At 42.9% G+C, this 576,716-nt stretch overlaps 2 protein-coding genes and 1 long non-coding RNA gene across 6 annotated transcripts; 1 reads left to right on the forward strand and 2 right to left on the reverse strand.

Annotated features, from left to right (window-relative positions):
• Positions 1-85,307: 85,307 nt before the first annotated feature.
• On the reverse strand, positions 85,308-161,468 carry LOC141128360 (uncharacterized). 4 transcript variants are annotated; one of them, XR_012241682.1, is made up of 5 exons: positions 161,267-161,468; positions 135,765-135,937; positions 134,298-134,374; positions 86,181-86,277; positions 85,308-85,963 (listed from the first exon to the last, which is right to left on the reverse strand). It is a non-coding gene; the product is annotated as an uncharacterized lncRNA (long non-coding RNA). The 4 variants fall into 4 exon arrangements; XR_012241681.1 differs by lacking the exon at positions 85,308-85,963 and having other exon boundaries at positions 86,019-86,277; XR_012241683.1 differs by lacking the exons at positions 85,308-85,963; positions 86,181-86,277 and adding an exon at positions 106,183-106,350.
• COL8A2 (collagen type VIII alpha 2 chain) lies at positions 130,874-351,266 on the forward strand. The gene is made up of 4 exons (XM_073615604.1): positions 130,874-131,108; positions 232,446-232,509; positions 315,992-316,166; positions 345,281-351,266. Exons 3-4 carry the CDS (start codon positions 316,004-316,006, stop codon positions 347,200-347,202), a joined length of 2,085 nt encoding a protein of 694 aa, XP_073471705.1. The 5' UTR covers positions 130,874-131,108; positions 232,446-232,509; positions 315,992-316,003; the 3' UTR covers positions 347,203-351,266.
• Positions 351,267-466,667: 115,401 nt separating this feature from the next.
• Positions 466,668-515,171, reverse strand: TRAPPC3 (trafficking protein particle complex subunit 3). Its single transcript, XM_073615605.1, has 5 exons — positions 514,893-515,171; positions 493,897-493,994; positions 485,198-485,297; positions 475,430-475,612; positions 466,668-469,536 (listed from the first exon to the last, which is right to left on the reverse strand). Exons 1-5 carry the CDS (start codon positions 514,932-514,934, stop codon positions 469,417-469,419), a joined length of 543 nt encoding a protein of 180 aa, XP_073471706.1. The 5' UTR covers positions 514,935-515,171; the 3' UTR covers positions 466,668-469,416.
• Positions 515,172-576,716: the final 61,545 nt, after the last annotated feature.

Raw genomic sequence — 576,716 nt, forward strand, 5'->3', positions numbered from 1 at the left:
GCATTCCCCGATTCTACTAGTGAAAAACACTTTTATTTTTGTTTATGCTGCTCTTTGAGAGTTTTCTACATTTCCTGTCTGGTAAAATGTTGACAGGAAGTGGGGGGAAGTCTCTCTAATGGAGTCGTGAATAGCAGTAAAAAACTGACAGAGGTTTTAACCTTTTCTCACTCTATCCAAACCAAGAAAAAAACAAACAGGTTTAGCTGGACATACACTTCTCACAGTTATGTAGGCTTTACTTTAATTATTTTATAATGACTATATGGAGTTGTTTTCCCTACTCTGATTTAATCAGTTACAATTTAAAATCAAGATTGCCATTTAAAGCAGAGTTTCACCCACTTTTCGATCTCCACATCATCCGCCTCAGACCTTGCCATACTCACTGCAACGGGCATTTTTTTTTCTCCACTGTCTTTACCATGTTTATAAGGCATTCTTCAACACTTCCTGTGTCTCCCATCCGCGGCTATGTGCGCAATATCCAGCCGCGCACTGGCTCCTGGGAGAGGTTTGTTATAGTTCCCAGTAGTCAGTGGGCATCACTGATTCTCATCATCGCGAGGTTACCTTGGTTGCAATAACAACGGGGCGGGCATTTCCTACGACGCTGCCCGTGATACTGCCTGTTGTGATGGGAACCAGAGAAGTTTCCTGCGCTGCGAGTTGTGGATAATGTGCATACGCGAGATCCGGCGGTGCATGTTGGTTATTCAGCAGCACTGTATCTGGAAGAGTGTCCTAGTGGGCTTCACATGCCCACAAGCAAGATGGAAAAGCACTACAGAGAGAAATATAAAGTTAGTTTTATAAATATAATAAGATATATAGCGGCGCTACTAATGAGATTAGTGATTGCAGCATTACATTAGGATGATACTAACAGATGCCTTTAGAAAAAAAAATTGTAATATGTCGGTGGAACTCCGCTTTAAAGTGGAGTTCCACCCAAACATGGAAATTCCACTTTTTGGATTCCTCCCCCCCTCCAGTGTCACATTTGGCACCTTTCAGGGGGGAGGAGGGAGCAGATACCTGTCTAATACAGGTATTTGCTCCCACTTCCTAACATAGCTCACCGCGGTGATTGCGGTGACCTACGCTACTTCCGCCGCCTACCCCGTCCTCCCCCACCGTTGTATTCTGTGAGACACAGAATACAGCAGGGACCTGAAAGGACGCACAGTGCGACTCGCGCATGTGCAGTAGGGAACCAGGAAGTGAAGCAGCATGGCTTCACTTCCTTATTCCCTTACCGAGGATGGCAGTGGCAGCAGCCGAGAGCCGAAGTACAGATCGGCTGCCGACACCGTGGGCTCCCTGGACAGGTAAGTGTCCATATATTAAAAGTCAGCAGCTGCAGTATTTGTAGCTGCTGGCTTTTAATATTTTTTTTCAGCAAACCTCCACTTTAAGTAAAAAAAAAAGGAGAATGAGAAATACTCAATCATATATACACAGAGTATGGAGTACAGTAGTTGGTTGAGGTTTTAGATTTAAGTGATGTACTCTTTAGTTTAAGCCTTATACAAAACCGGAGATGTGTTCATGTTGTTAATGATATGAACTGACAGTCATAAAGCAAATTTTATTAAGCAGGTGACCTAGATGAATGATGCCCATTATTAACAGTCCTAAACATAGGAAGGCCAGGAACTGTGCCTGTGTTAAAACACTCTCCATCTGTGAAAACAATGTCTCTTTAAATGAGGGGTTATTAATTTCAGTAAGTGCTGTGTGGAAAACTCAGGACAGCAAGTATTTCTCTTTGAAAACAAAGGCTTATATGAACAACTGCGCCTTTACAACAATCCACATTTTTTTGTATTAGCAAATGCAGTAGTCTTATCAGTGCCCAGATAACATACTGTATGAAATTTGTTTAACCAGTAGTGGGCACTGGCTGCATTATACACGCCCCAAAAACCGTCATTGCAGTACACAAGGCATATGTAGTACACCCCGTCCTTTTCCCCGTTCCTACTCTTCCCTTATGCTTGCCAGCAATTCCCAACTGTCAAAATTACAGATGTGAGTGTGTAAATCCAGCAGCTGTAATAGCTGCTGCTGTCAAATCACAGACAGTCATATTTGCAAACATTATTCAGGCACATGATAGATAGTCACAAAATAACATTCATACCTTTGTATCTGCTCTGTTTCATTCATCTGCAAATGAAAAGGATAAGCTTTGATCTGCATATATCATTTTATTCAATGTGACATGTGAAAAAAAAACATTTTTTTTTTTTTATAAAATGTCTTCCTATTTAACCCGTTCCTAACCCTTAGTTTACTCAATTGATTCCTGTGACAGACTTACCCGGGATAGAGGCTATTGGAGGGGACTGAACGCTAGCCTCTTGCCAACAGATTATGGGCCCTGGCATTTGGGGGGAATGGTGCTCTCTGTGAGCTGTATGCCTGGGGACCCTGGGGTTGGTGTTATTTGGATTCAGTTCCATGTCCCCCCAAAACACACAGACTCTGGGGACCCTGTATTTGCCATAGTAGCAATAGTGACTGAGTCATAATGTTGGGGCTCATACTGTGAGAAGATGCTAATGTCATCAACTCCACTCACCTGTCTGATGTCAGCTATAATGTGTTTAATGTAAATGAGTTTAGTCTGGCTTACCACAGGTTCCTAAGGATATTCAACTCATTGTTGTTTGTTCTAAATAACCCTGTGTTGATGTTTATGGTAATGTGTGTTGAATAGTCAGTGAGCTAGGAGACGTAGTCACTTAGTCTGGGTAAAAGTTAAATAGCTCATGTTAATTAGGTTAATTAGGTTACATTTGTATTGTTAGAGTAATATGAGCAGGAGGGGGGAACCTCATCTTCTCCTGCATATAAGACTGTATTTTGATTCTAAATAAAGTTAGTCCTGATGTACTCCAAGACTGGTGTTGTCTAGTTCTTGGGGGTTCCTATAGCTAGATCCATTGGACTCGTGTTCCAGAACTTAGGAAGCGGTATACTGACGGAAGCACTCAAGCGGAGTGTGGGACGTTCCGTGACAATTCTTAAATAAGTCCTTCTTTCCCTTCACCCTCAAAGCTGAACTCTGGGAATGAGATAAATTCCACCCTTGCAATGAGGCCCCCTGTACAGCAAGGGTTAATTACTCAATGTAATCACAGGGTCAATGTACGGGAGAGTTCTTATTCTTCCCTCAAACCAAAACAAGAAAAAGGTTATTGGCTTGACATTATTACTTGTCTTTAATTGTTTTATTATTTGTCAGGGCTGGGCTCAGCCCTTCCTTCTCTGAGCTGGCCGCTCAGCCTGTTCCACTATACTGATCCCTGACCTTCTGGCTTGACTGACTATCCGTTCCCGTTACCAAACTCTGGCTGTTTTGACTATGTTTGTTCTATTTACTCTTATTATTAAACAAGTGTGATTTAACTGTACTTCTGCCTCTGTCTGATTTCATGGTTTCTGACAGTAGACGAAAGCCATGAATTCAGAAAATACAGTCAATCCACCTGTTGGTAATATTTTTTCCAGATTGGATGAGTAGGATCACCGCATGGATCAGTTTGCCATGGCGTTACAAATGCTCCTGAGTATCATGGCGAACCTGGAATCTTCCACTGTGGCTGCTTCGGTACAACCTGTGTTGCAGGCTGTCCCTGCTGCTGCTCCAGTCTCTGTGCAGGCACCCGCCTTGAATATCACCTCTATAAGGGGTATGTCTGGTTCCGCTCCGCTTCCCCAGCAATTTGGGGTGATCCAGTCCAATGCAGAGGGTTTCTCAACCAGGTTGAGATATACTTTGAGATGCTGCCCCAGGCATTTCCAACGGACAGAAGCAAAGTAGGTTTCGTGATATATTTGCTTTCTGAGAGAGCCTTGGCCTGGGCAAACCCTCTGTTGGAGACGCAAAAACCTGTTGTCTTGAGTTACCCTGAGTTTGTGACCTCCTTTAAAAGGGTATTTGACAATCCCACATGCTCCGCTTCTGCTGCCAAGTGCCTCATGTCTATCAAACAGAGTACGAGAACTGTTGCCGATTATGCCATTGAATTACATACTCTGGCAGCAGAGGTTGCTTGGAACAATGAGGCCCTCATGGCTGCTTTTTCTCGCGGTCTCTCAGATACCATCAAGGATGAGATAGCAGCCCAAGGTATACCACTGAGCTGGAGAAGTTGATCACGTTTGCTATCCTTGTTGACTCCAGACTCAGAGAAAGACTCTTTTAAGGAGCACTTTCGGAAGCCTTCTGTACATTTGTTTCTAAACTTTGCAGTCCCACCCGTACCTCCCTCACCTCCCATGCCCCCTGGTACCGAGTGGGTCAGTGAAGGTAAACCCATGCACTTGGGTTTTCACGCGTCTCTCTGCGGATGAGAGAACCTTTACGAGGAGGGAGAGATTGTGCCTTTATTGTGGCCAGGCAGGTCACTTTCTGAAGTCTTGTCCTACCCGTTCAGGGAACGCCCGAACTTTGAGGTCCTGTCACGGACAGACCTTAGGTGGCGTTGTTTCATCCCCAGCTATCCAGAAGGATAAGCCCCTGGTTTCGGTCACCCTCTCTTGGACTGAGTTGTCCGTCAAGATACAGGCTCTAATCGACTCTGGGGCTGCAGGCCTGTTCATTGATGCTGTCTTTGTATCGAAGCACTCGATTCCGCTGCAACTGCGTGACACTCCACTTGCCATTGAGGCTCTTGATGGGAGACCTCTACAGCCTGCCCATGTGACTCATGAGACTGATCCGTTGTCCATGGCCGTAGGGGCTCTTCACCATGAGATAATCCAATTCCAAGTTATTTCCTCACCTAAGTTTCAGCTGGTTATTGGTTATCCTTGCTTACAAAGGCATAACCCCTCTTTTGATTGGCTCCCTGATGAGGTTCTCTCCCAGTCGCCACAATGCAGTAAGACATGCTTTCAGAAGATAGCCAAGGTCCTGTGCACCTCCTTACTCTCCTCCCTGCAGTAGGAGTACCGCGATTTTAGCAATGTCTTAGTACCCTTTGACAGTCTTGGAGGACAAGGCCATGGAGGAGTATATTCCTGACGCACTTTCTCGTGATTTCATCTGCAAATCCTCATCTCCTGCTGGTTTCTTCTTTGTGAAGAAGAAGAGTGGTGAACTGAGAACTTGTATTTATTATAGGGGTCTTAATTGTTTCACGATTAAGAATGCCTATCTGATTCCGCTCCCTGGTTACTGGAGTTGATTGACAGGAACGGGAGCCAATGGCTCCCGCTGCTATCAATCTTCCCAATGAGGGAGGCAGCAGCTACTCTCGTGCACGGCACGGAATCGGATCAGTCTCAGGTAAGAATAAGAGGGGGGTTGGGGGGACCCTGCATCAGAGAAGGATTTTTACCTTAATGTATAGAATGCATTAAAGTAAAAAAACCTTGAGGCTTTAGAACCACTTTAACAGTCGCAGGGGTAATTAAAATGATCAGCTTTGATTTTTTCACACATAACCTTCATCCCAAAAGGAAAAAAAACATTTGTTGTAAAAAATCTGCTTATACATTTAACACCACCCTTCTCCCAGACTGACAATGCTGTTGTACATTGCTATGTTCATTCCTCCAGAGTAGTGTCTCACTAATACAGAAGGTGTGTTACTGACAGTGTGTTACAGATCATCAGGTGAAAACAGAGGGAAAAAATGCCAGAGAAAAGAAAACTGATGCAGCCACTACATCTAATGATTGGTTAGCTGCAATATAATACATTTTTGGTTTGGGGTTTAATACTGCTTTAACGCTGGGAGGTGGGATGGATTTCCAAATTAAATGATCACTGTAAATGACACATGATCACTGTGAATGATCAGTGGTCTTGCCAGATACCAGTCATAAATAGGGACTGGGAGCTGTTTGTGAAAGCTCTGTCTATGTGCATCGGCCCCATGGACGCATATGTGCAGAGTATCAGCATTAAGACCCACCGTCTCTGCCAACAGGGCTGTCTTAATGAGAGGGCACACCTGGGCACTGCCCAGGGGCCCCAGCTGCATGGGGGCCCCTGCACTTTCCTCAAAGCAGCTGGTCCTTGAGCCCATGCTGCCTCGAAATTGGGGGCCCCATGATGGCACTGAGAGTGATGGATGCACAGGGGAGGCAGGCTGGCAGAGGTGCGCTGCACTGTGCAGAACGACACCTATTATTTCACAGCCAGCAGGGAGGGTAGGGCCGGAGCGCCAGTGATGCTCTGACCCCGCCCCATACAGCTTGAATGCTCGGGACTCAAAGGTTGCGGAGTAGGAGCTGGAGTGGGAGCTGCTGAGTGGGCAGCACTGAGAGCCTACCTGCGGAAGTAGCATTGTAGATGGTGTCATGGTGAGCCCAGCTGTCCAGCACTGTTTGCACCTAAAGGCTTGGAATCCCCGGAGGGATGCTCCCTCCTCTGCCCCTCCTTCTGCCTGGTTGATTGGTATAGGTGAGTGCAGTGCTGGAGGTGGGCACAGAGCCAAAAGTTTACATGCACTGTATCTTCACTGGAAAAGGAGTACTACATGGATGGAATAATGGTGCTGGCGGATATCAAGGGTGTATGGGGGAAAACAATGCTGGAGGGGGATCTGGGGTGTAGAGGGGGTAGCAATGCTTGGGGTAGCTTGGGTGGCTATAGTGCTAGAGGTATCAGGAATGTACAGAGGCCACAGTGTAGGGGGTATCAGGGATGTAGTGGGGTCACAATACAAGGGGTTTCTTATGGTATATGGTTACAGTGCTGGGGGTAATATCTAGGGTGTAGAGGGGTCAGAGTGGTGGGGGGGATATCTGGGGTGTAGAGGGGTGAGAGTGCTGGGGGGATATCTTGGGTGTAGAGGGGTCAGAGTGCTGGGGGGGATATCTGGGGTGTAGAGGGGTCAGGGTGCTGGGGGGATATCTGGGGTTTTAGGGTGTAGAGGGGTCAGAGTGCTGGGGGGATATCTGGGGTGTAGAGGGATCAGAGTGCTAGGGGGATATCTAGGGGGTAGAGGGGTCAGAGTGCTGGGGAGGCATCAATCTAGCAGATATATTATATGCACAGGACAGCTTTGTTACTTTATGTATGTAGTATTTTCCCACTGTTTCTTTGCTGTACAGAATGATTGTTCAGGTAGTTAAAGCGGAGCTCCATCCAAAAGGGGAACCTCCGCTTGTCTGCCTCCTACATACTTGATGTCTGTTTACCTGCACTGTCTCCATTGTAGGGGCCCCAGAGCATTACTTTGCCCATGGGCCCATGATGCTATTAAGATGGCTCTGCCTGCCACCACACGTATGCTTACCTGGTTGGCAAGAGGTTAAACAACAGTTGAAATAGTAGCTTTGGCCAGTCACTGGGCATTCAAGTATTACATATTCTTAACAGGCAGTAAATGATCTTTAAAACTTATCTAAGTACTTTTTTTTAGCTGCAGCCACTATGAATTTATGTATCCACAAATCTCACAGCAACACTGAGGTTGTTCAAGTCTTTCTCTTGATAGCTCCGCAAACCCCTCCCAGTAATCACTTGGCAATCTTCCAGGTTTCTATTCTCTAATGCAGTGATCTCCAAACTGTGGTCCGGGGCCCTTTGCTTGTTCTTTATCTGGCCCTTGAGGCACTATTCCTCCCACTGATATGAGACACTATTCCACCGACTGACAGCAAAAATGGGGCACCATTTCTCCCAATTGTACTAAAAATGGGGTACTATTCTTCCCCCTAATACCAAATGTGACATTATTTACTCCCTCTGATGCCACTGTCCGGCCCCCCTAAAGTTTTAAGAACAATAAATTGGTTCTTTTTTTTAAACGTTTGGAGACCCCTGCTCTAATGTAAACACAGAGCAAAAGTTCCAGGAGGTGGGTGCAGGATGGGGTAAGCTGTCCAGAGAACTTCTTATATGACTTCACTGATTCTTCTGTGAGCTTTGCAGTTAAATTGTTCCACAGTGCCTGCAGCTATATGTACAGTAGTCAAGACAGTGCGGCTAATCACCCCTGAACAATCCCAACCTTGTGTCAGGGGTTTTCTGGTATGAAATTTGTGACTAATACAAATATAAATGAAATATGCAGCTTGACCTCATATGAACTCAGTGTCACAGGTGTTCACAAATTTTTGAAACCAAGGCCTTGAAAGACTGAAGTTTGAGACACGTAGAAAGCTTAAGCCAAGGACACTCAACACTGGTGGAAAATGATTTAAACAGAAACAAACGGTTTTATAACTTGGATGATACAAAGTCTATTTATCTGGCTGATGGAGAACAACACTTTTTGTGGAGAACTGCTAATAAAATTGGTGGTACACAACTAATCATAAACATAATGGGACTTTCTGGGTCTTCTCTATGAATAATAAAATAAATACATCCAGGAAGAGGTGGTATCAGGGTGAATAGACTTTAATTTACTGTTTGAACTATAAACCATTTCTGAATAACACAAAACTAGTTTAGACCTCATGGACATAATTAGACTCAAAAAAGAAAAAAAAAAGTGATAAAATGTTTAAAACATTTATTTAAGTTAGATATACATAGGACCTCATGCTAACAATGATGACAAAAACTATTGTACCATGTAAATGTATTAATGTCATACTTAAAAAAAGATATAAGTATGTTTTAATATTATGGATTATTCAGACGTGAGATGGAAAATAATGTGAAAGTTATCTAGATATTCTTTAAAGTATAATAACTACTAATTCAAAATTGATCTCTGGATAAATCACACATGTTTAACAAATGTCCTATGAATAAAACAAAGGTACATTAAATATTAATATCACAAGTGATATTATCCACGCCAGGGACCCCATCCAATCCTACTATTATGAGGGTACTATATCTAGATGTAACCCAGGTATAAAATATAATGTCTCATAAAGGGTTGATTTGAATAAATCCAAATCCAATTTTATTTCCAGAAAAAAATAAGCATCCCTGGTCTTAGAATGTCATCTGGTGGACAGATACAGTCAACACTTGAACAAACATTAGGTTAATCGATAGAAGTGCTTTCCATTTAGATGGGGTAAATATTCTGAATGAAACCACCTAGGCTAGTCCTTTAGATAGGGGAATTTTGGGAATAAAAGGGGAAGTTCAGAGACAAAAGGGATCATCACTCACTCAGTCTTCCAACCAGACACAATCTCTCGAACATCACACTTGATTCAGATCTAGGGCTCTGTCAATTGGTCTACTTGAAAGCTCCCTGAACATTCTCTGAGGGTCATTACCTAAGCAGCCTTGTGAATCCACGGGTGTGGTTTTATAATTCACCACATCTTTTTTGGTAAGGTAAAATTTAATAACTACTTTGAAACATTTTCCTCTAACTTCTGAAGGTAACTGTATGTGGTTTTCATAGTTTCTTGTGATAGATCTTTGGCATTATATTGTATTCAAAGGTATATTCTCCACCTCAGGAATCTAGTAATTAAAGTGTTACTAAACCCACAACAGTAAAATCAGTCTGTATATGCAGTAAAGCGTGCTTGTTATACTCACTGTGGAACTTAAGGGGTTAATCCTCTGCATTGTGTAAAAAGGCTGTTTGATCTTCTTTGATCCTCCCCTTCTTTTACTGTCCCCAGTCCATCTGCCGATAGAACAGATCCTTGGTGGCACTCTGCACATGCTCAGTATGGTGTGTATTGCTAGAGAGTTATTTTGTTTTTTTGGGAGGGTGCATATGATCAGCACAGGGCCAATCAGCACTGTCCAGACAGAAAGTCAAGGGTCATGCAGCCTCATAGGACAGTCAGAGCAGCATTAAATCTCCTCCTACAAGCTTTAACCAGTGCTTGGCCGGACACTAATAGAAGTCACAATATTGCTATATACAGCTGATGAGAAAAGGTATTTAGCAGTTTATATTTACTAAAATAATTGCATTTCCATGTTCTGTGTACTGTGGGAAACCAGACATAGTGAATGCGGGGTCCTGGGTTTAGGAACACTTTAAGTTAAGCTGTGTCAGTGTAGCCAGTAGCATAGGCTTGACCCTCGCATTCTGCTGCAGAAGAGTTTGAGAAGGTCTGATTAGGGCGGACCTTATTGTCTGCTAGTTTAGTCATAATTACTTACATTCCATGACGGTGGTGATTTTACCTAATGAATTCAAAATAAATAATCAAATTTATTCTAAGTTCCTAGGCCTTCATTTATTGTTATAGTGAGTACTATTGAAGCAATGTTATATTGATTGAACTGTGTATAATGTATATCTAAGGTTAAATAAGAATTACTGTATATATGTGATTGTTAGTGAATTGACAGTGAATGAATTGCTATTTATTTTATTGTTACTTAGTAGATACTTTAACTAATTATTTTATTGTGCTAAAAATCTCTATACAGAGTTAATCAGACTCAGGAAATAAATCATGTCAGTGTGGTTTAATTTATTTTATGCTAATTAGCACGCCGGAAAGGTTTGAGACACTGTCTTATATTGATTAAGTAAATAATTGCCATTGCTGTCTTGAGTCATTGTTTAAACTTCCTGACAGTTGTTTAGCATTTGAGACCAGAAGACATTAAATGTATTCAGGGTAGTGTGACTGTACACTAAATAATGGCTTGGTTAGGGGTGATAAGTCTCCCTTTTTGGTTACTGTATGGGTAATTATGTCAATAGATGTATGTCATCATATAGAGACCACCACCGGACCCTCACATTTTGCTGTTAATCACCATTGTACTCATTCACTCCTTGTGACAGAACCCACTGTCACTGTGTGTTTTGGAGGGGGCTGTGGGCTGGCATCCTACCCACAGACTATGGCCCAGCAAAGAACGGGAGATTTAGAGGGCTATTTGCCGTCTCCCACAACCAGGAGAAGACGCCACCTCCAGACATTTGTGTTCGCGGTCGCGGGTTCATCGGAACCCGTTGAACGCGGTATCTGTGGCCGGGCTCGTGGAGCCATTTCCGGCTACTTAATCTTTTATTCCACAAACAATGTACTTTTAGCTGATAAAGACATAAACAAAGTGATGGTATGCCCAAAGCATGGGGCTACAAGACTTGGGGACAAAATGGCATTGGGATAATGTAATGATGTCCCTATATAAGTTGCATCCCTTCTCCCCTTCCTCCTCCTCTTGTTATTGTGTTTAAGTATGTTATGTCATGGCACGTAGACAAAAGGTGTGGAATCGCATCCCAGTGGGGGATGTGTAAGGAGGGCAGTGGCGGCTGGTGCTCAAAATTTTTTGGGGGGCGCAAACAAACTGAAAAATTCTGAAAAAAAACCCCATCAATTGCAGCCTCACTGTACCATCAAACGCAGCCACTGTGCCCATCAATTGCCACCACTGTGCCATGAAACGCAACCACTGTGCCCATGAAACGCAGCTATTGTGCCCATCAAACACAGCCACTGTGCCCATCAATTGCCGCCACTATACCATCAAACGCAGCCACTGTGCCATCAAACGCAGCCACTGTACCATCAAACGCAGCCACTGTGCCCATCAATTGCCGCCACTGTGCCATCAAACACAGCCACTGTGCCCATCAAACGCAGCCACTGTGCCCATCAAACGCAGCCACTGTGCCATATCAAATGCTCCCACCGTGCCATCAAATGCTGCCACTGTGCCCCATCAAATACAGCTACTGTGACCATCTTATGCAGCCACTGTGCACATCTTATGCAGCCACTGTGCCCCATCAAATGCAGCCACTGTGCAGCATCAAATGCAGCCACTGTGCCCATCATATGCAGCCTCACTGTGCCTCATCAAATGCAGCTCCACTGTGCCTCATCAAATGCAGCCTCACTGTGCCCCATCAAATGCAGCCTCACTGTGCCCCATCATATGCAGCCTCACTGTGCCCCATCATATGCAGCCTCACTGTGCCCCATCAAATGTAGCCTCACTGTGCCCCATCAAATGCAGCCTCACTGTCCCCCATAAAATGCAGCCTCACTGTGCCCCATCACATGCAGCCTCACTGTGCCCCATCAAATGCAGCCTCACTTACTTACCAGCTCCGCTCAGGCCGTGCGTTCCACGGAGCTTCCGGTTTCCCTCTGGAACAGGGAAACTGGAAGTAACCTTTTAACTTGCTCCCGCCCGTAGTATACCGTTTGGCGCTTTGGAATGCGCAGCAAAGCAGGTCAAAAACCTGCAAATGAAGCACCTCCTCTGCAATCTCGTGATTGCATTGACGTGGCGCTTCCCAAAGTGCACTGTGTCCGGCTCCCAAACACAGTGCCCTTAAAGAACATTTTTTTTCTATTTTTTTGTGACTGCTGGGTGGGGGGCCGCGCTCATGCGCCCCCTATGATCGCGCCACCACTGAAGGAGGGGCTGCCAGCTTGTCATAATCCCTTTATGTGTTTCAACTGTAGTTTCTGTTTGAATGTACGAGTGTCGAGGTTCCATTGGTTCTTCCTTGTCCCCTACCCCATCTATGACAAGGCTTAGGGGAGTGTTCGAACTGTGTTTAAAAGTGTATGTTTTGTACTTAATAAACAGTTTATGCTCTGCTTGTTTAACCCTCAACATCTGTGTGGATTGCCTCGTGATTGGGGGTTAAGGGTTGGTTATGGCGAGTCTGCCAGATGAGGGCTCGTTTGGAGAACAGGAGACACAGCTCTGGCAGAGGTGCCCAGACGGGGTATCCGGGATCCATCACACTCTTCTACTAACTACCACTGACAACTAGTGCACCCGCACACTCTGCCACAGCCCCCCATGCAGTTTGCCAGTGGCTCTTGCTAATGCAATAGCACACCACATACCGCAAACTGATGCATTGTGTGTCCTGTGCTATACAGTAAATTCCCTAGACTGCTAAACCTTGCACAATATATTGTACATTCATACCACTAGTACATTTTTAAGGAATAATTTAGTATTCATTCCATTCAGTGAATGGGCTTTTGCTAGTATTTTAAGTCAGCCACACCGTCATTGCATCACTTTCTGTTTTCGTTCGTGGAACGCAGAGGAAGCATAGACTTCCCGTTTTTCTCACTGCTCAATTGATTTTAAACAATGTAAGTGCATACCCACACTTGTATGGGAAATAAATTTGGTTTAAAACATTATTGCACTACGGAGTTTAATTTTCTCTTTGCATATACTGTGCAACAGCGAGGAGAAGGGGCTGATAAGAGGCATTACCAACGGAAGTCTGTCCCAGCAAACAGCATTGTGGCTGTGAAAGCGCAACACCCCCTAGAGGGGAGAACCTGGTATGTTTGGTAAGTGAAAATACATAAGAAGAGCCCGGAGTGGAGAACCTGCATGAATAAGTTATTATTTTCTCAAGGCATGGAGAGAAAAAGACACCAGTCACCTGATTTTTGTTGGAAGAACGTTTCTAGATTTATGATTTTTTGTGGTATTTTATATGGACTGTTTATTTACGCTCTTTAGGACTTTAATACATTTTAAATACATTTTTTAAATTTCAGTTTTATATTTAGCTAGTGTAATTTGTATTGTTCACTGTACCATATACAATTTTTACACTTTGTCACTTTACACTCATCAAGGTTCATAAAACTTGCACGTGTCACTTTATATTGGTTCACCCAAGGTTTATATCATCACACTTATTAAGGTTCATTGATCAGCACGTATTACTTTATATTGGTTTAAGCAAGGTTTATTGCACAGTTTCAGAGCAGCGCCATAACCACCAATACCCATACTATCTTTTCATACTTAGACCCTACCCAGGTAGGTGTCACAGTGGAGGCAGCAGCTCCCATTATAGGAAATTTATCATCAGCGCGGGACATCCCCTTTATCAATGCTAAGCAATGGCTAAATGTGCAGCAGAATGAATAGCTAACCAAGCCATTTTTATATCTCTCCTCTTCTATAGTCCACTCTAACTGGAAGCTGAGACATGTTTTCATAATGTCCCCATGAAGCTGTTGAGTGATGTGAGAGTGGAAACCAGAGCCAAAATCCTTGAGATGATTTCCATTAAGCTCCCCATAAATCCCCACTATTTTTTGGTTCCGAACTCTTCCCCAAGTGTGAGAATGTCCCTGCTGGCTTGCTTCCTCTGTGAGGGTGACATAAATGAGTTATAGCTGCGTTATTCAACACTCGGCAGGGAAATAAGAAAAATAGCATATTAATTACACCTAACAGTATTCTCGTGCTGACATAATATCCTTTTCAGAGGGATTTGAAAGGAGAGTTTAAACTTGGTCCCCATGGATCTTGTTAAAATGCAAAATCTGGAAAGGTAGATTTTTAGTAATTGGTTTATTTAAAGAAAGTGGGATTTTTTATATATTTCAAAGAATATTCTGTCATTGGCTGCATGGTTCCCCTAATGGCTCCTGTACCAGATTCCAAACCTAAAAACCTCCTAGCCATCTGGAAACTGTGCATTACATACTACTGTCAAAAAATGCTAATGCACATGTATATATAGGAATACTCACGGGAAGAGCCCTCAACACCTTAGGTATCAGCTAGCATCCTAATGACATTCATTGTCAGTTGCAATAACTCTACATGTCTAAATCGATTCTTTATTTTCCCTCTACTTCAAATTCTGATGGCAAAAAGGTATATCTAATAGCCCCCTGCAGTCATTCAAAAATGTCAAATGGTACACTAGATCAACACCCTGACACTCTATCAGCTGAACGCAGCAATAATTTGCAAAGTTTTAGCACAGCACAGTTTTAACAGACAGCTAATACTTTGCCTGCACTGGTATATAAATGCACTATGGATTTTCCTGTCATTTCTGCCTATTGTAGTTAAAGTATATCTAAACGCTAAAAAAACCCAAAACAATATACGAGGTGTGTCTAAAAAGTTTGGCAATTGGCATCAGAAAACAAACAAAACAGAAGATACAAATAATTTTTTCTTTATTGGCCTTCAAAATAATTGCCATCCTTTACAACACACTTTTGGCAACGTTCATAAAGCTTCTGCAAACTCTCAGCAAAGGCCTCTTTAGGAATCGATTGAAGAACCGCTGTCACGCATTCTTGGATTGCCGCCACGCCCGTAAAACATTATTTTGACCTTGAACTTTTGCAGGTGATCCTTTTTTGGGTTGGTGGGAAGACAGTGAATGCATTCCATTTATTGTCGTTTGGATTCCGGATCAAACTGGTAGCACCAGGTCTCATCCCCTGTGACAACGGTTCACAGAAAGAATGGATCCTGGTCACCTATGGTAATGTAATCTCCAGAGGTTTCCATCTGCTCTTCATCTGCTCATCTGTCAACTTGTGCGGGACAAACTGGGAACAGATCTTCCGCTTACCCAAATCTTCATGGACGATGGTGCACAACGTGTCCTTGCTAATGCCCAATTTCACCGTCATTAATTGTAGAGTCAGTCGCCGATCTCCTGCCAGCATTTGTCCCACTTTATCAATCATGTCTGGGGTTCTTCTTGTTGACGGCTGACCCGAATGTGGCTCATCCTCGTTTCCTTCCCATTTTCTGCTCACATTTTCTGCTCTCATGGCTTCCATCCCGAACTCTTGCACCAACCAATTTCATGTGTCTGTCGCCATTTTCCCCAATTTGTAGCAGAACTTGATGTTCACTCTTTGATCCATTGTAATGTGACCCTACCTCTCACACTGGCTTTGTTCGAGTGCCTGCAACGGGTTTACCCTGATGGTCATGTGTACTCCAGGCTAGGTGGTGCTTCTCCATGTGTCTCTGGGTTGCCATCTGCATGCGCATGCACCTGGCCCATGTTGCCATTGAGATATCGGACCATTCACCAAACATTTTATACACACCTAGTGGTACAACTTACAAGTCCTTTAGGAAGTGGCTGCATTTTATTTCCTGTTTTCATGCAATTTTTCCTTTATTTTGACTGGGTAATTCTGCAAAAGACACATTTCCCTCCAGGGCTACACTGTATCTATAGGGGCACCATGGGCTGCGTTAAAAAAAGTAATTATAGTGCAAAGATTAGTGAAATAATAGAAGTAGCTATTTAACATTAAAAAAATTCAAAACATATACAAGTGAAAAAAATGTCTACATGTAACTCAGAGTCCATGTGATGATCCCATCCTTTACTGAGAAATCAAATAAATTCATCCTCCACCAGTGTAATAAAATGTCACCAAAAATGTATGTATGGAGGCTTACCAGAGTTCCACAACCTCCTAAATTAATAGAAAGGTCATAACTCTCATGGATAGAAGCTCTCTGGCACACTGTAGGACACACAACTCTAGTAGATCAAATGCAAAACCACCCAAAGATGTTATGTTGTTCTCACATTAAAGTGATTGTAAGGCTTCATTTTTTATTTTTTTTAAATAACAAACATGTCATACTTACCTCAAACTATGAGGATCTTGCGAGCTACCTGTTTTAAAAGTGACAAAATATATAGAAAACAAAATATAATAGACAAGTAATAATGATCGACAGCTGCTAGTACTAATCACATCCCATAAAGTCGTGTAAAAACCAGATAAATACAAAATTACTATGCTGCGTTAAAAATTATAATATATTCCAAAACTGTATATAGAGTTTTTTGATTGCTGTGATGATAATTTCTGTGTTAAGTGTCATATTCCACAGACAAAATAAAAGTAATAAGCAAACTTATAAGAGTTAAATATATGGTGCCACAAACGTGAATCATAAAGTGCTATAGTGCATATAACAGTGACGTTCACGTTCAGTTGCGTTAATCAAACGCAGCATAATTGGTATATAGTCCTTATTAAAGGTAAATTGGTGACTTCATAAAACTGTGAAAATACCGTGTTGCGGTGTCCACACCCTCAGGCAATGGTTGCTCACCTTAGAGCGTGTGACCTCGCAATTAAGTTCGGTCAAACACGCATATGAATCACCTCAGGGATTCTAAGTTGGAATCAGACTGCTCACTGATGCTGTATCCTCATATACAAACAGTAGAAAGAGACTCCATACCATTTAACACAATTTTATTGTACAAACAAAAAAGCCCCAGTACAGGGTACTCACATGGGTTAGGTGCATTAAGTACACCAATCTGTAATGTGCCTTAAAACGCTGGGTTTTAGTTGAGGTCGTATGTTTGTTCTCTGTGAAGCAGACCAGCTGCTTCCTGCACCGTCCTGTCCCCTCCCCTACATGTGAGGATACAAAGGAAATTTGTATCTTCCCCCGAGAAAAAATCACGGTAAAGTTGTGGCAAAATCACGTGCATTTTCCGCACCATTATCGGCACTACCATTTTTTTTTGTGCAACCCACTGGGTTGAACGAATGAAAACTGACAGCTCCGATCGGAGCCACTGTACTAACCATTTGACATTAGTTCAGCGATTCGCCCCGCTGAGCTGTTGTGTTTTGGCAGGGGGGTGCCTGCCCCCTCCCCCCGCCAGAACAATCTGATCAGCACTTTTGCTATTGGCTGAGAGCACTGCTCAGGAGTTGGTCGGCTACTGGTTTTCCAGCATGCATGGCCGGCTTCTGTCAGACAGACCAAAATACACATGGGTCCTTTGTGTACCTGGCTTTATCGGCAAAATGCCTATAACACAATTTTTGGCTGATATGTTTTGGCCGACGAAATTTCGGTGCATCTCTAATTTTTATTGTTAAATAGCTTCTTTGGTATTTCACTAATCTTTGCACTATAATTACTTTGTTTAGCACAGCACAGTATTATTAGTTACAGTGCATTACAGTGTATTATTAGTTACAGTGCATCCGGAAAGTATTCACAGCGCTTCATTTTTTTATTTTTTCCACATTTTGTTATGTTACAGCCTTATTCCAAAATGGAATTCCTCAAAATTCTACAAACAATACCCCATAATAACAATGTGAAAGAAGTTTGTTGAAATCTTTGCAAATTTATTAAAAATGAAAACAATCCCATGTACATAAGTATTCACAGCCTTTGCTCAATACTTTGTTGAAGCACCTTTGGCACCAATTACAGCCTCAAGTTTTTTTGAGTATGATGCTTCAAGCTTGGCACACCTATTTTTGGGCAGTTTCTCCCATTCTTTGCAGGATCTCTCCATCAAGTTGGATGGGGAGCATCGGTGCACAGCCATTCTTAGATGTTTTCTGAGATGCTCAATTGGGTTTAAGTCTGGGCCACTCAAGGACATTCACAGAGTTGTCCCGTAGCCACTCCTTTGTTATCTTGGCTGTGTCTGGGATCCAGAGCGCTCTGGAACAGGTTTTCATCAAGGATGTCTCTGTACATTGCTGCATTCATCTTTCCGTCGATCTTGACTAGTCTCCCAGTTCCTGCCTCTGAAAAACACCCCCACAGTACAATGCTGCGACCACCATGCTTCTCTGTAGGGATGGTATTGGCCAGGTGATGAGTGGTGCCTGGTTTCCTACAGATATGACATTTGCCATTCAGGCCAAAGAGTTCAATCTTTGTTTCATCAGACCAGAGAATTTTGTTTCTCGTGGTCTGAGAGTCCTTCAGGTGCCTTTTGGAAAACTCCAGGCAGACTGTCATGTGCCTTTTACTGAGAAGTAGCTTTTGTCTGGCCACTCTACCATACAGGCCTGATTGGTGGAGTGCTGCAGAGATGGTTGTTCTTCTGGAAGGTTCTCCTCTCTCCACAGAGAAATGCTGGAGCTCTGTCAAAGCGGCCATCGGGTTTTTGGTCATCTCCCTGACTAAGGACCTTCTCCCCCGATTATTCAGTTTGACCGGACAGTCCACTCTAGGAAGAGTGCTGGTGGTTCCAAACTTCTTCCATTTATGGATGATGGATGCCACTGTGCTCATTAGGACCTTCAATGCTGCAGAATCTTTTCTGTACCCTTCCCCAGATCTGTGCCTCGATACAATCCTGACTTGGTCTACAGACAATTCCTTGGACTTCATGGCTCGGTTTGTGCTCTGACATGCACTGTTAACTGTTGGACCTTATATAGATAGGTGTGTGCCTTTCCAGATCATTTCCAATCAACTGAATTTACCACAGGTGGACTCCAACCAAGTTGTAGAAACATCTGAAGGATGATCAGTGGAAACAGGATGCACCTGAGCTCAATTTTGAGTGTCATGACAAAGGCTGTGAATACTTATGTACATGTGTTTTTTTCATTTTTTAATTTTTAATAAATTTGCAAAGATTTCAAAGAAACTTCTTTCACATTGTCATTATGGGGTATTGATTTGGCTGCTCAATGACCAGGCCATTTTTTGCGATATGGCACTGCGTTACTTTAACTGACAATTGCGCGGTTATGCGACCTTGTACCCAAACAAAGTTGACGTCCTTTTTTTCCCACAAATATAGCTTTCTTTTCGTAATATTTGATCATCTCTGCGGTTTTTATTTTTTAGCTGTAAACAAAAGAAGAGCAACAATTTTGAAAAAAACACAATGGGGGTTATTTACTAAAGGAAAATCCACTTTGCACTACAAGTGCACTGCCAGTGCAATTGAAAATGCACTGGCAGTGCACTTGGAAGTGCAGTCGCTGTAGATCTAAGGGGGGCAAGGAAAATAAAAAACAGCATTTTAGCTTGCACATGATTGATAAAATCAGCAGAGCTTCCCCTCAATTCAGATCTTCCCTTTATATCTACAGTGCACTTGTAGTGCAGAGTGGATTTGCCTTTAGTAAATCAACCCCAATATCTTTTACTTTTTGCTGTAATAAATATCCCAATTTTTTTTTTAAATATTTTTTTCCTCAGTTTAGGCCGATATGTATTCTTCTACATATGTTTGGTAAAAATAAATCGCAAAAGTGTATATTGATTGGTTTGCGCAAAAGTTATATCGTCTACAAAATAGGGGATAGATTTATGGCATTTTTATTATTTTTTTTTTTTTACTAGTAATGATCAACGATTTTTATCGGGACTGCAATATTGTGGCGGGCACATCGGACATTTTTGACACATTTTTGGGACCAGTGACAATTATACAGCAATCAGTGCTATAAAAATGCACTGATTACTGTATAAATGTCACCGGCAGGGAAGGGGTTAACATTAGGGGGCGATCAAGGGGTTAACTGTGTTCCCTAGTGTGTGTTCTAACTGTAGGGGGATGGGACTGACTAGGAGGAGACAGAAATCGGTGTTCATACATAGTCTCTCCTCTCCCCTGAGAGAACCGGGATCTGTGTGTTTACAGCTCCCGGTTCTCATTTTGTCACGAGCCGCAAAAGGCGAAGCGACGTAGAGTAGCGTTGTTTCGCCCAGGGGAGCCAACCTGCCGCAGTACATCTGCGGCGGCTGGTCGGGTAGGGGTTAAAGAAAATAATGAATTGAATTAATTTTGGAGTAAGGCTGTAACATAACAAAATGTGGAAAAAGTGAAGCGCTGTGAATACTTTCTGGATGCACTGTATTTGTGACTAAGTTGATGTCACTTAGTGTGTCTGCAGTTGGTTTTCACAACTTTATTTGTTTAGTTTGACCACCTGCGCTGTCTACTATCTCTATTTTTTTTTTTTTTTCGTCACACAGGCTGGAGTTCAAGGCCTTGTTCATCTACATGACATGGTATATTGATGGGTATTGTAGTTTACACAAGAAATATAAGTGAAAAGGACACTGCATGTCTGGAATAATTAACAGATATTTTATGTACTTGTTGAAAATGTTCTTAGCCTTTAAAAAAAAAAACGAATTCAGTCACCACATCTAAGGACTGGTAAGCCGCAATATATTAACATACAGTCAGGTCCATAAATATTGGGACATGGACACAATTCTAATTTTTTTTGTCTCTATACACCACCACAATGGATTTGAAATGAAACGAACAAGATGTGCTTTAACTGCAGACTTTGAGCTTTAATTTGAGGGTATTTACATCCAAAATCAGGTTAACGTGTAGGAATTACAACAATTTGTATATGTGTCTCTCACTTTTTAAGGGACCAAAAGTAATGGGACAGATTAACAATCATCCATCAAACTTTCACTTTTTAATACTTGGTTGCAAATCCTTTGCAGTCAATTACAGCCTGAAGTCTAGAACGCATAGACATCACCAGACGCTGGGTTTCATCCCTGGTGATGCTCTGCCAGGCCTCTACTACAACTGCCTTCAGTTCCTGCTTGTTCTTGGGGCATTTTCCCTTCAGTTTTGTCTTCAACAAGTGAAATTCATGCTCAATCGGATTCAGGTCAGGTGATTGACTTGGCCATTGCATAACATTCCACTTCTTTCCCTTAAAAAACTCTTTGGTTGCTTTCGCAGTATTCTTCGGGTCATTGTCCATCTGCACTGTGAAGCGCCGTCCAATGAGTTCTGAAGCATCTTGCTGAATATGAGTAGATAATATTGCCCAAAACACTTCAGAATTCATCCTTCTGCTTTTGTCAGCAGTCACATCATCAATAAATACAAGAGAACCAGTTCCATTGGCAGCCATACATGCTCACGCCATGACACTACCACCACCATGCTTCACTGATGAGGTGGTATGCTTTGGATCATGAGCAGTTCCTTTCCTTCTCCATACTCTTCTCTTCCCATCACTCTGGTACAAGTTGATCTTGGTCTCATCTGTCCATAGAATGTTGTTCCAGAACTGTGAAGGCTTTTTTAGATATTGTTTGGCAAACTCTAATCTGGCCCTGTTTTTGAGGCTCACCAATGGTTTACATCTTGTGGTGAACCCTCTGTATTCACTCTGGTGAAGTCTTCTCTTGATTGTTGACTTTGACACACATACACCTACATCCTGGAGAGTGTTCTTGATCTGGCCAACTGTTGTGAAGGGTGTTTTCTCCACCAGGGAAAGAATTCTTCGGTCATCCACCACAGTTGTTTTCCGTGGTCTTCCGGGGCTTTTGGTGTTGCTGAGCTCACCGGTGCGTTCTTTCTTTTTAAGGATGTTCCAAACAGTTTAATTGGCCACACCTAATGTTTTTGCTATCTCTCTGATGGGTTTGTTTTGTTTTTTCAGCCTAATAATGGCTTGCTTCACTGATAGTGACAGCTCTTTGGATCTCATATTGTGAGTAGACAGCAACAGATTCCAAATGCAAATAGCACACTTGAAATGAACTCTGGACCTTTTATCTGCTCCTTGTAAATGGGATAATGAGGGAATAACACACACCTGGCCATGGAACAGCTGAGCAGCCAATTGTCCCATTACTTTTGGTCCCTTAAAAAGTGGGAGGCACATATACAAACTGTTGTAATTCCTACACCGCTCACCTGATTTGGATGTAAATACCCTCAAATTAAAGCTGAAAGTCTGCAGTTAAAGCATATCTTGTTTGTTTCATTTCAAATCCATTGTGGTGGTGTATAGAGCCAAAAAGATTAGAATTGTATCAATGTTCCAATATTTATGGACCTGACTGTATAAATGTAATTTGGGTACAGTGCAGTGTAATGCTAAATAGCAAATATGGTCTGGTCTTGAAGGGGGGAACATTTTCTGGAGATGAAGTGGTCAAAGCTGAACCCTGGGCAAAGAATTATTTTTGCCCATTTGCACTGTAAAAATTTATGAACAGTAAAGTATGTGCAATGTGTGGCCACTGCTGTGTGGCCAAATGTCTGGTGCTAAAACATACAGTTCTGGATGTAGTACACAGATCACAGCAAGTTGCTTGTTGAGACTGGCAATTTCAGCTACAGCACACTGAGAACAGCGGGTCGCTCACTTAGCACCTCCTCCGTTTAGGAACAGCCTTGCATTCTTTTCACTCAATACAAGGCATTTTGTGATTGGCACAGGGGAGATTGTGATGTTCCTGTGCACTTCCTCCATTGACAGAACACCTTGGCGTCCTGGCTTTTTCTGAATGGAGCGAGTGCCCACTGGACGTTTGGCACCAACAGAAGACTGCGGGCTGAATAAAGTAAAAGCTTTAACTAATCCCACCCCCCATATAAAAAACGTATTCTAAAATATGCAGTGCGCATCAGTACTGTCAGAGTGTTCACCTCAGATACGCCACTAGCTGTGTTGTCGCTACCGGTTTCGGCTTGCTCAGTTGCCAGCCTATTGAGCACTACTGGAGGATTCACTCTAGGATATAGCAGCACATCTGCTGATGGTTGGCTACTAATGCAACAAACCTAATTATCCTGATTTTATATCTCTTGTTTCTTTCCTTTTACAGTGGATAAGGAGAAGGATGGTTTATTGTTCAGATTTTTTGCTGCCTGGAAGTTACACCCTGCTGGTCCTGACTGTACAAACGCCAAACCGTTGTACATGTTTGATTGTATACATCTCAATGTTTCTGTTTTATTTTTTATTTTTACCTGACTCTATCATGCTGATGCAATCCTCTAAATAAAGAATTAAAAAAAAAGCTTTAACTAACACTGGGACAGTCAGAGATGGGACACACTTCATTAGAGGTAACTTAGTTTTACTGTGCAAAAGTACAAAAGTCGTTTTTGCCCATAGTTCAGCTTTAATATGAGGCGTATTTGGTAAAGCTGGGATTCACTTGCAGAATCAATAATTGCTGAATCCCAGCACTCAAAACATAAAGTCTTTGCTTTCCAGTTTGTGGGTCATTATTACATTTAGTTTTACTGTATATTTAAACTTGTCTAACTGTTGTGGCCGTGACCAAAACTATGAAGCCTTATATATGGAATACATTTGAATATATATATATATATATATATATATATATATATATATATATATATATATATATATATATATATTCAAATGTCATGGGTTGCTGAGTGTGGTGGTTCACCTGTCACCCTGCCCAGCCCAACATCCATTTCTCAGTCACTCAGAGACATAGACCGGTCCATTGCTTTGTTTTGTTTTTTTACCTAGGGGAATTATGGGATGCCCAAGAATTGTGGAACAATCAATTGTAGAATTCATAGCAATCAGCTGTAGATTTTTGAGCAATCAATTGGGACTACTATGTACATTCCCTGTACGTACACCTCATTCTTCTCTCCACTTGCTGCACAGTATTCCTCCTCCAGCACTTCTCTTTCTGCAGACGGTCTCTTCTCCGGACTAGCTAGCACCGTGTGGGTAGGCCCGACACTGCTTCAGCCTAACCTTAATGAACTGCCTTTTGCGGGCAGGGACCTCGGGCCCTTGTAGTGTAGAAATAGTTCAGGTGCTAGCTGTCCTCTATTCAGCTACCACTCCCAGATAGCTCTCTTCAGGCCCTGTCAGCCAGCCTGGCTGCAAAGACCCCTTTCCACTGCCCTTCTCTACAAGCCTCTTTCCACTGGTTCTGCACACATCTCTCAAACTACAATCTCCCTGTCATCTCAGTCGTGCCTCCCAAGTCCTCCCTCCTGGCTGCGACCAGTAGTCCTCCTGGAGACTCTAAGTCTCTCCCGCTGTCCTCTCTCCCGCTCTCTCATGTGCCTCTGATTCCAGGATCTCTTCACTCCTCCCAGATGCACCCGAGCCCCAGCCCAGGTTCACCCCCCCTAGACTGGGGAGCTCCCCGTGGGCCCGGCAGCCTCCACCACACCCTCTCACTCCAGCTCCTTCACTCGACAACCCCTCCCCAGCTGGGCTGACCCCAGGTATTTAAGGGGGTCTGCCCCTTGCCAATCCAAGTTGGGGATTGGTCAGGGCTCCTTAAGATACCCCAGGCATCTCCACCTCTCTTCGCCTCCTCTCCTTCCAGGACTTTCTAGAAGGAAAAGGGAGGTGACGCTGCCTGTGAGTCATCAGCTGCTGCCCTGAGCCACTTCCAGCCCAGAATGAAAACAAACAGGCCTAGCTGGTTGCTAGGCCTGCCTAAATTTACCTACCCTGCCAGAGAAAAAACCTCACTCTAGCACCTCACTTCCTAGAGGATATATATATATATATATATATATATATATATATATATATATATATATGTAGGAAGGCCAGTATGGTGGCCTGAATTTATGGGAGGAGCCCGGGGGGTATTTAAGCAGCCCGCTCACCTGTGGTGCTTGTCGGTTTCCTGTGCGCGATATACGTCACTAGGCCGACTATTCCGATTTCAGCGTTCGCAAATACTTGGCTCACGAGTTCCCGCATTCGTGATCTCCGTGCTCGAGAGTTTTTTGAAGTCCACGTTTACCGATTCGTTCGCACCACGCGTCTGGCTGGGCTGTCGCAGGTAGGGTCCCCTCAGATTTTTGTTTTTACGTACTTTTATGTCATGTCACTAAACGTGATATTAGAATTACGAATCACTCGCAAATTTCACGAACGTAACCGCATGTGTATCACTCGCACTGTCGTCATGTTACCATTTCGCGTTATCTGAGGAAACCACAGCGACGCAAGCGTCGCTTCATTTCAGACAGTTCTAAATTGTTATACATGTGTCAGTAGACAGCCATAGCGATTTGTAAATGCATAAATCTTTTCAAACCACGTCAGTTCGATACCAATCATTTCTCATTTCTGAAACATTTCTAAAGACATTTCTAACATTTCAAACCATTTCAAATCATTTCTCATTTCAGTCACATACCGCGCTCCGATTCGAATCCAGTCGCACCTAAAAGATGCACCGATTCCCTCCGGTGTGCCCCAGTAATTACGGCCTCATTTCAGTACATGCTCCAGAGTCACGTCATTATCAGTCGCTTCGTACCTCTGTCATGGTTATCATTTCATTGCCACGTATCACGCTCCTATACGAATCCAGTCGCATGGAAATGCACCGATTCGTCTCGGCGTGCCCCAGGTATTAGCCACATTTCAGTACATGCTCCAGAGTCCGATTCGTAGTCAGTCGCTACAGCAGCACGACTGATTCGCGCCTCTGTCATGGCAAACAATATGTTACACCTGCACTTACCGCGCTCCGCTTCGAATCCAGTCGCATCCTCCATGCACCGATTCGTTACGGCGTGCCCCAGGGCTCGGCCTCATTTCTGAAACATGCTCCGGAGTCTGGATCATAGCTAGTCGCAGATATCGGGCGACCGATACGCATCTCTGTCATGGAATTGCTACCATTTCACTCCCACAGCGCATCACCGTTTCGAAACCAGTCGCATCCGAGATGCACCGATTCGTCACGGAATGCCTCAGTTGTTTCAGCCGTATCCATACCTGTACCAGAGCTCGGTGCATTGCCAGTCGTAAAATGCGGCACAACCAATTCGAGCCTCGGTCAAGGTAAACATTTCTCTCATTTCGTTTCATACTGCGCTCCGATTCGAATCCAGATGCATCAAACATGCACCGATTCGTCCCGGTGTGCACCAATGTTTTCAGTTGCCTCATTTCAGTTCATTCCAGAGCCCGGTTCACGGTCGGATCAGTCACGACACGACCGAGCCGGACCTCTGTCATGGAGTTCACTCATTTCATAATCAAGGCAAACATTTCAAATCATTTCATTGTCACAAGATTGTAAGCACCATACAAGTCATGGCTTCAAGTTAGTCAGCAAACCCTTCACGAATTATCACCTTTCATTTTCCTCCAGGTCAGTCAAAGTTCAGTAGGTCCACCCTGCACCAGGTTGGACGATATCCCCTCAGGTAAAGAAAAAAAAAAAAAAAAAAGTGGGAGAAAATAAGTCGGGTAAGTATGACTCAGGGAATCAAAGAAAAAACTTGAAATTCATGTCTCCCCCAATAGGTTACAGTCAACCAAAATAAGAGCTCAAAGACAGGATACTCTCACCAGATCTACCATGTCTCAGGCCGGCAGCGAAGACTTCACGGCCCCTCTGTCACCTTCCCCGGTCTCAGAGAGCGGCAGCATGCAGTCCCTCAGGGGATGGACTATCCCCAAACTGACGGCAGAGCTAAGATGCAGAGGTGTGCCCTTCCCCGCCACAGCGAGGAAAGGCGAGCTGTTCAAACTCCTCTTTCCCCCACCAGCAGCAGGACCCAGTACCCAGCAGGCATCCCTCCAGTCAATATCTTCAGCCATCTCACAACTTCACACGATGGTGTCGTCCCTGTCTACCTCGGTCACAGACGTACAAACCAGGGTGGCACTCCTGGAGGCACGACCGGCTGCGGCTATCCCCGACCCAACCGCAACCCAAACCTTAACACCCCTTCCTGCAGGTACCTCAGGCTGGAGCCCCATTGTCTACCCCTCCCATTTGGTTCCAACCAGCATCAGGAAGGACATTTTGGACGGCAGGGACGTCAACCTGGCCTCTCTCCTTATTTCTGTGCACGATCTGGCAGAAAATAAGGCCTACTCCTGGGGTGACATATCGGTGGTCCTTAAAGCCAAAGACCCCAGACTGAACCGCAAGTTATCCGTCCCAGAATTCACCCTGGCCTTTGGCATGCTGAGAGACGTCCTATGCTCAGCCGCCCCCAGCAGAAGGGAAGAGCTGGACTTGTACCTCCATACGGTAGTAGACTTGGGCTACAAGTATGGAGGATTTTCCTTTTACGACTACCACCGTTCCTTTTCCGCAAAGGCTGCTGCCAGACTCACACAGTTCCAAACAACAACAAATTGGAGTCTCATGGACACAGAGCTGTTCTGCCGCCATTTTGCCGGCTTACGCTCACCCCTGTGCGCGATTTGCCAGTCCTCCACTCACACTGCCACCTGGTGCGCCAATGCGACAACCAGACGTCCCTTCGAATTTCCCTCTACCTCCGGTGCTCTTCAGGGTCAGTCGGCCCCTGAACAAACGCCTCAGGTGGACAAATTCGGACGCCCAGTCCGAACCGTGGGAGGGGCAGCCATCTGCAATAATTACAATTACGGGTCCTGCAACTTCAGTCAGTGCCGCCTACTCCACATCTGCACCTTATGCCAAAGAGCGCACCCAAGAAACTTGTGCGAAGTCAAACAACAGAAGAGGGCATGACTAAGCCGGATCAACGTCTTATGGCTAGGACTCTACCTCACCTCACATCCCACCCCCTCCCTGGCCACCTACCTTATCCAGGGCTTCACAGTAGGCTTTCACGCCGGCCTCATTTCTCTACCCCACAGTACTTACGAATGTGGGAATCTTCGTTCAGCAGCCATTGACGAACAAGCCATAAATCGGCTCTTACAAGCAGAAGTAGACCGAGAGTACGTTATAGGCCCTTTCACTCAGCCCCTTTCAGCACTTGGAGAGTCAGCCCTATTGGGCTTGTCAAGGGCAAATTCACAAATAAATTACGTTTGGTGTACGACCTGTCTGCGCCTCATTCTTCCCACATCCCCAGTCTCAATTCCCTGATCCCCTCCGAAGAATTCTCCCTAAAATATTCCTCCGTGGACATGGCGATACAAGCAATCATTAAAGCAGGTACAGGTGCCTGGCTTTCCAAAGCTGACATCTCGGATGCCTTCAAGCTCCTGCCTATCCACCCATCCCTTTGGTGCTGGCATGGCATCAAGTGGAAGGAGGCATATTATTTTGCCACAAAACTGACGTTCGGTTCGAAGAGTAGTCCTTGGCTCTTCGACACATTCGCTCAGACCCTTGCTTGGATACTGTTACACAAGGCTCAGTGCCAAGAAGTCATCCATTACCTGGACGACTTCCTACTAATAGAACCTCCCAGCAAGCCCCCAGAAGACCTCGACAAACTCAGAGTGATATTCGGAAATCTCAATGTTCCCATCGCCGAGCACAAAGTCGACGGCCCAGCACACAACATCACCTTTCTCGGGGTCAACTTAGACACCTGCGCTATGCAAGCCAGTCTCCCCCTCGACAAACTAACCCGCATTAGGGCGGTCCTTCACAAATTCACCCACACCAAGGGGTGCACCAAAAAGCAGTTGCAATCTCTCCTGGGAATGCTTAATTTCGCCATGCGAATTATTCCACAAGGCCGCACCTTCGTGTCACGCCTGCTGAGATTCCTGTCAGAAACACAAGACCCCGACCAGATCCTAAATCTAGACTCCGCAGCAATAGCGGACCTATCTATGTGGGAGGAATTCCTGTCCGCCTGGAATGGCATATCCCTATTTATACCCATGGTTTCGGCCCAGTCACCCCAGGTGGTGACAGACGCTGCAGCCTCCACAGGTTTCGCGGCAATTTTTGGCCACCAATGGTTTTCAGGACCCTGGCCTCAACAGATACTGTTGATACCCGGCTTTATTCGAACATCTTCCCTCTTCGAACTCTATCCCATAGTGGCAGCTGCACAACTCTGGGTTCACCATTGGACAGGGCAAACCGTAGTCTTCACCACCGATAATCAGGCCACGGCAGACATCATTAACAAAGGCAGGTCCAAGTCCCTAGCAGTCATGTCCTTCCTGCGCAGATTGGTACAACTGTCTTTACAACATCAGTTTAACATACACTGTGCATTTATTCCAGGCAGATACAATTTAGCTGCTGACGCACTGTCACGTTTTAACTACACCTCCTTTTTCAAACAGGTTCCCGGAGCCGAACCAGTGTCGGCCCCTATCCCTGTCTGGTCACAACTGACCCTGGACTAGTTCAACATTTACAAGGAGCAACGCAGCTCATCAATCACTCACACTCTCATAACACACTCAAAGCCTACCAGACAGCTTGGAAGGCGTTCAATAAATTTCTCACATCCTGCCGTAAAGGACCAACAGATGTCAAACAGGTACTGGCCTTCACTTCATACTGCCACACTCAGCTGGCCTTATCTTACAATACCATTCGGCTATACCTAGCTGGCATACAACATTTCTTGACGCTTCAAGACCCCACAAAACCTTCACTGTTCTCATCACACGCCATACGAGCCATCCTAAGGGGCATTCAGAAACAACAACCAGTGACCAGCACCAAGCGCTTACCCATTACGGGGCCCATCTTCAGGTATATGTCGACTATTCTGGCTACTTCGCCATTCGGTCTGCTCCCCAGCACGGTCCTACAAGCAGCCATATATTTGGCTTACTACAGGTTCTTACGATCTGGCGAATTCACCTATAACAACCCCACAGACCAAGTACTATGCAGACGGCACTTGCTTCGCTACCAAGACCATTTCATCCTTCACCTCGAGGTCTCTAAAACCCAGCAAACAGGCTCTGGAGTGGACATTCACCTGTACAAAACCTATAACAGCTGGTGTCCAGTCACCGTACTCAACCGTCTCCTGTCACTCCTGCCTGAACAACCGGACACCAGTCCTCTTCTACCATTCCCAGTTAAACCCTTAAGCGCCTGTCAGTTTGTAAAACACATAAGGATACTTCTCCGCAATCTTCACCTTAACCCCAGTCAGTACTCCGGACATTCCTTTCGCATCGGAGCAGCCTCCGCAGCATCCCGCCATGGGGTTCCAGACCACGTCATCAAAAGACTAGGCAGGTGGAAATCAGCCTGCTTCACCCGGTATATCCCCAATCCTCAAGTAGAGATGGCACAGGCATTCTCCAAATTGGCTCAATGAATAACTGAAAACCAATAAAATATTACACCCCTACCTGAATGTTTTTGCCCCCTTATTTTGGCATACCGGCCATTAGACCAAGGCACACTTTCAGGTCCATTTCATATGGTAAGTCCACACTTCCAGGTCTATTTTCGATGGTAAGTCTTATCTTAATTATAAATGTTATCTATGTCCATATCGGACATAGGGCTCCAACCATAAGTAGGAAGGCCAGTATGGTGGCCTGAATTTATGGGAGGAGCCCGGGGGGTATTTAAGCAGCCCGCTCACCTGTGGTGCTTGTCGGTTTCCTGTGCGCGATACCCACCCTCCCATCCCCATTTCACAGCATTTCTCAACTATTCATTTCTCTTTACAGAATAATCATTTCTTAAACCAGGTTATGCCCCCTTATTTTGGCATACCGGCCATTAGACCAAGGCACACTTTCAGGTCCATTTCATATGGTAAGTCCACACTTCCAGGTCTATTTTCGATGGTAAGTCTTATCTTAATTATAAATGTTATCTATGTCCATATCGGACATAGGGCTCCAACCATATATATATATATATATATATATATATATAAAATAAATATTGAGCACATGAAGCGAGGGAGGTGGAAAAGGGAATGGAAAGCCAAGACACCAGCTGAAATCTGTAAGTAATCAGAAAGCAATCCTACCCCTTGTCAGTGCAAATAAATATCAGCTAGTTCAGTCTCAATTGATGGCCCTTTAAAAAGGTGTCTCATTACCAAGGTGTCGCACACAAAACATCTCATGATGGCTAAAAGCAAAGAGCTCTCTCAAGACCTTTACAAACTTATTGTTGCAAAACATACTGACGGCATTGTTACAGAAAGATTCTCTAAACTTCTGAATGTTCCAGTGAGCACTGTTGGGGCCATAATCCAGAAATGGAAAGAACATAATTTTACCATAAACTAGCCACGACCAGGTGCTCCTCGCAAGATTTCAGAGGAGTGAAAATAATTATCAGAAGAGTTGTCCAAGAGCCAAGGACCACTTGTGGAGAGCTTCATAAAGTCCTGGAATTAGCAGGTACAATTGTTTCAAAGAAAACAATAAGTAATGCACTCAACCGCTATGGCCTGTATGCACGCTGACCACGCAAGACTCCATTGCTGAAGAAAAAGCATGTTGAAGTTCATTTAAAGAGGAACTGCAGTCTACTCACATTATTTGTAATAAAAACATCTTTGCTATTCTGAAGCTTCCCAACAACCCTATGTATATTATTTTATATATACTGTGAGTCTACTTGCCAATTATGCTGCAGAAATCTCCCTCCACTGAGTCTGGCTGCAATCATTTTAACTGTGGGCAGCTGAAGCTGCTGCCTGTTCACTTCCTGGATTTACACAGACACACAGATGCACACCGCCTATTCTGCAGCTCTCATTGGATCCCTTATGACTCACCCCCCCTCCCTTCCTGGCAAACTCTCACGAGAGTGAGAGAGAGAGCTGTGCATGATGTCATAAGCCTAGGCTTATTACCAGACAAGAAACAGGAAGTGGGCTGTATAGGGTATTTACTGGCAGAAAAAAAATGTTTTTACTATCCAAAGTTATAACAACAAGGGCAGATGTTTTAATAGATAGAAAGATGAAAACATTGCTAAAGTCCCGCTTTAAAGTTTGCTGCACAACATTTAGACAAGCCTGTTACTGAGAGAATATAGTCTGGTCAGATGAGACCAAAATTGAACTCTTTGGATACCATAATACACACCATGTTTGGAGGTCAAATGGCACTGCACATCACCCCCAAAAACACCCTTATACCAACAGTGAAGTTTGGAGGTGGGAACATTATGGTGTGTGGGGCTATTTTTCAGCATACGGTACTGGCAAACTTCATATGGGTAGGGATTACCCCTCCATACACTCCTAGGATCATCACTAAGACACTAGGTATATGTATGGGGATTACCACCTTTAACTCTTACTTCACCATATCTTTCTTTGCACACACCTCAGGATTGTGCACATCCTTTTTTTCACTTTTGGTAGTAATACCTTTTCTGATTATACCACTTTTTAGCGCCACACTTTATTATTTTCTCATATGATAAAAGGAAAGATGAATGGAAAAATGTACCAAGACATTCTTGATAAAAATCTGCCGCCATCTACCAGGATGATGAAGATGAAATGAGGGTGGACATTTCAGCAAGACAATGATCCCAAACACAAAGCCAAGGAAACAATCAACTGGTTTCAAAGAAAGAAAATAAAGCTGCTAGAATGGCCCAGCCAATCACCTGACTTAAATGCAATAGAAAATCTATGGAAAGCACTAAAGAGCAGAGTTTATAGAAGAGGTCCACGGAACCTTCAAGATTTGAAGACTGTTTGTGTGGAAGAATGAACCAAAAGCACACCTAAGCAATGCATGCCACTAGTTTCTCCATACAGGAGGCGTCTTGAAGCTGTCATTACCAACAAAGGATTTTGTACCATATATTAAAGGGGTTGTAAAGGTAAAAGTTTTTTCACCTTAATGCATTCTATGCATTAAGGTGAAAAAACTTCTGACAGAACCGCCGCCCCCAGCCCCCCCGTTTTACTTACCTGACGCCTCGAAAGTCAGCTTCGCGTTCCCGACATCTGTTCCTCCGCTCACCCTGGCCGCTGATTGGCTGCAGTGGATGGATTGAAAGCAGCGCAGCCATTGGCTCGCGCTGCTGTCAATCACATCCGATGACGCGGCGCGCCGGGGGGCGGGGCCGAGTGATACAGCGAGCGGCTATAGCCGCCGGCTGTATCACGGGAGCGCGCCCGCAAGCACTCACCACCGTGCGAGAGAGCTCGCATGAAGGTGGTAAATGCTTGCGGGGAGGAGCTGAGACAGCCGCCGAGGGACCCCAGAAGACCAGGTTCGGGGCCACTCTGTGCAGAACGAGCTGCACAGTGAAGGTAAGTATGACATGTTTGTTATTTTAAAAAAAAAAAAAAAACACCTTTACAACCCCTTTAAATACATTTCAGTAATAGCACCTTTAGAAATATATTTACCTAGAAAAATGGTGACGTGTTCAATACTTATTTTACCCGCTATTACCCGCTAAACCCTATTGAGCATCTGTGGGCCATCCTCAAACGGAAGGTGGAGGAGCACAAGGTCTCTAACATCCACCAGCTCCGTGATGTCGTCATAGAGGAGTGGAAGAGGACTCCAGTGGCAACCTGTGAAGCTCTGGTGAACTCCATGCCCAAGAGGGTTAAGGCAGTGCTGGAAAATAATGGTGACCACACAAAATATTGACACTTTGGGCACAATTTGGACATTTTCACTTAGGGGTGTACTCACTTTTGTTGCCAGTGGTTTAGACATTAATGGCTGTGTGTTGAGTTATTTTGAGGGGACAGCAAATTTACACTGTTATACAAGCTGTACAGTCACTACTTTACATTGTAACAAAGTGTCCTTTCTTCATTGTAGTCACATGAAAAAAATATAATAAAATATTTACAAAAATGTGAGGGGTGACTCACTTTTGTGAGATACTGTATATATATATATAACAGATGCTAGTGTTGCTAGATTAAGATGATTGTTTAAATCTTTTAAGGCCAAGAGTTGTGTTATATGTTCAGAATATTCTTAGTCTTTATTTATTTTGGGCCCAAAATATGGAAAACCAAAAATATTTTTGACCAATAAATATGATGCTTAATATAAAAATGCAGTTTAAAAAGTGTACAAACATACAAAAACATATGTTAAAGCATAATTGTAATTCTACTGCTAATAATTCAGTTTTCATAACATTGTAAGTGGCAAGTGGTTTTGAGAGAGTTTCTTAAAACAACAATTATTACAACTCTACAATTTAGTATGCAGTAAATACTCGCATGGTGCCGATTACATCACTATTTCCTATTTTAAGAAATCCTGAGGTTTCTTTAAAACTTTAAACCACAATTTAGCCTGGCCATAGATGAGCTGATTGGATGTCTTACCATGAATGATTGATGAACAGTGAGCTATCTGACTATGTTCGATTGCATCTCAGTGTTAGATTAAGTTAATTGTATCACAACAGGATGGAACTGTGGATACAGAAAATGGTAGGGAACACCCTAACTAGATTGGGAAACTACGTTGGACAATACCATGGACTTTATAAGCACAGGTACACAAGGTTTGATAAAAAAAATGATTTTGCTTTATTACAAAAATTGGTTAAAATATAGACCTATCATAAAATAACACAATACAGATATTGCCTAAAAATTAATTATATACGACACCACCATAACCCAAAGACCCATTCCTGATAGACATGAGGCGTGGAGCAGCAGCCAATATCCAATCGGGCTTGGTGTAGGTAGATGCAATGTGATAACGCTCTACATATTGCACACATCAGCGCTTCCTCAGGAGCTTAGGCGAATATTAGTGTATAATAGCACACAATATACGGTTGTACTGGCCGGATAAGACGGGAAACAGGCAGAGCGGCAGGTGCAGAGTAGGCCCCGATCATCCAATATATCCAAGGGGGAAGAAAGCTTGTAAACAAAAGGTACTCCCTTATAGGGAAAAGTCCTGCACCAAAGGCACTATATAGTCTAGGAGTTCAAATTCTGTGTAGCATCCAATCCCTCAATAGGTTAAAAGCAGCAGCCTCCTTAGCAGCTGCCATAGCTGCCACCACACCTGGTGGTCTTTTGTATATGGCGGATCGACGGTGCGGAGTATCTTTGATGGCAATATCATGTGGCTGCTAAGGAGGCTGCTGCCTTTACCCATTGAGGGATTGGATGCTACACATAATTTGAACTCTTAGGCTATATAATACCTTTGGTGCAGGTCTTCTCCCTATAAGGGAGTACCTTTTGTTTACAAGCTTTCTTCCCTCTTGGATAAATTGGATGATCAGGGACCTACTCTGCACCTGCCGCTCTGCCTGTTTACCACCTTATTCGGCCAGTACAATTGTATATTGTGTGCTATTATACACTAATCGTGTAATCTCCTGAGGAAGTGCTGATGCGCGCAACATGTAGAGTGTTATCACACCACATCTACCTACACCAAGCCCGATTAGATACTGGACGCCTCATGTCTAACAGAAATGGGTCTTGGCGGTTATGGTGGTGTCATATATAATCATTTTTAGGCAATATCTATATTGTGCCATCTTATGATATGTCTATACGTTAACCAATTTTTGCATCTCAGTGTTGTGTGGGCAATCTGTTCAACTGACAGGTGACACAACAAATGCATAGTACATTTCCTTTTCTGTATTGTAAAGGGAAAGGATATACCCTTAGCACAATGACAATTTGGTTTACCTCTATGTGAGGAATGCCCACAAATGTCAAAAACTTATCATCATCCCCTGGGGAAACCCTTATTTTTGCCTGATTGTTCTAAGCATTACTCTATAATATCCAGTATCCATACACAAACTGATTGTTTCTGAATTTGTTCTTACTGTCAAATACTTTGCAAAGAGCACTCTCATGGTCACAGCTAAAAACTATTTACAATACTCACTCTTGGCTACAGGCCTTCAAAAGATAACAAGGATGACTGTCATCTTACACTGATCTACCAAAACTCAAGGTTTACCCAAAGCTGATGCCTTTGGAATGAATAGTTTATTGCCTTATTTTATCTCTCTAGTGGGCATTCCTACCTGTCCATTACTATCCTGCTTCCCAGATGCAGTCATTATAAAGCATCATGAGTATCATTATGTAATTCATCCTGTTGGTCATGGCAGGTGGGTAGAAGAGGGAACTCTGCTTATGTCTCTGTACATAGAGAATACTAGTTGCTTTGAACAGCTAGTCCTCATAAAACGTGTATTTTGCTTCCAGCTGAATTTGAGCAGATTCTGGTTGAACCATCACTCTTTTAGGTTGATAAATCCTTTAACATGACCCTATTTCTAACACAAAAAGTTTCAGGCAGAGGCACAGTGTAAAATCACATGTTGAATATTTACTTCCCCAGTAAGTCGTAATTGAGATCTTCGTTCTCTTGCAGAGCTATAAGCTGCAATGCTATATAGAAAAATGCTTATAGCTTTTGTTCTTTTACAGCGTGTGTCTGCCTGGAACGTTTTATCCTAACAACAGGGTCTCTTTTATAACTGAGGACAATATTCTATGTTCATTTATAAAAGAGAAACGATTGAGTGAATTGTTGCATAATCTGTCACATTTAAAAACATATGCAGCATTTGAATTCACCTTACTAAGAAGTCCATCTTTATGACCCATGAGCATGGTCACAGACTGCAACTCTCTACCCCCAACCTGCCCCCTGGCCCACTTACAGAATTTGGAGGTTCTTCTTTCTAATGACTTCTGTCATTAATTGAATTTGTCCACAGTGAAACTAGTAGTTACCAATGGAGCACAAGTGCGGTGGTGTCATTGATAATTCCTCAAGCCCCTGACTGAAGGTCTGTATCTCAATACTTATCTGTGGCTGGAGGAATAGTGAATGCACATTTTTTTATTAGTTATTATGGGTCACTTTTTTGGGGAAATTGTTGAGTAATGCAGGCCATACATGGGTCGAATTCCGAACAAATTTTCATTGTGTTGTGTGTTTTGTGATCCGAAGATGCCACTATTGATTTTGAAATTTGACCATCCAAGTCTTTAATTTCACCTCATGTTGCTACAGTAAAGAATGTAGCTGGGAATCTTCTTTTCTTCCAGGAATTTTCTTTTCTTGCACTCATGCACATTTCTTTTTCGATTATATTATATTCTTCCATCATTGATTTGAAAATTGCTTGTTTTTCAAAAAATTTCCAACATGCTTGATCACTCAAATTCGATGGCCACACGAAAATCGGCTGTTGTTTCAGCCCACTAATGATGCGAAATTCGAGCGAAAATTCTTAGATAAGATTTCAAAAGAAAATTCTTTTGACATTTGAATGTTTGGCCGGCCTTAGCCAATAAATAATATTTTCAGATTGTGAAAGATAGATTTTGTCATTGACTTTATAAATAATTGCTATTAGAGACCTTTTGTGATTGATTGTCTAAATACATCCAAGCTAATATACATTTTCCATAATGCAAACTAAGATTTTTAGCCTGAATTAATACACATGTGTCAGAATTTAACCCCCTGCACACACTGCCAACAGGCGTCCTATCTTCTGCAAAAAAATAAAGATAATGCTAATGCCAGCTAATGCCATTGAATCCATCAATGTAAATGCTTTTTTTAATTTATTTCCTTTTTATTGTTATTCATATTGCAAAATTTAAAAACATACAGCATCATGAATTACCATATAGTATCGAATAATGCAAAAAACTATTGTTATTTTATGCTGGATGGTTGCTATAGTCATTTCATACCTTATCCCGTGCAAGTTTGAACCTGATTGCCTGTTCATTATATACATTATAAACCAGCCACCACTGTATTCATTTAAGAAGTAAGCTCTGTTACATTGCCCCATATTTCATACTTCATATGCTAGTCATAAATTATATATTAATTAAAGAGATTAGGGAGTTGCTGACGTGCTGGAATTTGGCCTCTTCCAGGATAAACAACACATCCATGCTCCAATAATATAAACAAACAACAAAATGACTGATAGCTGCATCATCCTTAAAGTGGCAAATTACCCGGTTAAATGTCTACAAATGAAATTGATCATCAGAGTTGGCTAGTGGTCCTTCCTTATTTATTCCATGAACTAAACAGCATGTGCTGTGTAACCTAGTGTTTTACTACAGAGACAGGCAGGGTTTTGGCAATGTTTGCGTTAACGCTTAATGCTTATTTAGTTAGTAAATCATATTACCCCTTAACAACAAGAAAAGAAAAGCAAGAAACTCTGTGCCTACAGACATAGGAAAGAAAATCTGAAGGCACATTTGAGTCCTGTTTCTGTTGAGGATTGACCTTTCATCTCCGATGCTGCCTGGTTTAATGTTCCATTATGAGTCCAGTAAAACTATTTTCATTTAAGGAGGTGTGCAGAATTCTCCCCACTTTCCTTGCCAGGCACCAGACGAAAAGGGTGGGCGCCTTGAAAAAAGGGCCATGTTCTTCAAGCTGTGAATGTTTGAAGACTGAAGATATATGGAGTGAAGGATTTGGAGTGAAGGATTTGTGCTTAGTGTTAGAATTGCATAGCTCCCAACTGTTCTTCTTTTGGAATCTTATCCCTCCATCCTTCTTTCTTCCTCATTTGTCCCTCTTTTTGTCATAATGTAGGGATCCCTAACTACAGGCACATTTCACTAAAGGTTATCGCATGCGTTATGACGGTTACGTGACCACTTAGCGAATGCGATAATGAAAATGTCAATTCACTGTTGCTCGTATGCGGTATTTAGTGCAAACACTAAAAACGATTGTTAAATACCGCATACAATGGCATTAATATCAATTCACAGAAGGATATAAATAAATAAATGCATGCGATAATTAAGTACCAGTCCAAGCTTGTGATTATGATAATGGTCAGATCCTGGGTTTGAGGTATATGATTGGTTTAAAAACATAGGCAGGAAAGTACAAGCTGGAGCAGGTGTCAGCTAGATTCTACTCAGGAGTTGTCACTGGATGCTGGCAGATGGCATAGCACAGAGGATGTAGCCATTTGATTCCAGTCTTCTGGAATTTAAAGTAATGCAGAAGAGGAGGCAAAGATCTCAAGTGATCCTATGTTGAAATGCTGATTGCTTGTAGGAGCAATCAGCATTTTTTCTGCTCTTAGAAGCTGACGCTTCAAAACTCTTCAAGACTAAAATAGTGTGCATGGACACACAGGATACTACTATTTGCTTCTAGAAGCAGAAAAAAAGCTCGAAGACTGCTGCTAGAAGCATTTGTTTAAGCTAGTGTGCATGGGGCCTAAATCAGTACCTGATACCAAGATAGCAAGTAATTGAGCTGCAAGTTTGAAAATGACTGCTAAGCTATTGCTAGACTTGCCAGGCTTCACAAGTTTGTTGCACAACTGGAGCAAGTTTGCATTGCTTGACTCCAGATCAACTTTCTTTGCAAACATTCTGCAAGTCTGCTGCAAGTTCTGGTTCAGTTATGTTGTGCAATAGTCATCCCACCACAGGGGGTCCCTGTGACTTGCAGAGCTCTTGCTGTAGACTCACAACTGCAACTTTGCTCTTGCTAGAGACTTGCCACACAAGTTTGCTACAAATTTGAAAAGTGTCCACTAGAACTTGTGCTTCAAGTGCTCTGCACTACAATACAGCTTGCCAGTGAAAATGTGCAGCAAGTTAACAAGACTTACAATTCAACACTGCCACGGATGTATCCTTGCTATCTGGGTATTAGACGTGATAGTACAGAACTGTAGAGCAACAGTATATGTCCTACATACTTTACTGGAAGGTATATACACACTAAATTTTCTTCTTCAAATATGAAATACATTTTATCCAGATACGGCAATCTTGTTATTGTGGTTTTGGATGAGACTGCAGATTAAAGTGGTTCTAAAGGCAGAAGGTTTTACAACTCCCCCCTCAGTACCCCCTTATACTTACCTTAGCGCCATCTCAATCCAGCGATGTGCATAAGAGCAGCAGCTCTTCCGGGTCTCTGCCTCCTCATTGGCTCACACAGCAGCAGGAGCCGCTGGCTCCTGCTGCTGTCAATCACAGCAAATGAGCCAATGAGGAGAGAGCAGGGGGTGGGCCGAGATGCGCTGTGTGTGTAAAAGAACAATGTCCATTCAGAGGAGCGTGGTTCAGGAGCAAGCCTGCTTGAGTGCCCCATAGCAAGAGGGAGGACTTGGCAGGGGGGAAGAGCCTGGACTGCTGGCGGAGGATCCAGAAAGAAGAGGATTGGGGCTGATCTGTGCAAAATCATTGCACAGAGCAGGTAAGTATGACATGTTTGTTATTTAAAAAAACACAAGCCTTTAGCATTACTTTAAGGTCCCTTTCACACTTTTGTGCATGCAGTATTTGTTTATTTGAGTTAATACATTTACATGCCTGAGAATGTCTAGAACTCTGGGGGTTCATTTACTAAGGGCTGTTCACTTTGCAAGAGACTTTTCCCCAGAGCTTAGTGATTGTGGTGACATTTTAAAGCAAAAAAATACCCAATCATGTGCAAGGAAAAAAAAAACAACCCCCCCCAAAAAAAAAAGAAGAAAAAAACAGATTGGATGATGTAAGTCAACAGAGCATCACCTTATTCACTAAGCTAAGTAAAAATGTCCTTGCAAAGTAGAACTTATCGTGCAATTGAGCAGCCTATTTGCTTTTAGTAAATACCCCCATGATTCTGAGATTGCAGAAGAGGATGGTTGAGGGGGTCTTAAGGGAGCAGTCTTATGGGCACACACGGGGCCGGCTCTACCATGTGTCCCAGGCAGCATTCTAAGAGGGGCGGCAACACGAGCAGACTGCTGGAGGAGCCGAGGCTCCCTCCCTCTAGCGTGCAGTGTCATGCTTGTATGAAGTTGTACTGCTGGGGAGCGGGGCTCTCCTGGTCCTGGAACAGTACAACCCGGCTTCAATAGCAGGAGCACCCGCTGGCCACCGCCACTGAGTAGCCATTCGGATTAGCAGTGTGTTGATGTATGACTGGTATAGTCTGTGGAATGGAGCAATCCGGGTACTACACTAACTAGGAGCACACAGGCCATGCTGCCGCATTCATTCCGTGCGGAGAGGGTGCTTCTACCCTATCCTAATAGCACACTGGGCACACTATACAGCACGGACTGGTCTCTCTACAATCCGCCCATTGTTTTATAACTTCATAATACCAATAAGCTCCTATCATGTCCTGTTAGTGTCATCATCCCGTATATAGGCGGGTGACTGCATTACTAGTCTACGCTCCATTAACCCTTTCTTCTTTATTTCTCATTCTGCACTTCACATGGCTGAACCAATTTCCCTTTATTCAGAAGTATGTTGTGATCTTCATACAGACACCCCTGTGTTTATTATTTCTAAATGCAGAATTTATCTAAAAAATGGACTAAAAATGTGCATACCTCCCAGATCACTTTTTCCTGCATTTAGATCTTCCTGCTTTAGGGCCCATTCAGACTACAACCCATTCATACTAGAGCCCATTCACACTAGAGCCCATTCACAGTTGTACTGCTTGGGAGCGGAGTGGGACAGGGGGTGGAGCAGCTCTCCCAGTCCCGGAACAGCACAGGCCGGCTTCAATAGCAGGAGCACTCGCCGGCCGCTGCCACTGCACCACCGCTGAGTAGCCGTTCTTTCCTGTCAGGAGGAGGATCACAGTCAACATCAGCAGGAGTTCGAATCCGAGTAGTATTTATAGTGTATCTCATACACAGCCTTACACCTAGTATGTGAACCACCTCCCACCTCCACCTCTGCCCACCTCCTGACGATGCCCCTCCCTGTACCTCTGTCCACCTCCTGTTACGCTGCTTCCCACCTGTCCCTCTGCCCACCTCCTGTGACGCTGCTCCCCACCTGTCCCTCTGTCCACCTCCTGTGACGCTGTCCCCACCTGTCCCTCTGCCCACCTCCTATGATGCTGCCCCCACCTGTCCCTCTTCCCACCTCCTGTGACACTGCCCCCGTGCCCCCCTCCTGTGACACTGCCCCCACCTGTCCCTGTGCCCCCCTCCTGTCCCTCTGCCCACCTCCTGTGACACTGCTCCCCACCTATCCCTCTGCCCTCCTCCTGTGACGCTGCCCTCCTCCTGTCCCTGTGCCCCCCTCCTGTGACGCATGAACCCCTCCTGTCCCTCTGTCCACCTCCTGTAAAACTGCCCCAACTGTCCCTCTGCCCACCTCCTGTGACACTGCCCTCACCTGTCCCTGTGCCCCCACCTGTCCCTCTGCCCACCTCCTGTGACACTGCCCCCACCTGTCCCTCTGCCCACCTCCTATGGTGATGCTCCCCACCTATCCTTCTGCCCTGCCCTGTGATGCTGCCCCCTTCTGTCCTGCTGTCCTCCTCCTGTGATGCTGCCCCCCACCTGTCCTTCTGCCCTCTACCTGTCCCTCTGGTCACCTCCTGTGACGCAGCCCCATCCCCCAAGTGTCTTGTGTTTTCACCACGGCTGTGCAGAGGCTGCTCAGGGTGCCGGTGGTGATCCGTCAGCATGAGGAGTCCGATGATGAGGAAGAATCTGTCTGCACACATTATAATCTGCACAGGAACACATGATTTGAGAGGACGGCAGCATTTCATTCTTGGACCCAGGCAGCACAATGTCTTGGGCCAGCCCTGGGCACACATGTAGCAAACATTACATATTGTGAGCACTGAGCAACAAACAAGAAATCATTACAACATGCAGGCAACAAACAGACAATGCACTCATTACAATACATTGCCAATGGCATTAACTAAAACCCAGTCTGCCTCTCCTTCCTCTTTCCTTCTCTACTTCAAACTGTCTTCTCCTCTGGCCATACACATTCTCATTGATCAGAGGCAGATGTTGGAATAAAGAGCACAGCCTCAACTTTCCCATCTGTCTTGTCCTCTACCTTGCCTATTCACTGCTCCAGGCACTTGTGGGGTTGATTTACTACAGGAAAATAGACTTTTTTTTATTTGCAAGGGAATTTTTACTTAGTTGAGAAAATTTGTTAAAGCTCTGCATCATTCAATCATGTACAAGAAAAACGTTTTTTGTTTTTTTTTCCTTGCAGGCAATTGAGAATTCTTTGCAAAGTGAGTTTTCAACACATTCACTAAACAAAAGGAACATTTCCTTACAAAGTGAATGGCCTATTTGCCTTTAGTAAATCAACCTAGGTGACTTACTGTAGGTAGTTAAACTCCTTCTAGCAGCCAGTCAGTGGGTGAGCTGGAGGGAACTCCTCGTAGCTTGGCGACCTGAGGTCACAGAGACTAAATCCTGTTCCACCACTGGTAAAATTTTTGACTACTACGACCTATGGTTCCCAGAGATATGGGACTCCTTGCGCAGCCTGTCAGAAGCTACATACAGACCGGCCAATTTAAATACAAGCTGGCACACTCTGTTTACAGCAGACTGAGAGGATGAGCTCACAGTGCCTCTCCTCACTCATTGTCAGACGCACTGAGCTCAATGGACAGCTTGGAGTCTTGGACCAATGTTAAAGTACCATTAGCCTGAGCTGTCCAATAAAAATGCTGCAGTGGAGGCACGTCTCTCACTGCAGTGTCATAGAAGGGGCATGTGCCTAAAGGACAAATGTTCTCTTCCAGCCCAGTCCTCTTAACTAGAAGGAAAAAACATATGTTTTGTGTGTGATTTACACACAAGCATCTGTTCAAGTTCTTTGAAAATAAGTATTAATCTTGGTCATTGTTGATATGACTAAATACTGTTACCATTTTAAATTGTATACTTTGTAATAAATTCTATTTTTTGAAGTATCCCTTGTGGGTGTGCTTACCTTGTGACAGAAATATGCATCCTTAAAAATCCCATTATTCCTTGAGGAACAGATTTTGATCTGCTCTCTCTCAATCCTTCTTGTTTATTCTACATCAGGGATGTGGATGCAATATTCTTTCCCTAGAATCTGTCCAAAACCATGTTCACATATATTCTACTGGTTGGAAGTTATAACTTCAAACTTCAGTAATTCGTCCGCTAAGCCACCTGCTTGAGTACAGTTTTTGAAAATATAGTAAATTATCTTAAAAAGAATATATAATAATTATTTGTATATTACTTATGGAAATTAACCCCTTGCCACCCAGGCCATACCTGACACTTCTCTCCTGCATGTAATAATCATAATTTTTTTGCTAGAAAATTACTCAGAAACCCCAAACATTATATATATTGTTTTTAGCAGGGAATAAAATGGTGGTTGTTGCAACTTTTTATGTTACACGGTATTTGCGCAGCAAATTTTCAAACGCGTTTTTTGGAAAAAAACAGTTTCATGAATAAAAAAAACAAAACACTAAAGATAACCCGCTTTTTTTGTATAATATGAACGATGATGTTAAGCCAAGTAAATAGATACCTAACATGTCATACTTTAAAATTGCACACACTCATGGAATGGCGCCAAACTTCAGTACTTAAAAATCTCCATTGGCGAGGCTTTCAATTTTTTTACAGATTACGTGTTTAGCGTTACAGAGGAGGTCTATTGCTAGAATTATTGTTCTTCACAGCGTATGTAACCTGTATGTAACCTGTGTGTATCTGGCTCTGATACTAGCCAGTGCCTCACCAGCCACTGACTTCACCGCACGTCCCTGGTCCACACAAAACCCAGAGTTTCCTCTTATATACGTGTTTATGGGCAGTTTTGTGCATTAAAAAACATATGTATGCATGTATTTCTGCATGTTTTTGTCCATTTTAAATGTGTTTTTTTTTTTACCTCGCATTATGGGTAAGGACCCAACTTCTTTAATAAAATGCCTAGACCTCACATGCACCCTTTTGAATAACTTCAGACCAGGCTCTGAGCACTTGGCAACAGGTATAAACTGTAACAACATTCTGTTCCTAACTGAACCTGGCTGCACCAGGTTACTTGTACAGGTGAAGTCTCTTAGAGGAAGGTCCAAATTTGGCTGTGCTCTAACAGACAGTAAGCTACCTGCCTACAAACAGATGTGAAAATGTCTTCTTGTCTTGTGATCCACTAATTAAAGTGTAACTCCACTTTTGTTGAGAAAAAAACATTCCCCTCTGGGTGATCTATGTATATTACAAGTATTTTAACAAACTTTGTTGCAGATTCCTACTTTTTGTTATTCTGAAGAAATACCTGTGTGTTTGTCTGTATCCATGTGGAAAGTGAGTCTAATGGGAGTGGTTTCATAATTATCAACCGGCTGTGCACCTGCAGGGCTCTAATGAGGAAAGCTGCTAGGTCTGCATCGCTTTTGACGTGATTTTCTATTGGAAGTATCTCACCAAAAATAACATTTTTGTTGCAGGGGATGCCTGAAATCTGATTTGTATCTTAGGGCAGACTTCTGGGAAAATTGTTGAGCCAATCATACAAGCAGAAAATTATGTTTCTGGTGGGGCGTTCTGTATACATTTTGTGTACAGAACACCTCCAGTTAGCCATATTGCATTGCATTTTCAGAAAACTATAGCTGCAGATTAAAAAGCAAAGGTAATTTTAAATAACATTCAATTATAACATGACTTGTGTCGCAACTGTATACGCTATATTATTTTTTCTTTATTTGCTATTTTTTTCCCCATGAAAGTGGAGGTACCCTTTAAGTAACTGAAATTTTTGACCTCTCATTGCTTTCTGTCTCAGTGACAACGGTCACCTGGACAAATAGAAACTATATAAACTAGACAGAGGTTCTAACCATTCCAGATAAACGTAAAAAGGAAACTTAAATAATACATATCAAATGTTTGAGTTCCAATGCACAACACCAATCAGGCATGCCTCCCATTCCTCCTGACTGTGTGAACACTTACCAACCCTTTTGGCTGCTTTCGTGGAACTCCTGGAGACAGTGTTCTCCTGCGGTCCTCTCTTGCTCCTCCTGTGCCTCCTGGTCAGGATACCCCCCTGGGTTGTAAGAGGGTCCTGTCCGCACCCGAGGCCCAAGCCCTAGGCCGCCCACCCCAGACTGGGGAGCTCCCTCAAAGGCCCCAACAGCCTAATACTCCATCTCCATCTTCCACCCGATCAACCCCTCCCCAGCGGGGTTGACCCAGGGTATTTAAGAAGGCCTGCCCCCTGCCAATCCAGATTGGGGATTGGTCAGGGCATCTCAGAATACCCCAGGCAGCTCCACCATCCCCTCTCCACATCTCTTTCCAGAAAACACCAGAACATTCTGGAAAGAAGTGGGAGGTCCTTGTGATGCTACCTGTGAGTCACCCAGCACTACCCTGAGCCACTCCCAGCCCAGATCAAAACACAGCTGTCCTCACAATATGTACTACTCTTGTAGCACACTAGAGGGTGCTACACTGACACCACCTACCATATAAGCCATTTCAAAGTATACCAGGTGTACGGTATATAAAAGCTTTTTCTAGAAAAGAACCAGTAATTTATGCTTTCATTGGTGAAGGGGGAAGAAACAAGTGTTCTCAAAGCAAGAACTCTTGTGTTTTGCCCTATTACTGTGCTAGGCTCAGCACACCAAGGGCTGCTTAGCTGCCACAGCTACCCCTCCTGCTATATTACCTTTTCCTAATATTACAGGATCATTCAGCCTGACATTATTACTGATTTAATGTAGCATCTGTCTGGAATATAAGGGTACATTTCAGTTGTTGAACTCGAATCCTAACAAACCAACTAGGGGTGATTTGGAAGCTTTGTGCATTCCTTCAGCAGTGCTTTTTCTTTGTTCTTGCCTAAATGTTATTTTAAAACAAAAACATAGATTCCTGTAGTAGGGTAAATAGCACAGAGGAACACCCACACATTTATTAAGTTACTTTGTCTCTATAATAGCAAACATCCCTCCTGGCTATACATAGTGGTTGAGCAAAGCAGCCACCATTCAAAGAAAATCAGTGTACTTGAAATTGAATTATTTTGTTTAAGATTAATATAATATGGGAAAGAAAAAGGTCTTCACTGTCTATGCCAAAGTGGCTGGTTGCCTGTTTTAATGTATAGAAGGATTTAAACTAATAACTTTATTACAATTCCCTGGTACAGCTTTCCATCTTGCTTACATTAAAGCGGTATTAAACCCAAAAACAAACTTTTATTGTATTGCAGCTTACCAATTCTTGGATGTGATGGCTGTATTACTTTTGTTTTTTAGGTTTTCTTTCTTCTATTTTGATCTGTCGATACAGCCAGTAAGTCTGTTGTTTTTCAAAAGAACAAGCTCTCTTGCAGATGTATCAGTTACAGGAATGAGACAAACCTTTTAACACTGACAGAGGTGCTTACAATGATCAGCTTTTATTTATTTTTCTAAAATCTTTATCCCAAAGGAACAAAATGGTTTGCTGTAATTGCTTATAAAGTGCTAGTTGGAATTTGACTCAAATGTGTTTAGGGTATTTAAATCTGCTAGTACAAATAACACTCCCCTCAACCCAGACTGACAATGCTGATGTCCAAAGATGCCCCCTGTGCTCCTTCATCCAGAGTGGAGGCACTCTAATACAGGAGGTGTGTTACGAGTGAGATCACTAGGTGAAAACAGAGGGGACAAAGCCTAAAAGAAGAATACAAATGCAGCCACCACACCTAATGACTGGTAAGCTGCAATATTTTACGTCTTTGGTTTTGAGTTTAATATTGTTTTACCTGCCAATTGCCTGTTCTACCCTCTTGGTCCCAACTGTCACTGGGCAGTCTAAAAGTAGCATGGTGGCTGGAGGCTAAATGGCCTATACCTGCCAACCAGAGGACTATACCTGCCAACACTGACACACGTGGCAAGGGTAAAACTACCTATGGGATATTCGACAGAACACACTCTATACAAATTTAACTTATAAAATATAATATAGAACACTGGACTCATATTTCTGTGGATTCAACTGGACATGGCCCTTTATTATAGATACGTAATAAATTATATTAACTGCATAATTATTAAAGGGGTTGTAAACCCTCATGTTTTTTCACCTTAATGCATCCTATGCATTAAGGTGAAAAAACTTCTGGCAGTGACCGGCCCCCAGCCCCCCCGTTATACTTACCTGAGCCGCGTAATTCCCTTGGCGGAGACGTGCTCTCCTTCTCTGCAAAGGGTCCCAGCTCTTTATTGGATAGATTGATAGCAGCGCAGCCATTGGCTCCCGCTGCTGTCAATCTAATCCAATGACGCGGGCGCCAGGGGGCGGGGACGAGTCCAGCATTTGTGTCTATGCTGGACTCGGGAGCGTGCCCACATGGTAACCCCCCTCGGGAGAGTGCTCCTCCTAGAGGGTTATCTGATGTGAGGAGGAGCTGCGAGAGCCACTGAGGGACCCCAGAAAAGGAGGATTGGGCCACTCTGTGCAAAACGAGCTGCACAGTGGAGGTAAGTATAACATGTTTGTTATTTTAAAAAAATAAAACAGGAAGGTTTACAATCACTTTAAAGTATACCAACAACAACACATTTTAGCTCAGCTATTAAAGCTCAAGCTAATAGACTTACAACTTAACCACTTAAGGCCTCTTTTTGAGATTTGTTGTTTACAAGGTAAAAACATTTTTTTTTGCTAGAAAATTACTTAGAACCCCCAAACATTATATATATATTTTTTCTAACACCCTAGAGAATAGTGGCGGTCGTTGCAATACTTTTTGTCACACCATATTTGCGCAGCGGTCTTGGAAAAAATTCACTTTTTTAAAATAAAAAATAAGACTACAGTAAAGTTAGCCCAATTTTTTATATTGTGAAAGATAATGTTACGCCGAGTAAATTGATACCCAACATGTCACGCTTCAAAGTTGCGCCCACTCGTGGAATGGCGACAAACTTTTACCCTTAAAAATCTCCACAGGCGACGTTTAAAAAAATTCTACAGGTTGCATGTTTTGAGTTACAGAGGAGGTCTAGGGCTAGAATTATTGCTCTCGCTCTAACGGTCATGGCGATACCTCACATGTGTGGTTTGAACACCGTTTTCATATGCGGGAGCTGCTTACGTATGCGTTCGCTTCTGCACGTGAGCTCGGAGGGACGGGGGGCGTTTAAAAAAATGTTTTTTTTTCTTATTTATTGTATCTTTTATTTGATTTTTGATTTTTACACTGTTCCTTGAAAAAAAAAATTGGGTCACTTTTATTCCTATTACAAGGAATGTAAACATCCCTTGTAATAGGAAAAAAACATGACGACCTTTTAAATATGAGATCTGGAGTCAAAAAGACCTCAGATCTCATATTTACACTAAAATGCAATAACAAATAAAAATAAATTGAATGTCATTAAAAAAAAATGTCCCTTTAAGAGCATTGGGCGGAAGTGACGTTTTGACATCGCGCTTCTGCCCTGCAATGATATGGAGACGGGTGGGGGCCATCTTCATCTTACTCATCTCCATGTCAGGCTAGGGAGAGGATCTGACCAGAGAGCGACGGGGGGGGGCCCTCTCCCACTGCCGATAAAAGTGATCTTGCGGCGAATCCACCGCAGAGATCAATTTTATCTTGAAGCGGACCGCCTGCTGAAGAAGAGGATATCGGGGTTATGGTAGCTAGCTGTTACCATAACAACAGTATTCCTCTTCAAAGTAGTGATGCAAAACGACAGCGGGAGGTCCGTAAGTGGTTAAAGCCCTCTTTCTATGAAAGGGACAAGACCTCATAATGTGAGCCGCAACATGGGAGTGAGAGCGAGATGTGCTTCCTTCTTCTAATCCCAGCCAACTGCACTACTAATGATGCATTTTTTATTCTTTTATAGTCGACTGCTCGTGCCAGGACCATTGATGACATCATGTGGTCAATCACAGGTAAGTGCAAAAAATTACAAAAACTGGTTTAACAGGTTTTTTTTGGTTTGCCACTATCCCATATGTGGTGGGCGGTGACATTTTATGCCCCACCCTCCATTGCCATGTGATATTAGGCAGAACACACTTTATAAAAATTGAACTTAAAAAATAAAATATATAACACTGGACTCGTATTTCAGTGGATTCAAATGGCCACAGCCCTTTATTATAGGTATGTAATAAATTATATTAACAGCATATAATCTAATACCAATATTAAAGTACCAACAACAACACATTTTAGCTCAGCTACAGTATTATGTACCATAAGCATGGCACCCCAACCGTCCCACAGCCAATTCCACACATGACTGTAAATTCATATTAAAGATGTCCAGTGCAATATCAGACAAATTAATTTGGTCAGAAAGGTAAAAACTGAAAATACCTCCTTCCAAATCCACGTGTCTGTAAGACAAACCATTCAACGCAGGCATAAACTTAGGTACAGCTCTATTAATTCTTTTACAAATTTTTTCAAAATGTTTCCATTCGGGGCTAAGCCAAAGTAAATGAGGAATGATCCCTGAGAAAACCAGGAACGTAATATGACGAGGGCACATCAAATCCGATTTAAGAGAAATTATGTCCAAAGTTCTGCGGAGACCAATGTCGTTACCAGCCAAATGGAAAACAATAATTTGTGGAACAGGCCACTGTAAATATAACAAAGATAAAGCTTTACGTAACTCAGTCCATTTCATGCCACACTGACCGTACCAATAGACAGCAAAACGAGATGCAGGTAAACCTAAGACTGGACCATAACATTTAAATTCAGCTCTACGAGCCCAAAAGACATAGGAATGTTCGATGATCCGAACAACGTATGATCCAAACAACGTACGAACGTACAAAGAATCTAAAATTCAAAGGCAAACATTAGGACGTACGTAAGAACTGTAGCATTTAGAAAAACATAAATTTGCAGCCTCAGTAGCGCCAATACGGAATGAGTGTGAGGAAATTGGAAGATGGCCAATCTTCAAAAATTTAAGACATCTTTTCAAAACAGCATAAAATTGATAAATTGTCAAAGGATCACTATTAGCATGGACAAGGAATTGCTTATCAGAAGGTTGCCGGAACTTTAAATATTGCTGGGCCAAAGATACTCCACATACAGAAAGATCTAAGTGCTTGTGGAGAGTAATCCAACGGCCATGGCCAAATTGATCAGTTTTACTCCTGAGCAACAATATGCGAAGAACCCCTGAATGGAGAACCACTGAAGGAAACATTAGGCCAGAACCCTCCATTCTATTAGGAAGAAGCAGCTCCGAGATCTGAAAAGTGCCATAAAACAAAGGCAGAAGGAAAATTTAAATAACAACAATTCGAATGGTCAAAAAGAGACCGCCGTAGTTGCAGGGAATATCTTAACTAAGAGATCTGCTGAAATTGGAAGTGTCATGAAGCTTGGAATAGTGGCTGATTCATAATGCTGGGACAAATACTGTTAGGAGACGCTGATGTCAATTCCAGCCACCTGTCTGCCTGTTGCCTGCTAGAATGTGTATTGTAAATAAGTCTACTATGGTATCTAAGAGTCATTAGATCCCCATTGTTGTTTGTGTTAATTAACTCTGCTATTGTGATAATGTTGATTGTGTTTTCTAAGCTACAAGATGGCCAGTCTGGCCTAAAGGTCATGTCTGAGTCATCTAGGCTGTCTAAAGGGATTAGTTAATTAGCCCATGTTAATTAGGTTTCTGGTCACAGGTGTATGTTCAGAGTAATATGAGCCGGAGGTATGCACCTCCACTTTTAGTGTATAAAAGGGCCTGTATTTTCTAATAAAAGAGATTCCTGTTTGAACTTACATACAGCCTGCCTGGTGTTTGTTCTAAGCTATCACAACTGGGTTAGAACGGCACATAGCTGTAGTTCTAATCCCGGAGCATTGGATGACCGGACAATCAGATATTGCGATCTGCAATCTGATTCTATAGCTGCAGAGGAGTGTCAGGAGAGTGGAATAGAGCGAGCAGGGGCTCGTTACATTGGTTGGCAGCCGTGGGATTTGCTCTCCAGTTACTGGGACACTCCAAACCACCACAGTGAATGGCCAGCTAGGCAGCCGGCAGGAAAGCCACGCTGAAAGACTTACTTGAGAGCCGTTGAGGGACCGGTGGGACAAAGCCACCCTGATGAGTGAGCTAGCCAAGATGGATCAGAGGGATGGTGATGCGGGACCCCGGTCAGTTGAAGACTTGTTTCAGCAACAAGTTCAAGAGCGGTTGGCATTATATGGTGCTAACCCATCAGAGACCACCATACAGAATGCCATTAGAGACATCCAGCTACAGGATGAGCGACAAGAGATAGAACTAGAGCGGCAACATGAGCGGAGAATGGCGGAAATACGACAATCGAAGACAACACCTAAAGATACAGCGCCTTTCCATAAGTTGCCCTTTCGGGCGTTCAAACTATTTAAGGAAGGAGAGGAGGAAATTGAAGCATTACTGCAGGACTTTGAGACACTATGCCAGATACATAATGTACTGTCCCAAGATTGGGTTGCCTTACTGGCGAGTAATTTGACTGGCAGAGCAGTGCTATACCTGTAACCAAACCGGTCATCTTCAGTGATATTGTCCTACCCGATCCACGAGGTACCGAGAGACTGCTCATCCATCCAGACCAGTGGCTCATCGCTTCCAGAACAAGCCCAACCATCAAGATGTTCAGGAAGAGTTTGGCAAACTTTTTGAGGCTGATCCCGTCCAATCTGCTGCTGGAGATAATCGGCAGCACCATCGTCAGGCAGTATGGGTTAATGGGCAGCCGGCCCAGGGACTCCGCGATTCCGGGGCTACGATTACCCTCATCTAGCCTCACATGATTCCCGAGTCAGCCAGACTGTTGCAGTCAGGGTAGCAGGGGGCAAGGTGCTACATTTATCCACCGCCCAAGTCCTCTTGGATTGGGGCTCAGGGGAGCGACAAGTGCGAGTGGGATTACTACGTGAGTTACCCGGGGAAGTACTTTTGGGGAACGATTTGGGGCGTTTGACTTCCTCATATGCCCCAGAGGCCGCCATGGCCGTGACCACCCGACGTCAGAGCCAACTTCAAGGCAACTCCACTCCTATGGGGACCCAGGTAAGACCAAATCCTCCTACATTACCCCGCCTTGACAACCCTGTGTCCCGGGATTCTCCCTCCGACATTAGGCAAGAGACTCAGAATGACCCAACATTAGCTGGTTATCGGGACAGGGCGGGCAAGGATCCAGGGGGGTTGGGGGAAGACAGAATAGAGTGGGAGGGGGGTTTCTATATCGTTACACCGAGGGAATGGGTACCGGTAAGCGACAGGGTCCCCACAAACAGCTAGTTGTACCCCAGAAATACAGATGGGAGCTATTGCGTCTGGCTCACGACATCCCCTTGGCCGGACATTTAGGGATAGCTAAGACCCAGAGGCGGTTGTCTCATGTGTTCTTCTGGCCCAGGTTACATGCTGAGGTGCGAAAATACTGCCGAACCTGTGAGACTTGTCAGAAAGTAGGGAAGACAGGGGATCACCCAAAAGCCTCGCTGCAACCTCTGCCGATCATTAGAGAACCCTTTAGCCGCATAGCGGTTTATATTATAGGCCCACTGGCCCGCCCCAGTACCACTGGGAAGAAGTATATTCTTACGGTGGTGGATTACGCCACCCGCTACCCGGAGGCCATTCCCTTATCCAATATCCACGCGGATACAGTAGCAGATGCCTTACTGCGGGTATTCACTAGGGTAGGGTTTCCCAGGAGATATTGTCCAACCAGGGTACCCAGTTCACAGCTGAGCTGACGCAGCAGCTCTGTCGTCTCTGTGGGATTAAACCCCTCCAGAGCGCCCCCTACCACCCTCAGACTAACGGGCTGTGTGAGAGATTTAACGGGACCCTGAAGCAGCTGCTTCGGGCCTTCGTGGAGAGTAGAAAGGATTGGGAGAAATATCTTCCCCATCTACTGTTCGCCTATAGAGAGGTACCCCAAGAGTCCACAGGGTTTTCCCCATTTGAGCTGTTGTATGGGCGAAGGGTTAGGGGGCCCTTAGACTTAGTGAGGGCCCAGTGGTAGAGGATCCAGAAGGCCTCCCCATCCTTAGTTATGTCTTGGAACTCAGGGAGCGCCTGCGGGAACTTACCGATTTAGTCCATGGGAATATGCAATCGGCCCAGAGTCAGCAGAAGGTTTGGTATGATCGGTCTGCGCGGAATCGCACCTTTTATATCCGACAGAAAGTGCTGGTACTAAAACCCCTGAAGCAAAATAAATTACAGGCCTCCTGGCAGGGCCCCTATCAGGTGGTAAAACAGCTGTGCGATACCACCTACGTGGTTGCCAGCTGTGCAAACACAAACATTAAGAGGACGTTCCACATTAATATGATGAAGGCCTATCATGAGAGGACTGAGGACGTAGCCGCCATATGCGCTCCTGCCACCGGGGACTCTGAATATCTACCGATGCTGGAGCTTCCCGAAATCAGTAACTGTTCCAGGGGTGTGGAAAATATACTGCTAGGAGAGAGATTAGGATCCCAAGAACGAGAACAGGCCAGAGAATTACTCCAGGACTGGCAGGAGATGTTCTTGGCACTCCCTGGGTACACTCACATAGCTGTGCACAAGGTAGAGACCCCCGGGCAGAAGCCCCTGAGACAACCAGCCTATAGGATTCCCGGAGCAGTGCAAGAAGGGATGAGAGCGGAGATTAGAAAGATGCTCGAGTTAGGGCTGATCGAACCATCGTCAAGCCCCTGGGCTTCCCCTGTAGTATTAGTCCCAAAACGGGACTATAGGCGACTGAATGACTGTACTGTGACAGATGCCTACCCTATGCCCCGAGTGGACGAAGTGCTGGACAAAATAGCTCAGGGACATTATCTGACGACTATTGACTTATGTAAGGGCTACTGGTAGATTCCTTTGGAAGCGGAAGCAATTCCAAAGTCGGCCTTCATCACTCCGTTCGGCCTTTACCAGTTTCGGGTAATGCCATTCGGGATGAAGAATGCTCCGGCTACCTTCCAGCGGATGATAGATGAACTCCTCGATGGTCTGCAAGATTTTGCATGCGCATATCTTGATGACATCGCAATCTATAGCCAGACATGGGAGGAACATCTTAGACACCTGGGAATAGCGCTAGATAGGATCCGAGCCGCTAACCTGACCCTGAAGCCAGACAAATGTAATATCGGGATGTCTGAGGTGCAATATCTGGGACATAGAGTGGGATGTGGGAAGCAGAGGCCAAAACCTGCAAAAATCGAGGCCGTCCTAAACTGGCCAGTTCCCAGAACCAAGACCCAGGTACTTGCATTTTTAGGGACAGCAGGGTACTACAGGAAGTTTGTACCCCACTATAGTGACATAGCCAAACCCCTGACGAACCTGACCAAAAAGACTCTCCCTAGACAGGTCCTGTGGTCCCCGGAGTGCGAGACAGCGTTTCATCAGTTAAAAACCGCCCTAACGCAAGCTCCCATACTGGCGGCACCCGATCCTAACAAACGCTTTGTCATTCATACAGATGCCTCCATGTTCGGACTGGGAGCCGTACTAAGTCAAGTTGGCGATGACGGGAAAGAGCACCCGGTGGCGTATCTCAGCCGCAAGTTGTTACCCAGTGAAGTTGGATATGCTGCTGTGGAAAAAGAGTGTTTGGCCTTAGTCTGGGCTTTAAAGAAATTGCATAAAACAAGTAAAAATTCGCGCTGAATTGAAAAAAGCAAGCGTCCAGCAAAGTTCATAGATAACAAACAAAAAGTCACATGCATAAAAATTATTGCGGCGCTGAAAAGTTCAAAACGAAATTGAAAAGTGGGAGGAATCCAATCACCAAATATATTGTGCAGATGTAGAGTCACTCGTCACCACGTGGTAATGTAGTCTGCTTACCAGAAGGTGTTAAGGATTAGGCATAGATGATAAATTCTCAATAGCATCCAGCAAATCCAGCCCACTGGAACCCCTCATCAGACCACAACATCCGTGGGATTTCCTTCACATATAAACATCTCCCAATGGTCACTTCAGAATTAGGCATTCAGGCATGTAGTCATCATATATCCGAGAAAAGAAAATGAAGGACCCATAGTGAAGCCCGTAATGATAGATAAAAAAACTTTTATTGTAGTAACTTACAGTTGAAGCTTAAAACAGCATGCATCAATGATAGGAACAAACGGCTGCAGCAATCAGCGTACGGATGTCAGCCTGCCTGACATGTTTCATCATAACAGATGTCTTCAGAGGCATGCCACGGATGTTGTGGTCTGATGAGGGGTTCCAGTGGGCTCGATTTGCTAGATGCTATTGAGAATTTATCATCTATGCCTAATCCTTAACACCTTCTGGTAAGCAGACTACATTACCACGTGGTGACGAGTGACTCTTTCTACATCTGCACAATATATTTGGTGATTGGATTCCTCCCACTCTTCAATTTCATTTTGAACTTTTCAGCGCCGCAATAATTTTTATGTATTTAAAGAAATTGCAGCCCTATGTGTATGGACGCTCTTTTACCGTCATGACGGACCACAATCCTTTGATATGGCTTAACCGGGTGGCGGGAGAGAACGGCCGATTACTAAGGTGGAGCCTGGCTTTGCAACCGTACAATTTCACCATACAATATCGGCCAGGGCCTCAAAACGGGAATGCGGATGGGTTATCCCGGCAGACGGACCTGGAACCTTAAGACTACTTTTCCAACATCCTCGAGTTGACCCGTTCGGGGTCCCACTGTGGCTGTTGGACTGTTTCCCAGGGGGGAGTATTGTCATGAAGCTTGGAATAGTGGCTGATTCATAATGCTGGGACAAATACTGTTAGGAGATGCTGATGTCAATTCCAGCCACCTGTCTGCCTGTTGCCTGCTAGAATGTGTATTGTAAAAAAGTCTACTATGGTATCTAAGAGTCATTAGATCCCCATTGTTGTTTGTGTTAATTAACTCTGCTATTGTGATAATGTTGATTGTGTTTTCTAAGCTACAAGACGGCCAGTCTGGCCTAAAGGTCATGTCTGAGTCATCTAGGCTGCCTAAAGGCATTAGTTAATTAGCCCATGTTAATTAGGTTTCTGGTCACAGGTGTATGTTCAGAGTAATATGAGCCGGAGGTATGCACCTCCACTTTTAGTGTATAAAAGAGCCTGTATTTTCCAATAAAAGAGATTCCTGTTTGAACTTACATACAGCCTGCCTGGTGTTTGTTCTGAGCTATCACAACTGGGTTAGAACGGCACATAGCTGTAGTTCTAATCCCGGAGCATTGGATGACCGGACAATCAGATGTTGCGATCTGCAATCTGATTCTATAGCTGCAGAGGAGTGTCGGGAGAGTGGAATAGAGCGAGCAGGGGCTCGTTACAGGCAGTCTTTTATCAGCTACTATGTGTGTTTTGCGATAGCCTTTCAAGGCTTGTTTCACTGAAAAAAAAAACAAATGCAGGAAGAGTATTCTTGTAGATTTAGGAAAAAAGACACTCCTGCTAATGTTTTCAAAATATGGGAATAAGATCATGTACTTATTAAATAATTCAAAAATGACAGTACCAGATCTTCGGTAAGGCGATTCTCATCATCCCGTGACGTTGTGAAAATGCCCACATGGAAGAAGCTAAGGAATTCCGAATAGCAAGCCTCGCTGGAATCATATTAGTTTCCTCAAATGGGGTGGACACAATAGGCCGATTCGCGTCTGAAAACCAACATCCAAAATCTGTCCATACTGTTGATGAGACAATGAGTCTGCAATGAGATTGTTAATACCCGGAATATTGGCACTGGTTTGGAAACCAAACAGTTAATTGCAAAGACAACACCCTTATTATCAGAATGCAGAAGAATTCTCCTATCCCTAAACTGTGTACCCAATAGTTCATGAGCCACAAGAACAGGAAACAGGAAACAAGGATATTAGTAGTAAAACCCATGAAGAATGCAATACGCTCGTAGACCAACGTCCCTGCCAAAATGCCCTGTATCCACAAGCTCCAGAGGCATCCGTACAAAGATTAAGAGCTGAGGAAACACAAAAGGGGCTTGCCATAAAGAGCAGCTATTAAAAGAGGATAAGAACTTGTGCCAAATTAACAAATCATCACGAATGTCGGTAGTGACCCTAGCAAAATGAGTAGGGAAAGTAATTCCTAAAACGGCTCGATATAGGCATTTAGAGAATACTCTACCCATAGGCATCACTCTGGATGCAAATGCCAACAAACCTAATAAGGTCTGAATCGTTCGCAATTGCACCTTCTTTTTGAATAAAATAAATTCCAACAACAGTCTGGTTTTCACAATTGTATCCATAGGAAGACGGAATTCCATAGCTACAGTGTTAATTTGTACACCAAAAAAGTCTAAACATGTGGTCGGGGAGACAGACTTCTCAGGAGCTAAAGGGACTCCGAATAAGCGACAAATTATTTGAAATTCAGTGAAAAGGTATAGACAATCCAAAGTATCAGCCCTACCTATAAATTAAAAGAACCCGAACGATAACTAACCACCCATTCTAGAAAAGTAGAAAAAAGCTCAAAATAATGACAATACAAAGAACATCCCATCGGCAGACACTTGTCAAAAAAGTATTCACCTTAAAAAACAAAACCCAAATAATTGAATGCCGATGGATGTATGGGCAACAAACGGAACGCAGATTTTATATCAGTTTTCGCTAACAGAGCAGAATTGCCGAAAACCAGAATTTTAAGTAATGCCTCCTCAAAGGAGGAATAAGAGACAAAACACATACTAGAAGCAATTTCATCATTCAAGGAAAAACCATCAGGGTAAGATAAATGATGGATAAGTCAAAAGGAGCCAGGTTCCTTCTTCGTAATGGCCCCCAATGGAGAAACCCTAAAATTCGGAAAAGGAGGAGTATCAAAGGGGCCGGCAATTCTCCCTTCTTTAAGTTCTTTAGAAATCTTAATCTGAACAATATTGTGATGTAATCTAACTGAAGACAAATTATCAAAAACTATACAACCTATACCAGAAAATGAAGGTAAATGAAAACCATGTCTAAACCAGTTACTTAGCATATTCGCTTTTTTGCGATCTGGATAAAGATGAAGCCATGGTAACATGTTTACCAAGCTCACCGGCGTTACCGCTTTTAAGAAAAAGATTTTTAGAAATAGAAGTGGCATTCTGACCCATTTTCTTAAAGCAACGTACAGCTGGGTGTGGCCCGGCACAATGAACACATTCATGCTTGCATCTGCAATTGTTAGGCCATTTACACTGACCCTCATTAAAGTTAAAACATAATCCCTTGTACCTAATGCCTTAGGTACAAGAGAGAAAGAAGAAGGAAAAGGCCTTACTGACACCACAGGGGTAGTCAAAGAAACATTTTGTACAACAGGAGAACTAACATCACCAGGTATATTCTCCTTCTCCACGCAGAAGCTAGTCCTAAAGAACAAGAGGGTTGAGGTAATATAGAAGAGGACGGTAATAACGTAGACATTAAATTAAAAATAGACATAGCAAACTCTTGCAAAACTGAGGCATTAAAAGACTCACCTCTAGATACTTGCATATTGGACCTTGAAGGATTAACTGGGCTTTGCGGAACCAGTTCAACCGCTGCAACACTGGGAGACATAGGAACTTGTGTGTTGCTGATAGCCATAGCAACCACATTACTACCAGGCAGTTCATGCATAAGCTCTCCAGTAACAGAGGGATCATCAGGCAATACAGCTGTAGTAGAGAAATGTATAAAGTTATTATTATCTAAGGCTGGCTGAAATGTATGTTTTTTACCTTGTCTTTTAGGGTTATTTTTCTTCTTCCCCTGTCCTGCATCTCTTGTCCTGGACGGAGATTCGAACCTGCGAGGCCCCTTGCACGTCCTCTTCGTCAAAGCCACGGGTCGATGTGCGCATGCTCCAGCTTCAGAGACCGGAGAATAGCCGCAATGTCTTCAGCTATCTTAGTAGGCACTATCCTGTATCACGGGGTCAATGTGAGGTTCCCAAATAGGGTTGCCACCTCATCCCTTTAAATCTGAACACACATGAATTACACAGGTTCTGAGACTAATTAAATGCAGATAAGGCACCAAGTGAGTTAAATTACCACCTTAATCAGCCACAGAACGTGTGTAATTAATATGTATTCGGTTTTAAAGAGGTGAGATCGTACCCCTATTCTCAAAGGAAGGAAGAGGCAGCCTCAGGTGGCAGAGGTGGGAGGACATCAAAAAGAGGGCCAATGATGAATGGAGCAACCAGACGGGGAGCCGTGACCGATGCGGAGGAAGGTGGTGGAAGAGAAAGACAGAGCCGCAGCCAATTTTCACCATCATCTGAGCCAGCCCGCTCCATCACTCGTCGCAACAAAGACTCCATGGCACAGCCATAGATGTGCTTCCTTCTTCAAATCCCCGCCAACTGCACTACTAATGATGCATTTTTTTCTTCTTTTATAGTTTACTGCTCGTGCCAGGACCGTTGATGACATCATGTGGCCAATTACAGGTAAGTACAAAAACTGGTTTAACTGTTTTTTTTGATCTGCCACTATCCCATATGTAGGTTTAATTCCCCACCCTCCACTACCATCTTCTGGAGATGGTTCTGAAGAGAGGTCTATGGAGGCAGAAAAATACATGTGTTTAGCATGGTAAATGGCCAGCACATATATAAGTTGTGTAGGTTTAATTAAACTGAAGTGTCTAAACAAAAGAACAAAAATATAATATATAGCAGGCTGTGTGTGTCAGGAACATGTGCAAAATCTCACACTTTCCCGTTGCGCAAGGAAACATGTTGCTCTTTAGTAGACATGAAGCGGTACTTTTTAATGGCACTCCACGCATCTTCTAACACGCGCATTTAGCCTACCGGATTCCCTTATGATTATTGCTAAAGGATGCTATAGCCGCTAGTGATAATCACTGTCTTCTAATGGTAGGGATGCCTTCCCCCAACCCCCCTGCCGGGAGAAGACAATTGCTGATTCCCCTGTCAGCACTGTCCTTGTTGATGGGGGAATGACAGGCCTTAATGTGAGCTGTAATCAAGATAAGGGGAGAGAGGGAGATATTTGTAACCCATATGTGTAGAGCAGCCTAGGGTGACAATACTGCTTCTCCTTAATAGGCATGAACTTGGCTTCAGCTCTTGGTTTGGTCCAAATCCATGTTCAGAAAAACCTGGAAGGCAACTGACGGTGGTGGGCCAATTAACTGTGGGCATGGGACCCCACCTCTCAACTTCACAAACACAAAGCAGCAGAGGTGCTTGTGACAATGTTGCCATATTAGACCAATTATGTCACAAGCCCCCCCCCCTTTTGGGTTCGTAAAGTTGAATAGCAGGGAATCCCACATCAACAGTTTATTGGCTCATTGTAGGTCAATTATGTCATAAGTATCCCTGCCTCTTTGTGTACATGGAGCTGTGGGGTTCAGAATTCCCTGAGTGCAGCTCATCAGCCCAGCACTGACAGCTGCTTTATGGGTTCAACCAAACCCAAGATTACCCTCACTTTTTACATACAGTGCACTGAGTGAGCATTGTTGCCATAGGACAGAAAGTGTGTTACTGGCATGATAACCAGGCAAATTAAAGAGAAAAAAACTTAAAAAAAGGAAACAAATACAGCCACCACATCTAATGCTTGGATATGGAGCAATTTGTTACATTTTGTTTTTGGGTTTAGAATTGTAAATCAGGGAGCAAAGAAGGTTTTTGGCACAAATCAAACAGAATAATAAAAACTCTGCAAGGTAGTAATATGCTACTGAAAGGCCTTGACAAAATGGACAGTGAAATGGCAAAATAAATATAATTTTGATAAATGAAAGGTTATGTAAAGTAAAGCACTCACCTCAGTTGCAACATGCAGTCTTGAAGGAGGGTCTTCTCACTTCTTCTGGCTCCTGGGTTCTGCATCGTAGGAACAAGTCAGTTGTTACTTGCAGCAGGATGGACACTGGGGCAGGTTTTGGATGAGTATAAGAAACAAAAATTAGGGTAGGATGTTTAATAAAATGGACTTGTTATCATGGTTTAGGCCTACTTTAAGTTTGTAGCTAAATGTCTAGCATAGGATGAACCTAACTATGAAATGTACTGTCTGTGATCTGTGCTTTGCCTGTCCAGTGATCCTTTGTAAAGGATCTGTCTTCTCTTGCTTGCAAATCACAATTTCTGATCTAGGATAGAGTGCTGTATATTTTCCACTGACTTTTGAAGAAAAAAAAATATAGGGTTCTCAGAATCTCAGATAAACAGTATAATAAACAATGTTTATATATATATATATATATATATTTTTATATATATATATATATATATATATATATATATATATATATATATATATATATATATATATATATATATATTATACTTGCTGTCTTTTTCTAAGTACTGTATAATAGAGACAATTCAGTAAAACATGAATGCTTTATAGGACTTGATGAAGGTTGGTAAAATCTACAGTAGATATGTTAGTTTATGATGTTTATGTACCAGGGCTCCCTTTTAATCCCAGCCTAGCCCTGGTAACATGTGCCAAATGGTCTCTTGTGGAGAGTACGTAAGAGAATTGCTGGGGTACATACAGTAAATTAGACATAGCTATTTATTTGACAGGCTTCATAGAATGAACATATTTAACTTGTTCAAGGTCTACACATAATTTTCTAAAGTGAACACATAAATGTATTCCATGGAACATTTATATTCATATCCTGTCAATATTCCTTGAACTCAACTAAGAAATTCAAATGACATTTGTTCCCTCAATGTTTTTGTATATCCAGTAACAGTATCCCTCTTATAACCCAGCATAATAGTCTGATTGGGAGTTCACCTGACCAAGACGGGTGGAGAGGCTGAAGCCCTGGAAGCTTGCATTACTCAAGAATAACACATGTACTCCAGATTTGTATAAACTACTTATCATACTGTAGATGGCAATTCATTACTAACTTGTCAAAATGTCATCTTAATGTATCATTTTAGCATGGTGTAGCTCGTGACAATAAATCCATAAAAAGTTTTCTAATGTGTATCTGCCTCATAGTTTGTATTATCCTTTACTAATTCTGATGCTTGTTTTTCTTCTCTTTTACAGCTGAATTTCAGGTATGGCTTTTTTTTTGCATAGTTACATTGGTCCAGCTTGAACCAGTATAAGTATGCATATGTAATACTTGTATCATCCCTTTAAAAATTGACAATCACTGTGTTGTCAGCGCTAATACAGTGATCTCCGGTATTTTTCAGGTTCTGTGGAACAGGGGATCACCCACTTGGCACAGGCGCCATTCACAAGATGCCTTACATTTTTGTCAATAAATGCAAGGCATTCTCTGATTGCATCCAATCAGGCTGGGTGGTGACATCACCATATGCACTTAATTTAAAAAAAATGCAAAGCATTCTGCGAAATGGTGCCCGTTCTGAGTGGCTCCCGAGTGGCACGACTGTCTCTAACCATGGGACCTGGAATATAGTTGTAATCATTGTAGTAATGGTGACTATTACAGTGATTTTCACTTTCCACAAGAATCAACAGGTATGGCATATACAAACCTTCATTGGTGTAAGCTGGGCCAATGTAGCTATGCAAAAATTATTCAGCTTTGAACTTCACCTTTTTTTAGTACAGATTGTTTTACATACACCTTAAATCCTGCAATCTTCAGGCCAGTCATGTGTGATTATGGGTCTATCCTCTTAAGAACAAAGACCTCCTTGTCCTTACTAATAGACAGAGTACTACTTGTGTAATAATGCTTGAGTATTGAGTATTATGAGCCAAGGCCAGTGTAAAAACATAAGGCTTTTGGACACATCCATGAGATGTGAAATAGGTTGCCTGGCTCCCTACATCCCTGGAAGCACAAGGGAGATGCAGAGGGAACTTATTTGGCAACCTGTACCAGGGGTCATGTACCAGCACAATTGCAATTTGTAGGTGTTCTCTTGGGAAAATATGTTCTGGGAATACTTAGATAAAGCTAGCCAGATTTGTCTCCAAGCTGATTGGTCCAAGGTTCTACGGTACCTAGATCAGCTTCCCACTTTGATACATAGGAGAGTGTACAAGGGCCCACAGCATCCGTGAGCGAAGCGTATAGGTCAGACACTAAGCCTTTCAGAACGGGATTCTTGCGGCAACAGTTTTCAAATGAAGTTATTCGTTTGAGGGAGTTGAGCTGGTATTTAAAGCGGAATTCCACCCAGGAATGGAACATTTGCGCTTCAAGGGAGGTGACCCCTTGACATGCCACATTTGGCAAGTCATTTTTTTTGGGGGGGGGAGCTGGGACCCTCTTTTCAGAGGGTCCCAGCTCCCATTTCCTCTCGGCGCACCGCAAGGGAGATCACCTCTCCCCTCTCCCTCTCGGCAATCATCTGGGACACGTCACAGGTCCCAGATGATTGCCTGGCCAGCCACAGCGCGTGGCTCGCGAATCTGCAGTGGGTGCCCACACTTACAATGCCAGCGCCGCAGAGAGGAGGGGCTTCGCTGGACCCTGGGACAGGTAAGTGTCTGAATATTAAAAGTCAGCAGCTGCAGTATTTGTAGCTGCTGACTTTAATTTTTTTTTTTTTAACAGAACTCCGCTTTAAGAAGATTATGACTGTGATGCCATATTTGGTCATATCAGAAGGTCTCATTGGACGGAAGTTTCCAGTGTTCTCGTAAGTACTCAAAAGATTTAATACTGTCAAGTGCCAGGAATTTGTAAATGTACAGTATCCCACAAAAGTGAGTACACCCCTTACATTTTTGTGAATATTTTATTATATCTTTTCATGCGACAACACTGAAGAAATGACACTTTGCTACAATGTAAAGTAGTGAGTGTACAGCTTGTATAACTGTAAATTTGCTGTCTTCTCAAAATAATTCAACACACAGCCATTAACCCCCCTGGCGGTATGATTATGTCTGATTTTTGAATGTCAAAGCGGTACATTGTTTTGCATGGAAATTTGTTGTTTTATATTGCAGGTCTGTAATTCTTAGGAATAACTCACTTAAATCAAACAAGAGTCTAGTAGACATCCCGAGTATGATAAAGTTTGAAACACAAAATCATAAATTATAATAGAATAAATAGCTATAAATAATTATAACAAATAATCATATAATAATACATTTTATTCAATAATGTAATCAAATCAAAAACACTGAAATGTGTCCAAACAAGGGTGCAATATTACTAGTCACTGTAATACTAGACACTACATATTTGTTTAGTAAATATCCCGGGTATGATACATTTTGAAACATGGGACTGCACAAAATCCTATGTCACAAACAGGACAATGGAACCTGGTTTCCTTTCGGATTTTCTCTCCACTGTCATCTCGCTTCAAGCAACAAACTACGCACATCCTTGTAGGTGCTGACTTTTTCTCTGTTAATGGGATGTAGTCCATGAAGTGATGACCAGTCAGGCGTTCCAGGTTGACAACGCCAACAGCACGACGTCCAGCTCTATTCACAGCCATTGATGGTGTTTGGTGGTTCACAAAGATCCGTTCAGCAACTTGAAGGCTCGTCACTCCTTTTTTTTTAGCAGAACGTAGGCATTCCACAAGCATTGCTCAAGAAGATGCCTGAAGATCTTCTTGTAGTACTTTTTTTGCTGTTTACTCATTGCTGGGTAGAATGTAATTGCTTGGTCGGCTCTGTCAACACCTCCCATTGTATTATTGTAGTCTATCACTACTTGTGGCTTCATGATTTCTTTCCCACCTTTCGTGCGTAGCATAACAGTGGAGGTATTATGAACTGTACTCATTAGGCACACATCTTTCTTGTCACACCATCTTTTTGTCTTTCTGCCAGCCAACCATTTCTTCAGCATCTTATTGCCAAACATTGGCTGCATGTCGCGCCGGTTAGCCCTAATGGTTCCATAGGCATCTGTTTTGTTTTGCAGAAGAAACTCATAAAGTTCAGGAGATGTGTAAAAGTTGTTGGTTATTATGCAATAGCCCTGATTTAGCAATGGCTCAATGAGTGGAAGAACGGATGTTGCCATTCCATAGTTGCTGTATTGTGGATTGAATTTTGTTCCTTTCCCAGTATATAGGATTCTCAGTATATAGGATTCCCAAATTTTCTTGAATTTTGGTGCAGGATGAGTAGTTTCATCAAATTCTTTATTGTTTTCAAAGTGTAAATATTTCATGGTCAGGAAAAATCTGTACTCTGACATGACCGTGCCAAAGAATGTAGTGACAAGTAATTTGTTAGTTGTCCAATACCACTTCTGCAGGGGTTTCCCCACCACTCCCTGAAGTATTATTAGATCCAGAAATTTCCAAATGTCATCTTTGGTCACTGGTTCCCACTTTCTGCTTCTTGGAAACTTCCGATGCATAGTCGCTAGTTGTTGCTCCTGGTACCAGTTTGTCTCAGTAACTATTTTTTCAATAACCTCATTGATCAGAAATAGTTGTAAGTATGCCAAGGGGTTGTCATCTTCAACGTCTATTTTCATACCAGATGCTCCAGTAAATGGGAATCTTGGGGGCTCTACGTGATCCATACCACAGTCAATAGAGCACCAAGTTTGCACATCACTGAGCTCAGTCGCAGAATTGTCGCTGTCGCCACTTTCAGTGTCTGATAAAGAATTTCCCCACAAATCACTATCGCTCAATTCTGCAAGTAATGCTAATTCACTATCGCTGTTTTCAAACTGATCATAAACCGCTTTATGATCAGTTTGAAAACAGAGATGTAGAGGGATGCTTTTTGGATGCCATGGACTTTCTCCAGTTTCCAGGCAGAAAGAATGGCAGAAAAAAAAATGGTAAAACTGCGGGCAGGGCACTGGACAAAGCACGAGGGACAAAACTGATGTCAAGTGATTTGATACAGAAATGTAATCCTAACAGATTACAATGTATTGTGTGTGTGTTGTGTTTTGTGCTTTTTGAATTTGCCACCGGTTCCACCCCCATGCGTCATGACGCTCGCAGGGAACAAAACCTGGAACAGTGATACATCGGGCGGAGGATCTGGCCAGGGGACACAGCGGGAGTACATTGCGGGATCCTAGGGACAAGGTAAGTACCTGTACCTGGAAACTGCGATGCAATCCCAATTGTGGCTTGGGGTTACCGCTATTGGTACTGAAAATTAACCCAGAGCCATACTTGGGAATACCGCCAGGGAGGTTAATGTCTAAACTACGCTGGCAACAAAAATGAGTACACCCCTAAGTGAAAATGTCCAAATTGGGCCCAAAGTGTCAATATTTTGTGTGGCCACCATTATTTTCCAGCACTGCCTTAACCCTCTTGGGCATGGAGTTCACCAGAGTTTCACAGGTTGCCACTGGAGTCCTCTTCCACTCCTCCATGACGACATCATGGAGCTGGAGGATGTTAGAGACCTTGTGTGCTCCTCCACCTTCCGTTTGAGGATGCCCCACAGATGCTCAATAGGGTTTAGGGCTGGAGACATGTTTGGCAAGTCCATCACCTTTACCCTCAGCTTCTTTAGCAAGGCAGTGGTTGTCTTGGAGCTGTGTTTGGGGTTGTTATCATGTTGGAATACTGCCCTGCGGCCCAGTCTCTGAAGGGAGAGGATCATGCTTTGCTTCAGTATGCCACAGTACATGTTGGCATTCATGGTTCCCTCAAAGAACTGTAGCTCCCCAGTGTCAGCAGCACTAATGCAGCCCCAGACATGACACTCCCACAACCATGCTTGACTGTAGATAAGATACACTTGTCTTTGTACTCCTCACCTGGTTTCCAGCCACACACACTTGACGCCATCTGAACCAAATAAGTTTATCTTGGTCTCATCAGACCACAGGACATGGTTCCAGTAATCCATGTCCTGAGTCTGCTTGTCTTCAGCAAACTGTGGGCTTTCTTATGTATCATCTTTAGAAGAGGCTTCTTTCTGGGACAACAGTCATGCAGACCAATTTGATGCAGTGTACAGCGTATGGTCTGAGCACTGACAGGCAGACTCCCCCACCCCTTCAACCTCTGCAGCAATACTGGAGGCAGACATATGTCTATTTCCCAAAAACAACCTCCAGATATGACGCTGAGCACGTGCACTCAACTTCTTTTTTTTTTACCATGGCGAGGCCTGTTCTGAGTGGAACCTGTCCTGTTAAACCGCTGTATGGTCTTGGCCACTGTGTTGCAGCTCAGTTTCAGGGTCTTGGCAAACTTCCTTTAGCCTAGGCCATCTTTTTGTAGAGCAACCATTCTTTTTTTAAGGTCCTCAGAGTTTTCTTAGCTATGAGATGCCATGTTGAACTTCCAGTGACCAGTATGAGAAAGTGAGAGCGATGACACCAAATTTAACATACCTGTTCCCTATTCACACCCAATATCTTTTAAAACTAAAGAGTCACATGACACCGGGGAGAGAAAATTACTAAGTGGGCCCAATTTGGACATTTTCATTGAGGGGTGTACTCACTTTTATTGCCAGCGGTTTAGATATTAATGGCTGTGTGTTGAGTTATTTTGAAGGGACAGCAAATTTACACTGTTATACAAGCTGTATACTCACTACTTTACATTGTAGCAAAGTGTCATTTCTTCATTGTTCAAAACAGATTACAGCGCACACATACAAAAATGACATTTATCCTTCATTTCTTCAGTGTTGTCACATAAAAAGGTATAATAAAATACAAAAATGTGAGGGGTGTACTCACTTTTTTGAGATACTGTACCTAGTTCCTCTGCTTCACCACCAACAAAACAGCAACGGGTTGTCAAAAGCAGGAGGAAATTGTGGAGTTTCCAGGATACCCAAAAGGGGCAGATTGGGGAGATTAAGAAGGGCGGAGAAGTTTCCTGAGCCCCAGACGTACAGTGAGTGTTGCAGTGCCGGATATGAAGTGGGGGGTCTGCAGTGCAGCGGGGTCCAGGGGAGGTTTTGAATGGGAAAGGGTGTTTACAGCACAGGATTTCTGACTTCACTCTGATTTCACTTGTTGCATGTCAGTAACTTTGAAAATTCTGAAGCCAAAGACAGCCAGGAAGCTACTCTAAAATAATATGTTAGTTATACTGTAGGTGAATGTTACTTGATTGAATCTCATCACTGTGACAGACCTAGCCGGGAAAGAGACTTTTGGAGGGGACTGTATGCTAGCCTCTTGCCGATCGATCGGGGGCCCTTGCATTTGGGGGAACGGTGCTCTTTGTGAGCTGTATGCCTGGGGACCCTTGAGGTGGTATTACTGTGGATTCAGGTCCTGGTCCCCCAGGACACACAGACTCTGGCAACCCTGGATTTGCCATATTGGAATAGTGGCTGATTCATAATGCTGGAACAGATACTGTTAGGAGATGCTGATGTAAATTCCAACACCTGTCTGTCTATTGTCTGCTAAAATGTGTATTGTAAATAAGTCTACTATGGGATCTAAGAGTCATTAGATCCCCATTGTTATTTGTGTTAATTAACTCTGCTATTGTGTGAAGAAGAGTCTATGTTGATTGTGATAATGTTGATTGGATTTTCTGAACTACAAGACGGCCAGTCTGGCCTAACGGTTATGTCTGAGTCATCTAGGCTGTCTAAAGGGATTAGTTAATTAGCTCATGTTAATTAGGTTAATTAGGTTACAGCTGTATTGTTAGAGTAATATGAGCAGGTGTATTAGTGTAGCATTAGTGTATAAAAGCCTGTATTTTGCAATAAAGTGAGATTCCTGGTTGAACTTACATACAGCCTGCCTGGTGTTTGTTCTGAGCTATCACAACTGGGTTAGAACGGCACATAGGTGTAATTCTAATCCCGGAGCATTGGATGACCGAGCAATCAGATGTTGTGATCTCAATAATAGACATAGACATCCCAGTAACAACACCCCGTACAATACCCGGAGACAATCTTTTTATCCACCACGTACTCCGCAACAGGGATGGAAGAAACCTCAAAACAGAAGAAACAATAACAGGAGACCTTATTGGACAAGACCTCAAAATGCGCCTAGAGATGCAAGAAGACCACCACAAGAACCTTACAGACAAGATAGACACCCACCGTATCCCCAAACACATTATGAAACAAGGGAGTATCAGTATGGGCAATATGACTATTACAGGTACCGTGATAGAAGCCCGGGCCCAAATCACCATTACGATTACCGTGAAGAAAGAGGACATTATGTAACTCACCGACCTAGGGAACGCAGTCCTATTCCTACCTCCAACTACTATGCCCCTCTGAGAGACCTCCAAAACCCCGATAGAGAGGCAAGACATCATTATGACCATCAATATGAATATGGTCATAACAGATCTTTTTTAGAGAGAGGAATGGAACACCACCCCCCGAGAAGAATAGAAGAAACAAAGAAGAAAAAAAGCCCAATAAAAAAGAGGCTGTAGAGGAGGAAAGAGAAAACAAAAGAAAAAGGGCAACATAGGAGAAGGTATTTTTAATCTTACAGATGTACCCTTGACCCAGGAAGAACTGACGGTACTAGACAAGGGACTCAAATATGCACCTGTAAAGAATTTGAATAAATTCGAAACATACATCAGTATCCAAAAATATGTAAGAAAATTAAACATTAAAAAATATCTGTTGGAGAAACCCATCAACACTGTCGCCACCCAAAAAGATCCAGTAGTACACAGCAACTTGAGGAATAAATCCACCTATAATCCCAAACCCAAGAATAATACCCACATAGAGGTATTCAAAGACCTGGTTACGGAAGAAATTAAGAACCTCACATACACAAAGAAAGAAGAACCTAGAGCGATACGTACTGGAATTCAAAAGCTCACAAAAAGAAAGAATCTTGTTATCAGGCCTTCAGATAAAGGTGGTGGTATTGTAATTTTAACCACCGAACAATACCATAACGGCATGCTTAAGCTGCTAAGGGACCAGAGTACATATGCCACACTTCCTAATAATCCCACATTCAAATGGAAGAAAGAATTAGAACAAATAGTCCAACTGGGCCTTGAGAAAAGTATACTAAACAAAAAGGAAGCCAAATATTTGGTCCCTGAGGCATGTAGAACACCAATCATTTATGCTTTGCCGAAAATCCATAAGGACAAAACTGACCCTCCCTTCAGACCAATTGTCAATGGTATAGAATCAATTACAGCGAGATTGGGAGAGTATATTGATAAGTATCTCCAGCCTGCTGTACAGAGCACAAAAGCCTACCTGAGAGATACGAAACAAATGCTTCAAATACTGGATGGGAGAAATGACACAGGTACCATCTGGATGGCCACAGCAGATGTGTCATCATTATATACCATCATACCCCACTTTGCGGCTTGTGAAGCCGCAAAGTGGGGTCTGAAGAAATTCACCAAGCTTCCTCGGTATCAAAGAAAATTTCTTGTTAAATGTTTGGATTTCTGTTTAAAACATAGCCACTTTTGGTATTCTAAACAATTCTACCATCAAAAAACAGGAGTTGCTATGGGGGCGAAATTCGCCCCAAGCGTAGCAGGATTGTTCATGTCCCAATGGGAGGAAGAAACAGTGTTTCGAGAGCCCCCTAAAGAGCTTCTGATGTTTAAAAGATACATTGACGATATCTTTATTTTATGGGAGGGTGACAAGGATCTTTTAACGACATTCTTTTCCGAACTCAACAACAATACTAATAATATTGTATTAACCTGGCAAATTGAAGAACAGTCCATTGCATTTCTAGATTTAGAGGTCTCACGCATCAACAACCAATATATCACCAAGACCTTCTTTAAGAATGTTGATCGCAATAGTTACTTGCCTACAAGCAGTTGCCACCATAGGAATTGGATATTCAATATCCCTAAAGGCCAGATAATGCGATTACGACGCAATTGCACCTTAGAGGAAGATTTCCAAGCACAGGCTAAGTCTATTGGAATGAGGTTCATTGACAAAGGATATGATCAGGATTTTATAGAGGAACAAATAATAGAGGTAGGACGGATGTCAAGACAGGAACTACTTGAGGATAAAACACCCACCTGCCAATTAGACCAAGTTCCCTTAGTCTTAGACTATAATTTTCAACATAAAAAAATTGAGAACATTGTATCTCGCCACTGGCATATCCTTAAATCAGATAAAGGCCTGGGAGAATTACTACCAGAGAAACCTAAATTTATTTATAAAAGAGCCTCCACCTTGAGAGACCGTCTAGTTAAAAGCGTGATCGATCCCCCCAAAAGATTATTCTCTTTCTTCACCGGTAAAGGATTTTATCCTTGTAAACGCTGCTACGCCTGTACCCGAACCAAACACCCTAATGAAAAAGTTTTCTCTTTTCAATCCAATAGTAACGGCACTACCTTTGATGTTAATGAATTTATCGGATGTAATACCGAGGGGGCCATGTACGTGTTGGAGTGCAGTTGTGGCCTCCAATACGTGGGCCGCACCAAAAGGCTATTAAGAATCCGCATTAAGGAGCATGTTCAAAACATTATTAATGGTTTTGACAAACATAATGTTTCTAGGCATTTTGATAAACATCACAATAGAGACCCTAGACACTTGAAATTTTGGGGTATCGAACCTTATACTAAACCATGACGAGGAGGGCACAAAGTGAGGATTCTGAGTAAACTGGAGTCTAAATGGATATTCTCCTTGGACACTTTGGCCCCAAGGGGACTCAATATAGAGTTCGATTTAAATTGCTTCATAAGCGATTTTTAGCTATGCCCCTTGCCTCCCGCTTTTCTGTCCTTTTTCTCTCTCCACTTCCTTAAAATATATTTATTTTCTCCCACATCCGTCATTTAGCACCATATATTGTAAACCATACATTGTATTCATCCAGTCTTTGTTCTTTATATACTATTCTGTGGCCTAAGTATGTGTTATTTTATATATTTGTTTTTTTCAGCATGTTTGTACCAGTGCATTTTTTATCTGTATATTACATTATTACTGGTACAGATGGTGTGTGACACCTCCCGAGCTCCTGTTTTATATATATTTTTTACATATACCATTTTTTATATATTATTTCTATGATTCTTTCAACTTTATATGTTCTTCATGTCCCATGCGTTTTTATTTTGACACTCTAGAAGTTTATATCTTTATGGCAGTGATGATTTTTTCCACACCCATATATAATGGTCTATTTTTATCTAGTATTAAAAATATTTCCTTATGACCTAATAATACAGTCCTGATAGCTATTTAAATATTACCCTTTTCTGTTGTGATTAGCCCCCTGCTTCATATGCTGGAGTGCTTTCACACTTTTATTACTATTATTAATCTTATCATCATTATTTGCATTTTTATTTTGTTTCTCCCACATTGCACTGTGTTAGCCCCCCATAGTTGTGTGATTTGAAGATTTGGGAGTCATTCTCCCTTTCCTGCCTTAATAAGTTTTTTGTCACGGCTGCGTTCACTGCATCATCGTGTCATTTTGCCTGCTTATATATGAGTAGCCCTGGGAAAATGGCCGCCAGTTGCTGCATCACCATATACTACTGGCGGTCTCCGGGAAAATGGCCGCCGTGTGTCCATCACACAGGGACCATTTAAAAGCATGGGCTTTCTATCCCGTGTTATCCTCTGAAGAAGTCACGTGATGTGACGACACGCGTTAGGAGCACGGGACGTTGCCTACACAACAGCTGATGTTACGAACACGGCGCTCGCGGAATTTTTTACCCCCCAGCTGTCACCTTTTGTAAGTTTTTAGCGATCTTATTTATGCCAATAAAAGTGTTTTATACGGGATTACGCTATATGCGGTTTTCTTGTCTTGATACCACACTGCCTATATGACGTATGACGGGCGGTGAGCCACAGGAGGAGTGAGATGGTAGAGGGTCCTTTGGCCAGCATTTTGGATTATACGAGTTCTGCACTCGTGGTTTGAGGCTTGCGCTCATCTGTCACAAGTGAGTGCAACCCCCCCCCTCCCCCCTCCCTCAGCCTGCCTGTTTCCATTTCTCAAACGGTATCACACTATATGCTGTTCATCTTTATTTCTTCACATATGATACCACTACATTTGTGAGCTATACCATCTGCTGCAACTTCCTGGATTCCATCATCCTCTGGGCGCCTAATACTTATGCTGTATACCTTACAGCTGTAAGGTAAGGGGCCTGTGCACACTGAGGTGCCCCCATCGCAGATCACCCCTCTACCCCTGACACATCCATTGTTGTGGTTTTGGATTTTAACTCAGAAGTGTCACATTGGTGGCGGGACTGTTTTTTATATATTTTTATATATTTTTTTTATATATTTTTATTTTGTATTTTTTCACATGCTTTAAGTTTTTTATCATGTTTATTAATGGGATCAATTTATATTACTCTATTCACCTATGCACTTAATATTGTATTCACCAATTGTTCACCATTCGTTATTATCTCATTCACTTGTTTTGCATTTTTATTATGTGCATTATTTATTTGGATGCCATTCTATTCCCTTCATGCTATATAATTATTTAGTGGTTATTTTAATCGTTCATCACAGACACTAGTCAGTGGGCTATTGTCATTCTGTGTGTTATAGACTCCTTTTTTTGGGTCACTTGGCATGTGTGTTACATACACTCCAGTTTAGCATAGTCCCCCCTCCCCCACCCTCTCCCCATCACAGCGCAACCACCACCCCCCCTATAACTTAGTTTTGTTTTGTCTGTTTGGAGCAGTACTATAGGTGTTGAAGCAGTGTCCCCTTGTTAGTTTAGGAGTCCGCCAGCAGCGCAGGAGTTTCTCTTTTGTTTTCACACTTTTTTGAGATACTGTACCTAGTTCCTCTGCTTCACCACCAACAAAACAGCAACGGGTTGTCAAAAGCAGGAGGAAATTGTGGAGTTTCCAGGATACCCAAAAGGGGCAGATTGGGGAGATTAAGAAGGGCGAAGAAGTTTCCTGAGCCCCAGACGTACAGTGAGTGTTGCAGTGCCGGATCTGAAGTGGGGGGTCTGCAGTGCAGCGGGGTCCAGGGGAGGTTTTGAATGGGAAAGGGTGTTTACAGCACAGGATTTCTGACTTCACTCTGATTTCACTTGTTGCATGTCAGTAACTTTGAAAATTCTGAAGCCAAAGACAGCCAGGAAGCTACTCTAAAATAATATGTTAGTTATACTGTAGGTGAATGTTACTTGATTGAATCTCATCACTGTGACAGACCTAGCCGGGAAAGAGACTTTTGGAGGGGACTGTATGCTAGCCTCTTGCCGATCGATCGGGGGCCCTTGCATTTGGGGGAACGGTGCTCTTTGTGAGCTGTATGCCTGGGGACCCTTGAGGTGGTATTACTGTGGATTCAGGTCCTGGTCCCCCAGGACACACAGACTCTGGCAACCCTGGATTTGCCATATTGGAATAGTGGCTGATTCATAATGCTGGAACAGATACTGTTAGGAGATGCTGATGTAAATTCCAACACCTGTCTGTCTATTGTCTGCTAAAATGTGTATTGTAAATAAGTCTACTATGGGATCTAAGAGTCATTAGATCCCCATTGTTATTTGTGTTAATTAACTCTGCTATTGTGTGAAGAAGAGTCTATGTTGATTGTGATAATGTTGATTGGATTTTCTGAACTACAAGACGGCCAGTCTGGCCTAACGGTTATGTCTGAGTCATCTAGGCTGTCTAAAGGGATTAGTTAATTAGCTCATGTTAATTAGGTTAATTAGGTTACAGCTGTATTGTTAGAGTAATATGAGCAGGTGTATTAGTGTAGCATTAGTGTATAAAAGCCTGTATTTTGCAATAAAGTGAGATTCCTGGTTGAACTTACATACAGCCTGCCTGGTGTTTGTTCTGAGCTATCACAACTGGGTTAGAACGGCACATAGGTGTAATTCTAATCCCGGAGCATTGGATGACCGAGCAATCAGATGTTGTGATCTCCAGTCTGATTCTATAGCAGCAGAGGAGTGTCGGGAGAGTGGAACCGAGCGAGCAAGGGGCTCGTTACATTGGTTGGCAGCCGTGGGATTTGCTCTCCAGTTACTGGGACACTCCAAACCAGCCTGCAGGAGAGCCACGCTGAAAGACTTACTTGAGAGCCGTGGAGGGAATGGTGGGATCGTGCTTCCTTGCCGTGAACACATCCAAACCATCACCTGGATCCAAGGTAGCAGGATAGCAGGAGAGGAGAGATACCAGCCACCATGGATGAGGAATTCAGAAGGAGGTTGCGAGAGAAGGAGATACAGCACAGAGGACCAGTATCAGAGCAGGTCCTGCTAGGATGGTTTGATTCTATCCCCTGTGAACTCTGGAAGGAAGCGCTAGCCCGTGAGCAGCGACACCAGGGAAAAGTTCTCCCCTCCATCCTTGTGAGGTACTGGACGCAGTATGAAGTGCGAATGCTGTTTTTGGGGGAACAGCCGAACCAGGAGTGGACAACCGAGTTAAGCAGGCTGATCCGGGCAGAAATGCGGTTGGACGAGAGCTACAGAGCCCTCCAGTGGTATGTAGCCCAAGTGTGCCCATGGACAGCGGATGACAGCCCCACGGAAGGCTTTGACTACGATGGCCTGGGATTGTTATACTGGAGGCTGTCCAGGGACCCTGACTTTGGAAGTGATCGGGAGTGGCGTTTGGAGGAAATAATGGAGCACAGAGAGCGGAGACTGAATGTCTCAGAAGTGCACTGGGCACTGGAAGATTTGGAGTTTCTGGCCGTTCAGGAATGGGAGCTGGAGATCGCCTACAAACAGCTGTTAGACTCTGCTCAGCAGCAGGGTGGTGCTCCCTTTGCCTGGGACTATCAGGAAATACCAGTTGACAACTCTGAAATCCTGGCTGAAGAGTTGACAATGTGGCAGAGTAACAGTGTGCTTTGCCAACCTGCCCCGTAGCTATGGAGGCGGAGGTCTTATTGCGGATGCAGCAAGTGCTGACTGACCTGGATGAACCGGTTTCTGCATTGGATGATCTTGGATGGAGGAATGTGCCCGTCCAGCAGAATGCCAGAGAATCGGCAGTGGAAAATCTGGAGATCGCTATCCCCAAAGCTGAAGTGCTGACAACGGGGCAGAGCTCTGCTAACCTCTGTCCAGCACTGATAGCATCTTCTGGGTTCCACGGAGAGGAGATGGTGAACCTTTATCCCTAGACACCAGTTGCAGAGACAGGGGACTTGATAGACTTTTCTGCTCAGGAAGAACAACCTGGTGAGCCTCCAGCAGAAGAAGAGCTGTTATTAGGGCCAAACTTCACTGTGCTCTGCCCAGCACTGATAGCATCTTCTGGGTTCCAGGGACAGGAGATGGTGAACCTTTATCCCCAGACACCAGTTGCAGAGACAGGGGATTTGATAGACTTTTCTGCTGCGGAAGAACAACCTGGTGAGCCTCCAGCAGAAGAGGAGCTATTATTAGGTCCAAACTTCACTATGCTTTGCCCAGCACCAACAGAAGTATCTGTGAAGTTACAAGGAACTTCCCCAGCTGAAGCGCTGGCAACTGGACAGAGGGTCCAAGATCTCTGCCCTACACCTGCGGCGGTTCCAGAGGCTCAGGGTGAGAAGGAGGTGGTCACTTCCCAGCAGCAGATCAGGATACAGAGGGAGAAGGGAGAGGAGGTGTTCGTCGTCCCTCCCCAACAGTTAGCCGGAGCAGATGGTGTGGGGTTTCCAGCAGAAGGGCTGGCAACAGGGCCGAGTACTGCTGGACTCTGCCCTCAACTAACAGAGGATGGATGTCCTGTGAAGGTGGATGGGACTTCAGTCTCCACCTGTATACCCCAGGGATGCTGGGCAGTCGGCCCAGATCCCCAACAGCATGATGGAGTGAGCCCAGACACCCTGTCTTCTCTCCAGCGGCAGAAAGGACTCCAGTGAGAAGGGCCAGTCCAGGCCTCTCCCCAGCGGCAGATATGTTCTGTGAGAGAGGCAGAGGTTGGCTGGGTGAGTAATGCTTTGTTTGGAACAATTTGTTTGGCATACTGTGTGGGTACAGGCATTAGAGGACTGGAACTACTGACTAATTTCGGAGTCAACCCGTCTGGGGTCTCCTCCTGTGTTAGTCTCCTGCCAAAAGGGGAGAAATGTGGCAGATCTAGCCGGGAAAGAGACTTTTGGAGGGGACTGTATGCTAGCCTCTTGACGATTGATTGGGGGCCCTTGCATTTGGGGGAATGGTGCTCTTTGTGAGCTGTATGCCTGGGGACCCTTGAGGTGGTATTACTGTGGATTCAGGTCCTGGTCCCCCAGGACATACAGACTCTGGGGACCCTGGATTTGCCATATTGGAATAGTGGCTGATTCATAATGCTGGGACAGATACTGTTAGGAGATGCGGATGTAAATTCCAACACCTGTCTGTCTATTGTCTGCTAAAATGTGTATTGTAAATAAGTCTACTATGGGATCTAAGAGTCATTAGATCCCCATTGTTATTTGTGTTAATTAACTCTGCTATTGTGTGAAGAAGAGTCTATGTTGATTGTGATAATGTTGATTGGATTTTCTGAACTACTAGACGGCCAGTCTGGCCTAGCGGTCATGTCTGAGTCATCTAGGCTGTCTAAAGGGATTAGTTAATTAGCTCATGTTAATTAGGTTAATTAGGTTACAGCTGTATTGTTAGAGTAATATGAGCAGGTGTATTAGTGTAGCATTAGTGTATAAAAGCCTGTATTTTGCAATAAAGTGAGATTCCTGGTTGAACTTACATACAGCCTGCCTGGTGTTTGTTCTGAGCTATCACAACTGGGTTAGAACGGCACATAGCTGTAATTCTAATCCCGGAGCATTGGATGACCGAGCAATCAGATGTTGTGATCTGCAGTCTAATTCTATAGCAGCAGAGGAGTGTCGGGAGAGTGGAACCGAGCGAGCAAGGGGCTCGTTACAATCACAATTTACCATCCCAGAACTCTAAGCGCTATTCTGTCTGCTGTAATTACTTCATCACTTGCACAGTAATTGAGTTAACAGGTGCAGTTTTTGCATTGTGAATCACCCTCAATGTTTTGTGCTAGGTATTACTTGTCCTATTGGCTAGTGGGTTATATAACCTTGCCATAATCTACTTAGTTTTTTACCCTGAAACTTGCTCACTCTAGGTTGTAAACAAACAATCCAGTTAATTAGTTGCAGTGTACCTTTGTTTTTTTCTTTGATCCAGAATTAGGAAGTAACCTAAATTTTCACTCTTCAAAAAAAGCTTGAAAACGTACTTCTCTGATAAGTGAGATGCCCCAACAACTTTATCTAACTGTTGGAGATGTGGTATGACAAGGGATCGATGCTCCAGATATAGTGGGGTTGCCCAAAGATAAGATCACTCTGCGATAAAATATTAGACATATACCGTAAGTCACTGGTGTGCCTAACAATTACGCTATCATCCTTCCTCCCTGGACCCATTTCCTGTCTTTATACTCTCCTAAATTTCTTTATCGCTGTAAAATCTTTTATCCCAGCCCAGTTTTTTCACTGTTTGGATTTTGTATTACTGGTCGAGGTGTGCTGGCAGTTTCTAGTGGGCGCCGGCATATAACTTATGAATGGAAGGAAATTAAGTGTAGAACCTTGTAGAGGAAATGCTGGCCTTCATATAGGATGTGGCACCAACCCTTCCTTACTTACTCTCCATTCAATCACCCATGCACAGCTAACCCTTTCACTTACTTATGTAACCATCAATTATTATTTTATTCTTTTTCTTTTACACAGTTAAAATCATAAATTGGCTATTTTTTAAGATTCTTTCATATCATAGTACTGTAGTATCAATATCCCAGCACCAATTATTTAATTTTGTCTTTAACTTGTATGATGCTTAGCAAAAAAGGCAGAATACATGATTACTGGCAACGAAAACTATGTTATTAATCTGTAGTGTGCAGTTTTACATAAAAACAGTACACATTTCTACCTAGGCAAGAAGAAAATGGTCAGCATTGACCTGAAAGCAAACACTGTAGATCAACAGCATGTAACTATATAGAGAAACAGGTAAACAATTAATACTGTTTAAAAAGGTGAATAACTGTACCTGAAAATAGCAGGAAATGAATCCTAGTGAGCCAATAAACAATAGCTGCAATGTGCAAGTCTGTAAAAAGTTGATACAAATTACTATTAGCTTGCAGCCTGTTAAATAAATAATGCCCTCTAGTGGTCAAATTATTGTTGTGCTCTTGATTAGCTCTATGATAAATGTAGTTGCAGAGCTAATATCCTACTTAATGCAAATGCTGCAGATGATATACATAGATTTTTAAATCTGTGGAAAAAATGATGTTTATTAAATAGGAGTGTATTTCCCCCATCTAATATTTCGTAAAATAAAAGGTTAGGTCATTGGAAGTTGCCCCTTTCTTGTCTCTAGAGACAAGAATAGGTATACTGAAGTTAAGAGTAGAGAAGTGGAAATTCTCCTAAAGAACCAATGTAAACTTGTATGTAATGGCAACAGGGAGTGCTGTATATCATAATGTTCCTTTACAAATGTGCCTAGTAAAAGTGAGTGACAGAAACTGGTAAGGAAGAATAGGGTCCTAGCCTAGGTAGCAGCCTCGGCCCTCCTCATCTCTATGATTGGCATCAATAAGGTTTGCAATATGCACATTGCCCATTTGCCTAGAAATGCATTATTATTTGGGAAGTGACAGGCAGGCCAACAGCTTTAACCTGCAACTCTACTTTTGACCATAGGCATGGACATCTGCCAGACCCTAGGCTGCTGCCTAGGTTGCCTTGAGGATAATCCAGCTCCGGGGCTTGTCCTTCGCTGCAAAATGCTCCTTAGTGCCTAGAGCTAAAGTCACATACAGGCATAATAGCTTTATACACGCGTCTTCAACAAGAGGTTTTGTTCACTGTGCCATTCTGAAATGCAGCTGTAGCATCTTTCAACATTGGAGTTGGATCCCTGATTAGTCCCTATGCTTACCATAAATACTGATGTAAAGCCAGTAAAGGAAATTTAAAATGAGCTGTAGCACTGAATTGTCATATACAAAAAGTCTCAACACATTCAAAATGTTTTAAATTAGGGCAGTGTTTCTTTTTTCTGATAGTGCCATAATTACAGTCTAATGCCCCGTACACACGGTCGGACTTTGTTCGGACATTCCGACAACAAAATCCTAGGATTTTTTCCGACGGATGTTGGCTCAAACTTGTCTTGCATACACACGGTCACACAAAGTTGTCGGAAAATCCGATTGTTCTAAACGCGGTGACGTAAAACACGTACGTCGGGACTATAAACGGGGCAGTGGCCAATAGCTTTCATCTCTTTATTTATTCTGAGCATGCGTGGCACTTTGTCCGTCGGATTTGTGTACACACGATCGGAATTTCCGACAACGGATTTTGTTGTCGGAAAATTTTATCTCCTGCTCTCCAACTTTGTGTGTCGGAAAATCCGATGGAAAATGTCCGATGGAGCCCACACACAGTCGGAATTTCCGACAACACGCTCCGATCGGACATTTTCCATCGGAAAATCACGTACGTCGGGACTATAAACGGGGCAGTGGCCAATAGCTTTCATCTCTTTATTTATTCTGAGCATGCGTGGCACTTTGTCCGTCGGATTTGTGTACACACGATCGGAATTTCCGACAACGGATTTTGTTGTCGGAAAATTTTATCTCCTGCTCTCCAACTTTGTGTGTCGGAAAATCCGATGGAAAATGTCCGATGGAGCCCACACACAGTCGGAATTTCCGACAACACGCTCCGATCGGACATTTTCCATCGGAAAATCCGACCGTGTGTACGGGGCATAAGTTTCCCTTTTTTTTTTAACCCTTTCATGACTAAGCCTATTTTTGAAATTTGGTGTTTACAAGTTAAAATCCGTATTTTTTGCTAGAAAATTACTTAGAGTTCCCAAACATTATATATATTTTTTTAGCAGAGAATCTAGAGAATAAAATGGCGATTGTTGCAATATTTTTTATCACACGGTATTTGTGCAGAGGTGTTTTAAACGCAAATTTTTGGAAAAGGGACACTTTCATGAATTTTAAAAAATCCAAACAGTAAAGTTACCCCAATTTTTTTATATAATGTGAAAGATGATGTTACGCTGAGTAAATAGATACCAAACATGTCACCCTTTATAATTGCACGCACTCGTGGAATGGCGACAAACTACGGTACCTATGAATTTCCATAGGCGACGCTTTAAAATTTTTTTACGGTTACCAGGTTTGAGTTACAGAGGAGGTCTAGGGCTAGAATTATTGCTCTCGCTCTGACGATCACGGCGATACCTCACATGTGTGGTTTGAACACCGTTTACATATGCGGGCGCGACTTCCGTATGCGTTTTCTTCGCTGCGCGAGCTCGCGGGGACAGGGGCACTTAAAAATTTTTTTTTTTTTATTTATTTTATTTATTTTTTTACTTTATAAATTGTGTTTTAAAAAAAATTTTTTTTTTTTTTACTTTTATTGCTGTCACAAGGAATGTAAACATCCCTTGTGACAGTAATAGGTGGTGACAGGTACTCTTTATGGAGGGATGGGGGGTCTAAAAGACCCCCCATCCCTCCTTTACACTTCAAAGTATTCAGATCGCAGAAAAATCGGCGATTCTGAATACTGTGTACTTTTTTAAATTCGGCGCCATTGGCAGCCGAGTAAACGGGAAGTGACGTCATTTACAACGAGAAGGCTGGAACGAAGCCGCTCACAGCTTCGTTCCAGCCTGCCCCCAGCCGCCGAAGGTACCCAATTGGACACCGGGCCTCCCGATCGCACGGGAGGCCCAGTAACAGCGGCGGGAGGCGGCGGGAGGGGGGGGGACGTCCCCTCCCGCTCCTCCGGTATAACAACCGAGCGGCTTTCAGCCGCATCGGTTGTTATACACGGGTAGCCGATCGCCCGCTGTAAACAACGGTACTGGGATGATGCCTGCAGCTGCGGGCATCATCCCGGTATAACCCCGGTCGGCGGGAAGGGGTTTTAATCAGCACAAGGGACAGCACGTTTATTGCATGAGAAGTGTCCCTTGTGCTGGTTGCTCCTGTCTTAAAGTGGACTTCCACCCACTTTTACAACTCTTCAGCATCCCTCACTAAACTGTGCACTGTAAATAAATTGGATATTTTTTAATTTTTTTTCTCAGCACCTACTGTATATTTGCTGTATCCATTTTTCACTTCCTCCTCCCTGGCTGCGGCCCATCGCATCATTTCCTGTTTACAATGCCTTCTGGGAAGGGGCGGCAACTTCCTCTAAAACTGCCATTGCTATGGAAACCTGACCTGAAACCTATTACACTGCTTGTGCTGCACTGAGCATGTGCGAGATCTGCAAGGATGAGATCCAGGAAAGGAAGAAATACAGTCTGGCTTCAAATGCCCACACTTAAGATGGCCACGGCCTGCTGTAAGTTTTTTAAAATAACAAACTACTGCTATAAACTAACAAAACAGACCTTAGTTTACAGACTAACTTTACTAGAATACATTAAGCTTGTGTATTATAGGGGTATTTTTATTTTAAAAGTATCATTTCGGCTGGAACACCACTTTAATGACATTTTCTGTTCTCTGCCCCTCATATCAGCACGGTAATTAATACAGCCAATGGACCTATCATAGGTATTTGTCAAGAATGATGACTTTGCCAACCCTTTCCGCCCACCTCCGATCTATGAATGAAGGATGAGTGGTTGAATGAAAGGGTTGCCTCTACCATTCCTGGAGAGCGTTTCATTTATTCAAGCTATAGTACAGCTTCTATAAATGGGTCAAACGGGTGAAAAGGGTGGGCATAGTCGCCACTCTTTATAAATACCTATAGGTCCAGCGGCTGTATTAACCCCCACCACACCAAAAGATTGTCGCTGCAGGGTTATGGGGGAAGAAGATGGAAAATTTCAGCAGCCACCACCACAAAGAACACTTCTCATTGGATGTAATCATCATCCTTTGTGCTAATTTAAAAAAAATGAAAAAGAAAATACTAACTTAATACAGCAATTAATATATTTAGCTTGTAGAAAAGGAAAGTCAGTTTATGCTTAGGAATCAGTTGATGTAGGACAAAATGATCTTGTGGCCATTTAATGAGTTCTTGAGTGACAGTAGGCTAAATCACAACAGAACCTAACTGTAAATGGATCTGTGGTATAAACTAGGGAGGAAATAACTGGGTGTATTTCTGTGAACATAGTGGCATGTCTCTTACCCTGTGAGTAGTTCATTATTATTAAGGTAAGTGCAGATGGAAAGTGTGCTGCAATGTTCCAAGGTTTCCTCCCAATTCCACACTCCTGTATACATAGCCCTTAAAAGATTTTTTCATTACATCAAGGCTAACCTGGCACCGCTTACTTGCTCAGGGGTGATGTACAAATAGCTGTGCTTTTGTTAGGCTTTATTCCCTGAAGAAAGGTAAATTCAAAAGGCAATTATAACAAAGAACAAGGATGCCCTTGTCCTGCCACATGCCTGTGCAGTGTTACATATGTGTGTGTTTCGTCAACCAAAATACATAGAACAAAGAAGAAACACTGAAAGGTTAACCCAGAATCAAAGCTTGCATTGCAGCAAAAAGGGTTTTCTTGAACTAGTTCATCCCAGAATGGAGTGCAGTACATAACAAATTATTTTTCACTTTCTTAGAGCATGAATATTTGTGATGTATGATGTTTCATGGAACGATCAACGTGATGCCATGTAAGGTGCCCTATAATGTGCCCTGTTCCCATTTAATGTGCCCTGCTGCCCCCCATGTAGTGTGCCCTCCTAACCCCTATGTAGCAAGCCCTCCTAACCCCCTTTGCTTTGCTCTGCTGCTGCTCTGTACACTTCTTATCTCAAGTTTGACCCAGAATTGAGCAGAAAAGCAAGCACAAGTTTCATAGCAGGTACTTTTAAATATTGATTCTGTTATTTAAGGCTATTTCTAGTTATAGCTGTAGATGTGAACATTATTTCGGGGGTTCCCCGAGATCTCAAACATCTTGCCAAGGGTTCCTCCAAGGTAAAATGGTTGTGACACCCTACTCTACACACACAACGAAGGATGCAGATTTTTAGTACACATTTTCCTTGTTTGCTCCACTACCATCTCAAACTCCAAACTCCTAAATCCAGGTGACAGGGCCCTTTCTTCCTGTCCCTTTACCTAAGTCTACCCCATCAGTTCTATGCAGCAGTGAAAATGAACCCCAGGAAAAGGAAAAATGCTCTTCTGCAGTGGGGCTGCACCCATACTGCAAGGGTTAAAGGCTAATTTCTGTCTAGAGGACTTGGAAAAGCAATTTTACTACTCTAATCCTCAATGCTGCAAGGCCATTCACAAAAGCATCTTCTCTCCTGAACTTCAGTGGTCCAAGGTCCTCTGTTGTCATTAAGACAAGGCCCATAGCCCTGCACTGAATGTGAGAACACAACAAGACTACAACAAGATAGCCGTTTGGATGGTCTTCTCACATTTTGGGACTTGTCTAGGTGACCAGGCTGCTTCAAGTACATATGAACTTTGATGTGCCTTATTGCCGATGTTGTTTGTGAGTACATCTCTGTCTTTTTTATACAATAAAGCTATCACAAAATTAATGTGCTAGGTTGGTTGCATCCTCTGTTCCATGTTTTTACTGAATGTGAATGTGAGAAACAGGCCACTGCTGGAGCATAGGGGAGCACCATTTGTCGGTGGAGCAGAGGTACAGGTTAGTCAATGTGCGTAACACCACTGCAACTTTCCTTTTACTAGAATTATTAATATTATACAGGATTTATTTAGCATAGCACCAACAGTTTGCGCGGCGCTTTACAATATAAAGGGAGACAATACAGCAACAATACAATTCAATACAAGACAGTTAGAACGGCTCTGCTCCTGCGAGCTTACAATCTAAGAAGGGAGGGTTTTTCCTTTTACTGAAATTGAGCTTAAGAAAAACTCCAAATATTTTAAAAGCCCCCACACATATAAGCATAGACATGTTTTAAAGCACCTCCTATTGACAATTTTGGGTACTTTAATTTGTTGCCATTTTGTGGATGTATGCAATTTAAAAGTCTGAAATACTTGGTATCCATCTACTCGAAACAGTCTAGCAGTGTGCACTAAAATTAATGTAAGCGTATTGTTTACTGAAAATTAAGATTTGACTAAACAGTTGCACAAATATTGTGTTTGGTAAATCCTCTTACAGCCACACCAGTAGCTGTCTCAAGAAAATACTTATCGTTATCGACATGCCTCCATACTTCGAGCTTACAAAGGTGTGACCAAGAAGTGGCCTTTTGAAGTGGACAGCCCCAAGCCCTGCATCGGTCTGAGGATGGGAGGCATCTCTTACATCTGTGTAATTTCTTTTGTCTCTTCAAAATTTATCCCTGGAATGGTTAAAGGTAACAGGCTGCCAACTACTTCCAGGTATGGCATAGATTGTTTCTGTAAAGAAAGGTAATATTCCATAAACAGAGCTGAGTTGATACAGCAAATACACAGTATGTTAGATTGAAATCTAGCCAGCTCGCAGATGACGCCAAGCGCTTTAGTAAACATCATTCGTTCAGTTTCATGCCTTATCTTTTCCTCCGTTTCTAAGGGTCCTGGTGGTTTTCAGACACTTCTGCTTACAAAGGGAAATGTTTTTATGTTTGCTCACCATGGGAAGTCTTCCCTTGTTACACTGACACTTCGGGCTGCAGACAAATAACTCCCTTGTCTGGTGTGGTGGATATAAACATCTACAGCACACATAACTGATACAAGAAAAAAAAAACAAAAAAAAAAAACAGACAGGTAATTTTGCACAGAAAAGAAATACATGATGAAAAAAACATGTTTTTAGGATAAAAGACAAATAAGGAACTGTATTAAAACAACGTGTAATGGAAAATACCCCTCCAAACATATTTAGATATCTTCTTTGTCCAATTAATTAATGAATTACTATCAAAATTATTCATTGGATCAATATAGTCATCCTTTTTTAAAGTACTGAGACACTACATCCCAAATGAAAGTGTAAGGCAAATGGATGGTTTGTAAGGGATTTTCGAGGTGTCGATATGTCATTTAATACATGAGAAACATATATTCTCATAAAACATTGCTTTCTCTTATTGTCTTCCAGGACAGCCTCTGAGACATAGGGCTCCTCCCTCCGGGACAGGAAACACATTCATCCAAATGGTTAAAAAGAGGTCCTCCAGGCCTTCCCCTTCAGTTTTGTGTTTACTGCTGGACGGGAAGGAAGCATATAAGGAACCTGGGGAGCTCTATGTCCCAGGACCGTCCTGGATGAGCCACAGTCGCATACATAAACAAGCAGGGAGGGACCAGGAGCCCTGCACTGCAGTTGATAGCAGGCAAAATTTTTGCTTGGGCCAAAGCAAACTTGGCTTCTCTCTCAGCAGTACACTTAAAGGGGACTCAGAACTCTCTGGCGGACTTTCTCAGTCGTCAGCGAGTGAAGCAGGACAAATGGTCACTCAATTGTGAAGGCCTGGGGCATACCAGAAGTGGATCTGTTTGCCTCAAAAGACAACAAGTAAGTTGCTCAGTTCTTTTCCATGCACTCGCTGGATCAAGACAGGGGGATGGATGCCTTCGCCAATACTTGGCACTTCCATCTTTGCTATGTCTTCCCCCCAGTGAGGCTAATTGCGGCGGTCCTTCAAAAATTTCTGACTTTCTGACGGATCTCATTTTGAAAGCCCTGCTTTGGCCAAAGAGGGCCTGGTTTGCAGTCATAAAGAGATTGGCCGTATATCCTCTGATTCCTCTTCCTATGAGGGAGGATCTGATCACACAGGGTCCTATCCATCATCTTCAGATAGAGATCCTCAAGCTTACAGCATGGTATCTGAGGAACAGCTGTTAAGGGCTCAAGGGTTTTCAGAACGAGTCATTAAAACCCTCTTACAATGTCGTAAACCAGTGACCAGGGCCATCTACGCTAAGGTCTGGAAGAGGTTCAATTCCTGGTTAGTGGAACAGGGGGAAGAACAAGGAATCCCAGCAGTGTTGGACTTTTTCCAGGCAGGAGTGGAATTAGGTCTTTCTATCAGTGCCCTAAAGGTACAGGCAGCCGCCTTGAGTGTTTTTCTCCAGGTCTCCCTGTAGCAAGATCGTTTTGTAAAAAGTTTCTTTAAAGCCCTCTCCAGTCAAGTCCAGGCCAGTGAAGGTCAGGGCCTGTCCCTCCTGGGATTTATCCTTGGTACTCAACGCCCTTACTAATTATCCCTTCGAACCTCTGGAAAAATCTAATGTTAAGTGGGTGGCTCTAAAGACAGCTTTTCTGATTGCAATCACCTCAGCCAGAAGAGTGAGTGAGTTGCAGGCGCTCTCAATTAGAGAACCATTTTTGGAAATTTTGGAGGATAGGGTTGTGCTTAAAACAGATCCTAGTTTCCTCCCCAAAGTGTCTTCTACTTTTCATAGAACTCAGGATATTATCCTGCCAACATTTTAGTCCTCAGCTGATGAGGAAGGAGAATTCAGTTTAGTTGACGTTAGGCGTAGCCTTTTGGTTTATTTAGACATCAGCAAAGAATTCAGGAAGACAGAATCTTTGTTTGTAAATTTTGCGGGATCACGCAAAGGGTTTAAAGCATCAAAATCCACCATCGCTAGATGGAGAAGGATGACAGTTCTAGAGGCATACAGGTTGGCAGGGAGGCAAGCGCCTCTAGTTAAGGCACATTCAACTAGGGCGGTTGCAGCATCGTGGGCAGAGAAAGCCGGAGATCTGCAGAGCAGCGACGTGGTCAAGCTACTCCACGTTCGCAAAGCCGCTTGGACCTGGTTGCTGTTAAAGAACAGGCATTTGGACGAAAGGTCCTCCAGGCAGTGGTCCCCCCCTAACAGAGTAAGTTTCTTGCTTATCATCTCAGAGGCTGTCCTGGAAGACGATAAGGGAAAACAAGAGTTAGACTTACCAGTCACTCTTTTTCTAGGAGTCTTCCCACCCAGAGTTTTGTAGCTGGTGCAAAGGGTATATACTAATCATAGGCGTGCGACAGGGTGTGCCGGGTGTGCCCAGGCACACCCTAATCACCGCATGCGCATTAGTGTTATCGCTCTGTGTAGCAGCAGGAACATGGTAAAGATCTCCCTCTTACCTGCTCTGCCATAAGAAAAGTGTTTATGCTCTTCTCTTTCACTGTGCCGGCAGGGAGATAAATGTGCCAGGTTCATATATATGTAGACACATACACATGCATGTGTGTTTGAGCTTAAGGGTGCATACCCTAATACAATAGGCTGCGCACACCTATTATACTAATGTTATGCCAGTGTGTTATGTCTTTCAGAGCCTTCCGGCGGTTCTTGTGGAAACTGAAGGGGAAGGCTTGGAGGACCTCCTTTTAAGCATTTGGGTGAATGTGTTTCCTGTCCCGGAGGGAGGAGCCCTATGTTTTAGAGGCTGTCTGGAAGACTCCTAGAAAAAGAGTTACCGGTAAGTCTAACTCCGGTTTTTATTCATATAAAATGTTATTTATAAAACTCTATGCATTAAACATACGGTATACACTATCAGGGTGTATGAAGCATTCCCATTAAAATGCCTGTTACCATCTACCTATAACATTTTCACTATTTTGTGAGTCAAGTAGGTTTGTCCTCACAAGAACATCAGTGTTCACATGGTAGACTGGTGGCATTAACTGTAATGTAAACAAGTGAACTCTGCTTCTTTATACAGTATGGAAATTATATATATTGGACATGTGTAGTAACCCATACAGACGTTTGATGATCCCCCAAGGGACTGCAGGGGACACAATAAAGAAGGCAAGGCAGACTCTCCGCTAAAAAGTTGGCACTTGGTGACGCCATCAAATAGCAGTCTTCCTTTTTTGAAATAATATGAATAACTGCTGTAAAACAGCCAACACGTTTCGGCCGTTAGGTCTTAATCGTGAAGCCAACGCATTGGCTGCTTTACAGCGGTTATTCAGGTTGTTTAAATAATGTAGGACCGCTATTTGATGTTATCCCGAGTGTCAATTTTTCCTCCAGTGATTCATGCTATGCAGAGGCATCAGCAGCCTGACACTCTAAGCAACGGGTGGAGCTGAGAATTGTGAATTGAGGAGGTGGAAGCGCTAATACACCTGTCTACAGACTCTCAGCTAAACCTAAAATGATTCTTGGTTTGCAACAGTAGTAGAGGTACACTTTTATCTAGATTTTATGTTTACCATGTTTTGAAGTACAAGGTTGTTTATAGAGTAATCTTTGTTGGATGTTGGTGCCTTGTTTTTGCCAATGGAGATTATATTTGTGCTATATCATACTCCACTAGAAAGCAGACATTGCACAGAACTCCAGACATCATATACTGTACCGTGTAGAAGTTTTAGGCAGGTGTGAAATAATGCTGTACATTGGGAATGCTTTCAGAAATAGTAGCGTTAATAGTTAATTTTTATCAATTAACAAAATGGAAAGTAAATGAAAATAAGAGAAAACCAAATGAAATCAATATTTGATGTGACCACCTTTTACCTTCAAAACAGCATCAATTTTTCTAGGTACACTTGCACACAGCATTTTGTAGGAACTCAGCATGAAGGTTGTTCCAAACATCTTAGAGAACTAACCATCTTCTGTGGTTGTAGACTGCCTTAAACCATTCTATCTATTCATGTAATCCCAGACAGACTTGATGATGCTGAGATCAGGGCTCTGTGAGGACCAAACCATCAATTCCAGCACTCCATGTTCTTCTTTACACTGAAGATAGTTCCTAATGGCATTGGCTGCATGCTTGGGGTCACTGTCCTGCTACAGAATAAGAGTGAAGAATTGTGGAGGTTCCTTGCAAGTTTGGGGCTGCATTTCTGCAAATGGAGTTGGAGATTTGGTCAGGATCAATGGTGTACTTAGTGCTGAGAAATACAGACAATATTATTATATTAATATTATACAGGATTTATATAGCGCTGACAGTTTGCGCAGTGCTTAACAAAATAAAGGCAGACATTACAGTTACATTACAATTTGGTACAAGAGGAATCAGAGGGCCCTGCTCATTAGAGCTTACAATCTAAAAAGAGAGGATCAATTGATACAAAAGGTAATAGCTGTGGGGGATGAGCTGATGGAGGAAGTAAAACAGTGTATTAGTTAGAAGCAGGATAGGCTTCTTTAAAGAGAAGGGTTTTCAGGGATCGTCTAAAGATGGATAGATTAGGGGACAGTCGGACAGATTCGGGTAGGGAGTTCCAAAGGATGGGAGAAGCTCTGGAGAAATCCTGGAGGATTGCATGGGAAGAGGTAAAAAGAGAGCAGGAGGTCTCGGGAGGACCAAAGAGAGCAGCTTGGTTGGTATTTTGGGACTAGGTTAGTGATGTAGCTGGGGGCAGGGTTATGGATGGCTTTGTAAATTATCGTTAGTACTTTGAATGGTTGGTAAGGTGGATGAGTCTTGCAACGACATTCATTATGGACTGAAGGGGGGATAGACTATGTAAAGGTAATCCAATGAGGAGGGAGTTGCAGTAGTCGAGGCGAGAGATAACCAGGGAGTGAATTAGAAGCTTGGTGGTATCATTAGTTAAAAAGGGGCGTATTCTGGAAATGTTGCAGAGGCTAAGGCGGCATGATTTGGACAGGGATTGGGTGTGAGCCTGAAAGGACAGTTTAGAGTCTAAGGTTACCCCTAGCACCCTGGCATGTGGGGACGGACTGATAGATGTGCCATTGATCTTGACAGACAAGTCAGGAGAAGGGGCACGTGGGGGAGGAAATATTAAGAGCTCAGTTTTAGATAGATTCAGTTTGAGGAAGTTTGACATCCAGGCTGATATGTCTGTTAGTAAATCAGTGATGCGTGAAGAGACTGATGGGGTTATCTGAGGGGCAGAGAGATAGATTTGGGTGTCATCAGCATATAAATGTTAGTGGAGGCTATCAGCTGACCCAGGGAGGATGTGTAGATCGAGAATAGTAGAGGTCCAAGGACAGAACCTTGGGGGGCCCCAACGGTAAGAGGAGTTGGAGAGGAGGAAGTGGAGTTGTAAGTGACACTGAAGGTGCGATGAGATAGGTAAGATTCAAACCAACGGAGAGCGCAACCATGGAGAGCAAGCAAATTGAGTTTTTTGAGGAGGAGGGGGTAGTCAACTGTATCAAAGGCAGCGAAAAGGTCCAAGAGTAAGAGTACGGAATAATGACCGTTGGTTTTGGCTGTTAGTAAGTCGTTTGTGAGTTTTAGGAGGGCAATTTCTGCGGAGTGCTGTGGGCGAAATCCAGACTGAAGGGGATCAAGAAGGTTATTCTCAATGAGGTGGTTGATCAGTCAGCTGTAGACTAAATGTTCAAGGAGTTTGGAGGCAAAAGGGAGTAAAAAGATGGGTCTTAGTTTGTTAAGATGGGTGGCGTCTACTCCGTCTAGTGAGGCCTTTTTTGGTATGGGAGTGACTAGCGCATGTTTTAGAGGGTTGGGGAAGATGTCAGTAGAGAGTGAGAGGTTGAAGATATGAGTTAAAGTGTAGGATAGAGCCAGATGGTGACTGTAGTATTTGAGAAGGAACAGGGTCCAGGGGGCAGGAGGTTAGGTGGACTATAAAAAAAATGTAGTGACTTCCTCTATAGTAGCTGGGTTAAAAGAGGGATGTATTGATTGTGCAGGAGGAAAAGGAGTGTAAAGTGAGGGAGATATCTGTAGAGTGGAGATCTTGAGACGAATTGTCTCAATATTATTTTGAAGTGATTAGCAATCTCCTGGGCAGTTGAGTGAGTTAGTGGGTAGAGGTAATGGAGGACAAAGTAGAGAGGTAAAGGTAGAAAAGAGTTGACGGGGACTGCGCGAGATGGTGTTAATGAGAGTGATAAAGTAGGTCTGTTTGGCAGTGTGGAGGCAGGAATGGTATTTTTTGAGGCAGATTTATATTGGCTGAAATCTTGCTGTGACTTAATCTTACACTTCAGACGCTCAAGAACGTGGCTCTGATTTTTGAGGGTTCTGGTATTGTCTGTCTGCCAGGGTTGTAGCGATCGGGGCCTGATTCTGTGTGTAGTGAGGGGGGCGAAGGTATCCAGGGTGGATGACAGTGAACTGTTGCAGACAGAAGTGGCCAATTTGGGGCAGGACAAAGATGAGATTTTGTCATAGAGACATTCTGTAACAGAAAAAAGAAGAGAAGGGTTAAGATGGTGAAGGTTTCTACGGGTAATAGTTTGGTAGTTGGAAGGCAAGGAGGAGAAAGTTAAGGCAAGAGTGAAACTAATAAGGTGATGTTTAGAGAGAGGAATAGGAATATTGGAGAGGTTGTGCGGAGTGCATAAGCAGGAGAATATGAGGTCAAAGCAGTTGCCAACAGCGTGTGTCCATTGTTTTAGGTCAAAAAAGGATGTTAGGCTCAGCAGCTTAGAAGTAGCGGGAGTGTTAAGATTAACAGGGATGTTGAAGTCACCAAAAATGATTGTTGGAATTTCAGAAGAGAGAAAGTAGGGTATCCAGGCAGAGAAGTCGTCAAGGAAGCTTGATACTGGTCCAGGGGGCCAATAGATCACAGCAATTCTCAATGAAACTAGATAAAATAGATGAATACAGCGAGCTTTAAATGAGGAGAGGGACAGAGAGGGGAGTGGATGAAGAACCTGAAAAGTGCTTTGAGGAGATAGGAGGATTCCAACACCACCTTCTTTCTGTCCACTAGGCCTGGGAGAGAGTCCACAGGAGGCCAACATAGGAGAGAGCAGCAGAAGAAGGAAATTCAGATTCTTGAATCCAGGTCTCAGTAATTGCAAGTAGGTTCAGGGAGTTTGTTATAAATAGGTCATGGATGGTGGTGAGTTTGTTACAAACAGAGCGGGCATTCCAAAGGACACAGGAGAAGAGGAGGCTGGTTCTAGGCAGAAGAGGAATAGAAATGAGATTGTGGGGATTGGGGCTGCTATCAGAGCATGGGGTGTGCTGGGTATGTTGGCCGAAGGTAAATGATGGCGGTCCAGGATTTCAGAAATATCTCCAGAAGTTAGGAGAAGCAGAAGGGTGAGAGAGGTGATATGGGAGTGTGACTTATGTGGGGGGGACACGTCCCAGTGTCCTGCAGGTTTTATTAGTATATGGGTTCAGAATTAGCAGGAGCTGATACGTGCAGTAATAAGGTGAAGACAGGAGTGAGGGTGATATATATAAGCTGTGGGCTGGAGAAGATGGTTGAAGGAGAGAAATTTAAGGAGAGAAGATGCAACTGTGAGAAGGAAAAGTAGGGAGTGCATGATACAGAGTGGTGAGATTGAGAGGAAGCATGGATGAGAGATGAAAAAGTTTGATGGAGAATTAGGTCACCTGTAGTCTGTTTAGTGTTCTGCAGTAGTCTGTCTGCAATATCTGTATCCATCATGCCATACCATCAGGGAGGTGTGTGATTGGCCCCAAATTTATTCTGCAGCAAAACAGCGACCCCAAACATACAGCTAATGACATTAAGAACTATCTTGAGGGTAAAGAAGAACAAGGAATTCTATAAGTAATGGTTTGGCCCTCACAGAGCCCTGATCTCAACATCATCGAGTCTGTCTGGGATTACATGAAGAGACAAAAGGATTTTAGGCAGTCTACATCCACAAAAGATCTGCGGTTAGTTCTACAAGATGTTTGGAACAACCTACCTGCCGAGTTCCTTCAAAAACTGTGTGCAAGTTTACCAAGAACTGATGCTGTTTTGAAAGCAAAAAGTGGTCACACCAAATATTGATTTGATTTGGATTTCTCTTCTGTTCTGAGAGCATTCTAAGATTACAGCATTTTTGCACACCTGCCTAAAGCTTTTGTACAGTACTGTGTATCTACACATAACCGGCCGATGACAAACTTCGTTAACTCTGAAAACAACTGATATAGCACATAGATGGTGTGCTAGAGAATATAATAGAGATGCCTCCTCCACAGCAGTGAGAGTCTGCCCATCCAATTGTACTACCCATTTGCCTTTTGCTAAAACAGAATTATGCATGAATGGAAATATTTCTCCAAATGTATTCAGGTGTCTTCTTTCTCCTATTAAAAAGAAGATTACATAAAGACAGGGACGATCCTAGGGTCACTGGCGCCTGGGTGCAGAAATATTTCTGGTGCCCCCACATGGGCGTGGTCATCTTACCAACCCCTCCCCTTTACAAATGTTTCTATGGCAACGACTCAAACACAGAGATGCTCCCCTAAGAAGTCCTTGTTACCCTAGGATCCTCCCATGATCTTTTAACAATAAAAAAAATACAGGAAGAGCTTACACTAATGAGACCTGGAGGGGAGTCTCTCTGATGCACACAAAGAGGGCTTCTGTTAGAGAGTCTGTTAGAAAGAGCCCCCAGACATAGTACAGGAGATGGTCAGAGACTGCAATCAAGGTACAGGAGATGGTCAGAGACTGCAGACATAATACAGGAGATGATCAGAGACTGCAGACATACTACAGGAGATGGTCAGAGACTGCAGACATAATACAAGAGATGATCAGAGACTGCAGACATAGTACAGGAGATGGTCAGAGACTGCAGACATAGTACAGGAGATGGTCAGAGACTGCAGACATAGTACAGGAGATGGTCAGACACTGCAGACATAGTACAGGAGATGGTCAGAGACTGCAGATATTGTACAGGAGATGCCCAGAGACTGCAGACATAGTACAGGAGATGGTCAGAGACTGTAGTTATGATACAAGAGACAGTCAGAGACTGCAATCATAGAACAGGAGATGGTCAGAGACTGCAATCATAGAACAGGAGATGGTCAGAGACTGCAGACATAATACAGGAGATGATCAAAGACTGCAATCATAGAACAGGAGATGGTCAGAGACTGCAGACATAGTACAGGAGATGGTCAGAGACTGCAGACATAGTACAGGAGATGATCAGAGACTGCAGACATAATACAGGAGATGATCAGAGACTGCAGACATGTTACAAGAGATGGTCAGAGATTGTAGTTATGATACAAGAGACAGTCAGAGACTGCAATCATAGAACAGGAGATGATCAGAGACTGCAGACATAGTACATGAGATGGTCAGAGACTGCAGACATAGTACAGGAGATGGTCAGAGACTGCAGACATAGTACAGGAGATGATCATAGACTGCAGACATAGTACAGGAGATGGTCAGAGACTGCAGACATAGTACAGGAGATGCCCAGAGACAGCAGACATAGTACAGGAGATGATCAGAGACTGCAGACATAGTACAGGAGATGCCCAGGGACTGCAGACATTGTACAGGAGATGGTCAGAGACTGTAGTTATGATACAAGAGACGATCAGAGACTGCAATCATAGTACAGGAGATGGTCAGAGAAAGCAATCATAGAACAGGAGATGGTCAGAGACTGCAGACATAGTACAGGAGACGGTCAGAGACTGCAGACATAGTACAGGAGATGCCCAGAGACTGCAGACATAGTACAGGAGATGGTCAGAGACTGCAGACATAGTACAGGAGATGATCAGAGACTGCAGACATTGTACAGGAGATGGTCAGAGACTGCAGACATAGTACAGGAGATGGTCAGAGATTGCAGACATAATACAGGAGAAGGTCAGAGACTGCAGACATAATACAGGAGATGGTCAGAGACTGCAGACATACTACAGGCAATGGTCAGAGACTGCAGACATAGTACAGGAGATGGTCAGAGACTGCAGACATAGTACAGGAGATGGTCAGAGACTGCAGACATAGTACAGGAGATGGTCAGAGACTGCAGACATAGTACAGGAGATGATCAGAGATTGCAGACATAATACAGGAGAAGGTCAGAGACTGCAGACATAATACAGGAGATGGTCAGAGACTGCAGACATACTACAGGCAATGGTCAGAGACTGCAGACATAGTACAGGAGATGGTCAGAGACTGCAGACATAGTACAGTAGATGGTCAGAGACTGCAGACATAGTACAGGAGATAGCCAGAGACTGCAGAAATACTACAGGAGATGGTCAGAGACTGCAGACATAATACAGGAGATGATCAGAGACTGCAGACATAGTACAGGAGATAGCCAGGGACTGCAGACATAGTACAGGAGATGCTCAGAGATTGCAGACATAATACAGGAGATGGTCAGAGACTGCAGACATAGTACAGGAGATGGTCAGAGACTGCAGACATACTACAAGAGATGGTCAGAGACTGCAGTTCCTATGGACATTAGTACATAATGGCCGATCGGCCCTCTCACCTGACCCAGCGATACAGCAACGGTTCCTCTGATCAGGAGTCAGCTCACTCTGAATTGCCCATGGTGACTCCGCTGGGTAGCACCCAGATCTGTATTCCTGCAATGACTCCATTCCTTTCTCTGCCAGGGATGGCGCTAGGCTGTGTGGCTTTCCCTCTGGTGGCGCAGGGCAGCGGGGTTCTCTCTCTGATGGTGTTCTCTCAGCACTATCCTCTCCCTCTGGAGTCCTGGGTGTACTTCCCTGAAAGCTTTCCCGGCTCCTGTCTCTCTCTCTCTTTCCCATTCAGCTGAGCATGCTGTGTGGGCTGCAGTTTCCGTGTTACAGTGGGGCTGCCAGTCCTCGGGACTATATGTCCCACAATTCTCTTCTCTGCTCCTTTTTCTATTCTGTTTCCTCCCTGGTTGATATGAAGGCGGGGGAAGAAACATAGTGGGCAGCTGTGTTGGCCAGTGCCGCTCACTAGTACAGCAGCATGCAGGAGGAGAGGGAGGGGGGAATGGAGAGCCCGCAGCTGCAATGGCTTCACTAGGGTTGGGGTCACCCCCCTTCCACCAACTATAGTTGCCCCTTAGTACAGACCCCCCTCCACTACATATAGACCCGCCTCCGTCAGTGCAGAACCCGCACTAAGTATAAACCCCTCCCTCAGTACAGACCTTACTCAGTACAGATCCCCCCCAGATAACCCCCCTCCATTAGTACAGACCCCCCCAGGACAGATTTCCCCCTAATTAGTACAGACCCCCACAGGACAAACCACCCCTCTATTAGTACAGACCCCCCCAGGACAGACCCCCCATTAGTACAGACCCCCCTCCATTAGTACAGACCCCCCCACCATTAGTACAGACCCCCCTCCATTAGTACAGACCCCCCAGGACAGACCCCCTCTCCATTAGTACAGACCCTCCTTCCATTAGTACAGACCCCCTCCATTAGTACAGACCCCCCTCCATTAGTACAGACCCCCCCAGGAGAGACCCCCTCTCCATTAGTACAGACCCCCCTCCATTAGTACAGACCCCCCCTCCATTAGTACAGACCCCCCAGGACAGACCCCACTCCATTAGTACAGACCCCCCCTCCATTAGTACAGACCCCCCTCCATTAGTACAGACCCCCCTCCATTAGTACAGACCCCCCAGGACAGACCCCCTCTCCATTAGTACAGACCCCCCTCCATTAGTACAGACCCCCCCTCCATTAGTACAGACCCCCCAGGGACAGACCCCCCTCCGTTAGTACAGACCCCCCCTCAGGACAAACCTCCCCCTCCATTAGTACAGACCTCCCGAAAAACCACCCCCCCATTAGTACAGACCCCCCCTCAGGACAAACTACCCCCTTCCATTAGTACAGACCCCCCCACACAAACCACCCCCCTCCATTAGTACAGACCCCCCATAAACCACCCCCTATTAGTACAGACCCCCCCTCAGGACAAACCTCCCCGCTCCATTAGTGCAGACCTCCCGACAAACCACTCCCCCATTAGTACAGACCCCCCTCAGGACAAACCACCCCCCCTCCATTAGTACAGATCCCCCCCACCAACCACCCCCCTCCATTAGTACAGAGTAGACCCCCCCACAAACCACCCCCCTCCATTAGTACAGACTCCCCCTCCATAAGTACAGACCCCCCTCAGGACAAACCCCCCCTCCATTAGTACAGACCCCCCGATAAACTAACCCCCCCATTAGTACAGACCCCCTTCAGGACAAACTACCCCCCCTCCATTAGTACAGACTCCCCCCCACAAACCCCCCCTCCTCTATTGGTACAGACTCCCCCCCACAAACCCCCCCTCCTCTATTGGTACAGACTCCCCCCCACAAACCCCCCCTCCTCTATTAGTACAGACTCCCCCTCACAAACCCCCCCTCTATTAGTACAGACTCCCCAACAAACCCCCCCTCCTCTATTAGTACAGACTCCCCCCCACAAACCCCCCTCCTCTATTAGTACAGACTCCCCCCCACAAACCCCCCTCCTCTATTAGTACAGACTCCCCCCCACAAACCCCCCTCCTCTATTAGTACAGACTCCCCCCACAAACCCCCCCTCCTCTATTAGTACAGACTCCCCCCCACAAACCCCCCCTCCTCTATTAGTACAGACTCCCCCCACAAACCCCCCCTACTCTATTAGTACAGACTCCCCCCCACAAACCCCCCCTCCTCTATTAGTACAGACTCCCCCTCACAACCCCCCCCTCCTCTATTAGTACAGACTCCCCCCACAAACCCCCCTCCTCTATTAGTACAGACTCCCCCCCACAAACCCCCCCTCCTCTATTAGTACAGACTCCCCCTCACAAACCCCCCCTCCTCTATTAGTACAGACTCCCCCCCCACAAACCCCCCCTCCTCTATTAGTACAGACTCCCCCTCACAAACCCCCCTCCTCTATTAGTACAGACTCCCCACCACAAACCCCCCCTCCTCTATTAGTACAGACTCCCCCCACAAACCCCCCTCCTCTATTAGTACAGACTCCCCCCCACAAACCCCCCTCCTCTATTAGTACAGACTCCCCCCCACAAACCCCCCTCCTCCATTAGTACAGACTCCCCCTCCATAAGTACAGACCCCCCTCAGGACAAACCCCCCCTCCATTAGTACAGACCCCCCGATAAACTAACCCCCCCATTAGTGCAGACCCCCTTCAGGACAAACTACCCCCCCTCCATTAGTACAGACTCCCCCCCACAAACCCCCCCTCCTCTATTAGTACAGACTCCCCCCCCCACAAACCCCCCCTCCTCTATTAGTACAGACTCCCCTTCACAAACCCCCCTCCTCTATTAGTACAGACTCCCCACCACAAACCCCCCCTCCTCTATTAGTACAGACTCCCCCTCACAAACCCCCCCTCCTCTATTAGTACAGACTCCCCCCCCACAAACCCCCCTCCTCTATTAGTACAGGCTCCCCCCCACAAACCCCCTATTCTATTAGTACAGACTCCCCCCCACAAACCCCCCCCCTCTATTAGTACAGACTCCCCGAGTCCCCCCCACAGACCCCCCCTCAGGACAAACCCCACCCGGGCATGCAGCCGCGCCACCCGGGGGAGAAGATCGTGTCCGAGGGGAGAAAAAGAAATGACAGGCACTGTACACCGCGCGGCATGGACCGCCCCGCCCCCCAACGACTTCACTGCGTGGGTCTCTCTCCGAACAGAGAGAGCCACTCTGATCTCCTCTGACAGGAGGATGGAGCGGGCGGGGACGGACTTGGGCAGGAAACACAGCGGCGGCGGAGAGAGCGGCCCGTGGACACCAACAAGAAGAGGAGGAGGAGGGAGGGGAGCACTCTGGCGCTTGAGCGCCCCCACCTCTGTGGGGCCTGGGTGAACTGCACCCCGTGCACCCGCCTAGGATCGGCCCTGCATAAAGAAAACCTAAAGGTTAGCAGTTCTTTTGAGAGTTGCACACTTCCAAGAGTGCTGAAAATAATCTCCATAGAGAGACTGCCATATTATTAAAAAATACTTCATTGAGAGTTATAGCTGTATGTTATCAGGAAGAACCTGCTATGAAAACTTTGTATTACCAGAGATATTAAGGAGAGTTTCAGATTGTCAGAGACACCCAGGAGAGATGCACATTGCCAGAAAAGCTGCCTCATTGATGGCATAGTTTAATGACATAACATGTTCATCTGACATTACTACAGAGCTGTGCAGGAACAGTTCTCAGAGGCTGCCCACCAGGGTCCGGAAGAGGTTTAGTGGCTCTGTCACTTTCACAGAAAATACAGTAAGCTAATTAATTACATTACTGTAGTGCTAATTTCATGCTTCTTTCACCCAAACAAGTCGCGCTTAGGAAACAGAACTCTAAATGTAATCTAAATTACAAATTATTTAATCCACAATGGAGCACTACAAAGCATGGGTATTAAAAGTTGGCTATCGGTCGCTGAGTTCTGTTTTATTTGGTGGTTTGTTAGTACTTGTGGTATAAGGACATCAGGCAGCTACAGGCTATGAGCTTGAGCTATAAACTACTGCAGTATATTTGACAAGCTCTTGCACTTCCTTCCACTGTGGAAGCACCCAAAGTGGTCATCTCTTCTTCCTAATTGGCCTTTCCCCTTTTTTTCAGTAATCTCAAGGCTAAAAATTATAGAAAGTTTACATATTAACATTATTATCCATATAAAGCAGTTAGAACATTAAAATACTTGAACTACAAATATTACAAACATGTACTAGAAGGTAGTATGCACCAAGTTTTTACTGTAGTCCAACCAGCAATTCATTAAATTATTAAGCTTCTGTGAACTTAGCAGATGCCCAATTTCATCCAGGCCTTACAAGTTAACTGTTGTTAAATATAAGAAATTGAGTCATTGAATGTGTCTCTTTAAGGTAATATTTGGTACAGCTGCCAATCATTGACTACTCCATTGATTAGGCAGTGATCAGAGGTCTTAAAAATGTTTAGGGTGGACTTTAAATTCCTGCATAAACAGTTTTTATTTCTTTCTGTGGATGTGTTTTTCTTATGACATTAATGTCTAGCACTGCATTGGCCTAGCTAATGGCGTAGTTATAAGCCTCTGGGCCCAGATGCAAAAATGAAATCAAGATCTCAATACCTTTTAACTACCATATACACAAATGCTTCATACAATATGATTTGTGCACAATAGGCACTCTTCATACTACATGATGATAATGACGCTACTAGTCAGGGAGTACAGTGGTACAATGAAATGGAAAAAACAATCATTCCTGAAATAGAAACAGAATGAGGATCTCAGTAAGTGGTTGTTATGTATGCAGAAGCATCTCCTAGAGCAACCTGAATTTGCTTCTTGAAATGTTCAAAGACAAGCATGGAAAATGTGACTATAATCTGTATATTTTCAGACTCAGTATAAGTCATATCTTTTTCCCTGTTAAAAGACAAGTTTGGGCTTGAAAAAACCCATACCCACCTCTGTGCTTTAAGTGATCACAACTGCTGATTGCTCAGTTCTCAGTCTACTCAGAGAAGAGAGCAGTGACTGTCATCATCGCTCTCTGCTCTTCTAGCATTCTGCGCCGGGCAGGGGAGGAGGTGGATACAGCTGGCTCCGGCTTTTTAGCTTGCACTGAGAGGCAGAGCCAGCTGTCAATCAGGCAGCTGGATGGACCTTGACAAAATTGTTGAGATCTTTCCAGAGTCTGGAGCAGCTGCGCCACATCAGCTGACAGAGGGCTGTAGCCCACTGTTAGCTGGTTCTGGGTCACAGGAGAGCAGAAGTAAGTACACTCCTGTGACCCACAAGGATGGCCAAAAAAAGCTTTGGCCATACTTTTCTTTTAATTCATAGAAGGCACAACTAATCATTGAGAGGTAAAAGTAAATCTGGCAAACTTTGCTTCCTCTTTCTTGATATGAAACATTGATGCCAACCAGGGGGGATTTCCAAACTTTCTTGGAACCAGCTGAGTAGATCATGCCAACAAGGAATAGGGTCAGAACAGTGAGATCATGGCAACATGCCCAGCCTCTCTAACTAGAGGAAAGGACCATGCCTTACCATTGGGATTATGTGTTTGCCTTTAGATGGCTTTCTGACATTTGTTCTCTGCATTTTCGTAACAACTCTGTTTACAATGGCCATTCAATTTGTGCAGAGATGAGTCACACCGATTCTTAATACAAGATCATTTTACATATAGAAGAGTATTTATGATTATAAAAATAGCTTTGTATATGGCTGCATTAGGAATCCTGTATGGCTACCTGCCATTGAAATGAATATTAACACATGTGTAATACTTACAGTTATTATGAATAAAAATGGACAACTTACTCCCACATTTCTTCTGCACGTGCAGATATGTCCTAGACATTTTATTGTAAAACTGCCATGAGTTTCAACAGTAGAGCTGGACTCATATTTCACTTGATTAGTGAAGTTGTACCCAGGAGAGGTTTCAGCTGGTTACAAAGAGAGACAGTTCTTCGGTGCAGCTGCCAAGACCTGTCTGTGGAGGAAATCATACCAAATTCCCTTACAAATTAAGGTGGATAATTAAAGAACAATGGAGACCATTTAATGGTTAACCCATGGAGCTTTTAAAAGACCTTCATATGTAATGCTGTTCTCATTGATTAAAGCTCTTCAAATGTCTGTGTTTGGTAAAGTGTTTTCACCCACTAAGCCTTCTAGGAGCATATTATATTGAATTTTTTGGTAAAATTGTTTTCCAGGAACATTATGTTTATAGCATAGATTGCTTGATTTGCAAATCAACCAAATTTCCGTAAAAAACTATATATATAACTATAACTATATTTATATACAGTACATTTCAAATCAATGTTAGTTTTTCCACAAATCATGGAATAAATGACAAGTATTTTGTTTACTTTAGTATACCTACATATGGCTCATTTTTGTTTTTATGTGAATTGAAGAAACAGCTATGAGTTCATGAGTTAGAGCAGCAAATCACTTACTTTGCATGATGTGTTTAAAGTGCTATCATAAATGAAACAAACACATATACACTGTATATACAGTTATTCCATATTTGGTACCTAGAGCTATCATTTCCAACCAGAAGTCACTGATTTCCCTCATCTGATATTGTAGTACTGCATAAAGATTCTTGGCCATTTGACATCCTCTAGAATAGCTTTTTTCAACCTTTTTTCTCCCAGAGGAACCCATAAAATATACTTTAGGTCTTGAGGAACCCTTGCTAAAACCAATTCATTGGTGGAAAAATGCTCCTTACATTGGTGGCTAGTGAGAATCATGAGCCTTTACAGTGGTGGTCTGACTGCTACCCTTGCAGACAGATAAAAAGATCATTATGCCAAGCGGTGTTAACCATGGATCTATGCAGGCACCATCAAATGGGAGGTCAATCAGCCACAGATCATGGAACATTTATCAATGGTCCCAGCAACCTCTGAAAGAATCCTAGTTGAGAATGGTTGCTATAGAGAAACTGGTGGTTTTGTATTATACTAAAGTAGATACATCAATTAATCTTACTGCTTAGTAAAATCTTAAAAATAAGATTTTTTCAAAATAAAACATTCCAATAGAACTTGGAGGGAAATCTTAAAAAATTGAAACATTCTAACAAAAACAGGTTTCAGATCAAAATGGTAAGTGATCCAGAAGATGGCTCTTGAGATTCACTTACTCCAGCCAAACGGCATAGCTAAGTCTGTAACCTCACTTTTATCCACTGCCGTTAAAGTGATCATGTCAGCACATAATCATGTATATCTAAACGCATACCTGTTAAAAAAGAGGAAATGTACTTACCTTTTTGGCATTCCGTGCCCTAAAGCACTTCTGTGATGCTACTTCCCAACCACTGCAAGTATTCCTTATTTCTGGGTGTGTGGAATACCTGCTCCCCCTCCACATGCTGTGGTTCCTCCCAGTGGCTCATAATTTAATGCAGGATGAAAGAGCTGGCAGGAGAAACCAATATGGCATATGGTGAGGAAAACAGGCATATGAGCCATCTGACTAGTCACATACTTGCAGTGGCCAGGGAGCAGTGAAGCAGCAGGCGTCCATCTTCTTTCAGCAGGTATGTTTTTAGAACACCAATGAGACCATAGGTGTATACTATCCTCCTATAAATTGGGCCTAAATGCCAGAATAATTTTTTGCCAATTTATGCATATTCATGTATGTAGAAACACAGTATTATTACAAGTTATTGGATATGGTGGGGACTATATACAGTATATATAACATATGTCAAACAAGTGCTCACAGTATTTACTGAGTATAGGAATTAATTGAGGTGCGCACAAAAAGATCTGAGCAGTTATCTTTCCTTCTTGTTTCAAGACCTACCTCTGACAGATATGTAAGCCATCTCTAATAGTGAGTGGCCCATTCTATTCTTTTTTTAGCAGTGGTGCCTAGATCTGTGTGCAGATGTCATAATTAGGGATGTGATTTACGGTTCCAGTGGATTTGTAAAGCCATATTTCCCTGTGATCTTTGATCTATGGTTAGCAGGCATAGAGGGGCCAAAAAGGGTATATTTGGATAAGCTGCCCCCTCACTTAAAATGGAGGGGTAGTGGCAGAAAACAGCTGTAGTGACAGTGTTTATAAGGTGGCTATAGAAAACGGATCACAACAGCAGATCAGTGGACCGTGGGTGCAACATCAGGCTCCTGCAGAAACGGGCTACAGTCTGCCCGTACCTCCTTTCAATAGTTCATGCATTCACAGGAATCTGTGAATGACGTGGCTGTGCGGCTGGAGCCCCACACAGTCACGCTGTCGACAGGGGCGGAGAGAGGATTACCCACCCACTGTCACAGAGCGGTCATTGAGGTGTGTGTGTGTGGGGGGGGGGGGGCTGCTTGGGTATGTTACACATTACACCCTAAATATGGGTGCAATGCTACCCCCGGAGGAGCTGCTTAAGTTTGGGAGAGCAATAACTGAGGTTATGCGTAATATAGCTCAATACTATATTCAGGCTGCTTTTAGGGGATTCAAAACTTAAGAATAACCCCAAAAGCAGAGGCACATTTACATGGCAAATAAATCACAATATGGCAATCCGTATCAGATTAGTTACCTTTACTCAGGTTGGCTCTATAAGTCCAGACAGGAGGAGAGCAGAGGAATGACCCTCTTATGTCAGGCCTCTCTCTTCTGTCCCCTGACACCACAGGCCCAACGTAAATCACTTCATTCAAATCAACATGTAATGGCTTAACTTCCTAGATAAACTGTTCCACACACCCACTGCATGTACAGAGCCCTGAATATGTGTGCGCGGGTCCGTATGGCACTAGTAGCTTCAGTCCTTTTGATGAAAACATAAAACTTTGTGTCTTCAGCTAGCCACTTTCATTGGTGCACTTAAACTCCTGAATAGCAGGGCCAAACAACACAACTGGCCCAGATTATCAAGTGAGGAAGGCAGGATCTTTCTCAGCAAGGTGACAGGACAATGGCGTCTGTATACAGTGTCCCTGGGAATGGATGACCTTATCCTTTAGCCCTGTGGCACTACAAGTGTTAGCAAGATGACTTACAGCAATGGTGTCTGTATACAGTGTCCATTTAACTTCTTCTGTGGTGCAGTGTCCCTGTTTCCTGCAAATGGGCCTTTATTATGTTGCTAGGACCTTTATTTTTCCTTTAAACTGATTTTTTTGCATTCGAGTTTGGTGGGTTTTATTTTTAGTTTATGTTGATAAGGGCCTTTTTAAAGTTTTGAGTACTCAAAGCTCATTTACTTGTTACTGGAAACTGTTCTTGGATAAGTGTGCAACTAGACCACCTCACATTAAATCACTCACATTCACCAAACCCCCTATCACCATAGATTTAATAAAATGTAGGCATGCACTGATTAGGCCTATTTTAGACACAGACACATTTGTTGATAATCCACAATTTTCTCAGAAATAACTTGAAACTGACAAAAGTAATCCATCACTGTTTATTTAATATTTATTAAATATCAGACTTTGCTTTTGGCTTGAGTAAATAACAAGAGGAGAGCTTCTGACGGGTGCAGTACTTTTATTCTTTTGCCTCAAAGGTGTGTATTAAGGTTGAACACCACAGACTTTAATCCCCTTGACTCCTTAAACACCTTAAGCACCATAAGCACCATGAAAACTGTAAAATGACATACAATACATTAGTTTACAGAGATCACCAAGAGAGGGTTACAACAGAATTACAAATGTGGAATTACAAAGTGGTGTTCCATTATCTACACACATATATCTAAATTAACATTAAACATTTAAGGAAACATGACTATATGTTCAAACATGTGGATTGTCTACAGAATATCTTTTAACTAACAGTGTGGACTCGATTTGTGCCTAAAACATATATACTGACAATGACAATGCACCTTTACTGCATACCTTGCTCTGCTTGCCAAGGGGTGTGTCATGGTTATGCAGTAATGTGTGTCTGTCAGCTCACCTTTCCTTCTGTGTTCACCTTTAAAGGCCAGCCACTCTCACCTGACTATTTAAAAAAATCTTCCCTCAGCATAGCTCCACCCTGGTCTCTAATTAGGAACACTATATTTACCTGGGCATTGCAAGCCAACCTTGCTGATCAACCATTGTGTGTTAGCTTTTGTGTGTACTTGCTGTGTTTCCTACGTCTGATTCCAGTTACCGACTTTGGCCTGTTCTTGACTTTCCCTGTCTGCTTGTGACCCTGACCTTTGGCATGTTATGTTTATCCTTGTCTGCTAGTCACCCTGACATTTGGCTTATCCCTTACTTTCCTTGTTGTTCCAGCCTGCTGCCTCCTTCCTCTTCTCCTGTAGTCTACAGTGAGCTGTGAGACCCTGGGGGCCGCGACCTGGAGCCAGACTGCAGCTCAGTCCATCCTCACCACTAGGGGCTCTTGTGAACACCTGCTGGCTCTTAGACTCCACGCCCTGGGGAATCTATGCTCTAGCTCCCAGTGGGATCTGTGTTAGTAATCCAGTAGACCTGCTTCCTGAACCTCCCAGGGTTCAATCTGCAGCAGTCAGTCCTAGGGTCCACTACCTAGCGGTGCACTTCCGACTCCTACAGAGTGCATCTGTCACCTGGTCTCAGGTGACCTGACAGGGTGCAAACTTTAAAATTCAGAAAACTTCCATAAACAATTGTCTTCCTACTGGTACTGCTGACTTGCCTGTGAATGCTGAATTAATGAGAGCCCCTTTCTCCAAAACTAGAGGAAGCAGGAAGTGTCTGATGATTAAAACATTCCACAGAGAAACAATAGGAAGGCAATAAAAGTTCCACCTGTCAGTCAGTGCTGAACAAAGGTTTAAAGTGACAAGCGGACAGTTACAGCTCTCAATGAAACTTCTGCACCTGACAACAGGTAGCTTGACTCAATTTTCTTGAGCAACCTGCTCCAGCTGTCTCCGATTTAGAGGATGTCTTCTCTGAACTGCATGTTTGAGTACAACATTGTACTTTCATAGTTGTTTGATATGATTCAGATCAGGCCCATATAAAAAAACACCTTAGAGTAGTCCAATGTTTTGCATGTAGTCTTTCTTGGGTGCTTTCTTGGAGGACCCATGATCTGTGATTGAGATAGAGTTTTCTGACATTAGGCAGTACAATGTGTTTTCAGATATTCTTGATAGACTTGAAATTTTAAGAGATGAATGTTGTGATCAGACAATGATGCACCTCAACCTTGAAGTTCAGTCTGTATCTCTTTAGAAGCTTTTCTTGGTTCTTTGTCTACTATATGCACTATCCTTCTGTTCAATCTGGTGGTCAGTTATTATTATATTTTTTTTTTTTTTGACTATACTAAATGAGCAAGCTATGAAAAAAATACTAAATTCACTGCTACAACATTTAGCAGGATATATAGTCCCTTCCTCAGACTAGTACATAATCTGTAGTTACCTATCCTAAACGAAGCCATCAAAGTGCCCAGAAGTTAATATGACTCAGCAAGTTTAGTGATTGAAATTGCTTTCATAGAAGTATCAGGCAATTAGACATAAATCATCATCACTGGCCAGTCAATTTTTTTCTTGCAGCCACATTGAGGGCAGTTGGCTACACTTCCATGGACCTTAAACTTCTTAATAATATTTGCAGCTGTAGTCACAGGAACATCAAGCTACTTGTAGGTGGTGTTATAGTCCTTGCCTTTGACTTGCTTGTGGGCAGGTCAGGGTGAAAGGTTGGTCGTCACATCCTCTTTGTTTCCCTCCTTGTTGGACGCCAAGCAAAGGTCACATGAGAGGCCTACCCCAGGGTGGCTTCTTCTGGACTATGCTAGGCACTTTGTTTAGGGTCATCACACTACACCTGGGGTACCTTTACTTGAGCCACGCTCACAACCCAAACAGGTGATCAAATAAGAATGAAGTTTCTTGATGTCATATGCACTAACACAGTCACTTTTGCGTTTTGGAGGGACACGCAGAGCCCTTTTCCTTTCCATCTGTTCTGCATATCACTGTTACCTCACTCCCAGTAATGGTATGGTGTCCAGCCGTGCACCTATCACAGACTCCATGAGTGCACTTACTTAACTCTTCCCCCTCTGTACCGGTGTACAGGATGAAGGCCCTGGCGGTACAGATCTGCTCCCATTGCTATCGGAGACCAACAACAGGTGTGCCAACATCTCCCTCGTTGCAAGAGGCTATCTCACGCTTAACAACAGGCGGTAAGAAAAACCTTTGTTACCCTTGGTAACCACTTCTATCTACTCACTGTATTAAGTCTTTAATGTCTTCATACCCCAGTTTGTTTAATGACCCATAGACTATGCATGCCGGTTACTTTTATATCACATTGGACCAGGGGTCGGACTCAGCAAAACTTGCCAAGAAAAACCCAGTAATTACAGTAACCCCCTAACTTCCAGCTGGGGCAGCAGTAACCACTTCCTGCCTAAAGACAAGGAGGGGGGCGCCTCTGAGTATATATCAATAACAATTTATTATAAAAACAATATACACTCACATGGAAGAAAGTAAAGTTGAGTTCGGGCACATCTCTGGGCTGACGAGATGGGACTACAGGTTGCAGTGAGTCCGCTTCAAGCTTGAAGGATGCAGCACATCAAACATCAGTCTGGATGGTGTAGAAATGCAAGTCACAGCAAGTCCTCTAGGTACTGGCCAGGTGCAGCATTTCAAAGCTCAGAGAGAGTGTGTGGTGGTTTGGTAAAAAACAGTCCACTTTCTGGTAGTTTCTGGAAGGAATGGGGGCAATGTAGCACCAGAGCCTGTAGTCAGCTGCACTGCAGCTTCGTTTAACCGTCTGGCGTCCGCGATGGTGAAAAGTGGCCACATGGTGAGAGTCCAGAACGAGGCTTGGAAGACAAACAGTGGGGCGCCGGGCAGCGACATCACTAACATGCGACGTGTTTCAGAGCCAGTGTGCTATGGATGTTGGGATAGCCATGCTCCTTTTTCAAGCATAACAGTGTAGAGTCTAATTGCAATATTTATATGATGAAACAAGGGGCGGAGTTAGAACAAATATATGTAACAAAGGGGACTGATTGGTGGAAATAGTAATACATAATTATAGCAACAGACAGAAAAACAAAATATAAATTCAACATACCATAATTAACTAATGAGCAAAGAGGAATTGGCTATTGGGTAATTAATGCGAAAAACATTAGTTAAAGAGTAGAATTTGATTAGGAACAGGTCTCATATTATAATGACACATTATATATATGTATATCAGAATTTAATAATAGATGATGATACTAGGTAAAAAATCATTTGTAAAAGCAAAAGGTGAGGGCAAATGAAAGGAATGTGCCTAAATGAACTGATACTGATGTATATGTGTTAAATGCATATTAATTGTATTGAGAATTAAAAAGGAAAAATGAATTATTAATTAAAAATTCTATAAAATAGTGTATATCGTATATCATGATAAAACATTTATACTATATACAAATTCAGCATACATTAAAAATATATATGATAAAATGCATACAGTACATAAAAAATATAGAAAATAAAATATATATATCTATATATAGATATAGATATATATCCTATATATACAGTGGGGATGGAAAGTATTCAGACCCCCTTAAAGTTTTCACTCTTTGCTATATTGCAGCCATTTGCTAAAATCATTTAACACACACAGCACCCCATATTGACAGAAAAACACAGAATTGTCGACATTTTTGCAGATTTATTAAAAAAGAAAAACTGAAATATCACATGGTCCTAAGTATTCAGACCCTTTGCTCAGTATTTAGTAGAAGCACCCTTTTGATCTAATACAGCCATTAGTCTTTTTGGGAAAGATCCAACAAGTTTTTCACACCTGGATTTGGGGATCCTCTGCCATTCCTCCTTGCAGATCCTCTCCAGTTCTGTCAGGTTGGATGGTAAACGTTGGTAGACAGCCATTTTTAGGTCTCTCCAGAGATGCTCAATTGGGTTTAAGTTAGGGCTCTGGCTGGGCCATTCAAGAACAGTCACGGAGTTGTTGTGAAGCCACTCCTTCATTATTTTAGCTGTGTGCTTAGGGTCATTGTCTTGTTGGAAGGTAAACCTTCGGCCCAGTCTGAGGTCCTGAGCACTCTGGAGAAGGTTTTCGTCCAGGATATCCCTGTACTTGGCCGCATTCATCTTTCCCTTGATTGCAACCAGTCATCCTGTCCCTGCAGCTGAAAAACACCCCCACAGCATGATACTGCCACCGCCATGCTTCACTGTTGGGACTGTATTGGACAGGTGATGAGCAGTGCCTGGTTTTCTCCACACATACCGCTTAGAATTAAGGCCAAAAAGTTCTATCTTGGCCTCATCAGACCAGAGAATATTATTTCTCACCATCCTGGAGTCCTTCAGGTGTTTTTTAGCAAACTCCATGCAGGCTTTCATGTGTCTAGCACTGAGGAGAGGCTTCCATCGGGCCACTCTGCCATAAAGCCCCGACTGGTGGAGGGCTGCAGTGATGGTTGACGTTCTACAACTTTCTCCCATCTCCGGACTGCATCTCTGGAGCTCAGCCACAGTGATCTTTGGGTTCTTCTTTACCTCTCTCACCAAGGCTGTTCTCTCCCGATAGCTCAGTTTGGCCGGACGGCCAGCTCTAGGAAGGGTTCTGGTTGTCCCAAACGTCTTCAATTAAAGATTATGGAGGCCACTGTGCCCTTAGGAACCTTAAGTGCAGCAGAAATTTTTTGTAACCTTGGCCAGATCTGTGCCTTGCCACAATTCTGTCTCTGAGCTCTTCAGGCAGTTCCTTTGACCTCATGATTCTCATTTGCTCTGACATGCACTGTGAGCTGTAAGGTCTTATATAGACAGGTGTGTGGCTTTCCTAATCAAGTCCAATCAGTATAATCAAACACAGCTGGACTCAAATGAAGGCGTAGAACCATCTTAAGGATGATCAGAAGAAATGAACAGCACCTGAGTTAAATATATGAGTGTCACAGCAAAGGGTCTGAATACTTAGGACCATGTGATATTTCAGTTTTTCTTTTTTAATAAATCTGCAAAAATGTCAACAATTCTGTGTTTTTCTGTCAATATGGGGTGCTGTGTGTACATTAATGAGGAAAAAAAATTAACTTAAATGATTTTAGCAAATGGCTGCAATATAACAAAGAGTGAAAAATGTAAGGGGGTCTGAATACTTTTTGTCCCCACTGTATCTATCTATCTATAGATAGATAGATAGATAGATACAGTATCTCACAAAAGTGAGTAGACCCCTCACATTTTTGTAAATATTCTATTATATCTTTTTATTTGACAACACTGAAGAAATGACACTTTGCTACAATGTAAAGTAGTGAGTGTACAGCTTGTATAACAGTGTAAATTTGCTGTCCCCTCAAAATAACTCAACACACAGCCATTAATGTCTAAACCGCTGTCAACAAAAGTGAGTACACCCCGAAGTGAAAATGTCAAAAGTGGGCACAATTAGCCATTTTCCCTCCCCGGTGTCAGGTGACTCGTTAGTGTTACAAGGTCTCAGGTGTGAATGGGGAGTAGGTGTGTTAAATTTGGTGTGATCGCTCTCACTCTGTCATACTGGTCACTGGAAGTTCAACATGGCAACTCATGGCAAAGAACTCTCTGAGGAGCTGAAAAAAGAATTGTTTCTCTACATAAAGATGGCCTAAGCTATAAGAAGATTGCCAAGACCCAGAAACCGATCTGCAGCAGGTTTAACAGGACAGATTTCACTCAGAACAGACCTGGCCATGGTTGACCAAAGAAGTTGAGTGCACGTGCTTAGCTTCATATCCAGAGGTTATCCTTGGGAAATAGACGTATATGAGTGCTGTCAGCATTGCTGCAGAGGTTGAAGGGGTGAGGGGTCAGCCTGTCAGTGCTCAGACCCTACGCCGCACACTGCATCAAATTGGTCTGCATGGCTGTCATCCCAGAAGGAAGCCTCTTTTAAAGATGATGCATAAGAAAGCCCACAAACAGTTTGCTGAAGACAAGCAGACTAAGGACATGGATTACTAGAACCATGTCCTGTGGTCTGATGAAACCAAGATAAACTTATTTGGTTCAGAAAGGTGTCAAGCGTGTGTGGTGGCAACCAGGTGAGGAGTACAAAGACAAGTGTGTTTTGCCTACAGTCAAGCATGGTGTGGGGGTGTCATGGTCAGGGGCTGCATTGAGGGAACCATGAATGTCAACATGTACTGTGACATACTGAAGCAGAGCATGATCCCCTCCCTTTGGAGACTGGGACACAGGGCAGTATTCCAACATGATAACAACCCTAAACACACCTCCAAGATGACCACTGCCTTGCTATAGAAGCTGAGGGTAAAGGTGATAGACTGTCCAAGCATGTCTCCAGACCTAAACCCTATTGAGCATCTGTGGGCCATCCTCAAACAGAAGGTGGAGGAGCACAAGGTTTCTAACATCCACTAGCTCCGTGATGTCATCATGGAGGAGTGGAAGAGGACTCAAGTGGCAACCTGTAAAGCTCTGGTGAACTCCATGCCCAAGAGGGTTAAGGCAGTGCTGGAAAATAATGGTGGCCACACAAAATATTGACACTTTGGGCCCAATTTGGACACTTTCACTTAGGGGTGTACTCACTTTTGGAGCCATAAGTTTAGACAATAATGGCTGTGCGTTGAGTTTTTTTGAGGGGACAGCAAATTTACATTGTTATATAATCTGTACACTCACTACTTTACATTGTAGCAAAGTGTCATTTCTTCAGTGTTGTCACATGAAAAGATATAATAAAATATTTACAAAAATGTGAGGGGTGTACTCACTTTTGTGAGATACTGTATATATATAAAAGACATACATACATATATATATCATATATGAAAATTATATACAAAAAATGTACACATAAATTATACACAATAGATTTAAGAAAAATGTTTAGTACAAATGTATATATATGTTGGATAGGTTGGCACGGAGAGGGGGAGAGAATTATGTACTTATATTCCTATGATAGGGCAATAAATGGAGGGGAAGAAGAAGATGTGTGGAAGGCCCGGGGAGGAGGCGGAAGGGTTACGGAAAGGAATGGGAGGAGGGGGGAGGGTTTATAAATGAGTACTACAGAGGGAAGGCGAGGGCTTGGGAGAAGGGGGGAAGGGAGGGGTGCCTGGGGAGGGGAGAGAGTGAGGGGAGGGAGGAAAAAAAAGGGGGGGAAGGGAAGGAATGGAAGAAAGGTGTATAGTGGGAAACAATTAATGCAAATTTGAAATGGGGCTAGTCTAATTCATGATATATAGTATCATCTATAGTCATGGTCAGATTACTGCATACTCACTGGGTTATGAACCCTCCACCCTCATATACAAGATAGAAAAGAAATATAGGAACCACTGGTGGAAATAACGAAAATTATGTTAAAAACTGATAAAATCCAATAACCCATCAAGAAAAAGTCATAATACAGTAGTAATCTTGATACCCTCGTTTAGGCGAGAGAACATCGAGATTGTATAGCCAGAAAGTCTCTCTGGCGCATAGTTTCTTAAAACGTTCATCTTCTGTCAATGTTTTCAGGATTTGTTTGATGACCCAGACTGTTAGGCCAATTGTGCACTTTTTATAGAATTCAGCAAAATGCCATGGGACACTATGCATGTCCTTACCACCCTCGAGTCTTCTATGCTGGCCGAACCGCTGCCAAAGGGGGCAGATCGTACGGCCAACATACATCAACCCGCAAGGGCATGCAAGGCCATACACCACGAAATCAGATGAGCAGATATTGCCCTATCATATGAATATAAGTACATACATTTGTACTAAAAGTTTTTCTTAAATCTAGTGTGTATAATTTATGTGTACATTTTTTGTATATATTTTTCATATATGATATAAATATATTTATGTATGTTTTATATATATTTTCTATATTTTTTAAGTACTGTATGCATTTTTATCATATATATTTTTTATGTGTGGTGAATTTGTATATATGTTTTTATCATGATATACGATACACTATTTTATAGAATTTTTAATTAATAATTATTCATTTTTAATTGTCAATACAATTAATATGCTTTTAACACACATACTCGATATACGTATATATATCATCATCTGTATATATGATATACATACAGTGGGGACGGAAAGTATTCAGACCCCCTTAAATTTTTCACTCTTTGTTATATTGCAGCCATTTGCTAAAATCATTTAAGTTCATTTTTTTTCCTCATTAATGTACACACAGCACCCCATATTGACAGAAAAACACAGAATTGTTGACATTTTTGCAGATTTATTAAAAAAGAAAAACTGAAATATCACATGGTCCTAAGTATTCAGACCCTTTGCTGTGACACTCATATATTTAACTCAGGTGCTGTTCATTTCTTCTGATCATCCTTAAGATGGTTCTACGCCTTCATTTGAGTCCAGCTGTGTTTGATTATACTGATTGGACTTGATTAGGAAAGCCACACACCTGTCTATATAAGACCTTACAGCTCACAGTGCATGTCAGAGCAAATGAGAATCATGAGGTCAAAGGAACTGCCTGAAGAGCTCAGAGACAGAATTGTGGCAAGGCACAGATCTGGCCAAGCTTACAAAAAATTATGCTGCTCTTAAGGTTCCTAAGAACACAGAGGCCTCCATAATCCTTAAATGGAAGACATTTGGGATGACCAGAACCCTTCCTAGAGCTGGCCATCCGGCCAAACTGAGCTATCAGGGGAGAAGAGCCTTGGTGAGAGAGGTAAAGAAGAACCCAAAGATCACTGTGGCTGAGCTCCAGAGATGCAGTTGGGAGATGGGAGAAAGTTGTAGACAGTCAACCATCACTGCAGCCCTCCAACAGTTAGGGCTTTATGGCAGAGTGGCCCGACGGAAGCCTCTCCTCAGTGCAAGACACATGAAAGCCCGCATGGAGTTTGCTAAAAAACACCTGAAGGACTCCAAGTGGTGAGAAATAAGATTCTTTGGTCTAATGAGACCAAGATACAACTTTTTGGCCTTAATTCTCAGCGGTATGTGTGGAGAAAACCAGGCACTGCTCATCACCTGGGCAATACAGTCCCAACAGTGAAGCATGGTGGTGGCAGCATCATGCTGTGGGGGTGTTTTTCAGCTGCAGGGACAGGATGACTGCTTGCAATCGAGGGAAAGATGAATGCGGCCAAGTACAGGGATATCCTGGACGAAAACCTTCTCCAGAGTGCTCAGGACCTCAGACTTTACAGGTTTACCTTCCAACAAGACAATGACCCTAAGCACACAGCTAAAATAACGAAGGAGTGGCTTCACAACTCCGTGACTGTTCTTGAATGGCCCAACCAGAGCCCTGACTTAAACCCAATTGAGCATCTCTGGAGAGACCTAAAAATGGCTGTCCACCAACGTTTACCATCCAACCTGACAGAACTGGAGAGGATCTGCAAGGAGGACTGGCAGAGGATCCCCAAATCCAGGTGTGAAAAACTTTCCCAAAATGACTCATGGCTGTATTAGATCAAAAGTGTGCCTCTACTAAATACTGAGCAAAGGGTCTGAATACTTAGGACCATGTGATATTTCAGTTTTTCTTTTGTAATAAATCTGCAAAAATGTCAACAACTTTGTGTTTTTCTGTCAATATGGGGTGCTGTGTGTACATTAATGAGGAAAAAAATGAACTTAAATGATTTTAGCAAATGGCTGCAATATAACAAAGAGTGAAAAATTTAAGGGGGTCTGAATGCTTTCTGTCCCCACTGTATATACAGGGCTTTTGTTTTTCAGAGAATAGGTGCAGGAACTCCCCCCGTCTGAGCCACCCCTTGTCTCTGCCCCATACCCACCTACTAGTACTTCCGCTTTTAGAGAATGCAGAACCAAGTATCATTTTGTGGTGCTAAATCAATTATATGGAACATATTAATGATAAAAAGAAACGCAGTAAAATAGATCCCCTGCAGTCAGCAACAATAGAATCCCAACAATAGATCCCCACACAACAATAGACTCCCCCAGCAACAATGGACTCCACCCCAACAATAGATTCCCTGCAGCAGCAATGAACTACCCACAACAAAATATCACACCCAGTAACAAAATATCCACCCAAGCAACATTAGACACCCCCAGCAGCAACAACAGATCTCCCAGCAGCCAGCATCAATAGATCCTCTAGCAGCCAGAAAAAATAGACCTCTCCCTCAACAGTAGATCCCTTCCAGCAACATAAGATCCCCCCAGCAACAATAGATTCTCCATCAACAACAATAGACCGTCACACAAAATCAGATCCCCACCAGTGACAATAGATCCCCCAGCAACCAACATCAATAGAACCTCCAGCACACCCCACACCCCATGCTATTACATACATTTAGTGCTAGAGGTGCCGGAACTGCGTTCCCCCGCGTTCCCGCTGAAAAAAAGTCCTGCATAGATATAACGTGTCATTATAATATGAGACCTGATCCTAATCAAATTCTACTCTTTAAATAATGTTTTTCGCATTAATTACCCAATAGCCAATTCCTCTTTGCTCGTTAGTTAATTATGGTATGTTGAATTTTTAGTTTGTTTTTCTGTCCGCTGCTATAATTATGTATTGCTATTTCCACCAATCAGTCCCCTTTGTTACATATATTTGTTCTAATTCCGCCCCTTGTTTCATCATATAAATATTGCAATTGGACTCTGTTATGCTTGAAAAAGGAGCATGGCTATCCCAACATCCATAGCACGCTGGCTCTGAAACGCGTCGCATGTTAGTGACGTCACTGCCTGGCGCCCCACTGTTTGCCTTCCAAGCCTCGTTCTGGACTCTCACCGTGCGGCCGCTTTCCACCATCATGGACGCCAGACGGGTAAACGAAGCTTCAGTGTGGCTGGCTACAGGCTCCGGCGCTACATTGCCCCCATTCCTTCTGGAATCTACCCCCACTGAAGTGGACTGTTTTTTACCAAGCCACCATACACTCTCTGAGCTTTGAAATGCTGCACCTGGCCAGTACCTAGAGGACTTGCTGTGACTTGCAGTTCTACACCATCCGGACTGATGTTTGATGTGCTGCATCCTTCAAGCTTGAAGAGGACTCACTGCAACCTGTAGTCCCACCTCCTCAACCCAGAGATGTGCCCAAACTCAACTTTACTTTCTTCCATGTGAGTGGATATTGTTTTTATAATAAATTGTTATTGATATATACTCAGAGGTGCCCCTCTCCTTGTCTTTCTCCTAGTTTTACTGGAACTTGCTTCTGGTCTCCGTGGTGGCAGCCCTGACCAACTCACCTATTTTCTCCCCTGCATTCGCTGTCATACTATTATGGACTACATATTGTCATTTTGAGGTATCTGAGCATTGCACCTTTTTACTTGTCAAAAAAACACTTCCTGCCTAGATGCTGGTCCAAAATTGTCTTCCTGATCTCCTGAAAGAACTCTCTCCTTTTCTATCTCTGGTCCATATTCATTGTGGTGCAAACAATCATACCAAACTGCAGAGTATTTACTTTTATCAATTTAGATATTCTGACTGACTGATTACACGATTGAAGATATGTGATACTAATTACAGAAAAAGGTTTGTTTGAAATATCACCATGATAGAATTTTTTCTGGAGTACCAATAAATCTGTCCAGGCCATTTGATAATATATTTGTAGAATAAGCAATTTTCTCTTCACACTTGACTATGACATTCCAAAGACATGATGCAGGTATACAGAACCCAATTGCTTTTAATTTAATCACTTTTCAGGAGGAATCAAGCATTGTTTCAATGAGTGGAAAGTCTTAAAACAAAATTGTCAATGCTTGTATCCCTTATATACTGTATGTTCTGCAGCTGGACATATGTACACTGCTGTATCTTTATTGTTGTAGTAAAGCTGCAGTCTGTGTTCTTTTTCTCTAGTAAATTTGAGCCTAGCCTTCCTATTTAATGCTGGCTAACTTTACACTGCTTTATACTCTGCATTATCCTAGTTCTTATAGTAAAGCCCCAGCCCATGTTCTTTGTCTATAGTAAATTTGGGCCTAGGATTGCTATTTACACTTTTTACACTGCAGTGTCATCTGCATTCTCTTAATTCCTGTAGAAAAAGACTTGCCTGTACTATTTTTCTCTGTTACATTTCTGCCAATTCTTCCTCATCAAAAATGCCCTGTAGCTGACCAGTTCTATCATCTGCAGTCTCTTAATTCCTAATGAGAAATTGGCCAGTAGCAGGAGAGTATTGTATCAGCAACAACAAGAATAGCCTTAGCACACTACACCATTTTGACCGTCAAAACAGGCCTGTTACCGCTTGATGGAAAAGCATACGTTGCTCCTTAAAGCGAAGTTCCAGTGGTTTTTGTGTTTATTAAAAGTCAGCAGCTACAAAAAGTGTAGCTGCTGACTTTTAATAAACAAACACTCACCTGTCCCACGGTTCAACAATGCGACTGCTCGAACCCTCTGTTCTCTCCCTCGCCTCTCCCTAGCGCATTACAAGTGTGGGCACCCGGCTGTGATAGCTTGTGGCTTTATAGCTGGGTGCCCACTGCATATGCGCAAGTCGTGTTGCACCTCCTCAATGGCCAGGCAATCTTCTGGGATCTGTGACATGTGCCATAAGATTTCAGGGAGGGAGGGGGAGAGGAGAACTTCCGCTTAAGGCACCTAGGCGACTCGAGCGGAAGTGGGAGCAGGTACCTGTCAAAACTAGGTACCTGCTCCCCCCCCCCAAAAAAAATGACAAGCCAAATGTGGCATAGAAAGAAGTGAGGAGTGCTTAAATCAGAACTTCCACTCTTGGGTGGAACTCCGCTTTAACCTACCTGGAAAAAGATTATTTTCTTCAAACGGAAATGGATAAAACTGGGGTGCTGCTGCTGTATGTAGGTCAAGCTTGTTGTAAAAGAAAACAAATTCCACACCCATATTTTTAATGCCAGTGTATTCTGTCACTAAGACTATCTGTTAAAATTGTGTTGACAACACCAAGTACAGATTTAAAGTGTTACTAAACCCACAACAGTAACATCAATCTGTATATGCAGTAAAGCATGCTTGCAGGGGCGGACTGACCATTCAGGCACTCGGGCAGTGCCCGAGGGCCCCATGCCACTAAGGGGCCCCATCAGGGTTACCAGCCTCAATAAAACCAGGGACAGTATGTAAAAATCTGTGTTTTTAAAAAAATCCCAAGATTATAGCTGCCCCGCCTCTCCAGTACCTTTTTTGTGTGTGTATGTGTATTCTGTGTGTGTATACTGTGTGTGTATATTGTGTGTCTGTGTGTGTATACTGTATGTGTGTGCGTTTACTGTGTGGCCCCATAATCTATTGCCTGGGGGCCCCGTAATCTCCTATTGCCTGGGGGCCCCATAATCTCCTATTGCCCGGGAGCCCCATAATCTTCTCCTATTGCCCGGGGGCCCCATAATCTACTATTGCCCGGGGGCCCCATGAGTTGTCAGTCCGCCCCTGCATGCTTGTTATACTCACTGTGGAACCAAAGGGGTTTATTCTGTGCATTGTGTAAAAAGGCTGTGTGATCCTGTCTTCTCTGATCCTCCCCCTTTTTCCACAGTCCCCAAACCATCTCCTGATATAACAGAGCATTGGAGTCACTCCACACATGCTCAGTTTGGTGTGTATTGCTTTTTTTTTTTTGGGAGGGTGCATGTGATCAGCACAGGGCCAATCAGCACTGTCCATACAGAGGGTCAGGGGTCCTGCAGCCTCATAGGACAATCAGGGGAGAATGAAAACTCCTCCTACAAGCTTTAACCAGAGACTGACAGAAGTCACAAGACTGCTTTAACTGCTGATGCGAAAAGGTATAAAGCAATTTATATTTACTAAAATGAATGCATCTCCGTGTTCTGTGTACTGTGGGAGACCAGATTTAGTGAATGCAGGGACCTGGGTGTAGTAACACTTTAAGGCATGTTTCAAACATGTTTCCTAAAGGACATACAAAATATTGCCTTTGAAGCAGCATAAAAGGATTCCCTCTCTGCTATACAGTATTAATATATATACAGTAAGTACATGTCCTCCCATGATAATGCTCAACTTCTCATGCCCTTTTTGGACTGTAGTTTGACCGTTAGCCCTAAAAATGGTCAGATTCGTCCACTTTTACTACATTCTGATCTGCTGCTAAGTTCTGGGTTTGCCAAATTTCACACAAGATTTGCCAAACCCTTGATCGTTAGATTTGGCCATTTCTAATCATTGTATGAGGAGGTTGTTCATCCTGCTGCAGAGGTAGAAAGCACATGTCTATTACCTCTTAAACAGGCCAGAGTTTGGGGTAGTGGTGGGAAAAATATGCATCCATGGATAGAAGCCTCATTCTCAGTAGATGTGGGTGTGAAGTCATACTGATTTACATGCTTTTACTTTCCTTTTTTAAAAGATGCTGTGGTTTTCTGCCTGAAAAGGTTTTGTATTAGCCCAAGAGAAAAGTCACAAAAAGAGATCTCTTACCCAAAGTAATATGGCAGTCAAAAGTGACCAGTTAAGGAAGTTGCACCAGATTAAGTAGGACTATGACTACACCAGATGACACAGACACTTCTAGACTGTCGGGCAAGACCACATAGCCAAATAACATCTGTGTTGTTTATTGTATTAAAATTTTCAAGCAGGCATACATCCAGACACAAGAGCTTATGAGTCAGGACAGAGTCCATGCATTATTTCTGACGTGCATTCCACCTGAGGTGGACGTGACGTCAACAAGACCTGGAATAACCACCCAATAGCGGTTCCCAATACCAGTGGTTATTAGTCTTGCTGACATCATGTCTGACTCAGGTGGAACGTACGCTGGCTCTGGATGTAGGAGATGTAGGAGAAAAGGAGGGGCACACCGAGTATACACCAACCTAGAGATATACCATAAAAGCTGTGAGGGTCCTGATGGCCCACAGTCTTCTGGTGATTGGCCCCCCTTACATTAGGTTGTGGAGCACATATACAAAGAGAAGCACTTTAAATGGAGAGGATCATGTGCCATTAATGTATATGTGGTGATGGAAGTTAATTGGAAGATTGTGTAGTTCTATCAATCAAAGGACTTTTTTGATTATAAACTTTATGCATGAATTTGATGACTATTTCATTTTTCTAGTTTTTGTTCTTTTTTTGTATTTTGGGCATAGCAAAATGCTTAACCGGTGCCACAATCCCAAATCATTTCCCTATTGGTTACACCCACTCAGAGATGGGACTATTGGTTTCCTGATTGTTAAGCCAGCACATTACCTGACCTGGGGTCCACAAATGGGAACTAACTGAAAACCAAAAACCATACATAACAGCCCTCAACAATTTACTGGCAAATCTGTGTGCACAAAATTACACACAATCAAGACAAGTATGCTTATCTGGTAAAACAAAATAATGCTGTGTTGCATACCTCCATGTAGTTCCAGTTTTAGTGGATGGCTTATTCTGGTTTTGGGTCACGATAAACATGGGATTTGCTTGTATATGGGAATTGCCTAAATATAGTCACATTAGGGTAGAATATGGGTAAACTAAAGTGAAGATTTATGTGTATTTTTTTTTAATATTTAAACTGCAACTAAAAGCTCCTGTACCAAATCCAGTTAGTATGTAATGCACAAGCCTCATAAATAAAAAGAGAAAAACTTCCTTTACAATCTCTGACTGAGCCAGATCCCCATTTGTGTCTTACATACTCACTCTCCCAGACACTACAGCTCACAATAGGAAGATTTCAGCAATAGAGGCAGTGCTGTCATTCCAGAATGCAGTGGACAGGACTAGGTGTGGCCAGGTGCTGATTGACAAATTACAGATCTATGAATCAGCAGTGACAATGCTGATAGCCACACCCCCTACGAAATGTTTCACTGTAGTACAAGCAGGCACAGTGAGAGTGGCAACACTGCTCTGTATTCAGAAGCAGTGTGGCATCGTTGCCACGCCATCACTGGAAGCTGAATTAGGTAGACTTCACTGGCAGGCTCAATGGGTATTTGCGGGACGTTGTAGGGGAATTAAAGTGATTTTAATGCCTCAAGCTTTCTATGCATTAAGGTAAGAAAATCTTTACTGTAGGAGCCCTCTCTTATTCTTACCTGAGCCTGATCTGAATCAGCGTCATGCATGAGAGCAGTGTCTCTCGCCGCTGTCTTCCTCCTCATTGGGCAGATTAATAGCAGAGGGAGCCATTGGCTGCCACTTCCATCAATCAACTCCAGTGAAGAGGGTCCATTGACACAGACAGCGGGGCTCGGGAGCGAGCCCGCATCAGTACCCCCATGGGTATCCTTTTCCTATTGGGGGCACCAACAAGAGAGGAGGAGCCAGGAGCGGCTGCAGGGAACCCGAGAAGAAGAGAAATGGGGGCGTTCTGTGCAATTCTGTTGCACAGAGCAGGTAAGTATAGACAAAAGAAATTTCCTTTACAACCACTTTAAGCGAAAAACTGTAAGTGCAGATGTACATATAATTAAGTGCTGCAACACATATTTGTTTAATGGGAGGCCACTGTCCTACTTCAAGAGGCATGCAGTGCTACCAAGCAAATGCTTTACCCAATTGTAGATAATAGAGAATTATCTAATTATGTGGGGGTTGCCATTTGCTAAAACATTTATTTGGATGTCATTCAATAGCACAAAACAATGCACAGGCTTGCAAAGTAGGATACACATCTCATACATACACATGTAATATTACGGCAGTATCCGCAAGATTATTCCATGTGTTTGGTTTTGATCTGTCTTTATAAGGGCAGCATATTTAATACTTTCCAGTGTTATTCTAAGCACAACTACAAGACAAGCAACTGAAATACTTCCGTATTACAGGGTGCATTGATAATTATGCCTATGTTTCTTATCACTGCAGAGTCAACAAGCACACACCAAGTTCACACTTGGCAGTTGGCTTCGCCAAGAAGTTAACATCTGTCTTTAAAAGCTACTTTATTTTTTTAAATGGATATAAAAGAAACAGTGCTAAATGAGAAGTTAGTCCTTCATTTGTATCAGAAACAATTTGGCAATGGCAAAATGTATGTTTGGTTGACACAATAGGGATGACTTAAAAAATGTACAAAAGGGAACTGTAGCGATTAGCAGTGGAGGCTGGTGCGGGGGGGCCAAACAAACCACCTGACACCCACTCACCCCACGGGGGTACTCACGCAGTCGAGCTCACAAGGACAGCCATCTCCTGGATCTCCCTGTACATCCTCATGGCTTGTGTGTGTGTTTTTTGGGGATGCAGAGAGATCACTCCCATGAGGCGATGAGGACTGCCATCTCCCGGATCTCCCCTTACATCCTCCCCTGGTACCGGCCAATACGGTTGCTTCTCCTCTCAGCCAATCGGGTCTCAGGACCCATTTCCTGGTTGGCCGGGAGGAGAAGCAGAAAGACAATATCGAATATTAATTCACTATTGTCCCACAACTGGGTGGGCTCAGGGCGCAGTGCTCATACACACTGGTTGTTCAGTAAGCCTACCTGCAATACCGCTGATCGCTGGGAAGCCGCTGGGATCCAGGACCCTAGCTTGAGGCAGCCTTGAAGAGATCTGGCTAGGACCCAGGAGAGTCAGCCTTGAAGGGATCCAGTACCCAGGAGGAGTTGACCTTGAAGGGATCTGGACTGGACTCTAAGAGATCCACTACCCAGGGAAATTGGCTCTTTTGGAATTCGGTATCTGGTGGCAGCTGCGGGTGGCAAGTGACACTGTATCTGGTGACAGGCTACAGGTGGCAAGTGGCACACTGTATCTGGTGGAAGGCTGCAGGTGGCAAGTGACACTGTATGTGGTGAAAGGCTATGGGTGACAAGTGGCACGCTGTATCTGGTGGCAGGCTGCGGGTGGCAAGTGGCACACTGTATCTGGTGGCAGACTGCGGGTGGCAAGTGACACTGTATCTGGTAGCAGGCTGCTAGTGGCAAGTGGCACACTGTATCTGGTGACAGGCTGCAGGTGGAAAGTGGCACACTGTATCTAGTGGCAGGCTGCAGGTGGCAAGCGGTACACTGCATCTGGTGGCAGGCTATGGGTGGCAAGTGGCACACTGCATCTGGCGGCAGGCAACGGTGGCAAGTGACACGCTGCATCTGGCGGCAGGGGACAGTGGCAAGTGACATGCTGCATCTGGTGCAAGGCGACTGTGGAAATGGATAAACTGCATCTGGTGGCAGGCTATGGGTGGCAAGTGACATGCTGCATCAGGTGGCAATTGACGGTGGCATGTGACACACTGCACCTGGTGGCAGAGGACAAGCTCAGAGTTCCCACTGATTCTGCATTATAGTGAGTTAAACTATTCATTATATATTACAATGTAATAAAATAAATAATGGAATCTGATCATCCTGACACCATATCAAGCATGTTAAGCATGTTTAAATGCTAACACCAGCCATTTGGCCGACAAATCACCCCCGCTGCCAAATTCCCCGTCAACCCGAGACTACTGTAGCACCTTGATGTTTAGGCAGGGTTGCTCTTAAAGTGATAGTTGCCAATTGCTAGGAGGTCAACTGACTTTGCCCTAGTTCTGGAATTGCTGGGTGGCTGGGCACCTGGTGGCATTAGATAAGAAAAGGGCATTGCAAGGACGGATTAGGAGTATATGGGGTATCTCAGCCAATGGGCAGGGATTTTCTTGAGTCCCTTGGCCTTCTGGGCTAGCCTATTCATTTGGGTGGAGTCAGGTGATCATGGTTCTGTGCCACCTGGACGGCTGTCTGGGTGGACGTGTGTTATGCTGCCCTGGGCTGCTGGGCCGGGGCATCTGGCTGCTGGGCTGTCTGGGGGGCCTGGGGAGCAGCGTAGGGTTGAGACTGCGGCTTGTAGTCCAACCAGAAGTAACGGTTCTGCTGGTCAGAGAACCTGTCTTGGTCAGAGGTAGAGGGGAAGCTGTCGCCACTAAGGGACCATCCACCTTGTTACCGGGGACCACTGTAAGTAGCTGAAGCAAGTACCAGAGCAGTGTTCTCACCAACTTGGGACAGTGAAGAATTGAGGAACTTCAGCAGGTATCAAGCCAGTGACCCAGCCAGTGGAGGTGACACTTGCAGAGCAGTATTGTGTTTCAAGCCAGGGACTGAGCAAACCAGCGGGGTGACGCTTGTGGAGTATCTGTTAAGTGCTAAGATAGGGACCCAGCAGGAATGTGGGGGTGATGCTTGAGGAAGATACTGTGTGAGAATATTGGAAGAGTTCAGGGGATCCAGTGGCAGTGAATCAGCAAGTCTAATGAGAGGGACTGGGAGCTCAGTTGAGTGAAGATCTACAAGAAGAAATTGTAGAGGAAGTAAAGGAGTTTGTTACAACTTGTGTTAGAAACTGTTACAAGACTGTTGATGTGGTGTCTTGCTGGATGCCTTTCCCTGCATGGCTGTCTACCTGTAGAGATCTTGGAGTCTGCCCATTAACATTGCAATTGCTAAAGGGTGTCCTGGCCCTAACCCTCTCTCCCACAGTTCTGTTTAAGAGACAATAAATCTCTTTGCATTCAAGAAGTGCCTGGCCCCCATTAATCTACCTAGAAGGATGTCAGCTATCCCTAACTCCAGAGGTCACCATTAGGCCTGGAGAGGCCCAGGACTTGGCTACACTACGTTTCCCCCTCCCTCATCTTTTTTCAGGAAGGGGGGATATTTCCCCTGAATAGCAGTTTGGACAGACAAATGTTGCTGTTGGTGAGAGAGTAAATAATCATAGTCACTGATAGCTCCCTGTCTCTAGTTATAGTCAGGAACCAGCAGGATGGGTTCCCGATCATGCGACCACTGTGACAGCCAATCAAAATGGTCACCTGATTGGGAAGCCTGTCACACCCACCTTGCCTTAAAAACCAGTTAAAGGGAAAGAGATTAACTAATTAATCTAGGCAAGAGAAACACTTTACTTTCAGACATTTTTGTATGTAACCAGATGTAAAAAGTGGATTAGCGCTGTTTATTACATATGCTTCTCCTGTGCCACACAAAGCATTCCAAGTTGTGTGGATGACGTAAACTTTCTCTTTAAAAGAAAAGTATTAGCCTAAATAGTTTTCCTTAAAGCGTATCTAAACCCAAGGACAAATATGTAATACATTGCAGCGTTAGATGTGATTGCTACATTTCTTTTCCTTTTAGGGCTGTTTTATTATGTTCTCACCTGGTGGTGACCAGGAACATACATTGATCAGTCAAAACATTATGACCACCCATCTAATATTGAGTATAGACCCCTTTTGCGAAATCTGCCCTGACCCATTGAGGCATGGACACCAAAGTAACATCCACATGAATGGCAGGACCCAAGGTTTCCCATTGCCTCTGCTAACTTGCCTTCTTATACCGCATCCTGGTGCCACCTCTTCACCAGGTACGTGATGCACGCGCACCCGGCTATCAACATGATGTAAAAGAAAACGTGATTCATCAGACCAGGCCACCTTCTTCAATTGCTCTGTGGTGCAGTTCTGATGTTCATGTGACCATTGTAGAAGCTTGGCTGTGGACACGAGACACCATGGGCTTCACAGCCCCATACACAACAAACTGTGATGCCCATTTTTTTTCTGCTTTCACCACATCAACTTCATGGACAACATGTTCACTTGCTGCCTAATATATCCCACCAAGTTTCAGATGCCATTGCAACGTCATATTCCCTTTACCTGTGAGTGGTCATAATGTTATGGCTGATTGGTGTATTTCCTGTCCTAGGGTGACAACACTTCTGTATCTATGGGTGGTGTTGTCATTACAGTACATGACTACAGAACACCCCCTCTCTTCTTTGCCATAAAATAGGGGAAGGTGTTCAGTAGTCCTTAGGGATAGCAGCTCACCAGTGGCGGCTGGTGCTCCATCGGTCTGGGGGGTGGCAGACAGACATTCCCCCCACCCCCATCGCTCCAGCCAGCCCACCAGCCCACACTAACCCTCCCCCCTGCCACCGCACCCGCCACCGCACACCATAATACCCACCCCCCCTTCAGTCGCCGACTCGCTCGCTCGCCCTCTGGCCCACCAGGCCCCCCTGTCAGCCTTGCACTTACCGAATGCAGGTTACGGCTGCAGCGGGGGCTTCCGCCCTCCGTCTCCTGGCTATCGCTTCTCCTACTGGCCAATCAGGTCATCGGACTCCTGGTCAATGGGGTGTTAGGAATCCCAGCCAATGGGGTCTCAGGACCTGCTTCCTGATTGACCAGGAGGAGAAACAGGAAGGCATTAGCGAAAACTAATTTGCTAAATTCACACAACAGGGTTGGCTCAGGGTGGAGGGCGCCTGAGCCAACCCTTTTTTTCTAAGCCAATTAGAGCCTCAGGCTCTAATCATGTGCTTTCAAAAAAAATAAAAACCATTTAAATCCATGCATCAGGCACCCTGCATGTAGATTAGGGGCTGGACGCACGGATTAGGGGAGAGGCGTCCGTGTGCCACTAATGAGAGGCCGCCACTGCAGGGTACAATATAACTAGTGAGAATACAGCACAGACAGAAGGCACAAGTACCAGCTCACAAGATTTCTGGCAGGATCAACAAGTATATTTTGCAGATATGACCTAAAACTCTCTCTCTCTCTCTCTCTCTCTCTCTCTCTCTCTCTCTCTCTCTCTCTCTCTCTCTCTCTCTCTCTCTCTCTCTCTCTCTCTCTCTCTCTCTCTCTCTCTCTCTATATATATATATATATATATATATATATATATACACACAGTATCTCACAAAAGTGAGTACACCCCTCACACATTTTTGTAAATATTTTATTATATCTTTTCATGTGACAACACTGAAGAAATGACACTTTGCTACAATGTAAAGTAGTGAGTGTACAACTTGTATAACAGTGTAAATTTGCTGTCCTCTCAAAATAACTCAACACACAGCCATTAATGTCTAAACCGCTGGCAACAAAAGTGAGTACACCCCTAAGTGAAAATGCCCATAGTAAAAAGTGTCAATATTTTGTGTGGCCACCGTTATTGTGCAGCACTGCCTTAAAGAAGAAGTCCAGCCTGAGCTCATTTGGCTGGGCTTTTCTTATGGGTCACAGGGGTGCAATTAGTATTGCACTCCTGTGACCCGTTTTCAGCAGAGAGTGGTCTGAAGTCCCGTCACTGAGATCAGTCCAGGCACCATGTCATCACAACTCTGGAAGTTTGGATCTGCCAGGTGCCTGGACTGAATGGCATCTCAGCCTCTCAGCGAGCCGCTAAGAGACTGAGGCGGCCGCTCCGCCCCCTCCACAGCTCAGCACTCCAGTCAACGTGGAGGAGCAGAGCAGGAGAGCTGCTGATTGACAGGCAACAGCTCTCCACTCGGGGAGGTGAGAGAACTGAGCCATCGGCAGTCTTTGGTAACTCGGTTCTCAGTGAAGAGGTGTCAGGGGACACCTAGGTAGGTAAGATTATGGGTTAAAAAAGATCCCATACTTCTCTTTTAACCCTCTTGGGTATGGAGTTCACCAGAGCTTCACAGGTTGCCACTGGAGTCCTCTTCCAATCCACATGATGACATCACGGAGCTGGTGGATGTTAGGAACCTTGCGCTCCTCTACCTTCCGTCTGAGGATGCCCCACAGCTGCTCAATAGGGTTTAGGTCTGGAGACATGCTTAGCCAGTTCATCACCTTTACCCTCAGCTTCTTTAGAAAGGCTGTGGTCATCTTGGAGGTGTGTTTGGGGTCATTATCATGTTGGAATACTGCCCTGCAGCCCAGTCTCCGAAGGGAGGGGATCATGTCCTGCTTCAGTATGTCACAGTACATGTTGGCATTCATGGTTCCCTCAGTGAACTGTAGCTCCCCAATGCCGGCAGCACTCATGCAGCCCCAGACCATGACACTCCCACCACCATGCTTGACTTAAGGCAAGACAAACTTGTTTTGTACTCCTAACCTGGTTGCTGCCACACACGCTTGACACCATCTGAACAAAATACGTTTATCTTGGTCTCATCAGACCACAGGACATGGTTCCAGTAATCCACGTCTAGTTTGCTTGTCTTCAGCAAACTGGTTGCAGGCTTTCTTGTGCATCATCTTTACAAGAGGCTTCCTTCTGGGATGACGGCCATGCAGACCAATTTGATGTAGTGTGGTCTGAGCACTGATAGGCTAACTCCCCACCCCTTCAACCTTTGCAGCAATGCTGGCAGCACGCATACGTCTATTTCCCAAAGACAGACTCTGGATATGACGCTGAGCATGTGCACTCAACTTCTTTGGTCGACCATGGCGAGGCCTGTTCTGATTGGAACCTGTCCTGCTAAACTGCTGTATGGTCTTGGCCACCATGCTGCAGCTCAGTTTCAGGGTCTTGGCAATCTTCTTATAGCCTAAGCCATCTTTATGTAGAGAAACAATTCTTTTTTTCAGATCCTCAGAGAGTTCTTTGCCATGAGGTGTCATGTTGAACTTCCAGTGACCAGTATGAGAGAGGGAGAGCGATAACACCAAACTTAACACACCTGCTCCCCATTCACACCTGAGATCTTGTAACACCAACGAGTCACATGATACCGGGGAGGGAAAAATGGCTAATCGGGCTCAATTTGGACATTTTTACTTAGGGGTGTACTCACTTTTGTTGCCAGCGGTTTAGACATTAATGGCTGTGTGTTGAGTTATTTTGAGGGGACAGCAAATTTACACTGTTATACAAGCTGTACACTCACTACTTTACATTGTAGCAAAGTGTAATTTCTTCAGTGTTGTCACATGAGAAGATAGAATAAAATATTTCAAAAATGTGAGGGGTGTACTCACTTTTGTGAGATACTGTGTATACTGTATATATATATATATATATATATATATATATATATATATATATATATATATATATATATATATATATATATATACAGACCGAAAGAGACATTTATTGTTAAGGTTTACATGTATGTTAACCCTCTCCTAACAATAACTGCAGACTGCATCATACTGCTTTCTTTCTCATGTAAAGTCAGATCTAAATTTATCCAGCTTTCTGACATTACACCTTGGGCAAGGTCATTTCATCCCACCCCAAACCACCCTTCTTCAATATCATCCACCCCTCTGAACATACACCCTTCCTTCTTGTCACACCCCTCTTTCAGGATTTTGTTTTTCTTGAAAAGAAATAACAAGAAGAGGAAAAAAATAAACTTTTGGGTCCGTGAAACTGAAAAGTAATCTGGGGGCTGGAATCCAGTCCAAACCTCCTGGTCTCTGCCCCTTCTCTCTTCTTACACACTCCCGCCCCTTGGTCTTAAAGAGAATGTACTCATCCTGAATATTCACATGTTATAAAACTCTCTCCTTTGCTGAGCTGGGCTCAGCTGACTGCTGTAAGGCTGCAAGGTGCCACTAGCAGCTGACCAGACATCCAGCTGTTCCTGGAGGAGAGAATCACATCTGTCTGTTGGCACCAGAAGCACAAGCAACCTGATGCCACACTGATTGCTGGGATTGCAACGGTAAGCTCTAGTTATATTTGCTTGTAATTTTACCTAGTATTAGTGCTAGGTTTAACCAGATAATGTGTCTGTCAATGGGACAGCTAGGGAGCAATAAAGAAGTGCGGTAGCCAATAGCAACCACTTTCAGGGTACTGTCGCCTTACAAGTTACAGACAGGTTAGATAGGTTACTGATTTTTGTCCTATTAAATAAAGCTAGTGACGCCGCTAACGTTTCTTTATTGCATGCGAGAAACACATCCGTCACAGAGCAATAGACACAACATAATAAAAAAGAACAACTTATTTAAATATGCTTCAGGGGCAAGTTATAAAAAGAGTAGAAATGGTTACATATTTGTAACAGCAGTTAATGTTTTGTCTGGAAACTTGTTTGTTTGATATTATCTTGAGACCACATAGTAGTCTAGATGAATCACCAGGCTGAATGCAGAACAGGTGCATGGATTTTTATTATACTTTTTTTTTTGTTCTGCCAGTTACCTGTAAACAGTAGGGAGGGGGTCAATGGAGGATCTTCAGAATTCAAGGGAAATCTGGTTTAATTATAAGTGGAAAGTGCACTTTGCCATAACCTATAGCAACCAGTCTGCAATCATCTCCCTTTGATCTCACCATGCTAAATTGATGACATCTGATTAGTAAACTGATGACAGATGACACCTGATTGATAAACTGATGACACCTGATTGATAAACTGATGACAGATGACACCTGATTGATTAACTGTGAACAGATGACACCTGCTTGATAAACTGATAACAGATGACACCTGACTGATAAATTGATGGCAGCGACACTTGATTGGTAAACTGATAACAAATGACACCTGACTGATCAACTGATGACATATGACACCTGATTGGTTGCTATTTGTTTGGACTTGCTGTTAATTGCAGTGCCCTCTGCACTAACATTTAATAAACTGGAAAAGGTTCTTATTGTATCTAGTTGCCTTTTGCAGAAATAAAGTCTTTAGTGCTAAGTGCTAAAGCTAATGAAAGCTAGGTGTTTTTGGCACTGAATTAGGAAAGAATTGGCTGGCATGAGTTCAGTCTGTGTAAAGCTGGACACTTATGTTACAATCTGATTGTACAATCAGTAAATCTCCAGCAATGTGTGAGGTCCTACCTAAGTAATCCACTAAATTTCCAGATTCAATCAAGTAGGCTCTTATGGAGGTTGTACAATGACATTCTATTATGTGTTTAGCTTAACAGATCTTTCAAGGACGATATCCTGATACCTTTGTTTTTGCAGGATGTTTGTGCTATTATGAGTAGGTATCCTGAGGGCTGTCTATTAGCAAAACAGATCAAATGCATCAAAACCTTGTTTAATAAGTTATAGTGCACCAACCCATAAAAACCAATTAGCCATCAACCTCACTTGTTCCAACTGCTCTTGAAAAGTAAAATATGGTTGCTAGGCAAAACTGCACATGGTACTTTTTTTTGTATTGTCTTTAAAATACCATTCTACCCAAAACTGATATACACGATATTGTCAAAAGTATTGGGTCGTCTGCCCTTACATGCACATGAACTTTAATGGCATCCCAGTCTTCGTCCGTAGAGTTCAATATTGAGTTGGCCCACCCTTTGCAGCTATAACAGCTTCAACACTTCTGGGAAGGCTGTCCATAAGGTTTAGGAGTGTGTCTATGGGAATGTTTGACCATTCTTCCAGAAGCGCTTGTGAGGTCAGGCACTGATGTTGGAGGAGAAGGCCTGGCTCACAGTCGCAGTCTCGCAGTCGCAGTCTCCACTCTAAACTCGCTCATCCATGTCTTTATGGACCTTGCTTTGTGCACTGGTGCACAGTCATGTTGGAACAGGAAGGGGCCATTCCCAAATTGTTCCCACAAAGTTGCTGGAACTAAGGGGCTAAGCCCAACCCCTAAAAAACAACCCCACACCATAATCACCCCTCCACCAAATGATTTGGACCAGTGCACAAAGCGAGGTCCATAAAGACATGGATGAACGAGTTTGGGATGGAGGAACTTGACTGGCCTGCACGGAGTCCTGACCTCAACCCGATAGAACACCTTTGGGATGAATTAAAGCAGAGACTGCGAGCCAGGCCTTCTCATCCAACGTCAGTGCCGGACCTCACAAATGCACTTCTGGAAGAATGGTCAAACATTCCCATAGACACACTCCTAAACCTTGTGGACAGCCTTCCTAGAATAGTTGAAGCTGTTATAGCTGCAAAGGGTCGGCTAACTCAATATTGAACGATCCGGACTAAGACCGGGATGCCATTAAACTTGTGCGTGTAAAGACAGGCGTTCTAATACGTTTGACAATATAGTATATATGTTATTTGATGATGCTGACACAATGATGAGATATGTCTGTTGGGGTATCTGGCTTTATCTATCCCACCATAGACTCTTGTTATTTTTACTACAGCATGGAATACTCAGCCTATAATTTCTTTAACGAAATAACAAACAGGATGTGTAAAACCTGTTAATAATGGCCAAAGTATGTGGGCCCACCTGAGAGATCTTGCTACTGTGATGAATTATGAGAATGTGTGAGGGCTACTGTATATGCTACTAGGTTTGTGAAGCAGGAGCATGTTGAGATCAAACACATTATGTGTATAAATGTACAATGAGAATGATCTAAAATGTACACAGGATTGTAAGTTGAGCCTGAGGACTATGTTTTTTGGACATAAACATTTTATAAGTAGTGTATCTTTATAGCGCTGGAGAATATTACCTGTGTTCTATGTTCTTCTATTTAACAAAAATTGGGTACTAGGACTGCATATTGGTGGCTTTATAAGAGACATATGTCTAGGTCAGAGGTAATCTGAAGTCTGATAATTGTTCCATTTCAAGTGCCTGGGCTCTAACATTGCAGTCAGAAGGTGGGAGACCATTGTGTCTTTTCTGGCAGTTGACAGATCAGCAACTGTGGGACTTCAGGGGACCTCTGGCCATCTACTTTAGGAATGGCATTTTTAAGATGTCTATCCTGACATGTCCTTTTCAGGATTCTTTTCTAGATTTCAAGGTAGAATAAAATACTGACTTTCTGACAGTTTAACAGCAGACTGATTAAATGTATTTAAAACATACAGTATATCTAATCAATATTTAGCTGTCTTACCAAAACAAATCCATCATGGTCTTTCAATCTAATGGGCCATTCATGCTGCTGGACCTTACCTTCTCTCTATTGATTTCCGTCTGCCTCTAAAGGTTCCTCCCATGTAGAATCCTAATAGTATGTCCAATGATCTGTACTAGAAAGTAAGTAGATATGTCAGTTTTTAGCCATAAGAGATTATATCCTGGTGTCCAAAACACAATAAGCCCTGTTTTTAGCATATTCAAAACTGAAAGGTATTTGTCCTTACAGTTCAGGGGTCTTCAAACTATGGCCCTCCAGTAGTTCAGGAACTATAATTCCCATCATGCCTAGTCATGTCTGTTAATGTCAGAGTTTTACAATGCCTCATAGGACGTGTAGTTCAGCACATCCCTATTACATTGAAATTTGGAGACAGGAAGCATGTTTATTGTATAATAGAGATGGGCGAGCAGTACTTAACTTGTGCGTATTCTTGTCCAGCTTGGATACCTTCATAATTTTAGTTCAGGTTTACTAATTAGAAATCAGTGTTGTAGACACTCTTTGGATTCCATCACTCCTCCGCCACAACAAGTCTTGGTGCGGAAGACAGAATAATGTACCTGTCAAAAATAAGTAAATGGATCTGTCATATAGAGGAGGTAGCGCTAGGCCCAGAGTGTCTATACTGTGGACACACCATCCTCAGCGCATGTTCAGTCATTTGCTAGCTAGGGCAATGCTGATGAGGCAGGCAGCAGAGTCCTAGCAAAGGGTGACTGATTCATGGCCCAATGTTGACCAGGAGATTCCCCTCTCTACAGCTGAAAGTAAAGGGGAAAGGGCGAGATGTTGACTGACATCATTTTCCAAATATGGCCATTGCAATGCTTGGTTAATGACATCAGCCAGAATCCCTGCCCTATATTTATTTTTAGCTGTTGGCTGAGGGAACTCCCAGCTAGCAGCTGAATAGGACTAAAGATGAGTCGATGGCTGCTATAACGCTGACGGTTCCTGGCTTCATAGCAACCAGAAAGCGCTGTGAGATAATCTGTCATATTCATAACAACTTCTCGGCACAAAATACCCCACACTCAGCACTGGCGTCTCTCTGTATGCTAGAATTAGAATTTGTCACAGACATAGTGGTACATTCTAAAGGTGCCACAAATAAGAACCACCTGAATTCGTTGCACATATGGGTAATCTGAACTAAACTGTCCCAATGCTTTGGTGAATTTGACGCAGGACTTCTGTTTTAATGCGGAAATACTGCTAGAAAAGTGACAGGGTTGCTTTATTGAATTCCTCCTAAGTTTCTAGCCATATATACCCTTTATCTATTTCTAACAAATTGCTTTAAAAATTTAGAAGCAATTTCGCACAGTGTATTGCATTTGCTGTGGTTTTTTTTAGTATGGTATGAGGAAAGAAGGGGTTAGATAAAGTGTATCTAAAGGACAATCTTTTTATTAGCTTTGGATAGAATGAGAAAAGACTAGAACACCTGTCACATTGTTTTTTTTTTTTCTTTCTATGTCCTCACTGGGGAAATTCACCTTCTTTGTGTTCTGGTGACTAGGACTCAAAGTAAGATAAAATCCAAAGTTTTAAGTTTTCACTGGAAGTTAGGGTGCATTTTCTAGTGGGGAGGGATGCTTGTTCCAGTGACAACTGTCCAAGAAGGGATTTTCCTTATGTCATATAGATTTCCTCTTCCTTCAGGTTGTACCTATGGGACAAGATATTATTATTATACAGGATTTATATAGCGCCAATAGTTTGCGCAGCGCTTTACAACATCGGGGAAGACAGTACAATTACAATACAATTCAATACAAGAGGGATCAGAGGGCCCTGCTCGTTAGAGCTTACAATCTAGAAGTAAGATATGAAGGTTAATCTTTCCAAAAACACACAGATGGCAAAAAAAAGATAAAAAGGCTATAACATTCCCTGCTTCATCCAAAATGAAAAAACATCCCTTTAGATATTTTATAAAGTGTATGTATAGGCAAAGCTTTTTTTTAGTTTTGGATGGAGTGGGGAAGAACCTCTTTCAAGATTTTATTGCTCTGTCCTCACTAGACTCTACATCTCTATTTGCTCTGGTGATCATTGTCTAGAGCTAAAAGTTGTCACCAGAACAAGAGTTGAGGAAATTCCCTAATGGGTATATCTATTTAAAATTGAAATTTGCCTCACTTTGTAGAGATCATCTCTCATTTTCTGTTGTGTCTCCAGAACAGGAAGCAAAGGGGAATCTTCCCAACAGTAAATTTCTAACAGATTTCAACCCCCTCTACTCTATCCACAACAAAGAAAATGTTTTGACCAAAATACACTTGAAGGAAAATGGATTTGTGATGAGTGGGAAAAAGGTATGAGGGGTACCCCTTATACCTGTTGTGAGCTATAGGGCCTAAATGTCTAGCTATTTTTTGGCACTAATCAGACTCATGAAGATCCCTTCATCACCTGACATGCATAATCATTGATCAGTACAAGTTGGGAGGTTTTCCCAGCTGAGGAAGTACAATGTAGTGCTAGGATAATTACAGGCATACCCCACTTTTAAGTACACAATGGGGTTTATTTACTAAAGCTGGAATGTGGAAAATCAGGCTCACTTCTGCATAGAAACCAATGAGCTTCCAGGTTTTATTACCAAAGCTTACTTAAACATGCTGGGGTTAGAAGCCCATTGGTTTCTATGCAGAAGTGAGCCTGATTTTGCACTTTCCAGCTTTAGTAAATAAACACTATAGTGTACTTAAAAGTGGGGTATGCCTGTACTGCTGTATGAATAATCCGACATGTTCTAACCCAATAAAAGCCCTTTTAAAATGCCAACGGTTTCCTCATATAATCGTCAGATATAGTCACACAACATTTTTCAGACTTCTGCAATATACGTATTGGTGTCTTAAAGCTACATCCTCTGTGTATGGTGAAACTGCTTTCTACTAACTTTCTGATAAATGCAATTATTGTTGTGACCATTTGGATGAGTTGAAGATTTTGCCCTCCACCTCCACTTCGAATTTGTACTGTAGATGTACCTTAAGTTAATGGCTTGTCGGATGCTTGTACAATATGACTTACCTTTTTAGCAAATATTTTAAGACTTGCAACTTCAAGTACATTGTTAAACAACAGTGTTCCCCAGCCCTTGTCAGGACCTAACAACATTCTATGACAGGTGATGGTAAGCCATAGCAAACAAGAAACAATTACACTCAAAACATATGTTAAATACCCTTTGAGAAAAATGCTTCCCAGAGTCTGGCAATTTTTTGTTGTCCATCACAATCAATCAAAATCCTAGTTTATAGATAACAAGATTTTTTTATAGCTCACTTTTGATACAGCAGCTCCTTTATATGTATTAGGCTTCATGTACACTGCTGCTGGTAAACAGACGTTTAGGAGCAGTTAGACGTTTTTTTTAGCTGCCTCTGAACTCTCCTCTATGTTATCTTATCAGTACACAGGGTCATTTATAGTAGTTTCTAGGCAGTTGAGTTTAGAAGCATTTTTTGGAAAGCAAAAAAATGCATTCAAGACGGATGTTCAGATGTATTTGAAGTGCCAAATGCCTGTAACATCCTGTAAACGCGTGTAAACGCCTTAACTCGTGTTTAGCCACATTTCGTTAACAGGCGTTTTACATTTTTTGACTATTTTGAAGAAAAAAAAAACGCTTCTAAACGCAAATGTGGCTAAACACAGCATGTAAACTCTGCAAAACGGACGTTTTTAAACATCGGTTACTATCTGTCAAGTTACATCGTTCAGGAGAGGTTGTAAAATGTCCTGTGTACATTAATCCTTAATGCATTTTTTGAATTTACAGTTCAAATATTATTATTTTTTTCTTAGTCAAATATGAGCATGTCAATAATATGTGCCACAGCCTTATATTCATTTGAGTTTGTGAGTTTTAACCTTGGATTTTGAAGTATGGGCCTGCTTAATATAAATGGGAGAAAGTCTGTGCTGCCCAATACATCTTCATATGACAGGGCACCTTAAAAAAAACAAAAACTTAGGCTAACTCCAAATCTATAAAAATAATACCTTTACTTGTTCCTGAGCTGCATTTATCTGCCCTTCTTGTCTTGGTGTCAGACCCCCATGGTATATACCAACTTCCCTGTGGCACGTGGTTTCTTTCTATTTTGAAGTACACTCTTTTTAAATAGTACCCCTGATGGCATCAAAATGATAACGTACCCAATTACACTATATAGTGGCAGCCGGACTACATCATAGTTTGCAGTGTTTTCTGTACATTGTAAGCAATGTAGGGTACTACTATGTAACTTTTGTGGTTTATGGATTGGCTTAGAATGCTCCAAACACTTCCACTGCATATCTCCCAACATTTTGAGATGGAAATGAGGGACACCTACTATCAAACGTATGTAGGCATAGGAAACACCCCCTGTCACACTCCCTTAAAGGAAAATTAACCAAAAAAAAGGTTAATTAAATCCACAAGGGCTTTTTTTACCACTACTATTCCTTTATATTGGCTTTTAAAATTTACAAATGCAGCAATTTATAAATTGGATGAAAGGTTTAGCACTAGGAAACACTTTTTGAAAAAACAGACCAAAATGAGGGACAAATGAAGGGGGAAGAGGGACAGAAGGACATTGCTCAAAATCAGGAACAGTCCCTTGAAAGCAGGGATAGTTGGGTGCTATGCCACTGTTATGATGTATTTATGTATTTCTAATGCTAAAATGTTTTTTTATTTTTTTTATTTTGTATAGCGTAAGGAATGGTTATAACCCCTGTTGGTTTGTTGTGTCATTTGTGTCCCTTTGGAGAGATTTTCCTTTTTCTTTCTGTAATTCAAAACCAGCAGGAAGTGAGAATAAATCTGTTCAAAGTGGGGTAAGTTCTCCCCTAGACAGTTCCTGCATGAACCAGTGTCCCAATTTTAAAAACTTCCCCTCTATTTCTGTTCTGGCAGAAACTCAAAATTTTGGATTTTCCCTTACTTTCTTTCCCAGTGACAGTATACAGCAAAGCAAATAGAAAATTCAATCTTCCTAATGGGGGCACAAAAGTTAGTTGGGGTTCTAACCCTTCAAAACATTGCCTTTAGATATCCATTAGGTACAAGACTGAATTTATACAACATTTACCCCTTTTAATGAGTCTTAATGCTGGGAGGTGGAGGAACTGTCCCAATCACATGATCACTGTGACTGGTTCTTAGAGCAATCACATGATCAGGAGCCCATCCCGTTGGTGGCTCAATAACAAACAGGGACCGGTCAGTGTGCTGGGAGTGCACAGCGAGCATGCTCTCAGCACACAAACCCAGACACCCATGGATGCTGCTAGGTATATATACTTTACGGCGGTAAGAAGAAGCTAATATGGCCCTGTTACTTTTATTCATTTACATTCATATCAACGGCAACTGTGCAGACAGGAAAAGAGAACTATAGTTACAGTGAGCCCAGCTGATCCTCATAAAGCAGCTTATACCACCTTTTACCCTAATCTCAATACAGTGCCTATTTTGTGTTTCCCATGCTGACTGGTTGCAACGTGATTTCTTACAGTGCAAATGGTAAAACATTAACACTTTCAAGGAATGAAAAAAAAAAGTGTCATTTTATGGTCCGAAACTAATTAGCAAGAGTTTAAATACAGAAGAAAGAAAAGGAAAGGATAAAGAAAAGAAAGAAAAGCCTAATGTTTGGGCAGACTGAATGGAAATGTGATGTGATGATATAAAAGGTTGGGTTGTTTGTCCCAGTGTCCTGCTCCTATTCTGGTTGCCACGTGCTCTGGAAGGAGTCTCGGGCCGCTTTGGCAAGGACATTGGAGGAGGTGTTCACCAGGAGTCTGGCAGTGACATGGAGACTGTGAAGTTATACAGAGGAAACTGTGTATTCAAACCGAGAAATATCCCTAGCTCAGCATGTAATGTACAGTATAAAAGGAAAAAAGTATAATTGTTCTTCATGGTGGAAAGAAAGTGAGCGACGCAATCTGCGTCAGTATCACAATTAACTAGGGCTGGACAAGGAAATTGAATCATAATTAATAGCATCTTGCATACACTGGACAGCTTTTAGCTTGTATAGCCTGCAGGTACCTTGGTGCATAAAAAGGCTGCTGTTTCCTTTGTGGTGTGTAGGAGCTATAGGAAATATGTAGTAAAGGCTGGGCAGGGAATAAAAAAACTGAATGCATTCTTTCCTACGTGATGTTCTTTTTCAGAAGGACCAGGCATTTATACAAAGTCCTGAGGTTAACACTATCCAAGTGAACATTTTACAGTAAATACGGATGATGGGGCCTGATGTAAAGAAACATTACATAGCTCAATAACTTGTGGAGTTATGTTTCATTCCCGTTGTTCTTTAAAACATTTAGGCTGATTGGATGTGTGTAATTGGCTGCAAGTTTAGGGGTCACTTCAGAGGTCAGGTTAAGCATTAGGTTAGATTCACATCTATGCATGTTGCTTATGAGCGTTTTTGCAGTGTATTTTGCTGTGCTTTCCACGCTTTTCAAACTGCGATTTTACCACGATTTTATTATGATTTTGCCATGATTTGCATTTTGCTGGGTTTTTTTTACATTCACTGTATATAGCCGGTTGCTAAGAAGCGGGCCGGGAAGCCGGCCACTGTGTCCTTGACGATCGATAAGTCATTAGCAGTCAAGAAAAAAAAATTAAAAACTGCGTGGGCCCCCCCACAGGTCCATACCAGGCCCTTCGGTATGGTTGAGGTATTGTTGGTATGGTTCGGGGGGGCTCACTCACTCATCCTCTCCCTTTCCTGACCTGCCGGGCTGCATGCTTGGGTAAGGGTCTGGTATGGATTTTGGGGGGGACCCCACGCCATTTAAAAAAATAAAACATTTGGTGTGGGGGTGTCCCCTTAAAATCCATACTAGACCAAAGGGTTTTTTGGTGAATTTTTTTTTAGTCGGCAAATCTTTTTTTTTTACATTAAGCTGTCAGCGTGGAATCCCGTTGACAGCTGATGACTCATTGGTTGTTAAGGACGTGGCGGCCGGCTTCCCAGCCCACTCCTTAGCAATCAGATTTATACAGTAAACGTAAAGAAAAAAAAAACACAAATCGCAGAATGCAAATTTCGTCAAAATTGCGGTAAAAGCACAGTACTTGCATTTTGGATGCGGGTCCATTGAAGTCTATTACATGCAAAATGCTGCATGCTGCCAAAAAAAAGGCCCTGACCCTTTCAAAAAACGCAGAGGCACAAAAATGCATTGGTGTGAATGTGTTCCATAGGAACCCATGTTAAAAATAATGTCCTGCGTTTAAATTAAATGTTATTGTATGTGCCAGCAGTTAAAGCAAGCTGTGCTTTCCCCATGCAGGGGGAAAGCAATATGTTTATTTTAAAGCCCACACCTCCTGCAGCACATACGCCCCTTTGCATTACTACCCACTGATCCATACAGTCTCTGAGGGTAATGGCAATACCTGTTACTTCTGGGTACAGAGGGAACATGTGATTGGCCCAGCCCTGTGTAAGCTGGAACTCTGTCTTGAGTTTACACAGGATTGTTTTTAATTACTACCCATGGTAAATGCTGTGGCAGAAGAGCGAAAGGAAGATAATTATGTGTTGCTGGGGAGGGGGGAAAATAAGTAAAACTGTTGCTTTGCCCTGTAATGGTTAAAGAAGAATTCTAAACAATGGTTGGTAAGGATTGGTAAATTCCCAAGGTGAACCTGTGAACATTGCACTCGTCCTTATTAAAATCGTTGCTGTGGTATCAAAGCAGCATTGTTGGATAGCTAGCTCTTGCCACCACCCACTGATATCTGAAAACACTGGACAAAGAAGACAGAACTCTAGCTGGCAGCACAAAGGAAAAGGAGTGGTGGGGAAACAGAGCAGATGGAGCCTGCACAGTTATCCCCTTCTTTGAGCCCTGCAAACAGAAATTCTGCAGCCCACCTTGTTATGCAGCCTGTAACCTCTTGCAGCCACCAAATAGTCCTTAGGACAGTGGTTCTCAACCTGGGGGTCGGGACCCCCTCGGGGGTCGAATGATGATTTGCCAGGGGTCACCGAATCCTGGGCTGTTCCTGAAGCCCGCACCACTCTCCAGCCTTTTTGCTGTCGCCCAGCAGGGCTGTTCCTGGAGCCCACGACCGCCCACTGCATGGCTGGGAGGCAGAGACTAGAGGTCAGCTGACTGGTAAGGAATGTGAAGTGGGAGGGTCTGGAGAAGACCCTATCTCCTGATTTTGGCATAGGTGTCACTGATATGAGACAACACAAAGTCAGAGACATAGTGAAGCCGGAGATTCAGTGAGTAACACTACCTGTGATTATAGTTACCATTAAAAGTCCCCACTACAGTTCTCAGATCAGCATTGATCAAGAGCACCTAAGTTGGCTGATCAGAACTCCCCCCAGCACTGCCACTCATCCCATTCCCCCCACCCTCCCACGAAGGAGTAAGAGAAGTAAGAGAAGGAATAAAAATTGAGAATACGTGGAAGGGAGAGGAAAAGAGGGGGAGGAACAAAAAAAAGGGAAAGAAAGAATAAGAGAAAGAACAAGAAAGACGGCTAGAGAGAGGGATGGGAAAAAAAACAAGAAATTAAGATAGAGAGAGATAAAAGGGAAAGAAAGGAGAACAAAGAAAGAGGTGGTACATCCTAAAATGTACCATGGGTTTTAATACTGTACAAGTGGAAGGGACTCGGAGGGAACTATATGTCCGTGGGTTAGGGGCGCAAGTTACTTGTCTTGCCTTGGGTGCTGACAACCCACGCTACTAAAATAATTTTACTGTTAGGGGTCCCCACAACTCAGGAAATTTTATAAAGGGGTCACGGCACTAGAGAGGTTGAGAACCACTGCCTTAGGAGAAGACTACAGTAGTAGCTGGTGACTTGTGTTGCGTGAGTGATAGCAGCTGGGGAGCATGCTGTCATTCACAAAAAAACAAGCCGACAACAGCACACACCAGCAGCTAATATATTTGTCTGATATTTGTCTGAGAGAGACATAAGACTGCTACACAATTACTGTGAATGCACAATGTCCTGTGGAATTCATACTAGATGGTCAGCTTTTTTCTTGAGAAAGTTAGTCAGAGGTGTTTACCCAGGGTAGAGGTAGTTCATAGAATTACATTGTTTAGCAGGATTGGGCGATTGTCATCTTGTCATGTGTATAATCTTGTAGTGAAAGTCTTCCCGGTGCTGTGACATATATTACATATCATACATTTTGGTCCATAAAGATGAGAACATCATTTGTCACTGCCAACACTTTTGGATACAAGAAAATACACCATATATGCAAGGTTAATAGGCAGTGGCCACATGTAAAGCATTATGCACATACAGAAAACATATGTAAGTCAATCATAAACCGACATTGTGTTAAATTTTTTTATTTTTTTTGGGGGGGGATAAAGTCATCTTAATTAGATGAAGGAGCTAATGGTTGGTTTGGGTCCCTCCTAGCCCATCTAGAGGTAACAGTTCCTCAGTTGCCCCACAGCCCTCACCAACTATCCAGCAGCAATCATTTAATGTACCTCCACCTATAAGATTCTGTTCCTATGTACCAGACCCTGGTGGACCAACATCAAATGTACCCCTCCTCTTCTAATTATTATTGGAGATGCATGGAAGTCGAGGGTTCCCCCTTATACATCTTGTGGGACTGCTGCCTAATCTCACCATTTTGGCAAAAGAAAAATCTTCACCTCATATAAAATCAATGATTTTTCAGACATACAGGCATCCCTGGCAGTTACCCTTCCGTATCCCTTCTTAGGCACTGTTTGTTGGCAGCCCAGGATGCTATCTCACATCACTGGAAAACCACCTCTATTCCTAGTCTGTTGGAATAGGCCCAGATACTGAACAACAAAATGACAATGGAGATGTTGGGAGCTGACGATGGTCCAAATCCTGAAAATGTTTGTACCACGTGAACATGTTGGCAGGCCTACAGTGAATCTGCTGCCTTCCGAGCCCTAATCTCTCAATGATTTTTTCTGTCCTTATCATCTTGTAGATCTTCAAGTGTCTGTTTTCTCAGAACATCTGTTCCCTTCCCTTTCTCTTATCTTTTCTCCCCTTTCCCTTCCTCTTCACCATTTCTTAGTTTTATTTGTTGTTTATGATTTTACTACCTTGCCTTTGTATCAAAACCTGAAAACTTGAATAAAAATAATATTGAACTAATGGATCCTCACTCCCTAATCTTTGCTGGGTAATACATTTATTTGAACAGCTCTGATAAAGAGAATTAGGGTGTATGGGATACCCAGCAGCTTTAAAAAGGTTCCATCCACAACAAGCACAAACGGAGGAAAAGTTTTTTTTAGCCCCCCCTCTTTAACTGGTTTGTTGTGCCTTTAGGACGAGACTGGCAATACTTGTAGGGTTGGAAGTTCAGGCTTCCTGCAGTGTCTACTAGTAGAGGCTTGTGCCTAGCCCACCAGGGCTCTCATAACAGTGATGTTATCTTTACATGATGCTCCAAATGGGCAGCCATGCTCCTGGAATCACCTTCCTTCTGACAGCATCAAATTTCAGGCCTAAAGAACTTTTTCTCAGCAGTAGTCTTGCCCAGGCAGCAGGCCTGGGAGGCTCAGATAGAGAGTATATCACCCCCCCCCCCCCAGGGTAGAGCCCCAGACGCAAAAGAGCTTCCCCAAATGTTTATACTCTAGTGATTGGCCAGGATGAATATTCATAACCCAGGGCATGGTCACCTCTCACACTATTCCCAGGGACACGTCCCGGCAACATGAGGAAGCAAACGATCACCTGAGCATATGGGTACTCACAAAAATAATATTACATACTGTAAATCAGGACAGGGGGTTAACAGCCCGACAGTACTAAATTAGGGTGACCAGAGGCCCCCCGGTTTCTGGGGACAGTCCCTGGACTGAAGACACTGTCCCCAGAGCAAGACTGTCCCTGGTTTTGTCCCCGAATTCAGTGGCATTGCTATGGTGATGGAGGGGGCGGGGCGCCCCGGGTGAATGGTTCTATCAGTACTCTGTTCCTCCCATCTCCCGCCTTACGCTTAGATTCTGAAAGCCGCTGAGTTCACCCCCTTCTGTCAATCTTCTCAGATTCGCTGGTATACTGGCCACAGTAGATGTCCTTGTCCTCATAGCTAGGCACACACTGCCCAGGCTGTGCCATGCTGGTGGGCTAGGAGGATGTCCTTGGATGAGAATCGGGGGAGGGGGCAGGATTTACTCCTGCTGAAGAGTCTCCTCTGTCCCATGCACTTCTGTTCTGCACTGTCTTCTGCCTGCATGATGACATCGGATCAGTGAGTCTGTACTCACCACAGTGCTGGAGGGGGACATACGAGTTTACTTGCACTACATCTGTACAGTTATACTACTGAGGGATCTGCACTGGGGAAGGGGGGGGTTCTACTACTGAGGGGTCTACCCTGGGGAAGGGGGAGGTTTTACTACTGAGGGGTCTGTACTGGAGAAGGGGGAGGGTTTACTATTGAGGGGTCTGTACTGGGAAAGGGGGAGGATCTACTACTGAGGGGTCTACACTGGGGAAGGGGGAGATTCTACTACTGAGGGGTCTGTACTGGGGAAGGGGGGTTCTACTACTGAGAGGTCTGCCCTGGGGAAGGGGATGGTTCGACTACTGAGGGGTCTGTACTGTGGAGGGGGGTTCTACTACTGAGGGGTCTGTACTGGGGAAGGGGGGTTCTACTACTGAGGGGTCTTCACTGGGGAAGGGGGGAGGGGTTCTACTACTGAGGAGTCTGCACTGGGGAAGGGAGGGGTTCTACTACTGAGGGGTCTGCACTGGGGAAGGGGGATTCTACTACTGAAGGGTCTGCACTGGGGAAGGGGGGATTCTACTACTGAGAGGTCTGCACTGGGGAAGGGGGGTTCTTCTACTGAGGGGTCTGTACTGGGGAAGGGGGGGTTCTACTACTGAGAGGTCTGCATTGGGGAAGGGGGGGTTCTTCTACTATTGAGGGTTCTGCGCTGGGGAAGGGAGGGGGTTCTACTACTGAGGGGTCTGCACTGGGGAAGGGGTGTTCTACTACTGAGGGGTCTGCACAGGGGAAGGGGGGGTGTTCTACTGCTGAGGGGTCTGCACTGGGAAAGGGGGGGTTCTAATACTGAGGGGTCTGTACTGGGAAAGGGGGTTCTACTACTGAGGGTCTGCACTGGGGAAGGGGGAGGTTCTACTACTGAGGGGTCTGTACTGGGGAAGGCAGGGTTCTACTACTGAGGGGTCTGCACTGGGGAAGGGGTGTTCTACTACTGAGGGGTCTGCACAGGGGAAGGGGGGTGTTCTACTACTGAGGGGTCTGCACTGGGAAAGGGGGGGTTCTAATACTGAGGGGTCAGTACTGGGAAAGGGGGGTTCTACTACTGAGGGGTCTGCACTGAGGAAGGGGGAGGTTCTACTGCTGAGGGGTCTGTACTGGGGAAGGCAGGGTTCTACTACTGAGGGGTCTGCCCTGGGGAAGAGGGAGATTCTACTACTGCGTGGTCTCCCCTGGGAAAATGGAAGGTTCTACTACTGAGGGGTCTGTACTTGGGAGGGAGGGAGGGGTTCTACTACTGAGGGGTCTGTACTGAGGAAGGGGGGTTCTACTACTGAGAAGTCTGCACTGGGGAAGGGGGGAGGGGTTCTACTACTAAGGAGTCTGCACTGTGAAAGGGGGGGTTCTACTACTGAGGGATCTGCACTGGGGAAGGGGGGGTTCTACTACTGAGGGGTCTGTACTGGGGATGGGGGGATCTACTACTGAGGGATCTGCATTGGGGAAGGGGGGGTTCTACTACTGAGGGGTCTGCACTGGGGAAGGGGGAGGGGTTGTACTACTGAGGGGTCTGCACTGGGGAAGGGGGGGTTCTACTACTGAGGGGTTTGCACTAGGGAAGGAGGGGGGTTCTACTACTGAGGGGTCTGCACTGGAAGAAAGGTGGGATTCTACTACTGAGGGGTCTGCACTGGGAGAAAGGGGATTCTACTACTGAGGGATCTGCACTGGGGAAGATGGTTGTTCTGTCTCATGGACGAAATGTGAGAAACGTGTATATCATACAATCATTATACACACACACCACATATACTGCGTATATAATTTGAGGAAAATATGCTTATAAAATAGTTTACAATTTGCCAATTAAAAAAAAAATATATGTCCCTGGATTTCAATTTAAAAATCTGGCAACCTTATACTAAATATAATGTAGAGGTTTTTCTACATATGACAAGGCAGCTACATAAGTTTTTGCTAGTATGCATCAGCTTAAAAATGTTAAAAACAAGTAATACTACCCTGCCCTAAAGAGCAGTGGGCAACGATTACACTAGGCACCACAACTGCAAAGGAGGGATTATGTGCTTTGAACCCAGCTGTAAACAATGGCTGCTTATAGTTGAAAATGTGTGTTGCATATGAAGGTCCTTTACAGAAGTGACACAGATCAGATTCATGAGCATTGACTGAAAAACTGAAGACCAGTCCTCTATAGGCTATATTTTTTTGCTTGAATTGGAAAATATTCTATTATTAACAGCTACCAGTAGATTCACACATACTATTGAAAACCCTGGAAGTATTTCCAGCTAGTTAGGTCAGGCCAGGTTTGAAGACCTCTTGTTGAGGGTTGGGACCAGAGCTGTGACAGTTTATCTGACCCTGTTCATGAAGACTCCATTTTATTAGTGCGTATGGCTGACTATTGCTGTGCTGGCAATTCTTCCCATCATTGTACTTGCGGGTAATGCTAGGGGGCACTGCTGGGGGAAAAGAATCTTTTTATTTACAGTCTAAACTTGTTGGGCATTGTTTGACATTTTTGGTGACTGGGGAAAACCCTACTCTTTATTACTTGTTTGGGCTGTGTTTATCTCTTTTACTTGGCAGCAGGGCAGTGTTTATGCCTGAACTACCGTTGTGAACTTCTTGCCATGTCTCCTGCAGCAAGGACTGGCAGATGCACACATGCTTGCGCTGCGCATAACGGCCAAATCCTTTGCATGCTCTGTTGTTCTAGGAAATTACCGTGACAGTCTCTGAAGAACTTTTTTCTCAGACGCAGTTTCCTTCCATGCTCTGGAACACTGCTTGGGTCCTTTAATCCCTTGAGTGAGGGATTAAGTAGCTCCTTTCTTAAAGATATATACATGTATTTGCATGTAAGCAACATGTCTGACACCAGTATATGATCTGTCAAAAGAGAATTGAAAGCCATAGAAAAATGGAGTCCGTATATCTGACCTGTCCGCCACCTCAGATTTTATGTACGACACAGTGCTGAATGCAAGCTGTGTTCTGTCTCATGCACTTCTTTTTCTGGTAAAGTTTACTTCATTGGAGTTAGAGCTGTGAGTAATTCTTAGGCTTTTCATCATCAGGCTTCTGGTGATCGCCAGTCTGTGAGACTTCAACCTAGTCTTCTGTTTAAATGTTCTCAAAGTTTTACAAGTTTAGTGTATTTGTCACTGACGATAGTTTCTACTGAAAAGTTCTGCAAGTAGATGTTTATTGCCCTTGTATTGATTTCTTTCTTGTTGTTCTAGTTCACCTATATCTTTTTTGGTGTGCCCGCTCAACTGTTTAGAGTGCTTTTCCCCTTAATTTCTTATTATCCATAAAGCTGCGTCCCCCATGGACAATGAAGAAATTGGGATTTTCGTACTCGCTATAAAACCTATTTCTTGGAGTCCATTGACAGACACCGCTCCCTCTTCATCTGCTTTCTTTCTTCTTTGGACTGCTACAGCTGAGCAAGTGTTATGCCACGTACACACGAGCGGACTTTACGGCAGACTTTGCCCGGCGGACGGGATTTCGTCGGACAATTCGATTGTGTGTGGGCTCCAGCGGACTTTGTTTTCTCAAAAGTTGGACGGACTTAGATTTGAAACATGTTTTAAATCAATCCGTCGAACTCGAGTCCAGTCGAAAAGTCAGTACGTCTGTATGCTAGTTTGACGGACAAAAAGCCACGCTAGGGCAGCTATTGGCTACTGGCTATGAACTTCCTTGTTTTAGCCCGGTCATACATCATCACGTACGAATTTGACGGACTTTGATGGATTGTGTATAGGCAAGTCCGTTCATTCAGAAAGTCCATCGTAAAGTACGTTGAAAAGTCCGCCGGGCAAAGTCTGCCGTAAAGTCCGCTCGTGTGTACGCGGCATTAGGTGGGAGGGGGTTATGGGCTATAGGGGCCTGGTCTTTGGTTTTCTTTGTACCTTACCTAAACTAATGAATGAATGAACAAAGAGTTACAACCATATGTTACTGGGATTTTGCTTTGGTGTTTTCAGGATTATTACAATTTGGAAGAATGGGTTGAACTTGATGGCTACATTGGTGCATTACCAGCTGTACGAAAATGATTAAACTTAATTTTATGAAGTATAGTGGAAATTCATATCATATTCCTTAAATCATGGATTATATATGAGGATAATACTCAAGAAAAACTTTATATTGTTCACAGTATCTATATACATGGTTAGCACTCTTGCTTTGTAGTGCTAGGGTATCATGTTCACTTGCCACAAAGGATGCTAGTTACATGGAGTCACATGGAGTTGTTCTCTATGAGTATCTGTAGGTTTCAATTGTATTCTTCCGATTCCCATCAAAACCTAAGACAGACTGATAGGTAAGGTTAACTGATTGCTGTTTAGATTGTCCCTTAAGAGTAAATACGTGTGTGTTTATATGGCTCTGGCATGAAGATTAGAGCACTTTACATGCAAAGACTGATGCGAATAGTTTTGTGTATTCTCCAGTTCACTGTGGAAGATGTAGTGCTGTTGAAATATGCAAAATGCAAAAAATGTATAAACTGTACAATTACTGTACTAATTGTGTTTAACATTTACCACACATAAAAACAGTGTTAACAATTTAAAAGCTGATGTCCAGGCAAGAATCTAAATACAGAACTAAAATACATTTTGGTGGTAGCTGTTTGCCTCCTAAAACGATTTGTCATTATGTGGAGCCAGTTTATGGAATTTGGGTAAAAGTTTTTTCCAGCTAAAAGCCTTTTCTTGAACAAAATGGGGCTGACATTTAGATTTAATAATGATTGGGCTTAAAGCGCAAATTTGGGCAGATATAAAAAAAATACCAATAAATGTAGTTATATTTTATTAAAATATCATTAAAGTGTTTTTAACCTCTAAACATTTATTACTTTAATGCATTCCTTGCATTAAGGTAAAACATTCTCCACTAACTGTTCCCCCTAAACACTTTCCTGACACCTCTCATCGCTCCACCGCTTCTTTACTAGTTGCATTTAAAATACATTTACAGTGATCCTAAAGGCTATGTTTTAATTAAAAAAAAATATGTTAAACTTCTCTGCTTTGTGCAATGATATTGCACAGAGGGGTCGCCTATCTCCTTTTTGGAGGTCCCCCCTGGCACTCTCCATTCCTTCTTCTAAGTACCCTCTCAGCAAAGAGAAAGAGATAATGGCCGCATACCACCACTGGACTTGATCGAAGTGAAAGTCTTTTATTTCTCCATAGTCAGACAAACAGCACAAAGGACTAGCAAGCTGTTGACACATTTCACACAATTAAGTGCTTCTTATGAATAAACACTTAATTGTGTGAAATGCGTCAATAGCTTTCTAGTCCTTTGTGCTGTTTGTCTGACTATGGAGAAATAAAAGATTTTCACTTCGATCAAATCCAGTGGTGGTGTGCGGCCATTATTTCATTCTCTTTGCTGAGAGGGTACTTAGAAGAAGAAGGAGGAGTGGAGAAGAAGGAATGGAGAGTGCCAGTGGGGGACCTCCAAAAAGGAGATAAGCAATCCCTCTGTGCAATATCATTGACAGAGCAGAGAAGTATAACATCATTTTTTATTTTGAGAAAAAAAAACATAGCCTTTAATATAACTTTGAATGTATTTTAAATGAAACTTGTATAAAAGCTTAAGTTTGACTTGACTTCAGCCTTGTGTAATCCTGTGTTTCATGCTACTAAATTTATAAAGGTATAGATGGGAGATGGATTCCAACCCTTGGACAATCACTTTTGGAGGTGAAACCTGAAGTGGCCACAGGTTACATGACAAATTGGTCAAAATTAGGATTTCCAACAACAGCTCATCATCTAGATCGCAATGCGTTCAAACACAACATGGTTGTCATAAACGGCTCTTAAAACTGCTTAGTCAGTCCCTAGGCTGTTCTATAGGGCCAGGACATTCTATTTTGTATCAGAATGAGGCCTACAGTTTGTATTATCTGATCTCCCTATGACTAATATTTTGGATCTTAAGATAGATTAAACGTATTCCCTCTGATCTAAGGAAGTAACAAATGTAACAAATGATTGTGGCCAGTTGGAGCCTCACTGGGTAAAGGCCTCTGTGAGCATTCTTTTGTATGTCAGGGAATTTCTGAACGATTAATTTAGCCAGCTAAACTGATTATTTAATTGATCAATGAACCACAGTGCCTCCAATACCAAAATAATTTATAAAAATAATTTAACTGACTAATTAATTATTCCCTAATTATTTTGCCTATGCAGGAAATTCTTTGAATAACACAACAAAAGTAGTGTAAGTATAGACTGCAGACTATGAAAATATATTAATATGTATTTACAATAAGTCACTTTACAAACACCACTAACATTTTTATTAAAAGGTTGACACAGATACTAGATTATTTTTGTAATGAATTGCTAAAGCCTTGGTATAGCTATTGGCTTAAACCAAATATTTAATTTCTCTTACTGTAGATATCCTAAATTGTTTTTATAAACTTTGGCAGATAGTAATCTGCGTTTGTCTAACTTGACCCGTGAACCCGCTGCAGTTGGATTTCCGAGTGAAGTCCGTCTAAAGTTATGCCAATATGGTAAATCAAAATGACCAAATTTTGGGGTGGTAGCTTATCTAAAGGGGTAGCAAAACAGCTAGCATAAAATACTTGCACACAGAAAGACAAATATTAGATATGGAAACGAGAGTTACCCTTCCATAAATAGCTGAAGGCTTTAAAACGGTTATTGGCTAGACTCTCCTAAGATAGCTGCCGACTAATAGGTATAGTTGTCTCTAGATGATAAAGTGTGTATTAGATGAGGTGGTCCCGATGAATTTTGATGTGGTGATGAAGTGTGTGTGATCAGATCTAAATGTTGTCCCTCAGATGATGCCTCTATCAAATGAACTAGTGTGATTTGATGTGTCCCCCCTAATGTCTCTCGGTGATGAGCGTGCCTCCCGTCTTGATGGTGAAGTCTGATCCCTTTTCAGATAATGCAATGTCCTCCCCACCCCGTCCACCCTGACTTGTTATATAATCAGTGAGGACAATACACTCCTAAAAGTCTTAATAAACCTGACCCAAAAGATGTAAGCTTCTCTCTGACTAGTGGATCAGGTTACTGTTCAATTATGTATTTACCTCTGCATTAGCGCCCTTGGCCACCAGATGGCACTTCAAGACTAGAAATGTTTATCTTCAGTTTTCCAGTGAGGACACATGTTATAGGACAAATTAATATTTTACTATAACAAATTGGACTGAATGTGATTTTATCTCAAATTTATAGAATGCCTTGGAGGGAATGGTGATTTTCTAATTTACGTTAGCAGCAATTAAATTGAAAACTACAATATATATATATATATATATATATATATATATATATATTCACTGTGTGCATAATTATTAGGCAAGTTGTAGTTTTGAGGATTAATTTAATTATTGAACATCTACAGTGCTCTCGGTCAATCCAAAATGTTAATAACCCTCAAATCTGAATATTTAAAAAAGTAAAAGTGAGATTTTGGCTTTCTTAGGATAATATCTATGTGTGCACAATTATTGGACAACTGTTATGCCCCGTACACACGGTCGGATTTTCCGACAGAAAATGTTCAATGGGAGCTTGTTGTCGGAAATTCCAACCGTGTGTAGGCTCCATCGGACATTTTCCATCGGAATTTCTGTCACACAAAATTTGACATCTGGATCTCAAATTTTCCGACAACAAAATCCGTTGTCGTAAATTCCGATCGTGTGTACACAATTCAGACGTACAAAGTTCCACGGATGCTCGGAATCAAGCAGAAAAACCGCACTGGCTATTGAACTTCATTTTACTCGGCTTGTCATACATGTTGTACGTCACCACGTTCTTGATGTTCGGAATTTCCGACAAGATTTGTGTGACCGTGTGTATGCAATACAAGTTTGAGCCAACATCCGTCGGAAAAAATCCATGGATTTTGTTGTCGGAATGTCCGATCCCGTGTACGGGGCATTAGTGTGCAGAATTATTATGCAACTAAATGAAAAACAAAATTTTTCCCATCTCACTTGTTTATTTTCATCTGTTGTGAGAATAATAAACAAACAACTCCAAAATTTACATATAAACATTTATGACATTTAAAAAAAAACAAAACAAACTGTGACCAATATAGCAACCCTTCTTTTCAATAACAGTCATAAGACTTCCATTCATGGAGTCTGTCAGTTTCTTGTTCTGTTTTTCGATTAACTTTTTGTGCAGCAGCAACCACAGCCTCCTAGACACTGTTCAGAAAGGTGTACTGTTTTCCTTCACCGTAAATCTCCTGTTTAAGAAGGCTCCACAAGTTCTCAATAGGGTTTAGGTCAGGTGAGGAAGAGGGCTATGTCATTATTCTTTCATCTTGAAGGCCTTTACTGGCTAGCCACGCAGTAGAGTACTTCGATGCATGCGATGAAGCATTGTCTTGCATTAATCTTTTTGAAAGATGCAGTCTTTCCCTGTGCCACTGCTTGAAAAAAGTGTCTTTTAAAAACTGGCAGTAGGTTTGGGAGTTGATTTTGAGTCCATTTTCAACCTGAAAAGGTCCAACTAGCTCATCTTTAATAATGCCAGCCCATACCAGTGCCCCACCTCTACTTTGCTAGCATCTGAGTCAAAGTGGAGCTCTATGCCCTTTACTGATCCAGAGACAGTCCCTGTCAAGAGTCACTCTCATCTCATCAGTCCATAAAACCTTTGAAAAATCTGTCTTCAGATATTTTTTGGCCCAGTCTTGATGTTTCAACTTATGTGTCATGTTCAGTGGAGGTCGGTTTTCAGCTCTCCTTACCTTGGCCATGTCTCTGAGCACTAAACACCTTGTACTTCTGGGCACTCCAGATAGGTTGCAGTTCTGGAATATGACAGCACTAGAGGATAATGGGTTCCTGGAAGCTTCACATATAATTCTTTCAAAAACGTTGGCAGTTAATTTGCGTCTTTTTTTTCCCAACATGTTTCTTGTGACCCTGTTGTCCATTTGCAACAAAACCTTTGATGGTTCTGTGATCACACCCAATATCTTAGCAATTTCAAGAGTGCTGCATCCCTCTGAAAGACTTTTTACAATTTTGGACTTTTCAGAGTCAGTTAAATCTGTTTTTTGGCCCATTTTGCCAGAGGAAAAGAAGCTACCTAATAATTATGCACACCTTGCTATAGGATGTTGATCTTCTTAGGCCACACCCCCCCTCATTACACAAAACACACCTCACTTAATATGCTTAAAACCACTAAGCATTTACATTTATTTAGCTTGGAGTTGGACAATATGCATAACAATTATAATTTTGTCAAAATACTCACTTGCTTAATAATTGTGCACAATATATACATATATATACATATATATATATACATATATATATATATATATATATATACATATATACATATATATATATAATTTTTTTTTTTCCTTAAAAGTTCTGACAGGTGGTTTGTGAGGTGACAGTAGATTAACTTTATTTACAGAACAAGCTTTCAGGGTATCTTAGAAAAAATCATTGACGGCTAGGTGATAATTCAGGTCTGCAGGCCCAAGCTATCTGTTTAGATTCTAACTTGTGAACATTTGGCCATATCACTGAACAATGAATCATGAACATATTTGTTATACTATCATCTCTGCTTCTACATTTAATAGTACAAGATTCCCCATCTTATTTTAGGGCCAATGAAAATTTTCTCTCTGACTTTTTTTTTTCACAATAAAGTTTCTCTCTGACTTTTTAAGTTAAATGCCATTAAAGAACATTTCTTTGTAACTTTTCAAGAAGTGAAAAGAACTCTCTCACATTATTTCACAGAATGTGTGTATATAAGCATATGCATTGATAGAAGCACTCTTCCTTGAAGTCACATATGGTGCTTTCTGTAAGTCAATCCATACACAGTAGTAAGCCTAACCGAGGAGAGCCCCACGTGTAATATGATGCCCTCAACGGTCTCCTATTTTTCTTATATACAAGTCTGCAAAATGACTAAATTGTCATATACACACACCATGCTTGCAGGATACACTGTTAAATAAATGTTGCATAACCTTTGCTGATTGTTATTGTAATATATCAAACGTAATGGAATTCCTGCTCAGCCATTAACATTTGCCGACCAGCAATAATTTTTTGTAGACCAAATTAAAGGCAACAGTGTGCTGGAGGCAGTTAAATAACAAGTCTGTAGTTCAAATACCCTTACATTTCTTGGATTCCACATTCACATTTAGCTAAGATTAATGAGATTGCTTGGCAAGTCTAAATTACATTTGGTAGGGTAATCCGTGAATATACTCTATATTAGTTGATACAGAAGCACAAATTAATACATATTAACACCCTAAACTACATTCCTCCAACTTAGATGAGATTGCTTGGCAAGTCTAAATTACATTTGGTAGGGTAATCCGTGAATATACTCTATATTAGTTGATACAGAAGCACAAATTAATACATATTAACACCCTAAACTACATTCCTCCAACTTAGAAACTTCAGAAAGCAAAGAAGCAAATTCTAATCCACAGCATGTTGAAATGAAAAACTAATTAAGAACCTTTAGTGCAGGTACTATTGCCATTCTCTAAAAGAAAATACAAATTCTAGTCCCTTGTATTGTGTAAGCTGACCGGGCTGAATAAGAGTTCTTGTTTACTGAGGTAATGGTGTGCTGCCATTCTGGATGGAAGTTCCGTACTAGCTGAGATTGATACAGTGGGACATATCAAGTGATGACTTAGTTGTAGGTGCAATAGACCTCTAGTGGAGATCAGCTGGTGTGAGAAGAGGGATTTATAAGTGTAGCACCCTCCTAGTTAGGTTGCTAGGATGTTAGGCAAATTTAGTACTTTATGGCCTCTGTAATCAGTGAAGCAGTTGTTGATTGCTTTAGGCTGTTCTGTCTTTCACAGTCTGTAAGTTTGATTATTTCCCCCTGCATTCTGGATTTTTCTAGAACAAAGTGAACAAGAAGGTCTAATAAGCAGCCTGAATATTTATTGGACTTCAGCCAATCCCTGGGGAGGTTTGTTCAGTAGGTGGCTGAAGAGCATGTAAATAGTCTGAGGTTTGGAGTAGTCAACTTCTTCATCTACTGGAGAAGTTCCCAGCCTGGGGGCTCTACCCCTCTGGGCAGACTGCTAGAGTTTGCTGCACATTCTTAGAGGTCTCAGCTTTGGCATAGCTGGGAGACCTACTTCTAAAGATTCTTTTCTGGAGCTAATCAAAGGATTTCCCCTAAGGACCTGGTCTGGAGAGCTCACTGAAGAGTGCCCGATGGAAGTTGGAAAGGGTCTGGCTGTCCAGTGGCATTATGAGCATTCACCTCTCCCTAACTGAAAAATGTCCAGTGGATACTAGAAGGAGGCATTCAGTGATCCTGTGACATTTTAAGTAGGGATAGGCGAACGGTTCGGCCCGAGCATAAGTTCGGGACGAACTTTAGTTGTTTGGTCGTTCGGGGAACATCCGAACAAACAGGTCCCCCCGAACTTTATCCAATCATGGCTCATTCCCGCCCCACAGTATAAAAGTATTCTTTCAATGGCAGCCATTTTCAGTGTGATTTTGGCGTGGAGAGAGATAGAACAGGGCTCTGTTCAGTGCTATTAGTTAGTTAGTGTGCTATACTGTGCTATTTTGCTTCAATTGTCAGTGTAGAATATTAGTTTAGTGTCAGTCTAGGGATAGTGTGAGTGTAGTGAGGACCACCATCATTCAGCTTTGCATAGTGTGCAGCTAGAGTAGGGACACCTCAGATAGTTTCACTGTAGTGTAGTGAGACCGTGTCATTCATACATACATTAGTGTAGAGTAGGGACAGGTCAGATAGTTTCAGTGTAGTGTAGTGAGACCGTGTCAGTAATCTTTAACGCCATATAGTTCTGTGTGCGTTACTGCCAGTTTAACAGCATATCGCTGTGCATCCCCATTCTCAGGTTCAGGGCCGAATCTGTGCCTGAATTTGGAACTGAAACGGAGCCAAAGATGCACAGCGTTTCTGTGCAGTGCACCCCGCAGCTGCCCCAGAGATATGTGAACCAGCTCCATAGAGAGCCGATCACATACTCCTGCTATGCGAATTGGATACGGGGAAATCCACATCCAATTCGCATAGGTGTGAACCCAGCCTTAGACTGGCAAAGGCTACAATGCTGGAACACAGGGAAGGTAGGAAATATGGGCCACTGAAGAGGTGAGTTTACTACTTCTGCTTATGCTTTGGAGTGACATTTTGATTTGTTTAGAGACCTAATAGGGTCTCTTTAAAGGGGCCAACCAGGGTGAAAATGCTGCTGTGCAATTTTACTACAGAATGAACATCATTAAAGGAAGTGGAAAATAGGGGCTCCACTAGAAGTTTCAACCGGTTTAAAACTATAAGACTCAGAAAACAAAACCTGCTGTGTTAGTGCCAGTAAAGGACTGCAACATACAATGCCTTGAAAAAGTATTCATACCCCTTGACATTTTCCACATTTTGTCATGTTACAACCAAAAACGTAAATGTCTTTTATTCGGATTTTATGTAATAGACCAACATAAAGTTGCACATAATTGTGAAGTGGAAGGAAAATAATAAATGGTGTTCAAAAATGTTTACAAATAAATATGTGCAAAGTGTGGTGTGCATTTGTATTCAGCCCCCCCCCCCCGAGTCAATACTTTGTAGAACCACCTTTCACTGCAATTACAGCTGCAAGTCTTTTTGGGGATGTCTCTACCAGCTTTGCACATCTAGAGAATGAAATGTTTGCCCATTCTTCTTTGCAAAATAGCTCAATCTCTGTCAGATTGGATGGAGAGCATCTGTGAACAGCAATTTTCAGGTCTTGCTACAAATTATCAATTGGATTTAGGTCTGGACTTAGCCTGGGCCATTCTAACACATGAATATGCTTTGATCTAAACCATTTCATTGTAGCTCTGGCTGTATGTTTATGGTCGTTGTCCTGCTGGAAGGTGAACCTCCTCCCCAATCTCAAGTCTTTTGCAGACTCTAATGCTACGTACACACGGTCGGAATTTCGGCCCGCAAAAGACCGATGAGATTTTTTCGTCGGAAAATGCGACCGTGTGTATGGTCCATTGGTCTTTTGCTGGTGGAACTCTAGCCAGCAAAAGATTGAGAGCATGCTCTCAATTTTTCGGTCGGGAAAAGTTCCTATCCGAAAATGCGATCGTCTGTGGCAATTCCGACACGCAAAATCCCTACGCATGCTCAGAAACAATTTGATGCATGCTCGGAAGCATTGAACGTTATTTTCTCGGCTCGTCGTAGTGTTGTACGTCACCGCGTTCTTGACGGTCGTAATTTCAGCGAACTTTTGCGTGACCATGTGTATGCAAGGCAAACTTGAGTGGAATCCCGTCGGAAAAGCCATCATATCTTTTTCCGACGAGAAAAACGATCGTGTGTACGCGGCATAACAGATTTTCTTCTAAGCTTGCTCTGTATTTGGCTCCATCCATCTTTCCATCAACTCTGACCAGCTTCCCTGCTCTCTGCTGAAGAAAAGCATCCCCGCAACATGATGCTGCCATCACCATGTTTCACAGTGTTAGTTTTCTGCCACATGCATTTTGCTTTTAGGTCAAAAAGCTCAATTTTGGTCTCATCTGACCCGAGTACCTTCTTCCACATGTTTACTGTGTCCCCCACATGGCTTCTTGCAAACTGCAAATGGGACTTCTTATGGCTTTCTTTCAACAGTGGCTTTCTTCTTGCCACTCTTCCATAAAGGCCAGATTTGTGGAGTGGATGACTAATAGTTGTCCTGTGGACAGATTCTCCCACCTGAGCTGTGGATCTCTGCAGCTCTTCCAGAGTTACCATGGACCTCTTGACTGCTTCTCTGATTAATGCTCTCCTTGCCCGGTCTGTCAGTTTAGGTGGACGGCCATGTCTTGGTAGGTTTGCAGTTGTGCCCTACTCTTTCCATTTTCGGATGATGGTGAGTGCTCTGTGAGATGTTCAAAGCTTGGGATTTTTTTTATAACCTAACCCTGCTTTAAACTTCTCCACAACCCTGTCCCTGACCTGTCTGGTGTGTTCCTTGGCCTTCATGATGCTGTTGGTTCACTAAGGTTTTCTAACAAACCTCTGAGAGCTTTACAGAACAGCTGTATTTATACTGGGATTAAATTACACACAGGTGGACTCTATTTACTAATTAGGTGGCTTCCGAAGGCAATTGGTTCCATTAAATTTTAGTTAGGGGTATCAGAGTAAAGGGGACTGAATACAAATGAACGCCACATTTTTCAGATATGTATTTGTAAAAATGTGAAAACCATTTATAATTGTCCTTCCACTTCACAATTATGTGCCACTTTGTGTTGGTCTATCACATAAAATCCCAATAAAATACATTTACGTTTTTGGTTGTAACATGACAAAATGTGGAAAATTTCAAGGGGTATGAATACTTTTTTAATGCACTGTATATAATTTTTTTGATTTTACCCACAGTTTCACTTAAAAATAAAACTAAAGTTGAAACAAAGCTGATGTAGTTTCCCATTAAATCTCTCTATTGTGTCCTTCACCTCATTTGTCTTTTCACAACATCGGTGGCTTTTTATAAAACCTTTAACATCACATAATCCTGCAATGTATAAAAATGTCAGCACTAAAATACCAGATATACCTTCTACCTAAACTTTCTGTAATAATATCTTAAAACAGGCTAGTTTGTTATATGTAACTGCAAAGTATTGCTCTGTTATATTCTGGTTACCCTTTTCTTTTGAAGAATGTAACTGCAAAGTACTGCTCTGTTATATTTTGTTTACCCTTTTTAGTTGTTTAATGAAAAATTCAATAAAAAAATATTGAAAAGAAAAATGTCAGCACTGCTTCCCATTTAGGTAGGTGAATATGTTTTTGGGATATTCTTCTATAAAGGTCCATTTTGTGAGACCACATGCATGGCTGTTTTAAATGCTCAGTCCAGAAATGTTGCTTTTGTGGCTATAGATTTAACCTTTATCAGGTTTTGATTCTGAAGTTCACGTGTACCTTTTAGGTGTCTGTGACATATGTGAAAGCAGTTGTTTTGTCTGTGTGCACAGACTTACTTGTCCCTTCATTGTGCTCATATGATGAACGTGCAGTAGATGAATATTTGCTTTCAGAATAGTGCGCTTGTTACCTTGCAATTTTATCATGAGTCCTTTAGCTACCATGTACTTTACAGATAAAAGTCTACCTTCCATCTAGGGGACAACTTTTACTGGCACAGCCAGACTGTGACCATCTGTATTGACATATACTTGGATTCCTTGGCCTGATTCTTTAGCAGTGATGCTATACGTATATACCATATAAATTTGATAAAAAACGTGACATGTTGCTCATGGGCGTATGCATCAGCAATTGGTTTGGTTAGTATTTATTGTTTTTACAGGCGTTCTATGATCTATGATCATAGCATACAGTTTTATAGCATCAGCATTGTTAGAACAATATGTAAATAAGAAGTGCAGCGCTAAAAATATACTTGCAATATATAACACAATGCATATAACACGTGAAAAGATTACTAGAGTGCATTCATTGCAATCCATAGTGTATGAACAATATAGAAAATCAGTTAAATATTGCATAAAAAGGAATATGTAAAGGAATATGTAAAAAAAGAATAATTAATATAAAAAATGTATTGTAATATCAATACAAACATAAGTTATATTTGACAATCCAATATAAGCTTACTTGAAAAATTTCCTTTCATGTTGTAAGTTCTGCCTGTCTGTTGGCCATCGCTTTCTACAACTTTCTGGGTTCCAGGCATGCTTTGCAGCTTCTCCTCTGCAGTTTACTTTCAGTTTCTAAGGACTACATATCCCATGGTACCTTGCTGCTTGCAAGCTGTGATTCCTGTACTGACTCCGCCTCCTGAAACTCCTCCTTTCAGCACCTCTGTAGGTCAGAAGGCAGGCTCTGTGAAATGTGTGACACAGCAGTGCCTACCCACATGGCATAATAATTATGTGTCACAGAAGTAAATGTTTGGGGATCTTCACATAGTATGTTTACAAACTTCAAGATCTTTTGGATTAATAGAGGTAGCAATGTGGAAATGAATATATAATTTTATATGTTGAACAGAAATGCCTGAACTTAGTTTTGCAACTTTGACATGTGTTAGTAAAACTATACATATCATAGCAACTAGTTGGTAAATTATACCTTTTTTTATTCTGAAAATGTTGGTCCTTCATTTGGTGGTAAATGGTAATGAATATCTCCTGATTTTTTTTTTATATAAAGGGGTTGTAAAACTTTGAGGTTTTACACCTCAATACATTCTATGCACTGTGGTGAAAAACCTCCTGTAATGCTGCAGCCCCCCCCCCCCGAGCCCCCGTTTTATTTACCTGTACCCCCTCTATCTTGTCCCGGGGACAAGCACACCAGCAAAAGCCAGTGTCCCGGGTCCTGATTGAATGGATTGATAGCAGCGCAGCCATTGGCTCCTGCTGCTGTCAATCAAATCCAATTACCCGGGGGGCAGGGCCGCAAGGTAACCCCCTGGGAGAGCCTTGTCCCAGGGGGTTACCCAATGTGGGGAGGAGCCGCGAGAGACGCAGGGGGACCCCAGAAGAGGATGTTCGGGCCACTCTGTGCAAAACGAGCTGCACAGTGGAGGTAAGTACGATATGTTTGTTATTTAAAAAAAAAAAAAAAACAAAGCTTCAGGCCCCTTTCACACTTATACGACTTGTCCCACGATTTTGTACTGCAAAATCGTATGACAAGTCATTCTCCATGATTTTCAATGACTACCATTCATATTGGCACGACTTTAAGTCGTGCCAACTTCAAAGTAGTCCCTGCACTACTTTGGTCCTACTTCCATGCGAGTTGATGTCCATAGACCTCAATGTTAAACCCTCAAGTAGCATGCAAATCATACCTGAATAATACAGACACGATTTCAGTACGACTTTGTAAGCACAAGCCTCATACCATGTATGTTTTCATTTGTTAATGCCAAAGTTGTGGCAAAGTAGTACTGCTCCCAAATCGCGGCAAAATCGCTGTAAAATCGCAGCAAAATAGCGGCCGTAAAATTGCGCGACTTTGAAGTCGTATAAGTTTGAAAGGGGCCTTAGTGTACAAAGATAGTAAAACATTTTTTTTTTAAACTGTAGTATATTTCTTGCTATTGCTATAACCCACCAATTAAAAAACAAAAAACAAACAGATACATTCTACTCCTGTAGTTTGTGGCAATACAATAAAGTGCATTTTGCTTTTCTTTTTCACCCTACCTAAAACTGCTTGACTCTACCTTGACAATAACCTAGATCAAGCCCTGATCTAGCTATTTTATTTTATTTTATTTTTTTACAAAGATTTATTTTTTGTTTACATTCTTCTGCTCAGGTGAGGTGAAAAAGATACAAGAGGAATTTACGAAGGCTGAGTTTACACTTGTTGATAGGGGACAGTAAAAATAAGTGGTTGCAATGAAGTTTTACTACTCCTCTTAAGCTGCAAAGGCAGCCAGATGGGGGTTGTACACATGTCGCGGCTGTGGCAAAAATCAAACCCTCTCAAGTGAATGGAGCCATGGCACAAATGTACTGCAACTGTGTGTGAAGTGCATGTTTGTGGCCTAGTTGTGCAAGTTTTTGAGGGTTAAACAGGCAGAGTGGAGGCGACATATCACCTACCAGCTGCCTATCAACCAACCTTTGAAAAGTGACCCACCAGGGATTGCTTCTTAGATGGTAAGTAAGAGCTGAATCTTGAGCAGCTGTGCATGGCAACCAATAATCTTCTTTTATTTTGAAAGTGTAACTGAACAAGCTTAAGACAGAAGCTAATTTGAATAAATCCCTCAAAACATATTTTTTTCTCAATTCAGTAGAGAGAGTATAGGGGTGAGTTTTTCAACTAGTGATCACTGCAGTAGCAAAAATGTTAGGCTTTTACAATGGTAGTATGATCAGGAGCCTGGATGTTGGCTCAAACTTGTCTTGCATACACACGGTCGCACAAAGTTGTCAGAAAATCCGATCATTCTGAACGCGGTGACGTAATACACGTACGTCGGGACTATAAACGGGGCAGTGGCCAATAGCTTTCGTCTCTTAATTTATTCTGAGCATGCGTGGCGCTTTGTCCATCGGATTTGTCTACACACTATCGGAATTTAAAGGATCGGATTTTGTTGTCGGAAAATTTTATAGCATGCTGTCAAACTTTGTGTGTCGGAAATTCTGATGGAGAAAGTCTGATGGAGCCCACACACGGTCGGAATTTCTGACAAGCTCCGATCGGACATATTCCGTCAGAAAGTCCGATCGTGTGTACAGGGCATAACTCCTGATAGTTAGTGTGAGACCAGATGCCGTCACTGACAACTTGGTCTCTGTGCTGGGGTTGTGGTATGTAAAACGTTTCCACCATAAACACATGTGCACATATATGCAGCGCCTTGGAAGAAGGCCCACATCTGTAATACCACATATACTGTATGTGTGAGGCTGGTGGCAACAGGTTAAGGTGGAATTTAACCTGTACTTTTTCTTACCTGTTACATTTACTTACCAAGTATTAAATAAACTTTACAATAAGCCCTCACTGATCTCTGTAGCTGAAAATAAGCAAAGTTTGCAGTGAAAGACTGACTGTACACATATATGTGGCCTCACAGAAATGGGTCTTTATCCTTGGGGTCGCATATATACATACCTGTGTTTTAGTCACTGTGCACCCCACCTGTGATCAGTCATGGTATACCCAACCCCTGCTTTTGTTTCTCTTCTTCAAAGGAGAAAAAGATATTTTGTATCTTCTTCTCCTTGCTAGAGGAGAAAAGTAAACAAGGAAGTGCGTGTAAAAAAAAAATGAAGAAAATATACCTAGATCAGGGTTTGATCTAGGTTAGGGCCAGGGTTAAGCCTAGTACACACGATGAGATTAATGGACGAATGATCGTTCGTTTTTTTTTTTTTTTTTTGCATGTCATGGTCAGAGTCAAAGATCAGGGTCATTGTATTTCAGGTAGGATTAAGAAAGCATTTTTAATTAGTATCAGTGTCAGTTATTGTCAGTGGCAGTTTAGGTAGGATAAAAAAGCAAAATGTGCATTATTGTTTCTGGGCCCTATTATGGGTATAGAGCGCACATAACATACACATACAGTGCCTTGAAAAAGTATTCATTCCCCTTGAAGTTTTCCACATTTTGTCATGTTACAACCAAAAACGTAAATGTATTTTATTGGGATTTTATGTGATAGACCAACACAAAGTGGCACATAATTGTGAAGTGGAAGGACAGTGATAAATGGTTTTCAATTTTTTTTTACAAATAAATATATGAAAAGTGTGGCATACATTTGTATTCAGCCCCCTTTACTCCCCCTTTACTCCAATTGCCTTCAGAAGTCACCTGTGTGTAATTTAATCTCAGTATAAATACAGCTGTTCTATGAAGCCCTCAGAGGTTTGTTAGAGAACTTTAGTGAACAAACAGCATCATGATGGCCAAAGAACACACCAGACAGGTCCAGGATAAAGTTGTGGAGAAGTTAAAAGCAGGGATAGGTTATAAAAAAAAAAAATTCCAAGCTTTGAACCTCTCATGGAGAACTGTTCAATCCATCATCCGAAAATGGAAAGAGTATGGCACAACTGCAAACCTACCAAGACATGGTCGTCCACCTAAACTGACAGGCCGGGCAAGGAGAGCATTATTTAGAGAATCAGCCAAGAGGCCCATGGCAACTCTGGAGGAGCTGCAGAGATCCATAGCTCAGGTGGGAGAATATGTCCACAGGACAACTATTAGTTGTCCACAAATCTGGCCTTTATGGAAGAGTGGCAAGAAGAAAGCCATTGTTGAAAAAAAAGCCATAAGAAGTCCCTTTTGCAATTTGCGAGAAGCAATGTGGGGTACACAGCAAACATGTGGAAGAAGGTGTTCTGGTCAGATGAAACCAAAATTGAACTTTTTGGTCTAAAAGCAAGACGCTCTGTGTGTTGGAAAACTAACACTGCACATCACCCTAAACACACCATCCCTACTGTGAAACATGATGGTGGCAGCATCATGTTGTGGGGATGCTTTTCTTCAGCAGAGACAGGGAAGCTGGTCAGAGTTGATGGGAAGATGGATGGAGCCAAATACAGGGCAATCCTAGAAGAAAACCTGTTAGAGTCTGCTAAACACTTGAGACTGGGGTGGAGGTTTACCTTCCAGTGGGACAACAACCCTAAACATACAGCCAGAGCTACAATTAAATGGTTTAGATCACAGCAGATTCATGTCTTAGAATGGACCAGTCAAAGTCCAGACCTAAATCCAATTGAGAATCTGTGGCTTGAAAAGACTTGAAAATTACTGTTCACAGACGCTCTCCATCCAATCTGACAGAGCTTGAGCTATTTTGCCAAGAAGAATGGGCAAAAATGTCACTCTCTAGATGTGCAAAGCTGGTAGAGACATCCCCAAAAAGACTTGCAGCTGTAATTGCAGCGAAAAGTGGTTCTAAAGTATTGATTTAGGGGGGCTGAATACAAATGCATGCCACACTTTTCACATATTTATTTGTAAAAAAATTAAAAACTATTTATCATTTTCCTTCCACTTCACAATTATGTGCCACTTTGTGTTGATCTATCATATAAAATCTCAATAAAATACATTTACATTTATGGTTGTAACATGACAAAATATGGAAAATTTGAAGGGGTGTGAATACTTTTTCAAGGGACTATACGTGGTATCACTGCAGTTGTCAGCATTAGGAAAATGTCTTTGGGGTTGCTCTGGTAATAGCAAGAAATATACAGCTACATTTTCAAAAGAAATTACATTTTTTTTCCTATTTTGGGGCAGTTTTCCTGATAATAATAATAATAATAAAAAAAAAAAATCAGTAGATATCTATTAACATTTACCACCATATGAAGCCCTAATTTGTCCCGTCCTGGATAGTTGAAAGGATATATACAGTTTTACTAAAACATGTTAAATTTGTAAACTGTGTTTGCACGTTAGGATTTGTTTTTCCCTCTCTCATGAACAGGTTAAAGTGGTTGTAAACTCTGTTACACCACTTGTACCTACAGATAAGCCTATAATAAGGCTTACTTGTAGGTACTGTAAATATCTCCTGAACTTGCACAGTTTAGGAGATATTCACTATATACGCCGACGTCATCGGCGCATGCTCACTGAAGAAACGTCCCACTGGTGCCAGTTTTTCAGGGCCCATGCCGTGACCAGCAGCTCCCACGCGCACGCTCAGGAGCGACGTCTTCGCGGCTTTGCCAAATAAGAGCGCCGGAGCCTGCAAACCTGGAAGTAACCCAGTGAAAGATGTCGGCCGTGAGAGCGGAGTGCGGGCACCACTGCAGGGCATCATCCTAAGGTAAGTATTTTATGATGAGCTAGTATGCGATGCATTATGCCTTTGTCTTGCAGGGGGCTTATTTTGGAGGTTTACAACCTCTTTAAGGGCCATCTCACACTAGACACTTTGTAGCATCGATTTGTAGCAGCTACAACTCTGTTTATTTTCTCTAGTGATTGGAACTGGCTACAGAGTTGCTGCTGTGGCTGACTACAATGCTGATCTAGGCAGCTACAAATCTCTAGTGTGCCGTGATCATCAGCAGCTGCTTTGGATAACATTAGAAGTTACAGAAGCTGGGGATTCTTTTGCTAGCACTGAATGCTACAAAAAGTCAATCGCTCTGCAACTAAGCTACAAATCACTTGGGATTTCTGCGACATAGATCATTTAGGTCTTGTACACATGGGGTGTCTTTTAAAGCCACTCTGAATGCCAAAACTCCTAGTTTTGCTGCTTAAAAAGCATGGTAAAAGCAGTATATTCCACAAGCGTTTAGGTGCTTTTAGGCACATCTAGAATTAATGCATTCTGTTGGCCAGAATATTCATTTATTCTGGTTATAGGAATGCAAAAACACTGAAATGCTAAATTTGTCTAGCCTTTAGACACATTCTGTGTTTTTTTTGCTCTTCAGCTCCTCTCCTGAATGCGCCTTTGATGTTCTTTTTTTTTTTTTAACCTGTAAACGATTCACTTCTAATATGTCTGTAAATGCATATGTGTGAATGGACACATAGCCTTACATAGAGGTGCTTTTACAGGCTGTAAAAAAAAAAAAAAAAAAACATGATCAACATTTGTAAAAGCAGCATTTGAAGCTCTGTGTGCATGAGCCCTTATTGCCTGCAATAAATTGTTTTATCAGCAACAAAAGCAGCTAAGGCGAATAATTCTGTCACTGCTAAAAATTGCTGCTACAAAGCCAATGTTATGAAACAGGCCTTACTTTCAATTTACACTATATAGTTCAGTGAACCTTTCTGAACAGTGATTTAGCACCCTGGCAGCCTTCCAATCTTTAAAGCTGAACTCCTGTTATAATGTTTATTGCATACTTACATTCATCCAGCTTGGATGAATGTAAGTATGCATATCTCATACATATGGGGCCTCTGGGGAACCTGACTATCACTGTAATAGTCAATGCTATCTTCCAGGTTCTATGTAAAGCAGCATGCCTTCTGTGCAATGACAAAAGGGGGTTGCTTGACACTGCCACCATTCACAGAAAGCCTTGTATTTTTTAATGAATAGGAGGTGTTCCCCGTTGGATGAGGTGAAGAGGAGGGGTGGTGATGTCGCAATCTCCACCTCATCCAATAAATGAACAAAATACAAGGCATTCTACAGTACAATCTCTATAATTTTAGAATGCATGATCTCAACCCACGTCTCTGCTATTGTCTATGGTACATTGTTATTATGACTACATGTTAACTACTGCTCTTATGTTAAAAATGTAATAAAAAATTATTGGAAGTAAACTACAAGGCATTCTGTGAATGGCAGTAGTGGCGAGTGAACGAACCCCTGTGGTCAGTGTTCACAGGGGAAGCTACTTGGCACAGGACTTGGAAGATCGCAGCTATCACTGTAGTAGTGCTCGCTACTACAGTGATTGTCAGCTTCCCACGCAGCCCTTCAGGTATGAAGTATGTCTACTTGCATACCAAGCTGTAATTATGCAATACAGATCATACCTCATATAGTATTAATGTAAATACAGAGTTGGTGCACATAAAGATGGGAGAAAAAAAGTGCTGAGATCATGCTTTATTTACATATTCACTGCTTTTAATGTGAATATTGAGGATGAATTGCTCTTTACTGGCTATAATGACAGGTGTCAGTGAGGGCTTACTTGAAAGCCTTTATGAGCTTGTTAAGAAAATTCATATATTTATATGCCCAAAGCCTGGCCATGACTGATCAGTGTCTGTCACTCCCTGGAGAATGCAAAAGAAATGGCATTTTTTACTTACATTTGTTGCTGTGTATTTGTCTGTTCCTTGAACTGTGCTGTGTCTTGGCCTATCACAGTATCTGTTTTTTTATTCTAACACCATCAGTCAGTGAGACATTGTAGGAGAACTGTACTTGGGCACTTCATGGCAAACAGAGCTATTATCACTTGTTGGATAAAACCAGCAAATACAGAGAAAGAGTGGGTAAACTAGAACAGTATAGTTTTGCTGTAGAAAGAGAATCACTAACAGGTGGTAGCAATGCTTATTATAGCACCACCTTCTGTACATTTAATATATAGTCCTTGTAGGATGAGTTGTAACTGTTTCTATAATCCAAAAAATTATTTGGAAATGCTTCTTCATATGCAGGCTAAAAAAAAAATTGCAGTTTACGTGACAAGGAACAGACTACCTGTTAGTTCTACTGCAGGTTATTATAAGTAGGCCTTAGAGGCTTAGTGCTATACAGCGTGGAATAAAGCAGCTCTGGGGTGTTTTAAGCACACCAGCAAATCCTTATGTCGCGTACACACGACCGGTTTTGCCGTCTGAATAAACTCCGAAGGTTTCTCTGACGGAATTCCACTCAAGCGGTCTTGCATACACACAGTCACACCAAAGTCCGACCGTCCAGAACGAGGTGACGTACAACCTGTACGACGGGACTAGAAAAAGGAAGTTCAATAGCCAGTAGCCAATAGCTTCCGTCTCATACTTGCTTCAGAGCATGCGTCATTTTTGGTCCGTTAGAACAGCATACACACAAGCGTTTTTTCCAATAGGAATTGGTTCCGTCGTAAATATTTAGAACATGTTTCATTTCTAGGTCTGTCAGAATTTTGGAAAAAAAAAGTCTAATGAGGCATACACATGATCGGAATAGAAAATGAAAAGCTTCCATCTGACTTTTTCTGTCGGACATTCCGCTCGTGTGTACGCGGCTTAACAGTTCTTGGAGGACCAAAATGTTTTTTTTAACTGTCATCACAGGCAATTTTCTACTATTGTGGAGTCAAGTGTCAGATAAGTATAAACTGCTGTTAGTTTGCTGTAAAACCTGGTTTTCATGAGTGTTCCACAAGAGGTCACAATAGTGTTACTAAACCCACAACAGTAAAATCAGTCTGTATATGCAGTATAGCATGCTTGTTATACTCACTGTGGAACCTAAGGGGTTAATCTTCTGCATTGTGTAAAAAGGTTGTTTGATCCTGTATACATAGATCCTCCTCTTCTTCCACTGACTCCAGAATAGGTCCAGATAAGACAGAGTTACTGGAGTCAGGCTGCACATGCTCTGTTTGGGGTGTATTGCTAGAGAGTATTTTTTTTCTTTCTTGGAAGAGTGCATGTGATCAGCACAGGGCCAATCAGCACTGTCCAGACAGAGGGTCAGGATTCCTGATAGGACAGCTCAGTGCAGTATGAAAACTCCTACTACAAGATTTAACCAGGAACTGATAGAAGTCAGAAGACCGCTATATACCGCTAATAAAAAAAAAGGTATTTAGCAGTTTATATTTACTACAACAATTGCATTTCCATGTTCTGTGTGCTCTGTGGGAGACCAGATATAGTAAATGCACAGTCCTGGGTTTAGTAACACCACTCTTTGAAATTTGGTCTTGCCAGAATAGCCATATTGCAAGTCTTGACTGGCACTACATACTAGAAAATCCATTACTGTGGTCAGCTCTGGGAGGCACCCTGTATGTTAACGTGTACGTAAATACAAAAACCATATATGTAATGGTTTACCAGTCCTTGGTGTGGTGACTGCATTTATTTTCTCTTTTCAATCTTCCTTTATTTTCTCCCAGTAATTCTGCAAATAACACATTTCCTGTACCTAGGTGGCTTTGTCACTCCTCATGATTGTCACCCTAGACTCCTCGTCTGATATGGAATATAAACATGTCCACATCTCCATTACATGGGGGGCATGGCAATTGGTAGTGTACATACGATAACTAGGAAGGAAGATATTCTGTGGTACATGTGACAGAACTGCTTGGCACCCTGATTAGGTGCTTTCTTCAGCCAAACAGTGCCTCATGTCCTCCAAACTGTTCTGAGCAGACCAAGAGATAATACGAGTCCTTTTTACCCCAAACATTGTACACAGACAAGATGTGAGGTAAACTCCAAAGGAATGACTCTTTTTAGAACGCATACTTTATACCCCACAGGAGCACATTCCCCTCCTGATCATATTACCCTAACAATACAAGCTGTAAACAGGAATATAAATAACATAGCTAAACAACAGTCAACATACGTATACTATAAACATTATGTTAGTTAAACAAGTAGCTATCTAGACAATGCTGTGATTAAACTGAGATCCATCCCAGTCAGACTGCTCAGGCACCAAGGTCAGAACAAAGTACATTACCCATTATGATAAGTATAAACATCCCACAATGGTTCAATAACAAGGGACAGTGGTCACAATATTATTTACCTGTTCAAGAGATGTGCAGACAGAAACAATAGGACTGCAACCTAGAAAGCACACAATGGGAGAGACACACATTTGCGTATTCTGTAAACTAGACAAGTCATCTGAGGACATACGATGTCCCAGCAGTCTGATACAGTGGAAATAATTTATCTTCATGGATCCCTTGAGGATTATGGTTGATAAATATTTCTGTCCCAAGTGAAGGAGCCTCTCCAACCCAATCTGCAGGAGGGCCACCACCATATTCCCTCTGACCATTAGCCTATACAAGATTATTATGACCTCTTTCCATCCACTCCAGAAGGGAAGCTTTATTGTTGTTATTCAGAAAAGTAATCCAAGCCACGCTCTCAGTGTCCATGAAGTCGTTGTCCATCATTAGAGAATGATCTGCTCTCTCCATGGGCCATAATCAGTGGGTAGGAGGCTTGCCCCTAGTCCTCTCCAAAAGCACCTGTCCCAGGTGGGTCTGTCACAGTACAGCTCCCAGGAGGTGACAAGGATACTGCTTTTCTGGTAAGATCAACAGGTATTTTCTGCATTTGCTGCAAATGCTCAAAAAATGAAATTAATGCAGCCACCACATCAAAACTGCAATATATATATATATATATTTTTAAACTTGGGTTTAGTTACCATTTAATGAACCTAATCAGAGTCTTCACCTGTTCTGTTACACAAGGACTTAGTGTTAATTGATTTGCTGCCATTTATTCCAATTTATTTCCTGCCCATTTCCAACTTTCAGATCTACTTTAGGTTCATGCTCCTGACTCCTGATTTAGTGATTTTTTTTTGGTCATCCACAAAAACAAGTTGCAAGGGTTAACCTCCACTTCCTACAAATGTAAGTGTTCCAGCAGCATGTAATACATGCTTCCTGAGTTTAAAAGTCACCTAAGCATGACATTTGCCTTGTCTGGCAAAGACAGCAAGCAGTGGGAAAGGAAACTCACTAATAAGTTTATCAGTCCACACTCATTGGCATCAATAAGTCTTTCCTGTGTGATAATTCAGTTAATGACGATATAATCTAAGTTACATAGTAAAAGCAATAGCCAGTGCCAGGTTTATTGGGTATTCTTGTCTCCCACTTCTTAGACTAGCTGCCCACCTCAAGGACACTCCCTCTCCTTCCTGTTACATTCTTTTGTGTAATGTCCCGAAGGGAAAAATGACTTTGTGTTGATTTGTCTGGGCTGTGTGTTCACCTTCAAATTAGTCTTTTATGAAACAGCCTGGCTCAGAAGACTTAATTTCATTAAAAACATTCTTTTCATATTTTTATAAAGCCCGGAAAATCCACAGTGCTTACGCAGGGAATGCAGTCGGAATGTAAATGGGCTTATCGTGTATTAGGTACTGTATCATATAAAGCAAGTGGGTTCAGGAAGCATGGGAGCAGAAAAAGTTAACTATACTGGAGTCTGCATCTCAGGATGCCAAATGCACTTGGTACTATCCATAACACATATAGTTGTGTGTTAACAATGTGTCTGAAAATGAACAAAAATGAAAAAAATCGAAAATGATTTCCATGTATATGGTGGTCATGCTCAAAAAGAAATGCTGTATAAAAGGCAAACAAATTGAATGTGTTATGGGTCTACTAAAAGGCCCAGAAGGCCAGGGCCAGGATTTCCACTGTTTTGTTATCTAGTGACATTTCTTTTTATTGTAAACCTGCACAGATGAAACAATAAAGAAATAATTATTACTTAATACACTTATTACACTTACTATTATACAGCTATTGCTTTTGTAGTACTACTTTATGCCTTCAGTCTAGGTTCACATCTATACGGTTGAGGTTGGTGCGGTTTGGTTTGGGTTTTTAAACCCACGTTTTTGATGCGTTTTTGCATGCAATTTTCATGCATTTTGCGTTTTTCTTTTCTCTTTAACAAACTGTGTATAGCTGGATGTTTAAGGAGCAGTCCGGCGCATCCTTAACAACAGATGAGTCATCAGCTGTCAGCGGGATTCCCCGCTGACAGCAGATGGTAAAAAAAAAGAATTGCCGGCAACATTAAAAATCTGGAAAAAAAATGTTGTCCCCCCCCCCCAAAAAAAAACTCCATACCAGGCCTGCCCTTTGGGTCTGGTATGGATTTGGAGGGAAGTTTAAATTTAAAAACAATTACGTTGGGTCTCCCCCAAAATCAATACCAGACCCGTATCTGGTATCTTATCTAACATTGTTTCCCAATGTAGATCCAACATCAATCTAGACGCCTGCTGCACCGCCAGACCCGGAAAAAAAAAAAAAGCTCTGCTTGCGTTAAACGCTCCCATGGTCTGCTCCGCCGTGTGACATTTCTTAAATAGCTAAGGGGCGGGGCCTCTCAGCGACGTCATCGCCCCCCCCTGGTATGTCGGTGGCCCAGCATGCACCGGTCAATGGCGTCATGGGGGGAGATGCCACCAGCCCCTTAGCTGAGCTTTTTTTTTTTTTTTACTTTTTCCGGGTCCGATGGTTGCAGTGGGCGTCATGATTGTCGATCGATCTACATCGGGGGACATTGTTTTTTTTTTTTGTTTTTTTTAAAATAAAGGATTTGTCAAAAACTCTTGTACTTCTTTATTCACTTTTACACTTTTTTGGTGAATGGGTAGGGGTACCCCCTACTCATTCACATGGGGGGGTGGGATCTAGGGGCTCTCTTGTTAGAGGGGCTTCCAGATTCCGATAAGCCCCCCGCCCGCAGACCCCTACAACCACAGCCCAGGGTTGTGGGAAAGAAGCCCTGGTCCCCTATGTTGAGGGCATGTGGCCTGGTATGGTTCAGGAAGGTGAGGCCGCTCACCTGTCCCCTTCCTTTTCTGACCTGCCGGACTGCATGCTCGGATAAGGATCTGGTATGGATTTTGGGGGGACACCACACCATTTAAAATTTTTTTGGAGTGGGGTTCCCCTCCAAATCCATACCAGACCCGAAGTGCCTAGTATGGATTGGGTGGGGGTGGCACATTTTTTTTCCCCCGATTATATTTGCTGGCAATTCTTTTATTTTTACATTCAGCTGATGACTCATTGGTCGTTAAGGATGCGGCAGCTGGCTTTCTGGCCCCCTCCTTTGCAGCCAGCTATACACAGTGTGTTAAAGTTAAAAAAAACGCAAAACCCATAAAATAATGCATTAAAAACACACCTTTGAGCAATGTGAGTACCTTTTGTGGTTTTATTAATAAACATGTACTAGCGATATTGTTTATTTCTTTTCCCTGTATGATGGCTGAGCTCACTTTGGAGTTGTGGCGATTATTACGTGATTCTTTTATATTGGGATCCCGCTAACCATACTTACCTGATTTGGAGACTCCGGCAGAGGATTTGAGGCTCTCTATGCAAAGTTGATCTCTGTAATTGGGGATCATATCAATCTGGTAAGAGGCTTGATGGTGGTGGTGGACACGCATGTAAGGTGCACTTCCCAGTTTCCTCACATGGCTTATTTCTTGGTGAAATTTTTGTGAGAAGAACTACCTCAATTTTTCACAAAGACTTTTTACCACAGTTGTTTTTTTTTGTTTTGTTGTTATATGGACTGACCACGTTTGAACCTACCAATATTCATGAACTTTTAATGGTTATTTTGTTTATTGTGTATACACATAGCAATGATAATTACGTTGAGTATATCATAAGAGGCGCACTATTTTCTGTATATGGCTACGAATTACTACCAGAAAATAGACATAAGACCATTTAGTGATAAAAATTAACTCAATATATTGGTATAGGTTAGAATAAAGAGTGGTTTGAGCATAATTGAGCACACAAAAGGTAGATTCGGACACAGTCTGCTAGACGGTGCAATAGTTATGCCAAAGTAACTTAGAATATGGTTCTATAGGGAGTGTGACTTGGCAGTTAAAGTGTTACTAAACCCACAACAGTAAAATCAGTCTGTATATGCAGTAAAGAATGCTTGTTATACTCGCTGTGGAACCTAAGGGGTTAATTCTGCACATTGTGTAAAAAAGCAGTTCGATCCTGTCTTCTCTGATCCCCCCCCCCCCTTTCTTCCACAGTCCCCAATACATCTCCTGATAGTACAGAGCCTTGAGGACACTCTGCACATGTTCAGTTTGGTGTGTATTGCTAGAGAGGTTTTTTTTTGGGCCAGGGGTCCTGCAGCCTCATAGGACAGTCAGAGGAGAATGAAAACTTCTCCTACAAGCTTTACCCAGTGCTCGGCCGGACACTGATAGAAGTCACAAGACTGCTATATACTGATGATGAGAAAAGGTATTTTTAGGCAGTTTATATTTACTAAAATAGTTGCATTTCCATGTTCTGGGTACTGTGGGAGACCAGATATAGTAAATGGAAGGTCCTGGGTTTAGAAACACTTTAATTTAACAGGACGCACAGAGCGCTCTCTCTACTTATCCTGCCGATATTGTCCTGATGGTGTGGAACCGTGCACAACTTACCTTGCCGAAAAGCTCTCCTTCCATGCTTCCTGCTGATACCATTCTTGCCTAGATCAGTCATGTCTAAGAGGAGCAAGGACGCCCAATCAATGGCAGAAATAGTCACTCAAGTGGCAGACTCCTGCCATGCTCAGCCAGAAAAGCCGCTCAAAAGCTCTTTGCCAGAACCTCAGAGACGCCTCCAGCAAACTGCCAAAGGACATATCAGAAGTCTCAGGCTCAGAGAATGCAGAGGAACTGATGGCTGATTTATGGGGTACATACTTGTCCGGATCATCCAAATGGAAAGTAGTGAGTATACAGCCCTCACAAGCAGCCATTGCTCAGACAACACCACTGAACCTCGCTGATCTTGAACCCACAGAGATATCCTCACAGCAGTTACCTCTTGCGATACAACCATTGCTGACCTTACTACAGAGATCAAAGGACTGAAAATTGAATTAACTCTAGTCAGACAAGATATATAAAAGCTCCGTGACCGCACAACAGCCTTGGAGGGTAGGGTGAGCAATGTAGAGGATGACTGGGCACCATTGCAGAGAAATATCAGATACATACGCACACTAGTTGCCTGCTTGGAAGACATGAAGAACAGACTAAGGAGGAACACTGTGAGAGCAGTGGGGATACCTGAGAGGGCTGAAGGGAAAAATGCAGTGGCCTTTATTGAAAATTGGCTAGTGAATGTTTTTGGCAGAGACTCTTTCTCTCCTCTGTTGGTGGCGGACTGCGCCCATAAGGTCCCTAGCAGACCCCTGCAACCAGGCGACTCCCCCTGGCCCTTCCTCTTTACACTACTGAACTCTAAAGACACGGATAATATTCTGGCCAAAGCCAGAACTATGGGCGATGCCTTCATTGTGGATAACACCAAAGTGTCCTTGTATCCTTGTATTCTAAAAATTCACTGAATTTAAAAAGCACCTCCGAAGCTCCGACACCTCATTGCACCATGCTTTACCTTGCTCGCTTCTGAGTGGTAGCTAACAACTAGTTTCTTTGACAACCCTACAGCTGCCACGCACGCTCAAGGAACCACTTGCAGCATGAGAGTCAGCTGCACATCATTACCGGTCCTGCTGCACCTTGTTTAATACTTCCAGGTTCTGCATGTAGATTGGCATATGTTCATCCTACAAGGCAGGACCATTCTCCTAGTTGCTGCAAGTGACTAGGGTGTCATAACCCCTCCATGAACCCATCTAAAGTGGCCTTTTTTCATTTTTTTACCACTGTACCAATGGACATTGCCTATTATATGCTGCTGCAGATGAAGCCTGGTGGTGGACCCTGGACACTTTTTTATGGAGGAAGTTAGACCCTCATTGCCCAACATATCTAACTCCATCAGTTTCTGCCTAGTGGCTTGCCTACTGTTATATACAGAAATATTGGCCTTGGCTACTACCTGTACTATAGTGTCATTGAATATTAGGGGGTTGAGTGGTGGAGTGAAGCAAATGATGGTGTTTACCGCGTTGAAGAGCCATAATCCTATTATAATATGCCTTCAAGAGACCCACTTGATGCCAGATTCCCTGTCTTTTATCTCATTGGCAATATCAAGCACAGTTTCACTCCACATACTCAACTTTCTTGAGAGGAGTTAGCATTTTAATTTCTAATACAACTTGGTTTACTTCTTTACTTTTTACTCACATTGATGGCCATGGTAGATATATTTTTTTGTTGTGTAAACTAGCTGGTATGCTTTGTATGGTCACAAACGTATATATATCCCTCCACCCTTCTCTGCAGAAGTATTGAAACATCTTGCCCAATTTGAAGCTCTTCCCCTCTACCTTGATTTAAATCTAGACCAATTTTTACCTTGCGCAACCAAAATCCACCTACTGGTGGTCCTTCCTTTTTTCCACGGTTGCTATTTGACTTGTGCCTGAGAGATGTGCTGAGGGAACGAAATCCTAATCAAAAAAATGTTTTTTTTGCTATTCTGCAATGCAGGGTCTTTCATGCATTGATCTATCCCTGGGTAATTCCAACGCTTTTCCATTAGTCATCTCCACCGATTACGAACCATGTAATGTCTCCGACCACTCCCCCCATGCATGAAAGTGAGTATCCCAGGGCCTAGCAAAACTAAACTCTGAAAGGAGAACCCCTTCTAGCTCTCCTTATTTCCAGAGAAGGATCCCATACCAGTATCCCTGCAGACATTCATAGAGTACAACCAAGGCTCAGCCTCAGCTGGCATTGTATGGGATGTTTTAGGAGGCCTTATTATAAAACAAATATCCTCCACAAAGGGCATGGGAAATGCAGGTATTATGAGAAGCTCAAAAAGCAGAAGAGGCTTATGCTTCCAGTCCTAACGTAGCCACAGAAAGGAATTGGCCAGAAGCACAAACCCTATACAAACCTTTCTCTGTCACCGCTGCTGCAGCTCAGTTTCAGGGTTTTGGCAATCTTCTTATAGCCTAGGCCATCTTTATGTAGAGAAACAATTCTTTTTTTCATATCATCTGAGAGTTTTTTGCCATACTGAACTTTTAGTGATCAGTATGAGAGAGTGAGAGCGATAACATCAAATTTAACACACCTGCTCCCCATTCACACCTGAGACCTTGTAACACTAACGAGTCACATGACATCAGGGAGGGTAAAAGGCTAATTGGGCCCAATTTGGACATTTTCACTTAGGGGTGTACTCACTTTTGTTGCCAGCAGTTTAGAAATTAATGACTGTGTGTTGCGTTATTTTGAGGGGACAGCAAATTTACACTGTTATACAAGCTGTACACTCACTACTTTACATTATAGCAAAGTGTCATTTCTTCAGTGTTGTCACATGAAAAGATATAATAAAATATTTACAAAAGTGTAAGGGGTGTACTCACTTCTGTGAGATTTTATATATATATATATATATATATATATATATATATATATATACTGTAATATTGTGCAGCTTGGGAGAGTAAAACAGTCTTTATTGTTTTTCAAAATCAGACAAACAGCTTTCTTCACCAAAAGTAAACATAAACAGTCCAAATTCTGGCATAATGAAAAAAAAACAACATGCTTGCTCACCTCCAGTATGCCCATCCCACTCCAGGGTTTAGGGTTCCTATTTGCTTCAGGGGATTGCAAAGACCATGGAAGCTCAGCAAACACTGTCTCATTCGCCAGAAATAAAAAAAAATAAAAGTAAAATTAAAAGACTTTTAATAAAAGGACACTTACCTGTCCAAAGATCCAGCGCTATATTTACCCAGGCTGGTTCTTCGCTGGTCTTCAGGTCCCTGACGCCGGCATGTTTAGCGTGGGAAACAGGCTGTGACTCCTTGCGGCTTCCCACAGCCGGCTTCCCACTTCGCATGCACGAGCCATGCTGTGCTTTGTGAATGGACACGTCACAGATCCCAGAAGGGGTCGAATGACGATTTACCAGGGGTCACCAAATCCTGGGCTGTTCCTGAATCCCACACCATTCTCCCAGCCTTCTCGCCACTGCCCAGCAGGGCTGTCCCTGGAGCCTGTGGCCGCCCAGCTGGGCTGTTCCTGGATCCCGTGGCTGCCCACTCAGCCTCCTCACAGCCGCCCATTCAGTTCACGGCATGGCTGGGGGGCAGAGACTAGAGGTCAGCTGACTGGTGAGGAATGTGAAGGGGGGGGGCTTGAGGAGACTATCTCCTGATTTCGGCATAGATGTCACTGCTGCAAGACACCACAAAGTCGGAGATACAGTGAAGCCGGAGACACAGTGAGTAACACTACCTGCGATTATAGTTGCCATTAAAAGTCCCCACTACAGTTCTCAGATCAGCAGATGACCTTCATCAAGAGCACCTAAGTTGGCTGATCAGAACTCCCCCCAGCACTGCCACTGATCCCTCCCACCACCAGCAATGCCACTCATCCCACCCCCACTGCCACTCATCACATTCCCCCCACCAAGGAGTAAGAGAAGGCATAAAATTAGAGAATACATGGAAGGGAGAGGAAAAGCGGGGGAACAAAGAAAAAGGGAGAGAAAGAACAAGAAAGACGGCTAGAGAGAGGGATGGTGAAAAAAACACAAGAAATTAGGATTGAGAGAGATAAAAGGGAAAGAAAGGAGAACAAAGAGTGGTACATCCTAAAATGTACCATAAGGGGTTTTAATACTGTACGAGTGGAAGGGACTCAGGGAGCGCCTAAATGTTCATGGGTTAGGGACGCAAATTACTTGTCTTGCCTTGGGTGCCAACAACCCACGCTACGAAAATAATTTTACTGTTAGGGGTCCCCACAACTTGGGAAATGTTATCAAGGGGTCACGGCACTAGGAAGGTTGAGAACCACTGGCTTTGACAATGTTTCAAAAGTTAAAGAGGGGGGAGGAAGTGGAAAAGTGGAACTTCCCTCTTTTTGGTGAATTTCTGCTTCAACATTAGAACAGGAAAACTAAGTAGGATATTTCAGCAAGTAAACAGGTAAGCTGCAATTTTTTAATGGTTTTCTTTTTTTTTTTTTAAGCCACTGCAAAGCCTGCAATGGCTGCAAACATGGAAATACATTTGAAATCAAGCTGGGGTCATGTGACCAGATGCCTTGGCATATCATCACATTACCAGCCTCTATGGCAGGGATATGCAATTAGCGGACCTCCAGCTGTTGCAGAACTACAAGTTCCATGAGGCATAGCAAGACTCTGACAGCCACACACATGACACCCAAAGGCAGAGGCATGATGGGACTTGTTTTGCAACAGCTGGAGGTCCGCTAATTGCATATCCCTGCTCTATGGTAACTCAGAGCAGTATTTGTGCCAGTACTGGTTGGTTTTAGAATTTTTTTCCCCATCATTTATCATAAAACAAAGTAGGGCAATGGGAGGTGGTTGCATTTACACTTTAAATCTTTTTTATTTAAGGCTGACCATAGACAGGACAAATTTTCTAGTCTATAAACTCAATTTTCTTCTTGTCTGATATATTGGCAAATTATAAACAAACATCATTAGAGCATATGACTATATTGACAATTTGCACTGATTTGTTAATACTTCAATGGCAATACTGTCACTATTGATTCATGTTGTTTTGATTCATTCAAATCCTTGCCAACATTCATCCCATTTATGACTGATCTTATAATTACTTGAGAAAGATAAAAATAAATAGAGAAAAAACTGAAATTCATTGACAGTAGGTCTAAAATACAGTATAAACGAAAAAAAACCTCTAATACATCATTAAATTCATGTACATACTATAAACTATAAAATATCCACCTTTGGAAGGTGGATTTAGGGAGGGATTTAGGTGGATTTGGGGAAAGAGCTTGTATAGAAGCAAAGATAACCAGCAATAAATGTATAAAAAGTTCTTTATTGTGCAAAAAGCAACAAACAAAAAATAAAATGACAGCATCCTTTTGCATTTTGTCACAACACTGACATTTTTCAAGGGAGCCAAGAAACTATTGCTGTCTTTGTCCAACTGTCCAACCTTCATATTCACCCAGTACAGGTTTCCGTTAATGTTATACTAAGGACTGCCATACACTTTGCTGTGGTCATTTCAAACTTGTATGCAGGGCCGTCTTAATGAGCAGGCACACCTGGGCACTGCCCAAGGGCCCCAGCTGCATGGGGGGCCCCTGCACTTTCCCCAAAGCAGCTGCTCCTTGAGCCCTTGCTGCCCGGAAATTGGGGGCCCCATGATGGCACTGAGTGTGATGGATACACAGGGGAGGCAGGCTGGCAGCGGTGCGTCGTGCTGTGCAGAACAAAACCTATTATTTCACAGCCAGCAGGAAGGGGTGGGGCCAGAGCGCCAGTGATACTCTGACCCCGCTTCATGCAGCTTGACTGCTCGGAACTCGGAGGCAGGAGCTGGAGTTGGAGCTGCTGAGTCGCCAGCACTGAAAGCCCTCCTGTGGAAGTGGCATTGTGGATGGTGTCATGGTGAGCCCAGCTGTCCAGCACTGTTTGCACCAAAGGCCTTGGAATTCCCTCCTCCGCCCCTCCTTCTGCCTGCATGACTTGATTGGTATAGGTGAGTTCTTGTCACAGTGCTGGAGGTGGGCACATAGCCAAAAGTTCACATGCACTGTATCTCCACTGGAAAAGGGGGTACTACATGGTTGGAATAATGGTGCTGGGGATATCAAGGGTGTATGGGGGGAAACAATGCTGAGGGGGGATATGGTATAGGGGGTAGCAATGCTTGGGGTATCTTGGGTGGCTATAGTGCTAGAGGTATCAGGGATGCAGAGAGGCCACAGTGTAGGGGTATCAGGAATGTAGTTAGGTCACAATACAAGGGGTATCTTATGGTATATGGTAACAGTGCTGGGGGGATATCTGGAATGTAGAGGGGTCTGAGTGCTGGGGGATATCAGAGATGTAGAGGGATCTGAGTGCTGGGGGGGGGTATCTGGGGTGTAGAGGGGTCACAGTGCTGGGGGAAATCTGGGGTGTAGAGGGGTCAGAGTGCTGAGGGGATATCTGGGGTGTAGAGGGATCCGAGTGTTGGTGGAATATCTGGGGTGTAGAGGGGTCCGAGTGCTGGGGGGATATCTGGGTTGTAGAAGGGTCAGAGTGCTGGGGGGATAGCTGGGATGTAGAGGGGTCTGAGTGCTGGGGCGATATCTGGGATGTAGAGGGGTCTGAGTGCGGGGGGGTATCTGGGGTGTAGAGGGGTCAGAGTGCTGGGGGGGATATCTGGGGTGTAGAGGGGTCAGAGTGCTGGGGGGATATCTAGGGTGTAGAGGGATCAGAGTGCTGGGGGAATATCTGGGGTGTAGAGGGATCAGAGTGCTGTGAGTATATCTGGGATGTAGAGGGATTAGAGTGCTGTGAGTATATCTGGGATGTAGAGGGATCAGAGTGCTGTGGGGCTATCTGGGATGTAGAGGGATCAGAGTGCTGGGGGGATATCTGGGGTGTAGAGGGGTCTGAGTGCTGGGGGGATATCTAGGAGGTAGAGGGGTCTGAGTGCTGGGGGGATATCTGGGGTATAGAGGGGTCAGAGTGCTGGGGTGTAGAGGGGTCAGAGTGTGTGTGGGGGGGGTATATCTAGGGTGTAGAGGGGTCAGAGTGTCAGAGGAGTGCTGGGGAGGTATTTGGGGTTGACAATCCAGGGGTGTGGAGGTGGTAACAGGATAACAATGTTAGGGGGGAACCTGGTGTGTGTGTGTGTGTGTGTGTGTGTGTGTGTGTGTGTGTGTGGGGGGGGGTTGGTTGGGTGGAGTTAGGAGTGCTGGATGTATATGATGTAGATGTAAGATGTAGAGGGGTTTCAATGTTGGGGGTATCTGAGGCCCTGTCAGGCTGGATGGTGCCTCATGATTTTTATTGGCCGTGTCTATACTTGTTACAACTGTCCTGAGCATCATTCTAGCAGATATATAATATATACACAGAACAGCTTTGTTACTTTATGTATGTAGTATTTCATTGCTGTACAGAATGATTGTTCATGTATTTAAAGCGGAGCTCCACCCAAAAGAGGAAGCTCCGCTTGTCTGCCACCTACCTGCTTGATATCTGTTTACCTGCACTGTCTCCATTGTAAGGGCCCCAGAGCATTACTTTGCCCAGGAGCCCATGATGCTATTAAGATTGCCCTGCTTGTATGGTCATCCCTGAGCTTGGGTATATTGTGCTAGAAATTCTCACACGGTGAAATGTATCTGCTCTTATTGGATGACTCTTTAGTTTTAGTATTCTGACTTATATAAAATGCTATGCTTGGATATATCCGGAGCCAAGAACAGAGGGAGCCAGGCAAAACAAATCTAGTGTAATAAACACAACTAGTCAACTAGTCAAAGTGCCAACAAGTAACAGGCATCCATTCCAGATCTGCTAATTGGGCTGATTCATTTCAGAAAATTACCCAGTAAGAACCAGAAAAGGGCTTCCACCTACAGTTGGACTATGACCAACAATATGTATTTGCAAAGCAGTTACAGGTTTTCATTTCAGACACTTTGATAAATCATTGCAATTGTTTATATGGCCTCTATGGCATCATTTTGTTTACTGTCTAAAAATAATGTTTGTAACACTTCACTACTGTTCAGAAATGCGAAAGTTGGGTACTCACAACAAGAGTAGATAATGAAACAAAGGAATGAGCCTTGCCAGAATCAAACCACAACAATATAGCATTAACATGGCAGGAAGATCAAATTCATTTTCCTTCATTTTCATCATAAAAGGTCTGAAAAGCTCAGTTCTTTTTCAGCAACATCACAGTACTTGTATTACATTACATCTTATTAGCTAGTTACCTGTAAAGTTGATGTACATGATTACATGATGCTGCTTGTCCCTATACAGATTTTGCTGTTATCACCTGCAAAAATCAAACAAAAAAAAATCATACCTGTATAACCAAATAAGCATATTTTGCAATTGTACTGTTTTAGCTTCTAAAGAGCAATAATATCCTGCAACAGCCAAGTTTTTTTTCCTGTAGATCTTGCTGCAGATCCTCATACTATGACCAGATTGAAACAGTTTAGTATTTAAACTGTTTACAGAGGCATTGTAGTTGGGAGATGAGTGCTTTATTGTGTTTACCACAAGCTCAATACTCAAGACCCAAACCTCCAAACTGAGTAGCTAAACCAAATGGCAATGTTCCAGGGTATAAAGCTAACAATTCCTCCACTACAAAAATGTTAAATGCAGTAACATACCGGTAACTAGATCAAATTTCCACATTTTTTGAGGGAACTTGGCCTGCTGGTGAACAAAAGCCATTTTATTTCAGACAGATAGGGCACCCGTTGGTCTTCTAACTGGTGTCAACCAATTTTGCTCCAGGTTGTTGAAGGTATCTTCAAAACTGTACCCATCTGTATCCCTAACAAAACTAAAGAATGCAAGCAGCTTTCACAAGTGTGTAACACCTTCAATTTGCAAGCCAAAATGCCAAATGCACATTGCACCATTCTTCATACTCAGCAATGCCTGTTAATGAAGACATGATTGGGGTTGCTCTTTGTTTGTATTACCTCATTAAATGTTCCCCTAGAGCAATAGGCCTCCTTGCCCACAAACATGATTAGGTATACCAGTTCTGCTGTACCAGGCCAGAATTTGTAAGAAGGGATATTTAGTTCATTGTTCCTTAAAGTAGAAGTTCGGACTATTCCAAACTAAGCTTAAACTTAAGCTTAAACCTGCTCCCACCCCCTTCTAACTCCTATTCTAACAACCTCGTAGAAGGAAAATGCATCTCCAACAATGGCTGCAATGTTTGTGTGGTAACGTCACCCATAGGCTTAATATGGGGCATCCATTGTCAGTTGTCTCTCCTCATCTCTGAAGCAGGTGATTATGAGACAGGACCAACGTGCTTTGAGAATAGATAACTATCCTTTTACAGGGTAGTTACAATAGCATTTAGAAGGGGGTGAGAGCAGCTTTGTAGTTAGGAATAGCTTTGACTTCTACTTTAAACACTGCTCACGTTTGGAATGGTTAAAGATGTGAAATTGCTGCTGCTTCTTATTGGTCCCATTATATCCCATGTCCCAAGTAAATTTGTAGTCAACATCTAATTCGACCAGTGAAAACAATGAGAAATATTTCCAGTACACAGTGGCATTACTATCTTCATATGTTTCCTGTCAATAGAACCTAAGCAGTTGAGTTGAGGATATTGGTGCATTGCAAGAAAGGTGAGCAATTTCTCTCCATTTTGCTTGAACTGGCATAACCATTTTTCACAAGACTGTACATGTTGATTGCATAATGTAGTAGATTGTGGATTTGCCCAAGCAGAATTTAAAATGCATGGGAGCATATAAATGTTCAGTTGCCCGAAACCTGAGAAGAAAAAAAAATATTATATTGTACACTTTTATATATTAGCATAAACACTTAAGACATGTTGGCATAGTGTGAAAGACAATTACAAGACAAAATGGCAAAAGCAGAAAGAAGAGCACAGTAGTGTTTCCGGGACCATCAGGAGGGTGCCACAATGCTATTTACATCAGCTAGACTTTCATAAACATTGGAAGGAGTTGTGCTCATAAGCTTGTCTTGTTTGTAAAGATTGCTCTATGGGGCTCTCTCATGCTATATATGAGACATATTTATTTTCCCCAACTGATAGCATTTTGATGACAAAGAGCGTGACCCAGCACATATCCACCCTGATGAAAAAAAGGCAGGAAGTGACTGATGCCAGCAATATCCAAGTCCTGGGGTGTCTGATAACATCACCTCTATGAGAACATGTGAGGCAACAGATTCCAAAAGTAGCTGGTCCAAGTACAGCTCAGGTTTCATCACAGCGGTCGTGCAGAATCAAACCACTAGCTTCCACTTGTTCCTAAAACCAAGGTCAATGTCACAGAGATCAGGACCAGATACTAGGGGCTCTTAACATTTTCTTGGAGCAGATGTGGTCGGAACAAAGTCTGTGGTACCATTTTGCTGCCTATTTGGTTCCACTTTTAGAGAAAATAGATGAATATAGAGGTGTAGACCTACAACTTCATGTGCTTCAGTTTTTTTGCTGTATCTCTGTCATCACATGCCCCACCCAGACTGTACAATCCAAATCCTGTTACCACCCATTATCCCTTCCCACCACCAATATGTTTACCTCTAAAAGCAGCAATATTATTTTCTGTAGCCCTATAATTTACCACTGCCAGCATCATTGATAAAAAGCCACCATTACTGTTATAGATTGATCAAAAATTATCTTTAAAATGTCATTTGTATTTGTTAGATTCTTGTTACCAAAAAATTATGTTGCATTGGTATTTGCCAAAACGTTTGCTTTGGAAAAACATCGCTTTAGGCTAAAGATCGCTGTTGCTCACATGCCAGTAATGAATGTAGAAGTAATGCTCTCACCTTTTCTAATCATGGCAATGTGCCAGTGAAGCAGAAAATATTCACACAACACTTTTTATGACTATTTACTAACCCAGTCATGTGAAAAACAATTTCTACACATGATTGTTTGATTGAATGTGTAAATAATCATTGGCATTCAAGCTAGATATATATACATATACAGTATATATCAGATGCACTATATATATATATATATATATATATATATATATATATATATATATATATATATATATATATATATATATATATATATATATACACACACACACTATATTGTCAAAAGTATTGGGGCTCCTGCCTTTATACGCACACAAACTTTAGGGGGCATTCCAGTCTTAGTCCGTAGGGTTCAATATTGAGTTGGCCCACCCTTTGCAGCTATGACAGCTTCAACTCTTCTGGTAAGGCTGTCCACAAGGTTTAGGAGTGTGTCTATGGGAATGTTTGACCATTCTTCCAGAAGCGCATTTGTGAGGTCAGGCACTGATGTTGGATGAGAAGGCCTGGCTCGCAGTCTCCACTCTAATTCATCCCAATGGTGGTCTATCGGGTTGAGTTCAGGACTCTGTGCAGGCCAGTCAAGTTCCTCTACCCCAAACTCCCTCATCCATGTCTTTATAGACCTTGCTTTGTGCACTGGTGTGCAGTCATGTTGGAACAGGAAAGGGCCATCCCCAAACTGTTCCCACAAAGTTGGGAGCATGAAATTGTCCAAAATGTCTTACTATGCTGACGCCTTAAGAGTTCCCTTCACTGGAACTAAGGGGCCAAGCCCAATCCCTGAAAAACAACCCCACACCATAATCCCCCCTCCACTAAATGATTTTGACCAGTGCACAAAGCAAGGGCCATAAAGACATGGATGAGCGAGTTTGGGGTGGAGGAACTTGACTGGCTTGCACAGAGTCCTGACCTCAACCCAATAGAACACCTTTGGGATGAATTAGAGTGGAGACTGTTATAGCTGTAAAGTGTGGGCCAACTCACCATTGAACCCTAGATTGGAATGCCATTAAAGTTCATGTGCGTGTAAAGGCAGGCGCCCCAATACATTTGACAATAGATTGCATGTATGTGTATATATATATATATATATATATATATATATATACACACACACACACACACACACACACACACACACACACACACACACACACACACACACAAATCTTAAAGTAGAACTGAAAGCCTAACTTTGCTTTTTATTTTGGATAGAGTAAGGATGGGTTATAACCCCTGTCAATTTTTTTGCCATCTGTGTCCCATTGTGGAGATTTCCCTTCACTTCCGGTTTCATAAATACAACAGGAAGTGAGAGGGAATCCCTCCAGAGTGAGGCAATCCCTAGTTGTCACCAGAGTCACTAGAACTAGTGGCCCCATTGGAATATTTGCCCGCTATTAGTGTTCTAGGGACAACCCAAAACAGAGTGCATAAATCTCCCTAACAGTGGTTGTTCTGACAATTGTTTTAATCCCTCCCTCCCTACTCTGTTTAACAAATACATTGGGGGTACATATACAGAGAAGTCAGATTAATGATGGAACAGAGGCTTCTCACCACAACCGAAAGGAATGATATACAGGCTGTGGTGTGAAATGATCTGTTTTCTACAGTGGATTATGCATAACCTCAGTAAAATAAGTAACCAAATTAAATAAACTTGCCTTTCAATATACAGTGCCTTGCAAAAGTATTCACCCCCCTTGGCTTTTTACCTGTTTTGTCACATTATAGCCATGGGCATCCGCAGAACTTTTTTCAGAGGGGGGCATCATTTTAGGGTCACCCATGCACCGCCCCTTTTCGACAATGTCATTATCACATTATTATGATCAGAGTCTGCAGACGTATTACAATCCCTAGGATGAATAATATAATAATAATATAAAAAGATAATGGCCAACAGGCCTTCTTACCAGGCCCAGGGCAACTACAGCAGTGATCACTCCAGCTGGACGATCGTTCACACTGGGTTCCTCTGGGGCGACTCTGGTTAGTAGTGTAGCATGTCTGTACCCTGGTAGTGGCACAGTCTTTCTTTCTCTGGTGGTGCTGGGCAGCGTGGCTCTCTCTTGTGGCGCTGGGCAGCGTGGTTCTCTCTCTGGCTTCCGCCCAGCACACTCCTCTTTCTTTGTCCTGTAGAACTCTCTCCCTCAGCTTTTTTCCAGGCTGCAGTCTCTCAATCTTTCTCTTGATTGAGCTGTAGCCTCCTCCCTGTGGAAAATGGGGCTGCCAATCTTTTGAGACTACATGTCCCATGAAGCTTGCCTCTCCTAGACGCCTTTGATTGGCCCTCAGTTATGGCCAATAGGGAAGGAATGGAGCAGGCAGGAAGCTGGGCGGGGAACCTGGTGAGAGCCGTCGTCTCTTCTCCCTGACAGGAGAAAGGGTGGGGAGAGCGGGGGAAACCTCTGATAGCCCGCAGCTGGCCTTTCTCCTGTCACACCACCTCGAGTTCTCTGCTGGACTGAGCAGGGAAAGGAGCCCGAAGTCACACCACACTGATGGGGGGGCTTGACAGCACCTTAATGGTGTCACCCCACTGGCGGGTGGCACCCGGGTGCGGCACCTCGATAGAGATGCAACTGTGCTGAATTTAAGATTCGATCCCTGATTCCAGGGGGGGCACTTGACCCCCCTTTCCCCTACCTCCGTACGCCCATGATTACAGCCTTTAGTTCAATATTTTTTTAATCTGAATTATATGTGATGGATCAGAACACAATAGTCTAAGTTGGTGAAGTAAGATTAGAAAAATATACACATAAAACTCAGTGGCGGCCCGTCCATAGGGGCCCCCACTGCGCCCCCCCAGGCAGTAAAAAATAAAAAACAGAAAAGAAAAAAAAAATTTTTTAAATGGGCCTGTAAAAAAAAAAAAAATAGAAAAAAAAGCTCCTTAAGTGCACTGTGTTCGGGCGCTGAACACAGTGTACTATGGAAAGAGCCACGTCTATGCAATCATGAGATTGCAGACAAGGCGCTTCATTTGCAGGCTGTTGTCCCGCCTTGTGGCACATTCCATCGCACTGGACAACTTCCGCCCAGCGCCTGTAGTGTGTATCACTACGGACGGGTGCTTTGATTGACATTGGCACCACCCTAGGACATGGGCGGTGCTTTCCATCCGAATTATGACATCACTTCCTGTTTTCCCTGTGCCAGTGATAAACCGGAAGTGATGTCACAGCTCCATAGGTGGAGGTAGGTGATTTCTCTGCTCCCCCTGCACCTACACACTTTCTCCTCCCTGCAAGCTTTTCTCTCAGTCCATCTCATCTGCTTTTCTCCACCACTGACAACTTCAGCTCACTACTCCTCTCCCTGCAATCAGTGATTTTATTCCCCCAGCTCTGATTCCAGCTCCCCCCCCCCCCCCCCCCATGGCATCTCCACCCTAATACATATCTCCTCTTCCCTGTCATCAGTCACTCATCTCTCTCATCTGTCTATCTATCTATCTATCTATCTATCTATCTATCTATCTATCTATCTATCTATCTACATCACAAGGATTCCAACACTCAGTCACCAACCATGAAGGAAGTAATGTCAAAGGAAATACACCTTTAATAAAATGACACAACGCAGGACAACACAGCACAGCATGACACATCAAAAATACATCAAAACAACGCACAACAAATCAAAAATGCATTACAAAAACAAACCTTAATGCATGTGTGCGCGCTGTGATGTAAACTCAGCCTGAAGGGATAAATCCACCACATGATAGCTGGGAGCTGTTCAGAGTGACATCTGTTCAAATGCAAAATTAAGGGTGGTACTCATGCAAAATGTAAGAAGAGTCCAACCTCAACCAGGAAAAATAGCATACAGTGCTGTACATCTACATTAGAAAACTCTGCAGCTTACAAAGCTTATTGAACCTTCGGCTATGAGTAGTCAACTGTATTTGAAAGATTAAAAGAGGCATCTACCTGGGTCCACACAAACAATCAGCTCAGTCTGCAGGAAACCTGCATTGCACCCGTGATCTGCTGATTCGGGTGCAATGCTTTGCAGGCGTCTAGTAAAAAAAAAAAAAAAAAAAATGCACATTTTTTTTTTTACCTGCAAAAAGATGTGCATTTATTATAATTTTTTTTAACAAAGGTGAATTGATCCTTTAAGATCTGAGTGCTTATACTTATTTGAACTGTAATATTATACTCCCTATCATCTGGGTTGTTGGGGCACACATGTTTTTCACATTAATTATGTGTATATTGTGGGGATATTACCTTAACTATTGGATATATGTTCTTATATCTAATTTGTAAATGTTTGCACTGTAAATTATCACAAGATTAAGGGTGTCCTAATGTTTTGCACTATTTTATTTATTTTATTTCTATATTAGTTCTACATTTTTGCACATATTCATTAATACAGCGTTAGCGGCTCTGGAGGTTATTCATCCCAAGTGGATTAATTTATACATTTCTTTTATATTTGACAGATAAGTACCATAGGAATGATGGAATATTGTAGTTCACCCTACTGTTTGTTCAGCAGCAATTGCCTGCTGTTCAGCCAACCGGGGTCACATTTTAAGTGCTCATTCACACTATGTGAAGCGTAAGTTCTAGTTGACACTTTTCCAATTTGTAGAAAATTTGTGTGGCAAGTCTCTAGCAAGAGCAAAGTTGCTGTGGTGAGTCTACAGCAAGAGCTCTGCAAGCCACAGTGACCCCTGTGGTGGGATGACTATTGCACAACATAACTGAACCAGAACTTGCAGCAGATTTGCAGAATGTTTGCAAAGAAAATGGAAAGCAGACTTGCTGCAATTGTGCAACAAACTTGTAAAACCTGTCAAGTCTAACAACAGCTTAGCAAATCATTCTCAAACTTGCAGCTCAATTGCTTGCTATCTGGAAAGGTGCAATTAAAGCAAAAATGTCCACAGTCAGCTCATTTGGCTCCACGCTGAATGTCACTGTCAACTCTCTGTTCAAAGGGACTGTCACAAAGTAAGTACTGGTCTGTAGCTAAAGTGAGATCTGATGTGCTTACTTTTGCGTGAGCACCCTAGCATGTGGCATTGAAATAGTAAGCATCTAGTGAACTTTAGGCAAATATGGAGAATAAGGTAAGTATACCAGAAAACCTCAAAAAAAAAAAAAGGCATTATTATATGAAATGTATATTTACTGCATGGAGCATAATTAGCAGATAGGTCCGTCACATTCATACACTAGAACTTTTCCTGTCCATTGCTTTTGGCTTGAAAGCCCCTGATTTCACCCTAAAATGTTCAAGTAAAATGAGCCTATTATTTTATTCCAAAGATGTTTATAATGAAAACATAGCCAATTCTAAACCCAAATTAAATGAGAAATTCAGGAATTCTAAATTCTTGTCTCTTTCTGCCCTACTGATAGGACACCACACCTTGTCCTATTTTTTTTTTTTTTTTTAAACAAAGAAAGAGTTCATTTTTTGTTGTACAAAAAAATGAAAGCTTTATAACAAGTATAACTTTTTTCTTGTTGTGTTTTCCCTTCGTTTTTACAGAAGTAACCAGTTGCTTACTTTGGCATTTTCCCAGCTGGTTCTTTCAGAGTTACAATAAAGCCTCATTTTGCTGCTGTTTTCTTTTAATTCAAACCAGAAAACGCCAGTCGTGGGTCTAGCCAAACAGGAAAAAACCGTTCCGATAATTGATCGACTTTTAGTGACTGCTGAATTTAACCCTCCAGAATCAAGCTGAGTACAAACCATTCATTCTTTGGCCTTACAACCATGTCTGTATCCCTGTTTTTGATACGTTTTTCTAAGCTGCATCTGAAATATTACATATAAGAATGAAAACATGACTAGGCCTTAAAGAGTTTTAATTCTACTACATCTATGTCTGTGCAGCTTTTGAGGCAATGGCACTGATCACTGTAAAATAGTGACCTAGCCAAATTTCTTCTTTCTAGTTTTAGATTGGGGAAAAGTTACAACATCTATCAGGTTTATATTGGCATCTCTGTCCTCATTGAGGAGATTCATCTTCTCTTTCTGCCTTGATGGCCATGATCAACAGAACAGGCAGGGGAAATCTAAAATTGTGCAATTGTGACTGGAACAGGAGGAGGAATCTGTCAGCGAAGGACACGTTTTCTGGTGACACTTATCAAAATTGAAATTGCCCTTAACTTTTAGGATTGTTGCTCTCATTTTCTTTTTAGTCTCTTAGAAACCTGCCCAATGGGGACAGCAATAACACGGAATCAGTAGTTCTAGCTGTTCTTCACGCTTTGCCAGTGGTCTCCAAACTGTGGCCTGCAGGGCAGATGCGAACCTAGGACCCCCTTTGGGGGCGTGGCTGTGAGTAGTGACGTGAACGCTGTCAGCCACACAAGAAGATAGGATTACGAGCGCACGGAGGAATGGAGGCTTACCGAGGGAGGGGTGAGATTACTACCCAGCAACTGCACACCTCGGGTCCGCCGTGGCCACTGGTTATATGGTTTTATCCACAGAGTTGAAGCTTGCTGTTGATTGCACGATTTCTGCTGTTTTAACTTTTACACAATGTGAGTGCTATGTGTGAGGATTGCAGTGATTTTAATAAATTGTGATTGCTGATTTACACTATTGGAGCATTTATTTTCTTTTATGTGGATCCATTGAATACCATCACCGTGAACATCGTATATGTTATTTACCCTGGAGTGTGGTAAAGAAAGCGTGTTTTGCCTTGCATGAGAATGCTGGCATTTCATATCGGTGAGTGTATGTCTGGAGAGTGTGATTCACTGGCACGGTGGTGAGGTGAAAGACGCACGGAGTCACTCATCAGTGGACAACATTCACTGAGAAATCATTTGTGTGGGACACTTGATTTTTTATCCGTCACCAATTTACTTATCACTTGCAGCTTGTTTGGAGGCTGTCTTCTAGTTTATGGACTTTATATGGAGTGCTGATTTTTGTAGCATGGATTGAAACCATTGCACATTTTTACTTTTTCACATATTTTTTTGTCATTTATATATGTTTTTGTATAGTTATATAGATATATTTATATTTATATTTCATATTCACAGGCTTTATGCTATTTGGTTCACTGTTAAATAGTGTGCTACACTTAGGTGATTAGTTTATTAATAGAGGGTATCACCACTATTGTATACTGCAAGGTATACTCTTATTGTCTCTGAGCGCCATCTATTTATCCTACGTGTCGGTTTACCATTTTGGTTTCCAACCGACATTTAAGATTAAATTATTAGCTGATTCACATTTTGATTTAAAGGGGGCAGCTCGACATTTCCTGTTATTCACCAGTTTATTATTATTATTAATTCATTATTATTTTAGTATTGTTTTGCATATATCAAGCTATCTTGAGGTTCAATTCGGGTGTCAGTGGCGCGGTGGAGGTGTTCTCCGTGCAGAGGGCGTTAGCATATAGGATACCTATTGTTACAGTGAATTGTCACTTGCTGTGTCCCAGAGTGAAGGCAGGCAGCAGAGAGATGATGTAATCTCTCTGCTGCCCACGGTTGCACAGTGAGGGCGGAACTGCAGTGATGCAGGGCGGGCGGTGAGAGATGATGTCATCTCTCTGCTCCCCCACCCACCGTTCCACTGATTGGCCCACCCTCCCGCTCCCCTGCCAACTGGCCTGTTCACCCGCTGACTGGCCGGCCTGCTCACTCACCCGCCAAACCGCTGACTGGCCCGCCCACTCACTTGCCATACGACCTGCTGACTGGCCCGTCTGCTTACTCACACACCAGACCGCTGACTGGCCTTCCCGCTGACTGGCCTGCTCACTCACCCGCCGGCCCGTCACTAATTTCTCAAGGAGGGGGGCAATTGCCCCAGTGGCCTCCCCTGCTGTGATGTAAAAAAATCAGACAAAGAAATAATTTCAGAACTTTTTACACCTTTAATGTGACCTATAAACTGTACAACTCAATTGAAAAACAGACTGCAATCTTTTTTTTGGGGGGGGGGGGGGTAAAAATAAAAAACTAAATGAATGTGGTTTGCATTATTTATGCATCTTATAACTGGGGATGTAGGTGTGTTCAGAATTAAGCAATCACATTCAAAGTCATGTTAAATAGGAGTCAGTACACACCTGCCATCATTTAAAGTGCCTCTGATTAACCCCAAATAAAGTTCAGCTGTTCTAGTTGGTCTTTCCTGACATTTTCTTAATCACATCCTAAAGCAAAAGCCATGCTCCCCAGAGAGCTTCCAAACCATCAGAGGGATCTCATTGTTAAAAGGCATCAGTCAGGAGGAGGGTACAAAATAATTTCCAAGGCATTAGATATACCATGGAACACATGAAGATAGTTATCAAGTGAAGAAAATATGGAACAACAGTGACATTACCAAGAATAGGACGTCCCTCTAAATTGAAATGAAAATGTGAGAAAAAAACTGGCCAGGGAGGCTGCCAAGAGGCCAACAGCAACATTAAGGCTGGGTTCACAACTATGCGTGAAATTTAACATGCCTGCTCCCCATTCACACTTGAGACCTTGTAACATAAACGAGTCACATGACCTCGGGGAGGGAAAATAGCTAATTGGCCATATTCACTTAGGGGTGTACTCACTTTTAGACCACGTGATTGCTCGAAACATGCCGGTTACGATATCACGGCAGTGACGCCCCTACGTCACGGATGATATAACTTATCACGTCAGCACAAGCGCATCGCACACTCTGAGGACAATGGGAGCATTTGTGTAAGGAACCAAGATGGTTTATCCAGGCGGCGTTATAGCGCTACAGTGATACAGCAAGTGGACCTGCAGTGGTCACGCCTCTCGGATCTCCAAACGGGGATAAAGCTCCATGAAAGACCTGCTTTGAGCAGTGTGACACCCTTTACCAGGCGGCTATATACAGGATGTCAACAAGCCATAGAGACTACTGCCTTCCGATCAAGTGAGCGGACCAGTGGTCCATTGACTGATTCTCAGTTACACAGTGTCTCCACCCCTGTCCTGTGGTCATTTCCTACCATTGTCATACACGCTAATTTCTTTCACTGAGTCACCCTTGATTATATAGCTCAGTTTGAGCCTGCAGTGTTGAGTAATTGACTGTCCTTGGCTAACCTAGCCACCACACTGATTGGCACTCTCAGGCGGCACTGATGGGCACTGGCAGTCAGTTGTGATGTGTACTGACAGGCGGCTGTGATGGGCACTGACAGGCGGCACTGATTGGCACTGATAGGTGGTACTGATTGGCACTGACAGGTGGCACTGATGGGCAGCACTGATGATGAGGTACTGAGAGATTATTGACCGGTGTTACTGCTGGGCACTGATTGGCACTGTGGTGGGCACTGATTGGCACTGTGGTGGGCACTGGCACACTTTATTGTTGGGACACTGCTGGGCACTGATTTACAGGTGATTTGCACAACTGAGGTGGTTGTGCTGATAATCAATGTGCTGATCATCAGCACAGACCCCCCTGTAAGAGGGAGAGCTGGCGATCGTTTACCGGCACTTCCTGGTTCACGCGATGATCAGCTGTGATTTGTCACAGCTGATCACGTGGTAAGAAGCCTCTGACAGAGGCTCCTTATCACAATCAGAGATGCGCAGTGTCAGACTGACACGCCGCAGTCGCGACCGCCGTGCTGCGTGCCGGCATGTTATCCTGCTGGACATCATATGACACCTAGTCAGGATAACAGAACCACTTCCCGGCCGTCATTCTGCATACGGTGGGCGGGAAGTGGTTAATGGCTGTGTGTTGAGTTATTTGAGGGCACAGCAAATTTACACTGATATACAAGCTGTACACTCACTACTTTACCTTGTAGCAAAGTGTCATTTCTTCAGTGTTGTCACATGAAAAGATAGAATAAAATATTTACAAAAATGTGAGGGGCGTACTTTTGTGAGATACTGTATGTTGCCTCCAATGCTCCTTGCTGCAAAGGCCAGTCATAGGTGGAGGCAGTGGCAAACTTTTTGTTTTTGGGCAAAAGGATAGATGCTGAGGGGTACTTTAGGAGGGGAGATGGACATTTAAAGCATAACTAAAACTTTTGGTTTTTTTTGGTAGTGTTGAGTGCCAGTCACTCCAAGACTTTTACTTGTCCTGTTTACCATTATCGCTAAAATAAAAGTTAAAGAAATTACAAAAGTTTGGGTTGTCACTAGAACAGGAAGAGAGGGAAAATCTTCCAGTCAGGGCACTAGTTTTTGTGAGTTTGTTGACAACCAGGGATACTATCACTTTGGAGGGATTTCTTTCACTTCCTGTTTTGAGTGTGGGACAGGAAGTGAAGGGAAATCTCATGATTAGGACACAGGTGGCAAAAATAAACTGACAGCAGTTGTAACCCTCCCTTACTCTATCCAAAATGATAAAAAAACTGTTTTGCCTATAGTTCTACATTAAACATTGTGTGATAAACTAATTCATGTGTCTGTGATAGCAGGCAGCAGCTTTTTGTATTGAGAATGTGAGCTGGAAAACATGGTAGTTTCATAAATGAAGGCCAGCGAAAGTTTATAATAACTGTCGTGGGTACCAAGTGGGAGTCTGTGCTTTGCTAAGTGTTTGTTTTATTTTATTTTTTAAACTGCAAAAAAATCAAACTCATAAGAGCCACCAAAAAAAGTGTCATTATAATATGCTTACAGATGTAGATTAAAGTACATTAGATCAATCAACAGACATAAAATGTCAAGTAAATTACAAAGCAAACATCCTGGCAATTTACATTATAATCATCCCAGCAAATGTAAATATACAGAAAAGCACTATCCCATGATGTGCTATATAACATCTTCCTAACAGCTGACCATCATTCCACTGACAGAGGCACTTTTGGGGTGAACTTCTCAAGGAATGTAAAGGATCTCTTCCTGTTAAAATGTACCTAAACTGGTACTGGAGTAGCAATAAAAATTTAAATTGAAACCTCAGTTTTTTGGAAAATAAAAATATAGTTCATCCTTCCAGGTGATCTTTATAAACTGCAAGGATTTTAGCAAGCAGTATTGAAAATCCTTGCCTTTATTTTTCTGGAGATACCGATGCAGGCCTTGCCAGCACCTGTGAATACAGACTTCTATATGGGCAGGTCTGCCTTTACTATATCCACCTAATTAAGCAGTGTATAAAAAGAAAAGCTACAGCTCCCCCATCCCCTTATGCATGAAGGAGTCATACAAAGGATGAGTCCAATTGCAGAAAATGCTTATAACTTGACTTCATGCTTTCTGCACATTTCTGAAATAAGCAGTAGGTGCAAGGGATTACTGAGGAGTTCTGCATATTGTGAGTACTGTTGCTATGATTGCAAAAAGACCATTTTTAATTAAATATTTTTGTATATTTGATGTATTTGTCCTTTTTGATAGTTGAGGAAAGTGGAAAGATAGTGCTGGAACTGTAGGTTTATTTTACTGTAATCGTTATCTTAAGGCATTAATGTTGGTGTATGATCTGGTTCCTTGGCAGGAGCTTCTACACCCCAGAGGATCTCCACAATCTCCTTGGTTTGTAGTGTAATGTAAGAAGGGTTGAAATTTAAGCACCACGCCACTGCTAAGAGGTCCAGATACAACTTTATTCCATTAAAGGCTAGGGGTACAGATCAAGGGATAGCCAAAGCGTTTTGGGGGTCTACATGCTCCCTTCATCAGGGCTTGACTGGCAACCAAGTGAACAAAACAGTAGTGAACTGGGCTTACAATGGTATTTATTCCAGTGTGAGTTGAAAGCACAGGCCTAACCAGCAGCTTCTTTGGCAGCAAACTTTGGTTGCTGATTAGACCTGTGCTTTTAATTCACACTGGAATAAATACCATTGTAGGTCCTGTTCACTACTAGTTTGTTCACTTGGTTGCCAGTCAAGCCCTGATGAAGGGGGCACGTAGACCCCCGAAACGCGCTGGCTATTCCTTGATCTGTAACCCTAACCTTTAATTGAATAAAGTTGTATCTGGACCTCTTGTACTTTTTGATGGCTGTTATAATAACACAGTAGTAAAATCTGGAGCTAGCATGCTCCTTTAAAGTACCCTGCCAGGGTAAAAAAAAAATCCAGATCAAAGACCCCTGCAATAAAAGAAATTCTATACTTGCCGTTCTGGTAACCTCTGTCTTCCCCCTTCCCGCCATTCCAGGCCTGCATCCTCAAAAAGACTCTTGAGCATTTAACACTTCTAGGAGTGTGAGATGCATGTGTCCCCCACCTTGCTCTGTGGGTCTGTCATGTCATTCAACCTGTAAGTCACTGCTGAATCATGTAGTGAGTAGGGTTTGTAGGATGAGACCATGGCGAGTAGCAGGGGACATAGGCACCCGACACTCCCAGGATTAATACTAAAGAGAATGATGAAGGCGACAACAGCTCTGGGAGGAGTGAGGTGAGTATAAAAGCTCTTCTGTTGCAGAAAACTTTGATCTTTGACTTTGATCCAGATTTTTTTTTTTTAACCTGACATGATTGCTTGAAAGCCCAACTCCAGGCAAAGATGAAATGTAAATAATGCATTGTGCATAAGTTACCTTACTCTTCAGCCTTGATTCAAGACACTTCTACCTAAGCCATCCTGCAGTGTTATGGATCAAAGTCTCAGCTTCCTATTTGAGCCAAGCTAATTTTCTGCCCTGACTAGACAGATTCCCCTGCTCCTTATCTTCTTGTTTACTGGTCCTTTCACCGCCCCCATGAGTTCTTCTGCCTCTGGAGCCTATGAGAGGACCTGGCCACTGGAAATGTTGCCTCCACCAAAAGGGGGTGTCCCTCTCAATCGCGGAGTGATGTGGACACCCAAGGAAGGATCCCAGGAAGTAAACAAAAGAAGAGAGAAAGATTATCATGTGACCATGGCTTAAGATGAGTTAAATGGGAATCTGAATAGTTTTTGCTTTCATATCAGCAGTTAGTTAGAGGGGACTGAGAGATGGGGGGGGGGGGGGGGGGGGTGATAATATGCTGGTGCTGGGATTTAAGACTTCAACCTGCTTCTTGGTGTTCAAAGGACTTGTGTAACATGCCTGCAATTGCCCTGTAACTGAGATAGATATGCTTAAAAATATAAAACATACCTGTAAGGCTGCACAGATAAAAGATATTTTTGTTGTTCTCAGCAACAATTTTCCATGTTCTACTTATTGACTGCGGTTCCAGTCTAGTTTGAGACTGTTACAAAGAAGACCCAATTAGTGCTATACCTGCCCCAAGCTGTCACGTTAGCAGCACATCTGGTTACCATTACAGTTAATGTTCTATTTGTAGATACCCCTTTTTAGTTTATGGCATATACTGTATTTATCCTAAAATAGCAGCTGAATCAGGAACATCATGGCACAAAGTGGGAAGGTGACATTTCTGTTGCATTGCCACTTTTTTTTTTGACATTCGAAAATAACTCAGTGTCATGATACAGAAGAACGCCTTCAAGAACGCTTAGCTATTACTGCTAAAAACAACTGAACTTTTTTGGAAGCTCTTTGTACTGTTTCCCTTTATTGCTCCTAAAAATGTTCCATTTTATCCAAACCACAGGCTCCTAGGTTCTTAGAAGGAAGGGTGAAAGGATATTTCTAAAATACCCCAAAAGACTGCAGTATAGTTAACACTTATTTTCTGCCTGGCAGTTGATAGTAAAAGAGGTGTGATCAGATTGCAGGCACTGAATGAAAGACATACTTCACCTTTTAAAACTGGACAAGAGTTTAAACCAAACATCATGGACATAGTTAAACATTGTAGGTCCCAAGTGGTTGTAGTAGTAAAACCAATACTTTCACACTAAATGGGTTGATGGCCATAAAGGTTTCAAGTAATCCCTGACCTGCCAAGTGAATTCTCTGTTTCAGTTGAACAGTTTGGTCCTGTTGACAGCAGGGTTACTATGGAAGTGGTTATATGAAGGGGGAGACTTATACATGTTTTATAATCTGCTGGGTTGAAAAGGATCAGTTGCATGTTTTATATAGTATGTTATTTTAGACATATTCCCTTAAGAAATGCAATGCTATCTGCATTCTCTTTTATACATTTTTATTATAAAGTAAAGAATATATACAGTATGTATACTATACTACAATGTTTTGCAAAAATATTTTGAAAATGTAGAGAGAAGCATTTTATTTGGAAATTCTGCTGTGTAAGAACCTGTGTCATTGGGCTTTTGTTCACGTCAATTGGGATTTGTAATTCCATACAATCTAGGGGGACAGAGGTCAACTTCATGTTAACTGCGCCTGTCAATTAATTCTGCTGAAGGCATCTAAAACTGGTGTCAAATTGATGCAGTCAACACAAACCCAAAGTCAGTTGGCTCTGATTCCTATATAACATGGTAGAGGTACAACTATAACAGAGGTCCATCAATGGTTACAATGCTTACCATGCACAGGTGTTCTTTAGACTGGCTCTTGGGCTAAGTGACCTTAGCCTAATTTGGTATAATACATCTCTTCTCTGCCGAATGCTCACCTCTACTGAGAGACGTATGTAGACTATTATTGTTGACCCCTCTTTCTGAAAATGTTAATTCCCTGGTTGGCATGTAGATCCATTGGCTTCAATAAATTCTGGCTCACTAATCACTGATCCAGAACAGGTATGCAGATCAGGGGTTATGCCTTTACTGTGACATTTATGATATACATGCTTGTTCTGGGCCAATTGGCTAAAGCTTGTAGAAGCCAGATACAGCCAGGCAACTAGCATTTTGAAAAGGAAGTCAGTAAGCTTTCAGTGTGGTTATGCAGCTTTTACAGACAGGGGATGATGGGGAAATAGAGGGATTTAAGCAGTAAGTGCCTATTACATGTGTTGTAAGAGGAGAACAATTTTGAAGGTGACACCGGCTCCAAAAGGTTTCCCTGTCCACTGTTGTAGACCCAGTAAATTGTCTTCTCACTTTTGTAAGGCTGGTTACATTTACTGAAAGCAAATAAAGAAACGAAGCATTGACATGTTATGCAAACCTAAATGTGGAAAAAGTGGCACATCAACATTACTTGGAAAGGACTTCTGCAGACCAACTAGGGTATTGTAGTTTATGTCATTTACACCCCACTATATGTATGCATGCAAGGGAAATTCCACTGAATTTGAAGATTTTTTTGCTCAAATATTGGCACCCAACATCTAAATCAGTAAGTAAAACATGTGGTAATGGGACTAAATAGTCACATTTGTAAAAACACACAGCCATTAATGTCTAAACTGTTGGCAACAAAAGTAAGTACACCCCTAAGTGAAAATGTCCAAATTGGGTGTCAATATTTTGTGTGGCCACCATTTTTTCCAGTACTACCTTAACCCTCTTGGGCATGGAGCTTCACAGGTTGCCACTCGAGTACTCTTCCACTCCTCCATGATGACATCACGGAGCTGGTGGATGTTGGAGTTCTTGCGCTCCTCCACCTTCCATTTGAGGATGCCCTACAGATGTTCAATAAGGTTTAGGTCTGGAGACATGCTTGGCCAGATCATCACCTTTACCCTCAGCTTCTTTAGCAAGGCAGTGGTCGCCTGCCTTGGAGGTGTGTTTGGGGTCGTTATCATGTTGGAATACTGTCCTGCGGCCCAGTCTCTGAAGGGAGGGGATCATGCTCTGCTTCAGTATGTCACAGTACATGTTGGTACTCATGGTTCCCTCAATGAACTGTAGCTCCCCAGTTCAGCACTCATGCAGCCCCAGATCATGACACTCCCACCACCATGCTTGATTGTAGGCAAGACACACTTGTCTTTGTACTCCTCACGGGGTTGCCGACACACACGCTTGACACCATCTGAACCAAGTAAGTTTATCTTGGTCCCATCAGACCACATGACATGGTTCCAGTAATCCATGTCCTTAGTCTGCTGCTTGTCTTCAGAAAACTGCAGGCTTTCTTGTGCATCATCTTTAGAAGTGGCTTCCTTTCTTTGATGACAGCCATGCAGACCAATTTGATGCAGTGTGCGGCATATGGTCTGAGCACTGACAGGCTGGCCCCCTGCCCCTTCAACCTCTGCAGCAATGCTGGCAGCACTCATACGTCTACTTCCCAAAGACAACCTCTGGATATGACGCTGAGCACAAGCACTCAACTTCTTTGGTTGACCATGGCGAGGCCTGTTCTGAGTGGAACCTGTCCTGTTAAACCGCTGTATGGTCTTTGCCATTATGCTGCAGCTCAGTTTCAGGGTCTTGGCAATCTTCTTATAGCCTAGGCCATCTTTATGTAGGGCAACAAATCTTTTTATAGATCTTCAGAGAGTTCTTTGCCATGAGGTGCCATGTTGAACTTCCAGTGACCAGTATGAGAGAGTGAGAGCGATAACACCAAATTTAACACACCTGCTCCCCATTCACACCTCAGGCCTTGTAACACTAACCAGTCACATGACACCAGGGAGGGAAAATAGCTAATGGGCCCAATTTGGACATTTTCACTTTGGAGTGTACTCACTTATTGCCAGAGGTTTAGACATTAATGGCTGTGTGTTGAGTTATTTTGAGGAGACAGAAAATGTACACAAGCTGTACACTCACTACTTTAGATCAGTGAAAAATGTAGCGCTAAAAATATAAAACAATAAACATTGAACAATATATCAAGTATTGTGTGTAAATAAAAAAAATTTGTGATAAAAATCAATCTCAAATATAATGAATATAAAACAGAACATTTATATAATGAGTAGAAACACGGGTGAGAATGTCCCAAAGGTAAAACAATCCTATGGTAAACATATATGGAGTCCACCACAAAAAGTTGTTGCTCAGAAGTGGGGTACAAAGGCCTCAGCAAGCATGTAGAGCATCAGAGATTGTGTATTATCCCCACGAGATAAGGTGAATACACTCTTACCGGAAATAGTGGATTTTAATGTCAGCGACAACGAGTCAATCAAGCGTGGATAGCCTGATCAGCAGATTTCCAAAATGATCCAGGGAATCCAAAGAGCTCCAAGAACGAATCCAGGGAATCGTTTCGGTAACCGTGAGGCCGGAACTCGATGTTAAGCAGCCAGACTGGAAAGCCAAAAACTGATTACAAGATCACATTGTTGAGTCATCAAAAAGTTCACATTCTTCACTTCTCTCAAAAGTGGTAGCGGCTAGTTCCTACCCAGTAGAAGGACCCTGGTGATGTCAGCAAGACATCTGATAGCTGCTGACATCAATAGGGTAATATCCCCTATCCACACCCACAACTTTACATTGTAGCAAAGTGTCATTTCTTCAGTGTTGTCACATGAAAAGATATCATAAAACATTTAAAAATGTGAGGGATGTACTCACTTTTGTGAGGTACTGTGTGTGTGTATATATATATATATATATATATATATATATATATACTCAACTAAGCAAGCATAAAATGGACAACAATGGTAATAACACAATTTAGCATGCAAAGTTATTGGATAAGATGACATTTTGCATCCAGATTAGCATAAACAGTAGGAGGACCACCTCAAGTGCAGCAGTGAGCAATAGTAAAGTGTAATCTACCGAGTGCTGGAACTATACTGCCAGAGCGCATTTATGGTGGCAATGCTAGTCCTAGACCGACTGGGTATGCACTGTCCAAAAAAGGAGGATGTTATTGGAAGGGGCATGGGAAAAAAGGGGCTTGCAGAATAATTATTACAGGAGGGACAGTCCTTTGAGGTGTTTTTCTGCCGACTATCGTTGGGGCCCTTAGAAGCATCTTTGCACTTAACGACAGTCCCAGTTAACCTGCATGCAGTATAGGTACTGTATAGTCTCGGCACAGGTACAAGGTAAATGTGGTTCAGATGTGGTAAAGGTTTGGTATAATGCGATATAGGGTTGGTATAGGTGCAGTCTAGGTTTGGAATAAGTGCAGTGTGGAGTGCAGTATGGATAGGGTACATAAATTCTGCAAAATTTGGATGGTATTTTTTTGGCACCAAATGCAAACAAAGTAAAATCAGTACATTTTTCTTGATACAATAATTAAAAAACAGAACATATGGCTAAAAATTATACCACATTTCATTGCAGTTTACTTTCATTGTTTGTATAAAACATTGGGTAGCAGCGTGTTTCAACTCCAAATAGTCTTCTTCAGGGAAAACAACATAATGTGTTAGCAGAAAAGCAGTTGGAAAACCAAAAAAAAAAGCATCAATCATCACTGGTGAATCCAGGTCCATGAACAACATTTTATAATGTATTTTTGAGGCTTTAATAACAATAGTAGACCCCACAGGTAGGTTAAAGCGCAACACCATCAAGTGCTTGGAGGGCTGTGGGCATCTTTGGTATGCTCTGATCTATAAGCACTTGTGTTGCACTTTAACCTATTTGCAGGATTTACTATTGTTATTAAAACCTCAAACAAACATACAACGTATTGACTGTGGTTTAAGCCTATGCCATATGTGGTGTTTTTTAATTATTGTATCAATATAAATGTACTGATTTTACTTCTTTGTTGGTGCACTTGGTGCCAAAAAAATCCCATCCGAATTTAGCAGAATTCTATTAGGAATGTGGTGCCATTTGTTTTAAGCTTGCATGAACTGCGCTGCCCCCCTGTGATCTCACTCATGGTCTTAGGCTCAGATCTCCACTGGTATGGCCTTCAGTTGGCAGGTGAATATTTAGACTGAGGTGCTGTCCCTCTAATTCTCTCGGTGCTAAGATGAATCACTTTTCTGGGCTACTACTCCTCCTACTACATAGTGCATATTGGGATCTGTAGTGTAACCATTATAGTGTAGCCATTATATGGCTGCTGTCTCAAACTACTCCCAGGATTCTTATCGTTCTGCATAGAAGTCTCTGTGCTTGCTTGGCTTTAGCTCTCCCCCTGCTGGCCAGAGGAGAATGGTACAGCATAACATCAGTAACTCGGTAGAGTAGAGGAAGACAAGGATAAAATGCAATGTGGTTGATTTACTAGAATGCAGAATCTAGTACAGCTCCGCATAGAAACCAATCAGGTTCCAGTTTTTTTTTTTTTTATCAAAGCTTAAGTGAACAAGCTGAAGTTAGAAGCTGATTGGCTACCATGCACAGCTGCACCTAATTTTGCACTGTCCAGCTTGAGTAAATCAACCCCAATGTCGCCTTCTTCATATTGCTGTAGCCTAAAGCTGGCCATACATTAAAGGATTTTCTTATTCAATTTTTATTAGATTTACCTTCAACTATGTAGTGCAAGGACCTGCCTGATTGCATACAAATTGAAAGTGTTTAGGTTTGACCTCATATTACATAGTTTTGGTAAATCTAAAAGAAAATTGTAAAAGAGAATTGTATCATGTATGGTTAGCCTAATGCCCCGTACACACGATCTAAAAATCGGACGACGGATCGTCCTTTTTTTTTTTTGCATGCTAGTCGTATATCGAACCTGAAGAGTTTACTAAAGTTATGAAAATTCTAATACGACAGAAAAAAAAAATGGAAGTGATGTCATGTGTTGTAGTGTATTTGTATTATATTTTCGGACGACAACTGTACTGATTAAACGAAAATCGTACGATCTGGTATCGTACGAGAAAACTTTTTGTGCATGTCCGATAAAATAATATCGGATTAACTGTCGTGATCAGCTCTCGAAAGCTTTGTATTAATATTCCGATTATCGTGCGATCGCGTCGAAAGCGGTATTTTTTTGTCTGATTTTCAGATCGTGTGTATGGGCCATAACTCTCTCTCTCTTTCTCTCTCATATCATCTCCTCTCCAACAAAATTGTAAAATTAGCACTAAAACATATTTACATGTAGAATATGAGAGGAAGATTCATGTAATACCAATAACAATTTTATTAGAGGTCCTTGTGCCTTGTTAAAAAATGAAATATTGTTTTACAATGTTATATACTATATACATAGCAGCATAACAAACTGAAAGTCTTATCTTGGCGAAATTATAAAGCAGGATAAAAGGTTCTCAAGCTTTCTCTCATTTTGCTCCCTCTAGTGGAGAGCAGGAAAAGCAGCAAGTCTAAAAGTAAAGCTAGTGAACCTATTAGAACATAAAGTGAAATAGATTACATATAGAATGTATATTTGGAAGGGCAAGAAGAAAGAGTCAAATGACAGCAGACTAGACTTTAAACTACAAGAACACAAGACTACAAAAGCATTAAATTAAGCAAATCTAAAATGAGTGAAAGTACTGAAAGCGTATAACTACACAGTCAGGGCACAGTACATATATCAAAGCCCCATAGCAAAAACATTATAGGGTACCCTGTTTTTTTCCCACAACTAGTTTAAAGGAAACCTGTCATGAGAGGCTGACATTGCTGTTAATTTCCAGGTTTTCAGGCTTACCCACTGACTTCAATACCTTTAGTCACTGACCTAAAAGAAGTATGCAGATTACAAATGGCATAGTAAAGTCACAGGGCCACTATAGTCAGACAACAAGCGTTTTCAGAAGCAGGTCATTATTGGAAGTCTTCATACATCTCTACATTTTAAACAGCAATCCCAGTGCTGAGATCTCTTAAAAACTAATAACTGCTTTATTTTTTATGCCAATCAGAACGTTCTCCAGTATGTTTATATATTTATTTTTAGATATTTACTAGTGTGTTTAGAAAATATAATGGCAAAACCAACATGCACTTTAAGCGTAATTTAACCCATTACAACAACCTTTTTGGTTCTCTCCCCCTTCCCAGGGCCGGGGCAGGGAGGCACATGCCCTGTGTGATGCATTTAGGGGGATGCCACCAGAGGTGCCGCCCTCACCCGCACTGGGAAGTGCTGCTCTAAGGGTGTCACTGCTGCCCGATCAAGTGTAAAGGACAGGCAGCACCCGCTCCATAGTTTGCCAAATACCGGAGAACCAAATAGCAGACTGCACAGGCGCACTAGCGCTGAATCACTCAGCTCCTCCCGTCAACCAATGCTATATAAAGGCATTCCAAAGCAACGCTTTAACATGGGAGAGCCTTCCTGGAACTTGAGGGCATTTATTAGGACAAGGAGAGGGGTTTGCAGAAGGCCCTGGACTAGGAAGTTGGGGTTGGAACTACAGATTTTTTGGAACTACATTTCCCATGGTGCTCAACTACACTGCAGAGTGCTTGAGCATCATGGGAAATGTAGTTCCAAAATATCTGGGGTGCCAAGGTTAGCCATCACTGTCATAGATGCTGTGGGTCACTACAATCCACATGTACCAACTAGTGGCATTTGTATGCATGTGCAGAAAACCCCCACGCATTCGAAGCAGGTCTCGGCTAGGTCCCAGAGACCTGTGGCACATTTGAGCATGCATTGGATTTTTTGAATATGGTGGAGTAGAAGAAGGATGGAGGGAAGGGATTGATTTAGGGGTGAACTTTAAGCGCTTCTCCCTGGGGACTTAAAGCATTTTATCTGCTTGTGGGGCAGATGGTATAGTAGTTGTTTTGGGTGCACTCAGTAGAATGTCACACTAGGGCTAATTCACCTATCAACATGTCTTTGGAGTATGGGAGGGAACCAGAGTACCTGAAGGAAATGCACACAAGCACAGGGAGTATGGGCAAATGATGAGATGGAATTTAACATCTATAGGCAGATCTTCTGCCTAGTACTCTCATGCCACGTACACACGATCGGATTTTCCGTCGGAAAAAACTTTGATGGTTTTTCCGACGGAATTCCGCTCAAACTTGGCTTGCATGCACACAGTCACACAAAAGTTCTCTGAACTTTCAACCTTCAAGAACGCAGTGACGTACAACACTACAGCGAGCCGAGAAAATGAAGTTCAGTGCTTCGGAGTATGCGTCGAATTATTTCCGAGCATGCGTAGGAATTTTGAGCATCGGAATTGGTACAGGCGATCGGAATTTCTGATCGGAACTTTTTCTAACCGAAAAATTGAGAACCTGCTCTCAATCTTTTGCTGGCGGGAATTCCGCCAGCAAAAGTCCGATGGAGCATGCACATGGTCGGAATTTCCGACCAGAAGCTCACATCGGACTTTTGCTGGCGGAATTTCTGGTTGTGTGTAGGGGTCATTACAGCAGCCACTGACCCAATCTTTCCAACTTTTATAATTTAATGAATAATTGTGTAGTTTTATCACCTTCCACAGCTGGTTGGAAGCCTGATAAATAGGGCCATATTATTATAGGGGCAAGTAGTGCATTGGCCGCACGCTTATCACACTGGCTGGTAATGGAGCCCAATAGTTGATGCTCTACTACAGTCAATATCTGAACCCCTGAGTGACACAGAAAAGTAAGTGATTACTTACTTTAAAAAGGACAGTCTCCAATTAATCATATAAAATTCCAAGATATCCTTAGTTAAACACAGGGGAATCAGTTCAATGCTTTCCAACTACTGCAGACATAAACCATTGACAATATCCAAGGCAATTTTCTTTCAGCCCCAAATTCTAAAAATCCAAGAAATGCTCGAAAGATTATTTGTACTTTACACAAAAATGGAATCCCTCGGAAGTCTGGGATTTACCTCTTGTTGACAAATGTGTAATTTACAGCACACAAAAAAGTTTACCTTTACCTTCACTTTAAAGTGCTGTTAAACCTTCAGTTTTTTTTAATTAGAATAACAAATATTGTCTATACTTACCTGCTCTGTGCAATGCTTTTGCACAGAGCAACCTTGATCCTCTTCTTCTGGGGTCCCCGGCTGGCGCTCCAGGCCCCTCCTCTTTGGCAGGTGTGCACGCTCCCGAGCCCCGCTGCTGCGTCCATTGACACAGACAGTGGGACTCGGCTACGCTCCCTGCTCCAGTGTCACAGCATTTGATTGACTTCCACTGCTGTCAATCTGCTGAATGAGGAGGGAGACAGCAGTGGGAGCCGCTGCTCACGTGCACATCGCTGGATCGGATCGGGCTCAGGTAAAAAAAGAGGGGGGAGCTGCAGCACAGAAGGTTTTTCAAAATATGAGTGCAGCGCTAGATAAGTACCACAAATAATAAAATTGCGTATAATAACAAATATAGAGTTATGAAATTGTAAAATTATATATAATAGCAACAAGTACAATTGTGCCAATTAAAAGTCAACAAAGATGAGAATCAAGTGCAAGTGAAGATGATAATCTAAAAGTCCATAAAAAATGAATCAAATAGACAATACATAGCTGAAACACAAAAACCACAAAAAATTTTAAAAAATGTGAAAAAATAATAAAATTCGTGAATGAAGACATCCGGATGGGAAATATTCAATGGAAGACCCTGGGTCTGAAATTTCACCACCAGTGCTGCCCGTCACCTTAGAATAAACAGTGGAGGCTTACCAGAAAGCCTGCGACCGCCCTTATTCAGGGGGGTCAATACAGGCTTAGTAGAACAATCAGGAGACACAGGAACACTGTTAGGATCTCTTTAACTTCCTTCCAAGATAGCCGGTCAGCATTAGTGAAGAGCACCTAAACGGCACATTCCCGGGAGACTGTCCCTATATCGCAATGAACGAGCCTTTCCATAGACCCAGCATAAGAAGGGAGAAAAAAGGGGAGAGACTCCAATGGTGTAGAACTTCTTCGGTGATTTATTAAAAAATAATACAATACAGAAACGTTCCTTGGAAGGACATGGGGTAAAAAAAAAAAAAAAATGACCCTACAACCGTCATCAGGGGTCAGTTGTGACGAAACGGTCGTAGGGTCATCACGCTCACACGCACTGCGCATGCGCGTCTTGTTTTTTTGATACTAGCAGAGCTGTTTTTACCCCAATGTCTTTGCAAGGAACATTCCTGTATTGTATTATTTTTTAATAAATCACCAAAGAAGTTCTATACCATTGGAGTCTCTCCCCTTTTTTCTCCCTTATTATGCCGGCTCTATGGAAACGCTCGTTCATTGCGATATAGGGACAGTCTCCAAGGAATGCGCCGTTTAGGTGCTCTTCACTAATGCTGACCGGCTATCTTGGAAGGAAGTTAAAGAGATCTTAACAGTGTTCCTGTGTCTCCTGATTGATCTACTAAGCCTGTATTGACCCCCCTGAATAAGGGCGGTCGCAGGCTTTCTGGTAAGCCTCCACTGTTTATTCTAAGGTGACAGGCAGCACTGGTGGTGAAATTTCAGACCCAGGGTCTCCCATTGAATATTTCCCATTGTCTAATTGATTCGTTTTTTATGGACTTTTAGATTATCATCTTCACTTGAACTTGATTCTCATTGTTGTTGACTTTTAATTGGCACAATTGCACTTGTTGCTATTATATATATAATTGTACAATTTCATAACTCTATAATTGTTATTATACACAATTTTGTTATTTGTGGTACTTATCTAGCGCTGCACTCATATTTTTATATTTCTATTTTTGTGCCCTCATATCGGGGTTATAGTGTTCAGCTGCAGGATATTCTTCAAAGTTTTTCTTATTATTTTCATTAATAATTTTTTTATATATATTTATTTTTTACTTCACGTATTTACGTACCTAGCGCAATTCTTTTTCTTTTTTCTTTTTTTTACAGAAGGTTTTTCGCCTAGAATGCATTAAGGTGAAAAACCTTAAGGCTTTACAACCACTTTAAAGAAGAGTAACAATTACTTTGCACAAGTCAATTCAACAGAACAGTGTAAGCAGCAAAGTACACAATCCATAGCCCTTAATCAGAGTCTTTAATGTATTGGTCTAACTTCATTTGTTGTTATAAGTTACTACTCTTTGCTCTTATAATTTTACTCCATGCACCTTTTTTTAGCTGAAGTTTAATTTGTGAATATTTTGCCATCCCAGGTTCCTCCCTCATGCTAATGACATTTTTTAAATAAAAAGTTTCCATTTTGATTACACAAATTATTATAGACCAAGTGACATTATCACTGGGGCCTCTGCTCCTCTGTGCCATGCAGGCAGATCATGGCTGCTGGGTGAAGCTGGAAGGATGCTGTACAAAGCTTCCTGAAAACATCACAGCAACGTTCCTCAGTACTTCTCCCAAGAAGCCTCAGTCCTGATGTAAGCAGTGGCCTGGCTCCTGAGAAGAGTTATGCCAATACCAAAATGGCTTGATGGGTGGGTTTCAGTCTGGAGGAGTGGGAGTTCCTAGGCTGATTGTATTTGCTTGCATACCTCCCTAGGTAATGCTTGAATGTGATTTTGAGGCTCCATGATTGAAAGAACAGAAATCCAATGAATGAAAGGGGCGGGTCAGGGACAGGAAGGCTGGGGAGGATAGGGTTTGATGACTTTGGACAACGTTCAGCCCAGAAATAAGATGGGCTCTATTTGACGTGTTGTAGTTTTAATACAGACTGTAAGAAGTGTGCAGTGAGTCAGCAATAGACTGGAGAGGAGTCTATACAACTGTGCAGGACTGAGTCCAGCTATAACTGTTACTAACATTTGAAAAAAACCTATGTGTTATTAACACTTTCAGTTTTCCCCTTCCATGCAACAGGGCCAAAAAAGAGATAACATTTAATTTAAGTCAGCTGATCTTTTTAGAAGGGCCACATTCTATTTGAAGCCCCCATTTGAAAGCACCAGCTAGATGCTGAAGGGCTTAGGCATTAAACTATCCAGCAGTCATTATGCTGTTTTTGCCATAGAGATATCATCAGCTATGCTTGGTATGAGGCCTATATATTTGGAAACTATAGTCACGCTGTTTTCTTTTAAATAAAAATTGTAAAAATATTATCACGCTGCTCCTGTCATGTGATAACACAGGATCAGCACTGGACAGCTCAGCGAGTACTTCTTATTGTTTATTTTAAAGAGGAAGAAAAGGCAAACAGTTGCATTCCTAGATGAAATATATATGGCAGTAGTGTCCTATCTGAAAACAAAGTTTTCTAATGTCGACATCCCTGTCAGATAGCACAACCAGGATCTGGCCTATGGCTAAATAGTGAAGACGGTTGTATCTGTGCTCCCCCTAATATGAGCATGCTCCCTGTACAATGTAGAAAAGCTGGATAGGCTTGGGTAATGCTGCTCCATCCAATCATATATTGTGGATGTTCAGTGAGAGGCTAATATAAAGGTAGACCGAGGTACAAAAAAAATGTATATAGGTATATTTTTACACATACATAATTCAGTTAACTTGAGTATTTTATATGGCCACACCTGCACTGTTGCTTCAACCCTTTCGCTCTCAGCATTTTTTGCACACATGATTAAAAAATCATTTTAGGTCTGAAGATTACATAAACCCCCAAACATAAAGTCCCCTATGTGATGCATTTTTTTGTTGACAGGTTCTCTTCATTATGTAGATATTTGCCAGCACACCATGGATCAACAAGGTAGCGCCCAAATGGATTTTATTGCATGAACACAACACAGAGCAATGCAACATTTCACGCAGGACCCCCACGCAGGTTCTCTTCATTGACACATCAGGGGACTAAAAGACCCATCCTCCAGTGAAAAGAATGTAGTGCAGGTCGCACTGCATTTGTTTCTTCCTCGGCCATACTGTCTGGGGAAAGTGACACGAGGACCTGGAAGTGAGGTTTTACACATTGTTTCCAGGTCAGTAACAAGAAAGGGAGACCAGCAAATGGTCTGATCTCCCTCCCATCAACCCGGTGGCAACCGCCAGGCTTGTCCCAGGTGGCATGCATAGGAGGGCATCCGTTACCGGGATGTGTGGAAGTTATCTGGCAGTTACAGAGCCATCAGATCACTTCCAGCTGACAGTCGGCTTGTCACATTTACAGTGTGTGCAGAACACCTCCACTGCCACCAACGTATGATGTACATCAGTGGCAGTAAAAAGGTTAAAGAACGTTTCCACTTTTGAAGCCGAACTGGGATAACATTTACATTATATTTGATACATTTTTCCATTAACATAGCATAATAATAAAAAAAAAAAATTAAAAATTGCTGGTTACTTTTAAGTGTTTTTTACGTGCTTAAAAATCTTTACAGCTTGTAATGTTTAGGAGTGGACTGTGGAGTAATGTTTAACACAATGCACCCTGCCTTTACTATGTTCACAGTTCTTCCTAATCAGCTGTAAACTAGATTTGAACAATGTTTGTCCTAACAAAGGGTTAAAAATAGAAACTGCCCTCTTGCATTGTATGTTAACCATTTAAGCCCCGGACCATTTGGCTGGCCAAAGACCAGAGCACTTTTTGCGATTCGGCTCCCAAACAAAATTGACGTCCTTTTTTTCCCACAAATAGAGTTTTCTTTTGGTGGTATTTGGTCACCTCTGCAGTTTTTATTTTTTGCGCTATAAACAAAAAAAGAGCAACAATTTTGAAAAAAAAGCAATATTTTTTACTTTTTGCTATAATAATTATCCCCCAAAAATATAATAAAAAATTATTATTATTATTGATTGGTTTGTGCAAAAGTTATAGCGTCTACAAATTAGGGGATAGTTTTATGGCATTTTTATTAATAATTCTTTTTTTTACTAGTAATGGCGGCGATCAGCAATTTTTATCATGACTGCGACATTATGGTGGACAGATCAGACACTTTTGGCGCTATTTTGGGACCATTCACATTTATACAGCGATCAGTGCGATTAAAAATGCATTGATTACTGTGTAAATGTGACTGGCAGTGAAGGGGTTAACCACTAGGTGGCGCTTTAGGGGTTGAGTGTGTCCTAGGGAGTGATTCTAACTGTGGGGGGATGGGCTATGTGTGACACGACACTGATCACCGCTCCCGCTTACATGGAGCTGTGATCAGTGTCCTTGTCACTAGGCAGAATGGGGAAATGCTTGTTTACATCAGCATTTTCCCGTTCTTCCTCTCCGTGAGACGATCGTGGGTATCATGAGACGATCGCGGGTATCCCCACAGAGCTCGCGGCGGGCGCGTGAGCACCCGCAAGCTGATTCTTGAAGGGCAACGTACAGGTACGTTAATATGCCTGTACGTGCCCTTCTGCCGACGTATATCGGCGTGAGCCGGTCGGCAAGCAGTTAACTGGCAATTGAGCAATCATGCAACACTGTACGCAATTACAGGGAGCTGTGTTAGGCAGAACGTGCCTTGTTTACATCAGCATTTCCCTGTTCTCGCTCTCCGTGAGACGATTGTGGGTATCCCCGTGGACATCGAGTCCACAGGACCCACATTCACACTCACGGAGCGCCCGCAAGCCACCTCTTAAAGGGCAACGTACAGGTACGTTATTCTGCCTGTACGTGCCCTTCTGCCGCAGTATATCTGCGTGAGGCGGTAATTGAGACTGTCCCTCACTGAAAAAGACACTCTGAGACCGTTCATAAATTCTGAGAATCAGTCCTGATCTTCTCTTGAAACATCTAAAAGTTAAGAAATATATATGTATTTTTTTTTATTTTAGGTATGCCAAGTGAATGGGAACACATATACATATAGAGGGGTTTTCTCAAATTTGACTACAAAAGTGGAAATACACTTTAAATTTGGTGTCTTCCTAAAATAAATGGGAATGTTAGGTGTAGAGTTAGCAACTCTCATACGTATTGCTTACACGTTTAACAAGTCAAGCATTCACATTTTTTGGCTTTGCCTGCACATCCGGCGGTTCCGGGTGGGTGTGATGGACTATGTTAGGTCGGTAATTACAATCGCTATTGCACCATCTATTTAAATTTGTCTGTTGGGCCTGGTAGACACATTATCACCCAAAAATGTGATTTGTACTCTGCTCACATTGCTCCTGTATTATGCTCGAAAAGTGATTATCTTAGCGTGGAAGCAACCGCTGGCTCCTACCCCCATGGCCTGGAAGGCATTGATTAACAAGGCTCTACTGCTGTATGAAGCTACATATCTCAGTAGAGGGGTACCTGATAAGTTTAAAAAGGTGTGAGGAGGCTGGATAGATGACAATTCAACTGCATCAGATTGATTGCCTCCTGGTGATTAGTTGAACTATGTGGCGGGTGGTGAGGCTTGGGTAAGCCTAAATGGGAATTTATAATCTCCTTTACTACGGCTATTGGGGGATATTATACTGTATATAAAGACTGTATATTGTATGTGTCATCCCCCTGCCCCTCTTTTCCCCTTTGCTATGATTTTTATATGGAAAGATTTCTGATGTCTGTTATTATTAGATATGGGAGCTGCATTGTACACTGGTTCTGGGAATTGTAGTGCTGAATGCTTATTATGTTCTAAGTTTGTATGTGTTTTTTTTCTATGTGGAAAACCTTTAACCACCTGGCTCCCGCGCTATAGCCAAAAGACGGCTACATCGCAGCGCTCAATTGCCAGGAGGGCATCCCTGGACAACTTCCTGTTCACATCCCCCCTGTGCGCCGCCGCGGGCATGCATCGGGGGAAATCTGTGTTGGCCGTGTCCCTTGGACACAGCCAATCACAGATGGTGCTAAATGGCCAATCATAGCGGCCATTTAGCACTCGATCGATGTAAACATATGAGATTATCTCTCATTGCGGGCTCTCCCTCCTCACATAGAGACTGCGTGTGAGGAGGGAGAGTGACCTGCAGCTGCAGCGTGAGCCGTGAGTGTGTGAACACAAACACACACATGCCCACAGTCCCATCTGTCCCCAGTGCCACCTATCAGTGCCATCTGTCCCCAGTGCCACCTATCAGTGCCATGTGCCCCAGTGCCACCTGCCCCAAGTGCCATCTGTCCCCAGTGCCACCTGTCAGTGTCATGTGCCGTTATCAGTGTCACGTGTCATCATGCCACGTATCAGTGCCATCTATCATCAGTGCCACCTGTTAATGTCACGTGCCATCTGTTATCCGTGTCATGTGTCATCAGTGCCATGTATCAGTGCCATCTGTCATCAGTGTCACGTGTCATCAGTGCCACATATTAGTGCCACCTGTCATCAGTGCCACCTATTAGTTCCATCTGTCATCAGTGCCACATATTAGTGCCACCTGTCATCAGTGCCACCTATTAGTGCCATCTGTCATCAGTGCCACGTATTAGTGCCATCTGTCATTAGTGCCACATCAGTGTCATGTGTCATCAGTGCCACATATTAGTGCCATCTGTCATCAGTGTCACGTATTAGCGTCATCTGTCATCAGTGCCACGTATTAGTACCATCTGTCATCAGTGCCACATCAGTGTCACGTGTCATCAGTGCCACATATTGGTGCCATCTGTCATCAGTGCCACATCAGTGTCATGTGTCATTGTCCTGGTGCTCCAGGGCCTTCAAAAGTGTAATAGGTAGTCAACAAGTTAGATGTGTAATTTATGCTCCTAGAACACCTGATGGTGCTCCCTGCATGTCGGGCCTCTGTATGTGGATAGGCTGTGAAAAAGTCCCACACATGTGGTATCATAAAAAAAGGGTCATTTGGGGGGTATTTGTACTTTCCTGGCTTGTTAGGGTCACAAGAAATGAGACCACCAGTACATCAGGTGTGATTCTTTTTTTATGATTTGCACCACAGCTTGTAGACTCTCTAACTTTCACAAAGACCAAATAATATCCACTAATTTGGGTTATTTTTACCAAAGATATGTAGCAGTATAAATTGTGGCCAAAATTTATGAAGAAAAAATAATAATTTGCAAAATTTTATCACAGAAATAAAGAAAAATGTGTTTTTTTCTCTAAATTTTCGGTCTTTTTTCATTTATGCGCAAGAAATTAAAAACCCAGAGGTGATCTAATACCACCAAAAGACAGCTCTATTTGTATGAAAAAAAAGACAAATTCATTTGGGTACAGTATTACATGACTGAGTAATTGTCATTCAAAGTGTGAGAGCACTGAAAGCTGAAAATTGGTCTGGTCAGGAGGGGGGTTTAAGTGCCCAGTAGGCAAGTGGTTAATAAAAAGAATTTACAAAAAAAAAACAAGTCAAGCATTAATAAGCACATCATGGTGAGCAATGATTACCAGAAAACATTGGTTTTGCCATTTGCATCATTGACCCAAATGTTTGCATATTAGATATTTTCAAAGTTGATTTTAGGATGATAGATTAATAAAGTGGTATTAAACCCAAAACAAAAAATGTAACAAATTGCAGGTTACCAATCATTAGATGTGGGTTGCAAAATTCGAGATAGGTAAGCTAAAGATCTGAGCTTAACTAAACTTGGAGAATTTGAATGAAGTGTTGGTTGGGGTTTAACTAAAGTTAGAGGATTTGCTGGAGTGTTTGAGAGTCTCCTGAACACCTAAGTGAGGTCTTATTTCAAAATAGAGCCATTGCTGTTACTTTTTGTCGTTTTTGCAGCATACTTATGCTTTATATGCTACTCTCGTGAGAAACCTGACACAAACTTCTTGGGAAAAAAACGACCTTTGGATTTGTAAAGATGAACCACAATTTTTTTCTTTGTCCTGGTCTGTTTGGCCTTAAACCATCCCTTTTGACAAGGCACTTCCTAGTAGAGTTGTTGTACCAACCCTCAAATTTGCTGAAAACATTTTCTGTTTTAATACTAAACCCCTTCAGTATGTAATTTCTACTGGTTTATTCTGCAGGTGTTTATAGATAAATACAAAGGCACAGTCTTAAACACATGTGTTTCTGAGGAGCCATTCCAGAACACAGCTAATTAACACGCATATACATTGCCTTGAAAAGGTATTCATACCCCTTGAAATTTTCCATATTTTGTCATGTTACAACCAAAAATGTAAATGTATTTTATTGGGATTTTATGTGATAGACCAACACGAAGTGGCACATAATGTGAAATAGAAGGAAAATGACAAATGGGTTTCAAACATTTTTACAAATAAATATCTGAAAAGTGTGGCTTGCATTTGTATTCAGCTCCTTTACTCTGATACCCCTAACTAAAATCTAGTGGAACCAATTGCCTTCAAAAGTCACATAATTAGTGAATAGAGTCCACCTGTGTGTAATTTAGGGGTTTAAATTTGTCTGTTGGGCCTGGTAGACACATTATCACCCAAAAATGTGATTTGTACTCTGCTCACATTGCTCCTGTATTATGCTCGAAAAGTGATTATCTTAGCGTGGAAGCAACCGCTGGCTCCTACCCCCATGGCCTGGAAGGCATTGATTAACAAGGCTCTACTGCTGTATGAAGCTACATATCTCAGTAGAGGGGTACCTGATAAGTTTAAAAAGGTGTGAGGAGGCTGGATAGATGACAATTCAACTGCATCAGATTGATTGCCTCCTGGTGATTAGTTGAACTATGTGGCGGGTGGTGAGGCTTGGGTAAGCCTAAATGGGAATTTATAATCTCCTTTACTACGGCTATTGGGGGATATTATACTGTATATAAAGACTGTATATTGTATGTGTCCTCCCCCTGCCCCTCTTTTCCCCTTTGCTATGATTTTTATATGGAAAGATTTCTGATGTCTGTTATTATTAGATATGGGAGCTGCATTGTACACTGGTTCTGGGAATTGTAGTGCTGAATGCTTATTATGTTCTAAGTTTGTATGTGTTTTTTTTCTATGTGGAAAACCTTTAACCACCTGGCTCCCGCGCTATAGCCAAAAGACGGCTACATCGCAGCGCTCAATTGCCAGGAGGGCATCCCTGGACAACTTCCTGTTCACATCCCCCCTGTGCGCCGCCGCGGGCATGCATCGGGGGAAATCTGTGTTGGCCGTGTCCCTTGGACACAGCCAATCACAGATGGTGCTAAATGGCCAATCATAGCGGCCATTTAGCACTCGATCGATGTAAACATATGAGATTATCTCTCATTGCGGGCTCTCCCTCCTCACATAGAGACTGCGTGTGAGGAGGGAGAGTGACCTGCAGCTGCAGCGTGAGCCGTGAGTGTGTGAACACAAACACACACATGCCCACAGTCCCATCTGTCCCCAGTGCCACCTATCAGTGCCATCTGTCCCCAGTGCCACCTATCAGTGCCATGTGCCCCAGTGCCACCTGCCCCAAGTGCCATCTGTCCCCAGTGCCACCTGTCAGTGTCATGTGCCGTTATCAGTGTCACGTGTCATCATGCCACGTATCAGTGCCATCTATCATCAGTGCCACCTGTTAATGTCACGTGCCATCTGTTATCCGTGTCATGTGTCATCAGTGCCATGTATCAGTGCCATCTGTCATCAGTGTCACGTGTCATCAGTGCCACATATTAGTGCCACCTGTCATCAGTGCCACCTATTAGTTCCATCTGTCATCAGTGCCACATATTAGTGCCACCTGTCATCAGTGCCACCTATTAGTGCCATCTGTCATCAGTGCCACGTATTAGTGCCATCTGTCATTAGTGCCACATCAGTGTCATGTGTCATCAGTGCCACATATTAGTGCCATCTGTCATCAGTGTCACGTATTAGCGTCATCTGTCATCAGTGCCACGTATTAGTACCATCTGTCATCAGTGCCACATCAGTGTCACGTGTCATCAGTGCCACATATTGGTGCCATCTGTCATCAGTGCCACATCAGTGTCATGTGTCATTGTCCTGGTGCTCCAGGGCCTTCAAAAGTGTAATAGGTAGTCAACAAGTTAGATGTGTAATTTATGCTCCTAGAACACCTGATGGTGCTCCCTGCATGTCGGGCCTCTGTATGTGGATAGGCTGTGAAAAAGTCCCACACATGTGGTATCATAAAAAAAGGGTCATTTGGGGGGTATTTGTACTTTCCTGGCTTGTTAGGGTCACAAGAAATGAGACCACCAGTACATCAGGTGTGATTCTTTTTTTATGATTTGCACCACAGCTTGTAGACTCTCTAACTTTCACAAAGACCAAATAATATCCACTAATTTGGGTTATTTTTACCAAAGATATGTAGCAGTATAAATTGTGGCCAAAATTTATGAAGAAAAAATAATAATTTGCAAAATTTTATCACAGAAATAAAGAAAAATGTGTTTTTTTCTCTAAATTTTCGGTCTTTTTTCATTTATGCGCAAGAAATTAAAAACCCAGAGGTGATCTAATACCACCAAAAGACAGCTCTATTTGTATGAAAAAAAAGACAAATTCATTTGGGTACAGTATTACATGACTGAGTAATTGTCATTCAAAGTGTGAGAGCACTGAAAGCTGAAAATTGGTCTGGTCAGGAGGGGGGTTTAAGTGCCCAGTAGGCAAGTGGTTAATAAAAAGAATTTACAAAAAAAAAACAAGTCAAGCATTAATAAGCACATCATGGTGAGCAATGATTACCAGAAAACATTGGTTTTGCCATTTGCATCATTGACCCAAATGTTTGCATATTAGATATTTTCAAAGTTGATTTTAGGATGATAGATTAATAAAGTGGTATTAAACCCAAAACAAAAAATGTAACAAATTGCAGGTTACCAATCATTAGATGTGGGTTGCAAAATTCGAGATAGGTAAGCTAAAGATCTGAGCTTAACTAAACTTGGAGAATTTGAATGAAGTGTTGGTTGGGGTTTAACTAAAGTTAGAGGATTTGCTGGAGTGTTTGAGAGTCTCCTGAACACCTAAGTGAGGTCTTATTTCAAAATAGAGCCATTGCTGTTACTTTTTGTCGTTTTTGCAGCATACTTATGCTTTATATGCTACTCTCGTGAGAAACCTGACACAAACTTCTTGGGAAAAAAACGACCTTTGGATTTGTAAAGATGAACCACAATTTTTTTCTTTGTCCTGGTCTGTTTGGCCTTAAACCATCCCTTTTGACAAGGCACTTCCTAGTAGAGTTGTTGTACCAACCCTCAAATTTGCTGAAAACATTTTCTGTTTTAATACTAAACCCCTTCAGTATGTAATTTCTACTGGTTTATTCTGCAGGTGTTTATAGATAAATACAAAGGCACAGTCTTAAACACATGTGTTTCTGAGGAGCCATTCCAGAACACAGCTAATTAACACGCATATACATTGCCTTGAAAAGGTATTCATACCCCTTGAAATTTTCCATATTTTGTCATGTTACAACCAAAAATGTAAATGTATTTTATTGGGATTTTATGTGATAGACCAACACGAAGTGGCACATAATGTGAAATAGAAGGAAAATGACAAATGGGTTTCAAACATTTTTACAAATAAATATCTGAAAAGTGTGGCTTGCATTTGTATTCAGCTCCTTTACTCTGATACCCCTAACTAAAATCTAGTGGAACCAATTGCCTTCAAAAGTCACATAATTAGTGAATAGAGTCCACCTGTGTGTAATTTAGGGGTTTAAATTTGTCTGTTGGGCCTGGTAGACACATTATCACCCAAAAATGTGATTTGTACTCTGCTCACATTGCTCCTGTATTATGCTCGAAAAGTGATTATCTTAGCGTGGAAGCAACCGCTGGCTCCTACCCCCATGGCCTGGAAGGCATTGATTAACAAGGCTCTACTGCTGTATGAAGCTACATATCTCAGTAGAGGGGTACCTGATAAGTTTAAAAAGGTGTGAGGAGGCTGGATAGATGACAATTCAACTGCATCAGATTGATTGCCTCCTGGTGATTAGTTGAACTATGTGGCGGGTGGTGAGGCTTGGGTAAGCCTAAATGGGAATTTATAATCTCCTTTACTACGGCTATTGGGGGATATTATACTGTATATAAAGACTGTATATTGTATGTGTCCTCCCCCTGCCCCTCTTTTCCCCTTTGCTATGATTTTTATATGGAAAGATTTCTGATGTCTGTTATTATTAGATATGGGAGCTGCATTGTACACTGGTTCTGGGAATTGTAGTGCTGAATGCTTATTATGTTCTAAGTTTGTATGTGTTTTTTTTCTATGTGGAAAACCTTTAACCACCTGGCTCCCGCGCTATAGCCAAAAGACGGCTACATCGCAGCGCTCAATTGCCAGGAGGGCATCCCTGGACAACTTCCTGTTCACATCCCCCCTGTGCGCCGCCGCGGGCATGCATCGGGGGAAATCTGTGTTGGCCGTGTCCCTTGGACACAGCCAATCACAGATGGTGCTAAATGGCCAATCATAGCGGCCATTTAGCACTCGATCGATGTAAACATATGAGATTATCTCTCATTGCGGGCTCTCCCTCCTCACATAGAGACTGCGTGTGAGGAGGGAGAGTGACCTGCAGCTGCAGCGTGAGCCGTGAGTGTGTGAACACAAACACACACATGCCCACAGTCCCATCTGTCCCCAGTGCCACCTATCAGTGCCATCTGTCCCCAGTGCCACCTATCAGTGCCATGTGCCCCAGTGCCACCTGCCCCAAGTGCCATCTGTCCCCAGTGCCACCTGTCAGTGTCATGTGCCGTTATCAGTGTCACGTGTCATCATGCCACGTATCAGTGCCATCTATCATCAGTGCCACCTGTTAATGTCACGTGCCATCTGTTATCCGTGTCATGTGTCATCAGTGCCATGTATCAGTGCCATCTGTCATCAGTGTCACGTGTCATCAGTGCCACATATTAGTGCCACCTGTCATCAGTGCCACCTATTAGTTCCATCTGTCATCAGTGCCACATATTAGTGCCACCTGTCATCAGTGCCACCTATTAGTGCCATCTGTCATCAGTGCCACGTATTAGTGCCATCTGTCATTAGTGCCACATCAGTGTCATGTGTCATCAGTGCCACATATTAGTGCCATCTGTCATCAGTGTCACGTATTAGCGTCATCTGTCATCAGTGCCACGTATTAGTACCATCTGTCATCAGTGCCACATCAGTGTCACGTGTCATCAGTGCCACATATTGGTGCCATCTGTCATCAGTGCCACATCAGTGTCATGTGTCATTGTCCTGGTGCTCCAGGGCCTTCAAAAGTGTAATAGGTAGTCAACAAGTTAGATGTGTAATTTATGCTCCTAGAACACCTGATGGTGCTCCCTGCATGTCGGGCCTCTGTATGTGGATAGGCTGTGAAAAAGTCCCACACATGTGGTATCATAAAAAAAGGGTCATTTGGGGGGTATTTGTACTTTCCTGGCTTGTTAGGGTCACAAGAAATGAGACCACCAGTACATCAGGTGTGATTCTTTTTTTATGATTTGCACCACAGCTTGTAGACTCTCTAACTTTCACAAAGACCAAATAATATCCACTAATTTGGGTTATTTTTACCAAAGATATGTAGCAGTATAAATTGTGGCCAAAATTTATGAAGAAAAAATAATAATTTGCAAAATTTTATCACAGAAATAAAGAAAAATGTGTTTTTTTCTCTAAATTTTCGGTCTTTTTTCATTTATGCGCAAGAAATTAAAAACCCAGAGGTGATCTAATACCACCAAAAGACAGCTCTATTTGTATGAAAAAAAAGACAAATTCATTTGGGTACAGTATTACATGACTGAGTAATTGTCATTCAAAGTGTGAGAGCACTGAAAGCTGAAAATTGGTCTGGTCAGGAGGGGGGTTTAAGTGCCCAGTAGGCAAGTGGTTAATAAAAAGAATTTACAAAAAAAAAACAAGTCAAGCATTAATAAGCACATCATGGTGAGCAATGATTACCAGAAAACATTGGTTTTGCCATTTGCATCATTGACCCAAATGTTTGCATATTAGATATTTTCAAAGTTGATTTTAGGATGATAGATTAATAAAGTGGTATTAAACCCAAAACAAAAAATGTAACAAATTGCAGGTTACCAATCATTAGATGTGGGTTGCAAAATTCGAGATAGGTAAGCTAAAGATCTGAGCTTAACTAAACTTGGAGAATTTGAATGAAGTGTTGGTTGGGGTTTAACTAAAGTTAGAGGATTTGCTGGAGTGTTTGAGAGTCTCCTGAACACCTAAGTGAGGTCTTATTTCAAAATAGAGCCATTGCTGTTACTTTTTGTCGTTTTTGCAGCATACTTATGCTTTATATGCTACTCTCGTGAGAAACCTGACACAAACTTCTTGGGAAAAAAACGACCTTTGGATTTGTAAAGATGAACCACAATTTTTTTCTTTGTCCTGGTCTGTTTGGCCTTAAACCATCCCTTTTGACAAGGCACTTCCTAGTAGAGTTGTTGTACCAACCCTCAAATTTGCTGAAAACATTTTCTGTTTTAATACTAAACCCCTTCAGTATGTAATTTCTACTGGTTTATTCTGCAGGTGTTTATAGATAAATACAAAGGCACAGTCTTAAACACATGTGTTTCTGAGGAGCCATTCCAGAACACAGCTAATTAACACGCATATACATTGCCTTGAAAAGGTATTCATACCCCTTGAAATTTTCCATATTTTGTCATGTTACAACCAAAAATGTAAATGTATTTTATTGGGATTTTATGTGATAGACCAACACGAAGTGGCACATAATGTGAAATAGAAGGAAAATGACAAATGGGTTTCAAACATTTTTACAAATAAATATCTGAAAAGTGTGGCTTGCATTTGTATTCAGCTCCTTTACTCTGATACCCCTAACTAAAATCTAGTGGAACCAATTGCCTTCAAAAGTCACATAATTAGTGAATAGAGTCCACCTGTGTGTAATTTAATCTCTGTATAAATATAGCTGTTCTGTAAAGCTCTCAGAGGTTTGTTAGAGAACCTTAGTGAATAAACAGCTTCAATGATGAAGGCCAAGGAACACACCAGACAGGTCAGGGATAAAGTTGTAGAGAAGTTTAAAGCAGTGTTAGGTTATAAAAAAAATATCTCAAGCTTTGAACCTCTCACGGAGCACTTTTCCTCCCATTATCCAAAAATGGTAAGAGTATGGCACAACTGCAAACCTACCAAGACATGACCATCCACCTAAACTGACAGGCTGGGCAAAGAGAGTATTAATCAGAGAAGCAGACAAGATGCCCATGGTAACTCTGGAGGAGCTGCAGAGGTCCACAGCTCAGGCGGAGAATCTTTCCACCGCACAACTATTAGTCATGCACGCCGCAAATCTGCCCTTTATAGAAGAGTGGCAAGAAAAAAGCCATTGTTGAAAGAAATCCATAGGAAGTCCCGTTTACCATTTATGAGAAGCCATGTGGGGGACACAGCAAACATGTGGAAGAAGGTGCTTTGTTCAGATGAGACCAAAATGTAACTTTTTCGCCTAAAAGCAAAACGCTATGTGTGGTGGAAAACTAATGCTGTGCATCACCCTGAACACACCATCCCCACGGGGAAACGTGGTGGCAGCATCATGTTGTGGGGATGCTTTTCTTCAGCAGGGACAGGGAAACTGGTCAGAGTTGTTGGGAAGATGGATGGAGCCAAATACAGGGTAATCTTAAAAGAAAACCTGTTAGAGTCTGCGAAAGACTTGAGACTGGGGCAGAGGTTGTCACTTCCTAAATGTGCAAAGCTGGTAGAGACATACCTAAAAAGACTTGCAGCTGTAATTGCAACAAAAGGTGGTTCTACAAAGTATTGACTCAGGGGGGTTGAATACAAATGCTGACCACACTTTTCAGATATTTATTTGTCAAAAAAGTTTGAAAACCATTTATCATTTTCCTTCCACTGTACAATTATGTGCCACTTTGTGTTGTCACATCACATAAAAACCCAATAAAATACATTTAAGTTTTTGGTTGTAACATGACAAAATGTGGAAAATTTCAAGGGGTGTGAATACTTTTTCAAGGCACTGTACTAGACAAAGAAGGAACATCGACAAAAATGTATATGTCCTAAGTTCATAAATAATGTCTTATGGGGCGTACACACGGTCGGACTTTTCGGCTACAAAAGTCCGACAGCCCGTCCAACAAACTTTCGACGGACTTTTGGCGGACTTGCGGTGGACTTTCTAACGAACGGACTTGCCTACATACGATCAAGCAAAAGTTCGACAGATTAGTACGTGATGACGTACATCGGACTAAAATAAGGAAGTTGATAGCCAGTAGCCAATAGCTGCCCTAGCGTGGGTTTTTGTCCGTCGGACTAGCATATAGACGAGCGGATTTCTGGGTCCGGCAGAGTTAGAAGATTTGAAGCAAGTTCCAAATCTAAAGTCCGTCAGATTTGCGACTGGAAAAGTCTGCTGAAATTCTGGGGAAGCCCACACACGATCGGATTGTCCACCGGATTTGGTCCGTCGGCGTCCGTCTGACTTTTGTAGCCGAAAAGTCCGACCGTGTGTACGCCCCATTAGAGTATAAGAAGTATAATGGCCCGTACACACGGTCGGATTTTCCGATGGAAAATGTCCGATCGGAGCGTGTTGTCGGAAATTCCGACCTTGTTTTTCGGCTCCATCGGACATTTTCCATCGGATTTTCCGACACACGAAGTTGGAGAGCAGGAGATAAAATTTTCCGACAACAAAATCCGTTGTCGGAAATTCTGATCGTGTGTACACAAATCCGACGGACAAAGTGCCACGCATGCTCAGAATAAATAAAGAGATGAAAGCTATTGGCCACTGCCCCGTTTATAGTCCCGACGTACGTGTTTTACGTCACCGCGTTCAGAACGATCGGATTTTCCGACAACTTTGTGTGACCGTGTGTATGCAAGACAAGTTTGAGCCAACATCCGTCGGAAAAAATCCATGGATTTTGTTGTCGGAATGTCCGAACAAAGTCCGACCGTGTGTACGCCCTATTAGAGTGCAAGGGGTATCAATAAAGGGTTGGCTTATTTGGAACAAGGCTTCCACAAGGACCTCCACTATTCACAATACTCATGGAATCCATGCTCAGTCTTCCAAAATTTCTAGGTTCTCCACTACCTCCAGTACTTTCAGAGTTCCCAGTATTGACGCTGGGCATGTCCTCTAACCAGGAAAGCCTATGTTTAAACAAAAAAAAAAAAGAATAAGCACAAGGGACATTCACCTTTATACTGCCTGATTATGCCCACCCTTGCCTTCCAGCAGCTCCATCCATAGAAGCCGGTACTACTACATCTTCTATGAATGGAGGACAGGTGGATGATTAAAAAGCCTGATTCATAAATAGCTTTTGATTCATAGTAACTGTGGTAAATAATACTCTAAAGGTAATTAGTGTCCCTTGTGCTGATTCTTTTTTGGCCTTAAGAGTAAGCCTATGAAATTGATAGTGCTGTTTCTTATCATCTGCTACTTGAGAGCAAAAGAGCTCTAATACTTGCTTGCTAGTTGCCTGGTTGTTGCTGACCTAGAAAAGCCTGACTACTCTCGTGCTTGCTGTCTGCTTAGACCTGCTCCTGGGCCTGACTACTCTCTTGTCTGCCACTTGTCTGGACCCCTGCCTGGACCTGATACTCTCCAATCTGCAGCCCCATGAACAGTCTCCACACCTTCACCTCTCAGTTCTAGCCACCCTCTTGGGTAGGGCAAACCAGAGGGCCATGACCTGGTGTCAGTTTTCAGAAAAGTAAACAGAGAAAACTTGAGTTCCCTGCCCATCTCCACCATTAGGAGCTCTGGTAAAGACCAACTGCTACTTAGTTTCTGTGCCTTGGGTGAGCGCACATCTTCTGCCAGGGGGCACTATAACAAGGACCCTGTCAGTGGTGGTCCTCATTCTTTAAAGTGGTCTAGCCATCATGCAGTTTCTCACATATTCTTGAACCACAAAAGAGCTGAGATTGTCTAGCATAAAATATCCTTCATGATAGGAGTAAGTAAAGTATGATAACATATTTCAATTTTGTGTTTTTTTGCTGCTACAAAAAGAAATGTCTGCTATTACAGGAAGCATTACTACTTGAATAGGGTCGCTAAAATCAAACCTTAAATTCTAGCTGTCAGACGCACTGCTAGAATCGTCAGTATCTGATTAGTGTATTGGAAGGGTTGGATGCTGAAGAATCGAGTAGCACCTCTAACTCTGCATCTGAGTATAGATTTGATTCAATGGATGCCTTGATGGCAAGTAACATAAACGTTTTGTCCAAAGCTGTTTTTAATTAAATTTTGTCATTATATTGCCAGTGAATTCATAAACAGTGGAGTTTTACTTTAAACAGTCACTTAGAGATGCAATATTTCCAGCAGGATGGGGATGTAATTTGGCCAGTTCTTGACTTGACCTCACTCACTTGTATTATGCATTTTTCTGCACTAAGCTCATTCTTCCCTGGATCTTTTAACCATGGTTTTTAAACTGGATTGTGGTTACTGTGTAGCACTGCCATATAGTGATGATCCAAATGCCAAGTGGTTGGCAAATAAAGCTATATCTTCAATTTGGTTTGTTTAACCTAAACATGGAACAGCCCTAATCTAGGTGTATGAGCCATGAATTTGCATCCAAAATAATAAAATTGTTTCTATTCGAACAAACAATACAAAAGTTGCCTAGCACACTTATCAGCTAGCCAACAATAAAAAAGAAATTACACCCATTAAAATTTGGTGTTAAAAACAAAGGTTTTAAATTGAACTTCCAATTGAATATCATTCATTACTAAATTATTATTTAAACATTAAAAAAGAAAAGTGTGTTACAAATAAAGTACTTCATGCTTTTATCCTCTCAATCTAGTTAACTTTTTTAATTTTTATTTTTAGTTTCAAATACAAGAAAAGTGGCATTTAGAGCCCTTTGGCAACACCGGTATAGTTGATCTACCATTATAAATTCACCCTTTGTTCCTATAAATATGTGGCAGCCACACTGCCTCATTAAGCCCCTCTGTGTAGTGTGGACCATAAATCTGACTATACACTAGTAAATTTAAGAATGACAATTCTCATTGATGACTTGGCGCATGTTATTCGAAAATACTTTCAAAAAAGTTTGCTTTTAGAGCCTAACTCTGGGTTTCATTTCACTTTAAATTACTCGTTTGGGCCCATTCTTCTGTAAAGGCACAGGGACATATCAGAAGCCCACCACCTCACAGTGGCAACTGAAGGCTCCATTGTGTCCACATGCCAAATCCAGCAAACTAAAACAAAAATGGCAATTTATAACAAATGGTTCTTGCCATCTGATCTTCCTTTTGGCAAACTGTACTAAATGGGAACACACAAAAACTAAAACATATTTTAAATAGAGTGGGGAAGGTTTAGAATTCCTACAACGTCATTACTTTTGTCTGTTCCTTCATGTCCACATTATTGTCACATTTGGTATATTATTATATTAGTTTGTATATTAAAGGCCAAGACGTGCGGAATGATCTACCCAGTGGGGTCACATAGAGAAATTCTTACCTGACAGAAAAAAAGAAATTGGCTTGAATTAGGGTTTTAATCTAAAACACAAACTCATTTATCATAAAGTAACATCATCCCAATAAGATAAACCAATGTCTTTGGGAAAAAATAAGCTGCTTACCATAGCTAAAATAAGGTTGTAGTTTTATTGAGATATATTTATCTCCAGTGTAGTATGTTAAAGTCAGCCACCCTTCATGTTTAAAGAATTTTGTGTGACGAAAGAATTTTGTGTGACGAAAGAACTGATTTGCAGATGAAACAGCTCTAGAAACTTCAGTGAATCTCACAAAAGCAGAATTAATTACGTGATCAGATTTCCATTCATATATTCACTCACTAATTTTTGATGAAAAAGATGAGATTTGTAAATTTGCCAGATTCTTTCAAATCATGAATCATTTGGTCAATCTCTGTTTATACCATAAAATTTATTATAACATATACTGACATCACATCACATTTGAAAGATCAAATATACAGTGTGAAATACTGTCATCAGTCTGTCAGGATTTGGAAACTTCTATGTGAATGTGTCTTTAATAGTAATACCTCCCAAATGTCCCATTTTTAATGGGTGTATCCCATTTTGTGGACCCTAAAGGAAGTGGGGGCTAATGAAGTAGGTGCAGTTTGGGCCAAGGTTTTAATGGCCCAATTATTTCTTTTATGACTTTTCTGTGTATGAATAACTTCTCTGTGAGGGAACTGATGTTGTAGGTTAGGTGGCCCTTTAAAATACAGGCAACCAACAAGTAAAGAATGTACTACATTTTTACCTTGTGAGAGAATAAGTCCAGCAACAACCTAGCAGCACATTACACAACCTACATTTCCTCAAGGTTCTCTGAAAACTTACTGATACTATGTAATGTAAACAAGGTTTTTTGTTAAAGTTTGAATCCTTTTCTTTTTTCCTTCCTGTTAAAAAGTTCTATAAGAAGTTATTTACAAACGCATTTCTGAACTCTGTCTCATTCCCATGTCTCTGTTCTTAGCAAGAAAAAAATAATAATTTTTTCCTCTGGAAGGAATTTTTTTCCCCTTAAAAAAAAAAAAAAAAAACACATTTCAGAAGTACACGGTATAGGTTTTGGCAAGTGAAGCGTCTTTCCACGAGCCGAGGAGGGGGTGAGAAGCAAAGACCTAGATTTTTTTTCCTGTTAACATGCTGATTGAAATTCCAGAATTTTCCAGTCCTACTTAGTTTTATGTTGTGGTCTCTCCCGGACACATCAGGGACTTTGAACGCATTTCCGTATTTTTTTGCTTTGTCTTTGAGGTCATTCCCAAAACCGATTAACAAAAAGGAGTGTTATGGCATATGAAAACACAATGCATTCAACTGTGAAATCCAAATGGTATAGAATGTGCAGACAACATTTATTTTAACTTATTCATGTTATTGTTATTGCATACGGACCTTTGTTCAATAAAGAATTCCTATTCTAAAGTGAAAATTCCTAGTTGCAGTATTCCGAGGCAACCAATTAAAACCCAACTTGAATGAGACTGACTTAAGAAGAGTGAATTGTGAAGAGTTGCTCTAAGTTACTGCAGTTAGGAGTTAGCATTTAAAATAGAAAGTCTACTGAATAAGGTATACAGTCTGACTAACGCTTATACAATACTATACATAGAATAATATATTTTTTTCTGTCCGAAAAAGGGGTTGACTATAACATCTAAAGGAATGAGCAACCAATTGCTTTCTTTGCATTTTTAATGCCCAGCTCTACACTCGAGAAATAACATTAGGAATCTGATTGTATTTTACAGCAATTATAAACGTAATAGGTTTTTTAACTCACCCCACTGTATCTAGTCCTGTACATTTATAATTATAAGACAAAGTTTTTCAAAAGTTAATAGAAAAATATTTACTCTATGCTTATGAAACAAGCAGTGGAAACCTATGCTTGCAGTAGGTACCATGGTAAACCTTGACAAATGTAAGAAAATTGGAAAGAGAGTGACCTCAGATCTCACCAGTGGCCTGTAAAGGTTAAAGCTAGAGCTCCTTTCTGTCTTTTTAACAACATTGGTACCTTCAGTGATTTTCACTGTTTATGCATATCTGTCAACTGTTATGTACTAACAATAAATATATAATTTTTCACCAAAGAAATTTTAGGTTTACAGTATTATTGCACACTACTCGAAGCAGCAGTTCTTAACTTTTTCACACTCATGCCTCATATGGCTCATTCGGCTTATCCATCCTGCGCTCACTCTTCTCTGTCTTCCACCACCTGTTTCATCTTCTGCCAACTTTGTCAACTACTTTTTCTGTCTGCTGGAGCTGCCACCCATTCCATCTTCAGCACATGTGGCTTGCTCTATCTTCCATCTGCAGTGGCCTCTCCATCTTATTTTCATTTTTTCTACAATATCTTCTATGCACTCTGTCCACATCTCTTCCTGCCCATGCCACCTTTAGTCCCATGCTGTTCATACTACTTTCTGCCATATGCTGAAAGTATTATTTTGAGTTCATACAGCTTCTTTCCACCTTGTTACTCAGTGCTTTGACCACAGCATATTCCAGTCGCAGGTCACTTATACTTCCTACTTGAACATGCATGGCTTGGTACAGAAGTGTGTAGTAGGTCAGGAGTAGGCTTGTAGATACAGCATTGCTTAAAAAGAGGAAGTTCTGTTGGTGGTCTGCAGCTAGTCACTGAATATACTAACCTGGTCTGTGAGGGAAGTGTGGTATCCAGTGTAAAGGTTATACAGTGATGTGAGTCCTCCTGTGGCAGGTGCAGCCAGCTTATGGAGCGCTTGTGACCACTCAGAAGTTAGCAGATTGGCCGCAATTGATAAGCGGAATTGATCAAAGTTAGAATGTGGTTCAGAGTGTTGTAGATTACTCTCTGAGGAGTTGTCCCAAGGAACATTAAGTGCCCTATGTTATGTACTATTACACACATTATCCAATAGTGTGCTATTGTGAATCTCATTGTGTTTTTTTTTTTTACTAGATCTGCATGTAATTTTGGTTGAACCAGAAGAGCACTATATAATAATATACAGCGACAACACCAGGTAAGACTAAGAATACATCTGTAAAAGTGCACTTCAGACAAACATTTTATTTTGCCATTGAAAAAGACAAAAACAAATATTCACCCTTTTGATCTAGTTTCATAGCAGTCTCCTGGAAGTAGTAATTGATAGATAACTCACATGCTTCTGATATCAGCATAGTGACAGTGTTTCCTTCATAGAAAAAGAAGATCAATAAATTATTGTATTTGGTGGTTGGAATTGCTTTTTAAAGTGATCCTGTTACCAAAACACCCCAGCCCTGTAAAAGAACAGGCTTTATACTTACTTTTCTGGCAGCCTATGTCTACTGCTTCCGGGGTCCCGGGCCACTGTGTGCATTTCACATTTATAGGTGTTTTAATACCTGCTCCTCCTGCTGCACACAATGGTTTCTTCTGCTGGCTTGTACATCAGAACCTATAAGCCTGTGTAAACAAGGACCATAGCACTTGGCAATGATCTATTTTCATTAATTTAATACTTGCGGCGATGGAAAGAAGTCAAGTGGGGTTGTTTCCAAAACATGAATTTACAGAAAGGTTATTTGTACCAACAACAGTAATACTGCACACGGAGATGCAAAATAATATTTTTCATTTATTAAAATAGCCACCTGGAACAAGTTCTATTCTGACATGTTTCCCACTAAGTACAGTGCTTCCTCATTTCTTTGAGAAAATGCTGTGCCTAACCTGAAACATGTCAGAATAGAACTTGCCTCCCAAATACCACCACCCTGCTTTTATCAGGGCCGAGGGCTCTTGACAGGAGTACCCTTTCACCGGCCATTACCTTTCTGCGTTGCATAAAGAAGCACAGAAACCCACAGTGATTACATTATTGGGTCTACGATAAGGTATGTATTGAAAACAGAAAGGTTTTATTAATAATTTTCATTAGGATGTTTGTTGAGTGTGTGTGTGTGTGTGTGTGTGTGTGTGGGGGGGGGGGGGGGGGTTGGGAAGGGAAGGCAAAATATAAGAAGATTAAAGGGATTACTGAAGCCATTGATTTCAGGATGGACCTTTAAATGTTTTTAATTAAAAGAGACGTACAGGCAAAGCTCATTTGGCTATACTTCTCCTATTGATCACATGAGTGCAATTCGTTCTGCAATCCTGTGACCTGTCTTCAGCAGACAGCAGGCTAACGTCACAGAGCTGGTCCAGGCTCGGGCAAGATCTCAACAATGAAGTCAGGATCCACCCACATGCCTGGACTGGCACCTGGATCAGCCTCTCAGTGAGCCAATAAGAGCCTGAGCTGGCCGATCCCACCCCCTCCACAGCCCAGCGCTCCAGTGACCGAGGAGGGGGCAGCACAGAGAGCGGTGACTGACAGTCAGCATCTCTCTGCTCAGGGGGCTGTGAGAACCGAGCGATCAGTGGCTTTTTATCATCAAACAGCGATGTTTTCAGAAGCCAAGTAACTAAGTAGGCTATTGTTTATAGTCTGTTGTTTATAGTCTGCATCTCATTCTGTTTTAAGCTATTAAAGCTATTTAAGTGTTAAAAGTAAATATCAATGGTACCCTATTAATTAGGTATACATTTTCCTGTTTTTAATTTAAAATGTTTAAAAAAATTTTTGGCTCTTTTACCACGCTTATATTGTCCACTTGACCACTTCATCAAACCACACCTACATGCAATGCAGTGGGCACTGCCTGCAACACTCCCGATCTGTCTAATTCAGGGGTCTGGTGGCCCTCCAGCTGTTGCGAAACTACAAGTCCCATGAGGCATCGCAAGGCTGACAGTTACAAACATGACTCCCACAGGCAGAGGCATGATGGGACTTGTAATTTTGCAACAGCTGGAGGGCCGCCAGTTTGAGACCCCTGGTGTAATTTGTCTGGTGTTTTCTGAATCTAAAATGTGGCAACACTGATTGTGATACAGTCTATGATGTGCTATGCATATAATTCGTACCTCTTTCATATACCAATTGGTAGGTACTGTATAACCAGTCAGAATACTGTATACCATTTTGAGTAAGGTACTAATGGTTCTCGTGATCTATGCTTTATTATGGCTAACATGTTTGATGCTCAGTTCACATATGAACCGCATGCGGCTCACAGTGCATGCTGGTTCACCGTTTCAGGTCTGATTTCAGCCCGAATTTTGGGCTGAATTCGGACTTGAAATGGACCAAAAGACGCACAGCGGTTTTGTGCAAAACGCACCAGAACCGCTGCGGAGATATGTGAACCAGCTCAATAGAGAGCCAATTAAAATCTCCTGCTATTACGAATTGGATGCAGGGATCCCGCATCCAATTCGCAATGGTGTGAACCCAGCCTTAATCAATATACATAAATGATACAGTTTGCGATACAATAGCATGTTTTTGTATCAACCACTTAGCTTAGTTAATCTGCAAACTGATAAATAATTAGGCAGGCTAGATGATTGGTGTGCCCAAAATTCTCTATTTTCTTGTAGATGGCATGCATCTCTATGATGTACAGCTATAGCTTTCTTAACTCTTAGCATACCTCCTTTCATCTCCACATTGCATAGGTTAAATGCTAATTTTTGCTTGGGGGGGAAGTAAAATGAATAAGTACAAATACATACTTTATTCTTTACTCCCTCCGCCCTGTTCTTTTCTGTGCGACTTGAATCCCAAAGCCCCTTCTAATTTACTGCCTGGCTAGTTTTAGCTCTCCTACATTAACACGTACAATGTAGGACCAACCTGTTCACTACCACGATCATCGGACAGAGGAGGAAAGTGCCCGCTGCCAAGAAATGAGGCACAAGATAAGTGGGCGTACTTCTTCCTTTCTCTCTAGCCAAATTAGTAGTGAACCCTTGCATTGTGTTTGGTGAGACCCCAATTTATGGATACACTTAAAAGCAGCTTGGAGTTTGACTATACGGCTTACCACGTTGTCTGTGTCTGCAAGTACAGTATGTATGCCCAGAGAAAGTACAAAGAACTCAGTGTTTACAAATTATAGAATTTTGGTTTACCAAAGACTCTGTCACATCTCTTAATGCGATTTTGGCCACACTGATATATGTTATAAATGGAAAAAAATGCTACTGAGAAGCCTTATTATTTTGTAGAACAGCTGTTGACTTAATCTTGTAAAATTAATCTATAAATAATGGGTAGTTGTAAAGACACCTGTAAATGTTAGATATATGACTGATCTTTCTATGGAAATATCTTTGTACACACATACAAGTTTGCCCTTGACCAGTTTGCAGGTTTGCGCCTATGGATAAAGGAGGGGGCAATGCTGTAGACGATGACCTGTCTCATCAACAAGCAAGCTTGAACCTGGAGAGTCCTTCAGCATCGTAGTGGTGCCTACAAACATATGAATGTTCCTGAACCCCTTCACGCCGAAAAAACAGATATATGTGGCCTCACTGGACTGGGCTTTTTGCTGTAGAGCCTCATATATGCGTATCTACCACACAGCGAGCTCCCAGCTCAGAGACCAGGGTCTTTTATCGAGAGCCCTGAGTCCCGTACTAATGATCGGGACCCAGAACCCCCAATTCCAGGTCACCTGATCGCTGTGGTAGCCTCTGCTTGGTTACCATAGTGTTCAGTCACTGTGAAGCCCTCCCCTGTATTTCTCTCTCTGTAGATAGAGAGGAAAGATACATTATATCAGAGAGAAAAAAGTGTGCGTAAAATAAATAAGTAATATTAAAACAATGAGATAAAAATAAAGAAAAAATATCTAGATTAAGGTTTGATCTAGTTCAGTGTCACGGTTAGTGTTTGGGTCAAAGTCAAGGTCAAAGGTCAGGGTCAGTATATTTTGGGCAGGATTTTTTTTTTTTTTTTTAATTAGTATCAGTGTCAGCGCTTTAGGTAGGACAAAAAAAAAAAGCAAAATGCACACTATTGTTACAGGGCTGTACTACAGGTAATAAAAACAAATAACATACACATATGTGGTATTGCTGCGATCAACAGGAGCAGGAGAATTAATTTTGTGCTGTTCTTTGGTGGAAGGTTATGGTAGTAACACAAAATATACAGCTAAATCAAAAACATTTTTTACTATTTTGGGCCAGTATTTCTTTGATAATAAAAAAAATCAGGAGATATCCAATACCACCAAATGAAAGCCCAATTTGCCCTGAAAAAAAAAACAAATTATATTCCACCTTGATGCACAAAGTAGTTGTGATGATATGTACAGTTTTACTAACACTTGTCAAAGTTGTGCTTAGGCATTAATATTTGTTTTACCCTTGGGCGTCGAGAGGTTAATTTAACTGTATATTGTTGGTTGAGGTGGGTGTTGTCTAACATCTGTGGGCGCCCTAATAACCCTAGATGGTGAGCAATGATGACAGTTGTAAATAAGATGTGATTCATGATATAAGGATGTAATTAGTAAATGTAAATTTGTGGAGCCCCTTAAAGCTATGAGTCTGCCATTAACTGAATTTATTTCTGTTATTCCTACTGATTCTATTGTGAACAGGCTTGTGTTGATGACCTTCGATGAGCAAATGCAGCATGGTTTTGACATCAGTTTGAGAAGCTTCTAAGATCATTCAGAATTCACTGCACATGCAGTTAAACTGAATATGACCTGTTCCAGACAGTTTTGCATTCCTTAAGACTTGTATGTATTAAGAAGCAGTTCTAAAATGAACACAAGTCCACTCTTGAGTAAGGGAGTTTTGATGAATTGATTGCGTATGGATGCAAAAGTTTCAAATATTGGCTTGAGAATGACAGCTTACCAAAATAAGGTCAAATAAGGGAGGAGGTGGCCCTGCATTGTGACCACTGCCTCTACAGCCACATAACAGTCTTTGAGAATAGTTTGGACTCTATAAGGTTCTTCTGAGGGGCACCATGACAGTGGATTTTTTTTCTTGGATTTACAGGTAATATTTTTGGAGCTCTGTGATGCTGTTTTGTCCTCTCCTGCGGTGTCTCCTTCCACTGGCAGCGGTGATGGAGGAGTCTGCTCCTCATATTTCTGTTTTTCTCTCTCTCAGGCACAATGGGAGAGAGAAAACAGGAAGTGACATCTAAATCAGATGTCAATCAAACCGCCCGGCTGTAGTAATCGATACTACGAGCGCCGGATGGAAGCTACTCTGCGCCTCGGAAAGCGCTGCAAGGCGGGACAAAAGCCCGCAAATGAAGCGCTGCGTCTACAATCTCGTCATTACATAGACGTGGCGCTTCTCATAGTGCACTGTGTCCGGCGTCCAAACACAATGCACTTAAGGACCTGTTTTTGTTTTTAGTTTTTTTTTTAAAGGGGGGCGGTTTTAAAATTATTATTTTCTTTGTGACTGCCTGGAGGGACGGACCGCCACTGATCACTACGCTTTAAGATGTTAAATTTGTAAGAATGAAAATACATCCTGCATATCAGATATTTATATTTCGATTCATAACAGTCACAAAATTAGAAGCAATGAAGGACCAACGAAAATAATTTTACTGTTAGGGGTCCCCACAACTTGGGAAATTTTATCAAGGGGTCACAGCACTAGAAAGGTTGAGAACCACTGCAGTACAGGTTTCCTTTTAGATTTAGATTTTTACATTTTTGGAACACTTGGAACAGTGATTTTTGATTTATATTGAAATCCATTTCCAGGGTGACAGTTCACTTTCTGAATACTCACACTGTCATGTTTCTCATGCACTAAATGTGCAAGAATAGAGCATGCCTCACTCTTCAAAGTGTGAAAAAGCCATATTAAAAGAAACCAATGCTAAGAGAAATATAAAAGCTGCCATTACTGACTTTATCCTAATGAAAATTGGTTGCTGGCTCTTTTTGGCTTCAATACGCTCTGAGTCACTGATCTCAAATTATTATGCTTGTGGGTGTGGCTTACTGCACCCATGTGGAGACCCGGAGAGAGCGATCGCTAGTGCCCCTAAGATGGGCTAAGACTTTTGTTTAACACAAGGTTTGCATTAGGGCAGCATTACAACTTAAAAGTGATGCTCCAAAAGCACACAATTAAGTCCTTGTAATCTGTAGCACAGTTCTTTAATACTCTGTACACTATGGATAACAGTGCCACAATACACTTCCTAACTCTTCTCTCTGTATTGTACAGCAATATTGTGCTAGTATCACTGAGCTTGTACCAGACTCCAGCAGCCCAGTAACCCATTACCTCAATCCCAGTGACATTGATTTGTGTATATGTATATATATATATATATATATATATATATATATATATATATATATATATATTACACTTAAATACTAGGGAGCTGAACTCTTGTACATATTCCGTTCTACCCTAAGGCCTCACTCTATCTTCTGTGACTTCCAGGCTGGGTCCCTAGGACACCCCATGCTGTGATGCTGGACCCAGTATTGGGGTTACAGTTGCTGTGGAAGGAGTCTAAACACCAAGCTCCTTTGCTACCAGGGCCTTCCGCCACCTTTGCCAAGTCACACCGCTTCGCAACTGACTGGTTTCTTATGCGCTCGACACTAATACTGTAGTCATTGGCAACTAGATGTTTGTACTGTATCTTCTCTATCTTGTTTTATTCCCTTGATAAGCCTTGTTCTTGTGATATGCCATATGTGAAATGCACCCCTTTAAGGTTGTCCTCAAGTAACTTCAGACCAGGCCAAGCAACAATAAACTTCTTTGCCCCGCACATTGGGCCTTGATCAAAGAGGCTGTGAGCAAGCCCTGATGTGTGGAGTGAAACATGTCAGAGGGCATGACTGGAGCAGCACTGGCTGAGGCCACATTCATGCACATATTCATGCACTGGGTCGGTGAGTGGTGTTTCTTCCTTTTTCTGTTAATGCTCCTGCACCCCTGAATGGGGCATAGACACCTGCTCCCTTCACTGCAACTGGCAGGGAGATCTTTGTCTCAGCTTAGAGCGCCACTTCAAGTTAGGCAAGGTTCACACTGGTATGACGTACGCTCCGACTTTCGGAGCACATATCGCATGGCGTGTATAAATTAATGGTTCCCTATGAGAGCCATCTTAACTGGTCCGACACAAGTCGATCTGACTTTGAAAAAGGTTTCTGCACTACTTTGGTCCTACTTCAGCCCATTGAATATCATTGAAGTCAGATCAGAGTCGGATCATCATCTTAACTGATCCGACTTTGACATGCGACTTGTGCTCTGAGGATCTTGAAGGGGAACCGCTTGCCAAAATTATTTTAAAAAATGGAGTAGGGTTCCCCCAATTCCATACCAGGCCCTTTGGTCTGGTATGGAATTTAAGGGAGGGGAACCCCATGCCAAGGAAAAAAAAATGGCGTGGGGTCCCTTCCAAAATCCAAACCAGACCTTTATCCAAGCACGCAGGACACCGGACCATACCAGGCCACATACCATCAATATGTACCTTGTCCCCATGCTGGTGGGGACAAGAGACTCTTCCCCACAATCCTGGCCAGTGGTTGTGGGGGTTTGCAGTCGTGGGACTTATCGAAATCTGTAAGCCACCTTTAACAAGGGGCCCCACAGATCCCGGCCCCTCACCCTATGTGAATGAGTATGGGGTACAGTGTACCCCTACCCATTCACCCAAAAAAAGTGTCAAAAATAAGTAAAACCAGCATACAGGTCTTTGACAAAGTCCTTTATTAAAGCAGCTCCAGCATCTCTTCTCCTTCCGATTTCTTCTCCCTCCGGTGATGTCTTCATCCTTCAGTTCTTCTCGCTGCACTGATGTCTTCTTCCTCTGCCAGTTCTTCCTCCGTTCCTCTAGTTCTTCTTCTCTCCGCTGTCCTCTTTCTCTGTCAGTTCTTCCTTCGGTTCTGCAAACCGACGCTAGCTCCTGCTGTAAATGTTAGCTCCGGCGTGTGCCATTACTTATATAGCCATGGGTCGTGGCCATCCGGTAATGTCATCTGGAGGCCCCACCCCTTTTGACGCCACCACCCAGGGCATGATGAGACAGTGACGTCACAAGGGGACGGGGTCTCCAGATGACCTGTAGGGGGTCTGTAGTCACAAGGCTCTGGTCGAAAGTCACCTTCCTCCATGATACCAGACAGGATCCATGGACATCCTCCCTCAGTCAGCTCTTAGGAGAACTCTGGGTTTTAGCATTCACTGTTCAGGTCGCCCACCCGTGGCCACATGGCAGCCTGTGCTAAGAGGAGGTGACATGCCCCCTCTTCAACTGGACCTCTCTTTTCTGGAGGAAGACCCAGATCCCATGTGCTCACTTAATATAAATACCAACACTCATCATGCTTAGGAGCAACACTCCCTGTAATTGGATGGGAGGGCATTCATATTTATGCTGCTGCTCTGCATGGGTCACTCCTGTTCACCCAGAGCCTTCCAAAGTTGCCTGGATACAGAATGGCCAATCACAGCAGCAGCAGCAGTACTGTGAGTCACTAAGCAATTGTAACTTTCCTGTTAAAGCGGACCTTCAGTCATTTTTTCAACTTCCCATCTATTAAATCTTCTGCCCTTGTTGTTTTAACTTTGGATAGTAAAACATTTTTTTTCTGCCAGTAAATACTGTATTTATCGGCGTAATCGTGTGTGCGTGTTATACGCCACTCCCTGCTACTTGGAGGGGACGAGCGCCGCTGGATGACACAGAGCCGCGATCTCCTGTGTATCTGGCGCTGTCACACACAGTCCCACCCCCTGGCCCGGCATTGGACCACTGCTCTGTCCATCATATGAGCTGGGCGGGACTGTGAGTGACTGAGCGCCAGATACACAGGAGATTGCGGATCTGTGTCATCCAGCGGCGCTCGTCCCCACCAAGTAGCAGGGGTTGCTACAACTAGGTGGTTCTGTCATGGAAGGAGAATGTACCTGAATGTATGCTATATCAATCACCTGGTGGACATCGACCGTTAAAGAGGAACTGAACTGTGGTAACCAAAGAGGGCAAATGGCACAAAGGTCAAAGAACCTGTCACCAGAAATGAACATGGTCTCCATGCAGCTTTCTTTCCCCCATTATTGACTGATTCTGCCAAACAATCTGCTAATAAGACTTGTGCTCGTCCCCTCCAGCACTGGAGAGGCTACAATCATCTGCAAAGGCAAGTCTGCAGATGTATACCATAGAGGCTGCAATCATGGGCATGTTAGAGGCTGCAATCATGGGCATGTTAGAGACTGCAGATGGGCACTAAACAGGCTGCAATAATGGGCATATTAGAGGCTGCAGATGGGCATAGATCAGACTGCATTGATGGGCACTGGTGAGGCTGCAGAACACTGACCCTTATTTTAATTTAAGTTTTCTTTCTGAAACTTCCCTCTTAAAGTTAAGGTGCGTGTTATATGCCGGTGCGTGTTATACGCCGATAAATACAGTACCTTACACAACCCACTTCCTGTTTCTTGTCTGGTCATTAGCCTAGGCTTATGAAATCATGCACAGCTCTCTCTCTCACTCTCGTGAGAGTTTGCCAGAAAGGGGGGGGGGTGAGTCATAAGAGGGCCAATGAAAGCTGCAGAACTGGAGGTGTGCCTCCTGTGTGTCTGTGTAAATCCAGGAAGTGAACAGGCAGTGGCTTCAGCTGCTCACAGTTAAAATGGACGCAGCCAGACTTAGTGGAGGGAGATTTCTGCAGCATATTTGGAAAGTATAGAATCACAGTATATCTAAAATAATATACAAAGTGGTTGGAGGGAAGCTTCAGAATGGCAAAGATGTTTTTATTACAAATTATGTGAGCAGACTGCAGTTCCTCTTTAACCTCTTCAGCCCCAGAAGGTTTACCCCCCCTTCATGACCAGGCCACTTTTTGCAATATGGCACTGCGTTATTTTAACTGACAATTGCGTGGTTGGGCGACTCTGTACCCAAATAAAATTGATGGCCTTTTTCCCCCACAAATAGAGCTTACAAATAAAGCTTATTTTTTGCGCTATAAACAAAAAAAGACAGATAACTTTGAAAAAAAAAACAATATTTTTTACTTTATGCTATAAAATATTCCCAATAAAAAAATGTAAAAAATCTCATTTATTGATCAATTTAGGCCAATATGTATTCTGCCTCATAGTTTTGGTAAAAAAAATCTCAATACGTGTTTATTGATTGGTTTGCGCAAAAGTTTTAGCATCTACAAACTATGGGATATCTTTATGGGACTTTTATTTTTTTTTTTATTGTTTTTATAATGGCGGCGATCAGTGATTTTTAGTGGGACTGCAACATTGAGGAGGACAAATCTGACACTAAGTGACAATTTTGGGGACCAGTGACACCAATACAGTGATCAGTGCTAAAAAAAAATGCACTGTCACTGTACTAAAGACACAGGCAGGGAAGAGGTTAACATCAGGGGCAATCAAAGGGTTACATTTGCTCATAGGGAGTGCTTTCTAACTGTGTGGTAGAGGTGCTTTGACTGGGGGAAGACAGAGATCTGTATTCCTGCTTAGCAGAAACACAAGATCTCCATCTTCCCCTCTCACAGAACGGCAGTCTGCCTTGTTTACATACCGCTGTTCTGCCTCTCCTGAGAACGATTGCGGTGTGCCGGCAAACATCTGGTCCACTGCACCCGCTAATTGGCTCCCCCTGTGTCCAATCACAGCAGGAGTGGGTCGCTGGCGGCGCGTGCACGCGCCCCAGACCCAGTGCACCAAATCATGTACAGGTATGTGATTTTACGCAGGAGGGCCACTGCGTGGGGTGGTCCAGAAGGTTGTAAGCAGACAAGCTGCTATGTTTTACCTAGTAATCTCCTGTTAAGCAGGAGATCACACTATATATCCTAACTACATTCTAGCACCTATCAAGGAGGGTGCTACAGTAATATGTAAATAGTCTATGTGGTTGCTGAGTGATATTGTACACTGCCTACCAAATATTTCGGAAAAGCAGGAAATGTCATTTTTGGCAAATATGATTTAGAATCTCAGATCTGCAACTGAAATCCTATTGCCAACACACACATGTGTACAGGCCATCTTTCTGTAAACAAGATGTGTATCAAGTGCTAAAGGATAGTCTAATATTTTATTTCTGTTTCCTCTTTGCTCTCTGACCCAAGTTATGTGCTTTTATTGTAACGATAGAGCGGAACATGCTGAATGTTGCTTCCCCCTTGTAACTTTACACACCTAGGAGCAGGGCAGCCTCTCCCTTATTATGTCTCAAGTCTTCCCAGTGCCCAGCAGACCGCACTGTCCCACAGAAACGTATTTGAATGTAAACCGAGTTCCTAGGCAGCTTTTTCTCATTTTCAAACTATTTCATATCAGACCTTGGCCTGTCGTTTGTTTTCTTTGAATTTGGTTGAGAAAATGGTCTACATTTTTAAGGATATATCTGCCTAGGAATCTTGGCAGGCGAAAAGACATATATCTAAACACACAGCAAATCTGAAACAGGAGGCGCCTATTAGCAAGGAATAAACAAGATTTTCTGCTAGCCTTGGAACAGGAGCATGATGGAAATAGATGATACTGAGTAGTGACAGAGGGTTGGTGCTCTTTAACCAGTTCTTACTCTATTAGCAGCTGGCTCATTTACGCTGCAGAGACACTGCTTAAAGCTGCCTAAAGCTGAACTCCAGCCTTACTTTCAGTCTCACCCAGCTGTACAGGTTTCTTTCCTCTACAGAAATTGCTTACTCCTATTTCACTGTACACTGTGAACTTCCCACATTGTCCCTTAGAAAATGTAGCAATTCAAACAGAGTCCACCAAATTTTCTGGCTGGAGGACATCTAGCATCGGTGCCGGACAGTCCATTGAGGGCGCAGTAACGCACACAAAACTACATGGCGTTAAACTGGCAGTAACGCACACAGAACTATATGGCGTTAAACTATCCATGCGTCTGGCCCCCTGATCTACATATCAGGGCGCCGGACTATGGATTCCAATAGGATGGGTAATCTTTTTTTTTTGAAGCATGTGATTAGAGCCAGAGGCTTTAATAGGCTTCAAAAAAGGGTGGGCTCGGGCGCAGAGCACTGCCAGGCCCCAAGCCCAACCAGTTGTGTGACGATAGCAAATACATTTTTGCTATTTTCACACTAAAGTTCCTCCCTGCCAATCAGGAGGCAGGTCGTGAGACCCGTTTCCCGATTGGCCAAAGCGTGAAGCGATCCTATTGAAAGCCTGGCGCCTAAGCGGAAGAGAGAGAAGACGGCAGAGGAAGGAGCTGGAAGAGCGGACACCGGAGCGTCTGCCTGCACCCTGCCACCGCCACCGTGTTGGAGGACACCACAGTCCACCACCTAGATTGGGTAAGTGCCGGACCGCCAGCCACCCATGGTGGGGTGGTGATAGTGTTGCACCACCGGCTGCCATCAGCCGCCACTGTCTAGCATCATCTAGCTCCTTTCTACCCAGCCTCAGTGTCCCTAGCCCTTTCATTCATTGGATTTCAGTTCTTTCTTTCATGGAGGCTCAGCATTACATTTGGGGCGTTACTGAAAATCAGACTGCATAGGAATGCCCACTTGTCCAGACTGGCATCCACCTATCCACCTACCTCAGGGCTGAGGGCTCTTAAAGAGTTTGTAAACCCGTTAAAAAAAAACCTGTAAGACAAAGGCATAATGAGCTAGTATGCTTTAAGTCCTTTGGCTTAACTTTTTATCTAATTATGGTTGCACTATGAGATTGGACATTATCTCACTATAGAATGGTGCTTTCACTTGTGTGGTTTACAGCAGTATTTACCTCTGTATCTTCATTATGTCTGGAAATCATAGTACCCTCTACAACAACCAACAAGACAAACAAATGACAACCACTCCAACCTATAACTGGCCTTTACAGCAAAGAGTACATGGAAGGGTGATGCGTGTCAAATAAAGCAACAAACAAAAATTCCCAGCTCACTTACCAGCAAGCCTGCAACCAACTGAATTGACCCAGTCTAATGCCCCGTACACACGGTCGGACTTTGTTCGGACATTCCGACAACAAAATCCTAGGATTTTTTCCGACGGATGTTGGCTCAAACTTGTTTTGCCTACACACGGTCGCACAAAGTTGTCGGAATTTCCGATCGCCAACAACACGGTGACGTACACCACGTACGACGAGACTAGAAAAGGCCGGTTCAGAACCAAGCGCGGCACCCTTTGGGCTCCTTTTGCTAATCTCGTGTTAGTAAAAGTTTGGTTAGAGACGATTCGCGCTTTTTCAGACTCGTGGCTTTCAGATCGTTTTCTGCCGTTCAGTTTGTGCTTGTGGGTTTGTATCTGCTCTTCAGTGCGTGCAGTCAGTTCGTATCAGAGTTTTCTGTGTGATCTTGCCTGCTCGTTGCTGTTTTTCAGGTCGCTCTTCACAGGCCTTGCTGTTCTTCAGTGCGTTCTGTTACTTCGTTCTGAGCAGCCGACCGTTTTCTAGCCATGTTTCGTATGCGTACTTCTCGTAGAGTTCGTGCTGTGCGGGGGCTTGGTGTTGGGGTCCTGACCTTGACACAATACAGTCCATGAACAGGGTGGGGAGGAGTTCATGGACCAAGAATTGGTTGCTTCAGCGTGACCAGTTCTCTCATATGCCTTTGCTCCGTGAGATCTGTGAGAATAATCCTGATGATTTCAGGAACTTTCTCCGGATGACGGACCCCGTGTTTCACCATTTGTTGGCTTCGCTGACCCCTTATATTAGCAGGCAGGATACCTGCATGAGGCAAGCCATCACTCCGGAGCAGAGGTTGGTCGCTACCTTGCGGTATTTGGCGACAGGGAGAAGCCTGCAGGACCTCAAGTTCTCGACAGGCATCTCCCCCCAGGCTCTTCTTTGTGGACATTTACTGCTTGTGTTTGTTTGAGCTGACCCTGACAGAAATGTGTGGAGTGCAGAAAATGTCGTGATTGTGTAACCTTATACAAAGCACTGTTGGCTGTTATTTACTAAATGCAAAGACACTTTTCACTACAAGTGCACTTGCAACTGCACTGAAACTGCACTTGTAGTGCAAAGAGGATTTGCCCTTAGGAAATTACCCCCATTTTCTCATAAAACAACAATTACATCACCCCAAAAGTGTTGTAGTGTTGAGACAATAATCCACACATTCTTGATGAGCAATCTTTTTAATACCTGCACAATCACATGTGCATTTACCAAAGGTTTTTCTGACAAACCAACATGTTTGTTGTATAACAATTTTTGTGGTGTCATTATCCAAAATCAAAATGTGCATTTTATCGAAAACAGGCCTGTGTAAAACCCACAAAAAAGACACAAATTTTGATCTTACAAAGTTCACATTTGGTAGAACTTGAAGCCAATATCAGACATGAGTATTTAGGAACTGGGTTTGATATTGCGTTCAGATGGGGGGAAATCACCCCAGGAAAAGCCAAATTTGGAAGATGCACACAAATTTCACAATATCAACATGTGTGACCTGCCATCACGGGGGATCAAGGGACGTGTTTTGGGGGAGAAAGCCCTTCCTCACCGCTACTTTATTATTGAGGAAGGGGTTGCACCCCCAAAACGCATCCATTGATCTCCCGTGATGGCAGATAGCACATGTTGGCACACTGTGTGCATCCTCCAAATTTGGCTTTTGGAAAAATCACAAAAACATTTCGCACATTGTAGCACACAAAAGAAGAAAGTGATTTGGAGGGGCTTTAAACTCGCCCCAAAACATCAATGATGTTTTTATATTTTGGAATAACATCATTGATGTTTTGCTTGATGATTTCCAATTGTAAATTACACCCCATGATCTCCCCGATCACGATCTGGGCACTTTCTGATGTGAAAGGATCTTCATCCACAACCTCACGATCACCTAAAAAGAGGGGAACCCAAAATAAATTAGGTCTAAAAAAAATGCCGCCATCCATCTCTTATCGGAGCCTGTGGTCGCAGACACTCACCTGTTGGGGTGACTAGTTCCACCACGTCTTCTTCCTCCTGCTTATCTTGTGTTGGGGGGATTTCCCCTTCTTCCAGGGGGGGGGGGGGGTCTCTGGTCTCCTCGGATGAGGGATGTCCTCCGAATCTTTTCTCCCCTATGTAAAACAAAAATGGTATAATTAGCACACAGATATTTGATGGCAGAACTAGAAATGGGAAACATTGCTTGGAAATGGGGTACAATGATCTATTTTAGCAGAGTTCCAAGATGTAGCATTTTTAGTGTCCTTTGTCAAGCTGAAATACTTTACCTGTTTGGTACAAGCTTCACAGATGGAGACCCCCCCTATAGTATACACTGGAGCACCTGTGTGGCCCCCCTAATAAAAATGGTGTTCTGGGGTCCCACACTAGTGCTCCAGTGTCCAGATGTGAAAACAGCTGCTGAGTGTCCTCTCCTTACACACAATCTAGTTTGCATTTCATTCTAGTAACAAAGCCATCTACACAACCCAATTCTTTGAAGACAAGTATAGGGCCTCAAAATGGTGGCCAAATGCATATGGCCTAAACAATGGTATTTTATAGTCCGAAATAAAAATGTGTGATCTGAACGAATAATGTGCCCATGAACATGAAAGTTGCCATTTTAAACTGTACAACAGTTCCTAAAAGCACATGGAGCAGCACGAACGTAATAAACACAAGAACAATAGGAACACAGCACAACTACTTACTTTTTTGCAGCACTCTCCGGATCTTTCTGTACTGCTCATGTTCTCGTAATTTCAGGTCCGACCACCGCTTCCTGAGCTGATCTTTCGATCGTCGTACCCCGAATTTCCGGTGCAGACTCCTGACCACTTTCCCCATGATCTTGGCCTTTCGTACATTGGGGTTGGGGTAAGGCCCATACTTTCCATCATAGTTGGCCTTCTTCAGGATGTCCACCATCTCCAACATCTCCCCAAAGGACATATTTGAGTCCTTTAATCTCCTTCTGGATTGGGACGTTTCAGGCTCCGGCCTTTCCTCCCCCTCCTCCTCCTCGTTGCTGTACTTTGCACGATCCTGCTGTCTATCCGCCATGTGCTCTTCCTCCACTGCGCCGAACGAAAAGGGGAATAGAATAGAAAGAACGTCAGGGGCGGGCGGAGTTATACGCATGCGCAGTGTGTATAAATCGCAACGCGCGCGTCTTACGTACGATCTGTGAGCGGAGGAAGGAGCATCGGAGACGCCGATCGTGCTAACGAAGGTAGGATCTAAACTTGGGCCTATACTGCTTCGAAATTGAAGCCTATATTGTAACAAGATTAGGGGAGTTTGGCCTGACATTAGGGTTTGTCTTGTGTTGTGTCTTGCAGAGAAAATGGATGGGTTCAACGACCACAATTTCCTGCCCCTGTTTATTGACAAGTACAGGGAGCTGCCCTGTCTGTGGCAAGTGAGACACCCCCACTATAACCACAAACAGAAGAGGCAAGCAGCGCTGGAGAAACTGCTGGAGTTGGTGAAGCCGGTGGTCCCCACAGCAACCATCCCTTATTTAAAAGCTAAAATTGGTGGCCTGAGGAGCACTTATCTTAGGGAGCGCAAGAAGGTCACGGATTCCCAGAGGTCCGGAGCTGCAGCAGATGACGTTTATGTCCCCAGGCTGTGGTACTATGAGAGACTGCGATTTCTGTCAGACCACACTGAAGTCAGGGAATGCCTCTCCACTCTTCCTTCCACTCTTCCTTCCACCCCAGCCGAGGCTTCCGATGTCCAACCTGGGCCTTCCAGCCAGGAAGAAGTGGAGGAGCCCAGCTGGAGTCAGGTATAGCATTCTTCTACAGATTTCTGGGCAATAAATAAATGATGTTTACTAGATGTTATTATTGATCATTAATTGCTGATTCCAAAAAGTGTTTTACATATCAATAGACAGTAGTGGGCACCCAAAATTGGGACAAGAATGAAAAATGCTGGGCTCAGAAGAATAGTCTGTTATATTTGTTAACATTCAATTTGCAGCAGTCAGGAGGTGAAAATTGTGTGTGATTGATGTAAAAAAAACTAAAACTATGTCCCTTTTTCATACACAGGAAGACCTCAGCCAGGAGGAGGCTGTGGAATGTGGCAGTCAGGAGGAGGCGGGGATTAGTGTCAGCCAGGAGGAGGCGGGGATTAGTGGCAGCCAGGAGGAGGCGGGGCTAAGTGTCAGCCAAGAGAAGCCTGGGACCAGTCGCAGCCTGACTGAGTCTCAGGTTCCTCCCCTCCGCCTGCAATACAAAAGGGCCAGGAAGGCCACTCCCAGTCCTGTGCAGGATTCAGCATACAGGCTGATCCAGGAGGCTTCTCCGTCCCTGAGAGCCTTCCCCACTCCTGAAGAGGCCTTTGCCTGCATGGCTGCCACCAAATTGCAGGGCATGCAGGAGGGCCAACGCAAGATCTCTGAGGACCTGATTTATAAAGTCCTACGTAAGGGGGAGAGTGGTGAACTGACACACAAGACGGATGTCATGGAGAGGGACGATCCTCCTCCTCCTCCTCCTCCTGCTGCCACAACTCCACCACCACAGCCAAAGGCTGGAAGGAAGCGTGGAAGGAAGACCAAAGAGTGATGACCCTGGGTTCAGTCTGGTCTGACAGAAGATGCAGTCTCTCGTATGACCACAGCCTGGGGACACAGATGTCATCTGCTGCTTTCCGGATCTCTGGGACTTCTGGACCAGACTGCCCTCCCTTAGATATGGACTCCTCAGGCCACCAATTTTGCTTTTAAATAATTGATGTCTGCCCTGGGGGTCCAAGGCTTCACCCACTTCTGCAGTTTCTCCAGCGTTGCCTCCCTCTTTGTTTATAGTTGTGACCCCTTAATAAAATATTTTTAGGTAAATTCTACTCTCCCGTGTGTGTTTTCATCCAAAAAGGACAGTTTGTTGGTGACGATTCAGGTACATTTCTAAAGTACAATGTGAAATTAACAAGGGACAACAACACCAAACAATCTCCTACAGATTAAATAGAACAACATATCAATGGTGTTGTGGGAACTTGTCACAAAAAACACACAAACATTTTCGGGAGTACAAATCAAAATCACCAAAAAAAAATATTAAAAAAGAGAAACACTAAAAAAGATTCTACATTAAAGTAAAAAAAATAAAAAAAATATGTTGTCAGATGTGAGAAATCAAAATATATTGAGGGAATCCCGATAAATAGTAACGAAAGAAGTTTGTGAGAAGTGTGTGTGAATATGAGCATCAAAACTACTTAATTCTTGTCACATTATAAAGAAGAAGAGAGTGCGCTGTATTAAACCATTTTGAACATTGCAGCGTGACGAAAGTGCTGTATCCATTACGAACGCTAAGTTTACCAGAACGAGCTGTCCCGTGTCGGAATTTCTTCTGAGCATGCGTGGCACTTTGTGCGTCGGAACAGGCCACACACGGTCGGAATTGACGCGATCGGATTTTGTTGTCGGAAAATTTTATCTCCTGCTGTCCAACTTTGTATGTCTGAAAATCCGATGGAAAATGTCCGATGGAGCCCACACACGGTCGGAATTTCCGACAACACGCTCCGATCGGACATTTTCCATCGGAAAATCCGACCGTGTGTACGGGGCATAAGTTTACATGAAAACCAAGGGGCTTAGTTTGCACACATTTGCAAATAAATACGTAATTGAATTAGTGAGAGGACGCACTGGATACCTTCAATGCCATTGTGCTTTTGCTGGGTGTCCAGTGCATCCCTTTACCTTTAATGAGGGGAGAGCTCCCTCGAGGCATACCTGCCCTTAATCTATCCATTATTATATATGTGCTGCAGCACTGAGGTACCGTGATGTGGCCGCTGCAGCTTATGCATATATTTGCAAATGTGTGCAAACTAAACCCCTTGTTTTAACGTGAACTGTTAAACAGGTCAATTTGGTTTGTTGCAGGCTGACTGGTAGGTAAGCTGGGAATTTTTGTTTGTTGTTTTTTCCTCTACAACATGCAACTGAGATGATATCTTACATCTACTGATCAACCAAACTATCACTTTCAGAATCACCAATATACAAGACTCAGGTCAGCACCTCCTCTTGCTTTTCTCTCCACATTCTGGCTTTGGGCATATAGATATGAAACTGTAATCAAATTATTATCAAAGATGTTGGTTGTTTATATGCAGAGCCGGCTCAAGCTTTTTTGAGGCCCATATGTAGAAATAATTTAGGAGGTCCCCATACTGTATTTTTTTAAAGGCTGAGCTCTATAGACATGACTATTAATGGCAACCTAGCCACTTTAAACTTAAAAATGCCCCCCTGAAACCTATGCTGATTATCTTGTGTAAGAAAGATTTATATGCTTACCGCTCTGGTCTGGTCATGAGATCTGGCACCCTTGTGTCAGCCAGCGGTGGCTGCAAGGGAGAGAAGGGAGCACCAACAATGGATGGGTCATAGAAGCCTATGAGTGATGGCACCTATCATTATCAGCCCTTGTTTAGCGCTCTCTCCTCTCCCCTGCAGTTGCTGCTGGCTGACACAGGGGAGATTACATGACCAGACCTGAATGGCCTGAAAATAGGTAAGTATATACATCTTTCTTAAACTGGTTAGTCAGCATAGGTGTTAGGATGGGGGGGGGGGGGGGGCATTTTTAAGATCAGTTAGGTCTAGTTAGTTAGGTCTAGCCTGAAATTCTTCTGATTGTGAACTAGAAAGGACCAATCCTAGGCCTGATGTATTAATGTGTTTCTACTAAGATCAGGAGTTACTACTTTATAGCCATCAGGCCAAAAGCTTTTCACCCTGAACTTCCTCTGAGCCATTCAAAATCTCAAAAGTATTGAACAACATGCATGAATACCTTTAACAGACACTATTATACAAACAAAGGAGGTTTTTAAAATTGAATATTTTTAGTAGGACAAGATAAAACACATGAGTTTGCATTTGTAATGCTTTATTAGGTAAAAAATGTGCACTACTTTATTGGATAAGATCAAACATATTTCCATTTCCATTAGGTAAAAGAAAGCCAAATGGCCTGTACAATTTAACCCTATTTTGGCCATATGTTCCGTAATATGGATTACTTGGTCTGAGGTTTGAAAGAACAGTAGAGCTGAGGGAGTATTTTGGCTGCTCACCTTCCTTCTATGTAATCTCTGAATCATTGTTCTCCACAGTGAAACATTAAAGCAGCCCGGCAAAACTTTCACATTTCTGAAGTGCTGCAGGATCTGTTCCACTGTAAACAATGGAAAGTATTCTAAGTCTTGCAAGAGAGTCTAAATATGCATGTGGAACACAGAGAAGGAATTCTGGCACAGCCTACACACAGGTGAACAGAATTCACTGGGGCACAGTGTCTGACATCGTAGACTTTCCAGTTAACTGTTCTACTCCGTCTGTATAACATCTGCACCCATTAGGCCTCATGCACACTAGGCGTTTAGTCCCAGTCTCTGGGGTTGATTTACTAAAGGCCAATAGACTGTGCATCTTGGAAAGTGCAATTGCACTCTGCAAGTGCAGTTGCTCCAGAGCTTAGTAAATGAGGTAAAGTTTCACTTTGCAAAGAATACCCAATCACATGCAAGGAAAATAAAAAAAAACAGCATTTTTGCTTGCACATGATCGGTTGATGAAAGTCAGCAGAGTTTCTGCTCATTTACTAAACTCTGGAGCAACTGCTCTTGCCGTGTGCAACTGCACTTTCCAAAGTGCACAGTCTTTTTGCCTTTAGTAAATCAACCCCTATGAGTCTCTGACATATATGTGCAAGCGGAGGGTACAGTTGCTTCATCCAGCTCTGCTACCAGTAGCCCGTAAAACTTAATTAGGGGTTCACAGCTGCTGCAGCAGGACATTGCTGGAAGGCGCAGCTAAGTTTAGGGCGGTATGCAGCAAGAGGTATCTTGCTTGTGCTCCATGCATTTTTCCCAGGGTGCATACTGCACTAAACAACACTGCTGGGTGCACTGGCCAATCAGACCATCAGCTGGCTTATGTCAGCCTGCTGACAGCAGGGCTGGACGATGCACCAATACCTTCCCCCTACACCTAAATACTGTAGTCTCATGCACCAGGGCTAAACGCCCAGTGTGCATGTGGCCTTAGACAACATGGTTCACCAATAACTACCGTATATTGCTCCTGACATGCTTCGATGCCCTTGCTTATTAATAACGTATCCCTGAAAGTGTCCCTGTGATCTCAACACCCATGACAAGATCATAAGAAAATCATCCTCTGCGTGAAATTAGAGTAAGTACATAGTTCCTAATAACACATAGTGGTTGATTTACTAAAGGCAAATAGGCTGTCCACTTTGCAAAGGAAGTTAGATTAGTGAACGTGGTGAAAATTCACTTTGCAAAGAAAGCCCAATTATATACAAGGAGAAAAAAAAAAAAAAAACAGTAGTTTTGCTTGCATGTGATTGGATGATGGAAGACAACAGAGCTTCATCTCATTCATTAAAGGGGTTGTAAACCCTCGCTGTTTTTCTGCTTAATGCATTCTATGAAAAACCTCCTGTGCTGCAGCAGCGCCCCTGAGCCCTCTTATACTTAAATGTTATTTATTTATTTATTTATTTTTAAACAAACCTTTACAACCCTTTTAAACTAAGGGAAATTATCCTTGCAAAGTGGACAGCCTTTTTTGCTTTAGTAATTCAACCCCATGGTCTCCATCCCTTTTTCCAGAAAAGTTGACACTTTTACTAATATATATCTATATATAGTATCTCTCTCTCTTTCTCTATCTATGTATCTATCTATAGAGAGAGAGTATATTTTACACACACATATATATATATATATATATATATATATATATATATATATATATATATACACTAATACATTTTATTGGATAACCGAGGAGGATAAAATTAGGAACATCAGTTTTTACACTGGTCCTTAAAGTGGTTGTAAATCCCTGAAATGAAAAATGGACAAAGTATATCCCTCTATAGTGTGTAGTGTACTTGCCTCAATCTATAGCACTAAAGCCATGTACACACGACCGGACTTTTCAACCGTACTGGTCCGACGAAACTAACCCGTCGGACAATCCAACTGTGTGTGTGGACTTCATTGGACCTTCAGCAGACTTTTTCTGTTGAAAATCAGACGGACTTTAGATTTGGAACATGTTTCAAATCTTTCCGAAGGACTCGAGTCCAGTCGAAAAATCAGTTCGTCTGTATGCTAGTCCAAAGGACAAAAAAGGAAACTACCTTATTCTAGTCCCTTCGTACGTCATCACGTTCAAACCAACGGACATTCGAACGGACTTTAGTCTGTTCATGTGTGGGCAAGTCCGGTCGTTCGAAAGTCCGTCGTAACTCTGTCGAAAGTCCGTTGGAAAGACTGGCAGACCTTTGATAATGAAAAGTGCGCTCGTGTGTACGTGGCATAAGTGTGGTTTCTCACTCTCTTCTCTCTTTCCTCTGCTATCTGAGTCACTTCTGACAGTTTTCCCGACACAAGGCAATCTTTGGAGATGACCCTGCCCCGATAGAGCAGGTGATTGACAGCCTCAGCTGTGCATGTTTCTCTATGAGACTGTGTAGAGGGATTGTGCCTATTGCCTTCACTCAAGTTTCATATTACACTAAGCTCTGCTCTGTGATGGACAGTTTGTGAGGTCAGATCCTTGCCCCCTGCCTCCTGCAAGCTGAGAAATACCCTTTGATCTGTGTGCTTTAGAAGGCTATAAAGGAGAGATGGCTGCAGATAAAGAGATACAACTTATGTGGATAGATTTGTTTTATAAATATTGTCCCCTTGTTTTGGTCCTCTGTTATTCATACATCTTCCTCTAGGTTTCCCTGTATATATACTTACCCTTTTTTATCCTCACGATGCCTTTCAACCAATCTTACCAGTTTAATTGGAATTCTCTTTTCCTGTAAAATGTATCTTTTTTAAGGGTTGATATGGTCAAATGTGTTAAAGCTGCATTTTAGGCAAATAAAAAAAAAAACACCAATTAATATGGATATATTTTAAATAAAACAATTTTCAAAAATGAAACATGGGCTCATATATAGGTTATCGCATCCATATAACTATATACTATAAGTAACTGGAGCAGCAAGCTTTTAGGTACCCAGACTAGACATAGCTATGTAATAGACATAGATATGTATAGATATGGATATGTATTGTTAGCTAATAGGTATTGTGACAGATCCAACCGGGACAGGGGCTTTTGGAGGGGACTAAGGGCAAGCCTTCTACCAACTGATTATGGCCCATGGAGGAGACTGGGGATTTTGTCTGCTTCTGCCAGTCAGAGCATGGAAAAGAGCTCAGTTCAACCTCAGATTCCATGGAGAGAGCAGATCAATCTCTAATAATGGACAACAACATGATAAATGCTGAAAGCGAGGCTTGGATTAATTCTCTGAGTAAAAACAACAAAGCTTCCCTTTTGGAGTGGATGGAAAGGTGTAATATTAATCTTGTACAGGTTAATGATCAGAGGAAATTTAATAGGTCTACTGAGGACTGGGTTGGAGAAGCTCCTCCACTTGGGACAGAAATATTGATCAATAATCTCCTTCACAAAATCTATGAAGATAAATTATTCAATTTTTTCTTTTGATGACTTTTCTAGTGGACATATTACAAGGGTGAAAAACACCTGAAAGACAGCAAGGGTAATGTACTTTGTGTATCCAACGAAGGGCTTGTTGCTGGACTGTCTGCAATGGACTCCCTGATTAATCAAAGCATTGTCTGGGGTGCCTGGGTGTTGATTAGCTTACTGATAATTAGATCACTGTTAGCTGTTCATTAGATGTACTGTTAGATGTACTGATGATATTACAGTTTAAAGTTTGCATTGTTTAGGATAATGTGATTAAGCTCTTATCTGATTGTGGTATATATTCTGTGTGAATTTACAATAAAGACAGTTTGCACCTAACCTAGTGTCATTTAGTTCTTGGGTGCAATGCTCAGCTATAATACATGATTCCTGGTTCCAGAGTGGAGGAAGCTGTATCTTGGAAAATTACATCCTATAACCACTTTTAATATCTTTTTACATGTTGTTATTAAACTTCTGACTTTTTAAACTATAATTATATCCAAGGCTTTTTTTCTCAGAGAATAGGTGCAGGAACTCCCCACTTTCGAGTCACCCTTTGTCTCTGCCCTCTACAAAGGGGCCATCTTTAACGCAGGGCAAACGGGGTACTTGCCCTGGGCCTATACTTTGTTGGGGGGCCCACGCTACCTGTGAATTGGGGCCCCAATGATGGCTTTGCAGAGTGCACAGAGGAAACGGGAGGCTGTATTCCCGTGCTAGCCAGCAGAGAGGGGCGGGGCAGGGAGCTCCACTGACGCTCTGACCCCGCCCTGTGCAGCCTGTATGCTCGGAACAGAGCAGCTGTAGTGAGAGCAGTGATCGGAGTGGGAGTGTCAGTGGAGCTCCCGGCCCCGCCCCCTCTATACTGGCTGGGGAATACAGAGGTCCGGGGGTGGGAGCTCCACTGACGCCCCACTCTGACCACTGGCTCTCACTACAGCCGCTCTGTTCCGAGCATACAGGCTGCACGGGGGCGGGGTCAGAGCGTCAGTGGAGCTCCTGGCCCGCCCCCTCTCAGCTGGCTAGTGCGGGAATACAGCCTCCCGTGTCCACTGTGCACTCTGCAAAGCCATCATCGGGGGCCCCAATTCACGGGTGACGTGGGCCCCCCAACAAAGCGTCAGTGGAGCTCCCGGCTGTTGTAGTGAGAGCAGAGAGTAAAAGCCCTGCCCACGGACCTCTGAATGTATGTAGTGAGTTTGGCTGGCCAGGTATGTCCTTACACCCATAAAATGCCTGACTGCTTAAACCCTGAGCTGTGTTATTCAACTGTAAAGCTGTGCGTTGCTGAAAGTTCTCTGACAATCACCTGTATAATGTCTGCAGTCTCTGATGGTCTCCTGTAGTATGTCCGTAGTCTTTAATTGTCTCCTGTAGTATGTCCGCAGTCTCTGGTAATCTACTGCAGTATGTCCGCAGTCTCTGGTAATCTCCTGCAGTATGTCCGCAGTCTCTGATGGTCTCCTACAGTATGTCCGCAGTCTCTGGTAATCTCCTGCAGTATGTCCACAGTCCCTGATTGTCTCCTGCAGTATGTCCGCAGTCTCTGGTAATCTCCTGCAGTATGTCCACAGTCCCTGATTGTCTCCTGCAGTATGTCCGCAGTCTCTGGTAATCTCCTGCAGTATGTCCGCAGTCTCTGGTAATCTCCTGCAGTATGTCCGCAGTCTCTGATGGTCTCCTGCAGTATGTCCGCAGTCTCTGGTAATCTCCTGCAGTATGTCCGCAGTCTCTGATGGTCTCCTGCAGTATGTCTGTAGTTTTTAATTGTCTCCTGTAGTATGTCCGCAGTCTTTAATTGTCTCCTGTAGTATGTCCGCAGTCTCTGGTAATCTCCTGCAGTATGTCCGCAGTCTCTTGTAATCTCCTGCAGTATGTCCGCAGTCTCTGGTAATCTCCTGCAGTATGTCCGCAGTCTCTGATGGTCTCCTGCAGTATGTCCGCAGTCTCTGGTATTCTCCTGCAGTATGTCCGCAGTCTCTGATTGTCTCCTGCAGTATGTCCACAGTCTCTGGTAATCTCCTGCAGTATGTCCGCAGTCTCTGATGGTCTCCTGCAGTATGTCCGTAGTCTTTAATTGTCTCCTGTAGTATGTCCGCAGTCTCTGGCAATCTCCTGCAGTATGTCCGCAGTCTCTGGTAATCTACTGCAGTATGTCCGCAGTCTCTGGTAATCTCCTGCAGTATGTCCACAGTCTCTGATGGTCTCCTGCAGTATGTCCACAGTCTCTGGTAATCTCCTGTAGTATGTCCACAGTCCCTGATTGTCTCCTGAAGTATGTCCGCAGTCTCTGGTAATCTCCTGCAGTGTGTCCGCAGTCTCTGGTAATCTCCTGCAGTATGTCCGCAGTCTCTGGCAATCTCCTGCAGTATGTCCGCAGTCTCTGATGGTCTCCTGCAGTATGTCCACAGTCACAGGTAATCTCCTGCAGTATGTCTGCAGTCTCTGTTTGTCTCCTGCAGTATGTCTGCAGTCTCAGGTAATCTCCTGCAGTATGTCCGCAGTCTCTGATGGTCTCCTGCAGTATGTCTGTAATCTTTAATTGTCTCCTGTAGTATGTCCGCAGTCTCTGGCAATCTCCTGCAGTATGTCCGCAGTCTCTGGTAATCTACTGCAGTATGTCCGCAGTCTCTGATGGTTTCCTGCAGTATGTCCGCAGTCTCTGGTAATCTCCTGCAGTATGCCTGCAGTCCCTGATTGTCTCCTGCAGTATGTCTGCGGTCTCTGGTAATCTCCTGCAGTATGTCCGCAGTCTCTGATGGTCTCCTGCAGTATGTCCGCAGTCTCTGGTAATCTCCTGCAGTATGTCCGCAGTCTCTGATTGTCTCCTGCAGTATGTCCGCAGTCTCTGGTAATCTCCTGCAGTATGTCCGTAGTCTCTGATAATCTTCTGCAGTATGTCCGCATTCTCTGATTGTCTCCTGCAGTATGTCCGCAGTCTCTGATTGTTTCCTCTAGTACATCCGCAGTCTCTGATAATCTCCTGCAGTATGTCCGCAGTTTCTGATTGTCTTCTGCAGTATGTCCGCAGTCTCTGGTAATCTCCTGCAGTCTGTCCGCAGTCTCTGATTGTCTCCTACAGTATGTCTGCAGTCTCTGGTAATCTCCTGCAGTATGTCCCCAGTCTCTAGTAATCTCCTGCAGTATGTCCGCAGTCTCTAATTGTCTCCTGCAGTATGTCCGCAGTCTCTGGTAATCTCCTGCAGTATGTCCGCAGTCTCTGGTAATCTCCTGCAGTATGTCCACAGTCTCTGATTGTCTCCAGCAGTGTGTCCACAGTCTCTGAACCTCTCCTGTAGTATGTCTGCACTCTCTGACACTCTCCTGTAGTATGTATATTAATGTGCCCCTTTACTTGCTCAATTATTTGGGATTGCTCCACTGCTCAGTGAGAGGTAATGATGTGCATTAACCTCTAGCAACCAATCAGCGAACAGTAGTCATCTGCTTTAATCACTAGCAACCATTCAGTAAGTGATAATGATGTGCTGTAACCCTTAGCAACCAATCAGTAAGCGCTAATAATGTGCATCAACCTCTAGCAACCAATCGGCAAGCAGAAATTATGTGTTGTAACCTCTAGCAACCAGCCAGTGAGCAGTAAGGATAGGCTGTAACCTCTGGCAAACAATTGCAATCGCTGCCTGATCTGCTGCAGTAAACTGATTTTGAGTCTACCTGCTATTTTTTGTATGTCTCAGAATGGAGGGGGGGACCCCAAGAAAATGTTTGCCCAGGGCCCAATCAAAATTAAAGACGGCCCTGCCTCTACCCACCTTCGAGCATTATCCCTTGTTTCCACCCTCAACCCACCTCCCAGTACCTCCCCCTTATACGTGGAATACAGAACCACGTATAATTTTGTGGTGCTAAGTAATTTGCATGGCATTTGTTAAAGAAAACAAAAAAAACAGTAAAATAGATCCCCAGTAGCTAGCAACAATAGACCTCCCTCCCCAGCAACAATAGACTCCCAACAGTCAACAACAATAGACCTACCTAGCAACAATGGATGCCCCAGCAACAATAGCAACAACAGACCCCCCAGCAACAATAGATCCATCTCAGCAAAAATAAACTCTCAACAGCTGGCAACAATGGACCCACTCCAGCAGTAACAGACTCCCAACAACTAGCATCAATAGACCCTCCAGCAGCTAGCAACAACAGACCCCTCTCTCAACAGTAGATCCATCACAGCAATGACGGACCCTCCAGCAATATAAGACCCACCCCCAGCAACAACAGAGCCCCCTCTAGCAACTATAGATACCCCAGCAGTCAGCATCAAAAGACCCTCCAGAACCCCTTGCCTTTTCATACATTCAGTATTGGAGGTGCTGGAACTGCTTTCCCTCGCGTTCATGCTAAAAAAAGGCCCTGATTATAGCTAGGCTGGGTACTTAAAGCATCTGCTTCTCCAGTTAGTTATAGTATATTTTAAATGCAACTAGCATAAATACCTGAATTTTAACTTGTTTCAGCCTATTGTAATCACGTGTACAACAGCAAAGAGGCTGGGGGAGGGAGGAGCAGTACTTAAGGTGGACCAGGTATCCTACATGTAGATTTGCTAAAGGAACATGCTGACAGAAAAGAAAATTATTAGTATGTTGCTGCTCCTTTAATGTCCAATTACAAGCTTGGGGCATGAAAGCCACCCATTTGTGCTGTTTAAATGTAGCAGAGAAAAGTAAGATCACCAGAGTTGCTGTCCTGTCTGGCAGAGCTGCATAAATCTCAGGAAGAATGAACAAAAATACATTGTACATATCCATTGTCAGGTAAGTAAGCTCACATATACAGTTGTGCTCATAAGTTTACATACCCTGGCAGAATTTTTGATTTCTTGGCCATTTTTCAGAGAATATGAATGATAACACAAAAACTTTTATTTCACTCATGGTTAGTGTTTGGCTGAAGCAATTTATTATCAATCAACCTTGTTTACTCTTTTTAAATCATAATCACAACAGAAACTACCCAAATGACCCTGATCAAAAGTTTACATACCCCAGTTCTTAATACCGTGTATTGCCCCCTTTAACATCAAAGACAGCTTGAAGTCTTTTGTGGTATTTGTGGATGAGGCTCTTTATCTTCTCAGATGGTAAAGCTGCCCATTCCTCTTGGCAAAAAGCCTCCAGTTCCTGTAAATTCTTGGGCTGTCTTGCATGAACTGCACGTTTGAGATCTCCCCAGAGTGGCTTAATGATATTGAGGTCAGGTGACTGAGATGGCCACTCCAGAACTTTCACTTTATTCTGCTATAGCCAATGACAGGTCGACTTGGCCTTGTGTTTTGGATCATTGTCATTTTGGAATGTCCAAGTATGTCTCATGCGCAGCTTCCTGGCTGATGAATGCAAATGTTCCTCCAGCATTTTTTGACAACATACTGCATTCATCTTGCCATCAATTTTGACCAAATTTCCTGTGCCTTTGTACTGTAGCTCACACATCCCCAAAACATCAGCAATCCACCTCCGTGTTTCACAGTAGGAATGGTGTACCTTTCATCATAGGCCTTGTTGACTCCCGTCCAAATGTAGTGTTTATGGTTGACTTTGTGCCAGAAGGTTTGAGGCTTGTCTCTGTGCTGTTTGGCGTATTGTAAGCGGCATACTTTGTGGCATTTGCGTAGTAATGGCTTTCTTCTGGCGACTCGACCATGCAGCCCATCTTTCTTCTTTCTTCAAGTGCCTCCTTATTGTGCCTCTTGAAACAGCCACACCACATGTTTTCAGAGGGTCTTCTATTCCACTTGAAGTTATTTGTGGGTTTTTCTTTGCATCCCGAACAATTTTTCTGGCAGTTGTGGCTGAAATTTTAGTTGGTCTACCTGACCGTAGTTTGGTTTCAACAGAGCCCCTCATTTTCCACTTCTTGATTAGAGTTTGAACACTGCTGATTGGCATTCTCAATTCCTTGGATATCTTTTTATATCCCTTTCCTGTTTTATACAGTTCAACTACCTTTTCCCGCAGATCCTTTGACAATTCTTTTGCTTTCCCCATGACTCAGAATCCAGAAACATCAGTGCAGCACTGGATGAAAGATGCAAGGCTCTGTCAGGAGTCCAGAAACTCAATGACCTTTTATACACACACACACTAATTACAAGCAAACAGATCACAGGTGAGGATGGTTGCAGTCTCTCTGTCACTCTGTGCAAATAAAGCAATGTATAACTGCGACTTTTCTTCAATAGAAAGGGTATGGTGCTGAGATCCCTCTGTGCAAATAAAGCAATATAAACTGTGACTTTCTTTAGTGACATGACAGCTCAATGTGAATTGACCCTTACCTTACCGCTGTAAGGTAACAGTGTATATGTAAGACAAATGGAAATCCGGACTCCTGCAGTGCATCACACTAATAGCTTCTTATAGGTGACATAATATAAGGCTCATTTAGGTAACCTTGTGTAGCGGTACCCTCGTAAGGGCTGCTGATTTGGTTACTTAGCAATCCGCCAATCACCCTGCTGCCATCCTCCTCCTGATCAATTAAGAAAATGTACAGTCAGTTTCACGGTTTCGTCATATTTATGTCTGGGATACAACTTGAAATGGGGAAAGGATGATATGAGATGCCCATAGCTGTTAACACATTGCATGTTGTATGTATTCATTGGCCGTGGCCTTGCAAAGAAATTGGATACACTCCTTGCTCCCCAATCCCTTTCACTTGAATAACTCTTCTGCAGATTATTGCTTCTATTTTCCTTGTACAAATCCTTACTGCAAAACATACTGATATTCTATTTCTTCACTTCCATTTGAACAAAGAAGAGTCACTCTGAATAATTCCTCCTCATAGACCATGATGGGATTGCCTTAGCGAGTCAAAGAACCAGAGACGTACACGCCTCTCCTCGATACTTCTATGGATTAGACAACCATGCAGTCTTTGGAAGGTATTACCAATGTGCTAACCAGGCAAGAGATAACACGGTATCTCCCCCCGATGACCTGACACATGGTAATAGGCGGACCACTGCTTTCAGCCAGTCCAGGGCTATCAACACTGCGTTCCCCAGCCACAGCATTCTGCACTGACCTTTCTCTAGGAGGTTAATAGTTCTGTGTCCCCGGTCAAGGAACGCTGCTCTACTCTCCTCCGCTTGACTGCTACTTCTTCCTTCAAGATCTCCTCCAGCATGCAAGTCCTGTGTTCCCCGGTTACAGCAGCTTGATACGTCCGTAAGGCTGAAGATCTCATCTAGGACTCCCTCGTAGCGGTTCCTCCATGCCTCCTCTGCGCTCTGCGCATCCCCACGTGCGGACGCTTGGAATAGCAACTCAATACTCCATTATCTGTTCCTACTTTCCAGAACTCCTCCCTGTCAGCATGTGACCCCAGCTTATATGAAAGGCCTGCTCCCTGCCAATACCCAAAGATAATTGGTCAGGGACATGAGCTGCCTGCCATTCAAACATCAGCTCCAACCCCTCTTCCAGAACAATCCTTCTGAAAGCAGGGGGGGCACCACTGAGTCAGAGCACAGGTGACCACACCCACCACTACACTGAACACTCTCAGTCTCCAAATCACAACAACCAGGCCCAGCTTAAAGCATAGGCCTGGCTAAATGTACCTGTACTTTGAATCCTGAGCTAAAGAAATACTACTCTAGCACCTACCTTTAGGTAGAGGGTGCTGATAAGTGGTTCTCATTAAGATGGTATGTATGGGCCTCCTTTGTGCAAATAGATGGTGATGACAATCCTCCCAGATTGGTGCATAAATGGTGTGGAGAAAGAAGAGGGGGTCCACAATAGTGTAGTATGTTGAAACTTGGGTATTTTTATTTAAAAGTAACTGTGGTACTCACATTAAAAGCAGAGAAACAAGCTATTCACCACGAGCGGCAAGCTCTCACACTGATGTCACTTCCGGTGCGTGTCTGTTCCGACACGCAGCGTCAAGATCAGGGAATACAGATTGTCACTAGATGTGTCCTTAAATAGGCTTCGTATTAGGTTAAACGAGCGGCCATTTTCTTGTAGTCCACTTGTAGACAAGGTGTGGTGAAGTCTCATAAATCCTTGCTGCATAAAGTTGTTAGTTGCAGGCAGCCTCCATATTTTCTAGGTTTAGAGAGACTATTTCAGCTCTTATTGAAGTAGTGTGTGCCAACTTGGAAGTGCAGTCTGTAGTTTCTACTAGTGCCACTACCAGTCTAGGGTCTCTTTTTTTTTTTAATTTGGTAATTCTTATTAAACATATTTTTCAGTTTACAACAAAACTTAGACAAAGAAAGCACTTCCACAAAACATGTGGAAACACAAGAAATACAAAGTAAAAGAAAATATTAGGTTCAAGTAGATCATGTGACTTGAAGATCATGTCATAACCTTTATATAAGACCTTCCAATACAGCAATGAGTATGCAGCAACGAGCCTTACATTTCTTACCAACAAATAATCAAGACAATAAGGTATACATAATATTGCTATCATACTAGAACACTATATTATCAGTTATCCCAAACCATTGGCAATTAGTTCCTCTAGCTTCCCAGGTCATCTCTCACTGACAGAGTAGAATGTATAGACAAGTTGGAGTCTAGCTATTGGGACCACATTTTTTGGGCATTTTCTGTGCTTATACATCAATTCCTCCCTTCATAAATTGAGATTAACAGCCTTTGTCCATTGAGTACATGATGGTTGGGCAGTAGATATCCATTTCTGCAGTATGAGTTTAGGGGCTATATTCATAGACCGTATCCACATTACATGCATTGGATCTTTGGATCAGATGTTACATGTGTGGAGCATAAAGTATTTAAAGTAGTAAATATGTAACCCCAATACCGGTGCAATTTGGGACAGCACCATAGCATGTGTAAAAGGGTGCCCGTGGCTGTTGGACATCTTGAACAGTTTAGTAAAATCACCTTCCTCCAGGAATGCAGCTTATGGGGAGTATAATGAGCCCTATGGATAATAAATAATTGGGTCAAACGCTGTGAGGAATCAGTCTAGGGCAGGGGTAGGCAACCTTGGCCCTCCAGCTGTGCCGAAACTACAAGTCACATGAGACATTGCAAGACCCTGACAATCACAGGCATGACTCCTAGATGCAGAGGCATGGTGGGATTTGTAGTTTCACAACAGCTGGAGTGCTGAGGTTGCCTACCCTTGGTCTAGGGTCTCTGAAAGGTCCTAAGACTACTAAAACTTAATTTCCTGATAAACTGTTTACACCTCCCAAATGTTTCTTAGTCCAATACCCATTTGAAGAGGCCTTTATTAAGTGGACTGTTATCTGAGCTGATCCAGCAGTGTCCTGCCTTAATAAAGCACTGATGATCCCTGTAGTAGATGCACCAGTGTTAAAGGATGCTATAGATAATGACTGGAAACACTCTCCAAAATCTTGCTTTTTCTGGCAGGCCCTGCATTGCAACCTGCAATGGTTGTGATGTTAGTCTTCCAAACCTTAGTGTAATTAATACAGTTAGTTTAGTGTAATTAGTGTATTTAGTGTAGATGGGCCTGTTAGCTTTTTATTTTCTGTGTTGCCCACCCCTCAGCTGGACTGCTTCTGGACATTCCAAATGTTGATGAATCATGTGTTACTTAAAGTGATATTAAAAGCAATTAAAATAAAACAATAACATGTCATACTTATCTTATCTTACGATCTTCTCGGGTCCCCCACTGGCGCTCCAGGCCCCTCCCTCCTGCCCCCAGAGCAAGCATATAAAATGCATGAAGGTAAAAAAATATGAGTCTTTAGAACCACTTTAATGAAAAAGAAACAAAAATTTTTGTATTCACCTTAAAATCCCTGTTTTGGAAGTTTTGCCAGGAACACAGGCTCCACCCCTCTGTTTTTATGGTGTTACTCTCGGCACTGCTTTGTTACAAAACTGAGACATATTGGGAGTGGTCATAACCCATTGTCTCTGGAACCCTTGTTCCTCAATGAACTTCTAAGAAAAAGAGCACAAAAGTCCAATTAGCCTTAACAAGAGTTTATTCTTGTAATTTCTACATAGTGTATTGCCACATTTTATGTATAGGGAATCTATTCTTTCTCTAATAATCAACTGACAAGATCCTTATTGATAGTTTTTATCCACCAGTATTTCTGCAGTTGTATTCTTATAAGATACCTTGTTTCTCTTCAGATTTTTCATAATTTGCCTTACCTCTTCCCAAATTTGTATCTTTATCTCTTATCTCTAATCACGCCTCCTTTTTTTTCAACTTTTACCATTTTCACCCCCCCCCCCCCCCCCCCAATTTTATTGGATTTCCATTAAGCATTCTTTAAAATAAAAGGAATTCCATCTTTCCTTAATCTGGTATTTGACTTTCTCCACCCATGAGGTCACCATTTCTACTTTTGCAAACATTCTGTTGGACCTCCTTTCTTTTCTTATTTTTTAATATAAAATTTCCTTTTTTTCTCATATGCTTCCAGTAATTATCTGTTCCCATTACCTCTTCTTGTTGCACTATATTCCTCTATATAAGTCATTAATATCTTTTGTATACTATTTTACAGATGTTGTTATATAGCTTTTCTAGTTTCTTATAGAACCCATACTTTTCTTCCTTATCATTTTTGTTGGTGTGTATGCATATTTGTATCCCTCTGTATTGTATTGTGTTTACCCTGTAAACATGAGTTTAGTTTGTATGCACTCATACTTTAGTAAAAAAATATTACATACAGTATGTTAATACATTAGTATTCTACCATTTTGTCTGTCTGAGAATTATTGCATTAATTAAGACAAACATTTTGCCTAGTAACTGTATTACAGCCCCTAGAACAAATGTTTCCTGTCCTCTCCAGCTCAGACCTTCCCCCCTTCTGTGTTTTTTATTCATTCCTTGGTCTTAAATTATTTTTTCAAGGCAGCAGGTGTAAAATGATTTACTGAAAGCAATAACTCACCAGGTCACAAGACCTTCTGCAGGCTGCTATCATTTGTATTGAGGGTAATACAATTACAAGTATCCCCCATCCCCTCCTCTGCACCTGGACAACCTTGCTGCCTTAATTCCAGTCTCCTATGATTTTCAGTGACTGCACATCAAACAATCACCTGTGTACATAATCAATAGCTGTGGCTCACCATTGGTTCTTTAAATACACTCGCCAGAGTACATACGGCTATGGACAATACTGCATTGGTGTCATGCTGCTTTACGTGGCAGTTCTCTCTCAGCTATGATTTTCCCAGATGTTATAAGTTCTACTTAAAACTGTCAAACATTTTCTATCCTCCAGTCCTTCTGCAGTCTTTTTCATGACACCTGTATGTTTAAGTCTGCACCATCTTGGAGCTCAAGTTTAGAGAACCTTCCACTAGAGACCCAGAGAAATACATATCTTACTGGTTAGTGACTCAATCTACCAGCAGCAGCCATCCATCATTTAGCTCAATGATTACAGAAAAGTAAATTGTGTTAAATTGAAGAGAACGTGTGAAAAGGAAAACTGAGCAACTGGAGAATGCTATTTCATTTTTTTTCAAAAGGCTACAGACACAATTTACAAGCTGATTGGACACTGGTGATACGTTTTACTTGATAAACCATTAAAAAAAAAGTTCAACTGTTTCATAATTGTCAAAAGGTATTTGCATTAAAAGCAGGTGTGTGCCTCCACTTTTTAAAGATCTCGCGTGGCATTAGGGTAAAATAGAGACAATCTATCCTATACTGAAATTTCATTGAGCAGCATTGACAATTACTGGCTTGTGGCAAACATGTGCTATTTGTAATTATTTTGGACAGATCTAGAGGACTGTAATAGTGATTTGAGGTCTACAGATTCAAGAATGCAGTTTTCAGCTTTGATGTATAACTAGTCTATTTAAAGCAATTAGGAAATATAAATTGTAGTTGAAGTGGAAATGCTAAAGCTCTTAAGAAAGGAGTAGACTGATAAATAGTTTATTTGAAGCCAAATAAAATGATAACGTCTCATTGTGAAAAGCACGGCTTATAACCATTGGGACCAATTACGATTGTTATACCAAGTTGGAGCCCTAGATTCTTTTTTGTAAACTTATTATGTGCAATAAAATGTATTTTAACTATTATATGATGTTTTATTATTATTATTAATATTTTGCATTCTTCTAGATTGTAAGCTCTAATGAGCAGGGCCCTCTGATCCCTCCTGTATTGATTTGTATTGTAAGTGTACTCTCTGCTCTCATGTTGTAAAGCACTGCGCAAAAAGTTGGCGCTATATAAATCCTGTATAATAATAATAATAATATACAGTATACTAAATCCCTCTAGTTATGATGTTAACACTACTTTACACTGCATGTAGACATCAGTAAAGCAAGTTCAGCAGGGATTAAATGCAGAGATGGTAAAACACATTCACAGACATCTGGCTGCAGAAGAATTGAGAATAATGAGACATTAGTATGGTTGCCAGCTATCCAGAGATGTACAACCAGTATATAAAAAATAGAGGTTAATTAAGGAAATGTGTGAGAATATGAACGTGGTAGCTGCCACTGTTGACTTCTATTTAAAAGGTGAAGGTTCCATGGCTGTTTCCTGTTCATGACATACTACCAAACAAGTTGCTGATGTTGAAAAAGCAGTTAAGTCTGAATAGCCTAAACTCTCCTGATGCATTTTGTTTGTTGTCAGTGGGGTTGATTTCTAAAGGCAAATAGGCTGTTTACCTTTCAAGGGAATTTGCACTTTGCATGTCAGCAGTTGCCGTTCCGATGTTTCTGTCCTCACAGATTTACTTTTCTGTTTCTGAGTAAAGTCTGATAGCATGAAACCAACATAAAATGTTTACCTTAACATTTGTTATTAACCTTATACTTCCATGTACACATGAAAAAAATTATTAGGTGTCACCGCTAAAGGTGTACAGCCTGCAGTACATATAGCGATCTACAGGCATACCCCACTTTTAAGTACACAATGGGGTTTATTTACTAAAGCTGGAAAGTGCAAAATCAGGCTTACTTCTGCATAGAAACCAATGAGCTTCTAACTCCAACTTGTTAATTAAGCTTTGGTAATAAAACCTGGAAGCTCATTGGTTTTTATGCAGTAGTGAGCCTGATTTTGCATTTTCCAGCTTTAGTAAATAAACCCCATTGTGTACAACCCCTGGCAAAAATGATGGAATCACCAGTCCCTGAGGATGTTCCTTCAGTTGTTTATTGTTGTAGAAAAAAAGCAGATCACAGACATGGCCAAAAACTAAAGGCATTTCAAATGGCAACTTTCTGGCTTTAGGAAACACTAAAAGGAATCATGAAAAATAATTGTGGTGGCCAGTAACAGTTAGATTTATAGAACAAGCACAGGGAATAAATTATGGAATCACTCAATTCTGAGGAAAAAATTATGGAATCATGAAACAAACAAAATAACACTCCAACACATCACTAGTACTTTGTTGCACCACCTCTGGCTTTTATAACTGCTTGCAGTCTCTGAGGCATTGACTTAATGAGTGATAAACAGTACTCGTCATCAATCTGGCTCCAGCCTTCTCTGATTGCTGTTGCCAAATCATCTTTGCAGGTTGGAGTCTTGTCATGGACCATTTTCTTTAACTCCCACCACAGATTTTCAATTGGATTGAGATCCGGACTGTTTGCAGGCCATGACATTGACCTTATGTGTCTTTCTTCAAGGAATTTTTTCACAGTTTTTGGCAAGATGCATTATCATCTTGATAAATGATTTCATCATCCCCACACATCCTTTCAATAGATGGGATAAGAAAAGTGTCCAAAATTTCAATGTAAACCTGTGCATTTATTGAAGATTTAATGACAGCCATCTCCCCATAATTGACTGTGGAAATTTGCATGTTTTCTTCAGACAGTGGTCTGCATAAATCTCATTGGAACGGCACCAAACAAAAGTTCCAGCATCATCACCTTGCCCAATGCAGATTCGAGATTCATCACTGAATATGACTTTCATCCAATCACCCACAGTCCACGATTGCCTTTCCTTAGCCCATTGTAACCTTGTTTTTTTGTGTTTAGGTGTTAGAGATGGCTTTCTTTTAACTTTTCTGTATGTAAATCCCATTTCCTTTAGGTGGTTTCTTATAGTTCGGTCACAGATGTTGACTCCAGTTTCCTCCCATTTGTTCCTCATTTGTTTTGTTGTACATTTTCTGTTTTCAAGGCATATTGCTTTAAGTTTTCTGTCTTGACGCTTCGATGTCTTCCTTGGTCTACCAGTATTCTTGCCTTTAACCACCTTCCCATGTTGTTTGTATTTGGTCCATGTTTTAGACACAGCCGACTGTGAACAACCAACATCTTGTGCAACACTGCGTTATGATTTACCCTCTTTACCTACATACTAACAAGCAGATTTAATCTGATGCAGGTGTTAGTGTTTGTAATGAAAATTTACAGGGTGATTCCATAATTTTTTCCTCAGAATTAAGTGATTCCATAATTTATTCCCTGTACTTGTTCTATAAATCTAACTGTTACTGGCCACCACAATTATTTTTCTTGATTTCTTTTAGTGTTTCTTAAAGCCAGAAAGTTGCTATTTGAAATGCCTTTAGATTTTGGCCATGTCTGTGATCTGCTTTTTTTCTACAACAATAAACAACTGAAGGAACATCCTCAGGGACTGGTGATTCCATAATTGTTGCCAGGGGTTGTACTTAAAAGTGGGGTATGCCTGTATACTGTGATACCAGCCTGCCCAATCATTGTTACACATACACTTTATTCTTCGCAAAAATTTAGTGACTGGGATGCATATGCCAGGTAATTTGATATATGAACTTCCATTTGCTGATGAACACTTCTTTTCACAAGAGACTTGAATTGAACTTTCCATATCCAGTTCTGTTCACTGCAAGTTAATCAGTGTACTATGAATTAGACCACAGAGATGAATTATCCCTACATGTTAACCGCTCCCAAACTCAGCCACAAATTGGCTATTCAGTATAAAAGCACCCTAATCATCAGTGTGTTTGTACCCTAATCACTACATTTACCATAAGCATTCATGCACATGGACACCAGCAAATAATAACATTTATTTTATTATTATTTATAATTTATTTTCTTCTGTTATGTTATGCCCTGTACACACGGTCGGACATTCCGACAACAAAATCCATGGATTTTTTCTGACGGATGTTGGCTCAAACTTGTCTTGCATTCACACGGTCACACAAAGTTGTTGGAAAATCCGATCGTTCTAATTGCGGTGACGTAAAACACATACGTCAGGCCTATAAACGGGGCAGTAGCCAATAACTTTCGTCTCTTAATTTATTCTGAGCGTGCGTGGCACTTCGTGCGTCGGATTTGTATACACACGATCAGAATTTCCGACAACGGATTTTGTTGTCGGAAAATTTTAGTGCAAGGTCTTAAACTTTGTGTGTCGGAAATTCCTATGGAAAATGTGTGATGGAGCCTACACACGGTCGGAATTTCCGACAACAAGGTCCTATCACACATTTTCCATCGGAAAAAATTGTGTGTACAGGGCATTATAGTTTTCAAGGAAGCTATTTACCAACTTCCAACTCACTATGCATGTGTTTCAGTAGTGATTTTTTTTAAATATGCATATGATTACCTACATTAATCATTACTGATGAAAAGAGCTGTCAATCCAAGGCTTCCTACTTGGTTCTGTGGGTAAAATCACTATTATGTGTACATATATAAATATATACATATATAATATACACACTGAGCAAAATTTTAAACGCAATACTTTTGTGTTTGCCCCTATTTATCACGAGCTGAACTGAAAGATCTACGACTTTTTCTATGTACACAAAAGGCCTATTTCTCTCATATATTGTTCACAAATCTATTTTAATCTGTGTTAGTGAACACTTCTTCTTTGCCGAGATAATCCATCCACCTCACAGGTGTGGAATATCAAGATGCTGATTAGTCAGCATGATTATTGCACTGGTGTGCCTTAGTCTGGCCACAATAAAAGGCCAATCTAAAATGTGCAGTTTTACTGTATTGGGGGGGTCTGGGGGGTCCGAAAACAAGTCAGTATCTGGTGTGACCACCATTTGTCTCACGCAGTGCAGCACATCTCCTTCACATAGAGTTGATCAGGTTGTTGATTGTGGCCTGTGGAATGTTTATCCATTCCTCTTCAATGGCTGTGCGAAGTTGCTGGATATTGGCAGGAACTGGAACACGCTGTCGTATACGCCGATCCAGAGCATCCCAAACATGCTCAATGGGTGACATGTCTGGTGAGTATGCCGGCCATGCAAGAACTGGGATTATTTTCAGCTTCCAGGAATTGTGTACAGATCCTTGCAATATGGGGCCGTGCATTATCATGCTGCAACATGAGGTGATGGTCGTGGATGAATAGAACAACAATGGTCCTCAGAATCTCATCACGATATCTCTGTGCATTCAAAATGCCATCAATAAAATGCACCTGTGTTTTGTCCATAGCATACACCTGCCCATATCATAACCCCACCGCCACCATGGGCCACTTGATCCAAAACGTTGACATCAGCAAACCACACAATGCCATACATGCTGTCTACCACCTGTACGGTGAAAACCAGGATTCATCCATGAAAAGAACACCTCTCCAAAGTGCCAGACACCCTTAAATGTGAGCATTTGCCCACTCAAGTCGGTTACGACAACGAACTGCAGTCAGGTCGAGACCCCGATGCGGACGACAAGCATGCAGATGAGCTTCCCTGAGATGGTTTCTGACAGTTTGTGCAGAAATTCTTTGATTATGCAAACTGATTGTTGCAGCAACTGTCTGGGTGGCTGGTCTCAGATGATCTTGGAGGTGAAGATGCTGGATATGGAGATCCTGGGCTGGTGTGGTTACACGTGGTCTGCGGTTGTGAGGCCGGTTGGATGTACTACCAAATTCTCTAAAATGCCATTGGAGGTGGCTTATGGTAGAGAAATGAACATTTAATCCAAGGGCAACAGCTCTGGTGGAAATTCCTGCAGTCAGCATGCCAATTGCACGCTCCCTCAAAACTTGCAACATCTGTGGCATTGTGCTGTGTGATAAAACTGCACATTTTAGAGTGGCCTTTTATTGTGGCCAGTCTAAGGCACAACTGTACAATAATCATGCTGTCTAATCAGCATCTTGATATACCACACCTGTGAGGTGGATGGATTATATCGGCAAAAGAGAAGTTTTCACTAACACAGATTTAGACAGATTTGTGAACAATATTTGAGAGAAATAGACCTTTTATGTACATAGAAAAAGTTGTAGATCTTTCAGTTCAGCTCATGCTATATAAGGGAAAACACAAAAGTGTTGCGTTTATAATTTTGCTCAGTATATATATATATATATATATATAAATTCTTCTAGGTACACACAATGCTTGTACACATGGTTTTTGAAGGAACTCGGCAGGTAGGTTGTTCCAAACATGTTGGAGAACTACTAACCACACATCTTCTGTGGATGTAGGCTGCCTCAACATCTTCTGTCTCTTCGTGTAATCTCAGACAGACTCAATGATGTTGAGATCAGGGCTCTGTGGGGGCCAAACCATCACTTCCAGGGCATCTTTATGCTGAGGGTAGTTCTTAATGACATTGGCTGTATGTTTGGGGTTGTTTACTCTTCTCTAATCTCTAGAGCAGGGTTTTTTAACCGGGGTACCACAAAGAGTCCCCATGGGTGCCGTGGCACAATGACACAAAGCCAGGTACAGTCCGACCATGAAAGGGTTACTGTGTTAAGTTCTGTGTACAGAGAGGTGGGAGAGCATATCCTGCTCCTGCTCTGGGCTCTCTCCTCCTCTATACTGTTATATGTATTTTGCTAGCAAAAGCGAAAGCTGTGTAAGCCGCCCACCTGATGATGTCATCGGTTGCTAAGGGAAGGTCGGGCAGCCCACACAGCTCTCATTTTTGTCAGCAAATTACATATAAGAGCATTGAGGAGGAGAGAGCCAAGAGGAGGAACGGGGTATGCTCTCCCTCCTCTCTGTACACAGATCTTAACACAGTAACCTTTTCATGGTCAGACTGTAACAAGTGCATTGTGTCATTTTGCCATGGCACCCCTGGGGATTCTTTGAGGCACCCTGGTTGAGAAAAAAAACTGTGGTCAAAGGGCAAAGAGGGAGAATTTGGGGAGGAGGGGGTTGTGCTAGAAGGGGGGATTTAGGAAGGGGGGTTTGTGGCTAGCAAGGTGGAGGTTTGTGTCAGAAGGGAGAATTTGTGTCAGGAGGGCGGATTTTGGAGGGGGGGATTTGTGCTAGACAGGGGATTTTTCTTTTTGTTGGGGGGGTGTGCTAGCAGGGGGGATGGGGGAGATTTACAACCTACTGACCATCTAACTCAGCCTTACAAGCTACATTTTAGGGATTTTTCACACCAGGTGCAGTGCGGTAAACCGTGTGAAATTGTGTGTTTTCCCAAACCACACAAAAATGCGTTGCCTTTTGCAGTTACGTATGTGTGCCATTAATTCTTAATGGCACCCCCACGCATACACCAATTGCATGTCTGCACCCTCTTAAACGCATGGTACCGCAGTACTGGGGATGAGCCGAACACCCCCTGGTTCGGTTCGCAGCAGAACATGCGAAGAGGAAAAAAATTTGTTCAAACACGCAAACACCGTTAAAGTCTATGGGACATGAACATGAAAAACCAAAAGTGCTAATTTTAAAGGCTTATATGCATGGCATTGTCATAAAAAGTGTTTGGAGACCTGGGTCCTGAAATGGTACCCCTACCATTTCACAAAAAAAGTGTGAAAATGGTAAAAAAAAACACAAGACACGGCTTGGGACAAGTCCCTTATTAAAATTTTTTTTTTAAAGTGTCCCACGAAGTCCATTCATCTTCTATTCTTGCTCCGACGGACCGAAAAAGAAAAAAAAAAATGCGACGGACCTGCCTCCATGGGAGGCATCCGCCGTAATGACCGTCCCCTCAGGTGACAGCTCTTTTATAACTGAGGGCAGGGCCACACAGTGACGTTGCCGGGTGACCCCGCCCCCTCTGACGCACGGGGACATCCCTAGGCAGATCGGTGGTGGCGTGCTGCTTTTTTTTTTCTTTTTCGGTCCGTCGGAGCGAGAGAAGAAGAGAATGAATGGACTTCGCGGGACACTTTTTAAAAAAATTTTTAATAAAGGACTTGTCCCAAGCTGTGTCTTGTGTTTTTTTACCATTTTCACACTTTTTTTGTGAAATGGTAGAGGTACATTTGTGCCCCATTACCATTTCACACAGTGGGGAGGCCGGGATCTAGAAATGAAAATTGAGAAATGTCATTTTGTGCAGGGAATGTTCTAAACACGGGAAACATGCACCACTTTACTGGCTTACTATAGATACCCCCAGGTACGAAATTTAAGGAATATTTCACTTTTATTGTTTCACTTTAAGCATTATTAAAATTGCTGCTCCCGAAAAAACGGACATTTTTAAAACTTTTTTTTGCATTGATACATGTCCCCTGGGGCAGGACCCAGGTCCCCAAACACTTTTTATGATAATACCATGCATATAAGCCTTTAAAATTAGCACTTTTGATTTCTCCCATAGACTTTTAAAGGGTGTTCCGCGGCTTTCGAATTTGCCGAGAACACCCTAAATTGTTCGATGTTCGGGCTCAACCCTATGCAGTACCATGTATTTTGGTGTGGCTCAATTTAAAAATCATCTCAGCACTTTTTTTTTGCGTGTTTCACAACCATAGAGGAGATATACAGATCAATACTTTAGCTTCTGGTATCTAGTTGCGTGAGCATCGTCCTTGCAACCAGCTTTTTACTTTTGGAATATCTGTATTTTAAATAGAATGCTGATTGCTTCTTTAAAAAAACTATTAATCAGTAGTAGGAATATCCTTAAAATAGTGATGTGCAGTGTCTAGATACGTCAGAATGTTGTGGCAACAAAATGAAAAGCCCTGTTACATGCACATCTTTTGTCTGAATGATCATCCAGGTCATTAAATGTCTGCTAGGCTGCTTAAGTAGCTACAGAGCCAAGCACGGGGCCCTGTTGCATTTTTGTGGCTATTGAGACCTCCGTGTGGTTTGTCTGCGGCTCTGCTTTCGCAGATGTTTTTTTCATCCAGTGGTTACCTTTCCTGGCTCTATATTAACCCTTCTATTGGAAACAGTCCAGCTGTGATTTGCCAGGCAAAAAATGTGCCTTAGTCGTTGTAGGACTGCTACAAGAAAGCAAGGAAAAGCTTAGTACTATGGAGCTCCTTGGTAGCCACTGATCCAGCAAGTGACTTTGTATAATGTATAAAGCAACCAAGCCTGAACATTTCTAGAATTCAGCAAGGCATGAGATTAAAAGTCCCAAACCTCAAACGTAGCTCTGAGTGAAATGTCTGGTATGGATATTCAGAAATACCCGGCAGTAACACAAGAACATACCGGCAGAAAGATTAAAAGCTAAAGTAAAATTTAACATCTCCCTATTGAAATCATGTCTCTGTTTTATGTGGAGATAATCCGCAAAGAATTTAGTGTTACCCGTCACTCATTTTCACCTCCTAGATATATTTTTTTTTTCTTCTGGTTTCTAAACGATGGAGACAAACTTTAGTCAGTTTCTGTTCCAAAATGCCCTTATGCTTTGTGTATGTAAGTCATACCAATTGCTGGACACAATAGGTACAGCTTGCCATTCTGGCTCATCAAACACCATCTAAAGATAATAATGCTTCAGAGACCTATGTCATTCTAAAAATAAAAAAATAAAACATTAGGCCAAAATTTACTTTAAAGCATTCTTACCCAACATAACCAACGATGAGTAATTATTTCTCATATCCTTCTTACCCAAGTCCAAATACTATCTTAAAAACTGTTATAGATTCATATACAGGAGGCTTTGAAAAACATTCTTCTTTTTGTACTTGCTATGGCGGTTACACGAGCTACATTGTTAATAGCTGCGCCATTGTTGACACATGGTTAGCTTCAGTGAAAACATTTTAAGGCTTTGATAATTTAATTCAACGGAATGCCTTGGTTTATCGCTATAATAAAATTCAGATTCATTAAATTTGAACTCCATCCTTTCTTTTAATCCTTACCTAACCATCTTCTCTCTCCTGCTAAGAATTGAGCATCTCTCTTAGCTCTGAACTGAGCTCCTCTCAGTGTGCAATAGAAGCAACATATTCCCCAACAGTTCCTGTTCTACTCCCAGGGCGGATGACATCCATCATCATCCAGCCCCTTCAACTTCAGCCTGGGTCCTAGTGAGCCACCCCCTTCAAATAAATGGAAAGCAGCAGTGTTTGTAAAAGCAGGCTTTTGTTTGTGAGGATTACCAATGGGGGTATGCAACCCATGTGATTGCCTGCAAAGAATGGTTTTCCAGCAAGTTGGAACATTCCAAATTCTGTCTCTCAATTCTGTCAGTTGACATGGACCCTACTGTACCTAAAAGGTTGTATTCATGTTTTGATTGGTTGAATAGTTGTCTTTCCACATCAGCTACACTATATTACCATAAGTATTGTGCCGCCTGCCTTTACACGCACATGAACTTTAATGGCATCCCAGTCTTAGTCCAAAGGGTTCAACATTGAGTTGGCCCACCCTTTGCAGCTATAACAGCTTCGGATCTTCTGGGAAGGCTGTCCACAAGGTTTAGGAGTGTGTCTATGGGAATGTTTGACCATTCTTCCAGAAGGACATTTGTGAGGTCAGGCATTGATGTGGACGAGAAGGCCTGGCTCGCAGTCTCCACTCTAATTCATCCCAAAGGTGTTCTATCAGGTTGAGGTCAGGATGCTGTGCAGGCCAGTCACGTTCCTCCATCACAAACTCGATCATCCATGTCTTTATGGACCTTGCTTTGTGTACTAGATCAAATCATCTGGTGGAGGGTTGATTACGGTGTGGTTCCCAGGGAACTCTTAAGGCATCAGCATACCAAGACATTTTGGACAATTTCGTGCTCCCATTTTTGTAGGAACAGTTTGGGGGTGGCCCCTTCCTGTTCCAACATGAGTGCACAAATCAAAGGTCCATAAAGACATGGATGAGTGAGTTTTGCACAGAGTCCTGGCCTCAACCTCATACAACACCTTTGTGATGAATTGGAGTGGAGACTGCGAGCCAGGCCTTCTTGTCCACATCAGTGCCTGACCTCACAAATGTGCTTCTGGAAGAATGGTCAGAAATTCCCATAGACACACTCCTAAACCTTATGGACAACCTTCCCAGAACAGTTGAAGCTGTTATAACTGCAAAGGATGGGCCAACTCAATATTGAACCCTATGGACTGGGACTTTGATGCCAGTAAAGTTCATGTGCGTGTAAAGGCAGGCCTCCCAATACCTTTGGTAATATAGTGTATATATAGTGCAAGGATGTTACCAAACTTAATTGAAGACTCTTAACTTCTGCTTCATTCTTGCTTATCCCACAGCTACATATTTGCCAATAGGGATGGGCCAAACACCCCCTGGCTCGGTTCGCACCAGAACAGGCAAAAAGTTCTAGCAAACATGCAAACCCTATTAAAATCTATGGGATACGAACATGAAAAAATCAAAAGTCCTCATTTTAAAGGCTTATATGAATGTTATTGCCATAAAAAGTGTATGAGCACCCAGGTACTGCCCTAGAGACATGTATTGATGCAAAAAAACGTTTTAAAACAATCGTTTTTTCAGGAGCAGTGATTTTAATAATGCTTAAAGTGAAATATTCCTTTAAATATCGTGCCTGAGGGATCCCCTTAGTCTGCCTGTAAAGTGGTGCATCTGTGCGATGTGTAGAACAGTACGGTAGCAATTGATTACAAAAGGAAGAGCAAAGGGAGAGGGGATTATGACAGTGCCAGTTACAAAACAATACACAGTATAAATTGAAAGAAGTTTATCACATTTTATTACAGAAATTTAAAAACAAAACATAATGATACACAATAATGAACCACATATACACTGTAGTATGGGAGCAAATAGGTGATCTGTTGGCCTGAGAAATGGTGGCCAAGATGGTGATGACAGATCAATTCTTCCCTACTAGTTTTGCCAAAACATTGGCTTCATCAGGGGAATAGAATATATAAAAAAAACATATATAGCTCTGAAAAGAAAAAAAGGGAAATAAGGTTTAAAAGAAAAAAGACCATAATCAATATAAAAAACACAAAACATAGCAGCAAGATGTAGATTGCTGAATGATTAAGCAACATGATGGAATATGTCCAATTCCCGTCCCCCATCTCCCACCACCACAATCTAACATCTGAAGGGAAATAACCCCCAGGCCCCCCAAAAAAACCCCAACATACCGCAACAGCCCAACAGAGCAGGGCCAATGCGGTCCAGTTCCAATAGGGCGACAAGCCCCCATGGGTACTCTCTGGCTGCAGAGGGCAAAGGGGAGACCTAATAAAAAAAACTGAAGAAGAAATGTACAATAAAAATTAAATAAATCCAAGTAAAGGCTCAGAAAGTGCTCATATCTATATCATGAAACGGGCGTAATAGCCTCAATACATACCAACGACTTCAAGGTTATATGAAAAAGGGGCACTTCAGTGACCAAATAGATGATCAAACAGACATGTGCAATGATGGGCTGGAACAGAAGGTTACTAAGTAAGGAAAAAGGGTATAAAAATGGAATTATTAGCAAAAAAAAACACGTAGCAATAATGACATTTCTAAAGGAAAAAATGTAATTTAAACTTGCTTGCGGCCAGTAATGTATTGCCGGCTCCCGGCAATATAGAAGCAAAGGCCTCTTCGCAACAAACCTGGGCTGTGGTTGTTGGGGTCTGCAGGCGGGGGGCTTATCAGAATATGGAAGCCCCCTTTAACAATTTATCCCTACCCATTCACCAAAAAATATGTCAAAAAGTAAAAACCACAAGAGACAGTTTATGACAATTCCTTTATTAAAAAGAAAGATAAAAAAGTGTTCCACGATGTAAATCCATCGTCAATTACACCGCCCGACAGACCCGAAAAAACGAAAAAAAAAAAAAATCAGCCTTCGTGGGTGGCCTCCCGGCAACTACTATCTTTTCACTTTGACGGCTCTTATATAGGCAAGGCCGGGGCCACCTGCTGCAGTAATCAGATGACCCCGTCCCCTTCTGATGTCACAAAGTGATGGACACTTTTTTTTTCTTTTTTAATAAAGGAATTGTCAAAAACTGTCTGTTGTGGTTTTTACTTTTTGACACTTTTTTGGTGAATGAGTAGGGGTACAATGTACCCAATACCCATTCACATGGGGGGGCAGGATCTGGGGGCCCCCTTGTTAAAAGGGGGCTTCCAGGTTCCGTAAAAGCCCCCCCAACCGCAGACCCCAACAATGACCGGCCAGGGTTGTTGGGAAGAGGCTCTTACCCCTATCAACATGGGAACAAGGTCCTTGGGGGGGACCCCAAAGCACCCTCCCCATGTTGAGAGCAAGAGGCCTGGTATGGTTCAGGAGGGGGGCTGCTCGCTCATCCCCTCCCTTTCCTGGCCTGCCAGGCTGCATGCTCGAATAAGGGTCTGGTATAGATTTTGGGGGAACTCCACGCCATTTTTTTTTACATTTTGGCATGGAGTTCCCCTTAAAATCAATGCCAGGCCCAAAGGGCCTGGTATGGATTTTGGGGGTGACCTCATGCCATTTTTATTCATAATTTCGTCATAGGGTTCCCCTTAACCACTTCAATACTACACTTCAATATTATATACTCTGTACTGCACTATATACCCTGCACTGTATTATATATACTACACTGACTGTACTTTATATTTTCCACTGTATTACATATACTACACTGACTGCACTATATACTCTGCAATGCATTATATATACTACACTGATGGCACTATAAACTCTCCACTGTATTATATATACTACACAGACTGCACTATATACTCTGCACTGTATTACAGTATATATACTACACTGACTGCACTATATATTCTCCACTGTATTATATATACTACACTGACTGCACTACATACGCTGCAATGCATTATATATACTAGACTGATGGCACTCTATACTCTCCACTGTATTATATATACTACACTGACTGCACTATATACTCTGCAATGCATTACATGTACTACACTGAAAGCACTATATACTCTCCACTGTATTATATATACTACACTGACTGCACTATATACACTGAACTGTATTATATATACTACACGGACTGCACTATATACTCTGAACTGTATTATATATACTACACGGACTGCACCATATACTCTGAATTGTATTATATATACTACACAGACTGCACTATATACTCTGAACTGTATTATATATACTACACTGACTGCACTATATACTCTGAACTGTACTATATATACACTACACTGACTGACTGCACACTACCCTACCTGCCTAATCTCTATTCATTCACTAAATACGGTCGCTGTGTAAGCAGCAGCCTTATATAGTTTGGGGCGTGGACTTAGCTCCTGAGCCATGATTGGCCAAAGCACCCTGCCTTTGGCCAATCATGGCACTCACAGCACATCACGCAGCAGACGTCAATGCACTGCGATCTTGCAGTGCATTATGGGGCGCTCTGTGGCGGGCGAACTTGCCACGAGCGCCCCATATGTTAGTTTGTTCTAATTGCCAGTAATGAGGAAACTGTAGAAGACACCCAGTTACCCAGTTACTATGGTTACATGGAAGCAACATTTTATTTTCTTTCTTCTTTTTAGAAGTTACTAAATGTCATTTCAGTTCTTCAGTTGATTTTATATAGATGTAATTTACAGGATTGGTCCTGTAGCAATTATATATATGTTATATTTTTTGTAGCAAAAGTAGTTGAAGTAAAAATCCAGATGAAAAGCTAAGTATATATTAAAATTATGCATATGGGAGCTCAAAGGATTTTAATTTCTGTCCATCTAGAACTAAGATGTACTCAACCCAATCATATAATATAGCAAGACTGGTGACCTGACTTTTCTCTGTTTCTGTTAAGCTACACAACTAGGTCTTCTCCCTACCCTAAGCCTATAATTAGACATCAGGAACAGCAAAAGATCTCTTCGGCTCATGTGCATGCAGGACACTATATTGGCACCAAATACTGTCCCCTATCCTGAGTGATCCTGTAAAATCGATTACAAGTCAAATTCTGGTATTTTCAATACTTTACTTTAAAAATAAACTTTTATATAAATACGTAACTATATTTACTTTACGTGTATTTTATATCTGCCTGGTGTTTGGTTTTTAAACTTTAAATGTTATGGATAAATTTGAATGATTCTAACAATGTTGATTCTGATCTATTTATATTCATCTATATCCTATAGTACATTACTATTTATACTGAACTATACTCTTTCTATCACTGTCTGTATCAAACTTTTGCTATATAGTTTAAGCAGAGAAATTCCTAGTAACAAAAGAGTTTAATTTGTTTACTATGGAGGTGTGCAGGCAGCATTTAGTCAGCATTTAGATCCCCGGGTGGTCAAATGACTTGCATGCTCTTTCTAATCGCATGTGCTATGACTTAGTAAGGATTGCCTTTCTGTAAGGTCATCAAGGACATGCTCTGCTGCTTAATACTTAGCTTGACCCAAGGTACCCAGTCACTGTAGATTCCAGGCTGAGCTTACAGAATGTAGAAATTCCAACTATGCAGACAGCATGTCCCAGTCACCTTTGCAAGGGATGATGTCGGCATGTAGCCCCTGAAAGGCTTTACTGTGTAGCTAACCTGCCACCTATTGTACAGTAAGAAGTCTTTTTGTGTGTGCTGATAATTCTATCTAAGACAGGCTATTAACATTTTAAAAATACAGTCACATTATTGTTTATGATATAAATATAAGTGCATACACAGGGAGGCAAGAGATGTGCTTGGGCCTGCTAACAGGGTGAAGCTGTTGAGGTTGAATCTTGATGGCATGACTCTGTTTGTCACAATAACTTTATTGTGACATGTGCTTAAAGTTTCCAGAGAGCACCGTTTGGCAGGATAAGCATACCTTCCAACTTTTTGAGATGGGAGCAATTTTAAAAATTGGATGGAAGGTTTAATACTGGGAAACTCTTTTTGAAAGAAAAAAATGCATTTTATATACAACTATATAGATCAGACCAAAATGAGGGACAAAGGAGAAGGAAAGAGGGACAGAGGGACATTGTTCCAAATCAGGGACAGTTGGGAGTTATGGGATAAGTAATGAATACATATAACTCATGCATAAATGATGCTGAATCATCATTAGTGGGCATGGGCAAAACATAAACAATTTGGGGACACATAGGGCTCTTTTCGCAAAGGTAACATACAGTAGATTCCAAAACAGAACATAACTAAGTTTAAATAGGTAAAACAAGCAAGCAGCAATATTTAAATTTGTATGGGTGTAATACACTACAAATACATTTAATACCCACATCCTGATTTATACACCGACATACCAAAATAAAAGGAAGGTTGGGGTTTTCCTAGGCACTTCACATGGTCAGACAATATAATTTAAAATATTTTTTCATAATTAAATAGATTTAAAACACATTGACATATGCCATTCATAAAAATGTTCCCCATTACTATAAAATGTACATATAGTAGCACTACCAAGCCTCCATATCACCCCAAGTAATTCAGTATTTCCCCAAGTTTTCATATGCACTTCACATGGTCAGTGAATATATTTTAAAATATTTCTTCATAATTAAATAGATTCAAAAAAATACATTGACATATGCCATTCATAAAAATGCTCCTCATTACTATAAAATGTACATATAGTATAACTACCAAGCCTCCATATTACCACAAGTAATTCAGTACTTCCTCCAAGAGATGATCATCCTGTTCCTTGTCTCAATATTAACTTGAGTATTACTGATAGGGTGATATATACTCTTCTACATGTTTCTTAGATCAATGGACAACTTCCCCAGGAAGAGCATGGGAGATGAATATTAGAATAGTAGCATAGTAAAGTTGCAAATCCAAATAAAATTTCTGGTAGCATTCCCAGTTGCTGCTATTCCAGACACCCAGGCAGAGAGGTTCTCTGAGGACCATAGGTGAGTCTAGCTCTTTTTGGTCCTGTCACTTATTGCTTCTAATTACATTTTATGTGGATTCTATTCCCTCTGTATACTCCAATCACAGGTACCACCTCAAAATATTCCAATCCAAACCCATAATGCTATGTGATTCTGCTGTAATGGGTGCACACTACAATAAAGATTTATTTGTTAAACAAAGATTTTATATTAATAAAAAAAAATGATGAAAAAATAATTTACAAAATCGGTTTGATGTTTTTTTACACTTAAAAAAATGTCAAATTAAACCATAAATTTTTTTCGCAAAACACTACAATTTCTTAGGTTGCTTATATATATTTAAATTTATATATTTACCCGTTTCATAACCTATTGTATAACACTCCAGAGAATATGTGGTTGCTGTGATGAAAATAAGGCAGGGAGATGAGGGGATACAATTTCACTGAGATGTATAGGATATTAAGTTTTACAGATTGGACACATATATCAGAAGACTGTAAGGCAGTGGTCAAAGTAAAATATACTGAAAGTATTTGAGCTACCACAAGAGCTATGTGGTCTTGGAAAGTTGATTTGTTTGCATGCATAACACTTTCAGGCAGTTATATATTGCCTCTTTGTCATTACTGCAACAGGTAATAAATTAAATTGTTTACTACTAAAGCAATTATACAACCAGACAGGTCATTCTGAGGTGGGCTAAAAGGAACCAAAAAGCCCAAATATGAGGGGCTTTTAGCCCACTGAACCATAATTTGGTTGTACTGTGGTGTTGGTCCATAAGCCCTACTCCACAGAAGCCATGGTTTCCATACACTGCACTGATGATGGTCAAGTAACCTAAAACAGTTTTATGCAGTTTGGAATTAATGACCATATAATAATAAGGCCTCATGCATACTGGACAGTTTTTCTTCTGCTCTTTGGGGCGGTTGGTGTTTTTCTTTTCCTACCTCTAAATGCCCCAGCATGTTAGCATATGTGTCCATGCAGACACAGGCTTTTAGAGAAGTTTAGAGGCAGAAAAAAAACAGAGTTTTGGCAAAACAAAAACCGCTTGGTGGCCTCTACGCGGTTAAACATGGCTAAGTGCCAGGCACTTTTAGTGCTTGACCGTTAATTTAGTTCAATGGCCAGAATAAATTATTATTATGGTCAATTAATTTAATTAACCCCAAAAGCTTCACACTTGTAAATGCGTTACACGCATTTACAAGTGTCAAGCGTTTTTTTACTGCCAAAATGCTGCTACCAGAAGGAAAGGAGTCAAGGAGAGTTAGGAAAATGTCCATCGTGCATAAGGCCTAGGCTATATCTGTGCTATAAACCAACAGCTTTAGATGTACTTTGAGTGAATTGCCTTTCTCTGTTCACTTTGCTAAAAATTAGGAAAAAAACTTCTATTTTTTGGATCTGTGAAGGTATTGAGACATGCAAATACCTTCTATTTTAAGAACACATTACTGTATTTACTACCAAACAAAAGATAATAGCATTCTGCATATACACTATATTGCGAAAAGTTTTGGGACACCCACCATTATTATACAGGTTTTATATAGCACCACAGCGCTTTACAACATGAGGGCAGACATTACAGTTACATTACAACTTGGTACAAGAGGAATCAGAGGGCCCTGCTCGTTAGAGTTTACAATCTAAAACATTACACGCACATGAACATTAATGGCAAACCTTTGCAGCTATAACAGCTTTATCTCTTCTGGGAAGGCTGTCCACAAGGTTTAGGAGTGTGTCTATTTGAATGTTTGACCATTCTTCCAGAAGTGCATTTGTTAGGTCAGGCACTGATGTTGGACGAGAAAGCCTGGCTCACCGTCTGAGCTCTAATTCATCCCGAAAGTGTTCTATCGGGTTGAGGTCAGGACTCTGTGCAGACCAGTCAATCTCCTCCACCCCAAACTCGCTCATCCATGTCTTTATGGACCTTGCTATGTGCACTGGTGTGCAGTCATGTTGGAACAGGAAGAGGCTATCCCCAAACTATTCACACAAAGTTGGGAGCATGAAATTGTCCAAAATGTCTTCCTATGCTGATGCCTTAAGGGTTCCTTTCACTGGAACTAAGGGGCCAAGCCTAACCCATGAAAAAGAACCCCACACCATAATCCTCCCTCCACCAAATGATTTGGACCAGTGTACAAACCAAGATCCATAAAGACATGGATGAGCGAGTTTGGGGTGGAGGAACTTGACTGGCCTGAACAAAGTCCTGACCTCTTTGGGATGAATTGGAGCGGAGACTGCAAGCCAGGCCTTCTCGTCCAACATCAGTGTCTGATCTCACAAGTGCGCTTCTGGAAGAATTGTCAAACATTCCCATAGACACACTCCTAAACCTTGTGGACAGCCTCCCCAGAGGAGTTGAAGCGGTTATAGCTACAAAGGGTTGCCATTAAAGTTCATGTGCGTGTAAAGGCAGGTGCCCCAAAAAGAGTTGAAGCTGTTATAGCTGCAAAGGGTGGGCCAACTCAATATTGAACCCTACGGACTAAGACTGGGATGCCATTAAAGTTCATGTGCGTGGCAGGCGTCCCAATACTTTTGGCAATATAGTGTGCCATTAGCTCCCAAGATTTTTGCAATGAGGCATATATTGGAAATTATTTAAAGAGAAAGAAGAAAGTTTTATAAAATGAAGAGTCTGCATTTCTTTTTTGCATATTATAGTATCTCACAAAAGTGAGTACACCCCTCACATTTTTGTAAATATTTTATTATATCTTTTCATGTGACAACACTGAAGAAATTACACTTTGCTACAATGTAAAGTAGTGAGTGTAGAGCTTGTATAACAGTGTAAATTTGCTGTCCCCTCAAAATAACTGAACACACAGCCATTAATGTCTAAACAGCAAATTTTCAAAGTTACAGTGGGGACGGAAAGTATTCAGACCCCCTTAAATTTTTCACTCTTTGTTATATTGCAGCCATTTGCTAAAATCATTTAAGTTAATTTTTTCCTCATTAATGTACACACAGCACCCCATATTGACAGAAAAACACAGAATTGTTGAAATTTTTGCAGATTTATTAAAAAAGAAAAACTGAAATATCACATGGTCCTAAGTATTCAGACCCTTTGCTGTGACACTCATATATTTAATTCAGGTGCTGTCCATTTCTTCTCATCATCCTTGAGATGGTTCTACACCTTCATTTGAGTCCAGCTGTGTTTGATTATACTGATTGGACTTGATTAGGAAAGCCACACACCTGTCTATATAAGACCTTACAGCTCACAGTGCATGTCAGAGCAAATGAGAATCATGAGGTCAAAAGAACTGCCTGAAGAGCTCAGAGACAGAATTGTGGCAAGGCACAGATCTGGCCAAGGTTACAAAAAATTTCTGCTGCTCTTAAGGTTCCTAAGAGCACAGAGGCCTCCATAATCCTTAAATGGAAGACGTTTGGGAGGACCAGAACCCTTCCTAGAGCTGGCCACCCGGCCAAACTGAGCTATCGGGGGAGAAGAGCCTTGGTGAGAGAGGTAAAGAAGAACCCAAAGATCACTGTGGCTGAGCTCCAGAGATGCAATCGGGAGATGGGAGAAAGTTGTAAAAAGTCAACCATCAAACCACCAACCGTCAAAACACCTGAAGGACTCCAAGATGGTGAGAAATAAGATTCTCTGGTCTGATGAGACCAAGATGGAACTTTTTGGCCTTAATTCTAAGCGGTTATGTGTGGAGAAAACCTGGCACTGCTCATCACCTGTCCAATACAGTCCCAACAGTGAAGCATGGTGGTGGCGGCATCATGCTGTGGGGGTGTTTTTCAGCTGCAGGGACAGGACAACTGGTTGCAATCGAGGAAAAGATGAATGCGGCCAAGTACAGGGATATCCTGGATGAAAATCTTCTCTAGAGTGCTCAGGACCTCAGACTGGGCCGAAGGTTTACCTTCCAACAAGACAATGACCCTAAGCACACAGCTAAAATAGCGAAGGAGTGGCTTCACAAGAACTCTGTGACTGTTCTTGAATGGCCCAGCCAGAGCCCTGACTTAAACCTAATTGAGCATCCCAGGAGAGACCTAGAAATGGCTGTCCACCAACGTTTACCATCCAACCTGACAGAACTGGAGAGGATCTGCAAGGAGGACTGGCAGAGAATCCCCAAATCCAGGTGTGAAAAACTTTCCCAAAATGACTTATGGCTGTATTAGATCAAAAGGGTGCTTCTACTAAATACTGAGCAAAGGGTCTGAATACTTAGGACCATGTGATATTTCAGTTTTTCTTTTTTAATAAATCTGCAAAAATGTCAACAATTCTGTGTTTTTCTGTCAATATGGGGTGCTGTGTGTACATTAATGAGGAAAAAAATGAACTTAAATGATTTTAGCAAATGGCTGCTATATAACAAAGAGTAAAAAATTTAAGGGGTTTGAATACTTTCCGTCCCCACTGTATACAAGCTGTACACTCACTACTTTACACTATAGCAAAGTGGCATTTCTTCAGTGTTGTCACATGAAACGTTATAATAAAATATTTACAAAAATGTAAGGGGTATACTCACTTTTGTGACATACTGTATGTGTGCAAGTCCACACCTGCTTTGGTGGGTGAGTGGTATGTGACCATCTAGGGACCCCAAAATGCATACCTCCCAACTTTTTGAGATGGGAATGAGGGACACCTATCAGCAAAAGTATGCAGGCATAGGACACACCCCTTGCCACGCCCCCTTAAAGGAGAATTGAACAAAAAAACAAGATTGGTTAAACCCACAAGTGCTTTTTTTAATACTACTATTCCTTTATATTGGCTTTTGGAATTTACAAATGCAACAATTTAGAAATCAGATGAAAGGTTTAGCACTGGGAAATACTTTTTAATAGATAAAAAGTGCTTTTTATATACATCTATATAGATCAGACCAAAATGAGGGACAAATGAGGAGGAAAGAGGGACAGAGGGATATTGCTCCAAATCAGGGACAATCCCTCGAAATCAGAGACAGTTGGGAGCTATGCAAAATGCATTGGGTGGCTCACACACACACACACTATTGGTCCACTTAGAGCTTGCACCTTGGCTAGAGATATTTGCATGTTTTGCTTGCTAGTTGATTCTTATTGTGTAAAATGCGTCATTTAAACTAAATTTTATTTTACTATTCATTAAATCAGATATAATCATTTTCCTTTATTTGAGAAATATGCAAAATGGTGAGAGTAGAGGGTTTGATGATGTAGAAGAAATGGGCATACCACATGATGACCAAAGTTTTTTCTGGGGAAAAGGTGATAAATTACTTTGTGGTACAACTCAGGTTTTGCTGTAGGGAAAAATAATTGATTTCAGTAGAGTTTGCTCACATCTTTGAACTATAGTGACATTTGTGCATGCTGAATGTTTGTGCAATAACCACGTAATCTCCAGAAGGTTTTACCCCCTTCATGACAAGGGCATTTTTCTGTTTTAACTGAAATTTTTTTAGTCATGCAACACTACACAAGTTACAAATTTTTATTTTTTTTTCACATAAATGGAGATTTCTTTTGCTATTTTTTGCTATATACACTAAACAAATTTGAAAAAAACATGTTTTCTTAGTTTCTGTTATAAAATGTTCCAAATAAAAAATCTTTTTGTGTAAGTTTTGGCCAAAATGTATTCTGTTACATTTCTTTGGAAAATATAACCCAAATCAGTGTATATTATTAAGTCTGTGTGAAAGTTATAGAGTCTACAAACTATGTTATTCATCAATTCATCAATCCTGATGTACTGAAGGCCTATGTCATTTATTGAGGCCCTAAAATGCCAGGACAGTACAAATTCCCCCCTCCCCCCCCCGAATGACCCCTTTTTGGAAAGTAGACAATCCAAGGTATTTAGTAAGATACATGGCAAGTTTTTTGAAGTTGTATTTGTTGCTATGATTTTTTTTGGAAAATGAAACATTTTATTTTACAATGTTTTGTTTGTCATCAGTGCAGTGCAGCATCATCATATGACTGACGTCACAGTGATCAGGGATACTGATTGATGACAGAATGTAAAAAAAAAAGTAAATACATTTTTTATTCCATTTTTTTTTATATACTCTCATCTGAGTAGTTCTATTCTAGGGGGGGTGTTCAGGGTTTGTTTGTTTTTTTACACTGGTATTGCTTATAACAGTGATGCTCACTATTATAAGCAGTAGTTTTAACTGTCATGAATGGAAGCCATTCATGACAGCTTGCTTACTATTGTGATCTGTGATTGGCTACAGCTATTTACATGGTACAGGGTGCTGTAATTGGTCCAGGTACCATGTGAAAGCTGTGGGCCAATCACATCATCACAATAGTGAGCAAGTAGTCATGAATGGAAGCCGTTCATGACTGTTTTGCTTACATGTGATCACTATTATTGGTCAAAGTCACCGCTATGCTCATATGTAAAACCCCAACACTGATCTCCAATAAAAACATAATCGGAGGATGTAAAAAATCAAATTTATGAAAAATTTGCAATGCACATTAACCATCAAACCATCAAAGGAATAGATTATCTATATAATGTCAATACCCAATAAAGAAACATCTTTACTCTTGAGCTGGTTCACATCAGGAATCACACAGGAACGCGCTTGTGGCCCTGTGAGATTCCTGTGCAATTTGAGTGCAGTGCCTTTTCAGCCCATTCATTTGAATGACCTGAAATTGCACTGCATCATGCCAAAAGTAATGTATTCACTGCACCTGGATCACATGGTACTTTGGTACCATGCAATCCAGTGCAGGCAAACACACTGCATTTGGAGTGTCATTACCTTTATAATTACACCCGCTGCAGATTGTAGACACAGCGTATTTTGAACGCAGTTTGGGAAACACGCACAGACTAAGGGATTTCCCATACTGCGCTCCATTGTGAACCGAAACTGAAAATCAAAGTTTATCAAGATTCTTCATATACTGTAAATGCTTGTTAAAGAGGAGCTCCAGACCCCCCTAAAAAAATAAAAGTCAGCAGCTAGAAATACTGTAGCTGCTGACTTTTAATATTGGTGCACTTTCCTATCGGGGCATCCAGCAGTCTCCTCATCTGAGCTGATTCTTCAATCAGCAATTGGGTGCTGGCGCTGGCATCCTGACTAAGGGAAACTGGCAGTGAAGCCTTGGGGCTTCACAGACGGTTTCCTACTGCGCATGGGTGAAGTGTCCCAGAAGGCTGCGGGGAAAGGGGGCCGAACCTCCGGCTCAGTTCGTCGGGTACCTGTTAATACAGTAACAGGTACTGGTTTCCCTCTCCCCCCCCCCCCAAAAGGTGCCAAATGTGGCAGTGAAGGGGGGGAGGAGGCAGACAAGTGGAGCTCCAATAAACAGCTGCAATTTAAAGGCCTATGAATTTGCAGGTAATGCACATCTCCAGACTTAAAAAAATTGTGTATGTAAGACAAAATAGTCAGTTAAGCTGTATATTCTTTCTTTCTTCTTCTTCTTATTTACTTAGAGAAACCCAGTGTGCCCACAGCAGTAAGTTCTAAATACCATATTCAAGACTTGCACAAATGGTTTGTGGGATGGAGAAGACAAAGGCCTTTGGACAGAAGGGACAGTTGAGCTATTTTCTTATTTTAACCAGTTTGTATTATAGAATAAAATTGTAAATTACAAGACCAGAAATAAGTCACATAGTTGAGACAAATGTAAAATTAGCAATAAAATACAGAGAGAACATATATACAAAAAAATCAACAGGTATAAAAGAGATAAGTAAGAAAAATAGAAATGATAGAAGGACTGGAAAGCATTCCTATCCTAGGGTCTGTCCAGGTAAGTTGTCAATCCAGTCCTAATTAGACATGTGCAATACATTTCGTAACAAATCGAAATTTGGCCAAATTTTGCATCTTTCGGACATTCAGATGCATCTGAAAGTCCGAATAAAAAAATAACGGATTTCAACTAATATGAAAGAAATTATAGCAAATATACCAAATGAATTCGACATGATTCCGTAATTCGTTAAAGATCTAATGAAACAAAAGGTTAACTCAAAATAAATCTTACAGTCCAATCAGCTGATTAATTTTGTGCTGGAGGTTGGATTACTGGCAAAGTGCATTCCTGAGAACTGAGTGAGAAGGGTGTTGTATTGTATTTGAGCAGAGGAGAAGAGATATTGTCATCGTGTGTGTTAATAGATTCCATAAACAAACGACTTTCCAAACTACGAACCATTATCACGAATCAATATACAAACATAAATATAGAATTTCAACTAATATGAAAGAAATTATAGCGAATATAACTAATGAATTTGACATGATTCGGTAGTTCGTTACAGATCTAATGAAACAAAAGGTCAACTCAAAGTAAATCTAATGCCCTGTACACACGGTCAGATTTTCCAACGGAAAATGTGTGCTAGGACCTTGTTGTCGGAAATTCCGACCGAGTGTAGGCTCCATCACACATTTTCCATCAGATTTTCCGACACACAAAGTTTGAGAGCAGGATATAAAATTTTACGACAACAAAATCCGTTGTCGGAAATTCCGATCGTATGTACACAAATCCGACGGACAAAGTGCCACGCATGCTCAGAATAAATAAAGAGATGAAAGCTATTGGCCACTGCCCCGTTTATAGTCCCGACATACGTGTTTTACGTCACCGCGTTTAGAACGATCGGATTTTCCAACAACTTTGTGTGACCGTGTGTAAGCAAGACAAGTTTGAACGAACATCCGTCGGAAAAAATCCTAGGATTTTGTTGTCGGAATGTCCGAACAACGTCCGACCGTGTGTACAGGGCATTACAGTCCAATGAGCTGATTAATTTTGTGCTGGAGGTTGGATTACTGACAAAGTGCATTTCTGAGAACTGAGTGAGAAGGGTGTTGTATTGTATTTGAGCAGAGGAGAAGAAATATTGTCATTGTGTGTGTTAATAGATTCAATAAACAAACGACTTTCCAAACTACAAATCATTATCACGAATATGTATACATACATAAATATCGAATTTCAACGAATATGAAAGAAATTATAGCGGATACAACGAATGAATTCAACGTGATTCGAGATACAGTATAACGAATATCGACACTTTACAGAAATAACAAATTATCCGAATACAAAATAACATAACATAACGAATATAACAGAACTAAATTATGTATTTTATGAATGACAACAAACCGAAACTAAACAAAATTTTCCATTGTGCACAAGTCTAGTTTTAATTACACAAGGAAGAGGTTGGCCCAAGAACTATATTGCAAAGTTAGTCAGTCATTTGGAGAAAGGGATATGATTGAGGACATGGTTTTGTAGTCATAATGAGGAATGAGAGAGAGGGAAGGGGGCTCATGCTAGGGTCCAGAACTCATCAGAGTCCATAAACATTATCCAAGTTAGCCATTTGTTTCTGAAGGCTTCAAATGTTGGAGAGGAGTTTTGATTAGTGTTTACCATTAGTTTAAACAGAGTGGTTTAAACAGGCATACAATAAAAGGATAGTAAAATAAAAGGATAATATAAGGGATCAAAACACAAAAAGTATCTAGAACTGAGCAATATATTCTGATAATACTGAACGGATGTATAGCGAGACACCACAATTAGGTGGCAATGAGGTGATGAGAAAAAGCACTACATCTGAAAGTAACTTTCTTTAGGTGGTTATCTTTATTGTTTTTATAAAGAAAATGTGGATGTAGGCATAGGTAATAAGGTTGGAAGTGGTCTGATGTCTTATATTTGAGAACCACTACATTATAGCCTAAGTTTGTTAAAAATGTTTTTTTTGTTAATTATCACAAGGGACAGTAATTACAGCGCATCCAGAAAGTATTCACAGCACTTCAATTTTTCCACATTTTGTTATGTTACAGCCTCTTTCCAAAAGGATTAAATTTATTATTTTCCTCAAACAATACCCCATAATGACAATGTGAAAGAAGGTTGTTTCAAATCTTTGCAAATTTAAAATAAAAAACAAAAAGAATCACATGTACATAAGTATTCACAGCCTTTGCCATGACACTCAAAATTAATCTTAGGTGCATCCTGTTTCCACTAATCATTCTTCAACTTGATTGGAGTCCACCTGTGGTAAATTCAGTTGATTGGACATGATTAGGAAAGGCACATACCTGTCTATATAAGGTCCCACAGTTAACAGTACATGTCAGAACACAAACCAAGCCATGAAGGAATTGTCTGTAGACCTCTGAGAAAGGATTGTATTGAGGCACAGATCTGGGGAAGGGTACAGAAAATTTTTTGCAGCATTGAATGTTCCAATGAGCACAATGACCTCCATCATCCATGAATGAAAGAAGTTTGTAACTACCAAGACTCTTCCTAGAGTGGGCTGTCTGGCCAAACTGAGCAATCAGGAGAAAAGGGCCTTGGTCAGGGAGGTGACCAAGAACCCAATGGTCACTCTTACAGAGCTCCAGCATTTCTCTGTGGAGAGAGGAGATCCTTCCAGAAGAACAACCATCTCTGCAGCACTCCACCAATCAGGTAGAGTGGCCAGACAGAAGGGACTCCTCAACAAAATTTTCTGGTCCAATGAAACAACGATTGAACTCTGGAGGAAACCAGGCACTGCTCGTCACCTGGCCAATACCATCCCTAAAGTGAAGCATGAGGGTGGGAGCATCATGCTGTGTGGATGTTTTTCAGCAGCAGGAACTGGGAGACTAGTCAGGATCGAGGGAAAGATGAATGCAGCAATGTACAGAGACATTCTTGATGAAAACCTGCTCCAGAGCGCTCTGGACTCGGGCGAAGGTTCATCTTCCAACAGTACAACGACCCTAAGCACACAGCCAAGATAACAAAGGAGTGGCTATGGGACAACTTTGTGAATGTCCTTGAGTGGCCCAGCCAGAGCACAGACTTATACCCGATTGAACATCTCTGGAGAGATCTGAAAATGGCTGTGCATCGACACTCCCCATCCAACCTGATGGAGCTTGAGAGGTCCTGCAAAGAAGAATGGGAGAAACTGCCCAAAAATAGATGTACCAAGCTTGTAGCATTATACTCAAAAAGACTTGAGGCTTGAGGTGCCAAAGGTGCTTCAACCAATACTTGTCACAGACCTAGCCAGAACAGAGGCTGTTGGAGAGGACTGTATGCAAGCCTGTTGCCTTTTGATTATGGGCCCTGGATTTTCAATGGATTCATTCTGTTGGGACACATCCTGTGAGGAGATGCTGGTGTCATCAACCTGTGTTTATGTTAATTGAATGAGCTAATGACATTGTCCTCTATACAATGTAGGAGACGGGACGACTGCTATAACTGTGTGAAGCTCGGTGACCACAAGTCTGGGCGAAAGGTCATGTCTCAGTCACCTAGGCTGTATAAAGGATTAGATAATTAGCTCATGTTAATTAGGTTACGTTTGTATTGTTAGAGTAATCTTCTCCTGTGTATATAAGACTGTATTCTGGTTCTGAATAAAGTGCGTTCTTAGTAGCAACAAGCAAGTGTCGCCTTGTTTGTGCTCAGAGAGGTTGGGATATCTGTATACAGACTGGGAGGAAGTGGTATATGACGGAAGCACTCAAGCGGAGTGTGGGACGTTCCGTGACATTGATGGCAAGCAGCGGGAAAGCTTCCTGCAGTCTGGGACATCCAAACTTCCATCTGGATCCAAGGTCCAGATAGCAGGAGAGGAGAGGTACAGATACCAGCCGCCATGGATGAGGAATTCAGAAGGAGGTCGCGAGAGATGCAGATACAGCACAGAGGACCAGTATCGGAGCAGGTCCTGCTGGGATGGTGTGATTCTATTCGCTGCAAACTCTGGAAGGAAGTGCTAGCCCGTGAGCAGCGACACCAGGGAAAAGTTCTCCCCTCCATCGAGGAAAGGTACTGGTCGCAGTACGGACTGCGGGTGCGGTTTTTGGGAGAAAAACCACACAAGAAGCAGACAGCTGAATTAAGCAGGCTGGTCTGGGCAGAGATAAAGCTGGATGAGAGCTACAGAGCCCTCCGGTGGCATGTATCCCAAGCATGTCCCTGGATAGCGGATGACAGCCCAACGGAAGGCTTAAGCTACGGCGGCTTGGGACTGTTGTTTGTGAAGCTGACAGGGGACCCTAACTTTGGGAGTGATTTGGAGCGGCGGGTGGACGAAATCATGGATTTCAGAGAAGGGCTACTGAACATTTCGGAAGTGCACTGGGCACAGGAAGATTTGGAGTTTCTGGCCGTTCAGGAATGGGAGCTAGAGATCGCCTACAGACGGCTGCTAGACATTGCTCAGTGCCAGGGCTGGGCTCCCTTTGCCTGGGACTATCAGGAAATACCAGCTGACAACCCTGAAATCCTGGCTGAAGAGTCGCCAATGTGGCAGAGCAATAGTGTACTTTGCCAACCTGCCCCCACAGCTATGGAGGCGGAGGTCTTATGGCGGATGCAGCAAGTGCTGACTGACCTTGATGATCCTGTTTCTGCATGGGATGATCTTGGATGGAGGAATGTGCCTGTCCAGCAGCATGCCAGAGAATCTGCAGTGGAAAATCTGGAGATTGCCATCCCCAAAGCTGAAGTGCTGACAACAGGGCAGAGCTCTGCTAACCTCTGCCCAGCACTGATAACATCTTCTGGGTTCCATGGACAGGAGATGGTGAACCTCCATCCCCAGACATCAGTTGCAGAGACATGGGATTTGATAGACTTTTCTGCTGAGGAAGAACAACCTGATGAGCCTCCAGCAGAAGAGCTGCTCTCAGGGCCAAAGTTCACTGTGTTCTGCCCAGCACCAACAGTGGCTTCAGCCTTCCTGAGAAAAGAGGTAGTCGGCCTTTCTCCCACAACACTGACAGGGACATGTGATTTTCTGCCAGCAGCTTCTATGGAGTTAAAACAAACTTCTCCAGCTGAAGATCTGGTAACTGAACAGAGGGTCCAAGACCTCTGTCCCACACTTTTACCAATTCCAGAGACTGGGGATTTAATAGACGTTTCTGTAGAGGAGGAACCACCTGGCAAACCCCCAGCAGAAGTGCTGGCAACCGGACAGAGGGTCCAAGACCTCTGCCCCACACCTGCAGCAGTTGTGGAGGCTCAGGCTGAGAAGATGGCAATCACTTCCCAGCAGCAGATACAGGGGGAGAAGGGAGAGGGGGTGTGTTGTCCCTCCCCAACAGTTGGCCAGGGTGGAGGAAGTGGGCTTTCCTCCCCAGCAAAGATCCGTGTACCTGGGAGACAGTACCATCGACATGTCGTCCCAGCAGCCAGATGAGGGAATGGAAAAGGAAGCAGCCGGCTCACCTCCCCAATGGCAGCTACACAGTTTGGGAGTGGAGGAAGCCAGCCTCCTGCCCCAACAGTTAGCCGGAGCAGAGGATGCGGAGTCCCCAGCAGAAGTGCTGGCAACAGGGCAGAGTGCTACCAACCTCTGCCCAGCACCGGGAACAACTACAGAGTTCCAGGGAGGCGGGGCAGTCGGCCTCCCTCTCCAACAGTTAGCCGGAACAGATGGTGTGGGGTTTCCAGCAGAAGGGCTGGCAACAGGGCCGAGGACTGCTGGACTCTGCCCTCAACTAACAGAGGATGGATTTCCTGTGAAGGTGGATGGGACTTCAGTCTCCACCTGTATACCCCAGGGATGCTGGGCAGTGGGCCCCGATCCCCAACAGCATGACAGAGTGAGCCCAGACACCCTGTCTTCTCTCCAGCGGCAGAAAGGATTCCAGGGAGAAGTCCAGGCCTCTCCCCAGCGGCAGATATGTTCTCTGAGAGAGGCAGAGGTTGGCTGGGTGAGTAATACTGTTTGGAACAGTTTGTTTGGGGTACTGTGTGGAACTATGGACTAACTTCGGAGTCAACCCGTCTGGGGTCTCCTCCTGTGTTAGTCTCCTGCCGAAAGGGGAGAAATGTCACAGACCTAGCCAGAACAGAGGCTGTTGGAGAGGACTGTATGCAAGCCTGTTGCCTTTTGATTATGGGCCCTGGATTTTCAATGGATTCATTCTGTTGGGACACATCCTGTGAGGAGATGCTGGTGTCATCAACCTGTGTTTATGTTAATTGAATGAGCTAATGACATTGTCCTCTATACAATGTAGGAGATGGGACGACTGCTATAACTGTGTGAAGCTCGGTGACCACAAGTCTGGGCGAAAGGTCATGTCTCAGTCACCTAGGCTGTATAAAGGATTAGATAATTAGCTCATGTTAATTAGGTTACGTTTGTATTGTTAGAGTAATCTTCTCCTGTGTATATAAGACTGTATTCTGGTTCTGAATAAAGTGCGTTCTTAGTAGCAACAAGCAAGTGTCGCCTTGTTTGTGCTCAGAGAGGTTGGGATATCTGTATACAGACTGGGAGGAAGTGGTATATGACGGAAGCACTCAAGCGGAGTGTGGGACGTTCCGTGACAATACTTATGTACATGTGATTTTTTTTGTTTTTTATTTTTAATAAATTTGCAAAGATTCCAAACAAACTTCTTTTATGTTGTTTTTATGGGGTGATGTTTGTCAAATTTTGAGGGAAATAATGAATTTAATCCATTTTCGAATAAGGCTGTAACAACAAAATGTTGAAAAGATAAGCGCTGTGAATACTTTCCAGATGCACTGTATGTTCAGTTTAGTGTCTCTTGGCTGCTGGCTACTCTCTTAGTGGAAATTCAATGTCCTCTGCCTTCCTCCCAGCACCACACCTGGCCAGCTTTTTTCAATCCTTGCTTTGATGTGTAAACATTTGAATTTACCCTTTTTATTTTTAAACAACTCAGAAAATGAAACAAATTGCGTATTGCTACCTTTTAAGGACATTTCAGTGCTTTGAAGTGCCAACAGAGCAGCTGGGCAGGAAGGAAATGCAGATGAAGACTGTGGAATGGCGTTTCATAACAGGAAGGGCCTATGATGCAGCTATGGCTTGGCACACAAAGAGGGTAAAGAATTGCAAAGAACGCAACTGCAGAACAAAGCAATATCAAGCTTCAAAACTGATTCCTAGTCAGAAACTTTTGGGCCGCTTTAGCAGATAAATCCTATTTGCAGTAATCACTTTGTCCACACTAGTGTCATGCCAGTCATTGGATGTATGTTTTTCTCTTCTGCTTTCTCTCAATACTGTGAATAACAAATAAGAGCTGTTACTATTTTATGATGTTTTCAGAATGACCTCAAAATCACACAATGGAAAGTAAAGGGTATAATACTATTACTTATTTAAACATTTAAGATAACTATACTTATGTAAACATTGAGTCCAAATGCCAAACCTGAATCTTCCCAAGCAATCTAAAGATCCCACTGGAGACCTTTAGATCATCCACATGAGAAGTCAGGGATGGAAGATTTCCTTTTAGTTTTTGCAGATAGATCGGATGGAGAGTGGGGCAAACCTGTACTGCATTGCCCTAGGACACTTCCTAAGTGGACTAGATATACTGTACATTTAGCCATGATATCACATTAAAATTGCCAACACCTCGCATGCTGTACAATTCAAAGATTTTAAAACCCATTACATTCCAACATATCTACATAGAACTTGTTGAGTTGAAAAAGTTCAAGGCTTTAGGGTCAGGGTCAAACACATGATTATATTTTGGGGTCCGTGCTTGCTATAATTATCTTATAAATAAACGAAACCTTACCTGTGTACTGCTTATCCACTTCACAGAAAGTACACGTGAACAGCTTCATAAACCGAAGTCCACAGTCTCAGCAAGAGCTCATTGTTGCATACCACAATGCCTTGTTTAATTTCTATTTATGGATATATACACTGGTTTATAATGTTTTTTTTTAGCTTTCGAATTAAAGTTCCACATTTGATATTCACCCCCACCCTAAATTCTAACACAAACTAAACTGTGGGCACATAAAAACGTTACCGTTTTGTGGATAAAACAGAATAAATGTTGTGGCCTTGGTAGCAGCTTGTGAGAGACCTTACTTCTCCACATCTTCTGACTGCCACTGGCAGAAGAAGTAATAGCCATTAAAAAACTGAATATGATCATTATACTACACATTATTTTCATTTTATGAAACACAAATCAATAATAAATATCATAGATTTGGAGTAAAATTTGATGATATCATTACTCTGCTGCTCACTGTTATTCTTGCTGGAGGCTCTGACATAAGGAAGCAAAGCCCCGCCTCTACAAAGATGGCCACCTCCACATAGCAACACAGTGCAGAACAAGGCATGGTAAGTCAATATTTTGGAAAAGAGCAGAGAGACCACAGGTAACACTGATGACTTTTTACTGCCCAATTGCCATCTGTACTATTAAAAAAACATTTTTCAGACACTGAATTCCAGAGAACTTTTGCAATTGTTTGTACTCCACACAGTGAGTGTCATATTATTTGCAACAGAAGTATTGCAACAAAATCTAGATTTTTTTTTTCTTTATTTTATTTAAGGCCTAGCCTTCCTGGTGCCGCACGTATGCATTACAAGGTCGGCAACAGGTTAACGCAGAACTAAATTCCAACTAGAAGCAAAAAGGTTCCACTTTCCTCACACAACATGATATGAAATGCAAATATTGCCACCCTGTATGATAAATATAAAAATATTTCTATAGAATTCCAGAAACCAGTGCGTTCATCTGGCAGGAAGGGGGTTAAATGGATTGGTAAAAAAAAGCCTTTGAGTAACTCCCTGCAAACCATTGAGTAAGCCCCCTCCTCATGTACATATGTGTATATTTATGCATGTGATCGTGTTTGACAAATGTTTAACTTGAATTGTCTTGTCAGCTGTCATTTGCTTATTAAACAAGTTGCTAACATTTAAAGACCCAGACTCTCTTAGACAGTACAAAAATATTTTTCTTTTTCAGATTTTTCTAATTCTGCCCACCACACTCCCTCCTTTCTTCTCTTCCTTTCTTCTCGTCAAATTCTCCGTCAGGCTCCAGTTTCAGAGAAATATTGATTTAAAATCATTTTACCGCTAAGGGCCTTTGACATGAAAGAAAATTAGGTTTCTGTTTATGTTCTCTGACTATAGACTTTTATTACAAATAAAACTAAATGATCTAAATGAATACTGTATGTATCAGCTTGACTGCCAGGGGCACTAGCCCATGCCAACTTCTTCTCTTTTACTGGGATGGGTGAGGGTCATTCTGTGACCCAGTCTATTGTTTGGCTTTTCTTTTTTCTTCAGCATTGGTGGCTTTTTGTAATGTCAGAGGCTTGGCAGATGTGTGAAACACTACAGTTTTAACACAAATATTTTAGTTAGTAGAATCTGGAAAGTGTTCATACCTGGTTAAGTGGAGGGGACGGGAGCACAAAGCAAATTTACTTGACACCATTTATTTTCATCTGACTAGTGACAAACCCTTCCATGCAATCGTTAACCACTTCAGCCCCAGAAGATTTGGCTGCTCAATGACCAGGCCATTTTTTGCAAAAAGACACTACGTTGCTTTAACTGACAATTGAGCGGCCGTGCAACGCTGTACCCAAACAAAATTGACATCCTTTTTTTCCCACAAATAGAGCTTTCTTTTGGTGGTATTTGATCACCTCTGCGGTTTTTATTTTTTGCGCTGTAAACAAATAAAGAAAGTGCACTTGTAAGTACAGTCGCTGTAGATCGCTGTAGAACTTATGGTAAGCTTTGAAATGATGGGAAGTTCTGCTGATTTTATCATCTAATCATGTGCAAGCTAAAATGCTGTTTTATATTTTCCTTGCATGTCCCCCTCAGATCTACAGCGACTGCACTTCCAAGTGCCCTTTCAAGGGCACTTGCAGTGCACTTGTAGTGCAAAGTGGATTTACCTTTAGTAAATAACCCCCAATATCTTTTACTTTTTGCTATAATAAATATCGAAAGTTTAAAAATATATATATATATGTTTTCCTCAGCTTAGGTCAATATGTATTCTTCTACATATTTTTGCTAGAAAAATCCGCAATAAGCGTATATTGATTGGTTTGCGCAAAAGTAATAGCGTCTACAAAATAGGGGATAGATTTTTGGCTTTTTTATTATTTTTTATTTTTACTAGTAATTGAGGTGATGTGCGATTTTTATTGGGACTGCGATATTGCAGGGGACAAATTGGACACTTTTGACACATTTTTTAAACCATTGACAATTATACAGCGATCAGTGCTATAAAAATGCACTGATTACTGTATAAATGTCACTGGCAGGGAAGGGGTTAACACTAGGGGCGATCAAGGAGTTAACTGTGTTCCCTAGGTGTGTTCTAACTGTAGGAGGGATGGGACTGACTAGGGGAGAAGAGAGATCGTGTTCATACTTAGTATGAACACATGATCTGTCTCCTCTCCCCTTAGAGAATGGGGATTTGTGTGTTTACACACACAGATCCCGGTTCTCGCTCTGTCACGAGCGATCGCGTGTGCCCAACTGTTATCGTGCCTGTCGGGCACTCGCATCGGCTCCGGGCACACGCTGCGGGTGCGCATGCCTTCTACAGCGTCTTAAAGGGCTGACATACAGTTACGGTGGCTCGCCCAGAGGAGCCAACCTGCCACCGTATAACTACGGCGGCCAGTCAGGGACCGGTTAAAAATACATTTATTCTGTATCTTAATACGTGTATTCTAATGTATAATAAAGGTGGGCTCTGACATGCAGGGTTTTCAAGGATTCTAACTGAGAGGCTCCTGAGTGATTATTATGTGTGTTTTCTCTGGGTTTTGTAAATGCCAGATTGGGTTCTGGAGACCAGAGTTTTCAAAGAGTATTGGGAGAGACGAATCCTCTAACCCTATGTCCAAGTCTTACCAGAGATCAGCAGGCTGTGTGCAGGTGTGCACAGCCCCAATAAACAAGAGCCTGACAGGAATTTAGGGCTCCAAGTAGGAGACAGGAGGACCGGGCATGGATCAGAGGAGTAAGAGAGCTGCTAGAGAGAGAGGTGCAGAGTTGTGAGCACATTGGTGTTCTGTCTCTGGGACAGCTAGTTAAACCTTCTTATCCCAATAACTGTAGATACCATATTTCTTTGATCTCAGTTTTATTAGAACAAGCCAGGTGAAATTTTTAATTCTCTAAGGGGTGATGGCGATAGATAGAGAAATACATGTGTTGTTTCCTGAATGTCTTCTCACAAAATGGTGGCTGTTTCACTTCCTGCTAAGATTCTACCCATAATTCCCTGCTTGCTGACAACTTCCTTAGTTACACATACAAATAAACAAAGAAATAGAACTGCAGCAATACCAAAAAGGAACGCTAGATGGAGCCTGCACACCACATATGATTGTCTTAAGTAAATTACACATTTGCATGTAAATTTAACAACACAGGTACAAAGAAGGTACAAATAATCAGCATAAAACATCTGGTGGACAGAACACTCCCGCCTGACATCAAGTGATGTCACTAACAGAATCCTCCGTAGAAAGCAACAGAATAAGTTCGGTCACTGGTCTCAAGAATACTTTAACCTCATTCTGTTGAAAGATCTTGACCTAGACCTTACGGACACGATTATCCTTGCTTGGCAGTACTTGGTGATCAAACCTAAAGGCCACAGATTCCTTAGTGTCTGGCAATCTTTCATGAGCACAACATCACCAGGTTTAAGATTAGGCTTTTCAGTGTGCCACTTTCTCCTTACTTGTAAAGTAGATATATATTGTTCCCTCCAACATGTTCCAGAAGGTATTGGCAAGGGTTTGTACTTGTCTCCATTGATGTTTGTAAAGGTCCTTCTCACAAAACTCTTCAGCTGGAGCACCGGCAAGACTAGTCTTTTGCATGAGTAACATGGCAGGTGTGAGGACCACTGGATCCTCAGAGTCACTTGAAATGGATGTCAAAGGTCTGGCATTAATGATAGCTGTAAATCTGCCATAAATGTCACTAAACATTTGTGAGTAAGCCTTGTAGTTCCTACTTGTAGGAAGATAGAATCAAGAATTCTGTGGGCTATGCCTATCATCCTCTCCCAAACACCTCCCATGTGAGAAGAGTGAGGTGGGTTGAAGATCCATGTGCAGTTTTGCTTTTCCAGCCTGGGTATGGTATGTTTGAGAAGTGGTGCAAGTTCTGCTTTCCCCATTACGAACCCTATGTGGCATTGTCCTTTAGTGTCTATGGTTTTCAGATAAGCTACAGCAGCAATTGCTTTAACAGAAGCATCCGAAAACACACAAAGTCTTTGCATCTGAACGTCAGCAGATGACAGAGGAGCATATGGTCATGGAATTTTAAGGTTGGATAGAGCTGTTAGTGAGTCCTTCCACTCTAGCCATAAGTTCTTCTTGTCGGTGGGGAGAGGGTGATCCCAATCTAGTGACTCACAGGTGAAGTCTCTAAGTAGTGCCTTACCCTGGATGGTGACAGGTGCTGCAAAGCCTAAGGGATCATACAGGCTGTTTATGGTAGACAGGACACCTCTATGGGTAAAGGGTTTTTCTTCTGTGTTTACTTGGAAAGTAAACGTGTCAGATCTTAAGTCCCAAAGCAAACCAAGACTGCGTTGCATGGGAAGTGAGTCTGTGCCTAGATCTAAGTCCTTTAACTCGTTAGAATGATCTTGGACAGGAAAGGCTTCTAAAACTTCTCTACTGTTGGAAGCAATCTTGTGGAGTCTTAAGATGGAACATGTAAGCATTGCTTGAGTTCTTTTGAAGAGACTGATTGCGGCTTCATTTGTGGGTAGTGATTTCAAGCAATCGTCTACATAGAAATCCTTGTCCACAAACTGTCTGACATCTGACCCATACTCTAACTCTCCCACTCTAGCAGAGTGTCTGAGGCCATATATAGCAACTGCAGGGGAAGGACTGTTGCCAAATATGTGCACCCTCATGCGGTATTCTGTGATGTCTCCAGAGGGGTTGTTGTCCCTGAACCAGAGAAAACTCAGAAAGTTTCAGTGTTCTTCTTTAACAAGAAAGCAATAGAACATTTGCTGTATGTCTGCCATAAATGCAACTGAATCCTTGCGAAAGCGCAGAAGTTCTCCTAATAGTCTGTTGTTATGGTCAGGGCCAGAGAGAAGGACATTGTTTAGAGAAACACCTTCATGTTTGGCGCTGGAATCGAACACCACTCTAATCTGCCCTGGCTTCTTAGGGTGATAGACCCCAAATATGGGTAAATACCAACATTCCTCTGAGTCTTTGAGGTTTGGGGCTATCCCAGCATGACCATTCTGGAATATATTCTTCATGAAGGAAAAGAAACATTCTTTCATCTCTGGATTCCTTTGAAGATTGTGTCTTAGGGAAGTGAGACGTTTATATGCTAGTTCTCTATTTTTAAGCAAACGTCGTCTTTGTGGTCTAAAGGGAAGAGGTGCAACCCAGCTATTAGTCCCATCTTTCTCCATACTCCTTTCCATAACTTCTAGGAAGAGCCTATCCTCAATAGACATTGCTACCTGGTTGTCTTCCTTTGTTCTCTGGAACACTGTGCTTCCTAAGTTGCTTTGGTCATTGTCATAGGTATTGCTGTCACAGAGGGGACTTAGGAAGAGACGAGGTACAGGGTTGTTGTATGGTAGCTTCTTTATGAGGATGTGATTTTGACAGGGTTGGAAAAGAGAAGGACGACCATTCTCGAGGGTATTAGTGAGCAGGTTATTAACAGATGCAGGTTTGTGTGCACCTCCCAGGCAAACATCACCTATAATGACCCACCCGAGATCTAGTTTTTGGGCATATGGGGCATTTTTAGGACCGTTGATCAGTTTTCTTACTTTGTGGACTTGCAAGATATCCCTCCCTAGGAGTAAGATTATCTGAGCCTGATCATCTAGTTCTGGTATGAGATGTGCTATGTGACTCAAGTGAGTCTGGTGAACTGCTGCGTCTGGTGTGGGAATCTCTGATCTGTTTTCTGGCATCTGGTTGCACTCTATTATGGTCGGTAAGGGTAGGCATGTCTTACCATCCATAGATTCAATATGTAGTCCGTCAGCTCTTCTCCCCGCCGTTTCCACTGTACCTGCACAAGTCTTAAGGGAGTAAGGGCTGCTGGGGCCTTTAAGGTTTAGAATGTCAAAAAACATCCAAGATGACGTAGAGCTTGACTGCTTTGTCTCTGTGTCCTTTTGGATAAATTTCACAAGACAGATTTTAGAGCAGGATCTGCCACCTGTACTTCCTTTGCAAACTTCAGTACACTGTGAAGTGATTGCTATTGCGTCTGTACTAAAGTCTTTGGTCTCCCCGCCTTGCTCTTTGTACCTATGAACAGGTGGGAAAGTTCTTGGAGTAGGCCTTGGGTGTAGAGCTGTGTTGTGCTCTGTGCTGTCACATTCTGTACATTTGACACTGACCTTACAGTCCTTGGCGAAATGCGTGGATGAAGAGCAACACTTGTAACAGATGTTGTTCTCTTTGAGGAAAGCTTTGCGATCCTGGATGGTCTTTGTCCTGAAGGCTCTGCATTTCAGAAGAGGATGTGGCATCTTATGTAGAGGGCAGAACTTAACAGGGTCGCTGTCTTGATCCTCTGGCTGAGACTCTGCAAATCTGTGGGAAGAAATGTTAGTTTTGTGCACTGCTATTGGAGCTCTGAGTTGTTTAGGGCCAGAAGAAGTGGTATAAGACACTGGAAAAATGAAGTCCACAAACTCACTAAAGGGTGGAAAAGGTACATTGTGTTTTCATTTTTAGTTACAGCCATGAGTAATCCATCTTTCGTGTAACTCATAAGGAAGTTTTTGTGCTAAGGAGTTAATACCTCTAGCAGTATCAAGATAAGAAAGGCCAGGTAAGTCTCCTTCTGCTTTAGCAACTTGTAACTCCATACACAGGTCACTGAATTCTCTGAGTCTTTGGTAACCTCTGCTAGGTATTTTTGGGAAGTCTTCTATCCTTTTAAACAGTGTACTCTCTATAGCCTCTGGTGAGCCATAACATCTATCCATAACATCTATCCAGTGCTAATTTTAAAGGCTTGTATGCAAGTTATTGTCATAAAAAGTGTTTGGGGACCTGGGTCCTGCTCCAGGGGACATGGATCAATGCAAAAAAAAGTTTTAAAAACGGCTATTTTTTCAGGAGCAGTAATTTTAATAATGCTTAAAGTCAAACAATAAAAGTTTCGTAGCTGGGGGGTGTCTATAGTATGCCTGTAAAGGGGCACATGTTTCCCGTGTTTAGAACAGTCTGACAGCAAAATGACATTTCGAAGGAAAAAAACCCATTTAAAACTACTCGCGGCTATTGCATTGCCGACAATACACATAAAAGTTCATTGATAAAAACGGCATGGGAATTCCCCACAGGGGAACCCCGAACCAAAATTTAAAAAAAAAATGACGTGGGGGGTCCCCCTAAATTCCATACCAGGCCCTTCAGGTCTGGTATGGATATTAAGGGGAACCCCAGCCAAAATTAAAAAAAAAAATGACGTGAGGGTTCCCCCTAAATTCCATACCAGACCCTTCAGGTCTGGTATGGATTTTAAGGGGAACCCCGCGCCAAAAAAAAAAAAAAAAACGGCGTGGGGTCCCCCCAAAGATCCATACCAGACCCTTATCCGAGCACGCAACCTGGCAGGCCGCAGGAAAAGAGGGGGGGATGAGAGTGCGCCCCCCCTCCTGAACCGTACCAGGCCACATGCCCTCAACATTGGGAGGGTGCTTTGGGGTAGCCCCTCAAAACACCTTGTCCCCATGTTGATGAGGACAAGGGCCTCATCCCCACAACCCTGGCCGGTGGTTGTGGGGGTCTGCGGGCGGGGGGCTTATCAGAATCTGGAAGCCCCCTTTAACAAGGGGACCCCCAGATCCCGACCCCCAGATCCCGGCCCCCTATGACGCACGGTGACTTGACGGGACCCGTGCGTCAGAGGGGGGCGGGGTCACCGGGTGGCCCCGCCCCCCGTTATTTAAGGACTGTCAGACCAGGAGACGCCGTCACACAGCGGGAATCTCCGTCCATGCCAGCATGGGTGCGGAGCAGCCCAGAGAAGAAAATGAAGAAGAGAAGAAGAGAAGAAAGAAGAAGAGAAGAAAACGAAGAGAAGAGCGGGAGCCTCCCCCCATGCCATGGGTGCGGAGCGGCCCGAGAAGAAGATAGAAGACACCGCGGAGGAGATGCTGGAGGAGAACGCCGGAGGAAGAACCAGAAGAACCAGAAGAAGAAGAAGATGAAGGAAGATAGAAGAAAGAAGAATCATTTAAATAAAGGAATTGTCAAAAACTGTCTCTTGTCATTTTTAAAATTTTTGACAGTTTTTTTAGTGAAATGGTAGGGGTAAGTACCCCCTTACCATTTCACACAGGGGGGGGGCCGGGATCTGGGGGTCCCCTTGTTAAAGGGGGCTTCCAGATTCCGATAAGCCCCCCGCCCGCAGACCCCCACAACCACCGGCCAGGGTTGTGGGGATGAGGCCCTTGTCCTCATCAACATGGGGACAAGGTGTTTTGGGGGGCTTCCCCAAAGCACCCTCCCAATGTTGAGGGCATGTGGCCTGGTACGGTTCATGAGGGGGGCCGTACTCTCATCCCCCCCTCTTTTCCTGCGGCCTGCCAGGTTGCGTGCTCGGATAAGGGTCAGGTATGGATTTTTGGGGGGACCCCATGCTGTTTTTTTTTTAAAAAATTTTGGCGCGGGGTTCCCTTTAAAATCCATACCAGACCTGAAGGGTCTGGTATGGAATTTAGGGGGAACCCCACGTCATTTTTTTTTTTAATTTTGGCTGGGGTTCCCCTTAATATCCATGAATTTAGAGGGACTCCCACATCATTTTTTTTTTTTAATTTTGGTTCGGGGTTCCCCTGTGGGGAATTCCCATGCCGTTTTTATCAATGAACTTCTAGGTGTATTGTCGGCAATGCAATAACCGCGAGTAGTTTTAAATGGGTTTTTTCCTTCAAAATGTCATTTTGCTGTCAGACTGTTCTAAACACGGGAAACATGCGCCCCTTTACAGGCATACTATAGACATCCCCCAGCTACGAAATTTAAAGGAATATTACACTTTTATTGTTTGACTTTAAGCATTATTAAAATCGCTGCTCCTGAAAAAACGGCCGTTTTTAAAACTTTTTTTTGCATTGATCCATGTCCCCTGGGGCAGGACTCGGGTCCCCAAACACTTTTTATGACAATAACTTGCATATAAGCCTTTAAAATTAGCACTTTTGATTTCTCCCATAGACTTTTAAAGGGTGTTCCGCGGCATTCGAATTTGCCGCAAACACCCCAAATTGTTCGCTGTTCGGCGAACTTGCGAACAGCCAATGTTCGAGTCGAACATGAGTTCGACTCGAACTCGAAGCTCATCCCTATTCAGTAGTATCATTGCCAAGCCACTTTACAAGGAATTCTATCTGTTCCCTGCAGGATAGATCTAGACCTTGAATGACACTCTGGAAAGCGGATCGCCATGCCCTGTAGTGTTGAGGGCGATCACTAAATTTGACAAGTCATTGTGTAACTAACTCTCTCTTAGCCAGGAACTTAGCAAAGTCTACAGTAGCCTGATTGGCATTGGCTGCTGGTGTATTGTGGTGCGGTGTAAAGGCATACCTGGTAGAAGTCTCTTCTTTAGGCACGCTGGGTTCAAACTTGCTTAAGTTTGACAGTTCATACCGGCTCGTTGCATACACCTTTGGAGTGAAGACTGGTGTTTGATGCTTGTATGAAGGCTGGGTACCTTGTGGAGTAGAAGGTTTGGTTGGAACTGGAAAGTCTGGAACTCTGTCAGATTTTTCTTGCTTGCAGCATTGGGGTCCTAGGTCGTCTTGTTGTTGCTTTATTTGATGTGACTCACTGACATCATATTTAATTTCTTGTTGTGGGATGCTGCTTGGGTCCCAGTGCTGGTAGACATAATCATTGTGAAGAATCGTTGTGAAGAATCTTGTTGGTCCTCCTCTAGACCCGGTATGCTGCTGCCTACTCTTGGCTCATTGTAAACGGCTGCTTCTAAAGCTCCTGCCTCCGCAATGGCGGCGGCAGCATCTCTTTCTACTGCTAGCTTCTCCATGTTAGCTTCTAAGAAAGCTTGCTGCAGTTTCAGAGATGCTTCCTGCTGGGCTAGCTCTTCTTCAAGGCGTATTCTTTCCTTCTCTTTCTCTTGTTCCATGTGTACTCTTTCTTGCTCTCTCTCTTGTTCCTGTCTCACCTTTTCTGCATCAAGGCGGGCCTTCTCTTTTTTCATCTGCAACTCTTGGTCTGCGAATGTGGCCCTAGCTTTTGCTGCTTCGGCTTTTGGCGATAGCTGCTGCATTTGCGACAGATGACTTAGATGAGCTTGCTCGTCAGCGTGTTTTGTCCCACTGTGAGACATGGCTGCGGGGAAGAAGCTGTCTTGCTGTATAGAGACCATTCTAGTGTTGATGCTGCTTGACAGAGCACGTCTCTGTGTAGTGTGGCTGCTTGCTTCGCCTGCCGCAGGCCTGTATCTTTAAGGCTTCTGACTGTATGGATACTGCGTAGCCCCGGGCTGTACAGACTTCCGAAGTTGGCTTATCTTCCCTTCAGAGGTCAGCTAAAAATGTCACTGTTCTGTCTCTGGGACAGCTAGTTAAACCTTCTTATCCCAATAACTGTAGATACCATATTTCTTTGATCTCAGTTTTATTAGAACAAGCCAGGTGAAATTTTTAAGTTCTCTAAGGGGTGATGGCGATAGATAGAGAAATACATGCGTTGTTTCCTGAATGTCTTCTCACAAAATGGTGGATGTTTCACTTCCTGCTAAGATTCTACCCATAATTCCCTGCTTGCTGACAACTTCCCTAGTTACACATACAAATAAACAAAGAAATAGAACTGCAGCAATACCAAAAAGGAACGCTAGATGGAGCCTGCACACCACATATGATTGTCTTAAGTAAATTACACATTTGCATGTAAATTTAACAACACAGGTAAAAATAAGGTACAAATAATCAGCATAAAACATCTGGTGGACAGAACAAGTGGTGCTGGGAGATGGTCTGAGGAACCAGACCAAAGGCTTAGGCCTGGGTAGCAGTACTGCAAGAGGAAGCCAGAAGGCCTGATGTCATTTTGAAATAATGGTAGAAACCCTCTGCAAGGGCAACAATTTTGTTGGAACTTTTACTTCCTTTTTAGTAAAAGTGAACCAACAAGCCCTACAACAGTATTTCATGGCTGGACTGAACACTTAAGTGAAACCCCACGAATGTCACATTATGTAAAGAGACACTGTCACTTTCTTATTAATAGCAGAGTGATGGTATTTCCTAAAAGCCCATCCAAACCACCACAAGCACCAGTCCATGCACTCCAGCTCCAATACCTCAGTATAAGGGATGTCTTTTTAAAATGTATTTAACCTCCCTGGCGGTATGATTATTTCAGATTTTAGGTGCTGAAAGCGGTACCATTATTTTGCACATAAATTTGGCGTTTTATATTGTAGGCCTGTAATTCTTAGGAATAATTCACTTAAATATGTCCAAACAAGAGTCTAGTTGACATCCCGGGTATGATAAAGTTTGAAAAACGAAATAAAAAATTATAATATAATAAATAACTATAAATAATAATAACAAATAATAATATAATAATAATAAAAATTATTCAATAATGTAATCAAATCAAAAACACTGAAATTTGCTCAGTTGCAGTTGTAATCCTGGATCCTGCGATGCGATCCCGAGTCTGGCTCGGGGATACCGCCGGGGGGGTTAACTTTAACAGGAAAGGTGTTAAGGCAAGGCATGCACCAAAGAATGATAAGCAACAACAATGAGAGGTTAGTCTTCTCCCTAGTCTCTCTCCAGAGGTAATTGGGGACAATGAACAGTCTAAGGCTTCGCAGCTGTAGGCCATAAAGGAGTTTCAGCACTGACCAATCCAAATTGATGACCTTTTTTCCCACAAATAGTGCTTACTTTTGGTGGTATTTGATCACCTCTGCAGTTTTTATTTTTTGCGATATAAACAAAAAAAGACTGACAATTTTGAATAAAAAACAATATATTTTACTTTCTGCTATAAAACATTCCAAATAAAAGAATGCAAAAAATCTAATTTCTTCATCAATTTAAGCAAATATGTATTCTGCTACAAATTTTTGGTAAAAAAAACTCAATAAGCGTATATTGATTTTTATGGCATTTTTATTTTAATTTTTACTAGTAATGGCAGTGATCAGTGATTTTTAGTGGGACTGCGACATTGCCATGGACAAATTGGACACTAAGTGACACTTTTTGGGGACCAGTGACAGCAATACTGTGATCAGTGCTAAACAAAATGCACTGTCACCGTATAAATGACACTGGCAGGGAAGGGGTTAACACCTGGGGCGATTAAAGGGTTAGGTGTGTGCCTGGGAGGTGCTTTCTAACTGTGGGAGGGAGTGGATACACTGGAGGAAAAGAGGGATCTTGTTTTAGCTTAGCTGAAACACAAGATCTCTCTTTTGCTCCCTGACCGATCAGCCTGCCCAAATCTACCTGCTGTACAAAAAAAAACTAGCACCTACTCTAAGTAGAGGGTGCTACAAATGTACTATAGCAGGTCCAAGGTAGTTTATCTTCTAGGTGAAAAAGAAATAAAAAAAACTGATTAGATAACTAATATATTTGAAGAGACAGATGAAAGGAAAGGATTAAAGTTGATCTTATGAATCCCAACTATAAACTTAGTCTCTGATATGAGTGTATATGCTTAAATTATTACCAAATGTAACATTTTATAACATTTATAATCTTATTTTTTCACTGTGCTATTAGTAAAAGTGGATACATATTAGGACTCCTCCTATTGCTGGTATTTGAAAAGGTTGCCAACATTGGATCCTGACACATTACACAGACTTTTCCCAGCTGTAATATTTCAGTCACTACATATGTGCTTTAAAAAGTTAAAGACACACATACATTTTTGCACCTCCATCCGGCTATACTGCAAAACCATTTTACCTACATCCATGGCTTAGTTTACTTTTTTTTTACTCAAACTTAAGCAAGTAGGATTTAGTGGTCTTAGTTAAAAAAGTTTTATGAATTCTAAAAGAAAGACATTTTGTTACATCTATTACTATATGCATCAAAGCTATGACGTCTTCTTGAATGGGTCATTTCAAGAGTTGTGGGGGTTGAGTAAATGGATATCTACTGTAAGTATAGACCAAAAATGTAATTATCAAATGTTAGAACAGAGGTCTGAAAGGCTTTAGGCCCCTTTCACACGGACGGATAGAATGGTGCTTTTAGCTGCGGATTTTCTAGTTTTCTACCGCAGCTAAAAGCACACAATGCTTTCCTATGGCCCCATTCACACGCTGCGTTTAGCTGCGATTTAGTTACATGCGGTTCCGTGCGGATAGAAAAAATAGAATTGACTACGTCCAGGAGCGATTTAGTGCAGCTATCTGCAGCTATCTGCACATAACTGCAGGTAACAGCAGTGTACTATTTCTCCTGCGGATAGCAGCGGCAAGAAGGAAAGAAAAGCAACAAGAAGCACATCAGAAATGTCAAGAATGTTCCAAACGCAGCCGCACGTAAACGCAGCTAAACGCAGCTAAACGCAGGTAATCTAATTGTACAAATGTAGCTGATCGCAGTGCCTGGAGTCTTGAATTTCACAGAACATATTATATGCTTTTACCTGCGGCACAACAGCCGTCCGTGTGAAAGGCGCCTTATAGTCCACTGATCATATTGTGTGCACACGTAATACCAAAGTAATGCAACCTAGGAGGAAACCATTTCAAACGTGCTCTACCTGGCAATGCCATAATTGGTTTCTAAGTTTGCCTATGTAAATAAGCAGATATTTATACAGTATATAGATCTTTATTATATAAATACAACTGCCTAGTTTTAGGCCAGGTTCACATATGTGCGAATTGTATGCGGTTTGCACCACATCTAATTCGCATGACAGGCGAGTGTGACCGGTTCTCAATGGAGTCGGTTCACCTATGTGTGGGGCGGCCGTGGAGCGAATTAAAAAAGGGTCCTGAGTGTTTTTGGGTTCTGTTCAGGTGCCAATTCAGGCAAAAATCTGGACCTGATTTAGACCTGAACCAGTGAACAGAAACTCACTGGACCCCATGCTGAGAACCGTGGCACATATGTGAAACTGGCCTTAGGCAGGTCTAAAGAAATGCTGTAATATAAGAAATCTTTCAAAAATATGTATTTTAATGTAATATTTAATCTTTTTATCAATTTACAAAATGCAAAGTGAACGAACAGCATAAAAATCTAAATCTAAACAATATTTGGTGTGACTACCCTTTGGCTTCAAACCAGCATTACATCTTACACTGGCACAGTTTTTCATTCATAAGTATTTTATTACACCGTCCAGCACAGCTTCTTACACTATGAATAACGTGAAACAAATATCAGTGTGCACATATAACCAAAAAGAAAAGATTTCGCACCATAAGCCTGGGGGCCACAAATGTGTAGTTGTTGTAAGCCAGTAGCCTCCCCTTGGGTGACCGTACTCTGCCTAACAACTAAGAAACGCCAGACACATTGAACTTCAAAAAAGTACACACCCTGCTAAGGTGCCAGAGCCTCTGCACTTTAAGCTTTCCTGAAACGTGGTGTAGGTTTTTAATTTTAATACCAAAAAGATGGATAGATGCTACCATAGGAGCTAGTGGAGGGAAAGGGCAAATAGGAAAATGGGAATGTTTTAGGAAAAGGGGGGAAAAAAAGAGAGGGAGGAGTTCCAAATGTGTTTTGCAGCTGAGAGCTCGAGAGTCAAGCATTGGCACAGAGGTCGAAAACAAACACCTGCCAACAGTCATGCGAGTATCGGCTAATTAGGGGAGGCCCATAACATTTTCCTGAATTTTGCCTCTTTTCTGTGTATGGCCGCTGTGAGGCATTTCATTTTATTGATTTTGTTAACCACAGATATCCACTGTCCAGGGCATGGGAACATAGGAACTGGGGTGCAGAAAAATGGCAACAGGTGCTCTGGACTGATGAGTCGAAATATGAAATTTGGAGGAAACAGTTTGTTCACGAAGGGCTGGACAGCTGTACAATATTGAGTGTCTGCAGGCAACAGTGAAGCATAGTGGAGGTTCCTTGCAAGTTTTGGGCTGTATCTCTGCAAATGGAATTGGAGATTTTGTCAGGATCAATGGTGTCCTCAATGCTGAGAAATACAGGCAGATCCTTATCCATCATGCCATACCATCAGGGAGGTGTGTGATTGGCCCTTAATTTATTCTGCAGCAGGACGATGACCCCAAACATACAGCCAATGCCATTAAAGGGGTTGTAAACCCTCGCTGCATTAAGGTGAACCCTCGAATGCATTAAGGTGAAAAACCTCCTGTACTGCAGCAACAGTACAGGAGCCCCGTAAGTACCACGACGGGAATGAGCACACCAGCTCTGGCTGGTGTCTTGTATCCTGATTTGATAGATTTATAGCAATGCAGCCATTGTCTCTTGGCTCCTGCTGCTGTCAAATCCAATGACGTGGATGCTGGGGGGAGGAGCCGAGTCCTGCTGTCTGTGTCTACAGACATAGCAGCAGGACACGGTTGCATGCCCACACGAGTGTCCATGAAGGAGAGTGCTTCTCCAACAGGGCACTTGAGAAGAGGAGGAGCCAGGAGCGCCACGGAGGGACCCCAGTAGAGGAGGATCGGGGCCACTCTGTGCAAAACCAACTGCACAGTGGAGGTAAGTATGACATGTTTGTTATTTACAGGTGTTACAGGAAGCACTGTGCAGTGTAACATGCTTTAAGGGAACAGGATTTTTTTAGGGGGTTAACAAACACTTTAAGGTTAAATTATACCAGTGCTAAAAAGTAAAATTGCTGTAAGTCTAAAGTGGTAAAATGGGGCTTCCTATCAATAAAAGTGGACTTCATTGTCACCCCCCAATTTACCAATAAAGAGAAGTTCATGCCCTCAAAGCTATTACATAGCCACTGACCAAAACCATGCAACCTTTACAATGCCACCATCCAGTAGCCTTGAACAATGCACAAGCTCTTGTGCCGAGTGCACCTTATCATGACCACAAAATGTTTTAAAGCATACATTATAATGTATAAAATCTTGACCTCATGGTCTTGCAAATGAGTGAATACCCAGGCTGGGCAATTTTACTAAATACTGGGAAGCTTGAGGCATCATTGAAGCAGATATTAATATCAATGTTTTACTCCATCTCCCTTTGCAGATTTATTTCAAGATGTCCCTGGGACGTAGCACTTTATTCCTTTTGGTGGCTGCTGTGGGATCTGTGTCTGGAGGTGGACCAGCTGGAGGAGCATACCCTCAAATGAAATACATGAATCCAATGATTAAAGGGCCTTTGGGTCCGCCCTTCAGAGCGGGGAAAGGACAATATTTAGGTAAGGTTAACTCGGTCTTAGACGCTGATCTTATTAATAATAATTTAGTTGGGTAATACCTGTATCTATAGTATGACAAGAATGAAGTAAAAGTAGCAAGATTTCTCTATGACGGGCTTATAGCTGACAATAAGAGCAGTGTTGAAACTTTCATCAGTTTTATAAATAAAAATATAAATGTGATTTTTGATTTGGTTGTGGTGACTTTATGTGCTTTTTTATTTGCCATAAGCTTAATTTTACCTTTATTTAAACGTTTTTCTGTTAAGTATTTACAAATAGTGCATACTCCTTTGTCAACAGGTTGGTGTAGCACTTCTATCAGAGCAATACAAGCATGCAAGTGTGCAGAAGTTTCACCTGGAAGCTCAAATGCCATTTAGGCATTATTGATCAAAGTGACAAGAACTTAGATTCAAACATGTATTATTTAAGTGCAGATCAGTGCAGTTTTGAACCCAACTTTTCTATGAGTAAATATACAACCAGTTTTTTAAAACACTTTAATGACTTTTTGACATGACGAGTTTGCCTGCGTTTGGTTCAAAACATTGGTCTAAATATGTCAAATCAGCACTGCACAGTACTTTATTTTGGTGCCATCTGCAGGGCATCCAGATGTTTGCATGTGATGATTGTGATGTGGCTTCTAGTTACAGTAGGTTCAGTTTTGATGCGGTAATCCAACTTCAATATCAACTATAAAGTGATCTAATTTGCAAAAATTAAATGTGTGCAGAGCCCAGAATATGTGTAGATATATTGTCACAATAACCTGATAATATGTATTTGTACTGATCTATTCTTCCTGCTAAATATGGTTACTGAATGCTAGTGTTGATTCTCTCTTGATACAACAACTCCACATGAAACAATGTATAAGAAAATAACACAAAGACGTCAAACAGATGAAACTTTAGTTTGTATTACTACTTTCCTCTCTAAGGTATTCATTGCGGAGAATATCCATTAAATAATAGTCACTGCCCCTACCTAGATAATTTAGCCCAAATTAGTGCCAAATCCTTTTTTCGAATTATATTTTTATCACAGTAGTATTTTTGCTGCCGTTATCCCCATGATAGTATTAATTTTGATAGCGGCCTAAATCTTAACTCAAATCTAAATTGTTTTCCTTTCTGTATATATATATATATACTGTATATATACCCACACAGGGTCAGGAAGAACATGCAAACTCCAGGCAGGTGGTGTCGTGGTTGGGATTCAAACCAGCAACCCTTGTGCTGCTAGGTAAAAGTGCTATCCACTACACCACTGTGCTGTCCAACTGTTACACCACTGAAGCTGTTATAGCTGCAAAGGGTGGGCCAACAATACTTTTGGGAATATAGTGTGTGTGTATATATATATATATGTATATATATATATATATATATATATATATATATATATATATATATATATACTCAGTATATATACCTTAAATCAAGGAAGGTCAAGCTCAAAGGACCCACCCAAAAGACAACTTCTCTACTCTTAGCTAAACTTTTGAAGATGTAACCATATCTTATGGATTGTAATCTAGTAAATAATACATCTACACCTTTTAGATTAAAATAAAAACACACTCACATGACCTAAGTGTGGGTATAGTGTTAGGAAAACATTTCCTTGTATAAAATGCAAGCAAGCACAAGAACAAAGTCACCAAACCAATCCTTCATTGTCCAAGGGTGGGGTGATGTCACAAGACCCACCTTTGAATTGTGTATGTGTATCTGCTGAGGAAATGGATAGATTGTGTCCCCATAAATAGGAGGTAAGGAGTGCAGTAGACCTTCAGCTGAGTAATGAGCACATCAATTAGAGATCATCAGTGTGTACAGTGTAATGTTGCAGCTCTTTTAACACTTTGTAACCCAAATGGGAGCAGCTCAATCAATTTAGAACCTTCAGATAAGCCACAGTGTGTCTGACTGCAACCAATGTTCTAAAGCCAGTTGTGCTTATGAAAAGTGGAAGCACAGTGCCTTGCTAAAGTATTCACCCCCCTTGGCTTTTTACCTATTTTGTTACATTACAGCCTTTAGTTCAATGTTTTTTTAATCTGAATTATATGTGATGCACCAGAACACAATAGTCTAAGTTGGTGAAGTAAAATTAGAAGAATATATAAATAAAACAATTTTTCAGAAATAAAAAAAAAACGATAATTGGCATGTGCGTATGTATTCACCCACTTTTGTTGTGAAGCCCATAAAAAGCTCTGGTGCAACCAATTATTATTATTATTATTATTATTATTATACGCAATTTATATAGCGCCAACAGTTTACGCATCGCTTTACAATGTATAGGGGGGACAACACAATTACAGTAGAGTTCAATACAAAAGGTACAGGAGGGCCCTGCTCGTAGAGCTTACATTCTAAAGGGAGGGGGTGGTGGTACAAAAGGTAATAGCTGCAGAGAATGATTTGATGGGGGTGTACCTTCAGAATTACCTTCAGCAGTCACATAATTAGTGAAATGTCCACCTGTGTGCAATCTAAGTGTCACATGATCTGTCATTACATATACACACCTTTTTGAAAGTCCCCAGAGGCTGCAACACCTAAGCAAGAGGCACCACTAACCAAACTCTGCCATAAAGACCAAGGAACTCTCCAAGCAAGTAAGGGACAATGTTGTTGAGAAGTACAAGTCAGGGTTAGGTTATAAAAAAATATCCAAATCTTTGATGATCCCTAGGAGCACCATCAAATCTATCATAACCAAATGGAAAGAACATGGCACAACAGCAAACCTGCCAAGAGACGGCCGCACACCAAAACTCATGGACCGGGCAAGGAGGGCATTAATCAGAGAGGCAGCACAGAGACCTAAGGTAACCCTGGAGGAGCTGCAGAGTACCACAGCAGAGACTGGAGTATCTGTACATAGGACGACAATAAGCCGTACGCTCCATAGAGTTGGGCTTTATGACAGAGTGAAAATATATACAAAACAATTCTGTGCTGCCCTGAAAAGAGACAAGCGGCTAACACAACCAACAAGATATTGCAAAAGAGAAAACCACAATGAGTGTAGCGCTATTGAAATGAGAAAACATCCAATATGGAAAACATTAGACCAACAGTTCCAAATGTAAATGGTAAAGAAGAGTCATCCGTATATATATTAGTAGGGAGTCTTCAGGAACTAAACACTTCAAGTAGAGATATATGACATCTGGAATGGAGACAGACACACCACCACCAAAAATGAAGAGGCTTACCAGATGGGATGGACCCAAAAGGGCATGGTAAACCTCTTCATTTTTGGTGGTGGTGTGTCTGTCTCCATTCCAGATGTCATATATCTCTGCTTGAAGTGTTTAGTTCCTGAAGACTCCCTACTAATATATACGGATGACTCTTCTTTACCATTTACATTTGGAACTGTTGGTCTAACGTTTTCCATATTGGACGTTTTCTCATTTCAATAGCGCTACACTCATTGTGGTTTTCTCTTTTGCAATATCTTGTTGGTTGTGTTAGCTGCTTTTCTCTTTTCAGGGCAGCACAGAATTGTTTTGTATATATTTTCCTTTGTGTTTTGAGATTATATTCTGCTGCAGTCCATCCTGGTCCATAGCAACATGGATGTCTTTGACTACAGGGCCTCCCGAACCGTCAATACGGAGGGAGTTTTTGTAGTCACAGGTAATAACACTGAACTAGGTGGTTTGTTTTTGAGGCTCAAGAACATCATGTCCTCTGAACTCCATTTACAATGGGACGTGGCGTTCTTGGAACAATACGTCTCTGATCATATTGTTCCCAGAAGCCTTAGGTGGGATGTACACCCACCACAAGGGGAATCGGATATAGATTCTTGGTATAAATATTTTAATGAGGCAGGGATTAACCTCCTTGGCATCCTCATTTCCAAGAAACGCATTAAACTCTCCATGCTGAATAGTGAGATCAAAGAGATTAAAGATAAACTTTTAGCCCATAAGAATTCCCCTGAATACACTGTTCTCTCTTCCAATCTCCAGAAACATCTTGAGAAGGAAGATAAAGAACAGAGAAACAAAAAACAAAAAAAGTACTCCAGGGATATGGGGGACTATAGACCAGGAAATGTATTTGGTTGGCAGAAACTTTTCGCCGCTAATCCTACTGTTACCACCACTGCACCCTCTATGGGGGGTCCTCCTAACACCTCTGCGTCAAGAATAGTTGGCACAGAAGCTCAATCTATAGGTACTCCGGTTGATATGATAAGGAGAGACGATTCTAGATATGAATCTCCTGCACGTACCAGATTATACTATCATAACCCCAATACCCCCCATGGTAATCAGAGGGGTAGGGGTCACAATAGAGGTAAATGAGGTGGAAGGGGTCAACAAGGCCATGGTATGCATCCCTCTGAATTATATTCAGGACAACGTGATGCTTCCGTATCCCAAAAGGGAGCTTATGCTGATACCCACCACATGAATCCCCATTATTATGAACAACCTCCCCTTGCCACTCAGAATCGGTTTTTACCCTCAGAGACACATGGGATGATGATTACAGAGACCACTATAGACACGACTCTGGGTTCACCTCATGTTTATTATCCACCTAGCACTAACCAACACAGTGGACAGGTTTTTCACGAGGACCAAAGACCAAGAAAAAGGGGTTCCGACCTAAGAGAGGCACAAGGGGAGGGTGGAGAATCCAAAAGAGGAAAAAGAAGGAGAACTTAAGGGGCCAAGGTATTTCAATTTAAGTGCCAAGCCACTGACTGCAGAAGAGCTTTCCGTACTTGATAAGGTACTCAAATTTGCCCCTCCGAAGAAGCTCAACAGGTTTGGCACTTTCACTGACATTCACAAATATATATGCAAGGTACACATTCAGCACTACCTCATTTCTAACCCTGTGAGAAGTGAGAGTAGCGCCACATCTGGGACCGTTCATTCCGGCCTATCCAACCCTTCATTGTTTACCCCACCCGTCCCCATGGCGCCAGCCATTAGTATTTTTAGGGATCTGGTCCTCAATGATCTATCCGAACTTCCAGACAAACATATACGCCGCCACCCTTTGTCTAACACAGGTTTGAGGCCTTTGTGTTCACAAAAAGACCTTGTCATCCGCCCGGCTGACAAGGGTGGTGGCATTGTTGTTTTGGATAAGAAGGACTATATATCCGAGATGTATAGGATTCTCAATGAACCAGATACATATAAAATAATGCCCAATAACCCCACCACTGTATTTAAGAGAGAGCTGTCTGCTATTGTAAAGAAGGTCTATGACCATAAGATTTTAAATAAAAAGGAGAGATTTTTTGGTACCCTTGGTACCCAGGGTTCCAACTATTTATTATTTGCCCAAGGTGCATAAGAATCCACTGCAACCCCCCGGCCGGCCTATCGTGAGTGGGATAGATTCTGTCACCTCGCGTATAGGCCGGTACATTGATTTTTATTTACAGCCTCTGGTGAGGCGTATGCTTTCCTACTTGAAGGACAGGGGGGCCACTATACGTCTACTGGAAAGTTTAGTATTACAAGAGGATCACATCATTGCCACCGCTGATGTTGCTTCCTTGTATACGAGTATACCCCAAGACAAAGGCTTGGAAGCTGTCAGGTATTTTTTAGAAAAGGAATCCAGCATTGCTTCTTTCCAGCGTTCCTTCATCCTGGAACTATTAGAGTTCGCTACTAAGCGAAGTTATTTCTGGTTTGATCAGCAATACTACCTTCAATTGCGTGGCGTGGCTATGGGCGCCAAATTTGCCCCTAGCCTCGCCAACCTATTTATGGCAAAGTGGGAGGAGGATGTCGTCTATACCAATAGGGACCCTTCCCTCATTATGTGGGCACGGTATATTGACGACATCCTCCTCCTATGGAAGGGGAGTGCTGAATCACTCAATTCATTTTTTGAACGTCTGAACGATAACGATCATGGCATATCCCAGTGACGGACCTGGTCTGGGACAGAGGCTGTTGGAGAGGACTGGGTGCGGGCCTGTTGCCTTTTGATTATGGGCCCTAGCATTTGGGAGAATGGTGCTCTCTGTGAGCTGTATGCCTGGGGACCCTGGGGTTGGTGTTACTTTGGATTTAGCTCCATGTCCCCCCAAAAACACACAGACTCTGGGAACCCTTTAGATGCCATATTAGAATGGTGACTGATTTATACCGTTGGGACTCGTACTGTTAAATGCTAATGTCATCAATTCTGCTATAATGTGTTTATTGTAAATAAGTCTAGTGTGGCTCTAAGAGTCTTTTCACCCATTGTTTTTTGTGTTAATTGTGTGAAGCTTGGTGACCACAAGTCTGGGCGAAAGGTCATGTCTCAGTCACCTAGGCTGTATAAAGGATTAGATAATTAGCATGTTAATTAAGTTACAGTTGTATTGTTAGAGGAGGTTCCAACAGCATATAAAGTCTTGTAACTTTGATTCATAATAAACAGTCCATGTTAGCAGTGAAGCAAGTGTCGCCTTGTTTTCTGCTCAGAGAGGTTGGAATATCTGATATCTGTATACAGACTGGGGGGAAGTGGTATATGACGGAAGCACTCAAGCGGAGTGTGAGACGTTCCGTGAAAATCCCTATCTTATACAGCCAGTAAGCACAAGATTAATTTCTTGGACCTTGAAATTGAGATTTGTAATGGTAGTTTCCAGCTCCAGACACACTTTAAAACTACAGACCAGAACACCTTCATAACACCAGACAGCTGTGACCACCGGTCTTGGCTTGATTCAGTGCCACGGAGTCAATTCCTTAGACTATGTAGAAATTGTTCAAATACTGACATCTTCAAGGTGCAATCTGCACTTTTGAGGGCCAAATTTGTCGACAAGGATTATGACCCTCAGCTTGTGGACCGTGAGCTTCAACATGCTCTCGAAACCAACAGGGAATCACTACTTGAAGAAAGGCCCAAAAAGGAACAGAGTGAGATCTTCAGGTGGTCCCTTTTGACTTCCTTTTCCAACCAACATAGGCACATTAAAGCCATTCTCTCTAAGCATTGGGATATTCTCAAGAATGACCAAGTTTTGGGCACAGTTTTGCCTGATAGGGCGAAGGTCATCTTTAAGGCAGCTACTACGTTACAGAGCAAAATTGTTCCTAACATTATTAATCCCCCCATACACCAGCCACTTTTCCATGAGATGGAAGGATACTATTCATATAAAAAATGTATTGTGTGCCAACACAATTCTGGCATTGGAAGGAAAACTGTGTCTTTCACATCATCGGTCACCCATAAAAGATATTCCATTAAACAGTTTTGCACTTGCACCACTAGTCACATTGTATACCTAATTACATGTCACTGTGGGAAACAATATGTGGGCCACACTATTCGCTCTTTTGCTATAAGAGTAGCGGAACACATTGCCCTCATCAAAAGTGGGGACACTAGACATACCGTCCCCCGACATTACAAGCTACACCATAATCGTTTTATGGAGGGGACACAATTTGTTATGATAGATAGATATGTTCCCCCCTGGAGGGGCGACGCCATGACCAGGGGAGTGTCCCGATTGGAGACCTTCTGGATTCATGAGCTCCGCACACTTTTCCTATTAGGTATCAATGTTGAATTAGACGTTAATGCCTTTATCAATAGAGCTTGATGTCCTTTTAATTTTTGTTCTCTCTCCTGTTCACTTTTTAATTTTTTTACGTTTTATCGTTTTAGGCCAGATTGTACATGTGTTTAATTTTTAAGGCCAGATTGTACATGCATACTTTTATTGCATATTTAAATGCACTGTATTCATTATATACGTGCATTCAGTGAATATCTTATGTATATCATTATGGGAATCCACTACACAATTGCGTATTCATATACGGCTTTAGATGAGTATTATTGTACTCTTTTTCTTTTTATATTTTTATACTGGTTTTATACCGGACTTTATTGGCACTTATCACTGTATGTCACACTTTTGGTGTGACAATACATATACTTTTTCATTCGTGGTTCACGCTTCTTCTCATGTGATTCATTCACATGTTTTATGCCTTTATTCACACATATTTTTATGATCATGCACTAATTTGAATTCATTTTTTCGAGTTGGGGTCACCACATGCACTTCCGGGCCATTGTTTGCATCTCCGGGTCTTATGCATGACGTTGCTGGGCAGAGATACTCTCAACTTCCCAGCATGGTCTGTCCCCATACCAACGCACTGACGCTTTCCATTACGCATGCGCACCACACGTCTCGTTTGGCCGCCCGACGCTTACGTTGTCACCTCCTCAATTGAGGTCTGCCCTCATATCGGCGTCATTCTTTTTCATTACGCATGTGCATTACGTATACCATGCGCATGCGCAGTATTTCTGATCACATCTGGATGCGCGTGCACACTGCGCGCCGTGCTTTTGTCTATATCGTCCACAACGAACGGCTTTGAATTCACTTGCTATTTATCACAGATCGCACATTGCACGTTCTTCCCAGTCACGAGTCTAATTGTTTTTTGTGGTTAGTTAACATTATACTTTGACCTCTTCACTTCCGGTGCCCATATTGTAACTAATATGAGGCGTGGAACGCACGCCGGGTGGCCATTTTGGCTGGATACTGGAAGTGCTGTTTTTTCATCTGTGGAGCTGATTCCCATTATCATAGATGTACCCCTTATATATACTTTGGTGGCTGCAGTGGGGGGAACCCCCCAGACGACGTCTATGAAGACAAAACGCGTCGGGTAGGACCCCACTGTCGCCACTTTTTACACAGCGCTGTTTTTTATGGATCTACATGTGAGTGTATATCTTTTTATTTCAATATATTCCATTTTTATATACGGATTCACACTATTTGGCCATTCCTTCCTTTTTTCCATTTTTCATCATTATCGTTTGGTTCTTACACATTGTCCCGAAGGATATAACAACGCGTGGTTTGTTCCATATACTTCGCCCCTCTGGGTTCTGGCATCGTTTTGAGGGACACAGCAACCTGTGGGTCAATCCACAATCATCGCCTCTCTGGGCCATCCATACCCACTCACCACCCAAGCCTTATCCGACCCAACTCGGCGTATGCCCTTTTGGGTCCATCCCATCTCGTAAGCCTCTTCATTTTTGGTGGTGGTGTGTCTGTCTCCATTCCAGATGTCATATATCTCTGCTTGAAGTGTTTAGTTCCTGAAGACTCCCTACTAATATATATACGGATGACTCTTCTTTACCATTTACATTTGGAACTGATGGGCTAACGTTTTCCATATTGGACGTTTTCTCATTTCAATAGCGCTACACTCATTGTGGTTTTCTCTTTATGACAGAGTGGCCAGAAGAAAGCCATTGCTTTCAGCAAAAAACAAAATGGCATGTTTTGAGTTTGCGAAAAGGCATGTGGGAGACTCCCAAAATGCATGGAGGAAGGTGCTCTGGTCTGATGAGACTAAAATTTAACTTTTTGGCCATCAAAGAAAACACTATGTCTGGTGCAAACCCAACACATCACATCACCCGAAGAACACTATCCCCACAGTGAAACATGGTGGTGGCAGCATTATGCTGCGGGGATGTTTTTCAGCAGTTGGGACTGGAAAAATGGTCAGAGTTGAGGGAAAGATGGATGGTGCTAAATACAGGGATATTCTTGAGCAAAACCTGTACCACTCTGTGTGTGATTTGAGGCTAGGACGGAGGTTCACCTTCCAGCAGGACAATGACCCCAAACACACTGCTAAAGCAACACTTGAGTGGTTTAAGGGGAAATATGTAATTGTGGTGGAATGACCTAGTCAAAGCCCAGACCTCAATCCAGTAGAAAATCTGTGGTCAGATTTAAAGATTGATGTTCACAAGCGCAAACCATCCAACTTGAAGGAGCTGGAGCAGTTTTGCAAGGATGAATGGGCACAAATCTCAGTGGTAAGATGTGGCAAGCTCATAGAGACTTATCCAAAGCAACTTGGAGCTGTGATGATAGCCGCAAAAGTTGGCTCTATAAAGCATTGACTTTAGGGGGGTGAATAGTTATGTACATTGACTTTTTCTGTTATGTTGTCCTATTTGTTGTTTGCTTCACAATAAAAAAAAAAAAAAAAAAAAAAATCTTCAAAGTTGTGGGCATGTTCTGTAAATTAAATGATGCAAATCCTCAAACAATCCATGTTAATTCCAGGTTGTGTGGCAAAAAAACACAAAAAATGCCAAGGGGGTGAATACTTTTGCAAGGCACTGTAACTTGACAAATCATATCTGGACATTCATCAGCCACAATGTTGCCAGTATTGCTGGACCTATGTTAAAATACACTTATCTGTGCTCAGGACTCCATACAATTCAAGTACAAAGCAAACTGCTGTTGCCTTTAGCAACAACCATATATTGTTAATAGTTCTCCTTACTGTGAGTGCAAATTCAAATGAGTACAACAGATCTTAGTCAATTCAAGCCCATAATAAGCACATCAACCAGAGATCGTAATGTTCAGAATGCACACTGTAACACATACTGTATGTTGAAGGTAGAGTTCTTGGACACTGGATGCCCACTGGGAGTGGCTCGTGTGCTCTAGGATCTTTAAAGCGGTTGTATACTTATTTTTTAAACTTTTACCTACAGGTAAGCCTATAATAAGGCTTACCTGTAGGTAAAAAAATATCTCCTAAATCTGTACGGTTTAGGAGATATTCCCCTCGCAATGAGCCGCTGACTGCAGCGGCGCATGTGCACAGGGGATTCTCGGCTGAAAGCCCGGCAGACGCCGGACCTTGCCGGAAAGAAGTCTCCCGCGCGCATGTGCGGGAGTGACGACATCGCGGCTCCGGCCACTCACAGCGCCGGAGCCGCGATACCCGGAAGACACGCCGAGGGGAAATGTCAGCTCCCTCGGCGTGGACAGGGTGAGATGCTGGCGCCTCATTCTAAGGTAAGTATCTCATAATGAGCTAGTATGCTGTGCATACTAGCTCATTATGCCTTTTCCCTTACAGGTGTAGGGAAAAAAAAAAAGTCAGCGGGTTTACTACCGCTTTAAAAAAAGACACATTTTGTCTGAATACCAGTCAGACACACTATGGCTTATCTGAAGATCTTAGAGCAAAATAAATTATCTAAAGCAAATAAAATGATTCATATCATAAAAACATTAAATCATTCCTGACATTCCTCCATCTAGGACCCTTCCAGAATAAAAAAATGCCCTGTAATCAGACTTAAGCTGGCCATACACTAACCGAATTCTCTCTGCTGCCTTGCTCCTCTGCTATCTGCAAGAGTCACTTCTAAAAGCTTCTCCGACTCCAAGAGATAAAAAGGTGATGATATGAGAGCTCCAGCATACAGCCTGTGACTGACAGCCACATATGTTCATGTTCTGCGTGTACCGTGAGGAAGGGGATGTGTCTCTTCCCTTCAATCAGGGCTCAAAGCTCTCCTGAGTTCTGCAGATTTTAGATCCCCACCCCCTGCTTTTCAGAGATCAGAGATGCTGTGGAAAAAGCTGTGTTTTAGAAGACTGTAGAAAAGAAATGGCTGTAGATAAACAGATATACCTTATGTAGGAGGATTTTAGGACTTATCTCTGTGTATCGCCTGATGCTAGCCACTTCACTGGGTATATGTAAGGGTTTACAACCACTTTAAAGTGATTGTAAAGTCTCATTTTTTTCTATAAAAATAACAAACATGTTATACTTACCTTCTCTGTGCAGTGGATTTGCACAGGGCAGCCCGGATTCTAGCCTTCTCGGGTGCCTCATCGGCGCTCCTGGCCCCTCCCTCCTGTTGAGTGCCCCCACACCAAGCAGTTTGCTATGGGGGGGCACCCAAGCCAAGTTGCAGCTCCCTGTGTCCATTCAGACACAGGGTTGTGGTTCGGCCCTGCCCACTCCCTCTCCTGATCGGCTAATTGCCCTTGATTGGCAGGAGCCAGTGGCACCACTGCTGTGTCTCAGCCAATCAGGAGGGAGAGTCCTGGACATCCGAAACACTCGTGGACCCCGCCGCACAGAGATGGGGCTCTGGTAAGTATTAGGGGGGCTGAGGGGGGCTGATGCACACAGAAGGCTTTTTTTGTTAATGCATAGAATGCATTAACATAAAAAAACCTTCTGACTTTACAACCAATTTAACTTTATCAGAGGAGAAACCAAGGTAACTGACTTCAGTAGCAGCATCAGTACAGAAGGAATGGGAAGGGATACAATTCCCTTCCCAGGGAAAGATTGGGTTTATTTAACCACTTGCCACCCGCCATATAACAAAATGACCTCGGCAAAGTGGTTGTGTTATCCTGATCATATGACGTCTTTCAGGATAACAAGCTGCTGCGCGCCACCGGGGGCACGCAATACAGCAATCATTGTTGCGGTGTGTCAGTTTGACACACGCAACTCCGATCTAGGTAAAGAGTCTCTGACGGAGACTCTTTACCATGTGATCAGCTGTCGTCCAATCATGGCTGATCACAGTGTAAAAAGGAAGAGCCATTGATCGGCTTATCCTCACTTGCGTCTATTAGATGCAAGTAGAGGACAGCCGATCGGCTGCTCCTCTGACGGGGGGGTCTGTGTTGATTGATTATCAGCGTAGCCCCCTGAGTATGCCCACACTGGACCACCAGGAACCCCACCAGGACCACCGGGGATGCCCACAACTAGTCACCACCAGGTATGCCAATCAGTGCCCACAATGGATGGCAATCAGTGCCCACAATGGATTCCAATCAGTGCCCACAATGGATGCCTGCCAATCAGTGATGCCCATCAGTACCATCCATTAGTGTACATCAGTGCCAACTATCAGTGCCCATCCATGCCCATCCATGCTGCCTATCAGTGCCCATCCGTACCACCTATCAGTGCCCATCCGTGCTGCCTATCAGTGCCCATCCGTGCCACCTATCAGTGCCCATCAGTGCCGCCTTTCAGTGCCCATCAGTTCCACATATGTGTACCCATCAGTGCTGCATATCAGTGCCGCCTATCAGTGCTGCATATTAGTGCGCATCAGTGCCACCTCATCAGTACCACCTCATCGGTGCCCATCAGTGCTGCCTTATCAGTGCCCGTCAGTGCAGCCCCATCAGTGCCCATTAGTGAAGGAGAAAACTTACTTATTTACAAAGTTTTGTAACAGAAAAAAAAAAAACTTTTTTTTTTTCAAAATTTTCGTTTTTTTTTTATTTGTTTAGCAGAAAACAAAATCCCAGGGGTGATCAATTACCACCAAAAGAAATCTCTATTCGTGGGAACAAAATGATAAAAATTTAGTTTGGGTACAGTGTAGCATGACCGCGCAATTGTCAAAGTGTGACAGGGCCGAAAGCTGAAAATTGGTCTTGGCAGGAAGGTGTATAAGTGCCCTGTATTGAAGTGGTTAAACAACATGACAGTAAAAAGGAAAACTGAATCCTGGTTAATGGATAAAAATAAAAATGAACAAAAAAGAGCAACGTTGTCTAAGGCCCCATACAAACTATTCGATTTTCTGCAGATTTTTGTCTTCAGATTTACCAAAACCATGTAGTACAAGTGCCTGCCTGATTGCATACAAATTGAAACTCTAATGCCCTGTACACATGGTCAGACATTGATCGGACATTACGACAACAAAATCCATGGATTTTTTCAGACGGATGTTGGCTCAAACTTGTCTTGCATACACACGGTCACACAAAGTTTGTCGGAAAATCCGATCGTTCTAAACACGGTGACGTAAAACACGTATGTCGGGACTATAAACGGGGCAGTAGCCAATAGCTTTCGTCTCTTAATTTATTCTGAGCATGCATGGCACTTTGTGCGTCGAATTTGTGTAAACACGATCGGAATTTCCGACAACGGATTTTGTTGCCGGAAAATTTTCTAGCCTGCTCTCAAACTTTGTGTGTCGGAAATTCCGATGGAAAATGTGTGATGGAGCCTACACACGGTCGGAATTTCCGACAACAAGGTCCTATCACACATTTTCCGTCGGAAAATCCGACCATGTGTACAGGGCATTAAGGTTTGACCTCATATTGTGTGGTTTTGGTAAATTTGAAGACAAAAATCTGCAGAAAATCTAATAGAGTGTATGGGGTCTAAGACTCCTGATGAAAATATATTCAGAAACTTTTAAAAAGAGTGAATTGTCAGATGTGTTCAACAAGTGACCTAATTGGTCAGTTTTTGACCTTTGAAGAAAAAGCCTAGCCAAGAACTGAAACATTAGACTATAATAAAAAGGGGGAAATTATTTCTTAGCAGTTGTAAAGCCACCAGTTCTAAAAGTGCTAAAAAAAGAGAACAAAAGCTATCTGAAAAAGAGAAGTTTTGGCATGGGAGAAGCCTATTTGGGGAACTTCAGCAACTGTGATTCAGACAGAGACTCCACATCGCCACTGATGTTTCCAGTCACATATTTGGTCTTGAACTAAATATTATATTTCATGCAATGTTAAATTATAAATTTAAGCAATTTGACTACTAATTCAGTCTTGAACATAATAATAATAGCAAAAAATATACTCTAATATAATTGGAGTATGTAAAGGAATACAGCAATTTTTGAAATAATGACCCAATACTATGACTGATACATTAAGTGGAAGAAATCATGGAGAACTAGACTGTGCATAATTTTTAGGAATCTCCAAGAACAATGCCAATCTGATGCACACCAGTGACCTGACAAAGAGGCCCCAAACCAATGGCATTAGTATACAGAGCCCGGGGGCACACACCACATAAAGGAACTCTACAACTAGGCCCGGCGGGGGTGGGGTGGCCAAGATGCGGGCACTGTAGCTGAAGCCTCTGTTAGCTCATCAGTGGATGTGGTTGATCTATGTGGTTGCGCCTCCTGATTTTGCTCTTGTGGTTGTTTCATGGAGTGAGACGTGATTATTGAGGGCCTGGCACCCACTCTGGGAGGAGAACTGACAGAAGGACAAACTCGAGGTGTTTGAACAGCGCTATTCTTTACATGTGGTCACATTCCAGACAGAACAACCATTAAAAATTACCAAGAATTCATGCTGTGCTTCCAAATTGTCTTTAATGGCATGGGTAAAAGAAACACGAATAAGCTCTCCAAAAGTAAAACTAAACCCATTGATTTAACTGTTTCCAAAAACAGTTATCTTCTAGACATGCCATGAATGATGACTGTCACAGTTGTTTGTGCTCTCAACCAAACTGTCAAGCCACCATAATGCTGGTGTTATAACTGATCACATGTGCAATATCAGGAATAGCCTTGGATGCAAAGGCAGAGACTTAATCGGGGCTGAACAACTTTAAGATACACTTTTCAGATAAAAATAGAGTATAAGAGATAAAAAAAAACACAAATTTTGAACTTTCACATAAGCACTCAAAGGCTGAAGAGACAATATTTATGTTGAGAGAATCAAACATTTTTTTTTCATCCACTAGTGAAATGTCAAAAATTGTACATAAGTAGAAGCCAGAAAACTAAAAACAGTCCAGATAATAAATAAAACCGTCAAACACATTTGAGAACGAACAAAGAAAAAGAAAAAAATGCATGAAAATAAAAGTGTAATGAATAAAGAAAAACACATTTGCATATATACTGTATATGTCAAAATAAATTACTGTCAGATTGAAAACCCAGGTAATTAAAACTTTGAGGGTGTATGGGCAATAAGTGATATGCATATGGTATATATATTTTTTATCTGCCTTTGCAATTAAGGTCCACCTGCCAAAGCACCGCAGCAAAACAAGGGCTTTATCAAAGAAAGGCATGCTGCGTCTGTGACCCTGTGCACTTTAGCCTGCATGCAGCTCCTGTGATCCCTGTGCACTCCTGCCTGCTTCATGCCCCAGTGATCCTGTGCACTTATGTTTGATTCCTGTGTCCAAGAGTGAACTCATCCACATCTATGTGTGTTTCCTGAACGCTTGGTAGCTGCTGGGCTGGGTGATCAAGAGGGCTGCAACCTGGGAGTTGTCTTCAGCAAAACCCAACACCTCAGGTGGCCCCTTGGATCCTGTTCACCCAACCTTCTAAGGGCTCTCGCCTTTCTGAATAAGCAGGCACTCTGACTTAATTCTCCATCATCAGGTATCCAGTCTCCACAGTGTTGTTTGCCTCTTCATGAATCCATGAAGTACTATGTCTCTCTACTATATTCAAGCTATGCTGCTGTCTAGCTTCAGCTGGTACTACCAAGTCCTGGTCAGCCAGTCTGCCCTCAGTGGGAACGAATTTCCCATCTGTGACGCTGAGTTCTTTTTTACGTAACAAACCAAAAAAATGAAAAAGCCTAAAATTTCAAAAAGAATTGGAACTAAAGGGGATCGAAACTGTGCCTCAGCTAATTCCTTTCAGATATTTTCCCTAACTATAGAAGGGGGGGGACATTCAATGTAATTAATGACCCAGGTACAGCCCTTGCCATTAAAGGCTGGGACCAGGGGACATTAATGGAAACCCAATGGAAAGGATTTCCACTGTCTTGATCTTTGGGTACTGATCTAGCCATGACATTGATGACATGGCCAGACATTTCTGACATTTTTACTAAAAAGCGTGCCCTTTGTAGCAACATCTCTTGTTTGAGGCTGAAGAACAGCATGATACTGAATGGGGTCCAGCACAAAAGGAGTATTTTTGCTTGTATTAACAGCTGCCAAAGAATTAGCATTAGGCTTTGTGTGAGTCTGTGACCCAGTGGTAAAATTATATATTTTTTTGTTCACAAGAAAGTGGTGACATTATATTTAGATGAATGCCAACATCCGCAGTGCTCCATGCAAGGTTGGCAGTTGACAGTTTTTGCCTAAAATTAAAATTTTACCACCAAAATGGCCATAAGGTACAGTGAATAACATTGATTATCTTGTTACAATGGCATCTGAAAGTGGGTGGGATTTATTAGGTAAGCAAACATGTCCCTGAAGTTGATGTGTTAAAAACAGAGAAAATAGGAAAGCATAAGGATTTGAGTGACTGTGACCAAGGCCGAATTGTAATGGCTAGATGATTGGCTCATTGCAACTCCAAAACTACAGCTCTTGTGGGATGTTCCCAGTCTGCAGTGGTAAGGACATATCAAAAGTGGTCCAAAGTAGGAAACCTGGCAAAGTGTCAACAGGGTCATGGGCGGCCAAGGCTCATTGATGCATATGAGGAGTGAATGTTGGCCCATGTAGTCCAATCCAATAAAAGAGCTACTGTAGCTCAAATTGCCGAAAAAGTTAAAGTGGTGTTACGGCCGAAATTATACTTTTTAGATAAAAATACCCCTATAATACACAAGCTTAATGTATTCTAGTAAAGTTAGTCTGTAAATTAAGGTCTGTTTTGTTAGTTTATAGCAGTAGTTTGTTATTTTATAAACATACAGCAGACCGTGGCCATCTTAAGTGTGGGCATCAGAAGCCAGACTGTATTTCTTCCTGGATCTCATCCTTGAAGATCTTGCACATGCTCAGTGCAGCACAAGCAGTGTAATAGGTTTCAGGTTAGGTTTCCATAGCAACGGCAGTGTCAGAGGAAGTTGCCACCCCTTCCCAGAAGGCATTGCAAACAGGAAATGATGCGATGGGCCGCGGCCAGGGAGGAGGAAGTGAAAAATGAATACAGCAGATATACAGTAGGTGCTGAGAAAAAAAATAAAAACATATGCAATTTGTTTACAGTGCACAGTTTATTGAGGGATGCTGAGGAGTTGTAAAAGTGGGTGGAACGCCACTTTAATGCTGGTTCTGAGTATAATTTTGGCCGGAACACCACTTTAAGGCATGAGCACCCTGACTGGTCTGCGGCTATGCCTTAACCAAAAATTACTGGCAGTGCTTCCTGCCTGCTTAATAAGGTTGCCGTCACCCATCACTACAAACAGCAAATGGTTTCTGTACAGTGGTTTGGGAAGGATGACACATATGCAAAAGCCTGCCATTGTCAGTGGCCAATAGAGATCCTGTCACCGTGCTGTGCTGGAAATTAGCTATCAGTCCTGGAACATAAAAAAGGGTTAGGGGTGTGGAAAGAAGGCCCCCGTGTCCCATCTTATGAGGTCCCCAATAAATCATGGACATCCTCCGATAGTTGTGTTATATTTGATAGTAAAAAATATCCACCTCGTCAGCTGAAATATTATAATATGTTATTATTTTAGCTTTTTCTAAGATGTAAACTGTATGTTATATGCAACCGTAACAACAAAAAATGTTATTTATATTAATCATATACATTTTTGTGTGACAATAATGTCCTATAATTATTTCATGCTAGTCCTTCTACTGATAGAAGGGCACCGCCATGAACAGCAGTAGCAATGTTTTCCCATCACATCATTTTTTTTCTTCTGAACACAAAACTGCAGGGATAAAAGTATCCCTTGTGTGAATACACCTTTCCATGGAAGAAATAATAGGAAATATCTGAAGGATATGTAAGGGTGGGCATTGCCTCCCCATGTCACTGACTCTGCATGGTACAACTTCAAGTCATCTGCCAAGGATATTTGTAATTGCAAAAAGACAGTATATAGCTGACATGAGATGTAAAGTTATGGGGTCGATATACTAAAGGCAAATCCACTGTGCAGTCGCTGTAGATCTGAGGGGAAGATCGGAAATGCGGAGGAGCTCTACTGATTTCTATAATCCAATCATGTACAAGCAAAAATGCGTTTTTTTTGTTTTCCTTGCATGTCCCCTTCAGATCTACAGCGAGTGCACTTGTAGCGCACAGTGGATTTGTCTTTAGTAAATAAACCCCTATGTGTTGTAACATCCAAGGGCAAATCTGCTGGGAACAATTGACAAAATAGAGGTCCCACAGAGACAGATTTTTGATGTATGTGTTCTATCTCCCCTTTTTAAAAAAATGTATACCCACTTCCTGCCCAGGCCAATTTTCAGTGCTGTCACATTTTGAATGACAATTGCTCGGTCATGCAATACTGTACCCATATGAAATTTTTTCATTTTTTTCACACAAATAGAGATTTCTTTTGGTAGTATTTAATCACCACTGGGTTTTTTTTTTTTTTTGCTAAACAAACAAAAAAAGACCGAAAATTTTGAAAAAAACAAACAAAACATTTTTCATATTTTGATATAACATTTTGCAAACAGGTAATTTTTTTCCTTCACTGATGTGTGCTGATGAGGTGGCACTGATGGGCACTGATAGGCTGCACTGATGAGCCCTGATGAGGGAGCACTGATGGGCGCTGATAGGTGGCACTGATGGACACAGATAGGTGCACTGATGGGCACTGATGAGGCTGCACTGATGGGTGGCACTGATGGGCACTGATAGGCGGCACGGAGAGGTGGCACTGATAGGCAGCACTGATGAGCACTGATAGGTGGCACTGATGGGCACTATTAGGCGGCACTGATGAGCACTGGTAGGCGGCACTGATAATGAGGCACTGATTGGCAGCACTGATGGGCACTGATAGGTGCCACTGGTGGGCACTGATAGGTGGGCACTGATAGGTGGCACTGGTGGGCGCTGATAGATGGCAATGATTAGCAGCACATGGGGGCGCGAAGGGGACAGATGTCCCTCTAATCCCTCTAACAAAAGCCGCGTCTTTTTTTCCTTTACGCAGACAGCGTGAAGAAAAAAACTGATAGCCGCCATTTGTTTATTTCCGTGATCAGCTACCATTGGCTGACAGCTGATCATGTGGTAAAGGGCATGCTGTGATTGGCCCTTTACCCGATCTATGATCAGCCAAGTCTCACGGACTCACGCCCAGGGGGGCGCGCGGGAAGTGCGTGAATGACCATGTACGCCCTACCGGCAATTGAAGCCCATGCTGTAACCGTCTTTCGGCTATAGCATGGGCGGCAAGTGGTTAATATGTCATTTATTTAATTTAAACCAGTCTCATTTAGGTTTTCTAATCTGTGAATCCATAGGATTTCCAGATTTGTTTTTATTTATGTTGCATTCTCTAGAACTGTGAATCGCCTATATTGGAGTGATAGAAAGCAGATGGCATCCTTGTTATGATATAGTGAACTATGTCCTGCAGCAAAGGTCCTAATTTACTAAACTGCTAGCTTGTGAAGAGAAGCGAAGCGAATACAAACATCCAGTCACCTGCAAGGGTATTTAAGAATAGAACTTCTGCATGTAAAGAGATGCTTAAAAATGAACAGAAGATACTTCACTGCACATTGTCTATTTTCACAACCCAGCAAAGCAGATGCAGAGTATTGGTGTGTCAATCCATATGCAAATATTGGGACTGATCCACAAAAGAAATAGGAACCACCCACCTGGCAGAGAAGAGACCACATCCTATCCCCTAGTTACTAAGCTTAGTGGACAATCAGTGTATCTCCCCTTTAACACACACGCGCGTGCACAGAGACGCGCGCACATGCATACATGCATGATACTTGCTATTTATTTAAGATAAACTCACCAAAGTGCCTACTACAATAAACAAATGTCATTTTAAAAATATGACTAAAAGCAACACTTTGATTTTTTTTTTCTTTATTCAAAAAAAGTGGAAATTCCACTTTTTTTCTGGTATCTGGTAAATGCCCCAATCTGCAAATAATGTAAGGGAGTGGAATCTGAAAAATGAGAAAAACAACATTGTGAATTACTCAAATGACCACGTTTATATTATGTTACATTCCCATCGTGAGCTGCCTGTCCAAATGCTTCCAGGGTGAAGTATGACTGTATGTCTGCGTCTTTCATAAGTACGGTATGGGAATGTGAAACAGCAGCCCATTCAAAATCAAATTATATTTAGCAATTAAATTCAAATTCATCACATATGTGGATGTGTGCAGTGGTGTTTATTTGGAAAACAAAGGGGAATTTAGAGCGGAGAAACGCTGCTTTCCTTTTATGGGGATTTAAAGTACGTACAGCTCTTACATTTAGTTTAATGGCTAATTTAGATGTACAGCAGTATATGCAGTCTTGGCATTCTTTGAAGACTAGGCCTTCATCCTTAGTGCTTGCAATCTATATATAGTATGGTAGGCATTAGTGTCTTCCGTTTTCAAAGGATTAAAATTGTCAGAAAAAGAAAAATATCATTTAGCATGGATTCATTTATCATCATAAATGATCACATAACACTGGGGGGGAAATTCTTCAACCTGGTATTGTTTATATACAATGGATGTCAGAGGTGTGCACTCATTAGCACATGCTAATGTAAAATGTATTTATTTAAAAGGAATGTATCGAGTGGTTTCATATCTCTTCCTTTTTATTATATGCAGGAAAAATAATATCATTTAAAATGTTCTATTTATTTTTAGCTAAATATGAACTAATGCATGTGAACATTTAATATTTACCACTGACAACCAACAAGTGGCATGTTCAGAGCAGTTTTTTTCTGTAACTTTGCTGCTACGTTGTGAATTGCCTAGAACAATTTGGCCTCCTGCTGTTCAGCTTTATTCAAACACATATCTAAATGATAAGAGGGTGACATCTCTCCTGTAACTCATATAGCCCCATGTATATTTTCAGTTGAAGAGAGACAGTCTAGAGACATCTATATGATACCGTGCTGACTCCAGATCTTGTTTTATGTTTTTTGGGATATGTAAATTCTACTAGCCTGGATTGTGATCAGACAGTGGCTATTATGAGATGTCTTTTTATAGTATACATACTTTTTATAGTACGTACACTGATAGCCTCCCATTGGGTTTCACCCAATCATTCTACCCTTGGGGACTGGGTTTTGGAAACAGATGAATATGTAATGTTTGAAAAATACACTTATGTTGAATGCAATACTTTTCAGAAGCTTGAAAGGATATGAAGAAAATGGATAGATGCATCATGTTCTAATTTCAATTTAAATCCATAATAAAGACTGGGAATACTTTTAGTAGACGGGGAAGGCCTGTCAGTTTTCTTATATACTATTGCCTCGTTTCCACTGAGCAGATCGGTTTGGTTCGGTTCAGTACGGTACGCTATTTTGAGTGTTTCCATTATGAAAGCGGCCCATACAACCGAACCGCACCATTCAGGGTCCTGCTTCAGATGTGGGGCCATAGAAAATGGTACAGTTCAGTTAGGGTGGAGCTACGATACATTCCACTGATTGGCGGACGTGTGACGCCATGCTAGGCATTTTTTCTAATCCCACGTATGGCCCCTGGTGGTCCAACTTGCAGTGGAAACGCTCACCTGAATAGGCCGGACCATTCTAGGCCTTCCAAACTGTACCGACCCGAACCGATCCGCTCAGTGGAAATGAGGCATATTTGTTCCGGAGTATTTCTGAATTTTTGAATATCTGTGAATATCTTGGCAAATTTTTTTTTTTGTGTGTTATTGATGATTATTTGTTATAAAAACTTTAAAAATAAAATCTGAATTAAAAAAAAAAAAGAAGAGAGACAGTCTTGTAGATTAGCAGCTGATGGGCTTCTTAGTCGAATGCTCTGTATACTTTGCAAACAAACCGTAATGGAACCACTAATGTAAAAAGGTTACAGTAAAACTATAAATAATATAAATAATTAAAAATTTAAAGCAGAACTCCAGTCACAAATAACAAGACAAAAATTAATATCCTAACAAAAGATAAAATAAAAATGAGCCTTTTCTGCATTATTTACCTCTGCTTCAATAGCTGTCTCTGACAGTACTTCATTTCTACCACTAGATGTCTTACTTCTGATAGCCAGCATCATACATCCAGTTTCCTCAGAGCGGACAGGTCCTAGTCTGTGACTGGAAAAGAAGCGCAGTAGTGAGCTCATCTCCCTGTCACTCTGTTTTCTCCTCCTATCAGCATGCATCTTGTCAGCATGACTTGCTCTTTGTGTCGCTTCTTCCTTTCATACTCCAGCCTTGATGTACAGGGACTACAAAAGGCTGATACAAGCTAAAATGTAAAAAAATACACTGCTTGCATTTAACAAAATTATATTTAGTGATGTGTTAATGTTCACCAAAAACTATTTTATCTTCAACTAAAAGGGTAGAAATGATTACTGACATGTTTCCATTAAATGGGCAATGCTGCAAAAGAAAATGATCTTTTCGAGAAATACATTTTGAAATAACATCAGTGGCTTTGTTACATGAATAAGTCAACATGAAGAATTACTTAGTAAATGTTTACTTTTGGGTCATGCTTCATCATGGTAAAACTCAAACAGCATCGTGGCTGATTGATGCTATAGACTTCCCAGGTTGGCCTTCTGCCCATGTGAAGTTGTATCATAGATATTAAAGCAGCAATTTTTATATTGGCGCTAGATACATGTCATCACCAAGCTCATATGTTTGGTAGTGTGAAAACATTTAAAAAATACTTTGTTGAAGCACTTTAGTGTTACTTACACCCTTAAAGTGTTACTAAATCCATAATAGTAAAATCAGTCTGTATATGCAGTAAAGCATGCTTGTTATACTCACTGTGGAACCTAAGGGGTTAATCCTCTGCATTGTGTATAAAGGCTGTTTGATCCTGTCTTCTCTGATCCTCCTCTTCTTCCACTGACTCCAGTCTATTTCCTGATAGAACAGAGCATTAGGAGACAAGCTGCACATGCTCAATTTGGTGTGTATTGCTAGAGAGTTTTTTGTTTCTTGGGAGAGTGCATGTGATCAGCACAGGGCCAATCAGCACTGTTCAGACAAAGGGCCAGGGGCCCTGCAGTCTTATAGGACAATCAGGGGAAAATTAAAACTCCTCCTACACACTTTACTTAGACACTAACAGAATTCACAAGACTGCTACAACTGCTGATGAGAAAAGGTATTTAGCAGTTTATATTTACTAAAATAATTGCATTTTCACGTTCTGTGTACTGTGAGAGACCAGATATACTGAATGCAGGGTCCTCGGTTTAGTAACATTTTAATGCTACACTCATGGGAGATATACAATTCATAATTTAATCTAACTATTTGCATAAATATGTATTTTGTACAGAGGATATTAATCTGTTCTTCACACACTGGGAAGGTCTATTAGAACACATTTTTCTTTGTAGATTGCTCTCAGTCATAGGAAGAGACAGCAGAGTGATGATAACCTCATGAGTGTCCTGATTGTCCTTTATTGTCCAATCACAGGTTGGGTACAAGTTGCTGACCAAGCTGTATTGCTTAAAGTGTTACTGAACCCACAACAGTAAAATAATTGCATTTCCATGTTCTGTGTACTGTGGGAGACCGGATGTAGTGAATGCAGAGTACTGGGTTTAATAACGCTTCTTAAAACAACTTGATTTTTCCATTTTCTCCAAAATTTTTACAGCTTTGAGACTGCAAAACGGGAAAGCAAGCCAAAGATGGATCGAATTTCGGCTGGTTCAGCAGGAATCAGCCGAGATTTCATTCCTCTATGGGCAGGCTGGTTGTACTTAAGTCAATTCATTAATCAATTTAAGTACAACCAGCCTGTCAGATTTCTTGCATGTGATCATTGTGTTCTGCCGGCAAGGAAGGCTCCCCACCGGCAGAACAGAATAGCACTGCGGAAGTGATTCCCCCTTCCACAGCATTTATTTTCTGGTGCAACATGATCCAATTAAAAGAGATTTGGGGGGATCCCAGCATAAGTTACTAATGATTTCTATGTCAAGCATATTATTTAAAAAATGTAAGAAATTCAGCACTGTTGCAATTCTCCCTAGTAGTGGGTGTCCCACAAAGACAATTCAAGGGCACTCTATATAATCTTGAAAGTGATAAAGGAGAAAACACGGATGACACTTAAGGATCTGCATACATCTCACAACGATGTCTGCATTCATGAGTCTACCCCAAGGAAAACAATAAACAGGAGTGGTGTTTATGGAAGTTTGCCAAGGCGGAAGAAATATTTCTGCCCATCTCAGGAAAAAAAAAGTTGAACTTTTCCATAATATTTTTCCGGAGAGAACAATGCATGCAAACGCAAAACCATTATCCCAGTAGTGAAAGAAAGTAAAGGAAGTATAATGATGTAGGATTTTTTTTTCTACCTCACCTACTCAAATCATATCAATTCCTGTCCTGACTTCATTCGCATTGAAATGTTGACAGGAATGAATCAACTTGAGAGTGGCTCAAACAGAAAGAAATCTGAATTTTAGAATGGCCATGTGAGAGTCTTGACCTCATTCCAGTTAAAATGCTGTGATGTGCTCTAAAGCATTGTATTTAAAACAGGGCATGCCAAAAATATGGTTTGCATATAAAAATTGGGTAAAACCTCTTAACCACGCACCATGGTTTGATTGGAAATTAACCACTTCAGCCCCAGAAGGGTTTACGGACTTCCTGACCAAGCCCTTTTTTGCAATACGGCACTGCGCCACTATAACTGACAATTGCGCGGAAGTGCGAGCTTGTACCCAAACAAAATTGACGTCCCTTTTTTCCCACAAATAGAGCTTTCTTTTGGTGGTATTTTATCCCCTCTGCGGTTTTTATTTTTTTTTAAACAAAAAAAGAGCAAAATTTCTGAAAAAAATGCAATATTTTTTACTTTTTGCTATAATAAATATCAGCAAAAAAATATATAAAAAAACAAATTTCTTCCACAGTTTAGGCCAATATGTATTCTTCTACATATTTTTGGTAAAAAAAAAATCACAATAAGCGTATATTGATTGGTTTGCGCAAAAGTTATCGTTAGCGTCTACAAAATAGGGAATAGATTTATGGCATTTTTAATAATAATTTATTTTTATTAGTAATGGCGGTGAGCTGCGATTTTTATCATGACTACGACATTGCGGCAGACAGATCGGACACTTTTGACACTATTTTGGTACCATTGGCATTTATACAACGATCAGAGCTATAAAATTGCAATGCTAACTGTGTAAATGAAACTGTCAGGGAAGGGGTTAAATAATAGGGGGCGATCAAGGGGTTAACTGTGTTCCCTCAGCATGTTCTAACTGTAGGGGGGATGGGCTCACTAGAACATGACAGAGATAACTGCTCCCGATCACTAGGAGCAGTAGATCCCTGTCATGTTGCTAGGCAGAACAGGGAAATACCTTGATTTACATAGGCATCTCCCCATTCTGCCTCTCTGTGCCATGACTGTGCGGGCCACATCAGCGGACATCGAGCCCACGGGGCGTGGCGGGCGCGCGCACGCTGGTGGCGCCGTGCGCACGCCCTTTAGCCATGGATGATGCAGCGGCGTATGGGTACGTTGTTTTGAGCACCGTGCCATTTTGCTGACGTATATCAGCATGAGCCGGTCGGGAAGTGGTTAAGAAAAGTGGTTGACTTGACGTTAATGAGATGAGCACTTACTTACATAAATATGGTAGTGGAAAGTCTTCTGTACATTTTCGGTTAAATTCTAGTGCCTTTTTATTATTAATTAGATAACATTAGATTCTAGGAGCCTATGAGCCATTTATGTGGAAAGCCAGATATTTTTTTTTTGTTTAACCTAAACTAACCTATATCTATGTAACTGTTTTCCTTGCTCAGAGTTTGATTAGTATATAGTTTACAAAAGAGATGTTTACACTATGGGACGACATCAGCAAACTAGAAATAAAGTAGCTATCTAAAATGTCAAACCTTACTTTATGCTAAGCTATTGTGTGCCAGCTTTATAATGTGTCAAATGCTGTATAAAAAGTCATATTTGGTGCCAATTAAATTGTGCTATTACAGATTTAGAGCCACAAATTTAAATCAAAGTTTGTACAACCTTTAGAGCTCAGTAGGCATGAGTGTTAAATATGCTGAACTTGATTTTTGCTAAGAAATTAGCAGATTTACTTTCTAATGTGTTCTCGAATTCCACCTTGTGACACTGCAAGGCAAACTTAGAAAAACAGCACAAGTAATTTAAAATTACTCACCATAAGAAAGTAAGCTTAAAGGTTTTGTATGAGAAAGTACCATGTTCTCTGTGTATTGCTTCCTTTATAGGAAATCCCTGGTGTTCCTGTCAGTCCCTCTGTTTCCTATTAAAAACTGACCACACTAAGTAGGGGAGCACACTGTGATCAGTTCTCTAGCAATGCTGGGAACTCAGTGTACTTTCCTCCGATGATCAGACTTGTCCTGACACCCCCCCCCCTGCACAGCCATTCACTGGGAAGCTCAGGGTGCTGCTGCTTCTCCTACCCCCAGCTTATGAACAGAGGGAATGTGATAATTTATAAAAAAATAAAAATAAAAAAAGGGGGAAAAAGGTGCTTATAATTTTTTTTTTTATATCTATACAAAAATGTTTTGCTTTTCATTTCTATTTTAAACTGAATGGGTTGTTTTACAAAGTGATTGTTTACAATCACTTTAAAAACAAAACATGGTCGCTTTGTGCGCTGGAATATTATTTAGATAAGTCTAGGCACTACCCGTCACATTAAGGCCTCGAAAGCGAGAAGCATTTGTCAAGCTGGCAAAGACTTCTTTCTCAACACTGGCTTCACTGCAATAAATAGAGTTGCTTATCAATAGGGATGAGCCCGATGTTTGAGTCCAACGTAACTTCGACTCGAACATCGGGTGTTCGCCTATTCACCGAATAGCGAACAATTTGGGGTGTTCGCGGCAAAATCAAAAGCCGCGGAACACCCTTTAAAAATCTATGGGAGAAATCAAAAGTGCTAATTTTAACAGCTTATATGCAAGTTATTGTCATAAAAAGTGTTTGGGGACCTGGGTCCTGCCCCAGGGGACATGTATCAATGCAAAAAAAAGTTTTAAAAACGTCCGTTTTTTCGGGAGCATTGATTTTAATAATGCTTAAAGTGAAACAATAAAAGTGAAATATTCCTTTAAATTTTGTACCTGGGGGGTGTCTATAGTATGCCTGTAAAGTGTCGCATGTTTCCCGTGTTTAGAACAGTCCGAGAGCAAAATGACATTTCTAAAGGAAGAAAAGTAATTTAAAAGTACTCGCGGCTATAATGAATTGTTGGTCCCGGCAATACATATAAAAGTCATTGAAAAAAACGGCATGGGATTCCCCCACAGTGCATTACCAGGCCATTTGGGTCTGGTATGAATATTAAGGGGAACCCTGAACCAAAATTAAAAAAAAAAAATTGCGTGGGGGTCCCCCCAAATTCCATACCAGGCCCTTCAGGTCTGGTATCGATATTAAGGGGAACCCCGTGTCAAAATTTTTTAAAAAATGGCGTTGGGGTCCCCCTCAAAATCCATACCAGACCTGAAAGGTCTGGTATGGATTTTAAGGGGAACCCCGCGCCAAATTTTTTTTAAAAAATGGTGTGGGGGTCCCCCCAAAAATCCATACCAGACCCTTATCCGAGTCCGCAACCTGGAAGGCCACAGGAAAAGAGGGGGGGACCAGAGAGCATCCCCCCTCCTGAACCGTACCAGGCCACATGCCCTCAACATGGGGAGGGTGCTTGTTGATGGGGACAAGGGCCTCATCCCCACAACCCTTGCCCGGTGGTTGTGGGGGTCTGCGGCTTATCAGAATCTGGAAGCCCCCTTTAATAAGGGGACCCCCAGATCTCGGCCTCACCATCCCCCGTGTAAAATGGTAACAGGGTACAAATGCACCCCTACCATTTCATAAAAAATGTGTGCAAATGGTAAAAATTACATGACACAGCTTGGGACAAGTCCGTTATTAAAAAATAAAAAAAATAAAAATGTCTCATAAAGTCTTCTTCTTTTTCTCTTGCTCCGCCGACGGACCGAAAAAGAAAAAAAACTCGCCACTGATCCGCCTCCATGGGAGGCACCCGCCGTAATGACCATCCTCTCAGGTGACAGGTCTTTTATAACTGATGGCGGGGCCACGCGGTGATGTCGCCAGGTGACCCCGCCCCCCTCTGACACACGGGGACATCCCTATGGCTTCCCCGTAGCGTCAGAGGGGGCGGGGTCACTAATATTTATAAAACTAATATTTATTTTGTAGATTTAATTTCAGCCAAGCAAATCATTCATGTACACTGCTAAGTATGCCATATATGCTGGCAAAAATTAGAAACCATATTTGATCTGTTGTGATATGGTGTCTAGAGTTTAGTATCAAAATATACAATGACCAAGTATAATAAAATATGCAAAGCCATATCTGCAGCAAAGTATAATACATAATTAGATCTGATGATCAGTATAATTTGCAGCACCTTATAAGTTTATAGCTTTACACCTTTGTAAAAAAAACATTTACTGAATTACAAATAATTTATAATTTGTTCTATTTTATCTTTACAGATACACCCCCAATGCTTCCAATGGATCTTAAAGGAGAACCTGGCCCAGAAGGAAAACCTGGCCCAAGGGGACCACAAGGACCACCAGGACCCCCAGGAAAACCAGGAGTTGGAAAACCTGGCTTACAAGGACAACCAGGCCCTGCTGGTCCTCCTGGTTTTTCCAGCATTGGAAAACCTGGTTTACCTGGAATGCCTGGTAAAAGTGGACCGAAGGGATTACCTGGTTTAAAAGGGGAGCCTGGAATGAGGGGTGAACTAGGACCTAGAGGGTTACCTGGTTCTCCTGGTATTCCTGGTCCTTCAGGAATTTCTTCTAATGGAAAACCAGGTTTACAAGGTTCTCCTGGGCAACCAGGCATTAGGGGTGAACCAGGGCCAAAGGGTGAACCAGGACATCGTGGAGAGAAAGGTGGTAAAGGAGAATCTGGGATTGGAAAACCAGGAATTCCTGGAATTCGAGGGCCTACAGGTCCATTGGGACCCATGGGGCCACCTGGTCCACAAGGGAATGGAAAACCAGGCCTAGTTGGATTACCCGGGGCTCCTGGAGACAGAGGAGATGTAGGTCCACCTGGGGCACCTGGTGTAGGGGGACTGCAAGGACCTCAGGGCCCACCAGGAAAACCTGGAGTTGATGGCATTGGTAAACCAGGCTTAGATGGATTACCAGGATTACAAGGACCAGTGGGTCCTAAGGGGGAACCAGGCATTCGAGGTTTGCCAGGTTTATCAGGATCACCAGGTTATGGAAAGCCTGGTCTACCTGGTTTGAAAGGGGATCGTGGACCTTCTGGGATGCCAGGTGCAACAGGAGATAAAGGAGAGCCAGGTGTTGATGGTGAAGGAGGTGAACCAGGGCCACAGGGAATTATTGGGCCACCAGGGCTACCTGGATTAATGGGGTTACCTGGAAAAAATGGTTTGCCTGGCTTGAAAGGTGATGTAGGACCTACTGGTCCTCCAGGTTCGCCAGGACTTCCAGGAAACCAGGGTCCCAGTGGATTTGTGGGTAAACCTGGGATACCTGGTGAAAGGGGTCTTCCAGGACCCCAGGGACATCAAGGGCCAACTGGACCAAAGGGAGACGGTGGGTTAATGGGACTTCCAGGTTTGCCAGGCCAGGTAGGTAGTCCAGGGTCTAAAGGAGAAGGAGGGATTCCAGGACAACCAGGTCCTAGAGGTCCAGCAGGCATTCCGGGATTGCAGGGGTCATTGGGCCCTCTAGGCCCACAAGGACTACCAGGTCTGAAAGGGGAGCCTGGACTACCTGGACTACCTGGTAATAGCATAACTGGTGAACCAGGCCCTATTGGCCCCATGGGCCCAACTGGAGTTGCAGGTCCCCCTGGTTTAAATGGGCAGCCTGGGCTACCAGGTCCACCTGGGCCACCTGGTCCACCAGGAATATATGGTGATGGAACCATTGCTGGTCTACACTTGCCTGAAGGTGGTGTGGAAGGAGGTTCTGTTGGGAACGACAAACCTGAAAAGCCTCAGTACGGCACTGGAGAACTGTCTGCTAAAATAGCCCCTGCATTCACTGCCATCCTGTCTACACCATTTCCTCCATCTGGCATGCCCATAAAATTTGAAAGGACTTTGTACAATGGTCACAATGGTTATAATCCTCTTACTGGAATGTTTACTTGTACTGTGCCTGGAATCTATTATTTCGCTTACCATGTACACATAAAAGGCACCAACATCTGGGTTGCTTTGTATAAGAACAATGTGCCTGCTACCTACACTTATGATGAATATAAGAAAGGTTATATGGACCAAGCTTCTGGAAGTGCAGTACTAGAACTTAAAGAAAATGACCAAGTTTGGGTTCAAATGCCGTCAGATCAAGCCAATGGATTATACGCAACAGAGTACATTCATTCTTCTTTCTCTGGCTTCCTCCTCTGTCCTACATAATGGAAATACATTTCCACCCTTAGTTATAAACTATCTTTTAAAAAATTACATGCAAAACAAATGAAAACTTATCTATACCTACATATATATCCACTGGGAAAAAAAGCACAGAGAAGACATGAATACTTATTTGAGGGGTCAAATTGAAGCAAGACCTTTCTAAGTTCCTCTTCTGACAAAGTTGCATTAAGGTCACATTCTTACATAATGACCTAAAACAGAAGAGACCTGCAAGCTTGTGGCACAAATGGCCATACTATGCAATTTTATGTTCTTCAGCTTAGAACATAATGGAATTTCCAGATGTTCCCTAAGAATTGTGTTTTTTCGTTGTAATTTATCTGCATCTGCAACATGTGTTGATTAGTATTGTAGTTTAAGAACACTGCACTTACACTTAGCGCAATGAGGATGGTTCTGCCAGGTTGACCACGGTTTCAAATTTTCCGTATTCTGCCTATTAGGAAATGTACACTCTTTATATTTTTTTTCTCTTTATATTACATATGTTTTGTAATGTTATGTTTGATGGCATTATAAAAGGTATGAAAGCAAGTCAGAAATAGTTTGGGTTTAGGATTGTTTAGTTCTGTACAACATAAAGATTAAGAGATAACATTTAACTAGGTTATCTGGTCATTTTTTGCTTTGCGAACTAAGTACTAAGCAAATAAAAAAAAAGGTAAAATGGGAGTTCTACTGTGAAACATTTGGCCCAGGGGAGAGCTTTAAATCATTTATTTTGTTTAGATGCAATCCTATCTTCAGGGTGGACTTGCTCAAACGTCTGTGCATAAAGTAATGGACCCTCAACTAAAACACAGTCCTGTTAATTCATCTTCAGGCCTTAAGCAGACCATACACAGTGCAAATTTCTTTCCTGCAACCACAAGTCGCAGGAAAGAAATTTGCTTGATTCCCCCATCAACACAGTGTTGACAGGGGATTCCCTCCTGCTAAATCATTGTATTCTCCTGGCGGGGCGAGGGAAGCCATCCCCTCCGGTAGAAGACAGTGATTTTTACTAGCGGTTATAGCAGCCACTAGCGATAATCGCATGTAAGATCCGGCAGGCTGGTTGTACCCAAGTTGATCGATTGATCAATTTGGTACATTAAGCCTGTCCATACATAGCTCGAATCTCGGCCGATTCCTGCTGAAAGGCCGAGATTCGAACCATCTATGGCCGGCCTTATGCTATCTAACTATTGCTAATAAATGAAATGACTTGAAATCATAGCATTTAAACAGTATATGGATGACAAGCTCTATTCAGCACCATCATGCATTCTTTGTTGATTCTCAAGGCACTATCCAGTAAAGAACTAAACAATCAGTTTTTTAAAAGTCCAACATGAACAAGTTTATGAAAAGTCGTATTACTATTAAAAGACCCATTCAGTTACGTTCAGTGTTACATTGGCATTTATGTGTTTGACTATTTTAATTAGTCAGTTTTTGTATTTTTTTTTAGTTGATGGTGAAGAGTTAATAATTTGTTTCTTGTAGAATTTCGCCCAGTGAACAGTTTGTGTTGAACTTAAAAGCAATGAAAATGTGAAACATTGGTGAGGCATAGGGGTTGATTTACTAAAGGCAAATAGACTATGCACTTTGTAAAGTGCAGTTGCACTCTGCAGGTGCAGTTACTCCAGAGCTTAGTAAATGAGATAAAGCTTCACTTTGCAAAGAGTACCCAATCACATGCAAGGAAAATAAAAAAACAGCATTTTTTCTTGCACATGATTGGATGATGGAAGTGAGCAGAACTTCTGCTCATTTACTAAGCCCTGTAGCAACTGCTCTTGCAGAGTGCAACTGTCTATTTGCATTTAGTAAATCAACCCCAAAGTGTCTTGTCTGGTACAAGGATTTTCTGAAAGACACAAAACAAGAATAGTAATAGAAAAATTTAATTGGAATACATTGCAAGATAGTGAGTACAAACTGATCAAGGAGATCTTAATTTGGAAAACCTGTTTAGAAACAAATATCATGTAGGCCTTATTCACACATGTGTCATCTTCCAGTAGTGGGACTAAACTTGTATAATACGGAACCCACAACGCACAGGGAAAATTATTCAGATCAATAGAGGCGATTTACATCTCTGCACTCCATTTGTAATTCCGTTTTTTTGTGCAGTAAGAGTTTTTAATCATGTGTTTTCTTGCATTTTTCATTCTGCAAATTTCTTTTTACTTATATAAAGGTTTTGACATTTCTGCTGTTGGGATAAACACACTGAAATATTTGATACATGCATGCTGCATGTTTCCATTTTTCCTATGGGCATAAAAATGCATTAGTTGTATAGTGCAGGGTTACATAGTTACATAGTAGGTGAGGTTGAAAAAAGACACAAGTCCATCAAGTCCAACCTATGTGTGTTGAATTCACTTATAGAATAAATCAGTGAAGTTTTGCTCATCTATCTTATTATATTCAACAAAATGCAACTAAGTTGCAGTAATTTGTTTTACTTCAAAGAAACTCAGTATAAATGAAGGTCTTTTAAGCCCAGGTATTTGAAGAGTAAAACTTGGGCAAAAATGTACTGCAAAAAATGATAAGGTAACATCCACTTAAGTTGATTGAATTATTTTATTCTTTTAACCTGCAGGCCTTCTTTACTGGATTGAGCAGTTCTATTCCTATAAGAAATTATCAAAACATTTTTTGATGTACTAAATTTGGATTTTTAAAACAAAACTAAACATATTCACAATCAGTATGGCTAGAATATTTTATGTTGGAGCAATAACTCTGGTATTATGCCCACCTACTTACCTATTTGTTTAAATAATTAAATTATTAAACTTCCTGCTGCAGATAAACAGGGACATTCTACTTGGAACTCTTGCATATCAGTTGTTTTATGGTAATGTAAAAGTATAACTAAAGGCATTTTTTTTTTTTTTTACTTTTTGACAGGGTATAGAGGGATTAGGAAACCTGTCGGATTTTTATTGTTGTCTGTGTTCCAGTTAGGTAGATTAACCCTCTATATTTGTCATGTTTATCATATTCACTAAAGGGGAAAATGGAATAAAATCCCGAACTTTTATTTGTCCCCAGAACAGTAACAGTAGGGAAATCTTCCAATGGGGAAACTAGTTCTGGTGACCCTGGTAACAATCAGGAATTCCCTCACTTTGGAAAGAGTTTCTCTCATTTCCTGTTTTAGCTATGGGACAGAAAGGGAAATCTGCCCAATTGGACATGGGTGGCATAAAAAAAAATCTCAGAGGGGCTATAACCATCCCTCACTCTATCCAAAATAAAAAAAAGGTTATGCCTTTAGTGGTACTTAAAGCTACCACTTTTAAAAGCTATCTGACCTTCTTCGGCCACCCGCAGAAAACAGCATTGCTGAAAGCTGGTGGCTTTGCAGTTGCACAGCAGAGCTTAGTAAAGCAGCTGATTAATAAGAGTTCTAAGTAGGATACCACTGCCCACCAGTAGCCAGGGGAACATTTTCATGCTGAAAAAAGCCAAAAGATTGTCAATTTATACTAAGCATTCAGTAATTTAATATAAAAATCACATTTGCTGGTACAATCAATAGTTTCATGTACTGTATCTGCTTTTTTGACATTTTTTTTTTAAAGAGGTTGACCACCTTTCACAAGGTTTTTCTATTTGTTGTTTTCTGAGGTACCTGGCATAGTCTATAAAGTTACTTTGTGATTTACATAATATGGCACATAGTTTTTTTTTGTTTTTTTTTTTTACACAGTCATTTACAAAAAAACATGGCTTTCATGGCAACCAACCGCATGGAAACTATTAATTACAAATTGTGTAAGAGATTTGGAGCCTACTTGACTAACTTTATGTGAACACTATTATGTTTTGCACCATGATAGAATCAAGGATGTTGTACAATGCATTCTCAGTTATTGGGCACAAAAGGTTTTAGCAGATGTATGTCTCATTTAATTTGTTTAGTAATTCCATTGTATGATGCTTATGTTATTTTATTTTTGCGTGGGTGGGGAGGGATCGTTTAATGTTTCTTTTCACCATGCAGTGCCTTTTTTAATAAAATACTGTTTATTGTATTCTTTTTTTTACTCAATTGTTTGAAATGGTGCTATACCCTACTTACCAATGTTATATATTCATATAGTGCAAAATAATCTCATTCTTGACAGTGGTTTTAAAGATAATTTCTGTTCGGTCCTGCTAATCTCATTGAATTTGTATTGATTGTGCTTGAATTGTATTGGTAATGAAAACTGTTACTTTGCATCTAATATTAACCATGTAACTACAGGTACAGGCTGTGAATATGCCATGGTCACAAGTCTGTAAATGCCTCTAATGCCCCAGCTCTGGTGTGTTCATATAATGTGTTTCCATATAGTGTGCAGACGCAGTGCTGCAAAGAGCATCTTAGGCTGATTTCAGGGAAGAATACATTTTCCCCTAAACTAATGTAGAACAATTTGGTTACAAACCATCATCATTATTTCTGATTCTGGAGAGGATTGTGGCAAAGGCAATCAGTGCTTGAGATCCCAAGCTTCATTTAGCCAGGCCACAGTCTCAAGCTGTTTCTTGGAGACTCTTCATCAAGTTAAACTTGTCTACTCTACTAATAGCCTCCAAAGACATCCATAGAAAATGCCTAGACATTCTTACATATTTATTTACAAATCTGTCTCCAGTGTGGCTAATGGAGGAAAAACGTTTATGCTGGTAAAAAATCTTAAAGTGGAAGTCCAGGCGAAACCTAACTAATGCTAAACCTGCTCTCTGACACATTTTAAACCTAATCTATCTAACCCTGTAAAGCAAAAACCTCTTCTTACCTATTCTGCAGCTAATCCAGTCCGGTCCCAGCATCAGCTGTCACCTGTGGCTTCAGTGTGGAGGAAGGTGCAGGAGAGGCAGCCGACAACGGAAGCCCCATAGTAAGTCTATGGGTGACATCACTTCCCAGCCATTTCTCAGCCGTTGTCAGTCCTCTCCTGCACACAGCTTTTACTGCTAGCAACTGGACCGGATCAGCTGCAGAATAGGTAAGTATAGCGATTTTTGCTTTACAGGGTTAGATAGATTAGGTTTAGAATGTGGCAGAGAGCAGGTTTAGCGTTAGTTAGGTTTTGCCTGGACTTAAACTTTAAAGTGAACTGGTGCACAGACTAAGCATACAAAAGTATTTGCATATTCTTAACAAGCAGTAAAAGCACCTCAAACTTAAAAACAACCCCTCACTCACCCCTGTAGTTATAGGCATTGATGATAAATAAAAATCTTTAAGGTTTACAAAAGAGGCACCAAAATCTTAGCTCCCTTCTCTTATGGAAAACAGAATCATGACAGCCTGCCAGCCTTGTATAGTACATAAACAACTGGTACTTTAAGCTGTTTGAAATGGACTGATCCCCTACTTTATATTCTGGAGCTCAATTCACACATCTAACACGCCAGGATGAGAAAATTTATTTTCAAAAAAGTTATTTTCTGTGAGATTTTAAAATTACAGTCACATGGCTGAGAATAAAGTTCTTTAGGCTTTGCTGTGATTTTTGATGATTTTGAGAATGAATTACGGTACTTCACAGTACAAGCAGCTAGTGTGGTCAGGGATGGCTTGGTTAAAAACTCTTTTACGGCTTGTAAAAATATGTAAATATTTTATTGTCCATAGTATGAGCACAAGTATGCAAAACTTAAAGGTTAACTCCACTTTCGTGGGAAAAAAATAGCAAATAAAAGAAAAATAATAGTATTATGTGACACAAGTCATATTGTAATTGAATGCTATTAAAAATGACCTTTCCTTTTCAATCTGCAGCTCTGTAATTTTCTGCACAACGCAATGAAATTTGTCTTCCTGGAGGTGTAATGTACACAGAATGTATACAGAACGTCCCCCAGATACATAATTTCCTGCTTGTGTGATTGTCTCCCTGATCTTCCCAGAAGTCTACACTAAGATACAAGTCACATCAGGCATCCCCTACAACAAAAATGTATTTTGCAGACACTGCAATTTTTGCAACTGATTGGTAATTAGGAAACCACTCCCATTAGATTTACTTACCACATTGACACAGACAAACACACAGGGATTTCTTCAGAATAACAAATCTGCAACAAAGTTTGTTAGGCTCCTTGTAATGTATATAGATCACCCAGAGGGAAATGTTTTTTTCTCAACAAAAGTGGAGTTACTATTTAATCTTCCAAATATTATAAATACATTCCCAGTTGTGGGATAAGATAGCAAGACTATCTGGCTTGCTTGTCCTTACGATAACTAGCAGTCCTTTGATTCTAATAACCTAAAAGCCATGTTTCCACAGAAAAGTTTGGTTAGTTATTTCTATAATCAGCAGTTGGTTTCTCTCATTCAGCCAGTGGGGCTGAACGAGAGCAATCTTCACATGTATGGCTAGGCCCTAACTACAAATAAACTCAGCTATGGTTAAAGCCAACTATGGGTTACAGAATGTTATTACAGTGCTTCTGTCTTATAATAAAGTATAAAGAGGAATGAACTTATTTTGCTGATGATTATTGAGGCTGACCTATACTGCAAGATCAGTATTCTTATATAGCATTGGTTCTCAACCTTACTAGTGCCAAAACCCCTGGATAAAATTTCCCAAGTTGTGGGGACCCCTAACAGTAAAATTATTTTCGTAGCGTGGATGTGTCAGCACCAAAGGCAAGACAAGTAATTTGCGCCCCTAACCCACGGATATTTAGCGCTCCCTGATTCCCTGCCACTTGTACAGTATTAAAACCCCCCTTATGATACCTTTTAGGATGTACCACTCTCTCTTTGTTCTCTTTCTTTCCGTTTTATCTCTCACTATCCTAATCCCCCCCCCCCCAATCTCTCTTTCTCTCTCTCTCTAGCTGTCTTTCTTGTTCTTTCTCTGATTCTCTCTCCCTTTTTCTTTGTTCCTCCCCCTCTTTTAAGCTCCCTTCCATGCATTCTATATTTTTATTCCTTCTCTTACTCCATGGTGGGGGGAGTTGGGATGAGTGGCAGTGCTGGTGGGGAGTTGGGATGAGTGGCAGTGCTGGTGGGGAGTTGGGATGAGTGGCACTGCTGGTGGGGAGTTGGGATGAATGGCACTGCTGGTGGGGAGTTGGGATGAGTGGCAATGCCGGTGGGGAGTTGGGATGAGTGGCAATGCCGGTGGGGAGTTGGGATGAGTGGCAATGCCGGTGGGGAGTTGGGATGAGTGGCAATGCCGGTGGGGAGTTGGGATGAGTGGCAGTGCTGGTGGGGGGTGGGATCAGTGGAAGTGCTCGGGGGAGTTCTGAACATCCAACTTAGGTGCTCTTGATCAAGGTCATCTGCTGATCTGAGAACTGTAGTGGGGACCTTTAATGGCAACTATAATCACAGGTAGGGTTACTCACTGTGTCTCCGACTTTGTGGTGTCTCGCAGCAGTGACACCTATGCCGAAATCAGGAGATAGGGTCTCCTCCAGCCCCTCCCACTTCACATTCTTCACCAGTCAGCTGACTTCTAGTCTCTTATCCCCAGCCATGCCGTGAACTGAATGGGCGGCTGCCTGGGTGGGCCACCACAGGCTCCAGAAACAGCCCAGCTGGGTGGCCATGAAAAGTCTGGGAGAGTGGTGCAAGCTTCAGGAACAGCCCAGGATTCGGTGACCCCTGGAAAAAAGTCATTCGACCCCCGAGGGGGTCCCGACCCCCAGGTTGAGAACCACTGTTATATAGGGAGGAGAGGTCCACATCTGCATATTCATAGCATCAAAAGGGCTGCATGTATTTTTTTCAGCTAGAAATGTTCAGTTTGATAGCACTGCTAACTTTAGTTAATTTGTAGCAAACTTTACTATTCACATTAAACAAAGATCACTAGAATGATTCTAAAAAAAAATATGTTGCTCAAGTGTCCAAACATATTGTTTGATTATTAAATATATTTTAAGTTTACAAGAATAGCACATATTAATTGAACAAGCTAGTCTTGTAACATTTCCATCGCATGCCCATGTGTTTTATAATGATAAGACTGTCATCACAGCTGCACTGTAGTAACCTATGTAGGAGCTAAGCTTGCCAAGTAATAATCAACCATCATTAATCAAAAAGACAAATATATTACTTGAAGCTGTTCCCAACAAAAAGTGATACTTGTTCACTTTCCACCAAAAATATTAAGACAATTATGAATTGAATCATTCTAAGAAAACCATTTAAATTAATGGTTTTAAAAGCAATCTAAGGAGCAATTCGGCAGAACTCTAGAAGCTGTCAGCTGACACATGGTTATAAATGGTGTTCTACTGAGAATTTGCCCTGTTCTGCACACTATCTGGGCCCCTGCCTGTGGGTGGCTGAAACAGGATTTCTACTGGGGGGTTTTCCTGTCCAGCCAGAGCTGACTGCCTATGTTTTTGCTGACTGGATAACATAGAGACAGTTTCCTAATAAAATATCTGAACTCTGTCCTGTCTGCAGTTTTCTTTGTAGGAATGAGGTGTGCGTGAGAAACATGGGCAGCTGTTAGTTAGCTCATAGCAAATCTTGAGTGCTCCATAGGTGTTCTCAGTTTATGGGGATCTGCATTATACAAGTGCTTGCATGATTCAGTGTATAATTATAGTGCTGCTTTTAGGAAAAACACCTAATCAGCAATGTGTTTCACTTCAGAAATCTGAAGGAAATAAAAGACATTAGAAAATGGCAAAATCCGACAGTGATGTTGATGTGTATGGGCAGGACCGCCATCAGGGGGCCTCATCATGTAAGGGGCCCGAGTGTCCCTAGGAGCAGGTGATCATGGCCAGCGCTCGCTCCTCATCCATTCCCTGCTGAGGCGGAGCCTGCTGGCTGCTGCTGGGTTTGCTTGTAATGTGATTGGCCGGGACAGGGGCAGGAAGAGTGGTCAGCTCATCGACTGTGCACGTGGACACAGCAATAAGAGGTGCATGCAAATAGATCCAAGAGTGCAGCATGGAGGGTAAGTCGCAAAAATGTAATGTATGCTGCTGACTGTGCCCCCTGTGCCCCTGTTTCCCTGTGCCCCCTGTGCTGCCTGTAGATTTTATTTGGACTTTATCTCCTTCTTGGATGGGACACCCTGATGCTGACAAGCTGGTATAATTGAGTTGCATTGTGAAAATGGATCACTCTGGGTGCAGATGAGAGTTACATTTTGGAGAACCTCTTTACTATGTAATTCTCATCCCCACCCAGAGTAATCCTCATCCATTTTCACAATGCAACTCAATCATCTTCATCCCCACCCAGCATCTACTCCATCCCTCCAGTCTCCACAACTCATCCCCACCCATGCCCAGCACCAGCCATCCCTCCAGTCTCCACAACGCATCCCCACCCATGCCCAGCACCATCCATCCCTCCAGTCTCCACAATGCATCGCCACCCAAGCCCCGCACCATCCATCCCTTCAGTCTCCACGATGCACCGCCACCCACGCCCAGCACAATCTATCCCTCCAGTCTTCACAATGCTTTGCCACCCACGCCCAGCACCATCCATCCCTCCGGTCTCCAAAGGTGTAAGAGTGTTAAAATAAAAGTGGGTGCACCGAAGGACTCGGTGGGGTGGCCTGTGGGTGGATTCTGTGGGACGACCAGTGGGCGGGCCCTGCAGAATGTTGGGGGTCGGGCCCAGGCCTAAAGCTGTGTAAGGGGCCCCAAAATTTCTGATGGCTGCTCTGTGTATGGGCATCTTGTGAACTCTGATAATGGATCCTCATACCGCACTTGCTAATCACCATCGATGGCTTGCAGCTGTCAGTGTCACACTTACTCTAAGGTGGACATTCTAATACAATGCAAAGCTGCACGTTTAAGCCCGGTTCACGCTGGTGCAACAAGCGCTCCAAGTTTCTCTACGTGAGCCGTCTTGACTGATCCAACTTGTGTCTGTCCGACTTTTGAAAAGGTTCCTGCACTACTTGGGTATGATGGGCCCATGATGTCACAAGAGGAAGGGGTTTCTTTTATTTTTGACACATATTTAGATTTAGGGGTTGTGGACATAGGTTGTATTAGTGGTATCGCAGGAGGAAGTTACACAACCTGTTTTTTTTTTTTATTGAAGAGCTCTTCAAAGGCACAGGGATTTTTATTTTCATTTAGAGCATTTAGAGATAAGACTTAACAATTTTAAAACATTAGTGAGACATGAAAAAGTCACCCCTCCAGGCTTCTGCTGCTGCAAATGTGTCTCTGCATGAAGACAACTCCTCTCTAACAGATATCACCCTGATTAAGCCAGTATGGGTGAAACATATCAGAGAGGGGTGGTCTCCAGGGAGACAGACGTCATCGGCGTGCAGCTTTCCTTCCTTGTCAGAATTTTAAAAAGTTCTTTAATGAAACGAAAGGGAAAACTGTGCAAGAAAAATATTTACAGAAAAAAAATCACAAAATAGACAATAATAGCAACAGTAAAATAAATGGTAATAAAAATTAAAAGTAGTTAACAAGGATCCAGCTTTTTTTTGTGGACACTTTAGAGGGTGTAAATGATTACCTCCACCCAATCAGGGCTGAGGGGCATGGAGGAGGAGGGCTGAAGTGTATATAGTATTTCAGCAAACCCTGCTACAATGTCAGTTTTCTAACTGTATAGATATTTTCATATGACCATATTTTACAGCCTGACGGCCAACTTATTTTCTCCTAGCATAATCCCATGATTTAAAGAAGACCAAACAAAATATTAATATTGTGTCAATTCTGCTTAAAATATGTAATGTTGAGATGCACTGGCTAATCTTCTATGCATGATAACAAAGTGAATAGTGGTCTTTAACTGTTCAATGTCTTTCCATAAATTTGTGTAAACACTTGTTATTAATGTAATTTTATCTAATCAGGATTTATGAAATATGACTTTTTTTTAAATCTACAGTTAACAAGCTCAGACAGGAATGAAAATTGCTGTAAGCTATATACAATGGGCAGTCATGCCTCTGCTAATGGATCTTACCATAGTGCTTCCATCTAAAACCATTCCTTTTTTCTTCTTAATCAAAAAAATAGAGCAATACACTAAAATGGTTACACTTACCAAAATCTTCAACACCACATTCTAAAAGAAATGTGTGTCTTTATAAACACCCTTCCTGCTCTAGAGTGACAATATCGACGCACTACACAGTATTTACAGACGGGCAATGCTGTCATACTATGATGCTTTTTTCAAGTTTTGCATTTTAAAATGTAAAATGCAAATGGAGGGTGTGAGGACATACAGTGCCTTGAAAAAGTATTCATGCCCCTTTCTTGTTACAACCAAAAACATAAATGTATTTTATTGGGATTTTATGTAATAGACTAACACAAAGTGGCACATAATTGTGAAGTGGAAGGAAAATGGTAAATTATTTTCAAATTTTTTACAAATAAATATCTGAAATGTGTGGCGTGTATTTGTATTCAGCCCCCCCAAGTCAATATTTTGTAGAACTACCTTTCACTGCAATAAGAGCCCTTTCACACTGGGGCGGTTTGCAGGCGCTATTGCGCTAATAATAGCGCCTGCAAACCGACCCGAAAGTGCCGCTGCTGTGTATCCAGTGTGAAACCCCCAAGGGCTTTCACACTGGAGCGATGCGCTTGCAGGACTTCTTCGGAGCGGTGAAGGAGCGGTGTGTATACCGCTCCTTTACCGCTCCTGCCAATTGAAATCAATGCGACGGCGCGGTTATACCGCCAGCAGAGACGCTTTGCGGTGGTATTTAACCCTTTCTCGGCCGCTAGCGGGGGGTAAAACCGCCCCGCTAGCGGCCGCATACCGACAGTAAAACGCCACTAATAATAGCGGCATTTTACCGCCGACGCCCGCCACAGTGTGAAAGGGCTCTTACAGCTGCAAGTTTTTTTGGGTATGTCTCTACCAGCTTTGCGCATCTCTGGAGAGTGACATTTTGCCCATACTTCTTTGTAAAATAGCTCAAGCGCTGTCAGATTGGATGGAGAGCATCTGGGAACAGCTATCTTCAAGTCTTGCCACAGATTCTCAATTGAATTTAGGTCCGGACTTTGACTGGGCCATTCTAACACATGTATATGCTTTGATCTAAACCATTCCATTGTAGCTTTGGTTGTATGTTTAGGGTTGTTGTCCTGCTGGGGTGAACCTCCGCCCCAGTCTTAAGTCTTTTGCAGACTCTAACAGTTTTTTTTCTAAAATTGCCCTGTATTTAGCTCCATCCATCTTCCCATCAACTCTGACCAGCTTCCTTGTCCCTGCTGAAAAAAGCATGCTGTGTCCTCCACATGGCTTTTCACAAACTGAAAATAGGACTCCTTATTGCTTTCTTTCAACAATGGCTTTCTTCTTGCCACGCTTCCATAAAGGCCAGATTTGTGGAGTGCACGACTAATAGTTGTCCTGTGGACAGATTCTCCCACCTGATCTCTGCAGCTCCTCCAGAGTTACCACAGGCCTCTTGGCTGCTTCTCTGATTAATTGCCTGGCCTGTCAGTTTAGGTGGACGACCATGTCTTGGTAGGTTTGCAATTGTGCCATACTCTTTCCATTTTCAGATGATGGATTGAACAGTGCTCTGTGAGATGTTCAAAGCTTGGGATATTTTTCATAACTGAACCCTGCTTTAAACTCCTTCACAACTTTATCCCTGACCTGTTCATTGTGTTCCTTGGCCTTCATGATACTTTTTGTTCACTAAGGTTCTTTAACAAACCTCTGAGGGCTTCACAGCACAGCTGTATTTATACTGAGATTAAATTACAAACAGGTGAATTCTGTTGGTTCCACTAGATTTTAGTTAGGGGTATCGGAGTAAGGGGGCTGAATACAAAAGCACACCACACTTTTCAGATATTTATTTGTAAAAAAAATTAAAACCATTTATCATTTTCCTTCCACTTCACAGTTATGTGCCACTTTGTATTGTTCTATCACATAAAATCCCAATAAAGTACATTTACGTTTTTAGTTGTAACATGACAAAATGTGGAAAATAACAAGGGGTATGACTACTTTCTCAAGGCACTGTAAATAGGTCTAGAAGAGAAGGGCATAAAGAAGGGCAAGAACTCAAACAATATTTGAGTTCAACTCAGTCCTGAATCTCTTTGTTGTTTGTTGGAGTGAGTGCTCTTAATATAGAGGGGTTACCTATTGTAGTAACTAGATAGTTTTGGTGGTTAAGCAAGATGAACCATATTAAGTATGGCAAGAACCACAGACTCAGATTATTGTTGAGCTAAGGCTTAGAAGGATCACAAACACTGCCTCTTCTCTGCTATGTTGGAAATCTGATTATCAGTTTAGTACTGTTAGGAGAGCGAGATGTGCTTACTCTGCTGCTGGAAGCCTGGTCCACCCTTCTTCCTCCCTCCTGATTGGTTGGGTGGCTCTGGTACACTATTTGATTATCACAAGTCCAGAGCTCTGGGCTTTTGGCAACGTTGCTGCTTCCTGGCTCTATATCTGTACTCCTGCCAGTCCCTGACCTGTCTTGGCCTTGGATTCCATGTTGCTGCCCCTGCTCGGATTGTTGATTACTCTCATTGAATTGCTGCCTGCTTTGACCTTGGATCCTTTACTGGATTATATTGATCCACTGCCCACCCAGACCTCAGTCTTGTCTTCTGGATTTTTCATGGTTGCCGCCATCCCTGACTTCAGAAATGTTTACTGGATCATGCTTGCCGGCAGCCAGCCCTGACCTTGAACAGCCTCAGGGACGTTCTCCATTATATCTTCCCTCCATCCTTGTGTTCTGCGGCCAGGAATTATAGCATTGTGTTCTAAGACCATGGAGCGGCAAATTAGTGGTAGGCTTGCTTCCCTTAAGAGAATTGCTGCTATAGGTGGGAGAAACACTAGCTAGCAATAGTTCCTGACCTAGTCATCATTGGAAGCACCACAAGTGCACAGAAAGTTACAAGGACAATATATTTCTGAAAGGATCAACAGGTATTTTCTGTACTTAAAGAAAATATTCTTAGCCTGAAAAATTAAAAGTAGGGCAGCCACCACATCTACAGACTGATATCAAATTTTTATTTTTGAGTTTCAGCATTCCTAAATTACATAGGTATATATATTTATACTTCAAAGAAGCATCATTATATAAACTATGCCATTAAAGCCAAAAGAGGTGATCAGAGCAATATTGGAAGTTAGTCTTTTACGTACATCAACACATTTTCACAGCTTGATTAGATAAAATGGGGGCAATTAAATGCATTTGTAATGTGAGAAGAGGAATACACATGTATTCTTCCTCTGCTAAACAGGTTAACAACTTCAATCATCATGTTGTTCCTGTAGCTGTCAAACTTTCATATTTGTATAGCTGAAGAGGTACTAGAACGTACCCTGAAAGATCAGCAAATTAATGTTTCTCCATATCAAAATATTTCATCAGCTCTGACCTATCATTGCGATCACTTTAAAGTGTTGTAGCACTTTTCCTGAGATCAGTTTAACAACAGAACACTAAAAAAAAAAAAAAAAAAAATTTGCATACCTGCAATTAATCCATTCTGATGTGGATCCAGAGTAAAAAGTTATTTCAACTTCCTCAAATTACAAAAATATTATACTTCATAGTTGGCTGCAGTTCTGACAATGTAGCTCATTTTCATTTTTCTATTAAAAAAAAAAAATACATAGGCATATAAACTAAAGTCAAAGAAATCAAGTGTTTTGTGGTTATTTTCTTTGGTGTCTGTTTGATCTACCACTTGGAACCACTTTAGAGAAGTGTAATGTAATTTTGAGATAGTTTTACAATTAGACAGATCTATTACAAGTCTGACAGAGTTTACATAGCTTTCCAGCTGCCTGCAATACATGACTTGGAGAGGTGCTGGAGTCTGCGGCTTATGGCGTTAAATTAGGATGTCGAAGGTTGTGGATCAAATGACAAATGTATGTAAAGCATATAAAGTCTCAGAATATCTGTCACCATCTGGTAGCCCATCTGGCAGATTCATTAAAACATATATTGGGTCATATACAGGTAACTAGCATTTTTATTTACTTGAATATTACCTAAATTTGTCAGTAAATGTAAAAATTATATTATCTGATATGCAAGAGCTCCAAATAACAGACGCAGCAACAAAAAACTTGACTCATGCCTTAATATAGCTTTATTATCTTACGCGCATATATTTCTTGCAATGTTGTAAGTAGTTTTGATTGCGGACCGCCCTCCGTCGATATACGTCGCTACTTTGGCGTTAAATATGGTTGTTATGGCAGCAGATAGCTGCCTTAACCCCTGTATTTTTTTCAATAGCGGGCGGTCCGCTTTAAGATAAAAGTGGTTTCCGCAGCGGATTCGCCGCTACATCACTTTTATTGGTGACAGGAGAGATGGCACCCCCCTCCCCCCCACCCCCCCCGCCACGCCCTGTTCGTCTCTGCCACTTACCGGAGCCGTCGGAAGTCGAGTGAGGGAATAATAGCCCCCACCCGACTCTATACCATTGGATGACGGGAGCGACGTCAAACATCACTTTTGCCCAGCGCCCTTAAAGGGACAATTTTTTTTTTATTGCTTTTAAAAGTAAATGTGAGAGCTGAGGTCATTTTGACCCCAGATCTCACATTATAGAGGTCTTGTCATGCTTTTTTTCTATTACAAGGCATGTTTACATTCCGTGTAATTGGAATAAAAGCGATCCATTTTTTTTCTTAAAGGGACAGTGTAAAAAAAAAAATAAAAAGCAAAATAAATAAGAAAAAAAAAAAAGCGTCCCGTCCCTCTGTGCTCACACACAGAAGCGAATGCATAGGTAAGTCACGCTCGCATATGTAAACAGTGTTCAAACCACACATGTGAGGTATCACCGTGATCGTTACCTCCTCTGTAGCTGAAAACTGGTAACCTGTAGAAATTTTTAAGTATAGCCTATGGAGATTTTGGGTCAAAATTTGTCGCCATTCCATGAGCGGGCGCAATTTTGAAGCATGACATGTTGGGTATCAATTTACTCGGCGTAACATCATCTTTCACAATATAGAAAAAAATGGGCTAACTTTACAGATTTTATATATTTTAATTAAAAAAAGTGTATTTTTTCCCAAAAAAATTGCGTTTGTAAGACCACTGCGCAAACACAGTGTGACATAAGGTATTGCAATGACCGCCATTTTATTCTCTAGGGTGTCTGTAAAAAATATATATAATGTTTGTGGGTTCTAAGTAATTTTCTAGCAAAAAATAATAATTTTAACTTGTAAACACCAAGTGTAAAAAATAGGCTTGGTTCTTAAGTGGTTAAAGTATAGGACAAGGTGAAACTCTTTTCTATACTTAAAGTGGTCAAGAATTAGAACCTCTGCCAGTTGTTTCATTCTGTCTGTGTCCACACTGGAAGGTTTTCACTTCCTGTTTAAGGGCTCTTTCACACGGGGGATCCGTATGTCCGTTTTTCATCCTTCCGTTTTCGGATGAAAAACGGACATACATGTATCCCTATGGAGCGTCGGATGTCAGCGGTGACATGTCCGCTGACATCCGACCCGCTCCGATCCGAAAAGTGTAACGGAGGAAAACCCTACTTTTCCATCCGTTTTCGGATCGGATCGGGTGACGAAGGACTCTTCGGTCCGTCATCATCCGATCCCCCATAGGGGAGAGCGGCGCTCTGACAGGTCCGACGCTGCATGGTGTGCAGCGACGGACCTGTCACTTTCCTGCTCAGCGGGGATCGGCGGAGCGATCCCCGCTGAGCAAGCGGGTGTTCACGGGGCGGATCATCGCTGATCCGCCCCGTGTGAGAGAGCCCTTAGAGACACAGCTGGAAGTGAAAGGAAAACTCCCCAGAGAGAGAGAAATCACCTCTAGGCCCTTATTCACACAGTTTTTTTGTCCAGACTGCAAATTCCTGAGGATCGGAACTTGGACGCAATTTATCTGCATCCAGGGCTGATCATCAATCTCTAGCCACAGGTAGCTGCTGGATGTTTGGAGACATGCAAAGAGCAGCAAACAGCTACAAATCCTGCCAGTCTCTCATTGCTTTGTACAGGCTGAGTGACCACAATTGTCTCGATTCACCTGGCTTTTTTGTCCAGACAAAGGAATCCATTGTCTGGACAAAAAAGCCCATGTGAATGAAGCTTTGAACAACTATCAATAGGAGAGGTTTAAAATATTAAAATATTTCCCCTTAACTTCCATTTTAGTGGCGACTGTAGCATGAGCTTTTAACTTTTTCATTCTACCTAAACCCACATTACTCATTAATCATTTCAGCCCCTGTGCTCCTGACCAGAGCATTTTTTTTTTCTTTAGTAATCTCGGTGATCTGCGATTTTTATTGTGACTGTGACATTATACCGAACACATCAGACACTTTTGACACTATTTTGGGACCATTGTCCTTTATATAATGATCAGTGCTATAAAAATGCACTGATTACTGTGCAAATGACACTGGCAGGGAAGGGGTTAAACACTAGAGGGCGATCAAGAGGTTAAGTGTGTCCTAAGTAGTGATTCTAACTGTGGGGGGGATGGGCTACCACTGACATGACAGCGATCACTGCTCCCGACAGGGAGCAGTTGATCTCTGTCATGTCACTAGGCAGAACAGGGAAATGCCTTGTTTACATAGGCATCTCCCCGTTCTGCTGCTCCGTGACACGATTGCGGGCCCCTGGCGGACATCGAGTCCGCAGGCCCCACGGGCACAGTCACGGAATACGTGGCGGGTGCACGTGCGCCCACAATGCCGTGATTTAAAGGCGACCTACCTGTACGCCCATTTGCTCAGTCGAGCCATTGTGCCGACCTATATCGTTGTGCACTGGTCGGGATATGGTTAAAACAAATATTTTCTTTGGTTGTTACTTTAAACCTTTTTCCTTCCAGGTACTGCCTCCTTTGGGCCAATTTTTTATGCTTCACTACAAGTTTGAAACTTTGCCAAGAACAAAACCAAGAACATGCTGTGACTGCAGGGCAGCCACAGGACCTGGCGCTAAGTGGATATCACTATGGCGCCCTGCACCTTGAAGACTGCCCACCACCAGAGAAGAGGCCAAAGGAAAGAGTTCTGTGAACAATCTAAAGATGCATGGGAAAGGTATGTATTAAAACAGAAAAGCTTAAAGTATGCACTATTAAGGCCTACTGGGAGGAGGGCAACTAGGACCAGGGGGCACAGCCTGGAATTGGGCTTTAACTTTAATAATGCCACCAAGGGTTTGGGTTCATCCAATCTTCTGCAAATATATGTGGAAGCCTCATCCTGTTAGGAAGACCTGGAAGAAGTGAGAGTGCAGGCAGGAACAATGAACAGACAAATTTGCAACATGACCTCTCAGAGGAAGCCAATGGATGCAAAGGGGAACCCCTCTCTGGGGCCTGCAGATGTGGTGGCAGCAATTTACACATGCCAAACAGCTCTAACCACCAAGATTGAATCATTCCAGCTACATATTGGGCTATTCCACTACAACTTAGATAAAATCAGGTTCCCCAGTGCTACAGTGGAGCAGACACTTGACCATGTAGAAGATTTAGGCGTCCGTTTTTAAAAGAGAGAAAAGCCGTGATCCTCAGGTGTGTACAGGTTTATGCAGCTGGGATGAGGAGCAGACCGTTCTGTCACAAACGGCCGGTTTATAAAAGTGAGATCTGAAGATGTCACTGACTGTTATTCAATCCCTGATTCTCCAGCTCAGAGGTGGAGATTGGAGAATGTAGGAGAGAAGCTGGTGCAATAAAAGGAAGAAGACTTTTTTCTTCCTATATATCAGAACCAGTGGGTTAAAAATGTATATAAATTATATATATATATAATATATATATATACAGTATATATATACACCTGCCTTTACACGCACATGAACTTTAATGGCATCCCAGTCTTAGTCCATAGGGTTAAATTTTGAGTTGGCCCACCCTGTGCAGCTATAACAGCTTCAACTCTTTTAGAAGGCTGTCCACAAGGTTTAGGAGTGTGTCTATGGGAATGTTTGACCATTCCTCCAGACGCGCATTTGTGAGGTCAGGCACTGATATTGGACGAGAAGGCCTGGCTCACAATCCCCACTTTAATTTATCCCAAAGGTGTTCTATCGTGTTGAGGTCAAGACTCTGTGCATGCCAGTCAAGTACCTCCACCCCAAACTCGCTTATCCATGTCTTTATGGAACTTGCTTTGTGCACTGGTGCGCAGTCATGATGGAACAGGAAGGGGCCATCCCCAAACTGTTATCACAAAGTTGGGAGCATGAATTGTCCAAAATGTCTTGGTATGTTGATGCCTTAGGAGTTCCCTTAACTAGAAACAAGAGGCCAAGCCCAACTCCTGAAAAACAACCCCACACCATAATCCCCCCTCCACCAAGCTTTTTTCATTCAGTAAAATGCTTGCATATAGCAATATAATGCACTACTATATGCAAAAATAATGTGTAAAAAAAAAATACTGATCACTTCCCCAGAGTAGTAAGATGTTACTATGGTAACATTATATTGCTCTGGCCAAAGTGTGTTAAAAAAATCTTTAACAAAAAAAAGAAAAAATATAATAAAAAATGCAAAAATAAAAAAAAAATGTGGAAAAAACATTTTTGTACTGTCATCAGTCAGTGTTCCTGATCACCGCCACACCTGTTATATGACGATGCTGTACTGCACTGGTGACAGTATGCAAAAATAAATTAATTAATTAAATACAGTTTTTTTAATGCCTTCATTTTCCAAAAATGTATGACAAAAAAAATGACAACTTCAGAAAAACTGCCATGCTTCTTACTAAATACCTTGGACTGTCTACTTTCCAAAAAAAGGGGTAATTTGGGGGATATCTGTACTGTCCTGACATTTTTGGGCCTCAAGAAAAGAGATAGGGCCTCAGTACATCAGGATTGAGCCATTTTCAGATATATACCATAGTTTGTGGACTCTATAACTTTCCTACAGACTAAATAAGTATTACACTTCAGCTCAGCACTTCAGCGAATGCATAAAGCGAAAATCCACAACAAACTTCTTCAGAACACTAAACAGACTATAGGTGACCTGATTCTCCATCAAACTTTTTCATCTCTCATCCAGGCTTCCTCTCAATCTCACCACTCTGTATCATGCACGCCCTACTTTTCCTTCTCACAGTTGCATCCTCTCTCCTTAAATTCTCTCTCCTTCACCCATCTTCTCCATCCCACAGCTCATATATATCACCCTCACTCCTGTCTTCACCTTATTACTGCACGTATCAGCTCCTGCTAATTCTGAACCCATATACCAATAAAACCTGCAGGACACTGGGACATGTCCCCCCACATAAGTCACACTCCCATGTCACCTCTCTCACCCTTCTGCTTCTCCAAACTTCTGGAGATATTTCCCCAAATCCTGGACCACAATCATTTACCTTCGGCCAACATACCCAGCACCCCCCATCCTCTGATAGCAGCCGCAATCCACACAATCACATTTCTATTCCTCTTCAGCCTAGAACCAGCCTCCCCTTCTCCTGTGCCCTTTGGAATGCCCGCTCCGTTTGTAACAAACTCACCACAGTCCATGACCTATTTTTTACAAACTCCCTGAACCTACTTGCAATTACTGAAACCTGGATTCAAGAATCTGACCTTCCTTCTCCTGCTGCTCTCTCCTATGGTGGCCTCCTGTGGACTCACTCTCCCAGGCCTAGTGGATGGAAAGGAGGTGGTGTTGGTATCCTCCTATCACCTCAAAGCACTTTTCAGGTTCTTCATCCACCCCCTCTCTGTCCCTCTCCTCATTTGAAGCTCACTGTATTCGTGTATTTTCTCCAGTTTCATTGAGAATTGCTGTGATCTATCGGCCCCCTGGACCAGTATCAAACTTTCTTGATGACTTCTCTGCCTGGCTACCCTACTTTCTCTCTTCTGAAATTCCAACAATCATTATTGGTGACTTCAACATCCCTGTTTATCTTAGCACTCCCGCTACTTCTAAGCTGCTGAGCCTAACCTCCTCTTTTGACCTAAAACAATGGACAAGCGCTTCTACTCACTCTGTTGGCAACTGCCTTGACCTCAAATTCTCCTACCTATGCACTCTGCACAACCTCTACAATATTCCCTTTCCTCTCTCTGATCACCACCTTATTAGTTTCACTCTCTCCTTGTCTGCCTCCTCCTAGCCTTCCAACTACCAAACTATTACCCGTTGAAACCTTCGCCATCCTAACCCTTCTCTTCTTTTTTCTGCTACAGATTGTCTCTATGACAAAATCTCATCCTTGTCCTGCCCCAACTTGGCCACTTCTGTCTACAACAGTTCAGTGTCATCCACCGTGGATACATTCACCCCTCTCACTACACACAGAATCAGGCCCCGACTGCTACAACCATGGCAGACAGACAATACCAGAAGCCTCAAAAAATGTAGCGGCGCTCTTGAGCATCTGTGGTGTAAAACTAAGTCACAGCAAGATTCCAGCCAACATAAATCTGCCCTCCAAAAATACCATTCCCGCCTCCACACTGCCAAACAGACCTACTTTATCACTCTCATTAACACCCTCTCACGCAGTCCCCGTCAAATCTTTTCTACCTTTACCACTCTACTTCATCCTCCATTACCTCCACCCACTAACTTACTCACTGCCCGGGAGATTGCTAATCACTTCAAAAATAAGATCGAGACAATTCATCTCGAGATCTCCGCTCTACAGATATCTCCCACACTTTACACTCCTTGTCCTCCTGCACAATCAATACTTCCCTCTTTTAACCCAGCTACTATAGAGGAAATCAGTAAACTTTTTTCTAATGCCCACCTAACCTCCTGCCCCCTGGACCCTGTTCCTTCTCAAATACTAAGGTCACCATCTGACTCTATCCTACATTCTTTAACTCATATCTTCAACCTCTCACTCTCTATTGGCATCTTCCCCAACCCTCTAAAACATGCGCTAGTCACTCCCATACCAAAAAAGGCCTCACTAGACCCCACTAATCTTAACAACCTAAGACCCATCTCTTTACTCTCTTTTGCCTCCAAACTCCTTGAACGTTTAGTCTACAACCGACTGAGCAACCACCTCATGAAGAATAACCTTCTTGATCCCCTTCAGTCTGGATTTCGCCCACAGCACTACACAGAAACTGCACTCCTAAAACTCACAAACGACTTACTAACAGCCAAAATCAATGGTCATTATTCCGTACTCTTACTCATGGACCTTTCCGCTGCCTTTGATACAGTTGACCACCCCCTCCTCCTCAAAAAACTCAATTTGCTTGGTCTTCATGGCTGCACTCTCTGTTGGTTCGAATCTTACCTATCTCATCGCATCTTCAGTGTCACTTACAGCTCCACTTCCTCCTCTCCAACTCCTCTTACCGTTGGGGTCCCCCAAGGTTCTGTCCTTGGACCTCTAGTATTCTCGATCTACACTTCGTCCCAGGGTCAGCTGATGGCCTCCCATGGCTTCCACTACCATTTATATGTTGATGACACCCAAATCTATCTCTCTGCCCCTAAGCTCACCCCATTAATCTCCTCACACATCACTGATTTACTAACAGACATATCAGCCTGGATGTCAAACCACTTCCTCAAAATGAATCTAAAACTGCGCTCTTAATATTTCCTACCCCACGTACCCCTTCCCCTGACTCTGTAAAGATCAATGGCACATCTATCAGTCCGTCCCCACATGCCAGGGTGCTAGGGGTAACCTTAGACTCTGAACTGTCCTTTCAGGCTCACATCCAATCCCTGTCCAAATCATGCCGCCTTAGCCTCCGTAACATTTCCAGAATACGCCCCTTTTTAACTAATGACACCACCAAGCTTCTAATTCACTCCCTGGTTATCTCTCGCTTCGACTACTGCAATTCCCTCCTCATTGGATTACCTTTACATAGACTATCCCCCCTTCAGTCCATAAGGAATGCCACTGCAAGACTCATCCACCTTACCAACTATTCAGTGTCCTCCACCCCTCTCTGCCAATCCATCCACTGGCTTCCACTCACCCAACGAATAAAATTCAAAGTACCAACAATAATTTACAAAGCCATCCATAACTCTGCCCCCAGTTACATCACTAACCTAATCCCAAAATCTCTTCAGTCCTCCCAAGACCTCCTGCTCTCTAGTTCCCTTGTCCCCTCCTCCCATGCTCGCCTCCAGGATTTCTCCAGAGCTCCTCCCATCCTTTGGAACTCCCTAGCCCAATCTGTCTGACTGTCCCCTCATCTATCTATCTCTAATCACAGTAGATAGATTCATGTATTGCATGAATCTATCTATGGTCGCTGCTGACACCCCCTATTCAGGTGTCCGGCCCCTTTTCGGTCACTGGGCACCTGAATTACAGCAGTGGGGGTGTTTTTTGGAAGCACCTGATTAGAGCTGTAGGCACTACTAGGCGTCCAAAAAAGTGAGAAGCAGGCGCAGCGCTGTGCGTTCCTTGTCACTCAGCTCAATGTTAGTAAAGCCGAAGGAATTCGCTTTGCTAACATTGACCCACCTCTCAGCCAATTAGGTTGCTGGGTCTGTTACCAGTCGCCTGATGTCAGGCGCTGTGATTGGATGCCTATTAGGTGTCCAATCATAGGAGAGGACAGGAGGAGAGGAGGATGGGAGAAGACACAAAGAGGGGAGAAGAAGCATGGAGGGGAGAAGACGCATGGTAGACACCTTTTTACGTCACCCGCTGCCCCACCGAGACAGGGTAAGTGCCGGGCAGATGGCTAACGGGCGAGGGGGATCACAGTGGCAGCACTGGATGGCGCAGTGGCAGCATTGGATGGCACAGTGGGAGCATTTGAGGGCACAGTGGCAGCATGGGAGCATTTGAGGGCACAGTGGCAGCATGGGAGCATTTGATGGCACAGTGGCAGCATTGGATGGCACAGTGGGAGCATTTCATGGCACAGTGGCAGCATTGGAAGCATTTGATGGCACATTGGCAGCATTGGATGGCACAGTGGGAGCATTTGATGGCACAGTGGCAGCATTGGGAGCATTGGATGGCACAGTGGGAGCATTTGATGGCACAGTGGCAGCATTGGGAGCATTTGATGGCACAGTGGCAGCATTTGATGTCACAGTGGCAGCGTTTGATGGGCACAATGGCTGCAATTAATAAGCACAGTGACTGCGTTTGATGGCACAGTGGCTGCATTTGATGGCACAGTGGCACCGTTTTATGGGCACAGTTACAGTGGCTGCAATTGATGGGCACAGTGGCTGCGTTTGATGGCACAGTGGCGGTATTTGATGGCACAGTAGCTGCATTTGATGGCACAGTGAGGCTGCAATTGATAGTTGTTTTTAGAATTTTTGCAATTTGTTTGCGCCCCCCCCCCCCCCAAAAAAAATGTTGAGCACCAGCCGCCACTGCTGCAAATGCTTAGACCACAGGAGTGAGTGTAAAGTAAAAATACTCACTGTGTTAATGAAAAACCTACTGCCAGAACTTTTTCCGAAGGCCCAATAATCACCATACTTCATGGAGGAAAGGGCTCACCACATTATGCCTAAACTGAGCCCTGCCCCCAGGGGCTCCACTGCAGCCCTGAATTCTGTGCCTTCTAAACTTCTGAGATGAGTTGCTTTGGGCGGCACAAGTGGAGGGTGAAAACTCCTGATCTTCCCAGATTACTCCATTGACAACGCAGTTAAAGTGGCATTAACCACTTCAGCCCAGGAAGATTTTACCCCCTTCCTGACCAGAGCACTTTTTACAATTTGGCACTGCATTGCTTTAACTCACAATTGCGCAGTCATGCAATGCTGTACCCAAACGAAATTTGCAGCCTTTTTTTCCCACAAAAAGCTTTCTTTTGTTGGTATTTGATAACCTCTGCGGTTTTTATTTTTTGCGCTATAAACAAAAAAAGAGCGACAATTTTGAAAAAAAAAAAAATATATATATATTTTTTACTTTTTGTTATAAATAAATAAATATCCTCAATTTAAAAAAAAAAAAAATCTTCATCAGTTTAGGCCGATTTGCAATAAGCATATATTGATTGGTTTGCGCAAAAGTTTTAGCATCTACAAACTATTATGTCATTTTTTTTTCTACTAGTAATGGCGGTGATCATCGATTTTTAGCAGTACTTCGACATTGCCACGGACAGATCAGGCCCATAAAGGCTATAAATATGCACTGATTACTGTATAAATGTCACTGGCAGGGAAGGGGTTAACACTAGGGGGCGATCAAGGGGTAAAATGTGAGTACCCCCAGTGTGTTCTAACTGTATGGAGATAGGACTGACTAGGGGAGGAGACATATCATTGTTCCTACTTAGGAACAAACGACCTGTCTCCTCTCCCCTGACAGAACAGGGATTTGTGTGTTTGCACACACAAATCCCCGTGCTGGCTCTCGTGCATTCAATTGTGCGTCGGTCCCCCGCTGTGCAGCAAGCACACGCGCCCTCTGGCGACTCTTAAAGGGTTAAACCCAGGACCATAAATGTAACATACAATGGATATAAAAAGTCTACACACCCTTGTTAAAATATCAGGTTTCTGTGATGTAAAAGAATGAGACAAAGATACCGTATTTATCGGCGTATAACACGCACTTTTTTCCCCTTAAAATCAGGGGAAAATCGCGGGTGCGTGTTATACGCCGATCCCCTGCGATCCTAATCTCACAGATGTTAAAAATCGCCGACCATGATTTGAAAATGGCGCCGCCGGCGCCGAAATACACAGTGCCGGTCCTCGGCTCTTCTCGGCCTTTTTCGGCCTCACTCGTCGCCGCCCGAACCTAGCCGAGTGTACTCGGCTAGGTTCGGATAGCTCCGCTCACAGTCACGCCCATCCCGGGCGGGACTACAAGAGGAGCCGAAAGTGCACGAGAGCCGCCGAGAAGAGCCGAGGACAGGCTCTATGTATTTCGGCGCCGGCGGCGCCATTTTCAAATGGCGGTCGGCGATTTTTAAGCTCAGGAGATGGAGATGGGATCCTGCAAGGCTGCACTGGGGCAAGGCTGCACTGGACACTGGGGAAGGCTGCACTGACAAGGCTGCACTGGACACTGGGGAAGGCTGCACTGACAAGGCTGCACTGGACACTGGGGAAGGCTGCACTGACAAGGCTGCACTGGACACTGGGGAAGGCTGCACTGACAAGGCTGCACTGGACACTGGGGAAGGCTGCACTGACAAGGCTGCACTGACAAGGCTGCACTGACATGGCTGCACTGACATGGCTGCACTGACAAGGCTGCACTGACAAGGCTGCACTGAGAAGGCTGCAATAATGGGCATTTAAATGTAAGTTTTTTTCCCTTCAACTTCCCTCCTAAAAGTTTTTTTTCCTTAAAATTCCCTCCTAAATTGGGGTGCGTGTTATACGCCGGTGCGTGTTATACGCCGATAAATACGGTAAATCATTTCAGAACTTTTTCCACCTTTAATGTGACCTATAAACTGTACAACTCAGTTGAACAACAAACTGAAATCTTTTAGGTGGAGGGAAGTAAAAATAAAAAACTAAAATAATATGGTTGCATAAGTGTGCACACCCTTAAACTAATACTTTGTTGAAGCACCTTTTGATTTTATTACAGCACTCAGTCTTTTGGGGTATGAGTCTATATGCATGGCACATCTTGACTTGGCAATTTTTGCCCACTCTTCTTTGCAAAAACATTCCAAATCTGTCAGATTACGAGAGCATCTCCTGTGCACAGCCCCCTTCAGCTCACCCCACAGATTTTCAATTGGATTGAGGTCTAGGCTCTGGCTGGACCATACCAAAACTTTAATCTCCCTCTGATGAAGCCATTTCTTTGTTGATATGGATGTATGCTTTGGGTAGTTGTCAATCATTCTGAAAGATGAAATTCCTCTTCATGTGACCTACAAACTGTACAACTCAGTTGAAAAAGAAACTGAAAGGACCTGGATGCTGAAGCTACAGAGAGCTGACTGAGGGGCTAAATTCTGAAGATCTGGTCTGGTATCTCAGGAGAAAGGTGTCACATGGATGTTGGATGGAGGCAACCAACTGTCCCTGGACATTTTGTTAGTACAGACTGCTGTGAGATATCTTAGAGACTTTTGGGCTTCTGCCAACCCTCTTGTGCTAGATAGTCAGCTGTGTGTTTGTTTAAAGGAGACATCCACTGGTGTCCTGAAGAGCTTTGTCTACCTAGTTCTTTGTGAGGGGATTCTGCTCTGGTTGCTCTAAAGAAAGGAGCCTGCATTTAACTGCTTCTACTACAAGCCAAGTCTACAGTTTTGCAAAGACTTCTGCTTCAGTTGTTCAGAAAGAAGTTTACTGTCCTCAACCTGTACATAGTTCTCATTTTTGGAGTAACCCACTTAATTCCCTCAAATCTAACCCAATTACTCCAAAAATAAAAACAACAAACGGAACACCCCTTAACTGGTTTTTGAAGCAAAGAGTGACTGTGATCGTGTGCCTGGCTGCGGGGCAATCTGCTGGGAAAAAAAACCCAGGCAATTTCCAGCGGCTCCTTCGGAGCTAGCGCTACACTTATTTTTTTAAACGTGGCCAGGGGATCCCGGGGGCGTTATTGACCAAATATGATTGACCAGCAGCACCAGGGGAACTGACACTCCCTACACAAGTGCAGCTGGAGAGGACTGTTGTACATGAGTCATCGTGTTTATGTTGATAGGCTTTGTTCATTGTTTGATTATGTATTTACATCGCAGAAAGATGTTATGTACATTGAATTTACATCGTGGGACTTTTTTTTCAAACAAAAGATTTTTTTATGTGTCGAGAGTTTTATTTATTTAAATAGTTTTTTTTGTGAGTAACAAGAAGTATCCTGTGTTCTCTCCTTTAGGGGTGAGGAACAGAAATCTGGACCCCCTCTTATTTTAAAGAGGGCCTCCAGATTCTGATAAGGCCAGGGATGTGGGGTTGAGCTCCTTGTCCCCAGCAACATTTGTGAGCATAATTTTCATTCTGTTTCCAAAAGTATTGGAACCATACTATTACTTTTTGAGACTTTATGAGACTTGGGAGTCCAAGGAAACTTTAATATTGAGACTTAGGGCCACATTTTTAGTACCACACTGACTGATCCTAATGCAAACAGTTACAATAGGAGCAGCTCTGTACAAGTTGTTTATGTAACTGCCAAAGCTCCCTGTTACTTTAGCTGCACACTCCCGCTCAGAAACTGATTGAATTAATTTGAATACTGTGCGTTCTATGTTTTCATGTTGGCTTTGTTCCATATGGAGTACTTTTAAAATGGTGTCAAGGAAAACACTGTTATCTAATTACACTTTCTATAAAGAACCTTTTGGTACAAGGCTCACATAGGCACATTGTTGGTTGCGCATTTCTCCAGAGGACAAATGATCTTTTAATATATCCTGTAGGAATACTAATAATTTGGCCATGTATCCAGTATATTTCAGGAAGAGGTTTGGCTGCTTCCACAATGAGAATATGAGGCCTGACCTAATTACAGCACGTGTAAATTAATATGGGGAAGGCTGCCAGGAAAGTGTGATTATATTGTGGGGTAAAGTCTCATAAAGTACTAGAACGGTTCCAAGAATTTTGGAGACAAAAAGAAAATTATTCTCACAAATGTTTAGCATAGTCTAACTTCCTCACTCAATGCTCCCTGATGGCAAGAAGTATTTAATCACAAATTATAGCTGTCTGTACAAACTGGACTATGTTATATTTCTGGTTGCATGTACAATAACCCATGCCAAGCTTCCAATACTTTCATTTCTCAAGCTTGATTTTCTTTCAGCTATGTTACTGAAGTGTATCTTTTTTGTAGAACATTTCAAACAATAGACAGATAGACAGATAGACATTGTTATGGGGTGATTGAGTTACATTTTAGAAGCACCTGATTAACTTACTTTGCTTAAACCAACAGAGTAGTTTTATGGTCTCTAATAAATACACCAAGCTATGCTATCCTACACTGAGGTTATAGGTTTCACTGTGAAAGGAAATATACACCTCACTTACAAATAGATGTAACATACAGTTGCAATTTAAACCAATGATGTATGTTAACCATTTAAAAATGACTATTCTCCTTGCACCAAATTTTTCTTAATATAATGGAGCCATGCTGGAGGTGCGGAGAAGGTGGGAACCTACCTTCATATTTGGTAGGAATGTCGTCCCATCCACATATACATGATTGAAATATTCTCTATCTGTAACAAGATTTATAATTCTGTGCTCCTTTGCACAGAGCACCCCAGATCCTCCTCTCTTCTTGTGTCCCCCACCAGTTCTCCTGGCTCCTCTCCCCTGTTGAATGCCCCCATAGCAAGCTGCTTGCTATGGGAGCACTCGTGTTTCCATTGACACACAGAATGGGGCTCACCCCTGCCCCCCACTCCCTCCTCACTGGCTGTGATTGACAGCAGCAGGAGCCAATAGTACCAGCTGCTGTTTCTGAGTCAATGAGGAGGGAGATCTGCTCTCACACACATTACTGGAAAGGGGGGAGGGAAAAAGGGGTGGAGGGGAAGGAGATAGTGAAAGTGAAATGGTAAGATAGGAACAAATGGAAGAAAAAAGGTGGGGGAAAGAGAGAGGAATGGGTAGAAAGGAAAAAGTAATAATAAGGAAACCTGGCAAAGTTATTCGTAATAATGAGTGATATGCCATTCATAATTCAATCCTTCGGGAATGCGTGAATCCAGTTTGAAGATCCAATAAACTTCTCTTTTACACAGAAGAAAGAAGTGATCACCTCCTCTAATAGCAAAAAAGCACCTGGTGCCAACGGCACGGTGAAAGGAACCCCTTAAGGTCTTTAATAGACAGGCCAAAGCAAGGAGTATAAAGAGTAAAAATTGTTTTGTTTATTAAACTTTGATAAAAGTATGCATGTCAAACAATAACATTGAACATAAGAACAATATATAGTACCTTTACCCAGAATAATGCAGTTGTATGAACTAGTCACTGTCCTATAGCAGAGTGGACTAGTGGCGGTCAATACAGCATATAACACCTTACATGTTACGGACTGAAAGTCATTCTTCAGAGGTTTTGTTATAAATTCACATGGGTATAGAGTCTCTACAAAGAGAGTATACAAAATTAGTATAAAGTAACAAACATCAGTATTATTACAATTTCATTATTACTGTGCAAACAGTTAGCATGACAGGTATTGTCAGTAAGAACATAGATAACTTACATTGTAAACATTTCAGACAGAGCATGTCTGAAAGGAATGAACTAATCAAATCATGCATGAGAGGCAGGGACATCTCTTTCCAAGACACATTAGCATGCCCGGTCACAGAAGGGGCGAAGGATCTGCACGGCTATGAGGACTCTAACTAGTAGAACATCATGGCTCCATCTAATAATGTGCTAGTAGCACTAAATGAATAAGATAATAATAGTAATTAGACAGTATTGAAATACATATATAAAACACAAAGTTATGCAGGCATGCCATATAGCATGTGGCCATGCATTTGTGGTCTGCTGTAAATGGATTGGAGGAAACAAACATACCTTGGAAAAAGTGTGCTGCACATATGTCGGTGCGTCCCTCAGCATCTGCCAGAGTAAACTGAGGGGCTAGCATGTGAGTGATTGTAGAATGGATGGAGGCCAATCACGATGTTGATCGTGATGGCCAACAGCTGGCTCCATAAGGAGGAGGAACGGACCGGCATGTACGCCAAGACAGATCCTCCCAGAGTTCACTTGCAAAGTGGTGCGGCCCTGCCCTAGTGAAGGGGCGGGACCACGTCAGGCGTCATCACGCTGCCAACGTGCAAATGGCGCTGCCTGCACCTCAAGAAGGAGCGCAAACAGTATGGATACCAAAGGGATGCAATCACCGAAAAGGGGGATGTCCCGAGCGGCCCCACCCAACTAGATGGCAAGGGACTCCCGCATGCCGGGAGTGAAGCAGGCTGATGCCCCCGCCCAGAATGCGCATTGGTCGAGAGAGAGGGACAGTTCACTGTGTCATGAGTGAGATGTGAGCAAAAAAGCGGGACATGCAATACTGTGGAATGCAAACACATACTGGTACATATGACATGATGGGGATAAAAGGGAATTACAGAAAAAAAGAGGAAATGGAATATATGACCAAACATGACTTAGTACAAGGAAAAAAAGAGTTTAATATTACAAATAGACAGAGAATGCCACAATACCAAAAGGTCTATATATTGTTTACCTGTACGCAAAATTTAGACAATACATTTTAACAGCAAATGTTGATGTTAAACATAGGGACATAGAGACCAGACAAATATACAAAAATCAAATCCATATCAAAGTGCAAATTGCTAATGTAGCAGATAAGAGAGAATAAGATGAACTAGGAAAGGACAATAATCTCATATATATTTCTGTAGAAGACTATATAGGTAAAATCTTTTAGTCGACTAGAGGTCCAGCTCACAAATCCCAGATTCAAACCCTGGAAGGTAAGGCCTAAAGTTGAAGGCCTCATTAAGACCTGGGGCTGTAGTGGCCTTAAGGAGAAATATCCATCTTAGTTTAATCTACAGTAATAGTTTGTTATAGTCACCTCCACGTAGGGTAAGACTGATATGATCTAGTGCAAGGAATTTCATTTTTGGACATTTATCCTTATGTATCAAAGCACTGTGCCTCCCAAGAGGGAGAGATGGATCTTGTCTTTGAATACTTGTGACATGTCTGTAAATCCGACACCAAAATTCTAGTTTGGTCTTTCCCACATAGAAGCTGTTACACTTGCGGGTAAGAAGATATACAATTCCTGAGGGGCGGCGGTTAATGCAGTGTTTGAGATAAAAGTTTTCATCATTAGGAAAGATAATGTTTTTACAAGTGTCTATGTAGTTGCAGTAAACACAATGACCACATGGGAATGTACCACAATATTTAACGATATTTTTCTTAATGGTGAATTCACTGTGTACTAATTTATCCCTAAGTGAGGGAGCCTGTCTGAATGTAATCAGGGGACTATCCCTTATGTGGGGTGCCAAGGTTGCATTGGTATGAATCAGATGCCAATGCTTTTGCAAATCTGCCTGATTTGCTGGTGTTGGGAAGTGAATTGAGTGATGACTCGAATCAGATTGTCAATCTCAACTTTTTTCTGTTGAGAGAGTAAATCCGATTGAGTTTTGTTTTTAGCCTTATGATAGGCCCTTTTCAGCACTGAGTTTGAGTAATCTCGGTCTCGTAGTCTGGTTCTAAGATTCGCTGCTTCTATTTCAAAAAGAGTGTCAGTTGAATAATTACATCTTGTGCGTATATACTGGCCACATGGAATGGAATTAAGCAAAGGTTTGTAATGGAAGCTATAAGCTTCCAAAATAGTATTACCTGCGGTTGATTTTTGATATAGGTTGCTGAGTAGGTGGCCATTTGGATGTTTACTTATATTAAGGTCTAAAAAGGTGATGGATTCCCTACTTTGATTAATATTGAACTTAAGATTAAATTCATTATTAGAATTGATATAGTATATGACAATAATGTAAACAAAATAAAAGGGTTCTTCATCCCCCCGCGTTTTTGATCTTGGACCTTATCCTGATTATGGATATGGCCCTGATCATAGGCCTAGACAAGGCTATTATGATGGTCAGACGCAGGATTTTCAGAATTTCGTACCTGTGAATGATGGAAAAGGTGACTTTGATTACAATATTAGCACTTCTAATCAGTTTTACCCCCTACGCGACCTTGAGGGTCCTTTGACCAATTTCAACAATACGGAATGTGGGAGTATAACTGCTTCATCGCATCACCTTGGATCTGCAAACCAAGTTGATCTAGGCAATCCAGGTCCATCTGGTTCTAACCACCAACAATGGGGTTTTCACAGGCCAAATCAGGGCATCAAAAGGTCGGTAGACCAAAGAGAGGATCTAGAGGGGGGAGGCAACTGCGATCTAAAAAGGAAAAAACCTTAACCAGCGATGGGATATTTAATTTAAGTTCAGTCACTTTAAATGACTCTGAGAAATTCATACTTAATAAAGGTCTTAAATTTGCACCTCCTCGTGGATTAAACAAGTTTCAAACGTACATGGACGTACATAAATTTGTATGTAAGGTAAATATTAAAAGGTATATGGCTTCCAGGCCCACCCAGGATGTTGGGACCATTTCTAATGAGTTCCGCCATTCTGGGCTCTCTAATGCCTCCCTTTTTAACCCCACTGGGGCTATGGCCCCCACCCTGAAGGTTTTTAGGGATTTAATATTAAGGGATTTGGAACAATTGCCCCTTAAAAGAGTGAAATGTAATAGAGACATGGGGTCCGGTCTTAACTCTTTATGTGAGAATAAGAACTTAGTGATTAGACCAGCGGACAAAGGGGGGGCGTTATTATTTTAGATAAGAAAGAATACCTTGCCGAGATGTCTAGAATCTTGGGTGACCGAGATACTTATACCCCACCCCTCTTAGGTCGGACCCTAAGGCCCAATACAAGAAGGAATTAGAGGTGTTAATATAGAATGGTTTTGATAAGGGCATTCTAAACAGTAAAGAGAGATTACACCTAGTACCTAAAGCTCCACGTACTCTGGTGATTTATTATCTACCGAAAATCCACTAACATCCTACCTGCCCCCCGGGACGCCCTATTGTTAGTGGCATTGATTCTATTACATCCCGGGTGGGCAGGTATATAGATTTTTATTTACAACTGGTCATTAAATGCCCTCACATCTGAAGGATTCTAGTCATGTAATCAATTTACTTGCTGATTATACCCCTAACCCAGGGTGGTGGTTAGTAACAGCTGATGTTACATCATTATATACGGTAATACCACATAATTTGGGGCTATTTGCAGTGGAATATTTTCTGAAGCGAGACTCCGAACTGTTTGAAGAACAGTTCATTTTGTGGCCACTCGGAACTACTTTTGGTTTGGGGGCCAGTTTTATAGGCAGGATAGAGGGGTCGCTATGGGGGCTAAATATGCCCCTAGTTTGGCGAACCTCTTTATGGCCCTATGGGAGGAGGATGTCATCTATGCCCACCGGAGGCCTCAGGTGGTGTTATGGGCTAGATACATAGATGGGATGGTGGTCGAGAGGACTTGGATTCCTTCATGAGTGAGCTAAATGCCAATGATCATGGCATTTATGAGGTTAGCCAAACTGAGATCCATTTCTTGGATTTAAGAATTGGGGTCAAGGATGGCCAGTTTACTACGGCTACCTTTTTTAAAAATACGGATCGCAATTCGTACATACCCACTGACAGCTGCCCCCAGGAGGCCTGGCTAAGATCGGTGCCAAAAAGTCAACTCATACGTCTGAAGCGTAACTGCTCTGATCATGGTGAGTTTTTACTTCAGGCTGACGTTTTGATTAAACACTTTCTTGAGAAGGGTTACCCTGAGGCTTCCCTTAAGAGCACACTGGATGAGGTTGCATCTTTGGATAGGAGTGTTTTATTGAAAAGTAAAGCACCTAACCCGGATAGGATATCATCTATTCCTTTTATAACCACCTATTCCATACAGCATAGAAATGTGGCCAAACTCATCAGGAGGCATTGGCATGTCCTTACGAATGATCATGTATTGGGTAATGTCCTTCCAGCTAAGCTACAGGTGATCTATAAGGGTGCTCCCTCTCTTAGAGGTAGAGTGGCCCCGAACGTTCTTGATCCCCCTTTAGCTAAGAAAGGGTTTTTTGAGTATATGACTGGCTTCTTTCAATGTAGGAGGTGTAGGGTGTGCTCCCTTAGTGGTTGCACACATAGAAGAACACATAGGTTTTGTCTCCACCAGTACCTTGGCAGAATTTGAGATTAAACCATTCATTACATGCTCTACTGAACGGGTTGTCTACCTTCTCCAATGCCCTTGCGGGTTACAATATGTTGGGAGGACGAAGCGCCCCCTTTCTGTCAGGCTTAATGAGCATGTAACCAATATTCTAACAGGCTTCCCTAAACATCCGGTCTCTAGGCACTATCTCGAGGTTCACAATCGAGATCCTGCCAAGACGATTTTTTGGGGATTGATAAATATACCCCCCATTGGAGGGGGGGTTCTCTAATACGTGGGATCTATAGATTGGGGATGGCCTGGATATACAAATTAAAATGCTACACCCCTTTGGGCTCAATGTTGAGGTAGATCTCAATGCCTTTATAGACAATTCATGAGTATCCTATTCCCATTTCTGTAAACTTGATGTGAACCTTTGGTGGCTATACCTTAATATTAATTTTATCTGAGTTTATGTCTTTCTGAATTAAATTATATTATCGTTGGTTAATTCTGGATTAGTTTAGCTTTAGTACTTGCTTTTTCTCTACTCTTATATTGTTATTCATACCATTATTCATATATTTTTATTCATTATAATTTTTTGTCTGGTACTGTGCCAAATTATAGTGATTATTACTTTCTTATTAGTGTCTGTATGACATTTTTTCCCATCCACTTACTGTTATTCTAGGTAATTAATCAATTTTTTATATATTTACCTACTATTGATGTCCTTTTTTACTTTTCCACTAGATGGCGTAGTGGGATATCTATTTATTTGGTTGGTTTCTTATCAACGCCATATTTTATATCGTTTTTTAGATATATTTATTTATGTCCCTTTGAGCTTTCATATTAGTTTCCCTTTGTATTAATTATTTTTTTAGTCTCCCCGTTCATTATTATTATTTTTTATTATTAATTTTTAACACATTTATTATACTTTCATTTATTTCCTGCTTCTGAATAGGAGTTTTGGTGCTGCCACTTGAGCTTCACAATGAGGCGTGGTTTCTGTGTGTTATATATAGCGATGAGTCAGTTGCTTCGCCCGTTCTCTAGACGACGTCTTTCTAAGACGAAACGTACGTCAGATGGTTGACGCGCTGACATCATCAGTGTCATCTCGTCTTGAACGGGTGTCTGCAGGCCGGCCGGCTACTATTTTATCTTCGTTTTATGCCTATATTTACGTTGTTTGCGTAAGTGTAAACCTTTTTTCAAATAAAATCTGTGTTAACTGATTTACACTATGGGGATCCATTTTTTCATTCTTTTGGGTCCTCCTTGCTGATTGTCCCTATCCACTGGATGGAGCCTTCCTGCTTTTCTCCCTCCCACGGTGAGGTTGGATCAGGACGCCTCCATCGAACGGACATCTAATTCCATTACAAGCTGATTTGCACCTTGCCTCTGGTAAGCGTGTATTGCTTCTGGTGGTGGATTTTTCACTTGGTGTTATCTGATGAGCTTCATTGCACTTATTATTGGATATCATCTGGGTACTTTGGGACTTTTTATTCCCATACTGGGATTTACAAAAATTATTTTTTGTTCACTTTATTTTATCTAACTTTTCAGGACATTATTTTGTTTACATTATTGTCAGATACTTGCCCTTTAGAGATATTGGTTGTCATATATATATATATATATATATATATATATATATATATATATATATATATATATATATTTTATTGCACATTTTTTCACTTATGGTTCAGCGCAGTTCATTTTTTTGTTTTACAATTTGTTTATTTGTGTATGCCTCACAAATTGGGACTGCAGCTCTTGATTTTTTGGTTTGTGAAGTGCGGTAATTTATTGTCTTTTCTGTTAGAATTGATATAGGTCAGAAATTGGTCCCAAAGAATCATCCCAGATGACAAAGATGTCATCGATGTACTTGTACCATGCGACAGCATGGTCAGTATACATCGAAGCAGTGTCATCCACAAACAGATACTGTTCCCACTCCCTCAGGTACAGATTGGCGTAGGATGGGGCACACGACATGCCCATAGCTACGCCCTATACCTGGAGGTAGTGGGAATCGAGAAAGGAAAAAAAATAGTGTCTAAGGATTAAGTCCAAAGCTGACAAGACAAACTGAATCCTTGAGGGCTCAAAGTGACTCTGTCGTTAAGTATATCCCTCAAAGCAAGGAGACCCTTTGCATGGGGTATTGAACTATAGAGGGCCTCAAAGTCAATGGCGACCAAAATGGTATGGCCATTGACGTGGAGGCCGTCCAGTATTTGGAGAAAGTGAAACGTAGCCTTAATGTATGAGGGAAGCTCATCGACTAGAGGCTTAAGCTGGTTGTCCACAAACTTACTGAGATTGTCAGTAAGTTTTCCAGAGACTATCGGTCTTCCCTGGGGTTTGGTTGGATTTTTGTGTACTTTAGGGAGGGTGTAGAAAGTAGCCACTTTAGGATGTTTAGTCCTGACATATTGCCATGTGTTTTTATCTAAGATGCCACAGTAGTCTATCAAGTTGTATAGTTGGTCTGTGAAGCTCACAATTAGAGACCTAGAGATTGGTAAATACCAATCCCAGTTATCCAGGATGTCTGTGCACATTTGGATATAATCCATGTTGTCTTGGATGACAATATTGCTGCCTTTGTCAGCCGGTTTAATTGTGATCTCTGAGTTCGACATTAGGTTTTTAAGGGCCTGTGATTCAACCTTAGTCAGGTTGCCAGCCGAGTGGGCTGCAACCTTAATCTCTTGGATGTCTTTGGAGACAGCTTTGAGAAAGGTTGCAGCACTAGGGTTGGAGCTAGGGGCTGGATACCAATTTGACTTTTTCTTTAAACTGGTAAAGGAAGAAGACATAGGGGAAGAAGAGGAAATCACACCTTCAACCTCAGCAAGAACTGCTTCAAGATTGATAGATTCTGCTGAGTCATCAGAGTCATTTTCTTCTAATAGGGCTGTGAGTTGATCGATTGTCTCAAGTTCTCCTTGTGTCTAGGTTTGATCACTACCAGTCAGTTTTTTGGTGAACAAAATTTTTACCAACAGATTGCGTATAAAAAGGTGGATATCCTTAATTGTTTCAAATTTATTAATTTGGAAAGTGGGACAAAACGTTAACCCTTTTTCCAAAATACTTATTTCTACTGATGTAAGAGAATGAGAGGACAAATTAATGGTATTTAATGAGACTGGGGTTTGAGGGACCATTGAGATTTGGGACCGAGTTTCTTGGTTTGGTTTGGTTTCCTCCTCTAATAGGTCATTCTAATCCTTTCTTTAATTAGAATTCTGAGTGTTTACAGGTCCACGTTGTGTTGTGACCTAGAATGTCTAGCTATGGTGGTGCCTTTATTGGTCCTAACATTAGAAATGGAATGGGGACAGTGGTCTCGTGAGCACAGTGGGTAGGAGTGCCTGATGGAAGTTGCAGCGGCCGACACAGGAACAGAGTGGAGATCCTCCAGGGATGGCTGGACTGCAGATGACAGCAGGCAGAAGCGGGTCAGCGAGCTGGATGGCAGGAAATGCAGGAACAGCGGCAACTGGAGCTGTATGAAAAGGCCAGGAACACAGCAACACAAGCAGCAGGCAGTAGACAGAGTCAGACAGTCCGGGTTGGCAGGTGATAAGGCAGATGAACACAGCAGGCAAACAGCAAGGTCAGACAGTCTGGGTTGGCAGGTGATTAGGCAGATGAGTACAGCAGACAATAGCAAAGTCATTAAGGCAAGCAGAAGTTGGCAACGGGTCACAACAGAGATTAGGCAGAGTCAGGCAGGCCGGGTAGGATTGGAGATGGTAGAGAAGTCAGATGGAGCCGGGTCAGTATACCAATCAGTAAACGGGTTCAGGTAACACTGGTACAGAGCTGCAGACAAAACAGCGCCACACAAGTGTAGCTGAGATACTTTGAAAAGTTCCTTGGAGCCAACAGCGCTATCGCACGCGCCCACTACGCGCACATGCACCTGCCGCGCACACACGTGCGCCTGGGAAGAATGCTGGTGGGCAAACATTGCTGCACAATTCGGGAAGGGGCCCGCGTGTGCATGCACGCACGCGTGTGCCCCTGATCAGTACTGGCACGTCCCTGACATTGCCCCCCCAAAGGGCAGCCTCCGGATGCCTAAGTAACCTCTCTTTTTAGGATGGGCAGAAAAATAAGAGCAAATTAAACGCTTAGCATGGATGTTGCTGTCGGGTTCCCAAGAATTGTTTTCTTGGCCATACCCTTTCCACTTGATTAAGAATTGTACTTGCCCCTGTCTCTTCCTACAATCGAGGATGGCCTGAACCTCATACTCCTCACTTCCATCTACTAGGACAGGTTCAGGGGGTCTGGTTCCTCTATCAGAAAAAGGATCAGGCACAGCAGGTTTTAATAGTGATACGTGGAACACTGGGTGGATTTTAAGAGAATCAGGCAGGGATAGTTCATAAGAAACTTCATTAATCTTCCCTTTAACTGGAAAAGGCCTTATAAATTTAGGTGCAAGCTTCTTAGAAGGACAAGCCAACTTAATATTATTCGTAGACAGCCATACCTGATCACCAAGCCGCAGGTCCAACTCCCCTCTTCTCTTCTGATTGAATGTTCTCTTACTGTCTGCTTGGGCCTTGGATACCGCCTCATGCAATACCCGGTTGTTGTGACTGAGAAACTCCACCGTATCCTGAACCGCCGGAACTGGGGATTCTGGAAGAAAGTCAGGCAAAAAAGATAAATGGAAACCATAATTGGCAAAAAAGGGGGACTGACCAGTGGCTGAATGGCTAGCATGATTATATGCAAATTCCGCTAGGAGCAGCAGGGACACCCAATCATCCTGTACAAAGGATGTAAAACATCTAATGTATTGTTCGAGAGTCTGGTTAGTTCTCTCTGTCTGCCCGTTAGTTTGAGGGTGATATGCTGAGGACGGGGCTAATTCGATCTTCAGGATCTCACACAGGGCCCTCCAGAAGTGTGAGGTGAACTGCACCCCCCCTGTCAGATACTATGTTTGCAGGAACTCCGTGTAGTCTGACAATTTCTTTAATAAATAGATGGGCCATTTCCACAGCAGATGGGGTGCGTTTTAAGGGTAGGAAATGGGCCATTTTAGATAAGCAGTCCACAACCACAAAAATAGCTGAACACCCCTCAGAACATGGAAGTTCGACTATAAAGTCCATGGTAATCATTTTCCAGGGTCTGTCGGGTACAGGCAGGGGTTTTAGCAGCCCCTAGGCTCGATTTCTTGTGGTCTTATTCTGGATGCAGGCAGGGCAAGAACTGACATACTTCCTACAGAACTCCTTCAGGTTGGGCCGCCAGAACATGCGTTGCACGAGTTCAAGGGTCTTACGAACCCCAAAGTGTCCTGCTAAAGGATGGTCATGGAGTAGGGTTAGTACTTTGACTCGAACACTTCCTGGGACAAAGATTTGGCTTCCTTTCCAAAAAAAACCATCTTGAGGTATTAAGGTGATGCCTGGGGGACTTGAAAATTCTGTGGACGCTTCCTTGATCAGATACAGGAGATCCGTCTGTAGGAGCAAAAAGTTGCTTGCGGGCAGGATGGTATCGGAAGAGATAAATCTTTAGGGTTGTCTAACATGCGTGACAACGCATCCGGTTTAATGTTTTTTGATCCTGGCCGATACGTAATGTGAAAACAGAAGCGCGTGAAGAATAAGGCCCAACGGGCTTGTCGAAGTTTCAGCCGTTTAGTGGATCTCAAGTATTCTAAGTTCTTGTGATCGGTATATATCAATACCGGATGAACAGCGCCCTCTAACAGATACCTCCACTCTTCCAAAGCTGCTGTAATAGCGAGTAGCTCCCGATCACCAACGTCATAGTTCCTCTCGGCAGGAGAAAGTTTCCGAGAGAAAAATCCCACGTGGTGCATTAGGTCTTTATTACCCTGACGTTGAGAAATGACTGCTCCCATGGCCACTTCAGAAGCGTCTACTTCCAGAATGAAAGGCAAAGATGGGTCAGGGTGACTGAGAATTGGGGCTGAAGTGAAGAGTCTCTTAAGTTTTTCAATGACGTCTTGAGCCTCTGGGCTCCAATGAAAACTAGAGTTCTGTTTGGTCAATTGCGTAATGGGCGAGATTAGGGTGGAAAACCCCCTTGATAAATTTCCTGTAAATATTTGCAAAGCCTATGAAGCGTTGTACTCCCTTTTTATCCAAGGGTACTGGCCAGTACGGCGGACACCTTCTGAGGGTACATTTTAAAACCGATTGGAGAGATCACTAAGCCCAAAAACTGTCCCATCGCTCAAATTCGCACTTCTCTGCCTTTGCGTACAGTCCGTGCAAGCGGAGACGGTCTAAGACTCTGCAAACATGTTCCTGGTGCTGATCAAGTGACCCAGAAAATATCAAAATATCGTCTAAATAGACAATTACAAAGATGTCCAGAAAGTCTCTGAATACATCATTGATAAGGTGTTGGAAGGCGGCAGGAGCGTTACATATGCTGAAGGGCATGATCAGATATTCATAATGCCCGAACCGAGTCCGGAAAGTTGTCTTCCATTCATCCCCGGCGAATGCGGACCAGGTTGTAGGCTCCTCTTAAATCAAGCTTGCTGAAGATAACAGCGGATCTTAATTTTTGAAAGAGTTCAGGTATCAAGGGCAATGGGTAACGTTTTTTGACCGTAATTTTATTTAGCTCCCGATAGTCCACAAATGGGCGGAGGGTCTGATCCTTTTTGGTAACAAAGAATATTTTGGCACCAGCTGGGGAAGTAGAGGGACGGATGAATCTTTTATCCAAGTTTTCGTTAATGTAAACCTTTAGTGCCTCCTGCTCCTTTTCCGATAAGGGAAAGCTACGCCCGAACAGAATGTTGGCCCCAGGAAGAAGTTTGATCGGACAATCGTACGGGCAATGAGGTGGAAGGGAGTCTGCTCCCTTTTTACTGACGTAGATAAACTCATGGTAAGGCCCAGGTACAGACTGAAGTAAGTTCTGATCAGTGTCCATATATAGTAAGGTGGCTGGAGGCTTGGAGGGTTCATGCAGACAGTGCTCTTGGCAATAGGAGGACAGAAACTTCTCCGGTAATCCAGTCGATGTGAGGATTGTGAGCCTGGAGCCAGGGGGTGCCCAGGATGACCGGAAATAATGGAGAGGAAATGGCATTGAGAGTTAGAAGCTCTTTGGAAGAAATGGTGACAGGCAGAGGAAGAGTCTCCTGAGTAACTTGCCCTGATCTGATGCGGGAGCATCGGCCAAGAAAACAGAAAGTCTATGTGTCTTTTCTCGTAAGGGGATGTTTTGGTTGGCAAAATTAAAAATCAACAAAGCAACTGCATGCTCCGGAGTCAATGATGGCGTTGACTGGAATTATCCTTCCCCGGAGCTGTAACAAAAGAGGAAGGTGGGTTGCGTTAGCGCACAAGGCAGAGAGACTGGCAGGAACAGAAGAAGAACAATTACGCATCTTGGCCGGGCAGTGCATGTAGTGGCCTGTTCCACTGCAGTAGAGGCAGAGATTTAGCTGACAGCGGCATGCTCGTTCCTCTGGGGGCAAGGTAGGTCGCATCAGCCCTAGCTGCATGGGCTCGGAGGTATTGGGCACCGAGCTGGCCGGGTTCAAGCAGGTCGGGGGTAAGTAGCGGGAAACAGGAACTGGAGCCCTTGCGGTCATCAATACTGGGCGGCTTTGCTGGGAGGAACGTTCTGATTGGCGTTCACGGAGGCGACAATCAATTTGGATCACCAGGGTGATCAAAGCCTCTAGAGTATAAGGTATGCCAACCCGAGCAAGCTCATCCTTCAGTCCTTCGGACAGACCCATGTGGAATTGATGACGTAAGGCTGCATGTTCCATTGAGTGTCTGCGCTCCAGAGTCTGAAGTCCGTGACGTAGTCCTCAGCCAGTCTGTGGTCTTGCTGGAGCGCAAACAGAGCGGACTCAGCTGTAGCAGTCTGCTGGGGATCCTCATAAACCTGGGCCATAGCTTCAAAGAAGGAAAGCAAGGAATGAGTCTGAACTGAGTCTCCTTCAAGTAGTCAGTGAGCCCAGGTTTGAGGTTCTCCTTGTAGGAGGGAGATCACAAACCCCACTTTGGTGGCTTCCAGGGAGTAAGTCCAGGGTTTTAAGGCAAAATAAAGCTGGCAGGCATTGCGAAAGGCCCGGAACTTTGCTCGGTCCCCAGAGAACCTTTCTGGAATAGGAACCCTTGGCTCAGGTGGGAGCATCACAACAGAGGGAGATGAGACAGTCTGTGCTGGGGTGGCAGCTGGAGCAGAGGCCATGTTACCAGGACTGGCAAGATTCTGGACTTGTGCTTCCAGTCTAGCGTAACCATCCTGCAGGGTTTTCACGGCTTGAGTGAGGGCTGCAAGGTCTGTGCAAATCTCCTTCTTAGGGGAGGTCTCTCCTGCAGGCTCATTCATGGCTGTTTTGTACTGTTAGGTACCTTGTAGTAGAGCCCGACTTGTAGGAGAAGTCCCCTCTTATGGCGCTGGTTCAGGAGCCACTGGAATGGGGACAGTGGGCACAGTGGGTAGGAGTGCCTAATGGAAGTTGCAGCGGCCGACACAGGAACAGAGTGGAGATCCTCCAGGGATGGCTGGACTGTAGATGACAGCAGGCAGAAGGGGGTCAGCGAGCTGGATGGCAGGAAATGCAGGAACAGCGGCAACTGGAGCTGTATGAGAAGGCCGGGAACACAGCAACACAAGCAGCAGGCAGTAGACAGAGTCAGACAGTCCGGGTTGGCAGATGATAAGGCAGATGAACACAGAGGCAAACAGCAAGGTCAGACAGTCCGGGTTGGCAAGTGATCAGGCAGATGAGTACAGCAGACAATAGCAGAGTCGGTAAGGCAAGCGGAAGTTGGCAACGGGTCACAACAAAGGTTTAGGCAGAGTCAGGCAGGCCGGGTAGGATTGGAGATGGTAGAGAAGTCAGACGGAGCCGGGTCAGTATAACAATCAGCAAACGGGTTCAGATAACACTGGTAAAGAGCTGCAGACAAAACAGCGCCGCACAAGTGTAGCTGAGATACTGTTAAAAGTTCCTTGGCTCCAAACAGCGCTAGCGCACACGCGTGCACCCGCTGCGCACACGTGCACACCTGGGAAGAACGCCGGCACATACTGGTGGGCAAACATTGCTGCACAATTCGGGAAGAGGCCCGCGTGTGCATGTGCGTGTGCTCCTGATCAGTACTGGCACAGCCCTGACACTGTCATACAACCTACTCATGGTTCTGCCCATGTATTGAATGTGAGACTCAGTACAAGCAATCACATATATTACATATTTTGTTTGGCAGTTCACGAGTTGTCTTATTTCATAAGAATTTCCATTAGAGGATGACCTATGTGTGGATCGCCTGTGTTGACTAGAACAGAAAGACGGCATTGCATTTAAATAAATCAGTTGTATGTAGCCACGTTAGGCCTGGTTTATTTGAAGTTAATAGACTGGGGGACTAGGGTCTGTGCATTCCTGGCCACATATTGTATTTTGCTACTTGTGCTAGAACTACCTTATAACCAAGGTCTCCATACAACACAGGTAAGTACTATATTTATCTGCGTACAACACACATTTTTTTTTGCTGAAAATAGGGTGCAAATAGTGTGTGTGTGTTATATGTTGATACTTGCATTTGGGCTGCCTCGGAGGAGAGGGGGGCCGGGACGAGTGCCATCAGATTACATAGATTTTCAGGAATTTCCTGTTTACTCTGCTTCAGCTGTAGTATGTAGTCCTGTCTCCTGGACCAGCATTGGACCAGTGTTCTGTCTATCATAGGAGCCAGTCCAGGAGGCGGGACTTCGTATTAAAGAGGCCGCCGAGTAAGCAGGAGATCCTTGCTCCATGTAATCTGAAGGCGTTCATCCCGTCCCCTCCGAGTGTCAGGGCTGGGCTCAGTCCTTTCTTCTTAAAGTTGGCCGCTCAGCTGTTGGCTAATTGCCAGCTCCTGTCTCTCCACAGTGACTCACCTGTTGATGATATCCTTCTCATCAGTCCTGCCTACTTAAGCCGTCCAGCCCAGAGCATCTCTGCCTTCACCTTGGTCACATCTCTAGAGACGCTCTCCTGTGTTCCTGTTAAAGACTTACCATCCTACATCTGCGACACAACAGAGCTTCTGAGACACATTGAGGGCATTCAGGTTCCTCGAGACTTTATTACTCCTCATGGTTCTCAACCTGTACAGGGTGAGAAAAATAGATATAGCCACTATAACAGTAATAGTGGTAGAGGGTATGTAGAAAATTGTACCATCATCCAGAAACTTAGAGATATAGGGAGCTTGGTGCCCAACCAAGCTACTTTAAAGAACAGGGGCAGTTGGACTATCTCGGTACAGATTAAGCTAGAGTAAATTTGAATATATAAACAAGTATGTAGAAAAATATTTATTAATACATAATTAATAAGACAGGGCAAATAACCAAAAACAGATTAAAAGCATGGTAACAATCCATGTGTATCACCAAAATAATGCTCCCCAAGCGGGGAAGATAACAGTGGGATAGCTGATCACGGATAACATCTCAATTAGTTTTGCGGACTAATGCCGCTTCATCAGGAGGATATCTGTAATTTTATTGACAAATGATCAATAACAATACAATTGACCAAAGTAGTAACAACATTTCATACAATAGTATCAATATCAAAATATAAATGGGGGAGGAGCAGAGCTGCTTACCTAAAACCCGGCATGCACAGAGCACAGAACATCACCAAGAGGTTCCCCCTGCGGTGAACTGGTATCTAAATAGATGGAGTGAAACAGTTGAAATGGTAGACTATGCACTTGGGGGGATGTGAGTAAGGGAATGTGACTGTGATGAAAGTGTGGGAAAGGAGAGGGGAGGTGAGGAATTGTGTATGGATGAGCAAATGAAAAAATAAATAGGGGAGGGAAAAGGAAGGGTGGGGGGGCTGGTGAGTGGGGGTTAATGAGGAAGGGGGGGACAAAGGGGGAAAGGGGAGGGAGAAAGGAAGGGGCATAGCATATACCTTGTATAAAAATACAACAAGTTTAGGGGTCCCGGGTAGTAAAGGCCAGCTGAGAATGGGGGTACCAATGCTCAGCAGGGATTTGCACCACTATCAATTGCCGCCACTGTGCCCATCAAACGCAGCCACTGTGCCATCAAACGCAGCCACTGTTCCCATCAATTGCCACCACCGTGCCATCAAACGAAGCCACTGTGCCCCATAAAATGCAGCCACTGTGCCCATCAATTGCCGCCACTGTGCCCATCAATTGTTTCTACTGTGCCCCATCAAACACAGCCACTGTGCCATCAAATGCAACCACTGTGCCCCATAAAATGCAGCCACTGTGCCATCAAATGCAGCCACTGTGCCCCATAAGATGCAGCCACTGTGCCCCATCTAATGCCGCCACTGTGCCATCAAATGCAGCCACTGTGCCATCAAATGCAGCCACTGTGCCCATCAATTGCCGCTACTGTGCCATCAAACACAGCCACTGTGCCATCAAATGCAGCCAGTGTGCCCCATTAAATGCAACCACTGTGCCTATCAATTGCCGCCACTGTGCCTATCAAACGCAGCCACTGTGCCATCAAATGCAGCCACTGTGCCCATCAATTGCCGCCACTGTGCCATCAAACACAGCCACTGTGCCCCATAAAATGCAGCCACTGTGCCCCATAAAATGCAGCCACTGTGCCCATCAATTGCCACCACTGTGCCATCAAACGCAGCCACTGTGCCCATCAATTGCCGCCACTGTGCCCATCAATTGCTTCCACTGTGCCCCATCAAACACAGCCACTGTGCCATCAAATGCAGCCACTGTGCCCCATAAAATGCGGCCACTGTTCCATCAAATGCAGCCACTGTGCCCCATAAAATGCAGCCACTGTGCCCCATAAAATGCAGCCACTGTGCCCATCAATTGCCGCCACTGTGCCCATCAATTGCCGCCACTGTGCCCATCAATTGCTCCCACTGTGCCCCATCAAACGCAGCCTGTCGTTTCAGCCAATCAGGTGATGGGTAACAGATCCGAGCACCTGATTGGCGGAGAGGCGGTTTAGTGTTAGGAAAGCGAATATTCATTCGCTTTCTAACACAGCTGAGTGACCTGCGAGCGCCCAGCATGTCGCTCGCAGGTCACCTTTTTTGACGCCTATTAGAGCCTATGGCTCTAATCAGGTGCTTCAAAACCACCCCCCCACCGCTGTAATTCAGGCGCCCTGTGCCCGAAAAGGGGCCGGGCGCCTGAATAGGGGGTGGCAGCAGTGGCTATAGATAGATTCAGGGAAATTCAGGAGATTCAGGAGAGAGGGGGTGGCTCCCATGCGCCCTAATGCATGGGCCACCACTGATATATATATACACACACAGGTATATGCACACACACATAGATATGTCAAGAAAACCTAAAAGACGACCAAAAGAGACAAAGTTATTTAAAGGAAGGGCCTGAACGAGTTGACCTCATTTAGGCCGGGTGGAATGGTGGCATTAAGCCTCTCAATCCAGAGGGTCTCGCACTGCAAGAGCACCTTATCACAGTCACCCCCCCTGGGGTCAGGGGGCACCACCTCCAGGACCAAGAAATGATAGCTAGGGGATTTAACCTGTGGTAAAGGCCTATATTTTGGCTGACGGTGGTAAATTTACCATTCGTTGCGTAATAGAGATGAACTCCAATTCTTTGTCTTAATTCCCTAATGGTCTTCCCTACTTAGAAGGCTTTGCAATCGCAGAGCATTAGATAAACTATTCTAGTTGTGCCACAATTGGCTGAGGTATGGGGAGTAAAGAGTTCCCCATTGGGAAGTCTATAGGTAAAACCAGTGAGGATCCAAGGGCAACTAGGACATTGCCCACATTGGGGGGTTGCCCCTTAACCCAGAGGGGCAGCCAGTATTGGATCGATAATGACTACTGGTTAGGCGATCTTTTAAAGAATTGGCTCTTTGGAATACCAGTTCCAGAGTGCTGCGAAGATGTTGACTCCTGTAGGTTCCATTGGCGCATACAGTACCTGGTGCATTGGAAAGGGTACGGTCTGGAGGAACGCTCTTGGGTCTCATCCTCGGACATACATACCCCTGTCCTCCTCCATGATTTCCAAAGACATTTTCCCCTCAAGCCTGGTGGTCCTCCGAGGGGGAGGGGTCATTGAGGAGGGGGTACTGTCAGGGCTGGGCTGAGCCCTTTCTTCTCAAAGCTGGCCGCTCAGCTGTTTTCTAATTGCCAGCTCCTATCTCTCCACAGTGACTCACCTGTTGCTGATATCCTGCTTGTCAGTCATGCCTACTTAAGCCGTCCAGCCCAGAGCATCTCTGCCTTCGCCTTGGTCACATCTCTAGAGACGCTCTCCTGTGTTCCTATTAAAGACTTGCTTGGCTGACATTCCTTCTGGCTCCAGAAAAAAAAATGGGTAGTGGCGCTGCTAAATAGTATGAGGTTTAATACATTAGTCCATCAATAAGTCCTTGAAGTGAAAACTCAGTATATGTGGAGGGGGAGAGATGAAGAGGGGAGACCTGTATAGATTACTTTAGCAGTCCAAAACAACCTTGGCAGCCTTTGAGGGGGGAGTTGAAAGCTCCAGATATGCAAATGAGAAGAGAAACACAGGTTCCTCTAAGTTAGAACTGTGAACATTTTAATGAGATACAGGTACATTATCCACTTACATGGAGGTTAAGGGAGTAAGGCACGAGTCCATCCACACTGGCGTGGTGTTCACTGCAGAGCGGCGTTCTGAACAGCTGATTTTTCTGCCTGTGGGGGAGAAATCCCAGCCAGCAGGATCTCTGGGACCACAGCGATGAAACCGAGGCTTGGATCAGGCCGATGGTGAGGGCTGGAAAGCGGTTCCGGGCGTGATGACATCACTGATGGGTTGCAACCGCGTTTTGGAGCATGTGCACTGGTAGATAGGACTCAGGGCGTGCTTCTTTGTCAAGCTAGTGAGACTTTGGCTGGTAACAGCCTTATATATGCCTTGGAACACTGCCATCTAGTGGAAAGGATGTGACATACTTTCCAACATGAAATACCCAGAGCTAAAATAATATAGATATCAACAGACTGTTAACCGCCTATGGTTCAACAGAAATACATAAAAATAACATTTGAGCATAAAATCAATCTAAATTATTTCTTTGGATTAAATGGATTAATTATTACGAAATGAATAGTATGCGTGGGGGGGGATGTATATGGGAAGATATATGAAATTATGACTACTATATATGCATGTAAATAAATTGTAAATTAATTAAAAGAATATGTTTACACTCTGTGTGTATATCACACAGAGGCCAGTAGTACCTAGATACCTTTTGCAAAGCAATGATTTTTATTATAAATGTATGCATAATAGAATTTATATGCACTAATAGTGGGATCTAATGTAATGCTTTTTGTGATGGGGTAATGTGGTGAGGTAGTTGCACCTTAAATGGGCTATTGGGAGTAAAAGGAGGGAGGGGGGTTTGGGGGGGTTAAATGGGAAGGGGGGAGGGAAAAAATGAGGAGGGAGGGGGAGGGGGGGTTTGGGTAGGGATGAAAAAAGGGGGGGAGGGAATTAGATGTTTAGACATTAACAGTAACACTATGTTTACTTACTATTGGGACGAACCTTCCACCACCCCAAAACAGAAAAGTATTTTATATGAAAACCATCATGATAAGGAAGAGATACCTAGGGAAAAGGAGGGAAAAAAGTTCCTTGTTTAGTCCCCCTGGTGAAAGAGTATCAAGAGAATCAATCCAATATGCTTCGCGTTCACAGAGCCTATGCAATCGCTCAGCCTCCGAGAGGTTCTTGGGCATCTGTTCCACGATCCATACTTTTAGGTCTTCAGTAGATTTCTTATGATATTGGGAGAAATGGCGAGGAATACTGTGTTTATCTTTGCCTTCCTCAACCTTTCTCCGGGGGCTTGCCAAATATCTGTCGGAGAGGGCGGATAGTACGACCTACATAAAGTTGATGACAGGGGCAGCTGAGGCAATACACCACATAATCGGATGAACAGAATAGAATTCACTAAATTGTTTCTTGCCATGTTGTACAAAACTACAGGTCTTGCATAGCGTTTTTTTACCTTGAAACATACCCTGTAATGGTATGAGGCATATCTGGGGTGTCAAATTGACAGGGCGAGATTTGAGCTTGCTGGGTGCGATTTTATTTTTGATATTTGGCGCTTTTCTGTATGTGATTCAAGGGAGGTTGGGGAGGATAGTTTTGAGATGTATATTCTCAAGCAATATCGGGCAATTTTTTTAAAGAATTGTTTCCATTTTTTTGTGATCAGAATAGAATCTGGTGATAAAACTAACAGATGTACCTCTATTTAAGTAGGAACGTTTTGTGAATACTGAGTGTAAGCTTGTTTGATCAATGATTCAGGATTGCCCTTACCCTTGAGTTTGTTAGTGAGTAAGTCGCTTTGTTCTGTATAGTCTGTCATATTGGCACAATTACGCCTCAGACGGTAGAACTGTCCTTTTGGTATATTATTTTTCCACTTGCGGTAGTGGCAGCTTTTTTGGTGTAGTAGTGAGCTGTCAGCTGTTGGTTTACAATAGTTTTTAGTATGTATTTCGTCATTGACATGATAAGGTTCAAGATCGAGAAAGGCTAATTGGTCTGGGTCTGTAACATATGTGAAACTGAGGCCATGGGGGTTGGTATTGCAATGATTGACAAAATCCTGAATGTCTTTAATGGAGCCATTCCAGATGATTATGATGGCATCTATGTACCTGCCGTAATAAATGGGATGTTTAGAGTATGGATTGTTTTGCCAAATATATTGATGCTCCCAAAGGCCCATGGATAGATTGGTGTATGAGGGAGCAAAATTGGCTCCCATGGCAGTGCCTTTGACTTGCACACAGTATTGATCATCGAAATTAAAATAATTATGTGTAAGACAAAACTTGTCGCATTACAAGATGAATCCAGGTTGTCTATTACTCATAAGTTGGTCATGAAATAGGAAGTGGTCCAAAGCTGCTAGTCCAAATTCATTAGGGAATGGATGTATATAAGGAACTTACATGCAGAGACATCCAGATGTAGTCATTATGCCATTTATATTACTTTAATTGCTCTAATAAGTGGGTGCCATCTCTTATATAGGACTGCAGGCCCTGGGCCAGGGGCTTAAGATAGTGATCTATGTATTTGGACCAACCCGATGTTATGCTGTCCATGGCAGCTATAATGGGTCTACCTGGGGATCAATGAGACTTTTGTGGATCTTTGGAATATGATAAAAATACGGTGTGCAGTAAAATCCCTAATTAGGAAAAGGATGCTTCAGATTTATCTATGAGTTTGGTTTGAGTGGCATATTCAATTAGAAGATTAGTATGCAATTTGTACTCGGGTAGTGGATCTTTGCTACGTTTTTTGGTATGTGGATCCATCCACAAGTATGCGATGGACCTCTTTTATATAGTCAGCCCTATCTTGAATGACAATTCCTCCACCTTTGTCTGCAGTTTTTATGATTAGGTTGTCATTATTAATGAACAAAACGGTGTTGATACAGGCCCTAAATTACACCACTCAGCGCCAGGACAAGATGCTGCTTCAAATGCAGAAACAATTGGGAAAAATATAAATGAAAGTCCCGTCCAATTTGCTAATATGCAAAAGGCACGGAGTCAGAAAGTAGGAAAGCAGCCGTTTAAAATTATACATAAAACATGAAAAACAGTGGTATAGCATAATCATTAAAAAGACTATAGTATCAAACTAAACAGCGCTAATGTTGAGCAGAGATATACATGTATGCGGCCAACTTCACATGGAAAAAGTCCTTTTTCAGAAAGTGGTGAAAAATTCAGAGTGTAGTTCAGACAGTGTCCACTAGGTGATCGTAAAGCAGAATCTCAGTGTGCACCCTCCACCGATCACTAAAATTCCACCGTGTGAGAACACTCTCCCCTCAGGGGGTTAAAATCACCAAAACTAGGTAATAATAAGGCTCCAAGGAAATACACATCCAAACCACAAGCTGCTGCTACCACCACTCCGGAGGATCCTCAGATGATCAGGGTTCAGAAATGAATCAACAACAAAAGAAAAGCGCACATAGCGTAATCCTGTTTATTGGATATAAACCCATCACATCACACAAAGTACCCCCCTTCAATAAAAATTCGTACATTAACACTGCAATCAACCAAGCATATCATAGGAGGCGTTTACTTCACCGCAGTAGACATCAGCTGGCTCAGCTATCCAGGAACCGCTATCCACTTCCTGGTTAGGTATCAGGTTGCGGTGGAGCGTAAACGTCACTTCCAGCGTCGTGTAAGCCACGCCCTGACGCGTTTCGTCATATCCCGACTTCAACAGAGGGCGTGGCTACACGACAAATGCACAGGCTTAAATTATCCTACCCCGACCTCCTCAGCCAATCACAGCGTAAACGGCGTGACGACAGGTGCACGTCGCCCAGCGAAGTAAACACTGGCGGCTTAGTACAGGGGGAGACGAGGGACAATCTGCCACACTGCACTTATTAAAGAACGAATACACAATATGCAGATCCATACACCCACTAGCCCGACAGGCTAAAGTGTGGGTATATGAATTAACACTGCACACTGTGCTCTTCTGCATGGGGCTAAAATTTATTTAAATGTGCACACTACCACATATTAAATACAAATGTGCAAAACTGCAGAATACATCATAAGCGGACTGCTAAAAACGAGCGCCCACTTCATTAACATCTATTGAACGGACTATTAGATATAAAACACTCATGATTCAATATAGTTCCGTCATCTATACATTACTTGGTTCTAATCATAGTATTTAACAGGAGAAAAGATTATTATCACAGTTATATTCTCAATAAAAAACTATTGCAAAAAAATGTTTATACCAAGACAGTTAATACTCATTGCAGCAGTGAATAAAAATCGTTAAAATTTAAAACATAATTCAAGACCTTACTACCACAAATATAAATAAATCGGCTGCATGAAAAATAATTCTACGTAGCTAAAGAAAAAATAAAACATCTAAATGCATATAAAAATTCCAAATGCATATAAAAAGAAGCGACGTGCATTCACAAAGGAGCAGGCGTAGAGCAGAAACAAAGCAAAAGATAAAAATCCAGAGATAAAAAAGAGAGAGGCACTTGAACGGGAAGCATCAGTAAAAAGACCAGTACACAGTAATAGTGTATATAGTATAAAACAGTACCAATAATGATCCATAAAAAACATCTCCAAGAGGTCAATAATCACTTATGAAGCAGTTAATATCTAGATCCACGTTCAACCCTTTTGGCGACAAAGTGTCTGCCAAAAAGATCCATTGGGTCTCTCTCCTAGACAGGTCACGAACTAGATTTGAACCCCTCCATTTTGGTTTTAAGTGATCCACGCCCCCAAATTTGAGGCCTGATGGATCTTGATTATGCATTAATTTGAAATGGAGCGATACATTGTGGTCCTTAAAACCTATTTTTATATTTGTTATATGCTCTGCAATTCTGACTCTTATAGGGCGTACACACGGTCGGACTTTGTTCGGACATTCCGACAACAAAATCCTAGGATTTTTTCCGACGGATGTTGGCTCAAACTTGTTTTGCCTACACACGGTCGCACAAAGTTGTCGGAATTTCTGATCACCAACCACGCGGTCATGTACACCACGTACGACAAGACTAGAAAAGGCCTGTTCAGAACCAAGCGTGGCACCCTTTGGGCTCCTTTTGCTAATCTCGTGTTAGTAAAAGTTTGGTGAGAGACGATTCGCGCTTTTTCAGACTCGTGGCTTTCAGATCGTTTTCTGCCGTTCAGTTTGTGCTTGTGGGTTTGTATCTGCTCTTCAGTGCGTGCAGCAAGTTCCGCGTGACTTTAGGTAGTCATTGTATTCTTGTTCGTTCGTTACTGTTTTTCAGGTCGCTCTTCACAGGCCTTGCTGTTCTTCAGTGCGTTCTGTTACTTCGTTCTGAGCAGCCGACCGTTTTCTAGCCATGTTTCGTATGCGTACTCCTCGTAGAGTTTGTGCTGTGCGGGGGCTTGGTGTTGGGGTCCTGACCTTGACACAAGTCCAGTCCATGAACAGGGTGGGGAGGAGTTCATGGACCAAGAATTGGTTGCTTCAGCGTGACCAGTTCTCTCATATGCCTTTGCTCCGTGAGATCCGTGAGAATAATCCTGATGATTTCAGGAACTTTCTCAGGATGACGGACCCAGTGTTTCACCGTTTGTTGGCTTCGCTGACCCCCTATATCAGCAGGCAGGATACCTCCATGAGGCAAGCCATCACTCCGGAGCAGAGGTTGGTCGCTACCTTGCGGTATTTGGCCACAGGGAGAAGTCTGCAGGACTTGAAGTTCTCGACAGGCATCTCCCCCCAGGCTCTGGGGATCATTATCCCAGAGACCTGTTCTGCCATCATCCAGGTCCTGCAGAAGGAGTATATGAAGGTAAGATTTTTATGCTTTAATATCACATTTTATTGTATTGAATGTTTGATAATATATTGTATTTCTTTCCTCATTCCCTAATTACCATGATTGTAATATGCTGTGAATGTCCCCTTTGTTCTCATGCATGCTGGATTTTTATGTAATTATTATTTTATGTCCTTCATACATATTTGCCCTTCACTTACCTCCCCAGCATGGTGTCTTCTGGCCCTATATTCACCTCATGTAGTCACTTAACAATGTATTTTATCAGTTCCATAGTAATGCTTTACCCCAAACACAACCTAAAATGTTTGGAAATGTTATTTTTGATTTAAATTCAGGCAGAGTGCCAGATTTTTTTTTTTGGTGGTGTCCCCCAAAAATTTTTAGTAACCCTCCCTCCCCCAACTGCTAAGTCAGCTGATCCCAATTCTCTATCTATCCTCAATCATCTATCTGCTGACTTTGCCAAACCCATACACACTATACCCACCTCTTTACTGCTCAGATTTATGGATGAATTCCCCAAAGCATGTAGTGCAAGGGCCTGCCTGTATACTTTCAAATGGTACTGTTTAAAGTTTTTGTATCCTATTATTATCTTGATAGGTCATAGCAGAATGTCCAAATGTCCTCAAATGTGTACAGTGTGTATTAATATCTTTGTATTATGACACTTCTTACCTGTCCAGTGGTCTGCCAATAGTGTAACTAAGGAGGGGCTGTTCAAAGTAATACCCATTATTTAGGCATTCATCTCTCAATGAAGTGAAGAGGGTTACCTGTCCAAGATTTCCACACACCCCATAATGTTAGAAATGGCCCATGAGAGGGGGGGGAGGGGGAATACGATAGGTGTACCTTATACTTTGGCGTTGTTAAATTCCCCTTAATAAATGCTATCTGGAGGTTGCCCCATAATGTTTGTGTCTAATCTGCTTGCCATGTTTCTGAGTAAAAATTGTAATGTTTATTGTTTTTTCCTCAACAGTTTCCTTCCACGCCACAGGAATGGCAGACTGTGGCCTCCCACTTTGCCCAGCGGTGGGACTTTCCTAACTGCGGAGGGGGAAACACGTCCACATCGTCCCACCACCCAACTCGGGGTCGTACTATTATAATTACAAGGGGTTCAATAGTATAGTGATGTTGGCGGTGGTGTCGGCTAATTACGACTTCTTGTATGTGGACGTGGGGAAGAATGGTCGGATGTCCGATGGTGGAGTCATCACCCAGACGGAGTTTTACAGGCATCTCCAGAATGGCAGCTTGAACTTGCCAGCTCCAGAGGACAATGTGGAAGGACTCCCATTCGTGTTTGTTGCTGATGAAGCGTTTGCGCTGGGGGACCACCTGATGCGGCCATTCCCAATGAGGATCCTCACCCCGGAACAGAGGGTTTTTAATTACCGGCTGGCCAGAGCCTGAAGAGTGGTGGAGAACACATTTGGAATCCTGGCCAGCCGGTTCCGCCTATTTATGACACCCATCCATATGGCGGAGTATAAACTGAACCATATTATACTTGCGTGCTGTGTTCTCCATAACTTTTTAAGGAAACATTTGGCCAACTATGCTGGCTCAGTTGGGCCTGAGGCCGGAATGATACATCAAACCACACTGACGGCGCTTGAAAGCGGCCGTCCTGGCTTGCCCTCCCTGAGTGCCCGTGATGTCCGGTTACGATACCAGGAGTTCTTTGCGGGTAGGGGGGACATCAATAAGCCAGACAATCTGTGAAGCATTTTTATAATAAAAAAAATAAATAAATCTTTGTGGACATTTACTGCTTGTGTTTGTTTTAGCTGACCCTGACAGAAATGTTTGGAGTGCAGAAAATGTCGTGATTGTGTAACCTTATTATACAAAGCACTGTTGGCTGTTATTTACTAAATGCAAAAACACATTTCACTACAAGTGCACTTGCAACTGCACTGAAACTGCACTTGTAGTGCAAAGTGGATTTGCCCTTAGGAAATAACAACCATTTTCTCATAAAACAGCAATTACATCACCCCAAAAGTGTTGTAGCATTGAGACAATAATCCACACATTCTTGATTAACAATCTTTTTAATACCTGCACAATCACATGTGCATTTACCAAAGGTTTTACACACAAACCAACACGTTTTTTGTATCACAATTTTTGTGGTGGCATTATCCAAAATCAAAATGTCCATTTTAGATAAAACAGGCCTGTGTAAAACCAACAAGAAAGACACAAATCTTGATCTTACAAAGTTCACATTTGGTAGAACTTGAAGGCAATATCAGACATGAGTATTTAGGAACTGTGTTTGATATTGCGTTCAGATGGGGGGAAATCACCCCTGGAAAAGCCAAATTTGGAAGATGCACACAAATTTCCCAATGTCAACATGTGCTACCTGCCATCACGGGGGATCAAGGGATGTGTTTTGGGGGAGCAAGCCCTTCCTCACCGCTACTTTATTATTGAGGAAGGCGTTGCACCCCCAAAACGCATCCATTGATCTCCCGTGATGGCAGATAGCACATGTTGACACACTGTGTGCATCCTCCAAATTTGGCTTTGGGAAAAATCACAAAAACATTTAGCACATTGTAGCACACAAAAGAAGAAAGTGATTTGGAGGGGTTTTAAACTCGCCCCAAAACATCAATGATGTTTTTATATTTTGGAATAACATCATTGATGTTTTGCTTGATGATTTCCAATTGAAAATTACACCCCATGATCTCCCCGATCAGGATCTGGGCACTTTCGGATGTGAAAGGATCTTCATCCACAACCTCACGATCACCTAAAAAGAGAGGAACCCCAAAATAAATTTGGGTTCAAAAAAATGCCGCCATCCATCTCTTATCTGAGCCTGTGGTCGCAGACACTCACCTGTTGTGGTGACTAGTTCCACCACGTCTTCTTCCTCCTGCTCAGCTTGTGTTGGGGGGATTTCCCCTTCTTCCAGAGGGGGGGGGGGCTCTGGTCTCCTCAGATGAGGGATGTCCTCCGAGTCTTTTCTCCCCTATGTGAAACAAAATGGTATAATTAGCACACAGATATTTAATGTCAGAAAAATAAATAGGAAACATTGCTTGGAAGTGGGGTACAATTGTCAATTTTAGCAGAGTTCCAAGTTGTAATTTTTTGAATGCCCTTTGTCAACCTGCAATACTTTACCTGTTTAGTACAAGCTTCACAGATGGAGACCCCCCCCTATAGTATACACTGGAGCACCTGTGTGGCCCCCCTAATAAAAATGGCGTTTTTGTGTCCCACACTAGTGCTCCAGTGTCCAGACGTGAAAACAGCTGCTGAGTGTCCTCTCCTTACACAGAATCTAGTTTGCATTTCATTCTAGTAACAAAGCCATCTACACAACCAAATTCTTTGAAGACAAGTATAGGGCGTCAAAATGGTGGCCAAATGCATACGGGCTAAACAATGGTATTTTAGATTTGGAACGAAAAATGTTTGATCCGAATGAATAATGTGCCCATGAACATGAAAGTTGCCATTTTAAACTGTACAACAGTTCCTAAAAGCACATGGAGCAGCACGAACGTAATAAACACAAAAAGAATAGGAACACAGCACAACTACTTACTTTTTTGCAGCACTCTCCGGATTTTTCTGTACTGCTCATGTTCTCGTAATTTCAGGTCCGACCACCGCTTCCTGAGCTGATCTTTCGATCGTCGTACCCCGAATTTCCAGTGCAGACTCCTGACCACTTTCGCCATGATCTTGGCCTTTCGGACATTGGGGTTGGGGTAAGGCCCATACTTTCCATCATAGTCGGCCTTCTTCAGGATGTCCACCATCTCCAACATCTCCCCAAAAGACATATTTGAGTCCTTAAATCTCCTTCTGGATCGGGACGTTTCAGGCTCCGGCCTTTCCTCCTCCTCCTCGTTGCTACAATTAGCACGCACCTGCTGTCTATCCGCCATGTGCTCTTCCCCCACTGCGCCGAACGAAAAGGGGCGGGGAATATACTAGAAAGAACGTCAGGGGCGGGCGGAGTTATACGCATGCGCAGTGTGTATAAAGCGTAACACACATGCGTCTTACGTACGATCTGTGAGCGGAGGAAGGAGCATCGGAGACGCCGATCGTGATAACGAAGGTAAGATCTAAACTTGGGCCTATACTGCTTCGAAATGGAAGCCTATATTGTAACAAGATTAGGGGAGTTTGGCCTTACATTAGGGTTTGTCTTGTGTTGTGTCTTGCAGAGAAAATGGATGGGTTCAACGACCACATCTTCCTGCCCCTGTTCATAGACAAGTACATGGAGCTGCCCTGTCTGTGGCAAGTGAGACATCCCCATTATAACCACAAACAGAAGAGCCAGGCAGCGCTGGAGAAACTGCTGGAGTTGGTGAAGCCGGTGGTCCCCACAGCAACCATCCCTTATTTAAAAGCTAAAATTGGTGGCCTGAGGAGCACATATCTTAGGGAGCGCAAGAAGGTCACAGATTCCCAGAGATCAGGAGCTGCAGCAGATGACATTTATGTCTCCAGGCTGTGGTACTATGAGAGACTGCGATTTCTGTCAGACCACACTGAAGTCAGGGAATCCTTCTCCACTCTTCCTTCCACGCTTCCTTCCACCCCAGCTGAGGCTTCCGATGTCCAACCTGGGCCTTCCAGCCAGGAAGAAGTGGAGGAGCCCAGCTGGAGCCAGGTATAGCATTCTTCTACTCATTTCTGGTCAATAAAGAAATGATGTTTACTAGATGTTATTATTGATCACTAATTGCTGATTGAAAAAAGTGTTTTACATATCAATAGACAGTAGTGGGCACCCAAAATTGGGACAAGAATTAAAAATGCTGGGCTCAGAATGATAGTCTGTTTTATTTGTTAACATTCAATTTGCAGCAATCAGGAGGTGAAAATTGTGTGTGATTGATGAATAAAATACTAAAAATATGTCCCTTTTTCATACACAGGAAGACCTCAGCCAGGAGGAGGTTGTGGATTGTGGCAGCCAGGAGGAGGCGGGGATTAGTGGCAGCCAGGAGGAGGCGGGGCTAAGTGTCAGCCAAGAGAAGCCTGGGACCAGTCGCAGCCTGACTGAGTCTCAGGTCCCTCCCCTCCGCCTGCCACATAAACAAGCCAGGAAGGCCACTCCGAGTCCCGTGCAGGATTCAGCACTCAGGCTGATCCAGGAGGCTTATGCGTCCCTCAGAGCCTTCCCCACTCCTGAAGAGGCCTTTGCCTGCATGGCTGCCACCAAATTGCAGGGCATGCAGGAGGGCCAACGCAGGCTCTCTGAGGACCTTATTTATAAAGTCCTACGTAAGGGAGTGAGTGGGGAACTAACACCCAAGACGGATGTCATTGAGATGGACGATCCTCCTCCTCCTGCTGCCACAACTCCACCACCAGAGCCACCACATGGAAGGAAGCGTGGAAGGAAGACCAAAGAGTGATGGCCCTGGGTTCAGTCTGGTCTGACAGAAGATGCAGTCTCTCGTATGACCACAGCCTGGGGACACAGATGTCATCTGCTGCTTTCCGGATCTCTGGGACTTCTGGACCAGACTGCCCTCCCTTAGATATGGACTCCTCAGGCCACCAATTTTGCTTTTAAATAATTGATGTCTGCCCTGGGGGTCCAAGGCTTCACCCACTTCTGAAGTTTCTCCAGCGTTGCCTCCCTCTTTGTTTAGTTGTGAGCCCTTAATAAATTTTTTGGGGAAATTATACTCTCCTGTGTGTGTTTTCATCCAAAAAGGACAGTTTGTTGGTGACGATTCAGGTACATTTCTAACATAAAATGTGAAATTAACAAGAGACAACAACACCAAACAATCTCCTACAGATTAAATAGAACAACATATCAATGGTGTTGTGGTAACTTGACCCAAAAAACACACACAAACATTTTCGGGAGTACAAATAAAAATCCAAAAAAAAAAAACCCTTCAAAAAAATACAAACACAAAAAAAGAATCTACATTAAAGCCAAAAAAAATAAATAAAATACAACAAAATTATGTTGTCAGATGTGAGAAATCAAAATATATTGAGGGAATCCCGATAAATAGTAACGAAAGAAGTTTGTGAGAAGTGTGTGTGAATATGAGCAGCAAAACTACTTAATTCTTGTCACATTATAAAGAAGAAGAGAGTGCGCTGTATTAAACCATTTTGAACATTGCAGCGTGACGAAAGTGCTGTATCCATTGCGAACGCTAAGTTTACCAGAATGAGCTGTCCCGTCTCAGAATTTCTTCTGAGCATGCTTGGCACTTTGTGCGTCGGAACAGGCCACACACGATCGGAATTGACGCGATCGGATTTTGTTGTCGGAAAATTTTATCTCCTGCTGTCCAACTTTGTGTGTCGGAAAATCCGATGGAAAATGTCCGATGGTGCCCACACACGGTCGGAATTACCGACAACACGCTCCGGTCGGACATTTTCCATCGGAAAATCCGACCGTGTGTACGGGGCATTAGAAGTCTCTTAGTGCGTCCTATATAAATAAGCCCACATGGACATTGCAGAGCATAGACCACAAAGGAAGTGTTGCAAGTAATAAATTCATTGATGGTGAATTCTTTATTATTAGACGTGGATATAAAGCTTTCCAGAGCCCTCACTGGTCTGTCCACTTCCCTTCATGCGCGACACCTCCTACAACTGAAAAAATCTTTTCTATCCCAAAAGGTGGAGGGCCTAGAGGGAGGGTCCAACACCTTCCGCACTATTTTGTCCGCAAAGCTCTGGGGCCTTCTATAGATAAACTTAGGCCTGCAGGGTAGAACTGAATGCAACATTTTGTCCATGCGCAAAATGTGCCAATGGGTATTAAAGATGTCTTCCACCTCCCTGTATTGAGAGTGAAAACCCGAGATGAAGCTCCATTCATGACTGTCCATGTTCTGTACCACTGGCGCTTATTCTAAAAAAGCATCTCTGGGTTGCACAACCAATTCCTGAATAATGGAGTCCAATGCTCCTTCATAGTACCCCTTTTCCATAAACTTTTTCTTTATAGTTTGGGCTTGCAGCATAAAGTCCACTTCTTCCGAACAGTTCCTTTTCACTCTAGTGAGTTGTCCCTTAGGTATATTTTTTAACCACTTAGGGTGATGCCCGCTATTAACGGGTAGGTAACTGTTGGAGTCTGTAGGCTTAAAGTAGACCTTGGTTCCCAACCTATTCCCTTGTCTAAAGATACTCACATCCAGAAAATGTATATCACTCTGACTGAATTCGCTGATCAGTTTAATATTATTGACATTGGAATTGAGTTCCCTCAAAAATTCTTGTAAACTCTCACTTGACCCTTCCCAGATAAAAAACAAATTGTCGATATATCTTTTGTATAGTAAAAGCTGGGTATGAGTGGCAGAGAAAATCGTTTTATCCTCCCACTCCCCCATAAACAAATTAGCTATACTCGGGGCGAATATGGCCCCCATAGCAACGCCTCTACATTGGGAAAAAAAATGGCCATCAAACCAAAAGAAATTGTGGCTTAGACAAAAGTCCAAGGCATTCCTGATGAAGACTTTTTGGTTATGTGGCAAATCATCACGTTGGCACAGGGCCCAGTTGAGAGCTAGAAGGGCATCGTCATGTTGAATGATTGAATAGAGGGATGCCACATCCGCCGTTACCAAATAGAGTTCTTGCTTCCCTGTTAAATCGACCTGTTGCAAAATCTGTAGGAGACTCTTAGTATCCCTAAGATACGCCTTAGTCTGTGTAACACTGCCTTGAAGAAAGTGATCCAGGTATTGGCCCGTCCGAGACATGATGGAGCCAATCCCATTAACTATTGGCCTACCGGGGGGGCTAATCAGATCCTTATGTATCTTAGGAAGGGTATAAATTGTAGGGATTCTACTGCTACTCGGCACAAGAAATCTTCTTTCTCTATTAGACAAGACACCTGTTGAGTAGCCCATTTCAACAAGGTTCCTAAGATCTTTTTCATATTGTGCAGTAGGATCCTTAGCTAGTTTTACATACGTGTTACCATCATTTAACATCTCAGTGAGATGGTTATGATAAAATTTCTTATTTAAAATCACCACCCACCCCCCTTATCAGCGGGCCTTATGACTATCTCCTTCCTCTTTTCAAGCATGGAGATCCCATCCATAATGTATTGGGGATTAACATTCTTTTTAGGTACTAGCTGCTCCAAATCACGTGTCACTAATCCTTTAAACACTTCAATATGTTGATTTGCGCTATTAAGAGGATTAAAGAGGGACTTATTCCTCAATCCACTGTCCATAGGTCCTAAGGTCCTAGTAATAGCTGGTTGGGAATTCCTATTTAAAAAGTGCTTCTTGATGTTTATTTTTCTCATATATTTATGTATGTCAATAAAAACATCAAACTTATTAATGGGCCTTTTAAGGCCACACTTTAGACCCAAATGCAAGATGTTAGTTTCTTTATGAGATAAAACCACATTACTTAAATTAAAAATGCCTCCTAGTCCTGCTCTCTCCTTCTTTTTTTGGGCCCTTCTTCCTGCCCTACAGCCCCTTGTTCTTCTCTCCACTGACTGGGATGATGGGCATAATCCCCCTCCCGTCACGGCTGTTCCCTCCATTGTGGTTCGTGATAATCCTGTCTCAGCTGTGTCTGTCCTGGAGGCCTCCCCCTTCGGTGGGGGTACCCCAGACCCCGCTTTTGCCAGCCTCTCCCCCTCGCTAAAAAAGGACGGGGGATTGGAACCTCGCTCTATCCCCATTTCCTCTCAGAGGATCGAATGTGTTATATACAGGGATCTGATACTGATTATTGGAAGGTGTATGATGATAGGAATTGCCAGATCCATTCCTCCCCTCATTACTTCTCCCATAATCCATATTCCCTCTGACAGGGGTGGCATAGTCGTCTGGGGGGCGGCTATAGCCATCATCCCTTCTGTTACCACCAACAAAAGCGGGGTCGGGGGTACCCCCACCGAAGTGGGGAGGCCTCCAGGACAGACACAGCTGAGACAGGATTATCATGAACCACAATGGAGGGAACAGCCGTGACGGGAGGGGGATTATGCCCATCATCCCAGTCAGTGGAGAGAAGAACAAGGGGCTGTAGGGCAGGAAGAAGGGCCCAAAAAAAGGAGAGAGCAGGACTAGGAGGCATTTTTAATTTAAGTAATGTGGTTTTATCTCATAAAGAAACTAACATCTTGCATTTGGGTCTAAAGTGTGGCCTTAAAAGGCCCATTAATAAGTTTGAAGTTTTTATTGACATACATAAATATATGAGAAAAATAAACATCAAGAAGCACTTTTTAAATAGGAATTCCCAACCAGCTATTACTAGGACCTTAGGACCTATGGACAGTGGATTGAGGAACAAGTCCCTCTTTAATCCTCTTAATAGCGTGAATCAACATATTGAAGTGTTTAAAGGATTAGTGACACGTGATTTGGAGCAGCTAGTACCTAAAAAGAATGTTAATCCCCAATACATTATGGATGGGATCTCCATGCTTGAAAAGAGGAAGGAGATAGTCATAAGGCCCGCTGATAAGGGGGGTGGGGTGGTGATTTTAAATAAGGAATTTTATCATAACCAACTCACTGAGATGTTAAATGATGGTAACACGTATGTAAAACTAGCTAAGGATCCTACTGCACAATATGAAAAAGATCTTAGGAACCTTGTTGAAATGGGCTACTCAACAGGTGTCTTGTCTAATAGAGAAAGAAGATTTCTTGTGCCGAGTAGCAGTAGAATCCCTACAATTTATACCCTTCCTAAGATACATAAGGATCTGATTAGCCCCCCCGGTAGGCCAATAGTAAACGGGATTGGCTCCATCACGTCTCGGATGGGCCAATACCTGGATCACTTTCTTCAAGGCAGTGTTACACAGACTAAGGCGTAGCTTAGGGATACTAAGAGTCTCCTACAGATTTTGCAACAGGTCGATTTAACAGGGAAGCAAGAACTCTATTTGGTAACGGCGGATGTGGCATCCCTCTATTCAATCATTCAACATGACGATGCCCTTCTAGCTCTTAACTGGGCCCTGTGCCAACGTGATGATTTGCCACATAACCAAAAAGTCTTCATCAGGAATGCCTTGGACTTTTGTCTAAGCCACAATTTCTTTTGGTTTGATGGCCATTTTTTTTCCCAATGTAGAGGCGTTGCTATGGGGGGCCATATTCGCCCCGAGTATAGCTAATTTGTTTATGGGGGAGTGGGAGGATAAAACGATTTTCTCTGCCACTCGTACCCAGCTTTTACTATACAAAAGATATATCGACAATTTGTTTTTTATCTGGGAAGGGTCAAGTGAGAGTTTACAAGAATTTTTGAGGGAACTCAATTCCAATGTCAATAATATTAAACTGATCAGCGAATTCAGTCAGAGTGATATACATTTTCTGGATGTGAGTATCTTTAGACAAGGGAATAGGTTGGGAACCAAGGTCTACTTTAAGCCTACAGACTCCAACAGTTACCTACCCATTAATAGCGGGCATCACCCTAAGTGGTTAAAAAATATACCTAACGGACAACTCACTAGAGTGAAAAGGAACTGTTCGGAAGAAGTGGACTTTATGCTGCAAGCCCAAACTATAAAGAAAAAGTTTATGGAAAAGGGGTACTATGAAGGAGCATTGGACTCCATTATTCAGGAATTGGTTGTGCAACCCAGAGATGCTTTTTTAGAATAAGCGCCAGTGGTACAGAACATGGGCAGTCATGAATGGAGCTTCATCTCGGGTTTTCACTCTCAATACAGGGAGGTGGAAGACATCTTTAATACCCATTGGCACATTTTGCGCATGGACAAAATGTTGCATTCAGTTCTACCCTGCAGGCCTAAGTTTATCTTTAGAAGGCCCCAGAGCTTTGCGGACAAAATAGTGCGGAAGGTGTTGGACCCTCCCTCTAGGCCCTCCACCTTTTGGGATAGAAAAGGTTTTTTCAGTTGTAGGAGGTGTCGCGCATGAAGGGAAGTGGACAGACCAGTGAGGGCTCTGGAAAGCTTTATATCCACGTCTAATAATAAAGAATTCGCCATCAATGAATTTATTACTTGCAACACTTCCTTTGTGGCCTATGCTCTGCAATGTCCATGTGGGCTTATTTATATAGGACGCACTAAGAGACTTCTAAGAGTCAGAATTGCAGAGCATGTAACAAATATAAAAATAGGTTTTAAGGACCACAATGTATCGCTCCATTTCAAATTAATGCATAATCAAGATCCATCAGGCCTCAAATTTTGGGGCGTGGATCACTTAAAACCAAAATGGAGGGGTTCAAATCTAGTTTGTGACCTGTCTAGGAGAGAGACCCAATGGATCTTTTTGGCAGACACTTTGTCGCCAAAAGGGTTGAACGTGGATCTAGATATTAACTGCTTCATAAGTGATTATTGACCTCTTGGAGACGTTTTTTATGGATCATTATTGGTACTGTTTTATACTATATACACTATTACTGTGTACTGGTCTTTTTACTGATGCTTCCCGTTCAAGTGCCTCTCTCTTTTTTATCTCTGGATTTTTATCTTTTGCTTTGTTTCTGCTCTACGCCTGCTCCTTTGTGAATGCACGTCGCTTCTTTTTATATGCATTTGGAATTTTTATATGCATTTAGATGTTTTATTTTTTCTTTAGCTACGTAGAATTATTTTTATGCAGCCGATTTATTTATATTTGTGGTAGTAAGGTCTTGAATTATGTTTTAAATTTTAACGATTTTTATTCACTGCTGCAATGAGTATTAACTGTCTTGGTATAAACATTTTTTTGCAATAGTTTTTTATTGAGAATATAACTGTGATAATAATCTTTTCTCCTGTTAAATACTATGATTAGAACCAAGTAATGTATAGATGACGTAACTATATTGAAGCATGAGTGTTTCATATCTAATAGTCCGTTCAATAGATGTTAATGAAGTGGGCGCTCGTTTTTAGCAGTCCGCTTATGATGTATTCTGCAGTTTTGCACATTTGTATTTAATATGTGGTAGTGTGCACATTTATATAAATTTTAGCCCCATGCAGAAGAGCACAGTGTGCAGTGTTAATTCATATATCCACACTTTAGCCTGTCGGGCTAATGGGTGTATGGATCTGCATATTGTGTATTCGTTCTTTAATAAGTGCAGTGTGGCGGATTGTCCCTCGTCTCCCCCTGTACTAAACCAGTGTTTACTTCGGTGGGCGACGCGCACCTGTCGTCACGCCATTTACGCTGTGATTGGCTGAGGAGGTCGGGGTAGGATAATTTAAGCCTTTGCATTTGTCGTGTAGCCACGCCCTCTGTTGAAGTCAGGATATGACGAAACGCGTCAGGACGTGGCTTACACAACGCTCGAGGTGACGTTTGCGATCCACCGCAGCCTGATACCTAACCAGGAAGTGGATAGCGGTTCCTGGATAGCTGAGCCAGCTGATGTCTACTGCGGTGAAGTAAACGCCTCCTATGATATGCTTGGTTGATTGCAGTGTTAATGTACGAATTTTTATTGAAGGGGGGTACTTTGTGTGATGTGATGGGTTTATATCCAATAAACAGGATTACGCTATGTGCGCTTTTCTTTTGTTGTTGATTCATTTCTGAGCCCCGATCATCTGAGGATCCTCCGGAGTGGTGGTAGCAGCAGCTTGTGGTTTGGATGTGTATTTCCTTGGAGCCTTATTATTACCTAGTTTTGGTGAGTTTAACCCCCTGAGGGGAGAGTGTTCTCACACGGTGGAATTTTACTGATCGGTGGAAGGTGCACACTGAGATTCTGCTTTACGATCACCTGGTAGGCACTGTCTGAACTACACTCTGAATTTTTCACCACTTTCTGAAAAAGGACTTTTTCATGTGAAGTTGGCCGCATGCATGTATATTTCTGCTCAACATTAGCGCTGTTTAGGTTGTCATTATTGGCAAAGGATTTTAATGCTTTATTTTCCAAAGGAGTAAGGAGGCCTAAGTCAGAAGGATGGAGAGTTTGTTGTGAACATCATTTTTTTATATTTGAGAAGACCATGTTATAAAAGGTAGTGAGGTGTGGACCTTTTGATTGATGCAGGTAAAAAAATGAATTTGCTTTAGTGTGGAATGTGCAACTGGGGGCGATGTATGGAGATATTGAGTGTATATGTCTAGGTTGGTGTGGGAATCGTCTTGTTATAAGTCTTCAAGTGTTTCTATGATATCAGCCTCAAAATTGAATTCAATAGGTTCAGATTCTTGGGTAGAGTCCATATCGTCCTGGGAAATATAATCATATAATAAAATATAATATAATCAGTCTCGGTTCATTTGGTGCTTTTAATCTGAACGATCCTTTTGAGAGTAAGGTTTCTAATGTGTTTAAATCTTTGAACAGTAGATATGGGTCAGGCTTCTTGGTCTGTGCAAAGTTTAGTTCCCGGTTCAACAATGAAGTCTCTCCCGGATAGAGAACATGACTGGAAAGATTAAACATCTTTACAGTTTGCGGTTCTTTGGTTGATTGGCATCTTTGTTTATGTTTACTTCTTCCCCCTCTGCAGCCTCTATGTCGAATTTTCTTTTTTTGAGGGGTGACTGGAGAGGGGTTCATAACTAAAAAAGAAGAACCAAATATTAGGGCATTTGGACCGATATCTGAAGGTGGCTGTGAACTAAATGATAAATGGCTGATAGTTGAGATGGCAGTATGGTGAGGTTACTGGGCTGTGTGGTAGCTATGTCCTTGGGCTCTATGATGGATACATCCACGGGACCAGGGGTCGGTGTTATCTCCATGGCAGAAGAGGAGATTCCAACCATGGGATCACTGGGGTCTGTACAGGATCCATATGGAGTCGCTGTTACTGTGTTGGGGGTTAGCAGCACTCCATTGGTAGTGAATGTTCCATGGGCCAAAGTGGTTTGGCCCATGGGTTGCAGAGGTTGATGAGCAGATGTGTGTGGAGTATTAACCGGATGATTCAGATTGTAGAATTTTTGTAAATCTTTAAAAAATTTGCTCTGAGGAACATTGGTGTCTGATGTTATCCTTTTGTCATGATGAGCTTTTTTTGTTATTGTTGGAACTAGGTTGTTTTTTGTTTTTTTGTCATTTTGTCTGATTAAAATCTTTAGAGGGGTTGGACCTAAGGGTCTGGTTGTGATTATTGGGTATGTGAGAGATCCGAGGAGGGAGAAGTGGATGGATGGTGAGAGGTACTGGAGGTTTTTGATGTGTACAGCTGGGATGGTGATAGTGGGGGGATTTTGAGGTACCATGGGCTTGATCATCCACGTGAAGACCTTGTCGTTAGTATAGTCTTTCAGATCTCATCTAAATTTACCTAATTTGCTCTTAATAATTCATGTTTTAAAGTATGTCACATCCTTTCCACTAGATGGCAGTGTTCATAGGCATATATAAGGCTGTTACCAGCCAAAGTCTCACTAGCTTGACAAACGAGCCGGCCCTGAGTCCCTTCTACCAGAGCTCATGCTCCGAAACACCGTTGCAACCCACCAGTGACATCATCACCCCCGGCACCGCGTTCCAGCCCTCACCATTGGCCTGATCCAAGCCTCAGTTTTATCGCTGTGGTCCCAGAGATCCTGCTGGCTAGGATTTCTCCCCCACAGGCAGAAAAATCAGCTGTTCAGAACGCTGCTCTGCAGTGAACGCCACGCCACGCCAGTGTGGATGGACTCGTGCCTTACTTCCTTAACCTCCATGTAAGTGGATAAAGCACCTGTATCTCATTAAAATGTTCACAGTTCTAACCTAGGGGCATCTGTGTTTCTCTTCTCTTCTGGCTCCAGTTCCTGCTTGCTGTTCTACTACGCTCATCTCTGGCTCCCTGATGTTTTGGCTTGTCTGACTATCCATTAAGGTTCCTGAACTCTGGCTATGTTTTGATTACGTTTACTCTGTTTACCTTTTTTTATTATTATTAAACAAGTGTGATTGAACAGCACTTCTGTCTCAGTATGATTCATGGTTTCTGACACTGAGGCAACAGTAATCTGACGCAAGGCTGCAGATGGGCAATGGTGAGGCTGTAGATGGGAACTGATTAGGCTGCAGATGGGCAATGGTAAGGCTGCAGATGGGCACTGATCAGGCTGCAGATGGGCAATAGTGAGGCTGCAGATGGGCATTGATCAGGCTGCAGATGGACAATGGTGAGGATGCAGATGGGCACTGATCAAGCTGCATTGATGGGCGATGGTGAGGCTGCAGATGGGCACTGATCAAGCTGCAGATGGGCACTGATCAGGGTGCATTGATGGGCACTGGTGTGGCTGCAGATGGGCACTGATAAGGCTGCATTGATGGGCACTGACCTTTATTTTGCTTCAAAGTTCTTTATTTAAAATGTAAGTTTTTTTCCTGAAACTTCCCTCTTAAAATGAAGGTGCGTGTTATACGCCTGTGCATGTTATACACTGATAAATACGGTATCTAGATATGATACACTTAATTCTGTAAAATTGTTGACCATAACGTGTGGAAAAGAAACAAAATGTTTACAGTTCTAACCTAGGGGCACCTGTGTTTCTCTTCTCTTCTGGCTCCAGATCCTGCTTGCTCTTCTACTACGCTCATCTCTGGCTCCCTGACGTTTTGGCTTGTCTGACTATCCATTAAGGTTTCCGAACTCTGGCTATGTTTTGATTACGTTTACTCTGTTCACCTTTTCTTTATTATTATTAAACAAGTGTGATTTAACAGTACTTCTGTCTCAGTCTGATTCATGGTTTCTGACACTGAGGCAACAGTAATCAGACGCGAGGCTGCAGATGGGCAATTTCCATTCTTCCACTAAGGCCACGGTTCGGTAGGCACTGCCGCCTGGTGGAATTGGGATTCGACAAACATAGCGTGCCACGCCATTTCTTGGAACACCATGCCCGATCCACGGTGGGCCTTCGAGTTTGGGTGATTGAGTCTATACCCAGGGGCTTATCTGAAGCAGAGCGTTTCCCGCGACTATGTGAATGTGAAACGTTTTGGATATACACTTTAGACACCCTTGCACCCAATGGATTCAACGAGGAACTCGAGGTCAACCCCATTTTATAACTCCTTGTTAGTGTCTCTTCACGAGTACACTGGGTAATTGTTTAGCTTATAAATGTTTTATCTATTTTTAACTCCTTTTCCTTTTTCTACACATAATTCATCATCATCATAATTCTTGTCATTTTTAAGTCTCTACTGCTTTTATTTTATGGAAATTGTGTGTATATGTGTGCACGTATATATAGATGCATGTATACTTATATTAGTATATGCTTTTTTAAGTTTATGATTATTATTTCTATTTATTATAATTGTTTAAAAAAAAAATGTCATTTTAATTTTATGTACTACTGCCCTCTAGTGCCTGTTACAGGTTGTACTTTTTATTCAGTAGCTGTTTGGTCAACCCTCTAATCAACTAATTAATTAATTTATTAATTCAATTTTTTTTGGTAGGTGCGCTAACATAGTCTCGTATGGATGCATGTCGTCATTGTCCATATATGTAACTATTTGGATTAGTCCATGTCCTATCTCCCATACATTACTACGCAGTCAGATCATCTTATCGGTGAGCATATATGGGTTAAAACCTCTCCATCACGCACTTCCCATTTATCACAGTGCCATGCTTTAGAGATCTCTCTATACGGCCAGCTGTGTGTTGTTTCCATTAGTAGCCGGCGCATATAAATGTCCTTCCATCCATCTCCTATCATTACACTTGAGAAAGGAGCGCACATGCTCCCCACGGCCTTTGCGCATGCTCTGAAACGCGTTGTGTTCCCCTCACTAGCTGACGTCACATGCAGGCTTCACGAGCTGTTCCTTCCCCTCCTCTGCAAGATCGGCCGTGTCTGTCCCGGTTCTCCGCCGTCACTGCAGCACGGACTAGGGACACTCCTGAGGCCCGTGTTTAGAACTTACAGCTACATCATTTGTGATACTAACCTGTGGAGAGCCCCGTTTTTACGGATATGTAAGTGGCTATATTTTCTTTCATTACATGGAATAAAGCACTTTAACTTAGAGGCGCTCCTCTTTCTTTGTTATTCTTTGTTGCAGATGGGCAATGGTGAGGCTGTAGATGGGAACTGATTAGGTTGCAGATGGGCAATGCTAAGGCTGCAGATGGGCACTGATCAGGCTGCAGATGGGCAATAGTGAGGCTGCAGATGGGCACTGATCAGGCTGCAGATGAACAATGGTGAGGCTGTAGATGGGCACTGATCAAGCTGCATTGATGGGCGATGGTGAGACTGCAGATGGGCACTGATCATGCTGCAGATGGGCACTGGTGCGGCTGCAGATGGGTATTGATAAGGCTGCATTGATGGGCACTGACCCTTATTTTGCTTCAAAGTTCTTTATTTAAAATGTATGGTTTTTTCCTGAAACTTCCCTTTTAAAATGAAGGTGCGAGTTATACGCCTGTGCATGTTATACACTGATAAATACGGTATCTAGATATGATAGACTTAATTCTGTAAAATTGTTGACCATAACGTGTGGAAAAGACACAATTTCAGGGTTGGCTCTGCGTATAAACTCTCCCATCTTATGGTCTAGGAGAATTTCATGTAAGGGGGTTGATTTAATAAAGGCAAATCCGCTTTGCACTACAAGTGCACTTGGAAGTGCAGTCGCTTTAGATCTGAGGGGATTATCTGAAATGAGGGGAAGCTCTGCTGATTTTATCATCCAATCATGTACAAGCAAAAATGCTGTTTTTTATTTTCCTTGCATGTCTCCCTCAGATCTACAGCGACTGCACTTCCAAGTGCACTTGCAATGCACTTGTAGTGCAAAGTGGATTTGCCTTTAGTAACCCCCCCAGTATCCTTAGCTTACAACCGTGCTTGTTTCACCAGATGTGTGTTGTAGCCCCGATTCAAAAATCTCAGTTCCATATCTTTATCTTCTGTCTCAAAATCCATGATTGCGGAGTGGAGCAATTCTGTTTTAATCTTAAATATATAGCAATATAAAATATATTTTTTTCCAACCCCCCCCCCCCCTATTTTTCCTCCCTTTTGTTCCTATCTCCCCATTTCACCTTCATTTTCCATTATCTATCAACCTTCCCAAACCCCCCCCTCAAAGATACTCAAAAAATCTAAGTGAAGAAAATGATGCAGCAGGCTAGTCCATTTTGCTGAAATGTCATTGCAGCAACTCAAAATTGGACTCAATGTCGGGGCATGCTTCTAATGAGACGACGGATGGTGTCCTGGGGTATTTCCTCACAGATTTGGACCAGGGCATCACTGAGCTCCTGAACAGACTAACATGCAACCTGGCGGCGGCGGATGGACTGAAACATAATGTCCCAGAAGTGTTCTATTGGATTTAGGTCAGGAGAGCATGGGGGCAATTCAATGGTATCAATTCCTTCATCCACCAGGAACTGGCTGCATACTCTCGCCATATGAGGCCAGTGAGGAACCAAGGACCCACTGCCAGGGCTGGTGCAAGGATTTTTGACACCCTAGGCAAAACCTAATTTTGCCGCCCTTCCTTGGCCCCACCCCCTTTGCCATGCCCATGTATACCCCACCTTTTTAATGAAGCACCCATCAAATGCAGCCCACCAGCACCCATCAAATGCAGCCCACCAGCACCCATCAAATGCAGCCTCACCAGCGCCCATCAAATGCAGCCTCACCAGCGCCCATCAAATGCATCCTCACCAGCGCCCATCAATGTAGCCTACCAGCGCCCATCAATGCAGCCTCACCAGCGCCCATCAAATGCAGCCTACCAGTGCCCATCAATGCAGCCTACAGCGCCCATCAATGCAGCCTACCAGTGCCCATCAGTGAATGTTTGCTTGCTTCCATTAATTCGGGAGTTGGGACACAGTTCTCCACCTCCACTGCGCCTCTGACACTATGTGCGACTGCCTGGACTGGCGGCTGCCTGCTGATGCTGAGACTTAGTTGCTTGCTGCAGAGAGAAGAGAGTAGAAACACCAGTGGCCAGGCGCCCTAGGCAGCAGTGCGCTGCCTAGTGGTAGCACCGGCCCTGCGCACTGCACCAGCGTAGGGTTTGACAATGGGTCCAAGGATTTCTTCCCGATACTTAATGGCAGTCAGGGTGCCATTGTCTAGCCTGTAGAGGTCTGTCTGTCCATCCATGGATATGCTTTCCCAGACTGACCCACCACCAAACTGGTCATGCTGAACGATATTACAGGCAGCATAACGTTCTCCACAGCTTCTCCAGACCCTTTCACGTCTGTCACATGTGCTCAGGGTGAACCTCCTCTGTGAAAAGCACAGGGCACCAGTGGCGGACCTGCCAATTCTGGCGTTCAATGGCAAATGCCAATCGAGCTCAACGGTGCCGGGCAGTGAGCACAGGGCCCACTAGGGGACGTCGGGCCCTCAGGCCACCCTTATGAAGTCTGTTCCTGATTGCTTGATCAGAGACATTCACACCAGTGGCCTGCTGGAGGTAATTTTGTAGGACTCTGGCAGTGCTCATCCTGTTCCTTCTCGCACAAAGGAGCAGATACCGGTCCTGCTGATGGGTTAAGGACCTTCTACGGCCCTGTCCAGCTTCCCTAGAATAACTGCCTGTCTCCTGGAATCTCCTCCATGCTCTTGAGACTGTGCTGGGAGACACAGCAAACCTTCTGGCAATGGCACGTATTGATGTGCCATCCTGGAGGAGTTGGACTGCCCGTGCAACCTCTATAGGGTCCAAGTATCGCCTTATGCTACCAGTAGTGACACTGACCCTAGCCAAATGCAAAACTAGTGAAAAATAGTCAGAAAAGAGGAGTGGGGAAAACAAATGGCAGTGGCCTCCACCTGTAAAACCATTCCTGTTTTGGAGGTTTTCTCATTGTTGCCCATGCAGTGCACCTGTTGTTAGTTTCATTAACACCAAAGCAGCAGAAACTGATTAACAACCCCCTCTGCTACTTACCTGACCAGATCAATATCCCAGGAGTTTAATTGACTTGATGCTATACTCTGATTAAAAAGTGTTCCTTTAATTTTTTTGAGCAGTGTAGATCCATGCTAAATATAACAAACATGTTTCCATTGTGTTTCAATTTTGTCCAATTTTATTTTAGCCTCCAGTTAATTGCATGAGCGGCTGATGATGTGTAAAAACTGGTGCCTATCACACCTTCACTTCTACGATTAAGCCTGGGGGCAGGCAAAACGCATTAGCACGTACTATTGGAGGAGCCTGAGGCAGTTTACATCTTACACCTGTTGAGTTAGTGGAGTGAAGCATTCATTTGTTTCCATATTACTGTAAGGTTTACCAAAACACAGAGAATGCATTAAAGTGTTTGTTAACCCAAAAAAAAAACGGATTCTGTTCCTTTAAAGCATGTTATACAGCACAGTGCTTGTGCTGTGTCATTTGGCCCCCTGTATACCCTAAAATACCTGTCTGATCCTGCCTGACTATACCCTCCCCTCTGCAAACAGACCACGATAATAAAGGCTACTGAGCCCCTGTTTCCATCAGCCGCAGCTCTCCTGTGTCCTCTGTCCTCTTCCCCCCTCCCCTCCCTGCTTGTATCAGCACCCCCCCCCCCCTCCTGCTACCTTACCTTTTTTTTACAAACAAAGGTGTTTTATTGTTGTCATATAGGTTGAATAAAAACATATCCATAGGTCCTGCTACCTTACCTTACTAACATGTGTCCCTGTGCCTGTTTAATGTAAAAAATCTGCCGATCTGTACCTTGTATGAGCGCGGCTCCAAGCGCTCAGCTGATTGTCGGCTCTCTGTCTCTTCTCTACCCCTCCTCCCCACTGACATCAGCGGGACGACTCGGCCCCATCCACTGCAGCTGTGAGCTGGAAAGAGGAAGAGAGGAATCAGCTGTGCGTTTGGAGCGGAGCTTATATCAGTACAGATTGCCGGATTTTTTACAGAACACAGGCACAAGCACACGTCTTATTAAGGTACAGAGGAGTTAAGATGATTTCATAGAAGTGGGTTAACAACCACTTTAAGAGACCTTATGTCTTTAGAACCACTATTTAATATTTTGAAATAGCAGTAATATCATTTTAAAACAAGCCCTCATTCACATATGTGGCTGTAAGCATTGTGAAAAAATGTATCTTTAAAATTTATAAATGTGTATTCACACCTGAGCAGACTGTAAGCAGGGCATATTCCTAGTGATTTTGAAGTATTTTGTGGGCATTTTACAAGCTTTGTGCATGTTTATCAAGCTCCAGACATTTTCTTGCTAGGATGGGCTGTGCAAGGGAAGGAGAGCAGTTCTAGGGAAGGAAAGGACGTTTTCAGGTGGAAAAAAAGTGCACAAAAACATGTGCAATTATAGGCACAAACACACCAAAAAAGATGCGTGTACTATTTTTGTAATGCAAAACACTATAACACAAAGTACTGTTTAAATGTACATTGTGGTGTGCTTCATTGCATGTCTGTTGAAATCGGGGTGACATTCAGATGTGTAACACGTGTTGCAGTTAGTAACATGTTACTGCACCCCAATGGTGTGCAGGGGTCCTGAAATCCAACTTTAAAGTCTTTGTTGTGATTTCTGAGGATAAATTACTCCAAGGTGCAAGCAGGTAAAGGGATCAACAATGGCTTGTTCTAAAGCTCTTTTGCTCACTTACTAAAAATATTTAAATACTTAACCAGTTGCTGACCGCCGCACGACGATGTACGTCGGCAGAATGGCACGGGCAGGCAAAAGGACTTACAGGTACGTCCTTGCCTGCCCGCGGGCGGGGGGTCTGATCGGACCCCCCCCGGTGCCTGCGGCGGTCGGATTCAGGTCAGGGGCGATCAAAGGTGAGGGGGAGGCCACTCATTCGTGGCTCCCCCCTCGCGATCGCTCCTGGCGAATGAGATGCTTCCTTGGCTTCTGTAATGTAAACAGAAGCGAGGGGAAGTGATGTCATCTCTCCTCGAGCCGGTCTTTTCGTTCCAGCGCCGAGGAGAGAAGACATCCAAGTAAGTTTGCACCAACACTACACTAACAGTAGAACACGCAGGCACACTTGTCACCCCCCCAATCACCCCCCAGTCACCCCCTGATCACCCCCCTGTACCCCCTGTCACACTGACACCAAAAGCAGTTTTGTTTTTTTTCTGATTATTGCATTGGTGTCAGTTTGTGACAGTTATAAGTGTTAGGGCAGTTAGGGTTAGCCCCCTTTAGGCCTGGGGTACCCCCCTTTAGGTCTAGGGTACCCCCCTAACCCCCCTAATAAAGTTTTAACCCCGTGATCACCCCCCGTCGCCAGTGTCACTAAGCGATCGTTTTTCTGATCGCTGTATTAGTGACACAGGTGATGCTAGTTAGGGAGGTAAGTATATATGTTCGCCGTCAGTGTTTTATAGCGACAGGTACCCTTATATACTACCTAATAAAGGTTTTAACCCCCTGATTGTCCCCTAGTTAACCCTTTCACCAGTGATCACCATATAATTGTTACGGGTGACGCTGGTTAGTTAGTTTGTTTATTATAGTTTATTATAGTTTTAGGGCACCCGCCGTTTATTACCTTATAAAGGTTTAACCCCCTGATCGCCCGACGGTGATATAAGTTAAGTTTTTAGGGTCAGATAAGGTCTGCGTCACCCCAGGCAGCGCCAGGTTAGCGCCAGTACCGCTAAAACCCACGCACGCAGCATACACCTCCCTTAGTGCTATAGTATCTGAACAGATCAATATCTGATCCGATCAGATCTATACTAGCATCCCCAGCAGTTATGGATCCTCAAAAACGCAGTGGTAGCGGGATCAGCCCAGATACCTGCTAGCACCTGCGTTTTTCCCCTCGGCCCAGCCCAGCCCAGCCCACCCAAGTGCAGTATCGATCGATCACTGACACTTACAAAACACTAAGCACACATAACTGCAGTGTTCGCAGAGTCAGGCCTGATCTCTGCGATCGCTAACAGTTTTTTGGTAGCATTTTGATACAGTCGCTGACAGTCAGGAGCTTTTTTGCCTGTGAGTCTCACTAGTGTATCCCTAAATTTAGAGCCCAAAATGGCAAATCGAAGGTACACTAGTGAAGAGGCCTACACGTTTCTGAGCATGACAGATAGTGAAGAGGAAGTCACTCATCTGTCAGATTCAGGCTCAGAATACGATCCTGTAGAGCAGGGCCGTCTTTAATTTTGATTGGGCCCTGGGCAAACATTTTCTTGGGCCCCCCCCTCCATTCCGAGACATACAAAAAATAGCAGGTAGACTCAAAATCAGTTTACTGCAGCAGATCACGCAGTGATTGCAATTGTTTGCCAGAGGTTACAGCCTATCATTACTGCTCAATGGCTGGTTTCTAGAGGTTACAACACATAATTTCTGCTTGCCGATTGGTTGCTAGAGGTTAGCGTACATTATTAGCGCTCACTAATTGGTTGCTAGGGGTTACAGCACGTCATTAGCACTTACTGATTGGTTGCTAGAAATTAAAGCAGATCACTGCTGTTTGCTGATTGGTTGCTAGAGGTTCATGCACATCATTACTTCTCACTGAGCAGTGGAGCAATCCCAAATAATTGAGCAAGTAAATGGGCACATTAATACACATACTACAGGAGAGGTTCAGAGACTGCGGACATACTGCAGGAGACAATCAGAGACTGCGGAAATACTGCAGGAGACAATCAGAGACTGCGGACATACTGCAGGAGACAATCAGAGACTGTGGACATACTGCAGGAGACACTCAGAGACTGTGGACATACTGCAGGAGACAATCAGAGACTGCGGACATACTGCAGGAGACAATCGGAGACTGTGTAAATACTGCAGGAGACAATCAGAGACTGAGGACATACTGCAGGAGATTACCAGAGACTGCAGACATACTGCAGGAGACACTCAGAGACTGCAGACATACTGCAGGAGACAATCAGAGACTGCGGAAATACTGCAGGAGACACTCAGAGGCTGCTGACATACTGCAGGAGACAATCAGAGACTGCGGACATACTGCAGGAGACAATAAGAGACTGCGGAAATACTGCAGGAGACACTCAGAGACTGCGGACATACTGCAGGAGATTACCAGAGACTGCGGACATACTGCAGGAGACAATCAGAGACTGCGGACATACTGCAGGAGACAATCAGAGACTGCGGACATACTGCAGAAGATTACCAGAGACTGCGGACATACTGCAGGAGACAATCAGAGACTGCGGACATACTGCAGGAGACAATCAGAGACTGCGGACATACTGCAGAAGATTACCAGAGACTGCGGAAATACTGCAGGAGACACTCAGAGACTGCGGACATACTGCAGAAGATTACCAGAGACTGCGGACATACTGCAGGAGACAATCAGAGACTGCGGACATACTGCAGGAGACAATCAGAGACTGCGGACATACTGCAGAAGATTACCAGAGACTGCGGAAATACTGCAGGAGACACTCAGAGACTGCGAACATACTGCAGGAGATTACCAGAGACTGCGGACATACTGCAGGAGATTACCAGAGACTGCGGACATACTGCAGGAGACAATCAGAGACTGCGGACATACTGCAGGAGACAAACAGAGACTGCGGACATACTGCAGGAGACAATCAGAGACTGCGGAAATACTGCAGGAGACACTCAGAGACTGCGGACATACTGCAGGAGACACTCAGAGACTGCGGACATACTGCAGGAGATTACCAGAGACTGCGGACATACTGCAGGAGACAATCAGAGACTGCGGACATACTGCAGGAGACAATCAGAGACTGTGGACATACTGCAGGAGACAATCAGAGACTGCGGACATACTGCAGGAGACAATCGGAGACTGTGTAAATACTGCAGGAGACAATCAGAGACTGAGGACATACTGCAGGAGACAATCAGAGACTGCGGACATACTGCAGGAGACAATCAGAGACTGCGGACATACTGCAGGAGATTACCAGAGACTGCGGACATACTGCAGGAGACACTCAGAGACTGCGGACATACTGCAGGAGACACTCAGAGACTGCGGACATACTGCAGGAGACACTCAGAGGCTGCGGACATACTGCAGGAGACAATCAGAGACTGCAGACATACTGCAGGAGACAATCAGAGACTGCGGACATACTGCAGGAGACAATCAGAGACTGCGGACATACTGCAGGAGACAATCAGAGACTGCGGACATACTGCAGGAGATTACCAGAGACTGCGGACATACTGCAGGAGACACTCAGAGACTGCGGACATACTGCAGGAGACACTCAGAGGCTGCGGACATACTGCAGGAGACAATCAGAGACTGCAGACATACTGCAGGAGACAATCAGAGACTGCGGACATACTGCAGGAGACAATCAGAGACTGCGGACATACTGCAGGAGACAATCAGAGACTGCTGACATACTGCAGGAGACAATCAGAGACTGCGGACATACTGCAGGAGACACTCAGAGACTGCGGACATACTGCAGGAGATTACCAGAGACTGCGGACATACTGCAGGAGACAGAGACTGCGGAAATATGCAGGCGACAGAGACTGCGGACATACTGCAGGAGACAATCAGAGACTGCGGACGAACTGCAGGAGACAATCAGAGACTGCGGACATACTGCAGGAGACAATCAGAGACTGCGGACATACTGCAGGAGACAATCAGAGACTGCGGACATACTGCAGGAGACAATCAGAGACTGCGGACATACTGCAGGAGACAATCAGAGACTGCGGACATACTGCAGGAGACACTCAGAGACTGCGGACATACTGCAGGAGACAATCAGAGACTGCGGACATACTGCAGGAGACAATCAGAGACTGCGGACATACTGCAGGAGACACTCAGAGACTGCGGACATACTACAGGAGATTACCAGAGACTGCGGACATATTGCAGGAGACAATCAGAGACTGCGGACATACTGCAGGAGACAATCAGAGACTGCGGACATACTGCAGAAGATTACCAGAGACTGCGGAAATACTGCAGGAGACACTCAGAGACTGCGGACATACTGCAGGAGATTACCAGAGACTGCGGACATACTGCAGGAGACAATCAGAGACTGCGGACATACTGCAGGAGACAATCAGAGACTGCGGACATACTGCAGAAGATTACCAGAGACTGCGGAAATACTGCAGGAGACACTCAGAGACTGCGGACATACTGCAGGAGATTACCAGAGACTGCGGACATACTGCAGGAGACAATCAGAGACTGCGGACATACTGCAGGAGATAATCAGAGACTGCGGACATACTGCAGGAGACACTCAGAGGCTGCGGACATACTGCAGGAGACAATCAGAGACTGCGGACATACTGCAGGAGACAATCAGAGACTGCGGACATACTGCAGGAGACACTCAGAGACTGCGGACATACTGCAGGAGACAATCAGAGACTGCGGACATACTGCAGGAGACACTCAGAGGCTGCGGACATACTGCAGGAGATTACCAGAGACTGTGTACATACTGCAGGAGACACTCAGAGACTGCGGACATACTGCAGGAGACAATCAGAGACTGCGGACATACTGCAGGAGACAATCAGAGACTGCGGACATACTGCAGGAGACAATCAGAGACTGCGGACATACTGCAGGAGACAATCAGAGACTGCGGACATACTGCAGAAGATTACCAGAGACTGCGGAAATACTGCAGGAGACACTCAGAGACTGCGGACATACTGCAGGAGATTACCAGAGACTGCAGACATACTGCAGGAGACAATCAGAGACTGCGGACATACTGCAGGAGACACTCAGAGACTGCGGACATACTGCAGGAGACAATCAGAGACTGCGGACATACTGCAGGAGACAATCAGAGACTGCGGACATACTGCAGGAGATTACCAGAGACTGCAGACATACTGCAGGAGACAATCAGAGACTGCGGACATACTGCAGGAGACAATCAGAGACTGTGGACATACTGCAGGAGACACTCAGAGACTGCGGACATACTGCAGGAGATTACCAGAGACTGCAGACATACTGCAGGAGACACTCAGAGACTGCGGACATACTGCAGGAGATTACCAGAGACTGCAGACATACTGCAGGAGACACTCAGAGACTGCGGACATACTGCAGGAGACACTCAGAGACTGCGGACATACTGCAGGAGACAATCAGAGACTGCGGACATACTGCAGGAGACAATCAGAGACTGCGGACATACTGCAGGAGACAATCAGAGACTGCGGACATACTGCAGAAGATTACCAGAGACTGCGGAAATACTGCAGGAGACACTCAGAGACTGCGGACATACTGCAGGAGACAATCAGAGACTGCGGACATACTGCAGGAGACAATCAGAGACTGCGGACATACTGCAGGAGACACTCAGAGACTGCGGACATACTACAGGAGATTACCAGAGACTGCGGACATATTGCAGGAGACAATCAGAGACTGCGGACATACTGCAGGAGACAATCAGAGACTGCGGACATACTGCAGAAGATTACCAGAGACTGCGGAAATACTGCAGGAGACACTCAGAGACTGCGGACATACTGCAGGAGATTACCAGAGACTGCGGACATACTGCAGGAGACAATCAGAGACTGCGGACATACTGCAGGAGACAATCAGAGACTGCGGACATACTGCAGAAGATTACCAGAGACTGCGGAAATACTGCAGGAGACACTCAGAGACTGCGGACATACTGCAGGAGATTACCAGAGACTGCGGACATACTGCAGGAGACAATCAGAGACTGCGGACATACTGCAGGAGATAATCAGAGACTGCGGACATACTGCAGGAGACACTCAGAGGCTGCGGACATACTGCAGGAGACAATCAGAGACTGCGGACATACTGCAGGAGACAATCAGAGACTGCGGACATACTGCAGGAGACACTCAGAGACTGCGGACATACTGCAGGAGACAATCAGAGACTGCGGACATACTGCAGGAGACACTCAGAGGCTGCGGACATACTGCAGGAGATTACCAGAGACTGTGTACATACTGCAGGAGACACTCAGAGACTGCGGACATACTGCAGGAGACAATCAGAGACTGCGGACATACTGCAGGAGACAATCAGAGACTGCGGACATACTGCAGGAGACAATCAGAGACTGCGGACATACTGCAGGAGACAATCAGAGACTGCGGACATACTGCAGAAGATTACCAGAGACTGCGGAAATACTGCAGGAGACACTCAGAGACTGCGGACATACTGCAGGAGATTACCAGAGACTGCAGACATACTGCAGGAGACAATCAGAGACTGCGGACATACTGCAGGAGACACTCAGAGACTGCGGACATACTGCAGGAGACAATCAGAGACTGCGGACATACTGCAGGAGACAATCAGAGACTGCGGACATACTGCAGGAGATTACCAGAGACTGCAGACATACTGCAGGAGACAATCAGAGACTGCGGACATACTGCAGGAGACAATCAGAGACTGTGGACATACTGCAGGAGACACTCAGAGACTGCGGACATACTGCAGGAGATTACCAGAGACTGCAGACATACTGCAGGAGACACTCAGAGACTGCGGACATACTGCAGGAGACAATCAGAGACTGCGGACATACTGCAGGAGACAATCAGAGACTGCGGACATACTGCAGGAGACAATCAGAGACTGCGGACATACTGCAGAAGATTACCAGAGACTGCGGAAATACTGCAGGAGACACTCAGAGACTGCGGACATACTGCAGGAGATTACCAGAGACTGCGGAAATACTGCAGGAGACAATCAGAGACTGCAGACATACTGCAGGAGACAATCAGAGACTGCGGACATACTGCAGGAGACACTCAGAGACTGCGGACATACTGCAGGAGACAATCAGAGACTGCGGACATACTGCAGGAGACAATCAGAGACTGCGGACATACTGCAGGAGACAATCAGAGACTGCGGACATACTGCAGGAGACACTCAGAGGCTGCGGACATACTGCAGGAGATTACCAGAGACTGTGTACATACTGCAGGAGACACTCAGAGACTGCGGACATACTGCAGGAGACAATCAGAGACTGCGGACATACTGCAGAAGATTACCAGAGACTGCGGAAATACTGCAGGAGACACTCAGAGACTGCGGACATACTGCAGGAGACAATCAGAGACTGCGGACATACTGCAGGAGACACTCAGAGACTGCGGACATACTGCAGGAGACAATCAGAGACTGCGGACATACTGCAGGAGACAATCAGAGACTGCGGACATACTGCAGGAGACAATCAGAGACTGCGGACATACTGCAGGAGACACTCAGAGGCTGCGGACATACTGCAGGAGATTACCAGAGACTGTGTACATACTGCAGGAGACACTCAGAGACTGCGGACATACTGCAGGAGACAATCAGAGACTGCGGACATACTGCAGAAGATTACCAGAGACTGCGGAAATACTGCAGGAGACACTCAGAGACTGCGGACATACTGCAGGAGACAATCAGAGACTGCGGACATACTGCAGGAGATTACCAGAGACTGCAGACATACTGCAGGAGACAATCAGAGACTGTGGACATACTGCAGGAGACAATCAGAGACTGCAGACATTATACAGGGGATAGTCAGAAAACTTTCAGCAATGCACAGCTTTACAGTTAAATAACACAGCTCAGGGTTTAAACATTCAGGCATTTTATGGGTGTAAGGACATACCTGGCCAGCCAAACTAACTACATACATTCGGGACTGTGGGCGGGGCTTCCACTCTCTGCTCTCACTAAAGCAGCTTGGAGCTCCACTGATGCTTTGTTGGGTGGGCCCTGGGCCCACCTCACCCGTGAATTGTCGCCCCGATGACAGCTTTGCAGAGCGCACAGAGGACATGGGAGGATGTATTCCGCACTAGCCAGCTGAGAGGGGCGGGGCCGGGAGCTCCACTGATGCTCTGACCCCGCCCACGTGCAGCCTGTATACTGAGAATAGAGCGCCTGTAGTGAGAGCCAGTGATCGGAGTGGGAGTGTCATTGGAGCTCCCGGCCCCGCCCCCGGACCTCTGTATTCACCAGCCAGTATAGAGGGGGCAGGGGCGGAAGCTCCACTGACACTCGCACTCCGATCACTGGCTCTCACTACAGAAGCTCTTTTCCGAGTACACAGGCTGCACGTGGGCGGGGTCAGAGCGTCAGTGGAGCTCCCAGCCCCGCCCACTCTCAGCTGGCTAACGCGGAATACATCCTCCCGTGTCCTCTGTGCGCTCTGCAAAGCTGTCATCGGGGCCCCAATTCACGGCTAGTACGGGCCCCCCAACAAAGATTGGGCCCAGGGCAAGTGCCCCGTTTGCCCTGCGCTAAAGACGGCCCTGCTGTAGAGGACAGCGGCTCCATGACAGATAGCTCTGACGACGGAGTTGTGGTCCCTGCCAAGGTCAGGCGTACCAGACCCCAAACTTCTTCTTCTGTCCTTGAAGTGCAAGAACCGCAGGTCCCTCGTATGGAGCAGAGAAGTACTAGCGCCGCTATTCCTTCTGGTTAACTGGCAAGCACCAGCGGCCTAGTACACCCTGGTCGTACATCCAGCACTGTAGTATCACGTGGTGACGTGGCGAGTCCCATAAGTACAGTTCAAGCTGGTGAGGTGGCAAGCACTAGTAGTGTCCCGCTGCCACCTAGAAGACGAACACAGGCCCTTCGTGCCCATAGTGCCCTTCCTGCTGCATTCGCCAATCCGAATTGGGAACCCACCACTTCTGCAGCACCCGTACTTCCCCCATTCACTGGCCAACCCGGAATTCAGGTGGAAACAGTTGATTTTACACCACTGGATTTTTATTCACTGTTTTTCACCGAAGATCTCTATAGATCTATTGTGGACCAAAGCAATTTATACGCTGGTCAACACATCTCCGCCAATCCCCAGTCCTCCCTTGCCAGAGATTGGAGACCAATTACGGTCTCCGAATTTAAGCTCTTTCTGGGCCTTTCCCTCAACATGGGCATAAATAAAAAGAGTGAGTTGCGGTCATATTGGTCCACTGACCCAATTTACCATATGCCCGCGTTCTCTGCTTCCATGGCCAGGGCACGATACGAGCAGGTTTTGCGGTTCATGCACTTCAATGACAATAAACTCTGTCGTCCTCGTGGAGACCCTGGATACGATCGGTTCTACAAAATTCAGCCCCTCGTAAACCACTTCAACCAGCGTTTTGCAGACTTGTTTACTCCCCATCAAGTTGTCTGCGTTGATGAGTCCCTGATAAAATTTTCTGGCCGTTTGTCATTCAAACAGTACCTTCCCAGCAAGCATGCCAGATATGGGGTCAAGATGTATAAGCTCTGTGACAGGGTCACAGGCTATACATGTAGTTTTATGGTTTACGAGGGCAAAGATAGTCACGTAGAGCCGACAAACTGCCCTGACTACATAGGAAGCACTGGCAAGATAGTGTGGGACTTGGTGTCACCCTTATTCGTAAAGGGGTACCATTTATATGTGGACAATTATTACACGAGCGTGCCACTTTTTAGTCACCTTTTTGATCATCAACTTGGAGCATGTGGCACGTGCGACCTAATCGCGGGGGGTTTCCCCAGCGGCTTGTAGATTCCCGTCTTAGGCTGGGGGAGAAAGTGTCTGCTTGCAGTGTAATAATTTGCTCGCTATGAAGTGGAGGGACAATAAGAATGTTTTCGTTCTTACCTCCCTTCATGCAGACACGACGGTCCAAATTCCTACTGCGACTGGTGTTGTGGAGAAACCCCTCTGTGTCCACGAATATAACCAAAATATGGGAGGGGTGGACCTCAACGACCAGTTGTTGGCGCCGTACCTAGTTGCCCGTAAGGCCAGACGCTGGTACAAAAAAGTGTCTGTATACTTATTTCAATTGGCTTTGCTGAACGCTCATGTGCTATACAGAGCTTCAGGACAGACTGGATCCTTCCTTAAATTCCAGGAAGAGATCGTCAGAGCCCTTCTGTATCCAGACGGTGCTCCACCTCACCTTCCCCAACCAGATGCAGTAAGCCGGCTGCATGGGAGGCATTTTCCTTATGTCCTCCCGAGTACCCCTACCCAACCAGCCCCCCAAAGAAAATGTCGTGTCTGCAGAAAGCGCGGATATAGGCGTGACACCCGGTATTATTGTCCCTCCTGTCCTGGCAATCCTGGTTTTTGCATTGGTGAATGTTTTGAGCGCTACCATACACTAGTTGAGTTTTAGCGTAGAGCATTGCACAGACTAGGACACACTTTCACAGGGTCTCCCAAGATGCCATTGCATTTTGAGAGACCCAAACCTGGAACTGTTACAGTTTTAAAAGTTACAGTTATAAAAAAAAAAGGAAAAAAAAAACAAAATACACAAAAAAATATAAAATAAAAAAACCAAGCATAGTTGTCGTTTTATTGTTTTCTCTCTCTCTCTCTATTTTCTCTCTATTGTTCTGCTCTTTTTTACTGCATTCTATTCAGCAATGTTTTATTGTTGTTATGTTTTATCATGTTTGCTTTTCAGGTATGTAATTTTTTTATAGTTTACTGTGTTTTAACCATTTTTTTGTTTTCAGGTATGCCATTCAGCTGCAGCGCGGATTTATTTATCTTGACAGCAACAGCGTTTGCTCCCACGATACATAAAGCCGTGACTCCAGCGCTGTCAGAGGTGATTTCACCACCACAGTTACATACTTCAGCATATATGCCGAAGCGTGGGGGCAGCAGTGGGTGGAGGAGCGATTTGCTCCTGCCTTTTGCGGGAGGATGCCCCCATGCTTCGGCATATATATATTTTAGGCACAGGTTGCATTAAATGTTTTATTTTTTACTATGGTTTTTTTTTGTATTTGCTTTGCAGGTATGGTAAGTATTACTGTTATACTGTAATGTTACTTTGTTTTTTGTTAATCATCATTTGCTTAGCAGGTACGCCATTCAGTTGCAGCGCGGATTTATTTATCTTGACAGCAACAGCGTTTGCTCCCACGATACATAAAGCCGTGACTCCAGCGCTGTCGGAGGTGATTTCACCACCACAGTTACATACTTCAGCATATATGCCGAAGCGTGGGGGCAGCAGTGGGTGGAGGAGCGATTTGCTCCTGCCTTTTGTGGAGGATGCCCCCATGCTTCGGCATATATATATATTTTAGGTAGGCACAGGTTGCATTAAATGTTTTATTTTTTACTATTTTTTTTTTAATTGCTTTGCAGGTATGGTAAGTATTACTGTTATACTGTAATGTTACTTTGTTTTTTGTTAACCATCATTTTCTTAGCAGGTACGCCATTCAGTTGCAGCGCGGATTTATTTATCTTGACAGCAACAGCGTTTGCTCCCACGATACATAAAGCCATGACTCCAGCGCTGTCGGAGGTGATTTCACCACCACAGTTACATACTTCAGTATATATGCCGAAGCGTGGGGGCAGCAGTGGGTGGAGGAGCGATTTGCTCCTGCCTTTTGCGGGAGGATGCCCACATGCTTCGGCATATATAAACGGTGCATGTATGCCCATCATTAGTAGTGGGTGGATGAAGGGAGGTATTCTAATGGTGGGCATACCCACTGATCAATATCAGGCTGCATGAAAAAAAAGTTTACAATATATGCCCAACAAGGACCAGCAACGTACTGGTATGTTGCTGGACTTTGAGTGGTTATACCAGAATGATGCCTGCAGGTTTAGGTATCATCTTGGTATCATTGTTTTCAACCAGCGGTTAGCTTTCATGTAAAAGCAATCATAGCGGCTAATTAGACTCTAGACTGCTTTTACAAGCAGTGGGAGGGAATGTCCCCCCCCCCCACACACCGTCTTCTATGTTTTTCTCTGGTTCTCCTGTCCCAACAGGGAACCTGAAAATGCAGCCGGTGATTCAGCCAGCTGACCATAGAGCTGATCAGAGACCAGAATGGCTCCAAACATCTCTATAGCCTAAGAAACCAGAAGCTACAAGCATTTCATGACTTAGATTTCGCCGGATGTAAACAGCGCCATTGGGAAATTGGGAAAGCATTTTATCACACCGATCTTGGTGTGGTCAGATGCTTTGAGGGCAGAGGAGAGATCTAGGGTCTAATAGACCCCAATTTTTTCAAAAAAGAGTACCTGTCACTACCTATTGCTATCATAGGGGATATTTACATTCCCTGAGATAACAATACAAATGATTTAAAAAAATAAAAATGAAAGGAACAGTTTAAAAATAAGATAAAAAAGCAAAAAAATAATAAAGAAAAAAAAAAAAAAAAAAAGCACCCCTGTCCCCCCCCTGCTCTCGCGCAAAGACGAACGCAAGCGTCGGTCTGGCGTCAAATGTAAACAGCAATTGCACCATGCATGTGAGGTATCACCGCGAAGGTCAGATCGAGGGCAGTAATTTTAGCAGTACACCTCCTCTGTAAATCTAAAGTGGTAACCTGTAAAGGCTTTTAAAGGCTTTTAAAAATGTATTCAGTTTGTCGCCACTGCACGTTTGTGCGCAATTTTAAAGCATGTCATGTTTGGTATCCATGTACTCGGCCTAAGATTATCTTTTTTATTTCATCAAACATTTGGGCAATATAGTGTGTTTTAGTGCATTAAAATTTTAAAAAGTGTGTTTTTTCCAAAAAAAATGCGTTTGAAAAATCGTTGCGCAAATACTGTGTGGAAAAAAAAAATGAAACACCCACCATTTTAATCTGTAGGGCATTTGCTTTAAAAAAATATATAATGTTTGGGGGTTCAAAGTCATTTTCTTGCAAAAAAAAATAATTTTTTCATGTAAACAAAAAGTGTCAGAAAGGGCTTTGTCTTCAAGTGGTTAGAAGAGTGGGTGATAGATTACACATATACACAATACTTGCTGATATTTCAGCACTACTTGTTTTCTCCCCTCTTTTCTAGTCCTTCCTTTCTTTACCCTCTTCTCTCTCTTTCTACCCCTTATTTCAAACACCCTCCCTTTTTTATCTACATAGGGGAGCCATGGAGGCGGTGACTGTGTTCTCATTGAACGCAAAGGGGCTAAATACGCCCGAAAAATGACACATGCTATTAGGCAATCTCCATCGCCATAAGGCTAATGTGGCATTTATACAGGAGACTCACTTTAAAGGAGGCAACTTACCAATACTGAAAAATAAATTCTATCCAACAGTATACCACTCCACATTTGGTACGACCAAATCCAGAGGGGTGTCTATACTCATCTCGCGCTCTGTACCATGGAAGTGTGTAGAGGTAAAAACTGATACGGACGGACGATATCTGTTCCTCAGGGGTGACATTGGAGGGGTTGAGGTGACACTAGCAAACATATATGCTCCCAACAGCCAACAAGAGCAATTCATAGCCAAGACATTAGACATCCTGGGGAGCTTCACCAGGGGTCAGTTGATTATTGGAGGAGACTTCAATGTCTCACTGATTCCTTCAGAAGACACCTCATCTGGAACTTCCTCAATCACACCGACAGTTAGGAAACGAATAGCTCGCTCATTACACAACTCACAACTGATTGACCTATGGAGACTTTTACATCCATTGGAACGTGACTATACCTTTTACTCGACCCTACACAGGCAGTATTCTAGAATCGATTTTTTTCTAATTCCCCATGCCCAATTACATGCTGTACGAAGCGCCTCGATCGGATCTATTACGTGGTCTGACCACGCCCCGATTCTTCTCGCTTATGCCCTCACGGACTGTCTCAATACCAGGGAACGGACTTGGAGACTAAACGAAAGCCTCTTACAAGACGAAGTAACTCTTAAAGACATAGTAAAAGAGATGGAATATTACTTTAAGACAAACGACATTCCTGACAGTAACCCTGGACTGGTGTGGGAAGCCCACAAGGTGGTGTTACGCGGGATATTAATTAAACATGGAGCACGTATCAAAAGACAGCGCTCGATACAACTGTCAACGCTTCTCCATGATCTACAGAAAGCAGAAGCAAGACATAAACACGCCCAGACCCCTGAGGGAGAAGCAGAACTACTGCTTTTACGAGCCAAAATCAATGATATAATGCAATATCGAGCTAAAGCGGCAATACAGATATGCAGGCGCATGTCCTATGAATCAGGGAATAAGTGTGGCAGACTTCTAGCCAACTCCCTGAAAGAACAGAAACTAGCGAGCTACATCCCGCACATTAGGTCGCCTTAAGGTCAGAAAACCACACTCCCTCGTAAAATAGCTAGGGAATTTAAAGATTTCTATGCCTCCCTTTACAACTTACAAAAGCCAGCCACCTCACGATCCCAAATAGAGACATACTTGTGCAAGTCAGGACTGCCCAAATTACCTGATGAAGCCAGTACCTTGTTGGAAGAACCCATATCCGTAGATGAAATAACTTCAGTGATTGGCGCTATTAAATTAGGGAAAGCACCGGGTCCAGACGGTTATACAGCCCAATACTACAAGACCATGTTGCCATACGTCAGGGAACACCTCTGCAAATTTTTCAACTCACTGGGTTCGGGAGGGAACATCCCTCGGGATACTTTATCAGCTCATATTGCAGTAATACACAAGGAGGGGAAGGATACCACTGCTTGTGGGAGCTATAGGCCAATCTCTCTCCTTAACATAGATCTAAAAATTTTTACAAAAATTCTGGCCAATAGAATCCAACAATATCTCCCATCCCTGATCCACCAGGATCAAGTGGGTTTTATCCCAACCAGGGAGGCCAGAGATAATACTACCAGAGTCCTTAACCTACTACACATAGTCAATCAAAATAAGAACCCGTGCATCTTCCTAAGCACAGATGCGGAGAAGGCCTTCGATAGGGTGGATTGGCAATTTATGATCTCCGTCTTGAATCATGTGGGCATTGGCGATAGGATGCTGACTTGGATAAAATCTCTCTACACTGAACCCACTGCTCGAGTGCGGGTCAATGGTGTCTTGTCGGATGCCTTCATGATCGGGAACGGTACTCACCAGGGGTGTCCTTTATCCCCACTCCTCTTCGCCCTGTCGTTGGAACCTTTCTTGTGCACGGTACGCTCTAATCCGGACATATCTGGGGTAGTGGGTGGACGGACGATATCTGTTCCTCAGGGGTGACATTGGAGGGGTTGAGGTGACACTAGCAAACATATATGCTCCCAACAGCCAACAAGAGCAATTCATAGCCAAGACATTAGACATCCTGGGGAGCTTCACCAGGGGTCAGTTGATTATTGGAGGAGACTTCAATGTCTCACTGATTCCTTCAGAAGACACCTCATCTGGAACTTCCTCAATCACACCGACAGTTAGGAAACGAATAGCTCGCTCATTACACAACTCACAACTGATTGACCTATGGAGACTTTTACATCCATTGGAACGTGACTATACCTTTTACTCGACCCTACACAGGCAGTATTCTAGAATCGATTTTTTTCTAATTCCCCATGCCCAATTACATGCTGTACGAAGCGCCTCGATCGGATCTATTACGTGGTCTGACCACGCCCCGATTCTTCTCGCTTATGCCCTCACGGACTGTCTCAATACCAGGGAACGGACTTGGAGACTAAACGAAAGCCTCTTACAAGACGAAGTAACTCTTAAAGACATAGTAAAAGAGATGGAATATTACTTTAAGACAAACGACATTCCTGACAGTAACCCTGGACTGGTGTGGGAAGCCCACAAGGTGGTGTTACGCGGGATATTAATTAAACATGGAGCACGTATCAAAAGACAGCGCTCGATACAACTGTCAACGCTTCTCCATGATCTACAGAAAGCAGAAGCAAGACATAAACACGCCCAGACCCCTGAGGGAGAAGCAGAACTACTGCTTTTACGAGCCAAAATCAATGATATAATGCAATATCGAGCTAAAGCGGCAATACAGATATGCAGGCGCATGTCCTATGAATCAGGGAATAAGTGTGGCAGACTTCTAGCCAACTCCCTGAAAGAACAGAAACTAGCGAGCTACATCCCGCACATTAGGTCGCCTTAAGGTCAGAAAACCACACTCCCTCGTAAAATAGCTAGGGAATTTAAAGATTTCTATGCCTCCCTTTACAACTTACAAAAGCCAGCCACCTCACGATCCCAAATAGAGACATACTTGTGCAAGTCAGGACTGCCCAAATTACCTGATGAAGCCAGTACCTTGTTGGAAGAACCCATATCCGTAGATGAAATAACTTCAGTGATTGGCGCTATTAAATTAGGGAAAGCACCGGGTCCAGACGGTTATACAGCCCAATACTACAAGACCATGTTGCCATACGTCAGGGAACACCTCTGCAAATTTTTCAACTCACTGGGTTCGGGAGGGAACATCCCTCGGGATACTTTATCAGCTCATATTGCAGTAATACACAAGGAGGGGAAGGATACCACTGCTTGTGGGAGCTATAGGCCAATCTCTCTCCTTAACATAGATCTAAAAATTTTTACAAAAATTCTGGCCAATAGAATCCAACAATATCTCCCATCCCTGATCCACCAGGATCAAGTGGGTTTTATCCCAACCAGGGAGGCCAGAGATAATACTACCAGAGTCCTTAACCTACTACACATAGTCAATCAAAATAAGAACCCGTGCATCTTCCTAAGCACAGATGCGGAGAAGGCCTTCGATAGGGTGGATTGGCAATTTATGATCTCCGTCTTGAATCATGTGGGCATTGGCGATAGGATGCTGACTTGGATAAAATCTCTCTACACTGAACCCACTGCTCGAGTGCGGGTCAATGGTGTCTTGTCGGATGCCTTCATGATCGGGAACGGTACTCACCAGGGGTGTCCTTTATCCCCACTCCTCTTCGCCCTGTCGTTGGAACCTTTCTTGTGCACGGTACGCTCTAATCCGGACATATCTGGGGTAGTGGTAGGAGGCACTCAGCAGAAGATTGCCGCCTATGCGGACGACATGCTGTTTACTCTAACTAGCCCGAAGACTTCCCTCCCGAACCTTTTGCAGGAGTTTAAGACGTATGGTAGTTTATCTAACATGAAGATTAATTTCGACAAGTCTGAGGCAATGGGGGTAGGTATCCCCCCACAATTACTTTCAACACTTAGAGACAGCTTTAAATTTAAATGGTCCACGTCGGCTCTCAAATATCTAGGGACATTAATCCCCCCAAAAATTTTGCAGATATTTGCATTAAACTTCCCCCCGTTACTAGCTACAGTTCGGGCCCTACTAGCCAAGTGGAATACGGGGTTCCATTCATGGTTTGGCAGGTGCAACATATTGAAGATGTGTATTCTTCCTAAATTCCTGTACCTCATGCAGATCCTACCAATCCACATCCCTGCTTCGTATTTTGCCCAAGCCAGTGCCCTCTTCTTTGAATTCATCTGGACTCGTAAACGCCCCAGACTTAACCGACGACAACTTATGTTACCTAAATTGTTTGGAGGCCTGGCGATACCGGACCTCCATAAATACTATTACGCAACCCATTTGACTAGACTGATCGACTGGAACCGCCACCAGTCCTCCAAACAGTGGACCAGAATAGAACAATCTCAGTGTAACTTACCCCTGAACAGAGCACCATGGATAGCTCATATCTTACCAAGAACACTCAAAAATCACCCCTTGATAGGCCTAACAGTGAATACATGCGCCTCTCTATTCTTACGTTTCCGACTTTCATCATTCAACTCCCAGATCCGCCCGATTTTGGGCACACCAGAGTTTACACCAGGTTGTACTGATCAAACTTTTATCTCTCTAAGAAACTCTAACTGTTTCCAAGCCTCCCACTTCATCACACAGAGTCGATGGCCCACTATAGCTGAACTCACGAGCTTGAAAGGACAGTTCAGATTGGACTACTGGAGAGCAGGCCAACTCCAGCACTTTCTTAAGTTGCTCCCTGCTCCTGACAGCTTCTCCCCAATACTGACTACTTACGAAACGTACTGTGAGGAAGAGGGCCCAATGTCTCATACCCTCTCTGCCACTTATCAACTACTGACCACACCATTGGAGGGCTCAGATCTACAGTGTATAAAGGCGTGGTAACGGGATCTACGCTCTACATTTACACCCCGACAAAAACAAAACATCATACATTTCACATATAGATCCTCGATATGCACGAAAACGCAGGAGACTAATTATAAAATTCTCACCAGATGGTATAACACCCCTGCAAAATTACACAGGATTTTTCCATCCGCTTCGGATCTTTGCTGGAGGTGTCAGAGCGAACGAGGAACTCTCCTCCATATCTTCTGGACATGCCCCAAATTGGAGCAATTTTGGAAGACCGTTCAGAGCACAGTACAGAGATTCACTGAGCAACCTATATTGTCGGACCCAGCGATTTTTTTGCTCCACACCTCTCACGCCCCCAGCAAGGCCTACAAAAAATCGCTCACACGACACTTGTTTGATGCTGCCAAGGCATATATCCCTTTATTATGGAAATCTACACAACCTCCTACGGTTAGCATGTGGGTGAAGAAGGTGGAAAATATCAAAAAAATGGAGGACCTTGTCCTTACGGACAGACACCAAAATGAGCGGTTCTCCAGGACATGGGCCGGATGGAACATGTTCATATTCTCAGATGAGGGACAGAACCTTTTGGGTGGAGGCCCTCCCACCTAGTCTTTGTAGCTTCTAAAATAGACGCTATTGGAGGATACAGAGGGGACTAACTGGTCGAAGTGAGTGATTTAGCTACCTCCATGCGCCCCCCCTCTCTCTCCCTCTTTCTCCCCCCCCCTTCTTTTTCTCCTCTCTCTCTCCTCTCTAAGTTCCCTTTAACACTCTATCTTTCGCTATCTATTCTCTCTTTGTGTATATGGGTAGTCTTTTTTGATTTAGTTGTTTGTGTTGGAAAATGGAAAATGGAGTGGGAGGGTACTAGTGGTTCTTATAACACCAAACTATAAGACAATGTGTTCACGCAGGAATGTTATAGAGGTCCAAATGTAAGATTCTGAACTGATGTAATAACAGAGGCTGCGACCTCATTTTCTCTTATACAGTTAGAGGCTGCGTCCTCGTTCCACCTCTCTTTTTATTCCGCTGTATAACGTGTTCAATTGTAGTGCCCTCTCCGGTGGTTGAATAAAACTTATATTTGAAAAAAAAGAAGAGTGGGTGATGTGTGACATAAGCTTCTAAATGTTGTGCATAAAATGTCAGGACAATTCAAAACCCCCCCAAATGACCCCATTTTGGAAAGTAGGCACCCCAAGCTATTTGCTGAGAGGCATGTCGAGTCCATGGAATATTTTATATTGTGACACAAGTTGCGGGAAAAAGACAAATTTTTTTTTTTTTTGCACAAAGTTGTCACTAAATGATATATTGCTCAAACATGCCATGGGAATATGTGAAATTACACCCCAAAATACATTCTGTTGCTTCTCCTGAGAACGGGGATACCACATGTGTGAGACTTTTTGGGAGCCTAGCCGCGTACGGGCCCCCGAAAACCAAGCACCGCCTTCAGGCTTTTTAAGGGCGTAAATTTTTGATTTCACTCTTCACTGTCTATCACAGTTTCGGAGGCCGTGGAATGCCCAGATGGCACAAACCCCCCCCCCCCCCAAATGACCCCATTTTGGAAAATAGACACCCCAAGCTATTTGCTGAGAGGTATAGTGAGTATTTTGCAGACCTCACTTTTTGTCACAAACTTTTCAACTTTCTTCATTTTCAAAAACAAATGAGACCTCCAAAATACTCACCATGCCTCTCAGCAAATATCTTGGGGTGTCTACTTTCCAAAATGGGGTCATTTGGGGGGGGGGGGTTGAGCCATCTTGGCATTTTATGGCCTTCAAAACTGTGATAGGTAGTGAGGAGTGAAATCAAAAATTTACGCCCTTAGAAATCCTGAAGGCGGTGATTGGATTTCGGGGCCCCGTATGAAGCTAGGCTCCCAAAAAGCCCCACACATGTGGTATTCCCGTACTCAGGAGAAGCAGCAGAATGTATTTTGGGGTGTAATTCCACATATGCCCATGGCATGTTTGAGCAATATATCATTTAGTGACAACTTTGTGCAAAAAAAAAAAAAAAATTGTCACTTTCCCGCAACTTGTGTCAAAATATAAAATATTCCATGGACTCAACATGCCTCTCAGCAAATAGCTTGGGGTGTCTACTTTCTAAAATGGGGTCATTTGGGGGGGGGGGTTGTGCCATCTGGGCATTTTATGGCCTTCAAAACTGTGATAGGTAGTGAGGAGTGAAATCAAAAATTTACACCCTTAGAAATCCTAAAGGCAGTGATTGGTTTTCGGGGCCCCGAACGCGGCTAGGCTCCCAAAAAGTCCCACACATGTGGTATCCCCGTACTCAGGAGAAGCAGCTGAATGTATTTTGGGGTGCAATTGCACATATGGCCATGGCCTGTGTGAGCAATATATCATTTAGTGACAACTTTTTGTACATTTTTTTTTTGTCATTATTCAATCACTTGGGACAAAAAAAATAAATTTTCAATGGGTTCAACATGCCTCTCAGCAATTTCCTTGGGGTGTCTACTTTCCAAAATGGGGTCATTTGGGGGGGGGTTGTACTGCTCTGCCATTTTAGCACCTCAAGAAATGACATAGGCAGTCATAAACTAAAAGCTGTGTACATTCCAGAAAATGTACCCTAGTTTGTAGACACTATAACTTTTCCGCAAACCAATAAATATACGCTTATTGACATTTTTTTTACCAAAGACATGTGGCCAAATACATTTTGGCCTAAATGTATGACTAAAATTGAGTTTATTGGATTTTTTTTTAACAAAAAATAGAAAATATCATTTTTTTTCAAAATTTTCGTTTTTTTCCGTTTATAGCGCAAAAAATAAAAACCGCAGAGGTGATCAAATAACATCAAAATAAAGCTCTATTTGTGGGAAGAAAAGGACGCAAATTTCGTTTGGGTACAGCATTGCATGACCGCGCAGTTAGCATTTAAAGTGACGCAGTGCAAAATTGTAAAAAGTGCTCTGGTCAGGAAGGGGGTAAATCCTTCCGGGGCTGAAGTGGTTAAATGTCCATAGTATTGGCACAGGTGCACTCTAATCTGCAGGAGGTCATGATTTTCTGTGCTTACTAAACAACAGCAGTGGGCAAAAACCTATGGTCATTGTGACAGAAGCAGTGTCAGACTCCGGCCACCTTTACCACTCTATGACAAACGGCTGGTCAAACGCACATCAACCGCACTGTCACTGATACAGAACGATGACACTCTCAGCTTCACCCTGCACAAAGATTTTCTAGCTTGCAGGACCATAATCTAAGTGCCAGTTGACTAAAGCCTCGTACACACAATCGTATTTTCCGCAGACAAAACCTCTGACTTTTGTCCGAAGGTGTGTGCCTGGATTTTGTTTTGCATACAAACGGCAACAAATTGTCGGCCAACAAACACGAATGTAGTGATGTACTACGTGGTTTTTCAGCTCTTTAGCGCCACCCTTTGGGCTGCTTCTGCTAATTTTGTGTTAGTAGAAGTTTGGTGAGTGTTGATTCGTGCTTTTCATTTCGTGCTTTTTATTTCGTGCTTCAGTTCGTTTCTGAACGGCCGTTTGTCAACCAGACATGTTGCAGAATCGGAGATAACTTGTTATTTATTATTGGCATTGGAGTTATTGCTTTGACCCAAGTCCAGTCCAGGAACAGGAGGAGGAGGGTTTCTTGGACCAAAAATTGGTTGCTTTATTCATCGTGACCAGTTATGTCATATGCCTTTGCTGTGGGAGCTCCAGGAGAATAATCCAGATGATTTTTAGAATTATCTCCGGATGACGGACCCCTGCTTTCACCAACTCTTGGAATTGCTGACCCCCTATATTAAGAAGCAGGACACATGCATGAGGCTTTTATTTTATTTTTTGGTTAAATAAAAATGATTTGATTTGTTATGTTTTCTATATTTTTGGATGCATAGAATTAACTTTTTGGTTAAGTTCTATTGGCAGATAGCATGTCTAATTATCTTTTTTTCTGTAATGCACAATAAACACATGGCTATGTGTTTTACTTCAAATGACAGTTTGGCAGTAGGCAGTCACATTTAAAAAAAATACAATGTAAAATTGACAAGGGACACCAACATAGTTGTATCTTTGATCTTAAAAACTACAGGATAATGATGCTGTGGTAACTTGCTCCCCCACAAAAAAAAAACATAATAATATTATTCCTGATATCACTAGGAAAAAAAATCCTTTCAAAATTTGTTTGCAATTACTCCATCAGTATCACCAGAAAAGCAGCTTCAATATTATCCCATTAAAGAAGATGAGAATGTGCGCTGCATTTTGAGATTTCATAATTTGCCACGTCATGAATGTTAATTCTCCATTATGAGCGCTAGTTTACAAGACCGACTGCTTCTGGCTCATCCTTGCTTCCGAGCATGCGTGTTTGTACCTTGGACTTTTATCCGATGGATTTGTGTACACACACTTGGAAAATCCGACAACAGACATTTGTCCGCAGAAAATTTTAAAGCCTGCCATCCAACATTTGTCCGTGGAAAATCCGACAACAAGTGTCCGATGGAGCGTACAAATGGTCAGGTTTTCCACCAACAGCCTGTCATCATACATTTCCCTTTGGATAAATCCGATCGTGTGTACGCGGCTTAAGAACGATCCTTACTTGGTGTGGTTACCTATGCAATTAAAACTTTATACTAAGGCCCCTTTCACACTTATATGACTTCAAAGTCACGCGATTTTTCCCGCGATTTCGCAGCCGCTATTTTGCGCGATTTGGGAGCAGTACGACTTTGCCACAACTTTGGCATTAACCATTCTCAGCTTGTGATTACAAAGTAGTGCTGAAATCGTGTCTATATTATTCAGGTACGATTTGCATGCTATTTGAGGGTTTAACATTGAGGTCTATGGACATCAACTCGCATGGAAGTTGGGCCAAAGTAGTGCAGGGACTACTTTGAAGTTGGCACGACTTAAAGTCATGCCAATATGAATGGTAGTCATTGAAAATCATGAAGAATGGGGGGCGTGGCTTGGATGTTCATGTGAGAGGACGTGTCTCACACTAGCTCCTGCATCCTGCTTCACAGAATCCTGTTGTGAGCCATATACATCGCAGAAATAGACCGGATACTTCGCCCCCGGTGTGGAGTCACCACTACAGCGACTCCCGGTCGCCATAATAACAAGGCAAACATGCCTAAAAAGGAAGGGAGCCTCCTCGCCGACGGCACGGCCCAGCATGGTGGACCCCCGCTCCAGCAACGAATGGGAAGAGACTCCTATGCCTCGGCGGCGGCTAAACTCGGCCAATATGCCCATGAAGCCAGCGGTGTCAAGTCCACACAGCAAACTTTGCTAGCCTGCACAGCTAAAACAGCCAAAAACGGACCCCCTGGGAAGACTCCTAATACAACACAACATGTGCCTGAGAAAATGGCGCCGGCAGCCTCCAGGAACGCAGTGAGTAATCCACCATCCCCCCTCCCTGCCCAAGTCACTGCTGACCCCACAGATGTGGAAAATAGAGAGCCCTCATTACAGGACATACTAACTGCAGTCCATGCTTATGGCTCCTCCATTACTGACTTATCAACTGAAGTCAAAAGCATGAAGGAAGGCTTGCTGCACATTAGACAAGATATGCAGAAAATCAGGGAGAGGACCACTGCTTTGGAGGGACGTGTGAGCTCTATTGAGGATGAATTACCCCCCTTAGCCCAAGAAATGCACATAACCTCTAATAAAGCTGATGAATCAGCAGCTAGAATCGAAGATATGGAGAATAGATTAAGAAGGTCGAACATCCGTATAGTCGGAATGCCTGAGAAATCCGAAGGGAAACACCCTGAAGAGTTCATTGAAGCATGGCTTGCAGACACTTTTGGGAAAAATAATCTTACTCCATTCTTCTCAGTGGAAAGGGCTCACAGGGTGCCATCCCGACCACCGCCACCGGGGGGCAATCACAGACCATTTATCCTAAAACTCCTCCACTACAAGGACAGAGACATTATATTACGCTTAGCCAGACAAAAAACTGATATGGACATACAAGGTTCCAAAGTCTCAATATATCCAGATTTCTCGGCTGCTGTCCAAAAACAGAGGGCAAAATTCACAGAAGTAAAAAAAAGGATGCGGGCAATACCACTAGTCTACTCCATGTTGTATCCAGCTAAGTTACGCGTGGTAGCAGATGGAGCAGTGCATTTTTTTGAATCCCCAAATATGGCTGCTTCCTGGCTTGATCGACATGAAAGGCGTTTGCGTGGAGCTGACCAAGGGCATGCATTTGATTGAAAATTGCAAAGTATCCAGCAATATATGAATCCTTTTGCTCACCTTGCTATTTCAGGAGCTCTTAGAAAGGCACAAATTTTTTACATTGCCACCTCTCAGTATCTATCGTTTAAATCTTGTACTTTGATTTCAAAGACACTGGGTCCCGGCCCTCAACTCTACCCCCTTACAAGCCCTGCGGGGCACTTATCAAAGTTCAATAATTGATCTATCTGAGTTTAGGTTTGCTAAACCTACTGTTGTTATGGACAGACTGTTTTTTATTTTTTTAATGTTTTTTCTATTTCCCAACCTTGGTTGGATGGGTTTTTTTTTTTGCAGGTGCACACGGCATATAAGTCTGTATTATGTCTCTATCGTCCAGACTGATTACCTGAGACTGAAGAAGGTCAACACTGTTTACAAATTATCTACCCAGGTAACATTTGTGAATGGGCACAATGGTTCATTTCTCAAGATTTAAATTCCTCTTGGCGTATGCGCCCCTCTATGTAGTCCCCCCGTCTTAATGAGTAATCGGCTGGATACAATTCTATCCTGGAACATTAGGGGCTTGCGTGATCCTACAAAGAGGACTGCACTGTTCTCTTTTCTTTCACAGCAGAACCCCACCATTATATGTCTGCAAGAGTCACATCTCACCAGAGACACCATACAATTATTACATATGTCTAAATATCCTGTGCAATACCACTCTGTACATACCAACTACTCCAGAGGAGTTAGTTTCCTTGTGGCCAGATCTGCTGCATTTACTAAACAAGATGTGCAAGTGGACTCTGAGGGCAGATTTGTTTTTCTTATGGGGGTATGGGAATCTCAAGCCTGTATTATTGCTAATATATATGTGCCCCCACCTTTTGCATTGACGGTATTGCAGTGTCTGGCTAGATTCTTGGCTAGGCACCCGCATATACCAGTATATGTTTGTGGTGACTTTAACAGTGTAATGGACTCTTCTCTTGACATACATAGGAAATATTGTCCTCAGGGCCCTAGGAAATGTACTCCACTAGCTAGGTTTATAGGTGAGATGGGGTTGGTGGATTTATGGAGGTGTAAGTTTCCCTTGCGAGCCCAGTACTCATGTCATTCCCCGACACATTCAGCACTATCTCGTATAGACTTTGCATTAGGAAATGATCTAACATATCGATATGACCCGAAAGTAACATATCTGGCTAGGGGATTGTCTGATCATTCCCCGGTGCGGCTTACCCTAAACTTTCATAAAACACCCCTACCTGTGCACTGGAAGCTGAACCCCTTTTGGCTGCAGCTATTTACTGATGCAGATAAAATGCAGATGCACATTAAATATTTTCTTGAAACTAATAAACCTTCAGCTGCCCCGGGGGTGGTTTGGGACACTCTCAAGGCATATGTCAGGGGTATGTGTTTAAAAGAAATTAACACCATAAAAACAAATAGCAGACAATGGGCAAAAGATGCCGCTCGGGCGGTGGAGAGGGCGGAAGAATTGTTTCTGCGATCTCCAACGACTGATCATGAACGGCAATGGACGGACGCACAAAAATTACATCGTACTATACATTTACAACAAGCAAACAAGAGGTTTTTCACATCCCAAACATACTTTGAGGAAGGGGAAAAAACTGGCCACATGTTGGCTATGATAGCCAGGTCACAACAACCACCTCAAGTAGTTCACAACATCACAACACCTTTATCACAGACTGTCACAGATACACCGTCTATACTGAAGGAGTTTTCCTCCTTCTACCAAGATCTCTACTCCTCAAAGGTGTCTTATCCTGAAGAGGATCTGACACAATTTCTGGATTCTATTACTCTACCCCAGCTACAGGATATAGACAGGCAGCTTTTAAACGCTCCTATTAATATTGAGGAACTGCATACTGCACTAGCTTCATTCCCAAACTCAAAGGCCCCAGGTAATGACGGATTACCCATAGAGCTATACAAAAAATTTGCAGGAATACTCATGCCGGAACTACTTCATACATTAACAGAGACGCTTAACACAGATTCCTTGCCGAGATCCATGTATGAAGCGGTGGTGGTAGTTATACTAAAGCCCGGAAAAGAACCTGATAAACCGGAGTCATACAGACCTATATCATTATTAAATACAGATCTAAAATTCTTACAAAGGTAATTGCCATGAGACTCTCAAAAGTGGTCTCTAAATTAGTCCATCCGGACCAGTCTGGCTTCATACCAAATAGATCTACGGCAAACAATCTCCGGTGTCTCTATCTCAATATGCAAATACCCACCGATAATCAAGGACAGAAAGCTATCCTCTCACTTGATGCCGCTAAGGCGTTCGATAGCGTTGAATGGGATTACTTGTGGAAAACACTAGAAAAATTTAATCTGGGGGATAAAATAATTACTTGGATTAAATTATTATACAAGGCCCCTAAGGCATGTATTAGGATAAATAACACCTTGTCTTCTTCCTTTGAACTTTATAGGGGAACCAGACAAGGATGTCCCCTTTCTCCATTGCTCTTTGCTCTAGCCATAGAACCTCTGGCGGCAGCCATAAGAGGGAACCCAGACATAGTGGGATTCAGACGGGATGAAATAGAGGACAAATTGGCATTATATGCTGATGATGCACTTTTATTTCTGGGTGACACCTCTACCTCACTGATCAAGCTAATGGAATTAATACACACATTTGGAACCTTCTCCGGGTTCACAATAAATTGGGACAAGTCCACACTACTACCCTTAGATCCACTAACAGGGCCCCTACCTCAGATAGCTGAACAGATCAAAATAGTTGATAAATTTAAATACCTAGGAATAATTATACACCCTAACCTAGAATATTATATAAAGCTAAATATAGACCCAATACTTAAACAATTTCAGGAAAAAACCACCAGCTGGATTAAATTGCCACTCTCCGTAGTCGGCAGATGCAATTTGATAAAGATGATATGGAATCCACAAATACTCTATGCACTCCACAATGCCCCCGTCTGGATCCCTGTCCACATATTTAAGAGATGTAACACCATCTATCGTGCATTAATATGGAGGAAACAGGTTCCAAGAATAAAACTAGAGACCTTACAAGAGGCTAAGGACTCGGGGGGACTGGCGGTGCCAAATTCGTTTCTTTACTTTATAGCAGCTCAGATGCAACATCTGACGGGCTGGCTCTGCCCTGAGCCCTCTGACCCCATCCGCAATATTGTGTGCACTCAGGTGTCGTGTGGTGAACTTGTGGAGTGCATAGAGGCTGGTGAACTGGGAGCACTGACTCAATACCCCACGCTACAGCTTATAGACAAAGTATGGAACAAAACAAAACAACATCTTCAGTACACGGGTTATACAAACTGGTCTCGTATTTGGAATAACAGAAACTACCTAGAATTAAACAAATTGGAAAATTTCTCCAATTGGTTAGCTAGGGGAGTGAAATATATCCCACAACTATATTGCGGGGGCATATTGCGCGATTTTCAATCACTCCGTACAGAATTTAACCTACCAAACACCTCATTTTTCCAATACCTGCAACTTAGGCATGCTATAACAGCACAGGCTGAAGTATCCACTTGGGAGCTATCCAGGTCCCCGGTGATTACACAGCTGATCTTGTCTTCATCCCGAAAGGGACAAATTTCCTCTCTGTACGGTTCTCTTCTGGGCCACGTATCTAAAGCGATGGCTCTGAATTGTAGAGCTGGATGGGGAGCAGACATAGAGCATATCTCAGATGAGGAATGGACTACCATATTAGATAATGTACTTAAAATATCACTGTCCTCATCTCAAAAACTTACTCAATTATTTATTATACATCGCACCTACCGCACACCTGAGAAATTACACAGATGGCGCAGGAGGGATGATCCATTGTGTCCTCGCTGTCTTGTGGACACTGGTACACTTGTTCACATGCTGTGGAAATGCCCAAAATTGCATAGATATTGGGCGGAAGTGATTAGTACCATTAATAATATCTGGAATCTTAGACTCACTACAGACCCTAAACTCTGTTTGCTGGGTTGGTTGGATGAGGAACAATACACACCCCATGCATATATTGCCATCCTCAGAACTTTATTCCTAGCTAGGAAACTCATCGCCAGAAAATGGCTATCTATAACGGCCCCCACACATACAGAATGGATTACATCCGTAAATGATTCTCTTATTAGAGAACAACTCACCTATAAGCATAGAGGTAGCCCACAAAAATTTGAATCTATCTGGGAACCCTGGTTAGACACCCCGGGACTGGCTCCATTGCGACTGGTTCAAAATAGAATCTTAGGCGGTAGACCGACATCAATAAATACACCAAGTTAGTTTATGACACTGAAGAAGAAAGTCTGCGATAGAGCAGTGATGCATGAGTGTTGGGACCTGCAAAGATTTAAAGGTTTATGTTGTGTTATACCCAATGGGTACTGTTTGTTATAGAGCATACTTACCGCCTCCCGCTGTTTAAGGGTTAGCGGTAACAAACTCCACTCAGAGGCCCCCCCTTTTTTGGGACCGAAAGTGGAGAGAGATAGTATCCTATTAAGAGGACATAAAGGTTATTTTTGTTTTCCTTTTTAAAAAAGGGGGGAAATAAAGAATAAAGTAAAAAGAATGAAGAAACACTACCACAAATGCCTTATTGCACATATACATCTTTTATTTCTGATATGAAACTACAAAGCATGTTATTATATATGAGTGACACAATGTACAGATATTTGTGGTCAGATAAATGTGCTTATTATATGTCCTTAAATACTACTGAAAAACCTTTGTATGGTTCTTTGATTTTTGTTTTTATTTTTTGTTTTTGATTTTCAATAAAAATTATCTGATTTAAAAAAAGAAAATCATGAAGAATGACTTGTCATACGATTTTGCAGTACAAAATCGTGGGACAAGTCGTATAAGTGTGAAAGGGGCCTTAGTCACTGCCATCAGATATTTTTGTTGTAAAATATCAAACATTCACAATATTAGCAATAACAATTATGACTTTAAATAAATGTTTCTAATACACACTGTCATTCACCACAGACAGGTATACCCAGAGATTTACCACACAATAGCACTCTTCAAAGAGGTAGGTTACCCCTTCCCGCCGACCGTACGCAGATATGCGTACTCGGCTTTCCGGGGTTATACCGGGATGATGCCCGCAGCTGCAGGCATCATCCCGGTACCGTTGTTTACAGCGGGCGATCGGCTACCCGTGTATAACAACCGATGCGGCTAAAAGCCGCTCGGTTGTTATACCAGAGGAGCGGGAGGGGACATCCCCCCCTCCCGCTGCCTCCCGCCGCTGTTACCGGGCCTCCCGTGCGATCGGGAGGCCCGGTGTCCAATCGGGAATCTTCAGCGGCTGGGGGCAGGCTGGAACGAAGCTGTGAGCGGCTTCGTTCCAGCCTTCTTGTTGTAAACGCGGAAGCGACGTCATGACGTCACTTCCCGTTTACTCGGCTGCCAATGGCGCCGAATTTAAAAAAGTAAACAGTATTCAGAATCGCCGTTTTCGGCGATCTGAATACTTTGAAGTGTAAAGGAGGGATCGGGGGTCTTTTAGACCCCCGATCCCTCCATAAAGAGTACCTGTCACCACCTATTACTGTCACAAGGGATGTTTACATTCCTTGTGACAGCAATAAAAGTAAAAAAAAAAAAAAAAATTTTTTTTTAAACACAATTTATAAAGTAAAAAAATAAATGAAATAAATAAATAAGTAAAAAAAAAAATTTTTTTAAAGCGCCCCTGTCCCCGCGAGCTCGCGCAGCGAAGAAAACGCATACGGAAGTCGCGCCCGCATATGTAAACGGTGTTCAAACCACACATGTGAGGTATCGCCGCGATCGTCAGAGCGAGTGCAATAATTCTAGCCCTAGACCTCCTCTGTAGCTCAAACCTGGTAACCGTAAAAAATGTTTAAAGCGTTGCCTATGGAAATTCATAGGTACCGTAGTTTGTCGCCATTCCACGAGTGCGTGCAATTATAAAGGGTGACATGTTTGGTATCTATTTACTCGGCGTAACATCATCTTTCACATTATACAAAAAAATTGGGGTAACTTTACTGTTTGGATTTTTTAAAATTCATGAAAGTGTCCCTCTTCCAAAAATTTGCGTTTAAAACACCGCTGCACAAATACCGTGTGATAAAAAATATTGCAACAATCGCCATTTTATTCTCTAGATTCTCTGCTAAAAATATATATATAATGTTTGGGAACTCTAAGTAATTTTCTAGCAAAAAATACGGATTTTAACTTGTAAACACCAAATTTCAAAAATAGGCTTAGTCATGAAAGGGTTAATTTCTGCATTAGTGCTTTAGAGACAATCTTAACACTTTTCAAAATATTGTTTAGAAAAGGTAAAATGGTGAAAACAAAATATTTTCATACAAAGGGTAATATACAGTAAATGAACTAAGAGACAATAAAGCAACAGTGAAATACAGCGCCTTGCAAAAGTATTCAGCCCCTTGGCATTTTTCGTGTTTTGTTGCCTCACAACCTGGAATTAACATAGATTGTTAGAGGATTTGCATCATTTAATTTACAGAACATGCCAACAACTTTGAAGATGTTTTTTTTATTGTGAAGCAAATAACAAATAGGACAAAATAACAGAAAATTCAATGTGCATAACTATTCACCCCCCTAAAGTCAATACTTTGTAGAGCCACCTTTTGCGGCTATCACAGCTCCAAGTCACTTTGGATAAGTCTCTATGAGCTTGCCACATCTTACCACTGGGATTTTTGCCCATTCTTCCTTGCAAAACTGCTCCAGCTCCTTCAAGTTGGATGCACTTGTGAACAGCAATCTTTAAGTCTGACCACAGATTTTCTATTGGATTGAGGTCTGGGCTTTGAGTAGGCCATTCCAACACATTTACATGTTTCCCCTTAAACCACTCAAGTGTTGCTTTAGCAGTGTGTTTGGCGTCATTGTCCTGCCTGAAGGTGAACCTCCATCCTAGCCTCAAATCACACACAGAGTGGTACAGGTTTTGCTCAAGAACATACCTGTATTTAGCACCATCCATCTTTCCCTCAACTCTGACCAGTTTACCAGTCCCGACTGCTGAAAAACATCCCCACAGCATGATGCTGCCACCACCATGTTTCACTGTGGGGATGGTGTTCTTTGGGTGATGTGATGTGTTGGGTTTGCACCAGACATAGTGTTTTCTTTGATGGCCAAAAAGTTAAATTTTAATCTCATCAGACCAGAGCACCTTCCTCCATACATTTTGGGAGTCTCCAACATGCCTTTTCGCAAACTCAAAACGTGCCATTTTATTTTTTGCTGAAAGTAATGGCTTTCTTCTGGCCACTCTGCCATAAAGCCCAACTCTATGGAACGTACAGCTTATTGGTGTCCTATGTACAGATACTCCAGTCTCTGCTGTGAAACTCTGCTGCTCCTTCAGGGTTACCTTAGGTCTCTGTGCTGCCTCTCTGATTAATGCCCTCCTTGCAGGGTCCGTGAGTTTTGGTGTGCGCGGCCGTCTCTTGGCAGGTTTGCTGTTGTGCCAAGTTCTTTCAATTTGGTTATGATAGATTTGATGGTGCTCCTAGGGATCGTCAAAGATTTGAATTTTTTTTTTTTTTCAAATAACGTTTTTTATTAAACATATATTCAGGTAAATAGAAAAGACAATGATACTGTATTGTACAAAATTCACTATGCCAGCGACAAAGCTGACAAGCAACCCGCATCAATAAACAATTATTCAAGTATATAAAGCTTAGATCAGGTTCCATATAGAGTTCAATAATCAACAAGTAGGTATCAACATGGACCTTAGCATTGTCTGGTGAGAAAAAATGGAAAAGAGTACAATAGAGAAAAGAAAGAAAGAGAGGGGAGGGAAGGGAGGGAGAAGGAGGGGGAGGCTCAATCATTAGCTCAAGGCGGGTCTTCTCGTCTATGCCATTCTTCCCAGACCTTATCATGTGCCTCCAATCTGTCTTGTAATCTAGCAGTCATTTTTTCTCTCCCATCGAAGCATGTATGCATGCTTACCCTGCGTGGCGAAGCAATATGAATTTAGCACCATGTATATATCTGAGATTAAACCTCGACGTGCCAAACCCTCCAACATAAAACTCTCAAAAGTGGTTGGAGCTGAGAATTGTAAGTTCGGGGCTATCGATTGGGCGTAGTGTCTGATCTGCAGGTACCCATAAAATACCTGATGGGGTAAATCAAATTTCTTTTGGAGTTCTGTAAATGAGAGCACTTTACGTGTACAAGGGTGTACTAGATGCCCAAAGTGGAATAAATTCCTTGTCGCCCATGGTGAAGACATCTGATGTGTGAGGCCTGCAGGCATTCTGGGGTTGTAGAGGAAGGACGTGAGAAGCAATCTCTCCGAACCCAGCTTATGCGTTCTGGATAATTTACACCAGAGAGACCTAAGATGAAGCATGGGGCCTAGAAGCCGGGCCGAGTCCACCTCCACATTTGCATTCCAGAGCATACTATTTGGGTGTATGGGAACCAACCAAATTTTTTCAATTTCTGTCCATCTGTCGTAAGACCGTTGGGGAAACCAGGAGGCCAGGGCACGCAATTGGGCAGCTTGGTAATATCTGTTTAAGTCAGGAAACGCCAGTCCCCCTTCTGAGCGCACTGACGTTAAGACTGATTGAGATACTCTATGCCTCCCATAGTTCCAAACAAACTTCACCAAGTCTGCCTGAAGTTTCCTCAGATCTGCCCGAGGGATCGGGATAGGAAGTGTCTGGAAGCGGTATAGAAGTTTGGGAAGGATGGTCATCTTTACAGAGGCCACTCTCCCCAAGAGGGATATATGGTGGGCCTTCCATTTTTGTAGCAAATCCCTTATGGACCTAAAGAGGGGAGGGAAGTTGGCTCTATATAGAGTGGTGTAGGAAGGGGTGATCTGCACTCCCAGATATTTCAGGGCTGTTGTTTTCCAGTGGTAGGGGAAGCATTGCTGTAGATGCTGAATCTCTGCTGGGGGGATATTAATAGGTAAGGCCTCTGATTTAGCTGCATTTATTTTCTAGCCAGAAAGGGAGCGATATAAATCGAGCTCAGCATGTAGATTGGGAAGTGATATCCTAGGCTGAGTCAGGGTAAGTATAATGTCATCAGCAAACAATGCTAATTTAAATTCCCTGCCCCGCACCGGGACCCCGTGTATGTTTGGGTTTTTACGAACGGACGCCGCCAGAGGCTCAACACATAACGCAAATAATAATGGCGAAAGTGGACACCCCAGGCAGGTTCCGTTCCCAATCAAAAAGGATGATGATAAGGCAAAGGGAGTCTTAACCTGAGAGGTGGGATTTGTGTATAAGTGCTGGATGGCCTGTAAAAAGAGGCCCTGGAACCCCATACATTTCAACGTGGCAAACAGGAATGGCCAGCCAAGGTGATCAAAGGCCTTTTCGGCATCTAGCCCTAGGACTAATGTTTCCAAGTTGTCCCTGTTTGCCACATCTATGAGGTCAATAATTCGTCTTGTATTATCCCCTGCTTGACGAAGGGGGACAAAGCCCACCTGATCCTTATGTATTAAGGAAGGAAGTATTAGGTTCAATCGCATCGAAAGGAGCTTAGTAAAAATTTTTAGATCAGAGTTTAGAAGTGTGATTGGCCTATAACTTGCACACAGTGAAGGATCTTTGTCAGGTTTGGGGATTAACGTGAGGAATGACCTCTGCATGTCTGAGGGAATAGGAGTCTGCTGGAGAAAGGCATTAAACAACCTACACATATGGGGTGGGAGGGTCGGGAGAAATGTCTTATAGTATTTGTAGGGGAGGCCATCAGGACCAGGGGATTTATGTGATGGTAAGTTTTTAATGGTGGCTGTCAGTTCTTCCACCGATATCGGGGCATTGAGGGAAAGTAAGTCCGATGCCTGAAGTTTGGGAATTCCACTGTCCTCTAGATATTGTCGCATACGTTCAGCTAGATCAGGGGGGAGTGGATCTTGTGGTATTTCGGAGTCGTTATATAAGGGCCGTGTAGAATTCCCCAAAGGCCCGAGCTATTTCTTGGGGATGTGAAAGGAGTGTATCTCTTCTACCTTTTATCTGGTGAGGGGTGGCCGTGTGAGATCGCTCTGACAGTTTGCGCGCTAATAGTGAATGGGCTTTATTGCCTTTGTCGTAATAAGTTTGTTTCAGTCTAAGGAGTGCTTTCTCTACATGGCCTAATGCTAAATCTCGGAGAGTGGTCCGTAAACAAACAATTTTTTTAAGAGGTAGGGATGGTGAAGTTTGTAGTTGGAGTTCTAGGGCTCTGAGGATTCTCTCAGCCTGAAGTTTGGATGCTTTCGCATCCTTCTTCATGGCCGAGGAGATCGCTATACACCGCCCTCTGAGGACCGCCTTGTGGGCCTCCCAAAGAGTGGAAAGGGAGATATCTGAGGTGTCATTTTCAAGAAAATAACTCTGTAATGTTGTCTCAAGTTCCAATTTAGAAGGAATGTGTTGGAGAAGGAAGTTATTTAATTGCCAGTGACATGGCTTACGAGTAGGAGTACCCATCTCCAAGGACATGGTTACAGGGGCGTGATCGGACCAAAAGATAGGCAAGATCTGAGCGTCCTTAGTGGCATGAAGGGTGGCATTGTTAACAAAAAGGTAGTCTATACGAGAGTGCATGCGGTGGGGGGCGGAGTAAAATGTATATTGTCTATCTCCCGGGTGTAGAGCCCGCCATATATCGAATAGGGCATGACGCCTAGTGAGTTGGCGAAATAGTTGTGAGTCCCGTGCAACTTGGGTTTGTGGATCTATAAGGTTCATTACATGGCGATCTAGGCCTACCGAGTGAGATAAATTAAAGTCTCCTCCAATGATCAAATATTCATTGGGGGATTTAAATAACCGCGGTAATACTTTGGTTAGAAAGTGTATTTGTTGAGTATTAGGAGCATACAGGGTACAGATAGTGACCGCCTGCGTTTGCCAGTGGCCTTGCCAGGATAATGTAGTGCCCACGTGGGTCCACAAAAGAGCATTTGAAAGGGGAACCCCTTTTAAATAAGATGGCCACTCCAGCTCGTTTGCAGGGGCTAAACGCCTGGTGTACCTGAGGGTAGTATCTGGATGCAAAGGTGAAGGCGTCTCCTTTATTAAAATGCGTTTCCTGCAGCAGGACAACGTCCGCCCCTGACTGCCTGAGCTCTCTCAGTGCAAGATGCCTTTTTTTATTTGAGTTCAGGCCGTGGACATTAAGTGACATAATCTTAACCATAATCGTGGGTGTGTGTGAGCTCAGCGTTACTTAGCTTATCCAGCCGCGAGATTGCCCCGACATCCAGGAAAAAAGGGGACCCAGGTGTAGGATACGTCCAGTTGGTCCTCCAGAACCAATGATGAGCCAGGGAGAGGGAGGGGGTGGGGAGGAGAGAGATAGAGGGAAGAAAGGAAAAAAAGAAGAGATTAGTTATAAACATAACAAGTAGAAGCAAACATTGCAATGAAATCCTAAGCAGTGCAAACCGCCCAGGATCTATTAAGTTCCGGTAAGTCCCTCCGAGCAGGGCCCGCAAAGAGGACCTGGGCCGGGGGGACATAGAGAACCATGTAAACAAATATAACAGTGTTCAAAAACCTCCAATTAGGTAGGAAATAAAAGGGGAACTTTAGTAAAGTAAACCTATAGGGGGACTAGTGACCAGAGAAGCTACCATTGTCAAGTCTCCAGTGAGGGGTGCCTGATGGACAACACAAAGTAACAGGCTTTAGGCCTAAGGGGGAGTGCAAATATATCTGATGGGTAGATCAGGAAAAACTAATATGGCAGTCAGCCATTCCTAGGCTTAGTAGACCCTCGAGTCCCTGTCTCTGGGGCGTTTCGTTGGAGGAATCTTCTGCCAGACCACTGGGGGTGGCGTTGGTGTTTCCACTAGGTCCCAGTCTTGAAGACGAGGAACAGGGATCTCTAGGATGCTGCAGAAGTTGTCCAGGTCCTCAGGGAAGCGCAACACTGCAGATTTTCCTTGTTGGCGAGCTGTTAGACTGAAAGGAAAGCCCCATCGGTAAGTTATGTTGTTTTCTGGTAGTGAAGCAAGTAGAAGTTGGAGAAGTCTACGTTTTTGCAGAGTGATCCAAGAAAGATCGGGGTATAGCTGGATTTGCGTGTTTCCATGAACAACCTTCTTGGTGACTCGAGCTTTTCGCATAATGTCTTCCTTTAGGGGGAAGGAGTGGATTCTGCATATAACATCGCGTGGTTTTGAGGCAGGTCCTTTAGGACGCAGGGCACGGTGGGCTCGGTCCATCTCTATGGGTTTATTCGGGGGGGTCCCCAGGGTTTCGTGGAGGTCCTCCGGGCCCTCCGGTTCCGGTAGACCCCTGACCCGAATGTTGTTTCTGCGCCCCCTATTATCCAAATCTTCAATATGGCGCTGCATGTTCCGGAGCATTAGATGATGGTCAGCTCCCTGCAATTGTGTACGGTGCACAGCCAGTTTGGTCTCCTGAATTTCCTCTTCCGCCATCTCCACTCTCTCAGATAAATGTTTAAGGTTGGCATGAATTACTTGGATTTCAGCCCGACAAGCGGATTTGACTTCCTCAATAAGGAGTTTAAAGTCCTCTTTGGTGGGGATGGCTTGGAGACATGCCTGCCATGGGGGGATCTGCTGCAGTCGTGGATCATCCCCCATATGTTGTTGAGGGTACTGCAAAAGAGGATTCCCGCCGTGGAGCAGGGGGGGGGGCTCGGATCTCAATGCTTCGCAGGGCTGCATGTGGGGGTCCTGCAAATCTCCCCATCTCAGTGAAGGAGAGGGAAGAGCTGTTACCAGTCCATCTCTGTGAGTCACATTCGGAGAGCTGGTCACTTGTGCATAGGACAATGCCTGGCCTCTACCCCTCTCTGTAGTTTTGGGGATACTATGTCGAGCCTGTCTCTGTGGCTGGGGCAAGTCTGGAGCACAATGATGCACCTGCTGGGGGGTACCTTCCCCAATTTGCCTTGTTGATGGGGGTCCCGAGGCCTGGGCATACTCCGGGTCTGGCAGTGGGGGAAAGTCTCCTGAATGTAGTGAGGGGGTAGGGGATATCATTCATCCTGCAGAGAGGGTCGGGTCTGAGGCCGTGCGCAGCAGCCGTGGGAAGGCCTCAGAGCACTGGGTGTAACTGGTTGCAGTGAGGCCTGGGGTGTATAGGACTGAGATGGACTCAGCCCGCCTGGGTCCTGATAGTGCGAGCCGCTTCTCTCCCGATCCGGCACCGATGTGCTCTGTGGGAACAGCAGCGGTGGAGAGCTCGGCGGCAGCGGCGGCCTCGTGGAGGAGGCGGATGACGTTGGCGCCATCTTGTCCATCCCGTCGTTGGAGATGGAGGGAGGATTAAAGTACTCCCGGAGGGTCGCAGAGGATACGGAGGGTGGCACGGATGGTCCCCTGGGTTTGGAAGAGCGGGTTCTCCTATTTCTACCCATATACAGGTGTTTAAAGTCCCTTTAATAGGCCGTTAGGCTGCAGGCAAGTGGAGAGCTACAGGTTCAGGCTTCCATGCAGGGCAGCTTCCGGTCACGCCCCCTGGATATTTTTTTTATAACCTAACCCTGACTTGTACTTCTCAACAACATTGTCCCTTACTTGTTTGGAGAGTTCCTTGGTCTTCGTGGCAGTGTTTGGTTAGTGGTGCCTCTTGCTTAGGTGTTGCAGCCTCTGGGGCCTTTCAAAAAGGTGTGTATATGTAATGACAGATCATGTGACACTTAGATTGCACACAGGTGGACATCATTTCACTAATTATGTGACTTGTGAAGGTAATTGGTTGCACCAGAGCTTTTTATGAGCTTCATAACAAAGGTGGTGAATACATATGCACATGCCAACTATCAGTTTTTTTATTTCTGAAAAATACTTTTATGTATATATTTTTCTAATTTTACTTCACCAATTTAGACTATTGTGTTCTGATCCATCACATATAATTCAGATTAAAAAAAATTGAACTAAAGGCTGTAATGTAACAAAATAGGTAAAAAGCCAAGGGGGTGAATATTTTTGCAAGGCACTGTAAAAGGGAATTAAGGGTGAAATTATTTAGCATTGTCCTGGTTCTGTAAATTCAGCACAGTCCAATCAATGAGCATAAGATGGATCAGTGGCTGATGTTCCTTGTCTTGTTGGTAAAAGGAGAGCTCCAAAATGTCGATGCAGCCCCTCTTTTCTGGTCCTCGAGGAGGGTGGTGACAGAAATTATTTGACCAATCAAGAGATCTGAGGGGTGGCCAATGGTCCATGCAGCTACCCTCCCAGATACAGTTTTATATAGATATATCTTGAAATATCTACTGGTTTACAGTCTGGCAACGTGTAAATTATTGTCCTGCATTAAATTACCTTTTGAATGAATACAAATATGATGGGTAGTGGATGGCTATTTCACCTAGGAGAGGTGATGGATCTAATCCTCTTCCGATACCTCCTAGGAAAGTATGTTTTGGGGGTTTAAAGTTCTGCTAACAGGTAAATATGTTCTTATTCTGATTGTGTTATTATCAGCTCAGGTGTTATGAAATACGCTGTTTGGATTCTTTGCTAAGAGCAGCTAGCCAGAAATGTGTATTTGGCTGTTCTATCAGGTGAGCAATTTATGACAAGTGATAAATCTGATACTATTAGCGAAGAGAGATGTCTGTTAAGCTTCTTGTTACTCACTCCTGAAAGCTTGAAAGTTTTATGATGGCCACGATACTTAGATATGTATTGAGGTAGATTCTGCTAATTCTATCAAAGTACTGATAAGGGTGTTTGGAATGCAGCTAAAAATGTGTTAATTGTACAATTCACCTTCTTGGGGTTATGTAATGGGAATTGCTGCTGTTATGTGTCTCCTAGTTTAAAAGAATGTCTGATTTATGAATATTGAACATGGCTGCCATGTGTTGCCTAACACAGTTTTTGGTGTGCTCAGCCTGCATTGTCATCAGTCGTGATTTCCCAAAATCCTCATTCCACTGCTCATTTTAGCAGTCCACTGTCTTTCCAAAAAGGCCCGATTCACACCTATATGTTTTAGGTGCAGTGCGTTACACCTGCATGCTGCGTTTCTGATTTAATCAAAACGCACTTTCTAAAGAGTTCAATGGTAATGCCCCTAAAATGCATGTAAAACTCACCTAAAACAAAGCACCAAAAATGTATTGCATGGATGTGAGCCAGACTGCAAAGAGCTTTAGATAAAATTACAGGCAGCCAGTTTCATCTCATATGGCAACTCATTAGTGCACACATGTAGATAACACAGGCAATTCAAATTAGCCACCTAATGAAAAAAGACATAATTAGGATTAGTATTTTATAGAAAAAAGGTAACATTGCATATAGTTACATAGTAGGTGACGTTGGAAAAAAGACACAAGTCCAACCTATGTGCGTGATTATAAGTCAGTATTACTTTGTATATCCCTGTATGTTTTGGTCATTCAGGTGCTTATCTAATAGTTTTTTGAAACTATCAATGCCCCCTCCACTGAGACCACAGCCTGTGGAAGGGAATTCCAAATCCTGGCCGCTCTTACAGTAAAGAACCCTCTACGCAGTTTATGGTTAAACCTCTTTTCTTCTAATTTTAATGAGTGGCCACGTGTCTTGTTAAACTCCCTTCCGCGAAAAAGTTTTATCCCTATTTTGGGGTCACCAGTACGGTATTTGTAAATTGAAATCATATCCCCTCTCAAGCGCCTCTTCTCCAGAGAGAATAAGTTCAGTGCTCGCAAGCACACCTAGAGTGTACTTGCTTTCTTCATAACTAATATCCTCCAGACCCTTCATTAGCTTTGTTGCCCTTCTTTGTACTCGATCCATTTCCAGTACATCCTTCCTGAGGACTGGTGCCCAGAACTGGACAGTATACTCTAGGTGCGGCTGGACCAGAGTCTTGTAGAGTGGCAGAATTATTGCTTCATCCCTGGAGTTAACCCCTTTTTAATGTATGCCAACATTCTGTTTGCTTTGTTAGCAGCAGCTTGGCATTGCATGTCATTGCTGAGCCTATCATCTACTAGGACCCTTAGGTCCTTTTCCATCCTAGATTCCCCCAGAGGTTCTCCCCCTAATGTATAGATTGCATTCATATTTTTGCCACCCGAATGCATTATTTTACATTTTTCTACAATAAACCTCATTTGCACTTTCAGATAATCTCACAGAAAGCGATAAAGATGCTGTATTTCTATATGGCCTCCTGCACACTCACACAGACTTTGCCAAGAGAACACAGATGAGGGAGTGATAAAAGAAAAGCAGGAGGTGACAGGACAAATTCTGCTGCCACGGAGACACAAGAGTTAAATTATAACTAAAGGCAAAACTTTTTTTTTTTTCAGTTTTGAATTGAGTGGAGAGGGATTAGAACACCTATTAGGTTTTTATTGGTGTATGTGCCCCAGTGTTGCCAACCATCTTTATTTTTACTGACAGTCAGTAAAAAAAACAGGCAATTTTCTCCTGCCAGTAAATGGAAAAATTTGCCAGTAAAAAATATGGCTGTGATGTTTGGCTCAGTCCAGAGCCGGCCGAGATCAACAGAGTCCCTGCTACAATGTGTTCGGGCAGCTCTGGTGGAGGCAGTGCCCGAATGTGTCGTGTGATGTCATGGTGCAAGGGAGCCAAGCAGAGCGGCCAGAGCCTCGTGTGTGGGTCTGCAGGGCAGGTCAGGAGCGGGACTGTCTAGACTGGAGTGGACTGAAGGGACCAAGAGCCAACTTCGTGTGTGTGTGCCTTCCTATTCGAATTTCTTGCCCTCCTGAGTCCCGTCCCTGGGCTACTTACTATATTGAAAATAAAATAAGAAATGTTTTTTGCCCTAATATCTACCTTAAATCACATTGCTAATTGCATATTGTACTTGTTTGTAGCCTAAATACTAAAATTTGCACTTAAAACTAATTTTGTAACTTTTGTAAATGCTAGTAAAAACTTGGCTGTGCCAAGAAAATTTGGGTGTCGTGTCAGTAAATTTCAATCTGGTAGGTTGGCAACACTGACGTGCCCCGTTAGGAAGATTCAGCCTCTATATTTGTCCTATTTACTATTATTATTGAAAGTGAAAGTAAAAGAAAATGTAAAGTTTTGGGTTCTTCCCAGAAAGTGATAGAGGAGAAATATTCCAATAGGGACACTAGTTCTGATGTCCTGAGGGGGCCCCAATGGATTCTCTTATTTTGCAGGGATTTCCTCTCGCTGTTTGGCTATGGGACAGGAAGTACTGTAAAGGTAAATCTTCGCAATGGAACATGGATGGCGAAATAAATTCTGACAGGGATTATAACCCTCCCTTTACTCTATCCAAAATGGAAAAAAAAAAAAAGCCATTCTGCCTATAGTTCTAGTTTAACCACTTAAAGCGGGAATCCAGCGAAAAAATGTTTTTTAGATGTCAGCAGCTGCAAATACTGCAGCTGCTGACTTTTAAAGTAAGGACACTCACCTGTCCCGGGGTCCAGCGATGTCGGCACCCGAGACCGAACTGTCCCTCGATCCTTGGGTGCTGCCGCCGCCATTCTCAGTGAGGGAATCAGGAAGTGAAGCGTTGCGGCTTCACTTCCCGGTTCCCTACTGCGCATGCGAGAGTCGCGCTGCGCGTTCTCAATTGTCCCCACTATCTCCTGGGACCTGTGTCTTTCCCAGGAGACAGCAGGGGAGTGCGGGAGAGGGCGTGACTGCATCCCCCCCGCCCCGAAAGGTTCCAATTGTGACACCGGAGGGGGGGAGGAATCCGATGAGCAGAAGTTCCACTTTTGGGTGGAACCCCGCTTTAAGGACTGGACGGATTTGCCCCCTTAATGACCAGAGCACTTTTTACAATTTGGCACTGCGCTGTTTTAACTACTTAAGGACCACGCCTCTGAGATTTGTTGTTTACAAGTTAAAAACATTTTTTTTGTTAGAATATTACTTAGAACCCCTAAACATACAATTTTTTCCCCTAACACCCTAGAGAATAAAATGGCGGTCGTTGCAATACTTTGTCACACCGTATTTGCGCAGCGGTCTTACAAGCTCACTTTTTTTTTTTTTGAAAAATTACACTTTTTTTAATTAAAAAATAAAGACAACAGTAAAGTTAGCCCATTTTTTTTTATATTGTGAAAGATAATGTTAGGCCGATGAAAATTGATATGCAACAAGTCACGCTTCAAAATTGCGCCTGCTCGTGCAATGGCAACAAGCTTTTACCCTTAAAGATCGCCATAGGCGACGTTTAAAAAAATTCTACAGGTTGCATGTTTTAAGTTACAGAGGAGGTCTAAGGCTAGAATTACTGCTCTCGCTCTACCGATCGCGGTGATAACTCACAGGCGTGGTTTGAACACCGTTTTCATATACGGGCGCTACTCACACATGCGTTCGCTTCTGCACGCAAGCTCGAAGTTTAAAATTTTTTTTTTTATTCTTATTTTACCTTTTATTTTTACACGGTTTAAAAAATAAAAATTGTGTCACTTTTATTCCTATTACAAGGAATGTAAACATTCCTTGTAATAGAAAAAAAAGACCTCAGATCTCATATTTACATTAAAATGAACAAAAAAGTTTTGGCGTCGCTTCCGCACTGCAATGATATGGAGACAGGTGGGGGCCATCTTCCTCTCACTCGTCTCCATGTCAGGCCACAGGAAGGATCCGATCGCCGCCTCCGCCGCTGACGGCTCCGGTAAGCGGCGGAGGGCCCTCTCCCGCCACCGCTAAAAGTGATCTTGCGGCGAATCCGCCGCAGAGACCACTTTTATCCTAAACCGCTAGCTGTTGCCATAACAACGATACCCTCCTTCAAAGTACCGACGTATAACAACGGTGGGTGGTCTGGAAGTGGTTAACTGGTAATTGCACGGTCCTGCAATGCCGTACCCAAACAAAATTTGTGTCCTTTTTCCTCCCACAAATCGAGCTTTCTTGTGGTGGTATTTGATCACCTCTGGGATTTTTCAAGATAGAACAACCCAAAAGACCCTATTTTGGAAAGTAGACACCCCAAGCTATTTTCCGAGAGGCATGTTGAGTCCATGGAATAGGTTATATTTTGCCACAAGTTTAATTTGGATTATATTATTGTATTTTTCTGTAGTAGTCACATAAAGTGGATACAACATTTTCAAATACTAAATTTTCTGATTATAAATGTAAAGCTGTATCGATTAGGTAAAGATACATTTTAAGCAACAATGGCACTGTAAAAAAAACAAAAAAAAAAAAAACCCCACACAACAGTTGGAGATACAATGAGAACAAACAGTTTTAAAATGTATTTATTCCAAATATACTAGACAAATAATTATGTAAAACACAAACCGACGAAACAATAGAAGATTAACACCGGAACAATGCTTTCACCGGAACAATGCTTTCAGTATATAAATCGGTAGCAGAACTAGGTTGATAGCTTTCTCAACTGCTCCCATTTTGTAAAAACCACATCATATCCCAACCTGACACCAGCTGGGGCTTTTAGGTCAATAGTAACTTGCTTTATAATCACTAAATATTTAAAAATGAAAAGGTAACTAAAGCATGTGTCATGTTGTCGCTACAATAATGGAATGCCATTTTGTTGAAATTGACTTGACAGAGAGACCACTGGCTCATTCTTGCATTGGAGTTTTATGATAGCTGAAAAGAAACATTGTGACACTGCTGATCCTGCTTTACGCTTTTAGATTTTTCACTGTGACATAACCTGAGGTGCGTGGGAGTCAAGCTAGTTCATTGTAGTTCACAAAAATAAAAATGGCTCTTCAAATGAAGTAATCTCATTTAGAATGTTTTCCCCTGTCTAAAAAGTTAGATGCCTTACGCAAAGAAACAGGTTAAAGCTGAAACATCTGCATCTTCCTGAACCCCCCGGTGATGTGATGAGCAGAAGCAGCACACGTGCAATTAAATACTTCCTTTCTTTTCTCAATGAGAAAAATGTAGAATTGCACTGTATAACCGAGATCTGGAACAGGTGGAATTACAGTTTTTCTCAACCAGGGTGCTGCAGGCATGGAACCCAATTTGCAATTGTACAGACTGTCAGAACCAGAATAAATAAAGTGCTAGGGCCAGGATGCATGACATAATTTATTGCTTTGGGGATGGTGTCCAGCTCATCAGCACCTAGGCAAAGCATGACTGATGCAGGGGGGATACAGGGTCATCCCCAGCATTTAATGGCAGGCGGAATTTTGCTTCCTCCACCTCCCAGCCCACTGCCACCTGCTGAAGCTAAAACGTAGGGCTCTGATGTGAAGAGGGGACTGTAAGATTGGGGGGTTCTGAGGATGGGGAGGGCTCTGAAGCGATAGGGGCCTTTAATGTACAAGGGCAAGCTTGTAATAGGGAAGGTGGATCTCATTTATAGGGTAGCCTCCAATGGGGTGAGGTGACTGACATCATGAGGGAACCTATGGTGTGAAGTTAAGTTCAGTAAGGCATCCCAGGCTAAGGTTTCCCAGTGAGAAGTAACTTTTTTTTTTTTTTTTTTTGCACATCTTAGGCTTGGGTGCCTTTACATTTTTAAACGGTGCCACAACTGGATAAAAGGTGGAAAAAACACTGCTCTTACTTGCTAGGGAATTCAAGGCCATCCCCACCCCATCCACATGGCCAGTAAGGCTGTGCAGAATTAGACAGTGCATGGTCACTCTAATGCCGCGTACACACGAGTGGACTTTACGGCAGACTTGGTCCGACGATCTTTCCGACGGACTTACAAACGGATGGACTTGGACACACACGATCACACCAAAGACCGACGGATTCGTACGTGACGACGTACGACCGGACTAAAATAAGGAAGTTGATAGCCAATAGCTGCCCTAGTGTCGGTTTTAGTCCGTAGGACTAGCATACAGACGAGCGGATTTTTCGACTGGACTCAAGTCCGTCGGAAAGATTTGAAACAGGTTTCATTTCTAGTACCGTCGAACTTTTGTGAAAAAAAAGTCTACTGGAGCGCCCACACGATCGAATTATCCGCCGGACCAAGTCTGCCGTAAAGTCCGCTCGTGTGTACGCGGCATTAGACCCCATATACACACTGTTAGATAGATTTTCTGCAAAGTTTTGTCTTCAGATTTACCAAAACCATATAATAGGAGGTAAAACCTTAAAGCGGGGGTCCACCTAAACCGCCAAAAAAAAAAAAAAAATATTAAAAGCCAGCAGCTACAAATGCTGCAGCTGCTGACTTTTAATAAATGGCCACTTACCTGTCCCAGGGTCCAGCGATTTCGGCAGGGGACGCCGAGAACCCGCTTGGTTCTCGGCAGCTGCTGCCGCCATCCTAGGTGAGGGAATCAGGACGTGAAGCGTTGCGGCTTCACTTCCCGGTTCCCTACTGCGCATGCGCGAGTCGCGCTGCGCATCGTAACTGGTCCCCGCTATCTCCTGGGAGCTGTGTGTTTCCCAGGAGACAGCGCGGAGGGACAGGAAGAGGCATAGACTCCCATGGGAGTCTATGCCGGAAGTGGGTGCAAATACCTGTCTTAGACAGGTATCTGCACCCCCCTCCCCCCTGAAAGGTGCCAAATGTGACACCGGAGGGGGGAGGGTTCCGAAAAGCGGAAGTTCCATTTTTGTGTGGAACTCCGCTTTAAGAGTTTCCATCTGTATGCAATTAGGCCCTTGCACTACATGGTTTTGATAAATCTGAAGACAAAAAGCTTCAGAAAATGTAATAGTGTGTATGGGGTCTTAGCCATAGAAAGTATATATGCTATAGAGCATGCTGCAGAATCACACATACTTCTAGGTGTTTCTTATATGTTTTCATGAACATGGTAAAAGAAAAAGCCTCAAAATGTCACTAGGAGATATAATTAAAAAAAAAAAAAAAAAAAAGAAGAAGAAGAAAGAGAAAAATTTGTCCAGAATCCTGTACGTTGATCTAAGACTTTTGTGTCAAACTCAAACTAAAAGGAGGAAACATCAGAAAGTTGGCTACAAATGATGCTTTCCCTCAGAGAGCAACAACGTCAACTGAGAGATAGTTCCTGCTGTCATTCCTCTCCCGCAGGCAAGTTGTCTTCAATCCTTCGGATAAACTTCATTCGGATTTCTGTAACACTGTCACCCTTTAATGTGTCTTGCACAAATTTTACATCAACTGCCATCTGTACCTGAAAGAAAATTTCAAAATTTCACTGGAAACTTTGAAAGTTTTGTGAGGAAAGCAGACAGAAGGTAACAGTGAGAAAGATAAGTTAAGGTGGGGTGGGGTGAGGAGGAAAATAAAATGTTGAATATATAATAAATGCCAAGGTATTGTCCCAACCACACAGTCAGCAAAAAAACTCCTCTTCATGTTTGCACAACATTATTTAAGAAACCAGTTCTGAAAGAAATATGGGGCCACAATTGCCGACCTCATTTCTAAATTGTTAGTTGCCCGGCTACTGTTTTAAAAGGGACCCAACCAGATAAGCATATTAACGGGCTGTTATCAATTTTTATTTTTTACTTTAAAAGTACCTCAGACACAGACACCTCAGAGGCTCTGTATTCTAGAGACTCCGTTTTCGCCCTCTGTGGTGAAGGTCCTGGCAGTAGCCAGGGAAGCCCCATTTGAGCCTCATCCAAAAAACGTGTGAATGCCGATGGCATGACGCTATAGCCAGTTTTGTGCAATCTCAGGGCTAGGGAGGGTACGCTCCTAAGTATTTCAGGAAAGCAGAGCCCCTGACACTCCTAGGAAGTTTTAGAGATGCATGGAAATAAATGGTCTACTACCAGCATGGATGGTATCCAAGATTAATAAAGAAAGCCAACCTGACCTATGGTTATGCAAGAGCCTTTACTTAGTATGCTTATCTGGTTAGGCATGGGATGGTGACAAAGTCCTGTTAATCATCTACAGTACCTTTAAAAAGTATTCATACCCCTTGAAATTTTCCACATTGTCATGTTACAACCAAAAATGGAAATATATTTTATTGGGATTTTATGTGACAGACAAACACAAAGTGGCACATAACTGTGAAGTGTAAGGAAAATGATAAATGGTTTTTAACATTTTTTACAAATAAATATCTGAAAAGTGTGGTGTGCATATGTATTTAGCCCCCGAGTCAATACTTTGTAGAACCATCTTTCACTGCAATTACAGCTGCAAGTCTTTTTGGGTATGTCAGATTTGCACATCTAGGAGTGTGACATTTTTTGTCCATTCTTTGCAAAAAATGCTCAAGCTCTGTCAGACTGGATGAAGAGCGCCTAAACCACAATTCAAGTCTTGCCATAGATTCTCAATTGGATTCAGGTCTGCACTTTGACTGGGCCATTCTAACACATGAATATGCTTTTATCTAAACCAGTGGTCACCAACCCTGTCCTCAGGACCCACTAACAGGCCAGGTTTGCAAGAAAACGGAAATACATCACAGGTGACATCATTTGCTGCTCAGTGATTGCAGTATTCTAGTCTGTATCTCACCAAGGTTATACATAAAACCTGGCTTGTTAGTGGGCCCTGTGAACAGGGTTGATAACCACTGATCTAAACCGTTCCATTGTAGCTCTTGCTGTATGTTCAGAGTCGTTGAGACTGGGGTGGTCACCTTCCAGCAGGACAAGTCTTTTGCAAACTAACAGGTTTTCTTCTAAGATTGCCCTGTATTTGGCTCCATCCATCTTCCCATCAACTCTGACCAGCTTCCCTGTCCCTGCTGAAGAAAAGCATCCCCACAACATGATGCTGCCACCACCATGTTTCACAGTGGGGATAGTGTGTTCAGGATGATGTGCAGTGTTAGTTTTCCACCACACATAGCGTTTTGCTTTTAGGCCAAAAAGTTATATTTTGGTCTCATCTGACCAGAGCACCTTCTTTCACGTTTGCCGTGTCCCCCACATTTTTTCCTCACAAACTGCAAACAGGACTTCTTATGGCTCTTTTTCAATAATGGCTTTCTTCTTGCCACTCTTCCATAAAGGGCAGATTTGTGGAGTGCATGACTAATAGTTGTTGTGTGGAATAGTGCTCTGTGAGATGTTCAAAGCTGGGGGGGTGGGTGTGTGTAAATTTTTTTTTTTTTTTTTATATATACACATAACCCAATCCTGCTTTAAACTTCTCCACAACTTTATCCCTGAGCTGTGTGATGTGTTCCTTGGCCTTCATGGCGCTGTTTGTTCACTAAGGTTCTTTAAAAAACCTATGATGGCTTCACAGAACAGCTGTATTTATACTGAGATTAAATTACACACAGGTAGACTCTACCTACTAACTAGTTGACTTCTGAAGGCAATTGGTTCCACTAGATTTTAGTTAGGGGTATCAGAGTAAAGGGGGCTAAATACAAATGCACGCCACACTTTTTACATTTTTTTTTTTTAAATTGAAAAAACTCTTATCATTTTCCTTCCACTATACAATTTTAAGCCCCTTGGGGTTGGTCCATCACATAAAACATTTACGTTTTTGGTTGCAACATGGTCAAAATGTGAAAAATTTTGACTCACAGACTTAGGACAAAGGTGCAGCAAGTGAAGTCAGACTAGCTTATTGTTGTGATAACACCTTTGTAATGACTGTTATTTTGCATCACATATTTGTTACACGTAGATTCGTTTTTTTTCTCTTTACCCCTCCTGAGCACCCACTGTAAATACATTTTCTCCTGGCAAGTAGAAACAATAACCAAGTGGTCACACCAAGCTTATGAATGCCAACATTCCTAGATCTTCAAGTATAGAATTCCATATTTGGGTGGACTTTTCAGGCATTCTACTTCTAGATGTATATACTGGAAGTTTATAAAATGTATTTTATTACACTTCCAAAAATACACAATAAAAATCTATGCAATACATAAGGCGACAATAGCGAACAAAAAAAAATTGTGTATAATTTGTTTCACTCTCCTGTGCCAGGAGGGCGTTATCTGAAGTCCTAGGGGTTTACAGCTGAGCGCTTTTCTGGAGAGCACGCTGATCCTTAGAAGGTGGCTGTAGACTGTGGGGAGATCTGGAAAAATAGGATTTTTATAACAGCTTACCTGTAAAATCCTTTTCTTTGAATTACATCACGGGACGCAGAGCCATAATAATTACTCTGTGGGTTATAGGCCACCTTCAGGTGATGGACACTGGCACACCCTAAACAGGAAGTTGCCTCCCTATACAACTCCTCCCACTACTGGCAGCACCTCAGTTTTTGTAACAAAGCAATACATGTGTATACCAGAAAGAGGGGAGGGACCTCTGTGTCCCGTGATGTACTTCAAGGAAAAGGGTTTTACAGGTAAGTTGTTATAAAATCCTATTTTCTTAATTGTGCATCACGGGACACAGAGCCATAGTAATTACTATGTGGGATGTCCCAGAGCAATACCAACTGAGGGGAGAGAGACACAACCAAAGTAGAGCAACATGAGATCAGAGGAATTATACTGCTGCCTGCAGCACACTGCGCCCAAAGGTGACATCCTCATGTCTTTTTACATCCACCTGATAGAATCTGGTAAAAGTATAGACTGAAATCCAGATTTGAGCAGATAGAGGCTTGGTGATGCACTGCCTATGAAGCACTAACAGCCCTGGAGGAGTGCATTTTGGATTTGAGAGGGTAGAATCTACCTCTTTAAAATTATAAACTATAACCTAGAATGATTACTTGTCAAATCCATTTAGAAATAGTAGATTTCGATGCTGCCTGTCCTCTTTTAGGACCTTCAGGCAACAGAAACAAAACATCCGTTTTTCGAATCTTAGCAGTCGCCTTTGAGTAAACCTTGACTGCTCTCACCACATCAAGAGAATGTAGTGATTTTTCTTCCATAGAACAGGGTTCTGGAAAATGAAGGTAGAACAATATTCTGGTTTAGATAAAAAACCTGACACTACCTCTGGTAGAAAGTTAGGATGAGGACGCAATACTACCTCATCCCTGTGAATAATATGGCTCTTTACAAGAAAGAGCAGCCAACTCTGATAACCTTTTTGCAGAAGATATGGTTGCCAGAAGAACTAGTTTCCTTGTCCAAAAGGACCAAGAGAATATGCCGTATCAGCTCAAAAAGGCGCTTAGCGAAGGCGTGAGGTCTGAAAGATAGAATCTCTCATAGTGACTATTGCAAACAAAGCTGCCAGTAGCTTGCCAGATCCTGGGCCTGCTGAACAGGATAACCTTGAGCACCTGTTTAACTGGTCTCTCAAGGATTGATCAATTACTGTCACGCAGGCTGATACACTCAACCTGGCAGAGAAAAAAGTGTTTAATGGGAATTCCAACTTTTTATCCATTTGAGCATTGTCTGCCGGACAAGTCAAACTTTTATTCACAGAGGATATAGCAGCGTCAATTGTTGGTATCCCCACCTTTAGCGAATTTTTTTCCCCCATAGGATAAAGTGTGAAAAAACTTTTTAGGAGGGAAAAAAATGCTTCTCTGGGTGATCCCACTCAGACACAAAAGCTTTTCCAGCAATGAATGGACAGGAAAGGGATGCACAGCTTGAGGAGGCTTTAGCAAATCCAAACACTCAGTTAAGGGTAGCATAAATGTGGAGAACACCATTCAGCAAGAAATTGCACCATCAATCTTACAGATTGTGAAACTCATCCCCCCGCATTTGAACCCTCAGAAGGGGAGTCATCAGCCTCACCACGGTCCCCTGAGGGAATTCATCTTCTCCCGCCCCCAGTTCCTCGGTTTTGAGGATCCTGGGTAATGGAAGGGAACCTGTCGCATTTTGTCCCACACTGGGATGAGATTAAAGCCGCTAACCTTTTTTCCAATCCTATCATGGCTTAGGAAAAAGACCTCTTTATTAATATAGACGGGGCTGTAGTGTTGAAAACAGTTGCAAACATTTCATGGCCCCGATGCTCACTCTGACCAGCCACCCCCTCTCAGGGGAGGATGCCATTGTAAAGATGAATAGGCTTTGCAGAGCTTGAGGGAGATCTTTTTAGCCCTTTTTGGGGGTGTTTCAACCCCCTCTTCTGACCTTAGCCCGATGCACAAATGCAGAGGTACTACCAGAAGAAATTGCATCCACTGCTTGAGCAATAGTCCAGCCACTGCCGCTGCTATTAACGCTCAGCCCGATGCTATTAGTAAATGTGCCAAGGGAATGCCTGTGTCACCAACCTCTTGCATGCCCCTTTTTGCTCTTGTGTCAGCGTGTGTGTGTGTGGAGGAGACCTGTGACAAGCCTTTTCATAAGAAAATTTAAAAATTCCTTAGAAACCTCCACTTACCTTTCCCGCCACAGGGTCTTCTGTGGTAAAAACCAACAGACCCAATCTTCACCTCTCACGGTGGGCTCCGTTACAAAATCTTCAGAAACCGGGGACCCTCGGGGAACCCACACTCCTGGACCCATAAAAGCGCCAGTAAAAGCTTTATGGCTGAAAACACCAAAGCTCTGGATCCCGGGGCCGAGCTTTCTAAAAAGAGAAGCGTTACGGGCTAAACCTCCTTTCTTCTGCCACGAGGCCCAGGTACCATTCAATTTGGCCTGAAAAGACACTTTGAATGAATCTGGCTGCATAGCTAGCCCCAGCAAGGATTGCTTCAGTGGAGCTCAGCACTGCACATCTTTACTAGTGACCAACACCTCAGACACTGGCGAAAAAAACTGGAGGTACTCCCAGTAGTGGGAGGGGTTATATAGGGAGGCAACTTCCTGTTTAGGGTGTGCCAGTGTCCATCACCTGAAGGTGGCCTATAACCCAATAGTAATTACTATGGCTCTGTGTCCCGTGAGGTACGATTAAGAAATATAACGGTTAACCAGTCTGAATGGTAGCTGGTATGGCACAGCAGCAACGGGAAAACAGGAAAACAAACTAGCCGTGACAGCAGCTGCAGATTTGCAGCCTTTTACGTCTACGTACAGTGATTGGGAACCCCCCAGCCCCTGTGCTTTTTATTTTGAAGGCTTATGTGGCTCCTCTGAGTCAAGGCTTACTGTGAAAACATTCAGGACTAAAAGTGGTTAGAGGGATTGGCAACATCTATAACTGGATTCTTGACATACATATAGAATCATTGATTTAGTAACTTACCATTTCTAGAGCTCCTCGCAGGACTCCACACAGCATGTTGGAGTATATAAGTGTAGAATGGTTATCTGGCAGTTCAACAAAGTCTACTAGAGGATTGTTTTCCAAAATGAGGGAGAACTCATCACCCGCTGGGCTCCAGTTTGTAATTGTGGGTGTGATACCCAGGTACATTTTAAATGCCACCTTTACCAACACAGAGAAATAATAGATAAATAGAGAAGCCCTATCTAGGTTTCTAAAATTTTGCGCATTTCAAACCTAAAAACAAAGATTATAACAGAATGAACAATGTTAACAACCATGCTGCTTTGCTAAAGCAAACCAATTACTGCAATATACACTGTGAAAAATAGAGTTTGGAAGATCTTTGGCAAGATTAATAATTTTCTGGTTAGAAACTATTCTTACTTGTGTTAATTCATACTGCTACACAGGTATTTCAGTTCCTTATACTTTCACCTGTTTTAATAGACACTTTGGGGTTGATTTACTAAAACTAGAGAGAATAAAATCTGGTGCAGCACTGCAATGAAACCAATCAGCTTCCAAGTTTTTTTTGTCAAAGCTTAACTGAACAAGCTGAAGTTGAAAGCTGATTGGTTACCATGAACAGCTTGCACCAGATTTTTCACTAACCAGTTTCAGTAAATCAAACCCTTTGTGTATCAGGAGGAGCTGGGCTGCAAGTGAACTTGCACGTACTTTGGCTGGATCTTCTGGACTGCGGAGTCTCATTTGTTTGTTTCAGTGCACTTTTGTAAGGACCAGAACTCTTTTGATGCCGGCAGGCTGGCACCCATTCACTGTGTGAGACACTGGGGAATTTCACAGCGACACTGTAAGTTCTATAGTTTAGGTCAAGGAAGAGCTGCACGATTAATCGTTAAGAATCGTTACCGTGATTTTTTCCCTGTTGCGATCTTGATAAAGTATTTCCTGATTCTTTCTATGCAGAAAATTCTTACTGATCTGCTAAAGCCGACAGCCGTCAAAAGAAAGAAAAAAAGAAAAAGAAAAAGCCGGGCAGTCTGCCAAGAATCACTACATTCTTTAGCAGTGGAACTTGACCACTTACCGACCGGCTCCTGTACATATACGTCGGCACTTTGAAGAGTGATATCTCGGTAACGGCAGCAGCTGCTGCCACAACCGAGGTATCCATCTTTACAGGAGCCGGTCATGTTTCCGATAATGGTCGTCTCCGCGGCGGATTCGACGCAAGATCACCGTTGGCGGCGGGAGAGTTGCCACCCCCCTCCCGCCGCTCTCCCACGCCCTCCGCCGCTTACCGGTGCCGTCGGTAGCGGCGGAGGAGATCGGGACCTGTCACTTCCTCAGTCTGGAGACGAGTGAGGCTAAGATGGCGCCCCCACCCGTCTCCATATCATAGGACGGCGGAAGCAGCATCATAACGTCAGCTCCGCCCATAGGTCTTAAAGGCATTTTTTTGTCTTTTTTTTTTTGCATTTTAGTGTAAATATGAGATCTGAGAGTGGTTTTTAATCGCAGCTTCGCCAAACGGCGGCTACCCGTGAACCCAAAAGGAAGACCGGGTGAAGATGGATACTAGCACATTATGACATTTACTTGCAGAGAGAAGATTTTTTCATTTTTGCGGTTTTCTACCGCTTCAAAGCCTAGAAATTTTCAGAGAGGTCTGCAGACAAATGTACAACAGAATCTGTCAACTTATGTTTAACCACCTCAGCCCCAGAAGATTTGGCTGCTCAATGACCAGGCCATTTTTTGCGATACGGCACTGCGTCGCTTTAACTGATAATTGCGCGGTCGTGCGACGCTGTACCCAAACAAAATTGACGTCCTTTTTTTTCCCACAAAGAGAGATTTCTTTTGGTGGTATTTGATCTAGCTCTGAGGAAGCAGGTGTGCCCCCAAAACACGTTAGATGTACCCAGTGTTCTGTGCATGTCAATGTGTTTATGGCCTTTTGTCAGTTGCATTTTGTGAGTACCCAATTTTATACAAAAATGTCTTATTTAATTATCTCTGGTAATGCACTAGGTGTGGGCACCTTCCATTTCTGTTTTTCTTGTAATGCAAGCATGTATGCTATAAGACATACATGCTGGTTGGTACATGCAGTATGCGCTCTCAAAGAACACTGTACAACAGAATTTGCATGTTTTTACCCAATTAAAGCCTTGCACTTGTTTAAATACTCTATGTCTCACAGTAATGTCTGTTTATTTTGTCTTTTTAAAATATTTTTTAATCTTTTTATGTATGCATTTTACATGCCTAAGACTAAACCAGAAAGAGCTGACCAGTAATCCAAATAAAAACGATCTGCTTTCTTTTAATATTAAATGGGTGTGATGAACAGTCTGTTTGCTGTATACTTCAAGTGATACTAAACACACGCTGTTTAACCACTTACGGACCGCCATACGCCGATATACATCCTAAGTTTGAAGAGGAATATCATTGTTATGGCAGCAGATACCTGACATAAACCCGGTATCCTCTTCTTCGGCTGGTGGTCCGCTTTCCGATAAGAGTGGTCTCTGCGGCGGATTTGGCGCAAGATCACTTTTATCGGTGGCGTGAGAGGGCCCTTCACCGCTTACCGGAGCCGTCAGCAGCGGCAGAGGCGATCGGATGTTATCCCTTGCTGGATAGAGATCAGTGAGGGGGAAGATGGCCCCACCCGTCTCCACACCATTGCAGGGTGGAAGGGACGTCAAAATGTCGCTTCCGCCCATAGCTCTTAAAGGGCTTTTTTTGTAATTGCATTTTAGTGTAAATATGAGATCTGAGTCTTTTTGACCTCAGATCTCATTAAGTGGTCCCGTCATGCTTTTTTTTCTATTACAAGGGATGTTTACAGTCCTAGTAATTGAAATAAAAGCGACAAAAAAAAAAAAAAGGAAGAACAGTGTAAAAAGAAAAAAGAAAAAAAGGTCAAATAAATAAGAAAAAAAAAAAAAGTAAACGCGCCCTGTCCCGCTGAGCTTGCGTGCAGAAGTGAACGCATACGTGAGTAGCGCCCGCATATGAAAACGGTGTTCAAATCACACATGTGAGGTATTGTTGTGATCGGTAGAGCAATAATTGTAGCCCTAGACCTCCTCCGTAACTCAAAACATGCAGCCTGTAGAAATTTTTAAATGTCGCCTATGGAGATTTTTATGGGGAAAAGTTTAATCGCCATTCCACGAGCGGGCGCAATTTTGAAGCGTGACATGATGGGTTATCAATTTACTCGGCGTAACATTATCTTTCACAATATAAAAAAAATTTGTCTAACTTTACTGTTGTCTTATTTTTTAATTAAAAAAAAGTGTATTTTTTCCAAAAAAGTGCACTTGTAAGACGGTTGCGCAAATACAGTGTGACAGAAAGTATTGCAACGACTGCCATTTTACTTTCCAGGGTGTTAGTAAAAAAAAATGGATAATGTTTGGGGGTTCTAAGTAAGTTTTTTTTTTTTTTTTTTTGCTAGAAAAACTGTTTAACTTGTAAACAACAAATCTCAAAAAGAGGCTCGGTCCTTAGGTGGTTAATTTACATTTTCCCTTCTATTTCTGTATGTGGACGATGACAAACTATTTTAATAAAGAATATCTAGGGATGAGCCTGATGTTCGAGTCGAACGCAAGTTCGATTTTCGAACGAGTGTTCGCCTGTTCGCTGAACAATATGCGGTGTTCACGGCAAGTTCAAAAACTGCCGGAACACCGTTAAAGTCTATGGGACACTAACATGAAAAATCAAAAGTACTAAATTTTAAAGCCTTATATGCAAGTTATTGTCATAAAAAGTGTTTGGGGACCCGGGTCCTGCCCCAGGGGACATGTATCAATGCAAAAAGTTTTTTGTTTTTTTTTTTAAAAACGTCCGTTTTTTTCGGGAGCAGTGTTTTTTTAATGCTTAAAGTGAAACAATAAAAATTAAATATTCCTTCAAATATCGTCCCTGGGGGGTGTCTATAGTATGCCTGTAAAGTGGCGCATTTTTCCTGTGTTTAGAACAATACTACAGCAAAATGACATTTGTAAAGGAAAAATGGTTATTTAAAACTGATCGCGGCTGTGATGAATTGTCGAGTCTCGGCAATATAGATGCAGATAATTAGAAAAAAAAAAAAAAAAGCGCATGGGATCTCCCCCCCCTCTTTTTTTGTCCCAAGTGATTGAATAATGACAAAAAAAAAAAAAAAAAATTTACAAAAAGTTGTCACTAAATGATATATTACTCACACAGGCCATGGGCATATGTGGTATTGCACCCCAAAATACATTCAGCTGCTTCTCCTGAGTATGGGGATACCACATGTGTGGGACTTTTTGGGAGCCTAGCCGCGTACGGGGCCCCGAAAACCAATCACCACCTTCAGGATTTCTAAGGGCATAAATTTTTGATTTTACTCCTCACTACCTATCACAGTTTTGAAGGCCATAAAATGCCCAGATGGCACAAAACCCCCCAAAGGACCCCATTTTGGAAAGTAGACAACCCAAGCTATTTGCTGAGAGGCATGTTGAGTCCATGGAATATTTTATATTTTTACACAAGTTGCGGGAAAGTGACAAATTTATTTATTTATTTTTTTGCACAAAGTTGTCACTAAATGATATATTGCTCACACAGGCCATAGGCATATGTGGAATTGCACCCCAAAATACATTTAGCTGCTTCTCCTGAGTACGGGGATACCACATGTGTGGGACTTTTTGGGAGCCTAGCCGTGTACGGGGGCCCCGAAAACCAATCACCGCCTTCAGGATTTCTAAGGGTGTAAATTTTTCATTTCACTCTTCACTGCCTATCACAGTTTCGGAGGCCATGGAATGCCCAGGTAGCACACCCCCCCCCCCCCCCCCCCCCCAAATGACCCCATTTTGGAAAGTAGACACCCCAAGCTATTTGCTGAGAGGCATCGTGAGTATTTTGCAGCTCTCATTTGTTTTTGAAAATGAAGAAAGACAAGAAAAATATGTTTTTTTTTTTCTTTTTTCAATTTTCAAAACTTTGTGACAAAAAGTAAGGTCTGCAAAATACTCACAATACCTCTCAGCAAATAGCTTGGGGTATCTACTTTCCAAAATAGGGTCATTTGGGGGGGGGTTGCCACCTGGGCTTTCCATGGCCTCCGAAACTGTGATAGGCCGTGAAGAGTGAAATAAAAAATGTACACCCTTAGAAAGCCTGAAGGCGGTGCTTGGTTTTCGGGGTCCCGTACGAGGCTAGGCTCCCAAAAAGTCTCAAACATGTGGTATCCACGTACTCAGGAGAAGCAACAGAATGTATTTTGGGGTGTAATTTCACATATTCCCATGGCATGTTTGAGCAATATATCATTTAGTGACAACTTTGTGCAAAAAAAAAAAAAAAAATAATTTTTGTCTTTTTCTTGCAACTTGTGTCACAATATAAAATATTCCATGGACTCGACATGCCTCTCAGCAAATAGCTTGGGGTGTCTACTTTCCAAAATGGGGTCATGGGGGGGGGGGGGGGGGAACGGGGGTTTGAACTGTCCTGGCATTTTATGCACAACATTTAGGTGCTTATGTCACACATCACCCACTCTAACCACTTGAAGACAAAGCCCTTTCTGACACTTTTTGTTTACATGAAAAAATTTTTTTTTTTTTTGCAAGAAAATTACTTTGAACCCCCAAACATTATATATTTTTTTAAAGCAAATGCCCTACAGATTAAAATGGTGGGTGTTTCATTTTTTTTTTTTTTCACACAGTATTTGCGCAGCGATTTTTCAAACGCATTTTTTGGGGAAAAAAAAAAACACACTTTTTTAAATTTTAATGCACTAAAACACACTATATTGCCCAAATGTTTGATGAAATAAAAAAGATGATCTTAGGCTGAGTACGTGGATACCAAACATGACATGCTTTAAAATTGCACACAAACGTAGAGTGGCAAAAAAATAAATACATTTTTAAAAGCTTTTAAAGGTTACCACTTTAGATTTAAAGAGGAGGTCTACTGCTAAAATTACTGCCCTCGATCTGACCTTCGCGGCGATACCTCACATGCATGGTGCAATTGCTGTTTACATTTGACGCCAGACCGACGCTTGCGTTCACCTTAGTGCGAGAGCAGGGGGGACAGGGGTGCTTTTTTTTTTTCTTTATTATTTTTCTGCTTTTTTATCTTATTTTTAAACTGTTCCTTTCATTTTTTTTTTTTAATCATTTTTATTGTTATCTCAGGGAATGTAAATATGATATGATAGCAATAGGTAGTGACAGGGACTCTTTTTTTGAAAAAAATTGGGGTCTATTAGACCCTAGATCTCTTCTCTGCCCTCAAAGCATCTGACCACACCAAGATTGGTGTGATAAAATGCTTTCCCAATGGCGCTGTTTACATCTGGCGAAATCTAAGTCATAAAATGCTCGTAGCTTCCGGTTTCTTAGGCCATAGAGATGTTTGGAGCCACTCTGGTCTCGGAGCAGCGCTATGGTCAGCTGGCTGAATCACCGGCTGCATTCTCAGGTTCCCTGTTGAGACAGGAGAGCCAGAGAAAAACACGGAAGAGGGTGGGGGGGCATTCCCTCCCACTGCTTGTAAAAGCAGTCTAGAGGCTAATTAGCCGCTAGGATTGCTTTTACATGAAAGCCGACCGCAGGCTGAAAAGAATGATACCAAGATGATACCTAAACCTGCAGGCATCATTCTGGTATAACCACTCAAAGTCGTGAATGGCGTACCTGAAGACAAAAAAATGGTTAACAATAAAACACAGTAAACGGTAAAGTATAAAAAATTGCATACCTGAAAAGCAAAACATGATAAAACATAACAATAACAATAAAACATTGCAGAATAGAATACAGTAAAAAAGAGCAGAACAATAGAGAGAGAATAGAGAGAGAGAACAATAAAACAACTATTTTTTTTATTTTATATATTTTTTGTGTTTTTTTTTTTTGTACTTTTTTTTGTAACTAACTTTTATAACTGTAACCGGTTCCAGGTTCGGGTCTCAAAATGCGATGGCATCTTGGGAGACCCTGTGAAAGTGTGCCTAGTCTGTGCAATGCTGTACCCTACGCTAATACTCAACTAGTGTATGGTAGCGTTCAAAACATTGCAAAGACCAGGATTGTCAGGACAGAAGGGACAATAATAGCGGGTGTCACGCCTATATCCACGCTTGCTGCAGACACAACATCTTTTTTGAGGGGGTTCGTTGGGTAGGGGTACTCGGGAGGACATAAAGAAAATGCCTCTCATGCAGCCGACTGCATTTGGTTGGGGATGTGAATGGGGGAAGTACGGGTGCTGCAGAAGCGGTGGGTTCCCAATTAGGATTGGCGAATGCAGCAGGAAGGGCAATATGGGCACGACGGGCCTGTTTTTGTCTTCTTGGTGGCAGCGGGACACTACTTGTGCTTGCCACCTCACCAGCTTGAACTGCACTTACGGGACTCGCCACATCACCAAGTGTTACTGCAGTGCTGGTTTTACTACGACCGGGGTGCATTAGGCCGCTGGTTCTTGCCAGCTCAGCAAAACGCTACCAAAAAAACTGTTAGCGATCGCAGGGATCAGGCCTGACTCTGCGAACGCTGCAGTTATACGTTTAGTGTTTTGTAAGTGACAGTGATCAATCGATACTGCACTTGGCTGGGCTGGGCTGGGCGGAGGGGCAAAACGCAGGTGCTAGCAGGTATCTGGGCTGATCCCGCTAACACTGCGTTTTTGGGAACCCTAAACTGCTGGGGATGCTAGTATAGATCTGATCGGATCAGATATCGATCCGTTCAGATACTATACCACTAAGGGAGGTGTACGGTGCGTGCGTGGGTGTTAGCGGTACTGGCGCTAACCTGACGCTGCCTGGGGCGACGCATATCACCGCCGGGCGATCAGGGGGTTAAACCTTTATTCAAATAAACGGCGGGTGCCCTGCCATTATAAAAAATAAACTAACTAACCAGCGTCACCCGTAACAGTTATACGGTGATCACTGGTGAAAGGGTTAACTAGGGGGCAATCAAGGGGTTAAAACCTTTATTAGGTAGTATATGGGGGTCCCTGTTGCTATAAAACGCTGACGGCGAACCTAAATATTTATCTCCCTAACTATCGTCACCAGTGACACCAATACAGCGATCAGAAAAACGATCGCTTAGTGACACTGGCGACGGGGTGTTAAAACTTTATTAGGGGGGGTTAGGGGGGTATCCTAGACCTAAAGGGGGCTAACACTAACTGCCCTACCACACCAACTGTCACAAACTGACACCAATGCAGTAATCAGAAAAAAAAAAAACTGCTTGGTGTCAGTGTGACTGGGGGGGGGGGGGATGGTGCGGGGGTTGGCATCAGGGGGTGATTAGGGTGTGATCGGGGGGTGTAAAGTATGCCTGGCATGTTCTACTGTGTGTGTGTGTGTTGGTGTAACTCACTCAGATGTCTTTTCTCAACGGAACGGAAAATACCGAGCTGAGGAGAGATGACATAATTTTCTCTGCCTCTGTGTACTATACAGAGGCAGGGGAAGATTCTCATTGGCTGGGAGCGATCGCGCAGGGGGGGGGGGGGGGCACGAATGGATGGCCTTCCCCTCATCTCTGAACACTCCCAGACAGAAGCAGACCGCCTCGGGCACCGGGGGGGGGGGGGGTGCATCCGATTGGACCCCCTGCCCGCGGCAAGCAACCATGTACGTAATTTTGCTTGCCCGTGCCATTCTGCCGCAGTATATCTGCGTTAGGCGGTTGGCAAGTGGTTAAGGAAGATTTCATTTTTAATTGTTTCACTTTAAGCATTATAAAAAAAAAAAAAAAAAAAAAATCACTGCTACCCAAAAAAACAGCCGTTTAAAAAAGATTTTTTTGCATTGATACATGTCCCCTGGGGCAGGACCCGGGTCCCCAAACAATTTTTATGACAATAACTTGCATATAAGCCTTTAAAATTAGCACTTTTGATTATTCATGTTCGTGTGTTCTGCCAAATTTTTTGCCTGTTCGCATGTTCTGCTGTGAACCGAACAGGAGGGGGTTCAGCTCATCCCTAAGAATATCTAAGTAACTTTTTTCCAAATCGATATTCAGCTGTCACATGACCCAGATCTTTCCCAGCTTGTCTGCAGGGAAACATAAGCAGGAGGAGCTTCTAGTCCTCTGCTGCTGGTAATTAATACCAATAAACTTTTAAAAACAACAGGTATACAAATATATATTTGCGATCAAATCTTTTTATTTTTTGGCAATAACATGGTTTGGGCAGATTTCTGCTCATCACAGGCTGGGTCACACCCCTCCAGCCTGTGTCTTAAAATAACAGGGAGGAGAATCCTCCATCAATCTACATGCAATATCCCACCCATATTGTGTTTAGCTGGTTAGTGGGCATGGAGGAAGAGGGATGGAGTGGGCTGTCATTTACCACTGTGTATACGCACACGTGTGACTAGTCACAAAGGCTTCTCAGAGGTGATAGAAAGCAAATACACATGCTCAATATAGAAACTTACTGAAAAAACTGAGCATGTGCAGAAGTTTCCACCACAGCTGCAAAATCCCTATCTCAATTGGGGACATGAACAGAATGAAGATACAGAGCAACAGCAGCCATTTTTTTTTTTTTTTGCAGAATACAAAAAAAAAAAAAAAAAAAAATCTCATAGTAACTGAGCATGAAATACAGCATTTATTGATCGTTTTTTTATGATGTGGGTTTAGCGGCACTTTAAGAAACTAAAATATCAGGTTTTGGAGCTTTTGTGTTTTTCTAGTTTTTCGCCAGAAAAAAAAAAAACACTACCTTAGCTATGACATCTGCTGTTTCTCGAAAGTCATGGCATCTTCCAACATTTGAACGGGCTAGAAAATCTTCAATCAGCCGTACACCTATGTTGTATCCCCTGAAAGAAAAACACACAGAACAGTAGAAACAGACAAAAAACAAGCCATGCACTTCAGGATATAAGTGTCAGTAAAGAAGTGCAAATCACAATACACAACCCACATGAACCATAACAGGTGATGTCCAAACCCTGTGACACTCTCCACTCCACACTGAAACCCCTGTTAGCCCCACCCAGGCATTGTTCCTCTATTTAAGCCTCTTCCCACACTGCTGCTGGAACCTCCAACAGAATATCCTTTGCTGCGTTGGTAAAAATTGCTAGATGCCAGCTCCACTGTGGTGCTGTTAAATATAAAAAAAAAAAAAAAAAAAAAAAGGGAAGAAGGATGGTTGAGTAGACTAGCTGCACACCCAAACTTAAATGGATTTTCTAAATTTCTCACAGTTGTTGTGATGCCTTTGTCTACCAAGAACTGGGAATGTCTGGGATCTAGTAACTGTCCAGAAAAATACAAACATGCTTATATCAAATATTTGTCTGTCTGTCTTCACATTTCCCGTTGGAAAACTTGATAGCAGCTATTTGTTTGAAAGTTGCTTTAGCATGTGCACTTAATCGCAGTTTGGCAAGACTGCACAGAGAGGCATCGTTTAGAATGTCTTGACATGTTGTAACTCCTTCTGGGGGAATTACAAGTCCTTCCTTTTAGGCTTCTGTGGTTAGGTTTGCTTTTTTGCATTTTTTTTTTCACTTTCCTGGATATTTTAAAGACATCTACTTCAGCATAAGAGTAAAAAAGTTTCACATGGTTCTACACCTGATGTAATTCCACAAAGAAAATGCCAGACTGGACCGGTCTTCTTAAACACAACAGAGCCTGTTCATTTAAAGCGGGATTCCGTCCTAAAAAAAAAAAAAAAAAAAAAAAAAAAAAAAAAATTTAAAGTCAGCAGCTACTAACACTGTACCTGCTGACTTTAAATAAGTACTTACCTGTCCTGGGAGCCCGCGATGTCGGCCGCCTGAGTCCGACCCATCCCCCGGCTCTCGGGTCCCGGCACCACCATCCTAGGAAAGGGAAACAGGCAGTGGAGCCTTGCGGCTTCACTGCTAGGTTCCTACTGCGCATGCCCGAGCGGCGTTCCGTTCTGTGAATGGCCCCGTGCTGTTCTGGGAACACACACAGTTCCCAGAAGACAACGGGGGCTCGTCTAGGAGAAGAACTCACCGCGGAATAGGAAGAGGCAGATTAGGAAGACTACCTAGCAACAAGGGTTTAGGCAAGTTTAATTTTTTTTTTTTCAAATTTTTTTTTTTTTTTTTTAGGATTTTTGGTGTTTTTTTTTTTTTTCAGGGTGGCCCTCCACTTTAAGAATTTGTACATGATGAACTCTTTTCACAGACAGAATACATATGTGACAAATATATGTTCTCAAATGCAAATATCTAACATAACCGATTATAGCACTGGTCTCACTGGCCGAACAAGATGTCAGATCATTTCTAGCAAAACATTTAGGCGGAAAAGAGATTATATATCTATATAGATATATATATCTATATAGATATATATATCTATATAGATATATATATCTATATAGATATATATATCTATCTATATCTATCTATCTATATCTATCTATATCTATCTATCTATATCTATCTATATATATATCTCTATATCTATCTATATATATATCTATATCTATCTATATATATCTATATCTATATCTATATCTATATCTATATCTATATCTATATCTATATCTATATCTATATCTATATCTATATCTATATCTATATCTATATCTATATCTATATATATATATATATATACACACACACACACACACACACACACACACACACACACACACACACACACACACACACACACACACTAAATAAGTGAGCAGTCTGGTAAAAACTCTATAAAAAGAGCTATACTTGAACAAATAAAAGTACTCAGAAAACCACAATATAAAGTAATCCTGCCAAAAAAACTGTGCAAGTAAAAATGGAGCAGATGACGACTATGAAATACATAAGTAGGAGGTCACTTTCAGTTAACCACTTGGCGACCGGATCACGTGATATACGTCGGCAAAGTGGCATGGGTGCGCAAAACAACGTACCCGTACGTCGCTGCATCAACGGCAGCTAGCGGGCGCGCCGCGGGATCGTGCCCGCGGGTTTGCGGACTCGATGTCCGCGGGTGGCCCGTGATCCTGACACGGAGAGGCATAACGCGGAGATGGCTATGTAAACAAGGCATTTCCCTGTTCTGCCAAGCAACATGACAGAAATCTACTGCCCCCAGTGATCAGGAGCAATGATCTCTGTCATGTTCTAGTGAGCCCATCCCCCCTAAAGTTAGAACACGCCCAGGGAACACAGTTAACCCCTTGATCACCCCCCTAGTGTTTAACCCCTTCCCTGCCAGTGACATTTACACAGAAATCAGTGCATTTTTATAGCACTGATCACTGTATAAATGCCAATGGTCCCAAAACAGTGTCAAAAGTGTCTGATCTGTCCACCGCAATGTTGCACTCATGATAAAAATCGCAGATTCCCATTACTAATAAAAAAAAAAAAAAATTAATAACAAAGCCATAAATCTATCCCCTATTTTGTATATGCAATAACTTTTTGTGCAAACCAATCATACGCTTTTTGCGATTGTTTTTTTAACCAAAAAAAAACGTAGATAATTACATATCGGCCTAAACTGAGGAAGAAATAAATTTTTTTTTTATATATTTTTTGGGGGATATTTAGTAAAGCAAAAAGTAAAAAATATTGCTTTTTTTCAAAATGTTCGCTCTTTTTTGTTTATAGTAGGGCTGTTACCGATTAAAATTTTCGTGTTCGATAAATCGATAAAAAAAAAATTGATTAAATCGACTAATTTCGATTAATTATAACGCACATACAGAGAGAATTTGCAAAAGTGGAGTTTATTCAGGTAGATGTTTTGGCAGAGCCTCTAGAGTTCTGGATTGTCTAATCCAGTGACACAACAGCTTTACTGAGGGTGACCTATACTTAAAGTCCAATTAAACTTTTGGTTTAAAGCAGCAAAATAAAATTCCAGGCTTGGCAACAGCATTGTCGAATCCCAGTCACTGACACCAATATGTGAAATATGGCAGGTCACATCTTACCATTATGCCACCAATATATTATGATGATCCTCTCACCCTTACCAGGCAGAGAGAGTTTCTAGTTCGCTGGACCACAATCCATGTGCCAGCAAACTGAAAGTGATCGACACTGGGGTCGGCTAACTATGCCATTAATCTGTTTCACATCCAAACAGCTACCACCACGTGTTTTATTGGAAACACAATTTACATTAACAATTCTGACTTTTAAGGAATGTCAATAAGACAAATGGTCACAGCTGACATTGATATTTCAGAGATTTACAATGTAGTAGTGGTCTTCAAAAACACAGGGTTTTTTTAACCACTTGCAGTCCTTAGAGATAGATAGATAGATATATCCTTAGGAACAAGGTTATACCAGGATCATGGCTGCAGCTATCATTTCTTATTGCTGGTGATGCGCTTTCCGATGGAAGCACTAAAGTGTTACTAAACCCACAACAGTGAAATCGGTCTGTATATGCAGTAAAGCATGCTGGTTATACTCACTGTGGAACCGAAGAGGTTAATCCTATGCATTGTGTAAAAAGGCTGTTTGAGCTTGTATACAGAGATCCTCCTCTTCTTCCACCGACTCCAGAACAGGCCAGGATAAGAGAGTTACTGGAGTCAGGCTGCACATGCTCAGTTTGGTGTGTATTGCTGGAGGTTTTTTTTCCCTTGGGAGAGTTCATGTGATCAGCACTGTCCAGACAGAATGTCAGGGGTCCTGCATCTTGATAAGACAGCTCAGTGCAGTATGGGAACTCCTCCTACAAGCTTTAACCAGGGACTGATAGAAGTCACAAGACTGCTATATACTGCTGACGAGAAAGGGTATTTAGCCGTTTAGATTTACTAAAATAACTGCATTTCTATGTTCTGTGTACTTTGGGAGACCAGATATAGTGAATGTGGAGTTCTGGGTTTAGTAACACTTTAAGAGCAGTTCTAGAAACATCTGATCACTGTTCCCCCCTCCCAACGCCTTTCCTGATTTCTCCCGTTTCAACGGGGTGCCCAGGATCACTATAAGTGGTCAGGCTGGCTGCCCGTGTCTGCTCTGTGATGAATGAAGCCGAAACAATGATGGACAGGGAACAATTCTTTATATAAATCCAAGGCTTTTTTTGATGGTGTCAACTAGCACATTCTCCAAGGTCGAGGGCCGAAATCATTCAGTAGTTGGAGGTATCTGAAGAGATAAGCGTTGGGCAGGTCAAACCATTGTTTCAGATCAGCAAACAACGGCAATTTGCCCCCTCTAGTGACATCCTCTAAAAGTTTTAAACCTTTTTGTGGCTCATAATGGGGTCAGGTATAGTAAGAAACTGGGGGAACTGGTGATTCATCCGCAGCATGGAAGCCAGTGAAAAGGAGCCAGAGGTGGGCAGCAGTATAACCTGAACACATTCCCAAGCTTTGATTGAGGCTCGCATCGTTCCTGTAAGAGGAAATTTGGCTCCCGAACCTCTGTATATGAGAAGTCACAAGCTCTCAGAGCCCAATACCGCTGCCTCCAACACCGTGGCCGAATCCCCATCATCCCCCCAGGAGCCACTTTTGTGCAAAAAAAATTTCCTGTTCTGCCAATACTTATACAAATCTGGGAGCACTAGACCCCCCCAAGGCCCCTGAAGGGCCCTGAGGCCAATTGGTGGAGAAAAGGGTCTCCAGATGAAGGAACCAAAAAGGCTGTGGACCCAACGAAAAGAAAAGCACAGAACCCAAACTGGTGAATCACAGGGAAAAATAAATAGAGAATAAACTCTAAGGACCTTATTATAAAGGAGGTTGATGCCCCCCTCAACAATCGACAAGGGGAGATTACTCCACGCCTTGACCTTCCTTTTCAAAAGAAGTCCAACAGCGGCTGCAAATTTAAAGCGAAATAATCCACAACCCTAGAGGAAATGCAGACCCCTAAATATGTAAATTGGGAGACCCACTGTAGCTGTAAAGTACTGTCTGCCGCAGTACTAGTACCAGGGTCCAGTGGTAGATTGGTCAATTTTCCCCAATTTACCCATAAAACTGAGGAGAACAAAATGGGGCACCCCTGCCTAGTTCCCCTGCCAATAGTGAAGAAGGGGGAAATAGAGGACCCTCTTTTAAAAGCCATCCTAGGTTGTACAATAGCGAGAATCATTTGCAACAATTTGGCCCAAAGCCCATTCGCTCCAACACCACTCTCATGTAGCCCCAATCCACCAAATTGAACACCTTGGCCATATCCAATGACACCACCGCCCTAATGCCAACTGCCTCATGGGAAATTTGCAGGTTTGTAAATATGCGGCAGAGATTGGTGTCCGTAGATTTCCCTGGCATGAAGCCAGTTTGGTCATTATCAACCAGGGCGGTGATAATCGTGGACAACCGAGAGGCCAAAACCTTCATAAGGATTTTGATATAAGCGTTGAGGGGTGCTATGAGTTTTTAGAAGGAGTAATGAGTGGGGTCCTTCCCAGGCTCAGGAAGGAGGACTACATAGGCCTCCAGCATGGAAGGAGGCAGAATCACATTCTCAAAACAATAGGCGTATAGAGATTAAAGCTAGGGTGTAAGCGTGTCAGACTACTGCCGATACCATTCCACTGGGAATCCATCCGGGATTTGTGTGGGGGAAATGAGTGGATGGCCACCTCAATCTCAGTGAGAGATGTCACAATCAAGCCAGGCTCTGGCATTTGTGTCTAAAGAGGGTATAGGGATACTTGAGGTCTACCAAATATGCCTAGATTTAAAGCCACCCATTAAATAAACGGGCTGCCAGCACCCCAGAACAGCATTGTTTATGATACAGCACACCACACACACGAAAGTGTGTTACCATGTATTGTGGTGAGCTGCAAAGCCTGTGCATCAGAAATGAGTTGCCCGAGTGCATTGGGGTGCCATTGAAATAAATGGCAGCTCATGCACTACGGCATGCATGATGCAATATTGTTAGCTTAGACAGGTTTTAGGATCCAGCCGATTACAGTCACATCATGAGTCAATATATTGTAGCAGGCAGCCCAAGCTGATTGACCTAGGGAAAAATAAATGAACATGTAGGGAAACCTTGCCCATTCACCACTATTTCTTTTGCATTAGTGGCCACACAAGCTTTTGGCCACATTCACTCTTCTCTGCTTCGCAAAAACTGCAACTTTCACTGCTAGCCGATCAGCCGCCGCAGTTATACTGTGGCAGGTTGGCACGGCTGCGCAAATCGCCGTAGGTATACGCCGGCTCTTTAAGACGCTATTGCAGGCGCGCATCGCGTGCCAGTTGGGCGCGATGTCCGCCGGGCACCCGCGATCACTCGTGACAGAACAAGAATGGGGATGTGTGTGTGTGTGTGTGTGTGTGTGTAAACACACACACATCCCCGTTCTGTCAGGGGAGAGGAGACAGATCGTGTGTTCCCACCTTTGGTTGCAATTACGGCTGCAAGTCTTTTTGGGTATGTCAGCTTTGCACATCTAGAGAGTGACATTTTTGCCTATTCTTTGCTAAATAGCTCAAGCACCGTCAGATTGGATGGAGTGCGTCTGAACAGCAATTTCAAGTCTTGACACAGTTTCTCAATTGGATTTAGGTCTTGACTTTGACTGGGCCATTTTAAAACACATTAAACACTATGCTTTGATCGAAACCATTCCATTGTAGCTCTAGCTGTAGGTTTATGGTGGGTGACTTGCTGGAAGGTGAACCTCCGCCCCAGTCTCAAGTCTTTTGCAGACACTAACAGGTTTTCTTCTAAGATTGCCCTGTATTTGGCTCAATCCATCTTCCCATCAACTCTGACAAGCTTCCCTGTCCCTGCTGAAGAAAAGCAGCCCCACAACATGATGCTGCCACCATTATGTTTCACAGTCGTGATGGCGTGTTCAGGGTGATGTGCAGTGTTAGTTTTCCGCCACAAATAGCGTTTTGCATTTAGGCCAAAAAGTGTGTTCAGGATGATGTGCAGTGTTAGTTTTCTGCCACACATAACGCTTTGCTTTTAGGCCAAAAAGTTATATTTTGGTCTCATCTGACCAGAGCATCTTCTTCCACATGTTTGCTGTGTCCCCCCACATGGCTTCTCACAAACTGCAAATGAGACTACTTATGGCTTTCTTTCAACAATGGCTTTCTTCTTGCCACTCTTGAATAAAGGCCAGATTTGTGGAGTGCATGACTAATAGTTGTCCTGTGGACAGATTCTCCCATCCGAGCTGTAGATCTCTGCAGCTCCTTCAGAGTTACCATGGGCCTCTTGGCTGCTTCTCTGATTAATGCTCTCCTTGCCTGGCCTGTCAGTTTAGGTGGACAAGCCATATCCTGGAAGGTTTGCAGTTGTGCCATACTCTCCATTTTCAAATGGTGATTTGAACAGTGCGTCGTGAGATGTTCAAAGCTTGGGATATTTTTTTCATAACCTAAACCTGCTTTATACTTCTCCACAACTTTATCCCTGACCTGTCTGGTGTGTTCCTTGGTTTTCATGATGCCGTTTGTTCACTAAGGTTCTCTAACAAACCTCTGAGGGCTTCACAGAACAGCTGTATTTATACTGGGATTAAATTACACACAGGTGGACTCTATTAGGTGACTTCTGAAGGCAATAGGTTCCAATAGATTTTAGTTAGGAATACAAATGCATGCCATACTTTTCAGATATTTGTAAAAAAAAGAAAAAAAAAAAAAAATGAAAAACCATTTATTGTTTCCTTCCACTTGACAATTATGTGCCACTTTGTGTTGATCTATCACATAAAATCCCAATAAAATACATTTCCATTTTTGGTTGTAACATGACAAAATGTGGAAAATTTCAAGCGGTATGAATACTTTTTCAACGCATTGTAGGTGTGCCACAATAGAAAACGGTTTCCTATGGCTGCACACCAAGAAGAGGAGTACCACCAATGGATGGCCCCATAAGAGGATCAGGGCCGCTCTGTGCAATACTTTTGCTCAGAGCAGGTAAGCATAACATATATACATACATAAATACATACATATGTACACACACACACACACACACTATATATGTGTGCGGCACAGGGACACACCACACTGCTAGCCTAAGGTGTCCCATGTGCCCCGATGCACTTGCCCTATTACATAGTAACCACAGGCTTACACTTGTTCGGCAGGGCTGTCAATTTGAGAACACCTTGCAATGTTTTCAATGCAATGCATTTTTAATTTGGCAGTGTGGAGAGGGGAGGCTGTGACATCACAATCGCCAACCCGGAGAATGTTTTGCATCCTTTGAGAAGAAAGCAATACCTTCCCTGAATGGCCACCCTGCAAAGTGAACAACACACAGTGGTTAATATGCAGAAGATAGTCACATACTACAGCCATCATTGTAATAACTCTTCCTATTGCAGTGATTTTCAGCTCCCACAAAAACAAATTAGGCATCACATTTTTTTAAACAATGTATTTAGCCATTTGTTTGGGGCTTCACTTGAAATTATACAAGTACAAAACATCACAAGAAATCACACTGCAACACTTACATTTTCTCCAGTTGCTTATTGACATCTTCATCATTTTCGTAGTCCTTACACAGTTGTGCAACAAGGGATCCATAAGTTAGATTGAAGAGCTCGGAGTTCTAGAAGGAACAAGACCAATAATTAGCACCAAGAAATGAATTCTATGCAGTCATTCAGATGCACAAAACGTCAAGGAAGGCCAAACCTACTTTGTCCATAGCAATCACACCCAAATAACCCTGTTCACAACTCTCTAATAAAGTATAAAAAATAAAGCTAATGTGTGATTGTGTACAATAGGCAGAAACTTTGCTCTTCATTACCACTTGGTTTTAAACAATAAAATACCTAACGTGCACAATATAAGCATGTAATAGTTGCAACAAACAGGGGAAAGAAAGAAAAAAAAATTACATGCAAGTAAAAGAGGAGAGGAAATCACCATAAATAGCAGTGCAAGAAAATTTAACCTACAAAAATTGTATTAATTGTTGAGGGCAATAATAATAAAAAAAAAAAAAAAAAAGAAGTTCGCAAAGCAAATTCACCCATTCGTTTAACTCCAGTCAAATTTGTTTTTCATTGGTTTTGAAGAGAGGTTGGAGCTTCTGCCAATTTTTTACTCCAGTCTGATTTTATCTGTCACATTTGGAAAAATTCAAGTATTTCAGACAGTACAGGGAGTGGGTAAACTTTTAGGAGTTACAGAGAGCAATGAAAACAATGTTTATAGTAAGGTGGGAAAGGGTTAGAACCTTTTAGGTTTTTATTACTGCTGGTGTCTCCATTGGGGAGATCTGCCCTCACTTCCTGCACAGGTGATGGATGTCAGACAAAAAAGGAAGTACGTTAAGTGGAAATCTCATCAACAGGGCACAGACAATGTTTAGAAGCTGATTTAGGTTCTGACCCTCTCCACTCGAAAACAAAAATTTATATCTGGGGTTGAGCTATATGCATCCTCTAGCTGGCAAACAAATTCTGGCCTTAACACTTCTTAAAAGGAAAGGTGAAATTGTTTAACTCCTGACCATTCTAATAGGCTGTATTCCATTCAAAATGTAGAGAACTGTAATTTAGGACTATGGTGAAAATTGTCTAAAGCATGCCAATCCTCAGCCATGACTACACTTCTATAAACAGTTTAATATCCCTTTGCAAAAGCGCAGGTTTATTGTAAAAAGCAAAAACGACAGGTGGAACAATGACACATTCCAGTGCTGTAGGTTGTATTAGCCATGTTTTCCACAGCGATTCTCAGAGAAGCTTTAAATTTTACAGTACTATCAATATCCTAAAACACTTAGGCCATTAGAATGGCTGCAGGAAAATTGAAGATGTATTTTAATGGTAAGGAGCTGCATCAATTTCACAGATGCAGCACAATCACAAATATGCTAAAATACTAAATGAAAGTGTTTTTAGAAACATACCATGAGATGCAGAGATGCAGCAGGTGAAATGAATGGCAAATACCAATACTACAGAATGAATGCAGTAGGAAGATGGAGAGAAGGGAAAAGAAAAATTGTTAGGCGATACAGGTCTAGTATCAGAGACCACTAACTGCCAGAAGAATGCGCAGCACTTGTAAACAGCAATGTGAGGTGAAGAAGCACAACAGAATGCATTATTGCCTAAACATACCAAGCGCAAAAGCAGCCCAACTCTCATAAACAAGACTCCTAAAGAGAAACGGCCAAGAAATAAAAAGTATTCATCTCACTACGCAAAGTGCAACAAAGTACATGTAACACTTTGTCCCAGATTTCTAGCTAGTCTCGTTTCTTGGATAGTGTGGTCAACCGCTGAGCTGCACGATTCTGGCTGAAATGAGAATCACAATTTTTTTGCTTAGAAGAGAGATCACAATTCTCCCACAATTCTCACGGCATAACATCATCTTTCACATTAAACAAAAAAATTGTGCTAACTTTACTGTTTTGTTTTTTTTTTTTTTATCCATTGAAGAAGTGTATTTTTTCCCAAAAAATTGCGTTTGAAAGACCGCTGGGAAAATACAGTGACATAAAATATTGCAGCAGTTGACATTTTATTCCCTAGGGTCTCTTCTAAAATATATATATAATGTTTGGGGGGTTCCAAGTAATTTTCTAGCAAAAAATATTGGATTTTAACTTAAGAAACAAGTGTCAGAAAAAGATTTAGACTTTAAGTGGTTAAACTTCCTGCATTTACACCTTGGTAAAAACTTGGCAGACTGCCTGGATTTTTTCTTTACACAGAAGTTTATCCCTTTGATCTAAGAAGGAAGAGTTAGTTACAATGTTTCATGTTAAAAACTTGGCAGACTACCCAGACATTTTCTTTTGACAGCTGAGTGAGCAGACAAGTCTCTCCACTTGTTATATGAAAGAATCGGCAAACTCTGCAATAGAGATCGTCAGAGGGGTTGAATCAAGATCACGATTTCTTAATGATTAATTGTGCAGCTCTAGTCAACCGTGATTCCCCCACTACTTTCCAACCATGCATCTAGCAAGGGGACCAATATTTAATAAACTATGATTGACAGTACTTATCTCTCCTCAGCAAACACAGAGATTGATCTATTTCAAACTCTGTATCATTTATAACAGGGGTGGGCAATTCATTTTCCCAAAGGGCCACATGAGAAACTGGGACTGTTGTGGAAGATTAAACTTAAAGTGGAGTTTCACCCAAAAATGGAACTTCCACTTTAAGGGAAGGTGACCCCCTGACATGCCATATTTGGCATGTCATTTTTTTGTGGGGGGCGAAACCCTCTTTATTTACCAGTTAACTATTTCCAGGAATCTTCCAGGAGAGCTTACAAGAGAGAGAGGCTCCTTCCACCTAAACAGAAATGATTCACATAATTATAAAAGGTCTGGACAGAACCCGCATTTATAGACAATTACTGCAGGGCAAAAACCCTTTCCACTACTCCGAGAGAGGGTAGCAAATATACCTCCAAAAGTAATATAATCAGGACCAAAGGAAGGTATAGGCCAGGGATAGGCAATTAGCAGACCTCCAGCTGTTGGAAAACTACAAGTCTCATCATGCCTCTGCCTCTGGGTGTCATGCTTGTGGCTGTCAGAGTCTTGCTATGCCTCATGGGAATTGTAGTTCTGCAACAGCTGGAGGTCCACTAATTGTATATCCCTGGTACAGGCGCTATTCTAGAAGATTCCTAGAAATAAAGGTAACAGATAAAAAAAAAAAAAAACAACTTTCTCAAGCCATCTGCCAGGACCGCTTACGACGAGATGCTAGAAATACCTGGAGCTTGGTTGCAGCTGGAGAGGAGGCCCAGGCGGTAGTGAGGAATGAATGTTTGAAAACTCCAAGTAGAAGCTTTGCAGATCCGGCTCAGAGATGCACCTGCCTATTCCGCCCAAGATATGGCCATCACCCTTGTCGAATGTGCTCAGATACTTGTTGGGGCTAGAGATCGAGTTTGATATTGCGCAACTCATCAATCTTGCAATAGTATTTTTAAGACGCTTGCTTCCCCTTTTTTGATCCAGAACAAACATGCTGGGAGTTGTTCTCCAATCCTTGGTACGTATCTTGCAACATCTATATTGCTGAACTCTGCTTTTATTCCACCCAAAGGAGGTCCACTCAAAAAAGGAGGGAATTTTGACTTTTTGCGGTCTGTAAAACTCTCATTAAACTTCTGGAAGAAAACCAGGATCCAAGGACAAGACTACTTTCTCTGGCAGGATAGTACAGTAAGGCTCTGAAATCGAAAAAGCTTGTATTTCGCTGATCCTCCTAGCCAAGACCAGAGAAACCAGAAGCAACGTTTTTACTGTCAATATTCTTAAAAAGCAAACTTATAAAGGTTCAAAGGGTTCTTCTAAAACAGGGGTAGGCAACCTTAAAAGAGGTGGAGATCTACCTCAAGAACGTGGGAGAAATCAAAGCTCACAGGACAGTGTTGCCTCATCACACCCGATTTAAACTTTTAATTGCTGTACTGCCATGTTGCAGTCCCATACATTGCATGGCAATTATGGGTTTAAGGCTATGTTTCCACTATTGCGTCCCCAAAGTCGCGCGATTTTACCGCGATTTTACCGTGACTTTTTACCGTGATTTGAAGCAATGCCTGTATCTATGGAACTCAAGTCGCATCAAAGTGGGACCAAAGTAGTGCAGGGACTACTTTGAAGTCGCTGCGACTTGAAGTCACACAGATATGAACGGTACTCATTGGAAATCATGGGATACAATTTGTCATGCGACTTTTCAGTCCCAAGTCGCATGAAAAGTCGCACTAGTGGAAACATAGCCTAAATCAGGTTGTGAGGAGGCAACATATTGCCTCCTCACCACCTGTCAAACACACTTGGATTACTTTTCAGAGGAGCAGCAGTAAAACAAAAAACTGTAGCGCTATGAACCCCAAAACAAATTAAAAATAAATCATAAGTTAAGTATGTGTGAACAGTATGTGAAAACAATATCACCACCTTAAAATGTATCTGTAGGATACAAAGATAGAAATTATAAAAATATAATATAATACAGTGGGGATCGAAAGTTTAGGCACCCCAGGTAAAAATGTGTATTAACGTGCATAACGAAGCCAAGGAAAGATGGAAAAATCTCCAAATGGCATCAAATTACAGATTAGACATTCTTATAATATGTCAAAAAAAGTTAGATTTTATTTCCATCATTTACACTTTCAAAATGACGGAAAACAAAAAAAGGCGTCTGCAAAAGTTTGGGCACCCTGCAGAATTTATAGCATGCACTGCCCCCTTTGCAAAGCTGAAACCTGCCAGTGTCATGGATTGTTCTCAATCATCATCTGGGAAGACCAGGTGATGTCAATCTCAAAGGTTTTAAATGGCCAGACTCATCTGACCTTGCCCCAACAATCAGCACCATGGGTTCTTCTAAGCAGTTGTCTAGAAAACTGAAACTGAAAATAGTTGATGCTCACAAAGCTGGAGAAGGCTATAAGAAGATAGCAAAGCGTTTTCAGATGTCAATATCCTCTGTTCGGAATGTAATTAAGAAATGGCAGTCATCAGCAAAAGTGGAAGTTAAAGCAAGATCTGGAAGACCAAGAAAAATATCAGACAGAACAGCTCGCAGGATTGTGAGAAAAGCAATTCAAAACCCACGTTTGACTGCACGATCCCTCCAGAAAGATCTGGCAGACACTGGAGTTGTGGTACACTATTCCACTATAGTGTACCACAAATATGGTCTTCATGGAAGAGTCATCAGAAGAAAACCTCTTCTACGTCCTCACCACAAAAATCAGCGTTTGAACTTTGCAAATGAACATATAGACAAGCCTGAGGCATTTTGGAAACAAGTTCTGTGGACAGATGAGGTTAAAATAGAACTTTTTGGCCGGAATGAGCAAAGGTACGTTTGGAGAAGAAAGGGCACAGAATTTAATGAAAAGAACCTCTGTCCAACTGTTAAGCATGTGGGTGGATCAATCATGCTTTGGGTTTGTGTTGCAGCCAGTGGCACAGGGAACATTTCACGAGTAGAAGGAAAAATGGATTCAATAAAATTTCAGCAAATTTTGGATGGTAACTTGATGCCATCTGTGAAAAAGCTGAAGTTAAAGAGAGGATGGCTTCTACAAATGGATAATGATCCTAAACACACCTCAAAATCCACGGGGGATTACATCAAGAGGTGTACACTGAAGGTTTTGCCATGGCCTTCACAATCTCCTGACCTCAACATTATTGAAAATCTATGGATAGACCTTAAAAGAGCAGTGCGTGACAGCCAGCCTAGAAATCTCAAAGAACTGGAAGACTTTTGTAAGGAAGAATGGGCAAAGATACCTCAAACAGGAATTGAAAGACTCTTGACTGGCTACAAAAAGCGTTTACAAGCTGTGATACTTGCCAAAGGAGGCAGTACAAGATATTAACTCTGCAGGGTGCCCAAACTTTTGCAGACGCCATTTTTTTGTTTTCTGTAATTTTGAAAGTGTAAATGATGGAAATAAAATCTAACTTTTTTGACATATTATAAGAATGTCTAATCTGTAATTTGATGCCATTTGGAGATTTTTCCATCTATCCTTGGCTTCGTTATGCACATTAATACACATTTTTACCTGGGGTGCCCAAACTTTCGATCCCCACTGTATATAATATTTTGCCATGAATCAGAACAACATTAAATATGTATATGTGAACAGTATGTGAAACTGTATCACCACCTTAAGATATATTCATAGGATACAAAATAAAACATAAATATAGAAATATAATAGTGTGCTATAAATCAAAACAATATTAGATATACCAAAAACTTGTGAAAATTATTATTACATGCAGAGAGCGCAACAGGCGGAACTGCACGTCATCAGCAGAAAGCGTCATGACATCTGATCGCAGCAATGGCATGACGGCGCCAGTTTTAACAGGGTATTGGACCAGGCTCATTGTGATGGTGAGACTTGTAAACAGACATAGTATGCCCAAAAGAAAAACAATGTCTGTTTACAAGTCTCACGATCACAATGAGCCTGGTCCAATACCCTGTTAAAACTGGCGCCGTCATGCCATTGCTGCGATCAGATGTCATGACGCTTTCTGCTGATGGCGTGCAGTTCCGCCCCTGCACCACTTATAGATCTTTTGTTCACATGTGGTTTTTCTACAGTTCACTCACCTGCCAGATCCAGTTGATCCTCTTTACTGTAAAATTTGGGGAGTTATTGATCTATCATTTTCAGTGTTAAAACTCCATAGACCCCTGGTGGTGGTTTTTCCTTCACCTTTTTTCTACAATCAACATTGGGGACTTTTGTATTTTAGAACATCTTTATCCATTAACTTTTTAGGTGCTAGACCTATTAGACTTTTTATGGTCTTCTAAGTTTATTTCATTTATTTTTAATATTAATATTAATATCCATATTAATAATAATTTTCACAAGTTTTTGGTATATCTAATATTGTTTTGATTTATAGCACATTATTATATTTCTATGTTTTATTTTGTATCCTATGGATACATCTTAAGGTGGCGATACATTTTCACATACTGTTCACATATACATATTTAATGTTGTTCTGATTCATAGCACAATATTATATATTATATTTTTATAATTTCTATCTTTGTATCCTACAGATACATTTTAAAGGTGGTGATATTGTTTTCACATACTGTTCACACATAGGTGTCTGTTTATGAAGCAGTGAAATTTATTCACTGCTTCATTCTCCGGCATTCACAGTGAAGATCTTTCTCCTCTGTGTGCCAGTTTATGAAGCGGTGTAGATCGCTTCACCTTCTGAGGAGTGAAGCGATCTACAAACGCTTCCAAAAGTGGAGAACGGCCCCTGATACTGGAATCTCGTGAGACTTTACGAGATTACAGCACCAGAAATTCACCGAAACACCAAGATGTCAGTTTATTAAGCAGTGATAAATTATCACTGCTCAATACACGGACAGACAGTGTGGATTAATGTTAATAAAATAATGAGTCCCCCTACATTATATACATATGTATACACACACACACACACACACACACACACACACACACACACACATATACACATTATATGTATACACATAAATATGACAGGGGGACATGGTTACAGTGTTGGGGGGTCTGAACGAGGCATAAGGAAGTTAAAAATTTTCCTCCTTCCCCCTCAGATCCCCCGAGATTTCCTCTTCACTTCCCGATTCACCACCTCTGAGCTGGTGAACCTGGGAGTGTGAATTCTGACTCAGATCGCCAGTGAAGCGGTGAGATCACCGCTTCATAAACTGGCCGTTACTGTGTCATTCATGAGGATTCTCCGTGTGTAGAGATAATCGGCGTGAGAACAAGTTCAAACATGTTCTCCCCCAATTATCACTGTTTCATAAACTGTTTATGGACTGTGATCAGCGGCGATCCTTGGGATCACCGCTGATCACTGCTTCATAAACGGACGCCATACTTAACTTTTGATTTATTTTTAATTTGTTTTGGGGTTCATAGCGCTACACTTTTTTGTTTTATTGTCTTTTACCTTGAGTCTATAGGCGTGTCGGCTGCCATTTGTCCCATTTTTTAGAGCAGCGCTGTATCTAACCTTCCTTTTTTACTATTTTAGAGGAGCAGCAGTGCCTGCTGCACTTGTGAATACGCCCTTAGTTGCATTAGATAACAGCACACTTAGGACTCTTTCACACAAAGTTGGGGGGGTGGTACAGTTTAATTGCGGTTTTAGTGCCCCCAATCCCTACTCCTTTTAGCTGCTGAGGCAGCAGTCAAAAGGTGTACACATGCTGCAGCAGGAATTAAACTCCCTGTTACTTTTGGTGGGTGCTACCACCTGCCAATTGTGTCCCATTCAAGTAAATGGGGCCACTCTGCAAGCACCCTGCAACTGCACGCTTCTACAGGATCCAAGGGGTTACATTTTCACACTGATGTGCTGCGGTTTACCTGCACTGTGGCTGCAGTGGGCTAGCTGTGCTTTGATATAGATTTCTGTTATATCCTGCAGGTGTGGTGCGCTTTCTGAAAGCAAACCAAAACTCCTGCATTCAGAAGAAGTCTATGGCTAAGCTCAGCAAACCCCCAGGAAAGCTGCAGGTACACTGCACCCGCAGAGTGGGTAAATCACAGCACATCAGTGTGAAAGCAGCCTTATACTAATATGCCCAGTGTATTGCTTCACACTGACCTGAAGATCTCTTCTTTCCTGCTGCTGGCACCACTCTGAAGACGGTTAGCCGGGATAAGAGATGAGTGCAGTTGGTATCATTCCGCAGGGAACAGGAGCCAGCACTACGGCTAGGCATCGACCTACAGCTCCAACTTTACCAGTAGTCCCTCTGCATTGCACTCTGTTTGATGCTCTGGGATGGTGGGTCAGCAAGCCCAGACCGCAATCTACCAGTCCTCTTTCTTGCAATAGTAGTCAGGAACGTCTTGGCTAAAAGCTCTTCTGCTAACTGTATTTCCAAAAAAATTAGACAAAGCGACCACCTGTACTTTCAGGGTACCACCTGCCAAAAAGGTCTGCTCAGTGTTACCATGTAGGCACCAGCACTGATCACCAAAAGAGCCTCATCCCAAAACAGGGGGAGCAATCTTCCCAAAATCCCAACCACCACACATAGACCACCTAAGAAAACAAGGGAGACTCCAATACCACCACATTTGCACATACACAGGCCAGGAGAAGAAAATCTGGAGAAATGGCTACAGCTAAAAAACACAGAACAGAGCACAGAAGAACCCCCAAAAAACAAGAGGAAACAAAAATTAAAAACATACAACACTCGATAGAAAAGAAAAACAAAAACAGTCCTAAGATTCCTGGCGTCCGTCCCAAATTGAAAGGACGTAGTGCTCTTGTATGCAGCCGTGCCCACTTCTGGAATAGGCAGCCATCATTAGACCCAAGGATCTTATGACATCCTGGATGAACAAGGTGGCCACTTATCAGGTTGTGCGCACCTTGTGTCTGGTTCTGTACCTTGTCTTTTGCAAGGAAAATTTTTGGTCTCCACTGAATCGATAACATAGCCTAAAAAGATCCCCCGTTGTGTGGGACAAGGCTGCGATTTTTCCAAACCGATTAGCCATCCTAGGCTTTCTAGATATTAAATTGTTACTTCTAGGTCCAGTCTTAGCATGAGCATATGAAGAGTAGCAGCGCATACGAAGAGTAGCAGATCATCTAAGGGATCACCTCGCTCCATTTTGCTCTTAGAAACTGTAGCGCCTCTGCTAAAACCTTTGTGATGATGTGGTGTGCAGATGCCAACCCGAAGCACATTGAACTGGAAATGGACAGTCCCCTTTGGACCATTCACTGCGAATCTGAGGAACTTCCTGAAAGATTCTCCGATTGGAATATGGAGTTACGTGTCCCTTAAATCCAGCATTGCCATATATACCACTTGTGTCGAGGTGTATTGTGGAGTATATTCCTGTTTAGGTTGGAGGAGCCTCTCTCTCTCTCATAAACTGTCCTGCGAGATGACTTGGGAAAATTAGAAATAATGGTTTAGCTATAATTTGGCTACATTCTTTGAGAACTCTTGGGTGTAAGCCATGGTCCTGGTGATTTGCTCACAAGGGTACATTTTTAAATGTTCAGGTTCAACCACAATATGTGACAGCACTTTACAAAACCCTGTTGACTATAAAATGGCATTGGAACTTGGCTGTACTGCACATTTGTCAAATTAGAAGTTCCTGAGCCCCACCCCACTGCTTACTTTAAAGTTACAAATGGTTGACAACAGTGGAACATGTCTGTGCAATATGTGGCAGCGTGGCTGCTTGTAGTCTATCAGGGGAGGGACTGGCAGGGTGCAATGCAGAAGACCAACTGCAAGACAGGGGCAGTGTTGGTACCCTATAACAAGTAGTGTCTGAATAAGGTCCTTCAGGGCAGAATTATTAGGTATGAATGAATACAATGCTTCCTCTAATTGGCTGAGTTGGAGATCATGACGTCATCTGCCCACCTCTCTGCCTCATTCGTACAATACAAAGCAGCCCATGAATGGCTAAGTGTCACTTGGCCCGACTATTTTGTTCTGCATGTAGGACAGGAAGGTCTTGTCTGTTTCGCTTCCAGAATACAAGGCTATATACTGTATGTACAGGAGGCTACGTACAGTTGACACAGCACGCTCAGCGGGTGCACCTGTTAGTGTAGAAAATAGTTTGTTTGGACCAGCCTGGCCCAAACAAAGTTGCTAAAGGGAAAGTAAACCTGGAATTCAGCTTTAAGCTGCAAAGACAGCAGATGGAGGCGTACACATGCTGTGGCTGACATGCTTGGCTTCACGGGCACAGCAAGAATTAAAGTGATATAAAGCCTCTAGGTTCTTTAGCTATAAAAAAAAAAAGATGTTATACTTACCTGTTCTGTGCAAGGATATTGCACAGGGAGGCCCTGAACCACCCTCTTCTGGGGTCCCTGCCTGGCGCTGTCTGCTCCTCCTCTTCTGTGCCTGCGCCCATAGCAAGCCGCTTGCTATGAAGGCAGGCATGTGGGCTCACTCCCAAGCAAAGCTATGTACGTCCATACACATACACAGGGCAGCTCAGCCCCACCCTCCTCACAGGATTTTACTGACAGCATTTGTGCCTGTGATGGAGAGAGGGAGAGAGGGAGAGAAGACAAGCGCTGCTGCAGACGGGCACAGCTCTGGATCAAGAGAGGACGTGTGTAGGCAGCTAGTGGAAAATTGCAAGTTAGACTTACCAGTAACTTGTTTTCCAATAGGCTTTCAGGACAGCACCCAAGAGATCATGGCTCCTCCTCCCACAGGAAACACCTCATCAATTAAGTCTTTAAATTGGAATCCTCCACGTTGCCTCATCAGTTGTTTGTAGAGAACTCCGGCCCCAGCTGCAACACATAAGCGACAGTTATATCATAGTATTACAGCATTAGCATAAAAAAAGGGCGGGTTACTGCTGTCCTGAAAGCCTATTGGAAAACAAGTTACCGGTAAGTCTAACTTGCAATTTTCCAAAACGTCTTTCAGGACAGCACCCGAGAGGATAATCGAGACTTACTCCATTTAGGGTGGGACAACAGCCTGTAAGACTTTCCTTCCAAAAGCCTGGTCCTCAGCCGTCATGAGATCTAAGCTATAATGACGGGCAAAGGTTGTCAGACTTGTCCAAGTAGCTGCCTTACAGATTTGTTCGGGGGTGGCGCCAGCTTTTTCTGCCCAACTCACCGCCGAAGCTCTTGTAGAATGAGCCCGGACATTTAATGGACTCTTGACCTGTAAGGGAATAGGCTTCTGAGATAGCCATTCTCAACCATCTGGCAATGGTTCCTCTAGAAGCTTGTCTTCCTTTTTTATTACCGGAAAATAAAACAAACAGAGCATCTGAACATCTAAAGTCTTTAGTGTTTTCCAAGTAACTCAAGACTGCTCTTTTAACATCCAGGGTATGGAATTCTTCTTCCTTCTTATCCGATGGATTAGAACAAAAGGTAGGAAGTATTATTTCCTGAGTTTGATTCTGGATCGAAGCGACCTTCGGCAAAAAATTAGGATCCGTCTTCAGAACAATTCGGTCTGAAAAAATGGAAAAGAAAGGCTCCCTGATTGATAAGGCTTGCAGCTCACTAACTCTTCGAGCTGTTGTAACAGTCACTAAAAACACTGTTTTCAAAGTAATCAATTTCAGGGAGGCTAAATTAATGGGTTCAAAAGGTTCCTTGGTCAGGGCCTGTAGAACAACCGATAAGTCCCATGCTGGACAGCTTTTGATTACCACTGGTCTAGACCGGGTAAGAGCTTTGAAGAATCTTATTACTAAAGGTTCTGATGAAATGGATTTTTCCAGGAATACCCCCAGCGCAGCAACTTGAACTTTGAGGGTGCTGACCGCTAAGCCCTTGTCCGCCCCTTCTTGCAGAAACTCAAGCACAGAAGAAATTTGTTTCGGAGATCTGTCAGATGCTGTGCACCAGGAGTTGAAGATTTTCCAGACTTTGGAATAGATTGCTCTTGTAACCTTCTTTCTACTGGATAGGAGGGTAGCTACCAACCTATCCGAGAAACTTTTCCTCTTCAAGAGCTGCTCCTCAGTAGCCAGGCCGTGAGCTTTAGTTTTGCTACTTCCTGGTAAAACAGAGGACCTTGTAACAGAAGGTCTTTTCTTAACGGAAGGTGCCAGTAAGGTTCTTGTTGCATCTGAAGAAGGGATGAAAACCAAGGCCTTTTTGGCCAGAAAGGAGTGATGAGGATCACTGTTGTCTCCTCCTTCCTGATTTTTGCTATGACCCGAGGGATAAGCTGAAACGGGGGGAATGCGTAACAGAGGTGAAACTTCCAATCTTGAGCCAGAGCATCCACTCCCAGTGATGCCTCGTTCCTGTTCAGGGAGAAGAAGCAAGACATTTGCGAGTTTTCCTGGGTGGCAAGAGATCCACTCTTGGGCGCCCCCATTTCTGCACTATTAACTGGAAGACTTCTGGATTCAATTGCCACTCTGCCTCTAAAATCTGGTTCCTGCTTAGGAAGTCCGCTACTCTGTTTAGGGTCCCTTTTAAATGGACCGCGGATAAGGATAGAGTATGGAGCTCTGCCCAACTCAGAATGCCTTTTGCCAAGCTCTGCAGAACTTTGCTTCTGGTTCCCCCCTGTCTGTTTATGTAAGCCACCGCCGTGGCGTTGTCTGACAGGATCTGAGTATGTTGCCCCTGGACTTCTTTCGTAAAGGTCAGTAAGGCCATTTCTATAGCTTTTAGTTCCCTCCAATTTGAGGACCTCAGCGCATCTCTTGTGTCCCACAAGCCCTGAGCCCACCGGCCGCTCATATGAGCCCCCCAACCCCAGGAACTGGCATCTGTTGTCAACCTCACCTGAGTTGGGAAGGACCATAACAGCCCCTCTGAGTACCTTGTCTGGTTCTTCCACCACCACAGACTTCTTTTTACTGAAGTAGGGATCCTCACTAATGAATCTAGTAAATCCTGCTGGTGATTCCAGGTTTTTAACAGGAAACTTTGCAGAGGTCTGAAATGGAGCTTTGCCCACTGGATGGCCGGAATGGAAGAGGTCAGGGTTCCCAATGCTGACATAACCTTCCTGATGGACAGAACTTGATTGGACTGTAGCAATGACACCACTTGTACCAATTTTTCCTGTTTTTCCTCTGGAAGAAAAATTTTTTGTTCTAAAGAGTTGATACGGAAACCCAGGAACAACACTTCCTGTGAGGGAATCAGATTTGATTTTTAAAGGTTTAAAATCCACCCCATGGATTCTAGATGAACCCGGGCTCTGAGCAAGTTCTCTTGAAGACCTTCTCTGGTCTGGGCAAAAAACAGCAGGTCATCCAGATAAGGAATAACTGAGATCCCCTCTAGACGCAGAGGCGCCAGAGCTTAGGCCATTATTTTCGTGAAGACCCTTGGGGATGATGACAGACCAAACGGGAGTGCTCTGAATTGCAGATGTACCATCTTCTTCCCTTCTTTCAGTGCTAACCTCAGATATTTCTGCGACCTGGCGGCAATAGGAATGTGGAGGTAGGCATCTTGTAAATCTATTGATGCCATATAGCACCCTTGATACAGGAGGTTTCTTACTGAAAATATTGAATCCATCCGAAACCTTCTGTATTCTACCGATTTGTTCCGCATTTTGAGATTCAGGATAAGACGGAACTTTCCTGAAGGTTTCTGAACCAGAAAGACATGTGAGTAGAACCCCTGGAAGAACTCCCCCGCTGAGACCGGAACAATGACTCTCTGATTTTTCAGTTCCTGAATTAGGGACTTCATAGCGAGAGCCTTGACTGCGTCCCTTGGGACGTTTTGTCACCAGGAATCTTCTTGGAGGTTCTTCCGTAAATTCTATCACATACCCCTGGGAGAGCATCTTTACAACGAATTGATTCGAGGAAATGGCTCTCCACTGAGGAAGAAACTCCTGGAGTCTTCCCCCGACCTTGACGGAGTCATTGTGGTTTTGCGGAGGCCGCAGGAGGATTGAAGAGCACTCCACCCCTACCTTTGGGCTTCTGAGAAGACCATGACTTCCTCTTGCCCTGCGTTTTTCCTTCCTGCTGACTCTTTTGGGGCCGAAAGAAACGCTTACGGGTTTGCACCTGTTTCTTCTTAACCGGAAACGACTTTTTCTTATCTGCCGTGCGGTCAAGAATGGACTCTAGCTCTGAACCGAATAGCAGATCACCTGCAAACGGAATACCACACAATCTATTTTTAGATGCAGCATCCCCTGGCCACGTCTTCAGCCATAAGGCCCTTCTGGCAGAATTTGTTAAAGCTGCTGACCTTGCTGACATGCGGATAGATTCCGCAGATGCATCCGCAATATATGATATTGCTGCCGACAGGGTTGAAAAAGAGTCTAGAATCTCCTGTTTTGAGGAATCTGCTATGACATGGGCTTTCAACTGGTTAACCCAGTGATCTAAGTTCCTTGCAACACAGGTTGTTGCCATTGCTGGTTTCAGATTGTGCATTACTGACTGCCAGGTTCTTTTAAGAAGCAGGTCCATCCTTTTGTCCATGGGCTCCTTCAGAGTGCCCATATCCTCAAAGGCGAGGTCCGTAGACTTAGAGACCTGAGAAAAGGCCGAGTCCAATTTTGGAACCTTATTCCATATAGAATCTGGATTTTCTTCAAATGGAAATCTTTTCTTGTGAGCCCGGGAAAAGAAAGGCTTTTTCTCAGGTTCCAGCCACTCTTTTTAAATCATATCAGTGATAACCGAATGGACCGGAAAAGAACGGCCTTTTGAATCTCCTAAACCAGCATACATGCGGTCATGCAGGGAGAGTTCCTTCTTTTCCTCTTCTATCCCCAAAGAGGCATGGATTACTTTCAGGAGTCCTCCCACCTCTTCTAGTGACAATTTATATTTAGAAGCGGTATCTGATTCATTTTCCTCCTCCTCAGAATCTGTATCATCTGGAGCGAGGGAAACGGACCCTTGAGAAGCGTCCTGGGATATCGGACCCCCAAAAATTATTTGAGAACCACTCTGGGGTTCTGAAGATGGCTGCGGAACCAGAGGATCCCTAGAGGGACCTGGCTCCTCTCTTAGGTTTGACCTAAAAGCTTGAAAGGTGGCCCGGAGCTCATCCTTTACTGTTGACACTAAGTCGCCACAAACGGATGGAGTCTCCTCTCTGACCAATTTTGTAATGCACTCTGCACAAAGCGTTTTGGTCCAAGCATCGCTTAATTTTTCTTTGCAGACAGGGCACCTTTTCTTAACTGGTTGGGCAGAACCTTTGGCCTGGACAAACAGAAAAGAGACATAGAACCACGCTTAAAAGGCTGTAATACAGCGCAAATAATACACCCAGGTGCACTAAGGAAGAAACATCTCGTTTTCCATGTGCCCAGCAAGCCACCACCACCTAATCCCCTGTTGTAGGGCAGATATACTAAATCTAGCCACTGCAACATACCTTATGAAGAGGGGGTAAGATCCTGTGCTGACATGCGGATAGGTGGGGGAGGGTGGGTGGTGGGGAAGGGGGGGAAAAGGGTGAGTAACCCCCCCACAGGAGAAAACGGCCCAGGGTAATAGAGGACACAGTCCCTTACCTTAGCCTTGCTGGCGCCTTGGCTTGCCCCCTTATCCGCTGCATCGCTATCCATAGCTTTCTGCGGCGCGTGGTGAAACGACCGGTTCCAGATTCGAAAACGCCGCTGCACTGACCTGGAACCGGAAATAAAGGCGCCAGGTGACCCTGCCCTCTCCCACTGCGCTTTGCGCCCGGAAATGACGCACGTGCCGACCCGGAAGTGCTGCCTCCTCCCTTACAGGACGTGGCTGAAGCGCTCTTCTGCCACCAGCAACATGGCGGCCGCCACTGCTCATCCCTCATGTAGAAGGGAACATAGGACGGCCGCCCGTCAGGCTAAAAATTTTGGAGGCAGCACCCCCGGACGTACAGGCTCTCCCCGAGCACGGAAGAGGGAGAGGGAGCCCACGGGACCGTCCATGTAAGAGGCAAGTGGGAGGCTCACTCTCCTAGCCTAAAAAAAGACTTAACAGGTGAGAACCTGTGTCTTCCAGGATAAACCTGAGAGATCATGGCTCCCACCAGAGGTGTTCCTCCAGCTGGAGGAAACACAAAAAACTGATGAGGCAACGTGGAGGATTCCAATTTAAAGACTTAATTGATGAGGTGTTTCCTGTGGGAGGAGGAGCCATGATCTCTCGGGTGCTGTCCTGAAAGCCGTTTTGGAAAATTATTTTTTTTACCTTACCGTAGTTGTAAATCCTTACATATAACTGGTGAAATGACTAGCCTCAGGAAAAACACAGATGAAACAAATCCTCCTACATAAATTGTACCCGTTTATCTGCAGTCCTCTTTTCTCTACATCCAGTCAAAGTGCATAATTTATATAGCTTGTCTGAGCTGTCAGGGGAAAAAAAAAAAAAGCGCAGATAGCTGAAATTATGCTATGCAGAGCTCAGAGAGAGCTCTGAGAGCTGACTGGAGGGAAGGGACACACCGCCCTTCACACAGCACACAGGAACAGAGTTGGGGCTGTTATTCAGCTGGTGGTCCCTCCCCGTCACCATTTTTCTCTTATGCTGGCCATACACAATAAGAAAAATCGGCCAAACCCATTTTTAAAAAAAAAACAGATTCGGCCATGAGAGCAAAATGATTGTGCCATCATGTAATGACTGAACATAAATGAATCAATTTTTTGTTCGTTTTTTTACATTTACATAGTTCAAACGGTTCGCACGGGAAAACACATTAACCTTTCAATTTATCATTCGTTCAGCAGAAATATTCCAGACTTGTCATTCGTTTTTTCGGCTCAAAAAGATCCCAACAGTTATCAATTTTGTGCCCATTAACTGGCCGAAAAACGAACGAACTGGCTAAATGACTGAATTTCGGCCGATTTTTCGTATAGGGTATGGCCAGCATTAGTGTCGGGAAAACTTGTAAGAAGAGACTCATGCTGATAGAGAGAAATGACACTTAGTGAGACAAGTACACAACCAGTTTAATGCATTAAGGTAAATAACCTTTTGGCTGTAGAACCACTCTAAAGAAAAGCTACAAGCTCCCCCCTCAAAAAAAAAAAAAAAACAAAAACAAAAAAAAAAAAAACGTAAAAGTCAGCAGCTACAAATACTTTAGCTGCTGACTTTTATTATTAGGGCACATACCTGTCCAGGAATCCAGCAGTGTCCTCACCAGTTTCCTGCTGCGTTGTGAATGGGCCAGCTATGGGGGAAAGAGGGGGAAAGCGGGTGGGGGGTCTACACTGAGCTGGAAGTGGGAGCGAGTTCCTGTCAAAACAAAGTACCAGCTCCCCCCCTCCCCAAATGAGCCAATTGTGGCAGTGGGGGGGTGGGGGGCAGAGCTTCACCTTTTGAATGGAGAGCCACTTTAAAACCCGTAGTGTTCAGCAGATATTACCCCCGCAAATATAACCCATTTAAAGTGGTTCTAAAAGGCACAAGGTTTTTGTTATCTTAATGCATTCTATGTGCAGCAGCCCCCCTCAAATACTTACCTGAGCCCCAGCTTGATCCAGCGATGTTGCACGAGAGCCTCGGCTGCCTGGGACTCTCCATCCTGATTAGCTGAGACACAGCAGGTGTCTCCATTGGCTCATTGACTTTGACAGCAGCGGGAGCCAATGAGGGGAGAGGGGACGGCTCCATGTCTGAATAGACACAAAGAGCATTGGCTTGGCTCCGATGTCCCCATAACAAGCTGCTTGCAATAGGGGCACTCGGCAGGAGGGAGCACCAGTGAGGGACCAGAGAAGTGGAGGATCTGGGCTGCCCTGTGCAAAACCACTGCACAGAGCAGGCAAGTATAACATGTTTGCTATTTTTAAACAAAAAAAAAAAACAAGACTTTAAATGCAAAGGGGTTCCAATACATGAGGTTGTGGCACGGTGGTGTGGGTGACAAAACCCCTCCATAGCTCCTGTCACGCATCTTCTGAAAAGTGATCCACCGCAGATCACTCTTGAGAATGTAAACTAGCCCTTAATGCCGATCTGTATATGTTGTTACAAAGCCAGTCATACATCTGATGCCCAGATGACTTGGGCCCCACCCAGCCCTATGTCACTTTTAAATGTCCATCCCCCTAGTGTTTCTGCGGAAATAGTAAGAGATAGCCTGGCCACCGCATGGATAGTTTTCCATGATTAAGCCCCGGGGGAGGGGCAAAACATGCTGGAGTTGTGGTCTGGATGAATCAAGCCAATGCTGCTTTTACCTGCTATCCACTCAGGTCAGGTGAGGTGTCTGGCGGCCAGGCTATCTCTTCCTATTTCTGCAGTTTGCTTTAGCTCTGGACGGACCTTTCCTCAGCCTGCACCCTCACTAGTCAGCGGCATCCAACCAACTCATCAGACCTTGTCAGCCTGAGTGGGGACCCCTTAATTTATCATGGACCCCTAACGTCTGTCTGTATCTATCTACATATACACACACATACATTCTTATAATTAAAAGGAAAGAACAGATGTACCACATCTACTGACAATACCCCAAAGACAACCGAAAGATAGTGAGGAGGAGTCCTATTCCTGAATAGCCAGTGTGCTATGAGCCCCAGGAGCAGATTGTGCTGTACTATGAGTCCTATGTTTGGGCCCAGTCAGTATAAGAATAGGCAGTGCTAGGAGCTCCATGTATGGGCCCAGGCAGTGCTAGGAGCTCCATGTATGGGCCCAGGCAGTGCTAGGAGCTCCATGTATGGGCCCAGGCAGTGCTAGGAGCTCCATGTATGGGCCCAGGCAGTGCTAGGAGCTCCATGTATGGGCCCAGTCGGTATAAGAACAGGCAGTGCTAGGAGCTCCATGTATGGGCCCAGGCAGTGCTAGGAGCTCCATGTATGGGCCCAGGCAGTGCTAGGAGCTCCATGTATGGGCCCAGTCGGTATAAGAACAGGCAGTGCTAGGAGCTCCATGTATGGGCCCAGTCGGTATAAGAACAGGCAGTGCTAGGAGCTCCATGTATGGGCCCAGTCGGTATAAGAACAGGCAGTGCTAGGAGCTCCATGTATGGGCCCAGTCAGTATAAGAACAGGCAGTGCTAGGAGCTCCATGTATGGGCCCAGGCAGTATAAGAACAGGCAGTGCTAGGAGCTCCATGTATGGGCCCAGGCAGTGCTAGGAGCTCCATGTATGGGCCCAGTCGGTATAAGAACAGGCAGTGCTAGGAGCTCCATGTATGGGCCCAGGCAGTGCTAGGAGCTCCATGTATGGGCCCAGGCAGTGCTAGGAGCTCCATGTATGGGCCCAGGCAGTGCTAGGAGCTCCATGTATGGGCCCAGGCAGTGCTAGGAGCTCCATGTATGGGCCCAGGCAGTGCTAGGAGCTCCATGTATGGGCCCAGGCAGTGCTAGGAGCTCCATGTATGGGCCCAGTCGGTATAAGAACAGGCAGTGCTAGGAGCTCCATGTATGGGCCCAGGCAGTGCTAGGAGCTCCATGTATGGGCCCAGGCAGTGCTAGGAGCTCCATGTATGGGCCCAGTCGGTATAAGAACAGGCAGTGCTAGGAGCTCCATGTATGGGCCCAGTCGGTATAAGAACAGGCAGTGCTAGGAGCTCCATGTATGGGCCCAGTCGGTATAAGAACAGGCAGTGCTAGGAGCTCCATGTATGGGCCCAGTCAGTATAAGAACAGGCAGTGCTAGGAGCTCCATGTATGGGCCCAGGCAGTATAAGAACAGGCAGTGCTAGGAGCTCCATGTATGGGCCCAGGCAGTGCTAGGAGCTCCATGTATGGGCCCAGTCGGTATAAGAACAGGCAGTGCTAGGAGCTCCATGTATGGGCCCAGGCAGTGCTAGGAGCTCCATGTATGGGCCCAGGCAGTGCTAGGAGCTCCATGTATGGGCCCAGGCAGTGCTAGGAGCTCCATGTATGGGCCCAGGCAGTGCTAGGAGCTCCATGTATGGGCCCAGGCAGTGCTAGGAGCTCCATGTATGGGCCCAGTCGGTATAAGAACAGGCAGTGCTAGGAGCTCCATGTATGGGCCCAGTCGGTATAAGAACAGGCAGTGCTAGGAGCTCCATGTATGGGCCCAGTCGGTATAAGAACAGGCAGTGCTAGGAGCTCCATGTATGGGCCCAGTCGGTATAAGAACAGGCAGTGCTAGGAGCTCCATGTATGGGCCCAGTCGGTATAAGAACAGGCAGTGCTAGGAGCTCCATGTATGGGCCCAGGCAGTGCTAGGAGCTCCATGTATGGGCCCAGGCAGTGCTAGGAGCTCCATGTATGGGCCCAGGCAGTGCTAGGAGCTCCATGTATGGGCCCAGGCAGTGCTAGGAGCTCCATGTATGGGCCCAGGCAGTGCTAGGAGCTCCATGTATGGGCCCAGGCAGTGCTAGGAGCTCCATGTATGGGCCCAGGCAGTGCTAGGAGCTCCATGTATGGGCCCAGGCAGTGCTAGGAGCTCCATGTATGGGCCCAGTCGGTATATGAACAGGCAGTGCTAGGAGCTCCATATATGGGCCCAGTCAGTATAAGAACAGCATACCCAGCCCCCTCACCATCTTCTTGCTCTCCGTTCCTCTGTTAGCTTGCCGAGACATGGCTTACGACTCTAACCGACGCCACAATCAGGAGAAACTCGACTTCTCTTTCACACACGGCTCAGGAAACCTTTGCAGGCAGTTTTCTCTCACTGACAGAGCCGACTTCCACACTGCGCATGCGTGAAATACCGACAGGGCTTCTGGGAAATGTGGTCTTATACTTCGTGAATGCCAGTGGCCGAATACCGATAGTGAACTACAACGGTGCTTCTGCGAACTTCCTGGTAGGAAACGAGGTGTCAGGGTTCACTTGCTCCCAGCAAGTAGGCTTCCCCTGTGACCGGAAGTTGCGAGGACATGAACTATCGCTGTGCAGCACGGGGACGGGGCACCAGAGGGCGCGCCGCTATCTGATATAGGAGACTCCTTCTAGTCAGTATTGTGGAGTAGTTTCCATGAGGACTGCTACTTCTCCATGGTGGATTACTGTTTACGAACTTAGACGGAGCATACAAGCCTTGTATGATATGCTGATATTATATAGTCATATGCTCAGGTCAGGCTTTATTTCCTAAAGCCATAGTCCACCTTTTACATACCTCCCCACTTTTTAAGATGGGAATGAGAGACACCTATCAGCAAAAGTATGCAGGCATAGGACACACCCCCTGCCACGCCCCCTTAAAGGAGAATTGTAGAAAAAACAAGATTGGTTAAACCCACAAGTGCTTTTTTTTACCAATACTATTCCTTTATATTGGCTTTTGGAATTTACAAATGCAGCAATTTAGAAATCAGATGAAAGGTTTAGTGCTGGAAAACACTTTTTGATAAAAAATGCATTTTATATACATCTATATAGATCAGACCAAAATGAGGGACAAATGAGAAGGAAAGAGGGACAGAGGGACATTGCTCCAAATCAGGGACAGTCCCTCGAGATCAGGGACAGTTGGAAGCTATGCTTTTGCAGAAATGGAATAAATGAACCTACATTAATAAAAAAACCTGTGAATTTCTTAACCACTTGACCTTCAGAAGGTTTTACCGCCTTCGTGACCAGGCTATATTTTGCTATTCAGCACCGCGCTACTTTAAATGGCAATTGCGCAGTTATGCAAACACTGTACCCAAATTAAATTTATATAATTTTCTTCTCACAGGTAGAGCTTTCTTTTGGTGGTATTTGATCAGCACTGTTTTTTTTATTTTTTGCTATATACAGGCATACCCCACTTTTAACCGCATCAGCCCCGGAAGGTTTTACCCCCTTCCTGACCAGAGCACTTTTTACAATTTGGCCCTGTGTTGTTTTAACTGACAATTGTGCGGTCGTTTGACGCTGTACCCAAACAAAATTTGCGTCCTTTTTTTCCCCCACAAATAGAGCTTTCTTTTGGTGGTATTTTATCACCTCTGAGGTTTTTATTTTTTGCGCTATAAACAAAAAAAGAGCGAAAGAAAAAAACTTTTTTACTTTTTGATATAATAAATATCCCCCAAATTAAAAAAAAATCTTCATCAGTTTAGGCCAATATATATTCTTCTACATATTTTTGGTTAAAAAAATAGCAATAAGTGTATATTGATTGGTTTGTGCAAAAGTTATAGCGTCTGCAAACTATGGGAAAGATTTATGGCATTTTTATTATTATTTTTTTTTACTAGTAATGGTGGTAATCTGTGGTTTTTATTGGTACTGCGACATTGTGACGGACAGATCAGAGACTTTTGAACGCAAAAACAGGACAAGGGTCTAAATCCCATGAATGTCCCGGGAAAATTGGGACTGTTGGCATGTATGTTCTGCGTGGCATGGAGACTATCAGCCTCTGGCACTTCTGAGGCGTTATGGAAGCTCAGGTTGCTTTGATAGCAGCCTTCAGCTCATATGCATTGTTGGGCCTGGTGTCTCTTATCTTCCTCTGGACAATACCCCAGAGATTCTCTATGGGGTTTAGGTCAGACGAGTTTGCTGGCCAAACAAGCACAGTGATCCCATGATCATTAAACCAGGTATTGGCACTTTTGGCAGTGTAGACAGGTGCCAAGTCCTGCTGGAAAATGAAATCAACATCTCCATAAAGCTGGTCAGCAGAGGGAAGCATGAAGTGCTCTGGAATTTCCTGGTAGAGGGCTGTGCTGACTTTGGACTTGATAAAACACAGTGGATCAACACAAGCAGGTGACATGACTCCCCAACTTCACACTGGACCTTATGCAACTTTGGATTCTGTGCCTCACCACTCTTCCTCCAGAGTCTGTGACCTTGATTTCCAAATGAAATGCGAAATGTATTTTCATCCGACACAAGGAATGTGACAGTTGTAGCCCATGTCCTGGATATGTCTTTGTGTGGTGGCTCTTGAAGCGCTGACAGCAGCCGTAGTCCACTCCAAATTCTTGAATGGCCTTTACTTCACAATCCTCTCAAGGCTTTGGTTATCCCTGTTGCTTGTGCACCTTTTTCTACCACACTTTTTCCGTCCACTCAACCTTCCATTAATATACTTGGATACAGCACTCTGTGAACATCCAGCTTCTTTAGCAATGTGCTTTTGTGACTTACCCTCCTTGTGGAGGGTGTCAATGACTGTCTTCTAGACAAATGTCAAGTCAGCAGTCTTCCCCATGATTGTGTAACCTACTGAACCAGACTCAGAGACCATTTAAAGACTCAGGAAACCTTTACAGGTGTTTTGAGTTAATTAGCTGATTAGAGTGTGACACAATCGGGGTGATTTACTAAAGGCAAATCCACTTTGCACTACAAGTGCACTTGGAAGTGCAGTCACTGTAGATTTGAGGGGAAGATCTGAAATGAGGGGAAGCTCTGCTGATTTTATCATCCAATCGTGCAAGCTACAACGTTGTTTTTTTATTTTCCTTGCGTGTCCCCCTCAGAGCTACAGCAACTGCACTTCCAACTGCACTTGTAGTGCAAAGTGGATTTGCCTTTAGTAAATAGCCCCCATGAGTCTACAATATTGAACTTTTCACAATATTCTAATTTTATGATTTGAGTTTCACTTTTTGAATTGAATTACTGAAATAAATTAACTTTTTGATGATATTCTATTTCCCCTTGCCTAGATAAGCACTCCGTAGGACGTGGAAAGCCCTCCTCAGCTGTAGATAGACAATCCACTCACTTCCCCCAGCTCACTAGGAGATACGCCCTATTTGACACCTGGTGCACCGCATACCCGTCGGCTAAACAATTTACTTTTTACTCCCACCCCCACAAGTCCCACTCGCGTCTAGACTACTACTTTGTTAATGCCCCTACCCTGAGAGCTTGCACTGGCTCGGATATCCAGGCAATATCATGGTCTGTCCATGCCCCAATCAAACTTTCTCTAGCACTCCTCCTGGGATCCTTTAGAGTCTGTCATTGGCGTTTAAATGAGTTCTTGCTTAAGCATGATCCTGCCAAAACGGAGTTGGAACAAACTCTAAAGCTGTACTTTGCAGAGAAACGGTTCTTCAGATGTTTCATCTGCTTCCCTATGGCAGGCCATAAAGCAGTCTTCCGTGGCCAGTGCATATCACTTTCCACTGCCCTAAAATGCCAACATGGCCCGTCAGCTACTGCTGGAAAACTCAGACAGTTGGAGACGCTGTTGCTATCCTCTCCTTCCTTGACCATTCTTAGGGAACTGGTAAGCGCTAGGGTAGTGCTGCGGGGCATTGAACTAGGCAAGACAGAGAAAGCCCTTCTACATCTGCGACAAACTTATTATGACAAGGGCAACATACCGCACACGCTCCTAGCATGACAACTCTGTGAGCGGGTGGCTCCCTCAAAGACACGACTGGTACCCTTCACTCTCATCCTTCTAAAATTGCTCAACTCTTCCACGACTATTATTCGACTTTATATAACGACCCGAGCGTGCTACATAACCCTTCATCCCCTGACCTATCCCAGGCCATTCAATCCTTCTTATCAGACTGTGATCTCCCTATTGTTACCCCTTCTGCCCTGACTAGCCTTAATTCCTCTATCTCTGATGAGGAAGTAGCAGCCAGGATTACATTTCTTCCGACTAATAAGGCTCCTGGTCCCGATGGCCTACCATACCTCTACTACAGGACTATGCTCCAGCTGTTGCAAAACTACAAGTCCCATGATCTGCATGTCATGCTTGTGGCTGTCAGAGTCTTGCTATGCCTCATGGGACTTGTAGTTCTGCAACAGCTGGAGTCCGCTAATTGCATATCCTTGCTCTACTACAACTTTTCTTCCACTCCTTCTCCCTCGCATCGCCCTTCTGTTTAATTTCTTTTTGGCCGATGCCCCTATCCCAAGAGATATGTAGACCTCCTTTCTTACGTTGATCCCCAAACCGTGAAAGTACCATACACTGTGCTCTAACTACAGGCCGATTGCACTCCTTAATACAGACCTAACAATATTTACTGAAATTCTAGCAAATAGACTAAACAACCTAATGCCGTCACTGATCCATAAAGGTCAGGTAGGATTTATCCCCCTATGTCAGGTGGGGGACAACACTAGGAGAGTTATTGATCTCACAGAAGTAGTGAACAGGAATCGGTCTGAGGCACTACTTTTTAGTCTAGATGCGGAAAAGGCCTTTGATAGGCTAGGTTGGGCTTTTCTGTTTGCAACTCTTCACTGTGTCGATATAAAAGGTCCCTTCTTGCGAGCCATTACTCATCTATATTCATCCCCCTCAGCCCTAATCAAGACTCCGTATGCTTCTTCCCCTGCTTTTCCCATTACCAACGGGACTCGACAGGGGTGCCCACTGTCCCCCCTCCTATTTGCCATATGCATTGAACCCCTAGCAGCCCATATTAGACAGAACCCAAATATCCATGGCATCCTAGTCCGGACTAGGGACTTTAAGGTTTCCCTTATTGCGATGATGTTCTGCTTATGCTTACGCAACCACGTCTCCCTTCCAAATTACACTTGGATTTAGATCGCTATAGCATGCTCTCGGGTTACAAAATTGATAACTCCAAGACAGAAGCCCTCCCCCCTCAATATACCCAATCAGACATTATCTTCCCTCTCCCAATCATTTAACTACTCGTGGAAGACTTCCACACTAAAATACCTTGAAAAAGAGGGGGGGGGGGAGGTTGGGACTTTAAATGAGGTGTGCATGATGCAGCCCAATCACACTCACAGAGATGCAAACATATGTGTGTTTATTGAGGACCAATGATCAACATGGCATAAAAACGCATTGCATGCATTAGACATAAAATCGCATATAGACAATAAATCTATGTATATACAACCATGGGACATGGGTAGATACAATTATGCATCTTAATCCCCCAAACAAGATAAAAGTCATGTGAAGTAAAAAACATCTGAAAATTGTTCAATGTGTGTTTGATGCATCAAAGGTAGGCCCGACGCTGCGTTTCATGGACTTCAATCCACTCTTCAGGAGCCAGATGCATCTATTCTATAAAAGATGTATAAAAAGCAATATAGTTTCATGGGTCTAACAAAATCAGCAGAAAAGGGGAGAAATTTGGGCATAATGGGCCATGCCAAAAAAGGTTACTGCCTATATGCGTAAGTGGGAGCAGGCCTTGGGTGAGGACATACCCCTGAAGACGTGGCAGCTTATTTGGTCTCAGGCATCTAGGACCTCTATTTGTACATTGTACAAAGAAAACCAATACAAGATACTTTTTTCCTTGTACCAAACCCCTGACCTGCTCCACTCCATATACCCCTCTGCCGACTGTAGATGTTGGCGCTGTAGTAGAGATGTGGGGACGCTATACCATATCTATTGGTCCTGCCTTCTGAACGTCCCCTATTGGCGGGGGGTACATTCCTTACTCCATTTCATCCTTGGTTCCTGGGTGCCGTTCAACCCTAAAACTTTCCTCTTGTGCCTCCCACCTCCCTCTTTCACCAAATTGTCTAAAAAACTCCTGGCTTGGGTGTTACCTGCTGCATGATGCTTGGTCGCCCTGAAATGGAAAATGAGGAAACCCCCCTCCTCGTTTGACCTACACTCCAGGATCAGAGATGTGAAATAGATGGAATTTTTGACAGCCTCTTTAAATAACACCCTTGATACACATAACTGGGTCTGGGAGCAGTAGGATTTGTTGGAGGCCCCTATAGCCTGATGAATCCTTGTCTTGGGGAAGTGGCTTGTTGGTGGCAACCCCGGGCTTTGGAGGGGTCCTGTGACAGATGGTCGTCCTTTACTACTTTTTTCCTCTACTCTTTTCTATCTCTTTCTCTCTGCTCTTTCTTACTTTCTCGATTTCCCCTAATCTGTTTATTGCACTACCCTTCTTCTCTACTGGCTTACATGTATTTTTGCAGTTTAGCCTTGGCTGTTGCACAGAAGTTCTGAGCCATACTCAGTTGAAAAAGAAATTCAATTTTTTTTTTTTAATTTCTTCATTTTCCAAACAATTCTGACAAAAATTACCTTTGGGATATTTGTACCGTCCTGGCATTTTCAGGCCTCAAGAAATGAGATACATCAGAATTGATCAGTTTTCAGATATATACCATAGTTTAACTTTCACACAGACTAAATAATATACACTGATTATTTTTACCAAAGAAATGTAGCAGAATACACTTTGACCTAAATTTATGAAGAACAATTTTTTTTTTGCAAAGTTTTATAACAGAGGCGAAGAAAAACGCATTTTTTGTCCAAAATTTTCAGTCTTTTTGTTTTTTTAGCAAAAAGTAAAAAACACAGCGGTGATTAAATAGCACCAAAACACACCTATTTGAGTGAACAAAATGATAAAAATTTAGTTTGGGTACAGTGTTGCATGACCGCGCAATTGTCATTCAAAGTGTGACAGCGCTGAAAACTGAAAATTGGCCTAGGCGGGAAGGGGGTAAAAGTGCCCTGTTTTGAAGTGGTTAAAAAAGCTCAGTTAAAAAAAAAAAAACACAGTTCAAAAATAACATTGGGAAAAAAAACTGAGCCCAGTTCAGAGAAACAAAAAAAAAAAAAAGAAAGCATGGTTTGGAAATCTCACTAGCCAAAGAAAATGCACAGTTCTGGAAAAACGCAGCACAAAAAAGCGAGGTCCGGAAAAAATACAGCTTCAAAAAAGCATCATTTGGAAGAAATACCGTTTAAAAAATTATTTTATAAAAAACTGCTAAAAAAGTGATAAATAGAAAAAGACAACTGTAAATGCAAAAACACATAGAAAAACAAAACAAAACAAAACTGTAGAGAAAAAAAAAATGAAAATAGTATGAAAAACAAGAAATATGGGAAAAATTTGAAAGAATTAAAAAAATTGGTTCAGAAAAACATAATTTTAAGTTTGGAAGATGTAGTAAAAAAAAGCAGTTTGGAAAAAAGTTTAAAAGTGCGGTTTGGACCCTCCTGGATAGGATCCCACGACACCTGAAAATATGGCAACCATGGGTGGATCATTTCTTCCCTCCACAATTTGACCCCAAGCTCCTGGAACCCTAAGATGACGAGCCTAATCTCTCACTTTAGTTGGTCCCTTGTCCTGTAGCGGAACAGACACCTCTCTCCCCCTCCCCCTTTGCTATTTCCCTTACACTCTTCTTTACCTCTTACTACTTTCTCCTTTTTTTTTTTTTTTTCTTTTTCTTTATCTTTTCATCCGTGATGTCTCTCATCTCTTTCCTTTGATGTTATCTAAGGATATCTGGTCAGGGCCTCCTGGGGTACTCCTCTGAGACCCCTTCCGCAATCATTACTCTTCTTTGTAAATACTTGTACCATAACTGCCTGTGCCATGCGCGTCAGATGGGAGTTTATTCTCCCCTACGTTTCCTTTATCAATGTTGTAATGTTATCATCTGGTTAACATGTATGAAGACACCGGCTCATTGTTCTATGTTGTCATTGTCTCTCATGCTATGTTTGTTATTACCGATCTATCTAAAATAAATAAAATATTGAACAAGAAAATTTGCTATAAAAAAAAGTGCGGTTTGGCCAAAAAAATAAATTTCAAGAAAATTTAAGTTAAAAAATGTGCTAAAAAGTACACAGTTAAAAAAAAAAAAAAGAATAAACAGCTGGGTATGCAAAAATTGATAGAAAAACAGAAAGGTAGAGAAAAAAGAGAGCATAAATAAAATGGTATTCGAGACAAGAAAGATGGAATAAACAAGAGAATTGAAAAAAAAAAGTAAAAATTAGGAGTTTTGTTGTAGAAGAAATGAGGGAGATAAAGAAAAAAAAATGGAAAAGAAAAAACAGGTTGAAGATAGAAAAACGGGTGAAAAAAACAAAAAAAAAACAGGACCTTCCACCCTTATAGATGTTCTGCCTCCAGCGGGAAATTTTTTGTGGTGTTTTCTCTGTTATATTAAATTTGGCCACTAGATGGAGCCCAAAATAAATATACTGTTTTACAGAAGATAAAGACACAGTCTGGAGCAGTAGAGTATAGTAACCAGTGCACTTCTATCCTCATCTTGGAGGCATAAGCTGATTAGAAACATGGTGCAAGAGCTTAGCTCCCAACTGTCCCTAATTTGGAGCAATGTCCCTCTGTCCCTCAATCCTCCTCATTTGTCCCTCATTTTGGTCTGATCTATATAGATGTATAAAAAAAAGCACTTTTTATCTATGAAAAAGTGATTTACAGTACTAAACCTTTCATCTGATTTCTAACTTGCTGCATTTGTAAATTCCAAAAGCCAATATAAAGGAATAGTAGTGGTAAAAAAGCACTTATGGGTTGAACCCAGAGCTGCACAATTAATCGTTAAAAAATCGTGATCTCAATTCACCTCCCCTGACGATCTCTCCTGCTGATTTTGCCGATTCTTTCATATAAACAAGTGCAGAGATTATCTACTCACTCAGCTGTCAAAAGAAAGCATCTGGGCAGTCTGCCAAGTTTATAACTTGAAACATTGTAACTAAGCTTCCTTCTTAGATCAAAGGGATAGAAATTCTGTGTAAATAAATAATCCAGGCAGTCTGCCAAGTTTTCAACAATGTGTAAATGCAGCAAGTTTAACCACTTAAAGTCTAAATCTTTTTCTGACACTTCTTTCTTAAGTTAAAATCAATATTTTTTGCTAGAAAATTACTTGGAACCCCCAAACATTATATATATTTTAGCAGAGACCCTAGGGAATAAAATGGCAATTGCTGCAATATTTTATGTCACACTGTATTTGCCCAGCGGTCTTTCAAATGCAATTTTTTTGTGGAAAAAATACACTTCAATGAATAAAAAAAAAAAAAAAAACGAAACAGTAACGTTAGCTCAATTTTTTTTGTTTTAATGTGAAAGATGATGCTAAGCCGCGAGAATCGTGAGAGAATCGTGATCTATCTTCTAAGCAAAAAAACGTGATTCTCATTTTAGTCAGAATCCTGCAGCTCTAGTTGAACCAATCTTTTATTTTTTGTACAATTCTCCTTTAAGGGGGCATGGCAAGGGGTACGTCCTATGACTGCATACTTTTGCTGATAGGTGTCCCTCTCTAAAATTTGAGGGGTATGTGCAAGAGAGCTACACTTTCAGCCTGGGGGTGGGGGACGTGTGATCAATACACTAAGGCCTCATGCACACCGGCAGAAAAAATGTCGCTGTTACAAGCGCCTGGCTTTTTTTTTTAAGCCTCTGAAAGCAGCTCTAGGTTATCTAATGTGCGTAAGGCAAATCCACTTTGCACTACAAGTGCACTGGAAGTGCAGTCGCTGTAGATATGAGGGGAAGATCTGAAATGAGGGGAAGCTCTGCTGATTTTATCATCTAATCATGTACAAGCAAAAATGCTGTTTTTTATTTTCCTTGCATGTCCCCCTCAGATCTACAGTGACTGCACTTCCAAGTGCACTTGTAGTGCAAAGTGGATTTGCCTTTAGTAAATAAACCCCATTGTGTAATTTACAGGCATAGTTTAAAGGAGCTCTCAGGGGCATAAAAAAAAAAAAATGTCCTAAGCCTGCATTCAGATCGCTGTTTATTAGCTTATTCCCATATGTGTGTAAGTGCACATACGCATGCACATTTGAGTGTAAATGATTCTGGCCAATAGAATACATTTACACTCAACGCCATACATGCATAAACATATGTACATACGCAATATTAAAGACATTATTTCCGCCAAGTTCTGGTGCATAAGGGTGCTTTCATAGCAGAAATTTTGGCACACTTTCAGGAAACCTACCAAATTCTTTAAAAGTCAATGGCAAAGTGCAGGTAACTGGCGAGTATAATGAGCTGCACCTTCGGTGTGGGAAACCCGCATTGCATCAGTGTGAAGGCAGCCTAAATTCATATACATGTGTGCATGAGGCCTAGGAGATAAATACCACATGTATTTTTGCATTAAAATAACTACTGAAGTATGGAAATTCACTAAACATAATTATACTGCAAGTGTAAGTTGTTTTTTTTTGCGGTATTTCATTTTTACACTTTTTTTTACTGCAGACTGGACCTCCGGCTGCAGTGAGAAGTGAAACATTTAACTGTGGTATTCCTACCACTGCTGAACGTGACAGTTTCAGCTCAGAGATGCTGGTTGTTAGGAAGCCAACACTCACCAGCGTCCTAACAACCAGCATCCCTGCCCTGCTCTTTCAGCTGTCAGCCAGGGAAAGGCGTATTCATGCTGCCCCCCTAGTCCATGCGCCCGGCCCCTGACCTCTATTCAGGGCGCCGGCCGCATGGATTTCAATGTTTGTTTTTTTGCTTTTTTTTTTGGAAGCACATGATTAGAGCCTGAGGCATTGATCACTGAGCACTGCGCCTGAGCCCACCCAGTTGTGCGACATTAGCAAATTTATATTCACTAATTTCTTCCTGCTTCTCCTCCCGGCCAATCAGAACGCGGGTCCTGAGACCCAATTGGCCAGGGAGTCTTAGGACTCCCAGCCAAACAGGTCTCCAGACCCACTTCCTGTTCAGCCAGAAGGAGAAGCAATGGCCCGGCTCTTCCCTCGGCAAGTTGGAGCAAGGAGCAGTGGGCGGAGGAGCAGCAACAGCCGCTTCGAGGAGCCCTACCACCAGATCCACCTCGTCATCAGAAGGTAAGGCCACGGATCGCTGCCTTCCCATCCGAGCCGCCTGGGGGGGGGATATTGTGGTGCACCCCCCTCCCTCCAAAATATTGAGCACCAGCCGCCACTGCATGTGTTACCAGTGTTACTGCAATGCACTGTTGTGAGTAGTCACTAATAACTTTGTAACTTTCTCTAACATATAAGTTGCATTGTAATCCAGCATGACATTTATCAGAAGTGCCGTAGGATAGGGCCCCTTTCACACGGTCTGTCCAATTAGGTCCGCTTGTCCGTATTTCAAAATGGTGCAAAAATGTAGCGCAATACTATGGTGCATAAATATCGTAAAATAAATGTGATAGCAGAGGGGAAGTGATTCGGGCGGCTCTATCACTCTCCACATTGCCTGTTCTTGCTTTTGTGATCACATTTTAATTGTATTGGTTTTTTACAAATAAAATACCACTCGTTTTTATCTGCACTATGTGGAAGCAATATTTTTTCTCCACATAACCCCTTGGAATGAGTGGACACCCCACCTGGCTACATCTATCCATCAAGATTCCCATTTTTGGAGTTCCTAAAGTGGTGTTCGATCTGGAAGTCCCTGTCCTGAATTGGCGATCGGACTAAGAAGCCCTTAGGAGCATCCCTGAAATCCATTAAGAGGTCTTATTCATCAGGACACCTACACATTTGCCATGTGTGGCATAAGGCTCTGATGACTCTATGTCGCTGACACTAGAGTCCACTGGATCTGGTAAGAGCATTCATCTTCTGTCAAGTTGTAGATGTTTATCTTTCCATGACCTCCTTGCTACGGATGGATCTGCATACCCATTCATAACACTCTGGGATTCACACCATCTAGTGACTGTTTGTTCTGTTTAGACATAAACAGGACTTGATTTATCCCTTGTTGATTGATTTTTTTGGTATCAGAGACATATGTTTGGTTTAGATCCAACCTGGGTTATTCACTTCACTGGAATCACTTCCCCTCTGCTATCACATTTATATTACGATATTTATGCACCATAGTTATGCGCTATATTTTTGCACCATTTTGTTTATCGTATATGTCATACTGTATGTAGCTGCTTCCCTTCCTTCCCCCCCTGTTTTTTCCATTACAGTTAGCGCAGTGTTTTTTTACCTCCCATTGTCCGTATTTCAGGCGGACCCGATCAGACCCTCCATTCTCCGCTATGGGCAGTTGTATGTAAACGGGCTTGTGTCCATTTACACCCAGCTACCTCTAATCCGATCCAACAACAACAAACAGAAAGGGATCAGTTCCTCTCCGTCTGATCAGATCAGAGGGTAGTTGAGTGTAAACGGTCAGCCAATCCGTTTCCATCCAACTGCCCATAGAGCAGAGAGGTCTATGTCTACACTGCATAAGCAGAGTGGACACAAACCTGTCACCCAGCCTCTCCGCAGGGGATTAGTGGTCAGATTGACAGATCCCCCACTGAGCAAAATGGATTCCGCCCCGTGTGAAAGGGGCCTAACACACACACAAAACACAAATAACTGAAGTCAAATAACTTATAAAGACAAATAACAATAAAGACAAATAACTTTGTGTCTGTTATATAAAAAGCTCCAAATCCTTAGTTTATGCAAAAATGTATCTGATAACATTTACTAAATGAACACTAGAGGACACCATGGGGGTTATTTACGAAAGGCAAATCCACTTTGCACTGCAAGTGCACTTGGAAGTGCAGTCGCTCTAAATCTAAGGGGTAGATCTGAAATGAGGGGAAGCTCTGCTGATTTTATCATCCAATCACGTGCAAGCTAAAATGCTATTTTTTATTTTCCTTGCACAGCGACTTTACTTCCAAGTGCACTTTCAGTGCAAAGTGGCTTTTCCTTTAGTAAATAACCCCCCATGTTTTTATAGATCAGTCTTCTAATGATACTGTGTGGTTGATTTACTAAAGGGAAAAAACTGTGCACTTTTCAAAATGCAATTGCACTCTGCAAGTGCAGTTGCTCCAGAGCTTAGTAAATGAGCTGAAACGCTGCTGACTTCCATCATCCAATCATGTGCAAGCAAAAATGCATTTTTTTTCCCCCTTGGTCGTGATTGGGTACTCTTTGCAAAGTGAAGACTAAGACTTACCTCATTTACTCTGCTCTGGATGGAGCAACTGCACTCGCAGAGGGCAACTGCAGTTTGAAAAGTGCACAGCCTATTTGCCTTTAGTAAATCAACCCCTGTATGTCTGGTTGACTAAATGTTAGCTGGCATTACTGTTTTTACTTATCTCTACTATACTATTTTTAGTGTTTTATTCCTTTATTAATTGTTAAAGTAAACATGTGAGAATGAAATGATGAGAGTTTTCACTCCTGACTTTTTCTGCAATGGTGTAAGTTTATGTGCAGTCTTCCTAATCCTAATTTCACTATCTGGAACATGACTGACCTGGAACAGGCATGCAGCCACTGAATTCTGAAATGTCTTAAAGTGATATTAAAGTTGATGTTTTATTTTGCTAAATGAGGTGCTAATTAGAGAATGTTTTAATAATGTGTGTAATCACCCTGTTGTCAGTGATGTCTAGTAAATTTAGCTCTCCTTAGTAGTTTTCTCAGGACAATTTGTTAGGATTTCTGCAGTTACCTACTGCCACCACTGGGTGTTGTTGGCACTCAGGGCAATAGTAACGGGGGTGGTGACAATCTTGTGCTATTGAGAATTTGTGTCCTCTCTGGCAACCACCAGGAATTTCATGGCCAGTTGTGTATGCTGGGGGAGGCTATAGATGTTTGGGGAGTGACCTATCTTTCCTCTGCGGCCTGGAGAGGTGCGTGCAATGGTTTGTGCTTAGTAGACCTGAGACCTGCTTGGGCAGCTGTCCTGCTCAGTCGAGTAGGGTAGAGCTTCCAAGTTTGAAAAGCCAGAGGACGGAAGTCCTGCTGGAGGAACATTGGTGTTCTCTCTCAGAGGATCCCTTGGGTAGAGGACAACTCTAGAGGAGTCTGGAGCTCTGTTGCTAATAGGGAATAAAGTGACTGGCCCTCTTCATTGTTTCATTTGTTACCTCTGAGCTTCCTTTAAGCATATTGCCCACAATCTGTGCTGCCAGTCTCTAGGCATTTGGGGGGCCCTCCTGTGCCTGCTGGGACCTAAGATGTCCCCCTGGTGTCTCCACTACATATGCACACATGTTTAGAACTACAATCTTCCATGTTGTGATTTCCTGCAAGGCGGACACACAGGGGAAGGTTTACTAAAATGGGTGCACACAGAATCTTGTGCAGCTTTGCATAGTAACCAGTCAGCTTCTAAATTCAGCTCATTTAATTAAAGTGTTTGTAGCCCTAAAAAAAAAAATGGATCCTGATCCTTTAAAGCATGTTATACAGCACAGTACAGTGCTTGTGCTGTGTAATTTGCCCCCCTGTATCACCTGAAATACCTGTCTGGTTCTGCCCTCCTCCCTGTAAATTGACCACGGTTTATCATGGCTGCTGAGCTCTGACACCACGGTCAGTTTACGTGCCTCCGTCATCCGCAGCTCTCCTATGTCCTCTCCCCCCCCCCCCCCTCCTCCCTACCTGTTTGTCAGATCTGTGTCTGTGAGCCGTCTCGGCCCCCCCCTCCCCTCCTGCCGCTATTAGTTCTAAAGTAAATCTTATCAAATGTCACTGCCACCCCCTCTTTTATGCAGCATTAACACATTGGGGGTTATTTACTAAAGGCAAATCCACTTTGCACTGCAAATGCACTTGAAAGTGCACCTGGAAGTGCAGTCGCTGTAGTTCTGAGGGGGACATACAAGGAAAATAAAAAAAAACGCATTTTAGCTAGCACATGATTGGATGATAAAATCAGCAAGAGCTTCCCCTCATTTCAGAGCTTCCCCTCAGATCTACAGCGACTGTACTTCCAAGTGCACTTGCAGTGCACTTGTAGTGCAAAGTGGATTTGCCTTTAGTAAATCAACCCCACAGTGTACATATTTGTTGAAAACTAAGCCTCTAAATACCGTTTTTTAGAGATCTACTGGCCAGTCATGTGACTCCTGGTGCTCTCCTCCCCCATCTAAGGGCTGCAGTGGGAGGGACTGAGCAGCCAGCATAGCGGTCACGTGACCTCCTACAGAGGTTGACTGCAGAGGCAGATCTCGACCCCTTCCGCTGTTGCCTGTACGTTGGACAGCGGCCGAGAGTCACGTGACCGGCCTGAAGATCTCTAAAAAACTGTATTTAGAGGCTTTTTTCCACAAATATGTACACTGTGTATTAATGCTGCATAAACAAAGGGCTGGCAGTGACAGCCTTTTAAGAAGTTTACAAACACTTTAAGCTTTGGCAATAAAACCTGGAAGCTGGTTTCTATGCAGAGCTGCACCAGATTTTGCACTCTCCAGTTTTAGTAATGCTGGGTTCACATATATGCAAATTGGATGTGGGTTTCCCTGCATCCAATTTGCATAACAGGAGAGTGTGACCGGCTCTTAATTGAGCTGGTTCACACAGCTCCAGGGCAGCTGCGGAGCGCATTTAAAAAAGGTTGTGTGCGTCTTTGGTTCAGATTCAGGTGTGAATTCAGGCAAAAATTTGGACCTGATTGGCACCTGAATCAGTGAACAGGACATACCTGACCCCATGCTGTGAGCCGTGGCCGCAGCATGTGTGAACCCAGCCTCAATCTCCCTTCACAGGCAGAGTGAGAGGGGCACAGAACCAAATCCCCTGAGTCAGCATGGCTTTGCCTCTGTTTCCTTCCAGGGAATCATGTTTTTGGCACTGGTTTTTCTGGTTTACTGGAACTTATATGTGTATGGTTTTGACTCAGAGCTGCCAGTAAAATACAGTATAATAAATTATAAAAGTACCTGTTACTAGGCAGTGCATGAGAGCTGGATTAGTAACTTTTTATCATGTTAGATAAAATGATTGCTCAAAGCAAGTTGTCAAACTATGTGAAGCCATATGAAACCATTATGAATTATACTGCATTACTCTGGTCTTGCTCAACTACAAACTGGTCTTCTGGTAAGACCTAATGTAAATATTTAGCTATGACAAGAAAGTACTAAAAATCGAAAAATGATTATGCAATTGAGTAGATGAGCAAAAAAAAATTATACATATAACTATGCATACTAGTTTAAAAACCCTAAACCACTAAATAAAGCAAAAAGAAAATGTACATGTGCAACTATACAGTATTGTACACAATGAAAGATTTCAAGAGTTCTTACTATTCAGAATTTACGTGTAGCTTCTTTCTTTGTGATTTCTGAATGAGTCATACCAATAATGACTGCTGGAATTGACCTGACCCAAGCCAGCTGTTAGACATGGAACCTGATTTATGAAAACTGAAGCAAGGAAACCTGACCTGACTGCTGCCAATAGCAACCAGTTTGAATCCATTTTATAATATGGAAAAAATAAAATGTTAACAATATTTTTTTTTAAATTATGGAAATATGAAATGTTTCATATGAATTGTATTCTTGCACATGAATATGAAAATGAATGATATTCTTGCAGATGACTATGCATTCTTCAATACAGCCATTAGGTGGAGCTTTATTTCTCCTTACCAGCTGTTTACAATAGTAGCTCAAGCTGAAATGTATCCATACAAGTAAAAAAGTCAAACCAGTGTATCACCCTCCTGTTAAATCAGCTCTTTATATAAGCCAGAATTTTTTGGTCACGTACGTGTGCTTATTCATGAACCAAATATTATATACTTATGTAAAAAATCTATATATAAAATAGTTTAACCCTCTGTTAGGTGTTTATTGATGTCTGTGTCCCTGATGGGAAGTTTCACCCCTCTATTTGTCCTGTTGCCCTTTGTCACTGAAATGGAAAGTGATGAGAAACATCAATTTAGAGCTATAGCCAGGGAGAGGCTGGGTTCACACATGTGCGGCCGTGGGTTAGTGCCTAGGGTCCAATGCGTTCCTGTAGATCGATGCAGGTGCAATTCAGGTCCGAATTTTAGCCTGAATTTGCACCTGAACCGGACCTACAGACACACCGGACCCTTTTTTCAATCCGGACCACAGCCGTCCCGGACATGTGGGAACCGGCTCCATTGAGAGCTGGTCACACTTGTCTGTCATGTGATTTGGATGCGGGGAAACCCACATCAAAGTAGGGAAGGGTCAGGACCTCTGTCAGGCTTTTATTTGTATTCTGTGTCCCCTTTAGGGGGGGATTTCCTCTCACTTTCAGATGTGATGGGTAATCTTAACAGACGAGAAACAGACTACAATAAAACTAGACTAAAATAAAACACTTTTTTTCCAGTAAAATGGGTAAGGTCTAGAACCACTGCTAGGTTGTTATTAGTGTTTCTGTATTCCTGCCCCAGATGCAACCACTACCCTCATTTCTGGTTCCGTTGTCACATGAACAGGATATGAGGTGAAATGTTCACAAAGGGGACATGGACAAAAAAAAGTAATAACATAGGTAGTTACTAGTGGTTTAAAGATCAGGTCCAGGGAACATGTGATGCATCTAGGAATTACTAGGGCTATTAGGGAAATTATAACAGCTCTGTTGAATTCAGAAAATCCACTTCACTTACCTGGACCCTGTAATCTCTGCACAATTAACCTTCAATCTACCAAATCTATGTATAATGAGAAGCTACCTAAAGTATCCAATCAATTTGTATCTAATCAGGCAGGCTTTCGCACTACATACTTGTTGGTAGCTCTAAAGGAATTTGTACAATCAGGTTGTAATGTGTGTGGTGTTTACGTGCAACCAGATTTTTTTGGCATAACTTGGCTAGACATTTTGCTTTAAAGCATGGGAAGGACCCATCTCAGGGGAAGGTTGTAGGTATACCACACTGGAAGGGGAGTAATATAGTCCGACAGATATCCAGACGAGAAACTCGCTGGATATTTGAATTAAGATCTTATCAACCACAGGGGTTAAATGTTGAATGGGATATAAACAGTTTCATAAATAATAGTTAAACTAATTGTTACAATTAAATCATATGGGAACTATTTACATTCAACTGGCAGAGTTTTGATATATATATATATATATATATATATATATATATATATATATATATATATATATATAAAATTTATATGAGTGATATTGGTTAACCATATGTTGGTTAGCATATGCTTGACTAAGCTAATATTTGTTATATGACAATTAAGGGAACTGAATTATTTCTGTATTTGTTATATTTTCTTGTATAATACCATCAATTGTTTAAGTTTTTGTATATCTGTATTAGTATATTAAGATACATACCTGGATGGTTTTTGATGAAACTACATTTAGGGTTCTAATATTAATTTTAAATGGTTACTATATTGCACATTTTATAAGTAATTTTATGAACCATTTGATGTGTAATGGTAAAAGCATTAGAATCTCTTGATGCTTTACCATCTACTGGAGCGCAGCTGATCCCCAAATATATGGCCGCCGGACCATTATATATGGACTATGACAGTATGGCGATGCGGTTCAAGATGGATCCAATACCATCATGTGGGGTATACGCTGTCCTCTAGTGGTGATTATCAAAACTCCATTTTATGAAGTGATGTGAACACCGCTGTCCTCTACTGCCTCACAGAAGACGGTCCATTAGACAAAGCGTACGTCTTTCAAGGCAAGGAATAGCGGTGACGTTGTGGCACCCGTGGAGGGTGTAGGACGAGTGCTTGTTTCCAATGCCTGTTAGATTTTTTTCTGCTGTAAGTAGAATCTTTTATTAGTTAGTTTTATTATTATTTACACATGCGGTGACTTACATCATTGGCGTCCATTAAGCAGGCTGAACAGCAAAGGCGGCTTATACCCAAAGTGAGGGGTGATTATTCACTGATGCGCATACAGACCTTGATAGGTCTAAGTATCTGGTAAGAGGATATATTTGCCCTGTCTATCCTTTGGGGAGCACTTGGTGTTGCACCTGTTGAAAATTAAAGGACACTTCTTTCTTCACTATATGGACTTTTGCTAGTTCTCTTGACACTTTATTTTATTTATTTTAATTTAATTTATTTTATTCATTTTTGTGGACTTTATACCTTTTACATATTAATTGTGAAGGCACTTTATCACATATGTGACAGCGCAACACATTTATTTATATAAATTTTATTTTCCTGCTTTCCTGTTTCTGACCAAGATTGCAACCACTTGTCACAAGATTGTTTAGTGTGCGCTGCTTTCCTACTGTTCTTCAGTGCAGGTTGGCAAGGCTTCTGTGGGAACACAAAGATGTGTAAACCAGCGAACTACCTGTCCTACATGGGCTCAAGGACATTTTAGAGATGAGATACTGCTAACTACAGGGATAAGGAATAAGCAAGCTATTCTGTAGGTAGTTTGTGCCCTTTAAGTTAGTTTAAATGCAAAATTCTCAAATTTGACTGGAATGTACATTTTTATAAAGTTTATATTTTTACACTTCAGAGTCATGCCAAAAATAAATAAAAAACAACAGTCAGACACTAAAACAGAACTTAATCTAGATGTGGGAGTGAGTGCCAGGATTTCTAAAAATAGCTACACAGCCTGATAATGCTTAAAAACACCAATGCTAGGCCATCAGCCAGGTTCTAAAATTATACAACAGAATGACCATCCGAATGCTTGCTAAATGCTAAGCGTACCCCATACACAAAGCAATAGAATATCAATGAATTCTACCCTACCCCATCCTCAGGCTCTTCATACACATAAGTGAGTGGCCATTTGGTGGGTTTCAATAAAAAATCTTTACTCCTATTATACTTCGATGCGCTTTTCCTCTTTTTCTTTCCTTGTTGCATACACAGAGCCTTCTTCTGCTTCTGGATCGGCTTGCCTAAGTGGATGGACTTTTGGGATTGGACTCAGGCCTATTCACCTAGGTGTGCCTACTTGTCCCTGTTCTTATATCTTTCCCCATACCCAAAATACATGGTATATTTTTTTCTCATCATGGTTGGTCATCAGCTGAGGAGCAAAGGGAAGGCAAGTATGTTGAGCGGGGCAGAAGGGAATTTAAGTAAACTTGTTGTTTTGCTCTGCATTGGCAAAGCACAGTTCACTTTTAGAAATAAAATAGATCTATTTAGTTTAAACGTGGAATAATTGAAAGAGACTCCTTTCCTAAAACATTATTTATATAGTATCTGGGACATGTTTATGATTATTTTGTCTGTACTGCTACATAAAAGAATAAAAAGTCCTCCAGTTCACACAAATCCTACCCTAGCCACTTTGCCCCTTTATGATGGAATACATTCTGCCCCAGCCACCACACCCATTCTGTTAGCTTACATCCCTCCCAGCCATGTTGCTTCCTTTTCCCACTGACATATACCCCTACCTGGCTTCACCTGTAAATACACCCTCCCAAACCACCTCAGCCACCCTTTCCCCATTGGCATTTCTTCTTGACTTTATCAACCGCAGCTGACATAAATCAATCTCCAGCCACCTCAGCCCCCCCCCCCCCCCCATTCTTCACAAGTGACCTCCACACCAGTCATCTCCCAATCACAGCCTAACGCTACCCTAATCACAGCTCACTCTGCAAAAGTCTGTTCATTTATCCAATAACATCATATTATAATGACACCCTATATTACCCCCCCCCCCCCCCCCTCCTTGATACCTCAATAAGCTGAAAAAACTATCCTTTATGTCCTTTAACCACTTTTCTACCAGGGCAATTTTTTCATTTTTGAGGGGGTAGGTGACAGGTCTTCTTTATGGAGACAGCTGAGGTTTTTTAGACCCCCAATGTCTCTCCTGTCATGCAATGCAAGTATTCCAGAACAGATCGTGCCAAAATAGCTGTATCCTCAGCTACACTAGCTGAGAAATGGCCTTCTGGGACCGTTGGTTGTAGAAGGGATCAGGGGAACTCCTGTTGTACCTGGGGATGTAGTTTTCTGTGGTCCTGGGCTCCCTGGTGGAACAGGATTGCCTGGGAAACACTGCAGGTGCCGCCAGTGCGACTGTTGGGGCGGGGGGGGTGGGTGCCACATTGAGACACGTTAAAGTAATACATCAGTGTGCATCCAGGTGGTTTAAGCAATCCAAGTGCACAACTACGTACAACCGCCTCTTCTAATGCAAATCAATTAGCGGCTCTATGCAATGGCAGCAGGTCGTGGGAATATCATTACACAGGCTCTGCAGCTCTGCATGCTGTACAGCCCCAGCACGTGTGCGTAAAACCCAAATGGGCACATTTCCTTTTTTTTATATAACTTTTTTTAAAATATGAAGTACCTAATAGTGCTTAATGTGGAAGAACAACATGTAGGGAGATTCTTCGGATATTTGTGGCCCCTTTTGGTGGGTTACTACGCATCATATTTCTTGCATTAACATGCACTGCATTAAAGCAGCCATTGATGTTGACTGGGCTGCCATTGCACCACAATGGATGAAAAACTGAACTTTCAAAATTATTGTAACGGCCTGCAATGCAAGGCATGTGTGTTGTAGAGTGCTCCAGCATGGGTTTGTTGGCACCAGGGCAGCCATCTGACATTTTGGGGCCCCTTATACAGCTTTAGGCCTGGGCTTTCCCCCGAACCTGACCATCAACATTCCCCAGGGTCCCCCAGTGGCTGTCCCACCAAGTCACCATCCCTTGTCCTCCTCCTCCTTCCCATGTCCTCCTCTTCCATCCCATCTCCCCCACACCATGTCCTCCTCCTCCAATCCTATCTACCATCCCATGTCTTCCTCCTCCATCCCATTCCTCCTTCTGCAGTCTCATCTTCTCCTTCCCATGTCCTCTTCCGCCTCCTTCCCATTGCCTCCAACCCATCTCCTCCAGGTCCATCTCCTCTATCCCATGTCCTCCTCCTCCAGTCCCATCCCCCATCCCATGTCCTCCTCTTCCAGTCCCATTTTCTCCATCCCATGTCCTCCTCCTCCAGGAGGATAATTCTGCATAGACACAATTAGCGGTGTATGAACACATTGTCATATCCCAGGATCACACTACAGACGTTCAGAAACCTGTCATTTTAAAGCATAACTAAATCCACATTTTTATCTAAGTTTTGAAGTAGTAATTAGAGAAGGGTTAAAACCTCCTCCCCTTCTGGTGACAACTCCATTTTTTTTCCTTTTGCTCACCAGGGCAAAGAGCTCCCTGTGCCACTGACCCCATATGAAAATCCAAAACTTTGAGTTGTCCCCAGAGCAGGAAAAGAGAGTAACCTTCCAATGGGGACTCCAGTTCTGGTGACAACTGTCTCCGAGGGCATTTCCCTTTCACTACCTGTTGTGTCTATGGGACCTCACAATCGAACACAGATACTAAAAAATAAATAAATGGGGTTTAACTCTTACACAATTTAACTAAAATGGAAAAAAAAGTGCCTCCTTTATATATACCTTTTATACATAACTAGAACATCTAACAGGGTTATACCATTGCAGGAGATGTCACCTTACTTTGTGTCTTAGTGTCACCAGGACAGGAAGTGGGGGAATCTCACTGTGGGGTCATAGCTTGCAATTGTTGCCTTATAATGTCCATATTATATATTGTATTTAATTACTGGCTATATCCCCACAGGGAGATTCCCTCACTTCCTGTCCTGGTGTCACCAAGACAGGAAGTAAGGGGAAATTTCCTGCACATAACCCTGTTAGATTTAATCAATATATAAAGCCATCCCTTTTTTTCCATTTTGACTAAATTATGGAAAACTCCATTCATTTTTTCCCCATCTGTGTCCCACAGATTGCAGGAAAAAAAATTTGCTTGATTCCCCTATCAACACACACAGTGTTGATGGGTGAATCCCTCCTGCTGAGCCATTGTGTTATCCCAGTGTGGGGGGGGAGGGAGCCGCCGGAAGGACACAGTGATTATTGCTAGCAGCTATAACAGTTGCTAGCGATGATTGTATGTAAAATCCGAGAGGCTGGTTGTACCCAAGTTGATTGACTGATCAACTTGGGAACATTCAGCCTGTCCATATATGGTTCGAATCTCGGCCAGTCCCTGCTGAACCAGCCGAGATTTAAAAACCGGCTATGGCTGGCCTTAATTACACTCTAGCTGTAATCTTCTCACGGGCCTGATCCAGTTTTTCTCAGTAGGGGATCTGTCCCCTGCTGAGCTGAGCGGATTAATTGACTGACAGGTCTGTGTTTGCTCATGCTGTCCATTTACACCCAACTTCCCAGATGGAGAGGAACGGATGCCCCTTTTTTTTTTTTTTTTTTTGCCAGATCGGATTGGAGGTAGGTGGGTGTAAATGGACACAATTCCATTTACATCTGCCACTCCCTAGAAGAGAATAGAGGATCCGATCAGGACTGCCTGAAAAATGGACAGGTGGACCTGATCAGACCCCTCACTTGAAATGGGGCCTGAAAAGCAATCCACATGGATTGCTTTTCAGAGCATTTGGTTAATTTAGTGAGCCTGGACTAATAAGAGTCACTGTAATGGTGCCCATATTGCTGTCCTTTTAACATGGTGACATAAGCTGACAACTATGTTACACATAAGTAAAGTTACTTTCACTCTGCTAAAAGGACAGCAATAGGGCTGGCAATACAGTACAATACACTGTTATTACCAGGGGGCAGGGGAGGCGGGGGCATAGGCTATGAACTGTACATTCTAGCAGCTTCAGAGAAACACTCTATTTTTTATCCTCTCTTACCTTGATCTCTGCAGCAGATGAATTCTGTCCCACCAACACAGAAAGCATGAGGCTCTGCAGTGATGGACAGTGCACCCTGTGTACCCATTGGCTAAGGAGGCAATAGGTGGCGGAGCGGCTCGCCTCCTGCTGCTTCCTCAGCCAATGGGTAGCTAAAATTGTCTTAAGTCCCTCCCCCATAACATCTCCTGAGTCCCAACCCTGCCAGCTAGCTTACTATGCTATGCAGACGGGGGGGAAGACCAAACACAGGATTAGCAGCCTCCAGCGTCTCTCCTGCCTAATGTCTCCTCTGGCTCCTCTCTCTTGCATACTTGCTGCTCGCTAGGGCCCGGACCCCTCGAGACGCTTGGGCCCCCTACATGTGTATTGCCTGTACCCCCCTGTTGGTGGCCCTGGTTGGCACCTACTGTACTTGTATGTATTGGGGTGCCATTTTAAATGAATAGCATTGCAAAGCAAAGCATAGTGCCATGTGTTACTGAGAATTGTCATAGGTTCACTGACCATTGACCAAGAGGGAGACTTGGGAGGACAAGGCCGAGCACCATGGTTAAAGACAAAGATAAGAAACAAATACAACTTAAGCTGCCTATGTTTCTGGATATACTAATTTCTCTAAAATAAAGTTTTAACCTCTGAAATTGCATATTTTTATCATATGTTCAGCTTGAATAGCTAAGGTTCTCTTTATATAACTGTTCAAGTGCAATGTTTAAAATACATAAAAACAATCCAGATGCTATTTGCATGAAAAGATGCAGAGATCACTGATGGAGAACATGCAGGGACAAAAAAATATGATCACAGAGAACTTAGAGCATATGGGCAAATCTCTGAGACCAGCTAAGATTCTTTCTTAGAGCCCATTCACACAGGGACGACTTGTCAGGCGACCTAGTCGCCTGACAAGTCGCCTCCCGTTCTGTGCTATGGAACCGTTCTAAGGGGAGCGACGCAAGTCGCTCCGACTTAGAAAAAGGTTCCTGTACGACTTCGGGGGCGACTTGCATAGACTTCTATACAGAAGTCGTTTTGCAAGTCGCCCGGGCAGTCGTTTGCAGGCCGCCTCGCTGAGGCGACCTGCAAGTCGTGTTGCCCCTGTGTGAATGGGGTCTTAGTGTAATAGTTCCTTTGCTGCACTTGAACTGGATAAACATGTGAGATGGGGGTGGGGGGTGGGGGGCAGTGTTACTAGTTTTAGATGTGTGGCAGTTGATACAAAGAGATACAGATCTTACCTCCCCAAAATGATAGACAGATCTGCTGTGTATAGCATATGACTATTTTATAGGCCAGATTATGATTTATTTGTCTATTTCATAATGGCATTCCAGAAATGAAAGGGTAAAGCTCTCAGTTTCCATTCATGTCTGAAGTTGCCTTTATCTCAGTCAGTAGTACAGCATGAGCGGAAAGGGTGTGAGCTGCCACAGGCCACAGCGTCAACTATGGCACTGTCACACTCTCTAAAATAGAACATGATCAGGGTCTGGTTCATCGCAGCCGTCACCCAAAGTTGGCATCTCACTTTATCCTTTCAAGTACATTAAATGAGTAATAATGCAGAGCTCTTTACCATCAGCTGCAAAGTGACATAGTTCCTTAAATGGTAGTAACAGCATATAAAATGGAAGTGGCAAAACAACAGTATTGTCCAATTTACTATGCATCAACTAAGTGTGTATCTATAGCCAAAACATTTTTAGGGACACCTGTTCTGGTGACAAATTTCTAAGAGATGCATCCCCTTCACCTTTTAGAGATTTTCTCTCACTTCATGTTAGGTCTCTGGGATAAGTAGTAAAGCATGGGTGCTCAACCTGCAAAGCAGCCTTATCGGGGGCTCAGGACAGTAAGGGCTCATTTACATTTAAAATCCCGTAGTTGAGACGTGTTTTTATGACACGTCCCCAACCACTGGTGTAGTGTCAGGGGTCACAATGGTGACACCACTCTCTATACTCCAGGGGCCCCATGCAGCCCCCCTGTCACATTCTATTTTACATTTGGACAGGAATGGCTGTGGGGTGGCATATACAGGAACCAATCCTCTCCATTTAACTCCTGCAACTGGCTTCTCCTCCCCTCCCTCCCACCTGCATTCAGAGGCTGCTGGAGAAAAACGCTCATTATGCTATTCAAAATAAAAAATTCCAAATTCTGAACCCATTTTATTTCATTGTGGCCCACAACCAGTTACCAGATCACTTAAGTGGCCCTCGCTCTACAAAATGTTGTGCACCCCTATAGTAAAGGGAACTCTCATTAACAGGACACTAATAGCAAAAACAAACTGACGGGGATTATAAACCATTTCCCTACTCCATGCAAAATAAAAAAATAAGTTTTGCCTGTACATACACTTTACTAAACCTACAGTGATGAAAGGGATTTCACACAAGATGTCAATCTGTATTGCTAGCTGTGGGCTTGGAACTTTTCATACACAATGCCATTTAGATCTGTTTACATGTTCAGAAACATGAGATGTTGAAAAGCTGTTAAAGTGCATCTTCAGTCATTTCTTTAAAAATTAAAAGTCAGCAGCTGCAAAAACTGTAGCTGATGACTTTTAATAAACAGAAGGTTGCGGGCAGGGAGAGGAGGAGCAGAAGTGGGAGCTGGTATCTGTCAAAACTAAGCACCCGCTCCCCCCCCCTCAAAAAAAGTTCCAAATATGGTAGAGAAGGGGGTAAGAAGTGGAAGAGTGGAGTTTCCCCTTTTAGGTGGAGTTCCACTTTTTAGTCACTTTCATTCACCACATACTGGTCATTGAGGTTTAATAGACAAGTAATGACAGGACAATAACAATTGTGTGAACTACGGCCAAACACCTAAAGACACATAAAATATATAAAAGAAAGCTGTTTTTGACAGATTTAGTGTAGATGATGCAGGGTGTGTGCTAATGAGGTCAGTTGGTTAACTCCTTCCTGTGTCATGACCTAAAGTCTGACCAGGAAGTAAGGCAGAAGTAATCAAGCAGTGTGTTTAATGCTATGCTATGAAGAGATTGAGGTAAGCAGGTGTAGAATTAATGGAAAGCTTTTTTATTTTTGTAAATTAAGTACATTAATGTTATTTTGGTACATAGGGGAGCTGGAAAAAAAAAATTGAACTTAGCCTTTAAAGCGATATTAAAGTCTTGTTTTTTATTTAAAAAAAAAAATAACAAACATGTTATACTCACTGTCCAAATCCTTTGGTGGAGGGGGGATCATGGTTTGGGGGTTGTATTTACGGGTGTTGGGCTTGGCCCCTTAGTTACAGTGAAAGAAACTCTTAAAGTGGTTGTAAAGTCAGAAGTTTTTTTTATCTTAATGCATTCTATGCATTAAGATAAAAAGCCTTTAGTGTGCAGCAGCCCCAATCAGCCCCACTAATGGCTGTCAAAATCAGTCAGCCAATGAGGAAAGAAAGGGGGCAGGGGCGGGCCGCTGCTCTGTGTCTGAATGGACACAGGAAGCAGCGGCTCGGCTCAGGTGCCCCCATAGCAAGCTGCTTGCTGTAGGAGCACTCAACAAGAGGGAGGGGCCAGGGGTGCCGAAGAGGGACCCCAGAAGAGGAGCATCGGGGCTGCTTGCTCTGTGCAAAACCACTGCACAGGGCAGGTAAGTATAACATGTTTGCTATGTTTAACTAAAAAAAAGAGACTTTACAATCACTTTAAGACTTCAGCATACCAAGACATTTTGGACAGCTTCATTCTCCCAACTTTGTGGGAACAGTCTGGGGATGGCCCCATCCTGTTGCAACATGAGGTTCTTAAAGACATGGGGTGGAGGAACTTGACTGGCCTGCACAGAGTCCTGACCTCAACCCGATAGAACACCTTTGGGATGAATTAGAGCAGAGACTGCGAGCCAGGCCTACTTGTCCAACATCAGTGCCTGACCTCACAAATGCGCTTCTGGAAGAATGGTCAAACAATCCCATAGACACACTCCTAAACCTTGTGGACAGCCTTCCCAGAAGAGTTGAAGCTGTTATAGCTGCAAAGGGTGGGCTAACTCAATATTGAACCCTACGGACTACGACTGGCATTACAGTTCATGTGCGTGTAAAGGAGGGCATCCCAATACTTTTGACAATATAGTGTATTTTAACCTGCATGTAATGCATGTCTGGATCTTTTGAGCTCTTTGACATGGTTTTTACTGAAGGTAACATCTGTTTAAACTTGTTTTCATCACACAAAACCCAATACAATATGTTTGTGTCTACAGGTTTAATAGAAGGCAGCATGGTGGTTCAGATTTGACATTTTTATATCCTTATTCTAAGAAAGTTGCTTTGAGTTACCCAAGATTTAGTCATGAAATGATTATATCATGTGGGACAGGCATAAACATGCATTAAAAAAAAATTTGATACCTTTTATTTATAATAAATAAACGTTTTATTCGTGTTGCTAATACCAATCTATTGTATCCGATTCACGTCAAGCCGTAAGTTAAAATGATCCTGTCAAGTAAAAAAAAAAAATCTGAGGCCAGTTCCCTTTAACAGAAGAAGTATACAGTATATTATACTCATCTCTTAGAAGGCCTGTTTCTCCTTTTCTCATTACCAGTGTTGCAGCTTTTATCAAACTGTTTGGCATTCAACACTTTGAGGTGTTGGATGCCTGTGCACTCTGTGGTTACATCCTCTGCCCCCTATGTCACTGCTGTGTCTCCTAATGACATGAGGAAGATGGAAATGTCAAGTGCCGAAGAGTGACGGAGAAACAACCCATCGGAGAGGGGAGTATAATATTTCCTCTATTGCAGGGATCATTATGGCATTAGGATTTTGTATTTGAGACATGACAGGTTCACTTTAATGCTGGGATCATACCATCCATTAATCTATTATTATATATTATCTGTATTTGATGCCTTGTTCAGAAAGTGTACACAGTGGGGTTGATTTACTAAAACTGGAGAGTGCAAAATCTGGTACAGCTTTACATGGTAGCCAATCAGCTTCTAACTTCAGCTTGTTCAATTAAGCTTTCACAAAAAAACCTGGAAGATAATTGGTTTCTATGCAGATCTGCACCAGAACGCTCCAGTTCTAGTAATTTAACCCAATTTGTACTCTATCACTTTGGTTTGTACCTGTCAATAGTCGTAGGCATCGAACTCTTCATGAGTTACAAAAGCTTGCGCTTTAATTTTTAATTAGTTCTAACAGATATTACTTTCACTTTTTTTTGCCTTTTCTACCTGAAATTTTAACATTGTTCTATTTGTCTTTATCTTGGTTTCCTGTTTTTTACCTTTCAGTTATCTTGTTTTGACACTTTCACTGATTTCTATTTATAATATTGTTTAAGCAAACAAGATCTGGAGGAAGAGAACTGGACAAGTTCTGGCTGCATTCTCTGTTTTATACAAAATGTATTGTCTGATATGACGTTCCTTACTTTTTGATGTAAACACATGGTCTGACAATATCATCAGGAGGAAAAAGAAATGATTGACAGCGTTGGAGAGAAGAGGACAGGTGTAGGGTCAGTGACCTCAGCTTCTGTCCCCAGCTCAATAACAGGAAGCTCTGTTTCATTGATGATATGATGATCCCATGAGAGCTTAGCCAACGGATGTGCACGGTAACTTGTTTTTTTTTTATTATTACAAAATTTGTTTATTTATCAGCAGTGCTTTGTGTATAGGTTTGTCTTATACTAATAAATTGTTATACAGCAATAGGCAACATTTGTGTATTTCCTGCCATTCAGTATTTCCCAAAATGGGTTAGTTTATTGCTACCTTGTCTGTTCCTACTTAAGGCTGACCTTCAGGAATTATCATTTTTTTAAAACTTTCATTGGACCAGCTTAGTTACAGAATATTCCATGTCTCACATTAGGCAGACACTAACGGCTGTACTCAATAAAGGTAGTGCTAACTCTTAAATACAATTTATCTTAATTCACTTTCGATAGAGGATAGATAGACTCTAATCGGCTGCATCCTCAGTGGCCAAATTCTGGAGTATGGCCTTCAACGTTATTTCCTTTCTCTAGACTTTTCTTTATGTCTTTTAAGCATATTTTTAAAATGTACTAATACTTCAGTGCAATTACCAACAGCAGCCGACTAGAATCTATCATGCCTGTATCAACAGTTAATTCTGATTAATTGAGAGTTAGCACTATTTTTATTGAATAAAGCTGATAGTGTCTTCCTCCCTTTTACCGATGTTAGCCTGGACTCTGCACAAGGTCCATTTCAACTTTGCTGTAGGTAGGGGTGAACTTGAGGGCCACAATCTGGATGTACAGCTAAATATAATCCTTCTAAGTTGGATTAAGGGTGAACACCAGGTATTTCTCAGATGACATGTCTCAGGGCGAAGCCATTACCACTGTTAGTGACCTCTGAAAGCCTGTCTGTCTTAATTCTTCATGTTTGCATCCAACCTACACACAGCAGATACCTTACCAGATCCAGTCTCCTGTGCCATATCCAGACACTGTCATTCTTTATTAGGTACATGCCTTGTCATTATGTACTTGCAGTTTTTCAGTTGTGTGAGCATGACAGCCCCTGATTTCTCTCCCAGTGGTAAGTCAATTGGATGTCGCCTTCCCTCTTTAATGCCTGTCCTGTATCACTGCATGGGTATTTTGTGGCATAAACTGGGAAATAGTAAAATAGTATTGTAGCTATTGAGACTGAGGATCTGCCAGTTTGTGTAACCGTCAGCTCACTGTGATTGCCCTGATGGCAATTTGTCTAAGCAATGCTTGTCCTTATCACTGCAGGCAGTGGTGTAGCTAGTACACCTGGCACCCAGGGCTGGTCATTTTTTTTGCACACCCCCGCAAGAAAAATGGTAAGTGGCATAATAGCGGTGCCATGCCAAAACTGTTGGTGTGGTCAGATTGCATCAACAGTGAGAGGGGCTTAAAGGGCCATATGCTTTAATGACTGTGCCACAAGCAAGTATGTAACAGGTGGTACAAATCGCAGTATACTCATTTTAATATAAAACTGTTCTATTGCATATCCTTTACTACACACAGCTAACCTTAAAGTGATATTAAAGTCTTTATTTTTTGTTTTGTCTTTCTAAATAATAAACATGTTATACTTACATGCTGTCTGCAGTGGTTTTGTACAGAGCAGCTTGGATCCTCCTCTTCTCGGGTCCCTCATGGGCACCCCTGGCCCCTCCCTCTTTCTGGATGCCCCCGCAGCAAGCAGCTTGCTATGGGGGCACCCAAGCAGGCATGCTCCCAAGCTGCGGCTTTGTGTGTCCATTCACACACACACGGAGCCATGGCTCAACTCCGCCCCCTTCATCTTCTGATTGGCTCACTGGCATTGATTGGCAGCAGTGTGAGCCAATGGCTGCTTCCAAAATCCAATCAGGAGTGTGAGTCCCAGACAACCAAGGCTCTTGTGGACATCGCTGGATTGAGAGGGGGCTCAGGTAAGTATTAGGTGGGGCTGGAGGGGGCTGCTGCACACAGAAGGTTTTTTAGAATGCATGAAGATTAAAAAAACTTGTGCCTTTACAACCACTTTAACAAAGAATGTGCTGTACTTAGAATGCTGTAGTCAGGAGTAAGAAATGTAAAACACAATGAGGGGAATTTATCAAAACTAGTGCAGTCAGAATCTGGAACAGCAACCAATCAGCTTCTATCTTCAGCTTGTTCAGCTTTAAAAATGAAAGCTTTGAGCTGATTGGTTGCCATGCACAGCTGCTGAAAATTCTGTCTACTCTAGTTTTTATAAATTCCCCTAAGGGCTCATACAGACAGGCACTGAGACAGGTCCTGTATGCTGAACCACTTTTTGCTGCATCTGCATCCACCAGAGAGCTTCACCTATAGAAGTGGGTGCACAGATCCGAATGCAGACCCTGTGCGTTTGGATACATGCATCCCTTCCTGTCTGCAGGTCAAATTTTCCATGCAGCTGCTGCGTTCCAATTGACTTTGGCTGGACTGCCTGCACAGGGATGCACAGAACACCAAGTATCTCCACACGGTACACAGCCATCACACAGGGCATGGATGCATATGCTCCATGTGAATGAGGCCTAATTGTCATGAGGGTCAGATAGCAGAAAAGAGGAGATGTCGAGTAATTAAAAGAGAAGTATGGGAATTTTATTTATGAATCATACTTACCTAGGTAGATGCTGCATCTGTCCCCTGACGGCTGTAAGGCTGAGAACGGAGTAATCAAACAGCGCCGATCACTCAGTTCTCAGTGCTCCCTAAACAGATAGCTGGTGGATGTCAGTCTCTGGCTCTCTGCTCTGTCCCCCCCAGCGCTCACTGAAACACTGGGCTGTGGAGGGGGCTGGAGCGGCCGGCTAAGGCTGAGCTGGGTGCTGGTCCAGGCATGTGGGCAGATCCCAACCATATGGTTGCGATCTTTCCCCCGCCTGGACCAACACTGTGACATCAGCTGAGAGTGGGCATAAAGCCCACTGTCATCTGAAAATGGGTCACAGGAGTGCAAAAAATCTGCACTGCTGTGATCAACTGGAGAAGTACAACCAAACAGGCTTTGGCTGTACTTCTCCTTTAATAAATGTATCACATGACCAGTCTCTCTGCTCCTGTTTGGCATTGCTTGCGACAATTGATAAATGTCCCCCTCACCTAGTCCAGTATCTCCCTTGTACCCCCCTATCCAGGGGCCTTTGCCACACCAACCACCATTTCCTAGTCAATGGCCTCCTCTGCACCCACCCCCCCAGTCCAGGGCCTCCTCTCCACTCCTAGTCCAAGGCCTCCTCTACAGCCCACCCCAAGTTCAGAGCCTCCTCTGCACCCTGCTCTCTGAATCCAGGTCCTTTATCACATCAACCCCACTTTTCAAGTCCAGGGCCTTCTCTGCACCCTCTAGTCCAGGGCCTCATGTGTACTCCCCTCCTAGTCCAGGGCCTCCTCTGCACTCCCCCGCTCCTAATCCAGGGTCTTTGCCACACCAACCCTTTTCTAGACCAGGGTCTCCTCTGCACCCCCCCACTCCAGCACCTCCTCTGCACCCTCCCAGTCCAGGGGCTCCTCTGCACACTCCTTCCAGTCCAGGGCCTCCTTGCACTCAGCTCCTAGTCCAAGGCCTCCTTTACAGCCCACCCCAAGTTCAGAGCCTCCTCTTCACCTTGCTGTCTGAATCCAGGTCCTTTACCACATCAACCCCACTTTTCAAGTCCAGGACCACCTCTACTTCTCCCAGTCCGGGGCCTCCAGTGTACTCCCCTACTAGTCCAGGTCCTCCTCTGCATCCCCCAGTTCAGGGCCTCCTCTGCACCCCCCAGTCCAGGGCCTCCTGTGTAATCCCATCCTAGTCCAGGGCCTCCCCTGCATCCCCTAGTCCAAGGCCTCCTCTGCACTCCCCTGCTAGTCTAGGGCCTACTCTGCACCCGCTAGTCCAGGGCCTCTTGTGTACTCCCCACCTAGCCCAGGGCCTCCTCTGCACTCTCCTCCTAGTCTAGGGCCTCGTCTGCACTCCCCTCCTAGTCCAGGGCCTTGTCTGCACACCCCTCCTAGTCCAGGGCCTCGTCTACACTCCCTCTCCTAATCCAGGGTCTTTGCCACACCAACCCTTTTCTAATCCAGGGCCTTCTTTGCACCCCCCCCACTCTAGCACCTCCTCTGCACCCCCCAGCCCAGGGCCTCCTCTACACCCCCCAATCCAGGGCCTCCTCTGCACCCCCAGTCCAGGGCCTCTTCTGCACCCCCAGCCCAGGACCTCCTCTGAACCCCCCAATCCAGGGCCTCCTCTGCACCCCCAGTCCAGGGCCTCTTCTGCACTCCCCAGCCCAGGACCTCCTCTGCATCCCCCAAGTCCATGGTCTCTTTTGTGACCCCCCCAGGTCAGGGCCTCCTCTGCACCCCCCAGCCCAGGGCTTCCTCCACACCATCCCCATCAGCCAGGGCCTTCTCTGAACCCCCCGGAGCAGAATGATTTAGCGCTAGTGCACCTGTGCAGTCTTCCTCCTATTTGATTCTCCGGTATTTGGCAAACTATGCAGCGGTCGCTGCCTATCCATTACACTTGACCGGGCTGCAGTGACACCCTTAGAGCAGCGGTTCCCAGTGTTGGTGGGGGTGGCACCACTGGCAGTGCCCCCCTAAATGCGTCACCCCCTGCCCCCCCTAGTTTCCTCCCTGACTGCAGGGTCAGCAATTTCAGAGGCTGCTGACAGGTGAATGATGAAATTAGTGAAACATTTGCCTTGGGTTAACCCTACTAAATGACACCAGGTCTGAGTTTTTTTTTTAATGGGGTGGCCTAGGAACCTGCTTTTCGCCCAAGTGGAGTTTTGAAGATGGTGCTGCCAAATTTCCCAGCTAGCTTGAAAATCTTCCAAAGTCAGACACCCAGCTCACAGCATAAATAACAAGGCTCGATTTGTAGAAAAAGAAGTGTTTATTTCTGTTACTATAGTAAAAGCTACTAATAAATGTGCCCTTTGGTGGAGTTATGCATCCTTTGTGTCTTCTGCCAGTAACATTGTTACATTTCTACCACTAATTGGAACTTTCTCTGGTAATGGCAGGAATATATCCATGACAGTCAAACAAGATTGCACAGTCAGCATTTGGTTCTAATATTACTAATTTAATTGAGCTAGTCTCATGCATGACATTCTTCATAAAATATTCTTTCCATCCTGAGAATGTACAGCTTTCTTTGGTAATATGTAAAAACTGATTACAGATGTTCAATATGTTTTTAGGGAATGTGATGCATATTAAAGTGTTTGTTAACCCACAGGGTTAAATTTACATTATCCTGTCGGTTGATTCATGTAATGTCCCCCTGTGACTGTGCTTTATAAGAAAAATGCAACTGTATACCTGTTTACAGAGTGCAGATCAAGTGACCCACTTGCTCTCTCCTCTCTCGGCCTGACAGCTGCAGCGGGTAGGGCCGAGGATCCTCCACTGACGTCAGTCAGGAGGGAAGGAGGAGAGAGGTGACCCGCCAGCTGCAGCTGTCAGGCCAAGAAAGATTGTGAGAGAAGAGAGCTAGCGGATAACGTGAGTGCCGATCTGCTCTGTGTAAACAGGTATATACTGTAGCTACATTTTTTTATAAAGCACAGTCACGAGGACATTACATGAATTAACCGAGAGGATAATGTAAATTTAACCCTAATTTGAGCAGCAGGAGGGGAGGGGGCAGGCAGACAAAGAGCTGACAGGCAGGGAGGGAATGGGGGAGAGGACAGAGGAGAGCACAGTGAAGAGACAGGAGACACAGTGGCTGACGGAGGCACGTAAACTGACCACAGTGTCAGGGCTCAGCAGTCATGGTATACCATGGTCAGTGTACAAAGGGGAGGGCAGAAACTGACAGGATCAGCCATGTATTTCAGGTGTTAGAGGGGGCCAAATGACACTGCACAAGCACTGTGATGTATAACATGCTTTAAAGGAACAGGATCTATTTTTTTTTTTTTTAGGTTATCAAACTTTTTAATGTTTTTTTAATGTTGTATTACTTTGAAGGAAATATTCACTTATGGTCTCCCTATTTCAGATTCAGAACTGGGTAAAAATAAATGTAAATCTAACATTTATATTTTGCCTTTTTGTGATTAGGCTGGAAAATACTCACTTTCAAGTATATCTTGTGACCATTGTGACCATATACAACAAGAAGAGGTGGGAGGGGTCTATGAGAAAAAAACTGCTGCAGATATCATATAAAATCTTTAGGCAGTAAGCTGTACATAAACATACATGGAGTAGCTCAAAAAGCTTGCAGATATGGCCAAAAAGTTCTATCAGTCTCATGAGACCAGAGAATCTTGTTTCTCACCATCTGGTCCTAAGTATTCAGACACTTTGCTCAGTATTTAGTAGAAGCACCCTTTTGATCTAATACAGCCATGAGTCTTTTTGGGAAAGATGCAACAAATTTTTCACACCTGGGTTTGGGGATCCTCTGCCATTCCTCCTTGCAGATCCTCTCCAGTTCTGTCAGGTTGGATGGTAAATGTTGGTGGACAGCCATTTTTAGGTCTCTCCTGAGATGTTAAATTGGGTTTAAGTCAGGGCTCTGGGTGGGCCATTCAAGAACAGTCACGGAGTTGTTGTGAAGCCACTCCTTCGTTATTTTAGCTGTGTGTTTAGGGTCATTGTCTTGTTGGAAGGTAAACCTTCGGCCCAGTCTGAGGTCCTGAGCACTCTGGAGAAGGTTTTCATCCAGGATATCCCTGTACTTGGCCGCATTCATCTTTCCCTCGATTGCAACCAGTCGTCCTGTCCCTGCAGCTGAAAAACACCCCCACAGCATGATGCTGCAACCACCATGCTTCACTGTTGGGACTGTATTGGACAGGTGATGAGCAGTGCCTGGTTTACTCCACACATACCGCTTAGAATTAAGGCCAAAAAGTTCTATCTTGGTCTCATCAGACCAGAGAATCTTATTTCTCACCATCTTGGAGTCCTTCAGGTGTTTTTTAGCAAACTATCAGTAAAAAATTCAAAAAGTGTGGCGCTATGAGCTACGTGAAAAAGTGATAAATAAATGATTTAAGATAGTCTTAAATATTCAGTGACTACAAAGCAAAAATTCCGGTGTGAACCAGAAAAAATGCTACGTAAATAAATGTAATAGTGAATAAAATGATAACTCTTAGATACATATATTAAATCAGGTGATGAAAAAATCACAAAATGATATTGAATGCAAAATCCAAATAGGTGAACAAACAAAAGCAAAAAGTCTGTGATAACAGTACAAAAATAGTGATGAACAGGTAACTCCTGAGCATGCAGGGGGATTGTTCAGACCCGGCAACCTGGTAGATAAATGGACCGTAGGAGAACCAGAAGTGCACAGAAGATTGGAATCGGTGCCAGGACCATCACCAGAAACCAAGGAGGCTTACCAGAAATAGTGGCCTGAAATGGCATATGCCATACAGGTCAAAAAGGCTTGATGACCAACAGGTCTAGGTATTAAATCTGGTCAGATGTCATCACACAGATAAAGGAAAGGAATCAGCACGGCTTCCTCGTCAATGGGTACACCATGAGCCAAGCGAATGATTTGTATGACTTTGCTGTAGCTGCGATCATCAGCTATGTGTTTTACTTCAAATGACAGTTTGGGAGTAGGCAGTTACATTTAAAAAAATACAATGTAAAATTAACAAGGGACACCAACATCTTTGATCTTAAAAACCACGGGATAATGGTGTTGTGTTAACTTGCCCAAATAAAAAAAAAAAAGCATAATATTATTATTCTTGATATCACTAAAAAAAAAAAAAAGCCTTTGTAAATTCGTTTGCAATAACTCCATCAGTATCACCAGCAAAGCAGCGTCATTATTATCCCATTAACCACTTCAATATCGGGCACTTAGACACCTTCCTGCCCATGCCAATTTTCAGCTTTCAGCGCTGTCGCAATATGAATGACAATCGCGCGGTCATGCTACACTGTACCCAAACAAATGTTTTATAATTTTGTTCTCACAAATAGAGCTTTCTTTTGGTGGTTTTTGATCACCTCTGCAAACTTTATTTTTTGCGCAACAAATAAAAAAAGACCGAAAATTTTGAAAAAAAAGTTTTTCTTTGCTTCTGTTAAATTTTTTTGTAATTAAGTACGTTTTCTTCTTCAATGACGGGCACTGATATGGCTGCTCTGACGGGCACTGATAAGGCGGCACTGATGGGCACCGATGAGGTGGCACCAATGAGGTGGCACTGATGGGCACTGATGATGGGCACTGATGGGCACTGATAGGTGGCACTTGTATGCGGCACTGATGGGCACTCGTAGGCAGCACTGATGGGCACTCATAGACGGCACTGATGGGCACTCATAGGCGGCACTGATGGGTGCTTATGGGTGGCACTGATGGGTACTTATGGGTGGCACTGATAGGTGGCATGGATGGGCACTGATAGGTGGGCACTGATGGGCATGGATGGGCACTGATAGGTGGCACTGATGGTCACTGATGGGTGGCACTGATGACACTGATGGGTGGCATTTCTGGGCATCCCTGTTTTGTAATGTGTCACAGAGGTGCCAGTCAGTGCCCATTTGTGTGCACTGATTGGCATATTTTGGGCATATTTTTCACATGTGAATGGCCATGGGGGATGTACCTGGCCATCCACATGTTGGGGGCTTCCCTGGTGGTCCTGGGGGCTTCCCTGGTGGTCTAGTGTTGGCACACGAGGGGGGCTGTGCTGATAAACAATCAGCGCCGAACCCCCTGTCGGGAGAGCCACCGATCGGCTCTCCGCTACTCGCGTCTGTCAGACGCGATTGAGGAAAAGCCGATCAACAGCTCTTCCTGTTTACATCGTGATCAGCCATGATTGGACACGGCTGATCATGTGGTAAAGAGCCTTCGCCAGAGGCTCTTTACCGAGATCGGTGTGTCAGACTGACACATCGCACCACCCATCGCCGCGATGCGCGCCCCCACGGGCGCGCGGTGGCTGTTATCCTGCAGGGCTTCGTATGAAGCTCAGTCAGGATAACTGAACCACCGCCCGGCCTTCATTCTGCTATAGGCCGGGCTGGAAGTGGTTAAAGAAGAAGAAAATATGCACTGCATTTCGAGATTTCATAATTTGCCACGTCACAAATTTTAATTCTCCATTACGAACGCTAGTTTACAAGACCGACCGTTTCTGGCTCGTCCTTGCTTCCGAGCATGCATGTTTGTACTTTGGACTTTTGTCCGACGAACTTGTGTACACGCGCTCGGAAAATCCGACAACAGATATTTATCCGCGGAAAATTTATAAACCTGCCATCCAAAATTTGTCCATGGAAAGTTGGCCAACAATTGTCTAAAGGAGCGTGCACACGCGATTTTCAACAGCCTGTCATCACATTTCCCATCTGAAAATCCGATTGCGTGTACGAGGCTTTAGACCTCTTGCACACTGGACATTATAAAAACCCCAGTAGCTTTAGCTGTAGAAAGCTGTAGCTGTATAATGAGTTTTGCAGCATTTTTGCAGTAGAATTTTTCAGCATTTTAGCGTTTTTTTTGCTGTTGTATTTTTTAGCTTTTTTGGCAAAACTATATGCCCACCAAAGCTTATGGCTCAAAAACGCTGATAAACAACGAATAGCCTTGTTTTTCAACGTTTTTAAGTTTTTATCAGTAAGAGTGTTTCTACAGCTGAAAAACTCTTAAAACCCAATAGTTCTGGGTTTTTTTTTTCAGCCAGAAAACGTTGCTGCCAAAAATGCTGATAGTAGCCTATGTGTGCATGGACACATAGGTTAACATGCTGGGGAGTTTATTGGCTGCAGAAAAAAATGTCTGAAGTCAAAAACAGCAGCTGTTAAAATGTCCAGTGTGCATGAGGCCTTAAAGTGGTTGTTAAGTCATATATATAAATCACTCACATCCCCTCTGTGTTATGAAGATATAAAGCACAGTATGTCAGTTTTTTCAATTAAAAAAGAACGTATGACCTCCCTTTGCTGGCTGGCATACGTCAGAGGGGAATCTTATCCCCTCCCACTGTTCTCCTTAGATTGGGAAAGGAGAGTGGAGAGGGATCACGTGACCACATCGAAATGAAAAGAAGGCATTTAGGATTATAATTTTTTTTAAAACTGACCTACTGTGCTTTATATATTCATAAAACAGAGAGGATGCATGTGTTTTACATTACATAGTATAGGAATAGCGGCAGGAGGGGAGGGGCGGGAGGAGATCCCGGCTCTCACTACACAGACTATTGAGGTGACAGGCAGGGAGGGAGGGGGAGAGGAAGACACTGACCACACAGCATGATGACGGAGGGGCGTAAACCGACCACTGTATCATGGATCAGCAGCCATGATTACTGTGATCAGTACACATAGGGGGCACAGAAACAGGCAGGATCAACCAGGGATTTTAGAACATAGAGAGGGACAAATTACATGGCACAAGCACTATGCTATAGATCATGCTTTAAAAGAACAGGGTTACAACCAATTTAATGAATACACAACTAACTCTAGCTAGCTGTGTGAGGCTGACTCCTCAATCCGGCTGGGAACCCTGGAGCTGCGAGTGTAGTAATTTGTTTATTTAGCGGGTTAAAATAAACAATACATGTTGCACTCATAAGTGTCTAGGTCGGAAAATAGGCATATCTCTGAGAGACAATGTCCAGAGTCAGAAGCTGCTAATGGGAACCCTTCAATGGACTGTCAAAGACACTGGAGCTTTCTGAGAGATTCATTTTGAAGACAAGACATGCCTTCTTCCTCAGTCTGTCTACCGACCAGAAGGTGTGTCTTGCCTTCAAAACACATCCCTGGGAGAGCTCGGGCATCTTTGACAGTTCTCCTGACAGTCCATTAAAAGGTTCCCAGCAGCGGCTCCATAGATTGCAACACTGGCCTCAGCAAGCACCCACAGCAGCTACCGTGGTCCTTACAGGGATGCATCCACTGCTCCTCTGATTCTGGATACTGTAAGATATATGCCTATTCTCCTAGATCAGTGGTCTCCAAACTGCAGGGGCCGGATGTGGCCCTTCGCTTGCCTTTTTCTGGCCCTTGGGTCACTTCTCCCACTGATACATAATTCTGCCAACTTACATCAACAATGAGGCACCATTTCTCTCATTGACACCAACAATACATCACTATTCCTCCCAATAACACCAACGATGGGGCACTCTTCCTCCCAATGATACCAATGATGGAGCACTCTTCCTCCCAATGATACCAACAAAGGGGCATTATTCAACCCAATGATACCAATGATGGGGCGCTATTCATCCCAATGATACCAACGATGGGGCGCTTTTCCTCCCAATGATACCAACGATGGGGCGCTATTCCTCCCAATGATACCAAAGATGGGGCGCTATTGCTCTCAATGATACCAAAGATGGGGCGCTATTCCTCCCAATGATACCGATGATGGGGCGCTATACCTCCCAATGATAGCAAATGTAGTGATGTTTACTCCCAGTGATGCCAGGAAAATGTCCTCTTCTGCTGGCCATAGTCCAGCCCTCCGTAAGTCTGAAAGACAATAAACTGGCCCTTTGTTTAGAAAGTCTGGAGACCCCTGTCCTAGATGCTTGTGAGTACAACATGTATTGTTTTTTTTTGCTAAATAAACTAATTACTACACTAATGGCTGCCCGGCACCTCTCTCCCCATTCATGTGCTTTACCCATGCAGTTCAAAGCAACAGATACTCCCCTTCCAAATAAAACAGAATTACCATCCATCCACGTAGGGGCATAGAGAATGTTCTCAGCCTTATACAAACTCTGAGTACAGTGAACAGTAGTTACACAAGGCTTTCTTTCCCCTGCTCCTGGTGGCTGAATGGAACGACACAGGAGCACATGGGGTACAAAGTATGTTCTACAGGAAAAGAAGGGCTAATGCCGCGTACACACGGTCGGACTTTCCGGCGGACTTGGTCCGGCACACTTTCTGACGGACTTTGTCCGCCAGGTGCGCCGGACTTTAAAACGGACGGACTTGCCCACACACGACCAGACTTTTCCGGCGGGCTAAGTCCGCCCGTCTTTCCGACGGACTTTCGCCGGAGTTACGGCGGACTTTCAGAATGAACGGACTTGCCCACACACGGACAGGTCCGTTCATTTTGAACGTGACTCGGGTACGACGGGACTAGAAAAGGAATTCAATCTCGCCACTTTTTTTTGGGGAGATTGAAACCTTGCGAGCCCCGTCGCAGGCCCTTAGGTCTGGTATGGAACTTTAAGGGGAACCCCCTACGCCGAAAAACCGGCGTGGGGGTCCCCCCAAAATCCATACCAGACCCCGATCCGAGCACGCAGCCTGGCCGGTCAGGAAAGGGGGTGGGGACGAGCGAGCGCCCCCCCTCCTGAGCCGTACCAGGCCGCATGCCCTCAACATGGGGGTGGGTGCTTTGGGGGAGGGGGGCGCCCTGCGGGGCCCCCCACCCCAAAGCACCTTGTCCCCATGTTGATGAAGACAAGGGCCTCTTCCCGACAACCCTGGCCGTTGGTTGTCGGGGTCTGCGGGCGGGGGCTTATCGGAATCCGGGAGCCCCCTTTAATAAGAGGGCCCCCAGATCCCGCGCCCCCACCCTATGTGAATGAGTATGGGGTACATGGTACCCCTACCCATTCACCTAGGGAAAAAGTGTCAATAATAAAACACACTACACAGGTTTTTAAAATAATTTATTAAACAGCTCCGGGGGTCTTCCTCCGGCTTCGGGGGTTCCTCCGGTTCCTCTTCTCCCGGCGTCCGGTTGGTTCTTCTCCGCTCTCTTCTCCCGGTGTTCCAGTTCTTCGGCCGGCTCCTCTGCTGTCTTCAGGTAGCTCTCTTGCCAGCAGAGGTCCGGGCTTCTGGGCTTCTGGGCTTCTTGGCTTCTTCCCTCTTCTCTTCTCCAGATGTTGACACGACGCTCTCTACGGCTGGACTGCTCTCTGAGGGCTCCGTTGTGACTTATATAGGCGGAGACCCCGCCCCCTAATGATGTCACAGTCCCTGGGCATGCTGGGACTGTGACGTTTTAGGGGGCGTGGTCACCGGGCGATGTTGACCATGCCCCCTAAAACGTCACAGTCCCAGCATGCCCAGGGACTGTGACATCATTAAGGGGCGGGGTCTCCGCCTATATAAGTCACAACGGAGCCCTCAGAGAGCAGTCCAGCCGGAGAGAGCGTCGTGTCAACATCTGGAGAAGAGAAGAGGGAAGAAGCCAAGAAGCCCAGAAGCCCAGAAGCCCGGACCTCTGCTGGCAAGAGAGCTACCTGAAGACAGCAGAGGAGCCGGCCGAAGAACTGGAACACCGGGAGAAGAGAGCGGAGAAGAACCAACCGGACGCCGGGAGAAGAGGAACCGGAGGAACCCCCGAAGCCGGAGGAAGACCCCCCCGGAGCTGTTTAATAAATTATTTTAAAAACCTGTGTAGTGTGTTTTATTATTGACACTTTTTCCCTAGGTGAATGGGTAGGGGTACCATGTACCCCATACTCATTCACATAGGGTGGGGGCGCGGGATCTGGGGGCCCTCTTATTAAAGGGGGCTCCCGGATTCCGATAAGCCCCCGCCCGCAGACCCCGACAACCAACGGCCAGGGTTGTCGGGAAGAGGCCCTTGTCCTCATCAACATGGGGACAAGGTGCTTTGGGGTGGGGGGCACCGCAGGGCGCCCCCCTCCCACAAAGCACCCACCCCCCATGTTGAGGGCATGCGGCCTGGTACGGCTCAGGAGGGGGGGGGCGCTCGCTCGTCCCCACCCCCTTTCCTGACCGGCCAGGCTGCATGCTCGGATCGGGGTCTAGTATGGATTTTAGGGGGGACCCCACGCCGGTTTTTCGGCGTAGGGGCTTCCCTTTAAAATCCTTACCAGACCTAAGGGCCTGGTATGCCCCGCGCTCGCCGCAATAGGAAAATTTGTTTTTCCTATTGCAGCGAGCGCGAGATGCAATACCCTGCCCTCGTGTTGTATCTGGTCCGTCGGACCAGCATACACACGAGCGGGCTTTCCGTCGGACCAGCACACAGACGAGCGGACTTTCCGCCCAAAACTGGGTCCAACGGGAAGATTTAAAACTTGTTTCAAATCTAGGTCCGGCGGACTTTGGGGAAAAAGTCCGCCGGAAAAGTCCGCTGGCGCCTACACACGGGCGGATTGTCCGGCACACTCTGGTCCGCCGGACCAAGTCCGCCGGAAAGTCCGACCGTGTGTACGCGGCATTAGGGTACTTTCACACTGCTCTGTAGCATATGCATTATTACAGCAATTTTGCTGTGTTTCAGATGCGACTAAAAAATGTACCAAAAATACAAAATCGTGGTGCATTTTTGCGATTTTCATTTGTTTCAATGAGAAGCTGCATTTTTTGGTGCGGTTTTCAAAACACGCCATGCAGGACTTTTCAAAAAGCACTGAACCTGTAACGCAGTTTTCTTGCAAGGAAAAGATGCAGAAAAAACGTATAATTGGGAAAGGGCCCTTAATGTCAACTTGTTGCTTTACCCTGCGTGCACAAAACACAGGCTCAACTTAACAAGCCAGAGCACCAAAATAAAGCCAGCATATAAACTTTATAAACTTGTAAACAAGTTATCATTTGGAACAGATCCAGACGTACGAGCATGAAGTCTATTTAATGCATTCTTAAGAGAACATGAAAATTCATAGCTCCCAACTGTTCCTCATTTGGATGGACACGCTCACTTTTTGAACCAAATCCCCTTGTCCAACTTTCCTCGTTATTTGTCCCTCTTGGCCCAATGTATAGACCTCTGTAAAAACTATATATATTTACCAAAAGTGTTGTATTACACTAAACATTTTTATTCCAACCCCTAAATGATTGCATTTGTTATTTTAAAAAAAGTTTGTAGAAAGTGGAAATTGGAATGAAAAATATCACTTGTGGGTTTAACCAATTATATTTTGCATATTAATTCTTCATGATTTGTGTAATTAAGGTGTGTCCTTTCCTACCATACTTTGTGCTACAAGGTGTCCCTTTTTCACATCTCAGCAATTGAGTGTTACAAAATTGTTTTCCAGTATGACGTGTCACAATACATATGAAAATATACCTCTTACAAGAACAATTAATAAATATACCAATGAGAAACAGTACTAAAAAAAGTAATGATGTAATGGTTCATTTTGAAACATCACAAGACAATGTTCCGGAAATTCTAGAGATAGTGAACATTTTCCATGATGAAGTTATTTTATGTCTACAGAAGAAAATGACAGATAATTCTAAATTTGAAAACCACATATGATGTAACTTTATTCATGAAAATGTTCAATCATACCATGTACGCAACCATCCACATTCAGTTGTATTATGATAGGGAACGTACCTACCTTAAAGCAGAGTTCCACCCACATTTGGCACCTTTTTGGTGGGGAAGGGAGGGAGCGGATACCTGTCAAAAACAGGTACCCGCGCCCACTTCCGTGTAAGGGTGCCCCAGCAACCTACGTAATTTGCGGCCCCTCCTCCTTTCCTTCTGGAAGACACACACAGGTCTCAGAAGACAGCGGCGCCATTCAGAAAGCGCAGCGTGACTTGCGCATGCGCAAGGCTTCACTTCCTGTTTCCTTTAGTAAGGATGATTGACTTGTCAGCTAGGTTCCACCCAAAAAAACAAAAATACCTGAAAAATTGTAAAAACAAAAACAAAAAAACATTTGAATTTTTTTTTTTTACTTACCTCTAAATGCCTGTTGCTAGGTGGTCCCTCATAGTCTGCCTATTCCTTTGCCTGGGCTGGTGACATCACTTCCCCCCAGGCACAGGAAGGGCTCGGCTCTGCTCCCTCCCTCCTTTCAATCATCTGGGACCCATTACAGGTCCCAGGTGATTGAGCGGCCAATCACGGCGCACGGCGCCGCTCGCGCATGCACAGTGGGTGCCAGGCTGTGAAGCCACAGCCCGGCGCCCACAGTTGAAATGCCGGCGCCGACGAGCGGAGGGGGGGGACGAGCGGGGCTTCGATCCAGGGACAGGTGAGTGTCCAATTAAAAGTCAGCAGCTGCAGTATTTGTAGCTGCTGACTTTTAATTTTTTTTTTTTTTTAATGGAGCCCCTGGGTGGAACTCCTCTTTCGGGTGCTGACTTTGTATTAACATCTACCATAAGATAGGACCAAAAGATTGACTATAAGATTAAACCACCAACTAAAAAAGTTTTGTCTTTACATACCTTTTTAATTAGATTTTTAAAAGAGAAGTATGGCCACAGGTTTTTTGGTCATACTTCTCCTCTAATGAGTAATATGTAAGCCACCATTACTGACATACAATTCCAAAAATGTCAGTTACCTTACATCCTAAAACAGAGACTTCAAAGACACAGACCAGGAATATACACATTAACCACACGACACTGTGCTTGAATTTTACAGTTTATTTGTATATTTCAGGGCATGGTGAAATGCATGTGTTGTCCCTTGGTGTTTTTTCTGCATAAGGGCTTGTTCATACTTGCTCAAAATACTGACACTTATCAAACGTGCCTATAGCGTTAATAGGCATTTGATAAGCGTTTAATGAGCATTAAAAACGCTCCCCCAAATGCCCTATGTGCATTTGCGGCACAGTTGACATGCGTTTTTTGGGGTTTTAACACCGCACCACAAATGCCTATTATTAACTGTAATGTTTTAACGTGCTGCAAACCATTACCGTTACCATAAAAAGAAAAAGAAATGTGCAGCGCTATGAGCAGACAAATGTCGAGAATAATAATTATCGACAATAATACGGATAACAATGGTCACAAAATCAGAGAAGTGAAAATATTGTCAGTGACAAAATAGAAAATATAAAGTGGCATATAGTGACATATGATCAATATAAAAATATGAAAATACTGATAAATATAATAATGGATATCAATAAAGATTAGTGTCCCAGGGACCACATGAGATAGTAATAAGTCCCAGAAATAAGTGATCCAATGCAAGTATGTGACAATCACTGGGCTCTTGAACAGACATCAGAGTAAGTAGTGAGTAACATGAAGAGTCCACCACCAGAAGTACCAGTCTCTTACCGGAAAGATTGGACTTATACAGGTGTACATCTATAAGCCAATCAAGCTTGGAAGGTAACCAAGAAGGCACAAATTCAATACATGGAGTGCAACATCAGAGTGGGCGTTCCGGTGGATTCAGCAGAATGGACACAGCTTACATGCAGATGTAGGTCAGCCAAATCGTGGGTAAAAGGAAAGAGACGGTGCACATAGCGTGATACGGTAACGGATGTTTATTTAGGATAAAATCATAAAAGTTACACTTACATTTGCCAATGAGAATACAAGCGCTTGAGAGAGAGAAAGTAACTGTGGATCAGCATGGAAATCCAACGTGTTTCACCTAAACTGGCATCATCTGGGCTACTCACATTACCATTACCATAGACTTGAATAGAAGGAGTTGAAGTGCTTCAACTCCTTTCAAACTCGACATGAAGCATCAATTTTGAAACAAAGCGCCACTAAGCTTCATCTACACGGGACGTTTTTACAACCTCTCCTGAAGGATTTTGCCGCGTTTGCGTTTAGAAGCATTTAAAAAAATACAATTATTTTTTTTCAAAATAGCCAAAAATTAAAAACGCCTGTAAATGAAACGTGGCTAAATGTGCGTTACAGTGTTTAGCCACGTTTATAAGCGCTTGGCTCTTGAAATGCCTCTAAACTCAGCATCTGAACCCATTTTTTTGCGTTCCAAAAAAAGCCTCTAAACTCAACTGCCTAGAAACCACTATAAAGCACCCTGTGTACATGTACTGATAAGATAACAGAGGAGAGTTAAGGGAGAAGTTGAAAAAAATGCCCAAGTGCTCCTAAACGTCCGTTTAGCAGCAACAGTGTACATGAGGCTTAACACTTCATGTTTTGAAAATGTGAACAGCTCTATCCATATTATCCACAGCATAGGCTTTGGTGGAGCGTTAAAAACTCCCCTCAAATGCCTGCTTTCAATGCCAGTGTGAACTAGGCCTAATGCTGCAGAGGACACCCAAGGATAGGGAGAAAGCTCTGTCATGTATGCTGTCAACATTATGTCATTAGGGTCTCCTCCTGCTCCTAACTTTTTTTACTTTAATTCCTATTCACTTAGAAGTCCTGAAGCGAAAAAGTGCGTGTGTTAACTGTATCACTGTGCTATATTATTGTAGTAGAGTTTTCTGGGGTTTTTCAAAGCTGTGATTAGCCAATACTGAGTGTAGTAAAGTACTGACTTTACTACAACTTTATTTGCTGACTGCCTGTCTCAGTCATAGACACTAGAAGCTCAAGGTGCCGTACAATGCAAATATATCTATGCCAAAGTATTCCAGGCATTAGTTAAACACTGGAATAAGTGTATAAATGTAGCAGGGAGTATGTTAAAAAATAAATGCAGTTACCACTCCTTGAACTTTCTTCTTTTGTTATATCAAGTTCCCAGTTTGACTTGAATGCCTCGTGTGTGTGTATGTATATGTATTAGTGTGTGTGTATTAGTGTATGTATGTGCATGCGTGTGTGTGTGTGTATGTATATGTGTTAGTGTATGTATGTGCATGCATGTGTGTGTATATGTATATGTGTTAGTGTATGTATTAGTTTATGTATGTATGTATGTATGTGCATGCGTGTGTGTGTATGTATATGTGTTAGTGTATGTATTAGTGTATGTATGTATGTATGTATGTGCATGCATGTGTGTGTATGTATATGTGTTAGTGTATGTATTAGTGTATGTATGTGCATGCGTGTGTGTGTATGTGTTAGTGTATGTATGTATGTGCATGCATGTGTGTTTATGTATATGTGTTAGTGTATGTATGTGCATGCGTATGTGTGTGTGTGTATGTATATGTGTTAGTGTATGTATGTATGTATGTGCATGCGTGTGTGTGTATGTATATGTGTTAGTGTATGTATTAGTGTATGTATGTGCATGCGTGTGTGTGTGTGTATATATGTGTTAGTGTATGTATGTATGTATGTGCATGCGTGTGTGTATATGTATGTATGTATATATATTCATATTGTAGATAACGTGTTCATATACTTTGTTTCAGAGTGGGAACATTTTTGTTCTTTAGGCTGTTACACGACCTCTTTACAAATATAATACTGTACACATTTTCATTTTTGGAAAATATAACCCATGTTTGAGGCTAAGTGAAGTCATAATGTAATGTAAATATAACTGGGGGCTGTTGTTATTCTAAGACAACACAAGATATCTGTTAAAATGTTGTTGTATCCTCATTTCCCCTGCATATGTCCCTAATGCATATTGTAAGCTTCACATCCCCCCTCCCTGCTGAGACATCCAGATGTTATGTAAGCACCAGGCACCTCTACAATGCAGTCTTTTCTTGCAATAGATAATTCCTGGGATGTATACTCACAAACATCATTACTGGTACAGGAAAATATCCAAACTGCACTAATTATTGCTTCATTATTGTATCATCAGTTTTGGCTCTGAGGCCATTCATCAAGTTACTTTTAATCATATTCCATGTACTTAACCATCTTAATCATCTTCACATCATACCTGTCAGTGCAAATCGATTTTATTGTAATGTATGTCATGTTAGTTTCCTAGCCTTCAATACATATCTGAGTTTAAGTCCCGGGTAACACAGGATGCGGTGTGGGAACCGCATGCGATTTACACAGAAACTCACCACATTCCTGTTTAAATCACGTGATTGTGCAGCAATGCAATTTGCACCATTCATTCTGTATGGTTCAAATCACACTGCATCCACACCATCGTGCTGGACCCCTTTTTTTGACGCACCAGAATCGGATCGCATGGGTGTTCACACTGTGTTTTGCAAACCAATTTCAGGATGTTGTTAACTTAACATACACACCTGCAGCGATCCACATGAATGGGGTGCGAACTTAATGAGGTGCGGAAATCTCACAGAAATTTGCTGCAAACTCCGCACCCCATCAGTGTGAACCGGGCCTAAAGGGGGTCTATTTACAAAGGGGCAAATAGGATCTTTACTTCTTTTCAACTAATTTCTCACTTATTCATTAGGTCACATGAATAATGATTCATTAACAAATTGCATATTTGACAGGATTCTTGCCACTCTGAACTAGGTAAATGCTATTATTTCAAATAGATACAATTATGTGAAAAATAAGTATACCTCTTGGAAATTGATGATTTTTTTGTTATCATATTTGAACAGTGAAACATTAGATCTTCATTCACACTGTGCCAGATAAAGTTGATATACGTGAACAAATGACACATGAAGCTGAAAAGCTGTATTCATTATCATCATTGACATGAACAGAAGTGCAGATTTGTCATGTGCAAAAAGTATGTAAACCCCCACACTTACTACCACTTAGCCTAGGTTCACATTGGAGCGATTTGTCATGCAATTTGAGAAATCAAATCGTATAGCAAGTAGCAGCCTATTGGAGGCAATGGCACTGTTCCAATTGGTGCGATACCAATTTTGCGGTTCCGCATCGATTTGCAAAAGTAGTTCCTGTACTGCTTTTGCCAATTTCAGGTGCAAACTTCAATAGACATCTGTGCATGAAGCCATACAGATGTCTATCAAGTAGCAGCTGAAATCGTGCTGACCTTGCTACTTTGAAATCGCGCTACTTCAAGTGAAGTAGCGCAATTTCAAATTAGCATCAATGTGAACCAGGGCTTAAAATCCAAGGAATTAAATCAGGTGTTCCATTGATTAGGATCTACTTAGGAAGTATGCAGGTGAGACCTGTCTTATTTTAACCTCAGATATCTAGCCTCTGGTGTTTTCTTTGCTACTGACATTTGTTGTGTCATCATGCCAAGATCAAGAGTGCTCTCTAATTCCTGGTACTCACGATGAGATCGGCTTTTTTTTTTTTGGCATACTAATCTCATATCAAAAATGAAAAGGTTACCAAAGTTGCGAATATTCTTGTATGACAGAACAAAAATTTGGAAGTGATGTATTTTACAGTAATACCTTGGGTTACGAGCATAATTCATTCCAGAGGAATGCTTGTAATCCAAAGCACTCGTATATCAAAGCGAGTTTCCCCATAGGAAATAATGGAAACTCATATAATCCGTTCCACAGCCACTGCTTGTCTATGCAGTACTGCATGTGGCCAGAGGTGCTGGGGCACCGGAGACACTCGGAAATACTTGGAGACACTCGGAGACATCTCCGAGTGTCTCCGAGCATCACCAGTGCCCCCGCACCTCTGGCCAAATGCGGTACTGCACACCCCAGCGGCTTGAATCCTGCTCATCTTGCGAGACAACGTTTGCAAAGCGAATCAGGAGTTAAAAAAAAATAGCTTGTTTTGCGCTCGTAAACCATGTTACTCACAATCCGAGGTTCCACTGTATTTGTACTGTATTTTTGAGAAAACAATAGAGTGTAGCGCTATAATAAAAATTTAAAATCTACTTTAATAGATGTGGAATCACAATGGTGAGCATGATACCTGAAATTACCAGGTGTGAAAACAGCCTCTATAAGATATGTAACTTTAAACAGAGGATGGATATATTCAAACAAATTTTTTTCAACCAGGTTAGTGTCATATAAGTGCGTCTTACTAAATGTGACATCAAACAAAGCCAAAAAAAAGGTGAAAAAATGAGTGGTCTGAGAGACTACACTGACGTGGTGATACATATATATAAAGGCAAAAACAGTGTCACATGTCTATCATGACAGGACTACACCAAAAATATGAACAAAAAAAATGAATCAAATATTGGCTAAAAATAAAATGACTTATAGACATGTATATGATAGTAAAAGTCTATATGGATTGTCGATTCTTGAAAATGCAGGATGTTCAAAATTTGTGTGGGTGTTTTTCACCGCGAAGTGTAAGGCATGCCAGCAAACAAAGCCAGATCTTCTTAAAACGCACACTTCAGCATAGAGAAATGTAATGCCCTTACCAGAGATGTTGGACTCACAGGCCGTTGGCGGTGAGTCATATAGGCTTGTATCGTCAAAGTGGTGGGGTTAGATTCGGTTCCAATCCCGAAGAGGTAGGCAGGAAAAACCTCATGGCTCCCTCACTCCTGGAAGGGATAAAAATGGGCCAGAGCCTCCTGTTCACATTCCTATTAATCTGGTTTCTTATCCGGATGTAGGCTGGGATCTTCCACCGGGTTCCACCCGATCAGCAACAATCCTCCAAATGTGGCAAGGAAAAAATAAGGAAAAAGAGCTTCCACATAGTGTAAATCCGATTGTGCAAGGGAAATTTATTGTAATAAGTATTGCAAACAAATAATAAAAGGGGTGGTAAAAATTTGGTTCAATTGAACAAAAAGCGTAGTGCAGTAAAAGGTAGCTGAGGTAGCATAAAGAAACCGACGTGTTTCGTCTGCTAAGACTTCGGCTGGGGTATTGTATTGTATTGTATTGTATGGACAAAAACTGTACTGATTAAACAAAAATCATCCGATCTGGTATCTGGTATCTTACTGGTATAGTACGAGAAAAATGTGCGTGCTTGTCTCATTGGATAATATTGGATAAACTGTCATGATTGTCTCCCGAAAGCTCTGTAATAACGATCAGATTATCATACAAATGCTTTGAAAACAGTATTTTTAAAACAACTTTCTAATCATGTGTATGGGCCATTAGGCCCTCCGGCAAGGGATTTAAAAAGATCACCAAATTCTTTGAAATCAACCATTCCACTGTAAGGAAAATAATCTTCAAGTAGTGTAAATATCAAACAACTGCTAATTTGTCTGATACTGACCAGCACAGCAAATTCAGTCTGAACTGGCTGTCAGTGCTTTGCTGCCCCAAAAAAACATTAGAGCAAAACTACAGTTTGCCACTGAAAAACTGAGTTCATTTATTAATGGCAAATAGGCTGATCACTTTGCAAGGGATTTTGCCACAGAGCTTAGTGAATGAGGTGAAGCTCTGCTGACTTACATCATCCAATCTAATGAAAGCAAAAATTCTGTTTTTATTTTACATGCACATGATTGGGCATTCTTTGCAGAGTCAAACTTCATCACATTCACTTAGTTCTGGGGCAAATTCCCTTCCAAAGTGAAGAGCCTAGTTGCCTTTAGTAAATCAGCCCCAATATGCTGTGGACTGATAAGAGCATTTCAGATGAAGAACCTCATACCAACTGCGTAGCAATGAAATGTTATGGTTTGAGGTTGCTTTGCTTCTCCAGGACCTGGACTGCATTCAGTCAAAGAGACAACTATGAATTATAATTCCTATCAAAGTGTGCTTGATGAGAATGGTAGGCCAACTGTCTAAAAGTTGAGACTGAACCCAAAATGTTATCTTAACATGACACTGATCTACAGCAAATCCACTGGGGAATGGTTCAAAAAAAGAAATGGAGGGATATGGACTACCCTGATTAAAGCCCTGATTTCAATCCCATTGAATTGTTGATTGGGATTTAAAACAAGCAGTTCAAACAAGGAAACCCACAAACTGTATCTGAAGGAATGTTACATAGAGGAGACCTAGTCCATGTCTGAAAAATTTTAGGGCAGTTATGCAAAAGACCTACTAGAAGTAATTTCTGCTAAAGAGGGCAATACCATTTTCTGGGACCAAAGGTATACTTACATCTATTGATACTTTTGTTGAATAAATGAGTGAAAAGGCACATTTCCTTGTGTTTTTTTAAAATATCACATTTACCTGCAGCCACTGTTTTAGTAAACATAAAAAGAAAATACACACATACACACAGCGGTGATGGTGTAAAACTCAGTGCTAATAAAGCCTGCTGGTTGTAAGAGTGGTGTTTAGACCAAAAAAAACTTTAGATGTAGGTATATGAAGAGAATTGAATAATAAATACACTATTTGGTAAAGCTATAATGACATAAAAATAATGACATAATAGCAGAAGAATAAAAAAGTCTCTTTATAAAAAGTTCTAGGGGTTGGACCCCTGTGTTCTGAAGTCTTTGGTGTGACAGCTGCAAATGGTTGCGAGGCTGCTTCAGGCGCGACCTGGGGACCCAGAGACTGTGAGATGGAAAAGGAAGAAAAAAAGCGGGAGAAGCGCCAGGGCAGTTTTTTGCAGCATAAAATAGTTTTAATTGCAAATACATAAAAAGTAGTGTGGCAAATTAAACCGCAAGTGAAAATAAGTTTTCTTTCTCGTACATCACGGGACACAGATCCTCAGTAATTACTGATGGGTTATATAGGGTATCACTAGGTGATTGGACACTGGCACACCCTAAACAGGAAGTTCAACCCCCTATATAATCCCTCCCCTTACAGGGATACCTCAGTTTTTTCGCCAGTGTCTTAGGTGTTGGATGTAGTAAGAGCAGCAAGAAGGTACAGGCATTAGGTTTTCCGATGCACCTGTCTTGTGCAGTACGTCAGAGCCTCAGTTGGTGGTTAATACCCGAAAGCCTGCAGAAAGGGAAATCCTTTTTACCAGTTACTTGGACGGTGGTAACAACGGATGCCAGTCTTTCGGGTTGGGGAGCAGTTCTGGAACAGTCTGCGGTCCAGGGGGAATGGTCCGAAATCGAGAAGACCTTACCCATCAACATTCTGGAGATCCGTGCGGCATATCTAGCCCTAAGGGCCTGGACTCTCAGGCTACAGGGTTGCCCTGTCAGGATCCAGTCCGACAATGCCACAGCAGTGGCCTATATCAATCATCAGGGAGGCACCAGGAGTCGTGCAGCTCAGAGAGAGGTGAACCAGATTTTAGTCTGGGCAGAAAAGCATGTGCCATGCATATCGGCAGTTTTCATTCCAGGGATTGAGAACTGGCAGGGGGACTATTTGAGTCGCCAACGGTTAGTCCTGGGGGAATGATCTCTTCACCCCGATGTCTTTTGGGCCATATGCCAAAGATGGGGGATACCAGATGTAGATCTCTTTGCGTCCAGGATCAACAACAAGGTCAACAAGTTTGTGGCAAGAACAAGGGATCCTCTTGCATATGGGACAGATGCGTTGGTGATTCTGTGGCATCAGTTCTCACTGATTTATGCATTTCCTCCTATTATGCTACTGCCACGGCTCCTTCGCAGGATCCGGCAGGAAAAGAAGTTGGTACTTCTGGTGGCCCCAGCGTGGCCCAGAAGAGCCTGGTATGCAGAGATAGTAAGAATGACAGTGGGTTCCCCGTGGACCCTACCGTCACGTCCAAACCTATTATCTCAAGGTCCAGTATTCCATGCTGCCTTACAAACGCTAAATTTGACGGTTTGGCTGTTGAGACCCACGTTCTGAGGAGTTGTGGGCTTTCAGGTCCTGTGATCTCTACTTTAATCAATGCTAGGAAGCCAGCTTCCAGAGTGATTTATCATAGTGTTTGGAGGACTTATGTATCCTGGTGTGAAGCCAGGGGTTGGCATCCCAGAAAATATGTCATTGGTAGAATTCTTGACTTTATACAAATAGGATTAGAGATGAAGCTGGCCTTGAGTACCATCAAGGGCCAGGTCTCGGCCTTATCAGTGTTATTTCAACGACCACTTGCTTCTCATTCCTTGGTCCGAAGCTTTATGCAAGGGGTGACGCGTCTTAATCCTCCAGTTGAAGTGCCCCTTAACCCCTGGGACTTGAATTTGGTTCTGTCGGTTTTACAGAAACAGCCTTTTGAGCCCATAGGACAGATTCCGTGGTCTTTTTGACAAGGAAGTTAATTTTCCTTGTAGCCATTTCTTCTGCTAGAAGAGTATCAGAGTTAGCAGCCCTTTCCTGTAAAGAGCCTTATTTGATCATGCATAAGGATAGAGTGGTATTGCGCCCTCATCCTAGCTTTCTACCAAAGGTGGGTTCAGATTTCCATCTAAACCAAGATATTGTTCTGCCTTCCTTTTTTCCAGATCCCTGTTCCTCGGAAGAAAGGTCACTACATTCTTTGGATGTAGTAAGGGCAGTCAGGACCTATCTGGAAGCAACTGCTCAGGTTCGCAAAACGGATGTTTTGTTCATACTACCAGAAGGTCCCAATAGAGAGCAGGCAGCGTCAAGGTCTACCCTTTCGAAATGGATTTGACAAATGATTATTCAGGCTTACGGTTGAAACAAAAAATTCCACCTTTTCAGAACAAGGCACACTCCACAAGGGCGATTAGTGCCTCTTGGGCGGTGCGTCACCGGGCCTCTATGGCTCAAATCTGTAAGGCCGCAACCTGGTCTTCAGAACATACATTCACCAGATTTTATCAGGTGGATATGGGAAGGCATGAGGATATCGCCTTTGGGCGTAGTGTGCTGCAGGCAGGTCCTCAGGTCTGATTACACCCTACGTGTGTGGTCCCCTCCCCTCAAATAGCATTGCTCTGGGATGTCCCATCAGTAATTACTGAGGCTCTGTGTCCCGTGATGTACGAGAAAGAAAATAGGATTTTTTATAACAGCTTACCTGTAAAATCCTTTTCTTTTGATGTACATCACAGGACACAGAGGTCCCGCCCCTCTTTTAATACACTTATATTGCTTTGCTACAAAACTGAGGTATCCCTGTAAGGGGAAGGATTATATAGGGGGTTGAACTTCCTGTTTAGGGTGTGCCAGTGTCCAATCACCTAGTGATACCCTATATAACCCATCAGTAATTACTGAGGCTCTGTGTCCCGTGATGTACATCAAAAGAAAAGAATTTTACAGGTAAGCTGTTATAAAAAATCCTATTTTTAAAAGGAATAAATAGTTGTTTTAAATTGTAGATGTATAATATGTGATATGAAATGTAAGAGAGAATGGTATGTTATTTGAAAGAGGTATGGGATATGTGCCATTTTGAGAGCTATCATGTGGACATGTGTCCAGAATATAGGGAGATGAGGAAAAAATTTTAAAAGATGAGGAAATTGTTACAAATTGTTAAAAAGTAAACATAAAAATAGAAATGAAAAATGATGATGAATCTAAAAAAATAAATAAATAAAAATGAAATGAAAATATATATATAGTGAATGGTAAATACAGTTGATCAGAGAATGTCCCGATAGTCAGCATGTTGGGAAGTATTAAAGTTATCAAGAGAGATCAGGATACGTCAAAAATTTAGAACAAACTGAATTATTTAGAGTTATTATGTGATGTTATTAAAGTGGTTCTTCGTTAAGGCCTTCTGGTGAGAGACTATTGAGCTTGAAGATCCAATAAGTCTCGTGACCAGAGTTTTTTAAATTTTTCCCTGTCAGGAAGGGAAGGTGAAATGGATTGAATGGCTGTTACTTTGGGTGATGCAGGATTTCTGTCATGATGAGCTAAAAAATGTCTCAGAATACTACATTTGGGATATATTTCCTTCAGACTCCTCCTATGTTCCCCAAATCTGGTGCGTAGGGGCCTAATGGTGCGGCCTACATAGCACATTTTGCAAGGACAGGTGATGAGATATACAACGACGTTATTAGAACATGTTAAGAATTCCTTGATGGAAAAAGTGTTGCCTTTTGAATCAGAGAATGTTTGTTGTCCGTTAGTCACATGTGCACAAGTAAGGCATTTTCTCTTGTGACATTTGTACATCCCAGTGAGGGAGAACATTTTAGGGATGGAATCAAGAAGGGGTTTTTTACTTTCTGTGTAGTTTGCTGGGGGCTTTAAGGTTCTTCACATTATTAGCCCTTTTAAACACCAGTTTAGGCTGGGGGGAATGTGTGACTTAAGTTTAGGATCATTACAGAGGATCCCCCAATGTTTAGTAATAGTATTCTTGATAGACCAATGTCTATTGTTATATTTGGTGATAAACGTGGGGCCTTTGTGGGTTGACAATAGGTCTCCTGGGTTGTTTTCTTTCTCTATCGTCTTTATCCTCAAGAAAAGGCTCTTCTGTATATTTTTTTAAGTATTTTTGGAAGGCTAGATGTATGTTTTCAGCATGGTGACCTTTCTCCAGGAATTGTTTGGAGAGAACTTGACTCTGTGTTTTATAGTCCTCAATGGAGCTACAATTCCGTCTGAGGTGACAGAATTGACTGTATGGGATGTTGCGGATACAATTTTTATGATGACAGCTTTTCCTGTGTAAATAGGAGTTTCAAGTTGTGGGTTTTGTGACGGAGTCACTTTGGGTGGGGGGGCCCCGTGGAACCCAGAATCCCTTGGGGTGGTTGGGAAAACCTTGTTTCAGCTCCCCATGCACCTCCTATGTCTAAGTCCCTGTGTCTCTAATAGGGGCACAGGGTGACCGAGAAATTCAGTCTGATCTGTACTAATCTGACTCACTGTACAGCCACACTGGAATGTTGTGTGTATGTGTGTGTATGTATATATATATATATATATATATATATATATATATATATATATATATATAGTCTCATTTTGTTGTGTACAGCTTGCTGGGTCATTTGAGGTGTGGCTGTATTCCAATGTTCTATTGTGTCTGTCTGCCTTGGATATTATGGGATGTGTATGTAGATTAGCTGTGAGATTGGTGGGGGCGAATTCCTCCAACAGATCTCACTGCTGACTGGACAGTCTACCCCACCTGGAATGCAAAGGGGGGGTTGTCCAGAGTATTACCTGTGTACCTGTGTTTTCAATAAACAGTCCATGTTCAGCAACCAAAGGAGTATTGTCTTGTTTTGTTGGTTGTTAGCAGCGGTTGGAATATCTGATATCTATATTCAGACTGGGAGGAGGCGTTATTTGACAAAAGCACTTAAGCGGAGTATGGAACGTTTCGTTTGAAGTGGGTTCATGTACATATTTTGGAATCTTGGTCCGGAAACAATTCAAGATCGAGAAAAATGAGTTCATCGGGATTTGTAACAGATGTGAAATGTATGCTAAATGTGTTGTTTTTGCAGTATTGAAGGAACTTTTGGATTAAGTTGGTAACTCCTTGCCAGATGACGATGATGTCATCAATATATCTGCCATAGTATATTAAATGGTATGTGAAGATGTTCTCAGCCCAGATGTAAATGTCTTCCCAGTGTGCCATAAAAAAATTGGCATAACTGGAGGAAAAACTTGCACCCATGGCAGTACCTCTGGTCTGTAGGTAGTATTCTTCTTCAAACTCAAAGTAATTGTGGTGTAAGATAAAATTGATGGCTTCGAGAATAAATTTTGCTTGCGTGGGGTTCAGAGTTTCCTCTTTACATAGAAAGTAGCAAGCGGCCTATAAACATACATCATGTGGGATCAAGGTGTAGAGTGAGGTGACGTCTAACGAAACCCAGCGGTAGTCTGTATCCCAAGCATAATGGCTCAGAGTGTCTAATAGATGACTGGAATCTCGTATGTAGGCAGGGAGCTGTTGGACGATAGGTTGTAGGAAAAAGTCTACATAGTCCGAGAGGTGGCTGGTGAGTCCTTCAATGGCTGCTATGATGGGTCTGCCTGGTGGGTGGAGAGGATCCTTGTGAACTTAAGGTAGTTAATAGAAATACGGGGTGGCAAAGAAATTGGGACAGAGAAAGGATCTTTCACTGGGATTAAGAACACCTTCTTCTATAGCTATGTCTACCATACTTGAGAGTTCTCTTCTGAATGTCTAAATAAGATTTTGTCCAAGCTTAATGTAAGTTTTGTGATCTGATAAGAGTCTTTTTGGGCTTAAGTTATATAGTATTCTTTGTTCAAGACAACTATTCTTCCTCCCTTGTCTTCTTGTCAGACAACAATATTTGGGTTAGATTGTAATTTACGGATTGCTTGTTGTTCTTGTTTTGAAAGGTTATTGTGTGCGTTTTTTTGTGCACAGATAGACTTTAATTCATTATAAACTAATGTTTAAAATGTTTCCACATAAGGGACATTTGTCTTGGTACAGAAAAAAAATGTTGAAATAGGCTTAAAACCTGTATGGATGACCTTTCTTGGTTTGTCTAAATCCAGATGTTCGAGGAAGGATACATGTCCCTGTTCGCGTCCTGTCCAGAGTTCCTGTAGAATGTCCATTGCATGTTTGTCTTGTAATCTTGGGGAGTCCAGGGGTTCCATGGTGTCCGGTACATCTTTGGGGATAAGGATCGATTTCCGTGAATTGGAACTGCAGTTAATGCTTGCGTTTTCAAATATGCTGAAATACTTTTTCTGTTTCTATGGTAGGTACTTACTTTTTTTACATAAATGTAAATGCTGCTTTCAAGTAATAGGAATTTATTCAACAGGAGCCCATCAACTATTTTATCATTCTCATAGACAGCATTTACAAATTGAAAATACTGGGTATGCTGTTCATCTGTGGTGCCTCCTAGGCCACCAATAAACAAATAAAGTTGCTATGATATGACAAAAACTATTAGCTTTTGTTTGTGCTGGTTCTGTCTCACCCCTCCTACCTCTTGCCCTTTGCTAGTGTTTAGTAATATTAGCATCACAGAAGAGGCCTTATTGGTCTCTTCTGTCATAACTGCTCCTCCCTACCTGTCAGTGTTGATATACACTGAGCCAATCAAGCAGCTTAAAAGTCCAAACCTGGAAGGAAGGCCGGGAGAAGATGGAATCGCCCACGACTTTTGACACCGCAGCGCTGAAGGGGATTGCTTGGCAGGTGTGTCTGCCATAATGTGGTAACATGCAGTGCATATTAGTACACTATGGCATAAAGCTTCCAGGGCCATATTTTTATTTATATATTTTTTACCAGGTTTGATACTGTTTTAAATTAGAGTACAATAGGAGTCACTATGCTCTTTTGCATGCGCCCACAAGTTTGCTTTAAATATTATTTGTAATAGATAAATGAAAACACGCTATGAAAACCCTATTCCAAGAATGTCATAATAGTGTTTATGCATGTTAGTGGATTTAACATGACTCATAAAGCATTTGCCTTAAATGTGTAGTTAAAGGTAGATATATAACCTTTTCTTATGATGGATTACTTTTCATTTACAAAATAAAACAAATCTGAGCTTGATTGTAACTCCCATGGGCTACAAAATTACAGAGACGCTCAAATGGATTTTGTTCATCAATCTGCTCTATTGCCCTTGGATAAAGTCATCTACATCATTTTACTTTTGCTGATAATGAAGATGTCTCCAGAAGTTTGTCATTGAAAACCACTCAGTCAGTTTATTGTCTACAATCTCCTGGGAGAAAATCAAATTATACACCAGGGGTGTCCAAACTTTTTTCAAAGAGAGACAGATTTTATGAAGTGAACATGCGTGAGGGCTGACCATTTTGCTTGACATTCTTTGAACCATTAAAATTTGGTCTAAGCAGGGGTGGACTGACAACTCATGGGGCCCCCAGGCAAGAGGAGATTATGGGGCCCCCCAGCCAGTGGCGTAGCGTGTGTTGTCAGAGCCCGGGGTAAGGCAAGTAATTTGCGTCCCCTAACCTGCGGACTTTTAGCACTCCCTGAGTCCCTTCCCTTCCTACAATAGTACTGACCAACCTGATTCCTACACTGACCACTGCACTGACCTATCTGATTCCTATATTAACAATTATACTACACTCTATACTGTCCACTACACACTAAACTGCCCACTGAACTGCCCACTACACACTAAACTGCCCACTACACTGCCCACTACACACTAAACTGCCCACTACACCACACACTACACTGTCCACTACACACTAAACTGCCCACTACACTACACTACACACTAAACTGACTTACTGGCTCCCTCTCCTCAGACCATGTCCACTCCCCCCAGACCAGCAACACTACTCACGAGGGAGTCTCCCACTCACCTGCTTTTCTTCCATCTGCTCTGCCTCTGCGGTCTGTCACACTGCCTGCCACAACAGGGAAATGATCTGGGATTCGGTCCAGACTCTGGAGGAAAGGAGGAGGGGGACAGCAGCGGCTCACAGCTAAGCAGGGGCCAGTCCCGCTCACCAGCGATCAAGGACAGGCCAGCCCCGCCGCTGCACATGACCCCATTCACTCAATCACAGGGCGCCAGGGGCCATCCTGCAACAGAACATGGCAGCCAAAGCGTGGAGACATAGGAAATCAAAATTAGGAGGACGGAGTCGGGGGACACACACACTGGCACGGGATTTCGCGCCCCCCAAATGTTGTGCCCGGGGCTACGGCTCCCCTCGCACCGCCAACGCTACACCTCTGCCCCCAGCAAGCTGCTTGCTGTGGGGGCACTCAACAGGAGGGAGGGGCCAAGAGTAGTGAAGAGGGACCCAAGAAGAGGAGGATCCGGGTTGCTCTGTGCAAAACAAACTGTACAGAGGAGGTAAGTATAACATGTTTGTTATTTAAAAAAAAAAAAAAAAACGAGACTTTACAATGTCTTTAATTAAAACCAGCAACTGTTGAGACAACACCTTGGTCAGGTCTATGTACAGCAAATTGTATAGAGTACGTGGGTCAGGAGTAAGTAATGAACAAAACAACATATAGAGTACAGCAGTCAGGACAAATGCCACGCTCACATCAGAGTCCTCCCTTACACCAAAGTCCCAACATTCTCCCTATAATCACAGTCCGCAGAGTTAGTCCCCCCTTACATCAGAATCTCACCTTACGGCAGAACCCCCCAGAGTGGCACCCTACGGTAGAGCCCCCAGAGTAGCACCTTACGGCAGAGCCCCCAGTGTGCCACCCTACAGCAGAGCCCCCCAGAGTGGCACCGTCCTCAGAGTGCCACCTTACGACGGAGCCCCCAGAGTAGCACCTTACAGCAGAGCCCCCAGCGTGCCACCCTACGGCAGGGTGCCCAGAGTGGCACCCTATGACAGAGCCCCCAGAGTAGTACCTTACGGCAGAGCCCCCAGAGTAGCACCTTACG

This window comes from Aquarana catesbeiana, linkage group LG02 (assembly GCF_042186555.1).
Source record: "Aquarana catesbeiana isolate 2022-GZ linkage group LG02, ASM4218655v1, whole genome shotgun sequence".
NCBI classification, from domain to species: domain Eukaryota; kingdom Metazoa; phylum Chordata; class Amphibia; order Anura; family Ranidae; genus Aquarana; species Aquarana catesbeiana.

Excerpts from the sequence above, each read along its gene's own strand:
- TRAPPC3 (XM_073615605.1), bottom strand. The coding sequence starts at position 514,934 with ATGTCTCGGCAAGCTAACAGAGGAACGGAGAGCAAGAAGATG. Across the intron at positions 493,995-514,892 it reads GAACGGAGAGCAAGAAGATG|AACTCCGAGCTCTTCAATCT; the intron begins GTGAGGGGGCTG and ends TGTTCCTTCTAG. Across the intron at positions 485,298-493,896 it reads AATAAGCAACTGGAGAAAAT|GGGATACAACATAGGTGTAC; the intron begins GTAAGTGTTGCA and ends TTTTTCTTTCAG.
- COL8A2 (XM_073615604.1), top strand. The coding sequence starts at position 316,004 with ATGTCCCTGGGACGTAGCACTTTATTCCTTTTGGTGGCTGCTGTGGGA. Across the intron at positions 316,167-345,280 it reads GGGGAAAGGACAATATTTAG|ATACACCCCCAATGCTTCCA; the intron begins GTAAGGTTAACT and ends TTATCTTTACAG.